This window comes from Scatophagus argus, chromosome 20 (genome assembly GCF_020382885.2).
Source record: "Scatophagus argus isolate fScaArg1 chromosome 20, fScaArg1.pri, whole genome shotgun sequence".
NCBI classification, from domain to species: domain Eukaryota; kingdom Metazoa; phylum Chordata; class Actinopteri; family Scatophagidae; genus Scatophagus; species Scatophagus argus.
The window spans coordinates 3,023,517-3,546,427 of NC_058512.1; the positions used below are offsets into that span (position 1 = coordinate 3,023,517).

The following is a 522,911-nucleotide window of genomic DNA, read 5'->3' on the forward strand; positions in this document are numbered from 1 at the left end:
CGGAGGTGCTGGCGATGTTGAGTGCGACTTTACGTTCGGCGATGTCATAGATGAGTGAGCGGGGATGAGGAGGTGAATGACGAATTGATTGATCCATTGAGTAAGAAGGTGAGTGAGAAGTTGGGTTTGTTACGGTAACCTTCAGCTGCAAGAGACACTCCACCATGTTGAAGTGTGTGTGTGTGTGTGTTGTGTGTGTGGGTGTGTGTGAAAGGCACCTCCAGAAGTTTGCATCGATCACTGGATCACACGGGGACACTGTGGAGGTTCAGTCACGCCACCGCCGACAAGCAGAAAAGAGGCCACTGCACACGCATACAGTACAACACCTGCACACACACACACACACACGTAGTGCACTTCACACAGCCCTGCAATGCTGCATACACACTCAAGAACGAATAGAAACAATGCCTCTTTTGTATGCTTGTTCCATCTCGAACACACACACACACACACACACACACACACACACCACAGCAGATTAGTGTTTCTGCGGAGGGCCCAGTGTGGGACGGGACACCAACTGGGCCCTCCGCAGCTGCTGTTAAATCTCAGAGTCGACGGCTTGTCCTCCCTCCTTATGAAGTGACTGATACGTGATGCAGGAGCTCGAGCCCTCAGGTGTGATTCCTGCTCGTTACAGCTCGCCTCTTTTGGATGGATCCTGAACCACTGCATCCAGTTCCAGACATCCCAGGACAGAAACCACCAGAGAGGTCAGCCTAAAACTCTATTAATGTTGTGCCAAACTAACGCACAGCGGTGGAGAGAAGAAAATGAAGAAAGTGCTGGGGGTTGGGGGGGTTGTTACCTGGTGGGGTGACCAGGTAAAAGGGTTAGAAGTGGCTTGTGGGAAGGAGGTGAAATGTGTGCGTTTCAGGTTCACTCCAAGGTTATTTCTGGTTTCCCCAGTGGGCAAACACCTGATGCAAGTGAAAAGAGCATCACTCCCAAGGTAGGACCACTAACTAGGAGTTGCTAGGAGACCATGATTACTGAGTGTGTGTGTGTCTGTGTGTGTGTGTCTTTATTCATCTTCGGGAGGACCCATCTGGTTGTTTAAAGAACATCATATGATCATAGTGACAGGTGTTCTGAGCCTCACTGACCAAAGAACCAAAACAAGAGTTTGATATGTGGGCAATGAAACCAATTTAAACTTTTTTAAAAAAAAACAAACATGAAAGATGATTCAACTGCTTCGTCATCAAATATCCTGCTAAATCTAAAACATTAACATTTGTCAAACCAAAGTGAAAAGAAACTGCGGCTCATTTGTGTTTATGTCTGTGGGTACTGTGAGACTGGATGTTCTTTCTTACTTTTCTCATGTTTTTGCGAGCTGACTTTTTGCAGTGTGGGGGAGAAAGACAAAAGGAGAAAAGAAAAAGCTGCTGCACCCAGCAGCAGGATCAGCACCTTGCAGAGCACCGCAGCACTCCGTCTTGGCTCTGTCCTTGTCCCAGTCCTCAGTGCTGGCAACTGTGCAAATATAATGCATCGAGTTGATGATTTGTGTGTCGGGTCGGACCCAGGTGGTTGATCAGTGCATGCGGATCAGGTGAGTGCAGGTATTTAAAAAACACAACTCCCTGCAGCACTATCGCTCACTGGTGTGTTACGCTAGTGGCGGCTGCGTGAAGAGTGGGCCGGTCACACCTCTGGTGGCTCAAGTGACGTCACTTGAGGCGCTCGAGGCATCATATTGCAGTTTGATGTGTAAAATGAGGCCGAGCCCCACCCCCCCAAACCATCCAATCATCCCAACCATCTCATGGCCCCGTGTGCAAATAGTTTAAGACAACATCCTCAGGAGTGGCCATCTGGTCAAAGCATTTCACAGTGGAAAGATAAATCATTTCCGATAACACGCAACCCATTTGGGTCCCAAACTGATTTATGGGAGATTGTGTCTATTGCACAAGTTGACTTTTGCATCACCCTTTCAGGAAAGAGAGAGGGAGGGAAGGAGGGATGAAGCCTGTCCTGAAACTTGTCCAATCTCCGCAGGCCTCCACGATTTTTTTTTTTTTTATCAAGGTCTGCCAGCTAGGCTACTCTGACAGTTCAATCCTCTGCCAAAATACAAACATGGAGAGAGTGAGAGTGAAAGAGAGGGAGACTTTAAAGAAAGATGGAGGGTGATAAATAGGAGATAGTGGCAGAGAGTCTTGTCATCTGATTTTTGCCACATACAGACGCTCAGTGTTTTACACAACTTTTCAGATTCGGCGTAGGCACTCCGGGGAGCCGAAACGATTCACAGAGCAGATTTCTATATAAACTGTTCTCGTTCACAATGCAGCCAGTTCAGAATTGTCTCCAAAGCGACGTCTAATTTTGCACAGCAGGGCCAAGTGGCTAACAATGCCGGAGGAAATGAATGCAGCAATGCCACATAGTGTAGTGTGCATGGGTCTATTAGCCAGGACAGGCTGTTCTATTGTTATTGATGCTCTTATTTAGTTAGACATAATTGGATTCCAAAATACAATATCACTCATTCATCATGTTGAGGTTTGACATTTCTATCAGGTTATCGATGCACATTCAAGTGAATGTACTAAAGTGTAAAAGCACATATAGATGTGGAAAATGTGACATGATCGTGGTGTCTTGTTAAAAGCACACGGCAGTGAGTCGTAGAGGCTGGAGCCCAAATGCAACCAGCATCCCTGCCTACACATGTAATCCTTATCCATTTGTGAAATAAACGTTTGGAGCTGAATCACACTATGTCATGTTTCCAGCACGGCTGACACTCTCTAACCACCGCTGAATCACTGATGAACCAGGGAAAACAGGAGCTTGTTGCACAAGGTCTCAAATTCCGACGAGAAAGGTCTGAAAACCTTTGAAAAGTCTCATACTGAACGTGAAATGTAGGCTGCGACGTGTGTTCCAGCCTCTAACAAACGCCACGTGGTTTGAGTTTCATCTTTGACTCAGAGGCTGTTTGACAAATTCAGCAGGCCTTTTTTCCCCTCTCTCTTTGCCCTGCTGCAGCCTCGATTAAAGGCCTGTGTCATTCTATATCAAGTGCCTGTTACAGCAGCGAATGCCATATTTGTGATGCTCTATTGATCCCTGGGGGGGTTGTCTTTCAGTCTGGACCTGTTCACAGTGAGGTGGAATAAAGAGGGTCCTCTCCTGAGCAGTACAAGAAGGGTTAAGACTCGTCTCAAAGATGCGAAAAGAGAGGAAAGGCCCTGCAAGGACAAGCTATCGATCCTCTCCTGGCTGTACTGCCAGTGTTTCATACAGACATTCATAATTTCCTCTGAATCGTACATCTCTTTCTCCCTCCGTCCCTTTTGTCTTTTGGCCTCTTTCCTCTTCTGTCGCTCTAAAAAGTGACCAGAGGTGTGACTTATGTAAGCGCAAATGCGTGTCATTCACCCCTGCAGTGTGAATTACGGAGTCCTGGCTCGCTCTGAACTGATTACAAGCATCTGTTTTCAGTGTTATGTTGTGATGCACAGTGCTTAAGGTCTGGAAACGTTTAGGCATGAAACCCACTTGGTTAGGGTTCAGAAATGTTGCAGAGATGTTGATGTGACACGGATCAAACGTACACGCTCAGTGTATCTGCGGACTGCAGAAACGTATGATGCCAGCGTTGCATCTGTAACCACACCCGACGGTGACACATCACGACAGTAAGGTGAGAAGTTAAACCTCAGGAGGTCAGCAAAAACAAGATGCTCCTGGGGTGTTAAGTTACTCTTAAAAATCGAAGCAGCAGAGGCCACAATATTCTGACTTTTAGTCTGTGGGTCAAGCGCCAACAATTCTGTATAGTACAGTTACAGAACGGTATGGAACACAGACTGAGTCCTCCTCCGAATGAGCGGTATGTCCCTTTAAAGGAACACACCACAGATTTTTCAACAAAAAGTTTCCTCTGCTTTCTTATCCTGCTGTTCATCTTAAAAGAAACCACTGAATTACCCATAATGTATATAGTTATAACATTATGGGAATAAATCTCAACAACAAAACCAACTGAAACTGACAAAATGTGATGTGGATGTGCTTGGCGACGGCCTTTGTGGGAAAAGTTAAAGGCTCCACATCTGCACCAAAGACACAAAAGTGCACAAAATGGATGCATTACACAGCAGATCCACTGGTAATCCTGTAGAATAATCCTATAGCTGTTACATACACACCGCAGGCCCAAGAAACCACAGCAAAAGCTAACATCTTAACGAATTTTATGGGGGATGTTGTACAGCAGCGTTATAGTAGATAAATCATTCAGTAAAGTAGGATAAGGTCAGTCACAAACCCATAAGGAGTGTTAGAGAAATTATTTGGTGCAGGGAGGGAGTTCAGCCTCCAAGTAAACGTGTGTACAGTAAACAGTACAGTCATTCTTTTTTTTTATTTTTACACATCTGGACAGATTCAGGGCGAGAGCAGACGAGCACAGGGTCCCCGTTTTCCCCACAACCAGGGTGCAGGGACCGGACCTGGTGGGGAACAGTTTGGAGCAGGAGCGGAGAAGGGAAGCTGCACTGCCTCGGTTCAGGCAGCAGGGCTGGAGCAGATAAAAGCTCAGATAGTGATTGAAAGTGATGGCAAAAGGATTTAGCCTGGGCATTAACTGAGGAAGGGAGGGAGGGAGGGCGAGTGAGAGAGAGAGAGAGGGAGAGAGGAGAGAGAGAGGGAGAGAGGAGGGAGAGAGAGAGAGGAGGGAGGGGGAGAAGGAGGGAGGGTGATATTTTCCATTTTTCTCTCTCTCTCTCTCTCTCTTTCTGCCCTTGAGCATCCCGGGTAAACCCGAGCTTGTAAAGTAGGAAGAGGAGGAGGAGGAGGGGGGAAGAAGGGCGGGCACAAGCCTTTTCTCAAAGTCAATATTTTATACTTTTGATACTCCTTGACGCTGGATTTCAGTCCTCTTTTCCCAGCCGTTTGTAGATCGAGGACACGGACCTACCGTGCGCAGCCATCCACGGTGTGATCAAAAAGTATCCGGCAGAAGGCACAAACAAACAGCGAGCCGGGCAGCCACAGGACGGGAGTACCGGGAGGACAGCGGCGGGGAACGACTACAGTGGAGGATCGGGGGAGGATCTTTTCTTTTCTTTTAATTTCCTTTAGCCCAAAGAGAAGCGGGGACACAAAGTGCTGACCTCTCTCACGGATGCACGTTAGAAGTAAGTATCTGATATGATCTCGCAACACGACGCATTTTGACATTTATCCCTTTGAAGTGTGCACAGAGAAGCTGCTCTGAGTTGCGCACAATACGGCGTCCGGACCTCTCCGGGATCATCACAGAGGGGTGACAGCACTTTCAGCTGAATCCTCACTGTTTTAGACAACACGAACGCATTCATTTGTCAATATGCAACATCCACACAGCGTGCGCGATGCTGCGCGGTGGGACGCACTACTGTAGAAACTGACACACCCCTGCAAGACTGCCAGTGCCGGGAAATAGCTTTGGCGACTTCACTTGATAACTGAAGTCCCGCGGGCTGTGCGGGACCGGCTGTGCGAGGACCAGGCTTCAGTCAGTGCGGGATGGCAGTCGGGATTAGGATCCGTGAGGGCGCGCTGCAAAAAAAATGTCAACCATATTTATTCATGCATTCAGTTTAAAATCGAATTACAGTTCAATTAAGTTAATAAATTCGGTAATAACTACTTCCGGTGCAGTTAGCTTGCGTTAAAGTTTGTTACTGAATCAGTGCTGAACTAAATACTCGTGTACACATACAGGTTGTATTTTATTTTTAGTATTATTTTTTTCCTGTACTTATTCTGTCCTGAGATGCTGCAATACTCGAATTTCCCCTCTGGGGATCAATAAAGGATTATCTTGTCTTATCTTATCTCATCTTCAGGCACAATAATGAAAAGGCCTGTTATTCATAAACTCCTCATGAAATGACTCCTGACTCAAGAACATTCCTGAAACAAGTTGATTTGTGACTCATCTCTCCTTTTTGCACGTTTTAAAGAAAACATGTGACGGAGGCTCTCGCATGTCTCTTTCTAATGGGTATTTATGGCAGAGTAATTATTAAACAAACAAACATCTGCAGCCTGATCCTCGTCTCCAGCAGTGGGGGGGCCGTTACAACTCCTGCACGCACACTCGGCACCCGGCACAAGCACGTGTTTTTACGCACAAAGTTCTCCACACAATGCGACGCCTTTAACGTGCAGCTTCACGCAGCAAACGTCGCCGCGAGCACCGCAGACTGGAGGCGAGGGGGGAAACCAAACTTGCCCGCCTTGTAACCAACTTGCTGTGCCGCACTTTCCCTTCTAAACTCTCCTCGTGGTCTCAGTGTGACGGGATTTTTCCCCCACACTCTCCATTCTAAATTATCGTCGATTACCACAGCATAATAAGTGAGTTAATTACACTGTAAAGTAAGAACACAACACGGCCACTCACAACAGAGAAACATCAAACAGGACGTATTTCATCTCGATGAATGTGATGAGGATGCGTTACTCATCATACTAACTTCCTTCTTCTCTCGCATTTGTCCTCGTTTCGCCCCAGGACAATCAGAGGAGCACGACCAGGACAAGACGTCCAATGGATATACCTGAAGACGCAGTAACCTCTCCTTCGTTCTCCCCGACCAGCTCCACTGTGTCCCCGCAGCACACCGCCCTCTGAGACATGGATCCGCGTTAACGCCCCCCTCCCAACTCCCAGCAACACTATGGTTAAAGTGTATGCCGAGATTAATCTCCGTCACATTATCCGCCTCTCCATCCACTGCACATCTCCCTCAGGAAGCCAGCCGTCAAAACAAGAAAGCGTCCCTTCCTCGGCTCTGTGGGGGCCGTCAGTATTTGTGAACAGACACTGAGCCCAAGTTGCCGTTACAGAGTTCCCCGGTGAGCCTGGAGGCGAGTTGTGTTAATTTACCTGCACCTCTACATTTACAGCACAGCAGTATGGTGGAACGGATGTCCGCTTTTTTCTTATGATCCCCGCTCCATGCGCTTCACCTCTCCTCTGAGCTCCGTGGCCCCCTCACCCTGCGCCGGACCCCGCTCCAGACCACCCCCCAACCTGCCATGCTCCTCCAAGCCGTGTTTCTGCTGCTGATGCACTGCTTGGCCTCCACTCTGGGCCAGTACGAACTGTGCAAGTCCCTGGTGAGCACGGATGAGGGCTCGGTGTGGGAGCAGTACGCGTGCCAGCCGAAACCCGCGTCAATGAAAGACTACATGCGGATCAAGGTGGACCCGCCCGGAATCACGTGTGGAAACCCGCCCGAGAGGTTCTGCACATTGGTGAGCTCATGTCTGCACTTTTTCCCCACTTATGTTAATCACAAAAACATTTAAGTGCACAGAGTGCAAACGCGCACCACACTGGCAGAAAACCTTAGTTTTTCTTCATGAAAATGCAGTGGAAGGTATAAAAAGTTTAACATGGCAGGATCACAGGGTCATGCAGCTGAGCTCCAGAGGGACAACAGTGAAAGGTAATGACACACACATAAAACGGGTCCAAAATCAGAGCAGGATTCACACCATAAAAGCTATGGGGATCTAAAAGAGATGACATAAATGCAACGGCTTGGCATGGCTCGGCCTCCCTCCGAGAGGTCCGGAGGTGTTGTTTACATTAACATGGACTTGGCAGCCTGGAATCCGGTTTGATTTGGGCTGCCAGAGGACCTCACATTTCCCCTGATAAAACGCATAAAATGAGACCTTTTTTTATTTTTTGTTCCAAGGACACTGAAGTGTGAGCTGGAGGAAAACTCGTTAAAATGTCTGCCACAGCAATATTTAACACGTTTTAGCCTGCAGGCTAGTTCCCATCCCGGCTAATGCAAGTGTAATAATTTGAAATAAGGGTTATAAAATCATTGTAATCCTAAGAAGACTGCAATTAAGCTTCCCCTCCTTTCCTCTTCACTGGAAAGTTTTATATTTGACTCACTGCGAGTGTGAGACAGCAAGTATGTCCTCTTGGTGATCGCCCCACTGCCACAGAGTGTCCACTCACCAATTTGTCCGGGACTGAGGGTGTCAGACCAACAGCCATGAGTCAAAATCTCACAGAATGTGTTTCTAGAGCGAGTGTCTGCATGTGATTATACGCTCATGTCATGCTGTTAATTAGATGTTTGTTGTATTCTGTGTGACTGGGGGGTCCATTACCTCAAGACAGATTTTTACAAACCACCCCAGTCTCCCTCCCTTCCCCTCCCTGAGACTAATAACAGTACTTGGGGGGGTCATTTGACAGGAGCAGGAAAGGATATTGTGCTCCTTGGATACCTAATGGTTAATGATTTGTTTAATGTAGAGGTAGCGGAAACCACTGTCGTCTTGAGAAAGCCTCTCCGATGTCTTGACTTGAGAGACGGGAGACGGAAAGAGTGTGTGTGTGTGTGTGTGGGGGGGGGGGGTTTGAAAAGAAATGCTCACTGCCATAACGTATTGACGTCTGCCCCCTAATGGCTCTGGCCTGGAAAGTTCTATAACTATGTTTCTGAGTGAGCAATGATGAAATATTGATGGGCTTCTTAATGGGCTTCCTTACAAGGGTTGGTCGCTCCATCCCATGGATCCAGAGTGCGCTGCTAGGCTGATGAGAGAGGAAGAAAGAGAGGGGCAGAGGGCGGGACAGGAAGGAGCCTGGTCTTAGTCAGCACATTCACTTCAGGATGGGGTCTTTAGCATGGAAGGTTCTGGTTCTTCACATCTCACCTGGGCTCGAACCAGATCACCTAGTGAACCAGTTGGGGGATTCAGAGAGTGAGGAAGCTGCAGGATGAAGACTTAGATAGTAGGTTCAGTAATGTAAATAAATAACTGTCTGACAATTTTTTTGGCAATTAAGGTCCCACTGAGCTAAAGAAATTGCCTTTCTCATACATAATAATTCAGATTTTGGGGTAAGAATCACACATCTTCAGCAGGGAATCAAGGCCATTACATCTCCTCCATCTTTCCATCTCGCTCGCCAACAGAGTATTAGTTAAAGGTTATTGGTATACAGATCATTTATTTTCAGGCAAGCAGCATTTTTTCCCTGCTTCCTCCTCTTGCTCCCTGGATTTGGCAGCTTTACAGAAAAGCCAGTTTCTTATCTAATTGGTGTACATTTACATTCACTCATTCAGCAATCCCACAAGTCAAGGGAAAGTCAGGGCACCGGAAAAATAAAAAAAAAGACTGCATCACCCAGTGCGCAGAGCTGCTCATCCTTAATAAGACTTGAGACATACTGCGGAAGATGCAAAATAATTTTCCCCCTCTTCTCTCACCCCGTGAGTGCTGGAGTGTATTCCAAAAAAACTATGGGAGAATTGGCTGTTTTTGGGGGGTTTTGATGTTGAGGCATACTGTAGCTTTCCCCGCTTGCATTGGTTTACAGTAGTTTTTGGTCTCTGCGTCTCCACAGGGATGCTTTTTTTCCACTCTATTTATCTCTCTTGTTTTCTGGGAATGCGGCATCCTTTCTCCTCAGCCAAACAGGCCAGCATGTTGGCTTCTTTCAACATGACGGGCTTCCAGCGCTTTGACAAAGATGCTACTGTCACTAGTGGTGTGTTGGGAGCTTCAGTAGTTTCTTTGTAGTTCCTCTGTGTGCTAGCTATAGAGTGCTAGCTTGCCGTGGAGGATGATGGAGTAAGGAGATTTGAGGGGGGTGAGGCTGTGCGTTGCAGAGGGGGATAGCTAATGATGAGGGAGCGGCGAGGAAAGATCTAAGCTTAGCTAAGCAGAAAGATGGAATCAGACCACAGTTCCACAGTAGTGCGCGCTGTGTGTCGATATGAAAATGCTCCATTCAAAAAGGTCTCGCCGTGCTGTTGTTTGTTATTTCAGGGGTGTTTTTTTTTGGTTTTGAACCGAAACCTTCAATCAAACGTGTCTCTCGGGGCCGAGAACAGAGCAGCCGAACGCAGATGGGAATGCGTGGATGTGTACAGAAATGTACTGTACAGCGGCGTGCTGTGACGGTAACGTGGACCAGCGGGGTGTGTGAAACACGTGCACGGGTTGGCCAGCCGTGCACAGTAGTATGTCTTAGAATGAAAATATAAAAATAAAAAACGCGCACACACACACCTTCCTGTTCCACAACACATTTGCCCGTTTTAGAAGGTAGAAATCAGCCAGCTCTAAAAATAGACATGAGAGGAGAGAGAAGCTGCGCAGCAGCGGAAGGGGAGCATGCAGGAAGGGGAGGAAGATGGCAGCTGGTAGCGTGGATCAGTGCTTCCCAGACTGGGCCTATGGCCATACTTCATACTCCCTGCCCGGTGCAGCCCTGCCAGGCCCGGCTGGCCTGCCCTGCCCAGCAGTAGGCCATCAAGGCCATGCAAAAGGGCCACCCACACCCAGCAGTGGGCCGTCCCTGATGCACCTCCCTGGGGCAAAAGCAAGGCCAGGTGGCTAGTGTCCTAATAATACACCCTTGGAGGTGAATTTGGGCGCAGCGTGAGCAGGTCTGACAGAGCGGGGCAAAATTAACTACGGGAACTGAAAGGAAGAAACAGACAGAGCGACAGAAAGAGTGACTGTACGAACAAGGGAGGTGGGGGAGGGTGTAATGATGTAATGGCATGGCTTGCTTCCCTATTAGGACGCAGTTGAAAGTGATCAGAGCGTGTTTAGATGTGTTGGCAGAACGGGGGGATGGTTATAAGTGAGATTTATCCCTCACTGAGGTGATACTAAGAAGGATCGGCTGCAGGGGCTTAGACAACACGAGGTGAACTTAACAAACCTCATCGTCTCACCATTCAGGATCTCAGAGCATATGTATAGAAACTACACAGCCAGCATTTGTGTGTGTGTTTGGACGAGTGTGAGAGACACACTGGTCACAACATTTGAGTGATAATTTAAAAGCATATTCGTCAACTCGGTTGCTATTAACATATTTGTGTCCCTTATGATTATTGTTAGTGATAAAATGTTGCTTAGCACCACAGTTGTTGAGAATTAGAAGAAGAGGAGCAGCCGCCTCTTTGCTTTCCAACAAAATCTCAGTGGCACAGAATCTCACAAACACACAGACAGATTCAGGTCCCCTGGAAGTGATTTCTGAGGGAGACTCACAATCTTTGAGACTATTAAGGTTGGCCTGACTGTAGTCCACACACCCCATATTTCTACAACATAAATCCTTCACATACGATGATCTCTAAAAGGGACACTTGGTGTGTTCACTCAGATTCAAAGGAAAATGTTTGATGATTTCTCTTGATTTAAAACTTTGTGTAAAATCTCTAGGAGACACACAATCTCCTACTGCCAGTGAGTGAGACGTTATCGTTTAACATCTCTGACGCAGCTCCTCAATTAAACTGCAAGTTTGTTTAAAAAAATGTGGCGCTGGATGTTACCAGAGCTCTGTGGCCTGCTCCTCATCTCTGCGTAAGGCCAGCAGCTTAAGGCTACATAAGCCGCTACCAGCATAACAAACATGAATCGCTGAACCGTTTGTGGACGAGTTGCATTGTTGGTAATGTAGGCACCAGGTTTTGACAAGGAAGGAGAACGTGAGGAATAAAAAAAATTGATTGATCTTGGCCCGATCTTTTGGCCCGTTGGTGAAACATTTAGAGGAGTGAAATTCTAAATTGGTGGAGTACCCTTTGAAAAACTCATAAAGTAGAAAATAATAAAGATCCCTGTTGTGCAGTCCACATCTCAGGTGTCTCAAAGCTTGAAATCCTTTCTTTTCCAGCTCGTCCGCCCTTCTTCTTCTCTCTCAAAGCATCTCCTGCTTTGTCTTTGACTGGTTTAGGTTTAATAACAGACGTGAGTGAAAGATTATAGCTTTTACCTGAGTTCACCTCATTGGTGCACTTCAAGGAAGAGCAGCAGCTCTCCCTGTTCTTTTCCTGCTGGAGGTATCACCTCAGTTCTTAGATCAGTTCCTAATATAACTCGTCCCGGTCCGACTGTGGCGATCTGAGCGGGACGAGCCCTGCTGCTGTCCCCGCTCTGTCCTTCTTCTCTCCTCCTGTGGCACAGTCACACATGCCTACAATAAACATTTACTTCTGCTTGCATGCACACACGCATAGGCAGACGCACACACATAAACAACACCCACCTACGCAAACACACACCTAAGACACACTTGCTGACTGCTGTTTGGCGAGACACCTTAGAGTCAGCGAATAGTCTCTGTTTCAGGTAATTAAAGTAAGATGCAGTCTGTGATTCCTAATTCTCTACATGTTTTTCACACTCATGTATATACACAGGTTTTCTGAAAACATGCACACACACACACACACACACACCATCTTCACACATCTCCTGTAGGAAGGAAGAACCTCCAACAAAATAAATAGATTAACGTTATAAGTGGAGAAAGCAATATCCCTTCCTCTTCCCCCTCCGTGGCCTTTTTAATGGGAGGGTCATTTCATTTGATGTTTCTCCAAAACAAAATAAATTGTGTTCTCCGAGTGTGTGTCCCCACCTTTATTCCCCTTGCTGGCAATATGACTTAGAAACTTCTATAAGTGGAGGAAGAAATGAAGAGGAGAGAGGGGACAGGGCAGTGACAGAAAGGATTTTGAGGTTGACAGAAATGGACGGGGAAGGACATGCTGAGCACAGCTGTCTTCATGCTTTGTCCCGTGTCCATGCATGGCGGCAGCTTGGCTTGCTTATTTAATGTTTCTGCTGTTGAAGTAACTCCCTCGCGGCTGCAGCACGGGTCAAACTTTAGCACTCGAGGAGTTATTAATGAGTGTTCAGAATCTCATTGTTATCCCGCAAGTGAAAACAAGGAAGTCACTCATCGGCAGGGGCATCATGGCGGCTGTTGTCGTGGAGACAGGATCCCAACGAGGATAATTGCTGGAGGGGCTTAGCAGTGCGGGCCACCTGCCGCAGCAGTTGGCCGGGATCTGTGAGTGTGTGTGTGTGTGTATGTGGGTGTGAGTGTTTGTGTGTGTGTGTGTGTGTGTGAGAGAGAAAGAGAGAGCGAGAGAGAGAGTGTTTGCGGCCTTTCACGGGTGTGTGCGTACTGCCATATATTGGGCCAGGGCAGAGGAGTGGCAGGAGGCCGAGTGGGATGAGGAGGACAGGGCACACAAAGGGCTTAAACATAACCTCGCGAGTAAGTCTGTCATTGGGGGATAAAAAATCTTCCAGCCTGTATTACAGCACATATCACCTCTACTGTAGCTAATCCTAAAGGGCTCGCAGAGGTCAGACAAAACCGATGGGCAGCAGCAGCAGCAGCGTGCAGCTTTTTGACCCAACACTCGAATCCGACAAAGAGACTTTCAGAAATGTTGTACTGATCCTTGCTTCTTGTCTAGTTTATGTCTCTGAAGTCTCCCAGACTTCAGGAGCTGGACGGACTTGCATGCGTCGTATCTGGGACAGTGTGACAGCGCGATCATTTTCAATAGGATTTGTAGGTCGAGGGTCATCCCCGGAACAACAGCCTGCTAATCCAGCCCCGTGTGCGTGAACGCGTGTCTGCGTTAAGGTCAGGAGATGCGCTAATGGAGAGCTACGAAAGCAGCAGGGCCACTGCAGCACAGAGCTTTCCACTCTTTCATCTGATTCTAATTACCTTTTCTGGTTGCAGTTGTTTATGAGCGTTGTAGATTATCATCCTAAGTGTGTTTGCACTGACAGCGATCTCTATCAGTGCAAGGGAGATAATTGTGTTATCAGCCGGAGAACAATGCTGCTATGTTGTTCCAGGAGGGGAGAGAAAGAGCGAGAGGGAGAGACAGATTATCAGCAGTTTTTGGGGGGATATGGTTTCGCTGCTGTGTCTTCACATGCATTATGATCTTATATAGTGTCTCCTGTTGCCGCACAGCTTCCCTCAGCACCGGCTCAGCGTTTGCTTATGTTTGGAGTTTTCCTCACTGCGTTGTCACCATAAATCAGGTGATTTATAATCCCAGACTTGCTGGATTGTAACTTTTGCTTTTGTTATTAGAGCACTACAGTGGATTTGAGTGAATGCTCACTTTCTTTTGGTACAGTCCAATGGGTTTATTCAAAAGGAGATGCAGCCCCTTGCCAATAGACGAGAAAACAGACTGAACGCCTGAAAAGAAGCGGTGACACACGATCTGTGCTTGCTTAGTGCGTCGATATTATGCAGTACTGCTTTCACGTTAGAGCTTGCATCATAAAGAAGAGACTGCTGTTTAGTACGGCACTTCACACAGTCTCTTGAGCAATAAAAAAGTAGCTGCGGAAAGTTTTGGTCAGCCTGAATTCACATTATTTTCAATGGGCTCAGATGGAAAAGTATTAAACATCCATATAAACCGCTTCATAATCCACTTTTCCACTTCCCATCTGTGTGCGCAGTATGTCACAAACACACCACACAAAATATGGCTCAACGTGCATCTCAGTCCTCATGCATGATTTGTGCGTTGTTTTTGCTCATATTAAAGCCTCCTGCTGGCTACAGACTACCTTTAAAGTGTGCATGACTTTAAAGGGTGAGGGTTTGACGCTTGTGGACAGATTTTGTGGGAGAAATCACTCAAAAGTCATTACGAAATCTAATTCTGATGCGCTGTAGTTAAAGCAGTTGCAGCGTCACATCACATTAGTGTTTCATCTTTAATATCTTAGTCAAACAGTTGCTATAATTTGATAAATGAATAAGTTGGCAGTGATTTTGGAGGGTCTCTTTTATGTTCACTCTCATCAGAGTAACAACAAATGAAACAATTCAATCTGTGTCTTGATTTTTGTTCAGATATGGATCAGAAATCTCCAGGCTATTATCATCGATTTATCAAACTGCTAAATGGGAAATCTGGGCCTCAAGTGAAAGACACAAGTGACTTTATGAAGTGCTAGTCTGAAAGCTATTTATAAACCTTCTCAGGACTTTAACATGCTAAAGAGGTCTCTTAAATTGGATACTTCCTAGATGAGACAGACATTAGCACTTTGAGCTGTTTTAACTGAAGCAATGTGTAACTCAGAAGACTTTTAGCCTGGTATTTTTGACTTGAACATTTGATATCAAGTAACAAAACTTTCAGCCAAAAATTAATTCCTGCTCCAATTTTATATATTATAAAATATTGTGATTAAATGCTTCTGGAGAGATTAAGGATTTAAGGACAAGACATATCCTTGAGTACAAATGATAAGGGACAGATGTTAGGTGAATCCTTGTGCCTGATTGGTTGTTTCAGCTCCGAGCATGCATGCGATCAATCATGTGATCACCTGTCAGGTGCTCTTCAAGATTAGCGTCCTCTACAAAGTCAGTGACAAACCAACACGATTGCAAGGTTAACCAGGATTTGTTTTATGTAGAAAGTGCGTAGTCTTTAGAAAACACTAAACTGGTATGAATTTGTGGCTTAGATTTGAATCTTCACTTTGCTCTTTGTCCTCTCATTTTCTCTTTATCATGTGTTATTCAAACAACTACAAATATTCCCAAAATAATCACTGAAATAAACCTGCTTTTCTTCTGTAGTTACTGTTGTCAACATAATTTTTGATTACCTTACCAAGCAGCATTTCAACGCGAGCTGGTTGCACTCTTAAAACATTATAATTAGAAGTAGTAGTAACACTAAGAACAAAAACAAGAAAAGGAACCAAACAGAAGAGGAAAGGGGAGGGGAGGAAGACGAGGAGGAGGTGGAAGAAAAAAGAGGATATTTTAAGACACACTCTGCACTCTGTCAGGAGCTTATTAAGCAGTAAAATTCAGAGAGACTATTGGATTCCCATTAAGAAAAGAAAGATAACTTTGTTGATTAAATTTACTCAGCTAATAAAGAAACGGAAGAGCAGGTTGGAATCACAGTCACAAACATCAGCAGGTAATTATTAACCTGCAGAAATTATAAATTTATGGTACTGGCAGCAGAAAACGTTTGGATTTTTTAGAAAAATTAATTGGTTATTAGATGGAAATGACAGTTCTGGAGGCTTGGATTTTCAAGTAAAGCCACAAATGTGCACAGTAATGATGAAGAAAGCCAGTGGCTGTGAGTGATTAAGTGAATACTTGAGCAAATAATACAAATAATGACCCCTTTGACACAGTAGTGGGGAAAATAATAACCCCCTTATCAGTGTAATTAGTACATCCTGGGGGCATGTGGAGCCTCCTGAACGTGATACAAGCTAAACAAAATTACAGCTGCATTTTGCAAATTAAGCACCAAGAGAGACGACTGTGAGGATCTCTGGGATTTCTTTGTGCAAATATTTAACTTCTGTGGCGACGTGGATGTCAGACAACTGGCTTACAACAGTAAGCTGCATCAATTTTATTGAAACGTCTGCAAATGTCTCAATATGACGGGCCAGCGACTGTGGAATCAGGGATTTGGGGAACTGGAAATTAAAGTTATCTGAAGTTTGGTGGAGGGCTGTGAAAACTCCCGATGTGGGTCACGGGAGCCCACATTCTTTGGAACATGGAAATGTAGGAATCTGAATGAGCAGATAATGAATTTGTCTTCCTGGCAGAGGACGACGAGCAGCCAAACTCTCCAAACAGAGAGTGAAAGACACGTATTCTTATTGCAGGTAAAGAAAAAAGCCTCCTCTGTGAGGACTGTGAATAATCCCGTTGACTTCTGAGTTCTGAAGAGGTGCCGCCGCAGCTTGAAAGTCTTGGCATCACCAGCAGTGGAGGATCAATTCTCTGGAGTTAAAAGTGCAGCGGCACTTTGCTGTCTATGCAAAGACGGAGATGATGCACGATCCTCTTGACCTTCACACTTCCTGTTGTGTTGTTTTGCAAGTTTACTTTTAAGCTCTGTGTCCCTCTTGGAGAGGAGTCGAAGGCTCTCCTCATTTCGATACACACCACCCTGTGTAGGAACAAAGTGGGTTTGTTTGAGTCACGGACGGTATCTGTACAGCTGTATGACCACACAAAAGGGGAACTTCCTACTTTACCTGTAAGGAAACTGAGAGGCGACATTGCAGTTCAGACATTTTATCCTAAATTACATCTCGACATTACATTAGATTACGTTTTTGAAGCAAGTGTCAGGCTGGATTACCAAATGGACAAGTGTCCTGTGGACCCCGTGGACCCCGTGGACCCCGTGGTGTTCACTGTGTGGCAGTTGCTTTGTAGTAATTTGATTGCAAATGTTTGAGGGCACATGCTGAAGTGAAATAATGATGGAATTATGGTGGCACCTGCTCTTTTAACCAGTCTTGTGTCTTTAGCTCCTTTCATTCATCAATTCATTATGTTTATTATTAATGCTTGATATATAATAATAATAAGCATATCACAGTCATCACAGTGACTGTGTACATTCTGAAAAGCAAAGCATGTCTGCATCTGCCAGTGGGAGCAATTTCATTACTTCACGTTCTCTGCAATCAGGTGCAACATCATGTGCATATGTTTGTATTGGCGTCTTCAGTTTGTTTGCTACTAACCAAGCTGACCTGGGGTCAGTTAAAATTCTGGCAGTGTGGGTCTGGGTAGAAGATAAGGAAACTGCATAGACTGTTTGTGTTTGCATCTGACGGGAACTTAAATACAACACATGCACAAAGAGGGAAGGGATCTGGGAGTTGAAGCCCAAATCTTAACTTTGCCCCAGAGCCCCTTTGTAGGTTAATTTGTCCCTGTGTATGTGACTTGTTTAGATATACTTGATTACAGTATTACTATCCAAAGGTTAGTATTATTAGATTAATTCTCAACCCTGTATTGCTGCTCTGCTTTCAACTCTCTTTTAGGAGAACCCGTACCTGTGCAGTGACGAGTGTGATGCTTCGAACCCAGACCTGGCCCACCCTCCTCAGCTAATGCAGGATCGTGAGCGTAACGGCCTAATCACCTACTGGCAGACAGTCACATGGAGACGCCACCCAGAGCCCCTGCTGGCCAACATCACCATGTCCTGGAACAAGAGCCTGGAGCTCACAGACGACATCCAGATCACCTTCGAGTATGGCCGGCCCACTATCATGGTTTTGGATAAGTCCATGGACCACGGGCGCTCCTGGCAGCCCTACCAGTTCTACGCTGACGACTGCATGGACGCCTTCAACATGCCACCCAAACGTGTGCGCGACCTTTCGCCCGCCAACATCACACGGGTCCTCTGCACTGAGCAATACTCACGCTGGGTCGGCTCCAAGAACGAGAAGAACGTGAAGTTCGAGGTGCGGGCGCGCTTTGCTGTGTTTGCCGGACCGCGGCTACAGAACATGGACAATCTGTACACTCGTATGGAAAGTATGAAGGGACTGAGGGACTTCTTCACCTTCACCAACCTTAGGCTGAGGCTTCTCAGGCCCGCCCTCGGAGGTACCTATGTCCAGAGAGACAACCTGCTCAAGTACTTCTATGCCATCTCCAACATCGAGGTACCTGCCAGGTGAGGGTCAAAGTTCAATTTATTAGGGATGCACCTTTTTAAATAAACAATACATATCTGCTTCCTTTCAACAGAAAAACTGAATTCACTTGGGACAAAATGGAACACTGCAATATAATCTAACACGAGGTTTGTGTTCACATTTTGAAAAATTTACGAAATGAGGAAATGAGCAGACATCAGAGTTGGGTCGTTGAGGAGGTTCCAGTGGGTTCCCGCCAAACAAATTATTCATAAATAGCACAGTGACAGAATGTTTGACTGTTTTGGTTTCATGAACTTTCTGTAATGAAACCTTCTGAGCTGAGAGTGAGTCGGGGTGGTCCACCCTGTTAAAGAAGTAATTTAGCTGGTTCACTCTCCCCACATCTCCTTCGATGGTGGCATCCCGCTTCGAGCTGCAGATGAGAAGCTCCACTCGTGTGGAGGTTGTAGATAAATGTTGCACATTAATGTGAAATATGTCAAAATGACACCAAGCTAATAGGCGCCAATAACAAATCATGTCATACAAAGGAAAACCATCTGGTGATGAACATAGACCCTCTGGTCTGACGTTCATCCACACACACATGCTGACACACAGCCTCTCTGATCTGAGGGCGTTTAAAGTGACCCCATCTCTCTCTCTCTCTTAACATGAGTCCTGTCGCCAGCCCGCGAGGACAATGATTAATGACAGAAACACATGGCCTCGGTGGTCTAACGTAAACCGCCATCCACATTCTGCCGGGAGAGCCGGGAACCCTTACAAGGCAACTTTGTGACAGTGAAGGATGCTCGGGCCGTCACGCGCCTGCTTAGCATCAACAAGCCATCCCTCCTACCTTTCAGAATTATCATTCCAATCAATACGGCAGGCTGACATTTGAATGGTATTTAACATCCTTGTTGGGATGGTGTGGAATGGGAGGAAGGAGGTGTGAATTTGTGTTCCCGTGGGTGTGTGTGATGGGGGGTGGTGGGTGAGAAGGGGAAACTGAAAAGAGAGGGGCGTTGGCCTATGTGGCCGTTACATGTGTTTGTGTGTGTGTGTGGAGTCGAGCTATGGTGTGTGTGGCTGTGGGGGGTGGGGGGTCCTGAGTGGATGCTGACACAGCACACACACACACACACACACACACACACCCTTTGGCACTATAGAAAGGGCCTGCAGGTATTGATCACAGCCAGAGAGAGGGAGAAATCAGCCCAGTATCCCGCGGGGTGAACCAGTCCATCAACATGCCAGAAGCTCCAACACAACCAGCAAATTTAATAATCAACCATCCCTGTTTTGAAATGTATTTGTGCTCATTTCTTTATTTAGTAGTCCTCGAGTGCACCGTATTTAAGAATTTATCACCCGTCTCGAATTCCCCGCTGTGCCGCTTTGCTTGAAACACAGCCTTCACTGGAAGCTCTCGAACATTTCACTTCATATTTATGCTTCCTGAATGCTTTCCGTAATTTCTCTTCTCATTCGGAGAGCAGGGCTGGTGGCCGGTGACAGCTTGCGATAGTGTCAGTATGGGCTGGATCTGGTAACAGAGGATCCAAATTTAGCATGTGGAGATGACTGAGGCGGGTCCTTCTTCCGCCCCCGGGCCACCCACACCTCCCGTAACATAATCACTAATCAATAAGTTATTCTGGGCAGCCAGCAGGAGTATTAGGTGGTAGTGGTAGGGGTCTTCAACAGTACAGTACAATCAGAAGTGTCTGATGCTTACGGCTGGGAAATTGATTTTGGGGAGCGAGACGATTAGTCAATGTTCCCTGGACAAAAGGCTAAGCTATTTCATCTCATCTCATCTGGCCTTAGTAACATATTGGGATTTCCAATGCTTAAAATTTGAATAATGAATATTCCACTCCGCTGGTGCCCCGGCGGGGACGGCGCACTGAAATGGGTTTTATATGATCAAGACCGAGTGGCAGTGTACCGCAGGTCGCCATCGTAATGAGATATGCTGGTGTTATTGATGGAGAGAGGGTTGTAGTCACTTCCTGGCCGTATTGTATGTCCCCAGGTCTCTAGCTATGGCCCTCTGGCTGAACCCGGTTAAAAGTAATTATTATTGGTTAAATGTTCTTAATGACCTGCGTTGAGACAGCAAAAACAAGCCTCCCCCCCGCTTGTAGGATGTTACCTCTGTGGCACGTCTCTCTTTTATCTGACGCTGCATTGTCAGAGTGACTGGCCGGCCTCTAAAGAGCTGGCGCAGGTATGCGGGAAGTCAGGTACTCAGGGATAAATAGTGCTGCTTTATCAATAAATACGTAACCTGATAGGCCGTTAAGTGCAAACGCAGGGAAGCCAAGTTTGATGGAAGGTGGGCTGTGAATTTAGATTGTGGATGAAAACACTCAGCAAACTGGATCTTGAGCGAGCTGTGAAAGGACATTGAGGGCGGAGGGCAGCCAGAGGTGGAGCAAGGATGTTGAAGAGGGGAGAAGGTCAAACAGAGGAAGTGAAGGCAAAGTCAAGTTGGACAGAGTTGATGGAATATTATTATATATTTCAGCATCAGTTCACTTTGTGTTGCAGAGTTCTCCCAAGGTTATCTGTAATGAGCTACAGCACTGACTACAATCTAAACTTTAAGCCAAGGTGTTTGGGGTTTCGAAAGCCTCGGGCTTTATGCTCATTTTACAGGCTATATTCAACCTTTAGATGTGGCCATTTCCATATCACTGATGGGCCATGTGGAGGCCATCTCCAACCATCAAAGATAGAGTAGCGAAGCCTCAACTCTATCATCATTTACATCAGTGAAATCACATTCACCGGGAAGCTTTACTCATAAGTGGAGCTCTCAAATTCCCCCTCATTCATTGGAGCTCCATCTCTCCGTCCCTGTTCCCTCTGTCCCATCTGTCAGCCTCCCTCGCTGGACTGCGGTGTGGACTGTGGAGGGCCATGGCCAGGCTGTAGTCTGCATTATGGATTAGACGTGGGGTCATGGATTGGACCCTTTTAATGAAATAAACAGCAGGTCGTAAGTTGGGTCTTTATAATGGAATAAAGGAAAGGCTGTAAGCTCAGGAAGAGCCAACTAAGTGGATTAGAGCCAAGACAGAAAGGAGGAGACGGAGCGGGATGAGGAGGAAGGCGACGTCTGCATCGTTTTTCTCTCCTCGCTGGTAATCGCTGCAGCGCCAGGCCCTCCTCTCCGTGACCTCTAAATTTGATTTGATTGGCTGACGGAGGAAGAATGACATTTAAAAGTAGCCAAGTATGCACTGTGAGTGTCTCTTGGTCCCCAGCGTCAGTCAGCTGAGCAGGATGTTTAGCACTTGTACAACATTTGATGGTGCTTCAAGTCACCATTTCCATTCATCTTTCCATTGATAAATTTATGTTATGTTAAATGTTGTCAGTTTTTTGTTAAAATTTGTCCAGTTTTTGGCATTCAAGACTTCAATCAATACTGTTTAAATTGTATTTTTTGGAAATTATTTTTTTCCTGATTGCTTCCGCAAACCACTGACCAAACACTGAAGAAAGAATTGTCAGAACTTTGAGGAACCAACATCGTCACCTGCACAGCTGGCGAGCACCTGGTTAAAAATGAGAAATGAGCACTGATAATATTAATACCACCACCACCACTACTACTACTACTTCTGCTAATAGTCATGGAGTGCTTTATTTCTGTGGGCTTTAACCAATGAATGAATGAGTGAAACATGTCAAAGAAAGATGGGTCCAGTCTTGTTTAAAATCCTCTTTCCTTTCCAACAGCTAATTATTTTTTGGTAGTGAAAATGAGTTAAGAGCAGACCTGCCAGAAAAACAAGCCTTATGAATGCTAATGATGTTCAGAGTGTTTTGGTTTTTTTTACATGGTCATGTTGTTTCATGCCTGCTTGACTCATTTATCCACCGTGTGTCTGTGCTCCTTTCGGAGCCATCCTGGCCCCCCTGCTGACTCTGCTAATGTGCTGAGAGGTTTAAGCTCTGCAGCTCCTCACAGACTGGCAGAGAAAACTTCACTGGTGTCCCTCAACATGTTGCAGAGAGTGGAGGACAGACAGCTTTTTATGTTTCTGTGGGTGTTACTGGCTTATTTTCCTGTTTTGTAGGCCTTTGCATTTACATTTGATTTCAATGTGCGTCCTTGCTATTATCTCAGTTCTGACAGCACTGTGATCACATCTCAACATACACATTATTTAGGCGGGACCGATGGGCTTGTAAACAACGTGGTTCATCTCAGGTTAATGCCGTAGACAGGTGTTGTTCGTTTGGAAATCCCATTAAGTTAGGGATGACCTCCAGCTTTACCTGGGCTTGTGTATCCAAGCAGGAGGAGACAGAGTTAAGTGATCCCTCACCTTGCTGGGCAGAGTTTTCTCTTGAGTGACACCTTATATTGACATTATTTTTCCTTATCCAGATGTAAATGGCGTAAAAAGGTAACTTGCTCTTAGCCCATATGGAGCCGCATCTGAACCAGTTTTATTATGATTTATTCAAGCCAGTATTATATCTCTACAACAAATAAAATAGAAACTTAACCAAGTAAAGGTGGAACAAAACAAATGGTTTCTTACGTATGATTTCTGATAACGTTCCAGAGCTGTAAAATCCTGTTTGTGAGAACTACGAGCCGTTCAGTGCTGTGTTTTGGCATCTGATAAGCCTTTAAACGCATTACTCTCTTACTCCAGCTGGACTTCCGGGATCTTATTTCATTGTCTCACTGGTACCGCAAACAACAAGTGTCCTCCGACACAGCTGGGATGTTTTCTGGTTTGAATGACCGCACTGTGCGTTGCACTGTGGGTAATGTAGTTGTCAGGTTTTCATGAGGAAAGGTTAGATGCTATCTGTGTATTTTTATAGTACATATTCTGTCCAATTTTGTTCCTTTTTTAAAAAAAAAGAAAAAAAATGAGCCTGACTGAAGTGGAGTGTGATGCTACTCGCAGTAACAGAAATGGGAAGAGGAAAGAGCAAACCAAACCAGTCGAATATGGAACTAAACAGGCGACTGATCATTTATGCAAAGCATCCAGCCAAAAACAAAAAACGGAGCTTCAAAACACTCATTTAGACTTGGAAATCACAAACCTTCAGTATCCCTGATCTGCATTTGTGCAGCCACGCTGCCTCCTGAGGGATCGGACTAATTAGACTCTTGCAGTGGCTAAATCCGACTGAAGGTTTATTGTTGTACTGCGCGTTTGAATGAGGATGACAGGGCAGATAGTGAGGGATCTCTGAGCCCTCGAGGCATCTGCGTGTCCATCTCCTCCACCGAACAAGAGCAAGGAAAAGCAGATGCCCCTCCTGTGCTCCGTTTTTGTAGCCTCCAGTCCCTTTGTGTCTTTTGCTATCCATGTAGGGTGACTTTGATGTTGGAGACTGTCACCACTATTTCTGAATTGCACCAAAGTTTTCTTTTCATGTCCTTTGCAGAGTGAAGGTGAGAGGATGGGAGGTATAAGCCTGGATCAGGGGGAGAGGGAGTGAAAGAAAAGAGGGAGGCAGATGATGGATTAACTCCTAGTTTCATGGGACTAGCTGGGGTGTGTGATTTTGTGATGAATGATGTGAGGTGTGATGCTCTGTAAATATTATTCTCCAGTTCACACGGCCACCACAGAGCAGAATAACACAGTGTACCCACCCAGAGTCTCTGCATATTCCACCCGCGGTTGAAAACTATTCTGTTTCATGAGAAAACCGCTTTGCACGTTTCCTCATGAATGAAATATACCACCCGTGTTTGATGTGCGATGAGGAAAACGCAGAAGCGATGGCTCGTGTGTTCTCGCCGAAGACAGGAAACCTTCATGCATGGATCCTCCCACCCCGCCCGGACTCCTCCTTCTCCGGGTTATCTCCCTCCAAGGCAGCCGAGGCTCGGAAACGGATCACTTTTTAAATCATTCATGAGCACTCCCCAGAAAAGAAAGGCATGCAGAAAGCCAAAGGACCGCAATGAGGAATGTGTCATTGTTCCTCTCATATGCGATGATTTATGACACGGTGGTTGTAACTGATTTGATAATCACAGTTTATTTCCCCTCAGAAGGGAAGAAAGTTAAAGTCAGCGATTTCGCCTGTTTTCCTTTCATTCCCCGTCTTTTGTTTCACAGACAAACGTCTTTTTTTCATCTCCTCCCACTTCAATAGATTTTTCTTTTCCTCCATCACCTTCTCAACCCTCCCCTCGTACTCATCCCATAAATATCCTTTTAAATTTACAAATACAATAAAGAATTCGCCCCACTAGCGCCTGTGCTGTGCCTTACCCAGCATCTGGTGAGAGGGGAATCTCTTGATACCGCAAGCGTGCTTTAAAGCTGAAAAGCATGCTGGGAATTGTAAGTGGGAGAACATGAGGCAGAGGGAGGGTGTCCTTGGAAAGATGGTTTGTTCTCAGTCAGCCACATTAATTAGCATAGCATTATTACAGGCACGGTGTGTTCAAAAACACACCGGAGTCGTCATCGTCATTACCACCATGGAGGTGCAGACGGATGAGCGGCTCATCGATTGCAGTCTGAGCGTGAGCGACAAAAAGTGAGCCCATGTGTCTGTTAATGAGAAAAACACGAGCTCATACTGTGATCAGTCAGTTTTTGATGTCAGAGACTCTCACTTTTACCACAGTGCTGTCTCGTCGCGGGGCGTGGAGGGTCGAGTCTGCAAGTTTTTAGTCCAAGTTTTTGTAACAAGACAAGCAAGTGATGTTTTTGCCGATGGCTGTTTAGTTTGGTGAAACTTTGGAATAAAGCACAACATCTTAAGTTAGCAGAACGATTAGGGAACGCAAGCAGGAAGTGCTAATTAATGAGCAACCTACGAGTAGAACAACTCAAAGGACTGTGTAGCAGCAAAGTGACAAACTGCAGTAAATTATAGCACTGTCATTAACAATCTCAACTTTTGAGAAGGCTTTCGTAAGAGCTGACGGTTCCCTGACGAAGACCATGTGGTCTGATCGAAGGCCCCTGTGACAAGTGGACCTTTGGGTGTGATTGTTTAAAGTTGTGTAAAGGCAGCTAATGCAGGATTTGTCAGTTGCTGTTTGTAAACACCACTTAAAATTGGTCCCTCCTACCCGGCAAAACGATCGAGAGCGAGCGAGCGAGCGAGCTGGAGAGTGAATGAAGAGAGGGAGTGGTGTTAGCGAACAAAGCAGTGGATAAATGCTACTTTCTGACTGTAGGGCACAGATAAACACTCAGCACAGCCCTTCTGAAAGTGCAGCTGAAGCACAGTCCTCATCCTGCTCCTCTCTGCTCTGCAGGTGTGTGCGGCTCGGCCCCGCCCTCTTCATACGTCCATGACACAGCGAGCAGGTGACAGAGACAGTGATGTCACCTGTGTCTCACACTCTGTGTCCTGTAAGGGCCTCAGGGATTACTTTTAAACATGGATTTTTTAAAAAAATATATATTTTTTTAAATTTTGATGGACACTTTTATTCTTCTGACATTTTATGGACCAAACAAGAAAATGATTGCGAGGTTCAAAAATAATAAAAAAGAATAATTCCAGCCAAAGTTCAAAGTCACCCACGTTTAAGAATATTACATACAGTATATATTTTTCCCTGTAAGTTCACCTGCTGTAGTCTTCTCATCTTTGAAGACTTGTGCTTTATTATTAATAATAATAATTATTCTTAAGTTCAATAACTACAACTGCAGCTTCATTTTGATTCTGCACAAAGCGGAGGTCATTTCATTATTTTCAAAACAGTGGCTGGGCCTTAAAGCATCATTAAATATAAATCTAATTTCACCAGAAGTAATTAATACATATTGAGATTATTAAGAAAAATATCGTAATTACTGAACAAGTGAAGCACTTTCTGCTGTAGCTCAGAGCACCAGTAAACACTGTCCTTTCGGTTTTTGCTTTTTTTTGTTTTTTTTAACGAAGACCCTCAAGTTTTAGTCCTTGTGCTAATTGTCTTGCTAACTGCACTGTTGTGTTTTGAAGCTCTCCTTCCCTCCTTCCCCCTCCTCCCCTCCTCTGTTCCTCTCTTCTCACCTCCTCTCCTCGGGCGGCTCTCTTCTCGCTATGACTAATGATGTTCTCTCAGTCTCAAGGTTTTAGCGGGATAATTATATTAACCCCTGTCCTCTCGCTGATCCCAGCTCAGCTCCTCTTCCCGGGGCATCCTCCCCTCCTCGGCCTCACCGGAATTAGACACTAATACACACATGGCTGTACAGGAACATTACAGTTGTATGTGTGTTTTGTATTAGCGCGTGTGTGTGTGTGTGTATCTGTTGGTATGCGCTCGTCTAACTTTTGGTGACTTTTAGGGGACTTTCTGCACATCATTTAAACGAGAGGACATGCAGCGAAGTAAATGAGAGAAAGCATGTAAAGTAATTGTGTGTGTGTGTGTGCAGAAAGGAGGCCCGCGGGTTCCCAAAATGTGTTGGGGTGATAATTTGTAGTAACACACTAGAGGTTCAAAAGTTCGCGGGCACACGTTGTCTCAGAGTGAATTCCGTTCCCCACTGCGAAGTTTCATTCTGATATATGCACACGCAACAGACATAAAGATCCTACGAGATCCACATCCCGTGGGGGACCGCACAACAGGAAGAGCCTCCCACCAAACCTCCATGCTGTCCCAGAGTTTCTGTCTCCTCATCACTTTTTCATTCCTCCCAACTCCCTTTACTTCTCCTTCCTCCTCGTTCATATCTTAAATAAGAAGAGGATGTATAATAACGTCCTCCCCTCCAACTCACGCCCAATTTCCCCTCTCCCCAGGTGTTACTCTCTGCCGTAGTGTTCATTAAAACACATTCAGCAGCAGTAAAGACTCCGCGGGGAGATTACACTCTAATATCCAGCACAGTGATCTCAGGACAATCAGGGCCGGATGGAGCGAGTTCAGCCTCTCTTTAGTGGAAGGAGCCTTAAGATGCAGTGACATGGATGCTTCGTTTAGAGCGATGTCAGCCATTCTGCATCATTCATGCTGCATCACGCTGCATGAATATTACAATGCTGGCGTGCAGAGTCTTAAATTACCACCCACCAAGTGCCAAATGCCAGTAAAATGTGTCCAGTGTGGATGAATTAATAAGGGTGACCCATCACAGTGGTCAGTGACTATTGAGAGTGCATCTATTCATGGATGATAACATTCAGCATATGTTATTTATACAACGATAACATGAGGTATCATGTTCGGACAACCCGAAAACATCTGGCCTCGCCTCTCGCCGCTGTGGACGCAGAATTAGTGGTGAAAACCTGAGCTGGACTCTCATCATGACAACATTTCAGTGACTTGGTGGGTGTTCAGATCCAAAAACAGAAGCAGTTAAGTTGGTGGGAGTTTCTGTTGGGCTGGAGGGAGAATTTTCACTGCAAGGTAAACAGTGGAGCTGTGAAGTACGCTGCAAAGTCACAGAGTAATCTGTCAGGGATACCTGGTCTCACACATGTGATTGGCCAGCTTCCTGCTGGATGTTGTCACACTGAACTGCAGCGAATGAGAAGGCAGCGTTTTCATCCAGTTGGTCTGAACGTAGCAGTTTTTTGGTCTGATACCCCACATGTACTTTTTTTTTTTTTTGAACTTTTTGAACAAGAATATGCAAAAAATGTATGTCGTCACAGTCCAGGGACGCACAACGAGTGTGGTTGACATGAAAAACAATTTCGAATCTTAATCAGAAGTCACAACGTCCTCCAGATAAAGACAGAAAACTGCATAAGTGAGCCACTTCTTGTCCACTATACAAGTGAGCGAGGAAGTTTTTTAACAAATTGTGTCTCCTCCTCATAAACAAAGTATCACTGCAAACAGCCAGGGTGACAAAATCCTGTGGAAGTTGCACATTAATTACCCCTGCAGTTTGAAAGGACAGCAAAAGCAGTGCATTTGTACACAGCTGGCATGTAACCCACACACACACACACACACACACACACTCTGCTGCGCTCATGAACATGGTCCTCTGAGGTCTGGACTGCAGAACAGGATGTTCCCAGGCTCCATTATTTAGTTATTTGGTCCTGTGCATACGGTGCATACTTCAGAGAGCAGGTAGCTCAAAGTGGGCCTGACTGTGCAGGCTACTTTTGACACAACTAAAACCAGCCAATCAGAGAGATTCTCTCAGGTCTGAGCGCCGGCCAGGCATGCACGCAACAGCCATTTACTGTATCCTGTGTAAATAATTTACTCGTGCGCTTACTCTCTCACACACACACACATGCGCACACACATATGTGCGCACACACACACACACACACACACACTCCCTCTATCCAGTACAAAACTGCAAATTAGAGGACACACTATTTAACTCAAACTGAGCAAACTGTGCTAATATAATGAATCATCCCACATACACACCAGGGAGGTCACACATACACCCCCTACACTGCATAGCACACACACACACACACACACACACACACACACACACACACACACGGTGTGGATTGCAAAGACAATCAAGGTCATTCTCTCGCTTTGAATAATTTAAGATGTCTTTTTGCGGGTCATCGTTTTTTGTTTTTTGTTTTTTGTTTGTTTTTTTGTTTTTTTGGTCATGGCCGAAAACACACACAGTGACCTCCCGACACTGAGTGTATTTAGCGTGTGCATATACAGCTTGTATCTGTGTGAGTGTGTGCAGAATGGCAGACCCCAAACCCACAATCCCTTTAGGTCCCGTAGACAAAGTGTTTTCTGCCTTTGACAGCTTTTGGAACATGCCCAACAAAAAGTAGAGAGAGTTGGAGGAAGAGATGGAAAAAAAAAAGAGGATGAGAGGACTGACACAGGAAATGTATCTGAAACATTTGCTGTCAACAACTTCCATTAGATAATGACACATAATGAGCTTGGGTGGCCTGGCTTGTTTAAAGAATGTCGTCAGCTCTGTTATTAATGAGAGGAGAGTGTGTGTGTGTGTGTGTGCGTGTGTGTGTGTGTGTGTGTGGTGGGGGGGTGTTTGACTGAAATGTGTGAAAACCACTGGTGTAATTCCTGCTCAGCACATGATCGCAGCAGAGGTCAGTTATAGATTACCTGTTTAGTCTAGAGGGAGAGGATGAAAGGATGGATGGCGGAGAGGGAAAAAAAAGTGAGGTGGGGTTGGCGAGGAAAGGGGAACGTTTGAACAGACTCCCCCTGCTACGGCAGGCTGCGCTCGAGGAAAATCGATCCCCTCCCTTCAGAGAAAGAAATTTATGAAGCTGGAACATAAACGCAGTCATGTCCAATTAGCTGCTCTGAATTTACGAGGCGAGGCGGGTGGAGGAAGTGGGAGGGGATGTGGTGATAAAGACTTCAGAAGAAGCCAATAAGGCGTGCTGCTGATCAATGATCCGGGCTTCACGCTACTCCCACTCCTCGCTCGGACGCTTCCTGCTTCGCTCGGGATGCACTCGACTTTCCTGCCGGACGCTCTCCATCAATCAAAATTTAATTTACAGGCACACTTAAAGATCCCCTCCGCACGTGTAGCAGGACATTCATGAAAGTTCTCTGATGTGCGTCTGACATGGTCTTTATTGAAAGAACGGGAAGTTACCACATTAAAAAGCTTAAAATGGCACTTATCCCTCGTTAAAAAAATCCAGATGTTATGAATATGAAAATACTTTTCATTTCACAAGTTTAACTGCTGGATGCAAGAGGTCTCTTACTTCACTGTAAAGTCCATCGTCAGTGTGTGAGCAGTGGAGGATCCAAGTCTCTGCATCCCACTTGTGTATGCTGGATCAGGACTGGCTTTTGGACTATTTGAAGCTCAAACATTCAGCATTCATTTTGAAACATTCCTTTCATTTTGAGTGCAGGGGAAACTTTTTGGACAAAAAGTACCTAAACTTGAATTTGAAACAGCACAAGGTACAACCTCTAAACTTTTGATTTAAGCTCTTCATGATGTTAGGAGCTAAATGTTGAGCTGCCGTATTTGATTGCATTATATTGTAATTTCCTGTCCATTTTCAGGCTTTTCCCCTGCATATCCACTTGAACCGCCGTGTCATCAGCCAGCCCTGGTTGAGTATTAAGCCTTCCTCTATCTGATAAAAGCACCGACACTCATTGGCCATTAGGCTCTCACTCCACTATTACTCCAGCAGGTTGCCGAGCTGCCTGTGTGTGTGTTGTGGTGTCAGGGGAGAAAGCTGTTGCGAGTGCCGAGTGGGCCTCCTCAGTGACGGCTGATCGAACACAGAGTCGAGGTGGAGGGGGATCTCCCGCTGGGTCAGAGCCGCATCGATGCAGTCTGTCATCGCGGGTTAGAGAGCGTCAGTGCGGACCCTCCTCCTGCTCCTCTTCCTCCTCCTCCTCCACCTCCCAGAGTCTCTCCACTGTTGTCGGAGAGGCAGGCAGACTGTCAGGGTTTTGACACGACTGCCCTACTCCCTGCTGCACTGACTGCTCAGCCCCCCGGATTGTCTATCGCCTATTTTCTCTTCCACCCACTCTTCTCAAACACATGTCCACAACCCAATTTACCCAATGCACTGCTCGGTGAGCACTGGCGCAACGGCTGCATGCACAGACAGAAGGGGAAAGGAAGACAGAAAGAGATGGAGGATAAAATGGGGAATCAGAGAGAAGGAGGGAAAGCCTGGAACTGTTACAGTGGAAGGAATTTGGGAGCAAAAGTTAGGAAAAAAAACAAAGCGACAGGAGAGTGCAAAACAGAGAATAAAGGAGAGGCAGTGATAGTGTTTCCCCGGAGAGGAGTAGAGGAATAGGCGTCGACTACAGTAAAGAGGCAGATAAAGCCCCATTAACTGCTGCTTCCAGCTGCTTTCTAAGGCTCTGCCACCGCATGACTCCCCCTTGATGTTTGTTTATCTTTCTTATTATTTATTCCCCTAATTGCCGTGTCTCTGCTGTCTAAAACAGGCAGCCGTCATATCATTAAATACAGCGAGTCGACATGACTTCACAGAGACTGACTGAGAGGAGAACGGACAGAGAAACACAGATACAGAGAGGCTAGCAGTGAGTGTATCTATCCCCATAATTGCTGTGGATCACTGCAAAACAAAGGGTGAGCATGCACATATGTAGATGATGCATGTATGATGCTAAAACAAAAGTGCGTTTGTGCTCCACTGAATAGTTCAGTGGTTTTTGTGAGTGTAAACGATGTGTAGGCGGGACTTTGACAGCGATGTTAGATGTGCTCTGACATCGCTGTCAAAATAATAGTTTTCATTAAATATAGATAAGGTACACATTGTATCTTGTGTTAAAGTATTTTTTAAAGACGACACTCTTATCACTAACTTTAGCCTTAAAATGCTTTGATTTGCTGAAACGCAGCCATAACAGTGTTAATGATGCAGCGGGAGCCACAACAGAGTATTATACAATATTTCCTACAAGAGCAGATGTTGCAGGAAAAAACAAATGACACACGTCTAAGTGGACGTTTTGCAGCTATGTTCATATTCAGCATAATCCAGCATTAGTGAAGTATATGTGCTGTTATATAATGGTGACTTTTAAGAGACACGGCGGCTAAGATAAAACATTAATGGAGTAATGCATATGTTGGAAAAATAGTCATTAAGACATAAAAACAACAAAAATCATGATTACTTATTGGTATGTATCGGGAGTTAATATTTAGAATTAATGGTTTGAAACCTTTTCTTTGCAAACTAAGCTTCTGGCCAGCACATTTTCACTTTCTTTACATTCTGAATTGTCTCCATGTATGGCAGTTGCTGTCAGTGAAGTGAAATTTTGCAGCCACACACAGGAGACAACGAATGAACGCATCAGGAACGTGATGGAGGACAAACCATTCGTTGTCAGCTGTCCTCCAGTGTATCAGAATCAGAACTTCTTTATTTATCCCCGAGGGGAAATTCTTTAAAGGCGTCTGTAACAGCCTGCACACGTACCGACGCATGCGCACTGTTTTGATGATGGCTGTTTGGCGTATCGCTGGTCCGTTTTCTGATCTGAATCCAGTATGGACAGAATGACATGTCCAGTGTCTTGCTGACCCATCCCCCGCCCGACCTTCTTCCTCTGCAGACTTTGTGGCACCATAATAACGTCACCTGACTTCCTCCCCTGCTCCCAGCGGTTGAGAGTAATTATTCCTCCAGCCGCTGGAGGGCTTTGTCGCCTGAATGTAAACATTTGCAGAAACGACTCTCATTTTTCTTGCGAGGACAGTCTCGGACAAACTGATAAACAATAGTACTGACCCATAATTACACCAGCTAATTAAAACGCCACCTTGTGTGTGTGGTTTCTAATGGAGACTGGAATACATTTGAATCTCTTATTCCCATCTGTTCCTCGACTCTCTCTCTCACCCGGCTTCCTCTTGCCCTTCTTTGTCTTTTCCTCCACTCACCCTCTCTCTCTCTCTTTTCATCCCTCCTCTCTCTTTCTCTCAAAATAAGCAGACAGGGTTGCGATGGATCCAGCTGTCCCATCTTAACTTCCTTCAGCTCAGAGCAGCTACTCCCACTTTGATGACTCTGCAGTGAAGGCAGACATCTTGCACATTAACATATGATTGTGCCCATGTATTATTTGTGTGTGGAGGGACTGAAGAAAGGGATCGGGAGAAATCCCAGCGCAAGCTGTCATCTGAAAGAGCACTTGAAAAGTCAGAGTGTCACATCATTCGTGCGGAAGGAGTGCAGGTCTAGAAGTGTTCTCGGTCTTCCTGGGCTGTGCGATGCGACAGGAGTCGGAAAAGCAGGTCAAGGGGACGAAGTGTCCGTAAAGTTTGAGCCGGCAGGACTCAAAATTTAGCTTTAATGATTACATTAGTAGATGCATCAGCTCACTCGGGCTCTAACATCAGCGTATGTCAACTGTCCATATAATTGACCACAGGGAGGACCATTTCCTCCAGCATGCTGCAACCATTAGGCCTGCAAGACACAACCTGCTCAGCAGCATACCTCAGAAATCACTCTCTTCTTCAGTATTGATCTTAAACTACAACTTCTAAATCCTGCACTCAGCGGCACTTCCACTTTTAAGATGAGACAGAAGAGATTTATCGGCGTAGATGCAGGAGATGAGAAGCAGTGATGTGTTCGCCGCTGTCAGTCACTCAATGCAGGCATTAGTCACTGTGCCTCTGCTTCTGTGATCTGGTGTCTGTCACCGTTGCGCTCAGGCAAATGCATCACCATCACACGAAAGCAGAAAGACACACACGCGCGCACACCTGTCTCATTTCACACACGCTCCCTCTCTCAATTTTCTCCATGAAAAAGAGATGTTCAATTTCCCTCTTCGCTAAGTGAACAGCTCGTGTCCTTCAGAAAGCATGCAGGCCTTGTCGGTGGATGGATTCTCCCCGGCACGTCCTGTCAGCTTGTCCAGGTGATCACTGCAAAACGTGGGTAATTTATAGGACTGAAAGCAACAATGTGATAGGAGACACAACTCGCCGTGATCAAGTGTCTCCATTTTTTGTCTGTGAAGCTCAGCGCATGTTTCAAACTTTTTGTCATCATTATTTTGTATGTAAAGTCAAGTGAAAGAAAGGCTGGGCTTGATAGGCTTGATAGACCTCCGCCCCCCCCCAAAAAAGAAAAAAAATACAACAAAGAAAAGAAAATTATGAGAAATCGCAGATTAGTGTGACGAAGGAAGATTGAAGTAGTCATCTGCCAGAATACAGGCGCCATTCTTTGAATATTTGATGCAGACGGATGGCTGTTCACTCCAGTGGAACAAACTGGATTGGAGTTCAGTCGCTCATCTGGAAAAGGCTGTAATTTGAAGTCGTGTCTGCAGAGCGTCCTTAAGATCCTCATTTCCTTCCCGGCCGAACTTCAACCTTTGGATCAGCCCACCTGTGCCCTGCCGTCCTCTGAGGTCGTACTGTTTACGCGACATTCGTACCCGTGCACACATACTCAGGCACTTGACTTTCACAAGCAGTAACTGTAAACAGCAATTTGCTCCCAAATCGCTTTCTTCTTCGATCGTGGTCCTTCAGTATTTCGCATTAAGCGTTTGGAGTTTGTATTCATGTTTTTCGGTTTACATCTTGCTGTATGTTTTTTATTTTATGATACAGAATTATTTTGAAAGAGAAAAAGTAACAAGCAATATTCACATGATTATTTTGAGTCAGCTAATTGTTCTGTTAATTACTCCATAAATGGTTGCTTTTATAAACTTCGTGAAGCTGACAGGTGACATCTTCAAATTTCTTGACCAACAATTCAAAACACAAAGATGAAGAAGAGTTTGTTATCGTGTGTTGAAGAAAAGTAGCAAATTTTCACACTTGAGAAACTGGACCTCTGAGCAGTTTCTTTCTGCAAATAGCTGCAAAATGATGTTAATCGACACTTTGATGAATTGCATCGTACAGTCAGTCAATCGGTCAGTCTTTTCATATTTTGTGAAGACAGTTTGATTCATTTTTGATACTTAATCAGGGGTGTAGATTGTAAAGCTGCTGGTGCAATCAAATGAGACAGAATCAGGACTGGCAGAGTGGACTGGCAGCTGTACAAACTGCACTGGCAAACATCGAGAGAGAAGTGGGAACTGTAGGTTCTTCCAGCGTCTTCTGGGAGAACACTCAATTTGAGAACAAAAAAATTACACTCCTCATAATTAAGTTAACACAGAAACTGTGATATTTTTCTTAATATAAAAATAAATTTCATCTTAGCCATGAATCTTGAAGGCATCGCAAACACACACGCATCTTCTGTTTCCAGGAGAGTGTTGCAACTCTCATTTCTGTTTATGTGCAACATTTTCCAGATACATCTGCAACTGTAGATTCCCCACGACAAATACAGTATGGATACACACATGCATCCACAAATATATGAAGAAAGTTACTTCTAATGTGAAGTTTTACTCTCCCTTTGTCGCACATACGGTGCAATTTACAGCATCTGCTCAATAATGAACAAAATATGTACAATGCATTTTAATCCCGGCTGGGATAGGCTCCAGCCCCCCCACGACCCTGATGAGTAAGCGGTATAGAAAATGGATGGATGGCATTTTAATCCTACTTATTTTGTTTCATATTTATTACCATAATGCAGCTCACCAACATGAAATCTGTGCTCTGTCTCTGTCAGTTCCAGCACTTTTTTTCCTTTTTATCTCTAGGTGTAAAAATGCTCTTACAACATCTAGTATCCTTTAACCCGTGTGTGATTACAGCCTTCATTTGCCGCCGTGGGTCATCTCATCTCACCTGTGTCCTCTGTCTGTTCTCCTCTGTGTTAAGGTGTAAGTGTAACCTCCATGCCTCCCAGTGCCTGCTGCAGGACGGGAACCTCCAGTGCCAGTGTGAACACAACACCACTGGCCAGGACTGCCAGCGCTGCAGGAAGGGCTTCAAAGCCAAGTCCTGGAAGGCTGGTTCCTACCTGCCAACACCCAATGGAAACCCCAACACCTGTACGTACCCGGAACATGTTCACCTGATCCAGCCAGTTAGCTTAGCTAAACACAAAAACCGTAAAAAGGGGCAAACAGGTCGGCTGTAACTGCTGAAAGATAACAGTAGTTGCCCAGCAGCAAATCTAAAACCATTTTAACTGATCATCTGATGAAGTGTTAACTGATGTTGATGTCTTAGCTCAGTTATGTTACCGTAGTGCCCTGTTAGATGCCAGTTAATGTTATGCTAGCTCTGTGCCCTGTTTGTTAAGTGTTCATATTCTATTTTATCCCATTTTGCTCTCTTATTCTGCTCTCCTTCTTGTACTTGTAATGTTCCCAGGTTCTCCTGTTACATCATTGTACTTAATTTCAATCACCGGCACTCTTGACTGATGAACGTATAGGTTTTCTCATCACTCTGAGGTCCTGAATGAAAAGTAGGATCAGGGGAGGGAGTTGAAAAGAGGGGAGAAGTTGAGAGAAGACGACGGAGAGGCTGAGCTTCCCTCAGTGCAGAGAGCAGATCAGAGCTGTGTAACAATGTGGGAGTGCGTGGGGGGAAATCCTCTTGGAGAGTGTAGCCAGCTACAGTCGCAAGCTATGATAAAATAATAATCTAGGGCAGCCCCTCCCAAGCTTTCTCCTTTCAAACAAACATAGACACACTCGCTTGCACAGAGACACATGCACGCACCTGTACCTGCACACACAGAATGACTCTATTGCCAGCCCTTTTTTTAGCACGCTGTTGTTTCCAGGCCAGGTTTAATGGTACTGACACACACCTTCAGAGCCCATAACCACCCTTCCCATCAGCAGAATTTAAAAATTAAAATGTGTGCAACTTGCTCGCTCGAAACGCTGCACAGAATGGCCACAGCTCGCAGTTTGGTCTCTACAGATTGCATTATGCATGCCAGGCTAAGCTAACTAGAAATGCAGTCTTGGAAAATGTGCAAGAAAGGCAAAAAGTTTTGAATCGAAAGCCTAGCGAAGTGGTACAGCTCGCTTAAAACATGCATATATGATGAGGACCCCTGAATGTGAGGGTGCGGGGAAGAATTGAGGGTTAAATTAGGGAGGAGTTGGGGTGGGGGTGGGGTTTAGGGGGGTGCAGACCCAGTAATTACTCTGGGACATTGAGAGGTGGTCTACAACAACCCCTTATTTTTGCAGGAGCAGCTCTTAAGATCTTTCTGCCACCTGAGTCTGATGAATGAGGCAGAGTCAAGTCTTTAGGCAAATTGAATGCATAAATAAACAAGTTCTCATCTCCCCTTCCTCTTCTTATTCTCTTTCAGGTACAATTGCTGGCTCACCCTCCGGTTCTAGTAAGTAATAATGCAGAGCAAAGCAGAAGAGGTGGTATTCCAGTCTCTCTCTTCCTGTTTTGTCCCACCCCCTTTCTGTTGTTCTATTGTTTTGTTAAATTTAAGTTTCAACCCCATACCTCGCCTTGTGTGCGTCTCCTAAACTCTCCCTCTTTGCTGTGATGTTTAGCTGGCTCCAGAGTCAGTCATCCCTCTTTTCCTGCGTTTCCTCTCTCGGTGCGGCAGCTCGGGCCCCGTGTGCTTCATTATTAATAGGCCTCTCTGTCGCCATGTCCTTTCATCACAGCACATCACACTAACCTGCACAGGAGGAATTCTTCCACAGTTCTGCTTTTCTTATTTAGACTAAAGACAGCGCCGTTGATGGATTGAAGAAAGGGAGGGATGAGCGAGGGTTCGGTTGAGGATGGGTGGTGGATGGAGCGAGCTGAGACAGAAGAGAGACAGAAAGAGGGAGGAATGGGAGAGAAGGATGTTGGCATATGTTAGTGTGTTGTAATGCAGTGTGATTCTGGGTGAGGAGCTCGGGGAGGCAGGAATAAAAGGGAATTTGATTAGGGATTCTCTCTGTGGAGAGGCTCTCAGCCTCCGAGCTGTTAGACAGAAACGATCGGCAAAGTGGCAACATCAACCCTGACAGCACTGGGCTTTTCTCCACATGGCCGGACAGTAAAAGGCTGGTGCATGGATGGACTGAGCAATTGGGCTGCACTGCAGAAGTCTGCTTTTAAAAGGTCTCCTCTCACAATTAGACACAATTGTGTGGCTCTCTGGAAAAAAAATGGGTATGAGTTCCCAAAGAAAAGAATGATCGTCGCAAATGGGCTGATAATGAGTTTAGTGGTTCAGTTTCAGGTTTCCACAGATTCCGTTTGTTAATCAAGATTTTTTTTTTTGTTTTTTTGTTTTTTTTTACCTGTATTGCTGAATACTCACATCATCAGCTTCATCTAAGACATTTGCTGTCCCTGAAGCTGAAGATGAGTCAGGGGGCGAAGTTAAAGTCGAAGCTGAGAGTGAAAGTGAAGCTGAGGATGAAAGACAGGAAAAAACTGAAGGTGAAGCAGGGGGTGAAGCCGAAGGTGTGAGCAGACCCCAAGGGGAAACACAGACCTCAAAAGCTGAATGGGCCCCGGCTGTTACCCATGAGCCCTTTGGAGCCCCTCGCGAAGGTGCGAAAATGTAGATTAGCCACAGCTAGAAGTAGAGAGTAACTGAATATATTTAGTCAATACTGTAGAAAGTCTCATTTTCTTAAAATAAGTGAGAACATCTGCCGTCACAGTGACATAATGAAAAATAGAAGTTTTGCTCTGTTGATGAAACAATCAATAAGCTGTCTCCTTGAAGCCACAACCAGCAGTTAGCTTAGCTTAGCACAGCTAGTCCAAACACAACAAAATGTGCCTACCAGCACCACTTATGCTCACTAAATGTTTTATCTTGTGTGTTTAATACAAAAATCTGAGTGTAAAAATTACAGTTTGCTGTTTTATGGTGGCTTACATATCATTCCTTGACTCAGTAACTTCACTTCACAGAGTCAAGAAATGAAGAAATCTTTCAGAACATAACCGTCTACATAACAGCAAATTGTTGATTTTTACACTCCAGTGTTTGGGATTGACAAACGTGATATAATGTGCATATGTGTTGGATAATGAGCTTTAGCAGTGCATGCAGGGGAATTTTGTCAGTGCTGAACAGAGCCAGAATTACTGTTTCCAGTCTTGTGCTAAATTAAGTTAACTGCTGGCTTTAGCAGACATTTGAAAATCCTCTCTGGTACCATCATTTAAAAAATCTGATTTCTATTGTAAACAGTCTCTAACTGCACTGGCAGATATTTTTACTTTCACTTTTACTTAGACAAAATTGCAGAGATCTTACTGCTGTACTTTTACTCAAGCTGAAGCTCTGAATACTTCTTTGATCAGTGCAGTGGAGACAAAGTAAACGTGTGTGTCCAGATGCTGAAACGCAGTGTGTTTGTGTCTGCGTATACATCATACATAATTCATCCTGCAACTTCCTGGAGGTCTTCAGATGTACATTGACTGTTTCCCTGGTCATACGCATCTGTGACGTCCTTGTCGGACGTCGGTTGTCGAGTGCTGAGTGAGAGCGCGTCAAACTATACGGACGTTCTGACTTTATTTGTTCTGACTGAATGATTTTAAACAGCCCGGGACGGATGAGAATAGATCCTGTCAGCCGCTTGAATGTACAGTAAAGTGGAACTCAAACCCCGACTCGCCCTCATGCTAAATTTAAACCTGCCATCTTGGTAGGCATCAGACCTCTCATGTTCCACCAGAAAAGCACTTAGGATGTGGGAGGAGCTGGGATTTCGGCAGTGCTGTGATGTCGTCAGACTTTTTTTTTTTTTTTGTCTGAAGGAAATCCATTAAGAGCGTTTGTTGAACAGCACAGCACTTTTGTTGTTTGGCTGACATCAGTGGGGAACTCAGAGAATTCAGTGATTAGCTGTGATTTAGGAGGGCTGACAGAAGCTCTAATGTTATATAAACAAGAGTCCTTTGTAAGCCTGCTGTGAAGGACACAGAATATCACATTTAGATTTTATGTTCACAGTCATAATGTGATGATTTAAGTTAGATTTTACATGCACAATATGGTTGCAACTCAACCATCATCAATTAGTCTACAGATCATTTTTTTTCCAGGTAATCATTTTGCTCATTATATTCTCTGTTTTGTCTAATAAACAGTTCAGAATATGAAATATATGTATGAAATACATGAAAAGATGAAGACAAATCTAAGAAAATCAGGAAAATATACCTGAGAGGCTTTTTGCCATTAATTCAATTAATGAAATTGATGCTGGTTCATCAGCCAGTGGATTACGTGAATAATCGCTGTAGCTTTAATCCATATTGCCAAATTTAAAGGGTTATTCAGCTGTTTCTAAAGGAAAGAACTATTCATACTGGACACGTAAAATTGTTCACTCCTAAATTATGAATGCATAAAATATATCCAATTAAATAATATAATTTTTGTTATATAAAAACTAGCAAAGACATAACAGCTATTCACTTGCATTTCTGGGACACCAGAAAGAGAGATGATAACCTTGTAGACTCTTCTTGTTATTTTAATCTCAGATTTAGAAAAGTGTATTTGGCCTGAACCTGACCATGAAGTGAGCAGACCCTTGTTATCTATGTGTGTGTGTGTGTGTGTGTCTAGATTTATGGCGGGCATATGGCGCAGTTCAGTGAAACCCATAAATCATCTTCATCTCCTCCTTTTCCTCCCGGGGATCTCAGGTCTTAGGTTCCATTCTCACAGAGCTGCCGCCACTACTGTTTGTATGAGGACACACTGATACACACACACACACACACTTGCAGGTTTATCCGTATTGTGTGGGCGAAGGTCCTGTGACATTAATAACTAGATCACATTACCACATTAGGTATCTTGAATCACATAATCTGTAATCTCAGTTGTCTCCACTGACTCATTGGCATCCAAAGATGCATTCAGAGCCTGCGTGTTATTTTAAGATGCTTGTAGCTGTAATATATGTTCAGAAGATGCTCGCTTCATCTGTGAACTGTGTGGAGAAGTGTTAAAGCAGCCTGGGATTTTATTTTCATCCGCACACAAGTTGCTTATATAAATCATATTTTCAGGATTATTATTTTTTTCCAGGAATTTGATAAATCCAGATTCCAGTTTAGGCATTCAGTGCAGGATTTTAAGATCAATGACTGTGGTCTGTGCTGCGAAGCAGACGCACCCATGTAAACTTCACAGTGGACTTACAGGTTGGACAGCGTGTCGTAGTAGTTGCACCCTTTGTCATGTTGCTGCCCCAGTTAAGTAACTGAGCATGCTCAGATGAGGATTAGCAAACCATTGGCAAGAGAGTCTGATCCACAGAGGCTGCATCCTATTGGTCAACTGGACAGCTTTAGGACGTTTGGGGGAAGGGAGGTCAGAGAAACCAAATCCTAAAGCCCAGTCATACATCTACGAGTCACAGTGACCTCACATGACCCTATTCCATCTTCTCATTCAGCGTCAGATCCCAGGGCTGCAGAAGAGCCCGAGTACAGAACCAGCAGACAGGGGATGCGCTGCATTAGATCGTCCAGTCGCCCAAATAAGATCCTATCTGTGCGCCCATCGTCGTCTCTATTTTATAATGAAATCCTTACATTCAAGACTGAACTTGGCCTTAGACCAAGAGAAACTGGATCATGTCTGGAAAATCATGTGACATATTAATAACATCCATGCTGTCACTCGGTCCGCCACCATTAGGTACTCTGGCAATCTGTTAACTGGCCCCTGAATCACAATGGCTTCATTAGCGTGGAGCTAAATCAACGCCCAGCACTCTGGTAATACATGATGAGAATTGTCAGACTGACAGGTGGCGTTAGACATTATTGTAATCATTTCTCTGGCTACATTAATGCAGATGACAAATGATCTCATTTAATGCAAACGCTTTCTCGTGGAAGACACCTGAAAGTGTGTCCGAGCCGGGAACGGCCATGAACCAGCGGCGTGCACTCTGAAGTGTGTGAGAGTGTGTGTGTGTGCCAGAGAGAGTGTGTCATGGGACAGTTAGAGTCCATCTGCGCAGACAGACAGGCACAGGATTATGTAATGAATCAGCTTAGATGTTGTGCATGAGAGGGTGATGGCGCTGTTGCATGGCTGAATAGCCTTCGTCTTTATTACCCCCCCATACAGAGTCCATTACCTCCAGCAGCTCCGGTTCTAAGGTTGGAAGCTCACAGCTCAGCTCTCTAAACCCTCATCATTTTGATCCAAGTGAAGGTAGGCGGCGCCTGCAAACTTGAGAGACTTTTTGTGCATAATGTAATTTAGTCGTGACTGCAGTGTTATTACAACTAGAATAGATGAGTATGATGGTTTAAAGTTATGTAAACCCCTGCTTTTTATTGACGGTGTAGAGCTTACAAAAACCCTGGACCCCAAATCCACTGCTAGCCCAAGATTAAAGCCTGCCAGATCCATCTTTCCTGTGCCTGGTGGACGATCTCCATCTCTGCTTTCCTGTCATCTAGTTTTATAAACAAAAAACACAAACCAACAAAATATATATAATACATATACAATTTACAACAACTGGCTGTCCTTCAGCGAGCAGAATACGGTGTATGACACACTTTATCAAAAAAGTATAAAGAATAATTCTCTTTTTGTGTTGGCTTTGATGTAGTTTGTCTTGTTCACATCATGTTTTTAAAGTGACCAAAATAACTCAGATAGTCAAAAAAAAGAGATAATAGGAGACCTGTAGCAACTGACTGCAAATCTTTATTATCAATTACTCATGGAGACGGAGTAATTCTAGAAAATGGAGCAGCACACGAAGAACCTCGCACAGAACAGCACTGCAGCCACAAAGCCCAACGTCTCGCATCACAATTATGCTATTTTCTCTCATTAACTGACAGCTAAAAAAAAAATTGTGGCCACCGAACCATTTTAGATTCACATTAGTGGAAAATGGTGCAATGATCAGCGAGGACATCAGAACGGGAAAATTTAAACCAGCAGGTTTATGTATTCAGATTATGTGTGCATACATAAACTCAGTACGCTGCACCACTGTACAGTTCTGCGTTTATAGATCAGTAATTGATTCATTGCTGTTGTGAATGTGAGAGACGAACGTTTACGTGTCCATTTCATCCATGATGACAAAACTGAGTGTGTGCAAACCATATGCACACGTCCTTACACAACACTGCAAGTGTAAAACAGAGTAATACACTTTGACAAACAGTGTGTGATTTCATTTTTACAACCATATTAACAATAGTCACACCTTTGACAGTCACTGTGTTTTGCAGAAAAAAAAACTCCCACAATCCTCCAGCACTGAAAGGGTTGTGAAACAGCTTTTGAGTTTAGCCTATCTCAGCAGTGTGAAATCACACTTTCATTGTGTGTTCTCACTTCTGTGTGTATTAACGTGCAGGCGATGTGTGTGTGTATCTGCACATCTGAAGGAAAAAAAAAAGGAAAGCGAGGAGAGGAAGGCTTTCTTTGGATAAACAATCTGAGGCAGCATCTCTTATGCTAATGTCTTTGCCCACTCATTCCTCATTGCATTTACATCCTCGGCTCTCATGAAGCTGATGCGACAGACACCAGAGCTCCACCAGCAGAGAGAAGCTCCACCTCGCTAACCGATAGTGTGCTACCCACTAGCCCCTTGTCTGAGCCTCCTGTGGTACCCGTGGGGGAATCTGACACACACTTCCTGTTACAGCAGAGGTTCTCCCTCCTTCAGCTCCGTCAGAGGGGCACCCAGTTTCCCAGACACAGGAGGAGTTCACGCCCTCAGAGACAAACCCCGAACATTCACATCCGTCTCACTCAGTCCTGAAGGAGCACACGGATCATTCGGCCGTTGATCGCCATCACCATTCGATCACAGTAGAGTCCATCCCGCATCCCCTGATTCGCGCTCACCATCATGCAAGCCTCCTCGAACCTGAGGGAGAGCACTCTGATCCGAGACAAAGTGAGAGAGGAGGTAAGGCACACCCGTAGCTCTAGATCAGAGTGGATGTAGAAAATAGAATAATCTAATTTAGAATCAGGAGATCATTTTCATCTCCAGCCATCGTGATGGTTTTTATAGAGCGGAACCCCTCCAAAATGGATGGTGTTCAGGAGGTGAATGTCACCAACACCCCCGTGCACACAAGCTATCATAATCTTATGGTGTTCAGCATCATATCACATGGAAGAGACTCTTATTCAATTTACGCAGTGACAGTGAAATCTAGTTAACATGGGCGAGTGAGTGAGTGAGAGAGAGGCAGTTTGGAGGGGTGGAGAGAGGGAGCAAAACGAGGATGTGGCGCTGGAAGGTTTGCGAGAGTTCAGTCGACATTGTCTTTACATCATTCAGAGACCCTGAGTGGATTATAGAGCATCAGCCACTGGATCAGGGTGATGTAAAGACACCGAGAGGTACCAGGAAAGACAGAATCAGGACTAAACCCAAAGCATCCCCACAACATTCACCTCAACTGACTTACTATGTCAGGCATGTCAAGATATTGAAAGGATCACATGGTCTTGGAGGTTCCTCCTTCCAGTCAGTGTGGAGCAGGCGGGAACCCCGAACACTTTGGTTGCTGATGTCAGACTGTTCTTTCTGAGCTGATTGAGATTAATGCCAAGAATGGTTCAATTCACTCCTACCCCCCAAGGCAGCATAGGTTACTGAGATTAAATGCCTTTATGCTCAGCCGTACTTCAGAATCCCGTTTTCCCACAAGAATTCCTTTATTTCCTCCCTTTCAGTATCTGCAGCCGTGACAGATGTGTGAGAGAGCAGGTCTAGAGGGACCAGAGTCGGACGTGAGTAGAGGCAGTCAGGGGTTACTTTGATGAGATGTAACGATGGCATGATGCCAGTTGTGTGAAACGGCGCGGGGTGCTGTGAGAACGGCTTCCGGCGTCCTGTCTCAATGGAGCCCAAGGGAGGGAGGGAGGGTGGGGGGGAGTGAGTGGGCAGGAGATAGCCTGAAGGGGGACGCTCCGCAGGGGAGCAGGATGCTTGCAGGATGCCCCCTTCTGAAGAAGAATAACTGGAGACGTACATCGCCTATACAAAAACACCCCAAGGGGAAACACAGATGGAGGCATGCAGCACTGAATTCTCTAGTGGTCCGGTGATCATTAGTCCCTCAATGACGTGCACAGTGTGGTCGCTTCATGTGATTGGTTATCTGTATTTTCACTCTTAATCGTCTCTGTGAGGAGGACTCTGTTGGCTTGATTTATTGAATTGTGTCCGTGTTGCAGCAAAAGGAAAGTTAAAAAGGAAGAGGAGACTTGATCCATAAACTGAACTAGTTTCACATCACTTCTTTCATTTACGCTTGCTAGCCCTAAATACTTGAAGCAAAGGATCCTGGGAATGGCATAACGCCCTCTGGGAATGGGGAACACGCAGAGAAAAATGGAAGGAAGTGGGAAACTTGAGCAAGAGACAATTAAAAATGCAGCAAAAGTGGGATTTGTGTGTGCCAAATTGTCTCTAGCACCTATGCTGATTTGAGTTTTGTGTGAGTGTAGCACCAGAGAGAATATCAATCTCAACATAAGGAAGTACGCCCATGAGAAGATAATACAAAACAATATGTAGGATCCTATGAATATTAATATTTTGGGTAAGTACAGTAGGAAGAAAGAAGCAGAGGCAGATCATCTTCTTCCATTATGGGCTGGAACGCGATCACAGAAACGAGCACACACAGAGAGTTAGAACAAAAACTTCCTGACATTCAGATAGAAAGGAAGTGTATGTCATTTCTTTCACACCCAAAGTGAAAGAGTAGTGATGAAGGAGTTTCTCAAGCCTCTCTGACTCTCACAGCTTTTTCCCAAGCTCAGGGCTGAGGCCCCTGATGGGGCAATCCACTATCTGACAGAGAGAGGAAAGAGAAGAGAAAAGGAAAACGAGGTCTCAGAGGAAGACTGGAAGGGAGAGAAAGGCAGATGTTATCAGTAATCTTTACCCACTGCAGACTCAGCCTAATTATAAACTTCTCATTGCTCAGGTTGCTGAGGAAAGAGTATGTAAAACACCTCATGAGGTGTCAGTTCTTGCTCTGTTAATGACGACTGTGATCCGACAGCCTCCCACAAGCCTGACGGACACGTACCTGAGATTCAAAGCCACAGAACAACAACCTCATCTGAGCATGAGGAGAAAAGGGAGGAGGAGGAAAGAGAAATAACCGAAAAGACAGGCACTGCTTTGTGTGCAGAAGTGGAAACGTTCTTGTAGATTTATGTGCTGTAGTTTACTTTTGTTGCAGCAAATGCGCAGTATAAACTTTTATTATGAGTTAAATTTAACAGCTCACGGTGAAACCCGGGACCCTCAACTGAACAGCACAAATAAACCTAAATTTATTTCTTCACTGGTGTGGTAGTCTGTCAGTCAACATAAGCAACTCTGCTAAATCTTAATTTTGGCACCAACGGCAGTGTCATATTTTTATCTGACACAATGACTGGAAGCTGAAGGGTAAAGAAGTGAAAAACAGACGCTAGGATGAAGTAGAAATGGATAGCAAATGAATTTATTGTTCAGGGCGCGGCGCTGAGAAAAGAGCAAATGTGATTTGTGCCATAAGATGTCTTTGCTTGTTGTGTCACTTATGACTGACGTGAGACAGTCCTTCACAAATCCGAGGGACACGGACATGAGACTCATGGACACAAAAAGGAGGAGGAGGAGGAGGAGGAGGAAGGAAAGGCTGAAAAGAAAGGTATCTCTTTTACATATAGAGAGGCAATCTTTCTCAGAAAATGTAGCTAATATTACTCTTATGTCAGTGGTGATTGTGGCGTTTCAGTCTCTCACAGTTTTAAAGAACGTGGACATGAGACTCATGGCCACAAAGCCTCATACGAGCATGAGGAGAAAAAGGAGGAGCAGGGGCGTGAAGGTACACTGTGGTGGTGGATGTGGATGGAGGTGTGGATGTGTGGATGGATGTGGTAGATAAACTTTTAACTGTGAGTTAAACCTAAAGCAAAAGATGCATAAATTTAATAATGAAAAATGCTGTGTGACAGTCTCCCACAAGTCTGAGGGACACGAACATGAGACTCGTGGCCACAAAACCTCATCTGAGCACAGAGAGGAAACAGAGAAGGAGAAAGAGAGAAGAAGAGAGCACACGGGTATATCTTTTAAGAGTGTGTAATCTACTACGACACATGCAGCAGACCAGAATTAAACTCAAGGCATAACATGGCAGAAATATGCATGTTGCATGTTTTTAATGACAACTGTGTTTCAGTCTCCCACAAGTCTGAGGGACACGCGCATGAGACTCATGGCCACAAAACCTCATCAGAGCACGGGGAGGAGAAACGGGAGGAGCAGGGAAGAAGGGCTGAAGGGAATGGTATCTCTTTTATATGTAGTGGAGGCAAAGTTCTCCAAGATTTACATGCTGTAGTTTAGTTGTGGTGCAGTGAATCTGCAGTAGATAAACTAAAGAAGACTGCGTTGTTTCAGCCCCCCACACGTCAGAGGTTCACCTACATGAGACTCACGGCCACCAAACACAAATCTCACCTGAGCACGGAGAGAACAGGGAGGAGCATAAAGGTATATCCTTACTTGTTTCGTAGTTGTAGCTGTAGCTGGCCTGTAGTGGTGGATTATGAGCTTTCATGTGTGTTTGCAAAACATTTTTCGCTCTAAAAAATAAAAACAGCAAAAATTAATCTACATTTTTGCTTATTATGTCAATGAAATTCGTGGTGTGTCAGCGTCCCACGAGTCTGAGAATCACACACATGAGACTCACGGCCACAAAACCCTCTCATATGAGCACAAGGACAAAAGGCCTGAGGAGGAGCATAAAGGTAAACCCTCATATGGCTCTGGCTGACTGTAGTTAGCGTGAAGTGATGGAAATGTGCAGTAGATACGAGAATTGGAGGAAAAGGGAAGAAGAGCTGAAAAGGCAGGTATTTTATACGTAGTGGTAGCAGCTGTTGTGTAGCTTGCCTGTAGTGCAGTAGCTCATCTGAACGTTCCTCTCAAGGTAAACATGGCAACTTACACTCCATCTCTGCTTATTCAAGATTTTAATTTTTACTGCATATGTTTAGCATTTTTCAGTATGCCGTCAGTATCTGTAAAAACCCTATTGCTCAATCCCAAATATTTGTGCTCATAATTTAAATGACAGTTATGCTGTTTCAGTCTCCCATAAGTCTGAGGGACACGGACATGAGACTCATGGACACCAAGTCTCATCTGAGCACCGGGAGACAAAGCAGGAGCACAAAGGTGGATCCTTACATGTACTGTAGTGGAGGCTCACTGTAGTGATGGATGTATGCGACAGACATGAGTCCTAGAAAATTACGAAGAGCAAAAGTATATCTAAAATTTTGCCTGCTTTCCGACTTTGCTTACATGACAAATGGCGGCTGGTGTGACAGACCCCCACATGTTTGAGGGACATGAGACTCATGGCCACAAAACGCCGTCTGTGCACGAGGAGGAAAGAAGGTCTGAAAGCAAAGGTATCTCTTTTTACGTGTAGTGGTGGCAGACCTCTCATAAAAACACGCCTCATATTTATGACAGTAATGATTGTGGTGTTTCAGTCTCCCATAATTTTGAGGGACACAATCATGAGAGTCATGGCCACAAAACAACAACCTCATATGAGCACGAGGGGGAGGAGGAGAAAGCAAGAAAACCTGAACAGAAAGGTATCCGTTTCTTTTTATGGAGAAGGCAGTGCTGTGGATTTATACATGCATTGAAACCCTTTATAAAAAAAAAATACAATTATCGTTTTTACACCTGCATGAGGTGAAGAAGTTGGTGTATCAATAAAAACAAAATCTGCTGAAGTTCAGTGACATAAAGTATACAATCACAGTGTAGATGAAGCACAAAATCAGGTCTGTCTGTACTGCAGAGCATTTAATTTGCCTCAAATGAATACATGAGAAACATCTTATCTTTGCTTGAGTAGCAGGTGGAAACACACATTAATTCACATTTTCTTTTGCCAGTTTTGTGGAAATTCGGTTAAAATCTGCTCTACATTTAGATGGAAACCTAACAAGTTACATGGTAGCCTTTCAGTTGAGAGCTAAATCACATTTAGGCACAACCGGCAGAGTCATATTTTTTTTCTCAGACAGGCGATGAAGCTAAAGGCCAAGGAAAGAAAAAGATGGAATGGATGAATAATGGATCAAGAGGGGGGAAAAAACAAATAGACAAATTGTTTATTTATTGTTTAGATTCCCAGCAAAGAAGGACATATAAAATTAAATTCTGAGGCGGTTTTGCTTGATGTGTTAACTATGGCTGTGGTGTGACAGTCTCCCACAAGTCTGAGGGACACAAACATGAGACCCATGGCCATGGTGTGAAAAGGGAGGAGGACGAGGGAGAAAGAAAAACAGGTACAGCTTCTACATCTACTGAAATATAATTATATATTATGGTTTACTTGTGCAGGTGTGCAGTAGAGAAAACATGAGTTGTGCAACTCAAAAGATTTTGCCCATAAAAAATTGCAAACAGCATAAATATATCAAGATCACTGCTTGTTATTTTATTGAGGATTCTGGTGTTTCAGTCTCCCACAAGTCTGAGGAGCATGGACATGAGAATCATGGACATGAGAGTCAGGGACACGAGAATCATGGACATGAGAGTCATGGACATGAGAGTCACGGACAGGAGAGTCATGGACATGAGAGTCACGGACAGGAGAGTCATGGACATGAGAGTCACGGACAGGAGAGCCATGGACATGAGAATCATGGACATGAGAGTCACGGACAGGAGAGTCATGGACATGAGAGTCATGGACATGAGACTCACGGACATGAGAATCATGGACACGAGACTCATGGACATGAGAGTCATGGACATGAGACTCACGAACAGGAGAGTCATGGACATGAGAATCATGGACACGAGACTCATGGACATGAGACTAATGGACACAAGACTCATCGCCATGAGACAACAATCTCATCTAAGCTCAGGGAAGAAAGGCAGGAGCATAAAGGTATATTCTCTATATGTACTGTAGTTGTGTGATGGTAAACTTTTGCTATAAGCTGCAGAAATTTATCCAACTTTTGCTTGCTATGTCAGTGACAAATGTTGTTTGTCAGTCTCCCACAAGTCTGAGGGACACGTAGATGAGACTCAAGGCCACAAAACAACTGCATCTGAGCACAGGGAGGAAGAGCAGAAAGGTATCTCTGCAGTGTTGAGATTTAGTATGCAGTGCTACACTCTTTTAGCAAGTTGAACTGGTCAGCTTAAAGCAAAAAACAACAGCAGCAAAAAAAGAACAGACGTGATCGTAACACGATAAGCCGATCCGCTGAAGTTCAAATATTAAGCTTATTATCTTCATAATAATTGTGATGTTTCAGTCTCCCACAACTTTGAGGGACACCAACATGGGATTCATGTCCACAAAACAGCAGGCTCATCTGGACATGGGCACAAAAGGGAGGAGGAGGAGGAGCATAAAGGTATAGTAACGGAAATTATCTTTTAGCTTTATAGACTGTAGTGACAGAAACTTTCATTGCAACTTAAACTGGGCAGCTGACTGTATGGCACAAAATGCCCCCTGAAAACTGGAAACAGCAGACTTACATCCCAGTTTTTGCTGGTTATGGTAATGACAGTTGTGGTATTTCAGTCTCTCACAAGCCTGAAGGACATGGACATGAGACTCACAGCCACAGAACAATAAGCTCCTCTGGACATGGGCAGGATAGGTTGGAGGAGCATGAAGGTATATCCTACAGATGTATGAAGTGTAGCAGTATTCTTGTAGTGTACCTGTACCCTGTAGTGATAGACAAACTTTCACCACAACCTAAAATGCCCCCCAGCAGAATTACATCTGAAACCTTTGATTCTCATGTTAATGGCAATTGTGGTGTTTCAGTCTCCCACAAGTCTGAGGGACATGGACATGAGACCCACGCCCATAGAACAATAACCTCCTCTGGACATGGGTGGGAAAGGGAGCATGAAGGTACTTCCTTCAGTCATTGTATTTATTGTAGTTTACCTTTAGAGAACTACAACCAAATTTTTGCTTCTTATGTTGACGGAAACTGTGGGGTTTCAGTCTCCCACAAGTCTGAGGTACATGGACATGAGACCCATGGCCATAGAACAATAACCTCCTCTGGACACGGGCAGGAAAGAGAGCATGAAGGTACTTCCTTGAGTCATTTTAGTTATTGTAGTTTACCTATAGAGAATTACAACCAAATTTTTTGCTTCTTATGTTGATGGAAACTGTGGTGTTTCAGTCTCCCACAAGTTTGAGGGACATGGACATGAGGGACATGGACATGGGGCTCATGACCACAGAACAATAAGCTCCTTTGGACATGGGCAGGAAGGGGAGCATGAAGGTACTTCCTTCAGCCATATGAGCTGTAGTTTTATGCTCTCGTAGTTGACCTTTAGAAAACTGCATCCAAATTTTCGCTTTTTATGTTGATGGAAACTGTGGTTTTTTAGTCTCCCACAAGTCTGAGGGACATGGACATGAGACTCACGGCCACAGAACAGTAAGCTCCTCTGGACACGGGCAGGAAAGGGAGGAGGAGCATGAAGGTATATCCTGGAGATGTATGAAGTGTAGTAATGGCAGTATTCTTGTAGTGTACCTGTACCCTGTAGTGATAGACAAACTTTCACCATGACCCAAAGTGGGCCCCCTGAGAATTGAAAACCAGCAGAATTACATCTGACCCTTTGCTTCTTATGTTGATGGCAATTGTGGTGTTTCAGTCTCCCACAAGTCTGAGGGACATGGACATGAGACCCACGGCCATAGAACAATAAGCTCCTCTGGACATGGGTGGGAAAGGGAGCATGAAGGTACTTCCTTCAGTCATTTTATTTATTGTAGTTTACCTATAGAGAACTACAACCAAATTTCCACTTCTTATGTTGACGGAAACTGTGGTGTTTCAGTCTCCCACAAGCCTGAGGGACATGGACATGAGACCCATGGCCACAGAACAATAAGCTCTTCTGGACATGGGCAGGAGAGAGAGCATGAAGGTACTTCCTTCAGCCGTATGAGCTGTAGTTTTATATTCTTGTAGTTTACCTATAGAGAACTACAAGCAAATTTCCACTTCTTATGTTGATGGAAAACTGTGGTGTTTTAGTCTTCCACAAGCCTGAGGGACATGGACATGAGACCCATGGCCACAGAACAATAAGCTCCTCTGGACATGGGCAGGAACGGGAGCACGAAGGTACACCCTTCAGCCATATGTGCTGTAGTTTTGCATTCTTATAGTTGAGCTGTAGAGAATTACATCCAAATTTTTGCTTCTTATGTTGACGGAAACTGTGGCGTTTCAGTTGCCCACAAGTCTCAGGGACATGGACATGAGACTCATGGCCACAGAACAACATCCTCATCTGGACACTGGGGAGAGCAGCATCAAGAAAGAAAAGGTATCCATGTTGTACCTGCTTGCTCACAAGCTGAACGTGAGAACTGCACTCAAGCTGATCCAAATTCACGTATTTGTATCTGTCCACCAATATAGTAGACTGTTGGTCAACTCATTTTGCTTTCTGTAGAATAAATGCAAAATTTTATTTGAGACTCAAGATAAGGGCAAGAAAAGAAAAAGAGCAAATAAACAAGACTGGGTTCAAGGCCAGAGCAGGCTGTGACTGGTCAAAGCGATATTGTGGCTGAACTGTCATGTGGACACTCAGTGGTGCCGTCTATAATGCGACATAAAATGTTCAGTTTTCTGTCATGGCCCCAGTAATATCTGTTCTTAAAGTGTACCGAAGTGATTGAGCTGGGTTAACTGCAGTTACTTTCCACTCATATCTCAGGATGTTTGATTTAAAAAAACTTATTCTAACTCTTATAATTATCTGTTAACTCTCCCAGCTCTTTCATCTGCGAGTCTGTATCTCGTTTTTATATGACTCACTCTGTTGTTGGGGGTGCTTTCACTGCACTCCGGAGAGATGTTTTCTCTCGCGCTCTGATCCATGCTGGTCTGCTACAGCAGAGATGCAGTTTCACTCCCTCATGGTGAACATTAGGCATTGGACCTTAGAGTCAGTGCAGTTAAGGCTGCTGAAGTTGCATTTGCACCTTCTTGTTTTGAAAGACAAATGGCCAGCGGGAAACCTCCAGCGTGATCCGAACCCTGAGGCAGCTTCAGGTCAGTCAGGGACAGACTTTCACGTTTAACGGGCTGGCCAACTTTGTTGTGCTCTGGCCAGAAACCACAAGGCAGATATTGTTGAATTATTGTTTAATTTGTCGAGGAAAAAAGAGCATAAATAACTTTCCTCACATGATGCATTTGCTTGATGTGGTGTGACAGTCCCCTACAAGTCTGAGGGACACGTACATGCGACTCATGGCCACAAAACCTCATCTGAGTACGGGGAGGGAAGAAAAGATGAAAGGAAAGGTATCCGTTTCATGTGTGCTGGTGGCAACATTTTCATAAAATAAAATATCCCTCATTATTTTTTTGTCATTGTCACTGACGAGTGCGGTGTTTCAGCCTCCCATATCTTTGACGGACACGTTCTCGAGACTCATGGCCACAAAACCTCATCTGTACATGGGGAGGAAAGAGAGGAAGAGGAGGAACATAAAGAAAGAAAAGCTGAAAGGAGAGGTATCTCTTTTATATGTAGGGGTGCCAGTGTTAGGGTAGCTGTTCATATATTCAGTAGTTCATTTGTGGTGGAGTAAATAAGCAGAAGATAAATTCTCACCATGTGTTAAAGTTGGCAGCTCACAGTGAAAAATAGAAACTGGAAACAACAAACGCATCTAAATTTATCTCTAACTACATGAAAGCTTGTCAGTCAAAATACGCTATAGGCTAAATATTGAAGCGCCTTGTGTTTATGATGAATGAAACTGCAGGGTAAAAAACAGTAGAAGATGAATTTGACATTAAAAATGCTCTTGATTTAAAAATCTTGTTTCTGTGTTCAGAATAATGCTTTTTAAATACCCTCACGTGTCAGAGCATTTTAGGTTTTCTGACATTTAAAGATACTTTTTAAATGAAGAAATAAAGCCTTTAGTGTTCTGTAAATACCCATAAGCATCTAACATTAGTCAGTTACATCAAAATATGTGAACAGGATCTATACTACCAGAGGTTTCTCACAAATCGTTGGATGTTGCCGTCTCATCGGCGCTCGTTTGGTAAAACAGCCCGAGATTGTCTGCATGACGGCAATACAGATTGATTTGCGAGTTGTTGCTCCCGTGTAGCGCACCAAGTCGAGAGGGAAAGTCGGGGACACGAGACATCAGGACACACTGACGGGACAGAGGATGAGGAGAGAGAAGAGAGAGAACGAGAGAAAAGGAAAGGTAAAATCTGAACATGCTGGATAATAGCGCCGTGATTCATAACTGGTTGCACATTGGAACCCAACATTTATCACCGTGAGGTTAATGGGTGACACAGTATTGTGTTTATAGCTCCATTAAATGTGGTGATTTGAATCATTTGAGCCCACAGTTGAGTCATTTTTTTCGTTTGAATCTTCAAACTCACATTTATTCTCCTCTTTTATTCACCTGAGGCCACAGAGTTTAATCTGAACTTGGAATCAAATATCTTCAAGACGAACCAAAATGATAAATTTTTGTTTTGTTTTCACCACCAAAGGTTCCGTTGGTGGCTGTTTGGGGGTTCGCCTTCGTGTCATTCTTCAGCAAGTGGAAGCCAGATGGATGTCAAAATTTCCATTTTTTTTCCCCAAGCACTTCAAGGACTTTTCATTCATTTTTAAAGATGGCTTAAAAGATGAGAATGGAAGTTCATTCTTGACCTTGGAAAGAGCAGTTGACAATCCTCTTCAAAAGCTCCAGAAGTGCTAATCCCACCATGAGGGGGATTGTTCTGCCAACTGCTGCTTCCAAGGTTAAGAATGTGTTTTGAAGACGATTTCACGTTTCAGTCTTAAACCTAAGTTAACAAATCAGATTTTCTTTACTTTAAAACTCTGATTCAGGTGTGGCATAACAGAAGTTCCTTTCAAATAAGACTCTCATAAAATGTTGAGGATGACTCTTGGATTCTGTCCAACCAGTTAAGAAACACCGCGCTGGGTGAAGATTATGTCAGCTTTGTAGAACAAAGCAGCTCCTGTCTTTGAGGTAGAATCCAGTGGGAATCCCGTCCACCTCTGCAGCACTCATAGCAACCTATAGGCTATACCTGCTCCAGCTGTGTGAAGGTATAGTGCTGTAGTCGAATGTAGCACAGCGAACGGTGTGCAAGACAAGTCTTAAACAAAAAAGATCCCTTCATTCCCCAAGGGCTTCTGAAACTCTTGATCTCAGGAGAGCCCCAGGCCAGACAGCTGTTTGGGATCATATATGATGATTTCAAAGGTAAGAAACCGACACAAACAGCAAGTGGTCTCAAAGTACAAACGGGAGACTTTAAGCTTGGATTCTCTGGTTCAGATTAGTGGACTCTTTCTCTCCTTTGGATGATGTTTTTCAAGTAGAAAACCTGTGGAAAAATTCCTTTCACTGCATGTTTTTCATTTTGATCATTCTTTTCCCCCCACGCACCTGTGACTCCCCACCCCCATGGTTGTGTCTGATTTATGTGCATGATCAAGGTAAGTGTTTACACTTTACATTCATATTAAACCATCAAACAATTGCCTGCGTTGAAATCCCTGGTTACTGGTTACAGCAAGGATGCTTGTTAGCAAAACATACCCTTATTCTCTCCACCTCACGGACCCTTCTGAAGCAGGCCGCTCTGTTCCTTTCCCTCAGTGCAACTCTCTTTCACCGTTAACAATTCCAAATTGATAAACACCAATAAAGCAGCATCTTGACTCGTAACGCTAATTTGTGGAACAGTGTCCTGTTGCCTCTCCAGTCCGTGGAGTAATTGGCCATTTATATTTAATTAGGCAGTTCTTCCCTCACTGCTAGCACGGTTCCCTCAGTGCTGAGAGAGGCACTTTATGGCGCTCCTCTCGCTGGCTTCCTTTAAACCGGCTCATTAATATTTCAGCTGGCATCATCAACCAAACAATAATAAAATAATAATGTGACGGCTGATTAAACAGCTAAACTCAGACTTTTTAATGTGCATTTAAATGTGTATTTGCATAAACATGCCTGGTAAACGCCTCTTTAGAGGACAGTGATGCCTTGCAGCACACCACTGCAGCCAACTTCTAAAGCTTAATAAAACCTTAATTAGGTACCAGCCTCAGCCAAGATAATCTTAGTGAAAATGTGGAGCAGCACCCCTCCACCTCTCGCTACACCCGTCTGCACAACGCAGGTCCTGCGGTAAATTATTTCAGGCTCATTTCTCTCTCTGTGGGGAAATTAGACAAAAGGTCTTACAGCAATCTTCATTTTTTAAGCTTTGGTTTTAGGGTGTGAAATCTGAAAGAGGTCTCAATTTATGAACCGAACAAGCACGTGGTGCAGTGGTTCCCAACTCGCCACCAGGTGTGCTGGAGACTCTGCCTGCTCTGAGGTCGTCACAGTTTCACTGTGTAATTTATGGAACAAAAAAATCTGTTTATATACTGGATATACACTACATAGACAAAAGTACTGGGCTCAGTCCAACCCCCTAAAACAGAGGTCTGTCTGGATATTTTTGTCTATTTTGCCCCTCAGTCAAAAATAGTGAGCTACTTAGCCACACCTCTGTGACCTGCAGTGTCGATCAGTTTCATCAGGGAGCTAACTGGCTGCGAAACCCAAACCTGCAGATAACTCAAAAGAATCTAAAGCTGCACCGTATTCTGAGTTGTCCTAACTTTGGTTTTATCAGAGGACACTCAGTCAGGTCTCAATCAGTGTGTCATTTGTGGCGAGAAGCTTGTTAATGGCAGCATGAAGTGGAGCAAAATGAAACAAAACACCAGGAGGTTCTTGGTAAAGATCAGGGTGGGTCTGATAGTGGGGCGGGGGATTCAGCTGCTCTTAGAGACAAAGGATGGAAGCCAGCGAATCAGAGCAAAACCTGCAATCAAATCCTCACAGCTAATTCATGAATTACAAAGAGAAAATTTAATTAAGGGCTGATTGTGCCGCGCTTTATGAAAGAGAATTTAGAAAGAAGAGCAAACAGAGAAAAGAGGAGAGGCGGTTTCTACAAAACTGAGTCGGGTCAGACTGATTTCAGCATCAGGTGCGGTCTGAAAACACTTTCAGTCCTGTATCACCCACCTCGAACTCCCCGAGTTACAATTCTGTAGTTTATAATCTACTCATCCAGTCATGCAGTTAAATTCCCAGACACAATTAACATGCCCGTACACACACACACACACACACACACACACACAGGATAGTGCTATTCCCATCAGTAATCAGTGCAGCCCAGTGAAGCAGACACCAGCAAACCTGTGTGTGCAGGAGTGGAGAGGGAGTGGTTTGTCTTTATTGGACCAATATAGAGTCACAAAGGCAAGTCATAAAACACACTCGGCGTCACTCACGCGCTCATTGACGTGGAGCTCTAAAATATCTGCCAATGCAAGTCATTTATCGTTTCCTGCTGTCACCGGAGAATCCTGCGAGGACGCTTAAAGAACAACAAAAACAAAGACTGGCTTTGACTGTCCTCCTCTAACAGAAGAAACCTACATCTGTCTCTGTCCTTTCAGACTGTGAGTGCTACGGCCACTCCAACCGCTGCAGCTACATCGACTACCTGAACATCGTCACATGCGTCAGCTGCAAGCACAACACCAGGGGCCAGAACTGCCAACACTGCAGACTGGGATACTTCCGCAACGCCTCTGCCGAACTGGATGATGAGAGCGTCTGCATCGGTCAGTCTGCAGAGGGAGTGTGTGTGTGTGTGTGTGTGTGTGTGTGTGTGTGTCTGACAAAGAGATGCTTTAGTTGTTGCTGCTTCTAAAGTCCATGCAGCTGCTCATGTAGAGACTGAAAGATAGATTTTTATTTATTTATTTATTATGAAATATTTTTCAACTATAGAGCGAACACTTTCATAAAAAGCAGATTTTGGTGTGTTGGCTCTCCACTCCAGCAAATGGGATGCGAAAAGAAACAACGACTATAAGATTTCATTAAGTCAGTTTCAGGTTGTTTTTACCCTCATTAGTCGAACATACGCTGTCCCATAACTTCAGTTAACAGAAATGAACCAGATATGGTAACATAACTTAAATCTGCGCAGTGTGAAAGGTGTTGCTTGTAGTGAAAACCTCACTCTGCAGTTGTCCTCAGCTCTACAGAATGCCTTAGAGTATTTCTCACACACTTTTTTCCTCTGCTTTGATTCATTCTCACCTCCAGATGTAGCAGGTAGTTTCTGTTAAACAACACTGTGAACACCACCTGTGAAGCACCAAACAGCAGCGGCTGGTGAACATAATGAAGCACGCAGCAGCAAACAGGCAGATATTTCACTCGAGAGTTGGTTGAGACCAAACTAGAGCAAATATTGGCCCTGTCTTAGTCAGGCGGTAAGAAACACGTCTGTTTGCTAAAAACAGTCACCAGAGCAACTTTATAAAAGCTGATTATATCTCTGTTTACAGTTTTAAGTCCGAACCTTCAATGCTTGGTTGGAAATCCTTTGCCGTTTGCAGCTGGCTGAAATTTACAGCCCATAGACATCAACAGGTATTTTGCCTGCTGACGCTCTCTTGGGTCTGCTTTGTTCACAGGCTTTGTACCTTCAGTAAGAGCAACAATACCACCAAGTGACTGACTCGGTCAGTCAAGACCTTTACAGTCTTATACATAAAAGAAATTAGAGTGCTTGGGTTCACTGCCCTGCTGCATTGTGTGTGGGTTCCACTGTATGTATAAAAAGGCTTAGAAGTCCAACACTGTTCATCTAATACTGATGTAAACATACTCAAGTACCCTTAAAGATGAAAGTCAACACTTGAACCTCTTTTCAACATCCAATCTGCTAGAGTGTGGAGGAAAAATGAAAAACATAGAGCTGTTCTAATATTTTCTGACTGTACTCTAAAAAGAAAACATCTTTTCGAAGAGTCACTTACGTTGTATGTGTTTATGTACCCTATGTAGACAAAAGTATTGGGACAGCTGACCATCGCACCAACAGAGACATTAATGACGTCTAATTCTAAACACACAGACAGCTTTGCAGCTCTAACAGCTTCCACTCTTCTGTGAAGGTGTTTCACAACATGTTGGAGTGTTTCTGTGAGAATTTGTGCACATTCATGCAGTGGAGCATTTGTGAGGTCACACACTGATGTTGGACCAAAAGGCCTGGCTCACAAAATCTGTTCGAGGAGCCTTCAACAAACTGTTGCCACAAAGTTGGAAGCATAGCATTGTCCAAAATGTCTTGGTATGCTGAAGCATTAAGATTTCCCTTCAGTGGAAGTCAGAGGCCGAGCCCAAGTCCTGAAACACATCCCCATAAAGAGGTCTGGCTGGATACTTCTGTCTATAATACCTTCGCTCTTTTTAAATGCAGTCATGTTAAGGGCTCGTTCTAATAAGAGGTCACCCTGTTCGCATAGCTGTGGAGCTAAAATCTGGCGCTGATTTGGATCCATCTGTAGGTGGACTGCAGGGGGTTGGAGGGTAAACTCGCCACGGTTGGGGCGCACACAGGGCCAGGCCTCGGAGTCAGCACAAATAAGGTCCCATTAGCTCATCTGCCAGCACGATGGCACACCGAGCGTGGCAAAAGAAACCGGTTCACGCCGGTGTATCTCGAGCGAGAGACCAAACACGAATGCGTTTGCACACGTATTTTGCACAGCTACGCATTCTAAAACACACATTCACTCTGTGGCTCCCATGCAATCTCAGCATTAATGCACATGACCCACAAACACACGGATACCAGCAGCTTTAATGAATATTTTATAATACATTTTATAGTAAATCAGTTCATTTGATTTTGAGTTATAGCAAAAGATGTCAAATCATGAGAGAAACTTTGGTTCATCATCAACTAACTGACAAATGCAAATATGCAGCTCTGCAGTTTTTCTTATCTCTGATCCGCTGCTACCAAACACCACTGATCTGTTATCAGTCAGCTTCTATTAATGTACATATTTGGAATGCTAATTATTTGCAGAAATTAGACTAATTTTGACTCATTCATTCATTTGACTCATCTTTCAAAAAAAAAGGAAAAGAAATTCAGTGTCATCTTGCGTTAGAAGCGAAATCTCGAGAGGCCGAAATGGGGAGTTTGGGGAATAAGTAACAAGTTTGATAGACCAGACTTCAACAGACTGTACTTAACTTCGTTTAATTATGCAACACAACAAAAAACTCCTGCTTGTCCCTCAATACCAAAATGTTGCCCACACTTATTCTGCCTGCCTTTGAAAACAGATATTCTTTGATCAAAAGAACCTGCAGTCCTGTTTAGATGGGATTAAGTTCCCAAACAACATCTGATCTATACAGGATTTTGTAACACAGGACATCTGTCATATGTTTCTCTGATCAGACTGGAGGTCAGTGTAGTTTTGTCAGTACTGTAAGCTGTATCACAGGTGTTGTTCTTAAGAAAATCAATTTCAGTGAATTTAATCAAAAGCATAAACCACCTGGAAAAAGTGGGACAGTTTTGTGTGATGTCCTGTGGGATCCAGTTGCAGTTATAACATGCAAAGTGAAATTAAATTGTGTCACATCATCCGTGAGTTTTACATCACACACACATGAAATAATCTGTCCTGAAAAGGGCCTAAATGTCAGGTCTGAATCTCTGAACCGCCTTCCATCCACAGCACTGTGGCAGTTCACCAAAGACCCTGAACTGAAAGGAAACGTCTCCATCTCTTTGTCCCCCACTGCTTCTCTTTCAGAGTGTAACTGCAACCAGATGGGTTCTGTTCATGACCGGTGTAATGGCACAGGCTTCTGCCAGTGCAAAGATGGCGCCACTGGGGCCAAGTGTGAGGACTGTCTGCCAGGATACTACTGGAAACAAGGCTGTTACCGTGAGTATGCGCAGACTGGTTATTGGTGGGTTGGGGTCTTAAAAAGCCAGGGAAGAATAAGTGTTGCCGCCTTCCGGAAACCTTTGCGAGCGCACTGTGCCACTTAGCTCATGCATCTCCCCATGTTTTCTTTACTCCTGTGGGAATTAATCATGTAGCTCGTTAGCAGCATCAGCTGCTCCTTTAATTGATGACCCTGTCACTCCTTAACCCCATTACAGGGAATCGCCTTCCTCTACCATCCACCATCTAGTCAGGGGCCTCAGTCTCACACAGACCCTCCCCACACACACACACACACACACACACACATGTTAAACCTCCACAGACATGCATTTTAACTGTGGGTTTATTTATTACAATATGTGACATATTCTGGTAAATAGTAGCACAGTATGTTTGACATCTTACTCCACATGCTCAAATACAACAGAGCCAATTATCTTTTGATGTAATAAAAAAAAAGAAAAAAAGAAACATGTAATTATTTCTTGTCATGGTAGCTCCTCTGTTTTCCTTCAGTACATTTTTAGGTCAAGCATCTTGCGCAGTACAGCTACCTCGGTGCTTTTCCTAATGTCGTTTGTAGCATTTGAATTATGCTGTTTGTTCCTGCGATCATTACTTAACGAACATCACACGTGCTCTCTGCTGGGTTTGGGACGATGATTTTAACTCGACCCCGAGAAAGTGCAGGCTCAAGAAAAAACAGAAAAAAGGAAAAAGAAAGGCAGGTGTTAGCTGGTGTTGTCCCTGAGGCAAAGAACGGAGAATTGATCTTGGCTCTTTCCTTCCTTCTGCTTTCTTTTCTGCTTTGTTCTTTCTGCCCCAATTTCTTCTTCTCCTCCCCATGTGTCTCTGTTTCCTGTCATGCCTTGTGTAACCCCGCCCCCTCCTTATCTTCCCTCACCTGTCTTCCTCTTGGCCAATGCATCTTTCTTTCCTGCGCTTTACACCCTCACTGTACTTTTTCTCCGCCTCTTGCCTCTCCGAATCCATCTTGTCCTCTGCTCCTCCCTTTGCTGCTCTTTCTGTCTGCCTTCGTCTCTGCTCACAGCCAACGTTTGCGACGAGGAGATGCTCCTGTGCCAGAACGGAGGAACATGCTACCAGAACCAGAAGTGCATCTGTCCTCCGGAGTTTAAGGGGGTCCTGTGCCAACACTCCCGCTGCGAGGCGGGCAAGGACTGCAACGCCGCCTCTACCCTGCACCTCTCCACGGCCACCCTGCTGCTCTGCACTCTGCTAGTCCACCTGCTGGCCACCTTAGCTCCTCACTGAGCCACGAAATCCCCCCTCTCAGGCCAAGGAGTGTGTTTGTGTTTGTGTGTGTGTGTGTGTGTGTGTGTGCGTGTGTGCGTGTGTGTGTGTGTGCGTGAGGCAAAGGGGTGACCCAGTATGGGTAGGGCTGCCCCAGCCATGGACCTGTTGAACACACAATGCAACATTTGCAAAAGCACACACACACAGTCACACGACACTAACTATCTCCAGTCTCCATTCAAACACACACACACACACCTCACAGGACTGTCATGATACGGAGTGTGTGCTCAGGTGTGAGAAGGACAAACGGAGGAAATAAAGGAGAGGGGAGCGACCTCAGAGAAAAGAGATGCAAAGAGGGGGGAAGAAAAGAAAACCCATACCAACCACTGTTCCCTTTATTCCTGAGCTGGAGCAACGTGCATCAAACCAAAAAGCATAAACACTGAAATCACCACTGTTTCACTTCAAAGGGAATGGCTGTTTTATCCACAAGGACCTTTTCTTTTGTCGTCCTTTTTTTTGTTTTCTTTCATTTTGTTTTTGGTTGTTGTTTTGTTCTCCTTCTCGGTTGAGTTGAGGATCTCGCTTCCGTTTGACTGGCGGCCGCCGTGCGTGCGGTCAGACTGGACACGTCGGGAGGCGAGCTGCGCGTCCGGTCCTGCTGCTGAGGCCTACGTAGTACGTTAACCAGGTTTCATTTCTTCTCGAACAAAGATGAGACTTGATTTGACATTTATTCTCCTTCTGCTGCTTTTTTTTTTTAATTATATCTTCAGTCATTGTATCTAATGTGCCCACTAACAGTCGCTGAGATTATACATATTATATAATATCCAGGGGGTTACAAATTATTAAAAAGAATAGTCACTATTATGGTTGTTATAGGAATGAGTGATTGTTGCCACACTTAGCGAGATTTAATCTTCACACAGTATTCAGGAAGCAGAATTTAACTTCTAAAAGAGAGAGGAAAGATATCAACCACGTATCAACATTATATGACATTATTTGAATATTTTTTGTAGAAATTATTTTTGTTTGGAGTTACAATAAATTCTAAAAAAGAAAAATACATTTACAAGTATTCCAAATGAGCATTTTATTACACTGAGTGTAAACCTTGCAGTAAATATGACTGTTATTTGCCTTCTTGCTTGTACTTTTTTTTCCCATTCAATCAAGTGTCCACTTTACATGCTGTCAGCTTCTTCTTTTCCCCCCCGGCGGGGTGGAAAAAAGCAACAGAGGAAGTTGAGACGATAAGAGAGCCGTCACAGCAAGTCATTCATTTGATCTGTGTCATTCACTTTGGTGTTGAATGCTCATTACTGCAAACAGACTATTCCAGTCTGTCTGACAATCACACAGAATTGCTTTCCTGTCAAGAGAATATAAATTATTTTATTCTGATAAAAGTTGAAAGGAGCTTTAATATCTGAAAATGTCTGCTTGCAAATATAACACAAGTGGTGGGCTGCTAGAATACATTTTGCCGCGGTGCGAACAGCTGAGATCACACGATTCCCGACGGTCCCCAGAGACGCAGCGAACGACCCCGAGGCCGCATTTTCTCATCTCTAACCTTGAGATCGCCGGTCGCTGATTGCGAGGCTGCGTTGGCGGCACGTTGTGTTTAGCAAAAATGGCCGTCACGTTCTTTTCCTTAGCAAGACTACAGCATAATTTCAGTGAGAAATGTTCTATTGCTGAGTCAGACCAGGTACGCGGTGGATAAAGAGACATCCTGGTTGCATTACTCCAGGATGCAGTGTACATCAGAGATAAAAGTGAGACTAAGCCTGCGAGAAATGACAAGACAGGGATTCTGGTGTTGCTCCTGTGTTTCTGAGCTGGTAGTAGCTCCATTAGCTATTCTGTGTGTAGGGCTCGTCCTCTCCGAGCCTGAATGGTGTCAAGAGCTGAGACTTGGGAGGGAATAGTTTATGAGTGAAGAACATTGAGAAACGATGTAAAGGAACACATTCATAGCAGATCAAAGAGCTGGCAGTGCTCGTAGCCAGAAGAATGTGCATTTCACTGTGCTGCATGCATTCATTTGTCACCGCAGCTTGATGTTTAGATAACGTCAGGGAAATGAGGTTCGGTCTGGGTGATCTGTTATACCAAAAATTATATCTAATTCTTCTTCTTCAGCCCTTTAAAGTATGACAAGTTATATTGGCCAAGGACCAACTTAAAGGAATATTTGAACTTTTCTAAAAATTTGTCACTTTCTTTTCAAAAATGAGAACGAGAAGAAAGATACCAGACTCATGTCTGCAGAGTAAATATTAAGTGAAATCCAGCCGCTGGTTAAGCTTAGGATAAGGACCAGGATTAGGAGGCAACAGCTCACCTGGTCTATGGTGGTGGAAGAGGGACATTGTACCTCAGCACTGCCCACTGAAACCAAGTCCAATTTAATTTAGGTTGCAACAGGACCTGTTGTAACATTTAGCGGCTTTGGGAACTAAATCTGTCTAACCTGTGCTTATCAAATCAGACACAATACATTCCGGGCAGAGGGAGCGATTCTGGAAAAAGACATCCCAGCGTCGAGTCTCAGGTTGTTGGTATTTGATGCCGCCTTTAACACTCCATTAATCCAGATGTTTGTCATGAATGAAACCTTACTGGAGCTGAAGTGTGGTGTCCAACAGACCATTCGAACCATAAGAATTTCAGCAGACTGAGCTGAGGTTTGTTTAATTATGCAGCACAACAAGACGACTTCTGCATGTTCATCAACTGCTCGAAATCCCACCAAGTTCCCCACACTGACTGACTGGCACTGCCGAATGATGCCTCTATTCAGGACAAAACTGAATAATTTTACCATTAGGGTTTATTACAGCAATAAATGAATATTCAGATCAACCTTCTTAATTAATTTAAGCTGAAGCAACACTGCACTGCTTCGAGATGAACTCGCAGATATATAAAAAATGAATGAGATTAAACTCTAAATAAGACAAAGCTCCTCCTTTTATTTCACCTCAGAATGGCTGAATGATGAGTGCGAAAGAAGCTAAATCATCTCGCAATTTGTGTTTTATGTTTGATGTCTCCTGAAAGAGTGAGTGGGTGTCGTGACTGCATTTTCAAAGTGGTCAGGTGTACATACTGTCACAGCCATACCATGAAGGCAACGCTTATCATCGGATCTCATCAACTGACTTATAAAAAGGTAGACTGTAGCACCTGCCAATGCTGGAGGTGTTTGTGTGCAAAAGATCAGAGATGTGGGAGAACAGCGGCTGAATAAGTATGTTTCCAGTCTCCTGAATGTGACTCACACTTTGGTGAAAAATGTCTCTATTTGTCCCTGTCATCTCTGCACTGTTTTCCCAGCTGTACCTCGGCCTCCTGTCTGGATTATTTTCGGCTGTGGATTTCACAAGGGTCCTTGAGGCTTCCATGTCTTGATTGCCCTAAAACTCCCCCTTTCCAGACATCCTTTGTTTTGAGGACATCCGTGCCTGTTACCTTCACCATGTTCTTTGCCCATGGGTCTCTGCCAGTCAGCCCGACATGTACATGACCCGATTTTCCTTCTAAGGTCATTGTTCCTCCGGCGTTTCACTGCAGCTTATCTCGTGTTTCATCATCTTTCAGAAAAAAAACAGAGTCAGAGGTACAGCGAACCTTTGCCAGACAAATCCCTCTGCAAGAACCCTGACAGAGCACCTTGGTGTTTTTTGGGATGCGATCCGGCTCAGAAACCTTCTGTGTTCCACATCTTAAGTCTCAAAAGTCAGTCAGCCAAGAGTTTCTGGGTGACTGACGTGTGTGATTCCTCTAAAGAAAGTGGCTGTTTAAAAAGACAAACTAGGAATGCACCAATCCAATTTGGGTTATCTGCTAACATTTTCATCTGTAGTCCCTTAGCAGAGACCATCACTGATGAGCAGGTTACAGTGGAAAAGAGTCAACTGTAAGGAACCAAAACCACACACTTTGTAGAAAAATAAAATAAAAACCATGTGAAAAAGCTAAGCATCAAAAAGCAAACTAAAAAGACAATTCTGATTTCCCACAGGGACTCACACCAACAGCAATCCCTACATCATTAAAAACATCATATCAGTACAAGAAATTATCAAGAAAACCGTGTGTCCTGGTTACAGTAGCTCACTGACTGCAGACCTGAGGGCTGCACTACGAAGGAAGTTAATTAAAAGCCCATCAGTCTATGTGGTATCTTACTACCACATTGACATTTAACATATCAAAATGTGGGTTCGAACTGGGTGGATTTAATTTTTTATAATCAGTATCCTGATGTGCTGATCCCTCTGATAAATAACTTATACCATCAATACTGATGACAAGGAGGAAATATTTTCATCTACGTGAAGTATAGTACATCCTGAAGGAGATGCTGCATTAGTTCATGCTGTCAGCTGAAAATCCTCTGCACATAGTCAACATCATTTTTCAAGAACATCTGCTAGTGTGCTCTTTCATATTTCTGAACAGGAAAGAATAAGAACTAAAAAACAAAACCTTGAAATAAATCTTGTGCTCGTTTGTAAGAACCACATGGAGGGAAGTCGGGTGAAGGTGAAGTTAGCACGACTGGAGTAACTGAAACTATGTTTATATGAAAATTAAACTTTAAACCTCCTTCGGTTGGCGCCAAAGGGACGCAGCAGCAGTGCTGTACCTGTGAAAATCACTGAATAAAACTGCATTAATATGCATGAATAATTTATGTATCACCAGGCCACCGTCTTGTACGTGTACGCAACAGTTGGAATTAAAGATTTGAGTTCGGCATCGTGTACTTGATGAGGGCTCTTCACACACACACACACACGATAGAGGTGGTCCACCCAAAGACTTACATTAGCAAAAATATTTATAAATGGAACCTGAACTGATATTATTAAAGGTAATATAAATTATGCCATTTCAAGTCAGCAGAGTGCAGTCGGTTTCTGCCGGCCGCTAGTTGGTCAAGTTCCTGTCAGTCATGTTGATGAGGTGTCTACCTGAGGCATCTGGCCTGAGGCTGAGCTAAAGGAATCTGTAAAGACACCCAGAGGTGTTTCCACACATGAAAAGTGCTGGGGTACAAGCCCAAAGCACACACACTTCCCTAAAGAGTGAGTCTAAAATCTATGGAAGCTGTGGGTAAGTCAGCATCTTTGTCATGAATACAAATAACTGCTGCTGAAGAAACTCTAACAACTGTACACACACACACACACACACACTGCAGCTTTGTGGAGAAGTCTATTTGATAAAAACAGAAGATTGTTCAAAAAAGAGCAATGCAGAGGGCAGAAATACAGTGAAAAAATGATCAGAAAGCTGCAGGGTCACAGAGAAGAAGCAGAAAACAAAAGGTCAGCACTGCAGAGGGAGCAGTGATGCAGTGCAGCTTCATTCAACATTTTGCAAAGACTTCACACTTTCTTGTTACTGTCACCCAGCTGTTTTATTGTTGATGCGGGAGGTGAAAATAGCCCATTGAATTATTTCAGTAAATTAATATTTAAAGCAGTTAGTTTCTACTACTTCACTTTTGCTGTCAGGACTTATTGATTACGTTTGCTGCTCTTTTTAATTGTAATTGCAGTCGATTTGGATCGAGTCCCTTCATCCTATCCTGTTCAAGGGTGTTGGGGTCCTCCTGTGGACCAGATCTCTCTTATTGAAAAATGAATTAATGCATGTCAGGTTTGGGTAGGGTCTGACTTCTGAAATGGACCTGTGAAAACCCTGCCTGAACCCAGCATGCAAATCTCAGATTCAGCTGCAGTACAGTTCAAGCAAACTCAGCCCGGTTGATTAAAAATGTGTTAACAGCCTCTAACGGGGATCTTTCGGCTGCTGTCACTCCTTGGCCTGATTCGGCCTCCTGTGGCTGAGTCCCAGCCATTCTCCTCTACATGTGTAACATCTGCAAAACATGCATCACAACACCTCGATGTGTTCACTATCTCCTTAAAGCAAAAGGAAGAACACGACAATATAGCTGCAGTTTCCTACAGAAGTATTTTTACTCACTGTTCTGCCCTGTTCGACCTGCTGGAGACGTCAAGGTGACAGTTGTGAGTTTGCCAAGATTGCAGCTTGTTTGATGAATAAAGCAAGTGTTGATGGCTTACAGCAGGCCTTAGTTTGGCTGTCTCTCATTGTCTCAGCCTCGTTTCTCACCTCGTCCTTTACCATCACATGCACTTATGAAGTGTAAGTGCGCCATATTTCAAACGTGATGCCGTATGTCTGGGAAATGGCTGCCACTGTGCAGTATGTTACCCTCAAAACAAAAATTGAAATCTTTGTCAGCTGTCAGGCTCAGCGAGCCAGTGGAGCTGCAACAGTCGTATGGGCTGCTTTCTTCGCCGCTTCTGCAGGCGTACGGCGGCGTGGAGATGTGAGCCCGGACGCCTGTGGCTTGTAAGAACGTTTAAAGACTTGTTGGTAGGAACAAGTGCAGTGATTTCCATGGTGCTCAGATGGTGTCTCAGTCAAACTTCTTTGAAATTGACGACCGTTAGTTTGTGTGTCCTTATTTGATGTTCTGGTAAATTCTGCTTTGCTTTTAGGGATGTCAGCGTGCTTTCAGGGGGCAAATTAAGTTTGCAGATGTAGCTCTGCCAGCTAATCTGTCTGACAATTCCAGGAGACCAAGCTCATCACATATGAAGCGAGCATGAAGACAATATCACTATGGTACAAAGGGCTGTGGTTTGTAATCAGTGTGCTTCAAATGAAGAGCTTTTTGAACTTTGCCAAAAGCATCTGAAACACGTCACAACGTCGACCACGAAACTTGAAGCAGTTTAAGTTAGCCCCACACCACAGCATTAAAATACAGCTTAATTATTAATGCATCAATAATAATGACCCAATATTATAGTACTGACACCTCATAAGGATTACCTTTATTTTTGATAGGCTACTTCAATTACATTTTGTTGCAAATGCTTTTTAGTTTAACCGCAGGACTTTTTCTTAGTGAGTGTTTTCATGGGTGGTTTTGCTACTTTTACATGAATGATAGTATTTTATCACAGTATTTTAACTTTTATCGTTTTCGCCCTGTGTCGCGCCTTAATTCAAGCCCAATTCTTTTCCTGTGCTCTGATCCTTGGGGCTTCAGTGACTGGAGGCTCAGACTCCCCAGTTAAGAAATTGTCACAGCTCCTCTTCATTAGCCTCAAGGGTCTTGACATCAAACAGTTTCAGTAACAAGTGGCTGGCAAACCCAGAGCGAGCGAGCGAGCGAGCAGGTATAAGGCCGTTAATCCTCTCCCATAGTTTCCATCCTCATCATGTGTTTTCCACCGAAAACCTCTCACACTACAGGACAAGATCTGAGGTGTTTTTTGATCTTTATTTTGCTGCTGCAGAGTGAATCGCTTATATAAAACAAATTTTCCTTAAAGAAGTGTGCAAACGCACAAACAAAACACAACAAACTTAACAGAGCTTATCTTTAGGAGCAATAATGAAATGATCAAGGAGAAGCAGGCTCATTGTGCACCGGCAAATTTTTTCATTGTGTTACAACAACCTTATCGTTTAGCGCCTTCATTATAAACCAGGACAGGTTGAATTTATGAATCAATGTAACTTATTGTTAAGCAAAATAAATTACTGGACAGAAAGCAGGACGTTGTTTTGAACTGTAACACTGATGACAAGATAAATCCTCTAAATTAAATGTAATAAATCTTTGTGTTTCTGCGAGGGAAGCTGGGCAGGAATATTTTTGCATACTCATCACTGATGCATCTGGTGTGATTTTTGGCAATGATATGCCAAAACTGCAGCTGACACAGGTTGCATTTATCTGCAGGTTGGACACTTTTTATTCATGTGATGAAACTTTAGCCATTAGGGACACCAGGGACCCGAATGTCATTCCTCACAGTCACAGGAAACAGCAGAGTCCACGTCCCTCCAGATGGCTTTGTCTCAAAACAAATTTGGGTGGTAGTACCTGTCACAAAGAGAGACTGAAAGAAAACACTTTGGTTCAAGAAGAGGAGGAGGACAAGCAACTGAAGGTTTTTTAAAGAACCTCCTCAGAAGCAAAACACTGTGTCCTTTGTATGAAATTTGCACAAGTACACAGGACCAAACAACAATTTGGGTAAACAGTGACAGTTATTAAATTCAAGCAGCAGGAGGGAATTCACAAACCCACTTCTGTGATTCCAGCCTGTCCAACTGAAATTATTAAAAATGAGATCTGAGACACACACACACACACACACACACACACACACACACACCACTCAGCAATATGGAGGTCAAGAGAAACTGGAGCAAGAAATAGTCTACAAAAAACAAAAAACTCAGATACAAAAGAACTTTTGGCAGCTAAGTGACACGGGGGAAGGAAGCTGGGTTCATCAACAAAGCAGCACTGACATTTAAGAAATGTATGACTCTGCAGCACAAACACCAGCTCCAGCACTGACGTGTCTGTAGTTTAAGTTTACCTGAAGACTGAGAGCTTCGCTTAGAAGACGACGCGGCTCAGTCTCGGCATCTTTTTCAAAAAGAAACTGACAAAACAAGCCAATGAAACAGCCTTCGCTTTGGGGAATGGATCCAAAAACGCAGTGAGAGTAATCCACATGCTCACTGTGTACAGTAGTGTGTGCTTACACTACCTTAGTGTTTGGACCAAGTGTTCTGATGTTAACAGTATTAGCAGCAATGACGTGAATAAATGCACTGATCACTGTATAAATAACAGGATGTATACTAAACACTGATTAAAGTGCCTCCTGCACTCACTGAAGTCTTCTGCTTTTCTTTCACCCTATTTTTATCCCCTTTCATTCGGGTATGAAGTACTGTATGAAGTGGCTCTACAGCACATCTCTCCAGATTAACCTTTTTCCCTCTTTATGACATCTTGAAATTCTGAGATTTTTCTCCTTTTTGTGCTCTGTTGGGAAGAGTTTTTCCACCTCTTTTGCACTCTCTGTTCTTGTATGTCTTTTCAAACACTCCTCTCACAGCTATCCCACTCCTGCAGTTTCTTCACGGATGGCAGAGCACCGTGTCAGCTACTGTCACACGTCTGAACATTCGAGTGAAGGCTTCACTTAAGCATTTACTGTATGCTGATGGAAAAGAAAAGAAACGATTTTCTCAAATAAGGCAACAGCAGTTGGTGACTTTTCCCCACAGGTTGGCAGTTTTCAAAACTCTTACAACTGTGCAATATCTGCACTTCATCTTTCAAATTATTCAAAGTCACTGGGCTCCCTAAAGTCACAGTGCAGCCCAGTCTCACACAAAAGTTCGCCACAGACCCTCCGATCCATTCGAGGATGCTGCATCAGTGTCGCATTTTTGTCTTGCCTTGTAAAAGTAAAAATGCTTACAAGCAGAGGGAGATAATGATGGGTGCCGAGGACAGGAAAATGTTAAACATAAAGTACACTCAAGCTGCTGAAGGTCACTATTTTTTCAAATTTTCACCTGATGACAGCACTATACATGTAAAGTTAAAATAGCTGCACTTTATGCTGAGTGAAACAGGAATGGGTGTGCAAACACTTCATGTCAATTCGTAACCATAAATAAACCAGATGCAAAATTTTACTTCAACTTACTGCTGCCCCTAGAAGAAAAGTCAGGGGATCACAGAAATAACTAGGATCCATCCTCTGGGCACCACGAATGTTTAGTCCTGATCAAAATGGCAGACCACATGAAAACCCAATATAATATTTGGCTTCTGGGAGGTGAAACCATTATATTCTAAAACCACTGAGGCTAAAGATGTCTAAAGACTGCCAAGACAAGGAGCAGTGGGCGCTTTCAAATTTCTGATTGATTCAAGAACTTTTCAGTGTTGCTAAAGAGATGCGACGCCTTGGGGAGATCGGCTATAAGCCTCTTTTAGATGTAACGTCTGGCTTTAATGAGATCTGCCAAAAGCACTTTATCACAAGAAAGAGATAGAGACGGAGTCAATAAGGTCAATTGGGAAAGAGTGAGAAAGTGAGGATGTTCTGAATCTCCCCGAAGACTTGGGAACAGAAACCCCCGACTGAGTGCAATAATCTGTTGCATAAAAGGCGATGGACATTTTTTCATTATGCATGAGTCTTGATTTTCCATATTGTGATTACAACAACTCAGAAAAAGGAGTATAAGTTCAAAAATCTAGCCTGGGATTTTTTTTATCTTCAGAATATAAAGAAATACTTAAACACTCATTCATGCTCCCTGCAGGCACAGTAACAACCAGACTGGTTTACTGCTCTCGCAATTCTTTTATAACTGCTATAAATGATCATCAAGACCATTCAGATATTTGCAGCGGTCTCCCAGATAGCCCCAGAGTGTCGTCGGTGATAAACACATCAGTGACGAGGACCTGACGGAGGTGTTTGGTCGGAGCGTCTGAGGTGGAAGCAGAGGACAAAGGTGTTTCCTGTGTAACGCTGTGTGTCCTGTCGGCAGGCAGCCTCTGGGGCGCCTAAGTGTACCATCTGTGACCAGGTCGGCCATGCCATCATCCCCTGTACCACTGCCACTGATGATGAGAACATGCTGGATCACATGACTTCTGCTTTCACTGCCAGAGAGCAGCAGAGAGGAGCCAACAGGAAGTGTGTGTGTGTGGGGGGGATTGTGTTTCTTCACAAAGTGTTTGATATCTACAGAAATAATTATTATCTGAAGGCATAATTTACCACATTTTTTATGCTAACATATCCTGCTTGCTGACAGCTTCTGTGCAAAGCAAAGCCAGACAAAACACATCTCTGTGCTGGCTGTGCAGAGATGAAATTGTCATTGATCTCCCGGTGTAAAATTTGTTTAAGACAGCAGACAAGTGTATTTCCCAAAATGTAAAAGGAGTATTTCCCCATAATCAGGTGTGATGCATTCTGAAATCTTGTACTGTGATCCTTTGTAGATAATGTGAATGTGCTCTATATGTAATGCAGCTCAATTTTGATAGCTATATTGATACGGATTTTTAACCTTGCATCCAGACTTTAGTTTTATAGCATTGAGGTGCATTCATCTCTAGTGCCATGAGTGGACATGGCCACACAGAAAACCACTGCCTGAACATCTGCAAATCATCATACGTCACTGCAAGAGGATGCGCTGAAAAACGTTTGTTAAATGACGCCTGTTTACCAAAGTCTTCATACTGCGTGTGTCTCTCTGGTTTCTTTTTCCTTTGGTTCTACTTTTTATTCTAATTTTGCTTGCTTTATTGCTTTATTAATTCAGTGAGGTTTCAATGAAAGGAAGCCTCTCTTTTGCAAATATCTTGATCACATTTGCACCTGGGAGCCACTCAGTATAACCCCCGTCTGGTTGGAGGTTAAGGTCGTTGCTCAAGGACATGTGAGAGATGGTGCTTTGTCACAGTTATCCTGCTGGTTTGAGTGGAATTAAACTGATGACCTCCCAACGCTCACCAGCTTGCTTATCTGACATAATCATCTGACGTAATTAAAATATCTGCTCTCTTTAAGCGTTTTCTGCATTTTATTGTGCAGTCCTGTATTTTACAATACAACGACACAGGACAACCTTTGACCTTGAAAAGATGTGATGCAACAGTATGGCTGAGTGATGTGTATCACACGCAGCCACACATCTCTCATTTGTTGCTGTTGTTTCTCTGAGTCTGCCATGATATTGATGAGGCAGTGCCAGGAAGTTCCCTAAGGACAGGAGAGCTAAATCTCTGCCAAATGTTATTAGATCTGCAATGCAGTGTGCGAAATACAAGACATGAAATAAGAGATATTTACAGTAAAATGACTGTCAATAATCTGTTATTAATGAAGAGATTAAATAAATCCAAGACGCTTTAAACCATAATTAAAACAATGTGCAACAACTCTGCAGTTATTGTGTCCCGTTTTTCTTTCACGTTTTCACGTCAAATGAATAGATCGCACACAGAAGTAATACGTTTTTTGACGTCTAACATGGCGCTGTGGTGTTTTGTCTCTGGATCAGTGACACGACACAGCGTGGGGGTCAGTAACTGTTTGAAAGGTGTGTTTCCCTGAAGAAGATCGTTTGATCCAGTTTTTATGTCATTTTCTCTCTCCTCAGACAGACACACACGTGTGTTTATCCGCCACAACAAAAAAAAGGTTTCCAAATGTTGTTGAGCACAGACGTTCATCTGATCGGGTCAAAACTCCTGCAGTCATGAAGCTGCTGTGTGTGCAGCTTTGTGCAGTCGTGTCAGACCTTCCTAACTTGTCGTCAGTTCTGTCTTCATCTTTGTTCTGATTGATGTGAAATACTGCTGAATTATTTGAAAAAGACCTCTTGTTAAACACGGGAGTAACCGACTATTGAGTGATTGGCTGCATTTCATTTAGTTGCTCTGGTTCTTACAGCTTGCAGGCACACTTAAATGGAACACAGCCATCCTTAATGCTATTGCTGCACCTGAGCTCATTCTGCTGCCATGAGGTCTGTCATCAGTGCTGTAGTGTGAGTGGTTAATGTGCACATGAGGGATGTTAGTGGCAGCTTAGGAGGCAAAAGTCTGTGCAAAACAAGCAACAATAAACTAAAATAAAATAAAACCCAGTGGGTTTTATTGCCCAGAAGTCACAAGGAAACTGATGAAAAACCAAAAGTTGAAAATTGAACTGGAAACAAATAAAATAAAGATAATAACTGATCCAGCACAGCCTCACAGCAAGCTGCACTGACAGCAACTCCCCCACAGACTGTGGCTAAGTGGCCTTTTATAGACTTTCCCTCCTGGCCCCACCCTAATTGGACTAAACCATTGCATTAGTTCAGGTGAACCAAGTAGGGAACTTCAGACTAAAACCTGATCCCAGTAGGAACCTTTGCAAAGAACCTAAAACAGTTAAATTCTAAAAACATCTCAACATCAGCTGTCAAGAAAACTTTCTCTTCAGGGTGGCTTTATGCTCTCCAGCCCTGAAGTAGTCCACAGTGTCTGGTCCCACAGAAACAACCAGGACTGCTGGGTCCTCCTCTTCCTACTCAGCCAAGATTGCCAAAGGCCACAATGACAGTAGCGGAAAAAGAGAATATGGCAGTTGGAATAGAAAGAAAACATTACCAAGATTAACACACACTGCACAAACAAGCATATAAACCTGATTAAGGAAGAACAGTTTCATCTCACACTTTATTGATTAAATTAGAAATAAACCATCTGATCAATGGCTCTAGCCTGTGCCTGATTAGGCACAGGTGGCCTGAATAAGCCTCATGTCGCTGATTGCTGTAGGACATGTGGAGAATCTGGGCATGTGAAAAGGCATTGGGGGAACATTATCACAAATATTATATTTTAAAGCAAGTTTTTAAGATGTGCACTTTGAAATCATGGGCTGAGTGGAGATCTACACTGTTTGATAATAGAAAAAAAATGACAAATAATTTTTCAACAAAATGGACCAACATATTGATGTTTTTTCAGGTGCTTTCGTGGTCTATGTTGACAAACTCCAACTGGGCACTTCAATAAATGTGTATTGATATAGCGGATGTTTGAATGAACAAAAATGAGACCATGGGGGTGAAATGCTGCTTCATTTCTGGCCTATTGTTGGTGAAACATCTTGCCTGAAAGCTGCACACCCTGTGGGGTATTTAGAATTTAATGAGAGTCAGAAAACATTCAAAATGAATAAAACAAAAAAAAATGTCGCAGCAGTGAAGGGTGTCAGTACGGGCAAATATTCATGATGCTGTCAGAAAGCTCAGGAAATCAGAAAAGCATGTGGACTAAGCTCCCTGCTGCTCTCCTATGGATCACTGCTGTCCATCACCGCACATTTGATGACACGTTCTATCAGTTAAACACAAGGAGCTCCTCAGGAATAACTCACTGTTTCTGCAGTATTCAGAAGTACTGCATAAAAAGAGCTGAAAACTGTGTCCCACATCAGTCATATTATTTCTGTTTGTATTGTGTATTTACTGTATTTTCCTTGTTTTGTTTTGCCAAATTGAAAAGTTATTTCCTGGAAACGCTTCATGAGAACACAGAGAATGTTGGAGTGACCGAGTACTGCTTCCTTCCCAGAGCTGGATGTGACCACAAATCAAGCGACAGGCAACAATGGAGCCCTTTTGTGGAGGTGACTATGATCCAAGGACCTGTCTAACTGAACTACAGCAATCCTTGGCTGCTACAAGAGAATTCTCTGGAAAGACAAGAGTCAGTGCAGCACTTCACAAATCTGGACTGTGTGGGAGAGTGGCCAGATGGTAGAAGTCTGCAGCCTGGAGTTTGCAAAAAGGCAATGAAAGATTCTAAGTTTGCAGACTGTAGTTTGATTAAATGAATGCTGAATACCTGAACTGTAATGGAAGCTGATATTTTTAGTGTCAAACGGGCATCGACACTCCTAATGTGAAGCATCAAAGTGGCAGCATTCTGTTCAGTAAAGGGGGGAACAGGTGAACCTGCAAGGAATCTCCCTCAGAGAACCACAAACAGAGTTCTGTTGTCACAGGAAAATGATTGCAGGCAGGAGAAGAATCGATGAAAAGAATATTAATTTGGAGATTAAACTGCCCTCAAAAGGCAGACACAAGCTGTAAGCACAACACTGACTTATTATCACCCATAATTTATATGACAAACATGCTTGCAGTTGCCTATCTGCATGTTCAACAGCAATATTATCGTTCATTTGGAGTTATGTTGAAAATATATATATCACGCTACTTTTAGCTCTGCTTTTGGTCTCCACCGACTCCTGAGATAAATATGTGGCTTTTCAGCTGATAAATCGTCCTGACATCTGCTATTTGGTGCTGGACAGGTTACTAAAAACTGTCAGCTGCGTGTACAAGTGAAGAACGGCATCCAAAACAGTTAAGTATTGGGCTGTAAAACCAAAAAAATGTGCTGAAAGATACTAAACAGCTTTTTTAGAGTTCAGATGAACATCAGAGTCCTGTAATAATTCTCTGTGGGTTCTTCAATAGATGTGGCTTTTTTTACATTGCACATCATAATTCCATCTGTTGTTGATATAAAAACATACTGCAACACAAAGTCCTGATTCCAACACACCCACTTTGCTCATTTTATTTATCACTTCATTGATTGAGAAGGAGTGAACCATGTGTTTGCTAGCTTGTCAAGCTCAGTGATGAGACACACCTGAGGACGATCATCAGTGATCACTCCAGTGCACTGCAGGCTTGTGCCCTGGTTCATCTTGTGCCAACCTCAGCTGTTTGATTGGGCATTTTAATCAGTTTGAATGAACAAAATATGCCTAAAGGTCATCTATACAGACAGAAGATACTTTTACTTCTTCAGAACTGGAGAAGTTCTTTATTTTAAATAAAGGTCACACAACCAGTGCACAGATACAACTTCTGAAAAGAGGTCCCAATTATGGCTGCATTCTCATTTCTGTCATTTAAACAAAATCCAGTTTATATTCTAATCATATTTACATGGACAGAACCTGACAAAAGTAGCACAATAATCAGAGGCCATTTAGGAGGAAGCATCAACATCCCCTTTAAGACAGAGCAGAAGTACAAACAGGTGAAGGAGGATCACAAGCTATTCATTCAGCCTGTGAGGATTATGAAGACAAGGGAGTCCCAGGAACACCAAGCAGCTCCTGGCTGCGGTCCTGAGCCTAATCTCCTCCTGGTTCAGGAAAGTTGACTTTTACTCGAGTTAGTTTAGTCATTAACTCGAGGAAAACATTTAAAGCACTCGCAGAGAAACCAAAATACGACAGAGGATCATCAAAGTGATTAGATTTATTCCTGTGCGGGATCAATTTTAATGGCAATACAATAAATGTTTCCCAGAAAAAGACAATGAAAGAAAAATGTCAGCATGCCAGTGGCGTTGGATGAAAAGTCAGGGGAGTCATTAGGATTCATCCTCTGGGAAACACGAATCTGTAAGAACTTTTAAGGCATCCAGTAGTTGAGATGATTCAGCTCGGACCAAAATGGTTTACAGACCAACACTGTAGTCAGCACACATGAACTGTAAAAAACTGTTATCATCCTTTCCCTCACACAAATATAATTAGAGGAAGTGAAAGCACAGGTGAAAACACGAATACGGAGAAATGGTCGATTCTGAACAAGTTTTATTAACACGGGTTTGTATCTTCACTGAACTCATCATAGCAGTTGCTATCTCACAGTCTTAATTCGGTCTCCTTTAATCTAACCTTTAATATGCAAAGGGGATCAGGGTTAGGGTTAGGGTTAGGGTTGGGTCAGGGTTAGGGTTGGGTTAGGGTTAGGGTTGGGTCAGGGTTAGGGTTAGGGTATTTGTGTGGTTGCAGCTGAAAGCAGCTGAAAAGAATTGGAAGAATCAGGCTGACAAATGGAGAGAACAAGAAAGCAATGAACTAAAATAAATACATGAAATGGAGGGAATATCAGGGAAAGAAGGCTGACAGGATCCCCCGTAACCACAGATCAAATATAAATCACTGTATGGCAAACCAACCTCTATGACATTAAAGTTATAATTCATAATGTTTTCATTAAATCAATTCCTGCTTTTGCTATCATTTATGGTCTGCAGTTCTTGGGCAATAGTTATTCAATGTATTTACTTTCAGTCATTACAGCACTTCTCTTTATAGTTGCAGTGGTTTCACAGGTGGTGGCTGAATCTGCCATTTCCACACTGGATTCAGCATACAGAGTACTGCACTGTACTGCGAACATTTCTCTTCTGTCGCCTTTCTGACAAAGTAACAGCTTAGACAGTGTTTTCTTCAGTTTGAAATTACACTTGCTGTTAAAACTCTAATCACAGGTTTCACCAAACCAACCGTGACAGAAATCTTAAGAATTTTAACAGCAGTTTGATATTTTAATAAACTGTGGGAAGTTAAGGCTCCGATGGGAGTAAATAAATGCTGCGTTGGTTTGAATCTTTAAAGGATCTGAGCACATAATGAGTACTTCATGTTGAAACTTTAGCTCATAAACTCATAAACTAAATTCACTCACAAGTCGTTGTCTTTTTTTAAAACAAATTCAAGTGTTTAAAAATATTTTAAAGTTACTTGTCGCTTTTGTACAGTGCAATAGTAAACATTTACAACTTTTACAACATTTCAACTGTATTTTAATGAGTTACAAGTGGTCATACATTACCTAAGAATGTTATAGTAGCATAGTGGAAACATATCATAAATCATTGTTTCACTAAGGGGACGAGGACTGCAAGACGCCAAAGAAATGTCCCCTCTTTGCTTCAGTTACACTGCGGTGCAGATTTCACCGCCGTCTGCTGCACGAGAATCCAACCGGTCTTTCTTTGGGATGACATTCTGAAATGTGAACGTGACTTATGAATCAGAGTATAACTTGTGGCAATTAGATCCATGGTGAAGCTGCATGAGACAGCCAGGCCGGGATTTAACAGAAGCAGGTGCACAGACGCAGATGTTGTGGTCTGTGGACACAGTATTTGGTATAAATAGTGCCAGGCCACAGCTTGAGAACTGTTTCAGTGTTGTGCTTGTTTGTTTTACCCTCTGCGATATTAAAATTAGTGCAACACAAGCTCCATATTGTGTAAAAATAGAACCACATGTTCACCAGCTGGCCCAGGTTCAGGACCTATCAGAGATCTGCCTACTGTTTTCTCTCTGTGTCTAAATAAAGACTAAAACTATTGCAGGTGAGAGGCCAGATCCAAAAAGAATCCAATAATCAAAGCTTTGCCTCATCATGCAGTTTCAGGCTCCCAGCTGTTGTAATGATGTGGAGTAACTATTCCTAGACTAAAACAAACTTTAATGGAGGTTTCAGTGTACAAATAATCTTCAGCAATGATGAGACTTAAAGCAGACTCAAAAAAATTAGGGCCATTAATAATATTTATTGACTTGATCTGGTTAAACCTACACATCAAATACATAAAAACTACAATTTAATCACAGTTTGATTTTTGTCCTTCAAATAGCTCTTTTGTCCTTGAATCAACTCCGCGTTAGGAGATAACTCCCACGTTCAGTGAGGGACTTCAGGTCAGTGTGTGCTGCCCCCAAGTGGAGAAACTCCGGAAAAACAACAAGAGACGACTGAAGTTCAGGCAGTGAAGGTTTTTGACATTTACCTGAAAAATTATACTACAGCTAATGTGAATGAAATTTCTATTCATCATTCATTAAATTGGTAACTTTTTTAATTAGCACATTCAGAGGTGGAGTGTAAGTCCCTTTAAGCAGATATTAATAAATATCACAAAGTAAGTGAAAACTTGCTCTCTGTGCACCCTGGACGTCTACAAACTCTAATAGCAGTCTGTCCAGCAGTTAGGAGATGCTTCAGTCTGGGGCAAAGTGGTGGACGGACCAACACTGCCCTCATTAGAGCCACTCTGAGTAGATGTCCATCAACTAAAAATAAAGACACCTCCCGCCAGGACACCTGCTGATTTTCCTTTCTTAGCAGTTTGAGAGTAAAATGAAGAAAAGAGAAATTTTCTCACTGATTTTTCATAAAATTCAGTCGATCAACAAACTCGGCGAGCTGGTTTAGGATTTTGGATCAGATTAAGACAGTCATTTGGCTCATGAGCAACACTCATTTTACTGCCAAAAGATTAAAAATATGTCCACACAGCCAAAAACTGAAAAAGAAAACTAGACATCAGAGTGGGGAAGTGAACATTTGTTAAGACACAGTTGTAGTTAAATTTAAGATCAGGCAGGTTGTTTGTGGTATTTTGTGATCTTTCCAAGAGATGAAAAAAGAAATGTGAGGGCGGCAGTCTGAACGCGCCTCATGCCACTGCTCATACATTTGTTAAAACGATGGTCTTATCTGTATGAACACTTTGTCTGCGTGTTTCAGCAGAGGAGACGGTGACTCTTCAGCTGCTAATTATCACAGACCCTTTAATGTTTCAAGATTATTATGGAGAGTTGATATAAAACTCGGATCTTTTTTCCTGAATTCTTTGGAAAAAAAAAAATTTATGAGCTGCACCAATTCCGTTTATTTCTGAAATCATACTGTCCAGTGTAGATTTACCAGGCGACTCATCAGCGAGGCTGTGAAGCCTTCAGAATACAACAGTTTGAGAGCTTTGCTTGTCATGACAATCTGCAGTTTGGCTAAGATTGGCTCAGTCAGACTGAGCATGTTTAGACAATTTTAGTGTCTTGGGGGGTTTTAATTTACAGCACTCTGTTCAATTAAACCAAAAGCAAAGACAACATGATCCCCTGAAACTCCTCTGTAAACATGCCACATGCTAAGACTTTTTAGGCGTCACTTACTTCAGCTGAGCACCAGAGATGGCTCAATCAGATCAAATGAAATGCAGTAAACTTTTTAATAACATATTACAGCTCTAAACGTGCTCCACCAAAGGGCAGAGGAGACCATTAAAGGGTTACAAGCAGTTTAATGAAGCTCACATGCCCTTTGATGGTCTGCTTATGTTGTGGATGGTGGTACGAGTCTAACGTATCATCACATCACAGTCCTGACTGTAGATGTGAGATGGGTGCCATCTAGTGGTGCTGGCTCAACACTAGAGGTACTGTGTGTAAAACACACACAGATACACAGTCAGTACTTGGTACTTGATATGACTTGTGTTTTTGACATTGTGGTGCTGAGAGAAAAGATCTGAGCTGATGAGATGCGGTTTGATTGGTCCCAAAAAGTCTTACTTGTCTAATAAACTGTCTGTTTTTAACTGTACGACTTTGCTCAAGCACATTCAGTAAAACAGCAATTTTCAAGCCTCACACAGTAAATTTCCTGTCATGAGATTTGAGCAGACAGAGCGCAAATTTGAACAACTTCCATTTACAGAGAGTGAACGCACTCGAAGCTGCTGCCGCAATCCTGGGAGATTACACTCTGAAATCCCTGCCAACGCTGGCAGAAACATGACTCGCCAGTCAGCGAAATCTGACAAAACTTCCAAATTAGACTGACAGCTTCACTGTTTGTTGTACTAAATGTTGAGATAGTTGTCTTCAGAAACACATTTCAAGGAAGTGAATCCAGGATTTGGGGCAGGTTTGCTCAATAAATAACAATTTGTTAACTTCATTAAATAAATGAATCAAGATCTTTTACTTCATAAATGGACATTTCATCCAAAATGCCAGTTAATCACTTTGATTCAAATCCACTGCTTTGCACTCAGATAGCAGAAACAACAGAATTTTTCACCATTTAACATGTCACCATTTCAGGACTGTTGAAAATTATCTGAGCATCATTTTGTTTGTTTAGAGCTTATTTTAGTTATCTTAAATCTTAAGCACAGAGTATTGGGACACACCAAAACACACGTAACAGCAGAACAAATGCAAAGGTTATCTAAAAAGTGGCCAGCTGAGTCTGTAGCATTTGTGTAACACGTGACACACACGGGATACAAATAAATTCAAGAAGTCCACTGTGGAGGAGTTGCAGTTGACAGCAGCTTGTTAATCAAACTGGAGCTGCTGTTTGATTGGCGATTTAATTTGCTCCCCAGGGAACAAATTAAAGGGACGTCATTAAACAGGTGAACAACGTTCATCTTTGATGAAAAATGTGTGTGTTCTGTTCTTTGCTGTCAAGGAATCCTGAGAAAAGACCAAAACCAGGAACGCATTAGTCCATGTTTCGGTATTTACTGGTTTCTCAAGCCTGTTTGAGGGTCTCAGCACAATGTAACTTGTTCTTATTGGAGACGTAAATCTTTAAAATAAAATATAGCTTCACTTCACAAAAAAAGTCCAAATCAATTCCCAAAATATCTTTGCACTGTAGTTTTAAGCAGACATAAGCATGTTTCTATGCTGTGTTTTTATATTGAGCTTCAGCTGCCTTACAGTGAAGTGATCTCAACATTGCAATAACAAGCTTCATCCAGTGGATGTCAGTCCTCTTGTTTTAAATTTCTCACCAATATGACACAGGACATTTTGGCACCTCTGTTGGAGCTGTAGTGTGTAATATATGTACATTTATTATGTCCAGGCTGAAAATGGCTCTAGCCTTTTATAACTAGACATCATGAGAGACAGAATCAAGCATCAGGATTATCAGGCTCAGCTCAGTAAAGACATACACTATGTGGGCAAATGTATTTGGACACACCTCTTTATTACTGAATTTGGGTGTGTAATGGGGCCTGTTTTTCAGGCTTTGGGCTCGGCCCCTGACTTCCAGTGAAGGAAAATCTTGATGCGTCAGCATACCAAGACATTTTGGACAATGCTATGCTTCCAACTTGGTGGCAACAGTTTGTTGAAGGCCCTTTTCTATTCCAGCATGACTGTGCCCCAGTGCACAAAGCAAAGCTCCATAAAGACATGGTTGGATGAGTTTGGTGTGGAAGAACTTGACTGGCCCACACAGAGTCCTGACCTCAACCCCATCCAACACCTTTGGGATGAACTGGAACGGAGATTGTGAGCCAGGCCTTTTGGTCCAACATCAGTGTGTGACCTCACAAATGCTCTACTGCATGAATGGGCACAAATTCCCACAGAAACACTCCAACATGTTGTGGAAAGCCTTCACAGAAGAGTGGAAGCTGTTAGAGCTTCATGTCTATTTATTTAGAATGGTGTCGTTACCCAATACTTTTGTCCATATAGTGTATCTGTCACCAGCCCTGAACCATCACTTTGGTTCACATCCAGGTTCCTACAGAAGTGTTCACAGCTTATCCAAACAGTACAGGTCAGAGAAAATAGGTTGAGGTCTTCGTCATTTCTATCTAGGCTATGCCTGTTCCAGACGGGTGCTTGGGGATTGCCTGAGGGTAGACCTGAGCAGTGAATCAAAAATGGAATGAGTCCTTTAAATAGGGCAGATGATTCCAAGTCAGGAGAAGTATTTTCTCAAGTAGTGTTTGGCAGTCACATCACAGAGACACTGCACTGCCTTCACAGCCTGTTCATTGTTTGGGCTGAGCAGGAAGCTACCCACACCAGCCCATATCGTCTCCAAATACATACCGAAATCCTGTCTCACAACAGTTTGGCTCTTTGAGGTGAAAAGGGTTGTGCTTTTTCATCCCAGGCCTGAGTGCATTTGTTGGCTACCTTATATTTACCACATTGGGAACCAAGTATCACATTATGTAGCCCTTTGCCTGCTGTATTCAGGGGCACAACGCGACATGCTAGGATTGTGGCTCTATGGACTGTTTGACATTCATAGTTACCAGAGGATGAATCCTGATGACTTTGGAGATCCCCTTCTCCTCGAGTGGCACCTTGACATTAACATTTGAGGCTATGAGTGAATTATTTCAACTGCCGGATGCATTGTCACAAACATCGTGGTTATCGTGGCTGGTACCTCTGTCACGTTTGACGTTTTTGGAGTCAATGAATCAGGCACTGTAGTGGGATAACAGCCCAGCAAACAGACAATACTGTGACTGGAGCAGGACATCAGTAAATCAGACTATTATGCACTGCATGTGCAAAGCAAAACAGAATTTTGAATAGAAAAACATCTAACTGTATTTCAAAGCACGACTCTGGAACAATCTTTTGTACATAAACACATTTTTATTCAGCCTGATATAGGTTACACATGAAAAAAAAAAAAAAAATCAGAGTCTAAGAGAACTACTTCCCTTTGTGGAGCTAATGATATGACAGTTTTAAATCAGCTTCAGATTCCCACTTGACAGGTTTGAACATTAGCTGCCGTGGGCTGTGAGGAATTAAGCATAATCACATGCTATGACTGACCTGAGGCTTTTTTTTTCTCCTTTCTTTCTTCAAAAATAATACAAAAAGAAAACATATCCCCTCAGCAGTCATCGTGTATGTTTTCTCACTCACTGATATGGAATGTTATCTTGGAAATGCAGGTAAAAAGGAAACTGTTCTCTGCCACAGCAGAAAACAAGACAAGAGGAAACTGAATTTTTTTTAAAAAATGATACCCACAATTCTGTTCCCAGGCTGCTACTGTGTGAGGCATCAAGAAAACACCACCTCAGTCCAAAGTGTGCTCAACAACGAAAATAACTGAAACCTGCTGCTGTGATTCAGTCTCATAACCCTCAAACACGGATATGAACTGAAAACACAACCTCGATGCTCAATAGCACAGAAGGTACATTAGATTTACACTGCTTCCAGATCAGCTTTGGAGTCTAATATATTAGAACTGACAGTCATAGATACAAAGCAAAGACTGATGAGGGAAAAGAGGGGGAAGGTCTTAACATTGAACTAGTGTTAGTTTTTTTTTTAAACTTGTAAATTTCACAAAGTGCAAATTTTCATTTATATTACATCATAACCATTTTTTTTCCTTTTTTTAATAAATTGTTCATTTTCTATTATATAACAATGAAAAACCTAACCATAACCAACCCCCCAACCCACCCGTTCCCACCGGCTATCCATCAGAATATTAAAAAAAAGAAAAAGAAAAGAAAAAAAAAAAGGAATCACTAAATACATGCTGCAATGACGCCCACCAATTTGTTTGAAACGTGACCAAAGCCTCCTTTTAGTCTCCTTGGATCTCGTACAGTACACTGTTACTGTCAGCGTGCGTTTATAGTTAAAATATATATATTAATCTATCATTAAATAGGATGCCTCTTGCACAGTCTTGCATGCACTGAAGAGCATTTTGGGCAAGCTGTACAAGGAGAGGCGTGTGGACGGACTTGCTCAGGCTGTAGGCTCCGGGTCAGGTCCAGGCACTCTTTCGCCACCTGTAAACGGTTTTTTGCCCTTTACTCTTTGCAACCACGTCAGTCCAAAAGATGGTTCTCCAGTGTGTTTTTGTTGAGTGAGCAACTGTTTGTGTGTATATGCGAGTGTGTGTATGTATGGTGTGTGTGTGTGTGGTCCTAAACTCAGTTTCACAAAAGAACCGTGAAGATCACTGAAGTTTTGTTCCAAGCTTTCGTTGTCTGTTTCTAGAAGAAGGAACAGAGAGAGAATTTAGCGACACAACAAATGGAACAGTCTCAGACATACTACAGGCCTGGTCACACCAGCATTTGAAAACAGAGGAGGGTCCAAGTAAATTCACACAAATATTTTGTGTTTGACCCACGTGTTTGCAAGTCATCCTGACAGTGCTGACCTTTGAGAGGACAGAGAGCCCGAAATGCAGAAAGCTTCTATAATGAATCAGCTACGTTGCAACATTCACCTTTATTTGACTCTGATGAAGAATACGCACTTAAAGAGACAGGAGTCAAATGTACAAGTACTGCTTCTGAATAAACTGTATGAACGTCTCGTTAGCAAATGAGCTAACAAGCTCGCTAACTGACAGTAAGCAGGCTAGTGAGCTCTGAGAGCTTTATTTTGTCCCGTTCAATAGCTGTTTATTGAATGAAACTGACGTACAGTCTTGAGAACAAGGTGCATGCCTAAGTCACGAGGATGCATGGGTAAAGTTCCGTGTGCCACGTTCTGGTGTGACCAAGCCTTAATGGTGACAGATGTGGTGTAGTGGCCGAAAGACATCCAGGAAAGCAGCTCACCTTGCCTCTGATCTGGTCACTGTATATTCAAACCATAAAATGTTGGGGATCAGGCTTGTGTCGCGCACCAGGAAGTACTCTGATATCGGCCTGTCAATTGTGAAAGAAGGAAATTGAAAGAACAAATGATCAGAGTGAGCAGTTTTATCCACTTAATAAGGCTGAGGATGAATTGTCTTCCGCTGCGACACAAGAAGGAAGCAGAGAAATGAGAGCACGACTTACCACGCTGCTATTTTGGGGAATATTGGTGTCAGCACCTCCTGTGTGAAAAAGAACCAGATTATGCCAATCGTACTACCGGCCACTCCGCCATAGAAAACCTGGCTCCAGGTGTGGTACAACAGGTAAACCCTGAAAATGACAAAACAACGTTCAAGAAGACAGAAATTGAGCTTGGAGTACTAAACCAAATCAAACATGCACAGCATCCACTTCAAACTGTATCACACTTGGCATGAGCACGAAGCCAAGATGATGTTACACAAGAAGTCCCACAGTTTGGCTTCCTTTGCCACAGTGTGAGCAGCAGACTGCTCAGCTAGACAATATTCAATATCTTCTTATCCATCAGACCTGAGTACACACTTACTGGTGATGGTCAGCAATGCCCTGATTTATGAGCTTCACATGTTTTGAAACAATTAATAAATGTGTCAATTAATTACATATTCAACTGCCAGATGATTCTTAAGACAATTCTGATAATCTATTAAGTGATATTAAGATAATTCCCCATTTTATAAGCCCTTGATTTTATTGTTCTCCTCTTCATCAGTCCCTCACCTGCTGTATGAGACTGATAAGGCTATGCCCAACAGGATGATGGACAGTATGTGTCTCCACAGCAGGTCCACACATCGAGCATTGTTCGTTTGATGCATTCTGGAAAAAAAGAAAAAACAGAGAGAGAAATCAGCCTGAGTTCACGCATGACACACAAGGTGTGGTTATAGCTTCTAATCAGTGAGAATCAAATACTCTGATGTCATGCATTTAATAATGAAATACATGCCCTTTTCTAAAGCAAGTAAATAACAGACACAGATATAAAAAGTATGCGTGTTTGACGTGAATATGACAATCGGTCACTGATACAATGCATGCAGAGACAATGCACAGACAACAAACAACAACAACAACAAAAACAGGCTCACCTTAAATAAAGGAAAAGAAAGAAGTAAACAACAAAGAACCAGATGAGCTGGGAATGACTGGAGGGCATCCCATACTCTGTGTGAAGGGTTGCATGACTCCCTGCAGAAAGACCAGAGAACCGGATAAAAATATACATTTATAATATGGAGTTCATCTCAATATATGCACAGAACAAAGTACTTTGTTCAGGGTAACTAGTATAAAATAGGATCCATTTGAAGAATATTTCTATATCTATTCTTATTTGAATTGTTTTGAAGACCACTGATAATAATGGTGGTCTCAAATACGAAGAGCTGATGCTCTCTCCTACTTTACATCATATTAAACTGAATATCTTTGGACAGAACAGGACAAAAGAAAACACAACCCAAGGCTATGGGGAATTAGAACGAGCATTTTAACTACAATGACTGATGAAGACAAAATAAATGGCAGAATGAACAATAACAAAAACAATCACTAACTACAGCAGGGCTGCAACTGACAATTACGGTTATTATCACAGGTGACATCATTCTCTCAGACTAAGATTAAGATATTCAGTTTTTAAGTAATTCAGAACAAAATAGCAATGTATTATATGTTTACTAAAAAATGAAAAACAATTATTTGATCATCGATGCCTTGACAAATCATTGGTGCTCTAATATATACAAAGTGGTGAAGATAAACAGGAGAACTGGACTAGCAGTGTTCTGTGCCTGAACAGGTAATGATCGATATCAGAACAAGGTAATAGGTACTGTGATGCTTTTGCAATGTTAGCCAGCTCTGCCAACTACACCTGAAGACAGCAGCTTGTTGCTTCACTCACCTGCACATGGGCGCGGCTCTCTGAGAATGTGCTTCAGCAGCCAGTTCACCCCTTCATTCAGGATGAGCCCCCCGAAGAAGGAAATCTGCACAAAAAAACAATGCGTGACAACTTACAAACTCCTGCCCCGCCTGACACCAGTGTTCAGGCTCATGTGAGACGATTAACAGCTTAACAAATTCACTTTGAAAGTGATGATCTTTCTGAAAACACTTGTGAAAGTGCATGTCCAGAACTCACCGTGTGCAGCTCCCGTTTAAACACTATGAGTGTAACAAAACCCACAAGGATTGCTATGGGTAGAAGACTGATGTAGGCCAGCACTTGTCCCGCCAGATCACCTAAAACAGTGACACAATACTGAAGTTTAGGCATGTCTCAAACCTGAGTACAGTCACCTAGTACCAGTGGGAGTGACACTCTCAGGCACTCAACGAACCCGGATGGTTGAAATGTTTAACTGAGTTCAGGTAGGACGCTGCTGTGGTGGAGCACCTAAGCAATCATCGGACCAAAAAAAATATGTATATTTTTTTAAATTTTGTTAATACTTACACCTAGGTGAAATATGCTTTATGCTAGTTATACTAATCAGCATCAGGCCAGGGAGCTAGCTACTACGTTAGCCATAGCCCCGGCTACAATCCTGTGAGGGGAAACAGCTAATTATTTCCATCACAGTCTTTAATCATATTTTGCTTTTCAGCACGGGTGAATTTTGTCGAAAAATTCTGTGAGGAAAACGGCATATTCGCAAAATCCCGGGAGAACATATCATAACCGATATCAAAGCAGCTAACAAGCTAGCTAGCCTTCATTGTGGACATTGTCACCAACTGCGCATGCGGTACTGTCTCACTATTTTGCAGCCTGTGTTACATTCCCCGCTGTGCTCGAGGTTTTTACAGAGTCTCATAATTTGGCAGTGTCACCAATGGCCGTGTCCATTCAGCAGCAAGCAAACACACGCAGTCTTCGAAAAACACAAAGCGACCGCCCGTTAGCAGAGCTTCAGTAGTTAGTGAAAGAGGCTGAGTTTACGTACCTTCGGGAAACTCTACGTGTGTAAGAGATATGGACCGCCATCGAGGTGGTGCCGAGCACTGCTCTTCCAACGCCATCTTACCCGGACACAACCGGGCAGTCCCAGTGAAACGCCCCAGACACGTGTCTAACCAATGGTGATCGGAGCTCTGTGTTCAAGCGGGCCCCGGCAGCCGAGAAGCCGTCCAATCCCGGCCGCTCATTGGAAATGAGATATTTTGCCAGTAGAAAAGAATTATTGAATGAACAAAAAACACCGAAGTCAAGAACTGCACGTTGAAGCAGAGAACTGAGCTCATTCAAAAAAATGTGTTTTTAATGAATGCCAAATTAATGTTACAATTTACAAATGTGGAATTCAATTCTCAATTATTTCTAATATGTTTTATACAAATGATTTGCAAATTTTTAATTCATTACTAATGTTTTACAGATCAGGTGGGCCCTTGAGCCATTCTCAACTGTATAACTACAGCTGGAAATGTAAAATGTATAAAATAAAAAAACAATTTCACAGTCCAAAGTGACATCAGGACAACTAAGATTTGCTGTTGATGGCTGTTGTATCAGACCTCTTTAGTTTTAGCTAGATGTACCAAATAAACAGGCCACTGATTGTACTTCACCTACCAAGCAAATAACCTTTTACTTGCCGCTGCATATGTCAGGTGTCTTCTCATGCAGGGAAAAGCCACACTAAAACAAACACTGTGTAACTCAAGCCATGTAAACATAGTCAGAGGATTAGAGCACCGTGACCTGTTTTGGAGTTGTTCTACTGACATCGATTTCATGTTAGATACGGCCTATTCCTTTCACATGAGTTCAAAGTTAATACTGAAATTCAAATGTTGACTTTTCTCAGCTCCCAAAAGAAAAAACTGAAATATCAGGCCAGAACACCAGGAAAATGAGCCAAATGAAAACAGTTAAAAAGATGCAAATACAACATGAACAGTAGTCAGTTGGATAATAATGTGGTGCAGAACATAACCTGAAAGTTACTTGATTTAAGGATGAAATAAAATAATAAGTATTAATGGACAGAGCAGGTGGCGGGTGCACCTCCACCTGGACTGGAAGCCTAAACTCACTGATGCCACACAGCAGACAAACTCGCTGGCTTCTCTAACAGAATGTCAGCCATGAATAACTGGTGCACAGACCTACAGAACAGCACACACACAAAGTAAACAGTAAAAACCGGAACAAGAACAAATTAACTTTCCTTTCTCCTTAATTTTCTTAGACTATACACAGCTGTAGTACCTCCAACTGTAAAGTAAAACAATACAGGAAGCTCAAAGAGAACAGACAAATGGTAGAGGTGTGTGTCCTTTATGTCACTGTGTGTTAAGTCTCCAAAATGTCTTTTTGTGAATCCACAAGCCAAAGTTTCAGTCCAAACCTCATCAACACTCACTCTGTCTGAAACCTGGCGTGAGCATATTTGCCATGAAAAGGGTAATAAAGATGTAATTTTCTTGTCAGGGAGATAAAGGGGGGAAACGTCAGTGATGTTGCCATGTCCAGGAGCAACAAAAGCATGAAAGCTCTGGAAAAAGCAGTGGTGTTTGAAATGGGGTGTAACCTACTGATTATGTCGCCTGGTTGTGTTTTACTTTGCAGTTAGTTACATTCATCTGAAGGAAGAAAAATTCAAACGAGAGCATTTACTGTTTGGAAAAGTAAATATAGCAAGGTTTCAAAACCTGTTCAGCAAAATGAGTCTTGTGCACCCTCGTAATACTGAATCAATACATCGTATCATTCCAACTGACTCTCCTTAATTTTAAATGGTCTGAGTTGGTTTTAAGAGCTCAGTGATTAATGAGAGGCCCCGTATCAAATATCCCATTTACTTACTGTTGTGGCATTGGTAAGTGTTCCTTTATGGTTGTGGAGTTCGAGGACAGTCAAACAAATGACAAAGAGATAAAGAAATACTCTGTGAGACTGACATGATAATCTACAGCCACATTATCAGCTCTGTGAGGCTTTACTGCGGCACAGCGATGCTTTGCACTAAACGCTAACATCAGCAATGCTAAGATGCTCACAGTGTCCACCATGTTGTCAAGTTTTGTTTCAGTTTAGCTTGTTAGCAGGCTAACACTTACTAATCAACATTAAACACAGAGTCGGCCTGCAGCTGAGATTGATTGGAGCGTCGTTAGCTTCATCGTTAACCAAAGTGCTGCATTAAAATGAAAAAAAAAAAAATAAAGTATTTCACCTTATTTTCACCAATTTGATAATTAAATTTTGCCTTGAATATTGCTGGAAATGTGCAAAATAATGTTGCTCAAGGGAATATAAATGACTTGGATCTGTGAATGACATAAATAAGGATAATGCACTGAAAGGTTTTGGCCACCTGGTGGACAATCTCATATAACTGGCTTCTGATACAATAACAATTCAACCATCTCAGAACTCCAAAAGGTCCTTTTTCATAGACTTTTCTGACTTACTTATGCATTCTTTAAGAACAGACTTTTTTTTAAAGGTTCCTTGTGGAATATGAAATACAAAGAGCCATCATCAGTTGGGAAAAGGCATAATAAATATATTGTTTAATAACAAAAAATAACATTTAATATGGAGAATTAAAATCAATTTACAGTGTGTGCTGGCACTGCAATTTAACATTAGAAAAGACAAAAGGCATGAATAGGACACTTACATACAACAATGAGTTTAAAAAAGATCTTTCCACATTTTGGCCATCTGAAATCCTTGCAAAACTCTATAATCTACTGAATATACGCTAAGTAGGAGAGAGCATGTTTGAAGTTTGACTTTCAAATGGTACTAAGTTCCTAAACATTTTCCTTAGCTTATTTCTAATTGTAATTTTCAAAACTAGCAACAACTAGAGCTGAGTGTGGAACTAAATTATGCAGGGATAAACTGACTGATGCATTTCACAGTCGTGCAAAGGCTGTTGGAAGAAATCACCTCTGATCATCTACTCTCAGAACACAGAAAAAGCAGACCAATATGCAAACACAAGACTAAACATTAGCATTTTTCCCTAAGTGCATTTAGCTGCATGATGCGTACTGCTGCAAATGTACTCGAGACTTTACATTAACAAGACTAAAACATATTTTCAAAGCAGTGCATCGGGATTGGAACACGCGCAATAGACCATTAAAACTTTTAACGTTTCAGAGGTGGAGTCCAAAACTAAAACAGTAACCAGAATATAGAATATAGATTTCTGGGAAAGATAGCTTCTCTATTGTACAGATTTTTGCTCCATGTTATCAATAATATGTCAGTTCTATGATTTGATAAATACTTCAATATATTTGTATGATTAAACTCTCAAACTGATTATTCAAAAAGGAGTTTGTCGGACATTCCTGCATCTTTCTGCTTTTCTGATAAAGTGCAAAATGCTTAAAAACACAAAGCTGCACATCCTGTCGAAACAAAGCACTAAATTCTCATCTGTAAAAGCTCCATTTACAGTTACAGTTCATGTTAGACAGAAACAGAAATAATCCTACAACACTGAGGAACACAACGTTGTTATATTGCAACATTGGGGCAAACAACATTTCTGAGCTCTGATTTTCAGAGGCATGTTGCAACAGGAGCAGGATCTGGATTATCAAGACCACATAAAAACACTTGTATGATTATGAATAACAAAGAGATGATTCTGTTAATGTGTATGATAAACTGTTGACATAAAAAAAAAAAATCTATGGAGACCCAAAATGATTTGACATTCATTTCTTCCCTCCCATGACTAAACCATAAGCAAACGTTCTGTGCTTCTCCTGCCCTTACTAATAAATAATATTGTCATCATATTTCATTAATATAATTCTGTTTATGACGAGTTTTTTAACAAACAAACTACAGTCTGCAGAAAACAAATCTGCTCTTACAGTAGTGGAGTTGTTCAAATTTGGGTCACAGAAAAAAAACTCTGTTTAACTTGGCATGGAAGTGCCCCTTCTGTGTCTCCGTGCTCCAACAGTATTTCACAGTGTTGAGAAAACAAAAAAACTCAGAGGTTATCATCAGTGCACTTGTAGGTTAGACTCTGACTGAACAATGCCCGGTTCTTCACTACATTACACATCTTCCTGAAATCAGAAACAATGCAATAATACCGTCGCTGAGACTAGCAAATGTCACCGTCATTTATAGTTCGTTTCAACGTTAAAAAGTTTCAGGAAGAAAGCAAACAACACATGGGTAGTGTATGTGGGAAAACATCCACATTTGCTTCTAATAAATTCTACAAAGTCTCTGAAGGTGTTACAAAACTATGTGCATTTGTTCAGCCGTGAACACACACATTTTGACATGTTACAGTATGAAAAGCACAGGTGCAAACGATAAAATTAATCAAAGCTGAATTCCATGTGGCTGCTTCTGCTTTCTGCTGTGCATGCTGGCTCTTGGTCGCAGCTTAAATAGAACATTTTGGCTGTAGTAAGAAACACCTGAGCTATTCCTACTTTGTCAAAATGCCGGCTGTGGCAGATTTCTTTTCCTAATGCATTTGTCTTATACTCACTCACTGCCAGAAACCTTTAAGATCAGACGAGCGTCCATATTCAATACGTATTGCTCCAATTTTTACACCGAAAACATATATTTTCACGTAACTTAAATTACGTGAATTAACGTAAATTAAAGCTTAGCAAGTCGTTTAATTTAGGCATAAACATTTGGATGCTCTTCAAGTGACTCAACCGATCACCACAGTAATATTGATTTCAAGTTAGAGTGGAACTTACGACTCCCTGATTAATCGATTTGTTTTCTGTTACATCTTCAAGACTGGCAATAATCCTGTGTGATGGCATTCAGACAGATGTTTTCACACCTGGTCTTGTTCGTAGTGGGGTGTTTCTTTATGTGCCTCTGCGGCATCCAAAATCTGAGGGATCAATTATGACAGAAGAACAGAAAACCTGACCATTTGCATCTTAGCCAGATCAGCTGAGAAGATTATATGAGAAGAAACGGCGGTCAGCGATCAAAATACAGCTTTGGGGATAATTCAGCTACTATATGATTAACATGTTAGCACCCTAAACCCATTTTATAGGATCTCTTTTAGCATTTAACACACTTGGCCTGCTCGATTAAACCGAATTAGATGAAATATTTCATCAGCTGAAAGAGAATTTAGGAATAATCAGTGAGAAGAGAAATCATTTAGTTCCTTCAGATCTTCAGCTGTCAAGCCTGTCAAGAATTATCACAGATTTAACAAACATCCTTCCCCCTCTGATATAAAACAAATACACAGTATCGACAGAATTTCATTCCATTTCTTTTCACATACTAATGACCACTATGATATCCCACCCGATTCCATGTGTCAGATGATGAGACGGTTACAATACAACCACTGGCTCGATCAGTGTGGAGCAATAGTGTAGAAGGCCCAGTCTTCCTGTGTTGGGAGCACGTCTGGTCTGCCTCATTCAGTCCAGGACACGCGATGCTTCAGATCTGGTGAAAATACATCCTCTTACAGCAGTCGAAGAACACAGATGAATGAACCAGTAATTCTGATTCACTTAATGGAGATACAGAATTAGGGCTGAGCTGAGAGTCCTATCAGCTCCCTACCGCTCAGCCCAGTGCATTCGTCCTGCGTGAGCCCAACTAAGACCTTAGCGACCTTCCAGTGGCCTCAGTTGAGCCCTGAAGAGCCGTCTGTGTCTCGAGGCAGGGCACCGTTGAGCTCTGTGAGGCTGTCGATTCCGAGATAGCCCAGTAAAATCTCACTCCGGCGGTGGGAAAGTTTCAGGAGGTCTTCAGCCAAGCACTGAGCTGAGGTGAAGCGGACCTTGTCATGATCAAACATATCCTTAAGGTACTGCACGATTTGTTGCTGCAGAGTAAAGGAGAGAATGTATGAGAGAAACTGTTAAGTAACATGTTCAGTTTGTCAGGGTTAATCCTACTCAGTCTGTGAAAACTCTTGTGTGATGTCTTCTCAGGAGGAACTGAAAAAAAAACATCATAGTTTTGGAGGTTGATGCATACGAGGGATCAAAATCTGAGGTTTCAAACCAAAATTTTGATTACATCATCAAGGTTATCTTCTCAGATTTTGGAAAGCTCCTGCACACCACAAGATATTACAGCCATTTTGCTGGCTGTATAATCCTCCTCATGGCAAGTCTTATGTATAAAATTGTTGCCTCTTTAAATTAATCGCTTTAAAACAAAAAAATCACAGTCTCTTAGCTACGTCGGCTCTCACCTTGAAGATAGTACACACTTCACTTAGGTGCTGCCGGGGTCCCAAAAAGCCAAAAGCTAAAACAGGGCTCACGTGTTCTGAGATGGCATAGAAATGGGAGATAAAACCATCTGGAACCTGAGGAGAGTCGGAAAAGAGCAAGCTGTCAGAATCAAATATGTATATCAGCACTGTGAATATGCAACAATGAGCTCAAGCTCACCATCAGAAGACGCCTTTTCGCTTTTAGGACAGACCAGCAAGCAGTCGCCAGAGCCTAACAGAAAAACACATCCACATCCGTTATTCCAGTAACTTGTAACTAAGTTATCAGTGGCATATTCAAAGAATGTGTGTGTCTGTGTATAAATTAACCGTCTCTTTAAAGCTGTCAGAGAGCCAGCGGTTTCGCAACACAGCTACCACAGATGAGGGAGGGCTCTCCAGGTCTTCAAATGCGTCCATCAGGATAAAGTCCAACACAATGTCGAAAAAGTTCATACACACTACCTGCAGAGATCACAACATGAGGACCCCAACACTGTGTTTAAAAGACGTAACTGTGACTGTAACAGTGACCGATGAAAGCAGCAAATCTGGAACCCCCATCCAATAACATTTTATTTCTCTGATTCACTGCTTTTGTTCCTGTTAATGTGGCTCCCACTCGTCATTCGCTCTCTCTCTGATGAGCTGCTGGGGGGGGGGGTAACTTTGTGTACCAGCAGCAACCAACAATTCCATTACAATAAGCCTTTACAGAAAAACAGACAAGAGTCTTGGGCAGAAACAACCGTGTGTGATTTGCAGTTCTTTTAAGAGATCTAATGCATATTATAACACTGTTTGCCACTTACACAACCAACTACAATGAACTTCTACTACTAAACATGAGCTTTAGACTGAGTAAAGCACAGAGTAACCTGGCTGGTGGGTGCACTCAAGTTAAACTTTAATTCAGGTTAGTCACAGGGTATCTCAAGTTCATGTAAACCGCCTGAGTATCTCTGTTCCCATGAATAAACCAACAAACACCTACGCTCACAGGCAGAACAAAGCTGCAGACACTAATTGAAAAGTGAAATGTCATTTAGTCAAAGAGTCCTGACGTTCGAGACACTGTAAACACCACACTCACGCTCTGACAACCGAACCTACATGTGATTACACTTATAGGCAAACGATGAAAGAAACATGGCGTGAATGACAGCATTACTCACCCCTCGGCCCTCCAGCTCCATCTTAGTTGTGGGCCACGTTTCCTCTCTCTGAGTGTAAAGCAGCATGTCCTCGTAGCTCTCCAGGAAGCCTTTGGGACTCTGCGATAAAAAAGGGGGGAAAAAAACCCAACAACAACAACACAGGAACTGATTAGGTACTGCTACACAAATACGTCCTGTTTGTTAATAAGGGCGGACTGAAATGAGTAGCGTTTCACCTTGTTTGCCTTCACCATTAACCCTGCAATCATTTGCTTCCCAGTTTCCATGAAAAATGTGCGGTGAGTTTCGTCTAACAATAGAACCTGGAACAGAATTGGGGGGAAAACCAAAGTACAATTATTCAACAGAAAGACTAAAACACAGCAGCTACGTTCCATCTGATGACCCGAAACCTTGCAAATCAAACTTAAGCAGAGTCACCGAATTGAATTTCCATGCATGGACAGACATTTGGCTGAGACTGAAATTACAAGTCATAGAGACAATGACTATAGTAACATCCATTTTTCTCAGGGTAACTCACACCATGAGTGACCTCTGCTCATTGCAGCTGTTGTATTATATTTGACTTTATAGCTTTTGTCTGGCTGTTGCCTGAACAAAGAAACCTGACTCACTGTTGCCTGTGGGTGCTTAGACTGCACCTGCACCAAGGCAACATATCATAAACTCTGCAGTGTGCTGGAGGGTTTCTACTAGGGTGTCATTACATGTACTGTGAGATCAGACATGATTCTGATGTTGCTATAATGGAATTCATCATGACAAAGAACCTAAAATCACGCCTTTCCTCGATATTTTGCTACTAGACTACCATAACAAGCTACACTGAAGAGCTTTTGACCACTTGTAATGCAAAACACAAAACAACACAAAAACATGACTGTCAATCAACCAAGCAAAGAGAATTATCTACGCAAGTTAGTCGCATAAGCTGAAACAGACCTGGAATGCTTGTCTCACACAATGAAGCTTGGCAAGGAAGTCTTGGTCACCAAAACATTCAAGTAATTCAGTCCTGGTGAAAAAAAGAGAGAGAGGCATGAAGCTCACTGAAACCTTGTTCTTATCTTAGCCACTCTATTTTTTACAGCAGTATAAATTGATTTTTGGCAGCTGGGTTGGGAAAAACGGAACAGGTTCTAAACACAACACTGGCACAATTTCATCTTGGAAATATTCATTTAGAGTCACATTGTAGTGCACTTGATGTTTGGTCCAATGTTCAGTCTCCTTGTAGCTCAAACTCTGCAGTTACCTCAGGGACCTATAGGCCACTTTGTTATCCCGGACCAGAGACAAGGCCTCTTCATAGAGAGCTGCTGGCTTAAGTGGCTGGTAGACCTCTTGTAGAGACATGGCATCAAACAGCTGCACAGACAAAACACACACACCTCAGCCTACAGTCCACAGCTGTTTTATATAGAAAAGCAGCATACATGGAGGTATCTACAAAACTAGCATGTGTATTTTATGCAGACACAAGGTGGCTGTGGGAAATCCGTGTCTGCCATGATGTATCTTGTTTTTTGCCAGTCTTTAGAAACCAGGGGAAAGGGGCTAACCTCTGCAGCTGAGAAGAAGGAATCTTCAGAGGTAACAGTAGTCGCATCATCATCTTGAAGTCTGTGGAAGCTCTCCACTTGAGGCAAGATGAGAGTTCCTTCACTCTCTGCCAAAAGAACAACACAAACTCTGACTGACATGGAAAAGAATTAAAAGGGAGATGTACTTAATAGAAGTAAAAAAAGAAAAAAAGAAACTGTGCTACTACTGAAAAAGTCCAAGACTCTGTATCAGTCATACTCCTACCTTCTCATAAAGGTCATAGAAAAGCTCAGCGTGACTCTTACCAAAGTCTGCCAACACGCTGTCTGTCGGGATACTGCTGCCAAAATCTTCCTGTAGGTGGTATGCCCTGTGCAGTAGTGTCTCCAGCTTCTCAGCAAACATTTTATTATGGGCTTCAGCCTATGTTGGAGATTGTTTAAAAAAGCATAAATACTGAGAGCATCACAGGTACAGTAGCTGAATTCCCAGCTACACCAAGTACAATAACTTCAAGCAGCCTGTACTGGCACAGATTGTTTGATGATTACCACAGGCAAGTCTCCACACGCTGCCCCCTGCAGAGCGAGGCTGTTGTTGCTAGAGGTTGAGCGGGTGTGATGGCGAATATTCAGGGCTTGTTCCCACTTTTGTAGAGCTTCCTCGAACAGCTCCATCCCTACCAAGAAAAGGAGGATTTGTCTAAAACAAATTGTGTATTTGCGAGCTGGAAGACAAAAACTTTTAGCTAACTGACTGAAAAGTGGTGCGAAGATGCAGAGTTGGGGTTATTTCTCACTGGCTGCTGCTAGGGCAATTCTTACTTTATCAAAAACATTCCTTAATGTTGGTTTAAGTGACCCGAGGCTGTACATCTCCAAAAGACAGAAAAAAGACCAAAGAATGAAAGAACTCAAATAGATTACCAAACAACAGCACTCAAAAAAATGTATCTTTATTATTTATTGTAGAATACTGCCACCATCTCTGACATACAGCTTGTCTATTACATTTTCACAAAGCCAGGAGGAACAGTAAATACCTACCCATTAAATAGAGATTCTCTGCATTTGCGTCTTCTGCTACCCCTGATTCTTCCACCACAGGCTCTGCTTCCCAGGGGGTGGACGGATTGGCAGACTGATTTGGAGAGCTTGGGACCCGCATCTACGCCAGGAGCACACATACACAAAAAGATGAATTAGAAAGACAGAAAAACATAACAGGGGAAATGGTAAGTAAAGAAAACTAAAAGACACAAAACTGGTTTTAAAATTGTAAAACTAACAGATGCCAGGCTGTGTGAAGAACTTGAATGTTTACTGGGGGCCAGGGAGGAAATTCCACTCATGGTGTCGTTGCTCCGAGTGCTGGGACTCATCATCTGTCGACCACTAAATGGACCTGTACAGAGAGGCAAAGCAGAATTATAATTTTAAAAAAAATCCAAAGTGCCTTTATTTCCCCTCCATGCATTAAGTCATGCACACCTCTTTTTAATGATGAGGGTCTTCCTGTCTTCATCAGTGCCTCAGGTATCCCCGCCGTCTTCTGGCCATCCTTCCCTTGTGTTACCTGCTTCTTTTTTCTCCCTCGCCTTTTCAGCTGATGAGCGGTAAGAGCCAGAGCTACACTGCCCAGAGCTGTGGCAAACAGCACCTTCTTCAAGCTCGGAGTAAGCCTTAGCTGAGAAAATATGGACTGCAAATAGGAGAGGCAAACGAAAGCTGTCAGCACAAAGAACTCTGTTAAGATATACTTTAATCGTTACCTCTTTAATTTTTAAAGAAGTCTACAGGATAGCAAAGAGTGCTTGTGTTCAGAGATGCAAAACCTAACTGTGCATGCAAAATGGCTTACCTGCCCAAATGTGGAATAGAGAAACACCGGGATCTCTGCTACAGTCATGGCCAAAGCCTGGGCGATGGACATCCCCTCTGCTTGTCTAAATGACATCTCAGAAATCAAATCCTTCAGGCCACAAGTCTCCAAAGCCCAGTCACATTCACAGTAAACAAGGTCTCCTCGTTGCTCTGGGATCAGCCAACTCAGGGCTTGCTGATGAACCGTTTGTCGTCATCCACTCCGGGGCTTGCACTCCACACTGGTCCAGTGTCTGGCTGTAGATTTATTACCCTACAATAGACAGGATATGAATTTTGGAAAACATCTGAGTGTGTCAGCCTCCTCCTCTGGAGCTGCATTACACGGCACAGATGGTGTAATGATAAGAGACATAACATCAATAATTATGACAACAACAACAACAACAGGGCTGCTGGCTGCAGGGCAAAACCCTTGAGACACAGACTTAACTTACAAAGGCCCATGGTTTAAGCTGGGAAAATCGAGCTCGCATTAACTGTTAAGCAGCAGAGCAACTTGAAGTTCTTCCAGCTACTTACCAGTCTACACTGTCTGCAAGTCTGGAATGTAGCTGTCTGGACCAGCCTGCCCAACGCCTACTGTACATGACAAAGAGCAGGTGCGGCTTCAACGTCATACTGGCGGACTTTTCCTCTTTCTCTGCTACTGACTTATTCAATAAAACATCGACGGATAAAAAATAAACAACAATTTTCCAGACACCCATTACAAAGTACTGATAATGGACGGGATGCTAGCTGACAAAGACTCGATTAAACGGTAAATTGCAAGCTAGGCAGTAAGCCGCCAGGTCCGGGTAGCTGAGACCAGGAATCAAATTTTCAGAATTGATATACAGTACAGAGCATGGCAAAGGTCTGTCTTTGAAAACTGTGTTAATATCTGGCCAAAGTCAGCACTAGCAGCCAAGCGACAACCCTCACACAGGCGACCATGCTAACGTTAGCTCGCACATTCAGCTAGCCTAGCTCAGCCTCATCTGTCACTTCACATCACAGCATCATCCAGTCAACCGGACACCGACTGTATGGCTTTGAGCTGACACCTCGGAGGCTTCAGTGGCACTGTGTACAGCTCACCAGCAGCACAAGTAATAACATAATCCCTCACACAGGTACATACCGTAAGCATCCAAGGCGGCAGGGAAGGACATTCCTGTGTCACAGTCACAGTCAGTGAAAGCCTCACACTAGCTTTTTGCTCGAGGGCGAGCGCTTTAGAAACGCAAGAATATTGACGCGACCACCAGCCAATGGAAGGAGGAGTACTAAAGATTGCCCTTTTATCGACCAATTGGATAGAAGGTGAGACTAGCAAATGATTTTACAAGCCAATCAAGTCGTAGATCATAGAGCATCGTCCCCGCATGGGCAAAGGTAAAAGCTGTCAGAAAGTTTTGTGTGGTGCATATATTTGTAAAAATGACACTGAAATAACACGAGAGACATATAAAGTCATATAAAGTTATGTCTGTTATAATATCCTACATTATTAGGTAATTTAAATAAATCGAACAATTTTCTTTGCACTTCTGTGTATAGACATGTAATAAATTATGGCCAGATCAGTCTTTGTCAGAGAGTCGCCTCTTAATAATGATGTTTTAATAAGTAAGAAGAACGACCACAGTTATCGTAAAGTATCACAAGTTTTTTTTAAAAAACTATACAACTGTCTGGCTTTTTAGCAGAGTAATTTATGCGACTCCGTATTGTGGAATTGTAAGTTTACGTGTGGCACTTGAAGGTGGCATTACAAAGTTCCCACACATGCATAAGCACACAACAATAATCCGAAATTAGTGTTTCTGGTTTTCAAATTAAAAGCTCTACAAGTATAAACATGCTTATGAAAGGCGCATTGTTGGTCTCTATCTCTTACTCGGTCGTTCTCAAAACCTATTGTGCGTGCGGTACAACTGCCTTTTTCCCGCCGGAGTGGTTTTGTGTTGTATGTGTTTAAATTACATTCTTGTTGTGGAAAAGGGAGGACCGGAAGTGTCGCTCTGGAGAGTGGAACACAGTGCGGAATCATGATTTGAGGACTACTGTGTCAACATAGCGGGTGAGATAACAGTACGGATGAACAGCGAGTAGTAGTAAATTCAGGTGTACTGTAGATCATACAAGAATAGTGGACCTGTTGTCCGCCGGGCGATGAAAAGTAACGTTACACCGAAAAGGAAAAGATCCCGGATTTGTGAAGAGCCATCAGAACGGATCGAAAGCAGCCATTAAAAATCTGTAAATATGAATGCTGTTGATCATGATTCATCCGTGGCTGGGCTTGTCTCTCTCGCCTCTTCTGCCTCAGGTCAAGCGGCAGGAAAATGAGTGTCGCCCGGATCTCTGGAGCGGGGCTTTCTGAACGGCCTTGATATGAAATCTCTGGTGAGAAGGAGTCGGTTGTTCCGTGTTTTTGTCAGGTATTGGATGAATGCGCATCAGCCAACACTAACGCGCTCTGTCACACTTTTCTCCGGCTAACGCAGATGCTCCGCTGGCTTTGCCTGCTTAGCCTGAGCCTTCCTCTGCTGTTTTGGTTTGCACATGTGATCAGACGGGACGGTCAGCCGCCGGCTGCGCACCGCACCGGCCTAAAGGGCTACATGAGGATCACCCCCGGCAGGACGGACCAGGTGAGGGGCAGACAGCTTCTAGATGTTTTGGTCCAAGTCAAAGTTCATTTGTGACCCTGAAGATTAAAAACTGTTGTTAATACACATAGAGAGCTGAAATAAAAGCATAAAAGATATCAAATGAGTGCTTTTTTAAAATGCATTTATCATATTACTGTGTACAAACCAAAACCAAAAACGTCTTTCCAGTTCCGTCCTTTGTCTCAGCAGTTCCTGGACATGCACTGCAGCCAGTGTGCCTTGGTCTCCAGCTCGGGTCAGATGCTCGGAGCAGGCGCCGGAGAGGAGATAGACAAGATCGAGTGCGTGATCCGGATGAACAACGCACCCACAGCGGGCTACGAGAGGGACGTGGGGGTCCGCACCAGCGTGCGGGTCGTGTCGCACACCAGCGTTCCCCTGTTGGTGAAAAACGAGCTCCACTATTTCCAGCAATCGGCAGACACCACATATGTGTTCTGGGGTCCCGAAAGGAACATGAGGCAAGACGGGAAAGGACGGATCTTCAATGCTCTCCTGAGAATAGCAAAAAGGTATCCAAAAGTCCGGATGTACGCTGTGACCAGAGAGAAGATTCAGTTCTGTGATGGCGTGTTTCAGAATGAAACAGGAAAAAACAGGTACGAGCTGAGGGCAAAGACATAAAAAACACCTTAAAAATCCTTTAACCAGTTTTAACCTGTCAGTTAAAATAAGATACGTCCACGTGTAGAGAAAACAACAAAGTAAAAAACACAAACTTTTTATTATATTTTAGTTACGAACCACATTATGTGTCAGGAAAATGTGGAATAAGTACTCTTGTCTTTTATTTAAGTAAAAGTATCTAAACCACAGTGTAGAAATATTTTGTTACAAGTAAAAGTCCTGCATTCAACGTTGTACTACAATCTTATATTTGATATTATTGGATTGTAGTTACTGATGAATTAATGTGTCACTTTAATGTTGCAGCTGGTAAAGATGGAGCTAATTTGAACTACTTTTGGATTTATGTTTTGTATAATAATAATAATCACCTGAATGTGTAAAGTAACTACTAATGTTGTCTGTAAAAAATACAGTATTTACCCCTGGGATCAAGTGGAGTAGAGGAACAAAACAGCATTAACTGGAAGTACTCAAATAGAGTACAAATAAGTTTAGATGAAGTACTAAGGAGATGTATATCAGTGGGGTCATTTACTATGAGTACACTGTAAGGAGAGCTGATGTAATGTGTCTTAATGCCTCATCCAAGGTTTAGGCTTTTAGTTTAGTCATTTTTCAAGTATTTTAAGAGCAGATGTTTGTGTCTCTCGCTCAGAATGAAGACGGGGGCGTTTCTCAGCACTGGATTCTTCACGATGATTCTGGCTATTGACATGTGTGACAGCATCCATGTTTATGGGATGATTGATGACAACTACTGCAGGTGAGACCCAGTTTAATGACCTGTACTCAACCTCTGTGTTTGTTTGTTTGTTTGTTTTTTCAATGGTTAAAGCATTTGACCTCCCTCTGGTACTCCTCCTGATAGTCGGGCCAATCACAGCGTTGTTCCTTACCATTACTATGAGAGGAACCGAATCGATGAGTGCAGGATGTACAGGGTCCACGAGAACACGCGGCGCGGCGGTCACCGCTTCATCACTGAGAAGGCCATCTATGCGAAATGGGCGACGCGGCACAAGATGGACTTTAAACACCCGTCTTGGAGCCTGTGAAGGAGGAGGGGAAGAGCACAGTTGTATTTACCTTTTCTGGCTTTTTCAGTGTTACCTGAGCAGGAAGTTGCTCAAGCATTTGAAACTGTCTCAAATAGTTCTGCAGTCATAAATATAAAATAATGTCATTTGTTTCTATGCTTAAGATGTACCAGCATTGAAGTGGTAACAGATGGCGAAGCACCACTCTCAGTATTAGCGAATGTGTCTGTTACGTACAGCCATATATCAGTGTAGATACTGACAAAGAGTATTAAGCCACTGAACTAGACACTAAAACCGGTTTATACCAAAGCTTCCATTTTATAATTTCTTTTCTATGTGCCTTGACTTTCTGTCTTACTCTGCACAATGTTTTATTTCATGCTGCAATCTGACCTGCAGACACAATATGCACCTTTACTCAATGAACCAGGAAGTGTGTCATTTACAGCTACGACTAACAAATCTGGCTCTTATTTTCTCGACTACCTGATTAATTGTTTGGTCCACAAATCGTGAAAAAAAATCTGTTCCGTTTTCAGTCGTAAACGACAAAGAAAACCAGCGAGTGAACCTTTGGGATTTTTGCATATAAAGTACGACTCAAACAACTCATCAATCACCAAAACAAAGTTGCAAATTATTTGATTCGGGCGCTAACCGTTTCAGCTCCAGTGATGTTTTGTCCCTGTAAGTTGGTCAGGATTTTGCCTCTGACACATGACACTCCTCCAGATGACATGTCCTGCCCTGAAGCAGAGTCGAGTTCAAAGTCAGCCAGACCAGCATCCAGGGACCGTCAGTAACTCTGAAACGACAAAAATGTTTCAGGCAAGTCTTGTTTGTGGCACATCGACCTCTCCATGTTGTGGCTTTGGGCTTGTTCACCAGACAAGAACAAATGGAACATAGTGGCTCATGCTTCTGCTTCAGCTTCAGCCTGTTACATTATTCTTCATAAACGACTCGCTGTTTGTTTCTGTGGAGTTTGATACCGAAGCTGTTTTGCTCGTTCCTTACCCTGACTGCCACCAGTGAGAGTGTTCGAATGCTTGAAGTAGTAACAGCAGCAAGCCTCTCATTTGATCATGATTGTGCACATGTTGGTGTGAACAGTATTCAGGTATCTCCACAGGGAGCTGAGTGCCATCAAACCCAAACGGTGCAGCACCATGTGAGGATGTGAGCACACCAACCACAGAGCAGACAGTATTAAAAGTGAAGAGATGTCCGCCTTTTAGCACCACAGCTGTCACAGTATTAAATACAAGGAGAGTGATGAGAGGACACAAACGGGGTCCATCAAAGCAGATCTTTGTTGGTGGAGGGTTGCCTGTGTGGAGACTCCTAAGCCCCTGACAGAAAGTCTGCAGAAAGCTGACTTGGTGTCTTCTTTAACTCTGAATAAAATGAGTTACTTGTCCTCAGACATGTACTTTAAAATTGTCTGCTGCCCGTTTACAGTCAGAAACATAGCGCTGCCTTTTCAGTTGCATCACACTTACTTTGTGACTAATTCCAAAGACTGTAATAGTGTTTGCACTACTGTGTCAAAGTGTTTTACTGTACATCTCAGACATGAATTGTTTGAATTAAAATACATTGTTAATGACTTTTTGGTCAGTAGTCTACTTATGTTGTGAACTGCTGAGAAAGTGAAAACCTGAATGTAAAGTTTACCACTGGTCAAATGTTGATGGTTGTCAACATGAATAAATCTGCTGTCAAATACTGTGTGTGTGTGTGTGTGTGTGTGTGTGTGTGAGCTTGACCCTGTACCTTCTGTCCCTCTCAGACCACATGATTTGTGTCTCCATGTGAGCTCAGTTGAAGGCTCTTGGTCAGGACAGAACAACACTGAGTGCCTACAAACTGTGCTCGATTGACAGTTTCACACACCACATTTTTTATTTTCAATTTCCTGTTAATGTCAGTGTTGTATTCACAAAACTCCAGTTACTTTTACCTCAAAACTCCATTAATTCACACACTAATAACATGCACTTTAGACATGTTAGTGTTTTTCTTAAACGCATTTTAATGGTTTCCCTTCTTAAAGCCTTTATAATCTTAGCAATAAAACCCCCATCATAACAATGCACCATCGTCAGCAGAGTCAGTTAATCCTCAGATGTTGAGTGAACTCTGGAGTTTGCACCTTCACTCAAAATTAAGGCCTTTTAAAGTTCTAAAATCAAGGGTTACCTGTAATATTGTTTTATAAATTTTAAGGGCATTATTTTTTAATCTCTTAAATCTCCCTTAATCCATTCAAAGGGTCTTACAGTCCATCTAGTTATCAGTTTAGTGCGAACCCCTTAAAATTCACTTTAGCTTGTATTGTATGTTCTCTTCCCAGTTTAAACCCCTTAATCCCGTTAACCCGATCTACGAAATAACCCCAGATTTAGAGTGGACCCCCTGACTTTGCAGCTTGACTCAAAAGGCCTTTCATTAGTTTATTATTTTTTTTTTTTAAAACATAACACCATCCTTTGAAAACCTCTAGGTTTTGTATTGGCACTGAAAACCAGCTAAGATATCCGTGCTGCTTGATGCCGACGGACCCCCACCCGTCGGGGCTGCAGTGAGCAGGACGTGCTGATGACGTCAGCCACTGGTGCAGGAAGATGGGGGACGACGGGGAGACGAGGAGGCACGTCAAACAGCAGCACCGCGAAGGCCACGGAACAGCAAACCGGATTAACGCCTTGACATGTCACCCTCGACTGTATTTTAATCTGCACCAGCGGGGTGTTTTCAAAATAAACTCGGCAACACCGGAGTGCGGATGGCTGCGTAGGTCTTTTTAAAATCACAATAACAACCTGTGCGCGCGCGCGTGTGTGTGTGTCAGGTAAACACGAGATAAGCTAACTAGCGAGGCTGTGACGACGTAATTAGCATATGTGGCTGTTAGAGTGTAAAATGACTGTAAACATTTGACGTGTTGTTGAAGCGTCGCTGTGATGCAGACATTTCAGTCCACCTGGAGTATTTTGGTGTCAGCTGAAAAGACGAGCTTTAAGATTAGCATTTAAAATAAGTCATATATAAATAATATTTTTTAATAAAGGAATTCAGTGTTTATTCGTCTGCTCCTGTCAGGTATGATGTCAGACGGTCACAGCCGGTGTGTTGGTACGCAGCCTGAACAGACAGCATGGGACTCAAGCTCAATGGCAAGGTAGGACAGGGTGTAGCACTCAGACCTTCACCATCATCACCATCATCACCATCATCAGTGTTATCTGTGTCTCTATTCTTTACAAGTGGTGGAGGAAGTCTTCCTCTGAAAATGTCCAGTAGAAGTACAAGTACTCTGTGGCTGTTTACGCTGCTAAATGTGGCATCTTCGAATTACCATTATGCATGCATTAAGACAAAATAAGACAGGACTTCATTTAACTCAGAGGAACCGCAGTACAAAGAGGGCAAATAAACTGTCAATAAATGTGCAAGGATGAACATGTAAACACGCAGATATACAAAGTGTGAAATCTAGGGATGTTGGTTATATCGGTTGACATGGCTTCTTCAGTTCGTTTTGTCCTGCGTAGGAATTAAAAAGTTTACTGTAATTTAAGTCAAAGTAAGTCCTGTCCAGAAGGCAGAGGACCTGCTGGACAGGACTTACTGTCCAGCAGGTCCTCTGCCTCTGGGATTGCTTCCAGCACCCCCGCAGCCCTTTCAGTCTCATGTGTTTGTGGCTGATGGATGGAGAATTTAGCAAACGAATCCTCTCACTTTCTACACTGAAACAGGAAGTGTTGGACATTTTTTGCATGTAAAACAGGTGAAATGATTTATCAGTTACCAAAATGGGTTCAGCTGTACTTTTATAAAATGGTGGGCAGTTTAATCTTTGTCAGTGCAGGAAAAACTGTAAATACTGAATATGTAAACGTGTTTAGTTAGATTTAACTGCTCTTGTTCACACACTGCAGGGACAACAGAGCCACAGGATGGTAATCTTGGCGGCCATCTTCGTCCTCATGACACTCCTCATCCTGTATGGCTCCAACAATGTCATCGACGACTATGCTCCCTTCCACGTGGCTACAAATACTGCACTCAGGACCACAGACCTGAAGAAGTGGGCTGGGAGGGAAGGTTATGTGCCCGTTTATGGGAACAAGGTAATTAAGAGCTAAAAGTTACGAGTGGAACTGATTTGAGTAGGTCTGATTTCAATACGACTTTGCACGTAATGTGGTTTGTTTCTTTAAATAAGACTGGCAGATGCAGCAGAAGAGAAACGTATCCATTACTGCTGCACAGAGCAAATGAAACTGTCTGCCTGAACTTAACCTCAGGACTTAGCAGCATTTCCAGCCTGCTTACTGCCTACAAAAAAAAGACACCAACAGGAAAGAAAGACAATAAGCACAGACCTCCTCTGCAGCTGCAGCTTATGTAAGACATTTAAAATGGAGAATGCAGCGTGAAAATGTAGGTGAAGTGTTTTTTCTCTGCAGATGAGTCAGATAACAGCTTCCTGTTCTGTTTCTCAGCATGTGGTTTTTCTGCCAGGCACCACAGCATCTTTCTGTCTGTCTCATATCCATCAGTACACGTCATCTAAAGCTCAAAAGATACACGATGGTCAATGGGATGCTGAACATGACACAGGACAGGACACGTCTCACGAGGGTGTTTGGTGATTTGACCTCACTGCTAATGATGGTTATGCATTGCATTGACTTAAAAACTTTCATGTTGTCTTTTCTTTGTAGAACATGACCCTCCGCTGTCATAACTGTGCGCTGGTGACGAGCTCCAGCCACCTCCTGGGCACCGGAGCAGGAGAAGAGATCGACCGTACGGAGTGTGTGATTCGTATGAATGACGCCCCGACGCTGGGGTTCGAGAGTGACGTAGGGAACCAGACCTCTCTGAGGGTCGTAGCCCACTCCAGCGTGTTCAGGGTGGTGCGGAGGCTTAACGAGCTCCTGCATCGCTCAGACAGCAGCCCTGTGATCATCTTCTGGGGACCCCCAAACAAGATTGGGAAGGATGCCAAGGGAACCTTGTACAGACTGATCCAGAGAATCAGCATGACCTACAGCAACTTGTCTTGTTTCAGCATCACAGCCAGCAAGATGCGCAGATTTGACAACCTGTTTCAGAGGGAGACGGGACGAGATCGGTGAGTGTTTAGGGAGCTAGCTTATTTTATTGTGGGTCAGCCCTGTATTGAGTAAATCCCACTTTCACAAACTCTGATGTCCATTTGTTTTTTTGTTTCTGCTCAGACAAAAATCTCACTCATGGTTGAGCACGGGCTGGTTCACCATGGTCATAGCCATCGAGATATGTGATAACATCAAAGTCTACGGGATGGTTCCACCCAGCCACTGTGGGTGAGTATAACGACGGCTCTGTAAAACTCCACCGACCCACTGGTGTCGCCACATCATTAAAAATCACAGATGAACTAATAAAACTCTTCTCCTCGTAGAAAAAGAACTGGATCCAAGAAGGTGCCCTACCACTACTACAAGCCCAGGGGGCCTGATGAGTGCGTAACATACATACAGAACGAAAGTGGCCGAAGGGGAAACCACCACCGCTTCATTACAGAGAAGCAGGTGTTTGCACGTTGGGCAAAACAGTACAACATCACCTTCACTCATCCCAAATGGTGAGAAGACTTCAGTGGAGAGCTGTCACTGAGGCCTGTGAGCCGGATTGTACTGCAACCCCCCCCCCCAGCGAGCCTTCAGGGAAGCACATGATGAATGGCGGCCACGTCCATGAATCACCACGAGGATGAAAAACTGTTTTCGGACCAAACGGCTGAGACGTTTTGAGAGGTTTGTCAAACAGTGTGTGTGTGTATTTCACACTGACGCGTGGCCGTCGTCCGACAGGCGTTTTTGTAAATAGAAAAGGAGATGAATTTTTACATGTTTGTAATATTTTTGTTATTATGTTTTGAAGAATGCGCTTATGTTTCCCGTGTGAAGAGGAGATTACATCAGCAAACGTTCTCATTAGACATGACAAAGTGGCCTACAGAACACTTTGTTCTGCTAGCTCTCCGTACACAGAGATTATTGCTCCTGAACCAAGACCAGAACCAGACTTTTTCAGTACCTTAGCCTCAATAGTTTAAATATTTTTACTCACATTTCATTTAGTGAAAAAAAAAAGCCAAAATTGTTCTCAAAAATCCATACAACTAAATAAATTGGGAATTAAATGAGGAAATCGTTAAAAAAGAAACGACCAACAGGATTCAGTGCCAGCTTGCTGTACTTTGTGCATCTAAAATATTTCTGAGGCTCAGAATTCAGCTCTGGATCACAGATGTCACATGGTTACAGAGAGCACAACGAGCTCGGGGCACGTCGGTACCTTTAGCCTGAGGGATTTCGTCTGTGTCGATCATGTCACCGTTTGTGCGTCACTCACTGTAATAATCGCACACATTCAGATTAAATTAAGTGGGACCAAATTTATTCTCGAGACGCAGACTGTCGTTACGCAGAAGTTAAATCAAGTGTGTTGTCATCTCACACACTTTGGTGTGCCGTCAGTTTGAAGGTACTGGTGCTTGCTTGAAACATTCGTGCTGCACAAGATGTTGATTTGAAATGTTTTCATGGACATAAAACTGTTGCCTCGTTAACTTGAACCTCTTTACCTCAGTGGCATTTCAGCGCAAGCAGCTCAACTGGTCCACAGAATGCATTAACGGTCATGTTACGTATCAGTATGTTGCTCTAGGGACTGCACAATTTAATCAAAAGTGAAATTGCAATTTTTATTACAGAAATATAAAGTAATCTGTTAAACTGTATCACCTTTTGGAAATAATCTGTAGACAGATTTTGTAAGATTATACATTTTAGGAGTTCATTCAGTACAGACATCAGTTTGAGCCTTATTTGAGCCTTTTGTGTTCTGAAATTAACCTCTGGACAATAATGAATAAGAAGAAAATCCCGTGAAGCACACGGACTGTTAGCATGAAAATTAAATTGCCTGCTAAATTTATTAAGATATTAGCCTGAAATTATAACATCACTGAATTATATGATGTAAAGAACTGTGAACTGAAGACCACGAAGACCTCAGTCAGTATCAACAACGCAGATGGCAGCTTCTGAAATTCAAATATTATGGATAAAAAAAACTTTAAAATTTTGTCTGTCTGTTTTGTATCAGTGAAGGCAGAATAAGCTTTAGAAACAAACCACGAATAAAACTCAAGTCAAGCTCAAGCACAAGTTGGCGGCACCACAAATTACAGGCTCCAAAACGGCCCAAAACTCCTCTCAGACTGCATTAGCTTTCACCGGGTGTACTTAATCATCTGGAGACTGTCTGTCAAGCTGCATGAAAGCGTCAAGCACAAAGTGACTGCATCCACATCATAATCTGCCAGCTGTGAAGGCCTGTAGACTCGTTTTCCTGTCACTGAAAGCCGATGGTTCACGTTCTCTTCGTGCAGGCATGCGTTCGACCTACTCAGAAACCTGAACCGACTCTGGTGTTTATTAATGACGGTTTAACTAACAAGCTCAGTGCCATCTTTTTTTTTCTTTTGTTCATGTGGTGCTGGTCTCGGCACGGTTTTTCATGAAAACCTCTGTACTGTATTTACCAGGAGACAATTTATCAATTTATATGGTTTGGAAACTACAATACCAGTCAGAAGTTAAAGTCTGTGGATAGTATTTGTATTTAAATATGTACAATTTATTGAGCCATTTAGAAACAAAGACGCAGAATCTGACACTGACTGAACTCAATGCAGTGATGTGCGTGATGCCATGTGTGAGGTACAAGCTGTTATAACAGAAAGCAATACCAAAAAGATCCGATTGCGGAAAATGAACAGCTTCATGGTGAATGTCGATTTGATGACAAAATGTCTGCCAGCATGTCCTTGTTAACTTTGCTTTATCACTAACTCTTCAATAAACCATTGGATGCACCTGAAAAGGCAGCCGTGATCTTCTCTCTGAGTGCTGCCATGGAAACCAAGATGGCCTCCTGTTGAAAAGAAAACAGGAAAAACAAACATAAAGCATTTAGCCACACAAAGAATGTGAATTCATCTGGTCACACAATGGTTGGTGGTTCAAAACAGAAAAACGTGTCACAGAATGTGCTCACCTCTGTGCGAATGGTCCTGCTGCCCTGACCGGGACACGTGTTGAGGTAAAGGTCAAATAAAACACTGGGGTCAGTAACATCCAGGTTTTGGTCCGCATCTACGCTGGCCTCCAATCCCTGAAGACCCCCAAAAACTACCAGAAGATGCCTAAAAGGTGGTGGGAAATTTAAATGAGTAAAACTAAATGATAATATACCGTTAATATGTGTAACTGGGTGTACTTTGGCACGCCAGCGCTCTGAGCTAAATGCTAATGTCATCAAGCTAACAAGCTGATGTTTGCTTTGGATGCATTTGCTCACAAAGCAGCAAAACTGCAAACTGATGACACAAAGAGGAAAGTTAAGGGATGATTGATGAATGATTGTAACAAATTCCAAAGTTCTCAGGCTTGTCGTCCATCCAGTCGGCTCTGAACTCACTTGAATGGTGGCAGTGTCGTCTGGTCCACGTTGCTGCCTCTCTCTGATGTGCCAACAGTCACGTCGTATCCTTCTTCATATGGACTCTCTGTGAAAACTGCACCTGCATTAACAAACCGACAGCCGTCAGAATAAAGCAACTTATTTTGTGTGGGGGGAAAACTGATGGGATGTAACATTTGAGTAGCAGGGGCGTATCATTAGTATAGGAAACCTACTGAGGCAGGACGCCAAGCGGACGCTGTAACCCCAGTAGAGCCCACCATCAGTCCTGGGCACTGAGGGGGCCACCACCACAGCTTTACATAGTTTGCTCTCTGGACAGACAGACAGACAGACAGACACACACACTGAACTGATGAATTGTGAGCACAATGAGACAATGAGAATATTCAGTATAAAACATGATGGACCAAATTACCCTGATTCTGTGTCTTATTGAGCCTAACTGTGACTCGCAGTCCAGACTGCAGCTGTTTATCAATCCGAACCTCCTGTGGAAGCAGGTGGACGTAATTCAGTCAGACAGACAGAATAATTTATTATAATTTATTATTTCTATAATAGAAACCTTTGTTGGATGTTTGTTAAAGCAAAACAAGACATTAGAAGACAGCATCTTGGGCTCATTTTCTACTATTTTCTCACATTCACTAACCAACTGACCCAGAGAATACAAGATCTAATCAAAATCCCACAGTCTGTATCGCCTCATATGTAGATAATAGCTTTAACTGGTGTCTACATCATGATGACAGTAACCCGCATTAAGACACGCTCACCTTTCTCATTCCACAGTTTACTAGTGAGCCTTGTCCTTGTTTGGTGGGCCTGTCGAGGACTATTCCTTCTCGATATTCTGATTCATCATCTATCCTCATGTGGTGAGGACTGTCTAAAGGGTTGAGCAAACCTGATGGGGGAAAAAAATGTGAAAATGTGTCTATAGATAGCTATAAATTATAGCCAAAGGAATGTGGAGGACCAGACAGCTGTGAGGTGAAAGAGACAGCTGCATGTCGACATTTTAAATGTAATTGGTTAGTTACTGTAGTTTGGCACAGTGGGATGAGCAAAATGACTGCGATGTACACTTCCTGAACATACATTTTGCTAATAAAAATCCATAAATCTACTTAGAAATGAGAGTGATAATAACTCCACAACTCATCTGAGGATCATCAGGTTTTTTAAGTTTCTTCCAGCATCACAGTAATCCAGTGATGGTTTTATGGACATTAAATAAAGTCGCTGCTTACAGCTAATGGGGCATGTTTTTAATGATTACTCGTTTGCCAGATGTTGCAGTTGTGTCATGTTTGTCTGATCTGGGACCCATACAGTCAGCTTTTGAAAGCACCTGCAGTACATGAATGTATATAACAGCCATTTGGACTATTACCTGCATACTGTAAATCCTGATGCTTTGGGAAGAACCACTTGCGCAGATACCTGGAGGAGAAGAAAAGCTGTGGGCACAACCTGATAAAAAGGGCTGATACTGGAGACGTGATTATAGTAACACTCCTACTTACTGTGGACATTCCAGGTACTGAAGTATTCTGGCAAGCTGAATACAAGCATGTCCCTTCTTCCCAACACCTTTAAATTCTCCTTCCACGCTCCTGTGGGAAAAAGCAAAACATTTTCTCTGAGCTTTTTCTGACTGTTTACAGCGTGCTTGTGAGTTAGGTGCACCTCTTAAGTTAACTTACTTGACGTCTTCCCCTTGTTCATCAAATACAACGATCTCGTCGACGCAGAACACGACGCAGGCACGGGCGATCTGTCCGGCCAGGTACGTACGGAGTTCAGTGGACTGAGCGTTATCCAGGACAGAACCCGGCAGGGCCACACTCACCGTGTAAGCCCGACCTGAGAGGTAAACGTACCGATTATACATTCCAGCACTGTGACAGCAATCTGAAAAACGGTGTTAACGTTACCTTTTTTGTTTTGGCTCTGCTCAAGTTCAAGTTTTTCTCTCTCTGCAGCTTCTTGCTGTTTCTGCTTTTCCAACTGTTTGATCAGCTTGGCCTCTTTCCTTTGCCTCTGAGCCTCCTTTACTGAGGAAGAATTGAGGACGTTGGTAAGGAAATTAGATACACATGTATGCATGCAGACAGACTGAAGATATACCAGTCGACTGTCTGAGGCAGTGGTAATATTTGCTGCTTTTCTTTGTCTTTTAGGATGATAATGAACCAAATCATTCGATCAACATTCTGTGACGCTTTCTAGAGGAACCATTAATTAAGAAAATAACTGGCAGATTAACTGATGATGCAAATAATAGCAAGGAAATATTTGAGATCTGGGGCAATGTAATTAACCGTGTCTACTTAATAGCCCCAAAATAAGGTTTAGTTTTGACACTTAAGTTTCCGGGACAAACTTCTCTGTTAGTAGTCAATTTACCATAAAATCTACTTTAAAGCTAAGGTCAAACGCCTGTTGAAACATCATATGAAATACCACCATATTACAATACAATAAAATAATGTAAAACAGAATCCGCACATTCATCGTCAAAGACATTTTCACATAATTTAACTTAGCGATAGGGCGAATTAAAAAATCAAAATCTAACTTGTGTATGAGACCAAACTGATGGCAAGCAGCATACAGCTGTTAGCTAAACCTTAGCATTAGCTAGCGGTTTACTCACTTTCTGCTTTCCTTTTCCTCCAGTCAACCCGCTCATCAGACTGTAAAAAACAGGAAAAACATTAAAGGTCATGTGGCGAAAATATGTTTTAATGTAAAAGAATAATGTATCAGTACCTGAGAGAAAACAGTTTTCGGTTTTTTCACTGCAGCGTCGGTAGACATTTTCGCACGCACCAACACGTGAAGTCTATTTACTTCCGGGTTGTGGTTCCCGTTTCAAAATAAAAGTCTGTAAATGAAGCCTGAATAAAAATGAAGGTTTTATTAAGTGAACCGGAGTTGCTTCTTAAAACACGACTGTGACTTCACAAAACATCGGCCTATGAATATTTCTGTCCCACATCAAGTATAAAGTGTAATGTAGGAGGCTACTTGAAAGAGAAAGTTTAAAAGCGTGACTACATGATAACACTTGTGTTAGCTGTTTTTTGGTTAAGGCTGCTGCAGTGCCTGGAAATAGTTTTTTAAATCTAAAATTAACCTGGAAATAAGAAGCCTCTCGGCTGTACATTTACATTTCTGTTAGGTTGCTTCATGCTGTTCATGGGGACACCCAAAGACTGTGATACAAACATCTCCTTTAAAGGCAAGTGCCAGAGACGGTGCGAGTGAAGCTACAGCACAGAGAAGACTGACGCTGGGCAAGAGGACTCGTGGATTCATCAAAAACTTTATTTTTTGTGCAATTCAAGACATTATTTGTTACTATCGAAAAATGTTTCTTTCAGTTTCCTCTTTGAAATCACTGTCAGAGTTTGAGTGTTTGGACGATTGTGGGACAAACTACAAGTGGACGTTCACATACAGAAACACTCAGTATGGCTCAGTTTTAAATGAGGAGCAGGCAGGTGAGACGTGGGTGGACGGTGACGCTTCTTCTGCTGGGCGGCTTTACTGTCCCTGACTCCACTTTCTCAGGATGTCCTCTGCCGCGTCCAGGGTGGAGTCCTCCTGTGGGACACGGGACAGCGAGTGAGACAGGACTCGGATTAAATTCATTTCAGCGAGTTAGGTTGAGTTTACCTTGACGAAACAGAATCGGATGTATTTGTCAAACTCCTTGCTGTGCTCTGGACTGTAGAAGGCAGAGACGGGGATTGTTGCCAAACCCTGCAGAGGAAAAAAAGCGAAATTATTTCACAAATAATCAAAAAAAAAAAAAAAATCACATTTTTGTCTGTTGCTATCCCAATACTTGAATTTGGAGATCTGGTCTTCTAATGTTGTAGAAACATACAAACATGTAATAAATAAATACAAGTGGATAAAAAAACAGTTTATGCTAATGAGATCAGTCCATCCCTGTTTAAAAGAAATTACCGGTAATTAATTTCAATAACACCTTAACTGAGTGCATATTATTTACCTTCTCTTTGGTTAGCCATTTAACAAACTTGAAGTCAGTGGGTTCATCCTCAGAGCTCTGCTCACTGGAGTCCACCTCTGTCAAAAAAGAAAGCCGAAAGAAGAATAAAAAAAAAAAGAAAATTGTCATATTAAATTTCAAGCAATGGTGGTTGCAGGCGCTTGTTCTTCACTCACTGACTGAAGAGATGTCTGCGATCATAAAATAGCCTCCCTCTGGCATGACGGGCCGCAGACCAACGCTCTCCAGACACGAGGCCAGCTTCTTCCTCTTGTGGTGCAGCAAGGCCGGCAGCTGCTGGAAGTAGCTCTCTGGAGTCCCGAACAGCTCGAATTCTCTCTCGAATCCCTGAGCTACTGCCTCCTGTCGAAGGCAGCGGAACCAGATGAGACGAAAATTGGAAACACAGAAAAAAAGTTTCAGAGGTCTGACTTCATTTGAAATGACAACTTTGTCAGTTAAAACTGGAGATTATATTCATTAATCTCTCAAAATGTTCCTCCAAACATGTCTTCCTTTCTAAGAATTTCAGTGACAGCAGCTGCGCCATCAAATAAAATGTAAATGTTCTAGATCATCAGCATGCATGTGGTATTGAGGCCAGAGTCCAAACCGTTGACCATGACTAGAATTGCACAACACCACTAAAAACTGTAAGAGGAGGAACCAGATTTCTTTCAGTTTCTTTCTTACACAACCATATTTTATTTCTTGGTCTGAAAAGCTTGAGAACTGCTGTGTTTACCTGAGCAGCTGTAGCGCAGTGGTAAACACTGTTCTGGTGGATGGTTTTCATGTGCTTCATGATCTTCCCAGAGCTGATGGCCCAGCCAACCTGAAGGACAGAAGAAGACATGTCCTCGTGACAGCATTCAGTAAAGAAGAACACTCAGACAGACTGTGCGTTACCTTCCAGCCTGTAGCACTGAAGGTCTTTCCAGCACTGCCAACAGTGACGGTTCGCTCCCACATCCCAGGAAGGCTGGCTGCGAACACATCAGTTTAATGAATGTATCAGTGAAGCAGCTTTTTGGTGTCCTTTCTGCTGAGCTCCGACTGTATCTCACCGATCTTCACGTGCTTGGCTCCATCATACGTCAGCCACTCGTACACCTCATCAGTGAAGCACAGCACGTCGTGTTTGATGCACAGATCAGCGATCATTTGGAGCTCTTCGGTCTTGTAAACCTGTCACGGACGTTCGACGAAGAACACGTTTTATTCAGAAGAAATGATAGAATGTCTTGTCATTTAAACAACTGAGAAGCATCAACCGGCTGACACAACTCTGCCAAGTGTCTTACTTTGCCTAATGGGTTGTTGGGAGTGTTGATAACGATGGCTTTTGTGCGTGGAGTGAATTTGCTGGCCAGCTCCTCAGCAGAAAGAACCCAGTCTCCACTCGACAGGACGGCGCCGCCCTCCACTTTCTTAGATTTAACAAAAGCAAATAAAGTTTTTTGACATGTACTTTTGCTTAAAGAGGCTCTCTTAAATAAAGGTCAGAAACATGTAAACCACCCACCGGCCTCAGAGGTACATACACCGGCTTTCCTCCAACCATCTTCACCATTGGCTGGTAGCAGTCAAAGAACGGCTCAACAATTATGACCTGGAGAGCACATTTCTGTCAGTTCTTCTTCTTTCTGTTGTTTTTCCCCCAAAAGTTGCTAACCACAAAACTGAGTAACTGAAACTACATCATGCAGTTCTTTTCCTACCTCATCCCCTTCATCGACCAGAGCCTGAAATGCACAGAAGAGAGCCTCATAAGCTCCGACTGTGACCAGGATGTCGTCAAAAGGATCAATCTCATGTCCCACAATCCTACTGAAGAATTTAGCCAGACTTTTCACAAGAGGGGGGTGGCCCTGAGGAGACAAACGTCATGAAAACATGAAGTGTTTCCAGGCGTCTCTCAGTGCTTCTCTGACATTCACAGAAAGATAAAACTGTGACCTAATGAGCATTCGTGCTTACAAAAGCTCGGGTATACTGGTGCATCAGGGGTCCTCCGTTCAGAGCTTTACAGAAAGCCTCCTGGACAAACGTAGGAGGGGAGAAGTCAGGAAATCCCTGTCCAAGGTTCACCGCTTTGTAGTCTGCTGCCAGCTGTGTGAATTCAACCCTGTTGGTGTCAAACAGGTGACACACGTTTTGTTACAAAAATGACCAGTTAGAACTGAATAACCAGGAAGTGTATGAGATCAATCTGAGCCGCTGCATAGGAGTTAAGTCTAATTATAGCAATCAATTAGCGAGTTAAAATTATGTATTCACTCCAATTGTAAAGAACAAATCAAAATGCTTCCAAACCTATCTATTGAGACTTGACTTTCCCTCGGGATCAATAAAGTATCTATGTATCTATGCAGGTGGTTTGGGCTTTATTTGGGTTTTGAGATAATCCATCTCCAATTTCCATGACCCAGGTGAGAAAACACTGCATGCTTTATAAACCCTGAAATATTAATGATTGTTTTTCAAGGCGTCAAAGGGAAGTCGCTGCTTTTAAATGTCACGTTGAAAAGGACACAATATCTTATGGTGAGGACTTTGTTCTTTCAGGTGTGTGTTTTGCTCAGCTGCTATCTTAAATTCAACACACCTTTGACGTTTTCTGAAAAGAAATAATACTTCAATACCAAAGTGAAACGACATAGCAAAAGATCACGATTACATGCGTAGAAAGCAGCAGTATAAATGGATTTTTACTGTTGTTATTATTTTCTCTTGTTACACAGTCTGAGGTGCAATTGACCCTGCAGCGAAACTGATTTTGAATATTTTAAAGTATCTTAAAACGGGTTTGGTGGCAGCTGAGTTCCTCCCCCACGCTCCACCAATCAGACACTTTGATTACAGCTTTACTTTATGAATGGCACATATTTGGCTCGTTTATCATCCGCACGGGGACCGTTGGTTTTCGCACTGATTTAATTATGCAACCAAATATGCTGCTGATTTCACCCACCAGACGTTTTTATCCACGCCGTGGGTCCTGCTTGCTTGGAGTCGTTTTGACATGATCCTCTGAAATAAAAGGACATTTTATTTAAATACGCTGCATGCCGGGGGAAAAAAACAGAAGTGTTTAGTAAACCTGTGCTCACCTTGTGATGGTTTCTAATTGAACTCTGACGAATTCCGGTCAAACTTGTGGCAAGATTTCTGATTATTCCCATCAGTCGACAGTCATCGTTGGAGGGACGCAGCGGATTATATCAACCGGAAAGATGGCGCTGCGAAAACACAATTCCTAACGTGCTGATGTTACTGATCTATAATACCCGTGACTCTTTCAACTTAAACAACAACGAACTGCTGAAGTCAAGTGAAGCGCACCTCCCCTTCGACCTCCTTGTGTTTCAATTTCTACTTCCTGTGTGGGCGGAGCGAGGAAAAAAATCTTATTAGTTACCTCGATGTAACTCTAGTTCTATGAGTAAGTGCAAAATAGGAATAGCGATATTGTCAGCTACCATTAATAGTATTTGACATGGCTATTTGTCAAATACAGCCAGCTGAGGCACCGGTCTCTCAGTATGCTACATAATAAGTTTGAAAAATAAATATCAGCATTTAAGGAAGAGGTTTTAGCATAGATACCACACTCTGATGGTAATGAGACTAGTGTCACTGTGCTTGGCAAACAAATAGTTCAACACATAACCACCATGTGAAAGCACAAATTGTCCTTTTTTGCAGTCACTCGGTTTCTTTAAAGATTAAACAAATTAAGGGTGTTAATAAGCGATCTTTAGAGGTGCTGGTAGGATGATTTTGATACTTTTGAAGCCAGCCGTTTCCCCAGTTTCTGCTAAGCTAATTAAGCTAACCATGTATACATACAGTACATAGTTAGCTTAATTAGCTAATTAGTTAGCTTCATATTTAGAGACATGATGGTGGTATTGATTAACTAATTTAGCAAATTAAATGAATGAATTATCCCTTTCAAAGACTTGTATCAACAAGACTGATATTTAGTGAAATAAATTAAATAAATTCTGCAGTCCATCACTTCGTCATAAGAAATTATCACATTTTACTGAGCATAACACACATCATATTACTCGAAAACCGGCACAATGTACAATGTGTAGCAGCAGCAGCAGTGCTTTCATTTTGTGTAAATAAATCACATTGGCAAAAAGAGAGTTATTTACTTATTTAAACTCTGCTTATGTTGTCACATAATCAATATAGCACGCTCATCCGCTAGACTGCCGCTTTTTTCAAGTCCTCAGGCAGCACTCTGCCTTTCTTCCGCGCTCTGTCCTTCTTCTTCTCCGTTTTGACTTGCTTGCGTTTCAGGATGTTCCTCCGTCTCTTGTCCTGACGCTGCTGCATCTTCTCTACGACGTTCTCACTAAGCTTGCTCCACTTCTTCTTCCTCTGAGCATGCCTCTTCTCCTTGTTCTTCAACGACGTGCGCAGCATGTTCTCGTCGTCTTTGATTTTGATGCCCTCTGCCTTATAAAGCACGTTGGTCCACTTCATGTTCTCCTCCATCTGGCGGGCCTTGCCCTCATCTTTCTCCCTCAGCTGTTCCAGCTTTGCTTTGCGGGCCTCAACACGACTGAGCAGCTGCTTGTAGTTCCTCCCCGTCAGCGGTGTTACCTTGCCCTTCACACTCTTCTTCTTGTCCTTCTTTTTCTGTATTTTGTCCACATATCCCTCTTCCACTGTCTCCACCTTGTTGAAGATAACAGCGGTTTCATTTCTTTTGCTCGCAGCCGGAACGTGCTCTTCTTCCTGCTTTATCTCCGTTATCTGCTGTTCTTGGCCGCTTTTTTCAGCCAGTTGCTTCATCCGCAACTCTTTCCTCTTCCTCTTCTTCCGCTCCCGCTCCAGCTTTCGTTTTGCTCGCTTTGCCTGGACTGCCTCTGATGATGCATCCTTTGGGACTCCCTGACATAAGATGAGCGTAACATGTTAATCACAGACACTTAACCAAATGTTTAACTACTATGCAATATGTGCTGAGTTCACACTATATTCTGTTTTACAATTCCACAAGTCAGTCAGTCCCCCACCTGTTGAACAGCATCAATTATTACCTTTACGGTATTTAATGTTGCCTGTAAACTAACTGGCACCAGAACACAAGCAGGAAAATTCTGCATAACATCATCATGTGGTAGGACATTTTAACCAAATCAACTGGCTTCTTTTACTGGCTTTAATAGCAGTTGAGGAGTCAACAGGTGGAGTTAAAGATATATGATGTAAAAAAAAACCTTCATGTGGTTTCAACTCATTGTCATTTTTAAATACTACACACCTGTCCTCTGGACGCCTCGATCTTTTCATGCAGTCTCTTGCGCAGTAAATCTACTGTGGAGAAGCTGGACGGCACACCTCCTCCTTTACAAACAAGAAGTAAATGTGGCCGTCAGAAACAGTACGAAAACTCAAAAATGCAAGGTGCACGCACACACACGCACACACACACACACACACACACACACACATCCCCTCATCGTACCTTTAGGCTCCTGTGTCGAAGATCCATTCACGCTCCGAGCTCCGGACCCATTCACTTTTGCTGGGCCTTTCTGTGCTGCTGCAGCAGAGGGTGAAGGCTTTTGTTGGGATTTAGGAGGGGGCGTCTTCTGATCGCCACCCTTTTCTTTAAAATGCTTCTTTTTGCACTTTTTCCTCTTCTTTGGAGGACCGTTGTCACTTTTGCCCTTAAATTGAGCTACACAGAGAAAAACACAACACACATAAATTAATGATTACATTGTTCATCTGACAATTGGACCACCATGGTGCTGCAATTGTGAAACTGAAAGAAATAGTTAGAAATAGTGCAGATCTGATGATTTTCTGAGACCAAAAGGCCAAATTTTCCCTTTTTTCCCCATGGGCCAGCAACAGCTGATAATGTGGGTGACACTTCCCCTCTGAAAGTTATTATATCAGCTTTAACTCCAGACAAACTTCTTTTGTTTCAAGTTTTAAAAAGCCTTTGAAACATTTAGGTTTTACAGTGTGCTGGAATTTTATTTTATTTTTTCCCTTTTTCCAACACAAGGCAACTACCTCATAACCCACAATATTAATCTTGAGGCACTGCATACACCTTTAATTCTTCTGTCTGTATCTATAAGAATAAAACCAGAGAAAAGTAGCAAATCATCACGTCAGAAGCTGGGAAAAAAAATATTTCACGGTGTAGCGCCCCCTTTAGTTAACTACGTTTATAGCCCGGGGTTTGGTGCCACATGGAGGCTCCTAAACGCCTTTCTGCGAGCACTAACACACTTCTCTGTCTGGCACAGAAAACAGCACGTATCCAACGCCATTAAAATAGACAACGCAGTGTGCTAACGTTACCAAACGGCCTCTTCTTTGGCTCCTGGTCTTGTTGAGAAATGACTTTACTTGCGAGTTTCTGAATGTACGAGTCCTTGGAGGCGAGATCCATGTCAGCAAACTCACCTTTAATCGAGCTAAAACACGCACACTACTGCAGTAACTCACTGGTGGAAAATATCAACACATTTCTGTATACATGTGCGTACATCGTGACGGGGGCGGGGCGTCACTACACCGGAAGGAGTAACAGCAGAAACGGTCCCCCTACTGATCAGTCATGTAGATGTTATGTAGTCGCTTGTGTCACGCATTTTTAACCTTTTTCACGTTGATGTTTTGAGTCAGGATGGCTTCTCTTAAGTCAGCGCTGGCCTTTTCCAACAGGGTGCTTACGACACTGAAAAAACAGGTAATTTACTCGTGGGGTTTTTCTTAGTTGTGTTTTTATATCCGTAAGAAACTTCACCGAGTCTTGTGAAAGTCGTTTTTCACTTGTGGCAGATTTTGAGCTGATTTTGTATCATTGCAGACACACGTCGTTTACATCAAGAGGACTCTCCTCCTGTCCAGACTGCCACTCTGCAAACGTGCCGACGGTAAAAATTAGTCTTAATGTTGTCGACGTGGTGGTGACAATTGACTCCACTTTGTGCTTCATTTCATAACTCAAAAATGAACAGAAAACAAGCAAATAGTTAGACGTTTTACGCAAAGGTAAACCTTTTACAATTTTAATGTTCTGCTGCTATTTATAGGTGTGCTTTTAAGCCGAGAATCTGCACAAAATTTCGTTATGCTTGCATAATGACAATAAAGACTCTTGAATCTTGAATCTTTACAAACTCCAGTTTAGGAAAGCAGAAATGAAATGTATGTTATCTAAAAATGTTCATCTTTGTGTATTGTGTTAAACAATATAAGAAGGGTAAATGAACTTGAACTCATTAAAAATGTATATACAATATGTTTATATAAATGTAAATGTGTTACAGACGAAACCTTACAAAGTGAACAGTTCATGTAAATATCAGGTCAAATCTTTGCCATGTACTCCTTAACTCACTAATATTTGTGAATAATCTTACATGGTGATCTCTTAATTATGTATTCGGTTATATTCTGTGTTTTGTGACTTTCCAGGTAGGCTCGTTCCCTTCGGGCGAGCGTCCAGCTCCACAGCAGCGGAGGCAGAGAAAGGACAAGACTCTTTCCTCAAATGGTTCCTGCTGCTCATCCCTGCCACCGCCTTTGGACTTGGCACATGGCAGGTACAGCGTAGCCACTATGTGTCAGCACGTTACTGAACAACAACGCTGATGTACCCTCAGTTTGTTGTTGTGGGGTGGACTCAGATGCTTTTGTCTCTGTGAAGGTGAGACGGCGTCAGTGGAAATTGCAGCTGATTGATGAGCTGACAAGACTCACGACTGCAGAACCCATCCCTCTTCCTCTTGAGTAAGTACACGTGAGAACCATTTACTATCAATCTGACACACAATTTGGATTGAAAACGTACTTTTCATAGCAGTTCACTGAATGCACATGTATCCCCTTCTGCTTTATGAATCATTTTTCTCTCTGCATCCCAGTCCTCATGAGCTGAAAAGCCTGGAGTACAGAAGGGTGAGAGTGCGTGGACAGTACGACCACTCAAAGGAGCTGTACATTCTGCCGCGCTCACCTGTCGACCCAGAGAGAGAGGCCAGGGAGGCAGGCAGACTGTCTTCAAGTGGCGAGACTGGCGCCAACGTCGTCACCCCATTCCACTGCACTGACCTCGGGTGAGAGAACAGATAAAATACTGCCGCACTGGGTTGATCCTGTATGTATAACGCTAACTGCATCTCACATCAAACGCTCGCTGGTCTTTGCCACCTTCACCTGCAGCATCACAATCCTGGTGAACAGAGGATACGTCCCAAAGCAGAAGATACGACCGGAGACCAGGATGAAGGGGCAGGTTAGTCTTTCAGATGGTGTGTTTACTGGACGAGCACTCCACTGTTGCAGCATAACTCCTCTAATTCATTATCAGACTCACAATAGCCAGTTAAAAAGAAACAGATCTAAACCATTAACCATTAAGCATTAAGATTTCCCTTCACTGGAGGTAAGGAGCCGAGCCCAAACCCTTAAATACAGCCCCACTCCACACCTGAATTCAATAATAAAGATGTGTCCCAATACTTTTGTCTATATAGCTCTTGCAGCTCATTTGGACCCGTTGAACAAACTGTAGGAATGCTTGTGCACAGGTGGAAGGTGAAGTGGAGGTGGTCGGGGTGGTGAGGCTGACGGAGACTCGCAAACCCTTCATGCCAAACAACAATGTGAATAAAAACCACTGGCATTACCGGGACCTGGAGGTCATGTCCAGTGTCACTGGAGCCGAGCCCATCTTCATTGACGCCGACTTCGGTAAAGTCTTCAGAACAACAAAGTCCACGATGCACCTTGACTCAACTACTTTGAAAATCCGATTCAGTGTGCAGAAACCGTTAGAGCTGCTTGCATAATTGAATACAATATGGTGGTCTTGTGTCATGCAGGGAGCACCATTCCTGGTGGACCAATAGGCGGACAGACCAGAGTCACGCTGAGGAATGAACACATGCAGTACATAATAACATGGTAGGTGACAGCTTTCTCTATTGACAAAATCCTGTCTCTGAAGCAGCCAGGAGTCTTTTGTACTGTAAACGACCTGTTTTCCACGTTCTTATCACAACTTTTTCTTCAGGTATGGCTTGTGTGCTGCGACCTCCTACCTGTGGTTTGCCAAGTTCATCAAGAAGGTTAAAATGTGATGATTAAATGCAGTGAAACTGTAGTATTATACATGAGTACTTGGTCTGAAATACTCCTAAGCAGACATGATGTAGTTGATTTGTTGCCTAATGAGCTCCAGTCTGCTGCATACATTCAGAGATGTAAATAGCTGTGGATTATTCTCCTGATACATATTTGAGAATAAATGAATATGAATGTACTCCTTCCACTCTTCCCTTATGGTTCATAAAGTGATGGGAATGCTCAACGTTAACATTCATCCATATCAACATGCATTTATGAATTTGGCCTTGCAGCGACCAGAAGACAAGCTGCTGTCTCATCTACATTGGACCAACTTAATCACCAGTAGTGATTGTTGGGAAACCAACAGCTGGAGGCCTCATTCGCTACAACTGATTTGGATGGAGCACCTCAATTCAGCCACGAGTTCATAAGTCTCAAGTTTACAGCTCTGGGGACAATACTTTAGACCAGTGCTTCTCAAATAGTGGGGCGCGCCCCCCTGGGGGGGCGCGGTGCGATGCCAGGGGGGGCGCGTGTGACCCTGGGGAACATGCTTTTTTTGCCGTACTAGAATAAAGTGTAATTGCACATCCACTACAGTAGTTGGCAGTGGCGCTCTCATTGTCAGAGTGTGCGCAGGGAGTATTAGCTCTATGGTGTAGCGGCTTTTTTGCACCGAGCAGGAAGTGCAGTAAGCGAACCCTTAAGAGACAACATGAAGACATTTTTAACAGGGATGAGAAGAAAGGCGGAGAGAGACGAAGATAATGAGACAAAAGTAACTCACCCGAAAGCTAAGACGAGGAAATATGACGAAGCATATGTAGCGCTTGGCTTCACTGTGACTACAGTGGGAGACGACAGACCGGTGTGTTTACTGTCTAAAAATGTTGGCAGCGGACAGCATGAAGCCTAATAAATTAAGGCGCCACTTGAAGACATTACATCCCAATCATGCTGATAAGCCGCTGGAGTTTTTTCAGCCAAAACGTGCCGAATATTTCCAACAATCATCCCGCTTTGTGAATGCTACTTCAGTAAACCAGCGAGAATTGTTAGCATCCTATTATTACATATTATTATTATTACTATTATTTATAGTCGCAGTGGGGGGGGGCGCGAATTGTTTTCTACTTGCTGGGGGGGGGCGCAACAGAAAATAATTGAGAAGCACTGCTTTAGACCATCCCAAAGCTGAACACCTGAAGTGTTTTAATTCTCTTTTCTTTAACAGGTTTTAAATTATTCCCATCAGGTTGTTTATGCTTTTGCTGTAAGAGGCTAAACTATCCTCTTCTATCCATTTCTAATTCAGCTGCCCATCTCTAAATTAACCTGTCAATCAACTCCAGTCTGATCAACTGCTTCACTTACACCTCAGAATGTAATTTTTCATTCCAAATTTCTACACATTTAGTTCTTTAAAAAATAAAACAAACACACACACACTATTAGGACATAAATTTTTTTTATTCCAAACAATTTATCCAAGCTTGGTTGCCAGTTCCTTGGCCTTAGCCTTCTCCAGCTTGTTGATGCGAGCTGTGGATTTGGGGCCCATGATGCCGCCTCCCCAGTGACGACGGATCTGGAAAACAGTTTGAAAAGGGTTAAAATGCTGCAATTTGTTCTTTGCCATCAATATGCAGTTTTAGTCTCGTAGAGATACTCCAGTTGGCTAAAGAACGCTCACCTCTTCGTATCTGTCATTGTAGTTTGTCTTGATGGCTTCCACCAGCTTGGCAAGTGCACCTTTATCCTCACTAGGAGAGAACAAATTGGGTTAAAACGATGCTCACACCCCTTAGAAATGGAGCCAGAACACATTAATGGTCACATAAAGATAATGTGGACAAATGTGTTCATTTCTCAAGATCAGAATTTTGCCTCACACATCAGTCATTTTAAAAACATGATCAGAGTATCATGATGAACACATTACAGACACCACCAACATTGTATTGCGTCTTTCAAAAATTCAGTAAAATGCCCTACCAGTAAGTAAGTATGTACATCAGTAATAAAGAAACCAATACTACAGAAAAAGTATATGCAAACTTACGGGTTTGTCTGTGTGAAGGCAACTGAAGTGCATGTCTTTCTGTGCACCAGTCTGCCCAGTCTAGCCTTGCCCTTGACGATGCAGTATGGGACGCCCATCTTGCGGCACAGAGCTGGCAGGAAGACCACAAGCTAGAAAAGCAGAAGAAATTATTAGCATCATAGGACAACATTTTAAACTTAACTTATCCCAGAAAAAAAGTGACACACAATAAACATTGTGGCCATTGTTGGTTTGTGATCTCTGCTCAGGGTTAAAAAGCTCGTATGTTTTGATCCACACAGAGGATTCAGGTGAAGAAATTCAGACATCATTGCCAGAGAACACTTTTCTAAACTCAACTGGACCCAACATGAGAAGTTTCACTGCAGACAAAACACCATGGAAGACATACCTCAATTGGATCCACATCGTGGGCGATGACGACCAGCTGGGCCTTCTTGTTCTCCACCAGAGCGGTGACAGTGTTCACACCTGTCAAGAGAGAAAAAAATTGGATTACTCATATTAAATTTGGTGACAAACACACTGCCATAAAGGGATTTTCTATTTTGGCCAATGCTCAGGGTTAAAAAGCTCATTGAACATCAAGGCAAGTTTCAGGTGAAGAAATTCAAGTCATCACTGCATTCAGGCCAATATATTAATGTAACCAGCAAGTTAGCTCCAGTATACGCAGACAAACGCAGAGGATGTTCGACACAGCAAGACGGAAACTGCTTCATTACAGGATGAATCCGTCCCAGTGAGGCTTTGGTGAAAAACTTGTCAAGTTTAAGTTAGACTGATTAAACAAGTATGTTCTATATAATTCAGTTTATACTGAACTCATCCATCAGTTTACACTCCACAACGTTAGCTCTTCATTGCTTACCTGCACGAAGGACAGGGGGCCTCTTGGTAGGGGTATCTCCCTTTCCTGCTGCCTTCTGCTCAGCACGGGCCAGCAGCCTCTGCTTCTTCTCCTGCTTGGTCTCTGGCCTGTACTTGTGGGCCAGCTTGAACAGCTGTGTGGCTGAGGAGGAACAGAACATTACAGATTAACTTCAACAGCCCAACTGTGACTACATGCATGGTTTGCTCTGGAGCACGGTAAGTGAAAGGTAATTCAAGTTGCTGCATCAGTGATCTTGGTGGAAATGTCAGCACGGCTGTTCAGATAGCAAATATTCTTTCACATCACTTGCAAAGCCAAGTTGGTATTATGATGGGCCCAATAGCCCTTTTGAAACACTACAGCTTTGTTCTGTAGGCAGCCATGCCAAGAAAAAATGAATTCAATTAAGAATTATGAAAGTTACCGGTCTGGCGGTCCAGAGCCTGGGTGAACTGGTTGATTGCAGGGGGAACCTTCAGACGCTTGTAGAGGATGGAGCGCTGCCTCTGCAGGCGGATGTAACGAGGCCATTTCACAAAGCGTGTCAAATCACGCTTGGGCTGAATATCCTGGCCTGTAGGAAAAAACAAATCAAATGTTTACCATCTGACCTTGAAGGCAAGGTCTTCACTTTAGAGCCTCCAAAGTGCATCAGCGATCTTGGTGGAAAATTGTCGTCAGTGTTGTTAAGATAGCAAATATTAATATACATCATCTGCACCATTACAAGATCAACTCATCCAAAAACGCCAAAGTGGGCTACTTACCGATGCCAAAATTCTTTGGCCTCTTCTCAAACAGGGGGTTCACTACTTTCTTGGCCTCATGTTTCTTGGCCACAGAAGGGGCAGGTGCCACCTTCTTCCCCTTAGCCTTCTTTCCCTTAGGCTGTCAGGAAGAAAACAGTGACAGGGGAGCATTAGCAAAGCTACACAAACACTCTACTCGACTCAATTTTTCAGGTTTAAAGCTGTGCCTCAATTTAAACTCACAGCATCACTGCAGAGGCTAAATCATCTCGTAATATGTTGCCTGGTAAACTATGAATGCTAATTAACCGCTACGTCGGGACCCCAACAGCTATTGTTTAAAATACAGGTTAGCCTTATTCAACACCTGTCTATGTTTGCTAAATCTATGAGCTTCAGAATGTTTAGACCCGTTTGTAAATGCCATGCAGGCAGAAACGCGGAGTTACGGTGAATAAAGTTGGCCAAATCCCCATGCTGGAGCTCTCCTCTTAGTTAGCATGCAAAGCTACCAAGTTAAGGATGCACCTAGCTTAACAGCAAATTTACAAACCAAGTCATTCTCACATTGGAAAATTACCAAAGCCCATAAAAACATATGTGTTTGAGCTGCTAACTCTAAAGTTAACATTCCCATCTGTCCTAAAAGAAGCACTGCTATAGGCCCATTAATGTCACACTGCTAGCTAAACTAGCCGGGTACACATTTCTATCAGCCTACATTAACGTTACAAGCCCCGCTGTAGTCCTGCTCGTCACAACATTAAATGAAGTTACGAGGTTAAACACTGGCACTGGTTCACATTCATGCTGAAAAATCAACATTACAGGGAAAGAAGGCTTCTCAAATCAAACGTGTTCACCCACGTTAGCTTTAGCCCCTAACAGAGAGTCACAGCGCTACTCGCACCGGCTACAGTAGGCTCAGTTTAAACCAAGTTTTATCCAAAAATACAACAACATCGACACACAATATCAACATCACAAACACTAAAAGGCTTCACGGAATTCATATGAACATTCTACAATGTCAGAAAATGCATGTATACAGGGATGCAAACAGATACAACGGCTAGAATAATTCCTCAGAAGAAACAGCTATGCACCCACCATGTCGGTTCAGGCAGAAAGGAAGACCGAGGCATTCTGGGTAGGGTAAATACCGCGAGGCTTGGCACCGGATTACGTGTCCTCTCAAGCACTGATCTGGAGTCAGATATTACAGGTACTTTTCTATACCAACTATTCAGCTTTAAAAATTAGGATACTGACTCAGGAACAGTGACAGTGTTATTATATAGTCTTAATATACATTGTACGTCACATCCAATGACTGATCCAACGACTGGGCATTTGTTCCAATTACAATAATATGAAAACTTACATGATTTTGTGGTTAATTTATTTTGATACATTTTACATAAACTTGAAATTTATTTATTATGAATATTATGTATGTATATGTTACATACAGCTGAATACCCTCTCCTGTCCAGGTTATAATCACTCCGTACTTTGTGAAATTTCTCCCTTCTTAGTATTTTTACTCCACTGCATTTAGGATAACTTTAGTTAGGCTTCTACCTACTTTGAAGATCGAAATTTGGAATTTGCATTTGCAAAAATACAAACACGTATGCCCAGTTTATAAAACACGATGTATTATAGATGATTTTACCAAATACGATTCTGTATGTATGAATACCCCATGCTTGGACAGAGGAGCACAAATTGTCCTTTCCACATTTGGAACCAGGGGGCCATTTAACCATCGTACAACATTGCGTCACTTCCGTAAACAGGACTCTTTACCGCTACTCGATATAAACGTTCCATCTTGCTAACTAGCTAACTAGTCAGCGAGCCATCCAGCTGTTTGAATACTTGTTTGTGATAAATTAAACGTGTCGACGTATAACGACGGAGACACATTACTAAGAAGATAAAATAAATGAATTGAATGACTTGTCGGGTTGACGTCCCTGTGTGTCTCCTCCTCCTCTAGCCGTGCGTCGTGCCGTGCCGGGGCGTGCTGTGGACGGGAGGGGGAGAGATGTTTGGGGATGGTGGGTCGGGGTATCGCGGCTTTCGCCTCGGCTCCTCGAAATCTTGCTCGCATACTGACGCCTGCCCGCATCCAGTATGTATTATTTGTAAGAAGAATGAAAAATAGGGATCATCGCCGTGACAGCTGTTTCTGTTGGTAATTACGAGTAATTCATAACTGCTGTTGTCATCCAGATCATTTCTTGAGCATTCGTAGATAAACATAAGGCCTTGCACTTTGCGGATCTGTTTGAATCTCTAGGTATATATGGGGGGTTATTGTGAAAACATGGCTTAAACAGTAGAGACATCTAACTTACGTTTCAGCTACCAGTCAGCGACGAGGTGCCTGACATTTCTATGTGTGCACATCGTATGTTGGTATTGAGATGATCAAGCTAGCTTTAGCTACATCAACTGAATTGCCGCAGTTTTGTTTTTGCTGCTCTGTCAAACTAGCAGACTTCCCCCTGAAGAGAGCGAGTAGTTATGGCCGAGCAAGACATTTGTCCTCATCTGGACTCTATTGGAGAGGTCACCAAGGAGGACCTCCTTCAGAAATCCAAGGTGAGTTTTCAATCATGCACTGTACATGTTCTACACAGCGTCAGAGATGCCCAGCTGGAGTGTATGTTGGAAGTGCTGTTGTGTTTCACTTGCTCCCCCTAAACCGAATGGAAATATATGCTTATCTATGCTGTCACTTTCTGATCTGCTCATGTCGTCTTCTTCTGGCTGCAGGGAACTTGCCAGTCGTGTGGAGCCGGGGGCCCAAACTTGTGGGCCTGTCTGCAGGTAAGGTTTTGAATTTTTTCTTTTCAAGTGTAATTTCTGGTTTAGCTTGTGCAGCTTGTCACATAAATGATGACCATTGCCTGTACAACTACCACAATACAAATTGTAAACCATCTGAGATAAAAAGTCCAGGCGAATGCTTAATAATTAATGATGATGTGGGGCATAAATGTAATTATTAATGCAGCAGCTGTCAAACTCACACAGGTAAACAAATACACAACATGTGCAGTTACAGCTATGATGTTATACTTGAATTCACATTTGACATCTTAGCATGAAACTAATTTACAGATTGAGCCAATTCAGTCAGATAGGCAGGTGCATATTGTGATGTAATGTCTTTGCAAGATGGAAGAGAGGATTCAGAGGCTGTGAGGTCCTGTCTGATTCAGTGCTTCTGTTCTGTAGAATGACTGCTCATATGTTGGTTGTGGAGAGTCCTACTCTGATCACAGCACCCTGCACGCACAGGTAAAACCCTGCCAGCTTCTGCTCTTCCTGCCATCAGTTATCTCCATGGTGAACAGTTAAGAGAAGGAGAATGTCTAATTCATTTCAAACAGAGTCCCTTTAATCATTGTGAATGTGTTTCCTTTAGGCTAAGAAGCACAACCTGACTGTGAACCTGACAACATTCAGGATCTGGTGTTATGTGTGTGAGCGGGAGGTGTTTTTGGAGCACCGGCCTGCGCTGGTGCCTGTACCTGCTGCTCCCCACCACTGTAAAGCCACAGAGCAGGTGCGACTTAGCTGCAGTCTCTTTCCCCTTGTCCTTGACGGATTTAAATGGAAAAAGTACTAAAAAAGTGCTAAGTGGATGTATTTGAAATTCACAGAACCTGTTCCTTTCATACTCTCATACTTATAGCATCTGTTAATTACTCTCCCAGGAAGCAGCTCCTCAGCCAGTCGGTCACCCACTGAAAGCCGTACCAATTGCTGTGGCAGAAGAAGAAGGCTCAGAGTCGGAGGAAGACGAACTGAAACCCAGAGGTGCACCAAGTCATTTGTCACCCTTTCTTTTCCTTCTCCTTGCTGGATTTTTCTAAGTGCTCTTATTATTAGGTCATGGATGTAATTGCTTTGAGTTCTAAGAATAGTTACCAGGCCTGTTTCTTTTAATCCAGTGCCAATTTCTCTTGTTATTTATAGGCCTGACAGGAATGAAAAATATTGGAAACTCCTGCTACATGAATGCAGCACTTCAAGCCTTGTCCAATTGGTGAGGTCACTTCCTGCCATTATATTTGGCCCATTACTGGGAGTGTCTTGTTTTCTATGTTCATGGCTTCATTTTCCTTTAGATTAACTTTGTGTCATGCTTTTTCTTCCCTCTCTTTCCCCTCCAGTCCTCCTCTCACTCAGTTCTTCCTGGACTGCAGTGGTTTGGTCCGAACCGATAAGAAACCTGCTCTCTGTAAGAGTTACCAAAAGCTCATCTCAGAACTCTGGCATAAAAAACGGTAACAAACACTTCAAAGTAGCATAAAACTACTTGACACAAGTGACAGAATGCAGCAATAGATGTTGTGTAAAATGTACGTATGAATCATTTTCCCTTTATTAAACTAAATCCCACTGTGGCTACCCTTCCAGGCCCAGCTATGTTGTTCCTACCAGTCTGTCTCATGGCATCAAGCTTGTGAACCCCATGTTTCGAGGTTATGCTCAGCAGGTAGGGGCGAGTACCCAGCAGGTAACCACACTTGATATCACTCAGCAGCATGTCTTTTGACCCCTGAGTATTGTGCATGTAGCAACCCCCCTCACACATTCGGTAACTTAAACTAGAATTTTTCCTAAAAGTGTATTTTTTTAAAAAGAATATTTTGAGACTTTGGTAAATGTGCTGTTTTTTCTTCCTTGCAGAGATGAAGTTAGTTTAACTGAGCATAAAGATATAAGCAGGAGGAAACAGCTGCCACAACTTGTAATTTTTGTACTTCGTTTATAGGCAGCTAGTGTTCCATTTTGGCAGAGCCTGCGAAGGTGTTTCCCCCTTTTTTCGCCTTTTGACAAAATGCAAAAGACCTTCTGACATACATCATTACTTCCACACTTCTCTTTCCATGCTTAGCTTTACAGACATGTAGTTGTGAACCAATAACACATATTCATCTTCTCTGTGTTTGTAGGCATACTCACGTCCTCTTTTTGAGTCAATGCAATGTGCTTTTCTTGCCACAGGACACTCAGGAGTTCCTGCGCTGCCTGATGGACCAGTTACACGAAGAGCTGAAGGAGCCTCTGACAGAGTGCAGCATGAGCGGGGAGGGAAGCGATGGCGAGGAGATAAGAGACGGCGACCGCTCCCCGTCCGAGGATGAGTTCCTGTCCTGTGACTCTGGCTCCAGCAGTGACCGGGGGGAGGGAGGAGGAGCCCCCGACGGCGAGCTGCTCCTGCAGGATGAGTGTGACGGGGTGAGGTCACCGGCAGGAGGGATAGTGGGCGTCGGTACCGGCGGGGTGATCTCTGAGAAGGAGAAGCTGAAGGAAAGGAGGGTGTCCGGCTCACCCCTCCGTGGGGGCTCCCAGGAGATGGATGAGGATGCTGATGTGGATACAGCAGCTGAAGAGGGGGTTCCAGAGAGAGTAGAGGAAGAGGAGTTAACGCCAGCTACCAACACTGAGCTCCAAAACCAAGATAACAGCCAGCTATCTGACACAGGACAAGGGCAAACCCAGAGCAGCAGCACCTCAGGTATGAGGCCAGTGGGTATGAGAGTGGATTCTACAGTTTTACAATCTGAACATGTAGATCATTTTTCTCTAAATTGTCAGTTTTATGCATCCAATGTGCTGTTTTCTAGAACCGGACAATGAAGCGTCAATGACCCAGCCCCAGTCCACACCCTGCAGCCCTGTGCGAACCCTTCAGGAGCTGCACCCCAAGCTGTCCTCCAGTCCACCTCGCTCGAGCCCCCTCCGCACTCCAGGACCCGCATACTCTTTCAAAAAAGGTAAGGAAGTGTTTTTCACAGATGCTTCACTTTCAGTTCTTTTAAACTTTTAAAAGTTTGTCCTCTAATATTCTGTCATGGATCTTCCAGCTCAGCTGATGCTCAGTGCCAGGAAGAAGAAACAGTCTCACTATCGCAGCGTGATCTCTGACATCTTCGATGGCTCCATCCTCAGTCTGGTCCAGTGTTTAACCTGCGACAGGGTGAGATGTGCTTCGCATGTTGAAACACCAGGGGGAGCCACAGATTAACTCAAAAAGCCCACTATATACAGTATTTACTAAATAATGTTGTAAGTCTAATTTAGATGAAAGTCTGGGCTGTTGAATTGTCTCATTTCAATGTTAGCGTTGAATGAATAAGCCTAAGAAAATAATTTTTCCATTTTTTTCATACCACATCACATTCACATCTGCTTGCTGTTATTTTTGGTTGTGACATGATTTCAAATTCAAAATCACTTACTGATATGTTGAAATAGGCATAACCTTACTGGTAGAGGCACGCTGTGTAAACCACCTCTCTGAATGTGTGACAGGTCTCTACGACAGTGGAAACCTTTCAAGACTTGTCTTTGCCTATTCCTGGTAAAGAGGACTTGGCGAAGCTCCACTCTTCTATACATCAGAACCTTCCAGTCAAGACTGGCGTGTGTCCCGACACGTACAGCTCGCAGGGCTGGATTTCCTACATCATGGACTCCATACGCCGGTCAGTGTGTCACATTTGCCTGTCAGGGGAAGCATGCAATCACATGAATTCAGTAGAATTTAATTACACGTCAGTATGCTGACAGTCACTGGTATGGTTTAATGAGATGAGTCAGAGCTTTGGTTTTGACATCGTGTTAAGATGTAAATTGAGATTACCTTATTGAGGAAGGTTTCTTACAAAGCATGCAGGCAAGTGGAATCATGAGCTGTTTTTTTAAAAATAGTCAGGCTCAATTAACTCCCATCTCTGAAACTCAGCCACACTCAGGCATCCAGGAAAAGGTGGGAATTTGATTCCAGTTAAGTTACTTACAACAGACGACACTCTGTGTGTCTGAGTTGGCCACAGAAGATGCAGGTGAGGGCATGTAGCTGTCAGGGGGCTTTGCTCTGGACAATCTACGTGTCTGCTAGTCACAGGAAGCACAGAGATACTGCAGCTGATTCTCTTTCGTGATTTTAATGCTGTGTGACTGTTGAGTGTTTGTTTCCAGCTGCTTGAAATGAAGACTCATGTTTGAACTTTTGCTTGGACAGAATTCAGGAATTCAAAAGGAAAAAAAAAATGTTGGCGTTATTTCTTTTATGCCTCAGAGCTGATAAAAAAACTTTGCATGGTTTGACACCATCAGTGTGAGACTGATGGGTTGGACAGATTATTGGGACTGAGGAGGGCTCTGAGTGCTGAGCCATCAGATGAAGGACTGTAGAGGGCTTTAACAGTGAGGTACAGAGTGTGGTTATTGTCTGTGTCAGCAAAACAGTGCGTTTCCTGAGATTTTCTGCTTCTCATTTTGTACAGCTAATGCTGATGGAAGACAACTGTAAGCTACCTATTTGATATAAAGGTAGAATGTTTTCCTTTGCCAAGTGCATTTGACATGTATATTCTTTATGTTAGATATTAGGACAGAGATGCAGAGACAGCACTTGCATGCTATTTGCTCACCTTCCAGCAGTTCGTACACCTCTAAAGCACCGTCATCATGGTTTCTGACCTCACGAAGGTCATTGTTGTCAGTGCGATCTTGGTCAGCATGCAGACTGTGTGTGGTTATAATGCTCGCGTCTCTTTGTTTTATCCTCTGAACAGGTTCGTCGTCTCATGTATTCCCACTTGGTTTTGGGGGCCCATGGTAACCCTGGAGGACTGCCTCGCCGCCTTCTTTGCTGCAGATGAGCTCAAAGGTAAACTGTGTCGCGCTGTGATGTTCTACTGTGATTCTCTTGTGTAGATGGGAAGAATTATGATGGAATTTAATTTACTTTTCTTATTTTCCCAGGTGACAACATGTACAGCTGTGAGAGGTGTAAAAAGTGAGTATGTGGAGTAATAAATTCTTCCCTTTACTGATAATTTTGTAAGTCACATGCTTAAAACCAAATAATCAGTTTAAAGGAAGATATTTTTCTTTTAGAAGTATTCACACAGGATGTTGTTTTCGACAGGTTGAGAAATGGTGTCAAATATTGCAAAGTGCTTAGGCTTCCAGAGGTACACATTTTTATTTATCTGATCTCCTTTTTGTTGCAGATAACAAGTGCTTGGGGTTTTCCTCATTAAGTATTCGTTCCAAACTGTTTTCATGCAGATTCTGTGCATTCACCTGAAGCGCTTCCGGCACGAGGTCATGTATTCGTTCAAGATTAGCAGTCACGTATCCTTCCCATTGGAGGGCCTCGACATGCGACCTTTCCTGGCTAAGGAGAGTCCATCCCAAGTCACTACATATGATCTGCTGTCAGTCATTTGTCACCACGGCACTGCAGGAAGTACGAGATAACTTCATTTCCTGCAGATAAGGGCATTTCATATGCCGTTTCTGTATGGTTAACATATCTCTAGAATGATCTTCTTTCTCACACCCTTTTCTCTGACATGGTCCTGCAGGTGGACACTACATAGCTTACTGTCAGAATGTGATCAATGGCCAGTGGTATGAGTTTGATGACCAGTATGTCACAGAAGTCCATGAGACGGTGGTGCAGAATGCAGAGGCCTATGTGTTGTTCTACAGGTGAGCATTTCAAGACCCCAGCATACTAAATATACTCTTAAAAATGTTTTTACTGACTCTATTTTTCTTGTTCTCTTGTGCAGGAAGAGCAGTGAGGAGTCCGTGAGGGAGAGGCAGAAGGTGGTGGCTCTGGCCAACATGAAGGAGCCCAGCCTGCTGCAGTTTTACATCTCCAGAGAATGGCTGAACAAGTTCAACACCTTCGCAGAACCAGGCCCCATCAGCAACCACACATTTCTTTGTCAGCACGGAGGTGTGTGTACATAAAATTTATGAGGCGAAATTCCTGGCTTATCACTCTGGGAAAACATGCATGCTCCCTTAAAGGGGAAACATGAGGAGAAGAGCTTTTTCACATCTGAGGAATCTGTGTTATTTTGACCTGAGCGTGAGCCTACAAATCTCTAAAGTTGTTGTATTGAGGCGGTTTATTCTGTAAAACAGATTGTAGTCAGTGAAGTCGCAGCAGTTTGTCACAAATTCTTTGAAACTGACTAAGGGATGACATTTGACTGTGTGGAAATGTTTTTTTTTATTTTTAACTGGTTTTCATTGCACATTTCAGACTGGGAAAGCCATCGATGATAACTTTGTGGCGTTCCCCACTACTTTTTAAATCTATATACATCAACCCTCAGTCACGTCTGCTGATGACACAGGACCAGTTGATGCTATTTTTATTGTGTATTTTAGACATTAGTGCCTGGATGCCATAAAACTTTTCCGTCATCCTTTTTTGTGTTACATGCTGGCAAGTAACCTCGTAGTAATTATTGTTTTCTTCCATGCAGTCCATTGTCATTATTTAAAATCTGTTGCTACTTTCTCCACAGATAAACAATTGTTGTTGCCAGTCCAAAAACAGAACAAAGCTGTATGGATATACTGAATTGTTAACCAGATGTTCCTTTTAGATTTGTGTGATAGCTGGCTAATTCATGTGGCTTTGTTGTTATTGGCTATCATTGTTCAAGAGGACAGCAGGGATGAGGGTGGGGATTTTATGTAGGAGGAATTATTACTGCTGTCCAGTACAGGCCAGATGTCTCCTGACATATAAACACATTTTATTTCTGTACAGGGATCCCTCCTAATAAATACCACTACATAGATGACCTGGTTGTGATTGTTCCACAGAATGTGTGGGAGTATCTTTACAACAGGTCAGTATGCACCACACTAACATTTTAAGTTCTACCACTTTTTCACAATACTGTTTGTACTGCAAATCTTATTGTCCTCCAACTGCTTTTACAAATTTACAGAGTCATTTAAGATTATTTTGACTTTATTGCCTTTTATTTAATGGCTTAAAATAGACAGAATCATGCAAGATTGGGACTGAAGCAGACCATGCAGTCAGTGTACATTTATTCACTCTTAAACCCTTCTTGACATTAGTGGTCCATTGTCTGAGTACTCTGATTCATCACACCTGAAGACGTGTGTTTAAAAGATGTGTTTTAATCCGGTTTGAGCTTCTTCCTCTGACCAGCACCTTGCTTTAAACAGCAGCGCTCCCCGTAAACTGAACACATGGAGCTCCACAGTAATGAAATTAAAAAAACAATCTGAATTGAACAGCCTGGTGGCAAATACCGCCAAGGCCTCGTCCGAATGTTGATTGAATGATTTGCATTTGGGTGCACACGTTCACGTGATTTTGTGTGCCTCTGTCACTGTATCCTTTAAGCGCCTGTGCTGTTAAATGTTGGCTTTTCTGTCCTCAGCTTTGGAGGCGGCCCAGCAGTGAACCACCTGTACATGTGCGCCATCTGCCAGGTGGAGATTGAAGCTCTGGCTAAACGTAGAAAAATGGAAATAGACACCTTCATCAAGGTAAAAGCCAGTATTCTGCAAGGTTCTGCCTGTGTGTAATTACGTCTTCATGCTTTGTGTTGGATGTTGGATGAGCAGTTTGCTCTCGTCTGTAGCTGAACAAAGAGTTTCAGGCGGAGGAGGCTCCGACAGTGATCCTGTGCATCAGCATGCAGTGGTTCAGAGAGTGGGAGAGCTTTGTGAAGGGCAAAGACAATGGTATGATGCCACCTTTAGACAAATACAGCAGTGCATTAAAGTAATCTTTGTGTCTTAACAAAATTCTATAATTTGTTTGTCTCAGAGCCTCCTGGTCCCATCGACAACAGCAAAATTGGTGTCATGAAAGGAGGACACATACAGCTCAAACAAGGTAAACCTCTAAACCGGTTAGTGAGAGGACGTCAAAGTGGAAATGAGACAAACCGATGGTCAGTACATGTTTTTTCTTACACGTGTTCCTCCTCTCAAGGCGCAGACTATGGTCAGATCTCAGAGGAGACATGGCAGTACTTGCTGGGTATTTACGGGGGAGGCCCTGAGATCGCAGTGAGGCAGACGGTGGCCCCGGCCGACCCTGACAGCCTTCATGGGGAGAGAAAGATCGAGGCAGAGACCCGAGCACTTTGAGATAACAAAGAGGTTGGAATGTTTACTTACTGGGAAACGTCTCTGCATTACCTAAGAACTCCCCCTGCCCAGCATATACACATAAAATGACATGTTTGGATATACTTTGGACAATGTGTAACAGTGTACAATTTACTTGTGGTTGGTCTCACAACAAGCATCTTGTCCACCCACTGCATGAGCTCATGCATTCCTTCTGGCCAGCAGGGATTAAGAAATGTGTCCAAGAATAATGGAAGCAGCCGACAAACAGCTGTAAATCCAGTCTGCTTGAGTTGGGCGTCCATTGAGCGTCCGTTTGTTCTGAACTTGTTTTTGTTAACTTTTCGTTATCTCCAGGTCACCTGATTCAGCCCTCGCAGGACGCTGAGGAATTTGCACGTTGGTGAAGAAGCCTCGCCGTGAGCACTTTGTAAATGTAGCAACGCATTACTCTGAAGCCGTGTGGCAGGAGGGAGAAGCGGTACTTAAATATCACATAGTTTATTTATTGGATAACTATGATCCTCAGTGTTAAGGTGTAAAAATAAGACGTCGTGTCATGATCTCTGGAGTGCTTATTTGGTAGCTGTGGTGTTTCAGTGGCTGCTGTCGCCGTCTCGTCTCGCTGAACTGGTGCCACAAACCAGTTTGCTGAGGTGGGAAAAAACACAACCGCGGTGTGATGTTTGGTGTGAGGACTTTTCTTCTTCAGCGGAAGCAACAACCAATAGGCATTTCAGAAGCTTTTTGTGTTGTTTGCCCAGCATAGCAACGAGTTCAGACATCAAGTGAGAGATATTGCATAAATCTTACTCTTGCACCTCCAACCTTAAACACACAGAATAACTGAGCCCTCAGGAATGGAAGTCTTGTTTGTTTAAGCCAGTGATCAGATTAGCAAATTATAAGAAAGAAGAAAAAAGAAAAAGTTTGTTTAGACCACAAAACATGCACGTATTTCAAAAGACCATTTTCAGGGTCGTTTGTGTTTGAAAAGCTTCACGATGCTTAGAAATGTAACGTCTTTATTTGGACCTGCAAGGACTTCGCTGATGGGATGAGGTGTGATGAGTTTGTTTGGTTAAACACACAATAACACCTTCAAGAGGATCCGTTGAGTCACTCTGGTCCAGCGCCATCCATGAATAGGCATACGTGGCATAGAAATACATGGCTGTGGCTTTGAACAGGGCAGAGAAATATTTGGTGCAATGAGAAGATCTTACATAGTGAGTTCAATTCTCCTGAAGTGTCACAGTGTAAATGACCTCACATCAGTTCTTAGAAGAGTTTAATCCATATTTAATCAGTAATGCAGTACCTGTTTATACCAAGAGAGGGCAGTATTAAATGAAATGTAACATTTTAGCAAGACTGAAATAATCAACATAAATAATTAGCACGATATGCACAAATCCAGACCTGTTACAGCAGTGAAGTAATTTATGATTACTACTTGATTGATCAAGTATATTTTCTTATTTCCACAGAATATCTTAACTGTGTTTTTTGTGATCAGGTCAAATGAAGCTGTATGCTACACTAAGAGGAATTCGCTTGCAAAAATATTTGTGCATCTGAAAACTGCTTTTTGGTTGAAGACGCGTTTTAAAATCTTATGTAAATACACACTCGTCTTCACCAGTTCAGGAGACTATGGCTTATTAAAAATATATTCTGGTGTCAGTTTTGCTCACACAGGATGTGATAAATCAAAGCGATACCCAAACCGCAGCGCTTTGCGTTGAGGAAACAGAATTGTTATCTTGTCCTTCTTCTGTCTTTCTTTTAATCTTCTGATCACAGATGAAACTGGTAAACAGCACTCGAGTTAGCTCAAACAGCTCCTAATATGGACCTGTGACTTCCCTTTGAAACAGGCAACATGCAGACTCAAGCTCAGCGGCTTTTTATTTTTGCAAATGATGGCTGTGACTAAGGTTTAGTCTGAATTATGAATAGTAACATCACATGATGTCAGCAAGATTAATGTGCCAGGGTACAATCTTGTCCAAACTCAGCTGAATTAGCCGAGTTCTCCTCCATCTTACTGGAGACAAATGACACGGCTGCCTCTTGCCTCTCTACTGCACAGATCTGCCACCACAGTTTCAGCAGTTAAAACCAACAGCGTTTCGATAGAGTAACACAAGATCACAGTAATGTTGAGTGACTCTGTGCCCCTTTTAAGTTCATAAATAGTCTGAGTCGCTGATTATTGTTAGTAAATACCACATTTGAAAGTCCAAAACAAGGACAAATTATTTAAAATGTGTCAGTGTTACACAAAGTACCAATTCACAACTAATAAACAGTTTTTAAATAATTTTGGTTATCATTAATCAGTACTTATTAGGAGATAAATACGACTGCTCAGCTGTTGCCAGTCCGAACGGCCAGAAGATGTGCCGGTAAACACAAACGAGTGACAGGTCAGCATCTCAAAGCCTCAAATCAAACTGTTTGTGAACAGAAAAGAAGCAAGAAGAACCTGTGCCACATGACTGAAAGTGAAACCTGATTTTATCCTTTAATTAGCGCTCTTTTTTGTAGCAGCATCAGCAAAGCAAAATCTGAGAAATAAAGAACATTATAATGTGATCTCTGATGATGGCCTGATGATCTGATGACAGTCATCCTACCCACAGTGCACCTGCTCAGGTGTTTCTACGCCTGATTACGAATGTGGGCATGAAAAGGTTTTGACTGTTCATCTGTTTAGTGGTGTAGCGAGCTGCCAAAGGTTTTGAGTGTCCTGATTAATTAATAGATGAGTTTGAAGAGAAGTTTGTCGACGACATTAAACACATGGGGATCACTCAAGCAGGCAGCCATCATTAATGTTATTAACAGTTTTTCTCGCCATGACATCTCAAATGTCAGCCATGTTGTTATTGCTGCACTATGGACAACAGCATCCTCCGTGTCCCTGTTGTGTTTGTTGACGCGTCCAAAGAGCAGTTCATCAGTTTCAGTAAGAGAGGACACTGATTTGTTGGGTATTATTGTCACTGTGGGGGCGTGTGTGCGCGCGCGCGATGTCCAGGTGCTTCGGGGGGGGGGGGGGGGGGGGTAAGTGCAATGAACCAAACGAGACATCTTTGTGCAAGCTGAGCTGTCTTCACGGAGACACTGGACAGCCGTCAGACATCACGACATCACAGCCCGAGGAAGCGCGTCGAGTGTTAATTGCTTAATTATCCCCACCTGTGGGCCTGTCTGCGCGTGCTGCAGCACGTAGCCATGCGTGTGAGGCTTCCGTTTCACACTCCAGTGGAAAAGCCGAGCGCTTCTGTGGTTGCTCTTCAGTCCGTGCAGACGGCACGTCAGGATTTCGCTGAGTCTTGTTTCCCCAACATTTTACCATGTGTGGCTGTTGTGGTCAGGATAATTGGGGGGTTAAGTGGTTGACCTTAATTCAGTGGGGTGTCTTCATGTCTGTGGAACTGATGTAATTACACATGAGTGGTTTAAATGATTAAAATTGCCTGGTCTTTAATTTGATTTGCGTTTTCTTTGCTGTGATTTCCCATAAGAATCAACACTGAAAATGGCTGACAGCGATTTGAGATAAATATTTAAAAACCACACTGGGAATTGTTGCCTTTTTGTTGTTGTTTTCAAGGGGCACTCTGATGGTGAGTCAGCAACATGTTTGAAACGTGTTGTTGGCATCCGACATAAGCACACGTTGACCTTAATAAGTGAGGCTGAGGTGAAAACATTCTGGTCAGAAAGGAGCATCACATTGTGTTGTATTTTCCACAGCATCACCACTTGTTTTGGGATCACTTCCCTCAGCGCCAGGATATTTTCTGCTCTGCTGAAAATTTGATTTGATTTCATGATTTTGACCAATATTTTAAATATATATATATACATATCTCCTCTGAAACCCCCAGCTCTGATGGGACTCTTGACAGGTGCAGCTTCTCGTGTACATCCGTAAATAAATGCATATGCATATCAAACCGCGTCAGCATCACTGCGATCCAGAGCGTAAAGCTTCAGTGAGGACTGAAACGAACCACCTCCCGCTCTGTTTCTGACACCTCTAACTGTTGAGTGAAGACGAGGGTCAAGCGCGGGTTTACCTGTTTGAATCTGAGAAGGAGGGAGCCGCTCTACAGTGAGCAGCTGTGATGTAATCTCAGCTGCATCCGGCCCAGGCTGAGGACAGACCCGGAGCAGAGCACGCGGGGCTCGAGACAGGATGCGGTGCACATGCCGAGCATTCTGCAGGACGGGAGGGCGGACACACCGTGCGGCTCAGGTAAGAGCGAGGCACACGCACACACACGCAGAGATGCAGCGTCACGTCACCCAAACATCTGCATGTTTCCTCCGTCGAGGCTGGGACGCTTTACTTGGAAAGGATGCGTTTGGCGTGACGCCAGATGTGCTGATGAATAGCTGAACGCCCCGCAGCGGTGGTCGCACGGGCCGTTGAATAATAAATGGGCAGACCACAGGACAGCAGAGAGGCTGGGTCCATTCAGTGGGACCGGGATGGGTGTGGCAGGTAGCAGCAGCTTTCCGTCCTCATCACGAGGGTCTTTTTTGTCCCCTTCGTGCACGAGCCAGCTCGCCACGATGAAGGTCACGTGAGAGCTTTGTGAGGGCAGTTTGAGATGTGTGTTAATAAGCCGGAATGATTACCCGTCATGCCGGGGAGCGTCTGTGTCGTAGTGACGGGGCAAAACCTCCCCTGCTGCTCCTCAGGGGTTGTTTTGTTTTCCACAGCTGTTCGTCACGTGGCAGCATCTGTGCTGCGTGTCATTAGCTGAAGTCGGTCTCCGTGGAAGTGATCTTACTCTGTCGCAGCAGCCGTCAGAGCAAACCGGATTCGGCCAGACTTGTGTATACATTTCAATATTCCAGATTATGAACACTTGGGTGGTTTACCTCGCAGGGTCCACTGTTTACCCGCCCCAAAGATGGTTATTTTGTTCAAATGGATGTTTGCTACCAGAGTCGTGATTCAGCAACAGCTGACTCAGAGGAGCTGAGTCACACCTCATTTAAAGTCCTTATGCTCAGGCTTTTGCATTGATTTTAAACTTCTTTTTGCTTGTTTTTTAAAGTGCTTTGTCATCTTGCGCCTGCAACTTGTCGCTAACTAACCTCCATTCATTTGTTCCCACAGTCACATATGACATCTTACTTGGCCGCCTTCACGGACCGCTGACATGACGCAGGAGGAAATTCACTAATCAGAGCTTCGTTGTGAACCAAAGAATCAGAATCAGCGCTGCAGTGTGGTCCGAGGAGCCAGGCACCGCGTCGTGGACTGGAGCACACTCATTCAGCCCTTCTGCCCGTGAACCCCTCCTCCTCAGCGGCCTGTAAATATTTACATGCCGCGTCTGGCAGCTCTTGGAGACGAAGACGGAGGACACCTTGAAGCAGACTGGTTTTGACTTTGTGGCCTTTTCTTTCTTTCTTTTTTCAAACTCGTGGTGACCCTGCGGGCCCTGCGGGCAGGGTTGGGTTTTTGATGGCTGAAAACAGGAGAGAAGTCGATCAGTAGCTGCGCTCCTTGTTGCCACTTTGTGCTTCGCCTGCCTGCTTTTTCCTCCTCTGGGAAAAAATCCAAGATAAACATTCGAGGGAACCACTTAATCACCTCCACTCACATTCACTAAATCTGTCTTACACTCTACAACCAGGTTGTAAAAGTGATGAAAAAAGAGATGCAGCTCCATATATCAAAAATATGATCAGATATACTACTCAGCATATTTTAAAGATGTACTGTAGGTCAAGATGTTAGCTCTCACCATGTGTGTTATGTTGCATTAGCCGTAGGAGTTTGTATTAGTGTATTACAAGATGCAAAATATATCGGTGAGGATGTGTGTGTAACTGTGTTGACACCTGCATAACGTTTACACACACACAAACACACACAAACACGCGCTATGGGCTGCGTCATGTGCTCTCAGCTGGTGGACATGTGGGCTGTGAGAGCGAGCAGGACCAGACGCAGGGCCATGGAGCTCACGGCGTACCCACAGACCCTCCAGGGAGGCTACCACAGAGTCACGGGCCTCCACTACATGTCCTCCTTCTCCGACGCCGAGGACTGCTGCGACGACACCAGCTCGGGCAGCTCGCTCACCTCGGACTGGCAGCCTCAGGCCGCCGACGGCTGACGCTCGAAACAAGACGCGTCATGACGCCGACGTGTACGCAACCACGATGAGATACGCAGGAAACGTGCTGTGTTTGCAATAAACCATGTGAGGGATGTTTGTTGTTGTTGTTGTTTTCTGCATTTAAAATACTCTTTATTTTCCTGTCATCCGGTGACGGAAGAAGAACATTTTCTGCTTTTTAAAACATAAATGAGGCCGTGGTGGGAAGTATCTTAAGTAGATTTACATACTGTGCTTAAATACAAATCTGAGTGTACTTTTCTGTAACTTTATACTTCTGTTCCACTTCGGAGGCCAGTATTGTACTTTCTTCTTCTTCATCTGACAGCTGGAGTTAGTGGTTATATTTAAAGATTAAATATTAAAGCATCAGTGGTGATGAAATACACATGCAGTGTATCCATAAAGTATTCACACCGCTTCGCTTTTTGCACATTTTGTTATGTTACCGTCTCATTCCAAAATGGATTCAATTCATTTTTTCCCTCAAAATTCTACACAAAATTCCCCATAATGACAAAGTGAAACAAGTTTGTTTGCTTTTTGCAAATTTATTAAAAATAGAAAAAAAAATATATAACATGTACATGAGTATTCACACCCTGTGATCAATACTTTGTTGAAGCCCTTTGGCAGCAGTTACAGCCTCAAGTCTTCTTGAGTATGAGCCTATAAGCTTGGCACTCTTATTTTTGTCTTCAGTGCAGAACCTCTGAAGCTCCATCAGGTTGGTTGGGGAGCATCAGTGCACAGACATTTTCAGATCTCTCCAGAGATGCTCAGTAGGGTTCAGGTCTGGGCTCTGGCTGGGCCACTCAAGGACATTCACAGAGTTGTCCTGTGATGTTGGCTGTATGCTGAGGGTCTCTGTCCTGTTGGAGGATAAACCTTCACCCCAGCAAAGATGTCTCTGTACATTTTGCTGCAGTCATCTTTCCCTCAACCCTTATGAGTCTCCCAGTTCCTGCTGCCACAAAACATCCCCACAGCGTGAGGCCACCACCACCATGCTTCACAGTAGGAACGTTATTGGCCAGGTGATGAGCAGTGCCTGGTTTCCTCCACACATGACGCTTGTCATTCATGCCAAAGAGTTCAATCTTTGTTTCATCAGACCAGAGAATTTTGTTTCTCGTGGTCTGAGAGTCATTTAGGAGCCTTTTGGCAAACTCCATGTGGGCTTTCATATGCATTTTACTGAGGAGTGGCTTCTGTGTGGCCACTCTTTAATGCAGCAGAAATCTTTCTGTTCCCTTCCCCAGATCTGTGCCTCAACACAATCCTGTCTCTAAGGTCTACAGACTATTGCTTTGACTTCATGGCTTGGTTTGTGCTCTGACATGCTGTCAGCTGTGAGGGCTTTTATAGACTGGGGTGTGTCTTTCCAAATCATGTCCAATCAGCTGAATTTACCACAGGTGGACTCGACTCAGGTTGTAGGAACCTCTGAAGGATGATCAATGGAAACAGGATGCACCTGAGCTCAGTTCTGAGTGTCATGGCAAAGAGTGTGAATACTTTTGTTTTTCATTTTTAATAAATTTGCAAAAAATTCAAGCAAACTTTTTTCACTTTGTCATTATGAGGTATTTTATGTAGAATTTTGAGGAAGAAATTTAATGGAATCCCAATAGTACACATAAGTATCACTATGAAAGGTGAAGGTTGAGTTTCAATAACCTTAAGTACATTTAAGGTAGTACTTCTGTACTTTTACTTGGGTACAAGATTGGTAGATTGGTACACAAGACTTTTATTTGTAATGGAGTATTTTTTTTAAGTAACTACTTTTACTGATGTACTGTACACTGTGTACTGTACTGTATACAATTCTGGTACATTTTTTTAATGATACTCTACACTTCTGTTTAATTTTAGAGGCAAATGTTGTTACACTTTGCAGATTTATAATAGAATAAAGAATTCTGATTCTGATTTAGATCATTAATACAAAATATAAATCGGTTAAGAAATGATGATATGTTATGTTACACAAGTATAAGTACTTTTGTGTAAGCAAGTATAAATATAAGCCAACTTTTATTGTTCTTACTTTAAGTATATTTTATGCTAATACTTACATACGTTTTAAGTATTCTTTACTGATGTCAAACACCTCGGAGTTAAACTCAAAGCTTATTTCTTCACTTTCCACCACTGCTGATGTCATTAATGTGTTTTCATAATAGTGTACTACGTGGAAATATGACAGATTTTGGTGTTGCGTAATCAGGGTACCAGATCATGGCACCGGTATGATCCAAACTACGCTGGAAATTTTTCTTGTTTTGCAACCAACAGCTCCTCAGCCCATATTTTGCCAGTAGTCTTACACGAAATGATTTTCCCAGTATGACCACGACAATACGCAGGAGGAAAGACACGCTGGCTCCGACTCTCAGCTCTGACTCAGATCGTGTGAGTCTGAAGGGAAAGTAGTTTTTTGCCAGCTGTATTACGCAAACCTTTTAGACATGATCTAAGATGAAGCAAACGGATGTCAGATTGATCTCAAATTGCTTTAAAAAAAAAAACCCACAAAGATTTGGTGCATATGGACTTTATTTGAGTTTGTCCACTTTATTCTGCTTTAGACTTCTTCTTCACTTCATTTCAGCTCTGGTAGCCCATTTCAAAGATCTTTGAAAGTTACATTTCAGATTACAGATTTAAGATTGATTTTAAGCATAAATCCTGTTAAATCCTATATATATATCTATAGATATAGATATAGATATATATACACTACACTACTAGACAGAAAGTATTTGGACAGACTTCTTTATTATTGAAACCAGATGTTTTATTTGGCTGTTTCTCAGGGGTTGGATTCCCTTCACTGGAAGTGAATTTCCCTTCATTTCCAGTGAAGGGAAATCTTAATGCTTCAGCATACCAAAACATTTTGGACAATGCTATGCTTCCAACTTTGTGGCAACAGTTTGTTGAAGGCCCTTTTCTATTCCAGCATGACTGTGCCCCAGTGCACAAAGCAAAGCTCCATAAAGACATGGTTGGATGAGTTTGGTGTGGAAGAACTTGACTGGCCCACACAGAGTCCTGACCTCAACCCCATCCAACCCCTTTGGGATGAACTGGAACGGAGATTGTGAGCCAGGCCTTTTGGTCCAACATCAGTGTGTGACCTCACAAATGCTCTACTGCATGAATGGGCACAAATTCCCACAGAAACACGCCAACATGTTGTGGAAAGCCTTCACAGAAGAGTGGAAGCTGTTAAGGCTCCAAAGCTGTCTGTGTGTTTACAATGAGACGTCATTAAAGTCCAGGTGTTCCAAGCTACATTTTAAGGTTTTGTCTATATTGTGTATAGAATAACTACAGTATTAAATTTCCTTAACCTTTACCAACAGTCAAATAAAACGTTTTTACTTTATGTAGACTTTTTTGAACACTGAAGTAAAATTTTGCTTTTCCATCTCACAGAGTATTTCTACATCGTGGTATTTCTGCATATCAGTAAAATCTGTCAACACTTCGCTGCCCACATGACTCTTAAAAAGCGTCGCCTCAGGAAACCGTTTTGGCTTGCCAAGCTACTGTAGTATTATGATTCAGGGAATCGTGAATGAGTTATTCCATCTCTTCCTGGTTAACCTGTCATTTCATCTGGCTGAGTGGGTGGAGGCATCGCCGCCAGTACAAAAGGCCTTGCCCTCCTGGCTCACTCTCACTTTTCTGTGTTCTAGCAGCTTTAAACGCACGCACCAGACTGCGGTCTCATCTCCCGCTGCGATTTCAGCAACGACTCACTTTGAATTATTAAAACAAAATCATGGGAGTCATGATCAAAAACGAAGTTTTCTCCTGCTTTGTTTTCTACGGCGCGCTTCTGGTGATAAAAATGTACATAATCGCGGTAATAACGGGACAAGTGAGGCTGCGTAAAAAGGTGAGTGACCGTGAAGTGGAGAGGAGAGGAGCGAGCGGAGAAATCTCATTTTTCAACTTCATCTCAGCAAATCTCGGGAACATTTCACTGATGCAAAGTTTGTTTTGTTCCCTGAAAGGCGTTTGCCAACCCGGAGGACGCGCTGAGACACGGAGGTTTGCAGTACCACAGAGAGGACGCGTACGTGGAGAGATGCCGGAGGTGGGGGCGCAGAGAGTCTGTCACGACATGCTTTTAATTTGGAGAGAGAGAGAGAGAGAGAGAGAGAGAGAAAAGGAAAACTGTTTTATGGTTAGACTACACACTGTTACTGTAGCATCTTTTAGTGTGAGTACAGATCGTTACAGATCTTTTAGTGTAAGCAGTAATATCACATGTAGAAAAACACTCTGAAAATCCTGCATTGGAAATGTCACTAAAGTAAAAGCATGTACAATCAGAAAAAATCTGATTAAAGTAGGCGTAAACTCATCCTACGTAAAGTCTTAATTTGCTGAGTAACTAAAGCTTTCAAATGATACTGGAGTATAAAGGAAAGCAGAACTTTGCTTCTGAACACCAGTGCAGTAGAAGTACCTCGGATTTGTATTGAAGTAAGGTACTGGGGTAAATGTACTTTCCAACACCCTGTACATTTCTCTTCCTGCAGTTTGTGCAGTAGGGTACTGATATGGTGGTTATCACTGTGCGTCAGGTTTTACAGAAGCTGTTTGGATTTGTGTGGCTTGAGGCTTGGAATTTTGTCCACTTGCACGCACCAAATAAAAGCTAAAATATTAAGGAAAACCAAAAATCTCAGCTGAGATGGTGTGCAGCCCGCAGGCGCTGTGCTTCACCGTTTTGTTTTAACTTGTCAGAAAATGATCTGTGACAACGGCGGGGAAAGCAGATGTTTTTCTCCTGTTAAAACTTTCCCCTCAGTCTGTGTTGGAGCATCCGTGAGGAAAACAAACTGCACTTTGGCAGACAAGCAGGGCAGCTGTCTTAGAATAATATTATTAAAATGATGAACTCGGTGGGTGGAGAGAAAGCAAGGAAACAGTGGAGCTGATAAACGGTCTAACCAGGCTGCCTCAGGGAGAAAAATCACTCGTCTGCTGTTCTGTGATAGATTGTAGTGGAATGTTGCTAATTACAAGTTCAAATCTGAGGTACTTTTTTTGGTTTTGTTTTTGCATACAAAACACATGAGGAGCTCAGAAGATATCAATTGTTTAATCTACAGCTGATGCGATTACGACCGATTAGTAAACTATTCAACTGACAGGAAGTTAATCTGAAAATATAGTCATATTTCGTAAGAGCTTCTCAGCTGTGAATAATTCCTGCCACTCGTCTTAAACATTTAAAGTGCCAGTGGAGAAAGAAATCACTCAGCTAATGCATGATGAAAAGCTTGATGGAAAGTTTTGTACAAAATTGTTCAAACTGAGCTCCAACTCAGCCAGTGACACCAGTGAAGACATTTTTACTTTCCCAAATAAATACTTGATTTAACTTTTACTTTTTGCACTGTGACACGAGTACTTTCATTGAAGTGAAAGAGCTGAACTTTTACTTCCTGTCTGGTCTTACCCCGACTGAATCAAACTCAGGCGTCTCACTGAGAGAGTCCACGGTGTTAAGTAAGCTGGGATTTCAGGGACTCCAGACCGCTGAGTTTCCAAACTGCAGGGGAAAACATGATGTAATTCAGAGTGTGAATGAGTGAGAAATACTTTATACGATGTCATCACTTCACTGCATCATAGTACCTGAGTCACAGCATCACAGGATGGTTGTCTGTCTGTCTGTAACCAAATCGCCATTTTTCACCTCCAGAGCTCACCGTAACGACATGGAGAACATCTTCCCCTTCCTCTTCCTGGGTGCTGTCTACTCCATGACTGGACCTTCCCTGGCTGTGGCCCGCCTTCACTTCCTGGTCTTCTTCATGGCTCGGGTGCTGCACACCGTTGCCTACCTGCTGGCCCTGCGAGCGCCGACTCGCTCTCTGGCCTACACCGTCGCACAGGTACCTTGTGTCTCTATGGCGGTGCAGATCCTGATGGCGGTCGCAGCGTATGCCTAAATGTCCACGAGTGAGCCAGAACAGCTCAGAGAGAAAGAAGAGGAGGAGGAGGAGGAGGAGGATACTTGAGAGGCCTCTCGGGACGAAGCACATGAAGTACAAGAATGTCAGTGACAATATGAGGTGTCTGATTACACCTCGTCTGGGATCTGTGACATGTTGTCAGTATTTTTTATTGTTTTATTAACTGTGAGGATCTCTGAAAAGCTATTTGAAGTGGACATCTTGTACTGTATTTAAAATGCAAATGCTCCCTTTTTGTGCCTTTGAGCAGGTTTTGTTGAAATGAGCGGATGGAATTTAAGCCTCACGGACGTTTAGTTTAAGCCACTCGGGACTGTGTGTGCTCGTCCCTGCCTCCTTCTTTGTTTACACACAACGCAGACCACCACCATTCATGTGGTTTGTACCCTGCCGTTTCCTGCATGGATATTCCATCTGTTGTGTTAACATTTGTTTGTGAACTACGTTCAACAAAACCGTAATGTGTCCCGTCGTGGTGACTGGTTACTCAGTGAAGTACAAGCTTGATGCTTTTAACTGTCTCCCAGTTTCTTTTTAAGGAAAGCTTGCAACAACCTGCAGAAAAAGAACTGCATTGTGTAATATTTTATTTGTATCTGTGAAGACATGTTTCAAGGCTGTTTTTTTAAAAAGTATTTTATTTATTATTCAGTGTAAGGTGATGTTTTTCAGTCCCCATGCTGATGCATTTTTGTAGACAATAAAGCAATTCACGCACATGCATCCATGCTAGCTTGAACGTGTGTTAATTCAGTACTTCATTCATGCATTCAGCTGTCTTTTAGCAGAGCGATTATTCCATTAACTCGGTGTGGTCGCGCAGAGACAGTTTGTTCTGCCGTTATGTGGACAGGGCCCCTCTTTGTGAGTGTTTGCGTATGACGGCGAGATGATCCAGAAGCCCGTGGCCAAGCTCCAGCATTCCTCCACCTATTATGCAAGGCCTTTGGCTTGTGCTGTGTTCACTGTCGTATCCCGAGGGCCCCCCTGAGGGTGCTGGGAAGTCCTACAGACAGACTCACAGTTTATGTATTTGTGCCAGTGTGTGTGGTCTCAATGACAACCTGTTCATATCTCGTATTGTGAGCGAGAGGTTTACTTTTGGTTTGGTTGTAACTCACTGCTGTGTGACTCATGTTTGACTCCAAGCAAGAGTTTCCCTGCCCTGAAATAATTCCCTGTAATCCAATTTCCAGTGATTTTACTTACCGATGACTAAACTTAAAATTACAGAGCTGGAACGTTTTTTTTTTATTCCAGGCAAAGTGAAAAGAACAAATTCTGTGAAGGTGGGAGGATCGGGAAGCCTAACCCATTGAGAGAACAACAGTACATATGATCCAGGTGAAATGTAAAGCTTATTATAATGCCAGGTGTGTCTATATCCTGTGTGTGTCAGCAGTCTGGTCGTCTCAACACGTCCATACCTTCAGGGCAAAAGGAAACATCCTCCTTCCTACACTCCTCACTTTCCCTCTTTTCTCTGTCTCGTCGTCAGCCAGTGAACTCACCCGGTGAATGAGCAGTAAGGCCTGACTCACTCACACACACACACGTAAAAAATCACAGACCACAATGAAGTTAAATGTGTTGAGTAACAGGAAATTTACGTCTACGCGCACTTTTTTCTTTTTCTGTGTTTGTTTTCACTGGCCAGCTCTGCTCTTGTTGCCCCTGGCCGGTCGCCGCCAGGAGCTCAGTTTATGTTGGATAGGATGGTCTTTTGTTCTGTGGGTGTAGCCTCCGGCCCCTTCAACAAAGGGCGGCACTTACTTCAGTGAGTAAGAAACTTAAAGAAAAAAAGTTGTCCCACGTTGTCACCACTAATTAAGGAGGAAGAAGAGTGTGTGAAATGAGTGCGAATACAAGCAGGTCTAACTCGGGGAAAGAGGCGGCTTCAGCTTGGCTTCACGGAGCCTTAAAACGAGCTTCAGCTCAGCGTTGAGCTGTCCGACCTATAGCTTTACTGTTCAGCCTCGCTCATCTCATTTTTGTTGTTTTAGGCCGCAGCGGGAAGCTCTGTTCACCGCAAAAGAGCTAAGAAAGAATCCACTGAACACTACACGCTTATGTGATCATCAGGACTGTGTGCTTAAGCTTTTCTGTTGTTCTGCTGGTTTCGCTGAGGTATCACGTTTTTCCACTTTTCTATAATGTTTGCTTTTTTTAAAATATCACACAAGTTTACATCCTTGGGTCTCCAGACGGTTATTTCAAACCCTCTCATTTAGAGGGAGTGTGTTTGGTTGAACTGATTCAATGAGGCTAACGAGGATGGAGGCTCTAAGTGCTTTTTTGTGAGGAGTCACAAGCCAGAGAAGTTGAGGTGGGAATCCACTGGTTTAATCTTCAAGAATGTGTTGTATTTTGCAAACTTATCTTATGTTTCATTTCTGTAAACTAAACAGGAGGTGGTGCTCTGAGTATAAGTGAATATTTGCATGTTGGTGTCTTCAGGACTGAACTCTCATCCAACACGGAAACTTTGGTGCAGATTGGAAAACGTGTACTCGAGCTGCAGCAACTTCCTGTTTCTTGGCAAAGCTTCCAATTTCGCCATGCATCCATGGCAACACCATTGGATGATAAGTTATCATTAACTTAACAAGCCAACCAAGAGTCTTTTTCTTTCTTAAGTCTCGGGGCGTTACACGTGCCCATCAAATTTCGTACATGTAGGTCAAATGTACAGCGAGAGCTACTTCACTGATATTTTGTAGGGGGCGCTATGGAGTCAGAAACAGAAACCAATACCTCTCTGAAATGTTGTGCAGCACACGTACAAAGTGAAATCCAAGCACTTAAGTAAACACAGTCAGCTACTTTCCACCACTGCTTATTAACAATAATGTTTCCAGTTTAGTTTTCACTTCATTAGAGAGGAAGTTGTGTGGCCTCCTGAGTAATTTCACCTGCATGGCAGCACATGTTGTACTGAGTAAGACGTTTGACTTTCCTCATTTGTTTTTGATCTGGTAGAAAGTAAACCTTTAGTGGTGGTATGCTTGTGCAATCATAAAAAAGTAGCCTATTATTTTCATTTAGTTCTATCAGGCACTACAACCTCGTAAAATCCTGCCATATTCCTGTTCTCTTAGAATTTGCTCCCCAAATGTTTCTGTGCTCAACATCTTGTGACTCCTGGTGCACTCTGGGACCTGATTACTCCAAAATTAATTAACTACTCTGTCGGTACTCCTACAGTTAAAGCAAGACACAAAAAAGGTCAAACTGTTCAAATTTCATAAATATTTATTACATATCAATGAACAGAATCGACTACTTTCACAGCAGTGGTCTACAGCACTTGTTTAAAATAATTGCTCAAATAATAATAATAATAATAACAATATAGTTCAGTTTCATTTGAGGCCACATTTGATACACAAACATTTACAAGTAGTACTTGGCATTAAAAACGATGGCGATACAATATTTTAAGACACTTGGTGTTTTTTTTGTTAATTTTCTTTCGTTTTGATATCACAGAGAGGTTCAGCAACAGTCTAAACAGTAAATATAGATTCAAATACAAAAACAAAACAACAAAAACAAAAAACAAAAACAAACAAACAAAAAAACACAAAAATAAAAACAGTGAAAATGCCAAGGGGAGGTAGGAACAAAGAGTACTGGACAGAAATGCCAGAGAAATAGGAACATCGCAAGTGAGAGAAGCAGTGTTACACACCGAACTGCCAGGCGCCGCCCAGGCGCACACTCATTCAGAGTAATTAACGCTGAAGTGGGTTAACCCCCCACCTCCAAATCCTGCTCTTCTTCTCTTTATAATTTTTCTGAGTTGTGTTATAGTATTGGAGGGATTCACACTGCAGCAGGCAGGAGAACACAGGAGGGACGTGAGGGAGGACGAGGAGGTGGAAAGGGGGGAGGGGGAGGAGGAGGAGGAGGAGGAGGAGGAGGAGGAGGAGGAGGAGGCTCATGCAAGATCTGAAGGCTGCTTTGCTGTGAAACCACCACACAGAGGCGCTCTCATACCTCCATTAGCACAGTCAGAACCACAGCTTCTAGTTTGTTGCCCCTCCAGTGGATCCTTCAAGCTTTCTGCTTTGGTTTTCCTGTCTTGTGTTTGTCACTCAGAACATTTTCTCTGTTTGATGTTGGGTTCAGGGTTCACACTGACTCAGAGGACATAATTAACATGCTCAGTGTTCAGAAGAAAGAAAACACACAACGTCATACTGGAATTTCTGAGGAAATTGCAATGGGACTGCTGGCTGTCTGTGTATGTCTATGATCATGTGTCTGTGTGTTAATGCTTTTACCAAAACCCGAGCTGTCCTCTGTGAGACGCAGCACGTGGCAGCCATTTCACAGAAACTTAAGTCAGTATGCTGTTAAATATGCGTTCTTAGTGTCAACAATGTGGGAGATACAGCTGAAAAGGTCCCTGCTCCTGAAAGTTCTGGTCTCGGTTAACACTGAAGTCAACGGACTATCAGGTTGAGGCTCACGTCACAAAACGTGCATGTCTGTTTTGTTAGACTGTTTGAAAGAAGACAGATTTTCTGCATTTTGCTTATTGGCCAACAGTGAAAATGTGGAACGCTGAAATGGGGTTTAACAGGTGAACATCACCGTGTGTCTGAACATTCTTTACATTCATCTGAACAAAATGTTTTGGAAAGTGTGAAAGACACCAACGCTGGGAGACATTTCTAATGGAAGATGCTATCGAGTTGCACTATGGGAAACGTAGGATCCATCATGTTAGAGAACGACTAGGAGTCAGAATATCTCTGCCTCATTTTCGATCAATCTTCTCTGCGCCCTCCAGTTTTATGGAAGTCAAGTACAACATCAGTGGAATACGACTTTAAACCCAATCCTGTTTCAAAATAAGAGAAAATTGGTCACTGGTGTCCGCTGAACCGGCCCATAATGCATCGCTGCACGCCTGCGGGAGGTTTAGCAGCTGCAAATCAGTCATTTAGGGGACATCTGGAATGAAAACAACATTTGGGCTTTAAAGACCAGGAATAAAAACCTCTGTGGCTGAGATTTAAAATAAAAGGAAATGTCTAGTTTTAAATTAAATGAAATTAGATACTCCCAGCAAGCAGCTGAATCCCTAACAGGGTTATTTATTTTATATCGCTTCCCATTTTTTATGCGTTTTTGTTTTAAATAGCTTTTATTTTACTTTCAGTATTTATTTTTTTGTAATTTTTAGTTTACTCTAGGTGTTCATTTTAGTTGGGTAGAGGCAACAATTTCTATATTAATGTTTCAATAATTTTGACCACTTTAAATTTTAATACCTTCTTTCACTCTCCATATACAGAAAACAACAAAAAATTAAAAAATATTTCTCAACATATAGTTTTCCATTAGTGTCGCTAGCATCCAGAAATTTTAAGCTCACTTCTGTTAATTTGCTCAACCTCTGCTTTTGTCATTTTAGTTTATGGCAACATACTGTATTTTAACTTAACTTCTCATGTAAAAGTTGTGGTTTTGTCTACATGAAAAAGCTTTTAACATCCACGCTCTTTCTGTTGTCTCGGGTTGTGGTTTGCTTTACGCTGCTATGTTTGACATGACATCGCAGACCTCGCCGTTTCCAAAGAAGCTTTTTGTTTGCTCAGAAGATACTCGTAGCAAAGGCAGGTCATGCAGATTTAGGGTCGGCTCATTCTCGTGGGATAAAATGCCGAGTGCGTGTGGCTTTGTAGCGAGTGCCTCTGTGAATTTAACCTGACCGAATGGAGCTGTGGTTCTCTGTAGTAATCTAATGTGGACTACAATCATGGCTGCTACTGCCAGACACCAGAATACGGTGGCTGTTGGAGGTGTAGTTCAGTGGAGGATGCTGGGAAATGGCACTTGTGGGAGACTTTGCCTCCAGCCCTGTCTACCTGTGTACTGTGAATAAGGAGAGGATTAAGGACTTATATGTGCAGAGAGCATAAAACATTATACATTTACTAAATATGGGGATAAAATTGATTTTTATAATATATCTATAAATAGCAACACAGGCATGACAGGCATGCACACCTGCCACTGTGTACGCATTTTCATGTATAAACAGATGTACACATACATATGCATATCATACAACATTTGAAAGTGGACTGGAAATAATCACATAATATACAACACATGTTAAGCTCTAGCATCTTCAGATCCGCCTCATGAGCGAGATTTTTGTCGTGCCTCTGTGCGCAGATCTACATTCAGCTTGTGGTTTGGGATCAAACCGTTATCTCGAGGCTGTTGCAGAACTCTGACTAAACCACAGCATCTTACACGAACTCGACAAAGTCATCGCCTCTTTGGGTTATCTGCCGCGGGGCAACACAAACACCCAACGTACAGTGGTTAAGGGACTGCGCGTGAAAACAAACACGCACACGGACACGGCTTCTAACTTCCACTGCACCCATCTTGTCCAATGAATGAGGAGACCCAAGATACATGGATATATATATATATATATATAAAAAAAGAGACAAGAATAAAGAACTGAACATATTAAAAGGAAACCAACCAAAACAACATAATAATGGTGACAGTACAGGAGTGGGTGGGCAGAGAAGTGCATGATGGGATTGTCTTCACTTCAGGTCAAGGACATCTTCTTCAAAGGAAGTGGAGATGGCAAAAGCGCTGGCGAGAGGCGGGCTTTCCGCTCTTAGCACCGCCTTCTCGGGCTCGGCCTCCGTACCGGACGAATAATGCAGCTGGACATCCAGGTCTGTCTCAACAGACTCTGAGGCCAACCTGTTGCGCACACGAAGACAAAACTCGAGCTCAGATAACATCGCATGGCTGTTAAATGCAAAGCGTCGACTCTGTCGAGTCTGTCGCCGTCACCTGTCGCTGTTTGTTGACGTCAGTGCGCGTGCTTTGGGCTCCTCCTCAGTGTTCTTCTTGCTCATCCTCCTCTGTTTGACTGTTCCACTGTCTGACTTCCCGCTTGGTTCCTCGGTCAAACCTTTGTTGGCATGAGGTCACAGAAAATAGAATAGTTTTGCTTTGCGACATGTTCTTAATTCTTTACACAGTGAGAGTTAAACGAGTTAGACTCGGCACCATTCTCATTCTCTTCAGTGTAAGGCTGCTCTCTACACTGTGTTTAGAACTAACAGCTGTATGCTAACACACTAAGCTAGTGAATACTGTAAACATTACACATGCTAATGCATGGAGTGATTAATGCAAAAAATGCTCCCCCCCCTTCATTAGCCGGCTGATGTGCCCTTGAGCAAGACACTTAACCCCCCCCAATATGCTCCCCAGGCGCATGATGCTGCCCACTGCTCCTGTGTGTGTCTCACTGCATGTCATTTGCTGGGTGTTGCATGTGTGTGTTCAACTAAGGATGGGTCAAATGCAGAAGACGAATTCAGTGTGTGTATGTAAAAATATATATACTGTCAATAAAGTTGATTCTTCTTCTAAACATTTTAAACATGTTAGCATGCTGACATTAGCATTTAGGTGGAAGCACTGCAGCTCTCGCCCAACTCTCAGAAAATATATTTCCAAAAATAACCAACTAACGCTTGAACTTAACACATTTACGCAGAGTAAATAAGTTATTTTACCTAGCAGCTCCTTCCGTGTGCGGCTGGCTATCTCTTTGATCTCCATGCGGGACAGGGAAAGCGAGTGTGTGGCGGAGATGAGGGGAGTTGGGGGTACCATGGCGGGGGCTGGCGTCGTCAGTACCTTGTTGACCAGAGGGGACTTGAGTGGTCTTTCAATGCTACGGCCGACCAAGTTACTCAGGGGGATCTTGAACATGTGCTTACACGCCGATTCACCTGGGAGGAAGAAATGGACGGAGAAAGGGGAGAGCAGCAGGTAAAGTCAGAAGGAAGGAAGGAGGCAGGTGACAAGGGAAGATGAAACAAAGAGATAAAAGCACACACACATATAAAGGTATAAGAAATGTGACGCAGTAAATGAGAAATGTATGAAATTCGACTTGCACTTTGGTGTTTTTGCACATTTTAGCTCATAAGCTACAAAAATACATATATTCTAAGTGTACCATGATATCTTTTTCTTTTCCATGCAGCCACATTCTGTTATCATCATTGTCTTTGATTGCTTTGAAAAAATCACATTACTGTTGGTTGTAATGCTGTTAGGATAGTGACTATTGCTCAAACTAGAGAAATTTAGGAAATATACTTATTCAATATCACTCTCATTTCTGTAACCCTGAGGCTGAAGCTGACATGTGGTTAGCTTAGCTTAGCTTAGCTTAGCATAAAGACAGGAAGAAAGGTTAAAACAGAGGGCCAATAGTTAAGATATCTACGCTCTTCCTCTGAAACTCACTGCTTAATATATAACATCTCATTTGTTTAATCCATACAAATACCAAAGTGTAAAACATGAAGTTGTGGCTAGTTTTTTGCTAGTTCCAACTCCAACTCACTCAGCAACGTTCAAATCACTGATGCTTCTGTTTGGATCATATTTCCAGAAGAGCAAAGGAAAACAAAAACAAACTACATCCTCTGCTCAATAAAGACCATAAAAAATAATTTTTATGACGCCGTGACTTGGTGACAAACAAAGATGGCTGGCCAGAGTTTCATAGTGCTTCCCACTCTGACTCTAATGTAGCTCATGCTGATACATGAGAGAAACAAACTGGGGCTAGCTGTTCCCCCTGTTTCTTTATACCACCAGCTAACTGCCTGCTGCCCTCGTAAATATCTTCATATTTGTCAGACAGAGAAGAAAGTGCTATCAATCTTGCAAGTAATCCCTGACAAAAATGCAAATAAGAATATTTCCCAAAATAAACTGTTCCTTTTAAAACCCTCGCAGTGGTGCCTTCACAGACCCTTTAACATTCAGCTGAATGAAGCGGTACTGTCATGTTTCATATTGTCACGAAATCCAAGTCCTTGAATGCACCTTCAGTCTAGATAGGTTTTTGTTAAAATGGATCCTGATGGCAACAGCATTTTACTGTACTTATAAGCTTCAACAAAAATAAATATGAGTGTGTATAAGTGTTTATAATGATGTATAACTAACCTCAAGCAAGTTTCAAGCACAGCAAGATTAACTATAACCAATAGCTGCCTTAAATCTAAGGAATCAAGCTAAAAACTTATGCTGTCACTTGGAAAATATTCACATACACAAACATCGGTGGCTCATGAACTAAAATATGCTAAATAACATTTTTTGGTGACCTTATAACATAAACTGAAATTCTTTCTCTCAGTCACACACGCAACCTCACTCAAGTCTGGAGGCTGATGAGCTGATACATAAAACTGAACCTCCACATCCAAATGAAGATACTCTAAATTGATTAATAGTCCTATTAATGACCTCGATCTTCAAATTAAAAACCAAAGAGCTCATGTCATAGTTGTAGCCATTTATAGCAGACTATGTGTTATTCAGCTGAAACTATAAATGCTTTAAGTTTGTTTGAGCCACATTCAATGGATATTTGGACTTTTTTTCTCTAAATGGGACAATCTGTCCGCAAAGCTGCAGTGTGCCAACCTGCAGTTCCCAATTGTGCCACTGGGGAGCAGCATTGCGGTTCAGCAGCCGCACTACTTTCCACTGAGACGGGCTGGTAGAAACATGGATGAGACTGAATTAATGTGAAGGCTGTGCTGCACAAAGAGGACTGTCTAATGTGAAATGTCAGTGGTTGAGAGGTGAGTAAAGAGCCACAGAGAAAAAGAGAGGGTCACTGCTGATGTTTGACAGGTACACTGTGTTAGTGCTGTTACAGATCCTCTCTCCTGTACCTGCGCTGTCACACAACAAAAAATGGCAATAAACCAAAATGTAGGAAAGCATGCAGTTATTGGGAATATATAGTCACAGAGATTAATATATTCCACACACGTTTCTGGTCCAGGGGAAGTGTCACACTCCATCGCACCGGCACATGAATTAAATATAAATATTGGGGTTTTCAGTGCTGATTGAGGTCCAATTCTCCAGAGCTGCTTTGCTGCAGGTATTTGGCGTGTGTTTAAGCCAGTGGAGGGACGTGGCAGCCAGCAGCCACATCAGTAACAGCATCTTGTTCACATTACTGATGCGATTACATCAGATGAAACCCTCCCCAAGGAGCAGATACGGCAGGCGCACAGGCAGTTAGAGGATGGGATTTTTGTCAGCACCCCTTCTACCTTTCTCCCCCTTCTTTAGCGCCCCCCCCCCCACCCCCCCACCTCCCTCTGCTATACACCAACACCACCTCCACCCTCCGCCTCAGATTGTGGCACCGCTGTTTGGACTACCACTTTGGATCGAAGAGAGGGCTGACAAAAGTCTCCATGGTGACAGTGCAATCTGTAAATCATGCTGCGGCAGACGTGTCTTCTCCGTCCCTCTTTCCCTTTTCTCCCTCCTTCTCTCCCAACCTCCTGCTTGTGCACAACCCCTCCCTTTTTCCCCTCGCTCTCATGCATACCTTCCCTGCATCTCCTCCTCCCTTATTGCCCCGTAATTTAAAGACCCTCCTCCGCCTCGATCGACGTTATCTCCTCTGGATCACTCTTTACTTTGCACTCTATCACCTTTTTTCCCCCTCTTTTCACTCTCCTCGCACTAATGCTTTAATTAGTCAAGACAGAAGGGGAAGTTGGGGGGGGTTGGTGGTGGGGAAGACATTATGTTCACTTAACATTCAACCAACGTTCAAGTCAACATGCCGCCTTGGAGCAGACAGGGTGATACACTCTGGGAGCATGTGCATGTTAGTGGGGCAGCATTATGAGCGTTTTCATGAACGGTGGACGAGTTGTGGGAGAATCCTGCAGTACCTTCGGCATCCTTAGACATGTACAGGGAAAGCTTGGTACCATAGGGGATCCGTATAGAATCTGAACCAGGGATGAAGAAGAGGGTTACACAAAGGGTTACATTTAGGTGCGCGCACACACACACACACACACACACACACACACACACACAGTAGGTTCTTTGTCAGGTGTACAACTCCCAGTGATACACAATCATATGCATAACCAGCTACAGCAGGAAATAAAATGAGAATCCCTTTGAGAGAAATGATTACCCAGACCAGCCTAAAAGCATAAAGCCTGTCCTCGGCTAATTGTCACGGCGACAAACCAAACCTTCCTGTTAGCCTTAATGGCACTTGTAAATAGCCGCTCCCCTCAGGAAAACAGAGGTCTGCCTTGATGGTGTAGCAGAAGCCACACAACCAGGACATTTTAACAAGTGCTCTCCTCCGGGCCCGTCCTTCACTGCAGCCCACAGAATTACATGGATGCACCTAAGGATGACTTTGTGACCCTTTTAACAACCATAAAGTCTAATGAACAACAGGAAGTTGACATTGTCGTGATCCATCAGAGAGGCGCTCGCAATGAATGACAAACCTATGCAACTCCGAACGAAAGATGGAGGAGGGAGTGAAAGTGGGTTGGAGGGTGGGGGTGAAGGGCTCGTATTGATCCTCAGTCATCCTTGAAAGCATTCTCTGCCTCTGAGGACACTTATTGTGTCCCTTGAATGGTGGCGGCGGTGGCGGTAGGAGGTGTGTGGGTGATTACTCCGCTCCTCTTCTTGTAATTTGTGGTTAAGAATTTTAATGACATTTTTAAATGTTTGAGCACTTTAACTTCAAATTGCATTTACATAACTGCCAACCATTTTCCATATCATTCATTTTTGAACTGATGTTTCAACCAAAAGTCTCCATTCATTTGACTACTGTAGGAAAATCTAGTTGCAAGACACACGTAATAGATCACAGTAGGATTTTTCTTGCCGTTTTGTCAGGTTATCACTGCATTATAGTGACTGTTGAGATTGGTTTACTCCACAGAGTTTGCCTTCAACACATAAGTCCGGTGATGTTCTGTTTTTTTCCTATTACCAACAAATCCCATAAAAAGGCCATTCATGCTAAAGAGTTCAATCTTTGTTTCATCAGACCAGAGAATTTTGTTTCTCGTGGTCTGAGACTCCTTCAGGAGTCTTTTGGCAAACTCCATGTGGGCTTTCATATGCATTTTACTGAGGAGTGGCTTCTGTGTGGCCACTCTTTAATGCAGCAGAAATCTTTCTGTTCCCTTCCCCAGATCTGTGCCTCAACACAATCCTGTCTCTAAGGTCTACAGACTATTGCTTTGACTTCATGGCTTGGTTTGTGCTCTGACATGCTGTCAGCTGTGAGGGCTTATATAGACTGGGGTGTGTCTTTCCAAATCATGTCCAATCAGCTGAATTTACCACAGGTGGACTCGACTCAGGTTGTAGAAACCTCTGAAGGATGATCAATGGAAACAGGATGCACCTGAGCTCAGTTCTGAGTGTCATGGCAAAGAGTGTGAATACTTTTGTTTTTCATTTTTAATAAATTTGCAAAAAATTCAAGCAAACTTGTTTCACTTTGACATTATGAGGTATGTTGTGTAGAATTCTGAGGGATTTAATGGAATCCATTTTGGAATGAGACGGTAATATAGCAAAATGTGGGAAAAATTGAAGTGGTGTAAATACTTTCTGGATGTACTGTATCAAATCTTTGTTAGTTAACATGATTGGTAGATAAGGGGCTAAAATATTTAAAACTATTGGATTAGCTGGATTATTTTAGTTAAAGTAAAAATGAAGCAGTGGAAAGAAGGAAGATTTTTTCCAGTGTCTCATTGAGTAGCGCCAACAATTTTCATACTTGCTATAAAACTAAATTATGTCAGTATTATACAGTGACAGGGGATGAGGTAACAGTGATGGGAGAGATGAATACTAATATCATTAAATATCTTGCCCCAGAAAACTACTCGTGATTCAACTGTGAGCAAAGCAAAAACTCAAAAACAGGAGTGAGACTGCAGCTTCAACGAGTCATTCTGCTGAGAAAGTTTATGTAAATGAATCTGGCAGCTCGGCCGACACAGCAGCATCCAAAGTCAAACATGTCTGCAGGCAGCACTGACATTTGAAAGCCTTTCATACCAAAACACTAATACAATAATATCAACATCCTCCGGTGGTTTCGCTGTGCGGTGGCGGCTTACCATCACCGAGCGGCGAGGGAAACACGGGCATCTCGTAGCCGGTGGGCGTCTGCGGGGAACTCTGGGAACTGGTGTCTCTTGAACTGCAGTTTGAGGCTGAGCTCACTGGTGCCGACGAAACGAAATAGATGTCTGACTGTGGGTGGAAAAACAGAAGGAAATAGAGAGGAAATGAGATCAATATGGAGACACATCGAACATGTCACGATGCCAGGAAATATTATGAGGAAAAAGGGACACAGAGAATAGAGGCAGAAGGTGAAACACAGGGAGAAACAGAAAAAATAAGAGACTGACTGAGGACCGAGGAGGAAAAGGTATTTGTTTTATAGCAGGTGCACCGTTGTCTGTTTGGAATTATCTACGTGTATGAATTATGAGTGTATTATTGCTTTGTAGCCACTCAGATTGCCAGGCATATTTCCCACCAGGGTAATAAAGATTGATTGAAATGAGAGAGCTGAGACAGCTACTTCCATAACACGGAGTGGGACCTTCTTACGCCAAAAACACTCACAAGCTAAAGGGGCTCCTGCTATGATGAAAACGAGTATGTCGGAGGTGCACACACAGTGCATTTGCACTACCTATTTACCAAACCTATGACCAGTTTTGGACCTGAAATAATAAAGTTCCATTTTAAATTGTTGCCAAAGCAGGGCACGGTCGTGATATCGTGTTAGGAGTCAATCATACTGACCCGTGAAGCGACCAACTGTAGCTCTGGGACAACCGCTGTGTACACAAGGTTGCCATTGACCACCAGTCGGATCTCAATGGAGTCCGTCGTGAAGGCCAGGATGTAAGGAAATGCACAGACTGCAAAGACAACATGAGCGCGGGATAAAAATCAACTGCAATTCAATCAGCAAAGCAAGAAATTAAAACCTTATTAAAACAGCTCAACTCCCACAGACATCTAAGAGCTTCACCCATCATTAGCTGGTGATATATTCAGCAAAATGAGGAACAGGCTGAGCATCTCTGTGAGCAGCTCAACGTGCTTCTGAAATGTACAACAAGGTGAAAAGAACTGTGGCACAACCTGGAGTTCGGTGTTGTAAAATATTGTAAGAGCTGGCACCAAAACTGCTTTAACTGATTTCTTTGGTCACTTGGGGGACAGCTTTAAAAATAACACAGACTTATTAACACCTTAATGTTGTACAACATTGACATGGTGAACGTTTGTCCAGTGTTCACACTCCTTTTAGCTCTGTTTTGATTTCCACCAGCTAAGGGAAATGTCTGGCTCTGATCTGCTAAATGCTGCACTTTGCTCGCCAGCTAACTCGCAGTAAATTCAGGGGCTGTCAGAATTAAACAATGAGTTCAAAGACAGCTATAACAGAATAGGTGACAAATCTTTGTGTATTTGTCACTACGAGTTACAGCTCTCACATTACACACATCTATTAGGTTCACCATTGATATAAATATATTGATTAGAGCAGCTAAACAGTTGCTTTGAAACTGAAGCTCTCCAACACGTTTCAGCACATTTCTTTTATCACTCAATGCATTTTGTCAACGCTCGTTTTAGAGTGTGTGTGTGTGTGTGTGTGTGTGTGAAAGGAGGGCACATTACAGGATGCAAAGCAACCAGAAGCAGCAACATGTTGTCATCAACAGAGCCAGAGTTACAGGCTTAGTACCAATTGTGTTCGCTTTTCATCGCCTCCCACTTTAATAAGAATGCAGACACGTACACACGCGTGTGCGCACAAAGGCACAAACACACACAAAACATCACACAGGCCAATTGGATGCTTGTGGCTACACATGGTGTTTCCATGGCGACAGCAAGCTCCGGCCAGGCCAGCAGTTTGGACAGGGTGGGGCCGCAACCTACCGATAGCGTTGGGCATCTGGTTCCAGCTGAAGTGGAAGTCGGAGGTGTTGGACTGGATCATCGGTGTGGAGCCGTTAAAAGGACAAACTTTCTTATAGTAACAAATATCTGGAAGAGGAAACAGGTTCAGCTTTCTGTTTACCGAAGTGTTTTTCTTGTAACTAAGAGAAATTTGAGAGCTTATCCAGACATTTGGGGGAAAAAAGCAGACAAAAGATAAAGAAGGTGGCTGCATTTTCATAATTCATCTCTTGGCTCTTAATATTCTGTGGCGGTCTGTGCTATGATTTTTATTCCAGAAAGGTGTGGCAGCAGAGCAAAACAGAGACAGGGACCTGGATCAAATAACGCCTGAAACGTTCAGAGTTTAGGGGAGACTCACAGTTGTAACACAACAGCAGACCCGCCTCCCCGTCTTCATACACATCAATGGCTGCTACAAAATTTACCTGCAGGCAGAGACGAGTCAGTGTAGGGGAATCAGTTCAACAGGATCCAGAGGTCACATGTGAGAGCTTTTTTAACAATTAATAACATGTCACATATCCTCAGGCCAACATGAAAGACAGATCTCTACTATGGACTGGAATGAAGCTCTCAGTTCTGGCGAGCTTGAGAGCGATTTTCTTTTTAAAAAAGGATGAAACCTGAGGTTTGCATGTTCGTTTGCCTCACCCTGTTGGCGTCTACATGGTGTAGCCGGTAGGCATCTCCAGTGCTCTCATTGATTAGGTCAAACTGATGTTTGTAGGCCACGCAGATCATATTGTCATTTTCCCCCGTCGGCCCGTCCACCAGCGCCATCACCACCGGCGGGTCACACAGACAGATCTCCTAACGAGCGGATGGTACATGATCACCTCAGTGCTCTCTCTCTCTCTCTCTCTCTCTCACACACACACACAGTCTATTAATTACATTAATAAACTCCTAAGTTTGTCTGTGCTCTAAGAGAGATGGTTTTAAAACCTGACTCCTCTCATCTCTCCACATCGATAACGCTGTGGGCTGCCACTCGAGCCCCGTTCTTCTAGCCTGTTTTTGTTGACATTTTGACAAACTGGCACCGTTAAAAGTATGCCAAATTAACTATTAGTGGGTTCTCATTGCAATGCGCTGATGGATCCACACACAGTTATCACTGCATTACGTTGACAGTGAAGAATACGTGAAAACCAAATTCTGGAACTTTAAGGATTTTTTTCTGATTTCTAACAATGTTTATTTGCTATCCACATTGAAAACAATAACAGGGTCAGTCACACTGAATCTGAATGCATGTGTATATAATCTTGACTCAGAGATGTAGTGAAAACTCTGACACCTTTATTGCCTTTCCAGATATAATAACTAACTTCCTGTTCCTGTTTTTAACACCTGCATGCAGCATCTCGGCCATTCAACATTCTATTATCCTCTTCATTCATGACTTCATTTTTACACCCATTTGTAAATGCTTTTCTTAATTCACAGTTTGTTGTACCCGTATGTACTGAAACTCCTCCACCGGCGAGTCACCCCCCGAGGCGACGGCGCTGAAGCCTTCGAAACGCGGATGTTTCCTGGTGATGAGGAGGAGTTTGTTCCTGATGGCTGCTACTATCCTTAGCTCTGAGCTGTGGTGGGTGTTGATAGAGTACAAATGACAGCCTGGGACAAAGAGGAGGAAGGGGGGAGAGGTGGGTGTAGAGAGAGTGTATTGGACATGTGTTGTGCTGTAGTTTGTACCCTGGCACGATCCTGCAGATCAATGCATCCACCACCAACAGCAGGCATGACACCAGCAGCAGGTCAGATGTTGTGTTTGCAAAAAGGTTGTTAATAAACGTCAACCTACTGATGAAGCCTCATGGATGTTAAAACAGCTTTTGCTTGCTGTTTGTTTGCTGGATTTACTATTTCTCTTGTTCAAACTGGACATTCAGGTGTTCTTTCCCAATAAGCTTCCAATGCTTCTTTTTGCATTTGTTTTCTTATTTGAAGCACGTTTCTATATTTGCAGTGTTTTCCTTTTGCATTTGTTTTTCTTATTTGCAGTGCCTGTCTGTATATGCAGCACGTTTGTACTTGTCAGCCACCGTACTAAACTCACCTCAATAACAGCAAGTTTCTCGAGATTGCAGTCGATTTCTCTTGCTGGTTGTGGGGATTGATTTGTATTTCCCTGCATGTCTTTGTGTCATACCTTTAGTTTTCTCCAGTTTATTCTCCCGGCTGTCACACTTGCTTCTGACGAGCTGCTTGTCCTCCAGGCCTCTTTTGAGCGTGCTGAGTCTGAACACATACAGCCGAGCGTCCTTCCCTGGAAGCGTAAACAGAAGACACTTCTGTTCTGCATGAAGGTTACTCTTAAGTTTGCCATCTCTTTTTTAAGCATCCTCCCACGGCCAGACGACGGCGTCGTACTGCGGGGAGGATTACTAGAAGGCTTCTTAAGGCTCGTGCTCTCTCAGAAGCCTTATCAAAGCCCACACACACAGTCGTGACCAATGTTTGTGCTGCCATCGCATACTCACTATCAAAACCAAGTCAACCCCGTTTGTCAATATTAGGGTTAGCTAATCATCTGCAGAGTAATTAATTACATGCTCTTCTGGCTGAAGCAAACATAAGACAAATCCGACAGCTGTTTGTTTGTGCACAGGGACTTGTTGTATGTGCCGTTTGTGTTTTTCATGCTTGTAGGTTTTATCTGTGTCTGTCTGCGTATCTCTCAGCTCTTTATAGCCTGCTACAGTCTCACAGTCAATCCAGTCCTGCAGGATAAACAGACACACACTCTCTTATGCACACACACACACACACACACACACACAAAGCCACAATGGGGATTGGCTCTCTATAGGTCAGCTTCCTTAGATCTCAGCGAGAGATCAATGTGTTCACTGGGCCAGAGGAGGAGGAAAGGGTAAGTATGTACTCAGACAGCACAGAGGGAGATGGCAGAGGTGAAGTAAGAGTGAGTAATGGAAATAATGTTAAAGAAAATGTGCTGTAAATACTGTTCTGCCGTACGAAAGAAGAGATGAAGAAGGGGTTGGCTCCAGGAGAAGCAGGTCTCTGATGTGCAGGGGAAGGGTCCTGGTGTTAGCCTACCTTTGTCAGCCCTCGTGATGAGCAGGTCCTGAGGCTCGAGAACGTGCATCTGCTTCACCGCCATGGTTTTGTCAAACACTGGCACTGGGGGCAGAGCCTGCGTCTCTGGAGCACAACGCACACATCACAATAAAAAGATGAGTAAAGTCTGTCATCGTTGATGCCGAAATTTGTATTTGTAGAAATTTTGTATTTGTTTGTAAATTTGTAGAAGAAAAAAAATTTGTTTCTGAGCAAGAAAAAGCAGGATTGGCGTGGCGCTCACCAGCGTTGGGCAGAGCTGGATCCAGGCCTGAAACATGCATAACATCATTATCATCAACGTGTTAGCGGTTGGCCTTGGCATTCTGATGAGAGCAGTATTGAATGGATATGGATGGGTGGCTTTATTTTAGAGGACATAGTGAGATATCGATTAGGGATGACCTCACCATCCAGCAGCATGACCCCCGCTGCGTCGGTGGCAGCCAGCAGAGACTGACCCCAGGAGTCAGCACACACGATCTCATAGGGGAAAGTGCTGCAGAACAACTGAGACTCCCACGGCTGCCGCATACACGCACATACAAACACACACACAAGAGTGGCACGTCATGCATGTGCTGTAAATACGAGGTTTAAGCTGATATTTAGCTTTCAAGACTTAAAACAATGCAAGTGAGATAAACCCACATGGTTTGTGATTAGTGCTAGTATGTAAAAATAAGACAGGATGAGGCAGATTGTTGCTCTATTATCAAGAAGACAATCAGAAAAGAAAGGAAATAACAGAACCTGATTCTAGAGACTGAACAGTAAGTCAGCTGACAACTCAGAAGTCTGCACAGTTCATATCTCATCACAGTTGTGGTTTATGTTGAAAGTTGTGAATATCACTCATATATATTTCAAAAGGCCTGGTGTATGGAGTTTTGGCTTCAGAAACCGGAATCATTCGGCTTCGACTTGAAAAAAAGAAAAAAAAACTGTTTTGGAACTATTTTCTATTGACTTGTTAAGATGAAGACTTTGTGTCGTGAAATGTCTCTCACCTCTTTTCTGCACAGGCCTGTGGTGACAAGGCTGGTTGGGGCATCTCCTCTCACAATGGTCTTCAGCTTCAGAGCCTAAAGAAGAAAAGGCATCAAAGATCTCACAGAAGACCTCACAGAAGTCTCTGCTGTGTGTCATACACAATGCAGACATCTGTCAGTGCTTTGGCTTTTGGTGCTCCAAAAAGTACTCATGATTTATTAAAGCAAAAGCACCAACAAAACAACATGAAAATACTCCAGAACTTTCTACCTATATACAGCAGAATTTCCCTTCTCCATATACTGGAAAAGGGAAAGTCTACTTAAAAGTAAAAGCACAAAAATATTATCAGCAAATGTTTCAGTTTAAAATGGCCCGTGAGCCTGATATATCATTAAATATGATAATATTAGAGTGTTAATGATGGTTCAAGGTGGAGCTGGTTCTAACCACTTTACAGCGGCTCTTTATAACCAGTGGTTCCCAACATGAAGTTTGGTCTCCGTCTAAAGAGTCACATGATAAAATCTGTGACACTAACTTGTTTAGTTTAGTTTGGCCTTGAAGAGTTGCTTAAATGAGACAACCTGAGGCGTTTAGACATCTGAAATGTAGAAAGAGGCTCCAACTAAACGCAGCTTTTCTTTAGTCGTGTCGCGAACCAGAAATATCGGCAATCAGCGGTTTAATCTTTAACAACACAGTCTTAATTATAACATCCTCTATGCTATGTTAATCTGAAAGGTAAGGAGTAACTACAGCTGCAAGCTTGACATTTTTATGATCTGTAGACCAGTTATTCATCTCATGGACCCTGCGTGGGATGGAGGAATGTGTACTGCTTCAAAACGTTCTAAAAGAAGAAGTTTGCTGAATTGTGCACCTTGTGTCCCATCACTAATATTTAACTGGTCTGCCATTGTTTCCATGTCTGTTTAGCCACTGAGGAGGACTGAGGCCACACCTCACAGACGTGGACAGGATGTGCACAAGGCGACTGTGAAACAGTGAAAACGTGCTATGAAACATTGAACAACAGGTGTAACTGCTTCAAATTTCAAACACGAGCCCATCAGACTGACGGTTTTCAATCCAAGCTGCACAATGAGGCATTCCTATTTACATATCTGCATAAACAGCCAATCTGGAAATAATGAAATCAATACCAAGCAACAGTGTAATGGCTTCTCGGTGCAGCGCACTGCCATCTGTGGGAAAATAGCCTTAAAAAATACATATTATTGTAATTTATCAGGCATCCGTGACAACATGAAACCACTGGCTTCAACGTACTCCACACAATAAGCAAACAGACGGAGAGTCGGTTTAGCTGAGGACAAATGCCTCGTCTCTACAACACTGGATAATCAATGACTCGACGCGTCTACCGTCCTTTGTTTTCACGCTTTACAGCACAACGTGTCGATGCCCCGGCTTTGTGTTCATGAGCAGTGAGCGACAGGAACAAGGCAAACGAGGTAGAAAACACCAACAGTGACAAGAAGAAGAGGAAGAACAAGAACAAGGGTTAGCAAATGAAGATGACAAACAAAGGAAAGAATGACTTCAGTGGCATAAACATGATTTCGATAAAAAAGTGCCGTGTTTGATAACCTAATTTCTTGCAGCAGCCTGTTTCACACAACACGAGTCAAATGAGATGACAAGATTGTTAAGAAATAGGAACATTTAGATTTTGGTTACATTTCTCAGCTGGTTTGTGAGGATAAAAAACTATTTCTCATTCCCTGCACTTATTTAATATTTGTCTGCCTTGCAAGGCTTTGTTCAAAGGCGCATTTCCACAACAAATTTAGTTCAGGTGAAGACATTAAATCACAGCAGGCCAACACGTTTGTCCAAAGAACATTTTTTATCTTACACATAACCAGAAACTAATTATTCCTACAATCACAGACACACTTTACACACTTATCTTCTCTGTGTTTTCAGACTTTGTTCCTGTGTCATTATAGTTACATCAGCACCAAGAACAGGGGTGTAATGATGATTACATCACGCCCATAACGACTACTGAACCGCGGCTCAGAGACCTGCTCTTAAATCATTGTTCGACCCTGACCCCTCCTGCAGTCCAGCGTCCCGTTCACTCAACTCTCTGTCAGCACTCACGGCTCCTGAAGGACATTATCGTAGCACCAAGAGTCACAGACCTTCCTCACAAATGGCAGCGGCTGGTTTTTAAAGCTTCTACGCCTGCAGAAGAAGAGTCCGTGTGGCTCATTCACTGTGTCGCCGCTGAGGGGGCATAAGGCTGCATCAAGCGCCTGATCACAGCTCAGATTTTAAGTGTCAGGTATCGCATCCTCCCTGTGCTGTGACATCTTTTAAATATATGCTTTGCCGTGTGAGCAGCTCTTACATGGACTGTGAAGTCATTCTACATTTAACACCAAACCCAGTCGGCTTTACCTCATGTTATAAAGTGTCTACAATAAAAGTGAGTTGTGCTGCATAATTTGAACACATTATGGTTTTATGCTTCTTGAATGCCTGTAACATGTAAGTGCTACCTATTTTTACACCTACCTGCTTAACACATCTTTAAGTAACTGTGTATGTATTTATTTATGGATATTTTATTGTGGAAAGTAAATCATCCCTTTTGTCTTTTTGCTCAGTTTATGTTTTTTTTTATGTGATTTACACTGGAAATGATGGGGTTGGCCGGGTGGGGCTCATGACATCACTGCACTCACCCAGTCACCTGTATTTATTTAGCAACAAGCTTAAAGTGGAAACAGACTATTTCTCCCACAGTAGTGTTAAGCTATGGTTCAAAATAGAGGACCCAAAATGCACGAGGGGTAAAATGGACAACGGAAACTTTATTAAAAGGGAACAGAAGCAGGCAAACTAAAAGTAGCTGGAAATCCAGTTCGAACAAGGAACAATCTAAGGTAAGAAGATCCAAAAAACGACAAGAAATGAGACCAAAAAGGGAAACAAAAGAAAACCAGCGACACACAATGACGCAGATGCCACATGTGTATCCTGTTTATATGTGTGTGTACAGGTGGGTGTGCCTTCTTAATGCAGAGCTCTGATTGGCTGGTAACATCATATGTGTGTGTATGCTTATTATTTCGTTACCTGCCCTATTCTGACGAATTCGGCCTGCCGTGCCTCCTCCTTCTTACGTGCCGACTTTGGAGACTCAGGCAGGACGTCGCTGAAGGACCGCCGGTTTAACATGTTCTGGGGAGAAAAAGGAACCTAAACGTGGAACACCAACACACACACACACACGCACATGGAGGGAAAAGGAAAGCAGAGAAGGGTCTTAGAAACTGACCCTGGCAGGGGGTGAGAACAGCAGCAGTGAAACACAGGAAAAACGAAGTCGTGTTAGGAACAACAGCGAAAGGAGGGGGAAAAAAACAAGAGAAATCAGAACTAAAGTGACGTGAGGAGAGAAAGCCCTGCTGAGAAAGTCAGCATTGCAGCATCCAGCCGGTGTGGTGCAGTATGCAGAGGCAGACCGAGGGCTGCAGTGGAAACAACAGAGCAGCAGGGGCTACAGTCACTGGAGTGACAAGGAGGAGACAACTTGGACAGCCAAAAACTAAGTCCGTCCAAGAACGGACAAGCGCGGGTCTCAGCAGCGGATCTGTCGCCAGCAGTGCATCTGTACCTTGTGCAGGTCAGGCATGAGGTCTTGGTAGAGCGAGCGGATCAACATGTCGAGGGTCCGCTGACGCTTCTGGGCAAACGTTGGCGTCTCCAGTGTGGCTTTCTCTCCATTGATTACTGCAGGACATGAAGCAAATTCAGAGCGGTAGACTGGAAATAGGGATGATGCTGTTTTACTGGCCATATTCCAATGCATTTATCTTTGTGTTTTTCTTACATTTGACTAATAAAAAGTCCCTGAATTCTTGGTGATCAGTAAACACAGGTGGAGATGGCAGAGGGGGTCCGAACAGTGGAACGCTTTCCTCTGAGAATATCTTCAACCTGCAACAAAGATCAGACGTTTAACATCACACAGTACGGTGAAGTCAGCTGCTCTTCTTAAAGGGCACCTTTTAAACCTGAGCCCTGTATTTACATTTTTTATGTGTGTGTGTGTGTGTGTGTGTGCAAATGAGTCATACTTGCCAAAAGTTTTGGAACTGTTCCAATAGCTCACCTCAATGGGCAGGCACAACACAGCTGCAGTGGCTGCAAAGTAATCCTTTGGGTCAACTCTGACCGTCAAAGTTACCAAAAGTTTTGACACCACTTTTTTTTTGTTAAACTTCTATTTAACTGGAAACACAAGTCTTGATGAAGGAGAAGTCTTGCCAGAGGTAGCTTGATGCAGAAAGACAATGGTGGAAAGTCAGAGTCAGAAAGACAAATTTGGAGTTTACCAAGAGGAACTGCCAACATGAATTTATTTCCAAAGTCATGGCTGATTTTAAGAATCTAGATGAGGCAACAACTCATCTGTCATGAGATGTCAGAGCGAGACTTCTTCTTGAGCAAAACTTGTGTTTCTCTAGAAGATTTCACTCTTTCTAATAGAAAGGTCTCTCTCTGTAGGGATGTCAGCACTTTTTGGCAGTCAGAGCCAACGCAGCATGCTGCAGCTGCTGCCTGAGGTGATCTGCTGGACCAAGTATGAATCATTTTCCCACCAAAAGATGTAAACACGGGACCCAGGTTTAAAGAACCCAAAATTCCCTTTCAGTCAAGGACATCTCAGAAAGTAATCAAGAGGATGTGGTAGCCTGAATTAAGGTGTAGAGTATTTTATGAAAATGAAAGGTTGTATTGGAACACCATAAATCACAATATTAATCAAAGCGCTCACCTGTAACTGTCATTCTGGCTATTATACCTGACTAATGCAAAAATATCTGTGAAAAATGAAGTAAAGGAAACTCTGATTGCACAGGACACACAATCACAGTCACAGTCACTTCAGAGGTGCAGGGCTGGTGTGATATCTGTCCAACAGCTGAATCTCCCCTGAACGCGGCGCATGTTGCTGATTACCACTTCATTTCTCTGACAATCATCCACATGAAGGATACGGGTGAAGTGCGATCGGATCATAGAAGGTTTGAAGGACGACGATGCATCATCCCCTTCCTGGAACACTATGGTAACGATGTCATTTCCAATGTGTCTCTTTCTCTCCACCTGCCAGAAAAAGATCAAACAGCCAAGATGGGGAAAATCTGGCAACTTCACCTCAGTAGCCTGTGATTCACGGGTGACAGAAAATGTCTTTAAACCTGGATTCATTGATTCTTAAGGTCACTTAAAAAGGGGAAAAGGGGCAAACTGTATACACAAGGCGAGCCTTTCATTTGTAGTCGTGTTTCTCAAATTCCCTAAAATGTTAGCTCTTTGCATGCTTAATCTGGACAAAATGTCAGAAATGTCAAAAATCCTTAACCACACGTACACCCACCTGCTGTTTGTTCTCTTTAGAGTAGGGCAACAGGGTGGACACATGGAACATGAGCTCATGGCCCTGATACACTGTGTAGATAGACCTAATTCCTGTAGTGTCATCTGCAGGGAAAAGGAGACGGATGCAGAAGAAGACAAAGAGAACCCTGGTCATATTCACAGGCGCTTACTTTACAGTCAAGTTAACGTGATTCGGCAGACGTGGGCTGTCTTACTCTTGGTGTCCAGCCCTCCGCGGTAACCTGCCCAGCCCTGCAGCGTAATGGAATCGCCCAGCAGATTGAGAAACTTATCGAAGTTCTCACTCCCCGTCTCTGAAACAACCACATGACTTTTGATTTCTAACATGGCTTCTATTGCAGTACATAATGTTTTGACACCAGCAGCTGCTTAGCTTAGCATGATGGAAAACAATGGGAATCAGCTAGCCTGGCTCTGTCTGAAAATAATAAAATCTGCCTGGCAAAACGTCTAAAGCTCACTTATTAACATGTTCTGCCTTTTGTCTTCAGTCTGTACAAACAACACGTAAAAATAGAACAATTTGCAAGTAAGTGAACAAGTGTTTTCCCCAAATTTCCCAAATTATTAAAAAGTATAGAGGGATTTACCATTGCTAAACATCTCGTCATCTGTGAGCTGTCCGTCTTTGGCATACAGGACACCAAATTTAAAGTTGACAGAACCCTACAAAAATATAGTTTTTTCATATTATTTTCTGTTTACATACAGTGTTTCATTTGGAAGAAATGCACCAGGATGTAAAATATCATAAAGGTAGTAGCGATAATTATCAAGGGAACACAAGAACAAAGACAAACCGAGGGTAATGTGATGTTTTCAAGTATGGCAGCCATTTTTACCAGATAAAGAATCAATAAAGATTCACTAATAACTAAACATAAAAAAGTAGTCTCCAACCTTGAAAACAAATGCCAGATCTCTACAAAAACCAATCAAAGAGTGAGCTAAACTGTACTGTGAAAGCAGCGTCATCTCATACCTCCTGCTCCTCCAACACCAGCAGATCCTGTGGAAAGAGGACATCACAAATATAATTCACACTGACCAGCACTCCAGGTAGAGATGACCAAGCCTGAGGATGCAGAACAGATCAGATGCTGCTGATCAGGCCTGGCATTAAATAGACCGCTGCTACATTTCGTTAGGAGCTGGATGACGCTCTGGTGTTACTCTCACCTTCTGAATGTCCGGGTTGAGGATCTCCCTCGGGCCTTTCTCAAACCTGTCCATGTTCATTGCACTGGGAGTGAGGAGTGGAGGAAGAGGATGGAAAGGAAGGAGTGGAGGAAGTTGGAATGAAACAAAAGACGGAGAAAAGGGTGTTTAGGATCGATGTAAGACAAGCTCAAATGGTTAAAAATGAGCAGCAGACTTGATCTGAGGGATTTCTCATCCTGCTGGTATCATCTGTACTCATTCAGAGTTTGAGTGGTGACGAAGCTCAGCCTGAGGAGTTTATGATCTCCTGTTTCATGCATCTTGTTACATCCTGTTGCTCATGAAATCTGCTACTGGAAATATAATGTTGAAGATGATTGTAAAATATAACTGCATCCAATAGATAGATAGATAGATACACAGATAGATAGATAGATAAAGAAGATAGATATGTGAGCTTCTCTCAACTTGGGCAGTTTTCCATTTAACCGAGCTACCTTTATATGATTGTGCATGTAAAAAAGGTAAAAATCTGTGATGATTTTTGCTACTTTTCAATTGTCCAATATGAGATAAAAAGCATATATCATAAAAAAAATTGCAACTGGGCTTTTTTGGTGTCAGTCACATCTGGCAACACGTAGTTTTTATGTCTCAGCAGCACCATGAGATCACCAACAATACTGATTCTCGGACAGGTATTGTAAAGAGCCAATGAACTGTGTCGTCTCCAGGCTGCGCCTCTCACCTTAGGATGGACTTGACTGATAGTGTTTTGGTCGGGCTGTAGGGGAGGCTGATCTTCAGAGTGCCCTGAGTGAACAAGAACGACACAGATCAGGGATTACCAACTCTTGGCACAATGGCGGTCGACCTTCTCTGAGGAGTCTCTCGCTCGAACTCGTTGCACTTGCATTTGCATTTATAAAACAATTTCCGGCGAACTCAGTATTACTCAAAATAAATTCACAGCACAATATTTTTGAATCAGTCACAGAATGATGGCAGAGGACCAAATTAAACTGAAGCAGTTTGAGCCAAACATAGTCTTTCTGTTCGACAACAACAACGACATCCTGTACCAGTTAGAATCTCACAGAAACAAGACAAATCAATGTGATCAGGCAGCGGAGGTGCACCTCCCTAATCAGGTTCCAGATGAGCCTGGAGGCCAAAATTAGATCCAAGCTATCTTGGTCATGAAGTTGTGTCACCACACTACAAATACACAATAAAGATCATACATTTCTCTCTCTCTCTCACACACACACACACACACACAAATACACACACACACACACACACCTACACCTAAAAAAAAAAAAAGAGTACCATCTACGACTGTGAACTCCAGTAGAAAATGTTGACATTTAAGAGTACATACTGATTAATCAGAAATCAAACTCTAATCATGTAATATCTAATAAGACATCAGCATATAACAGCAGGTATTTTTCTGCAGAACCAGACTCAAATGTCTCATTTTTTGCTTGACATACGAGTACAAACAGTGTTAATTATGTAAATGAATGGTTTTAAAGCCAAGACTGTAGGCAGGTATGGCACCGCCAACCCTTCACCCGGCTGCAGATGTCACACAATTTTACACAACGAACTTTGTATTCCCATTTGGAATCCTTCGTCAACCAGGCTTTATGTTAAGATGTCAAGCCAAGATTATTTTATTTTTAGAAATTCAGAATTTTATATATCAGAAAGAAGAAGAGTCTGGAGATATCATAGCAAACATTTTCCCATACAGAATGCAGCACTTTTACTTGTAACCAAGTACTTGTACATTCTTGTATTTCTACTGTGACTTCAGTAAAGGACTAAAGTCGTGGTGTTCCACGAATATGGACGATGAACTCACCGTCTTTCTCCAGAGGATGGCTCTGTACTGAGGAACCCGCTGGTTGTTCTGGTCTGAGAGGACGACTGACAGGTAGAAGGGGTTCTTCTCTGCATCTGTACCCACGTAGTTCTGGTGGACTGGAGACAGAGATGATATACAGACAAAACCGTGCGGCTGTCAAAACGAACTGACGCTGTAGTTTAACTTATTTAATACACTGCCTGGCCAAAAAAAAAGTCGCCACCAAAAAAAAAAAAAGGTCACACACTCTAATATTTCGTTGGACCGCCTTCAGCTTTGATTACGGCACGCATTCGCTGTGGCATTGTTTCGATAAGCTTCTGCAATGTCACAAGATTTATTTCCATCCAGTGTTGCATTAATTTTTCACCAAGATCTTGCTTTGATGATGGTAGAGCCTGACCTCCAGCACATCCCAAAGATTCTCAATGGGGTTAAGGTCTGGACTCTGTGGTGGCCAATCCATGTGTGAAAATGATGCGTCATGTTCCCTGAACCACTCTTTCACAATTTGAGCCCGATGAATCCTGGCATTGTCATCTTGGAATATGCGCGGGCCATCAGGGAAGAAAAAATCCACTGATGGAATAACCTGGTCATTCAGCATATTCAGGTAGTCAGCTGACCTCATACTGTTGCTGAACCTACACCTGACCAACTGCAGCAACCCCAGATCATAGCACTGCCCCCATAGGTTTGTACAGTAGGCACTAGGCATGATGGGTGCATCACTTCATCTGCCTCTCTTCTTACCCTGAAGCGCCCATCACTCTGCAACAGGGTAAATCTGGACTCATCAGACCACATGACCTTCTTCCATTGCTCCAGAGTCCAATCTTTATGCTCCCTAGCAAATTGAAGCCTTTTTTTCTGGTCAGCCTCATTGATTAGTGGTTTTCTTAAGGCTGCACAGCTGTTCAGTCCCAACCCCTTGAGTTCCCGTCGCATTGTGCATGTGGAAATGCTCTTACTTTCACTATTGAACATAGCCCTGACTTCTACTGTTGTTTTTCTTCGATTTGATTTCACCAAACGTTTAAGTGATCGTCAATCACAATCATCCACATTTCTTCCTTGAAGACGATGGGTCCCCACTATCTTTCCAGTTTTTAATAATGCGTTGGACAGTTCTTAACCCAGTTTTAGTAGTTTCTGCAATCTCCAGGAAGCTCGTACCTATTTGCTTAGTTAAATCCAGGTGGTGACTTTTTTTTTTGGCCAGTCAGTGTATTTTCATGTGGCACCACAATTGTTGCTATTCAGCACCCTCTTTGGCTTTCTCTGCCTTTTCTTGTCCTGCTTCCCATCCTTTCTTTCATTATTTTCTGCCTCCCCCCCAGCCTCCACCCTCCGGTTTTCTCCATGTGTGACATGCACACAGACAAAGATCTCCTGACGACACCACAGTGGGGTCACACATTCATGCGTCTGAATCTTCGGTTGATCTGGTAACATCTTCGGAAACAATGCCGATCAGACCTCCAAACCCAATTAGACGCAGGAGCTCTGCCTTCATTGCTGTCTCTTTTCTTTTGTCCTCCTCTGATGCTTTCAATTTTACTTCCTTTATCCCTTTGGTTTGGGCTCTCTTTATTCGGCATTAGCAGTGTCTTTATGCCTCAGGTAAGCAATGACATTGCAAAGTTCGGTTGCAATTATATACTTATTAGTTTAGACAGCTTTGCTCTGTGTGAGAGGAAAGCATATTGTGGTCAATCAGGAATCATCTTCATACCTGATGCAAGGCAACGGAGGGAACGAGGGAGGACAAACTGTTTTATTGTTCTTCACCTAATTATGAAGAAACTGAGAATTCAACTCATCACACATTGGAAGCTTCATCACAGAGGAAGTGCTTATGTTAGAATAATTGGCCCTAAAGTTCAGAATGTGTGTTGTGTTGTGTTGTGTTGCATGATGCAGTCAGCTTTGTTCAGGCTGTGAGACACAGATGGCTCAGCTGCAGTCCAAACAGGTCGAGCCAACTTTCTGGAGACGTGGCTCTTTTTAAACTGCCCGTGCCATAGCATGAACACACCCCGGCTAAAAGGAGCAAATGCATTTCTTGTCTTCCACTCACTGACTTTTTGCTGTCTGACTTTCCCTCGCAATTATCTTCATCCATCTCAGACTCTGTCCTTCATCTCAACCTTTCAGCAGAAGGTATTCTTCCTGATTCGAGACATGGTAAAGAAATCCGGACAATGATCTTTTGTTGCACAACTTGCTGTGCCGCCTACACTGTGAGTTTGAGAACAGGTGGGGTGTTAATGAGCATGGCGAGATGATGAATGTCAGAAAGGTGGATGGAACAGGTGACAAATTCTATTTCTATTTTTTAACCATCTCTGAAGCCGCTCGTGTGAATGGCTCCTATTAGCCTTCTGCAGATCACTGGGCTCATTTCAGAGGCCAACAGTCCAATCTTAATTGTGTTGTCTGTTGGAGGCAAGCCTTCTCTGTCTGGTGGTAGTATGTCCTCTGTGGGCATCCTTCCTGGGTGGTGCACGGGATTAGAGTGTAGTCGAGACTCTCAGTGGGGACATGGCTGGATGCTAACAAGTTTTGGCCTTGAATTCAGAGTGGTGCAACATAAGGACAAGGCTGACTTCAAAAGATAAGAACCATCCCATGGACCAAGCAAGAAATTCAGAGGATGTTTTATTTCTGCAGCATCTGAGAGCCAGCTAACAGGCTCTCCCCTCACCACCTTGTATTCCTGTTGCTATCTCATGCCGAGTGCGGCACTGACCTTTTCCCAGGAAGTATTTAAAGAACCATCTGGTGTGGTACTCTGGATTCTCCAGATGGACATCGGTTCTCCTCCAGGTTCCTGGAGTGTAGTCTGAAGTCTGTTTGTCACACACACACACACACACACACACACATGCATACGAGTCACAGCAGTCTTCTCTGTGGAAAGCTGTTACACTATGCAGCAGTACAGATTACAGTACAGAGCAGGAAATCAGATGCAAGCAAAGTCTGTTTTATATAACATGACATCCTACATCAGACCAACATGTGAGACAAAAGCAAGCCTGTAAATCACATTAAGATGGCTGCTAACAGAAAAAAAATAACAAAGAAAATTTTACAAACAATTGACACTGTACTGGATTTGACATACTGAGGATGTTTAGCACGACGTTAGTTGACTAAAGCGTTTGGGAGGAGAGTGAGAGGCTGTCAAAATGTTTTGAATTATTTCCCTGCGCTATTCAAGAGTAAGCTGGCGTCAATATGAGCACTGGGACAGATATGCATATTGGTGCATTATCAAGCGTTTTTCAGACAGTGACTGTTACCTCGCTATACTGCAGCTTTTCTGTGTTCGGCATATTTGTCACATATTTTTGAGCTACATGCAGTATACATGGTAAATGTACATGTGAGCAGGGTACAAGACACGCAGCATATGTTTATAAGTTGTGAGCAGTAGACTCATTTCCCCTCATTTTCAGGCAGCTTAATTGGAATATTTTTTACTTACCAGAAATGTAAAGTATTGCGTATTTAACAAAAAAAAAGCAACACTGGGAATACCAACATACAAAAATCATTTCTGATATTTTCTCCTTTTACCGAGGTTAGCAAGAGCACCTGAAAGGGATGCATGTGTGCACAAGAGTGCATTATATTATATGTACCTCATCTGACGAGCCATTCTCCACCCTGAAGCGTCCTGCCCTCTGAATGGCCCCATCTGCATCACTGGAAATTAGCTGAGAGGGACACAGAGAGACAGAGACAGGGAGACATGTTTAAAATTAGATGTCTGACAAACCATGACTTGTGGCAGACAGTAATAAGCAGGTCATAAATACATTACAGTTGGCAATCATCACGGACAAAAGAGGAACCGCGACAGCTGCATCACCTCCATGTGATACCAGCAGCATGAGTATGACTACGGTGCAAACAAATCTGTCCTCATAAGTCTTCTCCCGTCCCCTCACTTCACATAATTTCTCAAGTCTTCGCAATGATTCCTCCAGTCCACTTGTCTGTAAAAACCTGTTTTTATGCTGCGATTATTTTTTTCCCCCCAAATATCGGCCCATTTATCTGTCTCTTGCTGACTCACCTCTCTCTACTACAGCACTGGAGAGGAGGACATTATCAGAGTGAAACGAGACAGTTAATGACAGTGGAAGAGTGAATGCAGACAGGGGAGGAGAGGAGAGCAGAATGTATCCTACATAGGTCTTGATTTGACATTTTGGGAAATACTGTACGCTCACTGGCTTTGCTGCAGAGACTTAAATGAGATCCAGGTGATAGCTGGTAAACCCAGCATTGTGATTTGATCACATAATGTAAACTGTAGGAGAAACGTCAAAAACATTCATTCCACCACTAAAATAGCTCAACAACTCCTGGAAATGAGGTTCAGACGCACATGCCAGCCTCAGGATGAATATGAAACGATGTCTTTAGATGCAGACCGATGTGTCTGTATGTCTCCTCTTGTTTCTGGTGTTTATGCTAAGCTAAACTAGCAGTTTTCTGGCTGTAGCTTCACATTTAACAGCATAGTTAGAGTGATATCAATCTTTTCCTGTCTCTCAGCAAGAAAGCGCATAAATTTATTTTTTACAAAACTATTCCTCTAACTTAAATCAAACTAAATATCAAGTGTACACTGCAAATTCTATTACCAGAGTTAGGAAAAAAATACAAGCGTGTCGTATTTCACTCGTACATGGATTGCATGTTCGTAATTCCTTGAGTGCGTGTGCAGACTGCTGTCCTCCAGATTTACATGTTATTAGACCAGCAAGACATTTTTTAGTCACTCTGAGTGATTTGCCACCTTCTTCTCATCCTTGTCAAAACCCTCTTCAGTCCTTTTCCTCTTCATGTTCCATTTTCATCCCCCAACACCCCTTCGCCAAATGATGTTTTGTTTCCAGGCAACGGGCCTCTCCTCCTCTCTTATTACGCTTTGTCCTGCTGCCTCTCGTCTCTGCATCTTTGCACTCTGATCTTTGACCACCTCGTCTCTCGTGTGTTATTTTCCTCCCCTGGCCGATAGAGGCCTCTGCTCCGCCAAGGTGTAAATTTTAAAAAGAGTTCTGGCACGGCGGTGTATCCCTGCACACACTGTGATACATCCAGATGGCTTGAAATGGTCTGGAGGACTCAAGCAAGAAGAGGATTAAAAAAAGCAAGTTCCTGAGTGAGATGGACTGAACGAAAGGAGCTCAATGTGTCGCTGACCTCCAGGAAGCACAGACAGACATGATGGAACTAAGGCTCCGATTACCATTTTTATTATTCCAGTATTATTCCCTATTATTCCATTGCAGTTTGTCAGAGTTGTATGTGACACCTTCAAATGTCTTGTTCTGTCCAAACACACGCCCAGTGATGTTTTTTTTCTTTTTTTAGTCTTCTATCAAAATAGCAGTTAGCTGTCGTTTTGTCTTTTTCTGTGAGTGTGTTTAGGTGTGCTGAGGCATGTAAATACGTTTCTCATCATTCTCTGGCAAGCTCACAGGTGTTTCGTCCACTGAAGTCACACAGTAGTTGAAAATATGATAGAAAATAATGACAGCGATCATTATTATGTTACATTATAATGTGGTATGTAATTATGCAGTAATATAACGTAATTACATTTTAATATGATCTAATTATATTACATTATGATGTAATCTAATTATAATTTCAAAGGGAGATTCTGGGTTCACTCTCATTTTCTGTTACCGGTGATGAGATGGAGAAGCTAAACCCAGCATCCAGAGTTCAGATAGCCTGAAACCAATCTGTGTTCATCATCATCAGCTATCGAGGTAACTCAGTTCAAGAATCAAAGGCAAACCTGCAGGCAGACGATCAGAAAACTGGTTTCTCTTGTGACCGTGTCTACGGGGATGTGAATAACCAGGTTTCCCATCTTCCATGTAAATGCAACATCTTGAATATGGTCAAACCCAGGATGTAGATGCACTCTGTGCCTCGGATACACCTTCTAAACCCGCACAGAGTTGATCGGTTTGGAGAGTTTGTGGTGCACCCTACACTTCATGTCAGGCAGTACAGTGATGAGGAAAAAGTGTGTCAGGAGAGCACTTGTCATGGGAAGGGAAAGAGAGGGTTAAAGTCCACTCAAAACATTCCTGTGGACAAGTGAGGACGAAAGGCGAGAGCTTTACATTCTGAATCAAATCATTAATAACTGTAACACTCACTTTATTGTTTGTGCTTAATTAAATCTGATATGCAGTGCTGTAGCTGAGGGATTAGAGAGCTCCTAAATGAAATTCTGCAACTTAAGCTTTACTGGAATTGGGTCTAAATGAGGCAGACATGTGTTAACACATAAATAAATAGTTTGTTTTAAGCTGTGCCAAACATTTGGCTAATCCCATATGTCCCATGTAAATCAACACGTGTTCATGAGCATCTCCAAGTAACCGACTAAATTAATTTGACAAAAGTGAAACATGCCAATCACAGTTTGCTGAAGATCAAGGTGGCATTTTGTCTAACTGATTATTTAGTTTTCGCCCAAAAGCAAAAAGCTGGAACTGGGAGAATAAAACACTTAAATGATTACTATGACATGCTTCCCAGTTTTACCAGTGAGTCATAAAACACGCTGCAGTTAAGCACAGAGCTGAAATGATTGATCGATTAATCCGTAAGTCAAATGACAGAATATTAATTGGCGATGTATTTTTATAAGCAATTAATAGTTCACGTATTTTTGAAGAAGAAATTAGTTTTTAACCGTTCCAGTTCAAACACTCAGATTTTCTGATGTAAAGTCTCTGACATCAACATGTCATGCAATCGAACAATTTCATAACAAAAACCAAAAACATTCATATAATAAAATATTCCCATTAATATTAAATTAATTACACACAGCCCGAATGTGCCCTGGCTGCATTTTCTCCCCCTGGTGTTCTGTACATAACCAGATAATGCAATCCAGTGGTTGAGAGCCGAGCATGTTTACTGCAGGTGTGAAGCTCTGATAAACGACAGAGACGTTGCTGTGCAATAATTGCCTGTGTCTTAGGAGAGGCTGCGGAAAATACTGCCTTCTCTCCTTTCATGTGCATATAAATGGGCCAGGAAACAAATTTATCTTCTGTATTTTGTTCCTGGTGCGGCACAGCCTGCATGTATTTGCATGTGAGCCCTGCTGTTCAGCTCAGTGCACGTGTGCAGAAAATGGAAAGTGAATGTCGAAGCTGTAGGCCTCTATCTCCCTCCATTTCTCTCGCCTCCTGCAACATTAACTGTCCAATCGCAGGATAATGGAGAGGAAGCCAATGCAGTGCTCAGACAGAGCAATTCACCGCCCCCCAAGTGTATGTGTCTGCAACTGAAGAAAAAAGTGTGACATTTTGTGTGAACGTGCGTTTAGGTAAGTGCCGGTGCCGCTGTGTGTGTGAATACACTTGCTGTTGTATTTGGGTGAAAAGAAAGAAGGAAAAATAGTAGAAGGAACGAGCACTTAAGCGTGTCTATGGACGCACACAGATGCATGCATACTGCATCATCATGCTTCTAAATCATGCAGCAGAAGAGTGGCAAAGGAGGAAAAATCTGCACTCCAGTGATTCCCTGTGGGCTCGGGGAGGCAGACGAGAGGAAACGCAGGACAAAAGGAGAGTCTGTTATGCTTCTGCGCTTTAACAAACAACCCATAAAACACCCCACCACTGCCGGGGAGCAATAGTGGAGGAATAGGGCAGGGGAGAAAGAGAAGGGGCATGAGACATATAGGGAGCGAGCGGGACAGAATAAAGGATGAGGCCACTGGGGAAGAGAGGGAAAGAGCGACGCGTAATGACAACAAAAAGCCGAATGATAAAAGAATAATAGCCGTCTCCACGATGCGTAACCCCATGGGAAAGGGCCAAGGCTTTAGATGGAACACACACACACACACACACACACATGCTTAAACAGCTCCCATTTTAGGGCATGACTTGAACATTTCACAAACACAGTTGAGCTCAGGCGTAGTCAGAGGGACTCTGATTTCCCCAAGGCCCACTGGACAAAGGAGCACTGCACTGCAGAGAGGGATGCATGTGTGTGCGTGTGTGTGTGCATGTGTGTGGTGGTGGTGGGGGGTATTAAATCAATACTTTTGTGACTGCTGATAGATAATTGATCTCATCAGTGGGCCTGTTCATGCACACTCACAACCCTCCAGGAAGGCAGAGAACACAGAAGCACAGAGGCGGCAGAGCAGGAGAGGAAGTGGCGGCGGGCGGGGGTGTGGGTGTGGGTGGGGTGGGGGGGGCAGGTGCTCATTCAGAGAGAAGATGAGTGACTAACGAGGAAAAAAGAGAGATTAGGGAGGAGATAAGCTGAGGCAAAAAAAAAAAAGAAAGGTATGCAAAAAACAAAGAGAGAATCAGCTGAAAGTATCCAAATGCAGTACAGTTCTGTGAGTTTTGTGAGTACGAAACAGATGACCTGGTTTAGTAAAAACATTCTGGTTAATTTCTTAAGATCTGTGCGGTCTGACAGCACAGCCACAGTAACAAGGGAGAGCAAGGCTTCAGCTAGCACTCAGCGACTCCAGACACAATGTGAAGGTGTGTGTGTGTGCGTGTGTGTGCTGTTGTTTAAGGTTATTCACTAAAAGGGTGGAACACAAGTTCAGCACAGTTATCATTAAAGGTTGCACTGAGAGAAAAGAGAATCTCAGAGGTGTATGGACATAAACGTCTGTGTGTGTCACAAAGGTCATCCAGTGACTCAGACAGTCCAGAATGAAAATACTACAGCCGCCACGCTCGCAGAAGGAGGTGAAATCACTGACTGAGGTAAACCAAGTGCTATTTTATCTTCATCTGCATCTTTGGTGGTCGAGAGACCACACGATTGTGAAGTATTATGATTTGTTTTTGGAGATGTTCTTTTTATTCTCAAGAAATCCCATGAAAAGACCAAAAACAACAATGTACTGATCCTACTAACAAATATTGACTGTGTAGTCAAAGCCCAATTCATCTGTGCAACAGACGTCTATTGTGTTCTTAATAGTTTTTTTTGACAACAATGCAGCTCTTTGGCACACAGGAACAAGTTATATTAGGACACACAGACTGTTCTTCTCTGCGAGGTTGTTTCATTGTTGTTGTTTTTTTTGAAAAAGCATAAATATAATTAAACCACAGATTATAAACAGGCATGCAATATATAGGCAAAAGTATTGGGACATTTATTACTGAATTCAGGTGTGTTATGGGGCTGATTCTCAGCGTTTGGGCTCAGCCCCTGACTTCCACTGAAGGGAAATCTTAATGCTTCAGCATACCAAGACATTTTGGACAATGCTATGCTTCCAGCTGTGGCAACAGTTTGTTGAAGGCCCTTTTCTATTCCAGCATGACTGTGCCCCAGTGCACAAAGCAAAGCTCCATAAAGACATGGTTGGATGAGTTGCTCTACTGCATGAATGGACAAAAATTCCCACAGAAACACATAATCCTGTGGAAAGCCTGCACAGAAGAGTGGAAGCTGTTAGAACTGCAAAGGGGGGGGGGGGGGGGGGGGGGGCAACTTCATGTCTATTTACTTACAATATGATGTCACTAAAGTCCCTGTTGGTGTAATGGTTAGGTGTCCCAACTCAACTTTTGTCTATATAGCGTATCTTTAAAATAGGCATACTATGATGCCCTCTGATGCAGTGCTAATAATGATGCATAATGCATGATGCTGCTGAAGACATTCACCAACTGACCACTTGTGAAGGAGAAAATTGGAGGTTAAAATGTAAATCAAAAACAAACAGCTTCTGTAATGTGGCGGTCTGCCATTGAATGCACCTTGATTAGCATTAACACCACCTGTAGCTGCGGGACAAATCCAGCCACGTTAACAACAGCACCGCATCAATATCTGCCCATTCATTCTACAGCAACACGACAGACGACCAACCTAATGACAGGGACCGAAAGCATCGGGCCACGCACCCACCCAGGAGTCAGGCTGGTAGGGTGCAGCAGCCTTAAGGGCTCTCGAGAGCGCAGCGGCAGAGCGCCAGGCATCAGCTGCGTTTATAGACAACAAGTTATGTATCAGAGAAAACGGGAGGGGGAGGAGCAAATGGAGACACAAGAGTGAGAGATGGAGGGACAGAGTTTAACCTTTGGATGTTTGGATAAGCATCTATAACACAGTGGCATCAAGATGTTTTAAATTACTTTGAAGAGTGATGCTCCAGTGTGGCATTTTACAGGTTAGACAAGGCACCAATTTTCTTCTAGTTAGACTTCAAGCAAGGAAGGAGACACACAGAGAAAAATAAAATGCATGCTGATGAAGCCGAATGCTTTTAAAGAATCCATTTTTAATATTATTATTAATTTTATATTTATCACTGAGTTTCTGGAACCTTGGATGAAGTGCGCAAGGTTAGATGAAGGCACGGCTATGTCGAAAGAAACACAAAGTGTCATAAAAATGTCAGTCGAAAACACAACCACAAGTAGAAATGCTAAGTTTAAAGGAGCTACAGCAGCCCAGACTTAAGCTGCAACGGCAGCTTCATTAAAGTGTCAAACAGGCAACTGAGCACAAGCAGAACAAACCCGAACTCCCTCTAAGCAGGGATACCAATAAAAGACGAGGGTTACAGCAAAGGCCGCCGCTCAGAGTGTGATCATCAGCTTCACAGACCGCAAACAGAACAAGGACATTTGCAAGTCAGACTTTAAAGAAGCAGCGCTTGTGCGCTAATTTCCTCTTCAGTTTCTGTGTGGGTTCGAGTGTGTGTTCCTGTGTGCATCTGGGTGACAAACCCCACCCATTGACAAGAGCCAAAAGAAGCAGGGCAGCAACTCACGATGGTTTTCGGGTTGATATACCCAAATTAATTTTGTTGACAGACCAACAATCTTCGATTTACATCACTGTAGAAGACTACAAAATAAGAGATATGAGAAGCCACAACAACAGAATGTTTTAACTGAATATCAAAATTATTCAGATCAACTAACTTGCTGTCTCTGAATTTGCATCCACGTCCATGAATGAGCCAATAGAAAGTTATGATCTGTTTATGAAATCAAAGTGAGCCCCTATGAGCTTGGAAAGTGCAGCCTCACTTGTTCTGCGATGACCCGGTAGCATCCGGTGGCTAATGTTAGCTTAGTTAGCAACCTTTACAACATGTTACACTACATTTTAGCACAAACAAACCATCTGATGGCTGCATCACAAAAACAAAACAACAAAAGCAAACCATACTATAACCCTGCAATTGCCACTAGCGGCCACAGTGTTCAGCACAATTTGCATAGTCTCGCTTTAATGTCAATAAATGCACAAACAGACGCGGCCACACACACACACACACACACACACACAGATGCACACATGCTGAGACTGAGAATAAATTCAGTGTGACAATGCAGTCAAAAGCCTCTGAGGCAGTGACAGTAACACTGGTAGGCAGGTGAGAGTGGAGCCGTCTGCTCACCAGTCACTGTGCAACAGTGACAGCTAACCTCTGACACACGCACGCGCACACACACAGTCTCAGTCACTGATGTGAACTGCAGCTCACCAAACAGCACAGAGACAATGCCCACACACACTAGACCGACCGTGTGCGTCTGGAGAGTTTTGTTTTGCTGTGCGGTATGCTGCACAGCTTCCCGATGCAGCCAGCGCCCACCTCTCGCCTATCCGTCACCGCCTTCATCTCTGAGCCTCAAATGAAGACAATTCAATTCACGGGAAAAAGGCCGCCACGCTCTCCACGCAGCTCTGTCAGGATCAAACTGGTTTAATTGTTGCCGGCTTCGGCTTCAGCGTGCGGCGCACAATTAAGCTTTTGAAAGTGGATAGAGGAGTTGTCACTGAATGAAGTGACAAGATGTGGTGGGAGCTGCCTTTGAGTTTGTGCTGCTTATCTGTCAGCGCCGATGCCATCATGGAGTATTTGCTCACTTGTGAGGATGCGCGTGTGTGTTCTCTCACGGAGGTTAATAAGAACCTCACATGTGTTGCGTAGAACAACTTGGGCATATAACATGGGTTACGTGGCCAGTGTGTGTGTGTGTGTGTGTGTGTGTGTGTGGCCATGAAATCTTGTGCAGACATTTATGCTTCACAGACAATAAACCTAACGACAACACACAGGATGACGGGTTTACTGAAAGCAACTCTCTTGTCTCAAAACAACAGAAAAGGAATAATGAATTTCAGAAGCGTCTCTGATTCCTACAACTTCAAGTTTCCTACTAAAACGTGCTCAGAGTTTCTACTTCAGACGCTCCACGAGTGGGTTGTAATGTAATGTAATGTGTGTGTGTGGACAGGAGTGGGTCACATGGCTACAATGGTGTCTGTGGAGGTGCCTGCTCTTACTGGCAACTGCTACTGCAGCTTCAGTGATGCCAAAAATAAAACAAAGACACGGGATGAGTCACGGCTCCGCTTGTGCTGGTCTCTCTTATTAGGGAGACCCTGCTTTGAATCAGTATCTCCCATTTGTGTTGAGACATTTGAAAACATGTTCTTCAAAGCGGCGGAATACACTGAAGTCAAGCTTTTGGTGGGAAAACACACAACACAAAGGGTGAAATCATGTCAGGCTCGTGTCATTAAATCTGTTCCAAAACAGCGCTTTGAGAGCAGGGTTTTAAATACTGCTTAAACCTTGTATTCTATCGAGTTAAATCTGACGCTTTTAAGACCAGCAGTCAACAGGTCGCACAAGCGCACAAACGCTCCAGCTGCTAACATCTTTCAGACTTTGTGTTGGACAGACACACAGACGGCGAGCACACAGACTCAATACTGTCAACACGAGGAGCTGTTTGCTTGCTAAAAGGCATCAGGACCTGAATTTCCTCCGACTCTTTCCCGACCTTTGCACAAGCCTCCCCTGGCGACACACAGCCTCAAACAGTGCGAGCGCCGAAGTTGACAAAAACACTTTTTAACCCTTTTGTGTTCACACAAGCAGTCAGATTTCTTCTGCAGCGAAAAAACAAAAGACTTAATTTCAACTGCAGAGTCGAGGACCGAAGAGAATTGCTAAAATGTTGGCGTCGTGTGCTTATCCTCCCTGAGGTCGTTTCTGCAGATCAACCTGGGTTTATCAAACCCTGCCATTAATGTTCCATTATGCACTTAGTCTTCTATCAAACACACCCTCATCCCTGAAGGAATTATCGTGTCTTAAAGACAGACTCATACTGGAAAGGATTATTGTGAAAGGTTTATCGGATTTTCGACTTATGATACACTTAGATTTACTTGATTGTGCTAATTCCAGCTCATTACAACCAGACTGAGATTGTAGCTCAGCATTAGTGCTTCTAACTGGCCTAAAACCTGGCTACCAACAAGGAGGCCGTGTAAGTGCTGGTCAACTTAAACTGCTCGTCAAGTCCAAATACGAGCTTGAAAGGAAGCTGTTACTGGTTCTGTCCTTTTAAACAGCGAGTGTTTGTTCCTCATCCTGTTCACAATCACTTCATCGATCGTGAACATTTCCAGGAGGGACTTTTCGCTCATTAACTCCTAGAGCGGGTGCAACATGTCGTCATAATTTGCCCGCATGACAAAATTTGTTTAGCATTTGAGCTTGAAAAGAGCTGCTTCACAGCTAGCAAAACAAACAAGGGGAAAAAAAAGGAACAGTTTGACATTTTTTTTTTCGTCATTTATTAACTTTTATGCTGAGAATGAGAAGCTCTATGTTACTCTCAGTGCACAAGGATATTCTCATCCAACTCTCAGGAATTAAGTGAATTTCCCAAAATGTTGAACTATTTCCAAGACAACAGTTGCTTTCTGATCTTTCACAAAGAAATCGGGATTGCAAAAATAATTCCCGATTGTTTTCTGACCTGCCACCTCTGTGGTTAAGATGCTCATATCAGACAAGTGAACAAACAACCGAGTTATTCTTCTTGCAAGGATCAGGACAATCTCAGCTGAAGGGCACTAACGTTACAATTTTAAGTCATATGATAAAAATTAATCAACTTCAATTCTGATAATCAATTACTAGTCAAAGCAGAAGCAGAAATTACTAACGTATGTTGATTCCAGCGTTTCTCAGCTTTATATGATTTTAAATTGAATTATCTGGACTGTGCTGTGATGGATTATTTAAACTATTAATAAATCAATAATGAATGACAATAACGATTACTTGCAGCCTTCAGAGAGCATCTAGGGAAGTCATTTCAACAGGACCAGTGGCTGTTATGAACATCTGCTCATTTTCATCCTTTTGGCTAACCTACCAGTGCATCATGTCATAATATCTAATACTGATCAATCATGATTGATCACAGAAGACCTGAAGAGCTTCAGGTCTTCAACAACACACAGTTTGTGCAGCAGAGGAGACACCACCGACCGGACTGTCGTGTCACACTTTGAGTGCTGAGGCTATGAGTGACCTCATCCTGGCTCACACTCACCACTCTTATCTCTCTCTCTCTCTCTCTCTGTTTTTCTCACATGCACACACACCCTCACACACACAGCAGCACTGTGCTCAGTGTCAGTCTGGCAGTGCTGATAGGTAGCATGTGGTTTCTCCTCAACACTAATCAGTCACACACGTGGTGCGCAGCACTCGTGGACGAACCCACAATATGTCTCTGATAGGAAGCACGATCACAGAGCAAAACCCTGGGACTTCCTGTCCCTCCGGGTTATCGGGATGTACAGACTCCGCTCACAGTGGAGGGACGTACACACACCAAGCCCCAAGCAACAATGACTCAACAGCTTGGTAATGAACCACAAAGACACACACTGCGCTGCAGCTTTACACCAGCAGCATCAAAACAAAACAGATGAAGTTTGGAGGCGGCCGAGTCCTGCATCGCTTTGAGTGGAGCACCCAGTGTGATCCACGCTGGCAAAGCACATCGCTGGACCACACCCAGTACGTCATGACTCATCAGTCCCCCCTCTGTTGTCCATCCATGCCAACAGAAACGAGGGGAAGGCAAGAACTGAGAGAGAGCGGGAGGAGAGATTATGAGGAGAAGAATCATCAATGAGGAGGATGAGGGGAGAGTCACGCTGAGACACAAAGAGAGCAACAAACAAATGGATAAGTGCACAGTGGATGGGACTCACCAGCTCGACCGAACCATAGTGTTTCCTGCTGAAGTCTCCACGCCTGCAGCCCAAGTCCTCCGAGGCAGAGCTGTAACACAAACGCATGGTCAGACACGTGGACTGTCTGTCGTCCATCACACAACACGGCCGCACATGAACTGTGGCATCGCTCATACACAAGCGGCAGCTGCAGCGTCCACTTTTCTCGCGTCCTTCTTTTGTAAAAATCTCACTTATCGCACTTTGTCTTCTTGTTCTTGCCCACTTTGTTCACCCTAAGTTCTTTGTTTCTCTCCCTCTCTCTGCCCTTCCCTTTTTCTCTCATCCCTCTTCCTCCTGTCTGAAGGCTTTGTTGGCATGGCGGGGCTGTTGGTGACATGGTCACCAGCCGGGAGCGGCGGCCAACCCAGTTCTGATTGAGACGCGGGTCCTGATTGAATTAAGCCAGAGTGATAGATTGAGACTGGCTGGGAGAGCTGACTGCTGGTCAAACAGTCAAATGCACACACACGCACACACACACAGAGTAGACTGAATGGCTAGAAGACAGAAACACACACACCACATGCAAGTTTGAAAAAGTAGCACTAATAGTTACAAATAAATCTCTAACTGCTCTCTAAGCTCAAACCAAAAACAGCTTGAAGTTTTTGGATTATTTAAAAGTTCACAAGGCTGACACATACTGTAGAATCACACAGAAGGAACACATATGATTTATTTTTCTTTGTCCAATAATACAGACGAGACATACAGCAGTGTGTTAATTTGATTTGAGTTAAGATTTCCTTGCCTTTGGCCAAACATAGCTTAGCCATTGTCTCGGTTTATGGTCTTATGCTACAACATATGAACACTGCACATTAGTTAGCATGCTGACGTTAGCGTTACACTCTTAAATCCGACCAAAGAGGAATGAAGTGTTTCAATAATCATCAACATGGCAGTCAGTAATCAATCCTCTTCAAGCACCATGCTAATGTCAGGACAGAGTTTGTTCTAAAAATGTGCAAACATAAAGTAATCTTTCAGGCATCACTATCATGCACAACAACACAAGTATGTGGAAGGGGGCAGCTGGACAGTCAGCTGGACACCCAAAATATGTTTAGCGCCATTTCAACAGAATCTTTTTCCATTCATTATGCCACCTGGCTCTACCCAGACTGCTGTGTTTTCAGGGCTCCATGAAACTAAATCATCAAGTCTTAAACTGTGTGTTTAAGATGGTGGGGGGCATTTTGTATAAAGCTTGTGTTTGTATATGTCTGTTTGAGTGCTTAAGGATGATATGACTTGCATCCTTCCTGCCCCCTCCTCCTCCTCCTGTCTCTCTGGACCACATCCCCCACTCCTCTTATATCTCCCCCTAATTCTCCCCTCTCTGGTCAGGTTTCTCTGTCTCTCTGCAGAGGAGATGAAGGCTGAGCACGGCTGTTATTAATACATAATGTACACTCAAGCTTAAAGGACGAGTTTTAAAGTGCATAGTACATGATGCATCCATCACTGTTTCCTTACCCACTCTCATGCTCCATGCTCACTTCCTCTACATACTAGCAACCGGGGTGGGGTCTGCTGGAGCGCCATCACGCCATCACAACATGTACACAGCTTTGACCCTTGCATGCATCCCACTTTTGCTTCACAATACCCAGATCACTAGCTTTCATACCCTTCACTTTAAAGGATTGTTGGAGCGGGATGATTAATTGATGCCACCCCACCCACATTTTCTAATGAAAATCAGCTCATCCCCTCGTGAAGCTCATCACCTTCCAAAGGCTTCCTGTGCACACAAAGGTATTCCTTCAAAAATCACAACTGTGTAATGCCCAAAGGTAAAGTGCCAGATTGAGAAGGCTTCCTTCTGTACTTGGGAAAATGTTCGTTTTCCAAGTTTAGCTTTTTTTCTTCGCTTTTAAAAAGAGACATATTTTAACACATGTAGGAGGTGTAGCCTGCGGTGTACTAAGAGCCCATTTGTACACAAGGTGGTTTCTGTCAGACCAAAAAGCTGCTCCGACACCTATTAAAGAGGTGGAACAAGCTAAGGGAGCAAAGTGCCTGGAGTCTGATGAGGACCATGTTCCTGTCAACACAGCCCTGGGAATCCAGCACGGTGGAGATGACACATTCAGATTTCAAGTACCGGTACAGTAACTGCAAAGCGTCAAAGCAACAAAAGGAGATCCAGTACAATGTGAGCTTGTTTGCCCTGGTAGGAGGTCTTGTTCTAATCACTACAAGGACTGAAGCTGGACACAATCATGTCTTTAGTTCTTTACTATGATGTAAGTGCTGGGGTTTGACCAAGATTTATATAATGCAGCTCACAGAACACTGAAATTACAATGTCTGATGCCCATTTTATATTATTTTCATCTAGTCCCATCATCAGGCCAGAATGTAAATGTGTATTACACTTCACACTTGTGCTGGTTTGTGACTAAACACCTGCAAAACCAATTAGATTCCCATTAGCTTGAGCTGCACTTTGTGTCTTGCACTAATTAGCAAATATTAGCATGCTAACACGCAAAATTAAGATGGTGAACCTGGTAAACATTACACCTGATAAACATCTGCATGTCTGTGAGCATATTAGCATGCTAGCATTAGCCTTTGGCTCGAGTATGTGCTGTAGACTCTCTGCAGGGTCTTGTGATCATAAAAGAGCGATTGATTATAGGCCTGGACTGGAACCTTACACTCCTCACATGCTGCTTAACATGCGCTCGAGACAAAACATGGCCGAAACCATTATCATGCATTCAAAGCCGCTCATATGTTTGGACATCATGACTTGAACTCTGCACCACAACAGTCCACTTTCCAGCAGCATAGTGGCTGTTAGCCAAAGAAAAATGACTTTGAAAGCTTGGACCAAAGAGGAATAGCTCTGAAACAGCGGGAGGTAAAATGGATATTCATTACTCAACTGCTGCCCTCAGTAATGGAGTACGGGAAAGGTTACAAATTGCGGTTTCTGTCACAAGACGATGGACAGTGGCCACTGAAAGGCTCCATACAGCACAATGAAATGTGAGGTATAAATCACACTGCCACCCATCATACCAAACCTCCTGGTGCTGCTCAAGAAAAAGCCAATCCTTTCATCAGTTCTGTTAAACACTGTATGAAACTTTAAGCTCTTAAATTACTCCATAAAGTGACTCTTTTGTGTTAGAAAGAAAATTCACCAAAAGACCTTCAGTATTAACAAGACACTCTTGAGAGTAACAATGAAACACACTAAAAGGCCCATCAGCTGATAGAAATCAAAGATTAAATAAAGTTACATGCAGCATGGCTTCATTGTTGACCAACATGTAATAACGTGGTTACAGAAACACATGCTGCTTGGTGGTCAGAACCTCTGAATTTCACTGCTAAAACGATAAAGAACCTATAAACAGGAAGCCACAGAGCAAACCGTGATCAGTACGAGGATGAGCTGGACGAAGATGTTGCTGATTTTTACACAAATATTCATAAATTCACCCCATAACAAGCCACAACAGCGATATGATAAGTCATTAGAGCATTTCAGGACTATAAGTGCATTTAAGGGAAATTTCAGGACATCTTTGGCTCTTCTCTTCTCCCTCTCCACACAAGTGGTGCAGCATGGAGAACAGCCTCTCTGCTGTTGGCAGCACTGTGCCATTGGAGCTGTATGTTTTCTATATGATACCTTCTCTCTCTCTGTTCAAGTGTCACTGCAGCTCCAGTCTCCTGTTGCCACTGTAAAGACCTGCAGTCGCGGCACTTTCAGATCCATCTATAGGCTGGAAATTAGCCACTACTGTGCGACCGCATATGCTACGTTATTCTGCCGCTGTCTTACACCTCAGAGCTGCATGCGCCTCTCTGCCTTGGACTGAAAAGCACGTCGTGAATAATTCATAATTTTCCGCGTACATACCGAAACGCCTGAATATATAGGAGGGAAAAAACAGATCAATTAATAAGCAACAGAACATTTATGTTGTAAGCTGTACATAACCCAGCCATGTGGTTTAATTAAAAGAGCTGTTGTGGCTGCAAGTGTCTTTTTAGGAGAGTCAATACTTCCAGACTGGAGACTTGTGGATTCAGTGGCGCTCAGCTTGCCAGCCATCCCAGAGTAAATGATAAAAGATAAATCAATCATGCACTGGATACATAACTAGACAAGTATCAAAACAGTACATTACTGTACACATCATTAGCCAATCCGACAAGGTAATGAGGCGCTTTACGCACCAACGAACGGTTTGCACAGCGGAGCAGGTGTCTGTCAGATTTGCATAATTTGCTCGGGGCTGCATACATTTTTGCCAGTTGCTGCAGGGACATGACAGAGCGACGACAGAGAGCTATGCATTCAACAGATGAGAGGTGGCATGCATAAACAACAGGTCAGAGCAGGACTGTGTTGTCTTTTATTTTACCGCTGATTGAAAGTCAACAGTTTGCTGGACGTTGGATCCACACTGTTCATGTCCCCATGCGATGTCAGTCCAGCGGACAAGGCGACAACAGCAAACCGGCGTCTCTGCTTTTTTCTGTCTTCGTCTCTTTCCTCCTCTCCTCTAAGAGCGCAGGAACATCACTCCGCAAACTCCGACAACAGCTGATCAAAACGCGGCTGGTGGTCGGACGCTTTTTTTCTCTCCTTCTTCTTCTTCTCTGCGCGCAACTGGTCACAGCGTGATGATGAGGCGGAGCAGCTCTGCCATAGGAGCTGTGTATTTACTGTGTGGTCTCCTCTCTCCCTCCCTTCCTCCCTCCCTCCCTCTCTCTCTCTCTCTCGCTCACTCACATCAGTGGTGCATTTCAGTCCACCACAGTTATAGCTGGAGGCTCTGCAGAGCAAAAGGCACCATTCAGAGCAGATTATTCTTATCGGGATTGTTTTCCCCCCTCCCTCTTCTTCTTCTTCTTCGCGTTGCTGTTACATCACCGTCAATTAGGCGAAGCTTCTTCTACAGTTACAGTATCCTGGAGCGCAAAGTGATGTCAGGATGCAGGTCTGAGGCTCAGGCTCGCATCATCCGGAGAGAGCACTGAGAGACAATGTGGAGGAAATTTGAACACGACTGCTCTCAAATGTGATCCCTGCTCAGCCAGGAGCAGAAAAGACAGGAAATGAATAGTCTGTGAGGTGTGCTTCCTGTTGAGTCCACTCATCTTTGTGCCAGGTGTTTTTACCTTTCTCACAGACCTAAATGCAGTCATGAATGCTGTCATGTTGGTAATCGCTCACTGGTTTCTGACCTCCTCATAAGACATCACATCTGAAGTTGTGTGTAACTCACTGATAAAAGTTTAAACCTTAAGCCTGCAGCTGTAAATTAACAGCCCAAATAGTCAGAGGAATTTTTCATACGCTTTCTATAAATGATTTGAAAACCGTTCCATCGTATAAACTCTGCATAAAGGATGACCTGATCTTTGTGTTTCTTTGGCGTCTCAGATTCTCTCCAGTCGGTTGTTCTTCAGGATCAAACCATAAAGCCACACAACAGCAGGTCCAGGCAACGATGGGGTCATTCATTCATTCATTCATTCATTCATGCAGCCTCCCTCTTCTCCTCTCTTACTCTTCATCACACACACTCACGACGTCTTAGCACTGGCTCCAAGTTACTGCTCTGTCATATTTTGGTAGGTTGGAAAAATAACAAATACAGAATAGTGAGAATACCGAGCAGGCTTCACGTCAGCCGGAGACCCATATTTGGTGGTGTGTGTGATAAAGCATTACTCACTTCTTGAAGGAGATTTTACCTGCTCAAACCAAGCTGCGTAGTGCAAGAGCACACCACCAAAATGATTTTTGGAGCTGTTATTTCTATATCTTTTTATTCTGGTTGTTTTTTATATTTATATAGTGTTGTTTTTATATTTATAGCATTAGGTATTTGTAGGTTACTGGGCTTATACCAGGACCAGGGAAACTAATTTCATTCCTCCTCATGTTTCTACATGTGTGAAATGACAATAAAGCTCCTTGAATCCTTGAATCCTTGAATTATGGGGGAAAAAAGGAAAGAAAATATTGAGCATGTGAGGGGGGAGGACACATGAAGAAAACAGAGAAGTGAGGCAAAAGCATGTGAAAACAGACTTAATTTTTAGTATCGTCTCTCTCTCTCACACACACACACACACACACACACAACAGAACAGCAGGTGTAACGTGAGCTTAGCTAAATCTGATACCTTCACAATAGCTCAGCCACAGACTGTGTCTCCAGCTCAGCCTTCACACACACACACACACATGACAGAGTGCAGGAATGCTCGGCTCAGGCTACACGGCACTCAGCTGCACATCAATTTTTAATCAGCAGAAACCCCCCTCTGTGGCACACCACACCACAGGAAAACACCTAAAGCTACCAACACACATGGCATGTGCTCTCTCTCTCACTCACTCTCTCTCAGAACGTGACTACCTTTAAAAATAGCTCATGCTGAAATCCACGACAGCCCGAAGAAAAAGAAAGTCTTTTTTTGTTTAAGCCACTGAAAGTAACACCGTTGTTTTCTCACATCAGGATCAGGTTACAAACTAACGGCCTGAGACACCTGAACACCCCTCACCAGCACCGCCTCTAATTAGAGCCCCGAGGCCAATCGCTCTCCCACACACACACACACACGCATAGGGAGACATTGCAACATACATGTTGCATGAACATCATCACACACCCTCCCATTGTCACACTTTGACACGCACACACACACTCACACAGCTTACACAGCCTTTGCATGAGAGCCTCTAGTTTTTAACGGTCGCTTGTCAAGGCAGAGTGTAACAAGGGAAGTCAGAAAAGGAAGACTTCCTGTTCAAAGATCAGTCTGGTAATGCAGCCTGCAGGAGCTTCACGGGGCGCAAAGTGACAGAAACGAGTAGTATAATGTGTCCGCTCCAGGTGATGAATATAATCCACAAATTCCTCACAATATGCAATAAGACACAAACACACAAAACTACAAGCGGTGTTAAAGTGTCCATCCTGATGTCTCCATTCAGCTCTGACACAAACTGACTGACCAGCTCACAAATGTGGCAGTAATGAACAATAAATGAATGTGTCATTTATGAGGGTCAGAGGAAAAAAGGTTGAGAACCACAGCTTTAGTCAGTAAGGAGTTTCCTGGGGGAAAAGATAAAGTGTTTATATAACTTTTGGGATAGTGTCAAAGTGTCGTGTACAAATACTCTGAGAACTGAATCCTGAAGGCTGGCACAGGACACGAGCAGCACTATGGAGCTAATAAGTTTTTAAGAGTGGGCTCCCACTTTTGTTTGTAGCTGTCCCACTGATCAACAGTTGGTGGCAGTAATGTGCTAAGAAACACAGCAATGCGCCAGCAAAGGCACAGAAGAAGAAGTGAACACCGTAGATCCCAAATTCTCACAAAAAGGCCAGTGCTGCAAATGTTTTACGAAGAAGGAAATGCATTTGAACATATTTATGAGGCTTTGAGGGTACACACAGTGTGTGTTGGTGAAAAACAGTGAATGAAGACATACTAAAGTGTTGTTATTTATGGTGAGGAAAAGCAGAAAAATATAATTTTTCAGAAGCTGTGGATTAATTTCCTCTTGATCACTGATAGTTTCAGCAGCATTCATGACAAAACCATCCAGCGATTATACCAAGCTGGATGTCGCGTTTTATTTTCACAAGGATGCCGTTTGCTCATCAGCTCGACCCAAACTACAGAACTGTATAGAGTGTGTCATCATATTTTGTATTATGTCATACAGCGTTGACTAAACAAACCTGAAGGACTCAGCACACGCTCAAAAACAACTTTCCTTTCTGCTACACAACCAGTGAGCCTTCAGTTTCAGACAGGAAGTTGGATTTAAACTTTTAACCCTCAGTCTTCGACTCTTGTACATGCAAGCGTATGAGTGTGCGAGTGTGTGTGTGTGTGTGTGTGTGTGGGACCCAGCAGCGATGAACTATCCCAGGCTTTGCATTCCCCAGACAAACACAGCTTCAAAGATCAGGATATAAATGTAGGTGTAAGCATTATAGAGCGTGGGTTCAATCCGTCTGTCCAAGCCAAAGATGGCTGTGGTGCACAGATACAAAAAAAAAAAGGTGGGTGTGTGTATGCGCTCACAGTTCACCTTAGCTGCCCAAGCTCCACGATGTGGATCAGGAGCTCTTGCCTCCATGGTGTGCTAATCCTGCGGAGGCGCCCCACCCCCAGCCACTCCGGCCCTTTTGGTCTCACCGAGTAAGCCATGTCTGATCACGGCACCTTTCCCACGCACAGGATAAACAAGGCCTCTGTTAGTGTGTTGTGTGAGTGTGTGTGTGTGTACAATGTGATTAGATGTGCACTTACTGACACCCAATCACCTGCTGGACCCAGTGGGAGTCATTTCTATGAATAGAAACGTATGAAAATGAGTGAAAACACAATGTGATGCAAAGTGTATGACAGGGAGGTTTTTATCTGTCACACACAGACCATGCAAATCAGTTCGCCTGCCATAATGTCACTCTTTTTATTGTCCCAGGATGATGTGTAGCTTGGAGTAGGAAGCAGTGACGACGGATGGCTTCATTTGATTACGACACGATTCGTGTACTGCACCTGCACCGCACGGTGGGACAGCAGGCAAACAGCAAAATGGGTGAGTTCAGCACAACGTTTACGTTAGTGGAAAGTACCCAAGTTTTAAGGTACTTTTTCATATTACATTTCAGGAGAAATATTGTACGCTTTACTCCGCTTCATTGATATCACTGTCATTATTACTTTTGCCATTTTATTTTCAGACTTCACGTACAATAAGATTATAAAATAGTGTACTTCTGAATATTAAAACAGCTCTTCACAGCTGAGTTGCTGGCAACAGTAAACGATTTCCCCTTTAAATCGCTCAGATGGTTTCATTTGATTAGCTGCTTGAGGCCTAAAGAGGTTAAATAATCCAAATTGTTCACAAAATAAGAAAAAGTGAAACTTCAGTCCTCAGTAATCACCACATGACCCTCTATGTGCATCATGTGACCATCTGAAGGGGACCCGAACCCCTATTGAGGAACACTGGAGTATCTGACTGCACATAAAGTAGTTAAAACTAGCTACACTTTGTCCAATACTTGAGGTAAGTGTTGCATCATCAGTACTTCTGTACTTTGATTTCAGTGGGAGTCTGGGATTTTAATTGTGGTGGACTGGAACTGCAGCTACTAGTCGTTTTTGCTATTTTTAAAGCAAAAACGCCAAATATTCACATTGCAGCTTCTTAAAGGTGAGGTCTTCTGTCACATATAAAACTAAACTGCAATTTCTACCGACAAAACGATCAAGCAATTTACCAAGAACACAACCAGCAGTGTTGCAGCCCCGTCATGGAGATATTTTATATTGGGATCTGGTTCAGATGAAGAATCAAACCTCTTGATGTAAATTTCAGTAAGCAGGTTCTTTGACAGTTTAAGATCACATGTTCTCTAATTTACACGTGGAAGCACATGTGACGGCGCACACACACACATGTTCAGGTGATCTGGATTCAGTCCTTGGCCTCTTTGTTTCTAGTGCGTCCCAAATGCCAGCAGGTCACCATGTGGCCTCTGCGAAATGTCGCTGTGTCAGGCCGCAGCGATTGATGATGGCACTCTCATTAAACGTGATCAGATGAATTAACCTTTTGTCTGTAACGATCAGTTCGGCTCGGGACACCACTCTGCCCCGGGCCCTTTGGCTCTGTGTGTGTGTGTGTGTGCTTTTGTACATTCATTTTGGACACTGACAATGGACTTTACAACTGCGTATGAGCACAGGTGAAGAGATGCATCAGTACATGTCGGCAATAACAACAGTTTGAGTGAGCTTGTTGTCTGTTTCTAAATGAAATCCTCCCTGAAGCTACTTGAGTCCACCTGCTCTCCCCACAAATGCTTCTTAAAGCTCTTACTCCTCCTGGTGGAAAGCATGAATGAGCTTCACACTGTGCCGTGAATGCAATTTAGACACTTTTTTAACCGCTTGAAAACAAATCACACTTTGAATTCTTCTGCAAGGCATCAGCTTGAGTTTCGCTGAGTTCTGCCACAGTCGAATTTAAATGAACTAAATATGTTTTGTTTTTTTTTCTTATTTTTTTATCAAAATACATTTTAACAACCACTGGTCCTCCACCATAGGATGACATACACGAACTTAACAGGGAGAGTCTGCCCTCTTGTGGCTGTAATTTCTATCACAACTAAACAAGAAAGAAATCTATTGCGTTCAACTTGTGAGTTTTATATGAATTACATTATTGATAATTTCATCATACATTGGTAACATTTACCCTCTATGTATAAATTATGTTTTCTTTAGGAAAAAAAATATATTGCCTTCATTTCTAGTAGGTTGGGATCTTCTGTTACAATAAATAAAAATTTATCAAATAAAAAAAACTTCATCATCCTCCCCAAGCCATCGTTTTGTTTCCTCAGGGCAACAATGTTCCACCAAGGTATAAAAACATCAAGATTAATGTAGAAAACAAGCAACACACACATTAGAGATGGTGCACTGAAAAACACCTTTTTTGCAGGAACAGTTCACAGTTTAAAGTTAAAGCTAGCAGCTAGTTAGCAGCTAATTCACATATGTTGTCCCTGGAGCAGACAGACAAAAAAAAGTAAATGCACTTCATAAAATAGTATAATACATAATAAAAGTTAATCAATGTGATATAAATACGCTCAGTATGACAGATAAAATAAACACAAGGTCAAAACTTTAGGCTGGTTTTAAACATGTGCTGTTAAAGTCTCTAATGTGTCTAAAATGTGTCTTCTACATCAAATTTTGGAGTTTTGCAAACAATGGAAAATAGATGCAGATGTCAGAAAAAATGGCAACATGCAATAAAATCCATACAGCTTTAAGAGGCCTGCAGTTGGGAAAACTGCAGTTTTTTAAAGAATGTCCACACTTCAACAGCTTAATTGAAGCCACATCTTTACAAGCTCTGCTGAAAATATGCCCTTCTGCTCATACTTTCAAAGTGCACTTCGGCTGTTCATTCCTTCACCCTTTCTTTCTGTGGCTCACTCGCTAACAGAGATGAAGGTTGTGGCAGGCCTCCCTTAAAACCGCAGGGTAAAAATGTGCAGTAACCCCTCACAGACTCGGCTCAATTTCCTCCCATGTGTCTCCTGGGTCGCGCTTTAAGGGTTACGACGGGGGCAGCGGGCTGGTGTGAAGCGACTCGGTGTGCACCCAGACTGGGTCCTTACTATGCAGACTCCCTTTGATCTTCTCATACTTTCATACTCTCCGGCACTTCAGCACACGCTCGCTTTCACTTTGCGTCATCCCTGACACGGTCCGTGGTAAGAAATAAAAAAAAGGAAGTTTACACAACTGTGAGAAAAACGAAAACGCCTCCTGGCATGTTGTGCAAGTGGCTTGTGGCTTGCGCTGGTTGAGCTGGCCGCATCTCAACCGCTACCCTGCTTTAAGTACAACTCACTCTACGCTGGGCTTATTCTAGCCAGCTATAATGGGAAATGTTTTTCCAGCTTCCAAGCTTTCCCGGAGCAGTGCACAGTGCATTTTAATGTGTAGGCATGTGTCTTAAATCTCTAAATGGAAGCAGATGTTCCAGTTGAAGAGTTAAAGTTTACGTAGGGCTGTAATCAAGCGAGGGGTTTTTCTTTCTTTCTTTTCTAGTAATTTGAATCTATTTTTCTGTCTAAATGAGCCTGGTGCGCTGCAGTGTGCGCATGGCTGAACTGCGCCGGCTTGTGCTGAGCTATGCAGCCACATATGGGAGTGATTACAGTCCAGTGTTTATCAGCCCTCACTGAGGGACTGACTGTACGGCTGAGCAGAGCACGGCGAGCCTTACACACTATTTCAATTTCCCAGCTACAATCTCCCGTGGAAATCAAACACGCCACATGATGTTGCACCAACACCGCTTACAATCATAATTCCTGGAAGCAACTGAGACAATAAGTCGATTAATCTGCAACTTAGTGTGATAATCAGTTTTGGCTTGAGCACCAGTTTTACACATTAAACAGGGAGCACTGTGGAAGTGAAAGAGGTTGTAGCTATTAGCTCTGCTTTAGGCTAGCAGCATGAAGCTACATTAGCCCCTAGCAACAGGACACACCTGAAACGAGCGAGAGGTATTGTTGATAACGAAGGGCCCACGTTAGTATGTGTCAAATAAAAAAGGTGAGATCTTGATAGGGTCGATATTTCCGCTTTTTCTGAGCAATAGTGGAGAAACTGTGAAATCCTCATTTAAGTAATTTATTTTAAAGCAACAAAGACAAAAATGTACGGCTCCACCTTCTCAAATGTGAATATTTCCTGATTTTACTACTAGTTTGTGATTGTAAATTAAATGTCTTTGGGTTTCGGAGGGGCGTTGGTTGTACAAACGAGAATCTACCAAATGGTGACAAACAACAGCATCAGCAAGTTTGCATTCAAGTAACACAGGAAACGACTGTTTGTTTCACATTTCCAGCAGACTGTAATCATTTGGTTTTTGTTTTTAACAGCGATGACAAAAGTCCCCTTACGGTAAACAAGTAATAATTTTCACATATAAAACCCAAATCTGAGTAATTCTGTCCCTAAGCATAAGCAAATTTTAACCACAGTGTGACATTCTGTTGAACTTTGCATTTCGTCATTTTAACACGGATGATTGATGACCAAACATTTAACTGATAAAACAATTGTTTTAAACAATGAAAAGAATCTTCAGCCCTCCATCCTTCAGATATTAGAGCTGCTTCCTCATTCTCCCTTGTTTAAAAGTCTATGCGTCCCATATGTGTGCGGGAGCTGAATAACATCCACAGTATACAAAGTGGGGGTAGTGCCTTTAAGTCAGCAAAAATGTCAGCTCATCAGTCCATCAGTTGAGCTCCCCGCTGGCTGCTTTATGACAGCCTGTAACGCCGAGGGAGACCCCAGCAGCCCAGCCTATCACAGCCAGAGTCTGTTTGTGAGCACATGGATACGGTCCTGTCCGTGTACGCTCTGCCAGTGCATCCTTAGATCTAAAAACATATAGAAAACATGTCTGACATTCAAAACACATGTTCTTCATTCGCATGCCGCTTTGAAGCCTACTGTAAAAGCTTCATCGGGAAACCACAAGAGGGCAAACCCTAATACATATTTCCCTCTCCGCTCCCCTCCCTTTCTCCTTAAAGGCACATATGCTGTATGTTCATTTACAGAGCATATGAACGCAGCACGATGCACATCAGCTACATCTGGCTCCAGTCTTGTGCCAATCTGATAAGCAGCAAAGCTACAGCAAACCGATGGCAACAGCAGCTACAAAATGTTCTGGGTTTGGCGGTGAGAGAGGTTAATGAGGATAGCATTTCAAAGCAAACGCACTCAAATGAACTCTGAAGTGAGAAGTTCAGGGGGAAAGGAGCATAAGAGAGGGTGAGTCAGTCCGTCAGAGTTTGGGTGGCTGTGGCTCGCCGAGGATCTATTTTTGTTCAGCGAATGTGGCTGCGGTTGCAGTGTGAAGCTATCACAGCTCTATGGGAAGCTTTTTTTTGTTCTGGAGGCAAACGTAAACTGCAAAAGTAGGAGGGGCCGGACTGATTAATGAACAGCACACATTTCAAAGCTGACTAATCCAGGCTGTCAAGCATAATCAGTCCTTCCTTTGTTAAGTCGGTGCTACAAAATTAAAATCAAACTAACACGTGCTAACCACACATCGCCCCACCTTAGCCCGATGATTAATGGGCTTCTCTTCCCTCATGGCCCAGTAATGTACTCAAACTGCACCCTGCCAGCACATGCCTTTCCTTAAATGAACTACAAATGTTCTGTTATGGATTGACAAGAGAGCACAAAGATTCCACACAACGAGGTTAGTTTCCACCACATCACAATTTGCTGATGTTGCCAATGAATTCATAGAAAGCACGATGCTGCCTTTCTCTGATTTCTTCATAATGGCCTGAGTGCTTGTACATTTGTTGGTTTGTAGTATTTTTTTTTACTTCCTGGTAGTAATGCACTTAGTTTTCCTCTCTGGCATCGTTATGATTGTTCTGCCAGTTCGGGGCTGAGCCAGTGATTTCTTGGCTCCCCCAAATGTCACTATGTAGCCTAATCTCATTCACGCACAACTGGCCAGGACTGACTGGAAGTGGTTTGAGGCAGAGAGTTCAGAGACAGGCGGAGTCTCAAAGAGACAGGCCACAATTGTCATGAAAACGAATGGAAAGATACTAACCAAGTTAGGATTTGTTGTTCCTGGAGGTCATCCAGATTCTCCTCTCATGCTTTAAAGACTTGAGGGCAAAGGACTTGCCCAAAGTTGTGTGTGCTTGCTCATGAACTGGCATGATAGGCTAAGATTTATTAGAAGGGAACACCACTGGAGATATCATCTTTTTTCTTCCAAACATTCTTCCTTCTCGCCAAATTGTGGCACCAGCATAACCCAATTTATCAGACAAAAGCCTTTCTTCGATTCCCTATAATACTTTAACAGATACATATACACAATATGGACAAAAGTATTGGGACACCTGACCATAACACCGGCATCTCATCCTAAACACACAGACAGCTTTGCAGCTATAACAGCTTCCACTTTCTGGGAAGGTTTTCCACAACATTTTGGAGGGTTTGGTGGTTGGTGTTGGATGGGGTTGAGGTCAGGGCTCTGTGTGGGCCAGTCAAGTTCTTCCACACCAAAGTCATCCAACCATGTCTTTATGGAGCTTTGCTTTGTGCACTGGGGCACAGTCATGCTGGAATAGAAAAGGGCCTTCAACAAACTGTTGCCACAAAGTTGGAAGCATAGCATTGTCCAAAATGTCTTGGTATGCTGAAGCATTAAGATTTCTCTTCACTGGAAGTCAGTTTTTTATATAGTTTATGTACTGCAGATACACAGATACACCTACAAATCATGAACAAACTATCATCCACCTGCAGCCAACACAGAAAAGGAAAATGACCAAACAGTTGATTCCAGCAGTCCATTCAAATCCATTCAACTTTTCTGCTTTCACCTGCAACTGTGCAGCTACCTGCTGTCAGTGAGAATATCTGCCAACTGGCAGTCTGCTAACTGTGTTAGATAAGGCTTAGTCACCACGAAGCAGTGTCCAAAACAAAGTCCGGGATGATAATGTGACGTGATGTGTTGATGCCAAAGCAGCTTAGCGTCAAGCGATTAGCACAGATCACGAAAACTTTACACAATTAAAACCTCTTGTTAAGATTATCAATAATTGTGTATTTGGATTTAATTTATGGTTGGGAAATCTAGCCATAAAATCACAGTCTATTTATTCACAATCCTGATCCAGAATCAGATATGCTATCTTTTTTCTCGATTTTAAATGTCCTGCAGACTTCAGCCAGACTGAAAACAGCCCCTGAATTTATCAGTGTCCACCATTCACACAAAAAATTACATTAAAGTGTGTTTTTTGTTACAAGCTTCTCGTCCAGCATGCTGCAAGCTGTGAGTCACAATGCATTTTTCACAATGTCACCCAACATGAAGTAATTTGTCCCATGTTAGTGTGCTAGTGTGGATCTAACAGGAGTTAGGACCTTATTTCCTACCACATTAAATCATCTCAAAACCCCTCAGGTATACAAACTAGTCAAAGCTAGCTCCCCCTCAACGGTAAAATGTATTTTATTACGCAGAAGAAGTACTTTTATTTTGATACTTTTACTGTTTTATTTGCAATGGACCAATTTTACATTGTTGTTCCAGTTCTATTACTTCTTATAAGTTCTTTTACTCAAGTAAAACATCTGAGCACTTCTCCCACCACTGTCTGAGAAACAGAGGTCAGATCAGTGTGTGGATAAACCTACCTCATGACATGCTTCCACAGGCAAACATACAGAAACACTGCAGCCACTGTGTCAGCACGTTATGCATATGAAAGCAGGTTTCTCACAAACTGTTTGTGTCCTTATGAAGGTGTCCACATATGTCGGGTCTGTTTGGTCATGCATCTCTGCAGTACAATGAATTATCCACACACTTCTCAGCCGCAGTCCCTTTCTTGAGTGTCTTCCAAACCCCCTCACTACAGTGGAAAATCTATTTCCCCATGCAGTAGGGACTTCAGGCCCGGCAACAGCTCTGATTGGTTGTCTGTTAAACTGCTAGTGGCTGAGAGACAGTCTGCCAGGAAGCAGCGTGACTCTGAGTCCGCAGCATTCAGAGAGGGAACGGGCTCCTTCGCTACAAGATAAATTGAGCTAATTAGAAGGGATGTGCAATTTGAAAGTAAGCGCTTGGCACAAAGTTGGACAAATCTCACCCCACACGTCCACCCTGAGTACAGTACATGCCTCTATTTGGAAACGTGGGACCTGGAAGCCAGGATGGAGACATCCCCGCCACCACCACACACGCTGGGACAAAGTTATCAGCCTTCAGAGCAATGAAGCAATATTCGTGGGTAAATTTGCACTTATGCACACCTCCACATATTGTCTGATAAAGCAAGAAATTATAGTGGAGGTGGGAGGTGGGGAGATGGAGGTGACTGGTACAATAATGTACAGACAATATGATCAAAATAACAAGAACTGGAACAGCAATTACTTGTTTAACTGATAACATTTTTATGATTTCAGGCTATCAAAATTCGAATTTTCTTTCAGTCTGTTGATGTCACTGTATGCTCTTAGATCAGATCAGACTGGACATTTTCAAGTCAGCTGGACACAACAAGCTAAACTATCACACGGACAGTCTGGCAGTCAATTCGATCATGAAAATAACTGTTAACCTTTCTGAATGCGTGAGGTGCTTCATGCTCCAACACACTTGCTATCACAAGTTCTTGACAACCTCTTGTGCACAGGGAGGGATTATGCAAAGAGGAAGGAACTGCTGTGACATATGGAGAAAGAAAAAGTGAGAGCCTTCAAATAATACCATAATATTTAGTGGTCCAAACCACAGCTCTGATCACTGACCCACCCATGGAGCAGGTCTGTGTCTGTGCCATCCTGTTGGAGCTGCCCACAGAGGCCACATATCTCTGTAACACACTGAGAAGTCATATCAGCTGCTCATTATGTGGTCCGTCCGCCAGCTCTCCCCCCACTCACCCTGCCCTCATGTGTCTGTCGCTGGGGGGGTGAACGCGGAGGTGTCCAGCTGTGTCTCTGTGGGACTAAACCACAGCATGTGATTTAATCCCTCAAATCATCTCCTGTGGGGATGGTTTTTTTTTTGGTGGGATGAAAAACTGTACATCCTTATCCCTCTATGGCATGTGATTGGACAGCAGAGCGGTACTGTGGTTGCTGGACTGCCCAATCAACATCTGATTTTGGCTATAAAATGACGGTTGACGGCGTCCTGCCACTGAGCAGCCTTGTGAGCGTTGCAGAGTCAGGTGCAGACCAAATGAATCCGTGCGTAACGCCCCCCCTCCCCTGCAGTCCGAGAGGAAATGTGAACGCACCGTGTTTGGGATCAGAGATGAAATGACATGAGATGAACAAAAGGTACCAGGATGTGATTTTAGCACACAGAGATGAAAATCAGAGGCTTTTACACGACTACACTCTTCCATGGATACACAATACATTTTGGGGCAGCGGCGCTCCTCGTCAAAGCGCATACACACACGGCAGATCCTGACTAAATGACCGATCCAAAGGGTGAAAGGCACGCGTTAGAAACTCATTGTGTGGCCTAACGCGAAGTACCACTTCGATGTAGGAGATCTCCGTCTCTGTGTGAAGGTCTAGTCTCGCCGTTTTGATCGCCCTGTTGTCCCAGACAAAGAAGAGTCGACCTACCTGGTAATCTCGAAGCTGCAACCTTTCCGAAGGAGCAGAGCTCTCTTCCGCATGATGCCTTTGTCTCTGCCGAGGTACACATTTTTATCTGAATTCATGGGTGCTGGGCGAGCAGGTAGACTCGGAGAAACAGCAGCGCTTTCTTTCCAAGGAGAAAAAAAAGTCCCAAAAGCGAGGAGTGGACTCTGAGAGGCGGAAGGAAAAGGAGAAGAGGAGGAAGAAAAATCCTTTGACGCTCGGTCCACCTCAGCGGAGCGGGCAAAGTGATCTTGCAGACTTTTTATCCCCCCTCAGGCTACACAGAAGACGGATCAGAGGTGCATGGCGCGGCGGGTGGTGGTTTCTCCATGCGGGTCTCAGTGGAGCAGACTGTGGCGGCGGCTTCTGCAGCTGTCAACCTGAGTGCGCCGACGAGTCTCCGCGGCTCCTGAGATCCTGTGATCCTGAACTGTGGAGCCCACAGCCCTCCTTCAGCTTCAGCCCGGCACTGAGTGGCTGCCGCGTAATGACTTCATGAAACTGATGGACGGAGAGAGAGAGAGAGAGAGAGAGAGAGAGAGAGAGAGAGAGAGAGAGAGAGGTGGTGGGGGGTGAGGGGGTTGTGTGTTGGGATTACTGGAAGGAGGAGAGTGAGAGTTGATCTGCTACTAACCACCATTTTCATTCATTAATCTGTCGATTATTTTCAGATGTCAAAAAAATGTGAAAAATGCTCATCGGTCTTCAAATTGCTTCAATCATTTGTCCGACCAAACAGTCCGAACCACAAGGATTCTTAATTTACTGTCACAAAAGACAAAGCAAACCGAGACATTTAAAAAGCTGAAACCAGCAGATGTTTGACATATTTTGTTGAAAAAAATTAATTAGTTATAAAAATAGCTGACAACATATTTTCATTTTGATGGACTAATCGATTAATTGGCTTTAAATGAGCACAGGCATGAACGTCTCCATTCAGATCTACAGTATGATAAACTGCTGTTACTTACATTAAAGAAATGTCCGTGACATATTGTGTCTTATTTGCATGTTGAGGCCTTGCATCCAGAAAAAAGCAGTTTTGAAAAGATGAGCCTCTGCCAAACGAGTTGCCCGTTTAAAGTGCACTCAGGCGCTTCCTTTCCTCCATTAAAAGTCCAGCTTTTATATTTAACAATTCTGTTCCATTTCTTTTTTTCTGACCTGCTCATTCGACTTCTGATTTGATGCGACAGTATCCACCAGCTCCTAAAGCTACAGATGCAGGTTTTGTCCTCCATCGCTCCAGTGAGGGATCTCTCTTTGTCCACTGTGAACAGGAGAAAATATCACAGCCAACAGAACTTTGAACCCCGAGCTCGCTTTGAGAATTTAGTGTTAAAACGTAAACCGAAAAATGCCAAAAAACCCCAAAATGTTGTGAAAAAGAGGAGCTTACATAGTCAGAGCGTGCTGTCTTCAAATCCAGAGAGAGCACGTGAGACAGCTCAGTGAAGGCTGACTTAAGTACAGTCAACATTTCAACAGGATATCACAACTCCATGTGATGTATTTACTCTGCAGAAGCTGCAAGTGCGTCCTGCTGTGGGTGCTATGGATTAGTTGATTGGTGCTAAAAATATCCTGGTGTGGGTTGGTTGTGCATCCTGTGCTTCATTACGGTGGGATGTCGAGTCGTGACTTGTACAGCACACACACACACACACACACCGACTGGGAGGTATGGGCCAGCTCACCTGAGGTCCAATCAGAGAATTCTGCCCTCAGGTGGTCTCATTTATCAACAGTGCAGAAACTAACTTTTAGTTCTAACTTTTCATCTGTAGCAGGAAGATTGTGTTGCTTCTTTACAGTGTGTCTTTAAATCTTTATTGTTAGCATCGCAGGTCAGGACAATATGGCAGAACACCAGGCTTCAATTTTTCTACTTGCTCCTGAAATACTTTTTCAGACACCTGGGGTTATATCATCACTCACGGACTGTGGACAGAAAAGAAGATGGCGGGGTTGGGGGGGGATCTGCACTCGGATTCAATAATAACTCAGGAGAACAGAACAGAACAGAACAGAACAGAACAGCAGAGCATCTCCACAGCTTCTGCTTTGATCAGTGAATATCCAGCGAGTTGCTGTCTGTAGGTTGCTGGTTGTATGTTTCACCTTTCCATCCAACAGAAGGGAAACTAAGCTCGTCACTCCCACATATGTACAAACACACACACACACACACACACGCTCTCTCTGTCTCTGTCTAGTATGTCGGCCCACTGTTTAGCTGAGGAATTCTCTCAACATGACTCACAGCTACATTCAAAGAAAGAGCTGGCCATGTTTGTGCGATTGGAAAGACTTGAGTTTTGATGCTGAGACTTTTCTGACTCACTGTGATTCAAACAGAACCGCCTCTGACCACATCTCCCTGTGATTAAAGATGCCCTTAAATAGCTGCCCTCTCACTTCTTCTCAATCTCGTCTTGTAGCAGGTCTGTTAGCAGCAGAGTGAAGCGATGTGGTTTTATGACCGGGGAGACATTCTGTTTGTGTTAACAAGTGTAATTATTTTGTTTTTCCAAAACAAAAACAACAACAACAAAAAGAAAACAACAACACATGTCTCAGTGTCAGATATTCTGCTGCAGGGCATGTGAGGTTATGCAATGTGTGTGCAGCTCTTTTCCTGTATTTACTGAACAAGACCGGAGCACACTGAGAGTCTGTGACCTCTGGCAGAAGAACGAAGTGAAAATGAGTATTCATATTTTGGCCTTTCGTGGGTCTCTGTGGACTGTGGTGAGCCGGCACGACTATTTTAGACTGCAGATCTGAGGTGTGCATGGATTCTTGTCCCATCACATTATGATGAGCTGGTATGTTTTTGAACATGCATGTGTCATGGCGAGCGTGGCGTTTAAGATGCTTGCCAGCATCCTGCTCTGATTATGGCTCAGCCTCTAAAACCAGACTGACCAGTGACCTCTGCTCGTGCATTTTCATTTCATCCGGCCAGAAGCAGAGTGGGTGTCTGTTTGCAGCCTCCATTAGTCAGGAAGTGGCAGTTTGTGCCGGTGGCGGGAAGAGGACAGGACAGAAAGGCAACACAGACGCACTTAGGGGAGAAGGAGTGTGTGTTATCAGAGTGAGCAGCAAAATGATGAGGAGGTGTGTGAAGGGCTTCGTGGGATGGGAGAAGTTTAAGAACCGCGAGTGCCTAGTTTGTGAACACACATCCTCTTTATTTCACACCTGATGTGTTTATACTTATGCTCCACTATCATATTTGCAGCAAGGAAATGATTAGCTTAGCATAAAAACTGGAAATAAGGAAACAGTTGGCCTCCCTCTGTACGACATCAGTACCTCTAAAGCTCAGTCATCACGTCTTGTTTGCTTAATCTGTACATTACACGTGTTAAAGAGGACTATTTGGATTTTAACTGGGGTTTCATGCTAGAGGCAACGTCATGGCCACTAGTTTTTATCCCCTTATTCCAGCCTTTATGTTCTGCTAAGATATCTGTCTCCTGACTGTATCATTCATATTTAGCTGATTGATATCAGTTTGGTTGACGGGAACAACTACGCCTTTCAGAGATGGTGATGGACAATACTTGGGCCTGTTCATCTTTTGCTGGCTCATGCTCTATGGGCACAAAAAGGGTGAAACTTATCAAGCATTTACTGAATAAGAGTTCAACACCACCTCAGTCGGTTGGGGCAGAGTTTGTCGCTGCAGGAAATGATTGCATATAACCAATCTTGCTTAACCTGCAGCTGATGGACGCAGTGATAGGGAGACACAAGTACAACCTGGCAACATGAATATGGATCCTCCTCTGTGTTCCTTCACCCCCCCTTGTCTCAGTTGCCTGTAAATGAACTGATTTATCTGTGTCTTGCTGACCTGAGCATTAAAGAAAGAGCAAGGAGGACAGCAGGGACACTAAATGTTGCCAAACCACAGCTGAGGTGAGTCTGTCAATGACACTGGGTCTGATGCCAGCAGACGACAGCATCTCAAATACATTGTGGTGACATTAAGCAAAACGATGCCAACGCTGGCACATCTCTCTGGGTCGTAGGGTTTTATTTTGGGGGGGGTGAAGGCAGCGTCAGCATCCTGTCATCTCCTGAGGAGGCTCAATGGACAGCAGTGTACAGAGATGGGAAACAAGAAGGAAGTGCCACTGCAGAAACGTTTTCATTAGTAATACAGAGACAGAAACTATTATTTAGCTCCGAGTCACACTTAAATGGTTTTTCTGAAACCTGGGGCGAAAGACGTGATTGCGAATTAAAGCAGTGGTTCCTCGCCGAATTGATTTGTCACCCCTTAATGGAAGCAGTGAAGAACTTGTGACCCCTCATCACAGATTAAAGTCTTTGTGCAGACATACTTTAGACAGATTTGTCATTTTACAGATGGATTCATTTGAAGGGACCTTAAGGGTTGGAGGTTATATTTTAATAGTAATAAATAATAACCAAAAATCTAAAAAAGAAAGAAAGAAAGAAAGAAAACAAGATAAACAAAAAAACCTGTTTAGAAAGGAGACACTTTTTTTAATACAAAATGAGAAAATGTTGTTTACGCACATCAGTAAAATATTCACTCACAGCAGATTTAAATTGTTTTCTAGGACTTTTAACAGAAAAAGCGATGCTTCCCTAACCCTAACCAGAGTGTTACTGTAGCCTGTACGCAGACACAAACCGGAGCCGGGATTCAAACTGGGTTTTCCGGTGACTCTTTGTGAACCCACTTTCCATCTTGTGTTTGATTCGGTCAAACGGCGTTATCTCAACGATCATGTTTCCCTCACAAACGTATCTGGTGTTGCAAATCGGTTGTATACGAAAGTAATTTCTAGGAAACTGAGCGGCCACAAACACGACTCCAGATGGATAACACTGTTACCTCGAGCACGCTGGATGTGTTAAGAGGCCAATATTTGCTAACGTTCACACATTAGCTCAGAAGGTGATAATCTGTCGGTGTTACACAATCTCAAGTTCTTTGTGCAGTTTTTATCATCAATGGCAAAGCGAGTCGTATCAATTGGATAACGTTTGATTGTTGTGAGATACTGTGCCTCTTGTTGAAAATGAAAAGAAACACGCTGCAGTCCCCTACAATATGATAATTCTTCACTTCTGGTCTTAATCTTTATTCAAATCTATTCACTGGAGGCTGTCAGCTGAAGATGTGTGTGTGTGTGTGTGTGTGAGTGTGTGTGTGTGTGAGTGTGTATGAACAGGTGCAGAGGTTTCATTGGGGTTGATGCTGTTCATTCAGTTTGAGGAAAAAGACTTCAAGGGCAATGAAGGACATCTTTTGTTTACTTCCTTTTCACTCTGCTGCTTAAATATGCGCACACGCACACACACACGGTCTTACAGTTAAAGATCACACACTTCTCCTCCTCCTCCTGCCTGATTGAAATATCACACAGACAATCAGAGAAGTCACTGAATGTGTGATCAGAGGAAAGTCTGCCGAGGAAGAGCCATTATGTGCTGGAGTCGTCCGATTGTGTTTAAAGAAAGCCTCTCTGTTAGCCACGCGGAGTCGAATAAATTTGCTGCTGTGCATTTTCGCTCTTTTGGCAACAAGTGAAGCAGTAAGCACATATTATAGATGTAAAATGACAGCAATCACCCAGGCAGGCGTGATAAAACATCTGATGTCTTGCAGTGATTTGCCCTCAAATCGCAGCTGAAAAACAATCACTTCATCCCTCCGCGGAGCTGCTGGCCTGTTTGGGCACTTAAAACCATTACCAGCCGAAGGCAGGGGGAAAAAAATCCAAAGATTAAAATGTCAGAAAACAATTTGAATCGTCTACTGAGGAGAGAGAATAGCCTGCTGAGTCTTTCTGACCTCTTGTGACATGCGCAAAACACAACAGAGATGTTTACTCTCCATTGATTCTCCAGCTGTCTCGAGGGACGGTTTAACAGCTGTAACACAGAGACAAATGAGACGATGAGACATTCCAAAGCGGGATTTAAGATAATCCTGTCATGTTTATGGATTACTTCATGTTGTACATTGGAATCTAAGATGTGTGCCTGCTTGTGAATTGTAATGTCCTCGTCCATCTGTTTAATCTCAGTTGTCCCACGGGAGCATGAAACCATCGCTGTTCCTGTTCAGAAACCACCACTGGTTGCCAACTGGTTCCTAAACGTCTTCATTCCTCTTCTCTTGTGGTCTTATGTCCACTATGTTCACTGCTAGTTTTTGCCGTTTAGAAATAAACTGAAGAGTACAGCTGCCTGAGCTCTGATGGTGAGAAAACTGATAATCCACACGATGAGTTCTGCATCTAAAGGCAGAAAGAAGCTTCTCTACCAGTGCGTGCTGCAAACTGCAGCCCTAAAGTTTCTATATAGAGTTAAACTGCTCCATGATGCAAAAAAAGTCACATCAAAGCTTCACAAAGTTGGGACTGTTGTACAGGATTAGGCTGTGCAGGTGTTCATGACATGAGGTCCACCCCTTGAATCAGTCTGAGTGTCAGCTGAAGCCTGAACCGTCATCAGCGGCAGCATGGAGAATGGGACGCAGCAATTACAGCCTGGTGGTCTGCGATCACAGATGTCGACTTAATGACTGTGTTACTGTGTGCGTGATACCAACGTGGATCTATTTTTGAATCTCGTCCACTGTGATTGTCCGCACTGAAAAAGCGGAGTCTCTGCAGCATGCAAGTGTTAGTTTAGCTGTTTTTGTTTCTGTCGTTTAAGGCCCATAAAACACGAGCTGGACTAAGTGTGTATTTGTGGAATGCAAGCAAGAAACAGAAGTTTTTGTAACAGTGTTGGAGTTCGTCCTAAGGAGCAAGGAGTGCTGCTGACTCACTGTGGATCTTGAGTAAACTCTGTCTGCAGGTCTCTCTGTGCCTTGCAGGGTGACTCATAGCTTATCAAAACTATACAAAGTCTCTCAAGTAGGCGCACGCACACTCATTTACACACATTTACCAAGTCCTCGTCTGGATGCCAGCAACACTCTCTCCCACTTTCAGCTCATCAGAGTTTGGGTCGCCGTGGGTGACGGCGTTGAGCGGACAGATGGTGCCACTCAATCGCTTCCCCTCTGGGAGTTTTGATAAGAGAGGGCTTAGATCAAGACGATGGCCTGGATTTGTGCCTGCCGTCTCCCAGTGGACACGTCCAAAATGTACCAATATGGCTGTAGGAGGAGGCAGTTTCAAAGTTGAAATATGCAGACTGGAGATTTGATGAAAGGGCAGAAACAAAGCAATCAAAATTCATGATAGGAATTAAAAAGGCTGTTTTTTCTGACTGTTAACAAACCCCACGAAGAGACTGACACTCTGTTAGTTAGTCTCTCAATACTTTCTGACTTCTCCAGCTTACCTGTAGCTCTCAGCCGCGAGTCCGTCCACAGCGAACATAAGACATCTTTAAAACAGCTCACAAATATGTAGTTTTGGTTGTAGCCGTTCTGGCACTGTGGCTCCTTGGATGGCAACGTGGGACTGAAATGTCGAAACAGTTAGTGGGCAGATTAAACAAAGTATTTTCAGTGGTCCTCAGAGGACAATTCAGAATCAGAATCAGAATCAGAACTCCTTTATTTATCCCTGAGAGGAAATTCTTTTTTGTACAGACATTGCACTTGCAGTTTTCCCGACCAAAAAGAAAGTGAAAGATATGAAATCGGATAAAAAACAAGATAAGTATAAATCTAAAAAACAGGTATTTACATGTATAACAGTTCCTAATGACAGTGGTGGTCACATGACCTACCGTAAAATTCGGTGACAAGATGAACTGTAACAATTTTGTTTATTCACACATCACACACTGGGGACTATTTTCTCGATTCTCAATTCATGCACATCCAGCGTGACTATTTACAGTAGTAGGATGGCGTATTCGAGAACTGAACTGACAGAACGTGTCGACCAGCGTGAAGATGCAGCTCACCGACGTGTTTTTAATAACAGAACTTCATATCGTGATATGATAGATTCATTGCTGTTTTTTAAAAAATACATTTTCATTTTGAGGACAAGAAGAATGCAGAATATGAGCAGATTTATCGTAAGTGAAAAAGACTCAGCAGCACATTAATCGTGAAACTGAAATATAAATGTTAAATGATGTGCTGCGTTTGTGCACAGGAAGTCCCTCAGATGGAGACGTGGATAAATGAATAAATGCACCCAGGTATCGTGTGTCTTCCAGCTTTCCCTTTACTTCCATTAACTAGTCAATATGTTCTTGGCTCACTGCCCGTCTCTTCAGCGATTTCCTGCATAAACTTAAGACCCCGCACACACACAACGCACAGTTACGGGGGATTATTTGAGATAATTACCCTCACCTGTAGAACATGTCATATCAGCAGCAACTATGCAAATGAGTGTCTTCTTCCCTTCGTTCCAACCTCTGTGGCTGCTGATGGCTTCCAAGGGCTGTGGGAGGATCAGAGGAACAGATGTCAGTTATTCATGAGGCCTCTGTGTCACAGCGGCTCTCAGAAATGGGATTAAGATAGTCTGATGCATCCGAGTAATAACCCCATCCGTCCTCCTAAATGTCACTCTGACCGTTCGGATGCTCTGAGACGAAAAACATTTCTCTTTTTTTGGTGCGTATCAGATTTAGCAGATGGGAACACTTTGCAAATGCAGCTACAGTATGGCTGCTCCCCCCCCCCCCCGGAAACGTGAGGTGAGCAGGTGCAGCCGCATCAGGCTGGAATACCCAATCACCAGAGCTGTCGATCACCTGAGCAAGGCTGCAGGTGCAGGGCTTCCCCATCTCCAAGTAACATTAAAAAGAAGAGAGATTTAACAGTCACATAGATGTTCTATTGTCTTATTTGTGCAATACTGTCTTGTCTATAATGGAAGGGACTGATCGTTCTTAAAATTCTCTGTTCTTGTCACCTCAGTTCTCAGCCTCTCATCCCTCCCACTCGCCCCCTGTTTAGCATCCAGGGTCCAGGATTTAAAAAATGCTGCACTTCAATGGAAAAAAACCCCATAAAAACTTAAATGTATGTTAATAAGGGCATTAGATGACTCACCAGGAACACTTGAACTCAATTTATTCTGCTTAAAATGTGGAATAAATCTAAGTTCTCGTGCTGTCAGCTATCACATAATATCTCCCTGATTGACCTTTCACACAATGGTGCAGACGTGTGGGGGGAAGAGAGGGTCGACCATCATCATTAAACACTGAGCCTGCTGCGGCCGCTGTCAGCAGACATCACACAGGAACAGGCTGCGGGTGTGGAGGAGGGGGACACCGTCTCTCAAGGCCGCGGGCTCGTCCCCGCGAGCAGCAATGGCGGTCTGACAATCAAACCCGTCCTCCACGCTGACGTCCCTGTGTGATGGCTGCTCTTTATTGTTCTGCAACTCATTACCATAACCGAAGACAACTTTGGCCTTGAACGCGGAGGGAGCCAGTTCACACACACACACACACACACACACACACACACACACACAAGAACAACAACCGCTGACCAACTCATTCATAGCAAACCATCGAAGCCACAGTCTTTTTCCAGTGTCTGAAGACCAGAATAATAAGAGAAATTTGAAAAGTAAGGATGAAACCCTAACAAACACTGATAGAGGTTTGAGGGAGAGGCACGTTTTGATCATTACGTGTTATTCTTTCATCATTCACATACTTTCCCTCTCACACAGATCACATCAAACCCATGCCAAGCACACACACACACACACACACACACACACACACACACACACTGCTGTCCCTCTCTGAATGAAGATAAAACAAAACGAGGAGGAGGATGAGAGAACAGTCTCTTGTGGCTCATTTTTTATCAGAGAGTGAGACATGTGAAGGCATCCAGAGAGATGTGGAGAGACCAACAACAGCGTTTTCATCCGTTATCATTTCATTACAGGCTGAGCCTCCTGCTGTCAGAGACATTGTGCTCTTGTTTCTCTCTCCTTCTGTGTGTTTGTGAGTCCATAGTTATCGTTGGTTTATCTTTTCTATTTATAAACACATTTATTCCGAGATAACAGTGTCTTTTTGTTTTATAGCCTCCGTTAAGTTACAGTAGTATATGTGTTCCATCGTAGCCACACGAGAAGTGAAGGTGTCAAGCATCTGTTATTTACACAATGTTAATGTTAAGATTTGGACAATTAAAATTATACCCATATTCTCTCTAATTTGCCTGCTGAGATGTCCAACAGGAAGCTTTTTTTTTAACACAGCTGGTGGTTCATCAAGAGTGACTCAGAGGTCCCATTTGGGCCAGTAACGTCAGCGTCGTCTTTGAAACTTCGGGGTTTGCATTAATGAATTACATTGATTTGTTCCGTCAGTGTGGTATTTGTGTGGTGTGTTTGTTGTGTTGGAAAGTTGAAAATGTGAGTCATACACAACTCCTGTGAATCGAAGCAAACAAAAATAATAAGTGCACTAATTTGGGTATTATTTCCCCTGAGTGCCTTTTACTTCAAGTCTCAGACAGTTGTAACAAAGGTAAAAAAATCAATAATATTCTCAAATCCTTTCAACATTTCATCATGAACTTTTTCAAGTATGATAATGTAGGATTGCAGCCATTTTTCCTGCACTATTGACAACTGAACAAAAGGTTTATTTGAAGAGAGATGGATGCTTTTCTGCAGCTAAACCCACATCACACCTTCCTGATGTGAGGCAAGTAGATATGGTGAGATGTGTGTGTGTGTGTGTGTGTGTGTGTGTGTGTGTGTGTGTGTGTGTGAATGTGTGCACTTCTGGCAGCTGCACCACCGAGTGAAACGGCTCTGTGAGTTGATTAGAGCAAACAGATTAAGTCTTCATGTTCTGCCTTTCAGTTTACATCTGCCTCCATCAAATGAAGCGCAGTCTAACGAAGAAGTCCCAGGTGAGGAAAAGCAAACAGGTGTGCTGGAGATGCATTCAGAGCACAGGAAGAGAGAGTATGTATAAAATTTAGACGAAAATGTAGATAAATAGAAGTTGACGGGGGTGACAGGATAAAGCAAGGGAGACTTTTGATAAGCGAAATGAAAAGACGCTCTTTAGACAGGAGGGAAGAGACAGGAGAAAAGGTGAGAAAAAGGTTAAATGCGAACGAAAGTAATTAGTTTTATAAATGAGAATGTGGACCAATCAAATCTCTCTCCAAGGTCATGAACAGGCCACAGTCAAACCACAGTCACTTATTTGTATGAGCCTGATGGGCTGATGATAACGCAGGGCTTCGAGGCTCACCGACACTTCGAGACGACAACACGAGAACGTTGTCTGTCGATGTGGAGTTTGACGCGGTGACGGTGGATGAATGAGGCTCCGTGTGGCTGCAGCCTGGCAGCATGACAAAGTTGCTTCAATGATGCAGTCAACCCCCTCCTATAAAAAGGGGAGAACAAATTAAAAGGCATAAATCAGTCTTACAGAAATAGATAAATCAATGCTCTGTGGGTCTGTGTTTATGACGTGATGTGTGTGTGTGTGTGTGTGTATCTATACTTTCCTTTGTGACAAGTATGAGATTGAGTGCTGCAAATAAGATGCGATGTGTCCCTCCTGAGAGTGGTGCACATGCTGCTTCAGCATCACTCCAATCAATTTGTCACTTTAAAATGGATAATCCGATTCATCTCCATAAGGGAGGAATTCATTTAAAAAGCTGTGACAAGAGGGGAGTCGCGCGCCTGCAAAAACGCAATCTATATTCTCCAAATAAAGTCCCAAAAAGTTTTTGTTTGGACTGTTGGGTAAATTTATGAAAAGGTAAAGCATATGGGCATATATTCATTGACAAGCCTGCAGCTGACCATGTGGGGCACACAATCAGAAGACGTACAGGAGCAAACCACAGCCAGAAACCCTAAGCTGGAGTAAATTTCATGGAAGACATGAGCTTTGGTTGTATTCGTGTCCCATTCTCATTCTCCTCCAAAGACGCCCCTCGTGCTGCAGTCCAATCCAATCTCTCCTTGGTACGTGATGAAATAAATTGAGTGTGAAAACGCATCAGATTTGGAGGGAGCTGAAGCGGCACAGCCGAGCGAGCTCATGCTGCCTGACTCACCGCAATGTGTCTCTGATAGCATTACTGTCACACACACACGTATACAAAAAGCAGGCACCTGGGGTTTGATAGGAGGCGACAGGTATCGCATTTAATGAGCAGGCAGGCAGAAGGGCAGGGGGAGAGGCTGAAAATGCCGACTCATGCTTTCGTATAATGAAGATGAGCCCTTAAACGCCTAAAGCTTCAAATCTGAGGGGTCTTGACATGATTATTGGGAAAGGAATGAAAAAAATGCGACACTATCACAAATTTGTTTACTTTTTGCACATATGTGAAATATTTGGATTATTCAAATTCATAATTAACATGGTTTATGTTCATTCAAGTCTTATTAATTTGTTGTGACGTATTTCACTGTTTGATTGTGTCTTTTAACGGCATTTGTGTGTATTTCTGGACTCCAGCAGGACTAGCAAATGCATTAGTGGAACCACATGGGGATCTCGTAATGGCAGCACTCTTAGATGGACAAACAAGACCTTTTGACTGCATGAAGAATCTCTCTGCATCATCGGCCTGCTCGTGCTGTTCAAATGATTTCTTTTACTTGCTGTGTCACAAAAAGGTCAGCACCAACTTAATATAAAAGCCATGTTTTGCAAGGATTAAGTTTGTGGGACTTACTTTGAGTCGCACAAACATTAGATATATTACACATGATAGAAAACATCATTTTTCAAGAAAAGCGTGGTGGTGTGGTGGAAATCTTGCTCAGCCGTTGAAAGAGGGATAATCTGTCGATTGCAAGTGAAGCATTTTATAAATGTCCAGTTTTTCATTGCAAAGCACTGTGAGTAATTCTCTCCCACAATCCATTTGTATGAAGCCTGTGCTCAGCACTTTGTCCAGATGGCAGATTGCAGCCAAGGTCACACACACAGATAAACACACACAGGATCTCAATGAAGTTATTGTTCACTGCTGGAAAAAATCGGTGACAGAATGCTTCTCTGTTATTTAAATATTAGAGTAGTGGTGATTGTAAGCAGAAGTCTGAATACTTTGAAACACACCCGGTGGCCACTTCCAGGAAACCCAACGGAAATGGAACTAGATAAGCTGAAACTGCACATCTTCATTCATCTGGAGTCATGTTATTTGCCCCCCCAAAAAGAAATGCCAGTCCAACATCAACTGTCGTTTTAGCTCATGAAAGTTAATAGAAATGATCAAAATGCCAGCCTCCAGGTCCCCGTCAGCCCCCTCTTTGGACCCTCTTTGGGTGGATGATCACAAGAGCCATCAAGTCTGAACTCTGGGACAAAAACAACGCAAAGAGGAAGCAAAACTGTTCTGCAACTGGCTTTACCCAGGACATAAAAGAGGTGGAGGCTTGTTTTGTTTGGGTGTGGGTGACATACAGTCCATTTAGAAACAGTGACTAAGTGGAAATGTGTTACACAATCCACATGACTGTTTTTACTTTGTGTCAATGTAAAGCACTTACAAAAGAAGAGCTATCCTCCATGTTTTCTAATCTCAGCGGCCAGAGAGATTCATTCTACCCCCACTTTGCTATTTATGGAAATTAATGCACGTGTAAAGCATGCAAAACCTAAAAATCATTTGTGTGGCACCTTCAGAGCGAGCTTCACGCAAGAAGGATGCATGTCTTCACATGCACACAGGTCGAGGTGTCAAGAATTTGCAGAAAATTTGTGTATTTTATGTCACAGGGACAGTCAGCTCAGCCTGGAAAGAAAACATATTTGAGTGTCAGCTGTGTGGCACCAAATATGAGATGATGCTATCTGTTATTTGGTAATAGGAAAGACGAGTGGGCTTACGGTCACATCACCCTGAGACTCCCTGATCGCTGAAGCAAAACAGATTTGTTTCATGGAAAATTTACCCCACAAAGCTAAAGTTTAAACTGACAGAGGAACACATTCAGCACAGTCACCCAGGAAGCTTCCATCTTTTCTACTACAAACCAGTGACTGGATTTTTGTCACCTCAAACCTCATCTACCAGCTGCTCAGGTGAGCACAGACCTGACAGGTACAGGCACTATAACAATATCAAAGGAGCCACAAAACAGTCATTTTATGACACATATTTAACATCTAAATCAACTGTGATCGTCCACAAGCTCACACAAATACTCAAACTTATCAATATCATCCCATGCATGATGCTGTCCCCTCCCTTTCACTATGTGACGATGCCCAGTCCCTCGCCGCTTTGAGGACATAATGATGCAGGCCTGTTTTCCATCATGGCTCCTCACCACCCTGGTTGTGAGCCTTTAAACAAATCCTAATGACACAGTTTAAACTCCAGTCATTTGTGCATTTTGACGGCTGACAAATTTACTGAATCAAAAAAAAAAAACTTAAAACGATTTAACACAAAGACGCAGGGGAGCAGTCGGTCGAGCGAAAACAAAAGAAAGCATCCACCTTCACAAACTGATTTTGTACTTGTCAGCACACATCTTTGTGGAATAACATTGTGCAGAAACTGCAAGACTGAACCAACGAGGACTCTACAATTAATCAACCCTAAACAAACTGTGAAAAGTGCAAAAAAAATCTTTGGTATAAAACTCTGAAAATGGCTCTGAATACTTAACTGTAAGTGTACAGGCTGGTGTGGCTGGAGCTGTGACAAGGCCTGTTTATCTGCTGTCTTTAACTTCTGAGTGATATTCGAGTAAACAGGCTGTATAAGCAGCAGACTGGTTTCCGATGCCTCCCCTCTCGTTGCGCGTGGTGAGCTTTGCTGTGGATTGGTGTTAACGCTGAACAGGTCTCGCATTCATTCACGCAGCTGCTGGCAGCTGCACTCAAAGCCTGGTTGCAAGGACGCTGATGTGACGAGAGCTGGTTGGGTGCAAAAACAGCAACGAATAAAACTAATCTGTGCTCAGACACAAGGACATCTCTTGTGTCAAAACTCAGGGAGATAAACATTAGGTGGAGTGTGGATGGTTGCAAAATGTTCCAAGTTAAATAAGTTGAATTTGTAAATAAAATAAGACCGAGGACGTCGCCTGAGAGGCTGTCAAAGTTTAAAAAAATAAATAGGGAGAATTTTCTAAAAAAGCGCTCTCTGTTGAACAACGCTGAGGGAGAAATGCTGGCATGTGATGTGACCTGCCTCCTCTGACTGGCCTCACGTAACAGAGACTTCTGACGTGGCCAGGACGGTTGTCTTTTTGGCTGTTGTGGGGTTATTTGAATACTCTCAGGGAGCTGCGTGATAATAAGGTTTGTGGCCAATAAGAGCAGAACGAGATCGTTGGCTGTGGCTGATGTGCAAAGGACTGAGTGATCATAATTTGTAAGACCCTTTGTCCACATAGTCCAAACTGTTAGAGACATTTTGAGGACATACACTAATGAGGTTTATTAAATATCAATCATCACAAAGGAGAGAAACAGGTGAGTTGGAGAATTCTGATTTGGGGAATTATGATGTGATTGTATTACACAAGCAGTGACCTTTCTACATTATATTGTGTGCATTCAGTAAAGCTGTAGAATGTGCTGGGTGACAGGCAGGGAGGACTATTTACCTGGCATGACAGGTGTGATGGTTATCAGCAGACAAATTCAAGGATACCAGTCTAGTGATAATACAGAGAGCGGTAAGCTGCTGGAGTTATCACCTGAGGACTGTACAGGGGAAATAGTGAATGCATGGAGGCGGTGGAGTGTAATTTATTGGCTGTTTATTTTTAATTACAGACTTTTCCTCTCATGTTTTGAAGTGTGTGGGTTAATTAAAGTCCTGAAGTTTCCATCTCTGTGCCCCGCTGAAGGTAAAAAGGTTGTGAAAACACAGACAACAAAAAAAATAATCAGAGCCGAGCAGACTCCCTTGGACCTACAGCACGCTGACGTTAAATCTCCCCAGGCAGCTCAAGGATAACACTGCATTACCATTCAGCACCACATCCACATCCATGTTCACAAAGACCAAAGGGTGCCAAACCTCCGACCTCGTGTGAACTCCCCGTGACATGCAGAGATCTTCCTCGCTCCTCCCTCTTTGCTCTGATCTTCTGGTGGGGAGATGCGAAGCTTCACCGCCTGCAGCAGTTGGGAGAAACCACAGCGCTTCACAGTGAGAGCTGCCAGAGATAATATTATGCTGTAATTCCATATTCCTTACCTTCTGTGCACAACCATCGGTTATCATATTCCTGAGATCCCCTCCGGATATTTGGCTTTCAACAAGATGTTTACATTATTATTTACACTCTGCAAGTCCAATAAATCTGCACATTTGTCCTTACACTATCAAGACCTCACCTTCTTCTGGATTACCACACATTATTAATACTTTATCCAATACATTCTACATGTACAGTCTGCGCGTGGGTGTCTGCAGCTGTTGCTGAACATATTAAATCTTTTTTATATCCTGTACAAAAAGCAAAGAACAAAATGGCAGGTTGTGGTTTAATGGAGGTTTTGTTGACCAGCACACAGATGTCAGCGTGTTTTCAATCCTGCCATCCAAGTCTCAGCAAGAAAGAGAATAAATCTATTTGCTAAAAAGATTTACAAATACATACACATTCATGTCACTGTTTTGCAAGGCTCTCTGCGGCATCCTGTGGGGAACAGCGGGTGGGAAAAGATAAATACTGGTTATCTGCACACGTGCCTGCAAAGTCGCCTTCTTAATTAGTGATCCTTAGTAGTGCTGCTACAGTTTCCCTTTTGTTTTCATTCTAACTGCTGCTGTTTGTGGCTTTATTTAGCTGACAGATATGACCGTTGTGCCGATCTTCTCGTTTAACTCTCTGCAAGACAGCCAACATTTTCCAAAATGTTGACTGTTTCTGTAGGATTAATTGAGTGGAGCTTTAGGAGCCAACTGGAACATCACACACACTTCAACCCACCTACTCAGTTTTTTCCCCCTTGGCCTCGGATTCAACCCCTCACAACGAGCCAAGTGTCGGACCAGCCAAGGAGCAGCTCTGAAGGCAGCGCTCTTGTCAGCTAGCTGAACATATTGAGCTGGTGTCTCAGTTTGTCATCACAAACTATATTTAGCTTTTCAGAAAGCTTGTATGAGATCTCAAAGTGCAAACAAAAGCTTCATGGCATTCAGACCGTGGCTGACCTTTTTCCAGATGGCTGTAAAACTTGTGAGTGGATCTGGTATTATTTCTCCTGCACTTGACTGCAGAGGAAACGAAATGGTTTGAGCCCAGGGGTTATTGTGTCTCCTCCCGGGGCCCGACTCCAGACAAGCCTCACCTAAAGCCCTCACTCAAGAGGAGCCTCACGGGCTCTTTGAGCAGCAGAGTGACTCAAAACAACCTGCTATGCCTGTCTATCCCCGGTACAAGCTAACAAAAAGAAATGGCAAACAGAACCGTCACTTTGTGCCTGCATTTTAGTGGCAATATCACATATCCAAGAAGAGGAAGCAAGGAATAAGTGCAGCATTAATACATAAGAAGTAAATGCCAGTAAAATGTAAATGTCACACTGCAGATGTAAGCCCTGGTCCACGGCTTTGGCTTCTGCAAGGCGAAGCAGCTGTGAAACACCCATGTTCTCGCTGGGTCCGGCTTGTCTCCACAGTCCCACCACTGTTCCCTCCTATTCCCTGCTCCATCAGTCTGCCTGACACTGATGTTTACATACCTGAGGTGACTGTCTTCCTAATAAAGCCATGACATAGTGTGCCAAGACTCGAGCTGGCCAGGGCCGGAGTGGGATGCTCCATTACGTGTCCAGCATTTGTGATCAGCTTACTATAGCAGTGCACCAAACCTGACACTTCTGAATGATTTAGAAAATCTCTTAAAGATTGAGAAAGAATGAGAAAGTTGCTGTCTTGTCTTCATTACCTCTGGCAGCTGTTAAAAGGGGGCAGACATATGACGTGAGCTCTGTTTCTGTGGTCACCAAGCTTTGATCACTGACAGCAGCTCACTCCTGTCTACACAAAGACTAATGACCTATCAGCAGCACTAATGGGCACATAACTGACGACGGCCATCTACTTTAAGCAGCTATGTAAAGGCACCAGAGTGGGGGTTAAGAGCCGGCGTCAAGCTGCGATCAGGCCCTTTCGGATCGAGGTCGGATTGATCGCAGATCAGATGCAGTCTGGTATCGAACAGGCTTTGATGGAGGCCATCTCTCTGGAGAGGAAGAAAAATAGAAGTGGGAGTAGCTCCTGCTATGCAGAGCCTCACAGTCAACCTGCATTATTGATTAGACGGTTGGGGAAATCCTGTTTGAAAGAAGGCAAACAGGAAGAAATCCTGTGCCACAAGTGAAACACACCACATGCTTCATCAGTTCTCTTGTACTTGTACAAGAGGTGATGTTTGCACTCCTGAGATCAGAGAGGTGCAGGGGAAATAACAGCTCCAACACCTCAGAGCTGAAGGATTTCCTTGTTGTCTCCATTCTCATTACCGCATCCACCCTGAACACATTAAGCCTGTCAGTCACCTGCTCCTGGTTCGCAGCGACAGCACGCTGCACAGGCCTTGTAGGCTCTGAGACAACAGAAGAAGAGACGGAAGGTCTCGGCGAGCCCCGAAAATGTTATGCACGGGGGAAAGAGTTTGAGAGACATGAATGTTTAATGCCAAATGTGAATGTAAGGAGGTAAAAGGGCAGGGAGGGAGAGCGGACAGACTGTACTTGTTGCCATTCAGATTTCTTTTAATGGGCTTGTGGTTGCATTGTGACTTATTATAGTTTCCTCAGCTCTGATACGTGAATGCTTTGCAGTTTGAAGTCTGATATGCCCAAAGTGCACTCACCTCAATCAGTGGAAAAAAATGATTTTTACAGTGCCGAGGTTGTGGGAAATTACAGAGAATACGTGTGTCACCAGAAGCTCCTTTGAAAACAGATAAATGCAGCCATGTTCTCTCTGTCATTATCCTGTGTGCACGATCACATAAATAAGCCTGATTTCGTGGTTATCGTACTGTGAGGAAGAAAAACACTGATAGGCGCTCAAGTTCTTCAACTATTCCTCTTTATTATTATTATTTTTCGTCTTCCACATGTCATTGCCGTTCTAGCTCCCTGCCTCGTGTGATGTTGAGAAAAGCCTCGTTTCTGGGTGTTAAAAGATTTGCCCGTGGGCCTTTCACACCTGCACCTTCCCACCAGCCCTCTCCTCACACCTCAGCCGCTTTTCCTCTTCTGTCACTTCTACCTGTTGAGGGTTACACTGGCGCACTTCACAGAATGAAACACTATGAACAACACAGTTAACTCTCACAACATGAACCTTTTTTTCCCAGGTTCAATTTACTAAATATCTGAACAATATTCACATATGAACAACACACATGCCTATTGATCACTTAATCAATTGCAGATTAAGTGATTCACAGACTGATGGTTGGCGCTCTGTGGGGATTCACACTAATGAAGCAACGTTCCTAACGTTTAGATTGAGCTGCGCGCACACACACACGCACAAAAAAAAACAATAGATACACAATATCAGTGTAATTTATCCTGAGAGCTCTACATGAAAACAGATCTGCTGGCTAGTCAGGATTTAACAAAGCGAGAGACAGGACAGAGAGAATCCATCTGCCAAAGGTCCTCTGTGATTATCTTCCCATTGAGTCTGAGGGTTCATGTTATAACAGACTCCCCACTCAGACAGGTGCACTCCAAAGCTTTTATGGCTGTTAGCTCATTGTGTCGACTTTTTGAGGGCTTACTAAAAGCCAAAATCATGTTTGTGGCAATCCCTTTGTTTTGAAGGATAACAGCGATGCTATTGACAGAATTGACACAATACAGAATACAAAAACTATTTGGCTGCTCGTCTTATTTTCCAGCACTGCTTCACGTCTGAAAAGCTCCAAACACAAGTAGCACAAAACTTTCTAAAACCCGCTTAACCTTTATAACAAAAAAACTACACTGTCACAAATGAATGTGTGTGAAAAAAATAAATCTAGATCTGCTCATTTCTATCCTCCTTTTTGCCTTTATCTGACTTTCTTGTTCTTTTCTTTCCACCCATCCTCCAGTCAGGCGCTTCACAGACTGCGAGGCTCTTCCCAACATCACAGACGTTTGCATGATTGTCTGCAGATTCGACAAGCACCTGCAGAAAATCACATTTCCCGCACATTTCAGTTTGCAGCACAGGGGAGCATCGTACAAAACAATGTTTTAATGTCGACTACTAGCAAAAATAAAATGTGTTCCCTCACTGGCTTTGAATTCTACGGCATATTACACGTGACCTTAACTGTGCAAGAACTGCTACATGTTTTCTGCTTAACATTATAGTCACTACCAAGTAAATTAGGTCATTAATTTCATTACAAAAATACTAAATCTGTCCACTGGCTAATAATTTATATGATAGATTATTTTTCTGTAACTGGCATATGCTGTGTCTGTACTGTGTCACAAGTGGACGGAATAATTAGAGGTCCGGAAACGGAGCCCAGTGCAAACATAGGAGGGTCTGACAGTGAGAACTGCATTAAAAGCTGATTGAAGGACGTGGTGAAAGGACTCTGGGGGCTCCTAACTCCGCTGTGGGACATGAGGCTCTTCCTGGCTGCTCTCCAGCAGCTCATCCTCAGAGAAACTGATGTGAAGGCAGGTATCATTCATAGGCGAGGAGAAGGGCAGCGGGTGCTCGTAGGCGGGGGCCTCAGCAGGATACGACTTGAAGGAAGAGAGAACTGCTTCGCATCTCTCCTCCAGGGGACTGTCACAGCCGCTGGAGGCCGTCAAGAACGTCCCGCGGTCCCCGAACAGGTCGTCGTCATCACGCAGCGGCGACAGCAGGGACTTGGTCTCCGAGCGGACGCCGGAGTCCTCGCTGGCCGAGCAGGAGCTGCTCTCGCCGTTGCTGAGCGAGTGGAAATCAGCGGACGACAAGGAGCTGGGGGTGACGTCCGGGAACGAGAGGCTGCTGCTGCGGCTGGGTGCCCCATCGTTAGCCGTGACCTCTCCAGGCGTGGGCACAGCTGTGATGTCTGACCCCGGGGACAAGGTCCTGCTGGCCCGCTTGCGGTTCATGGAGGGTGGAGGGGGATCAAGTTTGGGGATCATCTGTTTACACCTGCCAGGGAAAGAACAGGGGAGCTGGTTAGTGAAGTGCTGTAGGTCCTCTTTTTGTTCATTTCTCTGTTCCAAGTAGGTGCAGGAGAATAAGCCTCAGGCCACTTTTCCTCTCCATCAGTCACACCATAGCCCAATAACCTGAGCGTACTGTGACGTAAGCTGTTACCAGACAAGACAGTAACTCGCTCGTTCTCTCTGGCTCCCTGTTGTTTCGGCTTTATGGGGACTTATCTACATCCCGCAGCTCACCCGCTGAGAAAATCGTGGGACACGGAAAGGAAAAGGAGCCAAAGATGAGAGAGTGAGGGGTAAAGGAGTAAGGAAGGAGCTGCAGGCTTTCCCTCTCCACCCCCACTCCCCACACACCAGAAATAGCAGCTTTACAGTGTCCCTGAATGTATCACAGAAATGCCTCGACAAGCACCAGAGCACACAACCACACACATTCGTAGCCATTCTCTTGGAAAATGAGTTCTGACACACACCCACTAACAAGCCTCGCTTCCTCCCCCAACCCCTCCCATCCCATTATACTGGTGGCTGCTAACTTCGTTCCCCTGTGAAATCTGGTCTGTGGTTGAATCCTGGTCTCAGTAATGAACTTATGTGACTTGCTGATGTATTTACTGTCTCTTCTTCCGTATGGGGTTGCTGTTGACGCCTACAGACTTGCGGTAATGGTGCAGGGAAGCCATCTTCAGAGATAATTATCCACCGTTTCCCCTACTAACAAATGGAGGAGCACACGTGGTGCTGAGGGGAGACAGTCAAGTTAAGCTCCACTGGCTCCTATGTCACAAATCAGCTTTTATTAGCCACTGTGGGCAGGTGGCTCTCGGGATTGTGATGTGGTCGGTCAGTGGGTCCACCATTTTGGTCCAGCCTCAAATATCTCCACTGTTGAATGAACTGCCATGAGTATTTTCCTGGACGATTATGGTTCCCCACTGGATGACTGAGAGTGCATATATTTCTTACTGACTGTGCTGTGCTGTAAATCTGTGTGCATTTATACATCTGGAGATCTTTCTGCTCCTGTTTACAGTTTGGTGAGCTACAAAGTCTTTGTCTGGGAAGAAAGTTTTGTTTAGTTTGAGATCCGTGATGTGACAGTAAGTGACAGAGTGACCCATGCGGAGCTCCCTTTGCAAAGTGAAACCCTTTGATACTAAAATACTTGAACTGTTTTCTCCTCTGTGGGTAATGGTGTCTTTGTACGTTACTAACGTTAACAGTCTGGTTTGGAGTTTTATTCAGATGTGGTTTCTTGTGCTGTTATTTTGAAAGGGGCTCTTTGTGCTGCCAAGTCGTGGTGATGAATTTGCAGCTGGATGGAGGAGCAGGCTGCCCTCCCTCGTCTCATTATCATAACTTTGACTCAGCACTCCACTTTTCTTTCTTTATCTCCCTCTACTGTGTCTTTTCTCTCCATTTTTCTGCCTCTCCCTTTATTCCTCCACCTCCGTCTCGCCGTTCATCTCGCTCTGGGCCTCTTTGCAGCCTACCTGCCAAGCATCTCGGCTGCTGTTGTCTTTGTCTTGCAGCCTGTCTTTTCTCTCCTGTTTTATTTGGAGGTTCAGTCTCACACACAAAGCTATACGACAAACAAGGACAAAAACTGTCTCATACCGTATTTGTATAATTATGGACATCAATAACAAAATTTGTGATTATGGAAACCCCCCCTCCATTAAAAATAATCTGTCCAACTGGTAGCCTGTGTGAGACAAACCACAACAGGATGAAACTTTGACCTTTAACAGCCAGATGATATCTGAAGCTCTCCAGTATGAGAGATTAGATGACCTGCTGACCACAGAAGCTAAACTCCCAGTCTTCTGTCATTAAGAGGATTCATTCCACATAAACTGATCAACACACAAGCTAAAGACTGGGATCTGTGATGAGGCCCACAGCACTCAGATCTCCCAGTGCTCATTATGCCATGATGATGTACAGAGCTAAATGAGACTGTAAGAGTCAGACCACTTATGTCAGCTCATGCAGACTTCATATTACTGCTAAAGAAGAAAATCTAAATTCAGGCAGCCTCTGGCTTCAGTTTATTTTAGCGCAGAATGTAAATTAACTTGAAATTTACTTGTCATACTGGCGGCACTCCATCCCAGTAAGCAATGCACTGCGTTTTCTTTTTCAAAGGGGGATTATGTTTTGCAGCTGAAATATTTTATTTCCTCTAACTTGGTGCATTTAACTGTGAGAGAAAAGCTTTGACATCAGAGAATAAACAGAAAGCCACAACATTCCCATGATCCTTTTTACCAGATCCTTATTTGCATACTGTTTGTCATGCGGGTTTAGTGAACACAATTCACTCTTCTGTAGGATTTCAATACATGTCCATTTGTTCAGAGACTATCTTTGCCAGCTATTGCAAACCACAAAATCAGATGAGTTTATCTCCTTATGCTGCTCTTCTATTGGCTGTTGGTACGACATGCAACAGTACTGTATGTGAAGCCTCTGATGCCGTATTCCATAGGCTGATGGGCTTGTAACATTCTCCACCTGTAATTTGGTAACATGCACATGACAAACACACACACACATAAATATGAACTCCAGTGCATCACAGTGAGTATAAGACAGGGACATGAAGAGGTGCTTCTCTCCTGCTTCTGCTCTGACAGCATTATTGTTCAGGCGCAGCCTCCACTGACAATATAATACCAGATCTAGAGAGGAACATTTCATCTATTTTGGCAAGAATATCGAGACAAAACAAGCGCTGACAGTCCAAAAAAGGGTGGAAAAAAAGCACACAGAAACAGACAGTGCTACCATGCATAATAAGACATGTGTGACTCATTGATTACCTCAATGCTAATGTGGTTATGAATTTGCAGAAGCACATCCGCATGTAAATGGAGGTTATTATGCAGTCATTAGCTGAGAAATCACTGGTGAGACCCACACACGAGCCAGCAAACACCCACGCTGTTCGCCCACCACATGCCCAGTCCCATACTTGTGCCACAGACACTGGTTCCACATGCTGGTAGTCATGAGTAATACTCACATAGAGGGAGGAGGAGGAGGAGGGGCAGAGAGGAGAAGAAGAAGAGGATGAGGAGAGGAAGAAGGGGCTTAGGCAGTGGCAGAGAGCTCCCGGGGCTCCCAGGGAGAGGCGGGCTGGTGCAGCAAACGATGACGGGGACGGGGACGGGGATGGGGACGGGACGATGGGACGCATGAGTTCGTCGGGTGATAATCTGGGGCTCAGTTTGTTTGTTTGAGCAGACCGACAGGAAAATGAGGGATGTTAGATGAGGAAGAGGAAGAGCAGAAGAGGGTCCTCGCACCTGTACCAAAGAGAGGCAACAATTAGACTAGAGAGGAGAAGGGAGCTCCTGTATGTCAGGGGACAGTGATTTTTTTTTTTTTGCCCTTCAGCCCATTAAAGCCACAATGTGTAGCATCCAAACATTTGTAACCTTGGTACACCTGAAAGTAGAACCCAAAAATACAGCAATGTAGTGGTGAAGTGAGGGGAGCTGCTGGTTTCAGAAGTATTTATCCTCATTAAAAACTTTCTTCGCTGACACTTTCTATGGCCGCATATGCATTGTGTTAAACTGAAGTGCATATAAAGCACCACAAGGGTTGCAGTTAAATTTCTCATGTTTTTATCTGCACTGGCCATGTATATTTACCACACATATTTAAGCATAAATGTTAATCTTTTTCTACTGATGACTCAGCTGAGAGTTTCAGATGTGACTTGCTAAAAATCTATAGAAAGAATTGATGGGATTTTATACATTTGGGCCCAATCCAACACTGCCACACAGGAACAATGAAGTCCCTGCTGTCTGTACTGCATTATCACCACAAGACGGTAACATGGAGGATGACGTGGAACTTTGTAAGTTACTGTACTTTTATAATAACAATTTGTTGTTTATTCTTGGCAGAATTAAAAGGTCGAATGAAAATCAGTTAAGTGACCAAAGGAGGGAAGGTGTTTTACAAGTCAAAACGAAGTCCCGCAGTGTTGGCAGTACAGATGACTCACAGGCACAGCATGGTTTGGCTTCACCGTTCAATAAACGGGACCAAAGCGGGCAATCAGGAGAATAGCACGAAAAATCCCTTAATTCAAAGACACACAGTAGGGGCTTTGCAGGTCAACAGGTGGAGACAAATTAAAGTAAAACATCTCTAGCTTCATATTCACACAAAAGAAGGTTTAGCAGTAAAGTCCTTCACCCGTCAGCCCTCGAGACCCACACAGACAGTCAAAGGAAGCGAAAGAACAAGCAGGAGCCTAAACTCAAAGAAGGGACACTGGGCCTTTGTAAAAGCATCTTGCTTTTGCAGAAAGAATTAACACACAGCACCCGTCTGAGTGTGTGTGTGTGTGTGGGATGTCTGTGTGGGATTTTTTTTAAGCATGTAGGAGGATGAACGTGACAGTCCAGGATAGGAACTGCAAAACCTTTGAAAAATTCAATCATATTCCAAAAAGCATCCCTGCCTGACCGAGTCCCTGACCGAGTCCCTGACTGAGTCCCTGACCGAGTCCCTGACCGAGTCCCTGACTGAGTCCCTGACCGAGTCCCTGACCTTCCAGACTTCACACTCACCCTCACATGAGACTGAGAACACTTGAACTTTGTCGCAGGGGTCTTCCTATCTGCGTGTAGCAGAGTGTAAATCCAGCTGAAAGAGTCAACTCCACCCAGATGCCTGGAAACATTGTCAATTACACCCCAATCACATCGCTTACAATCAGATTAGCGGGCAACGAGGCAAAACACAAAAACAAAGGGACAGAGGTGGAGAGGAGAACAGCAGATCAGGTCGGGAAATGTGATTATGCAACATATGACACCATCAGAAAGAAAAAGTGTGAGAGAGTGCAGTCTATACTGTGCCAGCGGAAAACATGACTCACTTGTGAACAATATACAGCCGAGTGTACATATAAGCCAGTGACCATATGTGTCTGTTTCTGCGCTCTGCAGCTTTTAGCAGCACGGCTCCAGGAGTGTCTACACTGAAATATGTGAACAACTACTGGATATACTGCTATGAAACACTGCATAGACACGCATGCTTCCCAGATGATGAGTCCAACGCCAACACTACGATTTTGCGTGTTAGCATTTAGCTCAAAGCACTGGTGTGTGTATGTACAGCCTCACAGAGACACGAGCATGTTTGTCACATAAAGACGCTGATGACTCAAAAACACGCAGATAACACAACTCAAAGTCATGCCCACAAAGTGTATTTTAAGAATACTACTACATCCTGTTTTGACCTACTTGGTTTTCTCTCTTTGTTGTGTAAAGTGTGACTCACTACAGGGTTACATGTAATGTTGGCATGGTGTACCAGCACACCATATGCAGTGGGCCAACTGGAGAGCACAACATGGTTATGATCCACGTTGGGCAATAATTCCTGCGTGATTTAAAGCTAACATGCAGTAATAACTCGAACTGAACGTCTTCCAGCACTCTACATGACCAGTACTGGACCCGAGGGGCAGGAGGGGAGGTCCACTTGGGCAGAACGATGAAAGGGGGGAGGAGGAGGAGGAGGAGGAGAGACGGTGTTGGGAGAAGATGTTGTGCTTGTTCGCAGAACATAAAATAAGGCCACTCGTGCTGTAAGCATTGATTCGCTGGGGAACTCCAGAAAACAAAAGCAAATGGAAGCAATAAAAATTGCTGGGAGGAGGGTGGGTATGCGAGGCAGACTGTGCCAAAGGGTAATGCAAAGGCAGGGGAAACACAATAACACAATGGAGCTAAAGTTTCCAATTCTTTAAATCTAATTCTCCCATTATTTTCCCAATGCTTTAATGTGATTAGACCATATACCTGAGTCACATAATCTGCACAACAAACACGAAATGTCATAGTTGTTCTCATAATCTTCAATGCAAAGTTGTTGCCAGCTTTTCTGTTCAGCAGGAAAATGTTTTTTTTTTCTGTGCAGCAATAACCTGACTTTTCATAATTTTTATATGCCATTTGGGTATAAACCCGGCACAAAATTTTATGATTGCTATTTACAGAAAGATGATGTCACTCAGGAGAGGAGCAAACAGAAGACGGGGAGGATGGCAGAGAGGAGGAAGTCACTTTGAAGAAACAGAACACACAGGGTCTTGGGTGACACATTTCTAACATACACTTCTTTTTTAAGTCTTTGAGACAGAAAACAGCAAAGCTGAAGAGGCAGATGGGCAGACAGGAAGGAGATGCTAGTTGTTACGTAATTAGAAAAGAAGGGAAAAAGAGCCCTGCTAGTTTCAGGTCCAGCTGAAACTAATGTTCGGATGGAAATGTACAGTAACGACACGCCTCTCTTTGGAACAGATCTGTGGTTCTCTTTTGTCTTTCCTTTCATTTTTCCCCCGCTGCACATGCGAGAGAAGAAAAAAAAACATGACATATGTAGGGGGTTGAATTTCAGGTTGTGAAGGGATGGGAACTGGGACTGACTGCAAAGAAACCACAGGATGTGAGTCTAGCGGACACACACACACACACACACACACCAAAACAGACATAAAACTACAACATCTGCAGGCACTGCAAAGGCAGAGTCGGTTCCAGCTCCTGATTGTTTTCTCCCTGTCTGTTTTGAAATCAACTGTAACGCGCTCTCCTCTGAGGGTTTCACTGAGGATCACTTTCAGAGAGAGAAAACACCAAGCGGGGAGACAAATTAAGTGAGAGGATGCTGGAGAAGAAGAAGGATGAAAGAAAAAAGAGTTTGTAAATGATTTTTTTTTCCTTCACTTGAACTGGTCTTTGTGATGGCTTCGAGGAGATTAAAAGCTCATTAAAAAGCTCCTTAAAAAGCAATGACATGCTGTGGCTCCATGTGTGCATTCAAGGTAAGGACTGGCTGTGCATCACTGAGCTGCAGGCCTTCAGCATTCAGACGTCAGCTCAGAGGTGCAGTCGGCAAAGCACTTCAACACAGTGAGAAACACAGCCTCAAATGAAAAGCGAAGAAGCACATCATCATCATAAATTATTCCAAAGAAAATTATTCCATTTAGTGTCTTTACTCTCTCGACACGTGTTTTAATGGCTTCTCAAAACGAGTTTATTTCAAGACAAAGAATCCCAGGGACGGAGTTAAAGCTGATGGAGTTTCGCTTAAATCTTATTCTCTCTCGCAGGCATCTCTGATTCCCTCTTTCCAACCTCAAACCTGATCCTCTCTTTGTTTGTCGAACCCCAACCCTTTTCTCCCAGTGTTCTGTAATCCCCTGATTACAGTCACACTTTAATTAGCTGGAGGCCGTTTCTGCTGAGCTGAGCTGTTCTCCACTAATAACACTAAAAGCTAAAAGGCTGTCACTGTGTAGCCTGGTTACTTCAAACACAAACTGGCTGGTACCACATCAGGAATGTGGAGGCACGTTAAAGGAATAGTTCAGAAATATCTGCTCTCTGGCAGAGGGTTAATTGACAAGATAAGTACTCTCATGTGTGATATGAAGCTATAGCCAGAAGTCACTTAGTTTAGCAGAAATACTGGAACCAGGGAGACAATCTGCCCATCAGTAAAGCCATCTGAAGCTCAATAACTAAAACTTTGCATCTTCATATTTTGTTCTGCCTGTAAGAACAGGTAAAAATGACAATTTAACATGCAGATAATTCCGGTAAACAAACCAAAAGTGAGACATGGGATTGATAACTCCCTGCCAGAAAGCAGATAAGTGCATTTCTGTTGGTACAGCACGAACAAATATTATTTTCTCTCTGTGTAATAAACACAAGGTCGCCTTACTTCTCATCCATGCTGGCAGAGTTCATCGATGTGAACGGGACGATCTCGTTGGACGGGCTCTCCTTGTTGTCCGCTGTTCCGTTGGCCCTGATGAAGGGGTCCAGGTCTGCGTTGACCGACGCATCCGGCTTGGTGCTGTTCTCCAGGTTGAGCAGGTTCAGGTAGGACTCGGCGCAGTCCACTTGGGTGGGGGATAGGGGTGAGGTTTGCAGTGGCCATGCGGGTGTGGAGGTGATGAGCTGGTTCAGGGTCTGGCTGTGGTGATTCTTCAGATTCAGAGACAGAGACTTTGTTGTTGTAGAAACTGAGGCACAAGACGGCTGCACACCATCTGGGAAGGACAAATAACAGAAATGATAAAAACCAAAGCGCCACCACTAAAAAGAAGATAACAAGAAAAGTCAAAGACAAACAACTTATTGGCTTTTTTTTTTCTTTTTCTCTCTCTGAGTGCTGACTCTGCTTACAGGAGAGAGGAGCTGGCTGACAACAGCAGCACTTAGTTCTGCCATGTCTGAGATTAGCAAGGCCAGGATTTTATATCACTAACATAATTAATACAAGAACAAAATGTGATGTGACATCTTCAGATTCATATAAACGCACACGTCTTTGTTTAGTGTGTGTGTGTGTGTGTGAGAGAGAGAAACAGATACTGAAACAGAGTGTGTGGTTAGTCATTATTACTTGGCAAGACTGACCATTTTTCAAGCTGCTGTGAATACATCCGTCCTCCAAAATTCCTCCTTTGGGACAAAGTGGACATGTATTACTCACAATGTGGGGTCTCGCCTTCCTCAAGGGGACAAAACGCAAGTCCCCATAAAGTAATCCACTCATTTTTATGGTCTCCAAAACACAACTGTGTGTGTGTGTGTACTAAAATAAAGGCTGTAAACACAATCAGTATGAGATAATGTTTTTTTAAAAATAAACTGTGATTATATAATCTGCTATTAGTTTAGAATAAGGATTCTATTGTGTACAAAAATAGGTTGTTTCCACACACTGTGTTACACAGAGTGAGTGTGGTGTTGATGCACGGCCCTCCGCTCATGTAAAATCTCACCAATCATTTCAGAGTGAGATCAATATTCCCATTCTGATACATTTTCTCTAATCAACAGGACTGCAGTTACAAGTACAGTTTTTATACACCAAAGCCACTTTATTAGGCACATCTGTAAAATCTATCGCAACCCAATACGACATTTCAGCCATGAATTCTGCCTTTCCAACGATAGTCATGATCAGTTTTGACTGAAATGTTTAAGATGTATTTATTTGACTTTAAGTTTATCATTGAGGCTGTAGCTGGCAGTGTGGTTGAGATGGTCTCTAACATACTGATGTTGTATCTGCTTCCAGGATTTTTGAACTCCATTTACAAACACAAGAGTGGTAGAAGACTGTAGATACACACAATAATATCAGCATGTCACAAGTAAATAAAAATATTGTTAGTAGTTTTTCAGTTGTTAAATACTTTGGTTTAGTTAGGTCACATAAACTGCAAAGCTAATGGCGTTCCCATTAGCATTGCTAGCAAAATTAGCACGCTAATACACTAAAATAAAAGATAAGAATAAGCTAACATCTAACTTAACAAGAAACATGAGAATTAAATCTAAAATATGACAAAAAAAGCAGAAAATTCATAGATGCTTTTGAAAAATTATGAGTCTCTAAAAACGACTAACTTTGCGTTAGTCTTCATTATGCGTGACTTAAGTTCTTGTGATCAAGGAATCTTCAACATTAAAATCCCTCACTATACCTGAAGGACACCATTTTTGTTCTGTTCTCTACAGGTAACAGAACCAGATGCTCAACTGAGGAACACTCAGGTGGCGTGAAGGGAAAAGCACTCGTGTTCACCTGCAGGTGGGGTTCAGCTGTTGGCAGCTGTGCTTTTGTCCTATCAAACACACCTGACAAAGTTTCCAAGCAGGAAACATGCGAGGGATCACGGTTTGTGTCTCGACTACACAACAGGGAAGTGAGCTGTGAGAAGGACTGCAGCACACAAAGGAGCCTGACCTGACACGAGTTCATGTGAAGGACTACGCTGCCCCCACCGGCCACTTACTGTGCCTGTTAGCTTGAGGCTCCTGTTGTGGCTGCCCTGCTTGTGCTGTTTTGGGTGAATGGGCCTCCAGTTCTTTCAGCTGCTGCACGAGCAGCGCCAGGTGCTGCAGCAAGTCCCTGTTCTGCAGCAGCAGCTGGTGGACGCGGGCCTGAGCCTCCATACGAGCGGCCGTCTCTGCCGCCATCTGATCCTTCAACAGCTGCACCTGGAGTGGAAAAATAAACGGCAGTGTGTGTGAACATCTCTGATTTAATTCATGTGATAAACACAGATGCATTAAAATGATGTTAGATGTTGTTATATAAAACACAGGCGCTGTTGCAAATGCATTTTTGGTTCTGTTTCATCATGCTGCACTGACTGAGCTTCTATTTCTGTGTTGGTGCTGCCCCCTAGTGGTTCAGCATCAGCAAAAGACACAAAGTGAGAAATGAACTGGCTGAAAAGTCAAAGATCATCTCTCTATTTGGCTTAACGTCATCCTGGATGCTTTTTTTAAATATTTCACAATTGAAACTAAATTCTAAATCTGAGCATGGATCAAAGACAGTCAGAACGTGTTTTCAGCCAAGCCTGCCGCTTTGCTTTTGCACAACCTGCTTCTCACCTGTGCGACGGCCACCTGTGTGTGCTGCTGCTGCTGCTGCAGCTGCTGCTGGAGAAGCTGCAGGTAGTGCTGTGAAGCCAGCGGAGTGAGAGACTGCGAGCAAGGACTGCTGGGAGTAACGCCTTGGGGTGTCACGGTGAAGAGGGACCTTCGATCAAAGTCCTGACCACAGACGAAAAACACGCAGAGAAAAGATGTTTTATTGGCAGAGTAAAAATGATGAAATGATGGGCGGGATTCCCCTGTAACATTCTGTGCCCACAAAAAACATCAAAACCCCAATGGTCTTCAATGTTGACCCTCAGGAACACCCAGTTCTCCGATGTCCCTGAGAGCAGAACCGCGACCTACTGATCTGGAGGTCCATGAAGCCCAGCTGTACCTCCTCATCTCAACGCTCATTTCCCCCACTTCCACTCTTTTCTCTATTTATCTCTCTCAAGTCTCCCTTCCTCCCTGGATTTTTAGATGTATTTTCCAGATGATCTCTGGTAGCACAAATGTTTTTTGTTGAAAAGTTTTTCACTTGTGTCACATAGCAGGGAGAAGAAAAGAGGGAGAGAAAACATCAGATTCACGTCTGCATAATCGTTTCTGCTGCCACGCAAAATGACTTGGTTGATGGTATATTGTAACTCAAGCATCCCACCACAAGAGGGCGAAGCAGCACTCTGTAAAGCACAGCATATAAATTCCATCCTTGATCAGCGTCAAGCAATTGTTCCAAGTTACAAACAATGAAAGGTAAATCTATCCTGCCAAAGACAGAAAAGATTTTGGATGCTTCACATGAAAGATTTCTACTTTATGTGCTGAAAAGTTCAAAACACCAAATTTAATCAAAAGTTGATTATGATTTGATAACTTTGATTAAATAATAAATTAAATAAATAAAAATGTGTTGTTCCAAACTTTAACTTTATCTGTTGCTTGTTTGGTAATGAATATTTGATATTGCATGGACAAAACAAAACAACCAGTGTAGAAAAAACAAACTACTGCACTTGTTTTGTTTGCTTTATATAAAAGTTTAGTTTTAGACTGCTCGTCAGAGAAAACAAGCAACTTAAATCCATTATGTTTTTTGTTATTTTACAGTCAAAACAAACCAAACATCAGGCAGATTAAAGTCCCTGAATACTTTAAAATTGGAAATTGGAAAGTGAAATTAAGTATTTCTCTGTAACATTAACTGAGCATTAATTTACTATATAAGCAAAGTCAAAGCTGACAAAACAAATCTTGTTTTTGTTTCTTTCTTATTAACTGTTTAACATTCAAAACTCACAAACAACCCAGCAACTGTCACAGAACTTGGGAGTCTAAGCTGTGATTGGTGGATGAAATGTGACATCACCTTTTTCAAATTTAGCCCCACCCACTGTGAGGAGTTCAAACACAAACACGGATACAAACCAGCCTCACTCAGAAGGTCTCGGTTGGCCACCAACACCACCAGTATCTTGTATGTTTTTCTGCTATCCTGATCTCTCGTTATTCCTGCCTCCACTTCTCTCGGTCCTTCTCTTTCTCCTCTCCTCTCTTCCTTCTTGCTTATCTCTATAGAGCAGATGTTCGTGAACCCCTCAATGGGATTATGATGGTGTTTCTCAGAAATCAAAGGGAACAGACTGGGTTTTTGGGATTAGGTGTCCCCCTTCTCACAGCCAGCAGGAACATTCAGGTTCCCCGCTCCCCCTCTTTTCGCAGCATGATAACAGCTGTATCTACCTCACTCGCTGTGGCGACAAATCCAAAGGAACACATCATGACACACCAAAGCCCCGCGTCTGTTCGTCCTGGCACAAACTATTCAAGATAATTGTCAGCTTCTAACTTCATAAGGATTTAAAGTCTGCCAAATTTCAAACGCAGAGAAATAAAAATCTACTCTTTTTACCTCACACAAGACTGAGCAGGTCATTTCATACCTGCAGTATCTGCTGCCAAAGCTGCTGATCAATGATCCGGTCAGGTACTACTGCAGTAGATGACAAAGCACTATACTGTACTTCCTAAGTTCAATGAGCCATTTGGCAGCACTGTGCTGAGATAATAGCATCAAAACACTGCTGAAGCCAAGGCAGTGAATCAAACAGAGGCAAAGTCCTGCATCGAGAGAGCCAGAAGCAGTCCGGACCAAAGAAAGATGTAATCATTAAAATGTGGTGCTGCGACCTCACCGCCTTACTGCTGCTGTAACACCCGATCCCAACAGACTGTCCTGAGAACGTGGTGCCGATGATGTGAGTTTGTCAATGTGATCTTGCTGTTGTAATGTTTTGCTGTTCACTGACCATGACAAGAAACACAGCCGCTATAAATGTTTGAGTTAAAGGTGACCTGAAGAAAATCAGAAATCGCATGCCCTTGTTGTGTGCTTTCATTTGTCAAAACTGTAAATGAAAGAGAAGAAATTTACATCTTATTAATTTTTCAGCCCATTGCATTATCAGGACATGAATTTTTGCTCTATTGCCTGACAATGCTGGTAATTTGATTGGTGCGACATCTCCGTGGGGACGCTCGGAATAATTCGTAATATCACATCAATCTCTACATTCAGTATTGCCAACTTGGCAAGTTTGCCTCTAGATTTAGCAGCTTTCATGACCCAAGAAAATGTCCCTTAGTAATTGAAGATGCAGTGTATGTGTGTGTGTGTGTGTGTGTGTGTGTGTGTGTGTGTGTGTGTGGTATCTTACAATGATGGTCTGTCCAGGTTTGACCACGTTCAGTTCAGCCAGACTCTGCAGAATTTCACCCACAGCCTTTTCACTCAGAGAGGCGCCAGCTGAAGAGTTTCCTCCTGCTTGTCTTCCTCCACGTTTGCTGTCCTCCTCTTCCTCCCCTTGCTCCGCCCCTGTCAGTTTACGACCTGTGGTTGTGAGAGATACTGGGATACTTATTCGTGCAAATCTTGTCTTTGTGCTAAGCTAAGCGGCACATATGAGAGCGTTATCAATCTTCTCATATACATTTTGGCTACAAATAAGCATGTTTCCCAAAATGCTCCGCCATTGCTTTAAAATATAAATACAGCTTATACAGTAAATCTGTGGAATTTAATATCCTACCGACAGATCTGATATACACAGCAGCAAAAACATACAAACATGGCTGCTTTCATTTAGATAACTAAACCCTACTTTAAAGCTATTCTAAGCACATAAACAGCATTTTAACCCCTCTGCCTGTCACACAACTATAGCTCAGTGCCAGAAAACCATTCATTCGCTCTGCTAATTACACTCATTACTGGTAACACTGGCAGTCACCCCCTCGTGCCGTCCATGACGTGAAAGTTGTAATCACAGGGACGCTTCCCCCATCGTTGCCTTCCATCCCACATGAAATAAACACAGCATGAAGCCTGAGAGAACTCTCAAATCCAGATTAGCTTCATGTTGTCCCTCGGATCTGTTAACATTACAGTACAAGCAGACATCTGTGTTGTTGGTGTTTGATTGCAGCGCTGAATTAATGAGCTGGTGAGGTTTGATGGTCCCATTTAGGCCGTAAAGAAGCACATAATCACACAGGCAAGGACAAAATGACCAATAAAGGCTCATGAAAGGCCACCTAAAGTGCAGAGAAACATCTCAAATTGATTCACAGAATCCAGAAAAGATCTTTTAACAGTCCAGCGAGAAAAAAAATTACCAAAGTAGTTCAATTTTGTGCTGTGTTTCCTCTGTTGGCCCCCCAGACAGAGTTGATGCTTCCCTAACAGTTCACTCAGGAGTTTTTCCAATACATTGCAATAATTGTTAACATTTCACTTTATTTTACATACATCTTTGCAGTCATGAAAACCACAGTATAATAACCCAGAACACGTAACAGTCTGAGTGCGGGTTTCAAAGTTCTCAGCAAAGGCAGACAGCAGTTAACAGTGTCAGGTAGGCCTCACCTTGACTGCTGGGCTCCTCTGTGGACTTGTCACTCTCACCATCCGCCTGTCCGTCTGCATCCTGCTCGGCATGCTGCAGGCTGAGCTTATGGCACACTTCGAAGGCCTGGCCTACTGTCCGCACAATGCGCATGGCCTGCGTCTGGCAGGGAAAGAGAGGAGAGCGGAGAGTCTGAGCTGAAAGGTCTTCCTTAGAGAAGCACACCACAATAAGGATAAGATGCATTTCCTGCCGCAGGACACCACAGCAAGTCATTTCACCTTATCATGTCCTTTGTGCAACCACCTGCTGTGGTCTTTGGATGGACTAAAAACAAGCACTTTCAGGCACCTTCTGTATGCAGCTGAATACCCCCAGTTCAGACACTAATAAAAAATCATTTCACTGGAACAGTTCTGTTCACAGCTGACTGATAATAACAGACCTTTGAGCTGAGACAACAGTAACTTGCAAGCACTTTAGCAACAATTGTAAAAAACAGCTTTGTGTGAAGAAAAGTAAAGAGATTCTTGTCTCAAATATGCAGTTGTAATCTCTGTCCTTGAGTGCATCTATTCTGTATTCACTGCAGACTATGGATCTGCAGTGGTAAGCCACCGGATATTAACTAAGCCAGGGGAAATTGAATTTAAGATAACATTTAAAACCAAAATTGATTAACATTATTGATTAGCAGGAAATGAATTCTGAAATAAAAAGCTGAGAAAAAAAAAAGAAAAACGCAGAGAACTGAAATAGATCACATTTAGATCTGCATTCAGTAAGTCCCATGGTGCACCTGACACTATTTTGGGGTTATGAAACATGAGCAGGGCAGCGCTGTGGTTGTGTTTTTCCCAGCGTTATTTTATTGACTAATAAACACTGTGATGATAAGTGAAACATTTTGGAAAATATGCTTACTGTTCTCTCACAGAGTCACACAAGAAGACTCATTTCAGTATATTAAATATGAAGCTAGAGAGAATTAGCATAGCTTAGCATAAACAGAAAGCTGTTTAACACTGCTGCTGTCTTTCAGCTAGGCTAACGGTCTGGTCTGGTGGCTTTTGTGTCATATTAGGCATACAGTGGACTCTCTGTGGATCGTTTATGCTGTGTTTAAAGCCGACAGCTAGACAGCAGTGTTGTAATCCGTCTTCAGCTGTGCACGTCAGCTGAAACAGGAAAATATACGCACATATCACAGTCGTAAACACAAAGAACACAAGCCCACGCTGCCTTTCTTACAGTATATCGAAATACACAGAATCATAACCACTGTAGTATCATGATACATATCGTACTGCCAGACTGTTGCCAATGCATAGCTCCACTACTCTAAGTGTGGTATCGACCTCCTCATCTAAGCCTCGCTGAGGCATGTTGCTTCAACTATCACAGCGCCGGACTGTAAACAGCCGTGCGCGTCTTGCTGTACCTTCTTCTTTGACTTGAAGACGTTACATCTGAAGGAGTTACTGGATCCATCCCTTGCAATGTAGCTGAAGATCTTTAAGTCCTGGGAGTCATGAGACACGTAGAAAATCCTGAAAAACATGATGAAAATGTGATCCACAGCTTTTTACGGTTTAATACTTCATGCCAGCTCCTTATGTGTTCATACTATGAAAATACTGTACACTGCCCCCACTATTTTTTTTCTTTTATTTTTTATTATTTCCCGAACAGCAACCCCTGCATCTCTGTCCTTGGCTGCAATAAAATATCTCCAGTGGGAACCTGGAAACGAAATTATGACCCTGTACTCCTAAATATCACGATACAGAGTGTACAAAATGCCCCCACTGCACAAACACAAACAGAGATAATTATATTTAACACACACATTGGACCCTTCCACAGATATGTACAGAACTTGCAAACACACACCCAAGTTAGTTATATGTTTAATGTTAGGACATTTTAGGTACTTTTTACTAGCTGTAACAGTTCATATCAAAAATCATTACATCATTTCAAAAACCATAACTTTAATTTTAACTTGCACTCCTTGTTCTAAATCTTCCTTCTCTTCTCAGCACCTGACAGATCAGTCTCGTTTTGACACTTCACAGCCGAACTGCTGCGAGCTGCTTAGCAGTGACTGACAGCTTCACAGGCCCGTTGATGATTGGCTGACAGGCTCCATCACAAATGGAGAAGCCGACGGGATGCTGAGGCCCTGAGTGAACGCATTTTATTTGGGCGCAGATGCTGAGATATTCTGTCAAACAAACTGAAACTCTGTTGCACAGATGGTCTTAAATGCCACATTACTGTGAATACAATCTGAGAACAGGAGTGCCACCCCTGGAAAAATGACATATTTTAAAGTATACAAACACATGCTCTAACGACTGCACGCACAGGCTATAGATTATTCATTCTGCTGACTTATGAATGTACCTGCATTTGGCATACATACAGTATAGTACATTAAAGCACATTAGTACTGCACGGTAAAGTGCACAGGATGGCCTATAAAGAAAACCTCAGCTGCACCCGCAGAGGCTGAGTCCAAGGATCTAATTTCCACTGAGAGACATACAGCATGTATTATCTGCAGCATACTCACAGTAATTACTTTGGACGAAGCTAACAAGAACGTGCCGAGCGCAAAGAGCAGACTAGACTGAACATCTGACAGTTTAATCCCCTGGCATAAGGCAAGCGGTAAGGATATCAAGATTGTGGATGTGTTTCACGTACAGTATGAACATATTGAACTGTCAGAGCCTCAGAGGTGTGACTGACCTGTATATGGGATCTTGCATGATCATCATCTTGCTCTCATCCCATGTCCATTCTTTTCTCTGTGCGTGAGACAGATGAGTGTGATCAAGTGCCGATAAAACACCTTATATTAAAGCAGTTATACATTTATTATGACGAATACTCTGAAACCGTTTACTTTCTGAATCCAGTGAAAAGTGGTTCCATCTAACTGATATCAGAGCTTGTCGCTAGTGACTCACCTTCTGTTTCTTCCTCAGCATCACCTTGACTCCGTCCACAGACACCACAATGCTGACCTTCTTCTTCTTGATGTTCTTGGCCTTGAATTCATACTAAAAAAACAGACAAAAATCAGCAAAGTGACATTATAATATCTTTTCTTCGCTGTATGAAAGAAGTCAAAATCTACAAAGTCTGCAAGAGCAAGCACAGTTTTAATTTGCCATTAAACTGACAGTAAATTAAGCTTTCATATGGCAGGTTTGTTGGTTTCATGGAGGCGGTTTGGTTGCAGCTGATTACACATAATTGCACAAAAATGGATGATAAATCAGTCATAATATTGCAAGAGTTTGGAAGCACTTCTCATTTGACACATTACTAGGGCTGTAACTAATGATTATTTTCATTACTGTCAAAGTGTTTCACTGAAATATGTTTTGTCCACATGTCCATCAAACGTTCAGAGGACAAGATTTTGTTGACTTTGTTTCAAACTACAGATTTAAACTCAAATATGTTCCATTTAAGATGAAGAAAGGCTTGAAATCTTAAGACTGGACAGGCTGAGACCAGCAAAATTGTTGCTAATTTTCTGCTGAAATCAGTTGATCAACTTACTGTTGAACTTGTAAGTGCAAGCATGTGCTCTGACAAACAGAAACGCACCTCACAGTGCAGCCAGAGTGCACATCCTGCTGCACATTTGGCAAGCTTACTGAATAAAGGGCATAAGTAGGAACAATCTGTCAGCATTAAAACAGGATCTGCAGTGCACTTTAATATATCAGCATCTTTAATAGCTTGGCTCCTCACAACAGAAGCGCTGAGCAATATTTTTAGACAAGCCAACAATCAAAAATAAATAAATAAATAAATAAATCTCTGATGCCAGTGAAATTACACTCGGAAAGTTGGGTAACGGAGATAGATGAACAACAAATGACATCCAAGAGGTTTAAACACCCAATTCAGGTGTAGCCTCACTGATTATATGCAGCTAACAGCAGAGAAAGTTGGCACTTTTACTTCATTAATCCTCCTGGCTGATAGGTGTCACGTTATAAATGTGCAGCTGAACCACAGCTCTGCTTCCCAGCTACATTAAACTCCACTTAAGTAAGAAGCCCAGGATGTAAGTTTGTCTCTGCTGTTTGCTGAGTGGTACACAACAGCTGTGTCTGCACTGAGTGACTAACATGTTCATGTCAGCTGGCAAGGCTCTCTGCTTGGGAACTTAGCAAGTCTGGTCTGTCGACTCGAATCAGTGTCACTTTAAAACATGAAGGAGGACTCAGCTCGGCTAACGAGGCCTTCAGTGGGAGCGCGAGGCCAAAGCCATCCGTCGTGTTAGCAAACTCAGGTGTTTCATTTCTGAGCCTCATGATGACATTTAACATATTACATATAATCTAAGCCCAATATTCACTGTCTTTTAGCTGTTTTGGTCTCTACTGAGCCATTTCTGAAAAATGCTCGTCACAATTTCCCAGAGCCCAAAGAAACGTCTTCCAACCAACAGACTAAAATCCAAAGACTCTACTTTTACTGTGATAAGTGACAAAGAAAAGCAGCAAATCCTCACATTTAAGGAGATGGAACCTGCAAGTATTTGGCATTTGTGGTGAAAAATTTACTTCTGATAAATCAATTAATCCTTACAGCCCCTCTATGTTTACCAGCTAGTCGCTAACTTTTGTCTGCCTGCTGTTTGATGCAGGGCGAGTGGTGTTCAGTGGGAACTTTTTCACTGGAAACAGCAGCCTGATTCAGTCTCACTAGCAGCCGGACAACCTGAAACTCTGCAAACGCCAAAGGGAGCTGCAGATTCAGGTGACAATTCTCTGTTGGTTCATCACTACATGCCAGCTCGTCATTGTCACCTTGTCATTTGATACATGGCTATTATTAAAATATTCATCCTGTGTCACTTAACATTATTTTATTTTGCACCATAATTAAAACCCCAACAGGCCACTGATCCAAGTCCAGAGTAACTTCTGCCATTTTTCTTTCAAACTGAAGTGAAAGCAGTCAAAAAAATCACTACCTAGAACTCAAATTGGAGTGAAAAGTAAAAGCGTCTTCTTTTTAGGAACAAAAATAAAAAGAAAAATCTTCTGCAACAAAACAGGTGCTGTTTACCACGTTCTGCCAAATGTTAATACACAGCAAAGGTGACTGGTCTCCCTTCAGATGAATAAGTAAAAGGGCAGGGAGGAGAGAATATGTCGTTAAAAATGAAAGGTTAAAAGGAATGCCAGTCTGGAGACGAGGCCAGGGTGAAAAGACAAAGACGGAAGCACAGAAGAAGAGGAGAGGTGAGCAGATAGGAGGAGACAGCTGTTGTTACGTAAGGACCTCCTGCAAACTGTGACCTTTTTATCCAGCTGCACAATAATGCCATGGAACAATTAACTGAGCATCGCGAGCAAGTCAAGACCAACCTAACACCATCATACGACAGTTTGGCTTTTATTTGTCTTGTGCGATTCTGGTATGTGTCATCTCGGCCTCTCAATGTGTGCAAAGACTGACAGCAAATAAACATCAAGACTCAAATGAAGAGGTTTTTGTCACATTCGCTTTCATACCTTCTTTCGTACTAATTTTCTGCTTGTGTCTGTTTGAAATGCCCTGCTCTCCCTGCCCCGGATCCATGGTGATTAAAGTTTCAGTCTAATTATACAGAACTGAGTCCTGAGAGAGCTGATTAAATGGAGAATAGGTTTAGAGAAGGAGAGGAGGAATCACACCACAGAGAGAGAGAGAGAGACGCCAGCCAGGGTTTAGAGAGGAGGAATTCAGAAATGCTCAAGCTGCAAAGGAAAAGCGGCGTGGCGGTGAGATGAAAGGAAAGTGTCCAAGAGTGAGACCAAAACGCGGGCGAACATCACTTATCCCCAATGCAGTGTTCTTTTGAACCTTGAGCAAAATCCACTGATTCTGAGAGTACAGTATTTGCTCTGGGGCAAACAATAAGATGAGGCAATTCAAAGAAAGGTGACCGAGCAGTTAATAAAGATCTCAGGGGGACTCGGAGGCGACAAAAGAAAGTTAAAGGTTATCAGACAAAAATAACTCCATCGTTAGCCAACAGTGCTGTAAGTTCAACGGTAAAGTAAGGAAGCAAAAATAAAGATTTTCCTTTACCCTTAGAAATACATTTAAACCGTATTTATGTCTCACAAGCTGAATTGTATTTTTGCAAGCCCCCGTTTTTCCAGTTCAATCACTTATCTGTCCCCCAACAGCCATGTGTTACGCCCCAGAGTGGGAAGCTCTGAGGAACAGGTAAGAGACATCATGTCTGACACTTGATAAAACCAGAATGTCAAACCGCTATTGGCTAAAGCATCTGAAGAACTCCACAAACTCAGATTTTTGTTCATTTTTGTCTCATTACAGTAGAAAAAACAAACGATGCAGAAAAGACCAGAACAAATATCATTCTGTTTAATACTTAACACAATGTGACTGTGACTCACAGTCTGGGATGAGCCCCAGCAAAACTCATCATTTCATTGAAAATGAAAGTCAGTTCTGAATCCAAAAACTTGCTGGCAACACCAGCAAAAAAGAAAGGATGAAAAGAAAAAAAGCAACACACACACGTCTCTGATGTCCTACACGTTACAAAGTCTAAAATACCTCTGCAAAGCCAGGAAGCTTACTATCTTTACTAACACATCAGAGTCGAAACACTCACACACAGCTGCTCCTTCACGCCAGGAAGGAAAAACGGGATTCGGCAACTTCATTCAAAGTATGAAATTTTTATATTTTCTTGGCTTAAATGTCAAGTGTTTTGAAATATTCAAGCTTTGAATGCACTTGCTTTGTTACCAGCAGCAGAACACAACAATTAAAAGCTCACAGCACAAGTTCCCCTAAGCCTGAGCATCTCAGGTTACCTTCAGTGAGACATAAATATATTCCAGAGCAAAATGTGTTGATTTTAGTCTGCTGTTCCAAATTCTGACACTTCCTGAGACATTTAGAGGAATAATATTCAAGGTGTATGACTAATGTGTGGTTTGAACAGGTGTGCAAAGGATATGAGCTTTAAGTTCAAAGCACCCTTCAACAATTTGCCTAAAATCCTCAAAACTGTTCCTCCATTGATGACTGTGAGCATCAGAGGCACAGTGAGCATTTATTCCAAATCTTTCTCAGTCTGGATGTGTGCATTTAAGCCGTCGGACTCATCAGTCTTCCCAGACAGCGTAACAAATTTCAGCCGGCGTTCCTCTCTGCAATCTATTATGAAAGTGTCAGACAGAATAGTGATGGGTGTTGCTCCGTGCACAAGATGAGGAAGGAGGAAAAGCTGGCTCTCAGTAGAGTTTCTGAACCCGGCTTAATACATTTCGCTGCTTTAAAACAAGACATACAACACATTATGAGATCAAACCAGAGGAGACAGGAGGCCATTCTCTTTTTATTAGTAACATCTGAGCAAGCGAAGACAATAGAATCTGGTGTGACAGCATCTCTTTTTGGTTCATGAATAATCAACTCAAAGCCCAAACTCTATTCACCATTTAATATCTGGGAGTCATCAAAAGCTGAGAATGACAGCTTCCAAATCAGCTTTAAGCTTCTTTGTGTGTTTAACTCAACATATAATTATCAGAATGAGGCTATCACATGGGAAAATGGCTCCATTCTCTGTTTAGCTTTTTGTTTTGCTGTTTTTAGCCGCTTCACTCAGGATGGGAGTGCATATTGCACTGCTGTACTTCTTTCAGTATCATGGCAAAAGACTTTAAAAGCTGAGAAAAAAAGAACTTTTATAGAAGCGCCATTGAAGCGCAGCATGCAAACGTTTGACATGTCAGATGAAGCCCAGGACACAAGGGTCAACTGGTGTCGATTTGGGGATGAGTTCAGCTTGCACAGTATTCATGTGCAATTTGTTCAATAAAAACACATTCGGTGTTTTGTGTGTCAGGTGTTTGTTAGCAGTGATTATGAGCATTATTGGGTCCTGGACAACAAACTGAGTCTCACAGCAAACTGTAGAGGACGACCCAGTGGACATGAGAGACTCTGGTGGATCCCAGTGTTGACACTGACGCTCTTTTTCCTAGAGGGACCTCAGCTCTAGAAAACAGAGCTTCCAGTCATGACATGGAAGCAACTGTCCTACAGATGCTGTAAATGAACCTTCTGTCTCCATAAGGTGCCCGTCAACAAGCTTTAAAGAAAAAGCCTCTGAATCTTTTAGTTAACGTTATTTGGTTTGTGCTGTTAAAGTCTGATTTCAGAGAAATTTTACTGGAAAAGTTGGAAAATCACACACTTTTCCCCTCCATTCCCCTTTCATGGGTATTTTTAGAGCAAATAAATGAGCAAGATTTAGGTTTTGCAAACCAAATCATGGAATAAGAAACTAAGTGCAACCCCCCGCATTTCCGTCTGTCGATCCTGAAAAGCAGAGGAATGTGGGGTGCATTGTGGGTCACTGATGCTCCCTGTAGTACCACTGAATCCATACAGGAGTACACAATAGGCCCTATAGATTGCAACCTAGCAACCCCTTCATTACGATTCTCAGGATTTGGGGAGTTAGAAGGAATTTCACTTCTTTTTCCCCAATTTGGTACACAAAGAAACGATTGTTGGGCACAGAACTGAGCTGAGAAACACAACAGCTGTCCAACCAGCCTGGGCATTTAACGTAAAAACAACAGACTTCTTGGAAATCAAAGTGACAGGAAACCATTTGAAATAAAATTAGCACACATATTTTCTGGTAAACTCCATATGAGAGGTTTGTTTTTTTGTTTTTTTAAGAGAAAGAAATTCAAGTGTTTTGACAATCAGGAAGCTGCTTACAATGTCCCATTAATTTATCAAAGAATTGGAGCTTTAATCACCGCTGCTCAACTCGTCTCTGACCCTGCGAGTGTTTTCCTTTTTTTTTTCCCAGACAGGCATCTCATCCTCGCAGCCAAACAAGGAGGACGGAGTGACTCCCATGACGCCGGAGAGGCCCAAACCTCCAGAGTAGGCTGGCACATCTCATCATTAGTCAGCAGGAGTGTGATAAGGGAGCAATTATCCTCACAGTCACCACGGACGATGACCTTGGCCTAAATCCGAAACAGGCGGAGTTTGTGTTTGTGCACGCTGGTGATGTTAGGCTTGAAAAAGAAAGAAAGAATAAGATACAAGAGCTCGACTGGCAAACAAGTTTTTAAAAAGTGTGCGTCTGCATGCATTTAGACGCTCGCTGGTGCCTGCCTCTGCCTACGTGAGAGGTTTCCGCCTGACTGCGCATATTATGGATTGGAATCCGGGGCTCCAGTCTGTTGGCAGCCTCCAGTGAGCAGCAGCAGGCGGGTCCTCAGGGGGAGAAGGTGCCAAGAGGAAACAGGCCACTTACAGGGCTGCTGAACGGGGGCTTCTGCATGACAGTGGGCTTAGACGCAAGACTGGAATTTAGTGCAAAGGCGCAGAACAACTGAGGCTTTTATTGCGAGCTCTTTTTTTTTTTTTTTTAAACAGTTTGCAGCAGGTCTGGTTGAAGGGTTTCTGTTGTGCTCTCGCTGCTGTGTAATTTTTCCAGTATGTTTATTTTTAATTTTAGTGATAAAATCCTGAAAGACCCATAAGCAACCACAGCTGGCACTGACTGCACCAGCTCCATCTGGGAGCGACAGCTGTGACATCTATAGATAAATGACTTTCATTACTTGCACTGCAAGTGTGTTTATAGCAGCTGACAGACAGAATTGATCAATCCTGGCCCTCGTTAATACGTTCGGACAGAGGCAGGGGCAGGAGCAGAATAGTCTGCAAACTCTGGGCAGCCATTACAACAGACCATGTGCTACAATTTGTTGATGATCGTTATGTCCTTACATTTCAAATTAACGTGGCAAGGTCAGGGAGAAAAGCTGAAATAATGACAACTGTAACTCTAGAATGAGTCAACCTGCTCCTCTGGAGAGGAATCAACTACACTTGAAGCAGGCTTGTCAGAGAAACCAGCTAAGCCCCACTGCGGGCCCAGGCAGCCACTCCTCGAGTGTCGGCGCCCTTGCAGTGAGAATGGACCCACGCCTGAGTGAGTCGCTGACAGGCACAGTGAAAGGACAGCCAGTCCCAGAGCGCTGACGGCAGCTACTCAGGGTTAGTCACATGGGGAAAGGAGGAAATACAAAAGAAACAACCTGAGCATGCCAAACACTCACTCTCAGTGACACACGGGCAGAAGTGCGTTCACCCACGTGTACTCAGGAAAATACAACAATAAATACATTGCCTTTCCCAGAATTTTCAAGCAGTCATGAGGTAATTATTAACATTATTTCATAACTTACAAAAACCCCCATCGATTCAGTCTGACACAGAAAAAGTCATCTTAATCCTCTCGTATTGCATAAAAAGACAGTGACAGTTTCTCCTTTAAATGTAAATCTGAGTGAAGTAAATCCACTGAAATTAAAGAGAAGGCGCCACAATATATGGTTTGATTTTGGTGCGACTGTAGTCAGAGGGACTGGTTGTCCCTGGTTGACCGGCTGCATGGGGGTTCCTCACTCTGACAAGATGTTTTCCATATCAAGCATCAACTTAAGGCTTTTTTCCAGCTTTGTGTTTGTAGATGGAAGTGAATATACAACAAACAAAATGACTGCTAGCTTTAGTCTTTCTCAGAGTAGCACCTGTTTGTTATGACTTCATTCACTGTGCAGAATAATGTATCTGTAGATGTAAATCTGTAAATGTGACTTTAGCAGCGTATGCATGACATCTCATCTGGTCTTGTATTAGTATGAATGTCTGAAACAAACAGATATTGGCACAGTGATATATTTTAGGGCCAGAAAGAATGAAAATCATTTACAGAACTATTTGTTTTTTGAGGATAACCATATCAGACACAAATTATTATTCAAAGCTGAGTTATTCTGCCTTAAAATCCTTTAATAAGAGAAATCTGGTTTAAAAATGCAGAAGTATTGAATTAGTTTTTGCTGACCTGTGGAATCAATCTGGAACGGAGTTAGTTCAAATATGTAGTGTGTGCTGAGATTACGATGTAACTGTCTTCGACAAATGATTTTGTTCTTTCATTTGTCTTGTGACTTGGCTTGTTTGTTTGGTGTCTTTAGCTCAGCATGAACAACTTGATGGATCATCCGGGTTCACAACAGTGATGCATGCCACTGCTTTCTAGAGCTTGTAAATAGCTGCATATCATTTATTAAGTGCTTCACTGGCTTAGCAGGCAAGGCTGTATCATTCAGGATTCATCTGGTCGAGAGTATAAAGAAGTCTTTTTGGCCTCAGTAGGCGTGCCTGCTTCATTTTTCCCCCCACAGATGTATCAAAACTGAAAGCAAACTGTCGTCTAAATGTAGACATTCTGGCAGGTTAATGAATAAATTTAACCACTTAGGCAACAAGGAATCCTGCAGCAAGTGGTGACACAGAGATGCTGAGCGTGGCTCCTTCCAATGCAGGAGTCTGGCGAAGCAGCAGTCAGAGTAATAGGATTACTGGGACGAACGCTGTCAGATCACAGGCGCTAAAATCCCAGCACCAAACTGCAGGCGGGCATCACAGATCCACATCTATATACTGCAAAAGCACAGTTCACTCTACTATACAGTCAGCAAGATCAGTTTCAACAGAGACATGTGCAAGGGAATGGCTGATATGTCATTGAAAGTTATTAAATAAAATTGCCCAAGAGTTTGAAATGTTTAGAGACAATTTGCTGTTTTTTCTTTGGATTTTGGACGATTGGCTGGACAAAACAAGACGTGAAGGTCTGTCCTTGTTTGTCACTTAACGATTAATCAATCAAAGAAGAAAATAGCTGTTATTTGGAACCTCATACTACTCAAACAATTATTAAACTATTAAATTAGCCATGTAATTCTCTGAGTGCACAGACAAAGAGATTAATAATAACCTAGAATCTGTTAGAATCTGTGTCTTGTGTGTACAACTAACCTGGACATCGGACATCAGAAAGGGAGAACACAAGCACGTAGTTGATGAACTATTTAATAAAACAGGTTTGAGGCCAAATGCAACTGTCTGATTAACCACATGTTAACCCCGTTTGGTTAAACGTTGGGTGTGAATCAGGGGCGCCATCTGTGCCTGACATGTAAACACGTCCCAAAAAGCCCCTTTGGAAGAGGCTTTAAGAGCGTGAGAGAGCTTTCATAAAGCTCAATCGTGAGTAGCTTAAATCCTCGTCTGCGAGGACTGAGACAGCTCCTCATCCAGACTCCACCGGCAACAGCTTGCCTGACACAGGAAGGTTAGGCAAAGTGTGCCACCACACGGCACTGATAGATGACAGGCACCTTCACCCTACTTACTGCTGTCTGCACTTTTCCCCCCTCGCTTACTTCCTCTTTCCACTTGTCGAGGCAAATAGGAATTCACACTGAAGAGAAGGGCCTGAATCACGGCACAATTTACTAAATATCAGGAAAAAGAGCGCAGTGAAGTTAGCGTTTTCATTGGGTGGCTCCCCTCACTGACTCATTCATAATGTGTAATGCACTGTAGGAGATTAGAGGGAATGAAATAGATCAAAAGCACTGCATGTGTTTTGTGCAGAATCAAAGGACTGCAGTACACAGTGTGATAACCAAGCCATCGAACAGATCAAAAGCACTGTAACATTACTATCTTTGTGATAATACCCTGAAAACAACATGGGCCCACAGCCAAGCTAGCAGCTCTGTGAGGCTGCACACTCACAGCGACGATGTTAACATTAGTTTAGCTGCTGTTTGAATCAAAGATTTTTGCTGTTATGATCACAGATGCAAAGTCAAGGGATCACCAAGTTGTGACGAAACATTCTGTGGGGAACATGAATGTTTGTGACAAACTTCAATTCGCCCAAGATTTGTCAAAATGTTTTACTCTAAACCAAAAATGTCAGCCTCATGGTGGAGCTGTAGGACTGTAAGACGGTAGGGTTCATCCTCTGGGGACCATGACTGTCTGTTCCTCAAGCCCTCACTGTAAACCTCCTGATGGCTGTAGAGGAAATGTCAGGTGATAACCAAAGTGAGCAGGATTCATACTCTGGGCACCGTGAACAAAATTTCATGGCAACCCATTCAATAGGCATTGATATCTTTCAGTTTAGACCAACTAGTTAACATTTCCAACCAAGAGCCATGCTACAAGTGGTACATGCTACAAAAAATATAAGCCTATAACCTACATCAGTGTGGGCTGCAGTTTGCTGTGTGGAAAGACAAACCCAAGATGTAACATTAGGTGTCATGGACTGGTGCTAACTATTCAGGACATTTAGTTCATGGATGTTGGCCAAACCCACAGGGATGTCAGGCAGGTAAAAACACCATCCAAGATGGACAAGTTTGGTGACAGAGATCTGTGTGTTTCATATCCACCGTAACTGTGAGTGACCAAAGGTTGTTGGAGAAGGTCAGACCGGTAATACTTTTAGCTGGGATAATGAAGGCCGGATAATGTTGAGAAGTCACGACACACTCTGTATTAGTATCTGAAGATGGTGATGGCAAGAGGAGACAATCAGGCAGGAAGATAAGGAAGAGATCAGAGGAGTGCAGGATTTATCGTATTCCCCAAACACACAAAGAAAGTGAGAAATCAAAGTATTCAAAGGGAAGCACAAGAAAAAAAAAAAGAGTTTTGGAAATTGAGATTCTGTTCCAAAAATATGCTGATGCCTCCAGTGCATATGATTAGACGGCTTATGGGCTGTCTCCTTCCTCATTAACCATTCAGTTTTTTTCTGCCCTGATGGGTTGATGCAAGTGGAGATAACAAAGAATGCAGCACAACACTTTCTCAAACTTGCACTGCAGAGGGGTGTGTGGTATAAACTACAGTAAATCACAGAGCATAATTCTTTTCTATTCAATAAACAACGCAAAATACAGCTTTGATTTTATTGCATCTATTACAAAAGCCCTTCTGCGGCACACATTAATGAATGGACCGAGCTTGACAGGCAGGGACATGGTCCTCTTTGAGACTGAGATGCTGTTAATCTGAATGACAGTCACATTAGGCCTGTCATCTGAATGGCAGAGAATACGTTATCTCGTTAGTGGCTGTGTGGACGGCAGAGTGTTTGGCAGTTTGCTCACATCATTTATCCAATTAGAGTATAACAGGAACCGACCATCCCCAACGGACTACAGCTAAAAAAGCAAAAAAATAACTAAAAAATATATCACAATCCCATGGATCCCGAGCAGCGGATTCCTAAAGGCATCAGCCAAACTCAACAGATGAACTGAGGGATTTTTGTGACAACAGACAGGCAAACTGCAGATCACAGGTCTACTGACTGCTCATTGAGCCTCAGTTCCACATGAGGAAGCTGAGATATCAGCTTCTTGTCACTGTTAGCACAGACTCCAGCCTGCAGTGCCGTTCAGCAGATTTCACTAAACCACAGAATTACATTATATATTATTATATTATATCTAAGTTAAAACATAAGTTCCTCTTGCCCTCTCTCTTGCTGCCTCTCTCTTTTTGGAGAGTCGGCTATATGACTTTCAAGTGGCAATATGTTCCATCCCTAATATTTGTAGAAATGGCAACCTGCATTTACTATTTTAGGATTCAGGGGACAGTAGACACACATCCACCCCAGGTCAGGCAGCAGGTTGGTCAATGTGAGTCGACCGTTTCGGCCACGAAAACCTTATATTGCTTCTTCAAGAGTAAATCATTCCAGCTGGTCCGGAGGAAGATGTTACAAATATATGATGTAGATAACTTGCTAACGGAGGTGTTGACACCGGCAGCAATTTAACACCAACTTGATCTCTGAGCCCCAAACTGCTTTACCCTGCATGCTTAAACCAACACAGACTCGACGAGAGGAGCACAACGCAGAGCCAGTGTAGCAACAATGAAGGAGAGATGAAGGCAGTGAAACAAGAGAACGAGAGCGTAGGGAGGAGGCTGAACGATGGGAACAGGAGAACGAGACCTTGAGGCTTCCTGTGTGGCACGCTGAAACAAGATGAGAGAAGTGAGATGAACGTGCACACATACGCATGTACACAACCGTGCACACACTCCACTCCAAACAACATTTAGAAGTAGGGCAGCCTATCTGCCAGCTCAAAAGCCTGCAGCACTTTCCTCAATCATTATCAAAGAAATGATACCATAATACAATAGGCCTAGTTTATCTGCCTACTCACGCTAAGAAATAAGGCTTCCAGGCAGAGAAGCACAACCGATGAACCTGGCACATGTTTATTTTAAGTAATGTGGGGAGTTTCTGGTAAAATGCAGACTTAATTGTGTAAATGTGAGTTATACTTTAACCTTAATAGTGTTGTTTCTCCATGCCTTTCCTGTGCAGCTATGACAATTGGAGCACAGTTAGTTTCTCCATCCGCACCAAACTTTGAGCCCATCCCTGACCCGAAGGGGAGCTGACAAAGACATGTTTTGGCGGCAAAGCTGGTCTCCAGGGAAACCTGAGGAGCGGCCTGACATTTGTGGTTAATTCAGATCAGCAGAATAATAGTGAGAGGGGAGTGAGGGCTCAACGGTGCCATTCATCAAAAGACGAAATGAGGCAAACCGTGCGATTGAAATTCTAATCTAATTCAAATCGAACAGTTCTGCTGGGACAAACAGGATGACTGAACCGAATTTGTAAATTTGCAGATCAGAGAATTACTTGCACCAAATGTAGACACAGTGACAAACAAAAGGAAATGAGAAAAAGAAAGCACAAATAGTTGTGGTTCATATGATAGCATGTGAAACATTGACTTCAGCAGGCAGCAGATGCAGATGATAAGGAGTTCCACTTCTGCTACTAAAGATGCTCTGAAGCGAAAATACTCTCAAACAAGACTAAAAGTGTACAGACATGCAGGCAGCTTCATGAGGCTGTATTGGCTCAGACTGTCTTGGGCAAACTGAAATTGTGAGCTGATGATTTTTTGGCACTCAGGGATGTCAAAGCAGCATTCACGCTGTGGGCAACATGAATATCTTCAGTAAATATCGTATCAATCAAGCGGTTGGTGAGATTATTCCAAAGTGGTGAACTGATAAACCAATCAACAGACTGCTTTACAATACCTACAGCTGCAAGCACGGATATAATAAACAAATACAAGAACCTAAATTAAAAGAGTATGGAAGGTTGTTCTTTCATTGGGTAACTTTAGGTTGATTAGCTGTATTGGATTGCACTGCATCGTATTGTAAAACGTTCCTGACGTTCTGTACATCCTTTGGAGAAACACAGCTTATACAACTCTCATACAGTAGTCTGTGCAAACCCAAGGACATATGAGCACCCTGATGCAAGTGTGCTCACGTGACTGCAGATATGCAGGTGCAGGCACACACCACCAACATACCCACCCACACATGTCCAGCGTCTGCGCTGTTGACTTAAGTTGTGTTTGTACTTGAGATTAGCTACAGAAGGCTCTGCGGCAGGAAGCACAGTAACAAGCAGGCAGGTTTTAGAGCTGTTCAGATGAGTTTCTGGCTGAGTTCCTTTTACACTCTAATGTAACTATAAGCTTGGAGTTGCTGACATGTTGCAATACCCCCAAATAGAGTGAAAATAATACTGCGTTTATACAGCTGACCTAGTTGAAAATGCCAGCCCTGATCAGCTTGTGTGACGTTTGAATTTGACTTTTTTTTCGCAATGTCCACATGACATAAAAACTAACTATCTGTGTTGTGTCATTTTTTAGAAAATAATGATGTCCAAGTCAGGAAATACTAAAAATAACACACATTTATCCAACACAGAGGAAACCCAAAAAAACCCAAAAAAACCAACACAACTTTGCGTGCTGAAGCTGCGGCCAGAGGACGTCTACGAAGACAAGGTGCCTTCAGGCTCTAAAGAAAGATTGAGTTCATGGTCTCAGAAATGTATTCTCCTTAGGATGGGGCTTGTTTTGGGTGAGTTCGCGGAGATCAGAGCATACAAGACTTGACTAATTGTCGCGCTGAAAGACAAGGCGTAGCCTTAGGGCAGATGATGAAAGCCTGCGCGTCTGTGTATGCGTGCAACATAATGCTGGTCGTGGAGGCAGGGACCACTCACCACCTGTCTGTCCATCCATGTGAGCAAAAACCTGCTGTCCCTTCAGTACATTTATCCCTCCCCCCCCCCACACACACACACAGTTCAAAAAAAAAAAAAAAGCAGGAAAAAAGAGAATTAAATAAAACTCACCATGAATAGAAAAGCATTTCACTGAGAGTCTGGATGTCAGCTCACTTTCAGGGTGATACATCCGATTCTACAGCAAAGTTACAACAAACGGCTTGGACACACAAAAAGCTAAATTTCACTAATAACACAGCAGCTACAGTAGCTCAGCAACAGGCCCTGTGGGCAACCACTTAGCTATAGTGACTGTAATGTACTGCAAACTTTCACCAAAATTCTGGAAAATCTACAAAAGCAAATATTCAAATATCAAAATGCATGTTTGAAATGCACGCACAAGGAAGCAACAAGATTGCATAATTAAAAGAGCGCCAGTCAAACCTACAAACGTGGTGGTCTTCTCATTACTCCACACAGATCTGAAGTTTCTTATCCACCAAGTCTGTTTGCACAGAAAAGCTGGTGGAAGGAAAACCCACCTTATGTCACCAAGCTCCTTGAACCACATATCTGGTGTTTCACAATTTCACTGTGCCACTTTTTGATGCAACCTTTACAGAGCAGTTCACGCTCAAGTACACGTTTAAACATCAATCATCCTAGATTGTGAATTATTTTTAAAATGAATGTTAATCGAGAAGAATGGAACCCCCGTCCTGCAGGGGTTCCGATAAACAAAGGGTGACTGCACCCTTTCAAAGCCAGCATCACAGCTAATCCAGTACACATATAGGTCACCTAATACGCTCTTGTGCATCTGCCATTAAGCTAGAGTGAATACACAGTGGAAACAATGCCAATATGTGTCATGTCTCCCTAAATACTGCATATCCCTCATTCACACTGTGCTATAGATCCATAACCCTCCCTGGAGTTAAGCTGTGCTCTCATTTCCCTCCTGGTTTTCTGGGACATGCAGGGTGCATAATTGTTATGCAAAAAACTGTGATCTGCTGATAATTAAGAACTGTTTATTGGGTCCCGGCTCCTGTTCAGTTTTCCCCATGTTTATGTTGTTTGATCCGCATCTGTGTCAAACTGGTTCCACTGAAGGTTCACAATAAAACCCCTCATTCGTGCTTTTCACACTCGTGCATAGTCAGATGTGCTGTTACCACTAATCTGTGTGTGTTTTGTGTGTTCTGCAGCCTTCGGGCATGGTTAAGCATTTGCTACAGCTTGCTGCCAAAATTTGACCACAGAGAGTGAAGTGAAAGAGAGAAACAGAGGAAGGACAGCGAGACGAAGTGGACATTTATTTGTTGACTGCCGCATCGGGGTTATTTGAGTGACTGACAAGTGGCCACATCAGCAAAGAAAAGAGAAGCAGATGGTTAATGACGATTACTGACGGCGACTGTAGAGTTGTAAAAGTCTCAAGGGTTGCCGCTGACAAAATCTGCAATTAGGAGATGTAATGCAGACAGTTTTTGTGTCTAAAGTCTGAAACGTGGAGGCACCAGAGGACACAAAGTGAATCTAAGGTAGAGAACAGAAATCGTGTTGCATTCTCTGACGGGTCTGAAGAGCCTGTTTTCTCACTACGTCCCTCCTGACTGTCAGTCACGGCAGCTCTTCGTACTCTCAGAAGGCTAACACGGACTCAGCGGACCCATACGTGGTCTGCTTCTTTCTCGCACGGCAGACTCAGATCTTCTCCTTGAGATGTTCGAGACGGGAGCCATGTAGCTTCCACTGAGACTCTTGGCAGTCTGAGAAAGGAGGCTGCATCCTGACGGACATGCGAGGGAGGCTTAAAATCCCATTAGGGCCGATCAAAATTCAAAGGGAAGCATGCATAGCCTGCCCTGAGCCTAAAATCTATTCCTGTCAGCACTGAGTAGATGGCAGAGATGGGCTAAATTGAGACAGTCTATTTTGGTAGGAGGAGAGTGAGGGGATGAAAAGAAAACAGCAGCAGAGGGAGGGGGTTTGGAAACGAGGGAGTAAGAGAGAGGGGGAAACTCGTTTCCTTTTGTGAACAGACAGTGGCCCTCCTGTAAACAGGGCTTGTTTGTTTCCCAAGGAAATTCCAGCATATGCACACGTCCTTTTCTGAGGCAGTGAGCTGTGGACGACGACACCAAATCTTTCCATGTGGGTCGCAGCCTTACGCCAGCCTTTGTCATTCCTTGTTAATCAGTTGTGGAGGCTGTTAGAATGCGAGGAGGCGACGTATTGTGAAGCACCGGAGCTCCCACACACACATTCATAACTTACGTACTCGTGTGTGAACGCACCCGCACACCAACGGGGTGGTTTCTATGCCACTGGTCAAACTGAATAAAACAAATTCTTACAGACCAACACAGCAGGACCAGTCAGCCATAATGGGAGAAGGTTTAACAAAACACAACTCTGAAAAGATCCACAGGATCCAAAACTGTGTCTCTTCACTTCCTGGCAGTGAGAATGGCAGGTGTGTGTGTGTGTGTGTGTGTGTTTGTAAAACGCCTGAGGACTTGACTCAACTAGCACAGCTCTCAGATTCACTGTTTGCTCAGAGATGCTCCCTCTTCTCCTGCATGCTCCTGCTTCCTCACATCGACTGAGACTAAAGTGATTAGACGTGGGAGATGAAACGACTACGGCTCTGCCAGCCGCCACGCAAGCCCGCTCGCTTCCAGGACTTACTTCCTCTCAAGTCTTTCTCCCACTGCCATCAGTTCATTCCTCACTCTCTTTAATCACGCTCAGCTCCGGAGTCTGTGCACAGAAAGGAGTAGCGCTTTTAAAATTAAAGACAAGGTCTTTTGCTTCTGTAAACAGGGATGAGGAGAAAGTCAGCAAGGCCGGCCAGTATTCATCTACACAAAGATAATTACATCTGACACGTCTGCCCTCCAAAACACTCACGTTTGCATTCACACAGTGCAGACACGGTGTGAGAAGGTTCATCTCCGCAGCCTTTACTTTCACGTGTGCTTTAAACTGATGCAGAACAAACAGCAGGCGCACTTCCATGAGACACACCTTAAAACCAGGCCATGAACAAAAAGAAACAAAAAACAAATTCTCCCTTTAACAATTAAAGTTGAACCAGTAAGGTCATGTAAGGCCAACTGCATACTCTGACCTCACTTGGTCTGACACGTAGCTTATCGTTAGCATGCAGCGTTTGGCCCACGTTAACCGCCCTGACCTGGCAGCCTGGCAGCGAGGGGGGCTTTTAGATGGATTACGATTAGAATTTGCTTTTATAGCTTTTACTGCAAGTACAACAGCAAGTTATTGTTGACTGGAGTGACGTTATCTTCATTTCACGCGTCGCTCCTCTGCTATCTTCATGTAGCTGTGCAGTAACACAGGCTAACTACCTAAGCTGGCCAGTCGGTTTGAAACAATTGGACATTACTACAATGAGTCTTCACTGAGATTACAGCGGTTCAATAAATACACTTAGCCCTGACTAGACCGAGTTGTGCTGCGTGGATCTTGTAGCAGTCGTAATGGAATTTTTACAGCAGTAACAACTGCACAAACAAAAATAAAGGATTGAATGGATATCACTGATAATTGTGGATCCTACATATTTCAGAGCATTTTTAAAGCATATTTCTGTTTTTGCTTTTCGTAACAAGCCAAATGAAACCAACTGTGGGCAGTCTTGGTTTAACTAACCCCTTAAAGTAAAATTACTTGAAAGTGCTGGGCCAAGACTGATCAATACCTGAGCAAATGACCCTTAAAGGAACTTAAGGGAAAATATTTTTTCCATTATTTTGCGATAATGACTCGTCTCCACAGAGGTCACTGTTCAGTAAAAGCCAAGGACAGTATGACACAGTAAAGCCCACAGTCAAAGTCTACAAACAGTAACACGGCTCCAGTCACTGTCAGCAGCGATTACATTAAACACACATGACAAATGAATAAATTAGAGGTTGCTTTTTAATAGACTGGTCCTTCCTATCAGCACATCCCCCAGGGGACTCTACAAAGTACTGTTCCGCTTCATTCATTAGCCAGCCTGTAACAAATATATTGTATACAATAGGCTGAGAGTTACAACCTAAATACACAAACTCATTCATTATTCATCCAAGGCTTTCTTTGGGCCTCAGGGGAACTCAGCACACAGAGAGATACACAAAGCCAACATGTATGCATCCACATGTGAGCACACACTCAGCACTAATCACACACTGCGTGTCTGATAAACAGGAACATCATGAAAATAGATGGTAAACAGACCTCAGTTTGATGTAAAAACAACTGGATCTGGTGTATTTGTTTTGCTGAGAGATAATCTGTTTCTTGTACCAATCAAAAGCATCTTCCCTGCCTGCCTGTGCTTGCTGCTTTGCACGCTGCCTCTCACCCGGCGGCGTATCGCCCCCGATGATGGTGTTCACTTTACGACCTCATTGATTTGTCAGTACAATAGCAGGCGTCATCTGCACACTCAGCCCATTCACTCAGAGGCTCGGTGTTCCAAAGACCTACTTGTATAGAAGGGTTCAGTTTGCTTAAAATATCTCTTCTGAACAGTGGGGTTCCTCTGATTTTATAAGCAGTTGAAGCGACACAGCGGCCATCTACAAACCAACACCTACAAACTTTTAGATAGTTTGAATGTTGTGCCTCAAAACTTGTGCATTTTTCTGAGTATACATGCACATTATGGCTCTTTTAGTAAATCACGCATTTGTTCTTTCGTTCTCATTCACTCAGCTGGGCTTAAAAGCCTCGTCGTGTCTGAACCGAGTTGGCCCGGTGAGTCACACTTAAATCACAGAACCACCCCGGCAGTCTGATACGGCTCTGCCTTAGCTTCCAGAGGAAAAGCCTGGCCTACTGGGACAATGAAAGGGAAAAATGATTACATGATCCCCATAGTAACACTACTGATATGGCTGCCTGGCCATGATATGACAGGGTGAATAAAAACCAGGAAAGGGTAAACACAGGGTGACAGAGAGAAAAGAAATTGAGCTCTTGAGTACAAAAAAATTTGTGAAATTCGAATGAACTCAACACAATAACACAATAAGCCTCCATCTGACTTCAATCAAGGCAGCAATAGCAAACACACACACACACACACAGTGCGTCCTTCAACTCTTTCAAACATACCTAGAAAGGCTGATGTACTATTCAGCAAAGAGAACCACTCAATCCCCGTCTCTTTTATTGCTTTTTCTTTCTACAGAATTCATCCCTGCGTTCCTTTCTAAGAGGTCCAGGCAGCGCATGAGTCACTACACCCTCAATACAAATTTCATGTGACAGCTGCACATTCTTTGTACGCTTGCATGTGTGTGTCCGTGCCCTGCATGAAACCATCAAGCACAGGACTGATGAGGTGTGTGTGTGCGTGTGTGTGTGTGTGCGTGAGACTCTGGCCTTCAACGCTCATGACATGACATTTCATCTCACCCTGATTCTCCTCATGGCCGCCACGATCTCCATCCGACTGTTGGGCCTGGGCACGTCGAGACTCCCCACGTACTGCAGTGAACAGCCAGAGTCAGAGATGTTACTACAGTGCAGACACACAAGTCAGCGACAGCATGTGTTAAATCAGCTGCTGCTCGCACTCAGCGCCGCCGCTCATCACAGCCACTGAGTGTGCAGCAGCTCCAAGGCTCTCACAAAGACAAAAACTGCCAAAGTACGCAAACTCCCACAGGACTAAGTGTGTTAGATGTGAATGTTTAGGCTTTGCCCTTGAGATTTAGAATATATTTAAATGTAATTAAGCGGCTCTGGGGACCATGTTGCTCTTCCTGTAATGAGAGACAATAATCTCTGTTTACATATGTACTTATTGGCTTATATATGACCTTATGTGTATTAATGAATTTGGTAACTCATATTTGTCTCTCATCAAATATGATTTGCATAATATTTGAGGCAGGATGCATGCCTGTGTGTGTGTGTGTGTGTGTGTGTGTGTGTGTGTGTGTGTGTGTGTGTGACCTGCCATCAGAGTCTTATTGTTTAGTCTTGTGTTTTTGCTTCGCCTGTGTTCCCAACACTCAAAGGAATAAATACTGAGAAAGAGAGACAGAAAAACTGACATAACACAACTACTTAATGAGCAGACTTGATGAAACTGAAGCTTCAAACAGCCATGTTGGACTTTGGACCAGCAACACTCCTTTCACTCCTCACAGCTGCTGTGCTCTCTGTTTCCTCTTCACTCACACTGAAATGACCTGAGAGCTTTAATCTATGCCCTGCAGATCAGAAAGTTAAGTTACAGGTGTGTGTGTGTGTGTGTGTGAACAGAGCCACTAAAAACTGAATGTTGTCTGGCTGCTTCCCCGGGAGCTTAATAATTCAATGACTTCTTTTTAGGGGGCTTTCGGTTCACATCAGAAATAAGGACATCAAGCCCATTTTGTTCGCTCATGCAAATAAAATCAGAAAGCAATAGAAATAAACTACAAATTTCCACCGAACACGCACAACAAAACCGCGTGTGTGTACTTGCTGGGCGCACAGCCATGCGTTCAAACTTCCTGATGGATGCCAGCTGAAAGGCTCCCGCGCACCTGCCGCACAGCCCTGAACACACCGGTCGGAAAGGAGCAAGGAGGAAAACTATTTCACCTTGGCTTGGAAATTAATCCCATGCTGGTACGCCTCCTCGTTATGGAGCGGCACCCTCGAGTCCGCCAAATCGTCCACCAGGTTGTACCTGTTCCTCGCGGGCATCCCGGGCGCCAGCCGACGTACGTACGGCACGCGGTAAACACGGCTCAGCAAACGAACCGACAGACGTCGAGCGGCTCCGAAACGCTACAATCCCATGTGAGAGTACCGCACGGCTCCAGGACTGAGTTCCCGCTGGAGACGCAGTCCATTGTTGTTACTCTGTGCTTCAAAAGGTCCCGTCCTCCAGAGGGACAGATTCGGGCGCCCCCCTGTTTTTCCCTGTGACAACACACCGAAGAGACACTTCAAGATTTCCTTCCTGACGTTAAGGCTCGTCGGCGCGCAGGATGTGCGTTTCCAGAGCCGCGGGGAGGAAGTCGGCGTTTCCCTCCGCAGGTGATGTCGATCGCTCGGGGTATTTGTTTTTAATCAATCCCGTCCAGTTGGTGGCAACGCTGCGGCCGTCTCTCCCTCTGTCTCCCCCTCCGTCTCCCCCTCCCTCCACAAAGCACAAAGCAAACCTCTCATTGGAGCAAAGTTCCCAAGCGTGATGCAACCCGGCTGAGCGGCTGAGAGGAGAGCCGACAGACAAGTTAGTGCGCCCCACGACCACCACCACCTCCACCTCCCTCCTCCACCCTCAGGAGGATGAACATTTGATACGTTTGTTCCTGGGAGAGTGAGGTGAAAGAAAGATTTCCCCCCTCCGATGTAAGCAGAATTAAACAGGCCTTCACTCCAGGGGTAGCTGACATTTACTCAAGTACACACCTGAAGTCAGCAGGTAGTAAGCAAGTACTTTCTGTGGTCAGAATGTGAATAATTCCTGTGTGTTGAGAAAATTCTCCCACTTCCTCACTTAAATAAACTGTTTGAAAGCCCTCTTGGATTCACGTGTGAAATGTAAAACACGCGTAAATGTTATGCAAATACATCAAATTTGATGGTAAAGCACAGAGTACTTTTACTTTTCATACTTTAAATGCATTTTTGCTGAACCATACTTGTAATGCAGGACTTTTGCTTATAGTGGAGTATTTTCACAGTGTGGTATTAATACTTTTACTTTGGTAAAGGATCTGAATGCCTACTGCAGACATCATCAGTTAATGTTGTACTACCCAAAACTACACAAAGCAGTTAAAATAAAGTTCACTTGGGCTAACTATTAAAGTACTGCCTACATTTTGAAGCATCAATAATAAAAATCCAGTAATACTGCCAGGGGCCATCCTGCATAATGCACCTTTACCTTTGTGCTCTGTGGTATTAGTACTTTGAGTAAATCACCTGAGGAGGCTTCTTTCTTCATCCTCGTCTCCAGAAAAGTCTGAACAGATAGACAGAAAGCTAAACTTATTGATCCTGAGGGAATGTTTGAGTGGGATCATTTGAGTATAAATGAATAGTTAGATGAATATTTGTTCATAACATTCCTTTAATCAAACAGCTTTAAGATTGAAGCTACAGAAAACAAATCTTTCTAGTTTCTGTATTTTGCTCATCTTTATGACTGCATCAGAGCTTCATCACACAATCTTCATTTGCTTCATCTTCTTCACAGGAGCCCAAATAAGCCTGTTAGCAGATAACAAGAGTTCAGTTCAGTTCAGTTCCATCATCACCTGCGTGACGCACGGCTTTAATGACCACAAAATGACATTTCCTTTGAGACAGTAAATGGCTGTTTGCTGGTCATGAAGTGGAAATGGTGGAGTGTGGATTCTCATGATGCTCAGCCTTTATCGGCCTTCCATGTCTTACTCCTGCTGGAGTGAGCAGCGAACCTGTCACGCATGTGTTTTGCATCACAGGTTCACTTCCCACATAAAGAGTGTCCTCTGATTGTGGGCGAAGCACTGATGTTTTCCATGATTAATTAAATAATTAGATTAAATAATTAAAACTAAGAAATTGCTGAAATAATGTAATGGCGCCCTCTGCTGGTTCTGCACTATACATGATTAAAGTTAAAAGATAGATACTTTATTCATTCCCAAGGGAAATTCACAAAATAAAATGTCGTTTTGGCCATGTTTTCCCATATGCTTTCAGATTAATAGTACATAAATATATATATGTATATATATAAGGTCAGCAGATGCACTTGGACACATGGACTAATCAATGAAAATAAAAAGAATTAAGGTCTTGATAGGAGAAAGAAGCAGCCAGGTAGAACTGAATCCCACTAATCTGCACGAAAAGGGCGAGATATTAAGGTGGGGAAAATAAAGAGATTTACAGGTGAGAGAAGACGCTTCTCAGGGGGAGAGATAATGCTGGCATAAGGCAGTTTAAATTAAATGGCGAGAGGTGGTGATCATTAAGCACCAGGATAAACAACCTTTAATATAACCTTTAATTTCAAAACATCAGCGACACGTAAGGTCGGTCTCACACTCACAGACGCAGCAACACAACTTAACAAACTTCAGCCCTGATCACAGATATGAATCATGTTCTGTCATGTGCTGTCTGGGAGGCCTTCTGGGTTTCCACGTCTGGGCATTTTGAGCTCAAGGCGGCTGAACTGAACTTGATGTTTTTGCCCCTGAGCTTTGAGGAGTTTCCAGAATGAGCTTTCTTTCTTCTTTCAGGCGAGCTGCTCCGATGCCAAAACCAGCTTGTGTTTCCACATTACGATGGAAGAGATTTGAACGTGCTGCGTTTTGAAAAATTAGGTTGTAATACCAGAATTTGCTGATGAACTGGTAAGATGAATGTATTTTTGTAAGTTTTGTACTGCATGTCTTATCATTTACATTCCTTCTTCGCTTCACATGTTGTGAAAGGCTGCAGGAGTGAATGTTTTATTTTGCACAACCGTAACCCAACCTGCTGAGGGCAAAAAGATTCACTTTTCTGCAGGAAAAAACGTGTACGTTTCATTCCAGCTCTGATTAATGACGGCAGATGTTCCCTCATTTCTTTTTGGAAAATGTGACAAATGATAAAAGAGTGAAAGCCTTGCGCGACATTCCCATCCGGTTGTATTACACCACATTTATCTCTCACTGCAGTGCGAGTTGGACAGCTTTCATTCTCACCATCTGATTTCCTACAGCTGCTGTGAAGAAACATCACAAAGAAGAGACGGATGAGCCACAGTCAGAGAGCCTGGCAGCATTTTAAATTAAAAACAAACACATTCAGCGGCTCGTTGAAACATTGAAAGGTTTTTGGCAGAAACTGACCACAAGACACCAACACTGGAGATTAAAGATACTCAGACAGGATTCCAGTATCATCAGTACTTAAGTACCTAAAGTATCTGAAAAATACAAGTGAAAAAAAAAATGCTGACACAAACTTCCCTTTATATGTAAACACTGCAAAACTGTAAACAAAATGTGGAAAACGGACGTGGGCGGGGTTAACCGGGATTTCTGCGATGAGGCTGACATGATGAATCCTTCAGCACTCACAGCCTGAAATCCTCTTTCAGATGTTGTTCTTTGATCACCAATAAAAGGGAAAAAATAAATAAGTAAAAGAAAATTCCTGACACCCAGAAGTAGAAAAACTTTAAGAACCTTGTGAGGTGACTCAGACTTTGACTGCTCCAACAGTTCACACATAACAATCTGCTGCTGGAAGTCGATCCCCGATAAGCAATTTTCTTCTAACACAGTGAATATTTATCTGACATCATTAAAGGAATGGCTTTCATTGTTGTCTTGGTCTAAAATGCACTGTTCTTTACAGAAGAAAGGTTTTAGTCTCACAGATCCAAACAGAAGTAACAAGTCCCCACTAAAAACACAGTAAAACAATTTGATAAATTAAACTGTGAGGTTGTGCCCTCTGAACAAACACAGATTAATTAAATGCCTTTTTATAAAAAATTTGCTCCAATAGCAATCCGGCTGTAGGCGTCGCAGCCCTGGTTTCAAGTGCCATTCATGACACAAACACACTTTCATGTACAGAGCGAAGACAAACTAATGAAAGCATCTCACTGAAGACGTCTGCCTCTGAAGCAGCTTAATCACAGTGACAAACAGCGAGGGGTCACATGAGGCTGAATGCCAATTAGTGGTCTTTGGAAGCGGTGGCATAGATTCAACAGTCGTGACTTTGATGCAGGAGTTTTTAACTAACACATAGCCAAAGTGACCAAATCAGTGCTTAAATGACAAGGTGCGCTGGTTTCATACCTTACTTGAATTTTGGCAACACAAGCCTTTTAGTTTTACTTTAAGGAATTGTTATCTTTTATCAGTTTGTACATGTAAAGCCCCTACATGCAGACATTAAATGCCTCTGTTCTTTTCAGATTGAAGATTCCAGTTAAATGTTTTATCTATGTTAACTTATTCAGCTGAGTTGAAAATCATAAGAAGCCCACACCAGGGTAGTAGTAGCAAGTCTGTTTAATTCACTATCTGATAACAGGATCAGGTTTCACATCATAACACACATGATACACGTATCCCTTACAGCAAAGCACTCAACACCTGCAGATGTGAAATCAGTTAAAATCATCTTGGACGCATGTGGCTGCAACAAATTAAAATAAATATGGATGGCTGCGATCAGGGAACAGAGTGTTCCTGCTTCTACAAGAGTGTGTCAGACTGAAGCTTACTGCTGGTGTGCATGTAGTGTTCAACCCCTCGTGAATGCTGGTTGTGCATGTTTTAAATGCTTCACAAACGATACTCTCAGGCTCACTGTATGCTCGTTAGCATGTGATCTATGGTCTATGCATCGGCTACTCTGCATCTATACGCTGCGCCCTGTTGTTGCGGTACCTGAAAGCTGGTGGTTATGTGTGAACAATCCACTCAGCCATTGAGCAGCCAGTAACAGGCGTGAGACAGAAACCGCTGTTAAAGAGGTACGTGTAAACAATTGTTATCTTAGCATCCTTATTATCGACGACACAACAGAGGGAAGGCAACCAAACAACACAAACGTACACTGCTGACCACTGCATACCTCATGTGAGTGACAAAGGCAAACCGCGGCTCTGATAACGGCGTGGGATGCAGACCGAATTAGTCCCTGAATCAAGACACTTCCCCTCATTAAATTTTAATGGGTTTTGGTCGGGTGTATCAATGAAGACTCACAACAACCGCAGCAGGCATTCAGAAACAGATTACGAAACAGAAGAAGGCTAAAAATAAAAAAAACAAATAAGCACATGTTTCACTTTTACATTACAAAAATCTGCAGCCACAACTTCGGGCTACTTGATCACGACTAACCGCACGTAAACGAACTCTCCCACGCACTGAAAGCTTTTAATCAAATTCCCTTCGTACCAGAGCTCATGCTACCAAGAGCTTAGTGCAAGAATGTCACATCTGAGCTTAACCCAACTGAGCAAAACATGAGTGTAGCGTAAGACAAAAATAAAGACACACTGCTTTTATCTTTGGGTAAACCAGATACATTCCCGCCATCTATGTGTGTTTAAAATGCATCCAGGCTGCAATTCAGAGGTGTGTGAGTGCAGTGGGTGTTCATGCAAAAAAAACCCAAAACACTTTTTTGGATGAATTACAATGAATTTTAGCTTAAGTCTATACATGAAAGGTTATAAAATTAAATCAAACACTCCTAATTTTCCATCATATGCTTGTCACAAAGATCATCATTACAAATCCAATCATCTTCAGCGCTAACAGCCTGCTGGTGTGCAAACACTCAACATGAATCCCATCAAGTAAAACTCAAACAGCAGGAGGTTGTTCGCAGATCTGTCATGTAACTTTTGATCTGGATAAGTTGTAAATACAACAAATACATTAAAAATCTCATCAAATCTGATGCCTCTGTGTCGACTTAATAAAAAACTCTGATCATAAACTGTACGGCTGTAGCGCTAGTTTGCACTATATCAGTTAACTTTAATGCAGAAATGGACAGGTTTCCTCCTATGACGCATTCAGGGGCTGATATTAATATTCGGGTGAGCTGCTGAGAACAAGATGACAGCCAAAGTCCGATACCTGTGCATCATTTGGCGCATGTTTACCCGCAGTGCTCAGACAACCCTGAATCACAGCCTCAAAGTCGTACTGAATAATCTGAAGTCAATTATGTACATTTTACAATCACATTAATTTCTATTCGGATTTCCTGCAAAGGCTCTTGGGCTACAAAGATGTGCCTCACATTTTATCCTGCACAAACAGGGTTTAAGACTGACACCAGCAACAAGCCACAAAGGGAAACAAACAATAACCCAGAAGAAGACATAAAAACATAACAACAAAAGTTATGATCAAAGGGAGCCACAACGAGAGATCGCAGTTTCACACCAGGTACCAGATAATGTTCTGAATCAAACGTCAGTAAGTTTGGATACTGTCAGCTCAGGAAACATAAAAGCAGCAGTTCAAGTAAATAAATAATCCCAGTTCCATTTTTATGTAGTGACAGAAATTGGAGAGAGGAAAGGGGTGTGGAGGAAGAGGTAGGATGGATGGAGGATAGGGAAATTAATTCATCTGTAAGAACTGAAGAAAAGAGAGGAGGCAAAGGAGGGCGGGAAGGCCGACGTCTCACTCCGGACCCCCGTTTGTGGTTCCTGTCATCCTCTCTTCATCCCCCTGTTTCTGATGCTGCAGTCTGGCATAAGTCACTGCGTCTCCCCTGGGAGAAAGGAAGGAAAGGAAGGATGGAAGGAAGGATGCGAGAGAAGGAGGGTCATAAAAAGTCATGACGAGGGAGAAGTGGGTCGTAATAAAGAGGGGAGAGAAGCGGATGTGACAGGAGAAGATGACAGACAGTGTTAATTGCGAGGTTATTACACGGCTGACCTTGTCATCAAAAGTTAATAATCATTAGGGTTATTAGAACTTCCAAGCATAAAACAAAAATCTTGTTAACCGATTATAATGTGGGATAGTGGATTTTAATATGAGAGCCTGTTTTAATACGACATTTTAGAAGAGTGGTTTTATGACGAGACACCAAGACATACGAGTAATTACTAAATGTCCACACTGTACAGTTTTTACAGAGACTGAAATTAAATTACAAAAATAGCTGAAATTTGTTCTGACACTTCACAAGAGCTCCATTACACGTTACCAGCTACTAACAGACATCTTACTTTTTGCCTAAAGACGCGAGGCCGTACAGAACTCCCGTCGCAAAGGCGATGGCATTTCCAAACAAGGTTGTAAAGGAGAAACTCAAGAATATGGGAAACAGAGCCATCCTGAAAATGAGCAACCGAGGGGACAGCCAACAAGAGACAAAAAAAAGGAAGTCAGTAAATCATACTAAGTACATGCTGGTAAAAGAAACACATAACCAAAAGTATGTCCTACTGCTTATGCAATGTTAATAACTATCAGAAATTCACATTCCAAAAAACTTAATTTTTTATACAGTGAAGCACAGCCTCTGCTGGCATACACAATGAACAATGCATAGCTGCTCTCACCCACAGTAGAAGAAGGCCTTCTGCCAAGGCTTGAGTTTGTCTGCACGGGCTGCCACTGCATTAGCAAACTCTATGAACTGGCAGCAGAACGGGACTTCACACAGGAACAGCACGAAGGCATTCAACCTTGAGACAGGAGGAGAGGACACGAACAGAGCAGTGAGTCATCTGCCGCACTTTCCTCTCAAACACTGTACAGCTGAGGCTCAGCTGATGGAAGTCTGGAGAGTTTTAGGAGAGAACCATTTTGCTGTCAGAGTCATCATTCAAGGTATACAAACTGGGTTAGAGCAGCTCAGGTTTACTGGCAAGGAAACAGTGAGGAGGACTCCACAGTGAGCTGGTTAGGGGAAACTGATCATCGTTGTTTTAATTATCAATTAATCTGCCAATAATTTCTTTGATTAATGGTTTTTTATGACTAACAGTCTTAAATATTCTGTTTACCATCAGATAAAGAAAAGCAGCAAATAAAAGCACATGTGACAAAGACCATCAGTGAATCCTTACACTTGACAAGCTCCACGTATCACTGATCAATCATCAAAATAGCTGCTGCTTCAATTTCTGTCAGTCAACTAAGCATTTTGGCTTTTTTTTTTTTTTTTTTTTTTTTTTAGCCAGAAAGAAAAACAAACCACAGCCAGCATCATATTCTGAGCAAATCAGTGCAGTCTTTGGCACAACATATTCATGACATGAATTTCTCCACACCTCTGTCGTAAAAGTACTGTTTAAATGAATAAATAAAGTTTTCTTTGTTTGCTCCTGCTCATCAACCACATATAAAAACATCTTGGCTTATGGAAGATAATGGGCTAATTTATGCTTAATTTAGTGTAAGCGTAACCGTGTTTAAGACTTACACCATCCATACTCCTGCTGCGATGTTTAAAGGGTTCACAGTGACACAGTTCCACACTCCTGAGACAGCACAGGCTGCAAGGTTTGCAATGAGACAAAAGACAAAAAGAAGAGCCATTATTAAGACAGGACATACGCAGAAAATATTAGGCCTGAGCACAAACCACTGGCATTTTATTTTACATTTTTATGTCAGAAGGGAGAATAGAGCTTTAAATGATGGATGCGGATGTTCTGAATGTTTTACACAACATTGCAGCTACACACTGAGCTTTCATCGATATGCAGCTTGATTAGCACTGCCTGTGCACAATAAACCCCGCGAGATAATCAGCAGTGCGGAACATATGGAGCTTGTACAGTACGAGCAAACACACAGAAGTGTCTTTCAGAAGCAGCACTTCACTACTTGTGTAATTAGGTTTTACGTCATCTTACATCTAAAGCAATTTGGAAACATCTGAAAAACACAGAATAAAATGAAGGAATACAGCACTCATATCTAGATCTAAAAGCTATTAAAAAACATGGTTAGTCTGAAAATTAATTACCAATATGAGATTTGACACACTAATTACCACTGTGTCAAAATCAAAGCAGGCTACATTTTTTATGCATGAGATAATTTGTTACAGACAGATTCCTTTAATGATTATTCTAGTTTATTCAATATAGGCTCTTTTTTAGCTTTTTCCCTGACTATGATTTGTGTTAAAACCTTATTTTACTGATCCCCACACACACTGCCAGACCTGACCTGCCTAAATCCAATATCTGACTATCTATTGTCTGAAATATTAGATGAACTGAAGTTATATTAATGTGCACAAGTTCATATATAAACAGACAACTGGCAGCGTGTTCATAGGTTGCAAAAAAGCTGTGAAAACATCATGTCAACGTTCAACACGTGTGACATGGCAACATCACACACCGCCGAAGTGTTTCGGCTAAGGCAATTAATGCAGCAGCAGCATATCAACCAATGAGCTCAGTCCTAGAAGCATAAAAGAAACAAAGACCCATGGCAAAAGAAAGGAGGACATGTCAACCGTTGGAATCAGCTGCTAAAAATGACCAACATTGCCACACTGTCACAAGACACAGACAAAGCAAGAAAAACACAGGTGGACCTAATAACGGTAACAACGGTTCAGTCCCATTAAATGTCCCAGTGACAGCGAACCAGCATGCACAATAACAGGATCTCACTAAGAGAAATGCAGCAATTATTAATAAACCTGTGAGGTTCCTGATATGACGTGTCAAAACTTTAGAAAATTATAACCATCATTTTTCCAGAGCCTAAGGCAACATGTTCAAATTGTTTGTTTTTTATCTGCCAAGAGTCCAAAACTGTTAAAACAGCTGCTAGACTAATTTTCTGTTGATCGACTAATCGTTTCAGTGAGAGAAATCATTAATGCTGTTAGCTCCACTTGTGCTTTTCCTGCATTAACAAATCATCAAAACGTCAAGTGGAAGAAAGACACAAGAATGTGTATTTTACCACCAATGTCTATAAATGATCATATTTTAATTTATAAGGGATTAATCTTTGATATTCAACCAGAATGCTAAGACTTTGGACATTTTCAAACTTATGTGAGTCCATACAGATATATTTAAGGGTCAACACCTTACAGCATATTTGGACTGAAACTCCTGTGAGAGCAGAGGACACACGTATGTGCCTGATATCTATGTGACCTGTCAGAGAAGCCCACACAGTCACAAACGGTGGAAGAGCTCTGTCGCACATACTGCTCCTTTAGAGCGCCCAGCCTGCTTAATAATACAGAGCCCACTGAATATGCAGTGGCCCAGGTGGTTAATGTGATACAGGCACTGCGACTCCGGTGTCTCTTGAGAGGGAGACGAGGGTAGACGGCTGCAATGCTGCTGGAAAACTGCAAAGCCAGCAGTAAACATCACTTGTCTCACACTGAACTTCTGAGGGAAAGAGTCAACATACCTCATGTGTTAATGTACCTTACAGTTAAATTAAGAATATAACCAGCTGTTGTGACATGAGCAAGCCAGGCAAACAGGCGGTGCCCAGCAGTGGCTGCTGTAGTGAGAAGACAATGGGCTGTGACAGGGCTTTTGTCTGACTCGGCTCAGCAACTTAAGTATTAAAAAATATATAATTATTTTTATTTTATTTCATTTTAATTAAATACTATGTTTGTTTCGAATTCTAACGTGATGTCCTTTCTGTCGTGCCTCGACACTCATACTGATGTAAAGCTAAAGAGTCCACACAATAAACTCTATCAAGTATGTTGACAATAGATTTACTTGCCAGCACAAATTTCGAATAAATGTAAATAAATAATAAACTGGCAAACTCAAGAGGGGAATTCACTATGTGTACGAAATGAGTTTCTGTTGGCTTATTCCTTAACTTATCAAGTGCCACAAAAACCAGATTACTTACATATTCCTCCCAATACCCCAGCTATTTTGCAGAGCCATCGGTACCACCACGTCATGCCATCGTCCTCCGGAGTGTGTTTAGTGGACGCTGCGGTCTCTTCGGAGCTCATTGTGTTTTTCTAGTGATGTTAGCTAAAGCTAAGCCAAAGCCAGTATTTACAAATGTCACTCCGAGACCACCTAAACAATAGCTAAGTTAAGGTAGCTAGTCTCAACAAACTAACCGCGAACTTGTCAGTGCGTTAGACGCCACCGTCTCTGTCAGTATAACCTAATCTAATTTAAACTTTTACGTTATTTTTTTTTTTTTACAGAAATCTTTTCTTTCCTTTCTTTGTTCTTCCGAGCTGTCTGGTTTTATCAGCAGCCTTTCACACAGCTTCCCTCCGTCAGTTAAAACCAGCTAACCGGCTAGCTCATGCTAACAAGCACCGCCACCAGCTGCCGCTAGGAGTGGATAGCACCGCTGCATCCGGCATAAACTGTCTTGTAAGATTATAAATGAACAACAACAACAAAAAAACACTACCCCGAACTCGCTTTCTATGGTGTTATTCGGTGTTAACGTTATCCACCCGTTTTATTTGGGTTGTAGCTCCGTTGTTCTCCCCCCCCCAGCTGCTCTGCCGATGTAAGCGGTGCATTGTGGGAGGGATCTGACGTGCGTCGTAGTTTGTTTACATGCTGTTCCCATCACCAGATTTTGGTTTAAAATTACACTTACAACCTCAGATTTGGAGATGCTAAGGTTTTAATATTAACCGAAATTATGACACCTTTCATGTATTACCATTACATCAATTTTCTGTCTAAAAAAATGTATGATAATCTTGAGAAAACCCGGTATGTTGTTAAAGGATTCACATTTTTTTAAAATAGTTTTTAAACAGTAGTCAGATGCCCATATAATCAGTGAAATGCTGAAATCATTTCTCCCTAATATGCTTTCAGTGAACAAAATCAAAATACAAAATGTGTTTTAGCTTATTTGAAGCTAATGTGAGACTTCAGCTTGTGATTCTTCCAAAGCTACAGCCTTTAATTACGGTAATACAAAATTTGTTGCAATCCTAAAAGGCTTTCATGACCATCTGGATGTAAAAATATTCTGTCTGATAAAGATTTTTAACCCCTACACTGAAAACACTGTTGCCAAAGTTATCTGTTACGGTCAGTATAAACAGAAGGCATAATTACAGCAAACAAACCCTGTTTTGATGTACACGAGGGTGTCTGACTATTGTTTTTTCACATACTGTGAAACTGAGATCCCATCATTCAAAGATGGCAAAACAAACCTGATATCCCCCTAAAACAACACACAAGATTCTCTTTTTCATTATTAAATATCCAAATCATCTTTAATCATTCATTCACACAACACTTTCTCCTCAAATTGCTCTGTACACAACTGTAGTTTTCTCTCAGCAGCTTTCTGTGGAAATACCTGCTTCACAAAAAATGAACGATGACCTTTGACCTTGGAGTTCCGATTAGGAAGGGATGACAAAAAAGGGGCAAGTGTCCGATGGGCAGAGGGATGACAGATCTATGTTTAAGGAGAGGTAGATAAGATAAACGTGACAAAGTCAACTCTAACTTTTCTTTTTTTTGACTGGTTCAGTTCATCTTCACATCAAAGCCTTCAGCTAAGTGGACGGCGTGCAGCTTCTCTCACTCCGACAGCAGAGTGTGCTGCAGTGGCATCAGGGTCCTCCGGCTGATCTTCCTCTCCACCATTATTGGTTTCCTCTTCCCTGTGGGTGTGTGGCAGAGCATATCATCGATGGTCCACTGGGTGATCTGATTGGCTTGCTCAAGCTGAGTCACTACCTGCTCCACTTTCATCATGTGTGGCTGGTCTTCGCTCTGCAAGCGCAGCACATCCACCTGAAACAGGTCACAAGAGATAAATGAGTTAACTCCACCTCTTGAGTTTGTATTCATGAAAGAATGACAGCACTAATGCTAATTGCTATCTGTTTTTCGTGCCTTCCTGACATGTCCCCAGGGTGTACAGCATATGACAGTATTTTTTTTTTGATGGTCACTGCAGCTTGTATGTTATTGTAGCCTACAATGCTGTGAGTCACATGCAATTAGTTTACTTAGCCCACAAAATAATGAAAAGACAGGAACCAAACATCCTTTTTTTCATGACTAGAAACTGACCTCTGGTGGTACAAGCTGCGCACTGCAAAACATCACCTCCATGTGGCATCTCCATATGAGTTTAATAAGAAAGAGGAGCATCCTGATCAATCAGTCAGATGTTTGACTCACCACCTCCTGAGAAAACTGAGGCTTCCTCACAAAAGAAGGGCTTTTAGGCAACAATGCTGCAGACAGCACGGAAATGGCATCTGTCACTGCTCCAGAATTTGCTAATATTACCACCTAAAATCACATTTTCGTAATATATTAATCATTGAACATAAACAGGATGAAATAAATGTATACCACAGTAACATAATGCATTCTTACCTTCAAATTTTGACATAATCTGCTGTCGGTGCTCATGATTTGTGAATACAAAGACTGCGCATTTTCAATGTCATTCTGGACCAAAAATAAAAGAGAAAATAGTTTACTGATGATATTTCAATATTTTTCGCATCTTTGTTCATGAATGAAAGGGATGGCAGGAGAAGATAAAACTCACCTGTCGAAGTGCTAATGCTACAGCAAAGCAGTAAGCATGTCTGGGGATTAAGTGCTCTTTGGTCTGTCCCTCCTCCATCAGAGCAGAGCAGATCCTGTACGACTCCGGGGTGTTCTGACAAACATAAAGCAGAAACGTTAACTCACTGCGTATAGTTTTTACATCTTTAAACATTTATCTCCCCATAAATATAACTACTCTTCAGGCTGCTATAAAATAAACTTGACTCGTACCAGTTTATAGCAGGTGCCAAACGCAAGTGTGAATGTGTCTTTGTTGAATGGTACACCTTGGTTCCTCATGGATCTCAGTACCTCCAGGGCATCTGCAATAGTCAAAGTTTTGAATAATACATACTAGTGATAGTAATTTCAGAAAAAAGTCAGTAGTCAAATAGTCAATTACCTTCATAAGAGCCTTTTGTGAATAACATGTCCATGGCGATGTTAAAGGAAGTTGAGTCAGTGAAAAATCCCTTGATCCTCTGTTCAGACAAATGAGAGGAAATGTTACCAGCCCACTCTTAATCCCATCTTGTTTTTTTCCTTCTCATGGTACTTTGTCAGTCAGTTAGGGGTTTGGCTAATTTGGCTGCTTTACCTCATCTGTAATTGTAGCAGCAGCCAGTTCCTCCAGACCCAGCTCATAGCACAGTCTCATGAAGACAGGACCAAATTTGAAGTCTCCATACATCATGTTATGGTTCTCTGCGTGATACCTTGTGAGTGAAAATTAAAGGATAATCTATGCACAATTCAGACACTTAAAACATGTTGAAGACCTGTTATACACTATCTAATGATAGTGAAAGGCAATGCAGAGAAAGAGCAGACTAAGTGAAGAACAAAAGAAGATGTACTGTACCTATATATGGCATCTCTGGCTATCACCATGTCATCTGCAGACTGGCACAGGTGGAGGAGAAGCTTCAGCTCATCTTTTAGTATCAGCTCATTCTTTTGCAGCTTCTCACGGAAGAGTTCAATATAATTCCCTGCAAAAGAGGCGATGAAATATGAAATGTGAAATGTGAAATATGGGCTTCCGTGTATCGTAACACATGACATAAAACTGCACCTCAGAGCCAGTGAGCAGAACTACTTCACCTTTTGATCCACTGGCGAGGTGCGCCACAGCCAGCTTCCTCTGCTGGAAGTTCTGCAGCTTGATAACATCTTCTGACAACAGGTGCCTTTTAGCTGCAGAAACAACACTTAAAATGCAGGATATACACATGCAGTGTTGTGTGGGAATAATAAGCGGGTACAGTTTCAAGTCACTAATCACAATTAGGAAAACAATCACTAAAATTAAACAAAAAACAACTCAACTTCAAGAGGAATTTGCTCCCTTATGAAGAAGCACTTATGTCATAATTTAGCCAAGCTGGTTAGCTTAGAATTAAGACTCCATGCGTGGAAAATTTCAAGAGACAGGACACAATTATTCACATTACAATCGCTAAAACGTGAGCAAAATAAAACCCAAGTAAAGCTATTTTTGCTGGTGTTTTATAAGTTGAGTCAAAGCAATTTACAGTCAGTCACTGCACAGTACATGTGTGTTATTTACAATGTGCTAACGTAGCTTCTCTGTCTGAAAACCAGTCAGTTTTAATGGTCACTTTCCGTATCAGACGAGCCACACATTCACGACTTTTGCTTGTCTCACCTCCGACACAGCGTTCAATCCAGCCTGGCTGTGAAACACCACAAATCGCTACCCTAAAGGACTCCCGTACTAATGACCGACAACATGTCCCAATCCTCGCCAGCGCCATAGTGCTCACTGACTGTACCACAGAGTTGAGAACAACGGGTATGCTATTCGAGATGTTACAATAGATTTAAGAAGACAATTTCTGCCTTGATTAAAAAATACGGTTTTAGATTTCACCAGCAGACAATAATTATTTTTAATTGGAGCTGTACATTGTGTACAGTTGCTTATTTTAATTTCATAGCACGTAACGAGCAGTTGGTATCATCCAGTATGGAGGCCCCCTTTGAGCCGCGTAGATGTACAGTATGTTCAAGTCTAGAATATTAATGTTATTGTCATTTATTATTTGGTATTTGTTGTGATACGAAGTTTTATTGTTTTCTGGTACGCCTCCATGTTTTCTTTGTCAGGAACGGGGCAGGTATTTTTAAAAAAGATTTTTGACCGACACTAGGAGCCTAAAAGAGGTTCATCTTTTAACCTGCAGATGGTGCTGTTGCACTACACTTGAAACATGCGATGGGTTTGCTGCTGTCATGAAGTTTATACGGACATGAACTTTTAACCCTTTAGAAATATTGGTTGACATTACCATAAATTGAGTAAAATTAATAAATTCTAAATGTCTTTTATTGAGAACGATTGTTCATGCTTTAAATAAAATAAATAATTAAATAGTGCTTTACATGTTATACATTTTAATTGTTTTTATTTCTGCTCCAATTGAAGATGCACCCTTATGACACTGAATTGAAAGAAAAAACACACAAAGGAAGTCTGTAAAGATCGACATTAATCAGTGCTACATCAATTAATCCCACTTATAATTTCAAATGAGAATATTTTTTTAGGCCTTGTCTTGTAACTTTCAAAACTGACTTGAGAAAGCGTCATGTTCATGGGATCATTTCAAGAGAAACTTCTTTCAGACATTCAAGCACCACACTGAAAACATGTTTTCCGCAGAGTGTTACTTCTTCTGTTTTAAATAGCCACACGCTTTGTTTATTCATTCCTTTAAGTGAATTATTCATATAACTCTGTGAACTTCGACGCTGTCGTTTTGCGTGAGTCTCTCTTGTTAAAGAGACTGTGCAACTCAAGAGACGTACTTGTGAAACAAAGGTTAAAAAGATGAAAAATAACCGTTTAAACTAATTTACCCTTTGAAGTAAAAGAGCTTTGTGTAAAAAGGCTGTGAATGATGTTACAACAGCCAAACTGATCAGAGTTGCTTGCACAGTGATTATTTTTAGGCTGAATTTTATGTTGGAAAAATGTAAGTCACAGATATAATTAAAATTCCAATGTACTTTTGTATAGCAGATCAAACCCTGCCATTAGTTGGTATAAACACTGACCTTAACAGCTTTACATAACCAAGGACTTACAAGGACTCCTTGTAACTACCCTATCGACTGTTTTTGAACTCCAATAGCAGTAAAATCTAAGGTCTTATTTAGCTGATGCACACAATATGTAGGTAATAATTTTTTTTTTTTTTTTTTTTTTTTGTTACAGAAATCTAATCTTCTTTATGTGGAATTGAAGGGTAAGGTGTGATTTTCCCCTGCAGGTAGTCAGTTTACTTCTGTGGAAGCTTCACAGTTCAACTTGCAGCCATTTTGAGAAGTGAGTGGAATGTAAGTTGTAAGAAAACAAATAAATAAATAAAGATTATCACAATGATTGAGGTGCTCCTTAAATTAACTCCTAAAATAGATGCACAGAGAAAATAGGGCTGGGACAGGGAGGTTCCCCACTGTTGCCTTGGCAACAGGAACTCAGCCCATCCAGCTGAGATTGCTTGCTCAGCCAATCAGAAACAGGGCCTTGGATAATTTATGGTGTCCTGTAAGGTGTGTGTGTGTGTGTGTGTGTCTCTGTGGGATTCTCTCTCGCTCTGTGCATATGTATGTGTTTGCATGAATTTAAAAAAGACAAGCTTATAGCTCATCTCTAGCTACAGGTTGATGGTTTAATGTGGTGGCATCTCACGTTGAGTTGTTTCAACATTGCAGTGATCTGAAAGAAAATATATTATTTGTAATGCGGGTCTGTTTTAGTACTCAGACTCTGATTTCCCTAACAGGCAGGTTTTACCGATGCCAACAGCTCTTACATCTTCTTTGATTTATCCCTGTGTGCACTTCCCTTTGGTTTTGGAAAGTGCCTGGGGTGTCCCATCCTCATTAATAAATGTTCCCACTGAAACAGTTATGGCACAGAAAAAAAACAACTGGTACTGATGTGTCAGATTGTGTGCCACATTTATCAAGTCCCTGTCCTCGAAAGACAATTACATGGGTTGTCTTCCATCTATAAAGAGACTTATGACATTCATTATATGGATGTCAGCGGCTTCCTGCATGTCGGGTTTGGGTGAATCGTAGGGATGCTCTCTCCTTTGCATAACTTGTTTAATAATGTAACACTATATGGAAGGATGTATAAAAGCTTTCCACTTACTGACATGCAGTTTATATCCTGAAACAGCTCTGAAAGACGGGCTCACAAGCTTAGCGTTCACTTGCTGAGACAGACATCAGACGTGGACTTGTGATCCCCCCACTGTACAATGGCATGTTGAACTGTGGAGACATGTCCTTTTATCCTGCTCTGCTCTCCCTCTTCTTTTTCCAGTTGGTATCCCTGGGGCGTCTGCTCGAAGAGGTCATTCAGTTCATCGCATCCTGCAGGAGCTAAATGTGCTCTCTGATGCTATTTTCCTCCTATTCTTCTGACATGTTTTATGTTCTAGACTTCTTCACATATATATATATATATATCTGTATATTTCTCATGAGCTGCAAATATTTTATTCATTTGCATTAGGAGAAAGAGTGTTGGCTCAGCACTGCTGCCTTGCAGCATGATCCAGTGCTGACACCATTACTGCATGGTAATATTATTATTATTGGGTTGTGCCACCGGTGCTGAGTTGTGGCTGCCTGCTGCTTCTCAAAAGCTAGGATGAAATGCACCGAATATCATAGCAATCAATCCACTATCTGTCAAGCCAGATCACTAAAATGTTAATCTGTTGGCTGTGCAAGATGAAATCGGGGATCACTAAAGTCCCTGTGACATCGTTTGAATGTGCAAAGTTTCCTAACAATCCATCCAATTGTTATTAAAATATATAAGTTATCATGTCATGTCATTGTCATGTCACTAGTATGGTTAAAACAATCAGTTTCCATACATCGATTACAACCTGCAAAGTCAGGCGGATAGCTTCACTCACTGAGGAGAGTACAATCAAAAACAGAAAACTGTATCTCTCTGAGGGAGCATAAATCCATCATCTATCCTGTCCAGCTCTCAGGGGGGAACCTTGTCACCAAGGAGGCTAAAATAAATGACTGACATCCTGGGCCACATTGTCACTTAGCCAGTTCCCTGTGTGCGCAGGACATTAACTTGGCAGCCAGTTTTCTTTTCCCTGTCATCGTGAAAGAGGAGTGAGTAGTTCAGGAATGATTAAGAACACTATATGCACTATTATATTGATGATTTCTATGACGTGCACAATTTGGGTTTAGGTGAGCTCACTAATTAGTAGCTGTACAGAGAAAAAAACTGTGGTTCAGCCAACTGCAGCAACTAGCATTTAGCTCAAAGCACCACTGTACAGCAAAGACAGAGAGATTTGCACTTGTGAAATCTTAGTTTATGATTCTGTGCAACAAATCAGGCTCAGCAGAGGAAGCTATTTTTAAAAAGCAATAAAGCATTTTTCAATATTGCTGTCTGAATATAACAATATACTATGTGAAATAATACATCGGGTTAAAGATGCGTAATAACATAACTGTGCTCTATAAATAGACTTAAAAAGACCAGGACACAAATCCTTATTTTTCACAAGAGATTTTAATGTGGTTGTTTTGAGTGTTTGTTATTTAGTAGTGGTTCCTCTTACATCAGATTCGCCGTATGGATAGAGGAAATATTGCACACAAACATCAGAAAGCACTAAGGAATACTTCCGCTTGAAACTAATTTCTATAGGTTACATATGAGTTTAGGGAAAGGGCAGAGAGGATGCAAGATCACAAGACAAATATACCACACAGCTGCAGACAAACATTATTAAAGTTCTCCCAAGAGAAAGACAAGGAGAAAAGGCAGAGATAAATAGAAAGAGAGAGATAGAGAAGTAGAGGAAGTGTAGAGAAAAAGACAGAGAAAAGAGACATGTCAGTCCAGATTCTGTAGATCTGTTGTTGGTTGTGGGGTTGGTTTGAGGTTCCCCTGCAGGAAAACTGGTCTATAGTGATATCGTGAACACCTGACGTTACTTCAGAATTATCTGGTGAGCTTGGTGAGTTCATTTAAGGGTCCAAAGTAGTAAAGTCTGTAATCATTGAGTTATGGGTCTGTCTCTAGAAACTGTTGTTCTGTGGCCTCTGTACTGTTAGTTTATTATGCGTCATGTTTGTGTTTAAAGTGTCTCCTTTTTTACTTTCATATGAAACACACGAGTCACTCACTCTCACCTCTGTGTGCTGCCTCCCCCATCACTACGCCTCTACTGGAAGCCGTTACCATTTTATCCTGAAGCATGAGTAACACTTTTGTCATAAGATATTTTCCGCCTTCCAAAACGCTCACATCATCCTGAAAAGCTACACCGTGCTGCACCCAAAATCAAGTCATCTATTGATACAGTGCTGTTGGAAATCACCAGAGTTACTGTACAATGTCATGGCGCAACTTGCAAAAGTCACAAAATGCTCCTTTATTTAGCCTACACATCCCTGTTGTCCTTAATGCAAGTCTGAGTAAAATCCAAATTTAAAGAAAGAGAAAAAATCCTAATGTATCATAACTCATGCACATCTTCCAACCACTCCATCGCTCACAAACCTATTTATAATTATAGTACAACGCTTTAGAAAAACAAGACATTTTAAGGTTTATGAAAATATCCTGCCTCACCAGCTTTACAAGGGGAAAAGTCTAGCTCCCCCCATAGCGCAATGACTACATAAAAAACAAGTATTAGAAACAAGATCTGATTTTCTCTCTTGTAAATAACTTAAAGTCTGTAAATAAAACAGACGATCTGAAATAAAAGGACTCCTCTACAAAGCGACTGAATGATTTTACAGACGTAACCAAAGCAAAGGAGAACATTCTGAGGCAACATTCTGCTGCACAATTTAAAAAGGCTATCTGGACATTCTAGCACAATAAATTAAATTTAACATAATAAATTAATATTCATACATCAGCAGCAACATAAACCGGACCAGAAATACCACAAACATCCATTTTAAATCAAACAAAGCCCAGTCGCCTTAAAAACATAAGGAACAGTTTCACAAAGGTAGGGGCACTTTGCTTCACCTGTGATGAATATGAAGTCAGACATCATATTAATGCTAATCAGTGTTGAATATCCATTCAAGTTAATTTCTATTTAGTGTCATTCAGCTATATAATCACTTAACAGTCCTTTTTCCTTCTGCTAGTTACACCAGTTCTTATACATTCACTTTCACTCCCTAAGGCAAATAACAAAAAACATCTTCTTTTGTCCTTTGGTGTGAATAACAACCATTATTTGTGAATCACATGTAGGGAGGTTTCTGTTCCTTGACAGCAGTTAAACTGATTAAAAAGCATGTCATGTATTTTTATTTTGGGTATGCAGAAGAATTTCTAATTTCTAATTTCTGATTTCCTCCCAGTAATCCATTTAATCTTAGTTAAGAATATGTTACTTTATAATGAAAACATTGTCCTTTGCATGGAGCCCCTCAAAGCTACTTTGTAATAGTGTAAGTCCTCATTAGATTTTTCAGGGTTAAGTACACAATAAGTATATTTTTATCATATAAGTATTTAAAGTGTCTGCTTAGGTTTTATGCAGCATGAATTTGTTTTATTCCCCAAATAACAATTCTTCATCAGAATCATCAGTGACTAGGCCTCCTCATCTCTTGCTGAACGGGCCTACATCTCAATCTTACAAGCTGGGAAGGACTCATCCTGCATGACAACAGTGCTGCTGCTGGCCAGGACCATGATGTTGAGCTCTTGTTGCTTGTCGTGGGTCTCCTGGTACCACTCCCTCATCACCTCAGTGTCGTGGGTTGGGATCAGCGTGACCTGACACCAGAGAGGAGGGAAGTTTCCATGTTCAAGCATTCAGAGAATTCAAGTGGCTCATTTCTGAGGACTAGAATTTCAAGTTGTGTCTCTTCATCCCTTTTTGTATTTAGAGTGCTGTAGTATTATTCAGAGGGTTTTAAAAGATGAATAAAAATATGTAAAGTTGTTTACATTAGTCTTTTAAATCGACGGCAGGGAAATTATCTGAGGCGGGCTTTATCTGATTTATTTGTTTTCATTTACCCTTGTATACAGCATTCTAATCTAAATGCAAATGTGATAAAAACATCACATTGACTGAAGAGCAAGCCAAATTCAATTATAAATCACTGCAAATTTTCATAACTAATAAATCTATTGAATATAATCTTTATACATGCAAACCCTTCTGGCAACCTGAAATTGGAATTTAAGTTTAAAACTGTAACTTTACTATCTTCATAAATCAAAACAAAATTAAACAAATAATATTGGTACCCAAAGATGCACAATTCCTATGGTACATATGCTTACTTTTACAGTGTCAGAGTATTATATATAATTGTCATATTGATACTTGAAACTTACCTGCATATTGTTGCCCCACTGGGACTTTCCTTCCAGCAGAGCATCAAGGACAGCCCTGCTGGGCTCCTGAGCTGTCAGATCATTGCCACTGACCACATAGTAAGAGGAACGCACCCGCTTAAAGAACTCAGCATCCACATTCTTGGCACTGCAGTGATTGGGGATGTAAACCAAATCCATGTACATGGGGGGACAGTTGGGTAGAGATGCCCCACCTGATACCTTTCCACTACCAGTACCTGGAAGAGTCAAAAATACATGTTTCCCTTTGATAACCTCTCAAAGACTATAAGCAAACTGTATGAAGTAGTAAGATTATATAGTACTCACCTGATGTGGTATTTTTTACACCTTTGGATGCAGAGGTATTGGTTGCATTTTTGGCATCTTTCCCCTCTCCAACAGTTTTCTTTGGAGATGAAGTCTTTGAGTCCTTCACTTTCGATAGAGCACTCTTCCTTGCTGGTGAGGAAGACTTTTTCAAAAGTTTTTTCTTCTTGGCCTTTTCTCCTTCTTCTGTATTTGCATTGTGGAGGTTTTCTTCAGCCTTGAGGGCCTCCGGGTCCACCATGCAGACATCATGGTGGCCTGAAGATGGAGCAGAGTCCCTGAGTGTCACTGGTGGAGGATCAGCATGCCTGTACGTCAGGGTTCTGTCAGTAGGTAGAGTCTCAGAGTCGTCTTCGGAGTCAATGTTAGCATCTGCTGTAATGGAGGGGCACTCTTCTGTTCCCGGTGGAACATCTGAATCTGTCTGGGAGGGGACAGATTCACTGATTGATGTGGGTGGGGTCTCCTCACATTGCTTGGCAGAAAGCTTACCTCCTGGGGGTGGGGGACCACCTCCTGACTTGGCCAGAGGCTTCTCCTCATTCAAGGCATTCTCTTCACTTGTGAAGTACTCCAGAGGGTTAGGGTTGATGAAGGATGGAGACAGTTCTGTCTTGGGGTGACGGTATTCGCATGAAGTCACTAGGCAGAGGTCGACATCATTCTTAGATGGAGCAGAGGGGCTCTTCTTAATGGAGTCTGGGTCTCTGGAGCCACATGCAGAACTGTGACTGCCTGGATCAGAGGATATAGGTAAATATGATGGAAAGGGAACTCTGGGGCTCACAAGTGTAGGATCCTCACATTTGAAGGGATTAGTCTCTTTTGCCGGGGAAAAGGTGTCTTCTTTTGCAAAGGTAAAAGATGATGATGGGGAAGTCACTTTGGGAGGTGAGGGTGACTTGTCATATTTCTGCTGTGTGTCAGAAATGCTCTCCACAGACGGTGAAATGGGGCTGGTACTGTCTTTAGCCGGTGGACTTCCTAGCCCTGGGAATGGCTCACTGGAATGGGGAGAGTGGGTGAGAGATGATGCCTTTGGGGTAACTGGAGACCTTTCTGTATCCTCAGCAACAGCATGTGGCATATCTGTCATTTGACATGGAGTTGTAACAGAGGGAGTGGACTGAGATGCATCCGATGGGGTTGCAGAAGTGGCAAGGACTGAATCGCTCTCTTCAAACAGAAAAGGCTTTTCCATGATAGAGTTGTGCTCTTCAGATGGTCTTCCATCCGTTCCACCTGAGGGGCTGTAGTCGACCTCAGTTGGGCCATTCTCTGTAGCACGTGAGCTGCTTCCCACTGATGGGTGCTCTGGGGATTGCTTACTAAAGTCCAGGGCAAAGGAGTGATCAGGGGATTCCTGGCCAAACTCTATTGACATGGTGGAGTGCTCTGGAGATTTTGTGTCCTGCAGCTGTGTTCTGCTTTTCATCTTTGGTGAAATGTCTGGGGAAATAGACATAGGCCTCGGACTATCTTCCTTTGATGGAGATCCCTCAGCCTCGTGGAAGGTGGTTGGTGTCTGAACAACGGAGACAGATAAAGAGTCATCCACTTCTGTTGAGTGAGGAGAGCCTACCTCAGCATGAAGGGAAGGCGAATCAGTGGTGGGTTCTGGCAAGGAGCTGGTGGCCAGGGAGGTGGTGGATGCTGAAGCTAAATGAGAAAATGTATCTTCAGCGACTACTTCCTCCAGAGGGGTTCCTGACTTGTCTGATGTGGTACCCTCTGAAATGGACATTTTACTTTCTTCTTTGAAAGCTGTGAAGGGATTAGTGTCTGATTCGCTTTTGGTCACTGGTGCTGAGGACAATACAGAATGGCTGTTTTCTTCAGTTCTCTTATGATCTATGTCAGAGGGTGACCTTTCCATCTTTGCTGTGGAATCAGGCTCAGTCGGAGATGGGCTTTTTGGAGAGAAGATTGCTCTCTCTACAGGGGAAGAACTGTTTGGTTCTGTGTCATACGGCTCTGGGGTAACTCTACTGGAGGAATCCTCTTTATCACTTGTGACCTCCACAATTATAGGACCCTGTGTTTTGTCTTCTAACACAGGTGGTAGAGCTCCTGCTTTTTCATCTACCGGTGACTGATAGTAAGGTGTGTGACCAGAGGACTGAGGCGAGTTAGCTCCTTCCAGTGTCTTGTCATCTGGGCTGACGGAGGATTCGGCTGTTGCTCTAGTGCATCCGGCCAGTGTGGTGGACAGTTCTATTGGAGCGGCAAATATTGATGGCGAATCAAGTTTGTCTTTGCGGTCTACTGAGGGAGAACGTACAAGAGGTGATGTTGTAGTAATAGTTGAACTGAGCATAGCTGAGTCTGTGTCATATTTCTCACTTGACTCTTGAGCTGTGGCAAATCCTTTATCTTTCCCTACAGAGGGAAACTCCTTGCAGACTTTATCCTCTTCGAGTGATGAAGGGGGAGATATTGTGGAAGCGGAGTGGTTGTAGTCATGGCCTTCTGTGGCATCACTCTGAGAGTGATCTGACCCTGGGATATCCTGAAGTGGGGATAGTTTCTTCCTGTCAAACTCTCCAGATGCTGATGTCCCAAACCTGCCAACATCCTGTGAAGGAGAGTCATTCTCATCATTGGTGGTTTCATCACTCATGATGTCCCTTGGGGTCAACATCTCATCCATGGGAGTAGGCACACTGGAAATTTCAATGGTGGACTGAGTGTGGCCAGAGGTGACAGTGTAATCCTCATGGAGTTCATCTCTGTTCTCATCATCTGAAGCTGTTGAGCTCTCAAAGCCAACTGGAAGCATCTCATCGTGGATAGACGCAGCCGGAGAAACAGGTGAGGACACTTTGGGTGAGGCTGATAAAGACAGCTTATGTTTCTCTGTTTCTCTCTCACTTATATGCTGTCTCTCTACATTTTTATTAGTCACATCATCGTTGTCTTCGACAGCAACTTCATTTCTGTCATGGCGTTCATCTTCACTGGGAGTAAGCTTATCTTTATCTGATTCCACTCTCGGTGGTTCATGAACTTCTTCTGTCTCTCCTTTTTCTTCATAGTCCCCTCCCTCTGAGGTCTCCTCCATTACAGTGCCTTCATCTTCAAACTTCTCGCTGACACTGCCATTGAGTTTTCCCTTAAGAACTTGTTCATCTGGAGTCTCTCCACTGTCTCCTTCGGCCTCTGTTGTGGTTATTCCCTCATCCACAGACTCCAGTGCTTCGGGTGACTCTTTGGTTTGTATTATTTCTTCACTGTGGACCCTCACAGCCTCTGCTTCCTTGTTTTGTTGCACAGTTGCATCATCCTCCACCAACTCTTCAGCTTTGAGCTCCTCAAAGTCTTTAGTGAGGTCCTCTGGTGACGACATCAGAGCTCTTTCTGCATCTGGATCCTCTGCAGCAGCAGCAGCTATGCTAGCCTCAGGTTTGCCACTATTCACCTTTGTCTCCTTCTTTGTTACCTTTGCTTTTCCTGTCTCTTTTAACTTTGCCGGGATTCCCGCATCTTTCTTTGATGCACTGTCTTTTTTCAAGGGCTTGGGTTTTGGTGATAGAGTCTTTTCTTCACCAGAAGTCTTTTTAATGTCCTTAGAGGACCGTTTGACATCTTTCTTTTGCTCTTTCTTTTCTTCCTTCTTCTCTTTCATAGGTGAGTCTCTTCTGATATCCTTTTTCACAACTTTCTTTGCCTCCTCTTTCTTTACTTTTTCATCTTTTTTACCATCTTGTTTGGGTGTATCATCCTTCTTTGAAACTTCTTTTTTAACCTCTTTTTTCTTTTCCACAGACACTTTGGCCTCCTTTTTCACAGTCTTGGGTTTTATTTCAGACTTCTTTTTTTCTGGAGTTTCATTTTGGGCTGTTTGCTCTGCCTTTGCTTTTGATTCTTTCTCAGATGCCTTTGCCTTTTCCTTTTTCAGTGGGACCTTATCTTTTTTCTCTGTCTTCTGTGTTTTTTCCGGAGATGATTCTGCATCTGCCTTTGCCTTTTCTTGTGCTTCCTCCTTTGAATCCTTTCTGATGCTTTTGATTGGTGATGGCTTTGGGGTAGACTTTAGACTCTCTTTGCTGTCTGTTCTGTGTTTCATCTTAGCTTGTTTTAATGTTGGTGTTGACGGCATGGTAGAGGACATTGCTTTTTGAGTGACAACTGGCTGCTTCAGGAAGTCCAGGTGCTTTAGTTTTTCTAAACCTTCAAAGATGTGATGCTGGGTGGCATTTCCAGGAAAGAGAACACGCACAACCTTATCTGAGGGATTTGCAGGGTGCCACACAATGAGTGAAGAGACTGAAGTCAAGTAAGAGACGGGGAATTCAGATTCTTTTCCGTTTGGCAGCAGAATGGAAGCAGTATCTTTTTCACTGCCTGTCCACTGCTTCATGAAGTACTGCATCTCTTTGCTGTTCTTTGAAGGATTAAGCACATACATCTCAAGCTTCCCAACACCCATTTTCTGAAAAAGAATGATTGGCTCTATAGTGTTCCCAACTGGCCTTTGCAAAGGCTCTATTCTCAAATTTAGCTTGGTGAGTAACTGCTGAGTGACCGCTGCTTCGTCAACATTCCTCCGCACTCTGTAATTAGGTTCAGGGTTGTCCAGGTTTTCAGGAAGATTAACAAACACAACACCAATATCTGGCGAAATCATGTTCTTCACCCAGTCACTATTGGCTGTCGAACCCTGTGACTGTTCTTCCTCGAGCTCTGCAACCTTCCTCTGCAGCATGCTATTTATGCCTGGCAGGTTATCATTACTAATGTGAGTCAGGAGGATGGAGTCCACCCTGTCCAAATGTCTCACCAGCTTCCAGAAGCATGACTTTCTGTCCGAGCCACCATTAATGAGCATATTGAAGCCATTGACGGCGAAGAGCGCAGAGTCACCACAGCCAGCAGGGAAGATGTAACAGCATGGTTTGGAGAGTTTGAGGAATCCACCTGAAGTCGGTGGCTCTAACATGTCAAAAGGAGATGGGATCTCTACTGATTCTGACAAGTATTCTGTGAACTCTGAGAGGCCCTCCATTTCAGGGAGAATGAGAGTGGAGTTTATTTTCATGTTAATGAAGTCCTGCAGGTTGTGTTTGTCCAAATTGGAGTTTTTCCAGTCGCCTTGTTCAGGGCAGGAAAGTGTAAGGTTGGCTTTATTTGCTGGATGAATGGTGCTGAGCAATTCACCAATCTGTACATGAGAAAAATTAAGTTACTTTACTCACTAACGTTTTTAACACTCTACAGTCACTAATGAAATGAATGTATTTTATTATGTGTATATATATACATACCTAAAATCTACATTTTTCCTATCATATCCTAAAAGACCATAAACCTTTTATTAAAGGTGTGGTAAAAGATTCAGGAGAAGGACAGTTGCTTGTTGTGTCTCACCTCTTGGTCAGTAAATATGTCGATGAAGTTTAAGAAAGAGAAAGACCCAGACTGAAGAATCAGCTCCCCGGTGTTTTCAGAGCATTGTCCCGAGAGAACCAGAAGCTTGTGTCTGGCAGTGTCTGAGATCATCAAACGAACCTGCAAATGAAAAGAAATAAAAGATAGGGACAATTAGCTAAAGAAACACTGACAAAAGCATGCACGGCTCTTGAAAATAAAAAAGAAGAAAGAAGCCATTCATTTAGAGAACCCTACAAAATAATAATATTGCTGGCTACAGAGCCTTGCTTTTGCAGAAATCAGCTTAATGATTTGGTTTCAAATCACTCAAATCCATTAGCTAATTAGCTGACATGCTCTCTTGCCGTTCAGCTAAGTTGCCTTTCATCCTTCTATCTCTTGCTTCTCCCCATTTGTTGGTCTTTTCTTCTACTTCAGCAACATCAGCTGTTATGGGCGGCTGGCCAGGTCAATCCTGCTGTGCTGTGAGATATTATTAATGCACAGTTTGACAGCAGACATGGCCAGGGGGTGGAGGCAGCACTGAAAAGGAGCAGTGACACAAGAGTAAACCCCGTCTCATCTATGCTCCCAGCCCTCCCCAATGTCTTTCTTCCCATCTAAACGCTGCAAAAGCTTACTGCAATAACACACAACAAGAAATTGTACTTGTTATTCCATAATGCACTGTTCTTCTCCCTTGAGCCTCTAATTTATCCTTCTTAATGAACTGGAATTTTAAATATGAAATTACAGAAAGAAAAAGGAAGAGGTTTTAATAATGTAACGACAATAATTACAGCTCATTTTACCTCAGTGCTGACTGCCTCATCTGAAGGGTTGATAAGGACCACCGTCTCCAGGACATTACTTTTATGGTGGAGAATTCTCTGCCCTGCAAAACAAAAGAGAAATTATTTATTATTTATATAATTAATTATTATTTCATAGTCACATGCTTTCATCATATCAAGAAATCAGATTGTTTTAAATTTATACCTGATGTTATGTTGCTGCTTTGGTGCCAACACACTGTGTCACAACAAATTAAATGTGCATATTAGAGATGTGCAATCAGTCAGGATTTGCTGCTGTACTTCAGTACAGGGAAAATCAGAAATTACCACTTTTCACATCTATGGTAAAAATGTAAGACTCAATTAAACACTTGCACTAACGAACCTCCACTCTGCTGGTTCTTACATGAGGCAGGACTCGGCAAATTTACCAAGTAATTCATTAAATACAGTCGATTTGGCAGTTCTAATATGGCAGTGTAAATGTTAACGGTCTCTGCAGACTAAAGCTCTCCATCTCTAAGATGGATGAAACCTCTAGAGAGAAGTGGAACACACCCCTCATACCCTGAATCTCAGTCCTCGGCTTTAAAACCTGTTTCCATATGAGATCATTCCTCCATCATCCTTTGTGGCAAGACACCTTCTTGCTTGACTCTGTGGTGCTGCATTTTGGGTGATGATAATATCACAGCAACATTTTTATGAAATCTTATTCATCGACAACTGAAACCGTTTTTGGACACTCGGGAGCAGCACAACAAGCTGTGAACACGATGGTATCATATTATGATAAAGATGTTTGGCACACACAGTGGTTTATTTACACATCCAGTAGATGCAGAGCAACATTAGCATTCATTTAGAGTCACACCTCTGGCCATTGATTCGTTTTTAATAGAATGTATTGATTAGCCAGCACATTACGGTTTTCTAGAGGTAAAGATGATGTCTTCAGATGCCTTGTTGTGACCAACCAACAGTCTAAAGCTGAAGATATTCAATCCAGTATCATAGAAAAAGAAGAAAACCAGCAAATATTTATATTTCACGACCTGGAAGAGGCAGCTGGTGGCTTTCTGGTGATCGACTAATCAACTGATCAACTGACCGTTTTCAGCTCTAAGTGCCTTTTGTGATGACAAACAATATGGACAAGATAAAATCATTGTTTGCTCTCTGATGGCGACTGAAAATGGCCCCATTAGGGAGCTTTTCCATCAGTACCGTTTTCCTTTTGTAAGTCAGAGCTGTTAGGCAGAAAATTAACCAGTGGGGCGTGACAGGCTCATAATCAATCATCCTAGATTTTGGATGATTGATTATGATAATGACTTTGATCCCAATGCATGTGTGTATTAGTTATCCTCTATCCTCTGGTCCAGCTGACATAAGGAAGGGGTATCATTATTCACCACAATACATCAGGCTTCACTCACTCAACCCTTCCCTCTAATTCTCCTTGTTATTTAAGTTCTTTTTATATCAGTGAATTCCCTGACAAAAGGCTGTTTTTATTTTGTTATTTTTCATTGATTCCCACTTTTAATACAAAAAAGGAAATAGCTCATTAACCTTCTGAGATTAAGACAATTAGGAAAAGGTTAGGGGGGAGGGGGTTCAGAGGGCAGTGAGGTGTTGCTTGGGTATAAGATATAAAGACAGAAAAGCAGTCACTTGAGACAGAGTCAGTGTCCTCGTCTCCAGAGACACGACACTGCAGGAGCTGCTCTGGCTGCTGGGATGACTCCTCCATACATATTTCATACAGTAGATTCTCATTCAGGAGCACACAGCCATTAACTCTGCCACTTCATCCCAAAGGGCCGTCACTCCATATGGACAAACTCCATCATTCACTGCAGTTAATAGTGAAGAGGCTCCTATACGGTACGTGATTACTAGCCTCTGATATTCAGTGAAGGTAGGAATAATGACTCTTGGTTTGGTTATTTCAACACGTCAACATGACACTCCATTTGTTTGACGGAGTTAGTCGTCTGGAGGGAAAATATTGAAAATGTGACTGTGATTTTGAGCTTTCATTTTAACTCAGTAGCATAATAATTCCTTAAATCTTTCTTCTTTTTTTTTTTACTTTTTTACTGTTTTTTGGCAAATTTTGCATCAAAATATCAACATATTTATTCAAATATGGTTAAAACCAATAAACTGTAGTGACTAATTCACATAAATGAACAAACCACATATACAAACACAAGGCGAGGATGCAAACTCCAAACATCAAGCAGACATTTTTGTTTTTAGTGACACATCTGTGAAATTTTGTCCAGATATTTGTGATTTCCAGTGGATGAAGCCATCCTCTCAGAAGTCCTAAACAACAAGAGGTTGTCTATAAGAACAAGTGACCGATGGAGTGGTTTTAAAAGGTCTGTGAAATAAGAAAACAAATAAAAGTGGAGGTCTATCATTAATCTTGTTCGTATACTGTTCATTTCATTTCTGTGGTCATGATGTGATAAAAAAACATTTTTGGTTTGTTTTTTCTTTGTCTCTTGGTTGGTTATGCCCTGTTTATACCCCTTTTCAAACACAAAATGGAGTAGTATGAACATGTTAGGCACCAGTGAAGAACAAGGCATCCATCACCAACACCCTGCCAAATTGCCTTGAGTCTGCACTAACTCGTCAAAAGAAATGACAGATTGTGCACCGGAGCTTGATCGGTTCTGACAATTACCTCGATCGATACAAAAATCCTTAACACCCAGCGTGTCTCTGCCTCAGCGGGAGGCGAGGTAATGTGACATGCATCACTGAGCATTCTCCTTCTGGCCGAATAGAAAGTGCAAGACTGGCGTAGCCTGTCTGCCACAGACTGAACCAGACAGGGGAACATCAATGTGGATGGCACCATACCAAAAATAGACCAGTGGAACAGCGAAATTCAGTGCCTCCTTCCTTTTGCATCAGAAAAGACCTTGCATGTGAGGAACACAATTTTATCCCCATCAAATGGATGCCCTCTACGTATCAGCATCTTTCTCCTTACTGCTATTTCCTTTTCTACCGCAACAGAACAATTGATCAGCAGCAAAGATGAGGTCCCCCTGAGCACAGTTTTTAATGTTACTTGTTACCGTGTCCTCGCACAGTTGGATTAAAAAGGGACGCAGTGTAAGTAACTTGTCACGGAGGTAATGACGCTGCTGTCAAGACAGCTGACTCACAGAATCCCCCGTGTCGTAGTGCTGATGCCTCTCAATAACATTCAGTTTTAAGCTTCTTTATGGCCATAGCCTGTCAACACAAATGACAAACTGGTGGACAGAAGGAAATAGTTATAAAATAATCACGACTTCCATTTCTCCCTTATTCTTCCAGCTACAAAGATGAAGCGTAATGTGACATGACAGATGCAGGACCGGTCAATGTGCCATCAATCTGCCGTAGAACAAATCTTTAATGGACATCAACAGGATCGTATTTGTGGAAAATGATGATCTTTGTCTCTGACAAAGTCATTAATGAAAGTCAACACAATTCTTCATTAGTATTGATTGCTGCATGGATTTGCGGTTTAGAGAACCTTTTAACTCTTCAGCTGATGTTTCAAGGTTTCAGTGCTGCACCGAAAGCAGAATGCTGGGAAATCTATAACCAGAAGTATCATATTTCAATCAGACAGACTCCGGGGGTCTCCGGTCTTGCCCCCTTTTTTCCCAAGTCCTCCTCCCTGTGGGGTCCAGGCTTCCTGTGCACTAACGCAGCGTGATGGATGGCATGTCATCTATCGGGCAGACAGATAATTACATTCGTCCTCCTCCGCCCGATACCACCTGCTTGTTTGTGTTTTCCTGTAAGCGCTGAGCTCTAAAAGTAAACATAAAAGACTCATCTAAAGATATTTCATTGATTTTTCCACAATGGATGTTGAAATTATAGCTTGAATGAAGTCAGCAGCTCACCTTCCTAATGAATTCTCTTTGTCCTGAAAAACGTATTTATTGTTTGATCGATGTTTTGTGGAAATTCAGATTTGAAGAATTTGCTCAACATTTTGGGAAATACACTTACTGGCTTTGTTGGCGAGAGCTGGATGAGAAGATTGATACCAACCTTTTATATCTTTGCAGTTAATATAAGGTTACATCAAGCAGCTGGTTAGCTTAGCTTAGCATAAATATTGAAAACAGCTTCCCTGGCTAACAAGTGAACATGTATTGAGCTTCTTAACCAACTCTTGGAGAAGAAAGCCAGTAAGTGCATTTCCCACACGTCAAAGTATTGTTTTGAAGCAGTTTACTTTGTCATTCACAGCGATACACGTATATGACAGAAATAAATCATAATTTTATGGAGGAGAGCTGTCCTTATTTAACATAAAACCACTGTCAATGTCTAAATATTGTGGTTTTCTCGGAAGCGCTTCATAAATTAATTCAGTTTTGAGAAACAGACTTGGCAAACAGCCTGAGGCACAGAATATAAGTGAACAATATTATTTCCGTTGTACTGCTTATACAGTATTAACTCCCAAAGTCGTGGCTTCATTCATACTGCATTTCTGTGTGTGTGCTGCAGCTTTTTAACCACTCACATCTATCTTCACTCTATTCTTTCCTCCTAACCTGGTAGCCCGTGTTCCCCTCATTCCCCTCCTCCCTCCCTTGTGCCCTTGTTTGCTTTTCCTCTTTCTTTTCCCCTCACCCTCTCTGTTCTGCAGGTCCTCTCCGTTCCCCTCCCATCTTTATTTTCATGGACAGACACTTGCCACCGGGGATTCTGCACTGCTAATTACTCCCAAATCAACTGTGCATCTAGTACTGGGTTGCAAGGCAACAGCACACATGGAGGAAGAATGAGAGAAGAATGGAGGATGGGAAAAAATGGTAAAAACATGGTGAGATGAAAGCGAGTGGGGATTTGGAGCATTTTGGAGTGCTTATCATAGATAAATCACCATGTTTCTCTCCCTCTCAGTCTATTGTATTTCACCTCTGTAAGCCTTTCAAGAGATTTGATACAGGAATATTAAAATAGATCACCTGATTTGGTCTGCAGCAGCAGCTGTTGGCACAATCAATCTATCGAGAAGTATGAAGCCCTGCTGGTCATATCCAATATGGAGCAAAGCCAGGCAGAGGCTTTAACTTCTGCTGCCTGTCAAGGCCATACTGCCCACTGACCGACCACATGTCCTGCCATGCTGGATCTGTTCCATCTTTATGGAGCACATCCCTCACCTTGCAAACCATACAGCTATAAAAGTGCCATGCAACAAAATGCTGAGAGGGCGTATCCTGGAGTAATAAAACCCCTCTGCTTGGTGTACTGCAGGTTATGGCAGACTGCGATGTGACAGTGTAAGCCACTGAAAAGTGCAGTGATATACAATTGTATAGCACTTACTCGAGTATTTCCATCTTACTTCATAGTGTTTTATTACTGCACTGTGTTTTTCTGACAGCCGTAGTGGTTACTACTTACGTCATTTTTCAAACAAAAGTAATTCAGCTTTTAAACGTGCAGTGAGTGATTCTGAAGAAAGATATGATTTCAGAAACATGTTAATATATTAATCAGAGCCCTACTGTGGAATTAGCAGTGAAAATGCCTTTCATTTCCAGTTTACCTCGAACATCTGCAGAGAAACGAGCTGAGTGTCTGGAGACAAACAGCTTGAGTTCCTGGTCCAGGTTGCAGTCAATAAGGTTGGTGTCCCACGAGCGGATGCCTGCAAGATAAACAAAGATGAAAAAAAAATCAACAGGAAAACAAAACAAAAAAAGAGTGAAGAGAAGGAAGGACAAGAGTGAAGAAAAACATACGTTGGCTCTGTTGTCTGTAAATTAATCGATGCATACAGCAGATGTTACGATACTTTGGCAACAGGTCCACCAAATGTGCAAAGTCGCACCCATCGTGTCTGATTCATCGATGATTTGCCTACAGTTCATTGGAAAATCTTCGAGTCGACATGTATAGACTTGTTACTGGTTTGGCATGAGAAAAGAAATCTATAATAGGAAATATCTATAGCCTTGTTTCTGTTTCGCCATGGGCCAGACGCACTCCGCTGAGTCATGGTGGTATCATAATTGTGCACAGTAAAGGCCGACTGACGGCCTCTGAAGGGATGACATGAAGTAGGAGTAAAAATAAAAGGACTCTGAAAGAAAGAGAATTTATGACATTGTTTCTTTGAGGTAAACTGAACAGTGGGGAGATTTCACACACAGTATTACTAGTTGAAAGTGGATCACAACAGCAGGCCTAAACTGAGAACAAAGGCAGCCATAAAAACACAAGACTTTAAAATCAAATTAACCTGAGCAACAGTAAAGAAGATGATGAAATGCAGTTTTATTTATCTGTTCACTAAGCTACAGAAGGAGTAGGAATATGGTTTTTGCACATAAACACCCTTACACTGCAGCTCTAAGGGAACTCCAGCTGAGGAGGAAGTCTGTGCGGCAGCACCAAAAGCTCCAGATCAGGGACAAAAGGACCTTGTGTTTCGACTTTCTCAAGGTCAAGAGTAAAGCTGCTTTCCCAAGAACCCACATGATAATCTTTTTAATTAATATTGGAACCTGCGTGAGCCACTCAAAAGTCAAAACTTATTCTCATTTCTAAAAGCCTGTGATGCACCTGATCTGTGCTCGTCACTGTGGTGGATCCTCATTAGAAGCTTTCCTTCGGCCTATATGTGTTTTAACACTCACTTGACTTCACACCCACACAGAAACTGCGCCACATTCTCCTCTCCTCGCTCCTCCCTCACACAAACATACTCTCAGGCCACTACAGCAGCTGGAGCGTTTCTAAAACGCCCTGCTCACTTTGAAGATCGTTCCTTTTGGCTTTCCGTAGGGACCGCAGTGCGGACCGGGCCACGCCCACCAGCCGGCGAGGGATGAGAGAGCTGGATGCGGGATGATGATGATGATGATGGAGAGATGTTCCCACGGGAATATCCACTCGTCAAATCCAAGCCTCAAAACACGAAGCTTCACCAGAGAGAGAAAGCTGCGGGAAAAGCCCGCTGGCTCTTCCCGACTGCAAACTGATGCGTGGGACCCTCCGCTCTGCTGAAACAAAAGCCTGACAGGCCGCTGCAGCCCCGCTGTCTGCAGTCAGAGGCATGCGATATGTTGCATTATTGACGCACATTTAATGCTGAATCATTGCTGTGAGTTTTATTAGACGACCTGGCACACGTGTGCGGATGACAACAACTGGGCCTACTGACATTATGACAGCGAGCAGGGGGGACAAAGCTTTCAAAGTGGGTTCAAAGATGGGACGCATCTTTTGCTGATGTTACAGGGAGGTTCAACATTCCTGTTTGTGAAAGCAGTCACTTCTAGCTCAAACAGTCAGCCGATATTTAAGGCTCAGATGCCGTTAATGACTCCTTAATATGCGTGATTGGCTCAGGCTTAACAGCCATCATGACTTGTTCACATATGAGACGCGCTCCTAAGCTGCGCATCTCTGTCGAAGTTCCCGTGAGGACGTTAAGTTCAGCTCTCGCTGGCCTACACCCACCTCACGAAGCTCCATCTTACCTTTCTCTATGTCCGCAATGGCACATTTCAGGTGATCCTCCGTTGTGATCTCCGCGATAACCACCAGCAGGTAAAACTTGCCGTCGTTGAAGTGCTGCGAGGGGCTGGAGGAGGTCGGGGACGTCCCGGTGTTGCTTTGGCCGCCTAAAGTCTCCATATCTGCAGATTGTACCAGGGTGGCCATCCTCTCCTCCGTCTCTCTCTCTCTCTCTCTCTGTGTCGTATCTCCTGTATGGCAGCCTCCTCCCTTTATTCGCTGCAGAGCAATCGGAGTGGTCTCCAGACATGCAAGTGGAGCCTTGATAGGAGTGGCCCTAGCTTTTTATACCAGCAGACATTGTGTCATATTCGGTAACCGGGGAGAGAAGGGGGCGCCGGGGTTTTTTCGCACACTCACTCCACAGCTGATGTCATCCGCAACGAATCAAACGCCTCCGGAAGTCACCGAGATTTGATGCTTTGTGTTGTACATATTCATCAGTGCTGGACTCGCGTTACTTGTTACTCATTAAATAAATACTCCATTTTACAGCTACAAGTTGGATGTGATGTGTTTTATTTATTTTTAACCAGTGCCAGTTCAAAGTAAAATCCAAATCCAAATAATAATAAAAAAGCTTTAAAGACCTGCAAAATAGAACCTGATTTAAAGGAGTGGTTTCTCCAGGTATTCAGGGGTCTGTGCTGGAGTAGGCTTTGCTGAGGAAATGCTGCATGATCATGCAGATACTTCTGACTTTCTCCCAGAGATTTGAACAAAAGCTGTGAGACCCTGAAAGGCTTTAAGAGGAGGATGAGGAGGGTTATGAGATGCCTGATAATCCCTTTAAAACACTTTTCTGCATCCGTTTTACACGCAGAAACTGATGATGATGATGACAACTCACTACTTTTGCATTAAAATTGTTTCCTGCATAAAGCACTTTGAACTGAATTGTTCAGGGCCCACGAAACTCAGTACTAAACAGCCTGCATTACAAACTGGGGGTCAGACTGATTGTTTCTTTTGATTCATGACAGTGCAGTTCCTTTAAGTGCTCAGTGTTTCTGCTTCACTGCTGTTTGAGACTGATTTTTATTCATTTATTTTAAAAAGGGGGGGTAGGAGGAGTTTTCTGGGGACAAATCTTCCGGAGGTGATGCTCCTGTAAATGTGATCTCAGAGGTTTATTCTCTGTACAACTGAAAGCTCTGGTGCAGTTTAGTCCAATTCTGGGTGATACTGTACTCTATAAACCCTTAGGCGTATGAATAAAGTTTTACTTAATTCACTTTAATATAATAACAATAATTTAGGGGACAGGAGACGAATGGGGATGGCTCCAAAACATTACCACTAATTGACGAGACTGAGGATTATTGCTGATATTGGAATCCTTTGTTTTAGGGACAAGCATTGGGCTGTAAATGCTTTAGTGTTTGGCACCAGATTATTATACATACTTGTCCATATACAAATAAACCTGAAATAAGACATTTTTCTGTTCCAATATGTATTTAATTTAATTTAGATGAAAATACAGAAAATGTAAATACATGATCAGAAGTGGACCAGAGCATTAGATGTTTGTGTCTTTATTCATTCCGCGTGCATCCATGAAATGTCTGGCTTCTAACGCCACCAGTAACCTTCATCATCATGAGAGATAATGACGTCCAATCAGTGTCCATCTTTGATCTCACACAGGTTAGTCCCACACACACACACACACACTAATACGACGTTTCAGAGATTCACTTGAAAAAAAAATCCTCTTTGATTGTGGAAACTTCCAGTTTAACAAAGGCAAGTTTTCATTTAAAAGAAATATGAAATGAGAGAGCGGTTAAAGATGGAAAACTACAAATGGATAGCAAATGAAAAGAACGGAGATCACAGGCTTCCAGTCTGCCATATTTTATTAGAAGGAAAAAAACTGTGCGTCTGTGTGGATGTTAAATGTAGCTGGCAGTGAATAATAGGCTATTCTGTCTGCGATTTAAACATTAAAAGATGCTCAGTTTTCCCGGGAGGATAATCTAAACTAGCAGCTGAAACTTTGCCCTTTGCTTCTGAAGTGCAGCCAACTGCTGCAAGAAGAAACGTCACAAATTTGACGGAGACGACGCAGGACGCAAAGATACAAACACAAAAGGACACACAAACACAAATTCACTCAAACCCACAAAGACTGGATTTCCCTCCGGCAAGCCTCATTGATGTGATTCTGTCTCCTGGATGGGGTCACTGCAGGTGCATTATTGACTTTCAAAAAGGCTATCAGGAACAGGAGTCCACTCAGCAGCTCCTGGATGTGAATATTTCAGGGCCTTTGAGGCCTGGTGTGCTGGGCAAGGCCACGGCAGGTCGAATCAAACACTCATCAGACACTGCTGGGAAGGAAAAAGACATTAAAAATACAATAGACTGCCACAAAAAGTCTCCAAGACGCAGACAAGGATGGGATGAATGTGTGTGTCTTTCAAGGGAAGGATTGACGCATGAGATATTTTTGCATTTGTGTCTGTGTGTGGACGGGCAGGCATCAAAAATGAACATGGAGGGGGTTTTTAATAATTCAAAAAATCTTTAACCCTTGAGGGTCTTACAAAACATCAAATCCTGTGATGCCTCGGGTCACTTATGAAAACAACAAAGTGGTGAGGTACGCTGCATAATGCTCCAGGTGAGCGAGGAGACCAGCGAGGTTCATTCAGCCCAGAAACAAAAGACAACACCCAATAAAGACACACACACACACACACACACACACACACACACGCAACACTTAGGACAAAGTGAATTAAATGTGATTTTACCAAAGTGGGTTATATGCCTGAAATATCATTGATTATTTGTGTGCCTCCAAGTGTTCTGAAAAGGACAGCTAGGATTGAAAATCATCATATTAAAATAAATTTGCAGCCGATGTAACAATGCACCTGCTCCGTCCCAGCTCTCTTTGTTCCCTCTGTTGCTTTGAAAACTCGCACATCAAAGTGCTGTTGGCCACACCTCGTTCAGCTGGCGATCAACCTGTAATGTGACACACCTCCGTTTCAGCGTCTTTCAGTCCGACTGCGGTACTTCAGCGTGAGCAAAGGAAATACGAGGGCACTGCAGTCAGAGTTGCTCCTTTAATTCTGTCTTGTGCTTAACTGGGTAGAGTTTCATTCTAATCCCGCTTGATGTGAGCATGTGAATCGGCGGTGTCCCCCAGGGGTCAGTTTAAGGTCCTCTTTTATTTCCACTAAATTAGAAGAGTTCAATACATGAACCAACAAAAAAAGGTCTTTATTAAGGAATTTCCAGAGTGAACCGACTATAAATCAGTCATCATTATCAGTGGAAGTAAGTGAACTACGTAAACAGTTACAATCAATCTTTGCATTGGACTGAATGAAGTGAAGAGAAACAGCAAAGCCACTTAAAAAAAAAAGAAAACCTGGAAAGCCTATAACAATTTTTTGAACTGGTTTTAATTAAAAATTTTTCCCTCATGGTTTTATTTTTCTCCCCAAAACGTTTGTTCTAACTTCGCTCTACTTATTCTGCCGTATTTTCTTGCTTTCTGTTTGTCTCACCATTATTTAACCCTTTATTTTCCTGTAGTGTTCAAATGAAATTCAAAGTTCTTATTACACAATACTGCATCAAAATACACATTGTGTACCTGATGTACAAGCACAAGATATCTGCAAATCAAATGCATTAAAAGACAATTTTACATACTTTTAAAGCAACATAATAACGTCTGACATGACAGGGTTTATTTTCATGATTTGTTGGCATGGAGACAGCCATCTGCCCTGGTTTGGCATGGGGCCACAATTAAGACCTGATTGCCATGGTGCTGCTCGAGAGAGACCGACAGAGACAGACACAGTTTCTGCCTGAAACATCTTGCTGGCTCCTCCTGTGCAGATGGCTTCCATTGTTTGTGCATATGTGCATAACAGGTATTCATATTTATATTCATTAATCTATTAAATATAATCATTTCAGTCATACACCTTATACTGTAATGGCCATAAATCACCCCATTAGCAGGAAAAGCAGAGGAGTAATTAAAGTCATTTTGTCCCACTAAGTCATGTGGGTGCCAGCATGAATGACACCAACACCCAGCAGTGACGCAGCAAGCAGGCGCCACGTGTGCGACATGTAAAGCTGTTCGCCTTGAGAAGGTCCGACACGCAGTGCACGAGTGGTTAAACCGCCTAAACATCAATTTGTTATTCAGGTGATGGAAATTAAGGCAGGGCTCAGATCAATTACAATTTTATGCTGCCGTACTTACAGTTAGTTCTACTCTGCCACATTTATTTGACAGCTACAGCTATTAGTTACACTGCAGATTAATATTTCACACACTAAACATCATCACTTCAAAAACAAACATACAGTATGATAAAACGTGGATTAAACTACATAGATTTGGTTGGGTAAAGTAGTTGAATTAGCTCTTACTTGAGCAGCCACAGCACTAAAATGCAGTTTACATGTTAATGTATCATGACAAAGGTCATTTTAGTGAGAACTTATATATTTAAATACATTTTGCTGAAAATACTTCTGTACCTTTACTAAAAATGCAGGAGAGAACTTGTACTTGTAACCAAGTATTTCTAGTGTGATATTGGTGTAAAGGATCTTAACACACCGACTCCTCCATCACATCCATGATCCTCTCTTTAGCTAGTCTGTTAAAAACAAAAAGTAATGCACATAAATGAGTTTTTATTGCTCCAAAAGAGAAGAAAAACTGAGGAGTAGATGCTGCAGTTACGTAACAAGGAAAAAAATAAATCTTGAAGCCGACACGAGGGCAAAAAAAATAATAATAATAATCTTGCCCAGCCCTGCCTGGTGGCTCTACTGTGTTTCTCTGGGCCAGCCGACACCCTGCTGAGCTGACAACACCAATGTGTCAGCCCATTGTGTGTGTGTGTGTGGGTGGGTGTGTGTGTGAACATGCAATTGACTGAGCGAGACAGAAACAGAGAGGCAGAGGGGAAGTGAGGCAAAGAGTTTAATCAATGTTTTGTGCAGAGTTTTACACGCTCAGTTAGGACATTCAGTACAGTATAGGCTACATAGTGTTTTCAGTATATCAGAAGTATGATTCCATTATTGATGAACCTGATCTGTGCAAAAAACAGGAGGGTCTGACCTGTTTTTTGGAACACGACTCAGAGAGACAAGCTAACACTGTGCACAGCAGTGGTGTGTGTGTGTGTGTGTGTGTGTGTGTGTGTGAACCAGTTGAACTGTTGTGTCTGTTTTGGACGACAGCTGAGCACAGAACATGGCTGCCTAGATTTCCACTCACCAGCCGTCTCACTGCAGATTATTAACAAGGCTAGTGCTGTCACTGTGCGTGTGTGTGTGTGTGTGTGTGTGTGAGATGGCAAAGTTGGCCTGTCAGTCTGTCCAATGCTTGGGTCCACACTGAAATATCTCAACAACCACTGGATGGACTGTAGTGAAATACATAGTACAGATATTCATGCTTCCCAGAGGATGAATCCTCTAAGATCCTCTGAAATCTCATTCACGATCCCCACCAAATGCAATGGGCTAACTTTGATGATCTCTGAACTTTTCTTCTATTGCCATCTTCAGGTCAGAATCGTTAAAATGACCAAATACATGCAAGGCTAATGACATTCCCATCAGCCTTGGTTATTGGCCTACTTTGTGCTGATCAGAAAGTATTAGCTAATGCGCTAAAGCAACACAGTGGCAAAGATAATGCCTGCTAAGCATCAGTGCTGTCACTGTGAGCGTGTTAGCATTATGACATTAGCATAGCACTTATCTCAGAAACTGCTCACAGCCTCACAGAGATGCTAGTGTGGCAGCAGACTCTCTGTTAGCCGTCTCATAAAACTGATGTTTTAACTCAAGTTTTTATGTTTTTAATTTGTCAGTTCGGTGTATAAAAATTCCTGTTCTGGTGTGAGTATGAGAGGCAACAGCTTCCCTCCATGACACTCTAATCTGTACTTTCCAAAGTGATCTCCTGCAGAGCCTGAAAAAAGAGAAAGGTATTATTGGCTGTGGGGGGGCGGCAAATGGCTTTTTGGTAACGATCCCACCAGGCATTAGCTCTGATTTAAGGAGCAGAGTGAAATCTAGATGTCATGGAGAATTCATCACTTAAAGAGTGCTGCAGAGTGACGCACAGCTGAAGTGAAATGTGGGATGACAGCAGAAAAATATGGATGTTTTGTAAAGTCTTTCATTACAAACGTTCCATAATGTTTTTGATAAAGGATGTACAGGGTACTGTTATTAGCAGCTGTTCAACATAGTGCAGATAAGAGTGCAAGAGATGCTTTGCCATATGTAGACTGACAGCGCCCCCTTGTGACAGTGATGGGAAGGACTGTTTGACTCTAATTAGAATCTCTATTAGAATTTCAGTTGTTGGGTTTCACATTTTTAGTAAAATTCTTTAATTAGCGAGATTAATTATGTGAATACAGATTCTAATATTATGCAGGTTTTTTTTTAAAATAATCATATTCTGGTTGCATTTATAAAAAAGTGATTGTCTTGGTTCCAGCGAAAATAATTGTTATATGCTGCGAGTTTTCTGCAAGAAGACACAGTAAACACCGGCCATTGTAAGGAAACATGACACCCTCTTTCCTATTGGTGAGAAAATGCACCGCATCAACCAATCAGAATGTGTGTATGGCAACACGTGGTATTTGGTTGTTAGAGTGGGAAAAATGGCGTCGAACAGGAGATAGCGTTAGCCATAGCGAGTTCTGAGATTTTGTAGATATTTGTCACATTTAGCGTGTTTGGAGTGTGTAGTTAGTGTGTAGTGCAGTGTGTTTAGTGTGTTGCTTAGTCATTGTTTTGTTTTGTGCGTCAAAACAATGAGGCGACTACTGAATGTGGAGCAGGCAGTGCAGCGCTTCGAGCAGGAAGGCGCAGAGGGAGACGCGGAGTCAGAGTCCGAGCCAGAGAGTGAGGACTTTGACGACGAAGTGGACGATCCCTCTGAGGAAAGGGAGAACGAGGAGCCCCCGATGTGCCTCCTCTCTGGGCCTTGGAAGACAGAGGAGGATCCCGACACCGCCCCAGCTGTAAGCAGGTTTCAGCCACGAAGAACACCGGGAGTCCAGGTAGAGACACTTTCCTCCCAAAGTCCAAAAGACCTTTTTCTGTTGTTTTTTGCCACCGACACAGTCAGGACAATCTGCCGTAACACCAACAAAAATGCTGCGAAAAACAAGGAATTAGGGAAGGAATACAGCTGGACTGACATAGAGATAAAGGAGCTGTACAGCTTTTTTGGTCTGCTGATCTACATGTCGTTGGTGTCGCTGCCAAGACTCCAAGACTACTGGCGACAGAATCACATTTTGTCTGTGCCTCTTCCAGCCAAAGTGATGTCCAGGGACAGGTTCCGCTCCATATTTTGGAACATCCGCCTCAGTGATCCTGAGGAGGATGTGGAAAACGACAGGAAGACGGGAACACCAGGCCATGACAAACTGTTTAGAGTCAGGCCTCTTTATGATGACATTCTCGATGCCTGCCAGGCTTATTACCACCCGAGGAGGGAGCTGGCTGTGGATGAAAGGATGGTGGCAACGAAGGCAAAAACTGGTATTGCACAGTATATGAAAGACAAGCCCACTAAATGGTGGATGAAACTTTTTGTATTGGCCGAGTCAAACAGTGGCTACACCATCAGGTTCAACATATGCACATGCAAGTCTATGGCTGCAAGTGAGCATGGGATGTCCTACGATGTTGTCATGAACCTTATTCGGCCATCCTATCTTGGCACTGGGTACCACATTTACATGGACAATTTTTACACAAGTCCCAGACTGTTCATGGACCTGGCCAGCATGAAGTTTGGAGCATGTGGCACCTACAGGGAGAGCAGAAAAGGATGCCCCAGAGGGAGGGCAAATGCTCTCACCAAAAAAAGTGGAAACGGATCTGTGAGATGGATCAGAGAGGGCCCACTTGTGTTTGTGAAGTGGATGGACTCTCAGGAGGTGTCTGTGTGCTCCACCATCCATCCTGCATTTTCAGGACAGACAGTGCAAAGAATGACGAAGAATGGAGATGGACGCTGGGCTGTGAGAAACATTCCCTGTCCTACACCAGTCATGGCCTACAATAAGAATATGGGTGGTGTCGACCTGTCAGACCAGCACATCCAGCATTTCTACACCCACAGAAAAACTGGTCAGTGGTACAAGACCATATTGCTGCACTTCCTGGACATAGCAGCAACAAATGCCTTCATCTTGCACCGTGAGATTAGCAGTGTCAAGAAGGTGCGGCCCATGGCACACAAAGACTTCATGGTGGAGCTGGTGCGTGAGCTTTGTTGCATGGACAAGCAGGGTGTTCCCCAGAGCAGGAGAGCTGACCACATCCCTGTGGCCATTGTCACAGGAGCAGATGTTGGCCAAAAAGCCACCCAAGGAAGGCTAAAGTGTAAACGCTGCCTCCAGGTGGACAGCAGGAGATGTGACACACCCTGGAAATGTCAGGCCTGTGATGTGCCCCTTTGTCTTGTGGTGGACAGGAACTGTTTTTTGGAGTGGCACAAATAATTTGTGGTGCATTTTATTGTGGCACCTGATTGTGTTGTAAGTAGGTGCACAAAGAAACACCTGAGACATTAACTGCATTAGTTGCTAAATTTGTACATACTTTTTTGAAACTTACAATTTATAAACTTGCATTTCCAAGTGATAAAAATGGTTTGTTAAACATGTTTGTGGTTTTCACAGTAAAAAAAAGAAATAAATCAAACTTTTTCCCACTTGGGTCTTCTATTTTTTGGGTGATTTTAGTTCCAGTGTGTTAATACACTATGTTAAAATGGAAAAAAAAAAAAAATCAGTAAAGTCGTTGTGCTGAAAAATGACACCAAACAACGCAAAGTAAATCATCTTTAAGGCGAAATATAAAAGGTAAAATCAAAAGTAGTCAAAAACAGACGATACAAGTAAGGTTTATGGAAGAAATTGATTTTCCATAATACAGTTTTACGATGATTTGGAGGCAGATGGCAGCAATGTTGAAGTATGTACTTCCTTTACATACTTTATTTTACAGTGCTTTATTCTATTAATTCCTAGCTGGAGCCGACACTCGAAACGGTTGAAATTAAAGTTGTTAAATGAACATTCTTCACCTGGTGATGGTGACAGATGCAGAGGAGAACATTTCATGTCCGCCCACAAGAGCCACAGACTTCACCTTCACCCCGATGAAGCCACAATCACATGCGCTTCCTCCCTGATTCTCACTTCAACTGCTCAAACTTGAGATTCACACGCCGACAGGAGGTTTTGGACAGAAGGCGTGGAGACGTACAATCTGTGAGGTCTTGTTGTTGCGCTGACACAAACTTGCCGTTCAGTATCAGCCACGTGTGTGTCAGCTCTTTTTCCACAGGAGCAATTTGAGGGAGTCTTAACTGCAAAGTCAGCATGCTTATTATCTGAATTTCAGCAGCCACATAGTGGAGCTGTGGTGCCACAACAGGAAGAAATAACATCACCCCTGCAGGAGGAGAGGAAACAGCTGCATCCTGCTCAGCTGTGTGTCTTCGTGAAAATCACTTTGACATTTTTAGAGAGGACAATTTAGAAAAGTTTTATTATTTGGAGTTTAAAGTTTGGATGATGAGAGTTTTAAAAAAAAATGTTTAATCTAGATTTTTTTTTTTTTTTTTAAATTGAGCAGATTATTTTACAAATCCACAGAGTAGCAGGATGAAGCGTTCACTTTGGCTGCAGGATTAACTGATGAAAATACATGTGAAATAAAAAGTGAAGGGGGTAAAAACGGTTGTCAAATGAGGCAACAAAAACTGCCTGCTGATAAAGTTTAGTTGCGTTTTGTTGATGATGGATGGCAGACAGTAACAACCCAGCTGATAATCAGAGCAACACTTTCAAATAAAATGTCCAATTTATTATATAAAAATATATTTTTTAGTTTCATTATTGCAATTAATTTACAAGCATTTACATAATTTCAGTTATTTTGGCTAAATTCCATCTTTGAAGCCATTTTCCTTGAAATGATAAAATTGAATATAATTTCAGCTTGTGAAAGGAGAATGATGAATATAAGATGAGGGAAAAAGAAAAACAGCCCTAGTTTCATCATATCACCACTATTTTAATCAAATCACTTTATTATTTAGCACCTTTTAATCTATTTTTCATCCATTTTCAGCCCCATATTTTTCCTTAGATGTTGCCCAACTTCTTTAAGGTGAACCTAACTTCAAGAGTCGAGTGCATCATATTTATTTAGTGCCGATTGTTCAAACTGCAGTCAGGGAACCGATGAAGGGCGCCTGACACGTGCACTCTGCTTTATGTGCCAACTGTTTCCATTTCAACGACTGCATTAAGACAACAGTGGGCAAATCCACTGACACCAGTTCAGTGGAAATACTTGGCCCTCGCAGCACAACATCACACATGGCAGCACCCTTCCCGACATCTCAGTGCGCTGGAGCCAACTCTGCTAAGTGATGTACTGTACTGTAAGCAAACCAAAGCAAAACACAGAGACCATGTCACACAGTTCTCTCATCCGATGCTGGACCAAAGAAGCAGAAACAGAAAATATACCGACTGGTCGTCTGTGCAAAGGCTTCATTTTTTATCAGGCCAGTCCATCCTGTACTCAGAACAAAATGTTAAAACGTGCTGATCACCACAGAGGAAACTCGGGCTCAATGGCTTCTTATCTGACTCCCTAACTGCATGTTTTCCACCAGCTCCCTGACTGATCTTCATCCAAAGCTCTTGCCACACTGAACATATACATACACACACACACGTACACACACACAAACTGTGTTTTTGGGGGGTTTGTTTTCCCTTCTTTTGGGATTTATTTGGCTCCACATGGACTAGGTCTCCCTCCTTAGCACCTGAGGGCAGAGCTTCCTTAGAAGCTATTGGCTAAGAGAGGAAACACCAAAACTGACCCCTGCTCTCTGCTAATATGCAGCATGCTTAAACTGCAGGCACAAACACCCTATGCAGTGTGTGCACGGAGAGTCCGGACTCCCGTCCTGCCCCGACTGGTGTTGGATTGTGCCACGTGGTGGTGTTGGTGGTGTTCACAGGTCAAAAATCAATACAACATGGCAACAGCTGTACTTGAAAAGGCAGCAGCAGCTACTCCTAGGAACTTATTCTCACAAGCCATAAAGAATAGAATAAATGAGAAATTGAGTCAGATTTCCCAGATTTAATTTGTTTAAAAAAATTCCTTTAAGCAACACTTTCCAGGAAGTGACACCAGCCTACATCTCAGACCAAGCAGCCAACCCTGAGAGTAAAGCTTCAGACAGTAAAGGGCGACAGTGATGGTGTCATTTTAACACAGCAAACATTTGCAACAGCTATAGAGACAACAGGTCAAACATCATTATCAACATTAATATGTCTGGTATTTAGATGCCACTTGCAACACAAATTATAAAAATCTAAATGACAGCAGTTAAACAATGAGATGCTGCTGCTTCTAAAAAAAAAAAAAAAAAGTATCATTTAAGGGTCTGATACTGGGAAATTTTTTATTGTTTTTAAGAAAGCTTAATACTACAAAGTTATTTACACACTCTGATACAGGAGGTGGAGGTATCCACCAGTATCACAATATGGATACAAGTAAACCAAACAGTTCAGCCGATGAGCAGCAGGCAACTAATCACTCATACATCTCACAGGAAGCCATGGCTTGAATGTAGCGTTCATAAGCAGCACACGATTACCTGTATGTGCAAGACTTTTGGCATGAAGAGTGTAACTCAGAACAAATGTTTAGTTTAATGCAGATAAAATCATACTAAAGTATAGCAAGTTCTCAGCTTTTGCCTTCAAACATTTGCTTCGTGGAACATTTGAGAAGAAAAAACAACTGGCATAAATGAAACAATGGTAGCAACTTAAAGGGAAAATGTCAGGCCAAACCAAACCAGGCCTCAACGCCAAGACTCAGACATTAATGTTGGTATTATAACACCATGTAGCATCACAAGGCACCAAGGAGCAAATGAAAACAAAGTTCAGCCACTTCAAAAAATGATTGGAACAACCAACGCAGCAACAGCAGCTTAAGAGCATGTCAACCAGCAGACACTGTGTTCAGAGCTTTCTGACAGAAGAGCAGACTGAACACCAGACTGACATCAGCTGTTAGGAAAAGCAAAAGCAAGTACTTAGCTTGTCGAAGTGAAGCGGTGGCGTTCTGCTCCTCGGTGAAACTTGACTTGACTGAGTCTGGGTGGTCCAGAAGACATGAAACTCTTGAAGCTTCAGGCTTGGAGTGTGTGTTTGAGGCCTACGCCTAATATGGCCAACAGTTAACAAACAGAGCTGCTATATCTGGCCAGTGTGCAACACAAACATCTACCCTCCACCAAACTATCTCAAAACATCAGTACTGACCTAATATATAGTATTCTTCAAAAGCATTTTCAAATAAAAAAGCACAGAAGCTAGTTAGGAAAGGAGCCATGTCCAGCACCAGCACAGCACACCCACAGTGGGCAGGACATCAGTTTAAATAGCCCGCCTTGAAACAAAGGGCGCGTTTGATATGATCACCAGCCAGAAGAGTATCTCATGTAGGATTTTAGCTAACAGTTGTCTGCTTGAACTGCCTGCACCAGGAGTGCAGAAGAACAAAAACACTGAAGAGTTGCATTGTTGTCGCACTGAAATCGAATTATCATCCTCAGTCAATGAACTTCTCTCATCGCCCTTTAAGAAAGCCTGTCGTTAGTCAGCTGTACAAATCAAGGTTCTCACACACACTCACGCATGGGAAGCAGACGTTCATTTATTTTAATTCGTGAAACCTGTCAAACTGAGTAGAAACATTCTCATGTTGCAAATGTATTGAAACTGCTCTCAGTTTGAGTAACGGATCAACGTGTCTCGGGGTTTATCACCAAAACACAGCGCACAGGTTAAGAACGCCGCAGGACAGGACTTCACTGTTTGGAAAGTCTGTTGTTCTGTTTACAGAACAGTTTATTGAAGCAACTTTTCTGATGCAATGCTGCCCCACTAGCATGGTAACATGTTGCTTGCCATCTGTCCATTTACCCATGCACACACACACACACACACACGCACACACATTCCTTTGGCTGACTTAATTTTGACCATGAAACAGTTTAGATAGGTATCAATAGGACCGGTTATATTATGTTAATTATCATTAGCTGGTACCATAACAGCAACAAACACTGAAAAACTGTTATCTGTTACATCTGCTTGCAAATTTCATCCATTGTTTCCAGTTGTATGTGAGGAAATTTCTAACGTAATGGCCTGCAATATGGCCGACTTTCACAAAGGCGATAATGTTCGGCTTTTTGTTGAAACTTTTTAAAACATTTTTAATGTTATGTTTAATTAATTTCTGTTCATGATAAAAGATTACGTTTTAGAAATCTACCTCTACATCTCTACAGTATGGTGCTAATCACTGAACTCACCAGTAAAGACAGCCACTATACTGGTTTGGTACTTGTGAAAGTGAAATCTCCCAAGCAGGATGGAATTCAAAGCTGCTATAATCAATATTTCAACAAGGTCACAGACGTCACAGAGGCTCAGGTTAAACGTCAGGGTCAGACCACATGATGCTGCAGAGTTTCTGTGGAAATGACCTTTACTGGTAATGTTAACCTTAAGCAGTTCAATGAGAAAGCTGAGCAAAAAAAATGACTAGATAGATCTCATAACAGAACAGACAAACAAGCATTTAGGGCAAATCTTAAAATGTACAGTCATGAATGAGTGTCATTCCGCAAGATATTGCGTGTTCTCGGGAGACCAAATACTTAAATAGAGTAATGCCAGTGTGAATGAAGAAGGTGAATCCCTATTTTGCAGACACCTTCAGTCACTTAAGCTGCTCACAGTCTCTCATAATCAGAACCAGAGATTTAAACTGCACACACACAGATTGACACACTACATGTGGTGATCATACTAAAGAGCTAAAAAATTCCCTTTTGGCATCTTTCCCATCTGAGTATGTCTCTGTTTTGCTATGTTTGTCACCAGCCAGGTTGGTTGTATTATTGAATGTTCCTTATTCCCAGAGGTAAAATCAAGCAAAGATGCAAGCCAAGCAAAACTCACTAACAATACAACACAAGGGTAAATCAAAAATTGTTTGAACTTGTGACTCTGTTCAACATCAAAAGCTTTTGATGATTTTTTTTGTTTGTTTTAATTCGATCATCATCTGTAACAAATAACTGCTTGCTCAGTGTGTCCTTTTCAGTACCATAGCCCTGATCTGTGGACCTGTTGGTCCATGTCCCTTCATAGTCTGTTTGACACTTTGTACCTTGGTAGTCCCTGGACTTGGTAGTCTGTGGTTCCCCAAACTACTAGGTATGACACAAGCACTAACCACAGATTCCCCCCCTCCCCAAGTTGGCCCTTTGGGCCCTGGGATTCCATGGTAACCCACTATATCTGGCGGATGATCCATGTTTCTTATCAATATGACCAGCTTCAATTAATTTTGTAATTTATACAAAGCCAAAGTACTCACATTGACTTAACAGGAGCAGCACATGTCACATTTATACACAGTCAGTTGATCTATTGATAATATAAAAATACTGATTAGAGCCACGGCCTTCCAGCCTCTCTTCACATTTTTTTTTAAATATTGATGGTTAACCTCTGGATTTTTGTCTGCATTCTCTCTCATCTTTCCTTCAGTCTCAACAAAACTTGAACTTGACCTGGCATATCTGCTAAGTGTATTCTAGTCTGCATGGTAGCCATGGTAAGGTCTGGCCAGCATCTTCTGCCAGTGCAGATGCCAGGTTGTTTCTCCACTGACCGTCCAAGTCCACAATGTTTTTCTTGGCAGAATGCTTTCAAAACCAAGTAAGGCCAACTTTTAAAAGGCCAAGAGACGGGCATTCTTGGGAATGTTTTTTGAAATGTTTAGAAATTGTGGGGCCAAAATTGAACGCACATTTTGGTCACTTGGGATGGAGTGGGTTCTAAGTGTAATTTGTCAAGTTGATCCCAGTAAGTAACTACCAAATCACCTAATCTGACTTCTCATCCAGTCAACTGTGCATCTCTGAGTGGAGCCACAAATAGAGTTAGAAGTAATCTCTTAGGGGATAAACAAAGGTTTATCAGTGGGTAAGAAAATGTTTGATACAGCCATTATTCCTTGGGTGAAAGATGACCTTTTAAAAACCACATGATATGTACTTTTTAGGATCTAGAGATAAATATTGATGATGGTGCATTAATGCCATGAAAATCTCTGGATCTTTTCTTTGCAAAGAAGTTTTCGAAAGACCACTGCCTGCAGAAACACCATACATCTGTGCCCTTCCCAACAGACTTAACCGTAATAGTTTGAGGTTTTGAGAAAATGAAACCGTCAGATAGAGTCAAGACAGAAGAGAAAAACATAATGTGGCATTAGTGCGCTCAGTGTGAAGAGTGTTTCAGCTGTGCTGCTGTGATCAGTTGTTTCCTGATCTGTCATACCAGGGGCATATGGCAGGGAGCCTTTCACAGCTCTTCACAACCGCAGCGATGAAACGAAATGCTTACTTGACAATCGCAAGAAGAAGAAATCCCACAGAGACTGTCACTCCTCTGAGACAAAGCAGGGCAATGAAATCACAAATTTGGACTTCAGAAAGGTCCATTATCACACTTGCTCACAAACATGCTGGAATTTGAAAAGCATCAGATGTTGCAGCCCCCCCTTTTCTCTGGGAAAACATTTCTCTTCACCAGATCACACACTTAATTATTTGGCCTGAAGTCCAAGGTTAGGAGGGGAAACCAGAGCTTGCATCCTGATCACAGACGCAGTCCAGCCAGGGTCATTCGAAGTGCCGTGTAGCTCGGACTCCTTTCCCACGGAAACAAGGAACAGTAGCTCAGACGGCAGCACCAATCTGCCACAAGATCTTACAGTGATGGCTCTTGTCACATCATGTCAGCGTGTCTTTTTGTTGAGCTGCTGTTCACTTTGCTAAGTATGTATAAAATGTAAAACAAATCCAATTTCTCCATTAATCAATTGATTGTTTGGTTTGGTGCTCTCACAGTGCTTGTTTACTACAACCAAAATTCAAAATTCTTAAAAGTAAATTAAAACAATTAATACAACTAAAAGGAAAAAACACCAAATCCTCACATTTGTGAAGATGGAACTATGAAATGCTTTCGTATAAATGATCGACCAAATGATTAATCTACTTACGGTTTCAATTTGTAACAGCACATAAAGCTGTTAGTGAACTGTTGTGCGTAAAAAGTACAATAGTTTCCCCTGAAATGAAGTGGAGTGGAATTAAAGTGGTGTGGAAAGAAGAAAACAGACCTCACACTGAGTAAATGAACTGCCTTACATTCCACTAAATACCAACAATAAATGTGCAAGTCATTTCGCACAGAATCTACGTTTTAAATCAATAGAATTAGTACACATATTTTAACTTCAAAAGAATGTTGTTGAAATAAATTACAAAAAAGGGGAGAAGTGCTTTAAGCTTTTCCCCTTTTTCCATGTTTGTTCTGTTTACCTCTGCTCTACATTCCCTTGCACAAATGATCTCCTGAACACAACCTTCTACTCACACATTAATACTATGTCACATAAATTTAAGGCAAAAATCCCCTTTCATGTCTCCACTGGATGTCCTCTCAAGTGGCATTCGAGGATTTGCAGCAGGTCCTGTTGTAAGACAGGGGATCAGTATTTGTAAAGTGTGCACGGTGTGCAAGTGTGCAAAGAGTGCATAAAAAATACTGCCAAAACAACTTGGACTTTTAAACCAACGGCAGCTCTGTGGAAGATTTGCCACTGATCCTATCCATGTTTCTTGGGAAAGAAAGCAAGAAAGTTTCCAGACGATAGTGATTAGGAAATGGTTGATTTCCTAAGATTTCTATTTCAGTTAAAAAAGTGACATTTTCTGCAAAAAAAACTGACTTAGGTTGTGTGCCAAATCTGTCCAATATGGTGTCAGTTTATTTAAATGGTCCATGCATTCATTTCTGCTCCTTCCCAGGTACTCCTCCATATCTTCATATCTCTGTCAACCTCTGCTTGAACTCAAATTTGATCTCTCTCTCTGTAATTTCATGTTGATACAAGATGCAGCTGTTGAAATACTTTTTCAAATTGGTGGCTGGGACGTTTCAATGCTTTGACACTTCGTATAACTGGAGCATTAAAGGATCTCTGGCGATAAGATCAATCTAATTACTACTTGTGTTGGACATTGTCATAACTGACATTCAGCCAGTACGTAATTAGCTTAGTGATGTACAGTTCGGAAAGATACTGTATACGTTAGACGTTTTTACTGCAAATAGATTACATTTGGGGATTAAAATTTGGTTATGACTTCCTAAGATCTACTTCAAATTTTCACAAATGTTAGATTAATGGAATTTCTAAGCCTGGATGCTTTCACAATATTTTTAGCCTCACGGGCACGGCCTGGCACACAAAATGGCAATGTCCACCATTTTGTTTCAAGACTGAAACATCTGAACAACTACTCAAGGGACAGTCATGACATTTTGACCGGAAATTTAAAACTCAAAGAAGACTTTGGTGATCCCCTGACTTTTCTTCTTGCACCACCATGAGGTTGACATTTGTGGTTATTGAGTTAAATTTCCAAATTGCCATAAAGTTTTTCCAGTGAGCTAGCACTATCACCAGACCAAAATTTTAATACGACTGCTTGGTTTATGGCCAAATACCTGCAAAGCTGCTGACATTCTCATCATCCGCAGCTGTGGAGTGTGTTTGGTGATAATTAGCAATGTTAGCAAGCCAACATTCTCAACCAAGATGGTAAACATGGGAGACATCACACATGCTAAACACCAGCATTTTCATGCATGTTTTTTCAATTAAAAGTGACACTCCATCCAAAATATTTCTTTTGAGTATGAAAATATGTGTGTGTGTGTGTGTGTGTGTTGTGGGTGCAGCCTCCTGATTCCCACCAGTTCTCCACACCTGTCTAATCTGCTTCAGCCTCCACTCCATACATGTGTTTTTTTTTCTTCTTGTGATCTCTGAGTTTGTTTCTCCTTGTGCCCAGAAACTGTCAGTGCCTGCCTCCATCACATCACTTTCATGCCTCTGACGGCCCGAGCCATCCCGTACTCCTCCAGGCCACCGGTCTGCCTTTGGCCATCTTCTCCATTTATTGCACTAAATTCTTCACTCCTATTCATTACTGTGTCTGAGTCTGCTTATGGGTCCTGTTAACAGCAGATCGTGGAAAAGATCATGACAACTTCTGAAATGGTTGATGCCAATCTCACACTGCAAATAAAAGCCATTATAGACAATCAAGAAGAAGAAGATACGTTTAAAGCTGCATAATTAAACTCTCTTATATTTGTCTAAACACACTGAGAGGAATCAAACATAAAAATTTCCTGTGCGTCACTGAATACAACATGATGCTGCCTAAATGTGAGGAAATGTGACGACTCTTCACCTAAAATGTCCAGGCCTGCATCACTCGTTGCCCGAGGCACGGATGTGAATTATTTGTAAAGAAATAATATTCAAACAAACCATTATCATATTATCATGTTTGTAGCATTTATAAAGTCAGGCTTATCAATTAATCTGTTTAAAGCCCTATTGGGGAGCAATTCTTTCCGCTCCACTCTTGCTAATAAACATGCACATTCCTTGAAACGATTCACTCGGAGGGGCAGCACTGGGTGGTCGGAGCACAAGGGAAACTCATATCATGCTACATGGGACTTTAGGAGTTGCATATGCATGGAAATAATAGAGAAAAACAAGCGTCTGTGTACTCCTTTGCATCAGGTTAAACACTCCCAGATACTCAGAGCTTCTGATGAAGTTCTGGATGATCATCAGGCACCCACCCAAAGTTCTGAGGAAGTACCAGGTGCAAAGCAAAACAAAACACTCTCAAGAAAGTTTACAGCTGTTGCCCAAATTTTGTTTGTGGAAGTACATATGACTAACTCTTGATAGTGACAAAATGGCCTGGGCTGATTCCCAGTTTTTCTGGCAGTTATTATCCCAGTCTGGCCCTGATTAAAAGTGCTTGAAATCAAGAACATGAGATCAAATGTGCATTCATTTGAGTGTGATTCGGTAGAAGCTCTGATAACAAAATGATCCAGGAGTTTTTATGATTTCAGGTTAAGGTTTAGATTTTGGCTCGAGTGGATTTTGGAGCAGTCGTGAACCAGTCATGGTCTCTGGGATATTAAAAAAAAATAGTGCAATAGCACAGAGGTCAAGAATCTCAAGAACTTGTCAAAAAAAAAAAAAATTACTGTCACTTGTCTGAAAAAAGCAGGAATATCAGCTCGCTGGGATTTGGCTTGGCACAAACTCGTGACGTGCATGGCTGTCTTGACGGGGACACTTGGCCCTGTTACTTATAACTCTGTGTACAAATAACGTCATTAAAAGAGATCTGATCAAAACCCAATTCCCAAGACACACAAATATGTTCAAGTGATTGTACCACTGGAATGTACCATATTTCATAAAACTGCCAGGAAATTAAAAAAAAAAGAAGAAGAAAGAAAACAGCCTGTCTCATTGGATTGACTGGAGATAAAGAGTGGGGCACATGGGAGCGTTTGCAAAGTGGTAATAATTTAGAAACAGGAAACAGTGTGAGAAAAACACAGTAAGGAGCATAAACTCTTACCTGGAACCTACTGACTCAAATCATGAGTCATATGATGTGAAAAACAAACGGTGGAGGTGCAAGCGTTGACGTGTGGAGAAGCTTTTCCCGAGCAGCTGATCAGTCCCTGTGTATGACAGCCAATAAAATAATCACCATCATGATAATAATAATAATAATACATTTGCCAAATCAATAAATATCACAATTCTCTATTTTATTTATATATACGCTTATTTATAATTTTATTTCTACATCCCCTGTGTGATAATGAATGAGGGTGGGCATTTAGAAGTAAATAATGTGGAAATAAACCAAAAAAAGAGGAAGTAAACATGAAGTAACATTTAATGACCCATTTAGATTCCTCTACACGGTTGATTTTACCTTTTACAGCCGGAAAGAAACGTACCTGAGACTAAACACGCAAGAGCAGCCATGAGCAGCCACGCGGAAAACGGAAGGTAAACTATGACTTACATTCTCTGGTAAATTAAACACAATTTGATCTTACCACAAACAAACACCAAGAATGAAGACAGCAGCAGAGCAAATAACACAAGAATACCAAAAAGGACAAGCAATTAAAGCACAACATTATTGTTTATTTGGAGTCATGTTTGCAGCCACCTGATAATCACTCGGTTTCTCCTCTGTTTTTGGCCTCCACTAACTCCTTAGAGAAATGCTTGGCTCTCTGGATGCTAGACTCTCCACTGTGTTCACCAACTTGTCGCTGTGCTGGAAACAGCGACCTGATCAGATATTTTGATCAGCCAGTGAGAGGGAACTGAGACAATACATTTGGCAGGCAGTTAAACAGCGAGCTGAAACTTTCTATAAAGCTCAGTAAACGCCGAGGGGAGCTGCAGATGGAGGTGATTACTCGCTGTAGGGTCATCACTTTGAGGCTTTCATCCCTTCCACATGAGTGATTTGGCACATTAGTTTTAGCCACTTTAAATGCCTGACTGCAGTTTTTAAGAAAATGTTTTTCATGTTTGTGATGGAAATTGTAATCAGTTATAATCCGGTGAGATATCAGAACGAACATCCCATCCAAATGTTTATGTTCTTTATGTTCAGTTGTGTCGCAGTGGCAGACAGTAAAGACACTCGGCAGCAAGAGGCTTGAACAATAATAAGTAAGACATATTGATTAAACAGTTGTGGGAAGATCAAATTCAAAAGTTTTCCCGGACACATGATTAAGCACATAACTCCTGTGCTGATGTGTGTGTGTGTGTTTTTAAAGGATCCTTTGGGGTTAATCATTTAAAGAAAAGGGAGAGACAAGGTTTCACATCTCGCTTCCACCCACGTAGGAGCTTTTAATCATAAACGTGAATGACATCAGAAAATAAAAATTCACACCGCGGTGACAGAAGGTTATGCACAAAGGATGGACAACGGAACAAAGAGACACGCTTTGAATCTATTCTTTGAAAAGGAATTATGCACACTGAGTTTTTCTGTAAGTGTGTGTGCTGCTAAAGTGACCTTTTGGGTTTGAATATTTAACAAAAAGGCTGCAGACTGGGATGTCAAATTTCAAAAATCAAAGGATTTTTTTAAACCTTGACCATACATATCCGCCCACAGCCTTAAAACTTCACTTGTGGCAACATGACCTCAAATAATTTTTGACCTTTTGCTTTGACATTTGTTTCAAACATTTTATGCCTTTAATATTCAGGTGGTGTTTGAAATGTATCGGCAGTATTGAGTTGAGCAGATCACGAGGCCTTTCTTGCAGTGAACACTGTGGCCTGTCACAGCATGAAAGACTCAGTGGTGTAAAATAACATTAACGACATCCCAGCTGCCAGACTGCACAATACTGATTATTAGTTACACCTGTGAATGACAATTACAAAGAACTTTCATATGCCACAAAAAAAAAACAAACAAAAGAAACTATGATATTTAAGTAGAGACGTGGTAAATGTACTTCTACTGAGGGCTAGTATAGCATTAGCAATACACTTCATACTGTATTTTTCCATGAGGTAAAAGGCGAGTGTGGTAACCTTAAACAAACTTGTCTTCCAGTCTCAGTCAGTTGGATTTAACTCCAACAGACTGTGAGAGTGTGATAACAAGCAGGTGGACGTTCACTCCAGCATGAGATGACTGGAGGTTTTGAGGGGTTTCGTTGTATGAACTGTACATACAGCTGTGGCACCGCCGAGAGATTCGCATATGTTGTAAGAAACGAGCTCTATCTTAATGTTGCAATCTCACCTCAGAAAGGGAGAGCTGTGTTTGGAAAGGGTCTTGGTGGACCACAAAGGCACAAGGCTTAACTGCCAGCCCTGGACACACACAGATGTCAGACTCTCAGTGAGGCAGAACCAGACCTTCCATGTTGTTTTTGTAACGGCTCACAGTGATGAAGATGGATGACACTCTGCAGGGTCTTTCCAGCTGTCTGTTAGTGTCGAGCACAACCTGGCCGAGCTGGTCTGACACTGAGGAAACAGCCTGTGCAAGCTGCCCGCCTCAAACAGGAAGTGCTTTTTTTGTTTGTCTTTGCAAATATTTCATCACTCTGCCTGCAGGCCCCAACGGCCCCCCGCTCTTCTGAAAAGGACACATGAAAATATACACATGCATTAGCCTTATGTGATGTAGCGGTACATCTTTCACACACTGTGGGTGTTCTTTAACAGCCCCTGTTTTTCACTTTAGTTTGCTTCGCCCTGAAAGTGCCATGCTTGCTGTTTTTTTAATTTTAACAGTTCATTTACACATGTAAAACTGTTCTTACTCTTTCATGTGTGAAAATGCATGTTGCAGGTTCGTCAGTCACAAATAAAAGAGGCTGAACTCTTAAATGTCTTTCTTTGAAGAACTAACTGTCCTGCACTGAGCAGTGGCTTATCCACATGTTGATACAAGGAAGTAAAAGATGCATGCATGAAAGAAAATGTCAGATCCCAGTTTTTCTTTCCAGTTGTGATTGTTTGGGTTCAGTGTTAAGCAGGCCTACATGATCGACAGGTGATAATGCTGTTGATCCGAGGAGGATTTTAGTCTCTTTCAGCTCACCGCTTCGGTTTTGTGGCCCGTAGCTCTCATGGCTCTCGCCACCCTTGTTTTCAGGCAGCTGTCCGGAGAGAAAAGCTGATAGACCGACTGTACGCTTCCTGCTTCAGATCGAATAGCTGAAAGACAAAGTTAGCCGCTAGCTGGTAAGCATAGCAGGTCAGCTAAAGCAGCTAAACAGCCAGCTGCTTCCCCTGGGAGGTGGAGACCAAAACTAATTAATGCTAATGATGCTGTATAGGCAACATCATATCAAGCAACTTGTTCTGCTTTTCCCAAGTGACCAAAACAAAAGAGCTAATAATACAACATCAGTCCACACATTTGTTTTTGTATCCACCAAACATATAACAGACGGTTCAGTAGTAAGCATGCAGCTTCAGTCATCACGGTCGTCTGAGTCCAGACAATCAAATGAGCCGACTGATTGATAGAAAAGGAATGTAAAGACTTGACGATTCAGTCAGCCAACCATAATGGCTGAACAATCAAACGCAGGCTGAAACATATGGACTGAGAAGTGATGTAGATGTTATTTTACTGCTTGCCTTTCCCCAAGAAAACCTCACCAACAAGAGATTTTTGTTTTTCAAAACTGAGTCACTTTATGAAGCACCGTAGCAGGAATAAGACACTTCACTTGTTCTTGCTTGTGGGACGATGAAACATCATGCTACTTGAGCAATGTTCCTCTTTGGCACAAAGTAAATTATTTCTGCTGTCCTTTCCTGCACAGCTCAGTTAAATTCAGACAAATGTAAGCAGAAAATGATTTGTCTTTTGCCTTCCCATCAATCCCACCCCTCCCTGGCTCTTTTTCCTCTCGCTTTTCACTGATAATGGCCTCAGATCTGATTGACTGTGCAATAAAACTGAATAACGCAACATTCATCCTCCCCGTTTAGCCGCGCTGTCATATCACATTTCATCTGCAAAAAGACTGCTGAAGCTGTAATGTTTGAAGCGATATTTTCATGTGACAGAACTATGAAACAAGTGAATCACTGAATGAGTTTGTTAATGGTTTAAATCAGGGTTTTTCTTTCTTTTTTTCTTTGACATCAGGAATTACTGCACTGCTGGAATCCGTTGTAAGCAGTGGCGGGCCGTGCATTTGGTACCTGGGCCTCCAGTGGGGACATACCTGATGTCCACCTCTTAATACAACCACTATCATGTCGCAATTATAGAAAAAAAAAACATCGATACTATCCAACAACGCAATGTGACAAGGTGTGGCGTTAGAGAGAGAGAGGAATGTCGTCAGCTAGCTGGCCCTGGGAAGCGTCACAGCGAAGAGTCTAAAATCTGATTGGTTAAAAAAATAGTCTAAATTGTGTGAGCCAACACTACTGATTCTGAAGGCCCTGGGCAGATTAGATTGACATGGCAACACATAGAGGCTGAAATCTGATTGGACAGAAATCGAACATCCACATACACGTACTGGAAGCGGTGCAGCCGAGAAAAATGCTGCAAAATGAAGAGAATAAACTTTTGGCACAAAAGAATAAATATTAGAATTTAGGTTGTAAATGTAGTTCAGTGCTTCTGATAGTGTTTAGGCCAGCTGAGAAGGCCTTGCTGGCCCTGACGGCCCGCCGCTGCTTGTGAGCAATCCAGTTTAAAAATAATGAGCAATTAATAGCCCACAGACAGCCCACATAACTGCCCTCGACACCTTTTACTGGTTATCCTTTTCCTTTAGTTTGATGGGGTGTGAAAGATGAATGTCTGTCCAGAGAGCTGTAGTTGTTTAACCAGATGCACAGGAATCATACCTGCATGTCAGGATGTGAGGTCAGATGCTTGTACAAAGTGCCAAAACTTTCCTCCTCGTTCCAATAAATACAAGTCTCTATGACCAGGCAGGGCAAATCTCACCACACAGACACATCCTGTCCTCAGAAACACACACACACACACACACACACTATAATAGGAGCAGAGGGTATTTTATGTCCTGTTTAAATGTTTATGTTTATGTTGAGAAATAGTTCTGTAAAATGAATCTTTATACTGATAAGGGAAAAAGACTGCTGTGAGAGGTGTTTCCTGTAGTATTGAAGTCATCTCTGGAGATCGCCTCGCTTTGTGTTGCATGGGTTATGGGTTTTTTACTATTTTGATTCTATTTCACCACTCTCATCAAGCCAATCGCAGCAGCACTAAAACGAGGCCAAAAACACAACCTCAAATGTGTCCTAATGCTGCTTGTTTTCTGCTTAACGTGTTTAGGTGACTAAATGACTTGAAGAAAGTAATAAATAATAATAAGCTGAAGCTCTAGTGGACATTTAAGTCCACTGTTATCAGTCTCAGTTAGGATTTCAAATTGTCCTTCACTTCCTGTGTTATATGTATTCCATGTTTGCTGAGGTTAACAAACTATAATTGCAGTTATTATATCATGCCAAGGGTCGAAATGTTCCCAGTTTTATCTATCACAAGGTTTACTGATAACTAATGGTCAGATTTCAATGAAATATGAAGTGGATGTTCATGTTGCCCAGGGGATGCACCCCGGCCAGAGTCATTCCATCTGTCTGTCTGTCTGTCTGCTATATAAACATCTATGTTTGACGCTGCAAACATGAACATCTCATCACTGCACCTTCAGATATCACAACTGAAATCAGAGCAGATGGAAAAGCAAAAACTGTGAACACAAGCCAAGCTCTGTCTTTGACTTTGGCTCAGAAATGTAGATTTAAGCAAGTGCCAAAAACTCTAACAATCAGAACAAATATTCCTTTGTTTTGTTAAGATAACAATTAAACAGTAACTTGGTTGTCAAAAGGAATCTACAAGAGATTTAACATGTCTACACCCTGTGGGCTTCAAGGAAGAAAACCTGGTCTGTGGACCCGAGCTTAAAGTAGTCGCTGCTCTGCGGATTTGCTTGAGTACGTCAGCTTGCTGTAGATGGTTCCCAGTCACAGCCCACACTCATATCGTAGAAACCACAAAAATCCTCAAAACAAAACAGAGTAAAACAGACAAAGTGGCCTAGATTGATGCTCCTGCCGTTATGCAGCTTGTTTGCCAATAAAAGACTGTTATTTTCATTTGACGGTTGATGAATGTGTGAAAAGACAAGTGCCTGAGGAAACCCGGCTGAAGAATCTGAAATTAAACCGATTATTTTCCAAGATACAGCTGGCATGTAGATAAGTCTGAGCGCCAGTTTATTTAGACAAAGGTTCCTTGTACGTAGCAGCAGCTATTATTATATTCTGTTTTGAAACTTGTAAGATGCCTGAGGGATAAAAATGGTGGAGAGCACTAAAAAGAAAATATTGCAACTGTAGTCAGTGAGCCAGGGGAGGTGGGCAGAGACAAAACTGTGTGCACATGAACACACTTAACTCACATGCATACACACACTCTCTAAACAGCGAAACCGGCATGAAGAGCACAGTTTTGCAGTTCAGCCTTCTTCATCAGAGTGCATTTATTGTGGAGGAATGCAGGAGCGGACAGGTGTGGCACTGTGGTATCACAACAGATGCCAGCAGCTGCTGCTGAAGACCGATGATCGTCTCTGGTGTGAAAAACAAGCCTTTCGGATTCAGACGCAGCATCCGTCGCACAGTTTGGAGGGGGAATGCGACCGAAAATATAACATACAGGTTTCAGCTTGAATGACTTTGTCAATAACGTCGGTGTCTGATAACAAACGTACAGACATCTGAGAACGAGGCGTCACGGCTGGACGTGAAAATGTCAGGTGATATTTCTTGGAGGTGGGAGAAAACTTTTTGGGATATAATATTGGGGATATTGTGTTTACGACATGCTGAAATCAGCTGAAACAGATTTTCTCATGCAAAAGTCAAGCTGTTGTGACTTCAGCTGAAATGTTCACAAACAAGGTAACATTTTAGAGTTTTCTTCACGTTACATCACATTTAGTTATGTTTGCCAACTTCCTTCCTCACTCTTTGACTCTCAATGACCACCAAGTGTTAGCTTGAGGAAAGTTACAGATGTTTTCAGATTGAAACGTGGCTGAAAACATTTGGAATAATTTAAGTACACAACTCAACAAAATATGTGACAAAGGTCATCCTGTTCAAGCCATCACTGTCACATTATACACAATCCAAAAACAAAACAAGAAAAGTAGGAAATTCTTTTTTTTTTTTCTTTTCACATAAACGGGCCTTTGGATTGGGCTTTTGCCCTTTCAAAGGGAAATTCCTTCCATGAAGTGCCTTCAGCTTGCACATCATCCTTTCATAAAGCAGGTGGGGTCACGTTTGGGGCGGCAACCAATCCCCACCGCCACCGTATTTCTGCTGTTCAGCTGAAGGAAGGACTATACTGCACTACAAAACAACACACTGACATTGGCTCTGACAGGGTCGTCTGAGGTCAGCTCCTACTGTTTGTCAGGCCTGTTGGAATCTGTGTCAAACCAGGTGAGGTACAGACGTACAGCTCCTGGCTGTGTAGGATAAAAGGTACATGAAAGGTCTCCGGCTTGCATCTTAATTTGGTAATTATATAATGCATCTCTGAGCCTCTGTCTCTCACTCAGCCTCACTCATACACAAATACTGCGAAAGCAGTGGGACGTGAAAAAGTGCTCGATGTTTGCTCTCCAAGCTGCCAGAGGGAAAATAGTTTGCAACTGTTGAGACTTGCTCCTCTAAAGCTTATATTAAAACCGCACCTGAGTGTGGAGCTGATGAACATAATTATAGCCATAAGAAGTGTCTGAGGTTCTTTATGAATGCACTGATTGAGAGAGAAAACTTTCAGGAGGAGAGATTAAAAACAATGTCTAAAAGCAAGAAGAAGTATAAATACGCACAAAAAAATAAAAGGTGCAAGGGAAAGCTCTGAGTTTGCCACTCACTTCCTGTTCACCCAGGAAGGAGTCCCTCTCACCAAAACCAAAACAAAATGCAAAACACCACCAACGACAAAACAGGTCAGATTTGTGACGGTTGCTGAGGATAAAACTCTGTGGTCTCCGCTTTAAGCATGTGCAGTCAGGACAGCAGCAAGCCGGATGTTCCCCCTGCAGTCACCGCTGTGATGAGTCACAACTCAGAAACGTTACATCTGTTTGGGGGTGGGAGCAATTACATTTATTCCTGTTTCCGTAATTGAGTGGCTTTATAGTTTAAGCGTACAATTAGAAGAGAAAGTTGGCAGTCTTTTTTTACCAAAACTAGATATTTTACCGGCTGTCTGTAAGCGTCAGAGACGTGAGCACACGGGAAGCCGAGTCGGAAAAGATAAGGTTCCTGGATTCAGTTTGCACTCTCTGTTTTGTCTTTGCAAAGATAATAATTGAGCATGAAGCCATGAGTGACACAGCTGTTGTATCAAAGTTGTTTTTATTACATGAGTGCAACTCCTTGGGTAAATTATTAGTACAATAACAGGAGGAGGACGTCCTGCCGTTTCAACATGATTAAACATTAATGTCAAAGTTTGTCCGGCTGGTTCCTTTGCAAACCAGTATTAGGTGTGTTAAGTAAAACATGCCGGCTTAATCGTTAACCTTCCATTTTTTATAAATGAAAGGAAAGTATGGATAGCAATGGTCTGGCCAGGCCATTAGCATGTCTCTTCAACATAATACTAAGTTGATCAGTTTATCGATCAAAACACGAATTAGCCAAACTACCACCAGCCAAACACAACCAATCACCAAAAAGCAAAAGCATCAACATTGATCAGCCTTGTGCCATTTGACACAGCTTCTAAATATGTTTGTTTTATGAAAAATGTATACGCACCTCTATGTGGTCTGCTATCAACCCAGTCACAAATATTCCTAACATTTTTAAGTGTTTATCTACAGTATTGTTACTCTTTACATTATTAGCGACATTATCGTGTGTTATGAACCATTTATTAGGTTTATGTACTGCTTTTAAACGCTGAATGTGTAACTATCATGTAATTAATTGTTTAGGGATTAATCAAAAGCTTTTTCATCAGACACACTCTGCAGTTAGCGCACTTCTAGGCCAGCAGGCTGCGGCCAGCTGAGCAGCTTCCACCTTTTTGCCATCAGTTGTTCCTCATTGTTTATGTTGTCTCTTTAAATCTTTTTGACAGCAGCGGATCCCCCTGCTGAAATCATTTTTGGAATGTTTAATGGGGTTAAATTCAGTATCCTCATCCAAAGACTTCCACCTTTAAATCTGTGCTGATTTACAGAAGTGGGGGAGTAGTCGACTCCCTGAGGGGGGTTTACTCCTCGCCAACGATATGGGAAGTTTGTGTGGGATGTGCGATTAGCTGGACTCTTTGGAGCAAATGCACAAACATGAACGCAGCCATTTATGGCGTTAGCCTTCCTTCTCTTTATTGGCAGCTATTAATATTAATAAAAGTAATTGAAGGAATGCGAGAAGTGACTGAGGAGTACGGACAAATCGGGACATGCTTTTCAGTGATCTGTTCCCTTATTTAGAACAAAGAGGATCTTTAAGCTTTAATGAGGTTCTCAAAGTGTTGGCACTCGACGCCATGTGAGAGCAAAACATGCACAGTCATAAACCGCAACAGTAAAATAAACAACAAAATACAGATCTGCACTTGCAGCAGAGAAAAGAATGTGACACTCGCTTGGCAGGCTGGCGATAAAGTTGATTACTGATTTTCTCTTTAATTCCAAATGTATCAATAAATTACTCAGCGTTGAGGTGCAAGTTCACTTCAGCAGCTATTAAATCTCATAACAGCATTTTCATCACTTCCCCCGGGACGACTAGAGAATGCAAGGTTTTGTTACATGACCTGACTCACATATGACCCAACTATACAAAGTGGACCTGAGATGAGATGGGGAGGGGGGGGTCATCGAGGTGGTGTGTGGGTGGTGGTGAGGAGTTGTGGGCTTGGTACTTCCCAGGGGAGCTCAAAAATCTCTTTGGTTTTCCCAGGCTGGGGCAGGACTTCTTTTCCTCTTCAGTATTTCTTCTCTGCATGTAAAAGGCAGTAATCAGAGCATAGTGTGAGCTTAACAGTACGAAATAAAGATATTAAAATAACTTCACGGACAGGTGTCAGTGTTAGAAATTAACGCGGTGGTGCCAGATGTTTCCTAATGAGGCAGCATTCAGCTGAGACTCGCTCCTGAAGCTCGTGGTCAGCGTCCCCACAGACGGAGAGCTTCGGGTCTTCACTTCTGGGAACAGAGAAGAATGTATCATGAAACAGGAATGTGCCAGCCGTGCTGTCCTGAGACTCGCTCTGCCGCATGGTGATGTCCACGCACTGAGAGTGGATCAGTCATGTGAGTCTCATTTCGTCCTCCTGAGGCTTCTCCTTTAATTTGCAAAAGATTTTCACATGGCCACATGCTGCATGGCCATAGCAGTTATCACATTGTTTATTCAGCCTTAATGACTTGCACTGAATAAGTATAGAAGAGCCCATATTAGCTTAGTTTTCATTAACCTCTCATTCAGAGAGGGTGACTAATGGCTGAGGCTTCATCTGATTGGCCAAATGGAGTGAGCGCATGTCTCCGGGGCTCCATCTGATAGGCTGTTTGCTGAGTGTGAATGCATGGTGTGATTTTTCTTTTTCCTTAACATTTCAGGCAGGCTTTTACAATGTGTTTATCCCTCAAATTTGTGTTGCTTGTTTTTTGATGATGATGAAAAATTATGAAAATATGATTTATGGGTTCACACTGCTGGATACTGCTGCATCCACCCTCAAGATACTCTGACACCCCACACACGATGCTAACACATCATCAATATCCTGATCGAACGGTGGCCGAAAGGTTTGCTTTTTCTTGCTATTATCACGTGTAACTGAAGTGTACCTGAACTTGCCTGCAGCCATTAAAGATTTTACCACACCTAAAATATTTAGCTAATTTGTGAGAGAGCCGCAGCAGACATGTCCCTGAGCTTACATCACTGGTCTTGTTTTGCACTGGTGTTTTCAACCCTTAGGTGTTTACGATTTTGCTCCCCGCTGCCAGCCATTGTGCCCCAGTGGTTTAATGTTGTGTGGCCACTGCCTTTCATTGTGCCAAAGCCACATCAGGTATAAACCAGACTACCTGGTTGCCCATTTTGTTTGGGGAGTAAAGTAGCTGCTGCCCTGAGGGGAAAACAAGTCCAACCTAAGAACCTGCTGTTATCCAGCAGAGGTGAAACTCTTTTAAAAATAACCGCTTGCAGAATGAAAAACACGATACAAATATTGTATAAATATCATAACTGCGTATAGATATGATTTCAAGTCAGTCTTTGATGGGAATGAGGCCTTTAAAAGATGACTTTCCTAACCCTGATTGACCCTCTGGAGTCCTCGTCTCTGCTGCTGTAGGTTGGACTTGGGAAACTGCAAACCTGCCCTTCAAGGACATCTTTGAAAATAGTCATAAAGAAATGATGAGAGGGATGGTGAGCCCGTATTTTGTCAAGATTGAGTACTTATACTTCATACTGCAGCATCACTGTGTAATCCTGGAAGTAGTAAACTAAGTAAAGTGTATACATGCACGAATGCATTTTTGATGTTAGTGCTTGTTTAAGGATTTACATGGATACATGTGTGTCTGAGAACATTTGAGTGATTTCACCTGTGAGTGGTCTTAATGCTGTGGCAGACTGGTGTACTTACTGCTTGATATTGGTGGCACAGATTGGGTATTTTCTAAGCGGTAGGTGGGATTGTTAAAAATATGATTCAACTCTTACTTTACTGTATAAAATATTCAGCGCAAAGTCAGTCAGGATTAAGAACATAAGACTGCTATGAAAGACATTCATCCACTTCTCCTTTTTCATAGAAGAAAAACATCACCTCGAGGTCAGAGGAAGTGGTACCTTTGTCAAGGTTTCGTCAGTGTTTGGTGGAGTACATAACACATTTGAAGTGCGCACCACAGATCCACACTCCGCCGCTTTGTAGCTGTGTACAAACACTAACATCCTGCTCGAAAACATTTGGTTTATGGCCCCATAAGTACCGAAACCGATTCTTTAGTCACTGTTTGATTCAGTGAACGCACTCAACTCAACTCAGTCCGCTTCCTGACTAGTGTCCTAACAAACATTGCTTTATTTATCTGCTGCAGCTGTTGTTAATGAATCTGATTGCCTCCAAGTAAAACATAATGCAGACAAATACAAAGAAATGTCTTGGCTCAAGCATCTAAAATAACGTCAGACGAATCGCTGAAGATGCTGCGGTGTTCATGTCTTAAAGCTGTGTTGGTACTCTGAATGAAAAACTAGATCCTTTCGGATTCAGATTTTAATTCAACACTTTCAATGAACGTTTCCATCGAGTTTCAGACTCAAAAGGTACTGAGGTTTAAGTCTCTTGAAATGACTCAATGGAAAGTTGATAAGACGGAAAACTGCTCTTAAAGGAAGTAGTAACCACAAGCACAAGAGAGCATTTAGATCACGCAGTTGTGTGGTCACATGCATCCAGCCTGCGTGAGTGTGAAAAAGAAAATCAGTAAATGTATACATTATTTTTGTCACGTTCACCCTGTTTGACGCAGGTTGTCAGCAGCATATCAGCATCAAACTTCCCCCAAACAGCAATTTAATAAGCATATGAGAAATAAACTGTGGATTTCAGCTGTGGTTTCCGTCTTTCAGCTGGATGACCTGAAACTGTGGAATCCCACTGGCAGGCGTCTTCTTACATCATGCAGGTGAAGCACTTTGAATCAAATGCTCAAAGTTTGTTACTTCAGCATCAAAGGTCAAAGTGTGCCGCCTGATTCAGACTGGGATTATCAATGCTGATATGTTAACGTTTAAGCGGCATTTTGGAAAGGCCCCACTGAATTGATCAGCTAACAACATTATTTACTGATGAGATGTAAATTTATTATTTTACTTGATAAAAACTTTAACTTGTACTTGTACAGTAGTTGAGAATTTTTATTTCATCAAACAGAAAATGTCCCCCATTGTCGCTATAAGTGTAAAAAATAATGTAATGTAGTAAGGAAAGGGAAATACCTCAAATTTGTGCTTTGGCCCAGTGCCTGAGTGCACTTTGTTAAGATCCATCCATGAGGAACATCTGGGATTAAAACAATCTGTCTTGATTTATAGGCTATCAGCAATGTTTTGTAGATGAGCTATGTGGAATGAGTCAAGTGAGGTCCAGCTAATCTGCAGTTTCCTCTCAATGTTTTCCAGACCCAAGCACAGCTTCACTCTCAAGCTCCATGCTTCAAGTGAGAATCAAGTGAGAATCCTGCTGTATTAAGCAGATCATGTGGCACAAACTGTGGTGCAAACATGGGATTAATATTATTGAGGCATCAACGTGTAAGCAGCATTTTAATATCAGAAATGGTGGAGGTGCAGCTAATCTAAACCACTTCACGTCCTGCTTGGCTGTTCAGTCTTTAACAGTGCGTCCTATGAGGTCAGTGCTGCCTCCAGTCGGTTCACAGAAACCTTATTTTCTTCGAACAAGCTTCTGCATGCACAAACCCAGAATGTGTCAGCCTCTTTGATTCCAGTGAACCTGAAGAACTGCATGTACAGCATCCCCAAATGAGTGTCAGGCGTGTTGATGTAGTGGGATTGCACCGTTTCATGCAATAGCATGCAGGAATCTAACATAAAACAAACAGTTGCTTCTTCCTCCTTTGTGGATGGTGTTTTTCCTGTGCTGTTGTGCTGGAATCGAGAAAATGAATTTCATGAGTCAGAAAATAGACTGAGAAATTCTCATCACATTTATAGGCCAAATTATAACCAGTACAACAACCACAGTTGTTACATCAAAACACAAGCACCTCTACATTGTACTCAAGTTCTGTACTTGAGTAAACGTACTTAACTCTCCACCACTGACGTCTAATCAGATTGTATCTCATACGTTCTGCATGCATCGCTTGGTGTTTTTCCATGCAGACATCTTGACAGATGATCACACCTCCACCTCCACGTCGCTGCAGTTGCGCGCAGATTTCAGTGATGATAACGAAGTGAAACGGGGACCACAAACTCGTGCACAGCTCGGCGTCTTTGTGGCAGGTGCGCCCCCCGCTGAGTGCCTCAAACAGCTCACTGGCTAAATGAAATGCAGAGGAGGAGCTGCCGTCAGTGGGCCAAGAAGAAACTTCCCTGTCAGTTGAGAGTGTGACAACAACGTGGAGCGCGCCTCGCGGAGCGCAGCATCAAACCCGAACCGGAGAAAGTACATTTATCCTGCGGATCGCTCGCGTTTTCATCAAGAACTCCGGAGGATCGTGGGGCTTAAGTGCGTGCGTAAAAGAGACATTTGGAAAGCATGGATTTGCTTTTAGTTGGAGATCCTGGTGAAAGCTCATTGATGGAAAGTGTCACTACCTCGGACGCGAGGAGGGAAAATCTGCTTAGTGTGAAACAGTGAACGAAGTCCCTGCAGGTATGAATTCCACGGAAGAAACGGGGGGATTTAAACCCCCCACCATCCCAGCGATTATGTTCATTTTCGGGGTGGTGGGAAATGTGATTGCCATAGTGGTTCTGCGGATTTCGCGGAAGGAACAAAAAGAGACGACTTTTTACACTCTTGTGTGTGGCCTGGCGGTGACAGACCTCCTGGGAACCCTGCTGGCCAGTCCTGTCACCATCGCCACCTACATGAAGGGGTCGTGGCCCGGCGGGGAGCCTCTGTGCCAGTACTCTGGCTTCATCCTGCTCTTCTTCTTCTTGGTCCAGCTCAGCATTGTGTTCGCGATGTCAGTGGAGAGATACCTGGCGATAAACCATGCTTATTTCTACAACGAGTACGTCAACCAGAGACTCGCCGCGCTGACACTTTTGTCCATTTACATCTCCAACATCGTGTTTTGCGCGCTGCCCAGCATGGGGCTCGGCCAGGTGAAGCGCCAGAACCCGGGGACCTGGTGTTTCATCGACTGGCAGAACAACAACACAACAGTGGCGACTTTTAATCTGATGTACGCAGGCGTGAATTCAGTCATCGTGCTGGCCACTGTCATATGCAACGTGATGGTGTGCGGGGCTCTGATCCTGATGCACAAGCGCTTCATCCGCCGCACGTCTTTGGGCACAGACCAGCGGCGCATCGCGGAGCTCAGACGCAGACGGAGCTTCGGACGCTTAGCCGGAGCAGAGATCCAGATGGTCATCCTGCTTATAGCAACCTCCGTTGTGGTTCTCATCTGCTCCATACCTTTAGTGGTGAGTATAGGAAATGATTAACACAGCCATATTTTGTGCCGAATTTGTGCGTAAAAGTGTGTTTATATTTTTCACAAATCTGGAAACACATAAAATACATGAAGGAATATTCAAATATAGCTTAATCAATATGCAATCAAAATGAATTGAGTTCATCGTGCGCCCTTGAAACAGCAAAACACCAAACAAGTTTTACCCAAATGACAAAAACAAACAGGGGAGCTTAATCACATGCTACCTGAACTTTATGTTCCAGTTTTAGATCTTTGTGGTTGGATGACGCATCTCTCTGATGCACAAGTGAGCTTCTTCACACACCCTGTGCGATAACTCCGGCAGTTTCCAAAGGAGCATTTACATAGTTCCAGTATGAACATAGTAGGAACATCTGTGGCTTGGGATTGATTGTCGTCGGCGCCTACATGCTGTTTGCAAACAGTCACTGAGAGTTTGATTATTTTAAAGGCGATCACCAGACTGATTTGTTCAGCCTGAGTCAGAGCGAAGGGCCAGTGCAGAGCGGGAGATTTCCCAATGTGTTTCCTCATGCAGTGTAGAATGACAGGCAAGACATTCCTGCATGCGTGGGACCAAAGCGGATTGAACAGAGCAGAGCTTCGCAGGTTTGTCTACAGCAACAGTCGGATGCACGTTGAAGCAGTTTTTGCTGCTTTCCTCCTGTTCAAAGTGACCACAACAAACCTTTTGCTTTCCCTCTTCGTGTTCCTCTCCTTCCACTGAAACTCTGTCCAACTCAGAAGCATCACATCAACTTCAGATAAACTTTGGACTTTACTTTTGAACGAGGACTAAACAATTAAATGTCTTCCATAGGAAGCATGTTAGGGAGGAACATTTTTAATGTTTTGTTCTAATAATTTTTTAAAAAAAAGGTTTTAGGACCTCACTTTTATAACTGATGAAATGTCCAACATTTTGTGACTCTGGCTTGGTGACAGGATATTATGAGACCCTGGGGAAGCCTGATGGCCAAAGGGTCTCTTATGAATGATGGTGAGAAATGTAACTCTGTTTTTATTGGCCTCTTGCCATCTCTACACTCCTGTGGTTGCCCAGAAGTTACATTCAGCCAAGTGCCTTTTTAAATTGGACCAGTTCCTGCCAACCATGTAGGAATATGTAAAATAAACAGTTTTACTCTTGTAAACAAAAGTGCAGGGAAGTTGGAGCTTGTAAAAATGAAAGCTCACAAGTCGCGGACAAGTCGGGGATGCTCGTTATGTTCATTTATCGTTTGTGTTTTCTCTCTTGTGCCATCAGCTGAGGATCTTTGTGAATCACCTGTACAGAAACGAGGGAGAAGAGTCTTTCACGTTGAATAAGGACCTGCTGGCCATACGTATGGCCTCTGTCAACCCCATCTTAGACCCTTGGATCTACATCCTGCTCAGAAAGACAGTGGTCCTCAAACTGATGGAGAAAATTAAGTGTCTCTTCTGCAAAATGGGCGGACGAGGGCGAAGGAATGGCACGCAGTTCCGCTGTGCCGACGGCCACCTCTCCTCCTCCATCATCTCCCGGGACTCTCCTTCACTTGTGTCACGTGGGCTCCAGGAAATGATGACCACCTCGCAGACCTCCCTGTACCCGTCTGAGGGAAACCCCAGGAGGTCTTTTCAAGCAGGACCGCAGTGTGGCTCCAGCCCACCAGCTGCACAGATGTTACAGAGCCCCCAGAAGGACAACAGGTCTCACAGGGGGCTTTCACAGACTGATTTAGAGGACGCAGCAGCGGGCAGGCCCAAGGATCCAGCTCTACATGTGACCTTCACAGACGAGAGTGCAAACACACAGGAGAAATGCATATGAGAATGAAGAGCAGAAGGCTGGACAATCGTCCATTAATCTGTAGATAATATCTAGTGGACTGAAAAGGATGTTTGACAGACGTATTACTGAACTCCCATTATACATGTGTTACTCCTCAGTCATAACTTACACCATATCACTTAATACACTTCAATAGAATCACCGCAGTTACACCGACAACGTGATGGGGGAGCTCTTAGTTGCACTTTTTGAATTTTAAAACCACTACTAGGTTGGTTGGTAGGTTGTTAGAAATGTTTTGTTTCATGACAACCTGCACACGGACTGTAAAGAATTCATGCCAAAATGTGAACAGTGTTCCATGGTGTTAATTTATTCTAAGTATGAAACTGTACATTATTGTCTTCTCTGTGAGAAGGAGTCGTTTTAAATCGGTGCAAGGTGAACACTCGGTACATATGGAAACATTTGCAAATGATTTGTTCAAAGTGGCCGACGGAGCAGCTAAGAGATCAAAGCCAGAATCACAGCATCCCCCTGCATTTCATCCTGAAAGGCAGCTATACTGTGGCCTTTTCACCATGCAGGCACTGGGAAGATGTTAGGAGCTCTTCAAAAAACAAGTGTTTACTCTTTACAGCCCATTACTTCTTAAGGATTAATCAGACTTCATCTTCTTTCACCTTAACCTAACAAGCAACCCGCCATCTAATAAATCTTTAAATGCGAACAAAGAAGGGGCATGAAAATTGGGAAGACATTATTTTGTTTCCAGTCTTTGCCTTTCCTTACAATGATTTTCCTGGCAAGACTTTGTTTAATGGTTCTTCTAAAGATTCAGATCGTGTTCATATTTCAGTGTTTTTGTTTGTAGCAACAGTTGGTGTCAAGGTTACCACAAAAGGCTGACTGTTTTTGTCAAAATGCTAATGTTGTACCAATCTCATAAACTAAAAATAAAAACTGTTAAATATTCACATAATTTAAGATTTTGTGTCACTCCTTTGCAAACCGGAACAGATAATCACAAGGTTTAGCGTGACAGTGAAGTTTGTTTTGCCAACTCTGCGTTACTGAATGTGGGAAACCAACGCAAAAGCTGATATTTTTTTCTGTTTCTTAAGCGTGAAGATTTGCTGTTTTTTCGTTGTAAACAGAACGATAAAACAAGTGATTTTAAGACAAACGGCGCTGAACATGTTTCACTATTATCTCACATTTTATTGACCAAATGATTTACTGAGCGATCATTAGTTGCAGCCATCAGTACAGAAACTACACTTCAGGAACGGTTAGGAAAATCTTTAACCTGAACGAGGCCTCTGCTGGACAGATAGAACTTTGACGACGGAAATTAAATTCAGTGCTGATCACATCAGGTTAATAATGACAGCCACATCAAAATAACTGAGTCATGTGTGAAACAGATCCACAGAAAACTCCAAGAGATCCAAAGTGAAAGTCAAACCTATCTTGAAATAAAGGCTCTGCCACAAGATTTATTTTAACCAGAATGTCACAGCTTGTGCCACATCCATCTCATGTCTTTTCAGCAGCAGTGCTGATGGGCTACAACACCTTTCTAACCAATAGCCTATCGAGGTGGAAGGCCACCTCTCGCCTGCTGACAGACCGTTTCTCCACACCAAGAAGATCCAGGTTCAATGTGGCCGGTGTCCAGAGCCTTCCGAGAGCAATAAAAACCCTCCCTCTCACAACAATATCCACAGTTGTGACCTCAGACTGAGTAATCTGTTTAAGCTGTCAAGCCTCTCGGGAGACAGGAAATAGTGATTGACAAAACATCTGAGATAGGACTTTAACGGAGGGTGAATGGAAAAATAATTCCTCTCCCCCCACGTCATCAGCTAACGACAGTAATACACTCCAGTATATGTAGCAGGCTGTTTTAGACATTTAAATGCTTGCCACAAGGAGCCTGCGAAACAATCGGCGATGTAGAGGACACCACTCGGAGAGCAGCGAGTGTTTATGATGAGGCCTTTCAGCACAGGAGTGGAGTTAAGGACAACAATGAATTCCAGGAAATGATGGATATGGAGATGATAGCAGACTCTGTGCTATTATATGTAGGCTAAGATTCTTTTAAGGGCTGAGGTGAATGAGGATCTAAAATTAGGTCAGACCTTGATCTTTGTGGCTGCTCTTTAGATTTCGTCTTATACCTTGAAGACACGCCAGCTTAATGTCACTGCCTAATCCAGACTTGTATCAGACAGGAAGATCAAATAAATTTAAGGCAAAACATGCATTGCTTCTAAAATTGATTTTTGTATAATTTAAATTTCACTGTGCAGCTAAACATTTAAGTGTACTACTCAGCTGATTTTTTGAGGAAATGAGATGCGCAAGACAGAATATTTCTGTATGCCGGAGCAGCGCAGCCATAAACAAGACTCTACAGGCATGTTGGCAGCTACGTGGTCAACCTTATGGTGCCCCTACAGGAAAAGTCAAAAGGATTCATCGCTTCTACCAAATTTTCTATCGGCCCATCAGGGAGATGCTCAAATATTCTCAGCAGAAGTGAAAACTTTTCACTCAGCGTCAAGTAACACGAGGCTGATGGAGATCTGATGGAGCACAAACCAGTAAACAGTCGGTTGGATGTTTTTTTTTTCTTTGCAATAAACTTGTTTTGTTTGTTTGACTTCATAATGCAGAGTGAACCAAGAAAGTGACGAAGCAGCGGCCGAACCGTGCAGATACATGTGTATTTAACCTGAAATCACTCAGCACACCCTGATTACACACAGGTGACCTCCTTTTATCTCATTATGCAACTGCTGCACCAGCAATGATTCGGGTGTGTCACCGACAAGGGTGGGGCCACTTATGTAATCGTGTTTATTTTTTTTTCTTATATTTGTTTTTAAGTTAAATGAGTTTATAGAGATTTGCTCTCTGCCATACTGACCTATTTTCAAAATTAACCGCTAGCACTTTGTCATCACTATTGACTTTTTGCAGTGATTTTCTCATCTGACATGTATATTCTTACTTTCTGATGCATTTACAGAAGGGTTTGGTCTTGATATTTACTGAACAGAAACCCAAACCTTTGTTGCATGTTTACGTGGCCTGCCAACAGGGCTGACTAACCATAGAAGTATATACAGCCGATGTTCAGATCCAGTTTTGTTGGAGTTGTTCACACAGAGCCTGCATTATCTTGGGACTTCCATCGGTCCTTTTATGGAACCTCAATTATTTCTATATTTACGCTGCCCTACAAAGAAAAGGAGCACCAACTGCTTGAGGAGTGAAACTTTGATCTTATTTTCAACTGAAATGAATATTATCCTTCCCAACGCAGCAGTATGTGCTAACATCAACGACTGAGCTCCCTATCGTTATATAATGAAAAAACCTATCGAACTTAAACAGAACTTATTTTCCTTGCAGGTCACATCCACTGCATCATGGAGAATTAAAATGGAAACAAGTGCTTTGTGTGACTTCATCTGTCAGAAAGAGAATACAGAGCACTCAGCAGCTTGTGGTTTATTGTGTTTTCTCTTGTTTCATTTGGTTCTTGTGGTTTGTCTTCTTGTTTGCATTCAGTGTGTGTGTTCCTAACTGCTAAACTCAATATGGCTGAACTATTTGATTTTGATTTTTGTGCTCCAGCATTGTTCTGTTCAAAATTCACTCTCAGGATTCATTCAAGTGGTGGATTTAAATAGCTCATTATTCTAAAAACACAACAAATATGTAGGATATCTGTAATCTACAGGAAAATTTCAGTGTGATTGGAGCTTTTCCATCTTTAGAGCTGGAACAGATAAATAAAATCTCATCTCTTCGTGTACAAATGTAAAAACTTTAAATCCACATTTACAATGGAAATGAAAGGGAGGGAAATGTAGAACAACAAAACTTGTCTTTATTTTGTTGTACATAAGCCGTCACTAACAGTTGTCAGTTCTCGTGGTGGCGTCTGAATAAAATTTTTCATGCCTAAGATTCACACACTCCCAGTGGTTTCAGAAATAATACCCTTCAGTCCTAAAAAATGTAACCAGGATAATCAATCCATGCTAAGACCAGTTCAAAGTGCTCTTGCTTTGACAAACTGTTCTTTTGATGTTGTCGCGGTGTCCTCTGATCCCCTTTCCCCAGTGACTACATTTGTTATATTTCCGCCAGCGTCGATGACCACAGCGGCCCTCTTCAGCTCCTCGTAGCGCGTCTGTCGTTCAGCAACGGCCTCACAGGCGGCCAACACCTCGTCAGACTCAAAATCATAGTCCTGCTCGAGTTCAGGAGCATGAAGGATCTGCTCCTTGGCCTCCTCCTCTTGCCGTATCTTCTCCTTGGTTGCTATGTGCTGCTTCTGTAACCGGCAAGCCCACGCCAGGTCTTCCTGCCACAGGCTGGGCTCCGAAGGGCACAGGTGGATCGCAACCTGGAAGGACCGCACGGCCTGTGGGGACAGGACCGCATGAGATTAGGGTTCAAACGCAAGCTTTCAGGGGTGGTCATGAAAGGTAAGAAAAACTGCTCAACCTGCCAGTGAAGACGAATTTATTAAGTTTAGCCCGAATTCTTTCAGGCCTGCTTATGGGTTTGCTGTAATTCTCACAGATGAACGGTGTGACGCTGGCATCTGTGCAGCTGAATCAGCGGGTGGATGCATCATCAACACGAGCAGGACCCTGACATTCTTCGTGCTGTGTTGCAGACAGATTCATGGTTTCATTAAGAAGACATCAATGCCTCTCAGCTGACTGTGCAGTGGTAAATCGATGAGAAATTGACCATCCTATTGAACAGAGATTCAAATGGCCTCAAATCACTGATGGGACCTGAAGTCAAGCATGAGCTGTGGCGATATCCATCCCTACATGCTATGTGAGGTGATGAGCTCATAAATCGATTCTGACAGAGGTCTCGAAATTCGTCAAGCAAATTCTCAAGTTGAGGGATTGAACGACATCAAAAATAACAGGAGGTCCAAATTAATATGGAACCGAAGCTAATTATACATGAAATGCAAGGCAACTTTAAAGAGTTCAAAGTTAACCAAATACACTGTTTAGACAAAAGTATCCTCGACAGACCTCTTTATGGGGCTGTTTTTCAGGGTTTGGGCTCGGCCCCTCACTTCCACTGAAATGAAATCTTAATGCTTCAGCATACCAAGACCTTTTGGACAATGCTATGCTTCCAACTTTGTGGCAACAGTTTGGAGAAGAACCTTTTCTATTCCAGCATGACTAGTGCAGCCAAGTTAAATTTTGGCCTGTCATCAATCTACACAAATTTCACATCAATAACTGGCAGCTAATTTGACCTGCCGTTAGCGTGACTGTTGCATTTGTTTTGAGACTAAACTAAACTTTGTTTTCCTAACGAGAAAGACAGACGAAGGATAAAAGATAACACATTTGTTAATCTTTGGCCGAGCTGGATGTCAGAACTCGCTCTGCTCGCACTGCAGAGCTCAGCTGCGTAAAGGCTGTGACACCAGCAGGCTGAGGTGGAATACACAGTACAACAAAAAGGACTGTGCAATAAGAAATCAGTAGAAGACCAGTACAGATGAGAAGACTAGACGATGAGGAAAGCTCAGATTTTCAGTTGCACCTGTTCCCAGTGATTCAGTGGGCGCCACCTATTATGAAGTTTCAAGGAATTTCTTCAATAAGGTAAAAAATAAACTTGTATGAACACTTGATCGGATTCCATCATCTTTTCATCGTCATCATCTTGCTCACAACTTAACGAGAAGCAGTCCCCACCTGCAACATGAACAGCCTGCACTGCCAAGTTCAACTGAACAACTGTCTTTGACAGGTCGACTGGAACACATTTTTGACAAATGATACAGTCAGAAAAGGCACATCAAGTTTCATCTTGAACAGACTAGAGTCTCATCAACTCCCTCTGTTCTGACAGTAATCCTTCAACACACAGAAAGCCTCAGTAGGCAGATGAACCGGCTTCTCCAAGAAAACGGTGGGCAAAAGAGATCATATTGATAATGAAAAGAATGATGAACGATGTCGTGCTGCAGAGCCGTCAAAGTCAGTGTCCAGTATTTATAAAGCTTGATGGGAAGTTTTATGAAACTAAATCAGAAGCTATGTGTTTGTTTTGTTTGGGTATTTTCCATTTTTATTGAGGGAGACAGACTAAGAGAGGAAATCAAAAAAAGAGAAGAAAAAGAACAAACTCATAAAAGAGAAAATGGGGAATCACTGCTCTCACATTTGCACAAACAGGCATTACAGCATGTTACTGCATATAAAGTTTTAAAACACGACTGAACAGGCCTCGCTAAAAATAGATGTGCATTTTTTTTTTACCCTTCGTTCCCAATAGCTTCATTATACATGGAGGTGTGTCTGTATTTGGTTTAGTTTTAGCTCAGCTAACTTTCAACACTTCCCATTGTTGTTTATGGTGCCGTAGGACAGGTCTGTGAGCGACAGGCAGTGCCATTAGCTGCAGGCTTCCTGCGTTCAGCCCTGTTTGCTTGGCTCTAAATGGGGCAAACAGTGAAACTGTGATTTACAGGTTTCATGCACCCACAGGTCCCGGCGTGTTGTGGGGCAATTTAAGCAATTGTTCAAGCCTCTGGCATCTGGGCGTGCTTTGAAAGAGGGGCTTCATCTCAGAGGTGAGGAGTGTCCAGAAAGTAGTAAACCGAAATAACAAACGTACCTTAGCGGCTCCTCAAAAACAAGGACACGTTAGGCTCCTTGCAAAATCAGACATTGGAAAATTAAATGGGGACATCCTCAAGACTGAGTAAGAAGCCATCAACTGAACACCACTGAGTGAACATTGGGGCACTCTGTATGTGCCAGCTTGGAGTCTGGCGTTTGCACCTGCAACGTTTTGGACTACAACCAAGCAGTGTGTGAGCGTTTCCATCCAGCACTCGTTGGTATGCTTGTTTGCAGCCCTGAAGTCAACAGCACTTGCCGTGCTCTGATTTGTTTCCACTTGGAGTGTACCGCCAGACGTACTCACCAGGTCCACCTCTCCCAGGTTGAGCTGCGCACGGCCCAGAGTCTGCCAGCCCTCCCACCAAAGGGGGTGGAGCTTCACTGCCATCTCCGCTGCCTTCACGGCGGGGAACACTTCGTGCAGAATGGTCAGTACCTGTGGAATAATATGATGTGATTCAAGACTCTAAATCTGTCAAATACCCTTCACAGTCCACTGAACTGTGAGTCCACACGTTAACACAGTACGTGCAGTTAGTGTTACTGCTGTGTAATGACAGTCCCACTGAAACAGTTGGGCTGAGTCCTCTGCATTGTATCGGGCCTTCAACGGGCCTTGAGGTTGTGTGGACGTGTTTTTCAGTAGCTCACACCTCATGTCTGTCTGCCGGAAAAGATAAACTTTTATTTTGATGCATACAATTGATTCTTGGGCTAATTTAAAAATAAACCCAATAAGCAAAATAGTACTAAATCAAATACACAAAACCAGCTCCTTTCCAGCTTCTAAATTGGGAAAATTTGTCGATTTTTTTCTTATATATATATATCTTGCACTATCAGTCGGACAAAACAAGGCGTGACGACATTGAACACACTGTGCAGAACAACAACACAGTTGTGGTCACAAGGCCGCCCTCTGAGATGTACTTACTGATGCTCACAATTAACAGCACTGCAATGACATCAACCATCAACCTCTTCAACCTTGTACAAAGCAGAGGATTAAGGTTCATCTTTTATTCAGACACTATGTACATAAAGCCTGTCCAGTTTTACAGGGACACTTTAAAGTTTGTTTTCCTGTCACTGAGGAAACAAGCTGTCACCCAGTTGATACTGTTGTGCATGTATTTGCAATCTGTGAAAAAACTGTTTAGACAAAAAGTTTTTCAAGAGGCAAACTAATTAACGGCAGCTGGAGGGTTCTCACTGTCCTCTACGGTGTAGTCTTCTGTCTGAGTCCATGACTGTAACGCGAGTGCTACGTGCTCATTGAAAATCACATACGCTGGAAGTCTGCACTTTGACAAAGAAGTGACGTCAGCATGCACAGTTTCTGGTTTCAGTCTCACACTCATGCACATTATGTTATTGTGTGTTTGTTCACACTTTGTTCTGAGACACAAGCGAACTTTCGACCAAAGACAAGCCTTTTAGAAATTGTCAAAGAAACCACAGAAACAAAATGAGTGAGGAACAGCACTTCATAAGAGCTCAGGGACTTTCTCTGAAGGATTTTAACTAGAGATTAAGATGCAAGAATAACGTAAAGACTTTACACTAATACCCGGGGAAATTCAGTAAAGTATGTCTGTCTTTGCTTTATACTGATAGATACATATCACAATGGATTATAACAAGAAATTTTAATTTGGCAAATCTCATAACCTGACATGGTACAAAACATACGAGTTCTGATGAGCAGAAAGTCCCGCTCACCAGAGCTCACCACAGTCTGCGGTGACAGACATCCATGGGACGTATCAGGAACAATACTGATCGAGTTAAACAGGAAGAAAATGATGAGGGCAGGAAAATGACCAGCTTCAGTGTAAGGGTTCTCATTATTTAGGGCCAGTAATGGGAATCTGATGAGTTCCAGCCTCTTTTTACTCTAACACAAGTGTATATCATCAGCACTAATAGTGAGCACTAATCAGACTGATGTGTATTCAAACACATCAGGGCTGGAAACTCTGTCTATGCTTATCTTATGCTTCAAGTCAGTCACTGCATGGTGGAAAAATCCCTTTTGTGATGGTGTTTTCCAGGCGTGGTCTAATGATTTCCTTCTCAAATATCTGATAATGGACAATATCATATTAGGCTTCCAAAAGTCCATGAGATGTGAATGGTTATGGCTACAAGGATATTTCTTATTACGTTAGTTGTAGTAAATTAATAAGAAATGATGGAGAGCGCTCCCTTTATCTGTCGACATCCTGGATGAGAAGAGCTGATCATAGCATAATTATTAAAGATGTTTTTTTAGGAAAGGTTTTTGCTGCCTGATCGATAACCATTTTCAGTTCTCACTGGTAATGACATTTTGCACGGTTACCCATCTTACTATTTTGGTTGTTATATACTTGTATTTGTACTTCTGCTATGTATTTTGTGAAGCACTTTTGTGTCCTCCTTTAGATAAGTGCTATATAAATAAAGTTTTTATTTAAAGCTGTGTAAGAAGAAAAGGAGAAATGGGGGCTGAGGAGTGACAACAGAATAAGAAATAACCAAACAAAAAATATACTCAAAAGACACCAAGATCTCAACTCAGAGGAAGAGGAAGTTAAAGGAACAAGAGAAAATAAGAAGGAAGTGGGGCTAAAAAGCCAAAACAGAAGGCTGTTGGAAACGTGCTGCAGACTTTCAGTGGTGTCATGAACATGCTGATATCACATATCGAGCTTAAAAGCATTCCAAAGTGACAGCTGAAAGAGGGTCGACGTGGCCATGATGGCTGATAAATAATCACACACAGAGCACTGACGCATTGATGCGTAAACGTGCATACACAGCATGCTGGTGGTCAGCGTTCCCATACCGAAGGACAAGAGCGCAATATGTGTTCAGTTGTCTTGAAATTTCAAGCTGCAAAACAAGTTGCAGCATGAGGCACATTTACTGTATGTTGGCCAGGAGTTTCTTTGTATATTCTCAACACAAAGCTGATGCCAGATATATCAGCCAGATGTGACACTACACCCACAAACTCGCTTGTACTTTCAGTGCAGCATCAGAAACATATAAGTAACAGCCGTGCGGTTAATTGCGACACAAAGACTGGCTGCTTAAAGGGGAGGTTCGCATCACAGCTTTTCCTATTTTAATACAACACCCCCATGCACATATACGCATCGAAGGACTTTTTGATTGCTGTTCATAACTGTCTAAAGCAATTTCAATGGAAGAGTAAGTGAATTTACATTACAATTTCTTCAAGATCAGAAAGGGAATGAACATAACAACCATAAACCATTTCAATCTATATATGGGCATGTAATTATTGTTTTAAAGGAGAACTCAAATCTACAAGAGGAGTGCAGGTGAGGTACTAGTGCACAAAAAATCTGCCCAAGCGAGCTGCAAAAGACAGACGTGAAAAATGTGAACTTGTGCTTTAAAGGAAAAGAGTCGAGCTGTAGGAAGGGTAATGGTGGTATGGGGAGGAAATGGATAAACAGTGAAACACAGGTTGATAACATACCTGGGACTTCATCTCATACAGAACTGGGTTGTCTGGAGTCAGCTGAATGGCCTCGTCCCACTTTTTAACAGCCTCCCAGTGCCTAAAGAAAAAGGACACTGTGGGTCAAACACTCACAAGAAGAGTTTGTTTATGACATCATAAACCAGAATGGCGCAGTGTATACTGGGGAAGGTTTGCAGCGTGACACGCTAACCAGCCATGGATCACAATCAGAATTATTTATAATGAACGAATGTTTGATGGCTATGATTTAAGGTTACGCAGACGTGTTTCACTGAGTTAACATGGCTTTGCATTGATTTTGGCTGATGTTCAGTTCTTTGGGTAACACAACACTGAAGCACAACAGATTCAAACAATCACGTTAAGCAGTGCAACTGAACACTGAGATCCAACATGTTTTAGTGTGTCCTAACAAAAAGCCAGATGTTTGGTCGGTAGACATCATGAAGCTGTTCTCTTTGCTATCTTGTTGTTACAGAGAAGTCACTTGTGTTTTTGGAAAGCTGCCCCGATGCCATCTTTGCGTTCTCACGTTTATCTCAAAAGCTGAGATAAATGGGCTTGTATGTCATATTTCAGTTAATGTTTACTACAACACCTGTATCCTGCTCTGACAGAATGGCAGAACAGAGTATACCTCTCAGACAAACGAGGAGAAAAATAAACAGGCCAGAAGTCACATTAATCATCTCAGCGGCCTCCACTGATCTCTTTGTGGATTTGTTTACGAGGGTTACCAATTCCTTAACAGATCTTCACTTTTTCAACAGACTCAATGGACTTGTGAGCATGTCCATGCTCACTCTAACCACCCTCTCCTCTTCAAGTCAATATTGACTCAAGAATCATCTCAACAGCCTGATCAGGACAAAAGCTGGGAAGATTATGAGGTGAAATCCTGGGTTTGACAACAATGTGTCTATATCTTTTATAGCTTTATGGAGACGGATATCCTGGAAAACCCAAAAGCAATTAAAAAACACACGAGACCACTAACCCTGATCAGTTATAAAACTCGGATTATGGCCAGAACCAGGAACAAGCCTGAGAAAACATATATTGGTGTTATTTAACGGTCACAGAGTGGAGGAGTGAGGAAATGGAACTAGAGTGTGGAAATCTTCTCAACAGATGAGGCAAAAGACACTGCAAAATCATGTGAGAAAATTAGGCAATAAGTCCTGCAACACATGAAGGCCGAGAGATAAAAATGACACATTTACTGTTATTCACATCTCTGTACATCAGCGCCAGCGAGAAAGGAGGACGCATAACAGTAAGTTAAACAGAAGCCTGCAATCATTGGAAAGATCCAAATGGACTTTAATTGAATTTTAAAAACTGAAAAAATATGAAAGATTTTGGCAGCACGTTGTTGAGCTGAAAAGAGTGGAGGATGGGGACATAATGACCGTTTGACACATTTCTGTCCAGAAGAAGGAAACAACCCTAACACTAACACATCAATATGACAACACTAAAACTGTACACAGACTAATCTATAAGAAAACACACACTTTGTTAAGGATGTCGTACATTTCAATTAACCTCTGACAGACAAAATCAATGTTAGTCTGAAAAAAGTGACTCAGCACAACAGCTGGAGGCTGGACAAATCAGCAAACTATGCTGAGAAGTTAGATGATGGCGTGACTTTCCTGCCTCACGAAACTCCCACACCTCCCAAACATCTGCCTAAACTAGCTGTTCAAGAAGAATCTCAGATTGTGTAACTACATGGTCTATGTTTTCATCTCTATGTTCTCATTAAATTTGCAGATTCATTTGAACTTGTTTTTTTTCCCAATCATCTGTTATATGACCTGATGGTCTCAAGAGAGTACCAGAGGAGTTTTAGCGTGACTGTTACAAATGTTTACAAGACTAAAACCTCTGAATCACCTTTGGTCAAGTTTCAGCTCAATGATGGTTAATAAGCCCAATGCCCAAATAAAGCTACAAGTACAACATGCAATCTGCATCATTTAATGTTCTTTTAATTCGTTGTTTGTTTGGTTTGTTCAAGCGTTCATTTATCAGTCTGACAGACAATTGGTATGTTTTATTTTCCTTTGGTTGGTACAGTTCATGAATAAAAGCATCATCCTGCCCACTCATGCAAATACAACAATGACACTGCAGTCTGTCATCCTTATTAAGATTCTACGCTGCACAACAGCTGATATTACAGAAAATGTTTTGGTGTGCTGCCATGCGAAGGTTACTGTGTCTGCAGAGAGTTTAGAATATTCTGTTGTTCTTACAGGATGCAAAATCTCACTAACGGTTAAAAAATATACATGTGTAGTTAGAGGAGTAGATAAAATTTGGCCTAACTGTGACTCTTGACCCTAATACAATCACATAAAACATGTGTTGACCTTAAAAATGTGGAAAAACAGTCAAAAGCTACACGTAATTTAGACATTCACAGGGTTGCCTCTGCACACAATGTGACTTAGGTGGAGATTAAGACCACAAACAGGTACTAGAAGAGCTCCTCTATTACATCAGGACCATCTAAACCTTGCTAACCACAGACTGAAAATAGGTCAATGTTGTTAGAGAAGAAAAAATCCGGGCTGATATCTCTGACCAGACACAATCTCAAACCTCTGAGCAGCCATTAAAGAGCACCATGAAAGAAATCATTTCCCCAGTAAAATCCACTTCCTCCTCGCAAATACAATTACAGACAGTCACTAAGGGCAACAACATTACATCTCCTGAAGTGGGTTCACAGAGTGATTGCTATTTGGCTATAAAGTTCAGTTATCACGGGAGATAGATATCAGTTCGAAGTTGGTTTTGTTTCCATCAAACAAAGGAAGTCAAGTGATTTTTTTTTTTTTTTTGCAAATAATATGAGGCCCAAAGCAGTGCTGAAAGTCTTCTTTATAATTCACAAGTAGACAAATAAAATAACAATATTGCTTACCATTGTTTAACGTAACATAACGTGTTCTTGAGAGGCTCTCATTTCAAACTGTTCCATGTTTATAACATCTTTACCATCTCTGTGGCTTTTCAAAACCAAATTCACACAAGAACTTATGACTGCAGACACCAAATGACACCTTTTACGTACTACATTAAATATGAGGAAAACCCGAAGTATAGATGGCAATGAGTTGACTGTGCCTTTGAAATGCAATGAAATTTATTGAATGTTCATCCCTAGTAGTCAGCAGAAAGCCGTTACCTGTTTGATCGGTCTGTGTGCTCTGTACAATACTGCCCTCCAATGGAGGATTTCTAATACTACAAGTCCATAGTTACTGGCATATATGAGTTCGTTTAGGCTACGCCGTATATAATGTTAGTCGGTCTTGTGCTCAACCAAAATGCACAGTAAAAGGTGCAGGTGTTGATATCCTCATTACACTCCCCTCTACCTACTTTCTCATAGTAAAGTTCTTCAATGCAGCCAGAAATGACTGGCAAGTGGTTCAGTTAATAACTGAGTATCCATCAAAAGTTTAATTCAACCTCTGCTATCAGATCCAGTCGTTCACATGAAGAATACAGCAGCAAACAGACAGGAAGCCATTAGTACCATTAAAAAAAAACTTGCTTAAGTATACAACTGCGACAAAGTATGAAAATGTCTTTCAAAGGAAATAATAATGCACACGTAAAACTTATTTGTTCAGCTGTAGTCATTTTCATAGACGCAAAGCTGAGCAACTGTTATTTTTTAAGCTGTCGCTGACATAATGTGTACACAACAGGCACAGAAACATGCCTGCTTGCCTTTTACCAGCATCCCTCACCTGCCTTGCTCAGCCAGGTGTGCACCCTCATCCTTCAGTCTCTTGCTCTTGGCTGTACAGTCCTCCAGCAGGATCTCCCGCCGTCGTTTGATGGCGTGCACCCAGTCCAAGTCCTCATCCTGACTATGTCCATCACCATCAGCCTTCTCCGCCTCAGCCTCAAAGTGCTGCACCACTGACTTTGAAACCTTCTCACCAACTTTCCTCTTCCAGCCAAATGAAGCCATTCTGTAGAGAAAGTGGGAGTGTGGTGGGTGTAGCTGCGGTCCCCAAGCTGTATGCAAATGAATTCTATTTGATCTGGACTTTTATTTTGAAAAATCAGAAAACAAGCCAAAATTTTTAGCATAATGTTACTGTCAGGTGCTCAACGTAACTACCAAACAATCTGGACAGCTAAGCGTTTCCTTCAGTTAGGTGTATCTCATCTGTAGGCAAAGGGCTTAGATGTAGTTATCTAACAACTACAACCCTGAGACAAATTATTAAACAAACACGACTCTGTCACAACAATACGTGCTAATATTAACGTTAGCTAAGGCAACCTAGCTAACACGGAAAAATTCGTGTTCGCGCAAAAGTCATTTTCACTTAAGATTTTTCATATTGTTATTTTAAGACAATAAAACATGCACAGGAGTGAAGGTATACGCACAGACTTATACAACTCTACGTGAGCTAAAGTGCACCAGCTAAGTGAAGCTAACGGTCCGCCATATTCCGTGACCCTTCAGCTATAAAGACCCGGAAGCTGTGGAAATGTTTACATCCTCTTTAAAGAAACACGAACCGAAATGCTAGCATGTTCAGGATATTAACTTAAGAAAATCTATATTTAACAAAACTGAAAGTACTTAAGGCTTTTTTGTTTAAAAAAGCAGTTTTTCAGGAAATGTAGTTAGTAACATGTAATTCCTGGGACTGATGCATTGTAATCCTCACTCAATGTCACAGTTTTCTGACATATTTGACATTTCATATGACATTCAAAACATTTCTTTTAAATGAAACTCAGTTTTAATCGTCATAATTGCTTTCCATCAATACAGCCAAATTACACAGAAAGATACCAATACTATATTTCAAGTTAATGTGACTTCTTCCCACACTGTCAAAAGACAAGACACATAAAGAGAAACCTCAGCAGAATTTTGTGCAATTTAGCAGTTTATTAGGCAGTTGTGTATACAAATGATTTCAACACTGTCCATTCAGATTTACACTGGTCCATCTGGTAGGGTCCCTTTACATGTCAAACAAAAATAGAAGAACATTTCTTTGAAGCAGTTCAGACAGACTTGACAGAATGTATCTGTTAAAAGTCCACTAGGATACTACTCCATAAGCTGTCAAAAAGGTCACGGTTTCACGCATTCAACTCTCCTAAATAAACTCATCATGAAAAGTTTTGTACTCAGAACTTGCAACTGCCCTTTAAACTAAGAATGTTCAGTTTTACAATATCTTTCCAAGACAATAGTGCATGTTTCATTAAACTTTAGTTTAAAACTGAGACATAAAGGTGAAATATCAACTAAATATTTCAGTCCAAATCTGCCTTATAAGACGGCAGGAGACAACATGATCATAATTATTGTCACTCTTGGCAATTTTTTTAAATTACATTTTTGAAACATAGAATTGTTCATATAAATGAGATATTTTAGGTTGTTTTTAAAGCTGCTGTGAAGAGATAAACACTGGAAACTAAGACTTCAGAAACTGCTAACATCTCTAAAAAAAAAAAAAAAAAAAAGACTTTAAGAGTCTGATGTTGCAATAATGCAAAATTCTTAAAAATCTGGTTTAACTGAAGAGAAAAATGAAGATAATGACACGAGAAAGCAGTTTAGCTTTCAAATTTGTTTTCCTGTTACCACAATTAAGCAGTGGTAGCAGTTACTGAAGTCTACAATAGTTTGGCAACGACATAATCAGATTTTTAAGTTTTTCAGTTACAAGTTTTTCTTTTTTTGTGATGTCAACATGAAAGACTGATCTGTTAATTTTAAACAAATGGCAATTGTGAATTAACAACACTGACAAGAAAGTTTGTATATTTTAAACCCTTACAATTGCAAAGGGTGCCAATAATTCTGATCAGCACTAAAGTCAAACTTTTATGGACATAAAAACTGATTTAACGGTACTGATAGTGATAAGGCAGCCAAACAACAAACACCATTTAAAACTTTAAGACTGTGAACAGTAAATGGAGGGAGACGCATCATACTTGAAATTAACCACATATGCAGGACTTTGTGAGCTTGCAAGTGTCAGGTTCTGTCGAAAAAAAGAACTAAAATATAAAGCCACATATTAATGATCTCAACGTGTGAGATGTTTTTTTTTTTCTTCTTCTATGCAATCTACCCAGAACTTTACAGTTCCAAGCTCATAAGTCTGTTTCAGATTTAAACATACGTAAACCCTTCCTCGTGGTCAACCTTCAAGGGAATGTGTGGGCTCTCAAAGTATGTCCAAAAATGGCAATATTCTGGATGTATTCGCTTACCAGTACACATTTTCAATGCACTGTATGTAATTGCTACAACTCATTTTCAAATTGACCCTTGAGGTCTTTACACTTGTGATGGATTGGCATTTACAAATTGAATGTAGACAAAAGGCATTTCACTCAATAATCATACTCAAATTCTAATCCTTAATCTAAAAAAAAAAAACATCAGAAAATACAACAAAAAAAGTCAAAATCAACTTGTCATTTTAATATGCGACACTGAAAATGATATATTTCTAGATTTTGACTGTCATGGCAAAATACCTCTTAAAAGGTAAAAGCAGGCTATATTTATGTGGAAAGACAATCAAGTATTAGAAGAATCGTGATTGAAGGAAACAAAACTGTGATATTGATTTAACAACCAGACAGTAAAAAAAGGGAATATATACCATCCAGCAATAGATCTTAATGCAATAAAGGAAAAAAAAATCCATTTCCAATAGAACCAACACTGCGTCCACATAACGCACCGATAAATATATTCATGTCTTTATATATAAAAATGTAGGGGACAGACACATTCAAACAAATTTTTACAGCAAGGACAAAACCATGACAATTTAGTCTCTGACAACTCAAATTCTCCAAAATAAAACCAAACAAATCTGATGAGGCATTCTTTTGTCCCTGACACAAGACAGGAATACAAGGGTCATTGCACTTCTTCAGTCCAATGAATGTGATGGGCGTGACAACCCTAGTTATAGCCAGTGCAGTGCCCCGATGCATCTGCACCATCTCTGATCCCCACTGAGAGAAATACAAGAGCAGCAGGAAATAAAAGATAGTTGTGCAAAAGTGCTTCCTGCATCCTATACGACTGCCACCCAAATACTAAAACAAATGAGCAGCTTCCTTCTCTGCAGGCAAAAGCTTGATCTCTGTCTCTGTACTGAAAAGCAGTGCTCACTGGCTACAGTACAGAAAATTCAGTGTAATCACTTGAGCATGTATGTATAGGTGGGATGTGGACATCTGCTGTTAAATTGATCAGAAAATTGTAAAACCTCCTCCGAAAATGTTGTTCTCTCCTAGCTACTAAGTAGCTTGTCATTCACCGTTACCAGTAACCCCTTCCATTCCTTGCCAGCTCAGTATACATCTCTTCCACATAGGGAACACTAACCTGCATCAGTGCCATGGAACAATCACTTCATCCTCAGCCGGGATGAGTTGAGCCATGAATCGGTTGCATGCTTATTGCTATAAAAAAAAGACACTCGCAGAGGAAAAAAGGCTAGCGATTGTTTTGCAAGCTATCGTGCAAGTAGTTTAATAAGATTTGCACACATCTCAAAGAACTCGATGGTGTGGCTTCCTGGTCGAGGGACTGATGCATTGTCCCCACCTCCTGTTGAGTCAATGGATGAGGTCAACGATGAAGCTAAGGAGCCTTCAGCGGCCTTGGTGGTGTGCACAAGGCTAGACGCGGCCAGACCGTCTGCCCCATCTACATCGTTCTTAATAGTGGTGCGGTAGTTGCCCACAGACCCAGAGCGAAGAGGGGTAGCAGTTCCAGATTTTGTCTCCAACATATCATCTGGATAACACAAGACAGAAAATGTTTTCCACAATATACATACACATGTAACAAAACTTTCATTTCATTCAACATCAGTGTCTATAAGCACACAGTTGCTATTTAACAGTCAGAGAGCAGAGGCGGGGGGGGATTGTAGCGTTGCAATGTGCCATGTGACAACCCAAAGCAGGCTGAACTGGACAAAAAAAAACACAGCTCTATAAAAACAGGATTGGGTTTTGATCAGCTTTATTTTAGCCTATACCAATCCATTAGAATACACCCAGATGAGCCGAGATACTGATCTGCAGGATCGGCTCAGGACACCTCCACATCACTGTTTATGCTGCTGGGGAATACTGGTAAAAATTTGATGAGTTAGAGATGAACTCATTAACTCTTAATAAATACCTCTAGGCTTGGTCACTGACCTCATTCTACATGCTATTAAAAAGGTCTTCATAGACACAGCAGAAATCCTGTATAGCATTTCAACAAACAGCTGTAAATATTCTGCATTTCTGGAAGATCAGCTTTTTATTTTAATGCCAAATTCAATCCGCCTTCCATTTCTTATAGACAGCAGTTACAACTGCAGCTAAACATCTACACTGTGGCTGATTGTACTGCAGCCTGAGGTCAAAATTTAGTCTCATAACCTTTACACAGTGCTGTGTTAAAGGCCTACAACAACACTCTTATCTCGTACCTTCCTTTGAGGTACCGCCGCACACCTACGCTCAACCCGGAGTCAATCATTTATGAGGTCTGCACTGAAGCAGAGCACCAAACACCAGAATCCGGATAAAAACTTCCCAGACACAGGGAGCTGAGTTCAGGTCAATATTAGATTATCTTTTTTAAATTTCAGGTTTACTAAATGTTTCACCCAATGACCAACTTTTCTAATTCTAAGACGCAAAATAAGCAAAATGATCTATTTTTCTGTTTTCACACATCTTATACATCTTAGCACATCTAACTGATATACTGCACTTACCATCTATGCTACGGAAGTCAAGGAGGTAGGTTCTACTGTCCACCTGGTAGAGTTGAAGGCTCATCTTGGTTTGCATCCCAGTAATCGGATTCTTCCTTCTCACACGTAGATAATATGGATTCACAACCTGCCGAAAAAACAATGAGATCACTAATCATTATTTACAGTTGGGTCACATGATCTCAACTTTAATTACTCCTTAAATATGTGACCTCATTCATTTGAACTACAGCAAATAAAGCACAATTTTAGGCCCATTTTCTCCTGTATGCCTCTCACACGTGGAGCTCCTCCTTTACCTTCCATTCATAATCCAGCTGCTTCATGGCACGACACACCTCAGACATGATATCATTGGGTCTACTCTGACTGCGGATACCCAGGTGCCACTTGGCCCTTCGAACACCCTGGTGCTTGGACTTCTGGGGGTTCAATTCATCTAGTGTATGGCGAGGCCTGGGAAGCGTCTCCGCCACAAGGAAGGGTACGCGCTCGGGGTGGGGCTTGATGATGCCGGTCACAGCTGCACCAGATGAAGTCAGGTGCTGGTCGTCTAGAAAAGAGTCGGGAGGGCTGGACGCAAGGTAGAAATCCTTGGCTTCGTTCATGATGCGACGATTGTCAATGATGAGATGGTAGGCGACTGCCAACGGATCCTGATGGTTGCGACTGTATATGCAGGTCAGAACTTCCTCCTCTGTGCACTCGAACTTCTCACATACCTCCTTCAGGGCCTCATCGTCAATCATGTTGTTGCTGTAGGAAGGGTCCTCAGGGAACAAGTACTTGGGTAGGTCCTGTTTGAACCACTCATCCTCTCTGTGGCAAGAGAAATTATTTTTGTTGGGTAAAAGAAACCACAAATGCATGCAACCATGACAATAAGACTAGTTTCATATATATACACATATAATCTCCAGAAAGACAATATATAATCTATAATTAAAAAAACAAAACAACTTGCACTCTCATCAGGCTCACCGGATCTCTTTGATGGTGGCTCTTTTCATGGGGTCCACCTGCAGCATATGTTTAAGGAGGCTTATAACTGAGGGGTTCAGATACTGCGGGGTGAAAAAGATCCCATCGCAGATCTTCTTAAAGAGTGTTGGCACATGGTCGTCATCAAAGGGAAGTGTCCCACACAACAAGGCATAGAGAATAACCCCACTGCTCCAGATATCCACCTCTGGACCCGCATATAACCTGAGTAAACAAAAAGATGAAAACCAAACAATACTATAATAATGAAAGCAACATTTTACTAGGTTTTACCGATCAAGCAACAAGTTTTATGTCAACTTTTAACAATGGCAAAAACAAAACCCTTACCTTCCCGAGATGACCTCAGGAGCAGCATAGTTTGGAGAACCACAGCTTGTTCGTAGGAACTCGCCGTCTGACATCATGTTTGATAAACCTGCACAGAACGTTATTTTGCATCAATGTGCGTTTCAAACATCCATGGATTTAAACCTGCAATAATAGATTTTTATTTTTTGAATTAAATCCCTTCCTTAAACATGCACCTGACATACATCATGTCAAAGTAAAAACAATTCTGACAAAGTGAGGACGTGTACCCGTACTGTGCTGTACTGTTTTGTCTATAATTTTTTATATCAAAATAATGTCATCTTTGAAACTCCTGAGTTTGGGAGTGAGACACACTTACCAAAGTCTGCAATCTTGGCATTCATGTGAGCATCCAGCAGCACATTTTCAGGCTTGAGGTCTCTGTGCACCACCATGTGTCTGTGGCAATAGTCTACAGCTGAAATAATCTGCTGGAACAGCCGACGACTCTCCTTTTCATCCAACTGTCAAAACAAAAATTAGCCATTAGGTGAGATGTTCACTGTGACTCAGCACATCACAGCTGACTAAGAGGCTCTCCATGCTGTGTTTTCATATCTTCTGAAGTCGCTGTTGGGTTTTTGGTTCACAGGTTACTGTATCTGCACCGAAGGCTGCCAATAACACCAAGCACATGCAAATGCACTCCTGTGTTCTGACCTACTCACTGATAATAAAATATGCAACGAGATGGCGAGATGGAAGGAGTGAAAGAAAGTGTGGAACATCATTATATCAGACTATAACACATTTCCCAGTATCAGAGTGTGTTACCTTTCCATTTTTGCAGATGTAATCAAAGAGTTCGCCTCCCGAGACATACTCCATCACCATGAAGATATCTGTAGGGGTGCTAATAACCTGATACCTGCAGACATTAACACAAAGTTGCAATCATGTGGTCCACCAACAATCAGAGGATATTACACTGCTCAAATATAGACAATTTATGCAATCATATTTTATAATTTCTACAAAAGAAATTAATATTATTTGCTATTAAATCTCCTGGATTCAGTATGCAAATAAGGAACATTATAGAAAAAGTAACCACAGGAAATTGTTTTGTTCTCCACATCCAGCAAAGGGGCACAGCAAAAATGTGGCTAAAACATAATAGCTTAAATATTTTTTTCCCTGTGGTTGAAAAACGCCTCTTTAATAAGGCACATAATAACTTCACAAACGTGTTTCACCGCACCATGTCTTGCCCTCTCTCTCTTGCCCTGAATAGTTGTTCAGTAGGAAATAAATATTCACAAATTATGTTTATGTCAGTGTCCAACCCTGGCCACGAGGAGGGTCACAACGCCAGGACGGCTTTTACGTGTCAATCCGAAGGGAGCGAAATGCTTTTTGCAACTGTTCATTCAGCTTAGTGCCTTTTAAAACAATCAATGCCACAACAAATATGATAATGATTCAGATTCAGGCCATTTCCGCTTTCTCCACATCCATTAATGCCTCCAAGCAACAAAATCATATTCATCAACTGATCCATTTTGTATGAAGACACGGTATGAAGTACAACACATACATGGTTTAAACCTGGCTGACTGGCTTAAATATGTCTTATTGGTTACTCTTCATCTTGCTCCTCAGAATCCACAGGGATGCTCATCATACCTACACCTATTTACAATACACTGATAAGAGGAAAAGCCAACAGGACAGATGAAATGTATGTTAGTGACACAAAACAACCCTGTAAGCCCTGCAGCTCTGAACAGTTTTAAAATGCTAACAACAACAAACTAATGACAGTGTTAAGATACTGGAGTAAGACATTATCTGTCTTATCTTGAATCCATCAGCTTTAGTCCATGCATCACAACACTGCCATTGTCCATCTAAAGGCAAATGCAGTAATGACTGTGGTACAGCCTTTAGCAACAAATGTTAAAAGTTACCAAATCAGATGTTGGCTAACTGCTCATTATGTGTCACCATTGCTACAAACATCTCATCTCTCTCTCTATCTCACAAAAAAAAGTTTACATTCTTAGGCATGCATGACATGAAGCTGGTATTTCAGGCAATTAGCCACACCTCCCAGTCAGTTTAATGGCCCCTGAAATGTGGCACTGTGGCCTTATCGCAGCCTGTGGACATTCACATGCCAGGCCGGAAGTGCCTCAGCAATTTTCTGACTATATTTTTAGATCAGTGGCTCTTTCAGCACCATTGTACCACCACAGCATTTCTTGTATTGCCAAATGGAATGTTTACTGGAGACTAGTTGCAATTACCACCACTGCCCAATGCACCTGTGCATTAAAGCCACAACAGCGTACTGAGCTGGCCTCATTCAAAATCACACATTCATGTATCTGTCTGCATCAAGACAAGCAGATGTTTTCACGGGTTATTTTAAAAAATCATTAAAATCAGGATAGATGTTGGCTTTGACAAAAACAGATCTGAAGTGATAGCTCTAATCTGCTGTACTACAGCTGCACTATACAGACTCAGGTGCTGTGTGAATACATTTTAAGTGAATACTAAATCTCAGAAAAAGAGGTCACACAGCAATGCCTCACAAAATACAGTGATAAAGCATTTTTTTATTAAAATGAAAGATCAACAGAGAGGACAACCAAAACAGGCAATAAAAACAGGAACGTAGGGAGAGGAGACTGGGTCAGACAGATATTGTCCTCGATGGATGTATTCTAAAACACACCATCAAAGCCTGGAAATAGCTCAGTGGGTGGCATTAACGTGGTGGCAGGGGGATTACGGAGCAGCGAGCAGGGGTGTAATCTAGAACTTACAGTTTAATTATATGAGGATGCCTGAAAAGCTTGAGGTTCTGGATCTCCCTGCGGATCTTTCCAACCACGTCCAAACTGCGGATCTTCTGCCTGTTCAAGATCTTCACCGCCACTTGGTGCTTGGTCAGCTCATGTTGGCCCACTGCAGGATAAAACAAAAGGAGCACAAATGAGTCACACCAGTAACAACTCAGGATAAAGGAAAAAATGCAGAACACTTAGTTAGAGTAAGTAAACAGCTGCTACTGATTAACCAGTTGTACAGGTGGTGAACTATTAACCACAATCACAGAGCAAAAACTCCATTGCACTGCCGTCCTCTTCCATACAACAACAAGAAAGAAAGAAAGGAAAACCGAGTGCAGAGGGATGACTCACTGGGAATTAACTAACTGTAAACAAATCTAGTGCTTGTTCTGTTCTGTTCTGTTCTGTTTTGCTTTGTTTTGTTTTGTTTTGGAGAGGGCACGGTTGATTCACTTCATTTGGGTATATTAGGACATACTCATATATTACTAAGCACTTCTAAGATGAGATTTTGAGGTTTTAGCCGTTAACGATCACATAATGGGACAAAGGCGGCGCATCAGGAAGGAGAATGCGAGCAAAAACGAATGGATTTTTACCGAAATCCAGTCAGTATTTTTGGCCAATACATGTTGACATAAGCAAAGCTGTGCATTGACATACTAATCGTACCGCCCCCTGGACTGACAACACTGGGCGTAGATACAGCTGGGTTTGCCCCACTCCCTCCCCACACAAATCATCAGCATTTTACAGATTCTTCGATATGACGGAAAATTCAACTCAAAAGGAGCGCAGAGTCGAGACCAAATGAAGTGTCGAGCTGCATAACTTTCATGCTTTAGAAAAGTGACGACGAAACAACATAAACTGGGATGGCCAAATGCACTTCATTGATATGTTCCCCCGCTAGCGATAATATCAACAGGGCTTACTTCCCGGTGTCTGTCTGACAAGCGACTTGGGGCACTCTGGCTAGCTCACAACGCAACCGATGCTAACTGAAATGGATGGGGCTAATACATGCTAATATCATAAAACTTGCTTTCTGTGGTCGTCAGTGAAAGCTACAGCTATATCCCCAAAACATCACATTAGTTAGACAACAAGTTGAGCCAACTGGCAGGACAACAGGTGTGTTACCTTCCTAGCTTTGCGACAAGTTAGCTTTATAGCAGGCTAAATTAGCAGCTAAGGCAAAAGCTCCCATTGCCACCATCTTTCAGTTGGCTGGACGCACAAGCGTTACGACAGTCAGACATACCTTTAACCTTTCCAAAGGTCCCCACTCCGAGTGTGTCTCCGAGAATGTAATGTCCAATTTTCACTCTTCCTTCATGTTTCGTTTTCTCCGTCGCCATCTTCCCGCAGTGGCCTTGCTGCGGGGTTAGCTAGCTGCGGGCAGAGACGAGCTGAAGTCGGCTGTGTGCGTCTGTACTCTAGCGGCTCTGTGCAATACGGAGGGTGGGAGCCGTAGCGGCTCCGGTGCGATTCGTTACAGGCGTAGCCGACGTCATGTGCTGCCTTCCATTGTCCCCCGTAAACTCCTAAATCACTTCACGGTACCTGACCACGAACTCGGGTTGCCCGGAAAACACTTGGTATGTGGTTATTTTGAAATCAGTCTCACAGAATGAATAGACAGAAAATTTGCATTAGATGAAAATGAAAAGCAAAGAAGAAAAAAAGAGAAAAAATATCATGTTCAAATATTACAAAACGTAACTAATTACTTACCGAAAAATTAAACAGCACTGTGGGAACTGTGGATGAACTCAGCCTCGTAGTGCCATATATGGGCCGCATCTTTAGCATTCTCTCATGACCTTTGTTTAAGACAAAGGGACCATAACTGATAAAATGCCATGGGAGTTATAGATAACAAATTACATATCTCATCTAGCATTTAATAATTTACACTGAGTTTTGTCAAAATGCTGTTCTGTGCTCACACATTGTGGCTCACTTTTAAATATGTGCCACACCCAGGCATTACCAGGTACCAAAATCCTTGCTTGTAAAGCTTTCTAAAATAAAATCATCCTAGACTGTTCCCTGATTGTACTCCTAAGGGTCTCATATGTAGAATCAGTGGCCTGCTGATTGCTGGATAACAATACAATTAAAATCCCTTGTGTTACTGAACTTCCACTCAAATGACATCTTTCTGTCAAACTGTATTCATCTACAGTTTATCACACACGTCCTTTTAATTTCATATAAATATGAAAATATGACAAGACCGTTTTGAACCATGCAGAACTTTACGTGAGCGTGTCGCTCAGACCAGTTTTCTAAACCTAACAAGCAGAGCAAACCAGCCAAACCTCAATGAGTAAAACCTGTTGTTATAAGTCTAAATATATCTTTGTATCTGGAAAGAAGCAAGAAAACTTAAAATAAATGCTTTACCACATGTCATTCTGCACACAATCCATGCTAATGACCGAAAGGAATGCCAAAAATGAATCTGAATGAATCTCAGCCTCTTGATTGGTAAATTTTAATTGTGTGGTGTGATTTTGTTTTGTTCATTGTGTTGATTTCTTCCCCCTTTAGGCTCCTTCACGATTCTGCAAGCTGATGTGTAGAAATGTCAGTTTAGGCTTATTAATTTCTTGTCTTGTTACACTATTCTGTTCTGTTTTTTTCTGAATCTGATCTTCTCTGACATGTAAGACAGATGTGAAGTCTGAAGTCCTTCTGTGTTCGCCTGCAGATGTTACAGACTGTGACTTAGACGCTGGACCTTGCTGCATGGTCTGAGAGATTTTGATTTTGAACATCTACTGTATCTCACAACCTGGAAGACTGAGAATCCTCACAGACACACATGTTGTGAATAACAATCAGCTCGTCTGGATGCAAAGAGCTGCTCGATGACAGTGATGGATGGCCAGACGTCTTCAGTGCATGTCAAGTCATAGTCCAAAGCATGACAAGGCACAACACGATGCTTGTCAATGGATAGCTTAAATAAATGTAAAAAATCTGCAAAGCATAACGCAAAGCTGGCTGAAGAAGTACAGATTTCACTCTGGCGGTGAGGGATTATTTGAGAAAGAAAGGCCTGGTGAAAAGTTGCCATGACACCCCTGAGAGGTCTGGGGGGAATTAACAGTTACTACCAAACCTCCTGTTCAGGGACACTTGGTGTATGTCTGTGTGTGTGTGTGTGTGTGCGCTTCGCTATTTGTATGTGCTTTGAGATAAAAAAGGATGCTGAAATTAAAGTTTTATAGTTTCCCCATTTTAGGGCACAAAAACTAACTGGGAAGTTTAACATTAAGCGCATATATTCAGGCGTGATAGTTCTGCTTCTGTTCTCTTTATCAGGTGGAAATGTGAGGAGTGAGTGGAAAAAGTCTGTGAATTTGTTTCGGTTGTTTCACATTCAGTCCAGCTCTAATCAGAAACCTACAAGGTGTGATCACCCAAAGTCGTCTCGGTGACGACATCTTGTGGTTGCTTGTCAATCCTGCAGGCTGGATGAGCCCACTGATTTTCTGGTCAGCTCATCGTCGTAGGAGTAAATAACAGAATAAAGTGCAGTCAGTGAGAAGAGCTGCTCACTGAGGGTGACTCCAGCATCCTTTAAAGTATTCGTTTATGTACAGGCTTTTTTGCTACAAGAAGTGGGTCAAAGGTTAAACAGGTGTTATAGTTCATGAGAGATCAGGTCCAAACTGAAGCAGCAGTGGATGAGATATCCTGATTTTCAGTCCCTAGTATGAGTGAAGCTCCAAACACACTGGATTGCTGGAGCCAACAATTGCCATAATGCAACTCAGTATTATCTTTGAGTGGACCCGCACTGCCTCCTAAATGGCCACTGTTTCTAAGCTCACGGGCTGAGTAGCAACTCTGCACATGAGGTCGTAAGCTGAGTTCCAGGTGCAAAATGGGTGGAGCGACCCTTTAAAAGATACACACTGAGATTTTCTTTTGTATTTTTACACCACTCTTCAAGAGAAAATAGGCTCTTATTTCTGAAAAGGCAGACTGTGCACTTTTATCTGGTTTGCAAATGGACCTCAAGTATGTGTGACATGTGCTGCTGCTTGAACTTATCATTGCATTATAGTTGCCTGCTGATAGCAATCTTAATGAAGCCCGAGGACTCAAATTGGATTTTTAACACTTTTTCACTTCCTTATCACCACCAGCCCATGAAAGATGAGGTATCACATATTGCTATCAAAAAGTCATTTTTACATTTGGTGTGTTTGTGTTACTAATGGAGAGAACGTGATTTCCTCATAAATCAATTTAAAGCAGTAATTTACCGTTTATTTTCTCATTAGCAGTCAAAGGTCTCACTTGTGTCCTCACTTCAAGCTACCAACAGATGGCAGCGTACATACAAAAGACAGCAGGAGGACTTTGTTCTGTCCTGGGATGCACTGCAGTGTTTCAGCTTTCATTATTTCCATATCAGCTCCATAAATGGTCCATAAATGATGCAGAATGATGTGACTTTTGACAAATGTGTTAAAACGCCCTGACGATGCAGCTGATGCAGACTGACCTGAAGGGAGTGAGATGAGCCACCAGCCTGCCAGACTCAGACCCAGCTCACGTTAGAGATCAGAAAAAGTAGATGAAATGCACCAAAGTAAGTGGAAAATAAACATGATGCTGCTAAGTGCAGACAGAACTGGACCTAGTGTGGACCCTGGGCCATCTGTGTCATCACAACTAGCACATTTTACTTTTCCTTACATTAGAACCTCAGCGCTGTCCAACTCCTGTTATTTCTGTGCCTACATAAGCTCCTGGCAGTTTATTACATGCCAGGGTGATTATCATTTTAATTACAGAGGCGCTTATTATAATCCCACTGGATGTGCCTGTTAGCGGGCTTGTTAAAATATCGCTTACACTATTCCACACACGAACACCTGCTCTCTCATGCAGTGGCACGAACGACTTTTACACACAAATTCAAAAGCAGCCATTTCCTTTTTCATGAAAACATTTTATTGCTCAAGGGTATGTATGCATTCAGCTACACGTACATTACGCAACATGGAAAGTGGATGAGAAAAAATATGGAATGAAAGTATTATTTAAGTGAAACATAAAGATCCAAACAGAGCATTTGTATCTGCCTGTGAACGAACTGGAAGATCAGCGCCGAGGGTCCGAAGACGCGTTGCAATGTGACCCCGAGCTTGACGGACAGACAGTATTAACGACTGTGGAGCTCTTTCTAACCTTCGTCACATTTCACTGCACAAGACACCGTGCTACAGTCAACAGGGTTACTGCATTTATGACTAAATCTCCCTCTGCGTGTCGTCCATCGTCTACTGCTATAAACACAGAAACATGATCTGAACAAGCACTGGATTTTACAAGTGAAATAAAAAAAATGTTTAACCACAATAAAACACTTACGCTATACCTATTAAACTTATTAAACCACTCATTTTTTCCAACCAAACTCAAAATTAGTCAAGAGTTTAAAACATCTCCATTACTGCAATAAACAATTCAAAACTTAACAGGCCAGTGTGAGAAGAAGAATTTTTATTCCTTTGGTGTCTGCAAACGTGTGCATCCTAAAGACATTAAAAGATGTGATGTGACTATCAGGCTGAAAGCAAAATAGTTAAAAACATGTCAAGTGGGTTTAAATACTACGAGTACCAAATTCACAGTAAATAGTGTGAGATACAGGAAAAAAGTTTAAACTGGAGAGACAAACACTGAGGCACGAAACGCAGAATTCACAGGACGATGAACCCAGTTAAACAGAGAGGGATGACTGGGGAGAAACATGAATCCAAAACAAACTGAAACCACATACACGAACTGCAAGACGAGTGCAGGTTAACCTAACAAACGCTTGCTGTGACGGGAAAACAAACATGGAAACTCCATTTAAAAATTCGCCCATTCAGAATGTTGTGGAAACACCATATCAATATGATTCAACAAACATCATTAAAACCATAAGACCAAATAACAAAGAACGTTATTTCACGGTTTTGTGGAATTAGTGAGCTAAGAGGACTGCTAGAACCGAACACTTGTGTGCACTCCCTCCTTTTTTCAATCTGCGTGTTTAAGCTCTACAGTATCTGCAAGTTGAGGCACTTGGAAAGAATATGATTGTACTATGTGAAGTATATTATGTACATTTTAATGCTCGTGTGCCTGTAAATCACACTCCTTCCAAAACTAACATGTGCTTAACCTTACAGATCTAAAACTGAGTCTTGGTCCTCGAGCCAAGGACTGAAACTGAAAGACGGTCAACATGATCGCTTATTCTCCTCTCAGCTAGTGTGAGCAAATATTCAAAATGCATATAGCAGTACAGACATCTACAAAAAAAAAGAAAGAGGGAAGAAAAAATCAGATCATGAGGTGGCCGTGATAACCTACTTACTGATTCCAGATCAGTATTCCCGCTCCGAGGCCTGTGGCCCAGAGGAAATGGGCCTGTAATCTCTGGCACCTGATCTAAAGTGAGAAGCTGACCAAGATTAGCCACAAGAATCCATCCAAGACCACTGAGGACAGTGCAAAAAAATGTGTTGGAAAAACTGCTTCTTTTCCTTGTGCTTCTCCAAAAGCGTCCTACTGTCACATTAAAAAGGAATGAGTCCCAGAAACGAAACAAACAAAATAAAAAATCAAGGAAGGAAAAGAGAAAAAAACACCTCTGGAGTATTTTGAGTCTTCCCTTAAAATATAACCATGAAAACACTTTCTACAAAATTTTAAGATTACATGGACAACTATCAATGCTACATTTTAATTAAGGAAAAAAATGAACGATAATATTCACAGTCAAACATCATTTAGCGAGTTGTGGGCTCTTCCAAATAGCAGACACCTCGCACACACCGTATATCACAAAATAACATCCTTAATCACTGGTCCCACTAACACAACACTCCACATGTTAAGAGAACGACTCAATTTCACACAACCACGGATGGCCCTTCTGCTCCGTCGGCAATCCGGACGCTGACATCCACACTTTAAGGCAGGCTAGCGATGTCCCGCTTTGGAGGGGGTCCGTCCGGTTTGCACGGAGTGCTGTTTGCTTTGTCCTCAAATAATAAGACTCTGTCAAGAGAGAGGAACAGCAAAAAAAAAACATTTATTAAACAGTACACAGAATTTTTGAGGCCGATAACCACAGTGAGTCAATTAGAAATTTGTTATTTTGTATAACCACGTTGTCTAAGCAGTCAAGCTCGATTCAGATCCCTTAGATTTGGAATATTTACAGTTGGAGAATCAACTTCTCAGCGCCCTCTGGTGGATAAACTATGTAATGGAACACTCTTTCTAATCCTTCCTCACACTTTAGCATTTCTGTATCATTACTCATCTGCATACACAGGCTGACACATCTGCGATGAGTTACAGCAATAAAACCGTTAGGACGCTGGTAGGCCATGCTAGGTACCCTTGGGATATAAAGGATAAACTTCCGGGTTGTTGCTGTCGGCAATCATTGATTGTATATAAAGATGTGAGAGCTCCTCAAAAGTCAATTTTTGTGAGAAGTTTGATTTTATATTGAATCCTGTCGAAAGCTGAGTGCTGCTCCTGGAGGATACAAAAGGCCACAGTTAAACTCGGGGTATGAACGGGCTGAGCAGCTAAGTGAAAGGAATGAAGGGAAGCCACAAAGGGACAGCGGGGGGAATAGCGGTTTAGGCTGTACACAGTGAGAGTGAGCGATCTGACAGGAGCTATTCAGAGCGAATGCCTGTCTTCAATTTCCTTTTTTGGAAAACTCTCCAAAGCTCCACTAAGCCCGTAAGGAGCAGTGATCTCCATGGAGAAACCGACACTCAGCGACTCAAACTCTCACCGCCAACCGTCACCCAATTTTTCTTCTCACTATTGATACTTCCACTTTGTCAAAAATACATTAAATCATTCAGGTCACCACTCACACTCATCAGTCAACTACCGATGTGTCCAATAACAAGTCATGCATTATATATTTGTGAATTGCAATTTTACGACTCTTAAAACTGAACATGACTTGCGTATAATTTTAGCAAATTGCCATGTTAGGCTAATCTGCTCTATGCAGACAGACAAGCTTAACAGATCAGTGACCAGCTGGCTTAATCTTGTTATTGTGTACATACTATAGACAGTATAGCCTATGATACACACTAGATGTCTGTTTAGTCTGGATGAGGATCCATGAACACAGTGACATTAAATAAAGTAATTTAACATAGTAAACACAGTAACAAGTTTAATGGGGAAAAAAATGTTTTGTTTTGGCTAAAGCCTAAAATCAACAGTTCTGTAGGAGAAGACCAGTCACAGCTGTTGCTACTTGTTAACCAGCCATGAGCATAAAATGTAAGATATGTAAGGCTCGTCCGTCACTGAAAACCTTGGTTAAACAAACTGTACTGATTTTGTGTCCTTACGCATTTGTGTACGACTCTGATGGTGACATTGCACAAAGAGCTTTCACAAATCAGGCCAAATTGTGGCGCACGACAATTTCCTCAAATTGCAAGTCAGTCAACTGCTGCCCTGCTAAACGCTTTGCACAACACCGCAGTTTTGTACCCTCAGCTTCTCTCTCTAGAGATAAAAACGGCACCACACAAGAGAGGCGTTGTGGACAGGGTGGGAAATTAGCACCAGCCACATGCTGGGAAAACATGAAGGTGGTTGATAAGCTTCAGATACACGTAACAACTTACTGTTGAGTGGGTGGTGAAGTGGGACATTCATCTGTCAGTGACTGCTGGATGTTCACGTTCTAAAGAGTTCAGTACTCATACTACAATAAGTGTAGGCAACAGACGCCGACTCAAATGAAAACTCTTTTCTGGTTTATAAATGTGCTCATCCTGAAACACTCTGCACAGTTGAGCTTAAGATTTTATAAGACTGAAAATAACTCCATCCAAAATGCTCAATCGGAGTAGTAAAATGAACCTGGGATTTCGGCACCTGTTTATACTCACCAGAATGCTACCAGCCAAGTGGACATGTGAGGCTGTGAGTGAATGAGACATTTCTAAATATGAGATGAGGGATTATGGGATACACTTTCGAAAAACGGCTGAGGGCAAAGGAGGAAAAGTTATGCATTTTTCTTCTGCGTGGTGTTTTTGGGATTATGAGATTTGTCTGTTAAAGGGTCCAGCCAGCTTAGTCCAGCAGAGCTGACGTGCAGCAGCCACTACACTCTCGACCCACTGCAAAGGCTGCTTTGAAAGGCTTACACTGCAAACACTAACTCGGTTCAAAATAGCAGGAAACGTGTCACCTTATCCGCCAGGGACCATTGACAAAATATTATATAATATCAAAGGAATGATTTGTATTGAGAAAGATGAAAGTTGTTGACAGAATATGATGAGTTTTGGCATTTTCGTCAGTCCTGCGTGACTGTCAGTGGTTAATCAGCCTATTGTCAGTTACCTAAGCACATGATCCCAGCTAAGGATAAGGACGGGTTGACTATGGAGCAGCATAGATGGGTTTTGTTAACATGGAGATTAACGACTAACGCAGCATGTGGGTAATGACTTCACCGCTGGTCATCCCAGCAGGACCCCCTGCTGATGGATGAAACAATTGGCTGACACAGCACACGATTCATATCGTCCCTCTCAGACACACAGAAGCTCACAAAGCACCAGCAGATGGTCAGCAGACACGACTAACTCTGCATGTGTGTAAAATCAACTTCACGGATGCGCAGAAGTTTACTTACAGTTTGAGCACAGCTGAGCGCTTGCCCAGCATCATCTTCACAAAGTCCCTGTAGTTGATAGCATTGCTGCTGCCACCCGTCACTTCCACAATCATTTTTTTCAACTCCAGGTGGGTCTTGGGCACCCCCAGCTTCTCCATCATCCTCTTCAGACCCATCATATCTGAGAGAAGAAACAGCTGACGATTAGATCCATGCTTCAGTAAATCATTCTTATGTGTTTATCAGTGTCAGTCTGCACTGCAAACCAAATTTAGGTTGTAAGGAAGCTGGAATATTGTCTAAATGCTTATGTATGTATCTGAAGCATTTTAAAGCATCGCTCCTGCAATTTCACACACATTCAGTTCACTCATCACAAGGATCACAGCACTCAGCGTGTGAAAACAGCCGTAAAATATCTTATGCTGCTCTGGAGGGGGCTTTCTGAAACATATCTCATCAGGGTCATCTGATGTCAACGTAAACCTAGTGATGTCATCAGTTGTGACAGCTTGGGACCTAAAATTTTAGATGGGTGGGAGGTTTGAAATCTTGGTTGCATTATGGGAAATGTAGGATCCAACATGTTTGGAGCTTATACCACAGATTATATGTCGGGATATCTCAGGCTTTACTGCTTCAATTTTGCTCCTTCTGTTTTTCTAATCTGTCTCTTGTGAGTTCCCCAATTTCATAGATGTGCAATACTAACTCTGGAGTACCACTTCACAACAGACCTTACAATATAAAATAATGATCACTCTGCACACTGTTCACGTGTCTCCCATAAGACCCAACAGTCACGCTAACGGCTTTGTGAGGCTGTAGTCGGGCACAGTGTTGCTTTGAGCTGAATGCTATCATGCTCATGTTTACAAATGCCATGTTCACATATTAGCAATGCATGTTAGCAGGCCATCACTTGCTAATTAGCAATAAAGACAAAGAAATCCAAATTTCACAGTCATCGATTCAATAGATACTTCACCCTTGGACCACAATGGTGGACCAAGCAGATGACACTGCCATCCCAAGAACACAGTTTGCTATACGTGGCATTTAGCGGCCTTCTCTCAGGATCTATCACAATATCTGTAGTGTGCTTCACATCTGCTCAAGCGCTAACAGACCTTTCACACTGGTGTACTGTATGGTCTCACTTTACACAAACATGACATGTGAGTCTGTTCAAGCCCTGTGCTCACACTGGTCAGACAATACATGCACAGTATTAATTACTGTTCCCTCATGTTGACGCTGCACACGGGTCTGCCGACAGTTGTTATCTGGGGTGCAGCTGGTGTTTTAGTGCGGCTATTACTCACCAATCTCTCCTTGGTCGTTCAGGTCAAACTCAGCATATTTATCTGCGAAACAAATGAGATCATTACTGAGTGGTAATTCATTCTCAGTTCACACACCACATACGCTAGAGCACCATTTTAACAAACGCCAAACACCCCCAGCTGGCACTTTTTACATGTCAGCAAAAGTGTTAACACGTGCTGGCTGTGATCTCACAGTCTTACACTGTGCTGACAGCTGACCTGGCAGAAGGAAAGACAAAAACAGCCGATAACGACAGGTGTGTGTCTGTGTGTGTGTGTGTGTAAAGCAGGCAAAGAGCAGCTGAATGGGCCTGACATGGGAGACAGATTAGAGAATGAGAGGGTCAGGAGGTTAAAAGAGAACTTTAAGTTCAAACACAGCAAATCTGGAAGGAAAACAAAGTTGCCTGGGCTGACTCACTCAAATAAAAAATCACACACACACACACAGACCAGTGATGCTCCCAAAACAAACTGAGTTGAAGAAAAAGCAGGATTTGGAGCCGTTGTTTCCTTGTACATTCCTTGGCTTCTTTGTTGTCACCAAACAGTTTTTTTTTTCCTGAAGAAACAATCACATTAAACAGCAAATGATGTTCTACTAGCATCTGGCTCAAAATAGTTTGGCTGCATTATGCTGAGACAGGAAGTTTGTAAAGGTTCAGAGCCTGATGTGCTGTATTCCTGCACAGCTCTGTGTACAATGACTTAAAAAAGGATCTATTGTGCATAAAAGCTCATTGTTAACACGCCACTGAAGTGGCTGCTCCTGTAAAATGCTAGAAGCAGACATTTTCCCGCTTTTCCCTGAACTTCACCAGTCTCTTTTGTCCAGAAGACCACTTTAGTCAGATTACACTTGCTATTTCTGTCCCACACTGGAAGCTCTGTTTGTTTGTGTGTGTGTGTGTGTGTGTGTGTGTGTGTGTGTGTGTGTGTTGGGAGGGAGAGAAAGAACTGAGTTAACTGTGTGAACCCATGGGAGAGTAGGACAGGACAATGCAAACCCTGTTCGTAAACTCTGAAGAGCGGGGCCTCCAACACACACACACACACACACACACACACACGCACACAACAATTCTTGAGTGGACCACTTGTTGTAGAGCAGCCTGTTGATCATCTGCAGCCACCGAAAAAGGCTCAACCAAACAAAACTTTGGTGATTCCCGCTGACCCACATTCCTTCATTCCTTCAGCGCCCTCATGATGATGTTCATAAGGAGGACTGCGAGTTCGGAAGCTATCATCTGAAGGCACTTTTCCAATGTAAAAGACGATAAAGTCATTTAAATGGGCGATGACTTCCTCTGTCATTTAGGCCGACGCATAAACAAAGAACTTCCCATCCTTTGATAAAACGCTGACTCTGAGGGCAGAAAAACACGCAAGTGCAGGCTGCTGTTCATTTGGAAAACAACTTGATTTTCATTCTCCTTCCTGTCTATGGACGGACAAATAAAAAATAAAACGTGCAGTGTGTAGAAATGTTTTACAAAGCTTGAGAGACTGACACACTGTGACAACATGGGACAAATACTGTAGCTGTAGTCATCTGGCACATTTGTGTGTTTGGCCTAAACAAACAGAAAACAACATGCAGAAAAACTAAGCAATTTTAAGGAAATAATAATAAAATATTTTTTAGCCATTGCTCTATACTGCCAATACTTATTTGACATGGAAATATATCTTTTATTAAATACTGAAATATGAACTTTTAAGAACCGACATCTTGGTCACGGTTAACCATGTAGAGCTGAGTTGGTGAAACTGGACTGTTCACCTCTCATCCAAGAGGCTTCTTCAGTCCTGAGTTAGAAATCTGAAGTATTATTAAGGGAGAATAACGATTATAAAAGTTTATAATGCCCATACTGACTAATAAAGGGCCAATATCCTGCTAATGTCTTGTAATAAGTAACTGGTTAACTGTTAATGTGTTTCTTAAACTAACACATTACAGATTAATCAAATTATTCATAAAAATAAAACTTGGTCCTGAGCTGCACAGTGTTTCGATAACGACTTTCAGGTTGCTGGGACAGAAAAAACAGTAACTCTCTGAGGACGTGAGTGTCAGGTCCCTTTTCTGTTTATATATTACTGCTCCATTTCCCCCGGCAAGCAGAGATTGTAAGTGGGACACGGGAGCATGTTTCTCATTTCAAGACATATTGTATGCCCTCTATTAGAGTAAACAACCGAATGTTATTCTGTCAGAAAAATGCCAGAGAAGAAAACTTCCAACTGCAGAAACAGGAAATAAAATGCGTGCACCCAGAGCATACATGAGTAATATGTGAGCAATGTAATTTGATAAATCAGGCAGTTTTCTTCCCGTAATTAGCTCCTACTTGCAGTTGGTTTTTGTTTTTTCCTATTCCCAGGAGCGACAAAGTTCTGAATACTGTAACAACAAGCAGAGGAACGCCCTGGCACATTCCTCCAAGGCCACGAAGGACTTGGCCTTGCAAACCTCTAAGAAATCACAGCAGTATGTCTTTCCCACAGAGAAAAGCAAAGTTCTGAAGAAATGTGTGTGTGTATGTGTGTGTGGGTGCACGCACGCTCAGACAAACAAATAAACTAATATTGAAAGACAAAAGCCAGGAAAAAGGCCCCACGTCCACACAAAGGACTGGGTTTGCTTACTTTTAAGACTTTCCAATTTTTCGGCCAGGTCTTCTTCATCCCTGTATTTCTGGTCTTCCAGGTATTCCTGAAATGTAGACAAATGGAAAATGGGGTTAGAAAAAAAAAAAAAAAAAACAAGTCTTGCAGGTTTGACAGGTTTGACCTAAATCAGCTTTAAACTTTGCTGTGAAACCAGCTGTGTTACACAATAAAAATTAAAAGAGGACAGAAACTCACACACACAAATCAGAGCATTAAGTGTATTAATCTGACTGGGCTCTGTCAAATGTGTCCAAAACTTCCAATTTGGGCTTGATGACTCACGATCTTAAGATGATCTCCCCCAACGGATTGTCATTACTCCTCCCTGTGTGCTCATTAAGTGGAACACCTCACAAGGGTGTGGAGGAAAAGAGCCTGAAGGGAGCCGTTCTAATAAAATTATAATGACGCAATCTGCCATGTGGGAGTCAGCTTCAATCTTCATGGCAGGAGGAGAGAGACAGAGGGGGAGCTTGTTCTCTGCACTGACCTCTATGTGTCTGTCAAGTTAGTAATTAAGGGTGAGGAAGATAAACACAACTGGGTGTTTATCGCAGAGGCCTGACTCAGCCGTGCTGAATCACCACCGCGGTCCTCCACAGGACAGCAACGTCCTCTCACAGTCACAGTATTATCTCATATACAAGTATACAAGTGTTATGAACATGTACTATCTGCCACGAAATCTCGGTCAGTACTTCTACTAAGAATGTTTCCACAATACAGAGTTCAAATACAGACCAGACTGCATTGCTTTCAGACGAAGATTCAGATACTAACAAGTATTTTATTAATCAAGTTATCAGCAAATTGGTCCGTCAAATTTAGCAGAAGCTGATGTCTTAAAATGTCTTGTTTTGTCCAACTGACCACAACCTGAAGATATTGTTTTTAATATTCTAAAAAAATATCAAAGAGAAGCTGAAGCTGAGCATTTCTGCAAGTAAAACGACAGCTGCAGATCAACTGCGTGTTATTTTAGCTCCCTGGACACATAAAAATGATGGGAGTTTCATTCCAATGTTAACATACGGGAATGAAAATCAGTGCACAAAAAGCCTGGACTTAATCACAGCATTATTATATTATATTATTTTTAGACCCAGCTGCTTAGGAATTAGGGGCCATTTCCCTTCCCATCCCTCTGATGAAAAATGAGGGACAGTAACAACTACACGAATCTCTATGGAGGTAACAGAAACGCCACAGGCGCTCCCGGCTGCCCTCTTGCCGCGACCTGGTTTTCAGTGTGGGAGCTGATGACAGGCGGCCAGCCAAAGCAAAGGAGGGAAACAGAGATTATACAGACATCTAGTTAATCTGTGGGAACTACTACACAGAAATCTGACGGAGCGAGGCTTAATGTTGGACAAAGAGCTCATTCAGACACCTGTCCCCCGTCCAAACACGGACGAGTTGGGCGGCAGGGACAGCAGAGCGGTCGGAATGTGCTCACAAAATATGAGGTGGCCACTAAACACGCATTTTTGCAAGTAAAACAACAGGTGGACATAATCAAGTCTGAGGACAAAAACAAAACAAAGCAAAAAAAAAAAACCCGGGAGATGTGTGACAGCATGCGGCCATTCAACAAGTGCCACGACACTGCAGGGGGCAATCAATAAAATGCATCAACAGCATCGCAAAGGTCAACAGCAATGAATGTGTCTGGCGTTTATGGCAGTGGATTATTCACAGCACCGCCGAGGCAGTCAAATCTAACCGCACTGATTCATCAGCGTGGCCGCACGTTCAAAAGCAAGGCCAATGCCAAGTCAAGTGTGTGCCTGCTCATTAGGTTCAAATCCCCCGTGAGGTGTCCTTAGAGACGCTGGTGGGAAATAAAAAGGGAACATGCATACCTGGTTTATTTCTTCCAGTTTTTGCCTTTGCTGCTCCTTCAAGAGTCCGAAGGCTTTCCCTCCTACAAAAGGAAAACACGTTATTTTAAGAGCAAGCTAGTTAATATCGTCAGAGGCTTACACTGAACGCTAGCCGGGGTCGGCCTGCTGATGCTCTATTGTAAAGACTCTAAGGTTTAGCTAGCTGAGATGCCGGGAAAAAAGACAAAGCAGTCCGATATTGCATTATTTATTACCTTGGACATTTTTATTTGAAGGCATCCCGGAATTTATCTGTAATGTACAAATCCAGAAAATGAGAAATATCCGAGCCAGAGGGCTACCGCAACTGTCCGCCGGGGTGATACTCCTATTCTCTGTTGGAGATTGTGCTCTGTGGGCCACTCGGCACTGATGTCAAGCGAGACGGACGCAATAAGATAACGGACATCCGGTAAAACCTTTCAAAATAAACCGATGACCCCATTTACGAGAAAAAGATGAAATCAGCTGCACGACGATATATAAATATGTCTCTGTGTGTGTGTGTACATATATGTATATATAAGTGTACACACACACACACACACACACTGCACTCTTTTTCTGTTCTTATGAGCTGCCACGACAAGTGAATTTCCCCACTGCAGGATCAATAAAGTTCATCTTATCTGTCTTATCTTATCTAACACACACACACATATATATATATATGTAGTGTAGAGACTTGGAAAGTATAGTATATACAGTGCCCACACAAGCAAAAGTATATAATATGCAGAATAAATTATGCCAACCATATAATTATACACCTGAAATATATAGATAGAAATATAATGTTGTGGGTTACTTTATATTGTGAAATATATACAGTACAAGCATGTTCTGTGCAGTGAGTTGAGGTGTATGTAATGCGGGACGCACCTCGAGAAAATGCTGTAGCTAGAAGCTCTTTTTAATTCTGGCACCACAATGTGAAACAGCCTCTCATTAAATATGAAGTTGACAAAAGGTCTTCACATTGCTTGTTTTGTCCTACCAGCTGTCCAAGTCCCAAATATATTCCATTTACAGTGATAGAAAACAAAAGATAAGAAAATGTCAAATTCTCACATTTGACAAGCCGGAAAGAGCATGTTTGAAATAAGTGCTCTTACTTCAACACATTGTCCCCCGTGGGTTTGACATGTTTTGTAGATCTGTAAATAAATCAAATCATATCGAATAAAAAATGAATTGAGTTTACGTTACTTTCAGCACAACAGAACAGAAATATTTCTTATGTTTCAGCAAGACCTTTACATTTTACATACCGTCACATTAATAACTCCACGCACATAAGATAAGGCTGCCAAAACTGACACAAACAAATAACAGAGCAGATACGCACCCCCTTTTTTTGAAATGATAAAAAAATTCAAGCTCTTATTTTGAAGGCCAAAACATCGGAATTCCGGTATTTATGTGCCGAGACAACAATTGTCCTCACCATCAAGTGATGCGCTTGGAGTGAAGTGGGACGCTCGCGCTTACCATCACGTGGCCCTACGACGATACTGTACATAATGAGGGTGTGACCCAGACAATACCAGCACAAATGAATAAACGGACCCAATTAGCCACCAACAGAAGCTAATTTGCAGAAATAAATGCGAAAACAGTAAACACCCGTGTGTCAATACAAATCTCATAAACCACCAGCAGTGTAAACACTGTGATGTGACGACACGAGAGCCAAACTGAAATTCATCATCATGTTACATACAAATTCATACTGTCTTTGTCCAAAGCCTTCAGTCTAATTCTGTTTCTTTGTCTGAAATCATGGTGCATCATTATGCCTCTTAATGTGATGTGGTCACGTCATTTCAGCCTCGTTAAGACATTAAGGTTTCATTTGGTTTTCTGGGCTGGAGGCGCGGCGGAATTTTCCAAAGCATTTACGATCCTAAGATCCACCTGCCTGTTTAATCATTCACTAATTTACTCAGGGTAACATTTAAACATTTATACCTTTCACCTTTACACTCATGTGCAATGCAATTCAGCCTCTGTCTACTGTTTACCCACCAGCTGTTGGTCTTCTTATGTCCATTGTTGTTTGTTTGTCTATTTGTTTATTTATTGTTGTGTCTTTCTCTGTGATGTCTCTTTGTGTTTGATTTCGCACACTATAACACTATAAATGTTTTCATTGTGGGACAAATAAAAGGATTATCTTATCTTAAAGCATAGACTATTGCTTTATTGAATGTCCCTCAGGATCAATAAAGTATCTATCTATCTACCTATCTAGGCTAGTCAGCAGATTTCTAACATAAAGTGTCAAACCCTTTTTATTAAGAAAAGACGCCAAAAACATCCAGCTTCAACAGTGATAACAAATTAGTCTTTAATATCACACAATTAAAACTTTTACTGTCTGTTGCCATATGTTTTCATGTTTTCATCATGATTAGTCAATAGCAACTGTCTCTCACAATACTATTTAAACCTTATTTACATCAGAAAACAAACAAGCAAGCAAGCAAACAAACAAACATGACAAAAGAAAAGATGTGTTATCTAACTATGTCTAACCAAAGAGCTAAATCATTTACCCACATTTTAATGTCGTTATCAGAACATTTTACAGCAGTGGTGGAAATTTAGTTCATTTACTCAAATATTGTACAGCTTTGAGGTGCTTGTGTATTTAAATTTTATGCTACTTTATTAACTTTACATCAATATGCTTAGCACATTTTTCTAGTAACGCCTTTGTACTTTCACGATAGGAGTATTTTCAACAGAGTGGTGTTCCACTTTTTCAGGACCAGTGAAAACATAACCAGTTTGTTTTGGTGTATTTTAAGCTGGTTTGTCGCCCCCTGGTGGTCACTTATTGTGAAAGTCTCTGTGTCTGTGGCACTGGGCCACTCGGCACTGATGTCAAGCGAGACGGACGCAATAAGATAACGGACATCCGGTAAAACCTTTCAAAATAAACCGATGACCCCATTTACGAGAAAAAGATGAAATCAGCTGCACGACGATATATAAATATGTCTCTGTGTGTGTGTGTACATATATGTATATATAAGTGTACACACACACACACACACACACTGCACTCTTTTTCTGTTCTTATGAGCTGCCACGACAAGTGAATTTCCCCACTGCAGGATCAATAAAGTTCATCTTATCTGTCTTATCTTATCTAACACACACACACATATATATATATATGTAGTGTAGAGACTTGGAAAGTATAGTATATACAGTGCCCACACAAGCAAAAGTATATAAGTATAGTATAGGAGTAAAAGGAGTAAAGGAGTGACAGCAGGATGACCTGTAGCCACAGCATACTGGGTGCTTCAGCCTTATGAAACGGATCGAAGTGGATGAGAACCTTTACAAAAAGACATCTTCTCTTGAGTTACAACTGACAGCATTTCCACAGAAATGCCCTTTTTTTAAATGTTATTTTTACAGTGACACCATAGTGATGTACCTCCAGTCAGACATTATGAAAAGTTTTCTTTCACAGAAGTCTTTTGCAAGGGAGTCGCGCTTCCTTATTTAAGAAATTTATGGAAAATTCTGCAATACAGAAACTGGAAATAACTTTAATGGATATGTGGTTTTCAGAATCTCATTAACCATTAATCAGAAATTATGACTGTGATGCTGATGTGTAGCCTTTGGGAAACATGTCGTATAAAGACCTCTGCAGCCTGATGTCAGAGGCTGCAACACTTTAGCGTTAGTTTTATTTATTTATTTATTTTTTGGAACTGTTATAACAATGCAACACTTTCTCTAACTTTACTTGAGACCTACATGACAAAACCCCTCTCATTCATGACTGAATTATTCCTGAATTTCTCTCCAGTATCTTAAACCCTCTGACTTGCCGTGTTTTTCTGCTTTTTTGCCTCACACTACTGTTGCTCCCACTGCTGATATTCATGTAGGATGTCCATTAGGTCTGGTGGTTTGCAGACTGAGTAGTGAAAGTCTTCCTGGTTCCAGATAGGAATGTTTGTTTGATGGGACCAAGAAAGGCCTTCAGCCCACCCCTCTGTCAGTTCTCTACAGCATCATTTATTTTAACTACATCTACTGAAGTTATAAAAATGCACAAAAATACTTAAGCAAGACCAAGAGTCTGCAGCCATAACAGCAGTTCTGTGAGGCTCCAGTTTGCTTTGACCTAAACACTGAAGGCATGCTGTTTAGTGGGGCTGTATTTGCCATGCACACACCTTTAGCATGTTAGCATGGCAACTATGGCAATCCCTAGTTTCATACTTGTGTCATATGAATGCTGGGTTTTCAATGCTGGGTTACTCTGTATTCCAGTTTGTTTTATGTGTCTCACTTAATTAAAACCTGCTCCAGCCTCAGGTTTTTGTCGGACCGATAAGGGAATATTAGTCAAGCACAGAAAATTAATATATTTGATTATAGTTTAATTAATTCATATACGTGCGTCTGGCAGTTTTACTTGTTATTGACAGATTTGCATGTTGGCTGCTATGCTATGGCATGCAGAGGTAAAGCCCTTCAGGAGTGTTGTGAAGCAAAGGTCACAGTCACACATTAGCATCTATAACAGGCCCAAGGAAATATATAGGTGTTAAAGCTGAAACATAAATGTTAAGAACATGACTTGTGTAAATTAAACTGACTGTGAACGGAAACAGCTTTTGTTTGTCAGACAATAATCAAACAGCCACAGACAGTGGCAGACACAAGAGCTCACAGCTACAATCCAACGAACCAGAAATATACTTTATGTAGGTACCGATGTGATAGTGACAAGAAGTAGGGCAGTCAGGATGGTTCATAAAAATGCTGAAATTTGCACTTACTCTATATAGACAAAAGTATCCAGACACACCTCTTTATGAAGCTGTTTTTCAGGGTTTGGGCTCGGCCCCTGACTTCCAGTGAAGGGAAATCTTAATGCTTCAGCACACCAAAATTTGGACAATGCTATGCTTCCAACTTTGTGGCAACAGTTTGTTGAAGGCCCTTTTCTATTCCAGCATGACTGCAAAGCTCCATAAAGCAAAGCTCCATAAGCAAAAGCTCCATAAAGACATGGTTGGATGAGTTTGGTGTGGAAGAACTTGACTGACACCTTTGGGATGAACTGGAACAGAGATTATTATGAGCCAAGCCTTTTAGTCCAACATCAGTGTCTGACCTCACAGATGAATAAACAAAAATTCCCACAGAAACACTCCAACATGTTGTGGAAACATGTCTGTGTGTTTAGAATGAGATGTCATTAATGTCCCTGTTGGTGTAATGGTCAGGTACCCTAACCCTAAGTACAGTGACATGACAAAACATAGTTACAGTCCTCCACTGATTATGAAATACAAGATGCTGCCTGTCTGTCTAAATGTAAATTTGAGCGTAGTCCCACGGAGCCTCCACTGCTCAGCTGATGTGTCTTGTAATACAACTTTGTGCAAACCCTTTTTTACTTTATTGGATTTTTTTCCCCCAAAAGGGCTCTCAGCTCTAGTGTCCTTGCAGGGATTGTGTTCATTAATTGTTTAAAAAATGGAAAAATTGTCAAAGCCTATTAAAGTGCAGCTGTGGGCTATCCTGCCCTATTATAACTTTTACAATAAGCTTGATGTTTTCACTACAATTTTTTTTTAATTTTTTTGGGCAAAATATTGTGAAATTACAAATTTCACCTTTCTAATTATGTGGCAGCAATTCACACATGATTGAATTCAAAAGAATCCACACATACTAACATCACAACCAAAAGTGAAACAACTTCAAACCCAGAGAAAAGGGTTCTCTGTAAATGCTTTTGCTTTGCCTGTGTGAATACACAGTGTGAATAATAAGCCAGCTGACAGTGAGGCCTTTATCAGTATTCAGCACGTTTCTGAATTTATTTCCTTAGTTGGAATAAGGCTGCAGAAAAGCACAACAGACCTGTCTTTAGAGGACAGAAAAATATTGTACAATCAGAAGTCAGGTCTGCGTGACGATGGGGACATTTTTATTCACATGCTACATTTCATAGTCTGTCAGAAAACAGGCACAGAGTCGTGTCTTTGTCACCGTGGCTGCACAACAAAACGCAAAATCTACATAAATGACAGAACGTGTTTTGAGTGTTTTATGGGAGTATACTTGAAAGCCAATCGCTCAGCTTGCCACAGTGCCTTCAGTTTAAATTTTTTACAGTCACCGTTTACATGAAAACTGGTCTTACTGGTCTTCCTTTCCAAACAGCCAGAGAGACTAGACTGCATCATATTAATCTATGAGACTCAGCCGAAGCTGCTCTGGGAGCTTGCACTACATCTAATGTTTTTTGCATCCATTAATTCAGTGTTAGATCATAGGACTGCTTGGTTTTGAATAAATTATGACCTTGGCAAGACCACAGACCGGACCTAAGTCGAACAGATTGGAGAGCACTTTCAAATCATAACGTTTTGCCCTCTCGGTTATTTTCAAGCTGTCTCATATTTTTGTTGATGATCAGAAATGGGTGGCCTGAGCATTTCTTTCTCCTTGAATACATATTGCTGATAGTTTGGCTTGCGAAAAAAGTAGCCCTGTACTGTACTGTTTATTCTTTCTTGCTAATTTATTCTCTTCTGAAAACAACTGATCTCATTAGCCCAAATGAAAATGGATCAAAAAAGACTTCAGCTGGAGAAAACTCAAAGTAATATTAGTTCAAAGGAAATTCAGTGCAGGAGGTGAGGAGAGCCTGTTTCTTCTTGCTTTCTGACCCAACATGTAGTTTCATAAGCTCCAACTGGTCCAGAACTCAGCTGCTCGTATCATCACCAAAACTCCCTCATTCCACCACGTCACCCCCATCCTTCAGCAGCTCCATTGGCTCCCGCTTACATTCAGGATTCAAAATCCTCCTGTTTACATTCAAGGCCATCCACGACCTCGCCCCTCCCTATCCATCTGATCTCCTCCACATCGCCACCTCATCCTGCTCCATCAGATCCTCTTTCTCCATCCACCTCACTTTGGCCTCCACCCGCCTCAGCACCATCACCTTCCAGCTCTGGAACTCACTTCCTCACTTCCTTCCTGAAGAGACATATCACAGCAAAAATGATAAGCTAATGATAATGAGAAGTGCTCATTTCATGAGATTTGTTGACAATAAAAGAATCACAGATTAATGGCAGCCTTCTTTTTTAATCTATCAGGTTAGGACTTAACAAGATTCTGCCTGCAGTGTGAAATTAGTGATGTTCACGTGGTCCTTATTGTTGTTTGAATGTCCCCTGAGATCCACAGGTCACCAATGAGCATCTGCTGGTTCAAAGTGTCAAAGGCAAGTGAGGGTGAAGAGCAGCAGAAGGCACAGCAACTGCTGGTGTTTCAATGTGAAAGTCTGCTTCAGAAACAGACATATTGGGTCCTTTGTGTGCGGTGGTGGTATATTCAAATGTTTGAAGGAAAATAGAAGGCGTAATGCCTGTCTGTAGTTTGATGGCATTCAAGTTTCAGACTTCCAACAGAGGGAAGATGGAGGCGGGTTAGGAGGTCCAGCAGCAGGTATGACGGTGGAAATGAGTTTTCTGACACCTGAATGGAAGATGATGTTAATTCAGAAACACTGGGTGAAAAAGGAGGTTGTAAGTGAATCAGGTCAAAGGTTAAAGGGTAATTGCATCCTTGAAGGACGCAATTCTTCTCAAAGTCCAAGACACAGTTCTAGGTGGCCACAGAACAGGGATAAATGGCTGCATGGAACTGAGGTTACAAATGGTATTATCAGGATCAAGAAAGTGCGAGGAGGGAATCTGTTGGAGGAAACGAGTAGCGAATGGAAGGGGAGATTAGTATGTTCTTTTTTTTTTTTTTTTTGCAGTGTTATGGTGAGGCAGAGGGGAACAAGGATATTATCCTTAATATAATATCATATACCAGAATCAAAAGAGACAGAAGGCAGATTAGAAGTGGGTTCATTAATTGACAGAATCAAACTGTGAATTTGTTGCTTATTTTTGGTGATTATACCACCATGAGTGCATGAGAGCAGAAAGAGGCCCGGAGACAGCACATGAGGGCAGCATTGATTCACTCTGCTGCTGCCTCTCTGACAGCGACGCCACGCTTTTACTGCATGCAGCACATTTTTCAAAAGCAGAGGGTCGGGGAGATCTGTCACAGAAATGATAAAACATGTTAAAAGTCAGTAAAAACAGAAGTCATGATGACACTGAAGGACACAGAACACAGAAGGGAAAACAAAAAATTGACACTGACGTAATAACAGCATAAACACCCAGGTGGTAACCTGGAAGATTCATGTGTTCTCATCTGTGCTGAATGCTGGATATACCAAGAAGGTAAACATTCAAATAAAAGTCAGTGTTAGCAGCAATCATAAGGAGTATAAAGGCAGGTTAAGGCTGCTCTAGTCAGCTAATAGTCTTCTAAGCATATGTACTGGATAAAGTAAGAGACTTAGTTCACAAAGTTTCATGCTGAGCTGCTGAGGTTACAAAGACGAAAGCCAGAAAATACAGCAAAGTTCTCTCCTAAATCACAACTGAAAATCCACATCAAGTTGATCATAATATGCAAAGACTGAACAGAGGCTAAAAAACCTTTCAGATATTACTCCTCTCCCACCGAACCTGCGCATTAAACAGCTTAGTTTCAACTTTACATCAAGGGTTTCTGTGATAGTAAAGGCCTATTTATGTTTCACAACTTAGCTGTTAAAAGAGACTTTAAAGTGCTGAAGGATGAAGTGGAAACTTTACTGCAGGTTACATATTTATACATCTTTTGCTCTGCTCATCAAATTGCTAACTAAAGAGAAACTGACAGATCTAATTTCTCATCAGATGTACGGTAAATACAAAACAGATAGTTGGGCTAATTCCCCTGATATCACGTCACTGATGATTAACTTCATAATTTCCATTAAATCACTCCTTATCAAGAAATTAACAAATAGGCCTTGCTGTTCAATTAGATGGCAATTAAATGCCAAACAATGACTGATTCACTGCTTAAAAGTGATTATTTGTATTACCAATAATCATTAGTTTTATTACATTACATATTAAACTGTGGAACTTACAATATGGCTTCACATTTTTAGGCTTTGTAGCAAGGTTGGCTGGTCAGTCGGTCCACCACTTTGATCTGGACTGAAATATCTCAACAGCTACTGGAATGACCATCATGAAATGAATAAAATTCTTTGTCTCCAGACGGTATCTCCATACAACTTTGATGATCTTCTGACCTGTCCTCTAGCACCACCATAAGGTTTGCATTTGATGGTATGACCTGACATATGTTGACAACTATTGGATAAATTGTCATGAAACTTGTTGTAGATATTCACGTTGATCTCAAGATGAATTACAATAACTGTGGTGATCCCTTCACTTTTCATTTAGGGCCAACATCAGATCAAAATTGAATTTTGTAGTGCACAATTCTTCAGTTTAAGCCCAAATACCTGAAAAACTGGCAGGCCAATCATCCCCAGCTGCACTTTGTGTTTAGTGCTAATTAGCAAGTGTTAGCATGCTAACATGCTGAACTAAGATGGTGAACATGATTGATATTATATCTGCTAAACATCGGCATACTTGCACAGCCTCACAGGCATTACTGACGTTTAACTTCTCATTTCTAAAATATCAACCACCAATGCATCCACTCATTTCTTTTTTTTTTTTTTTTTTTTTTTAAAGCTTGTACAAGTAAAAGCTACAATGATAACAGTGGAACAGCCCTGAAAACCCCATTATGTCAGCTACTAAATGATAATTATTTATTCTGGTTCAACATCATTTATTCCATGTCTGCCTCAGAGAACTCATTTTTCTGCCTCTTTGACAGGATTCCCCATATGGAAAATGTCTTTGTGGGTGTGCCAGACACATGGGTGCGGTGGAAACACCACCAGTATTTGATAAATACAAGGCAATTGTGCTTCCTTATCAGATTACACACCCACACCCACACATTTATGACCAAACTGATAAATGAGGACCAAAGAGGAGAAGCTGCAGCTGGACCCTGAGGTCTATGAATGAACCCTTCACCTTATCCAGTGGAGTGAAATCAACCAGCGCATGGAAGAATCTCATTTTATCTGCTTGTGTGCACAATCTCTTGGTGACTTCCCAAAGCTTGGGACTCAGATTTGAGACTGACTGGTATATTGAGGTTTTTCTTAGTGCTTCGGCTCCCTGTGCTTTCCAGCAGTCTGATATAAAGTCTGTATTACTGCACCTGATGCCCTTAACTGAGGTCAGTTTTGTGATCCTTCTTCCCATTAAATAACCCACCTTTTTGTTCTGTCACTTCTCAAGCTGCGAAGTTATCACGGTGGAGTGGGTGTTTGTGCCTCAGTGACCCTGGGAGCAAATGTTTTCACGAACACTAGCTCCCTGTTAAGGACACCTGAGGCAAACTGGTATCAGATGAGGAGTCAGTAAAGAGAGTCGTGCTCAGAATAAGCACACCAAGAGCCACTTTTTGAGGGCCAGGCTTCGCTCTGCGCTAGTGACCAGTAGTTTGACAAAAATGTAAGCGTTCTGTATTACCTGTTGACCTTAATTGTAAAGTGTTTGTGTAATTTGTGATCTTGATTATGCACTTTAATGTTACCATAGTAATGTGCCATCCAGGAGTGGGCTGGCATAATCAACATCAGTACAACAGCCAAGTTGACCTTGTATGTGCATTTACAAATGTATTCAGCAATTCACAGAGTACTGTCCAATGTAAAAAATAAAAAAATAAAATATTGTGTCTGTAAATGTCTGTGTGCACACTCTGGGATGTCATTGTACCAATATCAACAAGCATAGCTATAAAAAGGCAGAATATGAGCATTGGCTAGCGCTCTGCTCATTGTAAAGGCAAAACTTTGGCTTCAGTTTGCGCAGGACTTTTTATCCTCTGTCATACAAATAACTAAAACACCCAAATACAAGCAAACAATTACAGTTTCTATAAAAGAAAGATTGAGAGAATACCTTGCACATAATATCAAAAACATTATTATGAGCCCTCGACATGATTCTGAAGGGTTCACCATTTCCACTTGACAGCAGACAAAAGGAGAAGCAACAGGGACAGTTAGAGACGTGTCATCTACGAATGTCATTGTGTATCCACATTAACATAGGATGACTAGCAGTTAATGACGGCAGGTGAGGATGCTACCTCACTGAACAGGAGACTGGTTTTGGAAAGAACTTGCACCTATACAGAGAGAAATATGCTGGGTAAAAAGTTCAGACAGATGTGGACTCTTCTTGTCTCTTTTTCCCCCCTGAGTGAATAATCTCCTTCCTTACCAGTCTCTTGATACTCCTCAAGTCTGCTCCGGAAAGTGTGGGTAGTGTCGGAGTGTCAGCAGTATATTTTGACTATGTGAAGGTTGAGTGCGTGTAGGGATTAGAGGGAAGTGCTGTTTGAAGTGGGTATTACTCTTTTTATTCACCTCATGTGTATCTTTTCTTTATTTGCCTGGCAGGCTCATGCAGTGACAGAGTGACATGTCGGCCACTGCAGAGAGGAAAAGACGAGGGCCATGTTCAAGCTGCTCGTTGTCGTACCTCACTTCATCTGTATAATGAAAGATACAAACAATTAATTTTCCATTAAGTGAGTATATCGGTAGTCTTAAGAGGGTTGTAGATCTCATAAACGGCATTAAAAACGATTTTTTTGTGTGTTTTACCAGTTATGCTTGGCTTTATTTAGAATCTACACTTACTAGGGGATTAAATCTATTCATTTGCTTTTATTTAGCATTAAATGTTGGAACTTAAAACCTTGCTTGACTTGGGACTGCCTCCTGGGTGTAGTGGAAGTTGTAAACATGACATAATTTCACCCTTCAGTTGATTTGAGAAACTTGTTTTATTATGCTTCATGTGCTTGATTAAGGAATGAAATAAAGAAAACAACACACAAAAAGTCCTCAAGAACTCCTACAATGAAATCCTAATACAAACATACCTGAGAGCTGCATGAAGCACTAAATAAACCAGTTGGGCTTTTGTCTTTTTAAAGCCCAGACCTTCACAGCTCTGCATGGGCTGTTTTTCTGAGAAGTGGAGTTATTGAGGCTACTCAAGCTCCCCTGACAGCAATAGTCGAGCTAATAAACGCTAGATAATGCAAACTGCACTTACCTGTCTGGGAGAAAAACAGCTTGGCTTCAGTTTTCATCCCTTTAGTCTATGCTTCCTGTTTCAACAGAAATTCACAGGTCTGTTGTTGTTTATGACCCGACTCTTATCATCGCCAATTTTCAAGGCACGCAGGAGATGCTTAGGGACACAAAACTAAGAACTATTCCATTGTATTTTTGCATTACACACACACACACACACACCTGTCCTTGGGATGTTTTCTCAGCCTTTCTTGCTGTGTGAATTTAACAACCCAGAAAAAGGCATTGACTCTGTTTCCTCTCATCCTCTCAATTATGACGTTTCTAGTCTTCGAGACGTTTGTTTCATCCTCACTGTTTTCCAAGAGCAAAAGCTCTCTACATGGCTAAACATCATTTGGTGCAATTGAGAGAATATTTGGGTGAATGGACCCTCAAATAAAAAATAATGCTGTGGCCTTTAGTATAGCACTGAGTTAGCCCTGCTCATTGGCTCTAACAATCCGCTGATGATTCTGGTAATTATGGCATTTATTGTTTGACCTCTCTTGCCACTTTTGACATATTGCAATAAGCATGTGACTCATGCAGTGCAGTGTCATGGCTTGTCTCTTATTTATAAGACATTTATATTTAGTCAGGAATGGCAGGTTTTGTCCTCCCTCCTTGTCCATGTCATAAATATAAATATTCCCACACGGTATCTCCACAGTTTGACTAGCAATACCCAGCTGTAGTTATGTGAAACCGAATGAAACTTTCAAGACATTTAATTTTGAATGGAACAAGATTCCGAGTGATAGCGATTGATCCTACAGCTGCTGTGCCTCAAATGTAGATGTACTCATCGCCAGAAATCTTGGTGTCATCTTTGATCTAATCTAAAAATCTGACAAACATTGAGCACCATTGGAAGTAGCAGTTTTTATCTCACATCTATTGCACAATTAAAAGAAATTGTTCTACTTAGAGATCAGAGACAGTTCTAAAAGCCTTAATGCCTTCCCTTCTCAATGCTCCTTACACAAGACTCAGTTAGTTAGTCCCGTCTGTCCTGCAGTCTGGTTTAATAACCACTGGGCTCCTGGGTGATACTAAAAAGAGGGAGTACATCTCTCCAATGAAATACATACATAATTTTTTAAATTTTAAATCACTTCAGAGTTTGATACCAGTTCCTGACCTCATCTGCTCATATTCCACCACCACCTACCTTCTCTCTTCTGTAGTCTTTTGACTTGATGTGTAGCATTGACACCACGGAGAAAAGCTGCCAGGTGTCTAAAACAAACCACAGTGAGGTCAAAAATGAGGTTGAAAAACAAATATGCCTCATTCTCCTGAACTACCGACCAGTGTCTTATCTTAATGGCCTAAACTGGATCGCACCATCTGTTCAGGTAAACATGGGGTGATCTAAACAGTTGTAAGCTTTTATAGATAGTACAAAAAGTTAATGCTGACATCTAAGATTTAGATATGAGCACATGCAAATATGTTCAAGGGCATAAACTTTATCATCTAATGCAGCAACAGTCTTGTTTTTTAATTACCTGACAGAGCCCAGTCACTCATATTTAAAGGACATAAAGATGCACACCTGTTTTCACTTATCTTTCAAAGAAAGTGAACACCAAAAGCAACGACTGAAAACAAAACATGGCAATGTTGGGTGACCTAGTGAAAAAAGAATAAAGCAGCTCTTTCGCAATAATTACAATTTTTAATATCACAGTATTCATACCTGTAGCTAACATTTAAAATTCCCTTTGGACTCATTAGATACCTTCAACCCAAAAAGCGTCTTACTGAAGGAATGAACACAGCTGTGAACATACAGTGAATGTTGTAATTAGCCTATACAGTGATGAGTCACCTTCCTCCCACAGGTAACTCAAAGACAGCTTTAGAATTTATTCTAGAGCGCAGAAAACTCAAACCGAGAAGGGCTGAGCCATGACTAAAAAAGCTGTGCCACCTCTGAGAATTCCCAAACTTCCAGTCACTATCATGCAGCTGAATCTTTCCCCAGTACAATTATATTTGCATGACTGCTTCAAGACATCCATGATATTCCTCACATTTAGTGAAGTAAGCCTCCAGAGCTAAAAAAAAAAAAAATCCATTTGAATTGATGAAAAATAAATGAAAAAATATGTGATAAGAGACGGTGGGCAGTTATAAATCTTTAATACAGACATAAACAACAAGGACATGTCTATATCTTTGATTTATCATTTGCCTGACTGCATTAGGAGGTAATTATAGCACATCAGTCAGCCTGAGCCTTTATCTTCAGACTTTAATTTAAAAGCATGTCTGTTTTCCAAATGAGCTCAAACCACGAATAACACAAATGAAGGCCAGGATCAGATCCACAAGACAACTTGACAGCTTGCTAAGAGAATTCAGGGACCTGAAATGATCTCAGGCCAGAACAGGTGGAGTAAATTTCATGTAATTGCCTCATTCACTCTGTGCTCTTCATCAGCATGTCATGTTTGGGAGACTCTCATATTCTAATGTTGATGAATATTTAACAAAGAATCTATCGAAAACACATCTTTGCAATAGATAGAAAGAAATTTTTGATTTTTTTTGTCTTAAAATACTCTCTAATTAACTGTTATTGCTTGGATCCTTGTTTGAACTTTATACCTAAATTAGTCTTTGTTGATTTGTTTTGAAAATTTAACTTCAAGCTGCACTGATAAATATTGACTGAATAAGTTGACTCTTAGTGTAGCAGGCAGACATTTGCAATGGAAAATCTCTGACCAACTCATTGTAGCACCACACAGACAAGCTGACACCTCACTGGTGAATACAAAGGAGCATTTGGTAGCTAAAGAACCAGACATTTGGTTGGTGGTGACCAAAACAGAGCTGAAAGGAGAACATTGGACTAACATTTGCCAGGTGGCCAGAAAGAAAAGGCTCCATATGAATGATATTGTGTTTAGTGAGTGTTTACTGGGTATTTACTGAGTGTGTAAGACAACTGTATGTTACCATGGCTGAAATGCCAATTTAATATAACATCACGTTTGTGTTTGCAACTAAAAAAACTCATGCAGGTTTAATTGCACAAGCAGAGCCAAAATGAAGTTTGAAATGTCAGTTATGTAAGTTATTGGTCTTTCACTTTCACAAATATTTTTGTGTTTCTTTAATATGCTTATCTACATCCTCTTTCATCTACCAGTTCTTTTTGACATGTTCACTCCCCATTGAAGACACACATCAGCTTTCAACAACACCACAGCTTTCATAGTTCATTTGGGCTCTGCTAAAGCTTAACAATTCCCAACAGATCCCACTGTATTTTCTTCTTTAATGGGAAATGTAAGAGGACTTGAGGCACGAAGTGTGACTGTAAATGAGGTTACAATTATTTCATCATGCAAAAGCCTTTTTCTTTAGAGTTTTAATGTGAATGATTCCACTTGTTGCAATGCAGGAAGCAAATCTGTTTTCAGTCTTGTCACGTCACAGTCTGACTTTTCCATTAACGCAGTCATTAACAGAACAACTCCGATTCACTGAATTATGATATTTAAAGGAATTACAGTCATATATTTGACTCTGTTTCGATTGGACTTCTATTTGACAAGCACACCTATGGAAACATTTTGGAGTATATTTTAAGCAGTAGATGATAATTAAATGTGGGTGATTTATTGTAGCATTGAGAAAAGTAGAACAGAAAACAAAGTACGCTGTAGTATTTTCAGTATCACGACAATAAAACTGTTTCTTTGTGGCGGAAAAGGTACCTGAAACCACTTGTAATATACATATATTTCTGTGTTCACAATGTGAAGACAATTGGAAAAGCAACTAAATGTTAGTACAAATCCCTCTGCACTTATTTGTGCAGAGCTTTTTGAATCTGTGGACACGTTTAAGCCATCTGACATTTATTCTTCCCCTTTTAATGAGTCTGTTTGATGTATGCACCATACTTACTGCAAGTCCACATTCACATGTGTGAACACAAATAAAAGGGCTGAGGAAGAGGGCAGCTTTGGATTCTGATGTCCTGACAGTAAACCAGGCATGGCAGGGTTTTGGGGTTGGAAAAGCTGCAGATATTTTCGTGGGGCACAAACATTTTTAGTTACCTTCCTCCCTGAATTCATTTGACGACTGGCTGTGAAGTGGGACGAGAAGCACAGTAGGGGGTGTGTCAGCAACTATCTTTGATGTTAAGGATTTGAACTGCTGTGGCCTGCTCTGGCCATGTCTGGCATCTAAATTATGTGCTAAAATATATATATATATTTTGTGGATGTTAAAGGTGCTATTTTGACATATTTTAAATGTGGTGCTAATTTTTTCATTCTAGTAATCTATCCTCAGGGCACGGTTGCCCCGTGAATGACATCCAACTTAAGACTGCCAGCATGTGTCTTTACACACAAGGAGGGGAACGTTAGATGCATCCTATAGAAGTCAATGAGGGACTGGTAATTACCCCCCCACCCCCACCAGTAGCAAAACAGCATCTATGATTCCCAGCCAGTTTCTGTCTGGCTCCTGGCTTATTATCACTGAACCGAGTCCAACATCGGGGAACAGATCTTCGAGCAACTTCTCAACGAAGTGCATTATATCCTCCCCAGCTAATTTAACATTATCTGCCCACAGCATGTTACTTTACTGCATGTGGCGATTCCTTTTTATGGACATCTCTGTGGGAGACACTTTTCTGGCTGAACAAGACTTCAGACAGAAGTTATATTTGTGCAAATGGGAAAACTTTATCCAAGTGACAGGAAACGGAGCGATCAGTGCTGTTCTTGTGATGTAAAAGGCGACGAAGTACAAGCCAGCATGTTCTGCAGCCACTTACTTGTATTAGAACAGTAACAGTAACATATAAGCTATATTTTCTGGATTATACTGAATAACTGAAGTGAAGGAAGTTAAGTAATAAGTGTGAAAGAAATCTTGAATCTGACTGTCTCTATTGTTTCTCAGAAAGTGAACATACAATTTGGGAAAAAACTGCAGATTATTTTACAGATTGCAATTTATTGCACCCTTCTTGTCCAGTAAAAAGCATAAAATTTACTGGCCTTTTCATCCGTTTCTATGCATTTAAAATGTCAGGGAGCACAGCCCCTGTTGGCGATAGTCTTGCTGCTAAGTGAAGAACTCTAAAAATCTAAAACGATCGATGGCAGTTCAGCAGGTGGTGCGTTCATTCAGGTTGTTGTGAGTGAAGGAAAGAACTGTGAAATGACAGTTGGTGCACATTTCTATGCACTAAAACACTTTAATGAGGTGCATTCAGTTGCTTTTATCATGAATGAGAGCAGCTGGGGACAGTGTGAACTGTTTTTGAGGCCACCCCGGTTGGGCCGGTGCATGTGGACATGAAGTTTCCGAATATGTTATATAATATGCAATGATGCACTGGACTTTAATGGTTCAGGAAAAATGTTGCAATATTGAATATTGCATGAATATTTTATAACGTAATGACTTTTAGGTCTCTGAGCTGTTCTCCATTTCAGCATGCTGTGCTTGAATTTGTGTTTCATTTTCAAATGGAAATGACAATCTACTCATCAGATAAACTGACTAGTAATGACTACTCTTAATTCCAGAAGTTAGAGCTGCATTTACGCACATAATGGATTTCCATGAAAGTTCTCCCATGTATCATTAATATTTGGTATTTATTTATGGTGTTTTACCAGAATTTTGCCCTTTACCAAACTTAGAATTGATCATCATGGTTGAGAGCTCCGCAGAGACACGGCTCTGTTTCTTTCTGTGACCTTGTACAACATGCAGTATTGCTGCTGTATCAATAGTAAAAAAGCTGACTAGAAACATTAAGATGTGGCTCTACAATGAGCCTCTACAGTCAGCCAATAGGTAAACCGCTATGTGGTATAGAATATTGTTGTGTTTAAAGAACTTATAGCTTGCATTCTGCTGCTGGAATTGGTTTGACAACAAGGGAAGCACATTACAAAGGCAGTATGTTGACTCCACTGCGGTTTAAATGCACATTGTTTGGTGAGAGAATCTGAGACTCTGAAGACACAGTCAGAGAGATGACTGCGCTGAATGATGAGGCCATATTCAGTTTAGAAAAATCCACAAATCGAAAGAATGTTTTCCAGTTTGAACACTTATTTTATTGCTTTTCTTTTCTGAAAAATTCCTTGAACCACCGTCTACAGATTTAAGAAACGTGTTTCTTACATGCTTTTGTGTGATGCTTAATGTGTCTTGTAAATACAATATTCGCCATACAAAGATAATTAGTTTTTACATTTTGTTCACCAGGAACCACACGGTGTGACTAATCGTGAGCCCATTTGATAGTGACACAGAGAGGAGGAAAAATGGAGAAATGACAAAAACAAAGAGGTAGGCACTGTAAAAATCCTCAGCTCAGGTTGTGTGCTGTTGAAGCCTGACCTGAACCCCACCGAGGCCAAGAGGACTAATTGTTAATTAAGCTAGGCTGATGAAAAAGAGCTCAAGTGTAAATGAATGTGTCAGTCTGGAGGAGCACTCAGACACACCTTTTACCCCCACAAAGAAAAATCAGCATTATTTTAAACTTGACAGTGCACTCCAGTAGTCCAGAGTGGCTGGTTATTATTCATGGTGAAATTAAAGTTCTGATGTTGTTGGGGAAAAAAGAAAAAAAAGTGGGAGTGGGAGAAAAAAAATGAGAGAAAAAAAACAGAAAGAAAAAGAGAAATATTAGGTATAAATCATGGGAGACAGAGGATACGTCTGAGGCTTTTGGTGGAGATGGATTCGGTGGAAAGGAAAAATATGAGAGGATGTTACTGACATTTTTGAAGTAAAATAAAAAAAATGACCACAACAAAATCCTCCCAGTCTTTTCTGATGTTCAGCTGTCTAATCAATGACTTAATCACTGTTGCCTACAGTGTCTAACTTTTCCCTGTTGCTGTGGCCTGGGGGCAGGATTGAGGCAGGTTTAATGCGATGTCCCTGAGACTGTCTCTCTCCTCTCTGATCTCCTGTAAGTCCTGTTCAATGAGGGACATCTGGCTCTGCTGTTCCTTAGCGGCCGAATGCAGGCTCTGGATTTTCAGGCCCAGCGCTGGGCTCTCAACACTACCGCGAAGCATGTGCAGACGGCGCGCCGTCTCGTTCAAGATCCGGTCAAATCTCTCCAGTGGCACGTTCCCATCTGGTACAGACATGCAGGAGAGAAGACGGAGGGAGAAAGAGGAAACCACAGACGGAGGCGTCAAGTCTTTTTTCCCCCGTGAATCAGTCCACAAGATGACCTAATGACACTGATTTGATCATTATCTTCTCAAGCATGTTTAATATATTGACAACAAAGTCCCAGATGCCCGCCTTTCTAGTCTACAAATTGTACAACACATTTATATAGGAAATGGGTTTGAATTAATAGGGTCAGAAGTGCACAGCTGAATTCTTTCAACACACTGAAAAGACAGACAGAAAATACGAGTGGGACCAGTGAACAGCATTTATTCTTGCTTTACCATGGGGATAAAACCTGGGAAATATTTCCATGTTCAATGAGGCATTAAAAAGCACAGAGCTCTTTAGTGAGCTGACATTTAAGATGTAATGAAGATTTATGGGTTTTATAGAAGACTAAAAAGGAGCCACAGTGAAAATCATCTGTAAGAGAATGACTTACCGATCTTGCTGATTAGCTCAGTTAGTGTGACAGAATAAGCCTTTAACTGGAGCTTGGCTGCTTCCATGTCTTCCTTTATGCTGGCCAGGGATGCCTCAGGCTGGAAATAAGAACACAGACTATAGAAATGGTCTCTGGGGCAGCTGTGGCGTAGAGGTTGGAGAAACAGCTTGTGACAGAATGGTCGCCGGTTCGGTGTGATTAATCAACGCTCTCCCCCTCCATTAGTAATAGCTGATGTGCCCCTGAGCAAGGCACTCAACCCCCCAACTGCTCCCCGGGTGCCTGATATGGCAGCCCATGCATGTTGCATGTGTGTGTTCAACCAGTGATGGGTTGAGTGCAAAGCTTTTAAATTTTAAGCTGTGTACAAATTAATATGCGTGTACATATCTGTGATGGGTACCTCTGAAGGGATCTGGGACTTTGCTGTGTCGGTTAGCATCTCCTGCTCAGCCAGCTGTTGTAAAGCAGAGTCTATATGGGAGCTAAGGTGAACAGATGCAGTCCTGGTATGTTTGGCCTGGGTCAGAATGGCTTTGGATTCCTGGACACAAAGAAAGCAGGAAACATATCACTGAGGATCTTACTGTTTGGTGATTTACAGCCATTTTAGCAGCTTTGTGAGGCTGTACTCAGACACAGTATTTTGAGCAAAATGTCAACGTCAGTGTGCACACTAAACTCACAATGACACAATTGTGACACAATGACCTGCTGATGTTTATCAGGTACAATATTACCAATGTTCAGCATCTTAGTTCAGCAAATTAGGATGCTAGTTCATGGAGACGTTTAAAAAAAATAGTGGACAGTTACACATTTGACCTGATGATGGCGCTAGATTAAAAATAATTCATCCTGAGTGGGAACATGAAAAGCTGTACCTGATTTCATGCCAATCCACCCAGTAGATCTTGAGAGGTTCCACAAAAAACAAAAATGTTAACCTGTATCAAAGTGGTGACTGGACACACACCTTTGCCACAACATGTGCTGTTTGTTCTGCCTCTTTCGTGGTGTTACTGGAGAGGCTAGAGTTTTCCAGAGCGGGTTTTAATGTCCTCTCAATCTGCGAGATCCTTTTCCTGACATCGGCTAGAACCTTTTCCTTCAGGGGACTTTCTTTCTTCATTGCAGCCTGGGTCTGGGCCTGCCGACGGGGCCACTCCCTCACCATATCTGAATGGAGATTGGGAAAAAGGCAGATCCTGAAAACTTGGTTTCAAATCCCAAAATATTTTTCTATAAAATTAACATCATGACTAAATAAGCAACTCTCAAATGTGAAGTCAGGAAAAAGACAATATAAGGTATGCTTTATTAATAGTTAAACATTACAAAACCACGGACATCAGGACATTGTTTGAACAACCCACCGACTGTGGTAGGATACATAGCAAAAAGCTTCGTAAGAAAATAAGTTTTCATGCCCTTTAAGATGGTTTCAAGGTTGTATTGAATAAAAAAGAAGTTTTCTTGTGCTGTTACTTCAATGCAAGCCTGAGGAGCAAAAAAACCCACTTAAGATTCAGCCAACATATCATTTATTCTCAGAACATTTCACTTCATTTCATTTTTCAGGAAAGCAACTGCTGCGTCCAATACATGCCAAGTAGGTCAAGAAATTACAATGGCAATGACATATTTATTACAGTAATATCTGAATCTATAGCTTTTATGTTTGAATTCAGTGTCAGCACTTGACATTTCAGTTTGGGTAATTCAGCTGGGCCTTCAAGAAAAACATAATGCAAGACAGACAGTTTCACTGAGAGAGAGAAAAAAGAATAGAAAAAGAATAGACAAAGAGAGAGACTCACTTTTTAGCTCCCTGTGAAGTGTGATTGCATCTGATTCCACCTCTTTCCCTGTCACCACTGACGACAAAGCCATGACCTTTGCCCCTTGGGCGCGAACTTGCAGCTTGATAAAGAGACAATGTAACGTGACCTCAGTGGAGCCGAGTGTATTCAAACCTTGAAACAATGTTTTATTAAATGTAGTGTAAACCAGTGGGAGGATAGCACACAGTCTGCTTACAGGCCTGCTAGTGGCTCTGTGATGCTATACTTAGAGCTAATTAATGGCAGTAAGGACAATGATGGTGATATTTAGCATGTGTGTACTATATTCATCATGTTAAAGTGTTGGTATGCTAGAATTTGGTAATTAGCAAAAAGTAAATTACAGCTAAGGCTGATGGGAATGACATCAGTATCATAACACTGGCATGCCAAAGTGTCCTTGGGCGTGATACTGAACCCCACATTTCTCTCAGTGCCTGCTTCATCAGTGTGGAAGGGCTGAGCATAGAAATATTGCACTTTAGACATGAAGTGCTGAATCACTCCTGATGAGCAGGTGTGTGAGGGTGTTGGTTTGAGTCACCTCACTGATGACATCCACCATCTCCAGTTTCTTATTTGCAGTCTGTTTTAGAGGCTCCATCTCCTGCCCAGTCTTGCTGATGAGGTCGTCTTTGGTCTGAATTTGCTGGTCCAGCTCTTCTGTCTTTTTTAGCAGGCTGTCGCCCCACTAAACAGGAACCAAAAATACACACATTTAATGCCCTCATTAAGACAAGCCCGTTTTGCTTTCTCTATCACTTTTGAAAAAGATTTGAGCTTTCAGCTATTTACAGAGGACACATTAGTCTATTTTAGCATCATTTCAGTGTTTTGTCTGCTCAGATATGCTGCAGTGGTAAACCACTCTCCTCTGGAACAACATGAACCCCCATGAGCAGCAAATCCTGGCAGAATCTCATCTCCTGTGCCTACTCATTGCACCCCTCTTCTTGCCAAATGTTGAATTAAGTAAAAAAAATGAAGTGGAGTTAACTGCCCACTCCTCAAAAAAATGAGAGCTACTTGTATTTCTATATGAGCTTAGTAAAATTTGCCTGAATGGTTTGTTATAAATATGCAGCTCTCGAAGCAGCTCTAACTAGACTAAATGATTCTATAATGTAACATCATCATGCTTCACATTCCATTTGTACCCTGCAGATGCTGTCCAAACTGACCTCTGCTGTGTGGTTGGTTGGATGTGTTTGGTCAGGCCCCAGTGATGGGCTGTCATCTGTCAGAGCCAGTGGGTGTAAGGATGATGTGATGTTACTCAGGGCAAGCTTTAAACCAGCAGCTTCCTCCTCCAGGGCCAGCTGTTTGGCTACGGTATCATTCACCTGCGCTCTCAGGTTGTCTTTCTGCTGCTGCATTTGTGTGATTCTGAGATGAAAGTGACAGAGAGAAAAGCACAGAGGAAATGTAGTGAAAACTCCTCTGAAAATAATGTTTTTCTTCACAACAGGATGTCTTCTGTTAATTTATTCATGAGTGTTAAGCTAATGAAGAAAGTTAGAGACTCATTAGAGCCCCACATGTAATTCACATCATTCGGCACATTCAGTTTCATATCTTATGTTGTCTTATCAAAAAGGATCAAGCTGTGCAGTATTGCAATCAATATATGTGCACAAGCAACAGTGCAGCTTGTTATAGGAGAAGGCGGCATGTTGCATAGGAGACATGACGAATTCAAGGAAGGTGTTAGTTAGCGCAGTAGAAGTCTAAGTGCCATTTTTGTCACCTGCACAGCTGTATTGTTTGCCAATCTGTTTTGTCTCAGCGGGGTAGAAACAAAAAATTCACAGTGTGTGTATGTGTGTGTGTATGTCACCCTTGTGTCCTCACTAAAAATAATTCCTTTTCACAATAATTAATTTCACATGTTTGGTCAAACACTAGATGTTGCAAGTGGCTGTTGAAAACAACCATATGGTAAAGGTCTGGCTGGGTAAAGGAAACTAAAAATACTTGTTCCAGCTTTGTCTTTTTCAGCTGCAGTACTTGTTCTGCCAGAAAAAAGAAAAGGACCCTGTCCCTCTTCTGTGATTCAGAAATTTAAAAATGTGACAGAAAAAGCTGGTAAGCACTGATCTAATCTTTTTGCAGCGAACCTGTGGCATCACTGTTGGGTTTGGTTACAGGTGCAGCATGTTTGAATGGTGCTGCTGAATATAATCACACAGGCTTGTTGTTAGTAAAGTGTATGAATTGATTTTTTTATATTATTTCTTTCTATATTATTGTTTCTTGACAATCTTGGCAATATAATTTTGTCATTCAGATTGTCCAAACTGTCATTTTACCGTGTCAATTCTTAGTTTCCCTAACAGAACTGAGGGCCAAATGATTGAGTGTTGTGTGCTCTGCAGATTGTGAAGCCCCTTGAGGCAAATTTATGATTTGTGATACTGGGCTTCATAAATAAAGATTGACTTGACTTAACAGAGGCCTATTGTTAGTGACAGATTGAATAATGTTATCATCTTTTTGACTGATTAGCTGGCCTGCCCATAAAAGCCATCTGCTCTGCTTAAGTCACCAACACATGGGGAAGTATGTATGGGATATGCAATTTTATGCTGTGCATAAAGTGCTCAATTCACACCCTATAAAGTGACACACACACACACACACACACAAAGTTGTACAGCAGTGCACCAAAGATTAACAGAAGTCTCCTGAACCAAGCTGACTACTGTTAGAAGGGGGTAATCAATTTTAAGTTGCTCGCTTCTTGCTCTCATCATGGCCACCGGAGGGCTTTTTGCATCATTCTGTCTGGCATTCAGGATAATCCTCAGAGCAATCACACGCTAGGAGATGCAGCGAGCGTGCGGCAAATCCAAGAAAGCAATAGGCTTACAGTGGAGAGAAGCTGTCCCCCTGTGGCTAAATGTCTTACTCCTAAACTCCAGTGTGCTTTAAAGGCCCTTTGTAAGGAAGAGGACCTTAAGCAATAATACAGGGATAGGTGCACTTTGTTTGAAATATACTGCAGAAGTGCAATAATCCAGGGAGTCATGCCGTTTGTTGGGATTTTACAATACAAGATGCTTTATGTGAATGAGAGACATTTTTCTGCTTGTGCCTGTCTGCGTGGGTGTGTGTTTGGATTCGTTGTTGTGCTCACCGCTCCGTTAAGTTCCTGATGTACTCCTCTGTGGAGTTGTCCTGCAGCAGATCCATCAGGAAACCGAAGGTCTGCTTTGAGGCTCTTACCGCCCTGATGGCCACGGCCTCAATGCGGCCGGCTGTTTCTCTGTGCCTACAATGAAGAAAAAAAAGGAAGACAAAGTGAAAAGAAGAAGGGAGGGGGGTGAGTGAGCAACACAGAATGACAGACCATTACAACTGCCTGAGGAGAGATGAAATGGGTTTCGGCATTGATGACTTCCCCTCACTGGCTCTCTAGTTCAGATTTCTGTAACTACCATGTAATAGTGCTTCATACACTGAGCAGCCTGGGGTATCGATTCACAACAATGTAAGTGACAAGTTGAAAGAGGAAAGCAAGAAGAGATGAAGGTCCAATGTGAAGGATTTAGTGACATCTACTGGTTCGGTTGCAGATTGCAGCCAACTGAACATCCCTCTTCTCATCCTTCTTATAAGTAGCCCCTAAACACATGAAAAACTTAAAAGGACCTCTCTAGGACCTCTTGTTGGGGTCTGCCAGGAGAAACATGGAGGACTACATGGTAGAGGACTTGGTCTCTCTGTATATAAAAGGCTCATTCTAATGAAAACACAGATTCTTAGCTTCAGGTGATTATGCATGAATGAAAACATAATGATGAAGATTATATTTAATTTCTAAAGCTAAATTCTTTAAGCCATTTCCTACAATTGGCCACAAATTAACCTTACCTTGTCATCAGGGCCTGTGATTCATTGACCATAATGTTCCATTTGTTCGGTCCTGACACCACCTCAAAAGGAATAATCTATGAACAGAAAAGAGAGCGGGAGACAGAAAGAGGCTCTGAGAAAGGAAACTGTTTTGACATGTTTAATTAAATTAAGTGAAATTAAAGTCTCCAACTAATAATTGAGGGATTTTTCACACCACAGCAGAGTGGAGAGCTTTATTTATTTATTTATTTATTTATTTTTATTTAGATCCAATGGTTTTTTCATGGAGAACTTAGTATCTGTGTGAAAGCTGTTATAAAAATCTGTGTGCAGGACGTGGGCCTGCCTCAAAACGCTGGTCTGGATTTTGTTTTAATTTTGCATATAAGGAAACTCCTCTAATGAACCTTTGCATTTAAGCACATGTATTCTAAAAAGATAAAAGCAGAGGTTTTTGGTAAAACCTCCCTCAATATAAATCCACTGAAGTTTTGTCCTGATAATGTAGAGTCCTTCCCCGAGTGACATTTAATTTGAGAAGATACCAATAAAAATAGGAAAACTAAATGAACAATTGACATTTCAGCTTTTTTTTCTTAATTTTGGAGGCCTGCTCGGCTTATTAATATGAAACTAAATTGCCGCTGCTGCTTCAGGCTTACTCAAGTGATAAGCTTCTATAAAGGTACAGCGTGTCCACACACACACACACGCAATAAGAAACAGAGAGTCATATATTGGCAGCTCGCTCACCTCCTGGAACCTAAATAACACAGCAGCTGAATGCACAATAGATTCCTGCAAGCGTCGTGGAGAGACAGCAAAAAGCCTCGCAGTGGGTGAAGAACAAGTTGTTAATTTCAGAGTCCATCAAACATTCTTTGGATTTTCCTTAGGAGGCATGAATTTACCACTCTGTGGAGGGGCTGGGGGAGGGGGGAAGGGCGGGGTGAGAAATATTGTTCTGCTTTGGGGGATCTTCTACAGAAGAGCTCCCCCAAGAGTGGTAAAGTGCAGCATCCCATTGCGAGGACAAGAAATCAATTGCTTTACATACAATATCAAAAAATGCTTCTGCGGTGGGTGAACGCTTATAGCTAACCAGAGCGTGAGGAACATTAACACAGCGTTGAAGAAACGGCACGTTTGATTCTCCTACCATGTTGTCCAGGTCCAGTGTTGCCTGCTTCAGCTGCTTCTGAGATGCTCTGATCATGAAAATCACCTCTGTGAAGGTTTGACACACACCCCTGCTCCCTTCATCCTTCCTGCTCTCCTTCCTCTCTCCCTTTGTCATGCTGATGCTGCAGTTCAAAGCAGATGCAATGCCATGCAGCTGGGCTAAGAGTCTGCCCGTAGAAGTTTCCAGCAAGGAAAATTGTTTTATGAAGGCCTCTTTTGCTTCTGAAAGAACAAAGAGCACAAAGTGAAAAAAAAAACCAAAACACATTTAAATCCTCACGGATTATTGCGCCAAGAATATTATTATTCCGAGTCTTTGTAGCTAGAAACGCTGCATTTGAACACATTACTCTCATTTACTGTGTGAATTCCTGAGTTCACATCTTTGCTGTCTGTCTGTTTGTAGTCAGAAAAAACGAATCCATATGCGACTTTGTCCAGATGTCAACGCTTTTGTCAGAGTCTCACTTTGCATTCAGTGGTGTTTCTAGTCTAACTGGCTGAATAACAAGTCTGGAGCACAATTAGTGCGAGACGCGTGGATGTTGGTTGTTTCATTTGGTGACATACTTGGCTCATCTCTTCGTCGTCTCATAAAATAAGAGATAACAAGTGTGTGTGAGTGTGTGTTTGTGTGGGTGTGCCCTTTTTTTTGCCTCTGTGTGACTGCACAGTGAGTCTCTTGCTCCCACATACTCATTAAATTATTATTGGGCCACCCGATGTCTAAAAGGGCTGGTTACCCTGTGTGTGTATGTGTGTATAACTATGTGGGTGTTGGGAGGGGGATTGTTAGACAACTGTTATCGTGATTGCAACTATAATCATAATAAAGCAAGGATTAGAGATGCACCGCCTGTCATATAAATAGGGATTAAGTTGGTCACACGGCACCTTGTTCTATATTGTTATGATTTGTCTCCATTTGGCTTGTGCAGCTGAGCCTGTAAGCCCTCCTCCCCCAAAGATAATGAGGATATATCAACATTGTGTTAAAGTAATTGGGAGAGGTTTGTATTGTTGCCTGCTTCCTGATTTAATCGCTTTGTTGTGTTGTATCTGCAGCAGCATAACACTGAGGAGACACTGACAGAGCATCAGCCCGTTTGCTGAGCGCCAGGGGCAATTTCTTAGCCATGCATGCTGGTCCTGTATGTACTGATATGACATGTTATCATCTCACAGCCACAATGTGACACAATAGTTACAATGGCACATGCGCGAGCTTCATATTTCACAGAGCAAAGGCTGCCAAGTGTCTCCTAGATGACCACATAGGAAACGTTAGTGAGAGTGACAGGCCAAGTGGAATTATTGTGGCTACCGGCTGCTGTTACCTTGGAAGGCCAGGAAATCCTCCAGAGCGTTGGGTAGAGTATCCTCCCCCTGGTGCTCATGGTCATAAAGCCTGGCCATGTGATACTTCAGCAGGTGGCGCTGCTGCTTCCCAAATCTACCTCGGCAATCAAAGTGAGCCAAGAGGTTCTCCAAATCCTGCAGGCGACTCCTCAGCTGCTCGGCCTGTAATAGCACCAAGATTTATCACTGAGTGTGTCAATGAGAATACAGATTCTGTGAGAAACGCCCTCCCCACCTTCCCAAAAAACAAAACATGGAGCTTCAACAACAAATACCACAGCAAAATATCTATTCATCAACATCCGTATTTATTTATTCAGACACAGGTATTGAGATAAGACTCGGATTCTTCATATACCATAACATCAAAATGTAGTATTTCAGTAAAGGCAATGAATAAATGAATATCAACCAGAGGATAAAATACAGTTTTCATATGGGCTTCCACTTACACTATTCTCTGTGTGGCCGAAGAAAGTGTTTCAGAGGATAACTAGATTAGACTTAGAAAATGGAATGAAGGTGCTACAATTGGCACCAATTTGTTGACCCTGGGGGTTAAGTGGTCCAGGAGTATAAAAAGAGTGCGTAATCGCACTCTGATTGCACCTCTTTCTCAAATCAGGAAGCACGTTACATGTGTTGCACATGTGTTGCACATGTGTGGCTGTCAGGCATGTTTTTTTGTGCTTGCTGATTGTGTGCATACAAGGCATTAATGAGCACACATGTTCAGTCCAGTCGTTTTAACACCATGTATAACGCAAGAAAAACAAGCACTCTGCCCCTCTGCGATGACTCACTTGTTTGTATGAACAAGCACCGTATATCTATCTCATTATTTTATTCCCTTCTCTATCTGGGTGTTTCCCAGTTTCTTTGTAATATCTTTCTTGATCATCAATCACACATCTCTGTCTTTTTCAACCTTCCTCTCTTTGTGCTTGTTAGCCTTTTCCTTCCTGTGCGTAAGCTAAAGGAAAATGTGAGCAGAAAGACAGAGTGGGAGAGGCAGGAAGGCGAGCCGAGGGAGAGCGAGGACAGTGAGAGTAATTGCAGGTGTTCACAGCAGACAAGGCTTGGGATGTTCACTGAATTGCTAACACCATGGAAATCACAGTGTGCATTCACTCAAGTAGAAGTCAGTCCGGAGAGAACACAGAGCCACTTTAGCTGGAACGAGAATATGTACAGAGAAAAGACAGAACATGGCGGTGGTATTGGATTGGCCTCAGAAGCCAAATCCAGGCATGCAGCACCTTAGCATACAGACGTGGGCTGTGACAAATCTAAAGGGACAGAAAGAAGAGGCACAGGAGATCATTAGGGCAAATGTCTCTTTCTGTTTCACTGCACATCTACTGTTTACTTGCAAACTACAAATCCAAAGGAGCCATATGGCTGTCACTAGGGTCTACAAAGGCGAGATGTGCTTGGGAACTGTGCTATTTCAAGAACAAACTGCGTCTCATAACAGCAGGAGCCAAGGCACAATCGATGTGCGAAGAATTTATATAGACATGCAGAAATACGTGTAGCAAACACGTATTAACAACCATGACAAGAGAATAAGCAGGAACTTTAAGTACATTAATTAAGAATATGAGATACTGTCATTGTGTCACTGCATATCAAGACATTGCAAGCAAAAACATCAGTGCTGAATCAAATTAATCAATTAGTTGATTAACTATAAAAATTATTGACAGCTTTGCTAATTGATTAATAGTTTAAAACACTCATTAACAACATTTCTGTCTTGATTCACTCTCACCAGACTCACAGCAGCATTTTCGTGTGCTTCAGGTGGCTTTAAACCCTTGCTGTAAGCTATCAGTCATCAGCTTAACCGGTGGTGTTTCAATGTTGCATTCAAAGCTTGCTCCATTTGCCCCATGCCCAAAATATCATTAACTGCAGATTTAAAGTCTCCATTTGCAAAATCTAAAAATTACAAAATTTTATTGCCAAGACTATAAACTCACCTGCTTCTTGACAAGCCCATAGCAAACTGGGCATTCCTCACACTGGAGTGTGGCTCTGCTGTGGAAATAGTTCATCTCACATTTGTCACACTTATAACCCACGAAGCCTTGGCGACAGTGGCAGGTGCCGTTACCATGACACTGCATGGAAATGGATCCCATCGGGTCACAGTTACAGGCTGGGAGGGGACAGGGGACAGCGGGACGGAGCCACAAGAAGACAGGACAGCAGTGTAGGAGCAGAGGTAAACATTTGCGGAGTTTGATTTACTTTCATGTGTGATCTGTAGTAAAGGATGTATTAAAGGATTAGAGGATGGTGCATAGTGCACTTGCGATGCCTCGAGTAAAGTCTCGTACCTCTGCAACCTCGTGAGGAGAATCCAAAGAAGCCAGCGCGGCAAGAATCACACAGACTCCCCTCCACTCCTGCACGACACACACACTGCCCTGTGACTGGATGACATGCGACGGACGACGAGCCAATTGGATGACACTTGCACCTAAGGAGGGCAGGGAAACGTCTTGAGAATGAATAAGCTCGGTCATTATATATATTTGACAGAATTTCACTGGTGAATTCTGTACCTCTCACATCCTACACCTGGTTGGAGGTTGAAAAAGCCAGTTTCACAATAACTGCAATCCCGTCCGGTCACATGACTGAGGCACTGACAGTTTCCTGTCTGAGGGTGGCATTCATTGACGTGGCCAGAAGTTCCAGCAGGATTGCAGCTGCACGCTGGAAGAAACAAAGAAAGCAATATAACTAAAACAATGATAATACTACATTGTGAACAGCTCAAATCCTGACGATGCATCGTGTCACCATGGAGGAACTGATTGATTTCATCCCAGAGTGCTTGAGGAAAAGTAGGAAATGACAGACGGTACCAGAGAGACTCAGGGAACTCTTACTGAGTGAATGTTCTGTACAAAAGTTTGACCCAGGGCTTGAAAAGGATGAACATCACAGCCATTACACCTCACTGTTTCATTCACTCAGACCTTTTTTGTTAAATGTCCATACCCAAAGAAAAAGATAAAGGATGTGGGGGGGGGCATATCTCTCTGACTCATAGCCATTTGTTCACCCCGTTTTCAGCTTTCGCCTTTCATGACTGAAGAGTGCTGCACCTGTCAAACTAAAACTCCCAGCTGATCAGTTAAGTCCATTTGAATGCACCATTTTCTGAGTTCATTGAAAAGCAGAACACAAGGCCATGTCCTCTTTGATGGTATTTGTTCTCAGTAGTGTTCAGACTATTGCTTGGCTCTTGCAGTCCTGTTGTAAATAGAACAATCTGAATCCTAAGAGTCATGCTGATAGCATGTCAAGCACATCTCAAGTGAGCGTGACTCAGTGTTAACTATGAAACATGTTTTGTTCAATGAATAAAAATATTATTTGAATGCTAGTTTGTGTCTGAAAGAGCTTTCAAACAAGAGTTCAGTGCCAGTGTTAAATTAATACACTGAAAATTATATCTACTAGTTCTCCCTCATTGATCTTCGAATACGCGAGTCCCTTATTTTACCAAATAAAACAATACTCAGTGTAAACACAGTAAATAAATTCAATGCTGGAGGATGATTGGTTCAAAATCATGACTTATATACACATGATAAACAGCCTTCTGGTGTTAAACTCTTCACATACATTAGATAGACAAAAGTATCCAGACAGACCTCTTTATGGGGCTGTTTTTCAGGGGGTCCCTTTAACTGAGGGGAAAATCTTAATGCTTCAGCAACAGTTTGTTGAAGGCCCTTTTCTATTCCAGCATGACTGTGCCCCAGTGCACAAAGCAAAGCTCCATAAAGACATGGTTGGATGAGTTTGGTGTGGAAGAACTTGACTGGCCCACACAGAGTCCTGACCTCAACCCCATCCAACACCTTTGGGATGAACTGGAATGGAGATTATGAGCCTTTTGGTCCAACATCAGTGTCTGAGCTCACAAATGCTCCACTGCATGAATGGGCAACAATTCCCACAGAAATACTTCACAGAGGAGTGGAAGCTGTTAGAGCTGCAAAACCGTCTGTGTATTTAGAATATAATGTCACTGAAGTCGCTGATTGGTGAAATGATCAGGCGGCACAACACTTTTGTCCATATAGTGAATGTCAGTATGCACAGCGATGCTCAAAACATCCAAGTCAAGTAATACAAAGCAAACCACATTTCTTGAAAGGACTCTTTCTCCAAAAATTATAAATAACATAACAACTAAACTGTCCAATCACGGGTCACTCACGCTTGCACTTCTGGCTGGCTGTCTGGCTCAGGGCATCGCCGTAGAAGCCCCGCTGGCAGCGTTGGCAGTGGTCACCCTCTGTGTGTCCCAGGCATTTCAGACATCGCCCAGTGCTGTGGTCACATATTCCCACCTCATTGAAGTCCACGTTGCCGTTGCAGTCGCATCTCGCACACGGTCTAGCTGCCCCAGATTGTCCCAGGGGGTCACCATAGTAACCGTCTTCACACATCTGACAGCGCATCCCTGCACAGGGGGAAAGGTGAGAGGAGTGGGCAGAAATTAGATGGATAACTGAGCTAGAACGCTGTTGGAGGTCATCTGTGTCACCTCAGAATCTGTTATAATTGAATTATAAACTCATCTCAGATGTGTCTGAATCAAAGGTGGCTTTGTAGTATGAGCCACAGATTTTACAGCGGGAGGTGACCTGTTGCAGTTGTTGCCTCATCATCGATTGCTGAAATCAGCTAATTATTCAGCCATGACTTTGGAAATAAATTCCCCCTCTTTGTAAACTCCAAATTCCTCTCACCCTTGCTGAGACCTGTGCGTCTGGTCAAACAAAAAGGATTTTACTCTTTAGCAGGAAGGTCTTTTCCTGTGGGGATCCCTTCTGTAATGTTGTCAGACACTTAGAGTAACAATCTCAGTGTGTGAGTGGCGAAAAAAGCACTTTTGGTGGGTGTAACTTTGACAGTCCAAGTTGCCCTCAAAGGACGACACACTGCAGCCACTCCAAAATCATTGGAGAGTATGAATCATTTACACACCAAACTATGTAAATACAGGTGCCAGGTTTAAAAGTACCACAATTCTCCTTTAATGATTTGCTTGTATCAGCTCACATCATCCCAACATATAAATAATCGTAGGCTACTACTGACACCCACCAGCAAAACTAGTCTCGTGGAAATGCTCTTATTCCACATATCCATCTTGTTGTTGACATAAAGCCCATTATGTGCTGTGTGGTGCCATAGGAATGATCTTACACCGCTGGCGGTTTCATCTCACCTGTCTGTCCTGTAGGGCAGTTGGTACAGACCACCTGTCCTGTCTCTGCAATTTGAACACAGCTGGTACGGTCCGGGCAAGGGCAAGGCTGACAATCAGCAGGCGTGCCAATCAAAGCGTTGCCATAGTAACCATCCAGGCAGCGCTCACAGGTCATGCCTGTGGTGAAGTCTGAGCACTCACACACACCTGAAACAGAGAGAGCAGTGTCACAACTATACACTCCTACTACTACTACTTCACACACACACACAGCTGCTTGTTTTGTTGTTTTTCACGCTTTGGGTTTGGCACAGAAGGTGATGTTTTTCCCATCGCCAGCAGAGTGTGCTGTGTCTCTGAGCATGACCGTAGCCCCTCCATACAAATACGCCACTCCACAGCCCAATCCGGTTAAAAAAACATTCCCCATAGCCCACCGTGGAGAGCACAAGACAACTAAATTCACCCCGACTATAATTGCTTTGGGAAATATAAGAGCCAAATGCAGTCCGAAAGACCTTCAAGAAGAAAAGCAATTCCCCCTCCAAGTGGAAGAGATTACCAATTCTACAATGTCCTTAAAAACAAACTGTTGTTTTGAAAGCCTTAGAAAAACAACTCAGAGCAGAGCTTTACACCACTTTAAAGGATTTGTTCACGTGCAACATGTGTTGACACATACAGTATGTACATGCACCAAACCAATGAATTCCACTCAGCTTATTGAGCAGGTTTCTAGGGCACATGATGCCACAGTTCATTCAAGAAGGCTACAAACGGTGAATGATACAACATGCTGAACAGAGAGAATAAACCCACAGCCAGGAAGAAATAAATCATTGTAATCATTGTAAAAAATAGGAAACCAATTGAAAGTGAAACAACCCTGAGTCTTGCTGCAGTTCGGTGACCTGCAGTGGTTCTGACGTCACAAGCTGACAGTTGAAAAGACCCACTTACACCCTCGGAGTCTTTGACTGTGCTCGCTGACTTTGTGCAACAGCGATTTCTGAAATTAAACTGTGAAAATTTGACATAACACAATGTGGCATTCTAATTTAATAAGTGACTGACTAAAGCTTACAGAAGACCACAAAGTAATAAGTGTTAACGTTCTTCGAAAATCACAAAGTAAAAGGCAACTGCTAAGATGCTTGCAAAGTCAAATTTATCATTAGATCATAATGAGCAGACGTTCAGAAAATTTTTATTACCACTTATGCATTTTAAAACGTGTCAAAATAATAGCTGCTTCTGTTCTGCCGTGTGCAACGGCAAAAGGAGACTTAGCATTCCTGTTGCACGGCGTGATGTTTGGCTTTTGGTATTTAGTGTCTGAGAAGCTACAAAAATTTGAATCTTTCTATTTTTCTTTCTATTTTTTTTTAAATAAAATAAAAGTTTCTGAAATGACTTCAGTACGGGTTGATAACAATAATTGCACTGATCTTCCAGAGAGCACCAGAAAGATCTAGATGCATAGCAAATGATCCACAGGCATGTGATTTTACAGAGTCCTCATTAAAATTTCCCATCACTCCCTCATAGCCCACGGTATGATTCAGCGAGAAGCCCTTCGCTGTGCATTTTCAAATCAACCCACACCACTGAATATTGGAGTAAAGAAATTCTTGCCTCGAGTCATGGGGTCACTGAAACCAATGTCTCCCATCAGTAAATAAAGCCCAGTTAACTTCCAGACCTGTGAGTCAAGATAACAGCTGAAAATTGATCACATTAGTGGGAACAGTTATTCCGTTGCCTGATGAAGTGAGGACTTCTGGGTAAAAATCATTAGTTCTTCAGTGAGGTGAGGTGAATAATACATGACTTCCAAGCATGTAATGCCAGCTATTTAAACAGTATTTAGTAATAATGATTGTTCCTAGCATAAAGAAGTGAATCTTTCTTGAATTTCACATGGCATTACAATGACACTGATGGCGTGCAGTGTCAGTCCCCAATGAGCCATGGTAAATTTAATGGCAGCAGAAATGTGCTGACTTTACTGAGTGTGAAGATGACTGAGCGTGATATGAGGCAGTAGAGCCACCGAGGGCCTCCTTGACACTATTATCATTCCACGGGCTCCTTCGGAAAAGCTAACGCCATGCATCACAAGCTGCGGCAGAACGGCAGGACCGCTCGTCACGTGACGTTCCTCTTCGTCCTGCTAATTGTCACTGCTTCATAACATCCCGGCTGAATAATTTTATCAATGAATCAATGACCGTTCGCTCAGACGTAATGAGTTGGGATTTCTCTGAAGCTCCCCGTGGAGCTGCACACTTTGAATCCTTTGACAAATCCGTACAATCCCGTTATTCTGCTCTCATCCTCTCGTACTCCTCCCCGTCCAGCTATGGGGCTCTGCTTTTCAGCTCTTCACTCTCTGCCTGAACTCTGATTGTCTCTTCTGTGAAGGCAAATAAATATGTTTGTGTGGGAAACAAGCAGTCTGGACCTGTTTCTTTCTTTGGAGAGGTGCCCCCCATCATATCCACATCATACTTCCTGTACCTCATCCTTCCACTCTGCTCCTGGTTGTGCTCTTGACAGAAATACACACAGATCCAAAGCTAACGCACTTAATTAAAGTAGTGGGGACCAGGAATACGTGGAGTACATCACTGTGGTAGCTGTAGAGACGCACACACAGGCACTACAGCGCAAATGAAACAATCTTTCCACATTTCTTTCCACAAAGTTCAGTGACTAGCTGTTGTAAAGATAGCGGCTGTCCTTGTTCTTGGTAGCTTGTAATAGCTTTAACATCAGATGGGGACAGAAAAGTGGGAGTGAAAATCCAAGGAGAAATGGATTTAAAATGCTGTTGTTTAGAAGCAGATCAAAGTGCACATCTCTTCTGTTATTACATTTTTTCCCCTAGAATCTGATTTATTTACTGACCAAATCGAGTTTCTAAAGATCATTTCATGCCATTCTGCACCATCTTGGGAGGTCTTTCTGAAGGAGAAGGTTAACGTGTGTGGTCTTTGATGACGTGTGAGCCCTGAAATACAAGTAAAACAAGTCACATCAGTTCAAAGATTTTTAAAGAACTGCTATAAAATAATTCAAAACTAAAACATAAGATTGTTTTTTGTTTCTCTCTCTTCTCAACTCTAACTCATATACACAATATGGGTGTGATGTCAAATATGCAAGCTTTTCAAGACCTCCACATTTTCCAGGATGCTTGTCTACTTAGCCCAGTGGAACATTAAAAAGCTTCGGGCCAAGGAAATCTATTTACTAATGCATGTGAACACACTGTTTTAATGAAGGAGACGAGGAAACAAAACAGAAAGGGAGACAGAGAGAGAAAATTTTGTCTGCAGCTCTGAGGCCTTGAGGGCAGAAGTTGGGATAAATCTTGAGCAGGGCTGTTTGATGCCGATGTTGCTCTCTAATTCAGCACAGATATTCTCCCAGCGTCTGCTGCTGCAGATGTGGCTTGTCAAAGGGGCCTGAATGGGTGCACTGCCGCAGAGGAGAGAGAGCGAGGATGGTTAAGGACAGGAGGAGGGACAGTATATTCTGTCCACCCCCATACAAAATGTGCACAATACGGATGACTGGGGAAATATGTTTTGTCACAGTGTGACTGTGAAAAATAAATGCATCAATTCTTGTTTTGTGTACAGAGGCTGTCAGCCAAATTGCTGTGGCCAAGGCCCAAGGGTATCAGGGATGGGAACTTTGACGGCAGCAGTTGTAACTCACTGCTGTCGGTCAGCTACTGTAGAGGAGCTGTACATCCACTGTGCATTTTACTGCAATTTTATTTCACTCATGAAACTTAAGCAATAACAATTAATTTGCTTGAAAGTCATGCAAGTTCATCCAGTTGATTTAACAACAAAAGTTCTCTGGAACAGCACTCTTTTTAGCCATGCTAGCTGGTAGCAACGTCAGCCTGTCCGTCGGCCCACCACTCTTGTTCAGACTGTAATGTCTCAACATCTATTAGTTGGATTGCAGAATTATTTCTACAGATATTTGTGGTCCCTCAGGTGATGAATCCTTCTGTGAGATTGTGACTTTTCCTGTAGTGCCGCCAGCAGGTCACAGTTGTCACTCATCCTGCGAAATATCTCAACATTTACTGGCATTCATGGTCCCCAGATGACCCATCTTATAATTTCAATGATCCTCTGACTTTTCCTTTTGTGCCACCATGAGGCTGATATTTTCCAAACCACATATGCAATAAAGGTCAAGTTATTTATAACATTTTAAAGCAAAAATGTGACATGTTCTAACTTTAATTCATCCAATATCGTGGTTTATTACAAACCTGCCAAAAAATGACATTCCAGTTAGCTTGTAATGTACAAATGTAAACATACTAACACAGTAAAGTCAGATGGTGAACATGGTACTCATTATGCCTGCTAAACATCAGTATGTTCAGCAGGAGTCACGGAAAGCTACTAGCAGGGCTGTAGACTTTTGTTAGATGTGTGTCTTGCGTATCCTCCAACTTTGAGGAAGTGCAATAATAAATTGTGTCCCTTTGATTGTAGCATAGCTTTCTATTTCCTTAACTTACTCTTTATATAACCAGAGTTTTTGCTACTGTTGTCTTTTCATATCTGCTGTTTTTAGGCAGGGGAAACTTTCTCATTTCCATTCATTTTGGTGATGCACCAGGTTGGTTGTGCTAAGTTTTCCTTGTCTAAACCAATTATATCAAGGGAAAGGTTGAAACCTTTTTAAACCAGCGATCTCTGACAGTGTGACTGGAAACCGAGGCGGGCAGACAGAGTGTGCATATTGTTTATCTTTCTGTTTATTTTTGTGTAAAATAAATGCACTGGTTGTGAGGAGATAAGTAAAGCGTGCTGAATAGGATCAGCAAGAGAAATTACATGGTACGATTCATTCTAACTGACTACATCTGTCTTTTTTTGCTCACTCTCAGTTCCTTTTCCCCTCACATTTGCTCCTCATATTCCATCATGCTGGTACAGGCCAGGCATCTCAGGGCTTAGCCTGCAACAAATACAGCCCACCAGAGAGCTTAGGGGGCTGAATAAGCCTGTGCTGGAGCCAGATTCACTCTCTATCAGTTTGTCTGCCTCAACTTTCTCTCATAGATTTTTCTAACTAATGACCTCAGAGAGCCGAAGATGGCATTTAAGCAGGCTTTTGGGAAATGCATGTCTTGACTTCCTCCATCTGAAAAGCAGCCCTCGCAGTATCGTCCATTTTGACCTGGCATTCTAATGAGAATTACAATGAGCAGCATGTTTGGTAATTTCTTCATCTGTACTCTAATTGATGCAATGAGACAGGTACTGTGGGTGATGGCCTTTATTAGGCTGACTTCAATGCATTTCGCTGCAGGAGCCCCTGGTGGTCCGTTCCCCGTCACAGACCAAGACCAAAGAAAGCTTCAGTTTCCCAACCAACTCCCCCAGACTGCAGTGGGCGTGACATTTAGCTATGCAAAAACACTGTGCATTATTCAAAAATTTGGCCCTGCACAAATGTCAAAGTGAGAAACAAGCATATGCTGTTATGAAACAGAGCAAGGAACAGACAGACCTTATTTATTCAGGGGTTTCTAGAGCAGATGCTGCATCCAGGTATTTCTGGTCAGCAGAATGCAGCTAACTATAGCTGGCCTTCTTAATAGCCCATGGATTATAACTACATCCAAAGTAAGTATTGGTTTAACTTGAAGTCGACGCACTGGCCAACTGATGCCACAGCAGAGAATGCATAGACACACATCACTGCAACCTGCATCAATCCACGACTTCAAACGCAACTTCAGATCTTTACGGTTTTTGTGTTCCTCACATTCTAGGCCTCTACTTAAAAAATAACTGCCAAGAGTTAAGTGTGGTTAATTAATACATGATTCCTCATTAATAATGTGTCACTGATAAGGAGCCAGAAGAAATTGATTAAATGATTCCTCCAGTTCAGTTCACTGAAACAGAAAGCACCAATGTAGCCTTTGATTGTTTGTTGCGTTTGAAACTCAACAAATATTAAATAGCAGCTTTGTGCCAAATTAACCCAGTATTGTGTTTTGTTTGTTAATTATATTGTATCATTTAGCAGCAAGCTTAGGAATGACAATGGGGAAAGGCATTGAGACAGATCTGTCTCTGATTCTTTCCTCTCTGAGACTTACAGCAGTATTTACACTGATTTAAGAAAAATAAACATGTCAGCATGCTGAGATTTTCTACAAGAACATCTGAGGTTTATGGGAATGTCATTACTTTTGCAAGCTTTTGATCATAAATTGCACATATTTGGATTTTGGCCAAATAGCGTGAGCTTGATCAAACCAAAGCTGTTACAATTAATCTGGAGGAGCACATGAATGCCTGCACCAAATTTCATGGCAATCTATCCAGTAATTGTTGGGGTATTTCAGTCTGGACCAAAGCGGTGGGCCCGACTGATGGACCGACTGACACTCCGTTCCCTAAAGCCACATCCCTAGCAAGTCTGACTAAAAAGGACCTGTCAAAATCAAGGCAGCAGAGGCTGAGATATCCTGACTTTCAGCTCCAAACACACACTGATTCACACCCTTAACATAAAGCAAGTAGCCCCTCCCAGCCCAGAAAATACCCATGTCTTTCACACCCCATGCTCCCAGTTTGTAACACTCCCTGTCTGTTAAAAATGTGTTGTCGTCTCTCACTTGAGAAAGGGTTTCAGACCTAAAAGAGCTGCCTGTAGATCCGCACAGGAAGTTATTTAACTGTTGACTTTGCCCCCTAATTACTCTTATCAGTCATTTTAGTTCAGACATGCTCAGATGACACTGTTCTCTGAAGACAGGCCCCTAAAGTGTGGTTCGGCAGGACTGGAGGACTGACGTGGGACTATTAGGAGCAGGGCTAACAGAGGAGCCCTCCATACCCAGCAGCGACTACAGTGTCGGGAGCATCGTGGCTTTCATTTGTTTAGGTGATTAATGAGAGCTTCCCTGCAGTGTGGGCTGTGGAGAAAATTGAGTGTCTCCGTTTTATCTATACATTACAATCATCTCTCTCATTCTTCAACACTTTCCCTCAAGCTTATAAATCACAGCCTCCTCCCAGTTTTGTATGGAAGCACGTCCAGTCCGGTCATAGTGAAGCTACATCCAAAATGTACTACACACACTGTTTGTTTTTTGCATCTGAAGGACATATGTTTCACTTCATCAGCCTTGCAACAGCAACGGTCGGCAGAAGTTACACTCGTTCCAGCACAAATATTAACATTTGCAATCTGTTGTGTTGCACTACAGCAAATAGAGGCAACGCAACTTTGAGAGTGTTAATAAATCATGATTATGACGCACCATTGGCTGCAGCTTCCCTCGGCAGCCAGTGAATAAACTCCATCCCAATTCTGTCTGTGGGCACACCCTGCATGATGATACAAGTCGTTAGGTAATTATACAGCAATTAAGAATCTGATAGGAGAAACAGCAGGTTGGTCCGCCCTCGTGGTGACAAATGATGAACAGGGTGTCTCTAATCGACTTACTTTGATAGTTCCCCTTGACCTGAACTTATAGATTTATGGAGAGCTTCTGCTGTTTGTTTGCATCCTCCTTTTTCACTAAAGACAAGCCAGCAGGCCTCTAGAACAGAAAATGATGTGCCACCATCATCCATTTAACAAAGAAAAGCTAATTTTAACCAACTTCTTTCTCTGATAGTCAGCTGCTATTCAGCCCATGAGCTTCATGCCAAAGGACACAACACGGGGGATTTTTGATCCATGACTCAGAGGACGCATCATACTCCATATTTAACACCCATTCATCATTTGTATGGCACCATGTAAATATTTTTAAAACACAGTGAGAAGTGTGTGTGTGTGTCTGTGTGTACTTGTGCTTGCTACATAGACTGAAACAAGGATATTTTGGAAAGTCGAATTGGTCATCCTCACAACTTCAAAGTGCTGTTTTGAAGGTTAAGACTTGGTTTTAAGTGTTAGGTTTATGTTAGGATTAAGGTTAGGCATTTAGACGTGATGGTTAAGGTTAGGGTAAGGGGCTAGGGGATGCATCATGTCACTGTGGGTCCTCACAAACATGCATGTACTTGTAAGGATACACGAATACAGATACATAAACCTATATGCTTGTGTGTATAAAAATAGCTTCACAGTCTGTGCAGGTTTGTCAGGACTGAACTATTAAGTTGCTAAATGTTGCTAAGTGCAAAACAAATCTACTTTGAAACAGTTAAATAGGTTCATTAATAAATACTGGGTGTTTCCTCCTAACAACTCACACACAGGCCCATTTGTTCAGAGCACCCTGAAATTCTTTTATCTTCTCACACTTAAAGAAGACAAAGTAACTTTTAGTTTTTCTCTTTCATTTTATTGTTGGTGCTAAATCTTCACCTACATAAAAAGCACTTACAAAATACATAAAAGAATATAATGCTGTAAACTGTTGATACGTATGGAGTTTATCTGTGAAAGACAGGAGGAATCAGGGAAGAAGTGGAAACTTCAGAGGAGTCTGCACAGAGAGGAATCAAGGGCACTAAAAACAAAGTCAAGGTGAATGGGGAGAACAGGTGCAATCCTAGCTGAGAGGAAGAAGGATGTAGGAGACAGCAAGAGGCTGACTTGGGAGTCTGGGGAACAAGAAGAGGCAGAGAGAGCAAGAGTGGAGAGGGAGACATCCAGATTGAGAAGAGACATAAGAGACACAGAAAATCTGCAAGCAAATTAGACATCATTAGCCAAGAGGCGGTTAACAAGTCTAATTAGGGGGAGGCAGGCAGACAGTGATACCAGACTCGCTTCTGGACCTAAGACACACACACACACACACAGTCACGTAAGGACACACACACACAGTCACAAACACAGCACACACTCACAGCCAAAGCTTCAGGCACCTCCTAACTAGGTCAGATCTCTGATACTTTAAGGCTGAGGGTATGAGGGAGAGATAGAGAGGAAGAAAGAGATTGAGGAAAGATAAAAGATGGAGGGTGGGACCTTGGATGGGAGAGCTGTCTGCTCTTGGTGAGATGGAGAGACTGGTTTAAAGCTGAGAGACTGAGATAGTGTGGAAAAGACTCGAGGAGGGAAGGAGTGCATATAGTACACCCTCACAGACACGCATATAAATAACTGCAAAGAGGTTGGCTTGTTTACACAGCCAACAGCTGCTGTTTTACTTCTGTCATTTACGGGACGTTGCGTTTAGGATATGAATCTAAAAGAATATTGCAACTGCTGTTATTATCTCCCATAAAATGACAAATGCATAAAACACACACTTCTAGTTTAGCTGGTATTATAAAGATTAGTTGTGTGAAATGAGGATATTGCTGTATTAGTACAGCCATCCAGCTCTCAGCTTGAGTGATAGCTTGCCAATGCTCCTGAGGGATGACTGAGTTACATTCCCTTGAAGCGGTGATGACTGAATGTCAGTTCTGGAAAGACACAGAAAAATGCTTCAGTGGAACAGCGTGCATCTCTTTCTGTTCCTTCTGCTCTCTCACAGGCACTGTGACAGAAAATGTTGTCTCAGAAACCTTTGATGATCCTTCACCTGATATAACGCCGGCTCACTGCCTCAGAGGAAAGGCTTTATTGCTTAACTAGCTGGTTTAATATTCTGTAATAATATGACAGCATAGTACGTTGTAAACCCTGAGCAAAGCTTGATGCTAAGAGGCAACAGTTCTCAGCACTAACTTGTGTTTAATCTTAAAGTGAAGCTCTGTTATTGGATGGATGGAAGAAATCGGAAAGATTCCCTTGTTTAAGGCTGGCAGACCTTAATGCGGTAGTCGTGCGAGGGTCACAGATACCGTGCACTGACAGCACCATGCAACACTACGCTACATCTATGAAATTCAAATGTGATGTGAAGGCAGCCTCAAACTCCCTCATTCACTCTTTTACTACATCCTACATAATAGACATCAAGAAGTAAACTAAAATTGCAGACACGTATCATCATAGAGTTGCACAACACAACACAACACAACACAACAGGTTACAGGCCATGGCTACATTTACACTCTCAGAACGTTGACACCACAACAGGGCACAGTGCAGGCATTTCAAACCTAACCTTCTGTTTAGAATTTGTCTTTGTCATTTGTATGTTGATCTATTTTCTTAGACTTGACCAAACTTCTCCGAAGCCACAGAAGACATGTCACAGCTGCGGAGCGCTTCCCATGACTGGTGTAGTTCTCTTTCAAATATAAAATGCTCTGCAACTGATTTATCATTTTACTTTTCAGACTTTTTTTAGGCGATCCTTCCAAACAAACTGTGAGAGTTTCACTTATTACCTGTCTCTGGGTGACAGGCTCCATGCTGGTGACAGTTGCACGGCACACATGTTGACAGAGGCCCTCTGAGAGGATCTTCCCGGGTGAATCCTGGGGCGCAGCTCTCACAAAACTGGCCAGTAAAACCCGGGGGACAGGAACAAGATTCCACCCATGGGGCAGGGGGGCTGGCTGGACCAGAGGACATGAAAGCTGAGGTCAGGGTCACCCCCGCGAGCTGAGATGTGTCTGGAGAGGAAGGAATGGAGACGACAGGATAAGCACTTTGTCATGAAACCGATGCCTATAAAGGTCACAGTAAACTGATAATTGTTGTCTTAGAGACCTTTTGAAATGTTCGTGGCACCTGCTTTTCCGTCGAATTAGGTGTGTGTCTGTGTGTGTTTACCTGTACGTGTGTGTGGGTCTCTGTATCTCATTAAGCAGTAGGTTATTAGCATTTGTTGCAGTGCTGTCCCTCCTTCCCTGTCTCATTACAGGTTCTGGCCCATGTTTACAGTTTACAGTGTGACACACACACACACACACACACACACACAACAGATTCATCCACCCACACACCCCTAAATGCCACACTTAATGCTCACTTGTACACGCGCACACGCACGTGTGCGCCCACACACGTACACTCATCACCAGGGGAATCTTTGATATAACAAATGAATAAATCACTGCAGCAGAGCAAGACGAGAAGAAAAGGAGACAGGAGACTGAGTGGAGGTATGTCAGACGTGCAGTTCCTGTGGACTTTCAAGATCCCTCTCTCCTCTCATGAATAGTGATGGGGGGCAGGCCATCCTGAACCGAATCCCTTTCACCCTGCGCTCTCTAAACCACAGCTGCACAACACAAAATTACTTTTGTTCCTGTCCATTGATGGGTGGATGGATGGATAGATGCATAGATAGAATATGCTGTGCACATATGACTATGCAGCTTTGTCCGAGAAGAAATAAACCAAGTGTGAATGAGCGGCTGCATAATGAGGGAAATCTGAGGGCAAGAAACAGTGAGGGGTGAGAAAGTGGAAGAACCAGAGGAGAGGATGGACCTTGACATCTAACAAGTCAGGATCCAACCATTCCTTCAGCAGTGATGAAACCCAGTTAGGTTTGCACCTCTGAGGGATAATCAGTAGGCAAGCCAGTCCTCCTCCTCCTCCCTCTCCATGACTCGCCTTAGCCTCTACCCTTTACTCTCCTCTACCTCCTGAATTCTATTAGCTCGTTCAACGGGGGAAATGTGCAATTAAAACCGGTTTCAGACACTATACCTCATATTTCAGTTAATTAAAAACATTTCACGCTGTGCAAATTCTCTCCATCAATCCTCAATCCAACAAACCTTGTCAGACCAGAAGAGAGTTTAATTCCCTTTGCTCACCGCAGTCCTGCAGACTGTGACAATTTAGGTCTCCTTAGGTACCTGCCCATTAAGCCATTAAGCCACTGACTTTTCAAAAACTCCAATATGCCAATATGCTCTGTTCAAAACTCATTTCTTTTGGTGGATAAAATGAAAGACCTGCCTTTACAGTCAAAAGACAATACTGTCATTAAAATAATGCAGTTCTGTTATAGGAGAGTCTCTGTGATGCAGAGAGGAATTCAAAGTGTGAAGGAGTTCGAGAGAGGGAGAGAGAAGAAGGAGTGAGAGGATAAGGCATTTCTAACACTGTTTGAGAATGAGCGTGAGACCTAACACGAATCATTAACAGAGTTTCTCCCCTGTGAGGTGCAGTAGATACAGTGTAAACTGTGCACTTGACTTTGTTTGCACGTTCATGTGGTGGGTGGCTGCAGGAAACCGTCTGATGGGATATACATGACTGCGTGACTGTTTCTTTGTGAAAACAAACTGGTCTTTTTACATGCACACATGGAACTACACGTGTGTGTGTGTGTGTGTGTGTGTGTGTGTGTGTGTGTGTGTGTGTGTGTGCGTTACAATGCCTGTACTGAGAAACTAATTAAAATGGTATAAGTAAGTGTGTGAGAGAGCTGTTGATTTTGGCCAGCTGTTCTGTCTTCTTGGCGCTCTTATCCTCTGTAATTCCTCTCTGTACTTTACAATGCAGACTATCAGACAGAAAAGGAGGAAGAACATGATGGAAAAAAAAAAAAGATTTCAAGAACTAGTTCCTAACATCTGGGAATAAATGTCCCGTTTTTTTGCGGAGCCAGATTTGGAACTGTTGAACGATTCCCTGAATACACTGACTTTGTTTTAGGAACCATCTTCGGTGCAGCTTTAATAATTTGTGCTACTGTGTGATGAAAATGCATTTTTTATTAATAAAAATGTGAAGGTTCTGGAAGGTTTTCCATGGCACTTTAAAGTTTGCTGATATTGCTTAGAAATCACGATGCATTCGGCTCTCGCGGATATACATGTACACACCATAGCTGTAATCCTAAGGTAAGTCACAATGCACTGTGAAAACCTCAACAAAAATGCATTAGGAATGCTTGTCATACTGTCATTGCAATATAACATATAAATGACAAAGTTAAAAGACCAACATCCTGAGAATAACAAGCCTAACAGAGATTAAACAAATTGTATTTCATGCATTAATGGCAATGTATGCAAAGTCTTTAGACACCAATACACACAAAGACACACTTACAGTTGTGTCCTCCAGCGTTGCTGATTTTGAGAGCTGTCAGGTTGTAAAGAAGACGATGGAAATCAAAGGCAGACAACGCAGGTTTAAATCTCCTCTCATTTTCATCAAGCCTGCGAGAAGACAGAAAACACATAATTTACAGTATGTTTATGCAGCGCATTCACATATGCTAACAAACTATGATTAAACACCAAAAACATCACATTTTACAGATAAAAACCTAAGTGGAGAAAATGCATTTGTGTGGCTGATATATGGACAGCCGGAGTGGTTTTTAATAGCAATTTAATTACTCACCACAACTAAGAAGGTATAAAATGTCCTGTCAAAGCTTCACTTTTTATTGTAGTCTATCTACAGCACGAGCAGCAGACACACACACACACACACACACACACAGTGCGAAGAAAAATGTAGATGTGCTGACTTCAACACATATTCAGGGTCTTGATCATTGAGCTTTGCCATCTGCTGAAGGATGTTTGGCAAAGCCAGGCTGCACAGCTGACATCTGCCTGTTTTACTCCAGGTATCATGCTCTCCTCTCCATCTTGATGAGAGGTGCTGTGTCAGCTCCACACGGGCGATGTCGTGTTACACGGCTTTCTCCCAGGATCCCGTGAAGGTCCCAAAAGGCGAGGAGCAGCAGCGTGAAGGAACACATTCATATATTCTGTAATCTCCACGTACAGGTGCAGGAAGCACGATTATAGGTAACAAATAGGGCGTACGTAACAATACGTTGCTCATGTTAGAATAAGAGATTTAGTGCGCAGTTACAAATTTGAATAACATGTTAAATAAATGGAGTTTGGTTCAGGTGCTTGGCAGAAGGCCATGCAAAAAGTTATAAATAATTAGTTAAAAAAAGTAAAACTAAACAAAAAGATTTTTCACGACCCACAGAAGATTTTTGCCTGGCCACAACATTGTTCTTATCAATAACTTCTAACCTACAGAATCTGTAAGGCATTAAGATAATGTTTTTAGCCAGAGTGATGATAGTTTTGTACAGACATTCATGGTTCCCAGAGGATGAAACCCCGACTTTTCATAAGGTGGACACTTGTTGCTTTGAGTGAAACATCACAACTATTGTCAGACAGATTGCCATGAAATTTGGTACAGACATTCACATTCCCCTCAGGATAAATTTTAATAGCTTTGGTGAACCCTTAACCTTTCGTCTGGTGCAACTACAGGGCACAAAATTTTCTTTGTCCTTTTATTCGTGAATGTTGGACCACTGATTTTGGAAAGTCACAGAAATGGTGAGACAAACCCCCCTTTGGGAAGGAGTTTTCAAAGCTATGTGACGAGCTGACAAACAGGTCTGAAAGAGTACACCAGCCACAAGCCTTGCAGAGCTGCTGACACGGCTGTGGGCTTTTAACTATTAATTAAGGCATTTATTACAACTTATAAATTGTACATATAAAGGGTGCCTTTCTTGAAAGTGGTGGTCAATTACAATACATGAACCTTGTTATTATGGGCGAGAACCATAAAATAATGAAGTGCAAAACCTTTAGTTTGTTGACCATATCATCAAAAGTCAGACCTTTCATGTGTGACCCTCCGTTTTATTAGGTCAACTGTTGTCAGCCTGACAACAGCTTGCTTTCAGAATGCTTTATTTTGTGCATGACCTCGGACTTAACATTCACATGGATGCTGTGCACATAAGAGCATGCATGCATGTGTGTGTGTGTGTGTGTGTGACAAGCCAGGAATCACACACACACACACACACACACACACACACACACACACACCCTCCACTGATTCAGCGGGTCCTTGTTCCCTGGCCTGACATGTAGGCACAGTAATAAAGAGAGGCAATTACAAACTGGGCCTCAAAGCCATGGTAATGGAGCTGGTCAGACAGCGATAAGCAGAGTGTGCATGAAAGTGAACAAACTCCCAGTCAGGCTTTCCCTATAGAGCATCAGTGTCCCTTTTAATCAGCACCAAGCAGAGCGCTGAGAACCGCGCTATAATTAAGCCTGCTCCGCTGAGGATGAGAGCAGATCATCAGGAGAGAAAAGCCCAAAAGAATACCGGACATACACACACACACACACACACACGCACAAACACACACACACACACGAGTACCCTTTGAGAGAGAGCAGCGATAGAGATAGGTGAGCAAGCGAGCAAGACGTAAACAGTGTGTGAGGGATGGAGGAGGAGAAACAGATATGATAAGTTGCTGGAGTGACTGCGCAGATGAAAAATATAAATGAGTAACACAAATAAAAAGTACATGGGCACATGTTGTTGTTTGCATCTTCTAACTGTGCCAATCTGCCTTTGAAAAGGCACATTTAAATTAGATCATCTATTAATATCGATGAGCTCTCTTCAAGTGAGGCTTAAACTTTGAATCTTAGTCCAAATAACACCAGAGTAATAACGAGTAATGAAAGATCAGTAATGTCTGCATTTCCACTTGTTTTATGTATTGGTTATAAGCCTGTTGTAAGCTCATAGTTCTGCCACTTAGACCGAAATCTGTAAGATTTCTGGTACAAACTCAAGGTACTTCCAATGTGCATGGAGATGGTAAAAAAAAGGCCTGAAGAAGTCAAAACTCCAGTAACACTGATAGTTCGTAGCTTCACGGTAATTAACCTCAATGACGACCACAAGCTGAAACAAGTGAATCTCATAATTATGTTGTTTTACATACAACAACTAAGTATTGCTGGAGTTTTGACTTCACAGATTTGAATTACGAAAACGCATTTTCAAACAGTCCTGTTTATTTTGAAGAAGATAAATGCAAGAAGCACAAGAAGTGAGTTTTTTGGTCTGGGACTGTAGGGCTTAATAAATCCCAAATAATTCATAGGTTTATCCAGGCGCACAGTAATCCATGTTTCTTCTTGCTTGCTCAGTCACCTATAGCAAAATTTTTTTTTTTTTTTTCATTTTGGCAGAAAAGTCTACCTTCTGTTCAATATATTCGGCTGACCCTGAGCTATGATCAAAGTCAGTGAATTTTCAAAACATGACAGAAATGAGCTCGGTGCCAGATGGACCACATGCCCGCACTGCTACTAGCACTCTGCTGACTGCTGCAAATTGGCTCATACCTTTTAAAGGCTTTCATATGAGCGATTTCCTGAAACACTTTTGGCAGTTAAAAGAGAGAACAGCTGATCAGCAGTGACTAACGGCACGTAGAACGTTTATCAGTCGATTGTAAAGAGTAGCTGAGCGTGTGAGGGGTCCTCCTGGCATAAATATTATGCTTACATGCTGCAGACGTACACACACAGCTACAAGCAAGGCCATAAAACCTCCCCCGCCTGCTGGTTTCAAGGGAACGGGAAGTGAATAGAGGGGAACATCAGAGAGAGAGATAGTGGATGATACCTTATATAAGCCATTCACCTCCTCCTTTCATCAATCCCCTCCACTCGCGTCCCGGCGCTCCCATACATTTCTCCTTCATTTGATTTTGAAATGATCTTTGCACCAGGTGGGAACACACAGCCACTTAACATGTTACATATCTACCAGCAGTAGATGCAGACGCCGCCAGTCAAGATAAACAAGTATGCCTCTACTAATGTTTATTCATACTTCTGCATACCTTTAGTCAAACATGGAAACACACATTTCCAATCATGAAACACGTTTATGTTTTCATGCATATGTTCCATCGGATTGTTGTGGATCACACTGCCAGATGGCCATGTGGATTAATGTGTTTGTGAGAACGCTCGCAGACTTGCACAAATTCCTGACATGCTCGCACGCATGCATGTGTGTGTGAGGCAGAAAGAGACAGAGGGAGTATAAGGGAATGATATAGAGTATTTAGTGGAGTGCATCTGTGCATGTACCTGAGAAGCGTAATGAGATCTGTGGAGAACTTCTCCAGAGAGGAGGACTTAATGACAGTCTCTGTCCCCCAAGCTCCAGTGCATTTCCAAAAGGAAAGCAGAGAGCCTCTTTAAGCCAGGGTTCTTGGTGCTGAGGGGAAACTCATTACTAGTGTGCAAACACCAGAGAGAGGCATGGAAATATTGGAGAGGACAGACAGACACAAGCTGTGTCCCAGTTCGGGGACTGGATTCTCTGATGGAGCAAGAACCAGTGCCTCCACCCCTTAAAAAGAACTTGTAAAGCCAAATGCTTACAAGTTTAATCTGCACTTCTGATGGTGAAAACAGTGTAAAGTCCAGCGCTGAAACTGTGACATGCTTCATGATCAATATAAAACTGTGGTGTTTCGCGTTAAAGAGGGCAGATCTTTTGAGCAAATAAAGCTCTTAAAACCCCACTGAAGCTAACATCAAAATAGCAGAGTCCAAGTGATGTATTTCACAGTGATACAGAGTCAGGTTTATTTGGCTCCCCTCTCCCATCACCTCATGCTCCAGTTGAAGTGGGCATCTCTTCGTTTATCCACTTTGCTAAAACCAGTTTCAATGAGACTGTTCTATCCTTTGTCAAATGCAGTTTTCCACTGCTGCAGACAACAGGATGAGTTTATTGACTCCTGCTCAATCTGCCAACAATGGAAGAGCGACTCTGGACAACCAGCTGCTGTGTGAGCATCACATCTCATTCCTGCAGGTTTACACTTTACAACATCCATAAAGTAAGAGGATTCAGGTCAGCTCTGTGCTCATACTTTAATCATCCCCTATCTGAACTAGTGCAGCTCCCCTCCAGGCGAAGTACAACTTATTCAGAGTGCTGTAACCTACTGTGCCTTTTTCTTCAGCTACTTCAAAATTTAACATATCAGTACTTTTTTAGATTCCTTCCAGCCAACAGCTGAAGTTGTCCATTGTTATCAAGACTGAAAGAGTGCGATCCTTGAAGTATGCGGAGGCTCTACAGGACTGTTTTGAGCTAATGGACTGGAATATACCCTGTGGAGCACAAAGACAGGACAATGCAGGGCTCCCTGGCTGCAAAACATGCCAGTTTCCATGTGGACTCTTCAATTCCATTAAACAGTTTACTGTTTCCTGTGGCTCATTTTAAAGCCTGGAAAACAAAGAAAATGAAATCCCTTCTTAGGGAGGAAGAGGGCTTCCAGGGTTGGCTACAGGGATGAAGTAAAGTTGCTCTGCGGGTGCTGAGGAAGAGAATTAAAGATAGAAACACAGGGGCAGAACTGAAGACAAATTGCAACAAAACAGTGTGAAGGAGGTGCTGAGTGGGATGAGAAGGATTACTGGCTACAAGACGCCACGCCAAGTGGGGGAAGAGAACAAAAATAGAGGGAATGACTTAAGCCTGTTTTTAAGAGGTTCTATGTGGAGACCAGGCCAGCTGCACCCACTCCTCCAGGTTGATAGGCCTGATGAGATCTCGCCACAACAAGGTGACTGATTACACTTCTGTTTCCCCACAGACCATCGCACCAGGGTTCACCTCTTCAGCCCCAGTACGCCTTCTCCACTCACTCCCGCCTCCGCACTGACCATTATACCATGAAGGGCAAGGAAAGCGGCCTGCACGGGCAAACTCAAGAACAGACAACAGAGTCGGTGGAGGATTTCCAGCAGAGAACATGTGTCTATGGCACGGGCCTACAGATAGTCGAGGGTTACTAACAACAACGAGTCGGACTGGTCTGAAAACACAGAGGATCAGAAGGTGAGAGGAGGATGTTCCAGCACAGTCCGCCTTTTTGATGTGCTGGTGGGCAGACACACTGAAGGAAATCTGAAGGGAAAGGCTGGTTTTGAAAGAGAGAATAACTCTACCCTAAAACAGAACTCATTTATCAAAAGAGTTACTGGTGGTTGTAATTGTTCCTAATGTCTCTATTGGTGCAAAGTTGTATGATAATTTGATGAAGTGATGTGCAACATTTCCCTCCTTCTTCATTGCTGCTCAGAAAGAGAACACTGCAGCTCTTTCAGTTTTTTCCAAGGTCATGTTATTTTAAGACAAAGTGCACAAACTGTGAACTTCTACGTCCTTTAACTTCACTGCATCTTAAGTTAACTCGGAATAAACACGGTCCGTTTCAGACAGGGACACAAATAAACTCAAGGTCATGATGCAGGGAAAAAACAAATTGCAGGCTGGCAGAAGACAACTCAATCAGAGCTTTAGCCTCAGTTTCCAAATAGACATGCTAATCAAATGTCTACAACACAAACTCTTACAACTGACACACACACACACACACAGCTTAATATAATCACAGGGAAAACAAAGCAACAGGCTGCCAGCTATGAGAAATGTAAACACCATCAGCTCCGTGTGACAGGAACTGTGTCACAGCTTGATTTTGATTGCTGCAATCTTTATCATAACATCCAGACTCCTGATTGCTGCAGTATTCAAAGGGGTGCTGATGCCTTTGAATTATAATAAAAAAAACTACACCTACCTGCAAGGTCGATACAACATTTAGATTTGTTAGGCCTTGTCACACTGATGAAGAAAAAAAAGAAAGCATTCATATGAAATTGGCTTATATTTTTTATATAAATATAAACCAATATATATAGTTTATATTTTTGTGTAAATATGTGACTGGAGGTGCATAAATATGATCTGATTAGAGAACAAATATGCTTCGGCATGTTTGTGTGGGAGGCTACAGTATACATTAGACCTGGGTGAGTGAAAATACTCAAACATTTAAAGCCGCAACTGTTAACAGCAAAGTGCTGCGGCGGGTCAGAGACTGATGGATAAAAAACACGGACAGAATATTAAATTCAAACTTAACTTTGCCATTAAATTAGAGAAATCATCGAGGCATGCGGGTTGCAGCTAAACATGTCACACTCACGCAGTGTGTGTGACTGCACAGCTCTGCACACACTCGCACGCTGTCCCTTTAGAAACACATCCCACCAACAAACCCACCAACTCGCACACACTGCACTGATGGATTTCATTACATTAATATGAGCTGCAGTATTGTATTGAAACACATCCTGCATACTGCATATGCTGAGATAATACCTGCATTGTGTTGATATTTCATTAGGTTCAATTATTCATTTCTTTTTCTGACATTATCACACAAATTATGTACTATGCTTTATTTTGTGTGATACGTTGTTTTTATTCACCTCATGCATATAACCATGTTTTGTACAGCGAATTGACTGTAATGCCCTCAGGCTGGTGTTATAATGTGCCCTGAAGAGAACAGATCGTTACTGCAAGTCCTTCAGTTATCAAGCTGCCTTATGCAGTCAGCACTCATTTCAAATGACTGTTTATAGCTTTATAAGTTCACATTTTTGCTATTGATGTTCTTTGTTTTTCTTATATTGACCTGCGTATGTTGATCTCCTGCCTTTCACATGCTGTACACATTTGGGACCCGTGAGTTTGGAGTTGTGTGTATGACTGACTCATCTCCAAAGAATTGCCCCTCTTGGGATTAATAAAGTTTTGTGAATCTGAATGTATGTAGGTTAAGCTACCTATGGAATATATGAAATAGCTAATTATATTATAACAATTACTCACAATAAAGGCAGAGCTGCATCCTGACCCCCTTTCAAAAAGGCTTCAAGAGCTGGTCGTGAGGTAAAAATCCCACCAGTCAAGCTTAGTCCCGGACTACTTGACAAATCTGGTGAAGTCTATTTACTGCAGAAATTTAGATGCTGTTTATATATACTTCTTCAGATTTAACGATCTGTTAATATGTTAATAATATATTCAAGTTGATCTTCATCTTTGCTCTTTTCTCAGTTCAATAGTGTTTCATGTCATCCATCCGTCTGTGGTTGCTTGTATTAAATTTGAAGCCCTGGTGTTTGCATAAGAAACACAACCAACATACTGCACCACCAGATCCACTCTACACTCCACCTACTGCCCTGCATGCTGTCTCACTTGGCTCTCCTTTCCCTGCTATGATCTGGTCATCCTTCCATTTGGATCCGTGGAGTGAAGTGACCTCCTCACTACGGTCATCACATCAGACTCCTACATGCTTCGTCTGTTGAAGGACTTCCTCACGTCCCCCTCTGGGGTTTTATGCGGGTTTGAACGAGTCAAATTTAACTCTTCTCATCTGGTGTCATTCCACTTCTGCACACATTTCCAAATCATTTCGGGTGAGACCATCTGCTAAATGTATAAAACAGAAAATGGAAATGTAATGCTGCTGCTCTGTACCTGCCAGATCGACATGACAGCCAGTGCATGGTGGTGGGGGTGGGGGGGTTGCTGCCTCATCACTACATTCATATTCCAACATTCTGCTGTGACCACGACAGCACAGTCATTGTAGGTGAGCTGTAATCAGTACATGGGCGTCCTGGATAGTCTGTACTCAGCAGACGCTATATATATTGTAACAAGAAACAAGTCGGGCAACAGGGAGAAGCTTAGAAAAAAAAGCAGGGAAAAACAAACATCCTGACATCCATTCTTCTGCACACATTCAGGCAACGCTTTGGTATTTTCCAGAGACTCAACTTCAACAAAAATAAAGACACAGACTTTCAAACTGACAGCAGCATGCCTGCATCCTTGTACCTGACAGTGAAGGCGTGCCGCGGCGTGAGGCCGGGGTCATGGTCAAGCACAGGTTCAGGAGAAAGGTCAGCAGACAGGGCCAATCCAGAGCCATGGAGGAGCAGGGTGATGTGGTCGGGGAGCAGCTCAGCAGTCTCGGAGGTGAAGGTGATGGAGAGGAGCTGGCCGTAGCTGTAGACTTGATGACCCAGGAATTTCTCTGGGGGGTGGAGGATGGGATGAAGGAGAAGTCAGTGGAGTCGGCTTTGTTATTGAAGTCAAAGCTGGCTCTCTGCCATCGATGTTCATAAACACAGATTGGAGTTTTGTACATGTAAGGATGTTGAGATGGAAGCTGAATTAGTTTTTATTTTTACGTACATTCAGAAATATCCTGCTGGTTTCCTCTCACTTTCAGTTTGTGTGTATGGACACGAGACTAGAGGGCCACAGGCTTTTTTATTCTGCATGAAACACTGCAGGAATCGATGTGTAATTACCCTCCCTCTCATCTCTGGCTCATTACAGCACATTAACAGGACTTCAAAGATCTTAGCCACCACTAGACATCCTCTCACTCTGCTACCAACCCCCAAAACCCACACGTTGTACTTTTGATGAAGTAGGCCAGTAAAAATAGGCAGAATTGGCCTGTATCAATATGTAAATGTAAAAACTGAAACAGCACATGCTATTATGGAAGGTTTTGCACCAGTTAGGCTCTAAAAATGAAAAATAATATTCTTTAAGCTATATTCTCTATAAGCATTCTCTACCTGCTCTGGGTGAATGAGTAGGCAAACCTGACAGGCTGCACGCTTGGTTACCACCTTGTTTTGGAGCGTAATCGTGTGTGAAGTACACCCTGAGCCCTTCTGGGGTTTGGGAGCACTAAGGACTTGAGTGGGTGATTTTGCTTGTGAGGGGCCTCTGGCGTCATGCACAGCAATTCAACTGTCAGGTCATCTAATACGTGCTCAACCAGCAACCCCCTTTTATCATCTCTGCCCGACCCTTCCGTGCAGCCCACTCTCACTGTGACATCTTCGTCCAGATTAACGAATGTTTTTACCCGACCTGCAAAACTTTTGCAAAAACCCCCGCTTTTTGACACCCTGAATTGAGGTTATTGGCTGCTGTTGGTGATTACTCAGTGATGTGTTAAATTAATTAAGTTATTACATTTTTTTTAAGTAATGTAATTATTATTTCAGTTAAGTCTAAACTGTTTTTCTTCTGCTTTCATCATTTTATGTATTTCATGGTCGAGTAAATAATGGTGTTTTCTTAACCAATCACTTAATTTGGTTATTATAATTTATGTTGTTATTAGTTTTCTTGCTGTATCACTTCAGCGAGTCTTCCAGCTGCAGTGGATTTTTATTCAGGTCCAATGTAATAGAACTTATTTATTTTTTTCTATGTGTTTACTTATGGGTGTCTCTCGTCTTTCTAATAACATGCAAGCTTTCACAAATAAGGAGTCAAATGGAAAAATCCGATGCATCACAGCTTTAATCTGCTGTTGACACTAAACTGTGCATCCTGCTTCCATCATCCATGTTAGCTTTTAAACAATTCAATTACAGCGTGAGGAAACATGAGTGAATTAAGTGCAGCATACTGTTATTTATATTTATCATCCAGCTGTGGAAGTATTTCTAGGAAATGAAAAACAGGCAACAATGAAAGAAAAAGGCAACAATTATCAATAGCACTTACTGTTCTCAGTCCAATAAGGCATCACTCATGTCAATGTGACATGGGAATCAATAAAAACAGATAATTACAGCCAATCAGGAGCAGGGGGTGGGGGCTGGGGGGGTGACTTAACAACCACCAATCATCACCAGTGAAGACAAAACACTTTCTCAAGTGAAATGAGCTGCCACACATGTAATTTCAGAATCAATACATATTGATGACGAGCAATAAAAAAAAGTCCGGAAAGATGGGAGGATAAGATTAAATCTATCACCAATTAGACAGGAATGCCTTCTTTGACCAGTGGAAAAACAACCAATAACGGTGAGAAGTCTAAATGAAATAACCGATCAATACGCACTCCTAAGGCCAACAAGCCACCACTCACACCAGTACGACTTCAGACCCAAACACAAAAATGACACAACTTGCTGTCCTTTAAGTGATCCATTCTCTCAAATTCCAAAATAAATGAAACAAAAATGGAAATTTGTATTTACTTATTGTAACATGCTGTTTACTGATTTATAGGCACCAATTCAGAGTCTATTTGATATTATTTGCTAATGCTAAGTTTACAGCTGCTTTTAGATGTTCTATTACTTAAAGTGTCTGAAATTTGTGACCAAAATGGTCATACACATACACTCTTTACATGCATAGATGGATAAATAAATGGATGGAACTCTATTGAAAACCATCTGCACTGTTTACCTCACTTACTTGCACTACACTCTGTACTACCTCACTTTTGTACTGCCTCCAGAACCATATTTATTTTACTTATCTTATTTTATTTTGTTTTAACTTGTTCTATTTTATTTCATTTTATTCTACTATTATATGTTACTCATTCTTACGTTCTATATATGCACGGATCACCAAGACAAATTCCTAGTAATGTGAAACCTCTTCACTTCCATGGCAAGAATTTGCCTCCAGGGATAAATAAAGGAATTCTGAATAAAGACGATTCTGATTCTGATTCAGATTCTGAAATTTACTCCTCTTTTTGTGCAGGATCACCCAGAACCCCCTCGAGAAGCCCCACTTTGAGAAACCACGAGATTAGGTGATGAATTGCATCAACTGTTCCCCTAAGTGGTGCTGTGTTAAGCTTACTCAGTAAAAGTTAACATTGGCGAACATAGAAAGAGTTTAATCAGTGTCTCTGTAGCAGTATGCAGCGTATACATTACATTTGCATCTGAAATACAATGATGAAGGAGGATGATTGACACTGTCTGCACTGGCTGGTGTAGTTTTATAACAAAAGTTAGGTGGTTTGCTAAAAAGGCTGGCGCTCAGCGTGTCCATGAAATCTGGCGAGGAGAATGCTAATGTTAAAAACGTTGCATGAGGAAAATAGAGAATGTTACATTACAATATTTTGTTTTGTCTGGGGGGAAAAAAGCAAAAACAAAACTTTTGTCAGTTTCTGTCCTTTGTGTATTTGTGCAAAAGAGGCTACCTGTGGACATTATTTTTGTAAGACATCATCTCTGTGCCCTCGTCTATGCAGAGCTGGAAAACGTGTTTGTCATGACAAAGAGTTGGTCTCTCCAGTCACCCACTCAGACACCCCATACTCAAGCTGCACTCGACAGAGTAGCTTCCACCGGCGGATGCTCATTGTTGCATTAAGTTTAAAAATGAGATCAGTCTCAGCAGAGCCACTATTTTTGGGGAAGCAGAGAAGAGGAAATTACCTATATTTGGGCAGTGACGCACCGTAATAATGACTAATGAAAGAAACTCATGTTCACAGAAAATAAAAGTCAACAAATATCACTTTTGAAATGATTAATAAGAAATATATACTGCACATTCCTTGCATAACAGTGGGTAATGAGCCCAGTAATGCTATTGTGTGACCAAGCTAATATTCTCTCCGAAAGTGCTCCCTGTGGCCGTGAGTGTTATGTTTCAGATGTAGCTTGCTGGCCATTATTCTGCAGGCGTCAGATTTGTGTTAGTGTGGTTCCCTTCCTCGGTCTGTGAGGGCATGGGTAACAAAGGAATAATTACTCACAACCCTAACAGACCATTCAGGAATGGCCCTACTGGCCAAAAGTAATGAATCACTATAAAATAACAATGAAAGGATTATTCATGCGTAAGTGTGATCTTCTGTCTGTGTATTGCTGTGGATTTATATTCATTATTTTATCGCATTTGACAAACTGGAGAGAATAAAAGAAGTTCAGCCATCTCTAAATACCACAGCGTGCCACACATATATGAGAATGTTTCTCCTCTCACAAGCACAGATGAACGTTTTCTTTGCAACATTAAGTGCAGCGAGCTGCTTAAACCAACAGGTGTCATTCATCAAAACAGCAATTCTACATTTTTTGGAAATCAGCCTTGTTTTGTTTCTTGTTCAGAGCTGAATAAGAAGATCGATATCACCCTTATGTCTGAGCATGTGATTTAAAAAGTTGCAGTGGCATGAAGACTGGAAGCAGGAGGGACACAGCCATTCTGTTGGACAGAAGCTAACTGTTTCCCAGGCCCAGTCTTAATGCTAAGCTAAACTAACCATCTCCGGACTGCAGCTTCATATTCAGTGTACAAACACAAGAGTGGTATCAGTCTTCTCATCACATTCTGATAAGAAAACAAATAAGTGTAATCCATTTCCCTAAACTTCCTTAAGCCAAAAATATCAAACAGTTTCTGGTTTGAACTTCTCCAGTATGAAGCTTTTGTTTTTTTTGTTGTATCAATGGACATTTGGATTCTTTGTTGGACAAAACAAGCTATGTGAAGATGTGCTGTGGGAACTGAGAGGCAAACCTATTAGAAAAAAAATATCAGTTCAGTTGCTACTATAATAGCTGCAGCCACGGGTCACTCAAAATAAATGATGTATGTATTTCAAGATGCAGCTTCAAAAAATAGAATGAAAAAAAAATAAAACAACAAGGCTTCAACCTGTGACACTCTCTATTTTCGTTTCTATGAGGCTGTCAGAATGATCTGAAGTCCACTTACTGTGCTGCCACTGACGCTCTGCCTGGGACACATAAAGCCGCCATCACAACAGGTGATAGATGCACCATATAACATTTGGGCAATGGTGGAGGAGCTCACAATCAATCGGGGGGCGTAGATTTTGCTCCAACCAAATTAAATCAACTCAATTTCACTTAAATCCAGGCTGCCCTCTACAAAACACTGGTCCAGTTGAGGATGTTAACATTGACACCCATGCAGAGGGCAGGGGCTGGATGGACAAACTTTAAGCCTTCAAACAGGTCCTACGCTGTCCGAACACCCAGTCTGACACTGAAGTACACTGGCTGCAGGCACAATATACATGACCTGAAACGTGATTGCATGAAAGGAAAGTTTCGTCCATATCCAACGGGAATCTCAAAGCAACATGCTGCACACATGCATATGCAAACATATAGACACTGAATAATCCTATTCAACCAACAGTTATGTTTCAGCACAGAAATACGATGCACTATTTTAAGAAACAAATCTGACTAGTATTCTTCAGGGAAAATAACAGTGGAGTGTGGAGCAAACCTGGGATAACCTGTGAACACAGATCAGCTCTGAGGGCTCTTGTCCATCCCACGCAAAAGCTGTCTAAGAGATTTGACACAAGTGTCAATGAGGGAATGTCAATGTCAGCCTTTCACTTGTAGGATGTTTAAACCAAAAATAGTATTGCATTAAAAAGAAATGCAAGGGCTTAGTTGGTGTGATTGTGTTGCAATGTGTGGGAAGGTCCAGAAAGTAAGATTTAAGCGACATAAACAACTTAAGACGAAAGATCTTACAAGATGATGTCAGTTGTTTTGGCCTGTCTTGTAAATTGCAACATCTAGTCCAAATTGTGATCTACAGGGAATGTGCGCTTACATTTGATAGGTCAGAGCATTTCATGTGGTAGTTCTCAGGTAGCTCTTGGAGGGAGACTGGGGAGGCAGGAGAGGGGAGTGCAGCCTGAAGGAGACCATGATGGCAGGTTTTCAGCTGGCCTTTGAGTGCAGTGGGTATCAACACTTTCACCTTTAGATGTGGTCAGACAACATTGTACAACTGAGTTTGTTTCAAACATGCTGAAATCTCTACTCCCCCACTCAAGCACTCCTTCACCTTTTTAGTTAGCTGGCTTTCCATCTGCTTCTCTCTCTGTGCCCTTTATTCACAGTTTTGGTTCTCTCTTTTTCCTGTCTTGGTCTCTCAGTTCCCTAATTTCCCTTAGCTTCATGTCCTTTATACTCCGCTTATGTTTCCAGATGACAAGCTACCAGGCTGCCTTACATGCAGTTCTAGGCGCATGTAGCACTCATGTTGTGTGAGGCTCTAACCTGCAACTGCAGTTTGAGTCAGAGTGACAGATAGCCTGGAGCTGCTCTCGTGGATCTTTGCTCTTCTTTCTCTCTCTGCCATTCCTCAACACTGAACACAAGAGCAACTATGCTGCTCTCTTGCCTTCTACTAAAGGGTTATTTCATTAAAATTCTATCTTTTTTTTCCTCTTCTTCCTTCTTTTCTTTCAGCCTCCCTGCTGCTTCAGGCTTAGCAGGTTGGCCTGCGCCACAGATATGAAATGGATCAACATTGCAAGCTTCTCAACAGATGGCTGTAAGGACTTATGTTAGACGATGTCCCCTTCAGCATGAAAACCGCTCAGCCAAGAGAGCCACAGTTACCGTCCAGCGGATTCAAGTGGTGACCACAGTTGTTGGAGGCAGGTCAAAGCAACTGTTTAGGGAGGTACTTCATGCTTGTCTATGATAGTTCCTGGCAGCTGCGCTCAAGTGTTCAGTCTGTGTCAACTGTCAAGCAGATGTCCAGGATCAGGAGGAGGACAAGTGGCAGCTCACATGCTTCAGAAGAAGACTGTGTATCCAAGTGCACTCACACGCACACATTCACACATGTCCACCTACATACAATTATGTCTCGGGCACTTGACACACTAGCAGCAGAAGGGAAATAACAGAGAGGACAAACTGAAAAGTTTACAGAAATGAAATGTTTTCATGGAGTGAAAAAGGAGCAATTCTGATGTCCTGATTGGACCGGCCATTTGACAATCAGGGTGAAAGGATGAAGAGGTGAGCACAGCGAGGACATAAGTGCCATGCTGGGCTGATTGTGAGACTCAACTGAAATTCTCTTTTTTTCGTGTTATTTCGAGCTCTCCCTGTCTGGTCTGACAACTCCTGCTTACAGTCACTATTGAAAAAATATCTGTGACTTTTGCTGTTGCTCTGTAGCATCGGCTGAAGCTGCGCAGATCCCACACACTCCTCTTTCCATCCATCCATCCATTTTCTATACCGCTTATCTTATCTTATCTTAGGGTCACGGGGAAGGCGGGGTTCACCCTGGACTGGTCGCCAGTCAATCGCAGGGCCAACACACAAAGACAGACAACCACACACTCTCACACTCACACCTAGGGGCAATGCAGAGTAGCCAATTAACCTAATGTGCATGTTTTTGGTATTGTGGGAGGAAGCCGGAGTACCCGGAGAAAACCCACGCAGGCACAGGGAGAACATGCAAACTCCACATAGAAGGGCCCAGACCGGGATTCGAACCTGGAACCCTCTTGCTATGAGGCGACAGTGCTAACCACTGCACCACCGTGCTGCCCACTCCTCTTTCCCTCCCCACTAATTCAATTTTTTTTAAAAATAAATAAATAAATAAAACAACCAAAAAACAATGATTGAATCCTGTCCCTCGTGTGACAGCTGAAGCCCAAGACAAACTATGGTGACAAATACATTTGTGGGAAAATCACAGAAAATGCATTTTGTATGATGTTTTATGTGGAGTTGTCACTCAGAATTATCTCTCACTTTGCTGAAGAACACAGTGAAGGGATTTCAGCACAAATACAAATTAAAAGTAAAAAGAGCAGCGACAGAGGCGGTGAGAGAGACAGAATTCCAGAGCTGCTCCCAAAGCCACTGCCACTCTGGTCTAATCTTTAAAGTAACTGTACACATGCACCACTACAAAAAAAAAAAAAGAGAGAAAATGAGATCACTAATAGGGATGGCAAGGCAATAGATTTTTGCATTTATAATGTGAAGAAACAACATAAACAAGCACTGCACGAAGAAGATAAGCAGGCTGCCACAAAGCTGCTCTCGGCCAGTTGGGCCACTAATCTGTGTGTTGCGGCCTACAGAGACTCCTACTACTTATTATAGAAGAAGAAAGAAACTTAAAAACACTATTAACTATGTGCATTTATAATTACACATATATATGGAAAAGCATGCAGGCATTCATTATGGTCTCATGCACACGCTGTTGTGTTGTGACTTATCAACGCTCTCATGAAATTCTACAAATTATGCCTGACCACCAGGCTTGGTCACATCCCGCTTTAAGTATTTCATCTTTCTAAAAAAAGACGCCTCCAAATGGAGTCATTGGCTGTGATTGCGCGTATTGGGCATTAAACCTCCAGGATGCGGAGTTAATGGGATTGCTCCTGTTTTGCTTCTGGCTGTGGACCGCATGGAGGCTGGAGGGGCTGTGAGTTGATGGCTGGAACCGACTTAGTGAGGACAAGAAGAAACCAAGCCAATTTTCACTTTGTTGCTTCTCCAGCATGGCCAAGACATCCAATTCCATCAGGCCTTTGCTGCTGGGGCGGCTGATAGAAATGGGCCCTAAGTCCTGTAGCTGGGCCAGTTTATTCCCTTATCTTCTAATGGCTGTGATAGCGGATTGCAGGAAATGGTGTCAGAATAGCTGCCGCATGACCCGCTGCCAAAGACCCTGATTAATCTCACTAAGAAACAACAGGAACACGATATGGCTATTACAGATGCTCTACCAGCCCTAATATCATTTACATATTTGGTAGAAGAGCAAGAACTGGAGGATTTATTATCTAATAACATAACCGTCAACAATACGCAAAAAATCTTCCTCTGGATTGTAACCCACCCATCTGACCCAGCCTGAGGTAACAATCTGTACTGGTGGATGAGCTCAAATCTCTCTTATTTTGTGTTCTGACTCACCAGGAGCTTTGTAGAAACCGATGTCATCCTCAGTAAGAGGCAGCAGGTAGACTTCACCTTCCTTCCACAGCAGTGGGTACTCCTGCCCTCCAGAGAATTCTCCCGACCAGCCGTCGTGATCTGGAGGCAAAAGAAGGCAAAACATTAATCATAGTTATTCTCTCTGACATATGGCAAATACTAGCATTCACAAAGAATTTAATGTTTGACTTCTTACTACATGTGTTCACATTGTTTTATTTTATCTGTGGCCAGCAGAGAAATAAAAGTAACAGTGTACAGTGACCTTGAGAACTACAGCTAAAGAAAACACATGGATTTGCAAAAAGCATGCTGCAAATACAAGAAACACAACCATGGGAGGAAACACAAGCAAATTCTGAAACCTCTGCAAGCGACATAGGAAAAAACAAACCAAGTTACAAAACAAAGTTTGGAGGAGTCACTGAAGTTTTTGCATGAGTCAGGCTATGTTAGCCTGTACATTATAAACACTGGGTGTCTATGCACAAGAGGCACGGTATAAAAAATAATTCTCTGAACATTTTCATATCTCACTCATGCAGACAGAATGTTAAAAGTTGCCCTGCCTTGTGCTCTCAGGGCCAGAGCTGTGAATGATTGGCCACATGTTAAAAAGACCCCAATAAAGCTGATACACAAAGAAACATAGCAACACACACTAGACGCTACAATACACACTCACCAATAAATATGCACAATGAAATATGGGAACCTCACTGATGCTTCGTGAGTCTTAGAGAATACCTTCCATGAAGTCAGACTTGATGTTGACAGCAGCATATTGACTGGATGAGGAGCAGGCCAGCGAGTGGCCAAGGCAGAAACACGCTTGGCAGCCTGCTGGGTTCACTTGTTGCAAGTTGAAAAAGCCTGGCTTGCATCTGCAGGAACACACACAAACACACACACACACACACACACACACCCTCGCTATAAATACTTATTAACATACACATATTGCCTCACTGCAGCTATTTACCACAAGCTTGCCCAAGAGTAATTCTTACTAATCTCTTTAACTTGTTCTGGCGGTGCTAGATGCTGCAGTGTTAAGGAAGAACCGATCGAATGGGGCTCAGCTGCGAGGACCCTGAGCAATGACCTACAGACACTGGCTGGCATAGGGGTGGAACGGGAACCTTGCTAAAATCAGCCCTGACACAAGTCACATTACACAGGAGAGGAGCCTGCTCAACGATCTGTGAAATCAGAAAAACAGTCAACAAACTGGGAGCACAGAATTATTCAATAGTTTGAGACCCGGGGCTGTGTGTACTGCTAATGTCACAGTGAGTTTATCAGTGTGATCCTGTATCCTCAAGGAACACGACGGAAACAGACAGGGAAGAGCGGAGATCAGTTATTGACATGTTGTAACCGTCATGTTGCCTGTCCAAGCAGTCAAAATGATGGATAGTCACAGAACTTGAAGCGGTTTTTAGGCAAAGTTTATTTTAGTTTTTGGTCACACCAGCAGGATGTAAATGTCTTGTCCTTAAATCATAACTTTAAAGATCAGACATTGATATATACCACACTCTCAACCTAAACTGATGAAGTGTCAGTAACGGCTACAGTTGCTCTATTGTGGTGGAGCTTAACAGTTGCCACGGTAACCAGAGATCACGTGCACACTCATGCATCATAAGCAGCAATCTTCTAACGCACCTGTCGCAGCTCTGTCCCTCCACGTTGGCTTTACAACGACAACGTCCATCCAGAGGAGAGCAGTGGTCCACACTCCCGCTGGGCTCACACTCACACGGCCTACAGACAGCAAGAGACGTGCAGGACGATTTAATGTGATAACTCCACACTGATTGTCTCCTCGACTGTCCCACTTCCAGATCACAGATGGTCGGCAACACAACAGCAGTCCTGGAAACAGTGGGGCGTCTTGCTCAAGGACACTTCAACAACATGGACGCTCGTCTTGGGGCTCGACCCTGTGAGTGCTTGTGTCAGCACAACAAATGTTCTTGTAACAAATAATCAACGCCAAGATGCTCCACTTAGCAAACAATATACTACAAATATTAGAAGGCTCTGGAAACAACCTTGATAAAAGAGTATGGGTTAGCGGTGACTTGGATTGGGTCACCATTTGTTTGATCACCTTAGTTGATTGATTATTTTTGTTTGGAATTGTAACACAGAATCTGTTTTTTAATGAGGTTCCATTACAAATAATTCAGTTACTGCAAGCCAAGCCGTCCGTACTCGTTTCTGGTCCAGTGGTCTGCATGATTCACACCTTCACCCTGTCAACAGCCTGATTTTGCTGTATGAATGAGAGACAGCAGTGTGTGTGTGTGTGTGTGTGTGTGTGTGTGTGTGTGTGCATGTATGCTGGCACGTGTGCATCCATGCTAGCACAAGTATTAATAGAATTTTGGCTGTGAGAATAATTCTTGGTGAACTAAGAATGAGTTCTCATATTATTGTAGACTTTTTTTGTTTATAAATTTGTGAAAAAGTCGAAATGTACAATACTCAAAGGAAATTAGTTTCAAGGGTTATAAATTAGATCTCAATCAGTAATGTTTTTCAGTAAAATCTCCTTCATCTTGAGCCTCAAGATCATGCAGCGGACATTTTAAGTATTTCTCCACACCTCCGCCAGGTATGGAGCTACACCAGCATTCATTTGGAGGTCCTGCCTGATCTACGTCCAATATTTGATCAGAGTTTAGCTCTAGCGCCTGAGGAGGAAATGTGGTTCCTTATCTTAAGCTAATATCCTCTTTTGCTGTTAAATGTTCCCCCCTTGCTCACCAGTTAGTTGCTAACTTTCTCCATCTGCTGTCTGGCGGTGGACATAAAGCATATTATAGTTTTTGTTTTTGGAGCTTTTTGCCTGTTGTGGTTGGAAACACCCCTGACCCATGAGACTGAACCCAAAGAGGAATTTGTCTAGTCATTCGCTGTGGGCTGGTTACTAAGAGAGACCCCTTTCACATTACAGATAGCTGTTTGATCCATTGTTCATACAGAAACATTTACTGCACGAGTTTCAAAGTCGCAAGACTACTGTTCTTCAAAAAACTAAACATGCATTTCCATTTTTCTATTTAACAATTAGTCCACTGGCTGTTGTCACAATATCCACTGTAAAGCGGTACATTAACACCAAAGAGTCACAGACATGCAGTTCAGCTTCATCACAACTTAACACTCCCTTGGCATGTGTGTGTGTGTGTTTGGGGGGGCGGGGGAGTAGGATAGATTTCTTATGAATATAAATACTGCAATACTGCATATTTCTCACATGCACACACTCACACACATGCACCAGCATATACATTTACATGCAGCCTCACATGCACACATTCTCAGTAAGAGAGAAAAAGTTGGACTGTGCTTTTCACGCGGCAGGTCAGTGCATCTCCAAGCTGCAGCAAAAAGCAGAGCGTGCAAAGACTCAGAGATGAATCAGTTTCATATGTCAGGAATGAAAGCGACTCTGACTTGAATTAAATTATAACCACATTCTTGTGGCATGCTGAAACCGTCAAAGTCAGAGCAAATACAGAAAAACAATATTTCAAAAGAGGCATTCATTTGGTTCCTATTCAGGGCTCCACCTCAATTAATAAGAATCATTGTGATCAGCCATCGGTCTGACAATTGTGAGATCTTTCTTACAACCAGTGATTAGCTTGTCTCTGCAACAAAACACCAAATGGAAGCATTTATTGACTGTAAGCTAAATAATGCATTGTCATAAATGAAGTGAAACACTGATAATTGCAATGCAGAATTATGAATGATCTACAAATAACCTCCTAATAACAGTCTGCGACAGTAAAAAGGGAGAACAGATGTTCCACTGAAACCAGATTAACATGGGATGTTGTTGTGCAAAACTGCACTGACCTTGCGTAGATGTAAAAGAATTATGTGTGCAACTGTCTTCGGAGGAAAGCGGGGCAGTTTCTCCTTGGTTAAACTTCTCTGAAGTTTGTGAAGGAAGCGAGACTGGATTCTGTCACCGTGCTAACAGATGGAGGAGGCCGAGTGTTCTCTGGCTTGGTTCTGAGGTTCTTCTTCCCTGCTCCGGTTGGCCGGCTGACCAAACAAAACACTGCTCATGTGCAGCCAGAGGGAATTCATGGCAATAGTTTGCAGAGACTCTGTCTAGTTCAGCGTCTATTCTTGGGCTCTCTGGTCACCACGACACTGGATATTTGCCATAGGTTTTCAACACTGGATTAGAGCACTAACACGGCTTATCAGACAGAACGGAGGTTTTCTCTGTGCTCACTGAAAATATAATTTTTAAGAGGCGGAGCCTACTAGCATGATTTGTGACATCACAAATAGTTTTTGGTAGCCAATCCTGGTCCAGTACTCAACAAGCACAAGTGTGATGTGGAAACTTGAAGCCCCCAGCGCTCATACGCTGAGGACTGACTTTATAGTGCAGTAGGAGAGATGTTGTGTCCAGCAGTTAAACTTGTGAATTTAAAAAGCTTTTCATATTTGCATCTTCTGTAATTTTAAATGAGGGAGAAGGAGCAGGTGCATTTAGAGGATTTTAATGTGGTAGTTGTACATCAGATGCACATAAGAGAATTTTTATGAATTTTTTGATACATGCTCTTTAAGCAAGGAAATGATACAGAAGACTCACAGGGATGAAATGTCCTCAAAATCCCCTGCTCTGAACTTGACTGAAATATTTGTTGAGATCTTGACTAAACTGAATGTCGGATACGATTCCCCATTTCATGTTTCCGTGTGAAAAAACTGCAGCGCTCTGGGCCGGCTTGCTTGGCGGTTGTTAGCAGTTGGATACTGTATTTGGCACAATGTGGTGCTCTCTGATAAGAAGGTCACTAATTCACAGTGGTGTCACATAGAGAAATGAGAATCCTCTTGTTTACAGCTGCTTTGTAGTTTGATAAATTCAGGCTCGGGGATGTTGGATGGTATGCAAAACAGGAAAGATTTATTACGTCTGCGTCTCTCTCACCAGTTTATTTATGTTAACCTCTTCTCTATTTAAAGGCCTATATTTTTTTTTAATCACCTCTGTAAGTTATCCTCTTAATATTTGTTTTGTTTTCATGACTCTCGGTTTGCCTGTGCATCTGTGTGTATGTCTACACGTGTTGCTCACCTGCAGCCACCAGGGCCAAGCGAATGAAAGCCGGGCTGACACGTGTTGCACTTCTCCCCTGTCACGCCAGCCCGACACGCACACCTTCCCTCTACATCACACTGCAGACTCACTGAACCTGGGAGGTACAGCAGATGGATCGTGTAGGAAGGGAAAAAAGAACAGAGAATAGAAAGGGCACACAGACAGAATGAGGACAAAAGGGGGAGCCGTTTTTCAGGAAAACAGCGGGAAAATAACACTTAGAATCCCCAAAGATTATTGGTAAATTACTTGGATCAATATATCATCAGTGATTTGTCATAACACAGATAACTGAATACTTGTTATTGAATTCTTGTTCCAAAACCCCAGAGATGAGCTTGCAAGAGCAGGATATAACCTTGCAAGCACCCTGTAGCTGATGTAGTTTTAGTTAATGGAGAAAAAAGACCAGCTGGGGCATTGTGGACATGGGAGAAGAGGAAGCCTGATGGAGTCTGCTATAACCTTTTATCAATATAATGGACTCCAACAGCTCTGTGCAATCACCTTGCACTGTTCACGAAAAGCAGAAGAAGAGACAGCTGATGTATTTGTTCATTCCTCCCTCTGGTTCTCTCTCTTTACTCCAATGACGGTGTAATTAAGAGTCCAAACATTTAATGTCCCTCCACCTAAAAATAGACTGTGTTTAAAGACCACAGAGACTCTTCATTGATAGCATTCAGCGGGTTGACTCAATCAATTTACAACAGCTGAGTAAAGTCATGGATTTCTGTAATGGTCATTTGGGAAGCTGAGGGAAGAGTAAATCTGATGAGATGTGCAAGACATGAGATGAACAAAACTGTATAAATTATGAATCAGAAAAGATTCTACTCCAAGCAAGGTTTGGCAGTTGAGTAGTCAATAGTAATAATAAATATTAATGTAGCCTTATTAATGATTTAAAATCATTTGGCCATAAAATTTGCAACAATTAATCCCATGACTCTTTTTTGTCTGTAGCTAAATCTTGCTTATGGTGCCTTGTTGTGCCAATACAGCAATCCAATTTAACCATAATTACATTTTTTCATGGCAGAGAAAACAAAAATAGTGAGTAATGATATTTGCATGGATTATAATGAAGGCTTTTAAGTTATTGTTAAAACATTTACTGGTTTTCCATCTGTAGTTTACCATTAATATTGCAGTTGCAGGGTAGGCAGGGCTCCTCAGCAGTTTTCCTGTAGTGGTTCTCTCTGCAGCGCTCACAGTGGGGTCCATCAGTGTTGTCTCTGCAGCTCACACAGCGCCCCCCACTGCCAGTGCTGCGGTACTGCTCCATGTCAAACACGCAGTCATCCGACCTCCCACTGCAGTTACACTCTGCGAGCCAGGGAAATAAAGCGAGAGAGAGAAAGAGCAAGAGGTCAGGTGAGGAGACACGTGACGAACCAGGAAACAGCAGACGCGAGAGGCAACAAGACAAAACGAGAGGCGACAGAAATAGACGGAGGGGGGATATATGTGTGAGAGATTATGTGTTCTGGGATTGGATCATAATTTAGAGGCTCGTTGCTAATCTCATTTCACACAGGCCTAATGAGGAGCCAATCGGCTGTCAGGGGGCACTTAGATAACAGTAATTCATGTTTATACAAGAGCAAATTACTCAACTGATAACGCACCATCACAGCTCTCATACCCCTCACATCAAATCCCTCCTTAGTTCACCACTTACCCTGAGGGGGGATTTAGGTGAAATTGCCCATTTTATTATGAACCAAGCTCTCTGTTGTGCCTGCAATAACCACATGATTATTCCTTCCTGTTAATAAGAAGTCTCTGCAGTGTTCACCCCATTTCAAAGATTTGCAAAAATCGCCTGTTGCTTCAGAGCTGAACGAGGTACAAACTTGGGACTGACTGCGGAGAAACTTGAAAGAGATTTAATAAAAAGTTTGGTGTTTCATTAGACTGTAGTTAGTGTTACATTCATTAAGTTATTATGAGTGAATGAAACAGAGTGTGCATGATCAGACTCTTTGTACTAAGACTCATCTGTAGCAAACATAAGTTTGACTTGTAACAAGATGGACATCATGTTGGTCAAACTGGCGTTAATGAATTTCTTGGCTGCAGGGCACAGTGACAGAAACACACCAATCACACGCTTTTTTTTTCTTTTTACACATCCAGCAGGAGGGTGTGTGAACCCCACATGTTCACAGTGAGGACAGGACTTCTGAAGGGCTGCCTGTGGTCACCGGAGCTGAGCTGAGCTGTTGCTTGTTAAATGTCAATGTCTCATTTTCTATTCCTAGATGTGTTACAGTAGATGAGACGCGCGTGTGTGGAGGCTTTGGAGTTGTTTAAAGGATGTGAGTCAAGGCAAGTGATGTATGGAATAAATGACTTTGGCTGTTCAGTGATGCTTCTTCTGTGGGCGATAAGTTATGAGTAATTCAATAATTATCCAAATAACTTGTTAAACAGTTTTACAGTTGTGGCTGTTAAAACCAACCAACCCCCTACAGAACAGATTTAAGCCTCCATCCCGGATTTGCATTGTTGATGAATGGAATGAAAAGACCCTGTGGGAACCACTGGCTTGGTTTAAAAGTGGCCTTTTGAACACAACATGCATCTTTTAAGAAATGCCGAGTCGCTCGTTATCACATCTACGCCGTTTCTGCTCACGGGGCAACAGAATCTGACAAAAACTGACAATCCACAAAGAAAGTCGCCGCAGCGTGACTCAGCTCTGATTGGCACTGGTGGCCAACTACAGCACAAATACGTCCAGCCGGCACTGCTTGTCAGCTCCCATCCACTCTGTCTTTGTTGTGCCAGCTAGTGGTGCTGCCACTGCCGGTCAGGCCAACAGATAGCCAGGTGGCAGGACTGTCAGCAAGAGCCTGGGCCTCTGTTGCATTTGCTTTAGTGGTACAAATTCATGTTGACTCTGACAGTTTCTCATAAAATGTGATGTAATTCATGATGTATACTGCTTTATATGGGGAGAATGTCCTCAAATGCTGAATGAATTCTAATTATCATTTATTATTGTTAAGTATGTTAAAAGGACATTATCGTTTTATTTTGAAAATGAATAATCAAGTTTACAATTATCAGGTCTATCAATATCAGTCAAACTGAATCGAGGAAAATTAGTTTGTTAAATTAAGGTTCTCCATCCTGAAAATGAGCTTCAGGGCAAACTGAACATCTGGCTTCCCATCCCTCTCATCAAATTCAAAAGTATTTTTGTTAATGTTCTAATTACTTGCTGTTCCTGTTTCAGAATCTCTTTTTTAATTAGCTTTTGCTTTTACTGTTTTTATTTGTATATTAGGCTCTCTGCAGTGAAAGTAGATACATGACTTGAATAATTTTGGATCATTCTCAGCTGTGTTTTATATGACTATGGGTATTTTTTCTTTGATGTTCATGCCATATTGACCCTGCCAGCCTCCTATATTGAATTAAAATTCTTCAGACTATTAAATGCATAATAATAAGCATGTTAAAATGCTGCAGCACGTTTGTGGACAACAACACTTTAAAGGTGGTGTATGCGAAATGAAAACTGATACGAGCAGAGCTGATATTCAGTTTGGCAGAGGAAATCACTTAAAGTAGTTTTTCTAGCTCCCCGTGACTTGCATGTGGTACAAATAGGTGGCACTTTGTCCATTTGAAATATTCTTGCCACAGGAATTACTTTTCCCTTGTAATGCATTTGGTATCAGTAATGTTTTTAATGTTGTGTTTAGGAGATATGCGAACAGACTGGTACAAATTGTACTACATATATTGGACACGAAGTCTGTTCGATAACAGTGTCCAGTGAGTCAGGAAACCAAAGAACGGCCCCTGTCCTAACGTATCTGCATCACTCTTCTCTTGGATTTTGTGCAACTTTACTGTAAGGGGATATCTCCACTGCAGAAAACTTTCTGCATTATGGAAAACGAGATGACCCAGTGCCTTCAGGGACTATGAGATTACATATATAACCTCTCTTGAGAGGCCGGCCCTGCAGCACTTAGACTCCTGCTGAGGGCTTCCGAGGACTCTTTGATTTGCATATCGTGCCCATATAGCGTGGATGTTGCCCTCACATTGCTCCTCGGAGCTTTGTGTCATAGAGATTAGCCTGGACACAAAGTGAAAGCAATGCTCTTCTTTGTCTCAAGTGCTTTTAACAGCCCCCTTGCAGCTCTGAGTAAATTTTCAGTGCAGTATGCTATAGTGGGACTATGTTGTAATATCAGGCTTGATTTCAAACTTGTTCGCAGTCATCATCCTTTTGACAACAAACATGCTGGTGGTTAACTTAAGCCAGCATCAACCTGAGTGCTATAAGATGTTTGATCATATTAAAAACACCGGAAATCAGCTACTACATTGCAAATTCTTTTTTAACCTCACCTGTATGAGATGTGATGCAGTTCACCATCTTATTGTCTTCTGCCCTTTCTGGGAATAATTTCCCACTGTTGCAGGATGCATTGCAGAGAGGGACCACAATCCCTCCAGGCACAGTAATTTCTCATTTTTACATCTAATTTGCTGGACGAATGAGATGTCGCACCGACCGAGAGAGTAGAACACCAGCAGTGATAAGAAACCAGCCCATGAGGGATCATGCTGCATTCATATCTGTACGACCTTTAGTGCAAATCAGACCTGCATCTAACCCACACGCAGTATTGTGCCTGTTACCTTTGTTGTTAGGTTAAGATGAAAAAATCTGATAAGACATCTTACAAAAAAGCAATTTTGTTCATTGTGGAACAACGTGGTTTACCACACCAGAGAAGTGATCAGGTCTCTCGACCAACTCTCCACTTATTCCAAAAGTGCGAGGATACATAATGAGGGCAGTCTGCAGCAGTACAATTTGGGACATGTAAATCATTTATGTTCAAATCTTTGGCATTTTTTTCACATCAAAGAGTCATTAGTGTGTTTTATATTTGCTTTCTTGGCAAGACTTTGATGAAATCATCAATATTATTCTCGTGTCTGAAGCTACAGTTTATTTTAGTTTATTTTAGCATGAAGACAGGAAGCAGGGGGAAACAGTTTGTCTGGCTCTGTCTACATCCATAAAACTACAACTTGTGGTTTCATATTTTACTATGTACAGATTAAACAAGCATATATAAATAATTATGTGTTAATTAGTTAGGGATGAAGGTGCTGGTAGGTGTATTTTTTGGACAGTCAGTCTAACTTAAAGATAAGATAAGAACTTTATTGATCTCGCAGGGAATTGTTGTTGTTGTTGTTGTTTTCTCATCATTTAAACTAAGCTAACTGACCGCTGGCTCGATCTTAATATTCGTCTGACATGAAAGCATTGATCCACTCATCTAACGTGAGCTTCATTAAACCTCAGCTCTATAGACTGTGCAGTAAGATTTTTCAAATTAGAAGGCCAAGGGTCACTACTGTGACAAAACGCAGTGAACAGTTTGTTTTATCATTATTTTATACTAGGGAGGTAGGAAACAGTTAACACAAAAAATATGATTACATGCACAGTTTCTTTTAGCATAAAGAGAAAGTGTTCAAATAACATAGTTTTTTACTACAGTTTACTGCTTTTTATTTTCCTCTCTCACAGCTGTGTATTACAGAGAGTCCAAGTCCCAACTCATTAATTCAACTACCAAAAATACATCAGGTTTGTTATGTTTACATAAATAGATATTATCGGTCAGTTGTGGCACAGGGCGTACAGTCGGTTGTCCATGAATGAGAGCTTTGTCTGCTAAGGTGTAAGTGCAGACCATTTGGGATTTTCATGTAGCTCATCATGTCCTGACTTCTTGTGGCTTGTTGAGTTTACACAACACTTTGCCACGCTCCACTACATGGAGTGAAATCGTATCGCGGATCGTGAGAACGCAACCATGTGACAGCTGAGGCGGAATGGACTCAGTAGAAAATTAGGTGGAAGGAAGTTGATGGGAGTCAGATTACATTTTGTAAGGAAAACTGGAGATTTCAGAGTCACATCACACTGCTCATGACACATTCTGAGGTGGACATGCAGCAGATGATCTGTATAGGCTGCATACTGTGCTCTTCTGTACTGAAGAACGTTTGGGTGTGGATGGGACTGAAGGGGAGGTGAAAATATTGGAAATACTTTTAGATTGGAAAATGAACTGTTTTCAGTATATTTCACAAGAGTTTCTGCATCAATTGGGGGACAGAAAACAGACAGGGAGGTCAATTTGAGCGGCTGTTAAATGTTCAGTATAAGAAGGAAGCCACGCTGTTACAATTGTAGCTCAAAGTGCATAATACGCTAATTGTGTCTAGCAAAACAATTAAGTGGTGAATACTTCTGCACGAAATTGGCAAGGAAGAGATGGCTTTTTGTTCAAAGCAAAACAGACCAGACTGTTACTGTGACGGTTTAATGAAAATTGCAAATGTTTGTCAGGCTCAGTGTGTACCTGATCAGTGTGACCTGCCTTTAGAGCTTCATTGGGTGACAGTCGATGGAGGTGCAGACGAATTGCTTTGGATGGAAAAGGAATTATGTTGAAACCCTGAGGCTGAATCCAAATGTCTCTGCTGCAGTGGACTCAGCAGACTGAGACCTCAAGGACGCCGGTGATACGTACTGTGAAGTTTTTAGCATCCTGAAGCCAAACCGGGGATTCACATGTCTGGGAATTGATATTTCAGATTTCTTTAATTAGAATATCAGTTCATGAGGCAAACATAAGAAAATATGATAGCTCGATGATAACTATCTGATTGTACTATTGATATTCAAGAAAATGATCACAGTCGCCCAGCTACAGCTGCAGCCTTCATCCTTAAATCAGCAGCAAAAAAGGATTTATAAAGTCTCCCTACTGGAACTGCCTCAGGCTAAGCCGATGACAACATCAGACAAACAAAGGAAATTATGAAGATCCACAGCAACCTGCTCGGGCTGTAAATGATTTCAGTCTCAGAGGGGGAGCATCTTGATGAGAATGACATCCTATTGCACCTCAGATATCAACACACACACACATGCAAACACACACAGACAACAAACTCTTAGCACAACCCTGAGTACATTTCTCCAAACCTATTTGAAGAACACAAAGCAAATAGCCAGGAAAAAAGAGAATAAAAGTAATCCTACCTTTAAAAATAAAAACACAGAACACGTTCACAAAACGCTGAAACAGTCCCATAACAAGCCAGAGCTTCCATTTACCACCTGCTGCTACTCCTCACACAATAAGAGTAGCAAAGATTGCTGTAATAATCACACATGATTGTCACAATATTTTCCGCCTTTTGCTCTTTCAAAGAAGTTCCAAACTGGAGGATTTCTGCCTGCTAAATAAATATCTTGAACTACAAAAACTGCAAATGATAATGTGGTTGATTTTACTGGCCAGGATATGTGATAAGATATATGAGATGTTGGTTTAAGAATTAACACCAAAATAACTTAACTCGTATGTATGATGAAAGAAATGTTGCTATCAGTTGGTATTTAGTAAATTATTACGGAGACATGCTGTACTGAACCTTTAAGGCAGGTCGTCATTGTGTGATTGTATGTGGTTGGATCAAGCAAATTTGCCTGATTGACCAAAACATCACACTGACACACTCCATCACGGGTCACCGGGGTTACTTCAGTGCGTTTGAATTGCTGTGCTCGTTCTGCAGGATTTCAGGCAGTCTTGCTGATACACACTGCCACTGGCTGCACGGTTTTATCTTAATCTTTGAGAAATGTGACGCTTGATCCGTATCGTTTGCACGCATGTACAAGTAGCCAGACACATACTGCACTGACTGAGATAAACACACGTTTTATAAACAATGTCGTAATTGGATTTCCCAGGGAGCCTGTATGTGATATGAGACTGCAAGTTAATTATTTGAAATGGAGACATAACAATACATGTGAGTAGTAAGTTTCAAATCCTCGCAGGTAGTTTTAACTGCGCACATTGCCGGAGGAGCACGATAAAGAGGATTTATAAGTTAACGAGGCACCAGTGTGTAAAATAAATAGTTAATTAACTGTTTGTCACTTGTGTGTTTATTTTGTAAAGTTCACCTTTTATCTTAATTATCGTCTTATTTTTGGGTTCTATGGTTTTCTAAGCACCAAAAGGTCACAAGTCTGTTACAGATTATTCTCCCCACTAAAAGATTATTTGCTAATATATCGCCTGAAAAAGACACTTGACATTTTTTGCCAGATTTGCTGGAAATTGCCGGTTTGTATCCGCGGCAATAGCAGCCATTGTAAATAGCCAGCATAATTGCACTGCACGTGTTTTGAATTACCGCCACCTCTCAACATGTCTTTTCAGGGCCACGGTTATTGGACTTGATGTTGCGACGTGTTTATGAATAAAGTGCTGCCTCTTATTTGCATGAATGCACCACATACATAACTATATCTCTGTCAGGCTCTGTTCTGGTTTGGCGTCAAGCGTTGTCGCTGCGTGAAAAATGTTATCTCCTCCATACTGAAGATGTACAAAATGTGCAAACTTAAATTTAGCCTTTGCAAGTCAACCACAGGCACTAAAGGGGACCTTACATGTCTGGATGAGATACTCAGGGGTGTGACAGAACAACAACTGACTGTCAGTTGTAAATGGGAAACAAATGGAGGTCTCTTGTGGTAAAGACTTATTTTGTCCTCAACGTCACTTGACTTGTTCCTGTCATAAACTTTGTCACTTAATTGCAAACAGATTTGGTTTAGGGGCACTTGTGTGAACTGATGCTGTCGCTTTTCTTGGAAGGACAGTCTGGTAACAAATATTTCTACACTGAATGCAAGCTATATGGACAGAAGTATTGGGACACCTGACCATTACCCCAACAAGGATTTTAATGATATCACACTGTAAACACACAGACAGCTTTGCAGCTCTAACAGCTTCCACTCTTCTGTGAAGGCTTTCCACAACATGTTGGCGTGTTTCTGTGGGAATTTGTGCTCATTCATGCAGCAGAGCATTTGTGAGGTCACACACTGATGTTGGACCAAAAGGCCTGATTCACAATCTACGTTAACCGTGTTAATTTTTTATGACTTTTTATGGATTTATTGGGTCAAAACCTGAAACCTAACACATGCACATCATATGGGCACACAAGCGCTACAGTGTAACATGATAGATGGATCCACTATCAGCTTTATAAACAGCAAACATAAGCAAATACATCAACAGTTAAAAACAGCGCACATATCAAATGTATTGTAGTTCAGCAAATTAACTTATTTCCTAAAATTAAAGCCTTACACAACTTTTCTTTCCCTGTTTCTCTCAGTTCCTGAAAAGCCAGAGATCGTGTTCCCTTTTAGCCCTGCTTTCTATATTCTGAAAATGCACCTCATCCCTTCCACCTTATTTCAGGCTGGTCTAAAATTACAAGCAGCCAAGGCAGTCTCACACTGCAAATGGAGGCGCTGCTGCTGCTGCTGCTGCTCCCCCAGCGTGATATCAGGTATAACTAAGGGTCTCTGAAGCCCACAAATGTTTCACACCTTAGTCCTCTGACAGGTCAGCTTGTATTCGTTCAAATGAAGACATCTCTCCCATAAATAGCAAGTAGAGGGGTGAGGTCACCTTGTGTTGTGTCACCTCTTGGTAGTAACAAACATGGGTGGAATAACAGCACGTGTAAGCCAAATAAACTATTTTAGAATTGGAGACACAATATGAAAGATTAATTATTGCCTCAAAAATGCCAAATGAAGTACATTTTGTGATAGGTCAAATTCTGAAGACACGTTTTCACTGATGAAAATCTTTATTTTCTTCAGTTGTTTAGGTGATACTTTGTTTAGAAGGTTGTTATCCTCTAGGCCTTAAATGATTTATCAAACTGTCTAAATGCAAAATAAAATCCAAAATCACTTTGGGTTTTTAATCCCTCACTTTGTGATGTTGTGACACCTTTCTGACTACAGGATGGGACACAATTGTCAAGTGCCAGAAAATATACACTATGATCTCATTTTGTCCAGAAACATGAAAACAACTTGTACTGTTTATAAGTTTCGCACATTTATGTTGAGAATGATATGCAAAGTTTTCATTTAGTTTATGTTTCGCCACTTGGTGTATTTAGTGTATTTAATTATCTTGGAGCAGATTTTGCTAATCATAACCGCCAGCAGATAAGAGCACGTCCTTTGTCAAAATGTTTTGCCCACACGCAGAAAGAATATTATGGTGGCCTGACACTGAAATATTAAAGGTTGGTGGGGCAAACTGAAGCAAAATGAGTTCTGTGCCGGATAGAGATGTGCAATTACACTGAGCATTCATTATTTCGTTTCCACATTCTGCATCTCTTTCATATGGCGTGTGTTTATTTATTAATATACTGCATTGATTAAGCTGGGTGCAGTACTCTATTTAAAACACCATCTGCTTGGAACCAAGAGTAAGAGTAATTAAAACAAGCTTGCTGCTTAACAGAATTCAGAAAAAAACAAAAACAAATGCAATTTATGAGCTCCTCTCCTTTATGATTTTTATCCCTCCGTCAATTACAATTCATCCTCGACAGCATTCGGTAAAAGCGCACAGCGTGATGAGCCAAACAGGATAATACTCGTGCTAATTCATACATACAGAAGCTCTGAATCTGGGATTCCTGGAAACATATGTGCTTACAAACACAGCACGCATATTCACACATACAAAAATCTGTATAAAAAGGAAGCTGAAGAAACTGATTTAAGTATATCCTCCGAGGGGCCAATGCTTACAGGCTTTACAAATTTTTTTTGCAGCAAAACTAATTTAATAATTTTTTTGTTCTTGCTCAAAACATGATAATGGAGATGTGATGGGAGATAAATGCTGTATGAAGCCGAGTTCAGCAAAAAGCATAAATAGCATTCATTTTACAGCATAATGAGAATCAACCAAGTTCGACTCCTGTGAGCACTTGATTGCCACACTGACTGTCAGACTGTAATTTTTCTTTTTTTTCCAAAGTGATGGATCTGCTCACTCATGCAGCAAATGCCAAAGCTGCATGAGAGGAAATCACAATTTCAAGAAATATTGGAGACTGATGTAAGGTTCACTGATGGATTTTATAGGACCTTTGACAAGCCTGAGCTTGCCACTTTAATTCAACACTAGCCTGACGATTTTGCAGTAGGCTGCACCCGGTGGTTTTGTGACAGCAGACCAGAAGCAGGCTACTCACTTAAACACTCGTTGGCTGAGTCCCCGGTGGCCCTGGACCAGGGTCTATCCTGGTAAAAGGGGTGACATCTCTGGCAGTCATCTCCTTCTGTGTGATGTTGGCAGGCGCAGACCAGACTCCCCTGTTCCCCCTCGATACACTCGCTGGCGTGACCGTTACATTTACATCTGGGGAAAACACAGACAGGTAGTTATGTAAAAGATGCCTGTAAAATTTTTCCTACACACACACACACACTATTTCTCTCTCTCTTCTTCTGTTCTCTTTGTTGGCTCAAGTGTAGACAGTGTTACACACAGTGAATGGACTACAAGACCGAATAGAGGGGAAAGTGAGAAGGTGTTTCCAGCGTGAGGAGTTGTCACTTCCTATTATCTTTCACGGCCATAAACACGGCTTGAGATTAGGTGGAGTTTTCATTTCCCCTCAGCAACTGTGCTGAAGGGGAGGGCAGCAGTGCCAATACGCTCACACTGTCCAAGAGTTTAAGAAGCAGCCGCAAGCATGTACTTCTACGAGTGTTGCAGTGTTTGCATTTGCCTACAAGCCTATTTGCTTTACATCTTTGTGTGTCCACATCTTCATATTAGCGCATGTTGTAGAAGTCAAAACTACACAAGTAATCATGAGATAAATTGGATTTATTAAGTCCATTTTCACAGAAGATAGTTAATATCTGCTAATTTCCTTTCCCTCTGCATTTGGAAAGCACATCATTTCCTCTGATGCAGGGGGAGCAGCTACGCCTTGCTGTGTGTAATGTTTCCTGGCAGTGTCGTCGGGTTTTGTCGAGTGGCTGTGACAGGGGACAGGGGGTTGTCGCTGAGTGGCAGGCTCTGTCAAATTTAGCCAGCTGTCCCGGATCCAGACGTATGCTTGCCTGAGGCTCAGACCCAGTTATTTGGATTGTCGCTGAGACAACAACAACCCAGTAACTAACAAAGTGCCTCCAATCCACATATCACATCTTTCTTCTGGAGTTGAGTCGAGCTGCTTGGTGATATTTCTAACTGAATGCGTTATGAGGGCGATCACCTGAGCTGTACATGCAGCGTATGTGCAGTTCAAAAGGTGATGCACAAATAGCATTTTCAAAAATGCGGACTCTGACCACAGACAGCAGATTTCTTTTCACAGAGGTCCACCTTGGGTTTAGCTTGCAGTTATATTCTTTGTAAAGGAGCAGGGCTGGCATGAGGTGAGCTGTAGCACTGAGGTGTAAAGGCATGTGTACAGAGAGCACTGGTACAAGGCTAACATGTTGTCATGTGGCTCTCTCCCCCCAAGTGTTGTTTCAGTGGTGGGTAATTTGTCATGCCACTGCTGTGATCCTAACTGCTTATGACAGGCGTCAGATCAAATTTATATTCTCTCTGAAGGCTTCATCTCAACTACTTAATCGTCCACTTCTATCTGCAGCGCCAAGGTGCAGCGTGGTCCCTGGCACCACGTCCTCTCTCATTACTTTGAGTAATAAACCAAAAGAAGTGGAAGGGGGAGTCGAGGATTATCTTGCTTTATTCTTATCTGATGGCAACGTTACAGTTGTTTTTCAAATCAGTTTTTCAAACAGCTGTCCAGGATCAGATTCGGACTGCTTCTCTCGCTTTGCACATAAATACTGTAGCTCTGTGACGCAGGTCTGTCCATATATGACAGGTTTGTGTAATTAATTATATTTTGAAGGAAAGGTTTCACTGCAAGGATAATGTTTTTTGGTTTTTTTTTCAGTTTTTTGCATTTATGTGTAAATTATTCAAACTGGATGTATCCGAAAAAGATTGGTATGGGTCAAATCTTGAAAAAGTCAAAGCCAGCTTGAAGCACAGGATACGAGTGTATTTCTACCAACATCTGAGATGTATAACATGAACCCCAGGCTCATTTGTCAAAATCTGTGTGTTGTATGTCTGACCACCCACCTTACCTCCTCAAGCAACAATTGTGTTTCCTCTGAAACATAACTGGCAAAGTCAGTAAGTGTTAAATAAACACATTTTGAAGGAGACAAGGTTTGTGTTGTGTTATGTTTGAGCTACCTGTAAGCTGGAAAAGTAAAAAAAAAAAAAACACCACGATGGACTTAGACACCACAAAGCTTTTGAGTTTTCATTCGGTTTCACAGTTTCAAAAGGCAAAGTTCAAAGTTAATCTCTAATGTGAAAAGGTTTTAACCACTCAGATAAAAATATTTGTTTTGCAGGGTGATGTCTTGTATATAACATTTTCAGGTGCCTCTTACCTGCCACCCACAGAAAAATCAGAGATGGCATAGAAGTACGAGCGCAACACTTTAGTGTCCTTGAAGAACTCATCTCCAAACGTGTTAAGCCTGTCCAAAGAGATCAGCAGGTCAGTGGCTGTCACCCATTCCTGGAAATGAAAAAAAAAAGGTAGGGGAAGAAGAAAAGGCCAACAGGGTGAGAGAGATGTTAGAAAACACCTTTAGAGATCACTCACTTCAAAAAAGTTGAATGAAAGAGAACCAGAGGGCGGCAAAGTGTTGGCTGCTGCCACTCTCAGAGGCACATCGAAGCAGACAGGAGGTAAAAGGAAGAGCACAAACTGGGCTTTAGTTAAAAGAGGCATGAGGAGCAAGGATACGTTAGGCAGCTAAAGAAAAAGTTGGAATGGAGAGCTGGTGGATCAAGGAAAAGGAAACAGGGGTGAAGGTATGACAGCAGGGGAGAGCAGATGTAATGGGGAGATAATGAGTATGGTGCAGGAAACAGAGTTAATGTCAGAAGTAGGGGTGAAGAAAAAGAAGGATTAGTGGAGACAAAAGCCAAAATATAAAAAACACGAGTAAAGAGACGATGCTGCAGTACCACTTCAGTATAACGGACGGGACGTGGCAAAGTTCCCATTCCTGGTATGATTTAAGCTCCTCTGTTAAAGCCCACTGCAAAGGTAAAGACAGGATGAAGCAAGAGGGGGAGAAGAAAGAGAAGAGGGATAACACAAACAGAGGAAAAGCAAACGGGAAGTGCAATAGTGAGGTGGAAGATAAAAGTGAGGCCAGGTAAAGGGAGAACAAATGACACAGGGAATCTCTTACCAGTGAACAGAACCAACTTTAAAACAAATAGCTGGAGAGAAACTTTCTGTCTGTTTCTTGGCTGGGACTCTGCGGCAGTCCTGCAAAAGCCTGTAATGCTTTACGTTTTGAAGCTTCTCCCCAGAGGTGTCTTTGAAGTGTGGCGATGGGAGAAAAGGAGATTGGAGCGGATGGGCCTCAGACTGAAAACATGTGTGATGAGTTCAGTCATTCATGTTTTTCTTAAGTGCTGCAGTTTGCCTTTTTGCTAAGGTCCATAAAATAACACCTGACTGGTCTGTGCTGGATTTGGCCTATTTTAGCCTGCATGTATGTATAGTTTATCTTTTCATCACTGTGTTAAGCATACCATACTGCACATGCGACACCATATGTTTGCAATGGTAGCAGCATTGCTTTAGATGTTGGAATTTTTTTTCATCTAGTACCACTAGGAAGTCAAGATCTCAATTTACCTGATAATTTGACCAAATACCTGCAAAACTAATGACATTCCCATGAGCCTCAGTGGCTGGCTATTTTGTGTTTACTGCTAATTACTAAGTGCTAGTTGCCAACCATTTTGATAATTGACCAGTTGTCATTTTAAAGCAAAAATGTCAAACATGGTTATGGCCTCTTAAATGAGGATTTGCTGCTTTTCTTCGTCATTTATGAGTCTTTGGATCTTGGACCACTGGTTGAACATATGAAGCAATTTGAATGGTTCTTGGAAACTGTGGTGATTTTTCAGTTTTTCTTTTGACATTTTATTCACTAAATGATTAATTGTGAAAATAATCAACAGACTAAGGCAGACATAAATTTAGTTGTCTCTAACAATGAAAAAGTCTGGCAGCCAACTATGACATCTGCATCATCATACAAGGGTATCAGTTGAAGTAGTCCACTTTCGTGGATTTTCTATCTCAATGAGCAGTAGCTCTCTAGATGTTAAGAAGTCAAGTTAAAAAATATTTAAGTCTACATAATGCATAACCATTGTCCCTCATCAGAGTGCGTGCCTAATGAGCACTGAGCAAATGTGACAACATTTTAATTCTTTAGCCTCATAAACAATACAGTTTAGCATTAGTCTTTGTTCAGTAAGGAAGTGGCTTAATTGGTTCATAGCAAGAAATGACACTACTGAGCCCTCTGAGACTCCCTTAACAGGTACTTAATGTGAGCTTTCTGAGCTCAAAATAGTCTGCATGGCACCGCAGTTAAAGTTCAGAACTAAGATGTCTTTGAGAGAGCTGCTGCTTCTTCTGCTTCTTCTACCACCATTCCCCTGTTCCGAAAGAAATGGTCTTGGGATGAAGACCACCTGTGTGGTATGTGCCTGCAGTTCCAAGTGACATACATCTGGGGCATCAAGGGGTCATAGCCCCTCACTGGAACATCTGGTGTGAATCTGTCACACATGTGTTGCTGATTGGTTTAACTCTTGCATAGTTGGTGTCAGCGTGACTACTGAATCCACATGTGGGTTATCTTTCTAATAAGAAGACAGACTATTCCATGTGGAGTAGCTTGTGCTCAGCAGTGGCAAAGTGTGTAAAAATCTCTAATTAACAGGTCTTTTAAAAAGGGAAAGACAATTCTTTAATTTTAATTAGGCCAACTGGTGGCTCCCCTCCAGCAAAATTCTGACTATTTTGCATTTCATCCCACCTTTAGCGTTCTCACCTGAAATGCCCCTTCACTTCACCTGATACCTTGTCTCTTTAGTTTTCTTTATTTTCCTTTGTCTCCCGGTGCCAGCCCTATCTGTGCACTCTCCTGCTTGCTGGAGTGCACTTCAGGATTTCCAGACAGTCCTGTGCCTTAGCAGCCTATTGAGGAGCTGCTATTTTTTTAGTAACCGTAACTACAGTGCTGCAGAATTGAGTGCAGTTAGCTGGCACGCCATTCTTCCGGCCCTTATCGACTTTGCCCCCACTTGACATGGCTCCACTGGGTAATGGGATTTGGATGAGACTGAATGACCCTGATGCACTCCAGTTGCAATGGAAAACAGACAATGGACTTCTTTATTTTGTTTTACACCACCAGGACATGATGTGATTTTCATGAAGGGTTTCTGAGAGGAGCTGGGATTTTGAGATGGGGCGGCAAACTTAGTGGCAACGTAACATGTTATGGTAACATATTACGGGCAGAAGTGGTGCGATATGCTGAAAAAAAGCAGCTGACAAAAGATGAATGCTACATTAGCGCGCACACACACACACACACACATATATATATGTATAGGCAATCAATCTACAAGAAAAGTAAAAGTATATGTAAACTATAAAACCATGTCAGTATTTTTCATTTGAGTTCATTATTGGGAAAAATATTTTGTTTTTATATTTTACCAAATCTATCAATGTATCAAAAAATAACAGGGAGAATAACATAACAGACATGACCTGCCCTTTTGTGAAATTATTAAATATATGATTATCACTAACTGATGGTCATTAATGTTAAAATGCCTGAAATTCTCATCTTCACTAATGAGGAGCCACTCTGAACACTGGTGGTTTTGCAATGCTATTGTCTCCACCACCAAGCTCTCATGATTTAACGCTTTAACACTTTCACACACACACACACACACACACAAATGAAAACAAATGTTTCAAATGCACTGTTAGCATTTCAAAATTCCTACCCACCAAAGCAAAGCAACTATTCTCTTCCATTCATCAGAGTATGAGACCATTATCATATGGAAGACTTATTAGCTATGCTTGGTATAACAGTGCTAATTGTGTAAGGGAAACATAGCTCCAAATATCACTTACTGCACTGAAAGGAAGCAGTTTCTTAGGGTTAATTAGTAGTCAGCCCATTACTTATTATTTGTGCAAACCACAGCAAAAGCTTAATTAACTTTGATTCTCACTCCCTTGAAATTTGGGCTCACAATGCTACAATGATGCTGACTTAGGGATTGGCTAGTGTGGCAACGGGCCAGTCCCTTGCTGAAGACAATAATGATCAAAAGAGCAGGTGCACGAGCATATACACATCAGGCTGAGCACGGCAACTTTTCTTTTTTGTAGACAAAATCAAACACAGTTTTAGAGGACAGCTCTGCTTTGGGGCTTATAACCTTCACCCTCACCTCTAAAATCTCCCTTGTCTCTTCCTTCTGTCTGTCTCCTTCCCTTCTTCCCTCTCTTCTTTCTCTGTTTCAGTGTTTCCTGGAACTCTGGAGCCTCTGGCTGCAGGCAGTGACGGGAAAGAGAGCAGTGTCCCTCATTCCAAAGTTAATAACTTTTTAATTTAATTGCTTAAGTTGACTGTGCCCTCAATATGTATTTTCCCCCCTTTTACTCATTGTCATTCAATGCTGGAGCTCCAATTTGCCACACAGCTTTCTAGAGAGAGCGAGAGAGAGTCAGACAGACAGGGAGAGAGGGAGAGAGAGAGGAGAGGATGGACTGGTGGCAGGGGAGACAGACAAACCATTTTAATGGATGACTGAACAAATTAAATTTGTATTCATGCAGCAGCTTTCATCTTCCACGTGATTATTGAAAAAAGACGGCTTTACAAACTTGACAACAGAGCCCCCCTTTGAAGTAAGCCATTACTTTGGAGAAAACGTCTAAATGGCGAGTTACAAGGTGAGCGTTGTTTATTCCCCATAAAAATCATCTGGCAATGAAAACACAGAACATTAGTTGGCCAGGATGAAACAGAACACTGTATTTATGCAGAGGACATATACATGACAGAAACACCTGCACATTTAAGTGTCACCACTTGGTTTTTTTAATGTATTTTTTTGACCCCTCAATATGACAGGGAGATATATTTTAAAAGCAGCAGATGAAGCGTGTGAAGTGTCTATATTGAAGCGACGTGTTCCTCAGACTGAGGCACAAGCAGTGAATCTGCAAAGGGATTAAAATGCTAATAAAACAGGCAGGATGCAATTCCTGTTTTAAGCCTCATGAAATATGCATGTCCCTGTATGAGCCATATGCAGGGAGAATGGCACAGTGACGTGCCACAGAGAGTAACAAGGATCATTTTGTGCTCTGTTGAGAGTGTGGTTTTAACCCCTGACAGAAATGCCCAGCAGTCACCTCTCTGCGTGAAAAGCCAATTGTTATGTGACTTCTATGACTGAAGCATCTTGAAGACATATGTTTAGCAGATAAGTGGCTGTTTTGCATTCAAGATTTCATGTGCAGTAAGTGCAACTACACATCAAGACAACTGATGAATGCTGAATTTAAAATGCACCTCTTGTAAACTGTCACTGGTTAAGAGTGTCCTGATGGTTTGGCACAAAAACACAGTGTCAGCCAGACGGGCGAAATATGTTATGCTACAACCTCCTTCGTTCCCTGAGGTTTGACTTTACCGCATTAGCTGGATCACTGCTCATGTCTATAGACATACAACACCGCTACAAATAACACTGAAAAAACTAGCTACTGAGTGCTTGAGGCATTTACTCTGATTACATCAACTCTACGAATATCACATACTGCTGGAGCAACGGCATTCACAGACAGTGATTACACCGACAGCACTGAGAGTTTTTCCTATGTCTTCTTCGCCTCGGCAAGATCTTTGTGGGGGTTTGAATGAAGGAGTTCAATGTTAGACCCCTCAACAGCAGGGTATTCCTGGATGCTCTCCAGTTCTTTAACTTCAGTTCAGCGTGAGAAAAGGTCAACTGATAACAGCAACAGAATAAGGCCATCGCATGTGGCTCACAAAACTCCTAAAGCTCCTAAAAAATTGACACTTATCCCATCCTCCATTTGCTTGCTTTACCCATATCTCATGTTAGCCCAGTAAAAGCCTCCCAGTCAGCCAGTATAATCTGTTTGGCCATATAATCCTGTTCACACAAGGTTTGGCTTAATTAAGAGGGATCTGAAGATGAAGGACTTCAGGGACTGTGACTGCTGCCAATGTGCTACTTAACAAGATTGCCAGATTCATAGATGGCAACAGATGTGCACTTGATGTGTGGACAAACACAGGATTTACAAAAACCTATTGAGATTGTGACATAATTAAAGTATCGTAACGTGTAAGAGTACTTGTATGAGTTTGGACTGTTAGTGGGCTAACGGTTGCTAACATTTAAATTTTGAGTTGATAGTCGCACTGGAGGGCAATTTTGTTATCAGTCTGTCTGGTAGATGTTGAAACTTTGACTTGCTGGTGGCTCTACAGAGAAAGTCAGAGAATCACAGCCTTTGGCAAACAGTTTGTGTTGATAATGGACTAAATTAAAGTAACTGTACTGACAGTGATGTTTAAATCTGTGCACCGTTTCATATTTAACATGTTTTAATTGTCCTACCGATTGTTACCAACATTCACTGGTTAAAACAAGAAGCTGTTATGCTTGCATGTACTGCAATCCCCTTCTCCTCCCTCTTTTCTTTTACATCCTTCATCTTGTATTCAATACTTAGTGCTGTTGTGGCAATTACACTTTTGCATGCTCATCTACCCTTTGTTGTACTCTGTTTATTTTCTTTTTTTTTTATTTTTCTAGTGTTTGCAGCTCAAGTGGGAACCAGTATGCCACCATTAAGGAGGATTATTCCCCACTATCTTTTTTTTTTTTTGATGATTAACTCAGGAAAAGAGCAGACTTCTGCATTCCACCTGCTTTGTTTTCGCATCAAAGGGGATGGCTGATGTGTTTTTGTCTTTGCTCACGACACCCATCTGTCCCGTCAGCCTTAAAATGGAGGGGGAATGAGAGATTTAATGAAAGAAATGGTGCAATTGATCCACCTTTTATTCTAATGGGACACAGATCACAGTCAATTACAGGTTCTTCTCATCTTGTTGTTTAAGGGGAAGGCAGAGAGGGGGAGGAGGAGTGAAGGAGAGAGGCTGTTTGGCAGCTCTGTTGAAAGTGTTGATTTGCCACCCAATCTATGTATTCTCGGCTTATATTGATCCTCCACAGCCTTATAATCAGTGGGTTGTTGTCATTCTAAACATACTGATTTACAGCCAGCCACACAATTAGTCAGGTTTTAATGTAACTAAGCCTTCCATGCCGACCACCCAGCCTTATGTCTTTCTACATGAGTTCAGAGTGTGTCAAAAAGTTGCCATTCATAGACTATGAAAAGAAATACTTGGCTTGACGTTAATTACAATCAGCAGGAACAATCAAAGACTGAAGTGAAGCATGTGACAGTGAAGCACGTTTCTTCCTTCCAGGTGCTCCCCAGTGGCTGGCCCTTTTCAAATGATTGAATGATTGGACTCACCTGCTTGGAGCCTATGGATGTTCAAGATGAGTCAGGCCTGAGCAGAAAACACCGTTGGTATCCACTGCGCAATGCCTGTGTGTGTGTGTCTCACTTGTTCTGACATAATGCAGGCAAAGGTCAATGATATCCTCACGAGACTAAGGTGGTCACCAAGCCACCTGTCACCACGGCTGCTCTCCAGTGACTGCTCGAACCAGGGCATGATGGGAGGTCTGGGTGTTTCTTATCAAGCAGCTGATTGGCTTAGAAGTTGACTCAGTGTGACGTGTCATGTAACTTCATTTTTGTGGTGACGTATTAGTCAAAGAGACAAAATTCATTCATAATACAGATCACAAAATGCGTTTAGTCTATCATAGCTGTAGTCTATGGCACATTAACTTAAGTATTTGGCAACACCACAAAAACTTCTGCTGAGTGTGATGTGAGGATTCTGCGTTTTGTTCCACTGTGTTTGACTCATAATGTTGTTGATGTATTTAAGTATCCTGAGATGGGCATTTCTGCTCACATGATTTATATGCAGCAGAAAACCAATAGGACGTGTGTACAAACTGACACATGGGTCTGATAGCACATGGTAAGTTTCTTTGACTGCCTGTACTGACTGAAGGCTGACTGATCAAAGCTTTTTGTCTCTTTGCTCTCGTCCAAACTCTGAGGTGTGATTCATTTTGAATGAGCCCTTTAAGCTGGGTGGTTTCAAAATGGCTCCCCCCTCTCCTGCCTTTCAGACCTCCACCTTGTTTTTGTTTGTTTTTTTGGTTGGTTGGTTTGATTATGTGCTTAGGTCATCACCTACATTTTCTTCTTACCAAACACCCACATTTCACCACTGATTAATCAAGTTTGCTTGTGTGGAGTTATGTTCAATAAATTTCTTGTTTACTGAAATTGGTGCTGTCTGGACTTTTCTACAGTAATGATGTTGTTTTGATTAAACTACATTGTTCCATTCCTGACATAAGTTTCCACAACGGTAGCAATTAATACAAAAATAATGTGTATGTATGTCACTAAGAATAAACAGAAATATTAAAGTGATTTTCTATGTCAGTAGTACTTAAATCTGATGTAGCAGACACATCACGGGGACAAAATGATAACATTATTTGCAGACTGACTGACCACACACACACACACACGCACATACTGACAAATGCATTAATTGATTGATTTTTCCATCCAGCTGGTCACCGTGGTCTCATGTACACATAACAGAGGTGGAACAGACTGAGGAGCTGTTTCTGCTCCCCATTCAGTGTGAAATCTGTGATGCTGCTGACCTGGACAAGGAGACGGGGACAAGCTGGGGCTGTGGACGGACACATCTGGGAATCAGACTCTCCAGGATAAACAAACAGACTCAAGACTTTTCCAATGATTCCTTTGAAGTTTTAAAACCAAAGCCAGTCCAGAGTCATAAGGGGTGCTTATTGGAACAGCGCTGCCCCTCTGCCAGAGCAAGAAGAGGTGGTGTGCTTTCATAAGGGACACGTTTAGACCCACTGAATACTCTAATCTGAAGTCACTGATGTGTATTAAAGGTTCAACAGGAATCACAAAGTGCAGAAAATGTCATTTAATTGCCATGAAGAACTTTTATGGGATTCAAATCAGAAGTCAAACTTGATTTTAGCCAAATGAATACTTTCTGCTTTTTCAAAAGTAAATCCAATCGTCCTGTCAAAGTTTAGCATTGGGGTTAACACCAACAGTATCTGTTTGAAATTCTTTAAAGTTTAGGCAGGGTCAGCACAACCTTAATGTTGTTGTGACTATTAGGCCTACAGGCACATCTGTGCTTTGAGCATCATGCTAACATGCTCATCATTACACTGCCAACATGCTGATGTTAAGCAGATAAAATGTTTGTTTTGGTTCAGCACGACAGCACGCTAATATATAGTAACTTGCACAAAACAAAAGGTATAGCAGAAGATGATGGATAAGTATTGGATGAAACTTTATGACCTGATGAAAAAGTTCACTGAACAGGGACACGAATGTGTGTAACAGATTTCATGGCAACCCTTAGTTGAGACACGTCACTCAAAGCCACAAATGTCAACCAAATGTTGGTGCAAGAAGAAAAATCAGTGATCACTGAAGACATTTGGATACATCGTCCAAGGCCAAGTGATCTCGCCATCGCTGTTACACCCAACCTATGATAAGACCTTACAATCTCAGTAAAAACTAAAATAAAATAAAATACTGTACTTCAAAAAGTGATTTCACTTCATGATTAGACTGTGTAGCTCACTGTTCAAGATGCTTAAGGACAAAAATGTCCTTCTCTTGTTCCACACCTTCCTGTGCACAGAATGTAATTGGATGAATTCAGTGTGCTGTGGACACGCAAGAATTATGTGCCACCTCCACTGAATTATGTGACAGCAGCACAAATTGAATATTTTGCCTGTGGAAAGGTGGAAAAATGAACAAACAGCGAGTGTAACCACTTCAGTTAAATTTGGAATTAACAAGCAACTCAGTCCAGGCTTGGGCAAGAATTCTAAGAAGAGAACCTACTAAAATTTACCAAAATTAAATCTGAAAGGAGAAATGCTCTTTTCTTTTTCTTCCATGACTTGGAACCAAACCCTGATCATTAGAGATTAAGGCAAGTGTCCACCACCCTCACCACAATGGCCCTTCTTTCCCATCACTCTATTGTTGATTCTGAGACTACCTGTTTCTACACAAGCATCCTTCGTATAATCTTTAGTCCCTTAATTCCTTAATCCCACATAATCCTTTCATGGTGGGAAGACGTATTCCTTGCTCTGTTTGTGCATGGAGTATATATTTTCTGAGTGAAAACAAAATGCTCACTTTACACAATCTCATCTCCGAGGACCAGACTCAATCCTGTATGTCCTACAAACGTAGACACCAGCTTGCCATTGTCCCAGTCTGCCAGAGTCAAGAATTATATAACAGATAGATGGAGAGGCCAAAATAGCACGGTGGTAGAAGGCTAGTGTGAAGGGATTAATCAGAAACGGTCGGTTAAATAATCTCTGAACTAGAAAACCAGGCTGCGGCCACCTTTTCTTCTAAGCACTTTAAAGCTGCTCTCATGCGACAAAAAAAGTACCAGATACTTGTGTCTGTGGAAAGTTCCAGAGAAGCACTTTTCTGACTGTGGCTTGAGCGGCTATTGCTAAGACTCAGACATGATATGTTTTTATCATTCGCTCTCCTTTCTTTGTTAGAATTTCAAGACTTTCTGCTCAGGAGGCAAATCCTGCTTGCAGATTCTTCTTTCATGCTGGCCGTATGTTGCCTCCCTGACAGTAGCCTGCCACACAATGTGCCCGTCCCACAGCAACACTAAAGCTAATCCAACAAAAACGAAATGCACGTTTATATTTTTTCACTTGTCATAGAAGCCAGGGGACCTCACATGGTAAAGAAGAGGAGAAACTGTCTTTATCCTGCTGCACAGTGAAGCTTAGCCCATGCTCGAGAGCTGATGTAGCCTCACCACAGCTGTCTGTCCTCCATCTTTTCTCAGTGTAAAACGGGGATCACTCATGAGGAAGTTGAGCCTCTTTCTACTCTGTAGGAGGGTGTAGAGGTGTCACACATCCAGAGTGCCGTGGTTTTATGAGGAGACGGCATCTGGCACAGAAAGCATGTGTCCGTGTGTGTGTGTGTTTGGGAGGGTGGTTAACATATGTGTGCAAGCAGAGATACCATATGTAGCCTTAGGGGTTTATAGCTGCACCACACTGTGCCAATTAAACATCCTGTCAATTACAAACTATTCCAATCATTTCGTGTACTCTTTTGGTGAATGTGAAGTACCTTTTATTCATCACGCCACCACCCCACTCACCACTAAATCTAGTTTTTATTCACAAAACAAATAAATTTGTTTAAGGGAATGAATAAAAAAAAAACAAATAATCAAATACACCAGATTCGGGATGACAAAAAGCAATTTCTCTGCTTGGAGTTGGTCTCCAGCTTGCTTCAGCAGTTTTTCATTGAACGTTGCATTCAGAGATTTGAAAGACAACATATTTCACAGCTGAGTTTCAAAACATCAAGAGCGTGCTGGGAGAAATACTAGGATTTGGCTGTGCTATAGCAAAATCATGTTTAAAGTGATTTATAACAGTTATATACAGCAAACTGCAAATATACTGCCAGGCTGAGCAACACTCATCCTCCAAAAATCTCCTTATTGTTACTTTATTACATTTTGGAAGACGGCTTCTTTCTTTCTTTGGGAGCAGGTTATGGTTATGCAGGGTTACGCTGCATATCCTTCACATAACGACACCCTTACTCTTCTTATTTAATGATGTGGAGGAGGACAACTTCTTTCACAGGAGTGGTAGTCTTGCATTGCCAGAGCTATTTCCACATTTTTCCGCACTTTTCAAGAGAAAGGTCAGACAGAAGAACAGATTATCATTATGGTATGTCTTGAGGAGCGTTTTGCTAATGGCAGGAGAGGTCTGTGGACTGATCATCAAAGCATATAGTTCCTGGAGATTATTGTATGTCCATTACATGGCAGGAATTTTTCTTGTTGCTGTTGTTTTGAAGTGGAGAATAAAAATAGGAAGATGCACACAGTGTCAGGGAAAGTGGAAAAAAACAAAATGCAGAATGAAAACACTCCAGTGGGAGGCTTATATGTTGTCCACATCCTATGAATCTGACTATGGAGGTTGTGGTGGGATCAAAGAAATAGTAAATTAGACTTTGAATGAAGTTTATTCATCATGTCTATCCTGCTGCGGTCGTATACATTGTTTTACTGTCTAATTGCTCCCTCTGCTTTTAGAGATGGCAACATCATTTTGGAAATAAGTGTTTTCACTTTTAACACATTATCCATTCATTCATTTTTCTGTATGATAATCCTATAAAAACCAGCCAATCAATCAAACAATAAATCAGTAAATGGAGGACACACTCCTGTCTGCTCCTTATTTGCAACAGTAAATACTTTCTGAGAGAAACATTATGGCACCTGAATCATGTATTTTATGAACATAATGAGGAAGCGTTATACATTGAGTATAAAATTGTTCTTTCCTATGATATAAAAGCAATCCTAGCTGTTTTACATGGTTATGTTTAAGCACTCCAAAGTTAGCGGTTAAAGTTACGTAAAGATCATGTGCTTGGTAAAAGATCAAAAAACTCCACATTTACTTGAAGCACAAACCAGGTTGTCTGTACTGCTATCAGCATTTAGCCAAAGCCACGATCTGACTCTCAACACACCCAATGTGCCTTTGTTGCCTGAACTTAATCGCACACAGGATTCAGGATTTGAAGCTTTCTCCCTGTCTGGAGACAGAGAGAGGAACACCGGATGTCCACAATCTTCTTTTCAGGGCAATTGTAGGGACTGTAGTCAGTATTTCATGTCCTCTTACTTCTGTTTCCAAAGTTTACATAAAAAACTACATGAACATATTAGATGGCTATGCTGACCAGGCGGATTACTTCCTTCCTCTTCCTTGGGTGATGTATTGTAAATAATGCAATGTGAGTTATAGCTAGCAACTCGTCAGATGAGGAGCTTGCATCTCAAGTTTTAATGGTGCACTCGGAGAAATTGATTTCAAGTCTGGCAGTAGACTGCAGGGGATTTCAAAATTTATAAAAGATCCCAGTTTAGCTCATTGGTGTGATTATGATATTACTTTTTGGGCAGATCGCCCTAAAATCTAAATATTATTTGTGTCTATTTGTATCTTCTAGAGGCACCAGCTGTGTTTGTGAGACTGTGCTGGAGTGTTTGTGTTCAGCTCAGCCTTTGACTGATCTCAGAATTCACCAGAAACCCCAGTTCTTTCTTTTCCTCTCGTCTCTGTGCATCCATGAGGCACGTTCGTTTAAATCATTTTCAACTGACGCAGATCCAACTTTGTCAGTTTGTGCCACTGTGGGGAGAGATTTCCACTGACTTTGTACAGAATTGTGCTACCTCTAAAATTCATTGCATGTTCTGTCTGAAACACATCATCACATTTCAAGGTTGAACCAAAGAGAACCAATATCAGCAGCTGTCTCAGAATAAATGCTGCTGCAGATTTCTGCATCTGATTTACAATCCTTGAGCTCAAAATTTTAATCCAAACTACTAATTTGGATAAGGTTTCCCTGCTTACAATGCCACTTCTGTCTGGAATTGGACAGTCTCACGTTCATATCCTGTTCTGCTGTGGCCACAAATACAAGTCTCACCTGCTTGGAAATTGAATTATTATCACCATCCTCCTATAGATGGTCCTGTAGGACCTCTACAGGAACTCTAATTAGTTAACTTAGCTGCTTAATTTGTTGTGACAGGGTTATTTTTTATTTATATTTGGTCCATTCTGAGTAACAGTAGGCAATGAGCCCAGACCTGGAAATCCTCTTGAATTTAAGGTCCTCCGTAATAAAGAATGAGATAAGTTTAGATGTTTTTCACTAAAGCAGTGATGCAGAGCCCAGTCATGGACAGATGTATGCATACATACTCACGGCCATGTCAAAGAAAAGGGGGAGGATGCTTCTAATGCTTTATTTACTCATGTTTAGCCACACTTTACTGTGTCCAGCCCTTCCGGTTCTCCCTCAAGAGGCTACCATTAATTTAGCACAACCCTCTCACAGCTACATCAATGTTAACCAGAGATAAACAAAACACTGACAAATGACATCATTTGGAGCCAGTGCAGTAGTTATTAGCGAACATTATGCAACTACTTACAACAATCTGAAATCAAACTATCAAGAAAATGAACACTTAAACACATGTCAGTGTGGTAAGAGCTACATAAAATGACAATAACCATCTTTGGGAAAAATTTATGTAACATGTACTTTGAGTTTATAGTTTTCTAACTATAGTTTAGCAACAGACTGTTACTCCCACGATGCACCACAAAGCGACACAGGAAATCATTCCTGCCTGTCGCCATCAAACTGTTAAGCTCTGCACTGTGACGGACACACATACTTTTATATATACAATGTATATATGTACACATGTAAATACCCCTTTTTTTTTTAGATTTATACTTATCTTGTTGTTCATCCTCTTTTTATAGCTTTTACTTTCTTTCTTGGTCGGGAAAACTGCAAGTGCAATGTCTGTACAAAAAAGAATTTCCCCTCGGGGATAAATAAAGGAATTCTGATTCTGATTCTGATTCTGATTATAGTTCTGTAGTTCTATCCATGTCCCGTGTGCTAACATGGAGGGGGAGGGGTTTATGACCTGTACTGCAGCCAGCCAGCAGGGGGCCAGCCAGATGTTTTGACTTCACTTTTGGGGAGCTTTTACTTTGACCATCTTTATACAGTCAAGTCTAACTGTTTATCCTCTAGGTGTTCCTGAAATACACTTTCATGAGAATGAGACAGAAGGATGGACAAACAACCAACTGCCAGTGCAGAGTCACAAAAACAAATCAAAGTATACATACAAAAGACAAATAAAACATGACCTCACCTGCAACACAATGCTTTGGTCAAAATTGTACGCACTCGGCCGTCCCTCCAGCGTGGAGAAAGCCACATTTCCTCCAGTGAGGGGGGAAATATCACTGAACTCATCCGTACATAGAGCAGTCCTCTCATCATCTCCTGGACGAATGTAAGCCTTGGCATCCTTCCCATAGGTCTTCCTACAAGAGGCGCTGTAGTACTGGTAAGGCAACCAGGGCCCATCCCGTTCAGTGCGCTTGTAAATGGCGAAGCTCTCCGGCCGACTGGTGTAAAATTTCAGTCGTATGTAGGTTATATCAAAAGCCTTCCCTGTGGAGAATAGATATGATTAGCCTTGAATGGAATCATTGAAAAAATTAGAACTAGATCCATTGTACACAGGGCTGGTTATGTAAGAGACAAATACCATGGGGTGATAGTTTAGGGCCCAGGGGCAAAGAAAAAAATAACAGACATATAATTGCATTATAGAAAGAAGGAAAACAATGGGGGATAGGCTTAATTTCCTGTGCCTCCGTGCAGGGTAAATGAATGTCATTCCTGCAGGAGTAGAAGAATCCCCAGGATTACTTTCTCATTATCCTGATCATAATGGACCCCAGAAAAGAAACATAGGTCAAAGGGAAAGAGATAAAAAATATATATTTTCTCTTCTATTAATTGGGCAGAAGAGGCCAATGAGTACAAAATGAAAAAAAAGTCCCTACATTGTCAAATCACAGAGTCAAATCTGATCTGATGCAACATCTGAGGAAAGGCAGGAAAGCAACAGTCCTAATCAATGGAAAAGTGATTGGTCAAACATGCAAAACTCTGATGAGTGTCATGGGGGGGAGGTGAATAAACACATCACTGATTGAATGAATTACTTATCTAAGGTGAAGTTTTAGTGCTACATCAGCCATTTGGGGAGAAACAGAGAAAAAGAAGAAAGACTTTTCATAGGTTTGTACATCCCCTAAAGCAGTGATTCGACTTCAATCTGTGAAAGAGGAAAAACAGGGTTTCAGAGCACAATCTCTGCATCGTGAAACAAATGAGGAGATATACCCAGATTTCCATTTGAGTTGGTGCTGGGGGATTTAGCAGCACCGACGAGGTTGCACTGTAATTGGCGTTGCATTGTAGCTGAAGAAATGTCTGAAAAGTAATTTCTGAAGGTGCATAATAAGTAGAGGGATGAGTCTCCCAGGTACATGTTTTTAATTAAAGTTAGGGAAGAATGCATTTTGGCATCGTTCTTGCATATTTGAATTAATGCATGCTTTTTCTTTAGTATAAAACTGGAGTGGGGAATTCAATAACTTGCAACATGGGTCTTGCATTCATTTGGTTTGGTAGGAAAGGTGACATCTTCTTCTTGATCTCAAAGCATAAAACAGAATCAGTGTTTCTTTTTTCCTCCCATTGATCTTGGAGCCATATCAGGGGCAGAGTTCTGTTTCCTGAATAAGAACACACATTAAGAACTTGCCAAATGTTGTGCAGCTTTATGGAGGATTAACTGGGCAGAAACATAGGTCAAAGGGAAAGAGATTTAAAAAAGTATGTTTCTTCTTCTATTAACTGGGCAGGGGAGGCCAATGAGTGCAAAATGACAGAAGGAAAGAAATCTCTGTAACATCCAATCACTGGTTCAAATCTGATCTGATGCAACATTTGAGGCAGGAAAGCAACAGTCCTAATCAATGGAAGAGTGATTGGTCAAACATGCAAAACTCTGATGAGAGTCATAGGGAGGTGAGAAAACACACTGATTGAATGATTTGCTTGTGTAAGGTGAAGTTTTAGTGCCTTCAAACACTAATCTTGGAGACATATCAGGGGCACTTGCAGAATTCTGTTTCCTGAATAAGCACACACATTAAGAACTTGCCAAATGTTGTGCAGCTTTATGGGGGATTAACAGGGCAGACCCAAACTGAAGTCATACTGAAACCAGAGTAAGAAGCAACATGGAGAAACTCTCTTAACAGGCTTACTCGTTGGACTCATGGGGATTTTTTTCCCTACATCATTAGATTCTAAGTCTCAGCCGCTCTGCACATTCAAAGAGGGATGACATCCACTAGTACAGCCATAATGTCATCTGTTGCTTTTCTCTGCCAAGTCAGAGCATCTCTGTCTCTTGTGTCTGTTGCAGTCTCTAATGGCATCTTTCCTTTAGGAGAACTGAGATCATTTAGCTTTCATTTAGTCCCTGCGTGAGGTGAGCTCAGCCCTGCGGGGACTGATGCAAAAACATAAAAGAGGCAGAAGATGAATCATTTGTTGGATATCCCCTGTGATGAAATGCAGACTAATTGCAAAGGATATTTGTATGTTTTTATGCATAATGTTTAATGATTTGTGATCGTTCAGGAGTACATATTTTATGTATTAGAATTTACATGGCTACAACAGAGAGGGTTTATTTTAGCTGCTAGCTTTTAACCAAGTGGAGACAAAATCCACCTTATGATAGAATTCACACTTATGTTTTCACAGATTGGACAGCTCACTTTGAGGTGGTGGTCTCACTTTTTTCACCGAGCGACGGGTCTTTGAGCACTGAAAATTAAAACACGTTTGGAAAGAAAGTAAAAAAGACTGGTGTGACTTCACATGGCTGATCCAGAATCGTGTGGCATCACAAATCAAACCACAGATGTTCATGTTGTGCACAGACACATCAATAAAATGACTGTTTGGACGACTTCAAGAAGAAAGGCTGGAAGCTGCTGGAGTACAGCGTCTGACCTGCTCTGCTTCATTAGTGGTCGCTTAACACAGCTGCTCTCGTCTGCCCAATCTGAGACATTCTGAGACTAAACTCACCACAGGAACTGTAGACTCAATATTTACAGTCTGTTTACTCCAAACTGAAATTTTTGTGAGTACACGGACGAGTGGATTTATCTTCCAGTTGTGCCGGGTCTCAAAGTTTACTCATAGAGTAAAACAGAATAAGAGAATTGCATCTCATCTGCAGGCCGATCATCTGTCTGTGAGAGCATCACGGCAACTGTGGCAGACTTTTCTAATTGTTCTACATCTGAGACAGGATGTTGCTTTCTTTGACGGTGCTAAATGAGAACCAGCTGCAGACATCAGACATATGTGCTGTGACAGAGTATGTGTGTGTGTTTCTCAAGTCTTTGTGGGAAAAACCCGACCCCAATTCCTTTCCAACAAACCACCCAGCATTTTCTGTTTTCTCCCCCCTTCTTCTTCCTCATTATGTTTTGTTTACTCCCCTTGAAGCAGCCCGACTCCCCCATTTCTTTCTCCTCTTCCACAGACCCACTCTGACCTGGCTGCAGTATGTGTCCCTACATCCTACTGCTGTGTTTATCATCCCAGCATTTGCCCGTATACCCTTCAGAGAGAGCTTGTTTTGTTTGGAGAGGCAAAAGAAAACAGTAATGTCGAGGACACCCCCTACCAGCAACCCAGATGGATCACAGAGCTTTCATATGGAACAAAGGGACGCCACACATACAAAATTTAGGGATATTCAGTTACATAAAAGCACTGTGTTACAAAAACATAATTATTCAACTTTTGAGAGTGTTAGAATAATACCAAAGCATCAGGTATGGAAAAACACATGCTTGGGAGATGTGCAAAAGGGGGCAAAGGTCAATTTAGTCTGACGAAGACAGACTTGTGGGTGTGGGGATTGTTTGAAGAATAATAAACCTTCCAGACAACACAGAACGCACCTCTGCAGCAGCAGCGCTGGCACATTTCCCGAGGAAAAGAAATAGCCGGAGATTATAAACAACAAAGCCTCAAAACAGAGCCAGACATCTGCTTGCTATTGGAAATCAATATTCTCCGTTTGACGGAGGCTGTTCTTACTTTCAGAGCACGGGATATAAAAGTTGTATATAAATAGAGTTATATATAAAAGGTCAACGCTCTGACATTTTCAACTTTTGTCATCATTTTGTCCCTGTCTTTTGTTCCTTTGAAGCAGAGCTTTCTGATGGGAGCGCCCACTCTACACAGGAGGGAGGAAATATGAACATTAACTGTCTTCACTGACTGCCTCGCACAGACACCTATATAAAACCTTAGTTAAAGCAACTATAATCAATATTTGTTTTTTTTTATTATTTAATAACAGTGGATCGAATTAAAATTCCACCAGCATGGCTGTGAGTAGATAAGGGCTTTTTAATTTTTGTGTGAACTGTTCCTTTAAACTTAACAGTTTGTTTCATTCCCACTACTTTTCACAGCATTGACTTTGGTCACAGCAGGCAGCTGATTTTTTTTTTGTTTTGCTGAAAGCCCTTAAAACCTTCTGTACACTTCTTAACGGACAGATGGACTGCATTCGTCACTAGCTGGTTAACATGATAGAATATTTCGCAGCTAAAAACCAGATATTTGCTTTCCTAGCTTTGAGTTTTCCCGTAGAACCTGAACACAACACGTCAGCAGCGTAAAATCAAACAAAATTAGATTTTCACTTTTGTGATACTGCACACGTTTCTCAATAATTTTGTACATCTTTCAGTTTAAAGAAAGAGTTTGATAATTTGGGAAAGATAAAAATACTGACACCAATCACATGTGACTTCCTGGCATCTCAGCTGCTTACCTGACACCTGCATGACTCAAGAAGACAATATGTTAAACAAAGAAGATACATGATAATTCGTATGCTTTACTGGCGCTGATAGGCCCCTTGGACAGAGCCAGACTGCTTGGCTGTCCCGACGCCCCCACCCCACCCCACCCCCCATCTCCTGGCTCCAGCTTCCATTAAAGTTAAGTGGAATTGTAATTGTTGGCTGTGTAGGTCGGTTTGTTTTGTGTTTGCGTGCTTGTTAGCAGCCTGCCTGTGGCCCGATATAGGGAGGCCACTTGTGATTTCTCCTGATTTGTTAATATATTCTGTATTTAGACATTATGCTGTTTGTCATTTGCAGAGCCAGAGGCCAGAAGAAAGTTAAACCAAAAGAGAGGACTGATTAAACAGCACAGGAAACTCTGTTCTCCACCTGTGTTTAAACTAAGAATACATTCAATTTATTAAGTTTACTCTTTCAAAAGAATTTGAATTTTTCTTAGCATTTATTTTGTATTAATTTAGTTCAATAATAAAAGGGAGCTGAGCAATATTCTTCACATTCCTGAATTCATGTGTACTTGTTGAGACTCTTTGTTAAACACACACATGCACACACACACACACAATGCAGCAAAGGAATGGAAGTGGGAAAGGTAATTTCATGGAAAGATTTGTATTAATGCTTTGTAACATTAATCGCCACAATTTAATTCAGTTAAAGTGACAAATGCGGTGTGCTACTTTCCCCAGCATGGTAATGGGATAATGATGCTAATGGCTCAAGCTGGTCTCATAAAAGTTTGTGAAATGAGGAATGTCTTCAAATGCAATTATGTACACAGTGTACAAAAAGTGAGTCAAATGTAATCCCAATTCTAAAACCTTGTATAAACAGAGTAATGATGCCACATATTTGCATATTTGCTTTCAACAGTGAAAAACAGTTTCATTATTCAACTTGAGGTGTGGCCCAGCCTAACTTTATCCTTATTTTATCCATGGGATTGTTGAGACAGATTTCTACTTGCATATAACAAAAGAGAAGTGTCCAAACTGATCTACTGTCAGATAGTCCACTTCACAAAATGCTATTAAATGTTACAGTTATGAATCCATTTCTTTTCCCCAAATCAATGTGTTGTCCTCCTCACATGCTTGCATTACTATGTAAAACCTCAATTTTATTCAGCAATGCACTTAGGCTTTCTGTTGTATCATACTGTAAGTTGCATTGTTTAAAACCATTGCAAATGGAGAAAGCAGTACAGCTGCTGTATATTAAGTTCATTCCAAATATATTTCTGGTTGAAATTGATCCAGCCAAGACAAGTTGTTTGTGGTTGAGCTAATTTGTTTGGTTACAACTGAGTTTTTGAGAGGATTTGTGTTAACTATAGGTGACTGACCACATTTCAAAAGCTTGAAAAAAATTTAATTCAGCATAAATGCATTTCTGAGGGATTTCTCTTCAAAAGTTTTCTGAAAACTTTCATGCAGGGGAAATTAGCATAATTTAAAGTGACAGTAGTCCTGCTGACCAAGTCCCTGGCTTTGCAAAAATGAACTTGGCTGGGGGGTTAATGGAAGTTACCTCCCTGAAAAGCAAGTGTATCTTTTGAATTCCAAATGCATGTAAATGTTTTATGTAAATTCCTGGCTAACTTCAGTTGGTCCTCCTGTCCTTATCATGGTCTTATTCCTCCCAAACCGGAAACTTTTCTTCAGGTTATCAGCTGCTCGTTACCTGGAACTTCTCTTAAAATATGAATTGGCTTCTGTTCCATGTGCAGTCAGTTGTATAGTTTATTTGTTGTGTTAAATACATGACAATTGATGAAATGAAAACACTGACTGAGCATGTAGCAGAAGATTAATGTTGTTTTTTGCAATGTGATATAGTGTGAAACATGGATCTCAAACTAATATGTTTACGAAAAGGTTGATTTGTGTTTGTGGCCACAGTCTGAGCCAAGTCATACTTGAGAAATGTTTTGAAGAAGTCATACCCTAAAAAAAGCCTCATCAGCTTCAGCTGTGACAGGCAGATTCGGTTGGGTTCATCACCAATACTCCGTGGCTGTATGAGTGCTGAGTGAAAGCAAACGTGGGCCAACACTGGGCCATCACTCAGTTGCTATCTGGACATGTCAGATGCAACTGTGTGTCCTCCTCATCCACTTCAAATCCGACCAAAGGCTCACACAGGCCCTTGTGTCAATACGCTGCAAATGTGAGCCATGTCTGAGCCAAAGTGTGATCAAGACAGAGCAAAGTCGCAACTGAATAATACAAATCATGTGTTGTTAAGCATAGCTGTTTTGTGTTGAAGATTTCTCCATCAATTGACTGCCAGTAAATAACATAGTTTTTCTTAGGAAAGTGAAAGACTGAAGACTGTTAAACTCAACTGGTGTGAAGGAAACTAACATGAATTGCTGTGAAATCCCATCACGAGGCTCTTCATACGGAAAACCATCACCATTAAAGCTGTAACTGATATTCATATTCTGTTCCTGGATACAGCAAAGGCGGTACAAATTTAAAGCTTTCAAGCACTTTAAAATAAAACAGGGGACTATACACAATATTCTAAGTACAGAGACCATAGATGAACCCTGGGGAGTGTCGTAACAAAGAACTGTGATGCTCAGATTGAGCTGAAGATTTGCTGCTGTGCTCTTACCCAGGTGGAGGGTGAGGTTGACAGAACTGGGATGCTGGATACCATAATACATGGACTGGCTCTGCCACCACGTGTTCTCCTCATTCCTGTGGAAATCTGTCAGGAGGCTGGTATTGTGGCTCAGGTCTGGGTGTGATGCGTCACAGTAGTGGCATGAGCGCGTTGAGCCAGTCTGCATGCAGTATTCCTCAGGTGGGGAGCCACACACATTTGATGCCACCACAGTACGATTGAAGGCAATGTTCTCAAACTTGGGCATGCAGCGGCTCGGGCCTCCCTCCTCGTCAGAGCAGGAGTCCATTGCGGCCCAAACAAGGAGGTGGCAGCGTAGATGAAGAGAGAGTAACAGGCCCAGGACAGGAGAGCTGAGAACAGAGGATGTATCCATGTCTAACACTCACATTTACACTTTACACAAACTTTCACATTCATGCGAAGACTCAAACACATGAAGACCCTGACTTGAAGGAAGTAATCCAACAACAAAAAAAGCAGTCCAGTCTGAAAGCTCTGTGTGACTCTCTCTGTTCCGTTAAATCTCCAACATATGTTCTCCCTTTGTGGAGTGGAATGAAGGTTGCACAGGAACTCATCTCATCAGGGGCAGCCTGAGACAGACAGAGGAGGGACTGGGGTGGGGGCTGAGGGTAGAAGTCCATGAAAAACTTCTCCACCTGCTGGACAACACAAGCACCACACCACCGCTGACTTCATATGCAAAGCAAACTTAGGTAAGATATTCTCATTTGACAGGAAAAACACATCCTTTAATATCTATAAGTAAAGCAGCAATGAGGTTGTTACACCTGAGAATTGAGATGGCACGAATGCACCTGCATTCACCACTTACGGGAGCACAAAATATCATCGATATGGTGATAAATGCACTTGGCAGTTGGCCCCAGAGCAGGACGTTCTGGTAAATGCTGACTCTAGTGATTCACAGTAGAAGACTGGAGGTGCTAAAACTGTCGGGAATATTTCAGCAGGCATGGGTCATCTCCATAAAGGGATGTCGCTCAGGGGAGCTCTGTGACCTAAAGGCACGATTTATTTATAAAAATAGTGTGTGAAAGAGCTGCGCAGCTTTTTCAGCTGGATCCTCTCAAGGCCCAGCTATCATGGAAAGTGAGAAGTGGTTTGCATATCCCTTTCATTCATAACGACCGGTTGGGTATCTATCCATCAGTGTGTGATAAGATATGGGGAAAATATGACTATAACTGTTATCACAGTCACCAATATAAAAAGAACTTTTAAAGTCAGAAATGTATCATTGTTCAGATTGTAACAAATTACCAAGAAAGTTTTACTAAAAGTGTGTTTGTGGAACACGAAAACTTGTTATTTTAGCTTTTAAAAATGACCTACACCATTATGTAGTTGTAGTTGTTGGTTTGCTATATATCTTTCAATCTTTTACAAACACTCCACTCTTTTGATCTCTTGAGATTTCTTCTTTCTACTGCTGAACACATTCACTGCTCTTTATCACATGTTTCACACTGACAGACGACCTGTAGGTGAGCATGCCAGCGTGTTTAATGTGGAGTCAAATGTGAATGTGAAAGGCGAGTCTGAACTGGATTGTGGCCTGTGTTTTGTGACAGCTGATGCAGTCTTGAGCACCCGTGCAACACATTCGTGCGGCCTTGGTGAGAAAATCACTGCAGACTGAGGCCACCACTCCTGTGCTCATGTCCTGGTTGATGATTGGGCCTCATTCGGTTAAAATTAGTTGGTAATCGCCTAATTTTTTTCAGTCCGAGTTTGTTTATTTAAATGCCCAGCGTTTAAGGCATAAGAAGGTGCTGTTTGCTTTGACTTTCCGGGTGTGTTCTTGCCTGTTTGTGTGGGTTTCCTCTGGGCAATCGGGTTAAGTCTCCCAGTCCCCTTTAACAAGCCACTAGCTGAGAACTTGAGGCTGAATACTGAGGGCGGGTTGAATGCTGAGGACAAATTTCTGTATGAAAGTATAACTTAACTCAGCAAAAAAGTGGCTGCTGAGCACCACAACCAATGGATTCTTACTGTGAATGGTTTCACTGTTGCTGAACCCCCATTAGAAATTTGGCACAGTCATCCAGAAAACTAATGAACATCTAAAGTGACAATGAAAATGAACACTTGTACAATTTAAATAATGGTAGGATCATTGTCAGCATGGGAGTGTTTGAAATGAAGTCCAAGGAGAAAAGAAAAAACAACAAAAGAGAGTAATATGGAGACAGATAGTACGAACCAGAGAGCGACAGGTAGTGCCAACAGACACATTTGAATGCTGTACATTTATGATCCCACTAGGATTTACAGCAAAGTCTTTCCCATTTCTCCTTGTGATTGCCTTGATTTATTAGGGCTCTATCAGTACTCAGGAAGGAACATTGTAAAAGGGACCACACCAATTTGCAGTGAAATCCTCTGCTGGCTTTGGATGAGAGCAGTCCTGGCTTCAAGTCTGTTTGGCTCCATGTGGATCAGCCATTATGATGAAGAATCTAATGCCTGTGCAAACATAGTTTAATTCAATCAGGTTCCTCATTACACCACCTATACGTGCAGAATATGCAAACACAACTGTTGCATGAGACAGCGTGTTTCAAATAAATGTTAATACACAGCCTGCACCGAGCAAGGAGGAAAGAAGTGAGAAGATGCTGTTTTTCTTCAGGGTAGCTGCAGATGAGTTTGCCTGTCCAGGTCTGTTTAAATTAGGATGATATTGTAAATTCATCTGCAGAGGCTAATGGTTTTGACTTTACCTATGACACAGCTAGCAAGCTGCAAAGCCAAAGTCTGGCAAAAAACGAAAAAAAAAAAAATCCAGTCATATTCTAAACTTCGCCCAGTATTAGAGCTGGCTGAATGAGCTCGGCATGGGGCCTGCTGAAACTAGGGGGAAAGTCTGCAAAGCACCCAAGGGTACACTATTGCCTGGAACCCCCTGCTGTTCTGTAGTCATTCACACAAGTCAACCACATGCTTTCCTGTGACGCAGGAAAAGAAAATAGACCACACTCTCAGAGCGGAGACTGAGCTTGTCAAAGTCACTCTGCTGACTTCATACAAGCATGTCAAACACAAGCTGTAGGACATAAATACAGAAACCTGCATCTTCTGTACATGCAGTTGCACTTTTTTCTGGATAAATCCCAGTTGTAACACCAAGGATTTCATTGTTTTGCTTTAGGAAACACTCCTTTGTGGCTTCAGTACTGGTAGATGTCACATATTTGTCTCAAATGAGATTATTGTAAATTTGTGAAAACTTCGCAAAAAAAAACCTCTCATCCATCTGTTTCTCTGCTTTAACTTTAACTGTTCGCTTTTCTTTCCACTGTTTTCTACGCTTTTCTCTTCCAGCACCTCAAACTTGACTCTGCCTTCCCACATATTCTTCCCCTTTTCCCTGTTCATCTTACCTCTCATTTTCGTCTCCCCCTTCTCTCAATGCCACAGATCCTTTAGCCTCCACCTGCCACCTTCCCCTTTCATGCTGCAGATTGGTGCAGCTGGCTGTCACGATGTGACGCTTGTTGCACCGAGACTAGCAGGTATGGCCTCTTTTTTATGATGACACAATGTCGTGGCGATGAGTTACGCTTTCAAACAGTGATTTGATGTCACAGCTGTCAGCACTTCACTTAGCGATGCAGGAGGCGGCTGCCATATCCCCGCAGGGAACACGTTATCTGACAAACTAATGAGCGCTGCACAACTGCCACGTCGTCACAAAAATTTCCCAGCACCACACACCTTTTATAAAAGTCCTCCCCAGCCTGACAAAACTGTGTTGCATTCATGTATAATGACTTTGTTTACATGATATGATGTTTTGGACGAAACACATGAAGCTAAATTGGTCACGTGCTTGTGGGCCTAACAATCTTTCGGTCAGCTAATGAACGGAATACAGAACATAATATCACAGTTGGGCTCACAAATTGAGTCATCGCTGTGCTTGTCAGAGGGAGAAACATTCAACCTGTGCCTTCTATGGCCCAAATGAATTAAGAGCTCATTTGAATCAAGAATTCATTCAGAATTCATTTCATCCTATTAAAAGTGTCTGATATCATTATTAACCTCAAAAATGCTACAGAGGTGTATTTCAGGATCCAGCATTTTGGAAGCTCTACAGACATTTGGAGGCTGCATCGGTATTGATCATCTTAAGTGTCTTGTGAGTTGGCCAACTTCATCAAAGTGCCACAGTAAGGCAGTGGAGTAGAGGCTGACTGATAGTGGATCTTTACAAGTCGATATAATAACGAAAGTTTGGAGCAAGAGAAAAAAATGGTGCTGTTCCCTACCATACCAGACATTCATCTGCTGTACGTGTTACATTAACACACAACCTCAGGTTAGATGACCGTTTCGCTCCTGACATCTTCAATAAGCAGCACTTTTTCCAGTTTAACGGGAACATGTTGTGTTAGTGATGGTGAAGAGAATAAACAGATAAGCCTGCTCTCCAGAACTGTTTCAACGTTTCATCGGTTTTGTAAACAAAATGACACGTTTGCACCAGGGGGGCCATCAAGGGGAGAAATCTCTTCAGTGATTTAAGGGGCCCAGAGCTGGACGGAGGCCCCGTAACAAAGCAGGGATTGTAGATATTTATTATGTCTGAGCTATTGTTAAGCTGTTTTCAAAGGCCCAGACTTGCAGTCTCGCCCATGCTGTAGCATCCTTTAGAGATTCCCTCTGTTACTGTAATGTCAAAAGCCTGTTTTTTAATGGCCTACATGGTAGGCCATATTTTCTTATCTTTCTGTCCACCCACCTTCTTGAAACCAACCACTTTTTATTCCTAACATCACTGGGTTTAGTAATTAGTTGACTGTTGATTAAAAAAGGGCTTTAGAGAGAAAGAAGAGATCCAGCAATTACCCAGCATATTAATCCCCTTCAATGGCTTCATTAGAATGCTCCACGCACCCTGGTTTCAAGTTTTACATTTAAATTTGACTCTGAGATTTTTACACTGCAATTTGCACTTTTAATTTGCGCCTCCCATAATTGGACATAGCTGCTTTGTGCTTCAGTTGGCTTGTAAGTGGAAGCTACGTTCTGCCCTCCCATTTGTGTGACTGACTGTGGGGCCCCACAGGTTTGGAAGAGAAGGAGACAAGCAACCTTTTATGCAGCATCCCAGAGCTCATTTTCCTTTTTTTTATTTGCTCCCCTCCCTCATTATCACCATACTACTTTTCTAGGAAGAAGCCCACCATGGAGGGGTAGAGCAAAGGAGAAGATGGGGTGGAGGGGATGTGTGGAGGATCCCCTCAAGGCATCTTTTATCATACATACAAACACTCTGTTTGGAATAATGGTTACAGTAACAAAAATGTTAATTTTCATGGTTAAAGAAAAGCAAATACTACATCTCCATTACTGCAAAATCCAGAATATATGAATATGCAAAAATATTGTTTATTTCTAAAAGTCCATAACTGGACACAAGATCCCTTCTTAGTGTATGCACGCTGGATGTTTCAAGTTCAATATTTGAAACATCAAACCGATCCAAACGATTTACTTCTAGAGTTGTTGTAATGTCATAAAAATCCTGCTTGTTTTTTCTGTAACACCTTCAACTGAGATTTAAGGTGACCACAGATATCCTTTATTCCTTTTAACTGATGAATGTGAAAACAGCCTTCATTTGTCAAACTCTGCATCGTTCTGCACAGTGAAGTTCAAACATTCAAGTGAACTAAAATCATGCCAACAAAAAGAGAAAAAGATAAAGAAATTGCACATTATATAAGCAACAATAAAGGACACAAAAAGGTGGCCACCTACAGAAACAACAGACGGTGAAAGCCAATACTTTTCTGCCTGTAAAACCATCTTATTTTATGTAAGATTCTTGGAGAGAACATAAGCACTATGTGACTCACTTTGGTCAGCTACAGCAGGAAAACAACAAGGAAGCCAATCATTACCATGTTTTAAAAAGTACAGCCTTGAGATGTCCCTCTGGTGAGGTTACACTTGGAGAACAATAATGATCCTTCCTGAAGGATGTGCCGACGAGGGACAAAAGAATTCCTTCATGGTGTTTATGTTGCACATTTTACAACTTCTGTTGCAATGATAACAATATATAAAACATTGAAGAGAAAGCCAAATGGTAAGAGTACGCTGTGTCCTCACTGCATTCTAACGCAGTCACTTCATACTGTACTTTACACATTATGAGCTGAAGCGAGTTCAGTTTCACGACTGTGACCCCATCTCTCTTTAAAGCAAAAAGAGTGGAATGATTCCAATTGATCCAATTAATGTAACACTTCCACGTTACACACTGGATGGAGTGCTTCCTCCATCAAATCAGACTCCACCACTGAGATAATGAGTAAGGTGGTGGCACTTACATTGATCTGTGACGCATGAACGAATAGACGAGGGGACGGTGGAACTTTTCACATTGTTGCAGCACATTTTTACTGTTAGAGCCTCTACATGAGGTATGCACTAAGAATTCTGAGGAGACAGAGCAGTAACTGATTATTATCCAGTCCTGCACCCATAGCTAATGGGGTATGTCTACGGTGACGGATAAATATGATTCATTTATGCTATCTGGACCTTGAGCTGTTTGGAGGTGTTCTGTAGTTCATGTTTTGCACATTTTCCCAATGGGTTTAGCTCTGTCTGGTCTTCTTTTATCCCTGCTCATCTTTCTTGTGATAGTTTACATTATCTGAGGTACTTGCTTGTGCGCCTATCCACATGCATTATTTACACACATACAGGCTCATACACACATGCATGTGGGGAAACCAGGTCATTAATTTAATGGCTGTTCCACCTTAGATGGATGGAAGAGGAGAATGTGGGTGCTTATGTTCAATCTTTGCAAATTTGACCTCAGTGGTACGTGACTGCATCCCGCCCACACATGCAGTTAAACCACACACAATATTTAACACTCCTTACCTCCATTCTTTGCCCCCCCAATGCATGCTCATACAGTCCGTCCATACGTGCACGCACACATGCACACGCAAGGCACATACTTACACAACAGGCTGCACCTTAAGGCTACAGTGTCTGCTTAATGGAGTTAGTGATATATCCATTGGGTGCTCTGCTCATTTAAAAGTCAGTGAAGTGAGGAAAGGCAGCAGGCTTGGAGGAGGTGGGGATGGCGAAAGGCTAGAGGCTACAGAGAAAAGTGCAACACATGAGGAACAGGACATATGGCTGGAGAAGAAGAGGTGGTGGGAGTGTGAACAGTAGGTGCAAATGACAACATTAATCCAATATCAAGGTTGTCATGGATGTGTATGTGTGTAAACAAGGCCACTGAGGTGCCCTGGATAATGTGAAGATCTCACCGGGGTTATCCTGACCAGTGTTATTGTTTCAGTCTTCCACGCGTCTCAGAAGGTTTTATCTTGGCTAAAGTCAGAGATGAAAAGACTCAGAAAGCGAGAGGGGAAAGTCATTTTGCCTGCTGCTGGCCTTAACCAAAGGACCAGTCCTCCAGTAAGTGAGACTGCCTGAGCTCTGAGGCTGAACAGTATGGAGGATTATAGCTTAAAGCATAAATTAAAGTACTGAAATGACTGAAATGACCCATTTACATCTGAGTGCTGCAACTTAATGATCATCTCAAAATAAGAAGTAGGGATTATCTCTCGGAAGCATTAGTCTTAATGTCCAGGCTCTTGTTATTCCTTTTCCTGTGTTGATATGCACCCTCTGATTCCTATAGGCATAGTTTATAATTATATTATAGTGGTGGCCATTTGTCAACTAATGGTTTTCCTTATTGACCTCTCCAGAGCTTATCTCAGTGTGGTGGCTATGATCACTCCCGGGGCTAAGAGCTGTGGTGTCCATGCACTAATTTTTCTCTTTTCTTCACATCAGCATCCTATTTTTCTCACTCCTTTCCTCTGAAACTTTTCTCTACATTGTTTACCTGACAGGGATTGGTCCGGGCACATCTCCAGTCTCCACTTCCTTTCTTCATATTGAGAGAAGATGCATGTATGTATGCTCATAGATGCAGTGAGGCTATATCTGTGTGTGCATGTTGCGTTACAAATATGGTGTGCTTTGGAAGAGCACTGGGTGTGATGAATAGCTCCAAGGTGATGATGCATGTTCCTGCTTCCTGGTGTAATCACACAACACGTGTTTGCTATTCCATGCAGCTGAACTAATGTGCATGTTAATTGGAACATGCAGTTGTGCACTTAATGTGTAATTGTGTGTTTGTGATAAATAACTTAGCTCAACATTGAACTAAAATAAAATTAATTTCTATAACCAGAACTCCCGTACAGCTCTCACATTAACTTCAATGCATTTCTACCTTTAGCTGAACCTTTAGTGTACAAAAATAAAAGTAATTACATTCTTCTTCAGGTGTTTTTGATAAAGAAAAGTGACAGGCTCAGGGTAAAGATTTGTTATCCTCTGACTTGCTTTCTGTGTGTTTTACCCTGACCCTGCGAATTCTTGGAAAAAATCCCATTATACAGTTCTCAATTTATGCAGTTATGTATGTCACCCCATTTGTGAACTGCATATAACTTCACCCTGCACTCTGTGATGGTGCAAAAAGTAACTGAATTCTACCACTAAGGAGCTCCACAGGGCCTGACGTGACATTTTAAACACATGTGCGAACTTTGCACAAGTGTAACTGCACAAGACATTTTAATTCTCAGGGAAACCTGGTCCATCCTTCTCATGTTCCGGTTGGGATTGCTGGTTATAGCTTGCTTGTATGTGACAGGAAAGGTAAAGGAGGTGGTGTATTGATTTATGTAAAGAACTGCTTGATTGCATGTCTGCTTAAGTCGTGTTCAGTTCCTAATGAAGGTAACTATATGCTCTGGATGCATGTGCTGCGAGGAATGCTCACATCACCACTGTTGGTATTAACCTTGTCTCAAACTCTGCAATTAGTGATTCTCTGGAGGAGATTATGATTTTGTGGTAAACATATGCATCTCTTAGCGGCTTATCATGAATGACCTTACAGTAATTGGCTCTCAACATCTCAGGCGACCTTAAAGAGGTCAGTTTTGATATGAATAAATCTACCGCAGCTGATATCTGAACCAACCAGGCTAAATATGAAACATGTTAGTAAATCCAAAACATCACATGTCATTCATTCATTCTGAACTGATGTCCCATGGTGGTCCACCTGAAGGGCAGGGACTTCTCTCTGTAAATCAAACCCTCAAAGTATCGATACTTGAGTAACTCATGGATAAAAGATATCCAAGATTAGGTAAGATAAGATAATCCTTTATTAGTCCATCAGTGGGGAAATTCACAGCAGCACAAGGATAGCAAATGAACGTACGGATAAGCTGAATAAAAATACAAAAAGTATATATATATGAATAATATTTATTTTCAAGTTCAACACTAATTTTTATGTGGACGATGCCATCTTATATTTTCTTGACTGAGTGCAAATCAGCCTTTTGTTTGCCTTTGATGGCCTAATTAAATGAACACTTGTTCTAAAATCCAGAAATGCTTAATATGGAAAAATGTCTGACTCCCTTCTCCTTTTGCCTTTGTGGATGATATAATTGATACAGCATGCTGTTTAAACACATAAGTTGGTCACTACAAATGTCATAATTAACATCGGGTTTGCTTGATCATAAATAATCTATGATGGTTTCAATTAGTATTTGTAATTGACTCATCTTAGTTGTGATCTTGGGTATGTGTAATTTTATTTCTCAGGCCTCTTGAGAGCAACTGATCTTGATCTCGAGAAATTCAAAATAAATAAAGCTTAACAGAAAATCTTCAAGCAGGCATCTTTAACCCAGCAATCCACTCTTATTCAGAATTTACGCATGCTCTGTGATGACCTCTGAGCTCGATAAACAAGCAGGGCTGTCTCCCAGAATTAAAATGAACAGTTCTGATTAAGAGAAACTCTCTGGAGTAGCTCCACTGGAAATAAGCTGTTTCAACGGCCAACATATCTCAACCAGTTTTAGCCTCTGTGGGAAAATTTGGATCAACAAGCCAGGAAGGAAGGGAATATCATTTGGAAGACTGGTGTTCATCCAGCCTTTAGAGTTGTAGTAGGTACATCGAAGCTGTTCTAGTGGCACATGTTCTCACAGGCACATTATGGTGGTTTTGGCTTTCATTACAGTCGAAATCATTTCTACCCTAATATTTCTCTGTTTTACTGCTAAGAAAATGATGCCAGGGGCAACTGCCGGTACACAGGGCAGGCTCACTGCCTTATTTCTGCCTCCGGAGACATATGAGGTAAATGAAAAATAAATGTAAAATCAGTTAAAATAATAAAAAAAAACAACACATTTTAGACTATTGCTGCAAGATCATTCATTCTCTGATACTGACATTTCACACCCTGACTCACAGGAGATCATTTTTAAATCTATATGTCAGTACTGTGTCGACTCATGTAGCCTGTGGGTGTTGTGGGTGATTGTAGCTGGTGCAAACTTGGGATGAGTGTGTTGTGTAAAAGCACACTTGTGATGACCTAAGCACTTCTGTAGTTTGAATCATTAGGATGCTGCAGTGTACCATAAGAAAAAGTCATCCTGAGCTAAGGACAGTACATGTCTCAGCATATATCAGTGTGCACCCTCATACTTGGCCATCTCCAGTAATTCATTATCATTCCACCCCTCTGTGCTCCCCATTACTTCACCTCATCAGTCTCTTTCTAACGAATGATGCTGTACACTCTCACCTTTTCTATCGTTCAGGAGATAACCTCTATGTAAATGATGTATTTTGTGTGTGTATTACAACCATCCAAATTTTGCATATTAAGAACACTGACCCTGGTTAACACAAGCCTTATTGTTTCCATTGCAAAACTGATTGATTGACACTTTTTTTCTATGCCCCAGGGATCAAAGACAGACAATGCACTCACGGCCCAATCAAGTGTCATTGTGCCATACTTTTAGTACTGCTTTCTGTGTTTTACACTTAGTTGACGGTAGAAAAATAAGAAGAAATGAACGGGCAACGAGATGGGGACTGACCAATCCACTGAGCTCACCTGTGAACCAGTTCTACACATGCTCACAAACCAACCATTGTTACGGTCAATAGACGTAACCTTCATCAATGACTCTCATGCCTCATCTGCACTGTCATCAACTCCGTCAATTTTATTCACATATCCCAATATAATAAACTTTAATTTAGAAAATGAAAAAAAACCTTAGAAAGGAAATTAAGGAATTTACCAAAATAAACCAAAACAGCAAAATAACAAAACGCAAATCAGAATGAAAATTGTTCTCCTAACCTGGGAGAAGTAAGAGTGAAGCCAGTGCTTCTTAAAATATTCTTTAACTTTGGTGGCAGCAGCCTGACTTTACTGTGGCATGACAAAGAGGACAGCCATCACTACCTAACCTTTCAAAACTATCAGTTGCTGTAAGTGATGAATGGCAATGCTATCCAGCAATGCTTTTTACTTATAAGAAATTACATAGTGATGAATATACACTGAACATCTCAAGTAAACGCTATTGTGTTATAAAAATATTGTCTGTCTGAATTTTTTCTGACAGAGGCTCTTTATTTTGTCAGTGAATTGTTTGTTCTGGCATTGAAGTGTCTGCCGAGACAGGCCCTGCCTGTAGGCTTGGATTTAAGATTACCTCAACTTGACGAGGTGTAATAGTTAGCCCTCAATGCCAACTGCAATAGCAAGAAAAAGCTGTTTTATAAACAGAGGCTTTGCGTGGCTTTGAGCCACCACTGCAGTTCAAGGGTGAGGATGAAGGGAAAGCTTGAAATGGTAAAGCCCTAAACATCCATTTAATGTCAGAATTTTTAGTTAAGGCACAACGCGTCTTCTTAATTTGGTCTTCTGTAGACTGGAAATCTAGACAGGTGTGTTATTAATCAACCTCATGAAAAATGCTTAACAAATAATCATTACCTACAATATGTGCAGATACATTTGACTGAGTGAGAAATACAGCACATACTGAAGAACAGCTGTTTTATGTATTTATTTGTTTAAAATGAGCTGTTTGATAAAACAGCTGTACTCAGCGTGAAGTTCTCGCACCACATTCCGAACACAAAGCATGGAAAGTCACACTAACTGCTACTCACTCGAACTAAGTTCAAGATGAGTCAGCTGATAACCTGGTGCATCACACTCAGGAGGAGGCGGAGGAGCGAAAGCACTCAGAGCAAGTTGAATCAGAACTTAAATTGCCACAACAAACAGGATGAGAAGTTTACACTCAGCTAACGCTGATGTCATCCTACCTTGCTGAACTTCAGCTATCTTTAGTGTCCATAAAAATCTAAAGCAACGTGAGCAGTCGACAGTGTGGAACCACATTTGAACACAAAGTTGTATTTGCTTCTTTTCATGTGGTCTATCAAACATCTGCGGGGACTGCAGGTGAATTATGTTGGGTTAAATTAACATACCGTATAAAGCGTATAAAGTTTGTTGCAGGATCAGTTACCTGTTCAAACTTAAGTGTGTGAGAGGTCTAAAGAACTGTTAATAGGGAGGCCTCTTGAGTTTGAGCTCACACCTTCCATACTGTGTGCTTCCCTCGCTGTGTTTTGCAGCACCATGGATGGCTTAGCTTGAGACAAACATCTCGAGTATCGGCAGCACAAAAGGTAATTGACATTTCTCTCCTTCACTCAGTCATCAACAATGAACCCTTCCTACACACGATCGGATAAATGCTCACTGAGCTGTCACTGCTCTTTGCCTCCAGCTTCCAAACATGGCGGCTGCTCTAGACAAGATAAATTTCTCCATAAATCTTTTCTGAATAAATGTCAGGTGAGAAATTACGCCATGCAGTTGTAGAATCAGTCTTTAGGAGACATCCATAATTCCCATATCCCCATATAGTCTGTTAATAGCTCTGAATGAGCTTTGGTAGGACGTCACATTCATTTAATGTTTGGCCTCATATAATCTCTTGCTCTGGCTGAGCTACTAGGAGATACTGACAACAATGTCTCATTCAACTCACAAGAAAGTGAGAAAGTAAGTAAATTCGTCTTCTATCCCATACTTTTTACCCATTTCTAACAGCCAGTGTCTTAAAAGATTCAAATTAGCCTAAGCATGAAAAGTGCGTGCAGTTTTCCACACAGTCTGCTTTCCATTTGGGGCCAAGGTATTCTGTATTTAAATGCAGACCATGGGAGCTCAAGCGCATTAGCTGCAATCTGAATGCAGGCCACATCACAGTTGGACAGAAACAGGAGTGCACATTAATTGTGTATTTGTGCTTTAAAATGTTTTGCATTACTGCCATACTGAATTGTCCAACTTATGTAAAGTTCAAGTGATACAATTAAGTGCCATATGTCCCTGAATGGTATATTGCTGGATAAAGATAATATATTCATTCCTCCCTCTCTTTCCCTATCCGAGTATGAGTGGGTGAGGAAGTGGAAGGACGACACACGAACCCCGGATTAAAGAGACTCTGTGTGTCCTCACTGAAATTGCTCTCTTTCACACACTAAGGCTTTATAGCATATTTTCACTCTTGCTCTGCTCACCCTCTAATGATTCCAATCCTATCATTTCTCTCTCTCTCTGCCCCACCACCAAGGCCTTATCGTCTCAGTTCAACAATCTCTGCCTTCCTTTTAGTACACAATATCCTCGTGTCATCCTTAATGTTTTCCTTCCCTCCTCTCCTCTTTATATCCTTCCTTTCTTCCTTCCCCCTTCAGTTCTATCCTCTCATTTCCCCCACTGCTCCTCTGCTCTCAGGTTGTCAGATAAAGGTGAAGATCTTCTTTAGAGTGCTTGACTCGGCTTTTCTCCTTCTTTTGGATTTTTTTTTCCTAAATTTTTTTCATCTCCAAACTATAGAATTTTCTTTGTGAGCTCTGGTGGTGGCATTTGTGATTGGGCCAGAATAAGGAGGGAGATCTTTGCAATGTGTGACCTTTGTGGATTTCTAAAGCTCATTATTCCTCATCGGGCTCAGCTGTGGCGCTGTGGGGGGTGGCACAAGTCTAGTGACAGCTGCTGCTGGGCCAGTGCGGATCCTGGTGAATCTTTTCCCTTTCTTGTGCTTTTTTTTAAAACTCTCATTCAGTCTTGTTCTCATTCCCTCTGCTTCTCCTTCCGACCTTTTATAGTCACTTCACCAACTTTCTCTGTATTTCCATCCCGCTAAACCCCTTAAATGCCTTTGTTCTGTTCTTTCCTCTTTCTAAGCTTAGCTTACTCAATGCTGGCTTTGATAGAAATGCCATAACCAGTCATTCCAACTTACACATTAACATGGGGAATTCAATTTTATTTTTATTTGGGGATTAGTGTAAACAGGCCTCAGAACATGGTGTTTTGAAACCGTCCATCCATCCATTAGCTATACCCACTTATCCCTGAGGGTCGCAGTAAGACCAGAGCATATCCCAGATGATATTCCATCTGTGAATGAGTTAACATCACACAGCATCAAAACATTTTTCAGATAGAAACACTAAAGTAATGATTTAGCAAGACGTTTTTCGTTACTTTTCAGTAATGCAAGCGGCTCATAGTTTACGTGCTCAGGTGTGAGTTTGTCTGTACAGAAATACTTACTAAAGCAACTGATAAGACCTGGACAGCATTCATACATGACTTTATAGATGCACAGAAGTTAGAGTGCTGGGATGGCTGTTTGGATACAGTGACTCAGAGCCAATTCATGTTAGATTCTATATAATACAGATGGTAAGGTTTGATTTGGCGGCATGGTTACAGTCTTGAAGATGCCTTGCAGGCACACAGGATGTCAGTGAAGCATATGTGATAAGTAAAATGTTGTGTGTCTTGAAAGTAGATCCCCAAACCTCGAACACAGACCATTTGTCAAGTCACTAAGTGTCTTGAGTCATGTTTAGCCAAGCAGATGTGTGTTATGAGTGTGTAGGTGATATCCTTGACTGCCCCTCCAGTCCTCACTGACTCATAGGAGGTGTGCTTTCTCAGAAGAAAACTACTACAGCCAAGTGATTGCACATAGTATTTAACCCGCAGTGACTTAAGCCTGAGCACCAAGATTACCAATTTCAAAACCAACCTTTTTTTTCCACCTGTATTCAGGACGTTAATATCAGTAGCTTTCTTAAAATGGATTATTTAACCTGAAATCTGCAGAAGAGGTTATTTTATATAATCCAGCAGATTGATTAATTAAATAAACTTCATGTTCTTGAAACAGAATTAAATCAGTGAAGCTCATCGTGCAATCAGTTAAGCACATTAAAAGCGTTTAAAATGCATTAAAAATAAAAACCTCCATATAACCTTCCATACTGTAATGTGGTCGAAGTATCCTTGCTAAGCCCCACAGTTTAGCTTGCAGCCATTTTATTCAAGACAGTTTAACTTCACTTTATGGCAACAGACCAGCTTGCTACATTGCTGTGATTTTCTGAGAGTGTGTTGGCTCTCTTACAGTCCTGGTCAGATGACAGTTTCTGTTCTCATTACTGATACAGTCAGGGTTTGGCTCTTGTACACATGATGGACATTAATGAGCAGAAAACTATAAGCTGACATTCTTTGATGTATGAGCAAGTTTAGCATTGACACACCAAGTAGTTAGTCCAGCTGTGGTTCTCTGAAGCTGGAACATAAATTCCAATCCTTATTCAAACCCTACAGTGTGTCTTTCAGTCATTTGCATGTGTCTGTGCACACTCAAGAATGTTTAAGTCACCATGTAGTTGGAATATGACATATTCCATATGGACAATACTGAGCTTTTACAACACAATAAAAATAAAGTACTCAGTACATAAAAGCAGCATGCCCTGCCACATGTTTCTATTGGCTGTAAATGGCTGGATGACATCATCTAAGTATTGGGTTCCATATAAAGTCAATGGGAATGTGCCATGGCAAGTGATATTTTTCATGTCAGTGTTCCCCATTCATATGAAATGTTAAAAGGGCTAGTAATTCAAAGGTCAACAGGACGGTTGTGGTGAAGCTTGAATAAATAATAGAGGTTGTATTCAGAGGGTAAGCGTAGTCACTTTGGACAGACACTGCCGATTAAATTTTCATGTTGTTTGCACATATACCTCTTGGATCCTTATACCAGATGTTTGAGATGTAGTCCTTAATAAAGGAGCTGTTTCCATTGGAATCAATAACAACCTCCTCACACAACACAGCACAGCACCTGGGGAAGAGTCCCACTGCTGTAACAGCAGCCTGCCTCGCTCCTCGACATGCTCGGCAGATTCTGGCATGTAAGTACAGCAGCTGTAATTGCAAGTCATTGAGATTCATTAGTCAGTTTCCTTCCACAACAGCACAAAATCCATACAAAAGTGCCCTTTTGGTGACTGTACCATTCCTCCACAGAGGACTTTGATGGATGAATATGTTTGCACGGGGTTCACACATGTGATGTTTCCCTCCATCGTGTTGAAGGACATGCACGGCCACTTGACACTTTCTTGAATTCAGGGATTGTGATGAGAGCAGCCAAATGATCAGTCAGACCAAAGTGTGGAAATGCAACACAGTTAACAAGGAGGGAATGCTGATATTGTGATGGTATTTTGAATCCAATATTCCACTTGCCAGTTAATATGTTTTGTTTACAACAAGGCTGCATGTGTAGGCCTAACTGATGTGTATTATCACTCCAAGCTCCAAGCAATTCAGAGTTCAGTACTATGAGACCTTGCTGAACAGCCTCTTAAAACACATGCTACCCATTAGATTATTTATTGCATGTTTGGACAATTTTATCTGAAGCTCAGTTCTGAGATCTAATTTCTCTATATCTCTATATAATTTCTCTATCTTCTCATAAACAGTTTACAATGGCTGACCTGTCATTCTATTTCTTTATACATTGTGTTGTGAGTATTAGACAAATTACTATGTCAATTTCATTGACTCCTGGCTAATCCAATTTGTTTCTCAAATCTGACCTTTAGGACTGACTGTCTACAGTTTAATTTGCAAGCAATCATTCGTTGCTCTGGTAACAACACTGGCGCATGTATGTACGGTGTGTCCAACACATAATGAAAAAAGCAAGCTTCAGGCTTTAAGGAGAGTGATGTGCCCTTTCAGAGACGGAGAAGATGCAGTCGTATTTCATGACACTGTCACAGCTAGCTGCACTAGCAAAATCACTGTTAGAATTTGAGCGTCCAAGTCAAGACTGATTGAATTATTTTTTTAAAATGCCTCTCTTTTCAAAAGCTTTTAGCAATCCTATTGATGTGCTGGTTGGTCGGTTTGTCCACTGCTAATGCCCGGACTGAAATATCTCAACAGCTACAGAAATTTGGTGCGGCATTCATGTTGGGCATAAATGAATGAATGCTAGTGTCGTTTTGTGATTCTCCGTTACCAAATACCTGCAAAACCAATGAAATTATCAACCTTAGGCAGCAACAGTGTGTTCCAGCAGAGTCTATTCACACTATTCATTCTCTGAGCAAGGAGGCTGAAACAAGTCAGCAGTGATATTTAATAAAGAGAGACGCTTTACAGGCACTGGTCCTTGGATAATGTGCCACCATTTTCTACTTAGAACTAATGACATTCCCATCAGCCTCAGCTTGTGTTCAGTACAGCCTCGCAGCTGCTAGGATGGCAATAGACTGTTAGCCTTGTTGTACTTCACTGTGTCATTGTGGCATTTTCTTTTTCTCTCGTCTTCACCCCTTTGCCCCTTCAGTCATTCATGGCAAATGCAACCATGCAGCATTCAGAGTATGGAGAGGTTATGCAAAGAGGCTGGACCAAAACAAACAGTTCAGTTCAGCCAACAGACTGTCTCACAGCTGTCATATTAACTAAGGGCTTATTTTTGGTGAGAGCAGGGAGAACATGGACGCATCTTACATAAGAGCGTTAAAGCACACAGAGGCCGTGGTGAAACACTCTGTCTTCAGGCTGCTTATGTTTTGTTTAGGCAGACTGGTGTTTTTTTGTGCTCATATCATTGATGCCAGGAGAAATAAAATCAGGGGGACAAGGACTCAGAAGGAAAAACAGAAAGGGTTCGGGAGAGAGACAAGGCAGGGGACAACAAAGCAAGACAGGGAGATGAAGAGATAAAGAAGAAGTGAGTGTGAGAGAGAAAGATGCGGTCAACATGAGGAGCGAATGGTAGACAAGAACGCAAGGGAGAGAGAGAGAGAGAGAGAGAGACTGATTTTTACACGTGTCTTAGTAGTTCTTCACTGTTCATATATACCCTGCACATTTCTCTAATGGATGAGTCATTCTGAGACGCAGTACAGACAAACAGACAAAAATTATACGATGTTACCTCTGATTACCTTTAGTGGTGGAGTCCATCCTGGAGGCTGTTTAGGCTGCACTCTCCTTGCCTTACTCCTGTATGTCTCCAGCAAATTGCTCTGTTTGGGCCAGACCATATTTCATGTTGCACAGCCCAGGAGGGAGGGAAGGTGAGAGAGACAGAGACGACTAGAAGATGAGGAGGAGGACTACAAGAAGGAATTGCGAAGCAGAGGACACATGTGATGTTGATCAATTGTGCCGATGGAGTGAGAATTTTAGGGTAAAATCCAAGTACAAAGTAGCAGCAGATGCTTTGATTCACTTCCTTAGTTTGGCATCCATCCTAATCCAGGAAGTCTGACCCGTTGCCATGTACTTCCCACAGGTATTTCATATACATATTAAGATACTCCATTGTGGAGGTTTTTATGGAATAAATATGATCCTCAAAAAGCATATATTCAGTGTCATCGTTGTTTCATATTTATAGGTGATGTTTCCCTTGCCAAAATGTAAGCTTAATGAATGTCCTTGAGTGGGTGAGTATTAGATGTGAACAGACGTAACGGTTGGCTGTGGTTTTCACTGCCTTTGATTTGCAAGATGGCCTCATTTGGTGTGGGATGATAGAGACACGTCTGTTATCAGCGGCTATTTATGATCACCAATAAAAAACACCTAATTTATGTTCTTCTGAATCGAGCCACCAATTTTATTTTCATTAGGAAACAAGATGAGTTAGTCATGTTACCCTTGCTGTTGGAAACTATCATAGCGAATGTGGGTGATGACAAAAATCTGAAAAAAACAAAAACTCAGAAGACTTGAAAGCTCCAACCTCAATCATTGTGATTGGATGGCAGCTTGTCAGCATATGTTACTTTATGGCTGAATTTTAACCACTTAGCAAAGACATAGCAGACCTTTTCTATTACAAATAAGCTTAAAGGGCATGAACACTGGCATGCATGCAAGCAAACACATGCTCCTTGAGGAAATGGTCAATTTTTCACTGTTTCAAATATTTGTTTCCATGCAAGGTACAGATGCATTTTCTGTCACCCATCCGTTTCTCATGCATCACCGAAGCATGTTGGCAGTCACTTAGACAGAAATGGCTGCCTATAATACACAGAGGGGAGGGGGAAGGCATGGCTGCAGGCTCAATAGTTTCTCTCTTATGTCTTTTGAATGTCCGAATATAAAACAGCCATAATTGAGTGCACTGGCAGCAAATAAGAAGAAGAGCACATTCATTCATATCTCCACCCCCTAATGCTAGATAAAAGCAGAATTTGACAGCATTTGTTGAAGATAGCTGGGTGAGAGCAGAATGAGAAGCATTTGGATAGAGGAAGAAAATAACTATGTAATTCTGATAGTTGAGGGAGGAACTAAGAGATAGGGCAAGTTTGAAGGAGGGTGCAAAGAGATAGTGAGAGGGAGGTGGAATAGTGGGAGAGAAGAAAATGTCCTGCGTCGATAAGAAGGCAGCCAATCTCAGCCAACATATGGAGCAGCGTGGAGAAGGAGCCTGCTTCAGAACAGGCCTTATCTGCAGAACGACTCCTCTTCAGCCTGATTGAATGACTAATCTCCTGGTCTGACAGCATAACAAGGCTGAAACTACACAAAGACACACAGCCTGAGGAGATGGAAGGAGCTGGCCAACCTGGGAACACTGCAGGGCATTTAGCCTCAGGATACAGACGGAGAGGCATAGAAGAAGAGCGAAAGAATAAAATGATTGACAAAGGGAGCAGAGTGTAGAATGCTTTGAGTTACTATTCCAAACAAATGACATTCAAGCAAAACAGTAGAGAAGACAGGTGATATAAACAAGAGAAAAAAGAGCAGAGCAACATGGCTTCAGACAGAGGTTGAGCAGAAACATCTCCCTGTTAGAGTATGGATAAGTGAACATTAATATTGAGTCATTTGTCGCACAGATTTCCCCAAGGAGAGTCACCTGCAGCATGCCTGAACTCTCCCTTACCCACCACTGCCCGCCACTGATTTTCTCATTTAGACCTCCACAAGTAATTAGAGTTCATTATGAGTATTCCTGACACAATTACTTAGCTAATGGAATCTAATTAAAATCCTGCAGTCCACTGCCCCCATTGTTTTCACTTCCTACAATGTCATTCATACTGCTGTTATTAAGACCTTTAAATCATTGGTGGATAAACACAATAAGGAGCAGGATAACAACAGGATGCAAAATGGTGATCCCGAGTGCTTTATTTTCTCTGAGTTTCAGGAATCATGATGGAGATGAGAGCATATGCTGACAGCTGCTTAAACGACAGAAACAATAACTAAGGACCACTATTGTAACTCTCTGATGACAAGTTTGACAAATTTCAATAAACATGTCAAAGTTGTTTCTCAGTTCCATTCGTCAGAAATAAATCACTTTCACTGGCCCCAATAAGGGATCAGGGATATTTAAAGGAGCACTTCAGCAGTTTAGTATCACACTTCCAGAAAGTTGGGGAACTTGTGAGGGACAGGAGAAGTAAAGAACGATCAACGTGAAAGCAGAAGAAGCAACATATCCTGACTTTTAGTGCCAGTATGGGTCAAAATCCCCAAACACAATAAATACTGCATTTGTCATTATCATCATCAAAGCATTCTGATTCTCATTCTGATAATACATACGTACAACATCTGAAGTGAATATTTAATGGAAATCATGAACTTCCCAAAGATATTATTTTTAGCCGTTAACCTCATCTGTCTTCATTACTACACTGTTATAACCCTGGACCAGCCCTTCAGTGTCTCAGAAACGTGGTATGAATATGAAAATGTACTCACAGGACAGTGTTGTGCACAGGAATCAAGTTCACCCTTTTTCCCCTCTGACTGTTAAAGTATTCCCTCAGAAGTAGCTTGTATTAATCAGAGCTGGCCATCATCTTCAAAATCTGGCCATTGAAGTACCACTGGGCGATGGTATGTTATAGTACTTACAGTGGAATCATGGGCTCTCTCTTTTTCTCTCTCTCTCCCCTATGTGTGATTCAATCTCTTCATCAATAAGACTGAAACAGCATGACTTAAAACAGTAGAAAACTTGCAGGTCTGACAGTGTGGCTGCAGCAGCTAACTATGACTGGTAAACAGACTGCCAGACGAATGCAATAAGGGACTTAAATACTTTCTGAAAACATTGCCAGTGGCATACTGAGACAGCTGAGCAAGAAATAAACCAACTTCTTTAAACAAGCACATTCAAATACAAAAATAAGATGAGTGACATACGGTCCAAGAGGACTGTGACTATGGACTTGCATCATGTGGCTCCCAGACCACAAGAGCAATGTTTCATCTGCGGCTTAAATTATTCCCTGTTGAGAGATAAGAAGCTGTGTCGTGATGCATGTTTATAACCTTTGATTTGAGCATATTCACATTCTGGAACATTGCTACAAAGTCAGCCATGCAAGACACATTGACTTTCTGTGCAGACCACACAGCTCTTTGATATGACCAGACATGAATCATAAAAGGACTATTGATTCTGAGACAGGAGCAACATTAAAAGATCATAAAAAGAGGCTCAATATGCCATTCATTTAAAGAAGAGCAAATATGTTTAGGCCATTTTTCTTTGACAAACGCCTCAGATGTGTCTCTCTGTGGTGAACTAGTCAGCTTATGAGCAAAGTTGCTCATATCTGACTGCTTATTAGGTTGTAATTTAAGTCTTTTAGAAACATGTTCACAAGTCACAGCTGAGTTTTCAGGGTGCTTTTAAGGTTAACCTGCAGCTAGAGATTACACGCCTTTTAAACGAACTGACTCACTCCCTCACTGAGTCAACAGGCCATCGTTCACAAGTCAAGAGGAAGAGCTTGGCTGCCTTTGCTTCTTGCTCAGCCTCTGCCACAGAGCTATGAAACAAATCACTTGTCTGCAGAAATGAGTCCTGACCCGCAGTTCTTATGAAAACAACTAATCGGTTTTTAATCACTTTCAATCTACCATGCGTTCCAGGAAAGCAGAGTTAACCCCTGCCAATTTTAAAGTGAATTGCAGAGAGAAGTTTGTTTTAAGCTTGCAGAAACATTGATTAGATAAACCTAAATAAATTACATGCATTCAAATGCAAAAAATACCTAGTTAACAACTTAGATTGTCCTCCTTACTAGTTCAAGTGACAGTTCATTACCCTAATGAAGTGGTTATTATCAAAGTGCATCAAAACAAAGAGAATAAAGACCATCAGAGTCAACTACAATCCAGACATACTGGACGCAGGGATTTGTCGACAGAAATGTGGCCAGAAATACAGTACGTCTCCTTCATGGAAACGCTCTCTCTGTCGCTCTCCGTGGTCCTGAAGCAGACCTTTTTTCAGGAAAAGACAGGCTGAAACGACATGCTCATATGATTAATGAAATTGATGTGACCTTGTAGGAGCGCTGTACAATTGCTTTTGGCATCAGTACTGATTTTTTTTTCTAACTCTTTTTTTAAGTCCTTCAACCTCAGTAAAACGCTTGATAATTTTGCGATTTTACTAGTCCATGTCTTCGCATATATTTCCACATGACTTATTGATATTTGTTCATATGGATGCATTATGGATGGATATTCTTGAGGCATAGGCTAAAGGCAACTAATGTAGCTGGGGGTGATGGGAGTGTAAGCAGCACATTCCAGTGCAGACTAACTATTTTTCCATCTGGAGGATGATGTGTAAAAAAATTCCTTTATGTTCACACTCACCCAGCTGGTGCTTTTTAAACTGCCTGCTTTTTGAATCAAAAATGTACCTGTTGTATGTTTAGTGCAAATATCATGCACACACTTGCACAAGTTCTATCAGCAATTGCATCATTTAAGTATTTGGTTTATTTGGGGGTTTACATTTTTATCTACAAATTTCTCTATTCCTCTTGCATCCTTCAAGTTTGTCTGCTCTCTTTGGTGAAAAGACTGCTCTCCAATAATGTGGTCAAAGCTGTTTAAGAGGAATTTAAGCCACATTTCTCCAGTTGTACATTCTTGCTAACAGGGGACGGGGCCCTGCTGTGTCATGAATGCACAGTGGAGATAGGAGATGGGGTGGGGGGGCATTTGATAATGAGGCATTGCACCAGACAGCTACAGGCATGGTGCGCTTTAAAACGAAGAGAGAGAAGAGGAGGGTAGAGGAGTATAAAATGGAAGATGACAAGACTGTTGGATCTCCACTTATTCTCTCCAGCTGAGCTGTAGTTTGATCGCAGCACTGGGACTAATTTCTTGGCAGTTTTCAGGCACTCTGCCTTTGTAGGCGGGCAAAGGTTTAGATGGAATAACTTGAACATATTTCCCAAAAGTCCCGGGGCTTGAGAATTGGGATGGTGAGGATTGCTAATTGAGTCAATTATAAGGGTATGTGTGAAGGACAGCTGAATGCTCATGTTCTACATGAAACTCTGCGACACATCGGAGCAGACTGTCTTATCTTCTGTGTGAATGTCTGGCTGCAGAATTCTTAGCTAACCAGTTCTTTAGCTGGCAGTTAACCACATGCTTGTGACTGTCCTAATCCATCTCGCGCAGCTGTTCAGTAGATGATGCTTTGTGCTGTCTGGTGACACTGCTCCCACAGCCTCACCAGCAATATCAGAAAATATTAGGATTTACGATGTCAGCCGCTCACTGAGGTTTGATATTAGATATGTTTTCTCTCAGCCTACAGGGAACCCAAAGACGCTCACTAATGGATTATAATAAGCTTAATTTGCTCCGGGGTGAGTGATAAGGCAGCGAGAGCACTGAGGCATGTCTTAAGCCTCCATTTTACCCATATTTAATGCTGGGGAAGTAAAGAAGAACAAGGGCAGTCATTTCTTTGAATGCAAGCAGGCACACTCTTGCTGCCCTGAAGCGGTTCCAGAGTTCCTCTACCACTTCAGGATGCGGCATCTTCTACTCCCCTGGACATAGACCTCCGTGGAATTCAGATCTGCTGCAGAGTTAAAAGGAAAGTTCAAGATGGTCGCATTAAGCAGAACCATCACAGGGAAAACCCAGTGCTGCAGACAGCGAAATGAGTGGAGGGTTGTAGACTGCTGTTACTCCAAACTAAGATTTTTTGTTTTTCCAGGTGTGTTTTTTTTGTGAATATCTGACTGCTAAATACATTCTTATTTGCCTGGAAACCTGCAAAAAAAAAAAAAAAAAACTAAAACAAAAAAAGAAAAACGGCGGGAACCTGCATTAGACATATGTGAAATTTAACCTACTCGAGCAAAGGTGAACAGAAATTTGTGTGCAAGATGTCTGTGTGTACCCAGATGGGTTTCACCTGGCACTTTTGTGGGCTTTTATCATCTGGATGTAATGGGCCCCTGCAAAGCATGAGCTGTTATCTCTGTGGGTTCACGGAGTGTAATCCCTTTTTCAATATTCTGTTTGGGTTTTGGAGCATGATTACATCTGGCAAACGTGCAGATCCGTGAATGCTGCAAACCGAACAGAACAAGTTTGCTGTTGTAATGGCTTGGTGAGGTGCAGAATGGATATGAGGAAATGGACTCAGTGGAGTGGGGCATGCACAATCATTTGAGCTCACCGCCTGTAGCCTGTGGGGAACCTGTGGATGAGACCTTGGTTTCACCCTTTAACCTGTCTCCCTCACCCTCTTGAGGATGTAATTATTTTCCTCTTATCCTTCATATTACATGCACACACCGACGCTCGTATGACTTCGGCTTCAGCAGTGTCAAGCTTTCAAGCGGGCAAACACAATGTGCTTTTCTGATATAATTAATGCACCAATTAAGAAAAAGGAAAACTGGCTTCCCAAGGGCAACTTTGCCCCGGCTCTGTTAATTAAATCTTAGAAACATGAGTGATATGCTTCCTGATCAGATGTGACAGGTAGTTCCTTGGTGCATACAGCTACAATAGGTAGGGCCACGTACTCACAAGTATGCACACTTAGTCAGATACACACACACACATACACACATACACACATACACACACACAGGTAGCAGGGAATACAGTAAATTGCATGCTTTCATAAAAGTTAAATCTCTGTTATGGTCCAGAAATGTGTACAAAGAAAAATTAAGAAATATTTGTACAACACAACAATAATAAAACAATAAAAACAATAACATTTTTACATTCAGTGGGAAGTAGCGTTAACAGTGAAATGGAACATTTTACATTTTTTTTGGAAAGACATATTGGACGTTTACATTTTATGTTTGAGTCTTTGAAAATACAACTTTGCTTTGATTTCCCCAAATAAAACACGATTCTCCTCCACTGACAGCAGAAGACTCAGAAGTGGATATTTCAAAAAAATGAGCTAGAAAAACAACCTTTCTGCATACCAGTGTGGTAAGTGGAAAATGTTGCTTGTAATTTGGGTGAAGCAACCCATTGTCTTTCACTCTGGATGCAATTTGTATGACAAACATGCAGTCACACCACGAGAGCTGCCACCATCTGTTACTGTATGTGAAGTTTTGAATGCTAAGTCAGTCGGATCAGCATCTGCTAATGTTTGCATCCACTTTTATGCACTGAGAAGTAATTGATAAAGTCTTTTCATTTCCACATAGCTTCTAATTAAATGCCACAGCCATAGCCAAAAGGGCAATTAAAGAATTATCAGTGCTGGAGAGCAGCAACAAAGGAGCAACTATTACAATGCAAAGACAATCTAATTAAAATTCTGTACTTCCATCACTGTTCATTAGCATTTCAAAGGGACCTTGTTATAAATTTTCCTGGCTTATGCTGTCTTGCGTGTGGCCGACAGAGTGAAATGCGACCCATGTTGGACATGCCTGATCACGTTTTTCTGTTCATGTCTAATTTCTGCATTCCTTCACTCTGATTCACAGCCCATCAGCATATTAAATGGTGGTGAGGATCTGTGTTTCTATGCTGGAACCACATTTTTCTTTGTTTGTAAATGACCACAGAGATCTGAGCTGCTTGCTGTTGCTTAAACGTGTTGATTTAATGCCATTTGGATGAATTCTAGACTCATTAGTTGGTCATTGTTTTACAGTATTTTGAGTCAAACGCAGTAAAGAGGAGATTATTGCACTTCATCTGAGATTAATTTTGTACACTCTCAGCTTCCAACTGACTATTACACGTAATTGCTTATTGATAAGTCTTGGTCTTCCCTTCATTTCACTGTTATTCCATCTGTTTCTGTTGCTTCCATCTTTCCTTCATTATTATTTTGTGCTGGCACACTGCGGTTCTCAAATCAAGTCAACCAAGTCAATTTAACAGCTCAAGAACCAACAACCTGATGTACTTTAAAACTTACTATGGGCAAACGTGTAGTTTGTCCTTGCCCCGTTCGCTCTCCCATTCATCCGTCTTGAACCCTGCCTATGGACCATATACAAAACCAAATCCAAGGCCAGCAGATGGTATTTGTCTTTCAGCCTTGAGCTGCCGATCCCCAGAAGACGCACATGATAACAAGGTTGATTAACCTTGACCACTGATCTTTATACTGGTGCATTTAAATATTTCTTTTGTAGTAATGGCCACCTTCCTTTCACACTGGATGGAAGGTCAAACTACAGTGTCAGGGGATCAGTATTACACGTTAGTTACACGTACAGTTAGAACACACACACACACCTGCAGATGAAAGACGCTCTTGTAAAAAAACAGCTTCTCCAATTGACTGACTAAAAGATTGACTTCAAAGATGACTTACTTCAAAAAGTATACTGTTGATGAGGTGAAGTTGCCTTTAGATCATTTGACTTGCTTACATTTTTGGTGCTGCACGATTACATTTCTGTTGTTGTATTTCTACCTGGAGACTTTATATTTTGTGGACAAATGTTGACTTGTATTTTTGACTTATTTTTTTTATGTTGTTCTCCTCTGTAAACAAGCTTGAGTTTGTCCTTTTGGTCATTACAAAACAATACTTTTCCTGAATGTCAGATCGAGTGAAAAGATGTTCATTATAGCACCAGAATTTTAACCAGAATTTCTCATGGAGAAATCTTTTTTTTTTATTATTTCAACAAATTGTGCATTTTAATGGACTCACTCAAAGTAACGGAACAAATGTGAAAGAATCTTTCTGTTTTGTACAAATGAAACTGAATTTTGATGAAATGTAATAAAATTCTGCTCAGTGACCCACAGAAAGCCATTTTTGCAGGGCTCATCTGGAGAATCTTGTAGAGAGAAACTTTATCTTCTGGTTGCTGAGTGAAAAATCATTTAACCGCATTTGCCTAAGCAAAAAAAGCACAGTTTCAAATGAACTTTGTGAGGTTACTATCCCATTAGCACCCAAGCTAACAAGCTCAAAGATCTGTGGTGACTGATGAGTGTTTTCACAAGCCTGCGTTACCAGCAAGTTTGCCGGCTATAGTCATTTACTATGTCACCAGAGCTTCTGAACTGCATCTGAATGAACTTTACTTCATTTACTTTTTGGTGCGATCAGGGCTTGAACTGACCATTGAAGCCTGTAAGCAGTTGACTATATGAATCATAACTTTATATGGTTAGTTATTATATGATAAGGAGCAGCTTAAGAAGCAGGCAGCAGGTCAAGCCTGATGAGAGGATCTGCACAGGAGGGAACACACTGAACGTGCCTGGTAGCCGGTTCACAAAAACAACACAAATACTGAATGCAAATGCTAACGCTCTGTACTTTTGGATTAAGCTTTTAGAATTCAGTCATACTTAGTGTGGCAGGCCCGAAGTGATCACGTTACATCTGCAAAGGCTTCGAGGGTTATTAAGTGCACTATGAGATTAAGTACAGTCAATGTCATGCGCTTCACCCTGTAATTCAAGTATTTCTTTTTAACCACATATTGAATATATGTGAGATATACAGCAGCCAAATCTGCTGCATTAGATATCGGACACAATGGTTTTATTTATGGGATATATAATGTTTGATGTGCATCATAAAATTCCCTATTAATCTCAATAGATAACAATTGACAGTGCTGTTAATTCAATACTGACAGTAAACCCTCGCATGAAAATCTATGTTTGCCTGCACAACCCTGCAGATTCAAAGAAACTGATTTGCTCAGAACAGCTTGTCCTAATATCACTCATTGTATTTTTAAGTATTTTTTGTTTTAGGTTCCAGTCTGCCGTTCTGCAGGTGCGGGAAAGTCTGGATATTTGTATTCATCCAGTGAGCACAGATACAGACGGAGGAAGAGGTCACGAATGTCCCCACACCAGGTAAGATTCTGTTCTTTTTGTCTACTTTCTGTCTTCTTCATGTTTCTGTCAATTTGTCTGGAGGCGCTCAGAGTGCCTCTCAAAAAGAAAAAAAGAAAAAAGCCAGCCGACTGCCCATGAAAGGGCAAGTCAGAACTTTGAAAATAAATTTAAATGGGTGCCCTCTGCTGCATCTGCTATGATCTGCTTCTTTCCCCACTGTTCCACCCTCTGCAGTTTATCATTTACTCTGTGCTGCTGCCTCAAACCTCACTGCTGTTGACTGTGTGTTCTCATTACCACACACTGCATACACAATCCGAGCCCGGACACGCACATTATATATGCACACAATGTGGAGTTCTTGGCCAGACAGCTCCACTGAGGTTCAGCACCACAAACCGGAGACAACTGGAGTGTATCAGGACTGAGATTTCCCTGCCTGCAATATTGTTTTTCCTATAGGATTATAGTAAAAGAGGGGAACTTATTTTTCTTCCAGAGTGTGTCCCTTATGGCCGGTTGCACTCCCATCAGTCATGCTCAGATGGGTCCAGCTACCTTTGGCGGGCTTTCCACGTGTGAATTTGAAAGAGAGTTGAGCCTGCAAAGAGGCCAACCCTATAATGTGTCTATAACTTTCAAATGTTACTTCTAGGAGGTTGTTCTTCCAGAACTAGAGAGGGAAAGTAAGGTCACTTTGGTTTAGTGTGACAACGTATGACTTTTCCCATCATCTTTGTGAAAAAACACATTTCTGTTTAGCACCCCAGTGAGCTGAAGAGCATGTAACTGAGATTCAAACCTCGTTCATTCATCGTGCAGGAATAAAGCCTTCGACTGTGTTGAGAGAAAGTTCAGGAAATGGTAACACTGGCTTTGATGGGAACTCAGCAGCCAGCGTGGCAAGGTAAATTTACATGATTATCTTTCTTGTTTTCCATTTTTGAGGACATAAATATAAAGTGCAGAAAAGATGAGAAAAGCTTGTGCCACCTTGTGAAGTTGTTGTGGTGGTAAAATTCAGCCCATTACCAGGATATGAATGTTTCTGTTTGCCTCTGCACCTATCTGCAGAATGTTAACTCGACTTAATGATAATGCTTTTATTTAAATAATTATATTAATATGAACAAAGGCAGCATCCAAAACTAAAGGGCTTTCTTTCACTAGAAAAACAGTGAGGCTTTGCAGGTACATATTAAAAACTATTTAGAGATGTTGAATATTATTCATTTTTTGCAAGTATCAGAGAATGTTATTAAAATGATTAAACACACACACACACACACACACACACTTGGGTCTTGCATTAGTTCACACAAAATGTGGGTTTCATTCTTTAGTGAAATCTCTATTGGGGAACAGCTGTGCACTTAGAGAGTGAAAGTGGTGACCCTGAACCCACACAGCTCAGGTTTTAACAATAATTATGTGACAGTACATCAGCTGTTAGCGACTGTGAAGACTCTCAGCGACCCAAACACATTCTCTTATTTCCCTGGCAGCAATTTGTCCTCGTCAGTTTTACCTTTGAGTTTCAGGTTACGTGGACTACACTGATCATCATTCAGAGTGTTTAATGGAAAAACTCCAGATCATGGCAATAAAAGTAAATATTGTATTAACAAGGCTCTTATTAGGCAAGATTGAAAGCTTTTTTGATTAAATGCATTTCAAGGTAAATACACATGAGAAAGTCTGTCACTCATCACTATTTCATAACTCAGAGGAGAAAAAGTACTGTGACTAAAAATAATGTTTTTCAACAGGTCATGTGAACTGATCTAAAATGCTGTTGTAAGCATATTCAAAGCTGGGTTAGTAATCCTCGCTCCTTTTGTCTCAGCAAGATCATTTGTAAATGACTCACAGCGCTAAAGGATAACAGAGACATTCATATTTTTTTTGTTTACTAACACACATAAGTCAGAAAATGTAAGGTTTGTGGCTGACTGCAGAGCAAATCAACACGAGGTGTATTGTCTCCGTGTTTACGCTGTTAATCCACATTTTGATACACCGGCTCTATTCAGTGATCGGTACTGAATGAAAATTGGGTGGTTATGTTATGCTGTGTCAAAAAATGGAGGATCCAGATGCAGGACAGGACATGTGGGTGAAGTGAAAAACAGAAAGTCTAATTAACTTGCTTAAAAACAAGCAGCAGAAGCAAACAAAAGGCAACTGGGAGTGCAGGATGAAAATGAAAGACAGCAAACACAGACAAAAGTGACATGAGAGAAACAGAGCAGAGCATACATAGTGCAGTTAACAAGACAGGTGAAACTAATCAGGGTGGGGCAGGCAATCACAAAAGGGAGGGAATCAATCAAAGACAGGAAATCAAAAGCTGAAAAAGACACAAGAGGAGAGAAATTACAAAATAAAACAGGAACTAAACTGAAACTTCAAACCATGACAAGTTACTGCCTTTAAAATTCCCATCTGATCAAATACACTTTAAATTAAATGGTCAGGCATGACATTATCTCCTTTTTTAGAACATTTCTGATCACTTTAATTACATTAACACAGTTGGCTATTTGTTCAAAGCCTGAAGTGCTCCACTAAGGCCCCAAGACTAAGAAAAACAAAGAAACGAGAGTCGTGGACTAGATGGTTAAAGAAGAGAATGAACACAGCATGGAGTTTAATTTAAAAAATTGATTTTTTCGTTAGAATTTAAAATGAAGCACCCATCGTGTCAGAAGAAAGTATAAAAAAAATATGTGTAATGTCTTTAAAAATTAACAGTCATCTTATTAATTTTACAACAAAACATCCAACAACCATTAAAAACAAGCTTCTGGAGAATTAGATTTAAACCTCAGTACCTGATTCATGGCATGTCATAACCATGTACTGACACAGAATGTGCCTTCAAGAAACATCAGGGGGTTAACACAGTACTTTATGTTGGATACAAACACAAGAAGCACAGAAGGCTTGTTCTTCCATTGTCTGTTTTTATGCCACTATAAAACCAGAAAATAGAGCACATATACAGGCGGGTATAAAATAAGAGAGAAGTAAGGGGTAAGATAAGGCAACAGCACCATGTACTGAGATGCCTTTATTAACCTTTATTATTTGTTACAATAAGGAAAAAAAACATGCTATTATAACAACAAAATGTAATAAAATATATTCCCTCTTTTATTCTCGAGGTAAAAAAAATCACTAACCAAATATTCTGTACAGCTGAATCCACATCTGTCAGTTAGCTGATTGAGGCCAAACATCAGTCTTGAGAATGATCAGACTCTGGGAGCCACAGTAGTGGAGGGATGATGGGATATGTCAGAGTGAATCATGTTTTTTATAAGTGACTGATGATGATAGTGTCTGCTGAGGGTAGAAAAAAAAGAAGAAATATAAAATGTAGCTCGAAACACTGCACACCTAAATGAATAGTTCTGACAAAATCTTGAGTTCAGTATGTATTTTCTTCACTGGGGTTATCTTAATGAGGCTAAGCTGTTGAAATAATTACATTTCTGACCATTCAGCTTGTTAATCATCGTCTAATTATGGCCAAAGACATGCACAGTGTTCATCTTAAGAGTCACTGTGGGTTACAACAGGGATCAACCAAGGACCATTTCCTAATTCCGAATAATGCAGTTGAAGCCAAATGTCTTGCCTATTTGTAAGTTAATTGATTTATGGTGATGTAACTGCTGTTGTGCAGTGGCAAGACACACAGTGGCACAAGTTAATTCCCTCCAGATTGTAACCATAGTTCTACATTAGTGTGCAGTAAACAGGCCACAGGGCGAGGAGCATCCCACCCATTTCCACTACAGTCGTCTGTGGAGGGCATGACTGGAAGCCTGGACGGCACATCTAATGATGGGTATGTAAAGGAATGGATGAAGAGAGATGGGAGCATTTTTTTTCCTTCTTAGGGCAGTGCTGGTGGAAGGTTGATAACACAGGCTGACAGTGTCCTCATATGGGATGCTAATATATTCTGGGTGAAAGTGTGGCGCTCTCCTCATTAGTAGCCTCCTAGTTTGACAGAGGTGTTGGGGTGGCTGCCATTCACCTCGGCTAATTATCCAAAGTGTGCTCTGAAGAAACCCTTTTTCTCTAGAACCACACTCCCTGAGAACATAACAGTAACATAATAGTACAGCATTTCCTGTGAATTTTTTGTTTGAACACTCACCAAGCCTCATCCTTTTGGGGATGATGAATGCCAGTAAGCAATGCCATGGCAATCCATTCAGTAGCTGTTGAGATGTTTCAGTCTGGCCAAAGTGACAGATGGTGCAAACTTTCAGCAGTAGTCACTGATTTTTTTCAATAGCACACTGCAAGTATTTCACTATCAAGTGTAACAATGTATGATATCAGTAGTTACTCGCTCACCAACACACTTGACGTCTCACTCCACAATTCTGTTTCCTGCTCCGAATTGCAAGGCTGTAGTTTTGTTTAATGTACATTAGGCACCTATTTCAGCCTTTCCTTTATGTGACACCACATTTGAATTATTTATTTATATATTCATGTTATATATTCATTCCTCCAAAAATGGGAATGGGGAAAATTAAGAGTTAAAGAGTGAAAGCCTGATTGGCATTGTTACGCCTGTGCCTTAATCATTTCAGCAGGATAAGTCAAAGATGACATGAGTTCCCGCACCATGCTGAAAATTAATAAATAAATAACAAAAAAGGGCTTTACATAAGAAGATCGTGAATAGCTGTGGAAATGACAACAAAATAGAAAAGCATAAATATATGTAGGCGCAAAAAAAATCCCAAAGATCTGATGACTGCATGTGCAGAACTCAGCATGCTAATCACAAATGAAGAAAAAAGTGTCTCTGCTGTTATTTCTGGAAAACTGTGTATGATTATTGACTGCTGGCTATCGCTTTGCACATATTTATTTTGCACACTATAAAATGGGAAAGTTTGGTGGTATAAGTTCCTGAATTTCTCTCTACACCTGGCAGAGATGAACGTTAAGCTAAGTCCTTCATGTCATAACATTTGTCCTCTTCTCCACTTAAAGCAAGACTACATTTGCATTCATTTGCAGCGATTCTCTTGAGTCAGTTGCTTTAAAAACATGCCTCTATCTTAAGTTTGTTTACATAAGCTACCGGTTGTCGCAGCTCAAGTAAGGCTGTAAGATGTGTTTTATTGCTTATGAATGTAACTTGTGTGTGTGTAAAATGTGTAATTCTTGCTTTGAAAAGTCTCACTTTAAGGCTGTAGTAAAACCAAGTATTCTATTGCACAGATAATTTTGCGTTTTGTAGAACCAGAAAGCTGTAAACAGGACATTATAATGAAAGTAACACTGGAGCTGTCTGTAAACACCAAACCTTTAGTAACAGATATTTAGCTTGCTGGCTTGTGCACAGGCTGTCTCCATTAATCTGTGGTTAATAATGAAACAGACGTTGGTTGCATACCGTTTAATCTGGCAACCATATCTGGTGTGCATGCAGATTAAACCCCACTGAAAGTAAAAATAAAAATAGAAAGAAAAGCTGAAGCCATAGACTCGAGAAGAATAATGACGTTGGAATTATTTGAAATTAACATTGGCCAGTTTGGTAACTGATCATGCAAATCGCAGTCAAGAAACAACACCAAAACAGAAACACCTGAGACAATTGCAGTAAATTCTAAAACAACAAAAACAAAGTGGAGGAAACTGGTACATAGAGAACAATAAAACTGTTTACTGTGGAGGTCCACGGCATTCGGCTCATATTAGGAGTATGTGTTGCCATATGTTGAGGTATTTTCTGCTAAGGGACATTAAATTTTGTTTTTATCTACGATATAATATTTTGGCCAGGCGTATGAGATGGTCTCAAATTCATTTTATTCACTCACTCATTTTATGGGCCATAACAAGTGGGCCCTTTTGTTACTGTCCATAACACAGGCTTAGACTCAGAAATGGTTTTCTCTCCATTACGCCGAAATACTCTTTAATGGAGTTTTTATGTTTTTATTTGTATGTGTTGCAGCATGTTTTTGACAGAAAGTGGTGGCTCATGCATAAGTACAGTTCAGTGATGTCCTGTTGATCGGTACGAGAATAATTAAAACAAAGAGCCTCAAAATAAAAAGCTCTTTGTGGGGAAAAGGCGACATTTGATTTCCATTTGACTGTATCACAGCTCATTATCCACCGCCGACTGTGGTGTGCTTTTCTGCAGAGAGAAGTATAAATAACCCCAAATGGCTGGGTTGCCTGAAAAAAATTTGAAACGACGTTTCATCACACTCTCCATTGCAGGAAGGAGGGTCCAAAAGGGAGAGAAATAAAGGGATGCAGATGCTCTCCCGGTCTGTGACAGGCTGCTCAGACGAATGAAACTTGTGTGTGCGGTCAAGGAGAAAAAGAGCTGGAGGTAAACCAATTGTGTGACACTACAAGCAGTGCAGGTATGGAGAGAGCACTCGATGAGCTGTGATGGCCCTTAATTCAAACCTCATCAGGCAGCTGGATGGACAGCCGCTTTCACACACTGTTTGATTTCCGCTTGTTCTGTCACCTTGTTCAGGTTCATTCAAGACTGGAGCAGAGTGCTGTGACAGCATGTATTTAAGAAAAACAAACAAAAAATCCCCAACTACAACCAAAACTGTAATCTTTAGCTTCACAGAAACATTTCGAAATACAGCGCCCAG

The 522,911-nt window shown here is 42.2% G+C and overlaps 23 protein-coding genes, 6 long non-coding RNA genes and 4 other non-coding genes across 63 annotated transcripts; 12 read left to right on the top strand and 21 right to left on the bottom strand.

Moving 5' to 3' along the window:
• The first annotated feature begins 4,788 nt into the window (after positions 1-4,788).
• On the top strand, positions 4,789-64,004 carry ntng2b (netrin g2b). Its single transcript, XM_046374634.1, is given in 10 exon segments — positions 4,789-5,165; positions 6,530-7,005; positions 7,007-7,040; positions 7,042-7,275; positions 17,698-18,341; positions 35,547-35,719; positions 37,006-37,035; positions 57,293-57,460; positions 60,473-60,607; positions 61,665-64,004. Coding segments are annotated over 9 exon segments (1,671 nt in total). The 5' UTR covers positions 4,789-5,165; positions 6,530-6,976; the 3' UTR covers positions 61,889-64,004.
• On the top strand, positions 49,376-50,635 carry LOC124051347. 2 transcript variants are annotated; one of them, XR_006841810.1, is made up of 4 exons: positions 49,376-49,643; positions 49,733-49,836; positions 50,020-50,390; positions 50,547-50,635. It is a non-coding gene; the product is annotated as an uncharacterized LOC124051347 (long non-coding RNA). The 2 variants fall into 2 exon arrangements; XR_006841809.1 differs by having other exon boundaries at positions 49,753-49,836.
• On the top strand, positions 50,954-53,993 carry LOC124051346. Its single transcript, XR_006841808.1, has 3 exons — positions 50,954-51,229; positions 51,407-51,496; positions 51,793-53,993. It is a non-coding gene; the product is annotated as an uncharacterized LOC124051346 (long non-coding RNA).
• A 20,360-nt stretch (positions 64,005-84,364) lies between the features above and the next one.
• dolpp1 (dolichyldiphosphatase 1) lies at positions 84,365-89,567 on the bottom strand. 2 transcript variants are annotated; one of them, XM_046374635.1, is made up of 8 exons: positions 89,357-89,567; positions 88,552-88,652; positions 88,312-88,396; positions 87,494-87,593; positions 87,123-87,221; positions 86,562-86,690; positions 86,337-86,426; positions 84,365-85,760 (listed from the first exon to the last, which is right to left on the bottom strand). In XM_046374635.1, exons 1-8 carry the CDS (start codon positions 89,430-89,432, stop codon positions 85,724-85,726), a joined length of 717 nt encoding a protein of 238 aa, XP_046230591.1. In that variant the 5' UTR covers positions 89,433-89,567; the 3' UTR covers positions 84,365-85,723. The 2 variants fall into 2 exon arrangements, with proteins under 2 accessions (XP_046230591.1, XP_046230592.1); XM_046374636.1 differs by lacking the exon at positions 89,357-89,567 and adding an exon at positions 88,867-89,331.
• A 4,600-nt stretch (positions 89,568-94,167) lies between these two features.
• On the bottom strand, positions 94,168-101,504 carry miga2 (mitoguardin 2). 2 transcript variants are annotated; one of them, XM_046374638.1, is made up of 17 exons: positions 101,365-101,425; positions 100,761-100,820; positions 100,216-100,491; positions 99,846-100,056; positions 99,644-99,759; positions 99,402-99,522; positions 98,907-99,034; positions 98,661-98,778; positions 98,373-98,479; positions 98,066-98,178; positions 97,753-97,825; positions 97,023-97,109; positions 96,805-96,903; positions 95,960-96,094; positions 95,808-95,861; positions 95,606-95,722; positions 94,168-95,230 (listed from the first exon to the last, which is right to left on the bottom strand). In XM_046374638.1, the coding sequence occupies exons 3-17, from the start codon at positions 100,309-100,311 to the stop codon at positions 95,030-95,032; spliced, it is 1,776 nt and encodes a 591-aa protein (XP_046230594.1). In that variant the 5' UTR covers positions 100,312-100,491; positions 100,761-100,820; positions 101,365-101,425; the 3' UTR covers positions 94,168-95,029. The 2 variants fall into 2 exon arrangements, with proteins under 2 accessions (XP_046230594.1, XP_046230593.1); XM_046374637.1 differs by lacking the exon at positions 100,761-100,820 and having other exon boundaries at positions 101,365-101,504.
• Positions 101,505-102,177: 673 nt separating this feature from the next.
• st6galnac4 (ST6 (alpha-N-acetyl-neuraminyl-2,3-beta-galactosyl-1,3)-N-acetylgalactosaminide alpha-2,6-sialyltransferase 4) lies at positions 102,178-105,137 on the top strand. 5 transcript variants are annotated; one of them, XM_046374640.1, is made up of 6 exons: positions 102,178-102,306; positions 102,556-102,632; positions 102,734-102,880; positions 103,070-103,500; positions 104,187-104,294; positions 104,400-105,137. In XM_046374640.1, exons 2-6 carry the CDS (start codon positions 102,621-102,623, stop codon positions 104,584-104,586), a joined length of 885 nt encoding a protein of 294 aa, XP_046230596.1. In that variant the 5' UTR covers positions 102,178-102,306; positions 102,556-102,620; the 3' UTR covers positions 104,587-105,137. The 5 variants fall into 5 exon arrangements, with proteins under 5 accessions (XP_046230596.1, XP_046230600.1, XP_046230597.1 ...); XM_046374644.1 differs by having other exon boundaries at positions 102,199-102,632; positions 103,070-103,413; XM_046374641.1 differs by having other exon boundaries at positions 102,203-102,632; positions 103,088-103,500.
• A 2,032-nt stretch (positions 105,138-107,169) lies between these two features.
• Positions 107,170-110,761, top strand: st6galnac6 (ST6 (alpha-N-acetyl-neuraminyl-2,3-beta-galactosyl-1,3)-N-acetylgalactosaminide alpha-2,6-sialyltransferase 6). The gene is made up of 6 exons (XM_046374646.1): positions 107,170-107,367; positions 107,677-107,755; positions 108,516-108,707; positions 109,305-109,717; positions 109,824-109,931; positions 110,030-110,761. The coding sequence occupies exons 2-6, from the start codon at positions 107,732-107,734 to the stop codon at positions 110,214-110,216; spliced, it is 924 nt and encodes a 307-aa protein (XP_046230602.1). The 5' UTR covers positions 107,170-107,367; positions 107,677-107,731; the 3' UTR covers positions 110,217-110,761.
• A 1,492-nt stretch (positions 110,762-112,253) lies between these two features.
• spout1 (SPOUT domain containing methyltransferase 1) lies at positions 112,254-116,025 on the bottom strand. The gene is made up of 12 exons (XM_046374645.1): positions 115,903-116,025; positions 115,787-115,826; positions 115,065-115,184; positions 114,834-114,993; positions 114,654-114,743; positions 114,521-114,570; positions 113,901-114,031; positions 113,540-113,612; positions 113,337-113,435; positions 113,119-113,221; positions 112,696-112,843; positions 112,254-112,572 (listed from the first exon to the last, which is right to left on the bottom strand). The coding sequence occupies exons 1-12, from the start codon at positions 115,948-115,950 to the stop codon at positions 112,486-112,488; spliced, it is 1,149 nt and encodes a 382-aa protein (XP_046230601.1). The 5' UTR covers positions 115,951-116,025; the 3' UTR covers positions 112,254-112,485.
• Positions 116,026-116,439: 414 nt separating this feature from the next.
• On the bottom strand, positions 116,440-120,531 carry kyat1 (kynurenine aminotransferase 1). The gene is made up of 13 exons (XM_046374647.1): positions 120,268-120,531; positions 120,129-120,187; positions 119,135-119,282; positions 118,876-119,025; positions 118,680-118,766; positions 118,459-118,584; positions 118,222-118,342; positions 118,064-118,140; positions 117,900-117,989; positions 117,331-117,517; positions 117,155-117,231; positions 116,812-116,898; positions 116,440-116,739 (listed from the first exon to the last, which is right to left on the bottom strand). Exons 1-13 carry the CDS (start codon positions 120,337-120,339, stop codon positions 116,680-116,682), a joined length of 1,341 nt encoding a protein of 446 aa, XP_046230603.1. The 5' UTR covers positions 120,340-120,531; the 3' UTR covers positions 116,440-116,679.
• A 647-nt stretch (positions 120,532-121,178) lies between these two features.
• surf6 (surfeit 6) lies at positions 121,179-123,638 on the bottom strand. The gene is made up of 4 exons (XM_046374657.1): positions 123,500-123,638; positions 122,646-122,861; positions 122,442-122,524; positions 121,179-122,068 (listed from the first exon to the last, which is right to left on the bottom strand). Exons 1-4 carry the CDS (start codon positions 123,588-123,590, stop codon positions 121,376-121,378), a joined length of 1,083 nt encoding a protein of 360 aa, XP_046230613.1. The 5' UTR covers positions 123,591-123,638; the 3' UTR covers positions 121,179-121,375.
• Positions 123,639-123,700: 62 nt separating this feature from the next.
• Positions 123,701-126,470, top strand: LOC124051357 (surfeit locus protein 1). Its single transcript, XM_046374658.1, has 9 exons — positions 123,701-123,890; positions 124,011-124,077; positions 124,622-124,749; positions 124,854-124,936; positions 125,071-125,262; positions 125,369-125,441; positions 125,737-125,899; positions 126,031-126,112; positions 126,222-126,470. The coding sequence occupies exons 1-9, from the start codon at positions 123,828-123,830 to the stop codon at positions 126,286-126,288; spliced, it is 918 nt and encodes a 305-aa protein (XP_046230614.1). The 5' UTR covers positions 123,701-123,827; the 3' UTR covers positions 126,289-126,470.
• Positions 126,471-127,728: 1,258 nt separating this feature from the next.
• rpl7a (ribosomal protein L7a) lies at positions 127,729-130,107 on the bottom strand (the record flags this gene model as incomplete). The annotated part of the gene is made up of 7 exons (XM_046376000.1): positions 127,729-127,865; positions 127,971-128,040; positions 128,340-128,470; positions 128,734-128,813; positions 129,214-129,354; positions 129,641-129,790; positions 129,984-130,107. Coding segments are annotated over 7 exons (801 nt in total), but the record flags the coding sequence as incomplete, so codon positions are not given.
• On the bottom strand, positions 128,582-128,658 carry LOC124052186. Its single transcript, XR_006841962.1, has one exon. It is a non-coding gene; the product is annotated as a small nucleolar RNA SNORD36 (small nucleolar RNA).
• On the bottom strand, positions 128,897-128,969 carry LOC124052174. The gene has a single exon (XR_006841952.1). It is a non-coding gene; the product is annotated as a small nucleolar RNA SNORD36 (small nucleolar RNA).
• On the bottom strand, positions 129,457-129,527 carry LOC124052176. Its single transcript, XR_006841954.1, has one exon. It is a non-coding gene; the product is annotated as a small nucleolar RNA SNORD24 (small nucleolar RNA).
• LOC124052175 lies at positions 129,864-129,936 on the bottom strand. The gene has a single exon (XR_006841953.1). It is a non-coding gene; the product is annotated as a small nucleolar RNA SNORD24 (small nucleolar RNA).
• A 1,627-nt stretch (positions 130,108-131,734) lies between the features above and the next one.
• On the top strand, positions 131,735-143,464 carry usp20 (ubiquitin specific peptidase 20). 9 transcript variants are annotated; one of them, XM_046374649.1, is made up of 25 exons: positions 131,735-132,168; positions 132,443-132,578; positions 132,753-132,806; positions 133,218-133,280; positions 133,408-133,548; positions 133,700-133,802; positions 133,962-134,031; positions 134,159-134,272; positions 134,406-134,505; positions 134,997-135,510; positions 135,620-135,769; positions 135,860-135,972; positions 136,308-136,480; positions 137,576-137,670; positions 137,766-137,799; positions 137,932-137,977; positions 138,075-138,255; positions 138,374-138,500; positions 138,584-138,753; positions 139,582-139,663; positions 140,231-140,339; positions 140,435-140,537; positions 140,623-140,691; positions 140,791-140,960; positions 141,288-143,464. In XM_046374649.1, exons 2-24 carry the CDS (start codon positions 132,501-132,503, stop codon positions 140,946-140,948), a joined length of 2,847 nt encoding a protein of 948 aa, XP_046230605.1. In that variant the 5' UTR covers positions 131,735-132,168; positions 132,443-132,500; the 3' UTR covers positions 140,949-140,960; positions 141,288-143,464. The 9 variants fall into 9 exon arrangements, with proteins under 9 accessions (XP_046230605.1, XP_046230607.1, XP_046230604.1 ...); XM_046374651.1 differs by having other exon boundaries at positions 132,471-132,578; XM_046374648.1 differs by having other exon boundaries at positions 132,474-132,578.
• A 537-nt stretch (positions 143,465-144,001) lies between these two features.
• Positions 144,002-147,180, top strand: LOC124051358. Of its 2 annotated transcripts, XR_006841812.1 has the most exons (3): positions 144,002-144,568; positions 144,833-145,203; positions 146,077-147,180. It is a non-coding gene; the product is annotated as an uncharacterized LOC124051358 (long non-coding RNA). The 2 variants fall into 2 exon arrangements; XR_006841811.1 differs by having other exon boundaries at positions 144,002-145,203.
• Positions 147,181-150,771: 3,591 nt separating this feature from the next.
• Positions 150,772-153,823, top strand: ptges (prostaglandin E synthase). The gene is made up of 3 exons (XM_046374659.1): positions 150,772-151,001; positions 151,120-151,202; positions 152,823-153,823. Exons 1-3 carry the CDS (start codon positions 150,885-150,887, stop codon positions 153,070-153,072), a joined length of 450 nt encoding a protein of 149 aa, XP_046230615.1. The 5' UTR covers positions 150,772-150,884; the 3' UTR covers positions 153,073-153,823.
• A 2,513-nt stretch (positions 153,824-156,336) lies between these two features.
• garnl3 (GTPase activating Rap/RanGAP domain like 3) lies at positions 156,337-213,978 on the bottom strand. Of its 5 annotated transcripts, none has more exons than XM_046374661.1 (31): positions 213,467-213,978; positions 195,662-195,731; positions 184,213-184,287; positions 183,315-183,414; positions 180,560-180,678; positions 179,435-179,499; positions 178,705-178,768; positions 178,508-178,534; positions 178,116-178,191; positions 177,720-177,818; positions 177,503-177,606; positions 177,120-177,228; positions 176,897-176,942; positions 175,949-176,055; positions 175,733-175,848; positions 175,192-175,296; positions 172,095-172,169; positions 171,495-171,609; positions 171,329-171,355; positions 171,064-171,168; positions 170,153-170,269; positions 169,451-169,617; positions 168,643-168,801; positions 168,350-168,416; positions 167,968-168,075; positions 166,816-166,934; positions 166,116-166,251; positions 163,887-163,946; positions 160,671-160,889; positions 159,937-160,057; positions 156,337-159,843 (listed from the first exon to the last, which is right to left on the bottom strand). In XM_046374661.1, the coding sequence occupies exons 1-31, from the start codon at positions 213,562-213,564 to the stop codon at positions 159,678-159,680; spliced, it is 3,141 nt and encodes a 1,046-aa protein (XP_046230617.1). In that variant the 5' UTR covers positions 213,565-213,978; the 3' UTR covers positions 156,337-159,677. The 5 variants fall into 5 exon arrangements, with proteins under 5 accessions (XP_046230617.1, XP_046230616.1, XP_046230618.1 ...); XM_046374660.1 differs by having other exon boundaries at positions 175,192-175,314; XM_046374662.1 differs by lacking the exon at positions 213,467-213,978 and adding an exon at positions 200,080-200,384 and having other exon boundaries at positions 175,192-175,314.
• A 6,168-nt stretch (positions 213,979-220,146) lies between these two features.
• Positions 220,147-228,908, bottom strand: LOC124051362. Of its 2 annotated transcripts, none has more exons than XR_006841813.1 (5): positions 228,103-228,908; positions 224,702-224,839; positions 221,805-221,895; positions 220,832-220,953; positions 220,147-220,643 (listed from the first exon to the last, which is right to left on the bottom strand). It is a non-coding gene; the product is annotated as an uncharacterized LOC124051362 (long non-coding RNA). The 2 variants fall into 2 exon arrangements; XR_006841814.1 differs by having other exon boundaries at positions 220,147-220,681.
• Positions 228,909-232,479: 3,571 nt separating this feature from the next.
• Positions 232,480-273,123, bottom strand: si:dkey-34e4.1 (carboxyl-terminal PDZ ligand of neuronal nitric oxide synthase protein). Of its 5 annotated transcripts, none has more exons than XR_006841816.1 (13): positions 272,620-273,121; positions 271,441-271,512; positions 251,921-252,013; positions 251,700-251,758; positions 250,384-250,492; positions 248,963-249,104; positions 247,755-247,927; positions 245,050-245,211; positions 244,443-244,647; positions 243,055-243,099; positions 242,354-242,684; positions 237,609-237,891; positions 234,433-234,566 (listed from the first exon to the last, which is right to left on the bottom strand). XR_006841816.1 is itself a non-coding variant. In XM_046374665.1 (12 exons), the coding sequence occupies exons 1-12, from the start codon at positions 272,722-272,724 to the stop codon at positions 234,023-234,025; spliced, it is 2,040 nt and encodes a 679-aa protein (XP_046230621.1). In that variant the 5' UTR covers positions 272,725-273,123; the 3' UTR covers positions 232,480-234,022. The 5 variants fall into 5 exon arrangements, 3 of the variants coding, with proteins under 3 accessions (XP_046230621.1, XP_046230622.1, XP_046230624.1); XR_006841815.1 differs by lacking the exon at positions 234,433-234,566 and adding an exon at positions 237,004-237,097; XM_046374665.1 differs by lacking the exon at positions 237,609-237,891 and having other exon boundaries at positions 232,480-234,566; positions 272,620-273,123.
• A 2-nt stretch (positions 273,124-273,125) lies between these two features.
• Positions 273,126-276,323, top strand: LOC124051366. Its single transcript, XR_006841817.1, has 3 exons — positions 273,126-273,256; positions 275,265-275,378; positions 275,732-276,323. It is a non-coding gene; the product is annotated as an uncharacterized LOC124051366 (long non-coding RNA).
• Positions 276,324-277,504: 1,181 nt separating this feature from the next.
• Positions 277,505-284,034, bottom strand: cacfd1 (calcium channel flower domain containing 1). The gene is made up of 5 exons (XM_046374671.1): positions 283,377-284,034; positions 280,939-281,011; positions 280,073-280,198; positions 279,737-279,844; positions 277,505-279,273 (listed from the first exon to the last, which is right to left on the bottom strand). Exons 1-5 carry the CDS (start codon positions 283,483-283,485, stop codon positions 279,183-279,185), a joined length of 507 nt encoding a protein of 168 aa, XP_046230627.1. The 5' UTR covers positions 283,486-284,034; the 3' UTR covers positions 277,505-279,182.
• Positions 284,035-284,707: 673 nt separating this feature from the next.
• Positions 284,708-288,038, bottom strand: ptcd2 (pentatricopeptide repeat domain 2). 2 transcript variants are annotated; one of them, XM_046374670.1, is made up of 11 exons: positions 287,709-288,038; positions 287,144-287,236; positions 286,902-287,031; positions 286,638-286,755; positions 286,443-286,521; positions 286,271-286,362; positions 286,038-286,151; positions 285,860-285,934; positions 285,659-285,772; positions 285,209-285,265; positions 284,708-285,132 (listed from the first exon to the last, which is right to left on the bottom strand). In XM_046374670.1, exons 1-11 carry the CDS (start codon positions 287,815-287,817, stop codon positions 285,115-285,117), a joined length of 999 nt encoding a protein of 332 aa, XP_046230626.1. In that variant the 5' UTR covers positions 287,818-288,038; the 3' UTR covers positions 284,708-285,114. The 2 variants fall into 2 exon arrangements, with proteins under 2 accessions (XP_046230626.1, XP_046230625.1); XM_046374669.1 differs by having other exon boundaries at positions 284,708-285,265; positions 287,709-288,033.
• Positions 288,039-291,630: 3,592 nt separating this feature from the next.
• Positions 291,631-320,857, bottom strand: map1b (microtubule-associated protein 1B). Of its 2 annotated transcripts, none has more exons than XM_046374673.1 (7): positions 320,706-320,857; positions 306,546-306,647; positions 300,962-301,044; positions 300,147-300,287; positions 294,780-299,940; positions 294,450-294,688; positions 291,631-293,879 (listed from the first exon to the last, which is right to left on the bottom strand). In XM_046374673.1, the coding sequence occupies exons 4-7, from the start codon at positions 300,276-300,278 to the stop codon at positions 293,724-293,726; spliced, it is 5,688 nt and encodes a 1,895-aa protein (XP_046230629.1). In that variant the 5' UTR covers positions 300,279-300,287; positions 300,962-301,044; positions 306,546-306,647; positions 320,706-320,857; the 3' UTR covers positions 291,631-293,723. The 2 variants fall into 2 exon arrangements, with proteins under 2 accessions (XP_046230629.1, XP_046230628.1); XM_046374672.1 differs by lacking the exon at positions 320,706-320,857 and adding an exon at positions 308,485-309,142.
• On the top strand, positions 315,358-317,061 carry LOC124052090 (piggyBac transposable element-derived protein 4-like). Its single transcript, XM_046376001.1, has one exon. The coding sequence runs from the start codon at positions 315,358-315,360 to the stop codon at positions 317,059-317,061; it is 1,704 nt and encodes a 567-aa protein (XP_046231957.1).
• Positions 320,858-342,164: 21,307 nt separating the features above from the next.
• ptger4b (prostaglandin E receptor 4 (subtype EP4) b) lies at positions 342,165-346,193 on the top strand. The gene is made up of 2 exons (XM_046374675.1): positions 342,165-343,420; positions 344,702-346,193. The coding sequence occupies exons 1-2, from the start codon at positions 342,641-342,643 to the stop codon at positions 345,248-345,250; spliced, it is 1,329 nt and encodes a 442-aa protein (XP_046230631.1). The 5' UTR covers positions 342,165-342,640; the 3' UTR covers positions 345,251-346,193.
• A 2,905-nt stretch (positions 346,194-349,098) lies between these two features.
• On the bottom strand, positions 349,099-359,984 carry ttc33 (tetratricopeptide repeat domain 33). 4 transcript variants are annotated; one of them, XM_046374677.1, is made up of 6 exons: positions 359,837-359,894; positions 359,562-359,609; positions 359,182-359,409; positions 355,403-355,484; positions 352,214-352,345; positions 349,099-349,658 (listed from the first exon to the last, which is right to left on the bottom strand). In XM_046374677.1, the coding sequence occupies exons 3-6, from the start codon at positions 359,406-359,408 to the stop codon at positions 349,284-349,286; spliced, it is 816 nt and encodes a 271-aa protein (XP_046230633.1). In that variant the 5' UTR covers position 359,409; positions 359,562-359,609; positions 359,837-359,894; the 3' UTR covers positions 349,099-349,283. The 4 variants fall into 4 exon arrangements, with proteins under 4 accessions (XP_046230633.1, XP_046230632.1, XP_046230634.1 ...); XM_046374676.1 differs by lacking the exon at positions 359,562-359,609 and having other exon boundaries at positions 359,837-359,984; XM_046374678.1 differs by lacking the exon at positions 359,562-359,609 and having other exon boundaries at positions 359,182-359,486; positions 359,837-359,943.
• Positions 359,985-360,335: 351 nt separating this feature from the next.
• Positions 360,336-369,864, bottom strand: prkaa1 (protein kinase, AMP-activated, alpha 1 catalytic subunit). The gene is made up of 9 exons (XM_046374674.1): positions 369,649-369,864; positions 368,358-368,499; positions 366,358-366,451; positions 365,903-366,047; positions 365,560-365,647; positions 365,209-365,433; positions 364,527-365,046; positions 364,228-364,354; positions 360,336-363,245 (listed from the first exon to the last, which is right to left on the bottom strand). Exons 1-9 carry the CDS (start codon positions 369,743-369,745, stop codon positions 362,962-362,964), a joined length of 1,722 nt encoding a protein of 573 aa, XP_046230630.1. The 5' UTR covers positions 369,746-369,864; the 3' UTR covers positions 360,336-362,961.
• Positions 369,865-373,341: 3,477 nt separating this feature from the next.
• On the bottom strand, positions 373,342-384,356 carry aif1l (allograft inflammatory factor 1-like). Its single transcript, XM_046374680.1, has 6 exons — positions 384,196-384,356; positions 383,960-384,021; positions 382,074-382,140; positions 379,416-379,457; positions 378,109-378,271; positions 373,342-375,467 (listed from the first exon to the last, which is right to left on the bottom strand). Exons 1-6 carry the CDS (start codon positions 384,218-384,220, stop codon positions 375,380-375,382), a joined length of 447 nt encoding a protein of 148 aa, XP_046230636.1. The 5' UTR covers positions 384,221-384,356; the 3' UTR covers positions 373,342-375,379.
• Positions 384,357-394,894: 10,538 nt separating this feature from the next.
• On the bottom strand, positions 394,895-397,611 carry LOC124051373. The gene is made up of 3 exons (XR_006841819.1): positions 397,312-397,611; positions 396,118-396,172; positions 394,895-395,545 (listed from the first exon to the last, which is right to left on the bottom strand). It is a non-coding gene; the product is annotated as an uncharacterized LOC124051373 (long non-coding RNA).
• Positions 397,612-402,173: 4,562 nt separating this feature from the next.
• Positions 402,174-488,351, bottom strand: lamc3 (laminin, gamma 3). Its single transcript, XM_046374681.1, has 28 exons — positions 487,761-488,351; positions 480,518-480,822; positions 465,983-466,113; positions 463,741-463,907; positions 453,709-453,897; positions 452,545-452,662; positions 449,091-449,189; positions 448,167-448,303; positions 447,399-447,518; positions 438,697-438,895; positions 430,204-430,313; positions 427,575-427,802; positions 417,286-417,474; positions 416,269-416,514; positions 414,596-414,749; positions 414,368-414,510; positions 414,008-414,186; positions 412,001-412,184; positions 410,641-410,885; positions 409,497-409,573; positions 408,760-408,894; positions 406,805-407,009; positions 406,168-406,314; positions 405,600-405,702; positions 404,756-404,958; positions 404,183-404,323; positions 403,777-403,876; positions 402,174-403,290 (listed from the first exon to the last, which is right to left on the bottom strand). The coding sequence occupies exons 1-28, from the start codon at positions 488,146-488,148 to the stop codon at positions 403,028-403,030; spliced, it is 4,905 nt and encodes a 1,634-aa protein (XP_046230637.1). The 5' UTR covers positions 488,149-488,351; the 3' UTR covers positions 402,174-403,027.
• Positions 488,352-522,911: the final 34,560 nt, after the last annotated feature.

What these genes read in the sequence shown, in the direction of transcription:
- lamc3 (XM_046374681.1), bottom strand. Translation starts at nt 488,148, where the DNA reads ATGGATACATCCTCTGTTCTCAGCTCTCCTGTCCTGGGCCTGTTACTC. An exon ending in CTGCAACTGCAATATTAATG is followed by an intron (nt 452,663 to 453,708) that starts GTAAACTACAGA and finishes TGTACCTCCCAG; the next exon opens with GTTCAGTGAGTCTGCAGTGT. An exon ending in CAACGCTGGAGGACACAACT is followed by an intron (nt 427,803 to 430,203) that starts GTAAGTGTGTCT and finishes CTTCCTCTCCAG; the next exon opens with ACACATCTCAGCTCGCGGGG.
- aif1l (XM_046374680.1), bottom strand. Translation starts at nt 384,220, where the DNA reads ATGCCTTCAAATAAAAATGTCCAAG. An exon ending in AACTGGAAGAAATAAACCAG is followed by an intron (nt 382,141 to 383,959) that starts GTATGCATGTTC and finishes TCTACATTTCAG; the next exon opens with GAATACCTGGAAGACCAGAA. An exon ending in CGCTCAGCTGTGCTCAAACT is followed by an intron (nt 375,468 to 378,108) that starts GTAAGTAAACTT and finishes CTCTCTTGACAG; the next exon opens with AGTCTTATTATTTGAGGACA.
- st6galnac4 (XM_046374640.1), top strand. An exon ending in CCCCCGGCAGGACGGACCAG is followed by an intron (nt 102,881 to 103,069) that starts GTGAGGGGCAGA and finishes ACGTCTTTCCAG; the next exon opens with TTCCGTCCTTTGTCTCAGCA. An exon ending in ATTGATGACAACTACTGCAG is followed by an intron (nt 104,295 to 104,399) that starts GTGAGACCCAGT and finishes TCCTCCTGATAG; the next exon opens with TCGGGCCAATCACAGCGTTG.
- st6galnac6 (XM_046374646.1), top strand. Translation starts at nt 107,732, where the DNA reads ATGGGACTCAAGCTCAATGGCAAG. An exon ending in TGCCCGTTTATGGGAACAAG is followed by an intron (nt 108,708 to 109,304) that starts GTAATTAAGAGC and finishes TTTTCTTTGTAG; the next exon opens with AACATGACCCTCCGCTGTCA. An exon ending in GTTCCACCCAGCCACTGTGG is followed by an intron (nt 109,932 to 110,029) that starts GTGAGTATAACG and finishes TTCTCCTCGTAG; the next exon opens with AAAAAGAACTGGATCCAAGA.
- surf6 (XM_046374657.1), bottom strand. Translation starts at nt 123,590, where the DNA reads ATGGATCTCGCCTCCAAGGACTCGTACATTCAGAAACTCGCAAGTAAA. An exon ending in TTCGACACAGGAGCCTAAAG is followed by an intron (nt 122,525 to 122,645) that starts GTACGATGAGGG and finishes TTGTTTGTAAAG; the next exon opens with GAGGAGGTGTGCCGTCCAGC. An exon ending in TCGAGGCGTCCAGAGGACAG is followed by an intron (nt 122,069 to 122,441) that starts GTGTGTAGTATT and finishes ATCTTATGTCAG; the next exon opens with GGAGTCCCAAAGGATGCATC.
- spout1 (XM_046374645.1), bottom strand. Translation starts at nt 115,950, where the DNA reads ATGTCTACCGACGCTGCAGTGAAAAAACCGAAAACTGTTTTCTCTCAG. An exon ending in CGAAAACTGTTTTCTCTCAG is followed by an intron (nt 115,827 to 115,902) that starts GTACTGATACAT and finishes TGTTTTTTACAG; the next exon opens with TCTGATGAGCGGGTTGACTG. An exon ending in GAGGAAAAGGAAAGCAGAAA is followed by an intron (nt 115,185 to 115,786) that starts GTGAGTAAACCG and finishes ATTCTTCCTCAG; the next exon opens with TAAAGGAGGCTCAGAGGCAA.
- ptcd2 (XM_046374669.1), bottom strand. Translation starts at nt 287,817, where the DNA reads ATGGCGCTGGCGAGGATTGGGACATGTTGTCGGTCATTAGTACGGGAG. An exon ending in TTGGCACCTGCTATAAACTG is followed by an intron (nt 286,152 to 286,270) that starts GTACGAGTCAAG and finishes TATGTTTGTCAG; the next exon opens with AACACCCCGGAGTCGTACAG. An exon ending in TAGCATTAGCACTTCGACAG is followed by an intron (nt 285,935 to 286,037) that starts GTGAGTTTTATC and finishes TTTTTGGTCCAG; the next exon opens with AATGACATTGAAAATGCGCA.
- ttc33 (XM_046374676.1), bottom strand. Translation starts at nt 359,408, where the DNA reads ATGGCTTCATTTGGCTGGAAGAGGAAAGTTGGTGAGAAGGTTTCAAAG. An exon ending in TGTATGAGATGAAGTCCCAG is followed by an intron (nt 352,346 to 355,402) that starts GTATGTTATCAA and finishes ATTATTCCACAG; the next exon opens with GTACTGACCATTCTGCACGA. An exon ending in ACCTGGGAGAGGTGGACCTG is followed by an intron (nt 349,659 to 352,213) that starts GTGAGTACGTCT and finishes CTGTCCCCACAG; the next exon opens with GCCGTGCGGTCCTTCCAGGT.
- garnl3 (XM_046374660.1), bottom strand. Translation starts at nt 213,564, where the DNA reads ATGAATTCAGATAAAAATGTGTACCTCGGCAGAGACAAAGGCATCATG. An exon ending in GGGGGTCATGCTGCTGGATG is followed by an intron (nt 171,356 to 171,494) that starts GTGAGGTCATCC and finishes TGCATGTTTCAG; the next exon opens with GCCTGGATCCAGCTCTGCCC. An exon ending in CACACGGAAGGAGCTGCTAG is followed by an intron (nt 160,058 to 160,670) that starts GTAAAATAACTT and finishes ATGCCAACAAAG; the next exon opens with GTTTGACCGAGGAACCAAGC.
- miga2 (XM_046374637.1), bottom strand. Translation starts at nt 100,311, where the DNA reads ATGTCATTTAGACAAGCAGAGGGGATGTCCATCGCCCAGGCTTTGGCC. An exon ending in CCTTCTTCTCAGCTGCAGAG is followed by an intron (nt 98,179 to 98,372) that starts GTTAGCCCCTTT and finishes TTGTCTGTGCAG; the next exon opens with CTGTTTGATGCCATGTCTCT. An exon ending in CGAAAAGGCGTCTTCTGATG is followed by an intron (nt 95,723 to 95,807) that starts GTGAGCTTGAGC and finishes GACTCTCCTCAG; the next exon opens with GTTCCAGATGGTTTTATCTC.
- prkaa1 (XM_046374674.1), bottom strand. Translation starts at nt 369,745, where the DNA reads ATGGCGACGGAGAAAACGAAACATGAAGGAAGAGTGAAAATTGGACAT. An exon ending in GCCACCATCAAAGAGATCCG is followed by an intron (nt 365,047 to 365,208) that starts GTGAGCCTGATG and finishes CTCTTGCCACAG; the next exon opens with AGAGGATGAGTGGTTCAAAC. An exon ending in AGCTGGATTATGAATGGAAG is followed by an intron (nt 364,355 to 364,526) that starts GTAAAGGAGGAG and finishes TTTTTTCGGCAG; the next exon opens with GTTGTGAATCCATATTATCT.
- kyat1 (XM_046374647.1), bottom strand. Translation starts at nt 120,339, where the DNA reads ATGGGAATAATCAGAAATCTTGCCACAAGTTTGACCGGAATTCGTCAG. An exon ending in ACCAGTATACCCGAGCTTTT is followed by an intron (nt 119,026 to 119,134) that starts GTAAGCACGAAT and finishes TTGTCTCCTCAG; the next exon opens with GGCCACCCCCCTCTTGTGAA. An exon ending in ACTGCGCTACAGCTGCTCAG is followed by an intron (nt 117,518 to 117,899) that starts GTAAACACAGCA and finishes TGCCTTCGACAG; the next exon opens with GAGGCAGTAGCTCAGGGATT.
- LOC124052090 (XM_046376001.1), top strand. Translation starts at nt 315,358, where the DNA reads ATGAGGCGACTACTGAATGTGGAGCAGGCAGTGCAGCGCTTCGAGCAG.
- ptger4b (XM_046374675.1), top strand. Translation starts at nt 342,641, where the DNA reads ATGAATTCCACGGAAGAAACGGGGGGATTTAAACCCCCCACCATCCCA. An exon ending in TCTGCTCCATACCTTTAGTG is followed by an intron (nt 343,421 to 344,701) that starts GTGAGTATAGGA and finishes TTGTGCCATCAG; the next exon opens with CTGAGGATCTTTGTGAATCA.
- ptges (XM_046374659.1), top strand. Translation starts at nt 150,885, where the DNA reads ATGGGAGTCATGATCAAAAACGAAGTTTTCTCCTGCTTTGTTTTCTAC. An exon ending in AAGTGAGGCTGCGTAAAAAG is followed by an intron (nt 151,002 to 151,119) that starts GTGAGTGACCGT and finishes GTTCCCTGAAAG; the next exon opens with GCGTTTGCCAACCCGGAGGA. An exon ending in TACGTGGAGAGATGCCGGAG is followed by an intron (nt 151,203 to 152,822) that starts GTGGGGGCGCAG and finishes TTTCACCTCCAG; the next exon opens with AGCTCACCGTAACGACATGG.
- dolpp1 (XM_046374635.1), bottom strand. Translation starts at nt 89,432, where the DNA reads ATGGCGTTGGAAGAGCAGTGCTCGGCACCACCTCGATGGCGGTCCATA. An exon ending in AGAGCCGCGCCCATGTGCAG is followed by an intron (nt 87,594 to 88,311) that starts GTGAGTGAAGCA and finishes GTCTTTCTGCAG; the next exon opens with GGAGTCATGCAACCCTTCAC. An exon ending in TTTCTTTTCCTTTATTTAAG is followed by an intron (nt 87,222 to 87,493) that starts GTGAGCCTGTTT and finishes CTTTTTTTCCAG; the next exon opens with AATGCATCAAACGAACAATG.
- si:dkey-34e4.1 (XM_046374665.1), bottom strand. Translation starts at nt 272,724, where the DNA reads ATGCCCGCGAGGAACAGGTACAACCTGGTGGACGATTTGGCGGACTCG. An exon ending in CGGCCATGAGGAGAATCAGG is followed by an intron (nt 252,014 to 271,440) that starts GTGAGATGAAAT and finishes CTGTTTTTTTAG; the next exon opens with TATGAATTCAAGGCCAAGAA. An exon ending in TCACAGCAGCTTGAAAAATG is followed by an intron (nt 242,685 to 243,054) that starts GTCAGTCTTGCC and finishes TGTCCTTCCCAG; the next exon opens with ATGGTGTGCAGCCGTCTTGT.
- usp20 (XM_046374649.1), top strand. Translation starts at nt 132,501, where the DNA reads ATGGCCGAGCAAGACATTTGTCCTCATCTGGACTCTATTGGAGAGGTC. An exon ending in CCAGAGCAGCAGCACCTCAG is followed by an intron (nt 135,511 to 135,619) that starts GTATGAGGCCAG and finishes GCTGTTTTCTAG; the next exon opens with AACCGGACAATGAAGCGTCA. An exon ending in AGCTGTGAGAGGTGTAAAAA is followed by an intron (nt 137,800 to 137,931) that starts GTGAGTATGTGG and finishes TGTTTTCGACAG; the next exon opens with GTTGAGAAATGGTGTCAAAT.
- map1b (XM_046374672.1), bottom strand. Translation starts at nt 308,668, where the DNA reads ATGGCCACCCTGGTACAATCTGCAGATATGGAGACTTTAGGCGGCCAA. An exon ending in TTTCTCTGCAGATGTTCGAG is followed by an intron (nt 301,045 to 306,545) that starts GTAAACTGGAAA and finishes TTTGTTTTGCAG; the next exon opens with GGCAGAGAATTCTCCACCAT. An exon ending in ATGAGGCAGTCAGCACTGAG is followed by an intron (nt 300,288 to 300,961) that starts GTAAAATGAGCT and finishes TTTCATTTGCAG; the next exon opens with GTTCGTTTGATGATCTCAGA.
- cacfd1 (XM_046374671.1), bottom strand. Translation starts at nt 283,485, where the DNA reads ATGAGCTCCGAAGAGACCGCAGCGTCCACTAAACACACTCCGGAGGAC. An exon ending in GCAGCAGGAGTATGGATGGT is followed by an intron (nt 280,199 to 280,938) that starts GTAAGTCTTAAA and finishes TCCTGTCTCAAG; the next exon opens with GTTGAATGCCTTCGTGCTGT. An exon ending in AAGGCCTTCTTCTACTGTGG is followed by an intron (nt 279,845 to 280,072) that starts GTGAGAGCAGCT and finishes GCTCATTTTCAG; the next exon opens with GATGGCTCTGTTTCCCATAT.
- LOC124051357 (XM_046374658.1), top strand. Translation starts at nt 123,828, where the DNA reads ATGGCTTCTCTTAAGTCAGCGCTGGCCTTTTCCAACAGGGTGCTTACG. An exon ending in CTTCATTGACGCCGACTTCG is followed by an intron (nt 125,900 to 126,030) that starts GTAAAGTCTTCA and finishes TGTGTCATGCAG; the next exon opens with GGAGCACCATTCCTGGTGGA. An exon ending in ATGCAGTACATAATAACATG is followed by an intron (nt 126,113 to 126,221) that starts GTAGGTGACAGC and finishes CTTTTTCTTCAG; the next exon opens with GTATGGCTTGTGTGCTGCGA.